Raw genomic sequence first — 576,716 nt, 5'->3', positions numbered from 1 at the left:
AACTCTGCATCAAAATACTTGTTGCAGTTGTGGCCACCTCAATGAGAAACTGTAGCAGACACTGAGATGAGCACATGGTTGGAAATATTATCATCTTGTCAGGTCTTGTGCTTTGGCGCTACCACTGAGGAGACACAACTGCAGCTATTCCTTCAGGCTGCTAGTGTTGTCTCACAAGCCAGAAGGGTTGCAATTTCACTGGAAACACTTACTTCCAGTCACGGCATTACACAAGGGTCTGGTAACTATCTTGAGTGAAGTTAACATCACATAAGGCTCACAAAAGGAAGTGATCACTGAGTGGGAGGCTGGCTCACTCTTGCAATAAGAGGGCATGTATATGACTATGCACGATGCCATCGGATGACCAAACCATTCACCGTGACATGAAATTTATTTACAAAAGTGCACAATTTATATGGTGATTGAACACCTGTTACCCAGAGGTGATGTTAATATTTCTTAATTTTCCTAACCTCAAAGCTACGCCTGGGGGCAGCCCCGACATCCGCAGCAGAGCTGGAGGCAGCCTACTGATTGTTACATCCTGATGTCTGTGATGAGATTGGTGGATGTCCTCTGGGCAACCCGAGGCCTGGAGGGTCCCGGCCTAATAAAGATCTCCTGCTCAATAGCAGATGCACCCTCCTTGTCCTGACCAGCCAGAGCTGATGTGGTCACAGGCAGAGGGGATTCTGAGCAGCTGGACACCCTTGGAATGTTCTGTATGGAGGCCCCATGGATGTCCTGCTGAAGTTCTTCCTTCCTGTGGATGCCTAAGACCCCCTCCCTGACTCCTTGAGGAGAAGGGGCACCTGGAGGGAGGTCAAGGTGCTTGCCCCCCTCTTGCCTAGTCACTGATGGATCCCACGAATGCCTATAGCTATGAAGTGCAGGACCGAGTGCAAATCCGTCAGGATCCGCTGGACCAAGGCTTCCAAGGTGGTCTCCACCCTTCCCATGGTGACCTCAAGGTGCTTGCATGTCGGAGCCATCACACCAGACAGAACGTGGATGGAATCCTCCATCCTTCACTCTGGTCTTCACTCTTGCATCTCTGCCAGATTTTCCAACATCTGTCGATGCATTTCCAGCATTGTCAGTGGCCGCTCAGAGAGGCTCATCATGTGACTCAGACTCAGCAGTTGTCTGATCTCCAGCAGTCCTCTTTGTCAGTGAGGTGTACTCCAGAAAGTGGCCCCGGGCCTAATCTAGAACTATGACCCACATGTGTCTCTGCGCTGGTGAAGGGTGCAGGTGAACACAGTGATGGATCTTCCTTGGATGGTTCCTCAGCTTCTTCATCTGAGGCGGCCTGGGGGCTGGGGCTTATTTTGTTCCCCTCCCTCTGTCTGGACCTGCTGATGCCTGTAAGAGAGAGGAGACTGATTTAGTTCATGAACAGACAGGTGAAAAGAAGGTGGGTAGTGAGGGAAGAGAAGGAGTAGGTGGAAATTCACAGGAAGTTTTTCCTCAGAATAAAAAGGAACGTGCTGAGGGTGGAGGCGACATTCAAAAATTGAGGTGTTTTCATTGCAATAAAATTGAACACTTGAAGTCAGTGAGCTGGAAGTTGCTGGAGAAAACTGTTAGAATTATAGGGGTGCATAAAAGTTCTGGAAGTAAAAGTATTGTGGGCTCTGAGGTTCAGGCACAGGGAGAAACAGTGGTTTGTGTACAGGAAAAACAGGAAGAATCAGTAATAGGTGAAGAAGTGGGAATGTGTTCACAATTTACCCTGGAGAATTCTGAGGAGCAGGTTGCAGAGATGTTTAAAGATTTTGTATGCGAAAGGAAAGTCTTTCCATGTGTACAGGGTGGAGTAGGTAAAGTTGTTAAAATTTTAAGGGACACAGGGCTAGTCAATCCTTAATGTTGTGAGATAGTGATGTTTGTTGTTCAGAGGGAGTATTGCAGGAACAGGTGATAATAAGTGGGGTTCATGAAGATGCTAAACCTATTCCATTGTGGAAGGTAAATTTAAAGAGTAAATGGAAAACAGGTGAAGTGACTGTGGAGGGGTGGAAAATTGCCCATTGCATGAGTTCAATTTATCTTGGGTAATGAAATAGCTGGATCACAAATGTGGGTGATGTCTATGGTAGTTGAGCAGCCCATGGATGTATGTTCAACAGAAGTGTTGCTGAGAGAGCATCCTGGATTATTTCCAGGTTGTGTGATAATGAGATCACAGTCTCATAGGTTGAAACAAGAATAAAGGAAGGACAGGCAGTTCAAAGGCAGGAAGAAGGTGTTGAAATCCAATTAGCTGACACTGTGTTTGATAACATTGTTCAGGAAGAAAGACTGGAAAATAATTCAGTTGAAGTGCTTAACCCAAGGCAGTTGGTAGAATCACAGAAAAAGGATTTGCAAATGCAACATTTATATCAAACAACTTACTCAGAAAAAGAAGCAAAGTGTATTACAGAAAGTTATTACCTTAAGGGTAATATTTTAATGTTTCAGGAAATGAAAGCTGGAGGGAGGGGCATCATATTGTCATAGAAATTAGGTTCTGAGGATAGCTCATGAAATTTCAATGGGGGACATTTAGGAATTAGAAAGACACAGATGAAGATACAAAAACAATTTTTTTGGGCCTGGATTGCCATCAGGGATGTAGTCAAATTCTGTAGAACATGTCACACATGTCAGGTGATAGGGAAACTACAAGCAGTGATTAAGCCGGCGCCTTTAATTCCAATTCCAGCATTTGAAGAACATTTTACTAGGGTCATGATTGATTGTGTAAGACGACTCCCTAAGACTAAAAATGGAAATCAGTACTTACTGACAATAATGGATGTGTGTACCAGATTTCCTGAAGCAATACCTTTGAGAAACATTACAACAAAGAAGCTTGTAGAAGACTTAACTAAATTTTTTACAAGATATGGTTTATCTAAGGGAATACAATCAGATCAGGGCTCAAATTTTATTTCACAGCTGTTTAAGGCAGTAATGAACAGTTTGGAGATAAAACAATTTAAGTTAACAGCTTATCATCCTGAGTCACAAGGGGCTTTGGAAAGATGGCATCAAACTCTAAAAACTATGATGAGAGTGCACAGTCAGGATTAACCACAGGATTAGGATGAAATAATTCCATTCTTGTTATTTGCTATTAGGGACGCTCCTAATGCATCAACTGGTCTATGATCATGACGTAAGGGGACCTCTGAAGTTGATTTATGAGAAATTGGTGGGTCAAAATTCAGAAACTATTTTCCTGGATAATATATCAAACTTCAGAGACAAATTAGACAGAGCATGTGAATTAGCTAGGGAACATTTAAAGATATCACAACAAGTGATGAAATTGAAAGCATAAAGGAAAGCTACAGCTTGGAATTATATTTCTTGAGAGAGAGTGCTAGTTCTGTTGCCTGTTATCTGGGTGATTCATTACAGGCAAGGTTTAGTGGGCCTCACAGGATTGAAAAAGAACTGAGTGAAGTAAATTATTTAATAAATACTCCAGATAGAAGAAAGAAGCAAAAGTTGTGTCATGTAAATATGCTTTAAAAATACTTTGACAGGGAAAAGGACCAAAAGGAGATATCAGTGGTAGTAGATAATGAGAAAGAAGTAGAAATGTAGGATTCTGAAATTGATTTTCCTCTACCCAAATTGGATAATGAGGCGGTGCTTGAAAATTTAAATGAAGTATTGAGTTATCTTCCAGACAAGTGTCAAAATGATTTGGAAAACCTATTGCAGTCACACAAAGCTATTTGTGGAAATAAGTTGGGAAGGACAGATTTAGCTATGTACGATGTGTCTGTTGAAGTTGCATCTTCGGTAAGGCAACATCCTTATAAAGTAAATCTAGTGCAGAAAGGAATTGAATTAATGCTTCAAAATTATGTAATTGAGTCTAGTTGCAGTAACGGGAGTTTGCCTATTATACTGGTCCTGAAATTGGATGGAACACAAAGACTTTGTGTGGATAATTAAAAGGTAAATGCGGTGACAAAAGTAGATTCATATCCTATACCAAGGTTGGAAGATTGCATTGAGAAAGTGGAGCAATCAAAATTTATCACAAAGATTGACTTGCTAAAAGGATATGGCAAGTACCGTTATCAGAAAGAGCAAAGGAGATATCAACTTTTGAGACACCAAAAGGACTATGTCAGTTTAAAATCCTGCCATATGGTATGAGGAATGCACCTGTGGCATTTCATAGACTGATGAACAAAGTAATTGTAGGTCTGAGCAATTTATATTGTTTATATTGACGACTTGATAGTTTTCATTCCAATGTGGGAGGAGCATTTACAACACCTGGAAGAATTATTTACTCAATTACAGGAAGCTAATTTGGTGATGAAGTTGGCTAAAAGTGAATTTGCAAAAGTGCAAATTACATATCTAGGCCATGCCATTGGACATGGTTAAGGTGGCTGCAAAAGATGTGAAAGTCAAGGATATCGTGGAGCTCCCAGTGCCTACAACAAAATGAGAAGTTTTGAGATTTGTGGGCATGAGTGGGTTTTATCAGAAATTTGTACCAAATTTTAGCAGTGTGGTTGCTCCACTGCCTGAACTGTTAAAAAAGAACAAGACGTTTCAATGGACACAGTAGTGTCAGAAGGCATTTGACAGTTCAAAAAATGTATTAACTGTGACACCAGTTTTGGTAGTACCCAATTATGCCAAGCAATTTAAGTTGGCCATTGATGCCAGTGATATAGGCACTGGAGCTGTACTGTTACAAGATGACACTGGAATTGAAAAACTGATAGGGTATTTTTCATGGAAGTTGAATGTACAACAGAGAAGATATTCAATGATCGAAAAGGAGACTGGGTTTGGTTAGTTTTGCAGCATTTTGAAATTTATGTGGCAAACAATTCGTCGGAAACAATTGTTTATCCAGACCACAACCCTTTAAAGTTTCTGGACAAATTTTGAGACAGAAGTGCATGGCTATTCAGATGGAGTTTATTACTGCAACCATTTCATCTACAGATTATACATGTTGCTGGTTGAGTTAGGAAAATTGCTCCCTGAAGATCTAGGTGGATATGGCCTACTACTGGGAGTGCTCCTCCTTTCTGCTTGAGGAGGCTGTCTTCCCCTGTGTAGCCTCTGCTGCAGGCCAAGGAGGATGCAAACTACTGCATCTATGTCTGAGACCGTGATCCAAGCAGAATCCTTTAAGTCAGGACTAAGTCCTTCAGCACATACCACACCTTTCACTGTAGATCTCAACAACTTCAAATAGCAATAAAACCACCAAACTCAGCAACAGCCAACAGAAATCAATCAGCAAGTAATCTCTAGGTAGTTGATGATCCCTTTAAATCACACTTGTGGGGGAGTCCTTCCTGTCGCTGAACACATATCCAGCTGTGTGAGATTAGAAAAGGGTGTTAGCTGAAGCAGTGAGGTCAAAAATAGTAATGCTGGCACCAAATCAGCGTTACATGCTGACTGGCAGCATGATGTGCCTACTCTGCATACTTTTAATGCACTCTTCCTGTGGACACTGTTTTGGAACCGAAACGGAACCATAGTGCCAAGAATATGGGCAGTATATAACCACATTTTGCAGCAAATGAATTATTTTGTGTCTCATACCAACTGGTGGCACCACTTTGTTACCTGATATGGCATTTCATTTTCAGTCACTATACTAGTTAAGGCTTAAGCACACATGAGGCGGAATTTTACGGCCCCTCCCACCGGCAGGATTTTCCAGTCCTGCCGAAGTCAATGGGCTTTTGAATGCATTCCGGTCCTGCCGCGATGGGGCCGCAAAATTCCACCCATGGGTAATTATGGCAATTGTAAACGGATCAGGAGAGCTTGCCTTCTGTTTCTAATGTTAGAACTGAACAGATCACCTAATCTGCCTTTAATATTGCTCCTGTTTGTGATATTTTTTTCCCTATTCTGTTGAATAAAACTAGCCTTCAACTACCCTCAATCATGGTAACTACAGGGAGAAAGTTTTTATGGTTTTTGAAATGCACCCACGCCTTGCATTAGATGTCCACCCGTTCCCTTTCTGGCAATAATGTATATTCTAAATACTCTCCATAGAAAATGTGCATATTGTAATGTGTGCAAGGATGGAGAAATAGTTGTAATTGTTTCTCACCAATAATAAGACCTACTTCCTACTTGTCTGAAAATTATCCCCTAAGAAGCCAAATTAAACACTTGTTCTGTTAAGCAGACAGCAGCACTGTGGTTATGCCTGGCTGTCTGCCAGCTTAAGAATTAGTATTGATCATTGCTGCAGATGCTCAGCCAACCCAATTTAACTGCCTGCCTACCTTATCCATAATGAAAAAACAATTTTCTCTGTACATTTCAATATATGTATACCTGACCCCTTTGTGTCCCTGCCCCTCACCCCGAGTTTGTAGATAAAGATGTCATCAGTTTGAATTAGCAATGGCTTTATTTATCAAGGTGTTGAGGCTAATTCAGGATGAATTTCTAAATTGAGATGCCTCCTTGGCATCTATTTGTCCAATACATAATTGATAGGTTGCCTTTAGGTTGTCCTAGTTCCCTTCGAAACCATACAGGAGCAATAACTGAGAAGGGAAATTGGATAACACAACTGTGTTAATTTTACAGGGGTCTGCTCTCCAGGTCAGACATCTTCTGTGCCTTCCCCAAGAAATACTAGTAGCACATTAAGAAAGCCCTTACATTTGTCTTGGCATCAGCCAATTCCCCAAAGCTCAGATAATCCAAGTGCCTACACACGACCCCATGACCTTTGTGAACTACAGGTGGTCACTGAAAAGTTGCAAATGGCAATTCAGGTCAATGCCTAGTTCCCAGATAGCAGTCATGACATTAATCTACATGCCTGGCCTATAGAATCATTATGGAGTATACAACATCTTAAAGGTATGCATCAGAAGGCAATTTTAACAATAAACACTTCCAAAACCAGATCCCATCTGCCAGGAGCGCGTATCTCAAATCACAATTGCATTTCCAACAATTTTCCATCCATTGGAAATGTATTTCCAACTTTGATTAAACATTCCCAGAAGACAAGGCTGCAAATCAGGAGCATACATTCAGAGAATGATGTTTGGACAGATCAGAGGAAAATATTACACTGCAGGCCTGCTAGAGTATCCAAAATTATTATTGTCTGCTGCATGTTGCACAAATCTGTCACACTGAAAGGTCTAACTATGAAGGAGATGGTGGAAAAGAAACTCAGCTGCAGTCAAGAGCAGAGGCAGGCTGGACAATGGGCTGAATTTTGCACTTGACGGGCGGGTGGGCCCTACCGACTCGGCGGTGGGTGGGGAGCCGATCGCCGCCACCGAAACGGGCCACGCCACCATTTTGCGCAGATATTTGGAGCACGCTGGGTGGGCAAACAGATAGTGACCATGCTTACATCAACCTTAGTGGTTGAGGATAAGCTGGGTTCTCCCTGCAGCATATGTTGGTGTTTGTCACATTTGAGTAGTCTGGGGGCAACCTGCAGGGGAGGTAGCTAGACACATACTCAGAACTCCAACACATGTCTTATTGATGGTGATGAGATGGTGGAAGGGGAGCCTCAAGGTGTCGTGGCCAAGAGCCATCTGCTAGCCTCAGCGCCGCACCTAGTTGCGCCTCCTTGCCATGGGCGCTAAGACCCGTGTGCTATTCAAAGTAATAGACGCCGAATGTGTCCAAGGTGGCCATTGGGGAAGGGGGTTGGGACCAGCAGTACTATCTTCTGGGAACCAGTAGTGTGGACAGGAGCCGCTGGAGGTCTCAGATCGGCCACTGTGGTTGGGGTGTGGCGTGCGCGTGCAGAGTACATGAGCGATCAGCCCCAATAAACCCTCTTCTCTGTTCTGCAGGCAAAAGCTAAGAGCAATATGCGGGAGTGTCTGCAGACGGGTGGTGGGCACGACTTGCTGCAGCGCCTCACCACCTATGAGGAGCAGGTAATGGAGCTGAGGAGGAGGCAGGCGGCCAGGTCGGCAGGTGTCGGCGAGGCTGGGGTGCAGCGGCCAGGTATTTGAGGTCCACAGTCCCATCCACTCTGACTCCCCACCATCCAAAGCACTGATGGTTGCTGCAATTGTTAATGCAGCAACACTGCTCATTCACAGACTGATACAGTCAGGCGTGTGGGTCATTCACAAAGGTCCCTCGGCCCCTTGAGGATGCGTGTCTCTAGCATCTTCCAAAGTCGCCTTATCCCATTTGTGGCCACTATCCCCATGGCTTAACATGCCATGGCATCGCTGCTGCACATCCAAATACTTATTGCATCTTAGGAGGGTTTGTACCTCCACCAGCCTTTCAGCCAGTGCGTCCCACATTACTCTGTCCAAAATGTTCTCAGCACCTCACCTGTCAACCTCATGGCACTCAACTTAAATAAATGCCACCACGTTAGTAATCCTTGCGCCAAGGGGAAATGTTGCTTTCTGCCCACCCATTCTATGCCCCTCAGAACGGTATGAAGGTCAATAATGTGACCTGTCAATCTCCTGTGCTCCACGGCAAATGTCGCAAGTGTTTGCAATATTTCCTCATAACCCCAACTCTCCAGGCCAGCATGCATCCAGGTCAGGAACCTCTGCACTCTCCCCACTCCAATGCCATCCCTCCCATGAAGCACAGGTCACAACTGAACACAGAATTGTAGATGTGTCCTCGACAGTGTTTTCTGCACTTGCAACATGACCTCCCTTTTCCTACATTCTGTTCCTCGGCTAATAAAAGCAAGTCTGGCTGCGACCTTGTTAAACGCCTTATGTTCCTGCTCTGCTACCTTAACGGGTCTGCCCAGCAAGGTCCCTGTAATCGTCCTTATGTTCCACGGTCCTACCATTACTCATGAATTCCCGGACATTGCTTGTCTTGCCTAAGTGCTTAACCGAGCACTTATCCGCATAACATTCCATGTCGCATTCCTTAGGTCATCTGACCGGCCTGTCTGTATGCATGTATAATGTTTGGGCCTCCTCTTGACTATTTACCACCCCACCAATGTTCGTCTCCTTAGGTTCTTGAAGGGTGAGCGATTTATGAGCCTGGGGGGGAAAAGGATGAATGGTGTTACTGACTGAACGCTAACTGATGCACTGTCCTTGTTGTTAATTTCAGCATCACCACCGCATGGCCGCTAGCAACACGTCCAGAGCCACCCCCTCCACACCTGAGGGCCAAGACTGGCAAGTCGCGTCACATCATTTCGGCGAGCCAGGCACTAGCGCAGCGACAAACACATCGGTGGGGAATATAACATCAGCTAGTGTCCCGAGGCACAGTGGAGGGGGCACTTCACAATCGCTGGAGGAGATGGCACGGACAGGGAGTGCTGATGGCGCCAGCAGCCGGAGGACTGCAGGGGACCAGGCACATGCTGAGTCCGGCAGTGATGATGTGTCTCTGGAGATGTCAGCCATGCAGCAGCTGCAGGACAAGCGGCCGGGTGTGCGGGAGCATCTGGCAGGGTTGCATGAGGGTGTGCTTCAGTTGGCCTATGTGGTGGAGGAGTCCAGGCAGAGTGTCAGTGATGGCAAGAACCTCAGGACAGAGCTTCAGACTTCCTCCACTGAGAGATTGGCGACTCTCATGGAGAGGGGCTTCAATCGGATTGAGAATCTTCTGATTGGGTTACGCTCTGACCTGCAAGCCCTCACAGCGCTAATGGCCACAGGTGGTCATTCGCAATATGGGAGATGTTCTTGGCACCAAGTGTCACCGCTCGGTGCCCATCCATCTGCGGTGAGCAGGGAGGTCAAACAAAGCAGCAGGTTAGCATGTGGCTGGGGGTGGGGGGGGCGGGTGGGGGGGGGGGGGGGGGGGGGGGGCGGGAGGGGGAAGGCGGTGGGGAGCTGGATTCAACTTCATGGAAAATTATGAAAAAGCTGAAAAGAAAGGAGAGCCCAGGAGAGGCTATTACATTCTCCAGAACACAAAATAGGACAGAGTGTTTGGGAAGGGCTAGGAATCTAACTTCAAGCACATCAGATAAAGGGACGACAATGAGAAAGGGGACAGGAAATACAGAACTGAAGGTGTTGTATCTGAATGCACACAGTATACGAAATAAGGTAAATGAGCTTGTGGCGCAGATTGAAATTGGCAGGTATGATGTGGTGGGCATCACGGAGACATAGCTGCAAGGGGATCAGGACTGGGAGCTAAATATCCAAGGATATACATCCTATCGAAAAGATAGGCAGGTTGGCAGAACAGGTGGTGGTAGCTTTGTTAGTAAGAAATGAAATTAAATCAATAGCAAGAAATGACGTAGGGTCAGATGACGTGGAATATGTGTGGGTAGAGTTGAGGAACCGCAAAGGTAAAAAAACCATAATGGGAGTTACGTACAGGCCGCCGAACAGTAGTCAGGATGTGGGGCACAAGATACACCAGGAGATAAAAAAGGCATGTTAGAAAGGCAAGGTTACAGTGATCATGGGGGATTTCAATATGCAGGTAGACTGGGAAAATCAGGTTGGTAGTGGATCCCAAGAAAAGGAATTTGTGGAATGTCTACGAGATGGCTTTTTGGAGCAGCTTCTGGTGGAGCCCACTAGGGAAGAGGCAATTCCAGATTTAGTATGTGTAATGAGGCAGATTTGATAAGGGAGCTTAAGGTGAAGGAACCCTAAGGAGGAAGTGACCATAATATGATAGAATTTATCCTGCAATTTGAGAGGAAAAAGCTGGAATCAGATGTAACGGTATTACAGTTGAATAAAGGCAACTACAGAAGCATGAGGGAGGAGCTGGCCAGAATTGACTGGGAGATGAGCCTAGCAGGAAAGACAGTGGAACAGCAATGGCAGGAGTTTCTGGGAGTAATTTGGGAGACACAGCAAAAATTCATCCTTAGGAAGAAGTATATTAAAGGGAGGTCAAGGCAACCTTGGCTGATAAGGGAAGTCAAGGACAGCATAAAACCTAAAGAGACAGCATACAATGTGGCGAAGAGCAGTGGGAAACCAGGGGATTGGGACGCCTGCAAAGACCAACAGAGGACAACTAAAAAAGAAATAAGGAGGGAGAAGATTAAATATGAGGGTAAACTAGCCAGTAATATAAAAGAAGATTGCAAGAGTTTTTTAGATATATTAAGTGTAAGAGAGAGGCAAAAGTGGACATTGGGCTGCTGGAAAGTGACGCTGGGGGAGAAGTAGTAGTGGGGAACAAAGAAATGGCGGAGGAATTAAATAGGTACTTTGTGTCAGTCTTCACGGTGGAAGACACGAGTGACATCCCCAAAGCTCAAGAGAGTTGCGGGGCAGAGGTGAGTATGGCGGCCATTACCAAGAAGAAGGTGCTAGGAAAACTGAAAGGTCAGAAGGTGGATAAATTGCCTGGACCAGATGGCTTACACCCCAGAGTTCTGAAGGAGATAGCTGAAGAGATAGCGGAGGTGTTAGTGGTGATCTTTCAGGAGTCACTGGAATCAGGGAGGGTCCCAGAGGACTGGAAAATTGCTAATGTAACCCCCTTGTTTAAGAAGGGAGTGAGGCAAAAGATGGGAAATTACAGGCCGATTAGCCTGACCTCGATTGTTGGTAAGATTTTAGAGTCCATTATTAAGGATGAGATTTCAGAATACTTGGAAGTGCATGGTAAAATAAGGCAAAGTCAGCATGGTTTCATCAAGGGGAGGTCATGCCTGACAAATCTGTTAGAATTCTTTGAGGAGGTAACGAGTAGGTTAGACAAAGGAGAGCCAATGGATGTTATCTACTTGGACTTCCAGAAGGCCTTTGACAAGGTGCTGCACAGGAGACTGCTCAGTAAGATAAGCGCCCATGGTATTAGAGGCATGGTACTAGCATGGATAGAAGATTGGCTGTCTGACAGGAGGCAGAGAATGGTGATAAGGGGGTCCTTCTCAGGATGGCGGCCGGTGACTAGTGGAGTTCCGCAGGGGTCAGTGTTGGGACCACAACTTTTCACTTTATACATTAATGATCTAGATGAAGGAACTGAGGGCATTTTGCAGATGATACAAAGATAGGTGGAGGGACAGGTAGTATTGAGGAGGTGGGGAGGCTGCAGAAGGATTTGGACAGGTTAGGAGAATGGGCAAAGAAGTGGCAGATGGAATACAACGTGGGGAAGTGTGAGGCCATATACTTTGATAGGAAGAATAGAGGCATAGACTATTTTCTAAATGGGAAGAGAATTCAGAAATCTGGAGTGCAAAGGGACTTGGGAGTCCTAGTCCAGGATCTCTTAAGGTTAATTTGCAGGTTGAGTCGGTAGTTAGGAAGGGAAATGCAACGTTGGCATTTATTTCGAGAGGATTAGAATATAAAAGCAGGGATGTGCTGCTGAGGCTTTATAAGGCTCTGGTCAGACCACATTTAGAATATTGTGAGCAATTTTGGGCCCCGTATCTCAGGAAAGATGTTCTGGCCCTGGAGAGGGTCCGGAGGAGGTTCACGAGAACGATCCCAGGAATGAAAGGCTTAACATATGAGGAACGTTTGAGGACTCTGGGTCTATACTCGATGGAGTTTAGAAGGATTGGGGGGGATCTGATTGAAACTTACAGAATACTGAAAGGCCTGGATAGTGTGGACGTGGGGAAGATGTTTCCATTAGTATGAGAGACTAGGACCCAAGGGCACAGCCTCAGAGTAAAGGGAAGACCTTTTAGAACAGAGATGAGGAAAATCTTCTTTAGCCAGAGAGTGGTGAATCAATGGAATTTATTGCCACAGAAGGCTGTGGAGGCCAGGTCATTGAGTGAATTTAAGAGCGAGATAGATAGGTTCTTGATTGGTAAGGGGATCAAAGGTTACGGGGAGAAGGTGGGAGAATGTGGTTGAAAAACTTATCAGCCATGATTGAATGGCGGAACAGACTCGATGGGCCGAATGGCCTAATTTCTGCTCCTATGTCTTGTGGTCTTATGGTCTTAAGGTCCAATGTGACCTCACGTCGGTGCAGCAGCTGCCTGTCATCGCTGCAAGCTCCTCTCAGGGCGCCCTGGATGAGGGCAGCAGCTCCTTCGCCCCTCTGCCAGTGACCGTTGTATCTGTTGAGGCTGCGACAACTGGGGAGTTGCCAGTTCTGGAACTGGCCACTCCCTCCCAGGCGGGGCCAGCACAGGCTCCACGGGCCAGAGGACGGCCGCCAAGGTCAACGAGGCCACAGGACAGCAGAGTCAGCAGGCTGTCTCAGATGCCAATCCCAGCGATGGGGCGGCACCTAGACATAGCACCCGCAAACGAAAGCATAAGGCAGGTTAGGCACTCCACGGGTTTGTCACTGGTGATTTTGTGTTGGCCCTAGATTAGGGAAAATATAATTATGTGCGTCAGAGTGACGTTTGTGTTTTATTTTGGTTGGAATAAAGTCCACTTTTCTGACCATGGCTGAGGGTGTTTCCTTTGTAATGCATTTGTATGTTTCACATACATATCATGAGTGTTTGAGTGGACATTGATGTTTCTGTACTAAGCCCTTAGTTGCAGCTGATGAGGTGGAAGATGTAGCACTTAAGTGCCATGTGTGGAAGCGCCAGGCAATGCTGGTCGTGCTGATCGATGTGTGTGGAGCTAGCTGAAGGTTCGTTGGATTGAAGTGTCCCGGGTGTCCCTGCCTCCTTGGTGTAGTAGCGGGTTGGCGTGCTGCCCCTCATCATTGCCCTTTGCTTCCTCATCCTCTGAGCCACTGCTGGATTCATCATGTGCAGCCTCATCCACTGCGTCAGGTCTTCATCGTCAACTGAGTCCCCCCTTTCCAGCGCAAGTTTGTGCAGAGCGCAGCATGCTACCACTATCACAGAGACACGATCTGGGGGGTACTGGAGTGCACCTCCTGAGTGGTCCAGGCAACAGAAGCGCATCTTGAGAAGACTAATGGCTCTCTCCACCACAGCCTTTGTGGTGCCGTGGCTCCTATTGTAGCACTCCTCAGCTTCTGTTCTTGGATGGCGGAGAGGCATCATGAGCCACCTTCTGAGGGGATAGCCCTTGTCACCCAGCAGCCAACCATCCAGCCGGGCCAGAGCACTGAAGAGCCCCGGCACCTGGGCGTGTCTGAAGATGTAGGCGTCGTGGAAGCTGCCAGGGTACCTTGCACAAACTTGCAGAATCAGCATCCTGTGATCACACACTATCTGCACGTTCATGGAGTGGAAGCCCTTCCTGTTGACGAAGGCACCGGGCTCATCTGCTGGTGCCTTGATGGCCACATGTGTGCAGTCTATTGCACCCTGGACACGGGGGAAGCGAGCAATGGCCACGAAGCCTCTGGCTCGCTGTGTCTGACTTGCCTGGTCGCAGCGGAAGTGGATGAATGTCAATGCCCGTCTGAACAGAGTGTCTGTAACCTGCTTGACACAAGTGTGGACAGCTGATTGGGAGACACCACAAAGATCACCCACCGAGCTCTGGAAGGAACCGGGGCATTGAAGTGGAGGGCAACTGTGAGCTTCAGAGCCGCTGGCATGGGGTATCCACCCACACAGTTAGGGGAGATCTCTGGGCCAATCATCTGACAGATATAGTTGACTGTCTCCCTTGACAGACAGAGCCTCCTTCGGCACTGCACCTCAATCATATTGAGGTAGCTGCTTCACCACCTGTATACCCTGGCAGCAGGATAGTGGCGTTTTCTGCGGCCCCTTCCACCTTGGACAACCTCTTGGCCCTGTGCCCCTTGTGCCTGCGCCTGGCCTCCCAAAGGTGGCTCCCCTGGAGGCTGATTGTCCACTCCTGGCCTCCTCCTTATTCTATCCCTCCCTTCCTCCTCAGCGGAGCTGCCTCCAGTGGAGATGTCAGAATCCATACCCAGGCTAAATGGAGGCCTCCGGAAAGCTGCAGGCCCGATAAAGATTACTGTCTGCAGACTGGTGAACTGAAGCTTCAAAGTACAGAGAATGCTGTTGGAAATCAATCTGAACTGCTAACAATCACACAGGCAAGTTTAAAACACTTTCTGCATTAAATACTTCAGAAAAAAACATGAACAACCCCTCTGAGCCCACATATCCAGCCCGTGGATGAAGTTTGTTAAAAAATCAGTTACCCGCCTGCCCGCTGGGCCCGTGCGCTGAGCCGAAGATCGCACGGGCTCCTCAAAACCGGCTTCAATTGCCAAGTTAAGGGCCTTAACAAGGCCTTTAATTGATGGCAGGTATGCGTCGCACTTTATTGCACCCGCCCACCTAAATATTGCGATACCGCGCGCTGACGTCGGGACGCTCGCACGACATCAGTGCGCGACATTTTAACCACTAACGTGCGGGCTCTGCCACCCGCATGTCAGCCATAAAATTCTGCCCAATGTGTCAGAAACTTCAGCAGCTAAGACAAACCATGTTTGAGTTGTGTGGGTCTGAAGAACAGCAAAGAGAGCAGTGACATTTTCATCAGTAAGCACTTCGAAGTCGGAGATGTTGTAGTCAACGGTTAAACACCAAGTTTCTAAAAGTCAATTAACCACACAATAGCTGGTTCCATTATTTTATCTTTTGTTCAGGTTTTGGCTCTAATTTCCTGCTAGACTTAAATAAAAGGTTGTGGTTTTGCACATTGCAGACTTGGTTAAGCCTGTTGAATGGACTTTTCCCAGAATGCATAAGGGCTAAACTGTATTTACATATGTGGGTTATGTACAGACCATGATCCTGGTTAGTAGAATTTGTTGTTTTTTCTTCTTGATCATAAAATTGCAGGACCAAGTGCAGTAGACATAAAGGCATAGAATCATACAAATTTACATCATAGAGGGACCCCATTTGGCCCACACAAAAGGAAAAACCAGTCAAACTTGAAGATGAAGGGTACCAGTAAAACTTGTCCAAACTAGTCTTGTATAACTTAAATTGGAACTCCTGTATGACTGATTTTTACAGAAATTTGAAAATGTTGAACCAGTTCTTTGCTATTTTTTGAGATAATTAGTATATATTGAAACATGTTCTGGATTGCGGTGGAAGCCATTACCTGCCTGCAGTTAGACCCAATTTCAACATCACTGTATTCACTAATATGGGGATGATTTGAAAAATATTTGTGACACCACATGATGTTTTGCCTGTGGAATGCTTCTACAAAGGACATATAATTTTTGCCTAATTCTTAAGGGTGCAGTGAAGAAAAATATAGTTAATTTTTTTTTAAATCTTGTTATGGGACCAAAAGCTTCTTTTGAACTGACTGCTCCTTCCCATTCATACCTTCTGATATGGAGATCTGAAAGCAGCATCGAGAGAGGCTTTGGTAATTAAATATTCATGGCTTCAGCCATCAAGATTAGGAGAAAATAAATATGGTAGAGAATGGGGTTCCGATAGGAAAGGTTTAAACTAAAACCTGATAAATTACAACCTATGGCTTGAAAATTCAAAATGTCACTGACTCTGGTGCCTAAAAATGATGATCCATTTGAGGAAATTGTCAGAGGCACTTCCATTCAATTAATCTGTCAGGGTTCTTGACATTAGAATATCTGATACCACATGATATCATGTGCCTGAAACAGCAAAATTGCTCAAAAGTAATGTACCCTGAAATGTGGACCTCTGAAAAATGACCAGCATAGTTAAATGATTATCAGATAGGATGGAAATAAAATGATATCATTTATGTTCACTGTCATATTCAATGGCATGAAAAATATCTCCATATTCAAGTGCACTGAATATTAACAATGAAGAGTAATCGTTTATATAATCTGTTGCCTACAACACTATAATTACTTTTCTTCATTAAATCCAGTGCAGGCAATTACTGTATTGCAAAATATATGAGATTATGCAATGGTTCTTCTTTTTTGCAAAGAATTCCTGAAGCCATTAACCTTTCATAGGAGTGTGAATTGAACATTGATTACAGATTTCACCCTCATAGATTAATAATGTCTGACTTTTAGAAAAATCAGTAATTACATTGTGAAAGGTGAAGCACTGGAATGTGTTCTCAAGATATGGAAATGTACTTATAAGCATGTTTCCTTGCAGTGCACTATCACTAGCAGTGCTGTAAAAAAAAAATCACTTAATACTGTGATTAAAATTAGGTTGGGTTTAGATCTAATGTCAGAGAAAATTAAATGATGAAAACAAAATTTGAAATGTCAAAATCATTTGTTTTTATTGAAGCATTTGAGGGCTGTTTGAAATCTTTTAATAATCTTTATAAATCAGTTTACTTGTTGGAGAGTACAGGGAGGATTATGTTAGTGCAGGGGAATGGAACATTGGTCCAGATTTTGCAGCCAGTGGTGAATGAACGGTGCATGTCAATCATTATACTTAAACCTATACAGACATTCTGCTGGCCTTTGCACTGCAACTTGCAGTAATTAGAGAGATGAAATAGCATGGTGACCACCGCAGGAGATCTGGGACCTGAGTGAACAGTCTCCTTACCAATTAGATTGAAGAATCCAGACTGAGGTATGTTGAGGGAGAAATTCAATTAGTCTTGATATCAGCCGCATGGATTGCCATGTGCAGCTACCCTGTTCTTAGCCTCATTGAAGCAGACGGCAAGTAAACTTCATGCTGTCTGCTCATCTACGTGAATGTAGCATGAATCCCAGCATGAAACACACTGCTGACTGGCTGCAACCTCAGCAGGTGACCCACATATGTACATGCTGCTCAGCTAGTCTGCGCCTCTTAAAGAAGACCTGCATTCCTGCAGCAGGAGCTCTGTGAATAGTCTCATGGAGGCTTTGGTGAAAGGTAGAGGACAAAAAATAAGCAACAAACCAGAGAGAGGGCTCCCAGGTTTTTGGATGCAGCACTAGAGGCTTTAGTGATAATGGTCAAAAGGATCAGAGGCGGTATCTTTCCACAGGGGCCAGGAGGCCCTCCAGTCATACACTGCAAAAGCACTGAGAGAAGGTGGCCAGGGAGGTCAGTTCCTGGGCACTGATCCTGAGGTCACAATGCAAGAAAAAGTTCAATGACTTCAGTCATTTGGTCAAAGTTGGTGAATGCACCAACCTCTCATGCTGCTTAATGCACCATAACCCCATTATTCATTTATTGGCAATCAGGACTCATACCCTAAAGTTGCTTTACCTCGCCCTCATGCACACCCACCTCATGCGGCTTCCATATACCTCCAGCTATTTAGCAATGGCAGGGACACCACCCAGGCACTTTGCAGCACACCCACTGACATTCTTCCCTCTCCCTTGCAGGACAAGGTTGCACATAAGCACAGGAAGCAACAGTGGTGGGGGACAGCCAAACCTGCATCTCCTGAACTTTTTGGAGGAGAAAGTTTTCACTAATGGCACTATTACAACCAGAATTGCTGAGAAGATGCAGGGTGACACCATGTTCCTGCACTATGTACCTTCTCAAATCCCACTTCACCTTCTTCTTGCTATCTGGCATGAAGTGCAAGCTGCAGATAGTGGGGCCATGGAACTCTTGCTTTCCACTTCACTCTGAACCTTCTAGTCTTCATTTTTACTTCCTGATACACAAGATTCTCTATTTGGGCAGCCACAGCAGCCTCATCCAGAAAGGCAGGAGCAGAACCAGGCCTCTGATAAAGAAACACCAGCAGTTGATCTGACTCTCACAGTAAACACTGACACAGTGCAGATCTGAGAGGTGAGACATTGGGCACAATTTATATCAATGTCTTAGATGAAGGGAGTGAAGGCATGGTGGCTAAATTTGCAGATGATGCCAAAATAGATGGGAAAATATTTGTAAAGTAGACATAAGGCGCTGAATTTTCCCCCCATTGGGGGGGAAATTGATGGGCAGGTGCGCTTCCGATCGGCATCCCCGATCGGACGCGCGGCGTCATTTTATGTGGGCGGGCCAATTAAGGCTCGCCCAGCATGATGTCCACACGGAAGTGCTATGCCTACGGAAGGGAATGCCTAAAATCGAGAGTGTGCTCTTTTGAGCATGTGCATGAAAGAGCGCATTCATCTCCCCGAGGCTAAGTGCTGCCTAAGGGAGATTCTCTACTTTCAAAAATATTAACTGTAGAAAAAAATTTTTGCCTTACATGTTCCCTCATGTGACATTGTCACATGAGTTGGGCCATGTTCATAATTTCCAAAAAAACTTTATTAAAATTTTTAAAACCCTACATGAAACCTCATCCCGCCTGTGGATGAGGTTTCATGTTTTTTCTACTTCCCACTGGGGCTCCTGGCCTGCCCGCCAACCTTAAGGTTGGACAGGCAGGTCCACTAATTACTTTAATTGCTCTGTCAATGGCCTCAATTGGCCATTGACAAGTCGGCGGGCACGCAGCTGATTTTGCTGCGCCCCCGCCTTCCTGAAAATTTAAATGGGGCGTGGTGACATCGAGAGTTCCGCCCGATGTCACCACGCGTCATTTTACGTGTTGGTGAGCGGGCCCTGCCCCCGCTCGCTGACGGTAAAATCCAGCCCAAGGAGTTTGCAGACCAATATAGGTAAGTTGAGTGAGTGGCCAAAAATCTGTCAGACGGAGTATAATATGGGAAAATGTGAAGTTGTTCACTTTGGCAGGAAGAATAAAAAAGCAGAGTATTACTTAGACGGAGAACGACTGCAGAATTCTGAGGTGCAGAGGAATCTAGATGTTCTTGTGCATGAGTCACAAAAAGTTAGTATGCAGGTACAGCATGTAATCCGGAAGGCTAATGGAATGATATCCTTTATTATCAGAGGAATTGAACATGAAAATAAGGATGTTATGCTTCAGTTATACAGGGCATTGGTGAGACTGCATCTCGGGTACTGTGTGCAGATTTGGTCTCCTCATTTAAGGAAAGATGTAAATGCGTTGGAGGTAGTTCAGGGGAGGTTTACTAGATTGATACCTGGAATGTGCGGGTTGTCTTATGAGAATAGGTTAGACAGACTGGACTTGTTTCCACTGGAGTTTAGAAGAGTGAGGGGTGACTTGATTGAAGTATATAAGATAATGGGGAGAATTTTCTCCCCATTGTGTGGGGTTGGGATGCGCGCGAAAGAGTTTAAGTTCTGAAAATTTTAATGAAGAAAAAAAAAATGTCCCCTCATGTGAAAGTGTCATGTGAGCCTGGACATGTCTATGAATTTTTTATAAAACTTTAAATACCTTCATGAAACCTCATCCCGCCTGTGGATGAGGTCCCATGATAAATGCGAAGGCCGCCTGGGCTCTTCACCTGCCCACCAATCTTAAGGCTGGACGGGCAGCTCCTTTTATTGTTTTAATTGATATTTAAATAGCATTAATTGGCCTTTAACAGTTTGGCGGGCACACAGCCGACTCAGATGCGTGCCTGCTGAACTGAAAACCTGAATGACATGGGGTGACGTCAGGACGCACACCAGACATCACCGTGCGTCATTTTACATGTCGGCGAGCGGGCCCTGCCCCCGCCCTGCCCACCCAAAAATTCTGGCCCCAGAATGGCCTTGACAAGGTGGACATGGAAATGATGTTTCCTCTTGTAGGTGAGTCTACAACTAGGGGGCACTGTGTTAAAATTAGGGGTCGCCCTAATAGGACAGGGATGAGGAGAATTTTTTTTCCACTTTGCAGGAAGAATAAAAAAGCAGGGTATTATTTAAATGGGGAACAACTGCAGAATTCCGAGATGCAGAGGGATCTAGGTATTCTCATGCATGAGTCACAAAAAGTTAGTATGCAGCAACTTTGGAACTGTCTGTCTCAGAAGGTGGTGGAGGCGGGGTCACTGAATATTTTTAAGGCGGAGGTAGATAGATTCTTGTTAGGCAAGGGAATCAATGGTTATCAGGGGTAGATAGGAATGTAGAATTCAAAACACAAACAGATCAGCCATGATCTTATTGAATGGCGGAGCAGGCTCAACGGGCCGAATGGCCTACTTCTGCTCTTATTTCATATGTTCGTAAGTGGGCTACAGCCAGGTTGGAGAAGGAATAGTTCATGGGCCAATTCACCAGATGGCACGGTCACAGACGAGTTCTTCTGCAGAGTAATTGTTGAGGATTTAATGGGGGTTCATACAGGAGGATGCTACTGGGCAGGCACAGAGAGATAAAAACAGAAACTGCTGGAGAAACTCAGCAAGCCTGATGGCATCTGCAGAGAGAGAAACAGAGTTAGTGTTCCGAGTCCATATGACTCTTCTTCAGGATGACAGCTCTGAAGAAGAGTCATATGGACTCGAAATATTAACTCTGGGAGGAATCATCCCAGATTTGTACTAAGTGCAGTAGTGGGTGGGAAAAATGACGTTTTACCCGCCAGGCACAATAGCTTCTTCTCACACCGTATTATCCCAAACTTGTCGCATTAATTATGCATTTCCAGGAAACATGCTGTTTCCATGGCAGTCTGGCAGGCCCACCACACCTTCACCTCGCCGACTCATCATGCCAGGCGCCATATTTAAAGTGCAGCCACGCGCACACCTCTCAGCGCTTCCAGCCCATGACGGCTGCAAAGAAGACATGGCTGCAATTGGCAAGAAGGCTCCAGCCCCCAGGTTCAATGATGTGTCCCTCAAGCACCTTTTCGATGCAGTGGAGGCTCGCCGCGATGTCCTCTATCCCCACTTCAGCCACAGGATGGGCAGCAACATCACTAACCCAGCTTGGGAGGTGGTGGCAGCGGTGGTCAGTGCCAACGCCATGCAAAAGAGGACAGCCACCCAGTGCTGCTAGAGGATGAATGATCTCCTCAGTTCCGCCAGGGTAAGTCACTCTTCTCATCACTCTCAACTCACACAGTCACAAGCCCATCACAAATCCACAGGGCCCTCACTCACTGCCAGCTCAAGGGACATCACCATTCACTCTCTCACGCACACCTTCATTGTCCTCATCCTGTCCATGGGACCGTCCATACATGCCAGGCATACTTATCACCTGATCTGTTTCTGTTTTTGTTTTGGATTTCCAGCATCCGCAGTTCTTTGCTTTTATACTTATCACCTGGCCTGGCAGGCATCCTACTAATACTTTCTAAATCTCTGTTCCTGCAGGACAAGTTGGTACACAACAAGAGGGAGAGCTCGCAGACTGGTATAGGAATGCCTGAAATCAAGGCTCTCACGGACTTTGAAAACAGAGCCACCCAGCTGGCCAGTGACCATCTGGACCATTCCTGTGCTGACGGCGCTGCTCAACCAACTGAGGATCCAGCAGTGCAACTTCCATCAGACAACCATGCTGTGAGTGATGTGTCCTGTTTCACAGGCCACCGCCATGCACACTTCTCTCCTTACTTCCGCAGGCACATCTGGGAAACTGCCAAGACAGTCCATGGCCCAGGGCCTCCAGCAGTTCAAGAAGGCAGCTCACCACTACCTTCTCAAGGGATGGGCAATAAATGCTGGCCTAGCTAGCAAAGCCCACATTATTTTTTATTATTCATTCATGTGATGTAAGCATCACTGTCTAAGCCAGAATTTATTGCCCATCCTTAGCTGCCCATGTTCAGGGGGCATTTAAGAGTCAACCACATTGCTGTGGGTCTGGAATCACATGTAGGCCAGACCAGGTAAGGATGGCAGATTTCCTTCCTTAAAGGGCATTAGTGAACCAGATGGGTTTTTATGACAATCAGCGATGGTCTCATGGTCATCATTAGACTTTTAATTCCAAATTTTTTATTGAATTGACATTTCACTATCTGCAGTGGCAGGATTTTAACCCAGGTCCTCAGAGCATTACCCTGGGTTTCTAGGATGCTGGTCCAGTGAAAATACCACTATGCCATCACCTCCCCAAATGAATCCCCTGAAGGAATAAAAAAAGGCCTCCATTCAAGCTTTGAGGGAAGCTCAGAAGAGGAATCTGTTGAATTCCTCCCTGAACATCCATCACAGCGCTCACCCACACCCTCCCAGCAATGCAGAGACATACACCTCAGTGGGACCTAGCTTTAGAATAGCCTCAGGATCACAATCTGGTAAGCACATCACATTGTTTGATCCACAGGAGGTGGAGGCAGGGACTTCCCAGGTTTCCGACACTTGGAGGACTGCTGGAGGCCAGACATTTGCTGAGCCTGAGTCTGATGACGAACCTCTGGACTCGGTCATGTCACAGTTGCTGGAGCTGCAAAGACAAGCTCAGGAACATCAGGAAGGGATGTCCGCTGCACTCCTCAGATTGCAAGGCACAGTGGAGGAGTTTGTCAGCCTTCAGGCTGAGGTGGTGGAGCTGGCATTGCAACGCATAAAGTCAACACTGGTAGGATGGCGGCCACCATGGAGACCTTGGTAGAACATCGCTCCTGCACTGCTGCGCGGGCTTAACTCCATCGCCGACGCCATAGTTGGCCTCCAACCATGTGTACACAAGAGGGGTATGGGGCAGCTCGATCTCACTCCTGCTACCCCTTCTCCTCAAGGAGTCAGCAAGGAGCCTTCAGGCACCCATAGGGAGAAGGATCAGTAGGTGTCCCTCCCTCATTTTCAGCATCCCGATGGTTTGCTCCACCAAGGTGCGAGCTGCAGCATGATCCTCCTTGTAACTTTGCTCTGCTGCAGTCTGAGGCCGCCGCATGGGTGTCATCAGCCATATTCTCTGTGGGTAGCCTTTGTCCCCGAGAAGCCATCCCTGCAGCTTCTGTGGACCCTGGAAGACATCAGGGACCTGTGATCGATTGAGAATGTAGGAGTTGTGGACACTCCCTGGAAACTATGTGCAGATCTGCAGGATGTGTTTGTGGTGGTCACACACCAGCTGCATTAAGCAAATGGAAGCTCTTACAGTTGACATAGTCGATCTCTTGTTGCGATGGAGATCTGAGTACCACCTGAGTGAGCTGATTGCAACCTGCACCTGTGGGAAATCTGAGATCAGGGCAAATCCAATTGCTCTTGCATCTTGGCCCTCTTTGTCCTGGGCGAAATGCACAAAGTTGTGTGCTCTTGTGAAGATGTCCTCCATGACCTCATGGATGCAATTGTGGGTGGAGACTTGTGATATTCCACAGAGTCACCTGTGGAGCCCTGAAAGGAACCACTGTGTAGAAATTGAGTGCCACTGTCGCTTTCACAGCCACTGGCAGTGAGTGCCCTCCATGTCCCCGTGGCGCCAAATCCCGCAGTAGCTGGCAGATGTGAGCGACCAGTTCCCTAGACATGCACAGTCTTTGGCGACACTTATTCTTCTTCATCTGCAGGAATAAAAGGTGGCATCTTTTGATACTGGGTCTACCTAGGCACTGACCAATGATGACTCGCTGTGGCTCTTTAGCAGTGTGCGTGTAAGCCCCAGCCACCCCTACTTCCAAAGGCTGCTGCTCCTCTCTCTGCACAGCCAGGCGCCTCCATTGCTCTCTTCTCCGTCACCTCTGCCCTCTATATGCCACAAGGCATACAGTTAGTTCACCAGGCTCCATGATCCTGATATACTCCTCCTAAAGCATAAAAGAGAGACTCATAGGTTAGCTTGGGTATACAAAGAACCTCTCTTGATTAAGTCTGAAGGCCCCTTAATGCATCCTGGAGAGTGCTGGCCACCACTTGGATGGCCAGAGTTTAGTGCGCTGCATGACTACCCAAAACCCCAACCACCTCCACCCCACTCCACCTGGCCGATTGAGGTCAGCCTTGCCTATTGGACTCAGTGCTGTGCTCTCAGCTCAGGCGCAGACATTCTCCTATCCTTCACTGCAAGGCTGCACTGTTAGCTTGAACCCTGGGGGAGACCGGTCCAAACCTGAATGATGACATTGCAAGGGGCTGTGAGCACTTCCACCAGTGACTGCTCCATGACCAGCTTTCACAAGGAGATTGTACAATGTGCCCAGTCGTCCAACTGTTCTGCAGTCCACTAAAATGCTCATTAGTTTGCAGTCTGTGCTCGAAGAGTGAAAAGCTCTGGAGCACTTGGTGGCACTTTCATGCCTCTGTGTTGCTTGACAGAGAAGCTAGAGGCCCAACTCCAAGCATGTCAATGTGGCCGCGGCTGAACTTCTCAGCTGCAAAGAAATAGTCACTTTATACAGGGTGTCCCTAATGTGTGGCCGCTTCCATCCCCACCACCACCCCCCCCAACCCCCCCACCCCAGGCACTACCTTCAGCCACAGGGCAGCCCTTGCCCCCCTCCACCCCCAAGCGCCTGAACTGCAGGGCAGCCCTAGCCCCCATGCCTCCAATGTGCCTCAACCTTGAAGTGCAATAGGCAATCAGAGCGAGTGCTGCACAACATTACTGTGCACTCACCTCTAAGTTCCCCTCAAAGTGCAGCCCGCCAAGTGCACGCCTTATATATGCTGTTGTGGGCAGACGGCCCAGTGGGATGGTGGGCGGATGATTCCTGCGGGCTGGCCTTATAATGATGTGCGGATGTATTACAATGAGGTTCCCGACATCCGATGGCGGGAAACACGGCCCACCATCGACGGGTTGAACGGACATCCCAAACTGGCTTCACGACGTCGTGAAACCGATTTTTGTCCTCACCATATTGTCCGCTCACACTGCCAAACATGCCCAACACCAGCGGGCATGGAAAATTCCACCCTATATTTCTCTCTCCGCAGTTGCTGCCAGACCTGCTGAGTTTTCCAGCACTTTCTGTTTTTTATTTCAGATTCCCAGCATCCGCAGTATATTGCTTTTATGCACACAGAGATGTTTGGTACACTGACAGGCCTGTCAAATATCCTCCTTTCATCGTTGAGAATGGAGGAGCTCAGCCCCAACTTGGCTTCGAGCATCAAGCAGAGCGTGGAGCCCATCGTTTCCAATGGCAAAGTGGTAGCCAACTCCTTGAGAGCACTTGTGGTTCCAGCTGTGATGCAGTGTCTGGTGGCCAATGTCTTAGTTTCCAATGCAGTACAGCAGAAGTCAGCCATTGTGTCACAATGCTGCAGTGTGAGTTCACATTGAGATTATGGGATCCACGCTTGTTGAGAATCAAGGCCATCTTAGAGCCATGCAGGCTCAGAATGGCTGAGGATAACAGGGTTTGCAGGGTCTCATAGCAGTCCAGTTATCTGTCCTCCAATAGAATAAGCGGAGAACCTTTTGTCCTCTCTCAGGATGACAGCATTCACGTTTGCATCACTGTCTCTTTGCCAGTGCCCTTTCTGTTGCCTCTCAGTGAGCCAGCCTAGGCTGCTGCTGCCCATGCTAGGGTGCAGCAGTCCGAAGCCGAATCCTGAAGGCCCAGCTGCTCGTGGCCATCCTGCAAGGTCATCAGCCGTCTTCCTCATTGAAAATCAGCAACTGTTATGGACAGGGTGAGGGAAAACTGCTGAAAGCCCTGTCCCTTCCCAACAGTCCATAATCAGTGAATTTTTGAGAGGATAATGTATGTGTTTTTTGAACCCCTGGGTGTGTGAACAATTTGAATAAACAGTACCAAGCTTTTTGTGAGTTTAAATAAAGAAAGGGGATTGTTTATTTTGTTATGATTCCAGCTGATGTTACTACTGACCAAGTCAGATCCCAGGGTGGAACCTAGCTTGATAAACCCTAATTTTTAATTTTTGGTTAGAAACGTGGAGGGTGGCTACCGAACAGAGTCACAGGAGTCTGTTCATTAATTTTTAACAAAAGAATAAAACATTTCTTAAAGAAGGAAAGGTTAACTATATTGCAAAACTCCTTCATCCCAATTATACTTTTACAGATATATACAAATTTGAAAAGATAACACAAGCAAAATAATAGGCAAACTGCGGTCGAACACACCACACTCCAAAACCAAGTTTCTGTGGATTTCTCATCACTCCCCCAGATCCAGACGCTCATCATGCTATGAGCCAATCGGTCTCACTGAAACCCTGTCTTTCTCAGGGTTTCCTATCTCCATGTTTGAAGAACTCGCTTTTTAATTCTCTCCCAAACAATGCTTTCACTCAGACATCTCCAACAAGGATCCACCCCCAGGGTTTCAGCCTCTTTTTCCAAGGTTCCTTTCCCCTGCATCTCTACGTGCATTCAAGCTTCACCTTCCACATGCAAAGTCTCAGATATTCAGCCATGCCAAGCAGAACACCACTGCTCCAAAGGCCCACGGTAAGGAGTCACTGACCTTCGGCTGTCTCCCCAGATCTTCTGGCTTCTTGCAAGCACACCCCATTCCAAATCTGCTCCCTACAACTCTGTCTTTTTAGTTCGGAGCCTCTTTCTCTGCTCCTCACTCTTAACTTCACTTAATAGGATCTGTTTCAGATTCCTGTCCTTGTCCCTTAACTTGACAGTCTTCTTGAGACCTCTTTCTGTGCTAGTCACTGGTTTGGGACTTCTTCCATATTTTGGGACCTGCTTCATCTTTTCCTGGCACTTTGGCTGGAATTTTCCAGCCCCTCATGCCAGTGGGATCTTTCAGTCCCACAGATGTGAATGCAGATTTTAATAGCTCACTGGGTCCGCCGTGGGAGAACCCGCTGTGGGGGTGCTGGAAAATTGTGGCCTTTGTTCAGAATGGCTACCCTCTGTGGAGATGCAGAAGGTCACCTCATCTTCTTTTCACACTGTTTCACTTTCGGGTCTTGTTTTCCCTTTTGCGCAGGCAAGCAGGAACAGTTTACAGCCGAACAAAAGAAAAGAAATAAACTGTGCATGTGCGGCCATTCTCCGGCCAGCTGAAGACATGAAAAAAAAACTGCACATGTGCTGTTTGATATGATCTGCCAGTCTTTGGGATGTACAGCCTACATACCTAGCATCACATTGGCACTGAAATTCATATACCACATTACTCATTTGCCTGATGGGCAGAACGTCTTCTTGGTTTGACAGCAGCATCCTGTGAGTGGCAAATGCCACTTGTGTTGCTACTGCAGAATAGCAGCATGAAACAGCAAGCTTCAACTGTTGCTCAAGTTTTCGAGATAACTTACCCTCCCAGGGTAATCTGAGGTAGACTGGGCACTTTTCAGGACCAAAAATGATGGCCTTAGGTCTGCTCATGAGTTTGTGTGATATTCAACATGAAATGATCTGACCAGGGTAGCCATTATCCTGCAGGATGCCTTTGATGCGCCCTAGTTCAGCGACTGGACAACATTTGCTAAATAATCCTCAATGTGCTAAGAATTACACCGACAACCAATTTAAGATTTTCAGTCGGGCTCGCAGTGTGGCACATTTGCATGTACTGGAAGCTACATATATTAATACACAGGGCTCTGTTCTTTGCAGACAGAAAGAACATGTACACACATTACACCTGTTTCAGCTAAACAAAATAAGCAACTGTCCATTCACTGACTCATTCCTCAGGGCAAAGCTTTGACCAATCAGGGTCAAGCTGCTTGGTTTAAAATTCAAATAATGCTTGGCAGTTAATTGTCAGTAACCATCACTGGTGCATTCTTCATTGCAACATCTTTACCAATCAGAGTCCACTTGCTAATTGGTTGAATCAGCACCCTCTTCACATACAGTGTAAATTGTTGTCTTCCCCCATATTGGTATTCTTGTGAAGTGTCCTGAAAAGTGCAAGATGAAAAACTTCAACATGTCCCTTTTTTCAGCAATAAACAAGTTCTGTGCTACCACGTGACTATTTCAAAAGCACTTAATTAGATGTAAAGTGTTTTGAGACATCTGGTGATTGTGAAAGACGTAATATAAATGCAAGTATTTCTTTTTTTGTGTATTTATCACAAATATGTTGGGTGGAATATCCACCAAGCTCAAATGGTTACCAATGGTAGCTATATTTCTATGTTCACGTATGGCTTGTGACTTTAATTACCAGTCTCAGTCTTCAGGCTTATGAAGTTTTATGAATTTTAAAGCTGGAACATCCAAACCGCTTCAAAAATCCAAATGCTGGAAAGCTGAAATAAAGTACAAATGTTGGAAATATACATTAGGGTAAGGGGAGATATTAATGTCAGTGGATGAGTAATCCAGAGGCCAAGGTTAATGCTCTGGGAACAAGGGTTCAAATCGCACCAGGGTAACTGGTGAAATTTAAATTCAATTAATTGTTTTTTAAACTTAGAGATTGAAAGCTAGTCCCTGTAATGGTGGCAATGAAATGATCATTGATTGTCATAGAGGACATTAGTGAACTAGATGGGTTTTTAAGGGAGGAAATCTGCCTAGTCAGACCCATAGCAATGTGGTTGACTTTTAGCTGCCCTCTGACATGATCTAGAAAGCCATTCAGTTCTAGGCCAACAAATGCTGGCTTTGCCAATAATGTCCACATGCCATCAAAGCATTAAAAAAGAGTCTGCAAATAGAAACTTTAGTGCCAGTGTGGTTCAGTATCATTCTTTGAACTAGAAGGTACCACTGCAGATCACTAGTTCACTAATGTGGACATGTAATCTAAGTTAACACTTCAGTGCCGTAATGAGAGAGTGCTGCACTGTCAGATGTGCTGTCCATTGAACAAGATATTAAACAGAGACCTTGTTTGTCAATTCAGGTGGACATACCAGCTTCCTATTCAAAAATGAACATGGTGTTCTCTCTGTTTCCAGATGCAACATTTATTTTTACAGGATTCTTTTTGCTATTTCATTAGTAGAATTATTTTTCTTAGAAAAATACTTTAAGGAGAATTTCGAGGGATAAACATGCCAAACCCACAAATACAACAGTAAAATAATTAGCATTCACATGGGTTCCAGCTACACTGGAAGCAATGTGGTGCAAAGTGCATCACTAAATATATATTCATACCTCATTAATTTTCAAACATATGGTATAAACAGACCATGACGACACATGGCAGATAATTTGTATTCCATTCATGACTGAGCATAACTGGCACATAACATGATTGCTAATGAGGTATCAATAAGGAAGAATTCCTCTGGTTGTTTGGACGACATTTTAAATGCATTCACTCTGGTTGGTCTTTCTAATAGAGATTCAAAAGTATCTGTTTAAACACTTTCATCAGAAATATTGACCAGAATAAATTGCATGAATGCACTTATGACCTTGCTCCATGTTGTGAATACAACGTTTCTAGCCCATCCCCTCCCCATGTAGCCCAATCATGAGATACAAATTTTACAATGCATTCTTACATCCAACTCATGGAGTTCCATCCTTTAATCTCCCCCAAAGATAGATATTTGAACACAGTACTACTGGCTTTGTCAGCAAAAGCGCCTTTGATTGATCTGCATCACTCATGCCCTGTAGTACTGGACTCATCTTCTAATTGGGATCTGCAGTAATATGGGATCATAGATTAGAAGATGTCACGCTCTATCTCAGCTAGGTTTTTAAGTAGCTGATTGCATCTGTGATAATGGTGGTGGGTGGGGGTAGGGATGAGATACATCAGCGATCTGCTCCAGTCAAGAGAAAAATCAGTCCGAGTTTTTGCTCCTTATTGCTGTCCAATAACCTCTGCTTGAAAGTGCATCATATGGACTTTGAGTATCGATACTGAACTCCGGCTATACAGTTTTTCACAGTTAAGTAGTGTCCCCATACTCACTGTCTCGGATTATACATGTGTAATGTCCACTTGGTTGAGGTATTGAAAGGTTTTCATTGGTCTTTATTGAGAAGGAGGTGGTGAGCTGCTTTCTTGAACTGCTGCAGTCCATGTGGTGTAGGTACACCCACAGTGCTGTTAGGGAGGGAGTTCCAGGATTTTGACCCAGCGACAGTAATAGAACGGCGATATATTTCCAAGTCAGGATGGTGAGTGGCTTGGAGGAGAACTTCCACGCTGCCGGGATGGGAGGTGGGGGAATCTCTAATTCAAAGGCACTATGCCTGATGATGGGGCTTGACATTGGGAAACGGGGAGGCCCTGAAAGCAAACCCTTGCCTTTGCTGCCGACAGCCCCTCCCCCACGCTCCCCACCACGTGATCCCCTTCCCACAAACGTTCACCTGTGTCTGATTCCCTCCTTGATCCAAGGTCTCAGGTGGGCGTACTAACAGCAGCAGCCACCACCTCCTGGCAGCGATGCTGAGTGCAAAAGAGCCGCCAGCCTATGATTGGCTGGCAGCTCTCAGCAGGTGGGACTTCCCATCCCTGGGGTTCTTGGTTCCTAGAGAACACCTGCTGCTGGCCTGTCAAGTGCCTGAGTGTCACAAGCCTGCCTTCTCGAAAAGAGAGTCTCACCAGCTCTCCAGTTGGCAGCTGACACCTCTGTCTCCTCCACAAGATTCCACCCAAGGACTGCTGCTGTGATTGTCCGTTCCCTAACTGCAAGTAAGGTTGTGCGTTATATCAATATTATGTGGGAAATTTTAATCTATTTATGAAGCCCTCAATTACCTGAGGCAGGCCACTTCCTATAAATGTATGGCCAGTGCATGGGAGAGCTTTGGGAATTCAGCAGTGAATGCTCACTTCTATTTTAATCATCCCAATCCCCATTCCCACTGGGCAGTTGGGGTTGAAATCCGAGTTAAGTTGCTATTGAAATCATGAGAGAACCAACATTTTTATTCATCTTTATGGGAATGTCCTGGAGTAAAATCTGTCAGGTGGATGCTTTAATTCATGATTTTTAATTCTACTGTATTCCCAGAAATCCTAAGTTACTGATTCTAGGATGTGTGCTCACATTTTTCATTAGTGCTGCAAATCCGATGGTGCTACCCAATAATGGTGGAAATCATAAGCAGCCAATACAAACCTTGCAAGGCTTGTTGTCTACAAGGAGAGAAAAAGACTTTCAAGATTAATCTGTCAGCACTTTGAGCCATTCAGTAAATCACAAGGAAATTAAATGTCATGTAGCATTTGGTTTACATGTACGACCAACTGAACCGAACTATTGGAATTACTATTTACATCCTTGCTTTACTTGTGCTGCAATTGTATTAATGTTGTAAGTTTTACACAGAGTATTTAGTATTTGAATATTATAGATAATGAAACTTTTAATACAATATTTTGTGGTACCAATCATAATAAGATCTCTAACTAGGCAATGAATTAAAGTTTGGCATCATTTTCAGAAGCTGTTGGAGTCTTAAGCTCTGGTGTAGGTGAACATTTGTAAGCTATTTCCTGCTGTGTTTCTTTATGGTTCACTTTTCCACAAGGAATCTGTCCTCATTTCAAGCCAATTTCAACCCACTGCTGATCCAATTATCCACAGTGCTACTGGAGTGGGAGTTCCAGGATTTTGACTCGGTGACAGTGAAGGAACAGAGATATGTTTCCAAGTCAGGATGTTATAAGACTTGGAGGGGAACTTGGTGGTGATGGTGCTCCCATGAATCTGATGCCCTTGTTCTTCCTGTGTGCTGGAGATTATGGGTTGGAAGGCTTTGTCAAAGGAGGTGAAGGTGTGAATGCCCAGTTCCATCCTGTGTTCTCTTTTCTTGCTTGCCTTCTTTCAATCATTCTCTGCTCTTTGATATTTTGATACTCCTCTGTGAAAGGTATTGAAAAGTTGATAATACAACACAAAATGTATATAGATACCAACAAATTCCTGTCTTTGTCAATTACAGGGCAGAATCTTGGAAGGTCAATTTGTTCAATAGTGTTTCCCAGGGATCCTTGCAAGGGCCTCAGCTTTTCACCATATGTATCAATAACTTGGACAAAGGAATAGAGAGTTATATAAACAAATTTACAAATGATACTAAGTTAGGAGGCACAGTACAGATGTAAGTATGTTTTATGTTCTGTAGTGAGTGTGTAAAATTCTGGCAGATGGTGTTCAATGAAAGGAAATGTGAGCACACCCACTTTGAATCTGAGAAAGACAAATCAAAATGTTTTCTTGAATGTGAGAGACTAGGAGCTGCGGGAGAGCAAAGGGATTTAGGTGCCCATGTACGCAAACCACTAAAAGATATTGGACAGGCACAAAAAGCAATTGGAAAGGTTAATGGAATGTTTGCCTTGTTTTCAAGTTTTACAGAGCCTTGGTCAGATGCCATCTGAAGCATTGCATTCAGTTTGGGCACTGAACCTCAGAAAATATATATTGGTGTTGGACTGTTGTGTACAGTGCAGATTCACCAGAACAGTACTAATGTTTAAAGTTTTAAGCTGAGAGAACAGGTTACAACTTGATTTATATTCCCTTGAGTTCAGAATTTTGTGGTGTGATCTAATCAGGGTGTTTAAGATGATAAAGGCTTTTGATAGGACACATACAGAGAAACTGTTATCTTGAGTCTAATTTAAGAGATCTCAAACATGAGAGCAAGCACATGCAAACCATTTGGCCAACTTCTATGTCAATGACATTCTGATGATACGGATTCAGAAGCTGTTATTAAACTACACTGCAAAACAAAGTATCAAATATGATAAAGATGATTAATCTAATGTCAGACATAGTCATTGCTTTCCATTCATTTCTCATCCAAACGATCAACCTGTAGGACTTTTCTTTAAAGAAGGTTTACTAAATCTGCTATTTTTATGAGGTGCTCTCTTAGTAAATGGAGAAAAGCTGGTAGAAAGCTGCTGTTCCTCATTTTGAGATGCTCATGGCTGGTAACTTTTGGATACTCAAGTCTGCTGAGTCCAACGGCACACTGTAGGCTGCTACACTTGGCCACCGCTGGAGCAGTCTGATCTGCTACCAAGGGGGTGACAAAGGAGCAGACATGCTGATATCCTGAGTGGGGGTAATGTGTACTCCTCCTCTCGTGCTACTCCTATAGCTATTCCTGCTTGCGGGAGAGCAGACTGCAGGAGATGAATAACTCCTTGAAAGGCCCTATTTACTCTGTCCACCATCATATGAAGCCCAAAGTTTGCATGGCAGCCATTTGAGCTTCCATGAAGGCTATAAAAGCTAGTGACACTGACTTCTTTTGTTGAGACCACACTGGCTGGAGCTCAACTCTTTCATATTTTCATCCGTAGTGCTAAAACTCCTTGATTGCCCTCCCAATGTCTCAAAAATTATTTGTGTGTGAGAAGCATTCTTCTTTTCATTGCTGGATATTTGAAGGTCTCATTACTGTCCTGCTCACAAGAGCTGGTAAAGGAGCTGACCCCTGCCAAGCTCTCTCCTCGGTGATCACTGTCGGTAGTACCTAATGCTGCTCGCTCAGACTGCAGACCCAGCCGACTCACTATCAAACCCATCTGAGTGTCAATGCCTGATCTGGAGTCTTGGATGAAGCACGTGATAATGAATCCTCAGGAAGGTTTTCCTCCTCTGATCCTCTGAGACCTTTCCTCCAGGTGCTCCTTACTGCTGAGAAGAAAGAGTAAAGGAATTAGTATCAGGATGGCAAATAGAAGCTGGACACTTTCAGTAACAGTTTTGAGAAGGCAGTTTGAAGTAGTAAAGCTTTCTGCATATTTGTTAATTTTTCCCAAAGATTACTGGTGGGATTGGTACTATGATAGATTTTTTATTAGTGAGGATGTAAAGTTCAAAAGACATAGTGAAACAATGGGAATTTGCATTCAAAGAGGAAAATATGTATAAAGGAGAAAAGGCTGTTTTTAAGGGAGGAAGTTTAAGATCCAAAAAGTGTGAAAGCCTATAGCCTGTATGTATAAAACTACTGCCTCCAGAGACTGAAGTTAAGAGAATTCACTTTGAATCCAACTGTTCAAAGTATTGTTTAATTTGCCTGGTTCTTTTAAAATGTAGAACAAAAACAAAAATACCTGGAAAAACTCAGCAGGTCTGACAGCATCTGCGGAGAGGGATACAGTTAACGTTTCGAAATGTTAACTGTATCCCTCTCCGCAGATGCTGTCAGACCTGCTGAGTTTTTCCAGGTATTTTTGTTTTTGTTCTACATTTCCAGCATTCGCATTATTTTGCTTTTATCTTGTAAAATCTATGTGCCTTACTGTTGCCTTAACAGAAGTGTGGCTGGGAGTTAAATTAATTAGGGGATTTATAAGTTATTATAGTGGTAATTTGTAGACGTGCGTATGTGCTTCCAATCTTTTCTTTTATTAATAAATGTTTAATTTAGTTTTATAAAAACCTCTTAAAACTCAGTGGTCTTATTACTGAATTCAATGCCCCCATCTCGAAACATGCAAATTGAAAATTAGTTGCGACAGTTGTTTCAAGTTTCCCTCTGGGATTTGAACAGCTCAGCGTTTACCATCCGTTGTGTCCTAACAACACGAAACATGGGCCGGGATTTCCCGTGCCCACTGGCGTCAAGCTTGTTTGTGGCATGAGCAGGCAATATGGCACAATCGGTTTCACGATGGCATGAAACCAGCTCGCGATTGTCCCCTCAGCCCGCCAACGGCAGGCTACATTTCCTGTCATCAGATGTCGGGAACCTCATTGTAATACATCTGCATATCATTATTAGGCCAGCCCACTGGAATTGTCCACCCAACCCCACTGGATCATCCATCCACGTCGGCAGGAAAGCATGCTGACATGTTTCATAACAGCACATAAAAGGCGTACGCTTGGTGGGCTGCACTTTGAGGGGAATGTGGAGGTGAGTGCACAGCAACAATGTGCAGCGCCACCAGGGTCGTCTGTTGGACATAAAGCTTGAAGAATGTTGTGGGGGGTGGGGGTGTGCGAAGGGCAGCCCTGCCATTGAGCTAACTTGTAGGGGGAGGACAAGGGTAGCCCTGCCATTGAGACGACTAGTTGGGGGGAGGGCGTTCAGGTGACTTAGCGGGGGGGGGGGAGCAAGGGCTGCTTTGTGGTTGAGGTGACTTGTGGGGAGAGGACAAGGGTGGCCCTGGCGCTGAATGTAGCGCACAAGCATTCGGGGTGGGGTGGGAGTAGGGCGGGCGAGGGAGGCGGCCTCGCATTCAGGAAACCTGTATAAAGTGACCATTCCTCTGCAGCTGAGACAGGTCAGACGCAGCCACATTGATATAATTGCAGTCCGGCTTCCAGCTTATCTGCCCACTCAAGCGAAGCTGAGGCATCAAAGTGCCACCAAGTGCTCCAAAGCTTTTCACACCCCCCCACACAGGCTGCAAAGTAATAAGCATTTTAGTGGACTTTAGAACAGTTGGATGATTGCACACGTTGTACAGTCTCCTTGCGAAAGCTGCCATGGAGCAGTCACTGCTGGAGGTGCTCTCAGTCCCTTGCAATGTCATCATCACAGTTTGGACCAGTCTCCCCCATGGTTCAAACTAACAGTGCAGCCTTGCAGTGCGGGTTAGGAGAATGACTGCGCCTAAGCTGAGAGCACAGCATGCAGTCCAATGGGCAAAGCTGCCGCCAATTGGCCGGGAGGAGTGGGACAGAGGTGAACAAGGTTTCGGGCATCCATGCAGCGCTTTAACCTTTGGCAATCCAAGTGGTGGCCAGCACTCTCCGGGAAGCGTTAAGTGGCCTTCACACGTAACCAGGACAGGTTCTTAGTACACCCATGCTAACCATGCGTCTCTCTCTTTCATCCTGCAGGAAGAGTACATCAGAATCATGGAGCCTGGTGAACTAGCTGTGTGTCTGATTGCCTACAGAACATTAAGACAATGTAGGAGACAGTGACAGGCTCCTGTCTGTACAGAGTCAGGAGCAGCAGCCTCAGGAAGAAGGGGCGGCTGGGGCTCCTGTACACGCCACCAAAGATCCACAGCGAGCCATCGCTGGTCGGTGCCTAGCGACACCCAAGGTCCATAGACGCCACCTTTCATTCCTGCAGACCACCGAGAACCAGTGTCACTGAAGACTGCTCATGTCCAGGGAACTGTTCAGTCACATCTGCCAGCTGCTGCAGGATTTGATGCCACGGGGACATGGAGGGCATCCACTGCCAGTGGCCATGAAAGTGACCTCGGTGCTTATTTTTTGCACCAGTGACTCCTTTTAGGGCTCCACAGGTGAGCTCTGTGGCATATCACAAGCCTCCACCCACAAATGCATCCATGAGGTCACGGATGCCATCTTTGTGAGGGCACACAACTTTGTGCATTTTGCCTGGGACCAGGACAGCCAGGATGCAAAAGCAATTGGATTCGGCCAGATCTCGGTTTTCCCGCTGGTGTAGGATACCTGCACTCACATGGCACTCAGATCTCCATCGCAACACACGGTGAATTATGTCAACCACAAGGGGCTGCACTCATTGAATGTACAGCTGGTATGCGACCACTAGAAATGCATCCTGCAGGTGTGTGCAAGTTTTCCAGGCAGTGTGCACGACTCCTACACGCTCAGTCAGTCACAGATCCCTGAATTCTTCCAGGGTCCACAGAAGCTGCAGGGATGGCTCCTCAGGGACAAGGGCTACCCGCAGAGGCTATGGCTGATGACACCCATGCAATGGGCTCTGACTGCAGCAGAGCAACGGTATATTGAGGCTCATGCTGCAACTTGCAACTTGGTGGAGCAAACTATCGGGATGCTGAAGATGAAGTTCTGGTGCCTGGACCAGTCTGGCGGAGCCCTGCAATACAGTCCGCAGGGGGTGTCATGTATCGTTGTCGCCTGCTACACCCTTTACAACCTGGCGCTGCAACGGGAAGAAGAGCTGACTGAGGAGGAGCTAGAGGTCTTCACCAATGAGGAGGACGCTGACAGGAATGAGGAGGTCCTCGAAGGCGTCGATGATGAGGATGAGGGCATCGCACTGTCTAGACTAGGCAGGCACACTCGGGAGGCCCTCATAGCTGCTAGATTTGTGGAGGATGATGGTGACATGCAGTGAGGAGATACCATAGTTCCTCATATTGCATCTATGAATGCTTGACTCCAGTCTGGCTTATGGCAGTGCACATACCCTCCTGATATGGAGACACAGTGTAGGCCCTAACGGTCACTCAATTGCACGAGGCTGATGACAACAAGCAGTGAAGACAATCCATAGATCTTCACATAGCCTCTGAGAATGTTAATATTCATTCACGGGATGTGAGCTTCGCTGCCTGAGCCAGCATTTATTGTCCTTCCCTAGTTGCCCTTGAGAAGGTGGTGGTGAGCTGCCTTCTTCAACCGCTGCAGTCCATGTGGTGTAGGTACACCCACAGTGCTTTTAGGGAGGGACTTCCAAGATTTTGACTCAGTGACAGTGAAGGAACAGCAATACAGTGCCAAGTCAGGATGGTGAGTGACTTGGAGGGGAATTTCCAGGTGGTGGTGTTCCCATCTATCTGCTGCCTCCTTCTAGGTAGTAGTGGTCATGGTTTTGGAAGGTGCTGTCGAAGGAACCTTGGAGAATTCCTGCAGCGCACCTTGTACACACTGCTGCTACTGTGCATCGGGAGGGAGTGAATGTTTGTGGATGTGGTCCCAATCAAGCAGGCTGCTTTGTCCTGGACAGAGTCAAGCTTCTTGTGTGTTGTGGGAGCTGCACTCATCCAGGCAACTGGGGAATATTCTATCACATTCCTGAACTTGTGCTTTGTAGATGGTGGACAGGCTTTGGGGAGTCAGGAGGTGAGTTACTCATCACAGGACTCCGAGCCTGTGACTTGCTCTTGTAGCCACAGCATTTATATGGCTATTCCAGTTCAGTTTCTGGTCAATGGTAGCCGCCAGGATGTTTATAGTGGGGGATTCAGTGATGGTAATGCCATTGAACATCAAGGGGCGATGGTTGGATTCTCTCTTGTTGGAGATGATCGATGCCTGACACTTGAATGGTGCAAATGTTACTTGCCACTTGTCAGCCCAAGCCTGGATATTGTCCAGGTGTTGTCTGACACCTGTCTGGCCCAGGGCAGTTTGCTTGTGCTCTGTGATCAGGGTCATATCATAGAGATGTAGCCATGAAACTATAGAAGCAGCTGATCCATTGTCTGCCTTCAGCACCTGAGCCTTTCAGGAGCTGGAACACAGCATCACTTATCACAGATGCAGCCGAGATGGGGCCAGCCCCACCTTAAAGGTGCTGAGAGCTCACAGACAGAATGACGGAACTCTGTGACGCCTGCCCACGACATCCTGGCAGTAATGACAAGCACCATCGAGGTGCAGGTATCAGTAATGTTTCCAGGTAGTGTGAGGCCGAACCATCACTTTAGTCTGAAGGCTGCACAGAGCACAGGGAAGAGGCCCAGGAATGAGACACCTGCCTTTATCTTGTGCAGGAAGGTTTCACATCTGAGTGACAAGAACACTGCTCATCAAAACTAGGAGCCATAGGCAGGGAGACATTCTTGGGAGCTTATTGACAATAGTGAACGTTATCTACAAGTGATTAACACCCATGCCCAGGCTGGGCAACTAATTCTTCTTAATGTTCCTAACCCTGCCATGACATCTTGGTGCTCCCTGGACATCCACAGCAGAGGTGGAGTAAGCCTGCTGACTGCAACGCACTGTGATGACCTTGGCGGGTGTCCTCTGGAGGGCCGAGACTTGGAGGGCCCCAGCCTGCATTTGCAGTCCTGCTGTGTGGCAGTAGCACCATCCTCAGCCTGTGGAGCTGGAGCTGCTGAAGTCACAGGAAGAGGGAATTCGGATGGGCCAGACACTCCCAGAGTTACTGGATGGAAGCTCCAGGGTGTGCACCTGCTGATTCTCCTCCCTATGGGTGCCTGAGGGCTGCAGGCTGACTCGTTGAGGAGAAGGGGTAGCTGGGGTGAGATTAAACTGCCCAGCACCTCCCTTGTGTACACACTGTTGGAGGCCAACTATGGCATTAGCAATGGAGCTGAGCCCACATAGCAGTGCAGAAGCGACATCCTGTACCAAGGTCTCCAAGGTGGCCACCATCCTACCAGTGTTGACCTCGGTGCGTTGGCATGCCAGCGCTATCACCTCAGACTGAAGGCAGATGTATTCCTCCATTGTGTCTTACAATCTGAGGAGTACAGCGGACATCCCTTCCTAATGTTTCCGAGATTGCCTTTGCAGCTCCAGCAACTGTGGCATGACTGAGTGCAGAGGTTCGTCACCTGACTCAGACTCACAAATCTTTGGCCTCCAGCAATCCTCCAAGTGCCAGACACCAGGGAAGTCCCTGCAACCGCCTGCTGTGGATCAGATGTGCTCAGCAGATTGTGATCCTGAAGCTATTTTAAAGCTAGGTCCCACCGAGGTGTCTCTCTCTGCACTGGTGGAGGGTGTGGGTGAGCACTGTGACGGGACTTCAAGGAGGGTGCCTCTAGATTTCTCTTCAGAGGTTTCTTCGGGCCTTGATTGAAGGCCCTGGGCCATGGACTCCGTCGGCTGTTTCCCACATGTGCCTGCGGAAGCAAGGGGAGATAATTAGTGCATGGCAGTGGCCTACAAAAGAGGACACATCACTCACAGCATGGTTGTCTGATGGATGTTGCACTGCTGGATCCTCACTTGGTGGAGCCCCGCCGACCTCATCGTCAGCACAGGAACAGTCCAGATCATCACCGGCCAGCTGGATGGCTCTGTTTTCAAAGTCCATGAGGACCTTGAGTTCATGCATTCCTCCACCGGTCTGTGACCTCTCTCTCTTGTGTGCCAGCTTGTCCTGCATGAATAGAGATGGAGAAGGTATAAGCAGGATGCCTGCCAGGGCAGATGATAAGTATGCCTGGCATATTTGGGTGGTGAATAGTCCCATGGACAGGATGAGGACAATGAAGGTGTGTATGAGAGCGTGAACGGTGCTGTCCCTTGAACTGGCAGTGAGTGATATTCCTGTGGATGTGTGATGGATTTGTGCGAGTGTGTGAGTTAAGAGTGATGAGAGGAATGACTTACCCTGGCGGAACAGAGGAGATCATTCATCCTCATGCAGCACTGGATAGCTATCCGCTTTTGAAGGGCATTGGCACTGACCACCGCTGCCACCACCTCTTAATGGTTGGTCATGCTGCAGCCCACCCTGAGGCCAGAGCTGGGGTAGAGGACATCCCGATGGGACTCCACAGCATCCAAAAGGTGTTCTAGTTTTGTGTCACTAAACCTGGGGCTGCAATCTTCTTACCTTTTATGGGCATCTTCCCTGCAGTCGTCATGGGCTGGATGCACTGAGTTGTGCGCATGCATCTGGACTTTAAATATGGTGCTCGACGTGATGAAGCAGTGAAGTGATGGTGGCCAGGCGAATGAGAGCCTGCCAGCCATGGAAATGGCTTGTTTCCCGGGAATGTGTAAATAATGTGGCGGGATTGGGCTGCTATAGTGTGCAACCCCACCATCGCAGTCAGTGGGCAAAACATCATTTTACCCGCCCGCTACCGCACTTAGTGCAAATCTGGGATGATACTGCCCATGGTGTCAGAAGTGGAGATTAAACTTTTGAAACCCTGAAAAGCTGCAGAGAAGGCACAACTCAGAAAGGCACAAAAAGATGTTCAAATCTGCAAAGAAAGGACAAGGGAAAGGAAACACAACCCAAAGGCTGCAAGTAAAATACTGAATGAGTTTACATGGCTGTAAACTTCCCCCTCCCAGCTCCAGTCAAACTGAAAGGCAATATATGGGGGGACTGGCAGTTTTCCACTTGCAATGGCAAAACTCGAAATTGCAAAAGGTTTAATTAATAAGCTGGAACTGATAAGAGTCGTCACACTTCTAACACTGCTGGGGAGTGGCTACTATAAATTGTATACCACCCTAAATTTATCTGACAAACAAAGAAAATAGACAACAGAGATTTTGAATGCCTTGAATGCACATTTTGACCCCCGAGTAAACGTTACTTAAGAACTCTATGTATGCAACACTGGAGATCAAGGTGCATATAAGCCCATTGAATAGTATGTGACTGCAGGAACACAGTCTGCAGAATCAAATGAATTTGTGCAGATAAAAGATGATCTGATTAAAGATAGAATCCTCTTAGTCTTACACGGCCCCTCGATGAGAACAAGCCTACTGTAAGAGGAGAAATCTATGCTCAAAAAAGTGATAGACAAATGTAGAAATGTAGAGGTTATAAAACATCAGCTGGAGCACATGTATGACAGAACAGACCAGGAGATACATTACGTTGTGAGACATTCAGGCCGAAAGAGCAGAACAATCACGGACAAAGGGCAGGATGAAAATACCGTGGGCGACATCCTACAAAGGAAAAGGAGAATTGCAGCGTTTTAACTGCAAGAAGCCGAATCATTTTGCTGAATCATTTTTGGCTAAAAAGAAGCAAAACAAGCCTATCCAGATGGACACTGGAGAAATATCAGTGAAAGAGTCTGATGGAGCTGTATACACGATTCAACATGTTGGCTCCAGCAAATCTAAAGGCAATAAATGGTTTGTGACTGTTACAGTGAAGACCACAGAGGGAGAGTATCAAGTGAACAAAAAGTGTCAGATAGACATCATGGCCTTCACAGACCTGTGTGAAGTGGCTCAACATGGTGATCCAAAAATGAAGCTCTTGAAAGTAAGGTTGAGGCTATATGATGGCACGATATTCATACCAAGGGGAGAAATTAACCTGAGACCCCAATGCAATGGCAAGAATGAAGATCTCGAGTTCCAGAAAAGTTGTGACCTCAATCATACATGGTGGAAGCGAATGACCAAATATACCAGTGCAGCTGCAGGCATATACACACAAATATCGAAACTGTTCCTTCACTGCAATCAGCTGGTCAGGAGGATGGGATCTCAGCATTTGTACAGAGTACAGAATGACTATCACTCCCAAAAGTCCACTGGTACCCAACAAAGGAAATGGAACAACAGGTACCACAGCAACAAGTGTCATGGGAATGACACTCTCTGAACAAGGACTATTGCCTCAATGAACAGCCAGTGACAACGTGCATGCATACCATTAAGAGACCATAAAGACTATATATACAATGCAAGTGCAGAGAGTGACTAGTAGAACAAACAGTTGCTAATGCATGAGAACAGTGGGTGTATGGCGGGTAACTTGGCTGACTCACAGTTACACCTGATCATGCATGTATATGTGTCTTCTGTTCGTTAGGAAAAGGAGGATGTTTGGATCTTTTGTTGGTTATGAAAAGGGGGATATTTGGGTTTTGAAATGCAACAGTACTATATGTCCTATCTGCTTGCTGGAAGCGTGTGACCTTTTTTATTATTCGTTCACAGGATGTGAGCTTCGCTGGCTAAGCCAGCATTTATTGCCCATCCCTAGTTGCCCTTGAGAAGGTGGTGGTGAGCTGCCTTCTTGAACCGCTGCAGTCCATGTGGTGTAGGTACACCCACAGTGCTGTTAGGAAAGGAGTTCCGGGATTTTGGCCTAGCTACATTGAAGGAACGGCAATATATTTCCAAGTCAGGATGGTGGGTGACTTGGAGTGGAGCTTTCAGGTGGTGGTGTTCCCATCTATCTGCTGCCCTTGTCCTTCTAGATGATAGTGGTTGTGGGTTTGGAAGATGCTGCCTCAGGAGCCTTGGTGAGTTCCTGCAGTGCATCTTGTAGATTTTACGCTCTGCTGCTACCACGCGTCAGGTATCAGTGAGCAGGTTATTGCTAAGCAAGTGTCACTTGTTACCACTGTTGATGACTCCTTCCAATACTTTACTGATTATCAAGAGTAGACTGATGGGGCAGTAATTGGCCAGGTTGGATTTGATCTGCTTTTTGTGTACAGGACATACCTGGGCAATTTTCCACATCGCTGGGTAGATGCCAGTGTTGTAGCTGTACTGGAACAGCTTGGCTAGAGGCATGGCAAGTCTAGAGTACAAATCTTCAGTGGTATTGCTGGAATATTGTCAGGGCCCATAGTCTTTGCACTATGCCACTTTGCCATGAGGCATCTCTCTGTAAACAGGCATTTTACATCAGTTCAATAAAGACTCCCACTGAGAAAGCACTGCTGTCCTTGAACATGAAACAGGTGGAAAGGGGATGAAATAAATTCTGTTGAGATAGCTAGAGAGATGAAAAACTCTACTCCCCCTTCTTCTTGTGAGGTAATTGAATCTTTCCTGCATTGAACTCAAGCTAGGGTATGATGCTGATAGCACCGATCCTGTCAGCAAACTCTCAGGCCTGTTTCAGAGTGGCCTTTGTATGCCCCTGTGGTTGCTAGAGGACAGTTGTTCCCTCGACACCCACTATGGATACATCACAATACCAGGGGACAGCTCTGAAGGACAGCCCTGGAGCTTTCTGCGCTGCCACAATATTTTTCACAGTTGGTGAGATGAAAGTTTTCTTTAAGAGGTACATCCCAACTTTAAATAGCCCTTGGATATTCCACCAGGAATTACATACGTATAAGTGGGCAGGCTGCAGAAATTCTGACATAAGCTAAAATCAAGCAGGCCTCACAGTTCTGACGTTATGGGTGCTTCCTGCCCAAATAATGCACCCCTCCACCCAAGTCCCAACCTCATTCACACCCCACCCCGCCCCACCGTATTCATGACCTGAGAGGAAATCTGAAGACTTATTAGAACCATCCCACATGAAGCATTATAAATTCTGTTGAAGACAACAGATAATTTGCAATATTGTAACAGGACTTTTCATTCACATTAATTCGAATGATCGTCCAGGTTTCTAAAATTATTTCACAAATTAAATCTCTTTTCCAAATACTGAAAGTGTTAATATATTCTATTGTTTACATAAAAATCCTAGATATTGTTTTAATTTTATTTAACTTGCCAAAGGTCACAAATAGAATCACAGAATCACAGTGCAGAAGAGGCCCTTCGGCCCATCGAGTCTGCACCAACACGTGAGAAACACCTGACCTACCTACCTAATCCCATTTACCAGCACTTGGCCCATAGCCTTGAATGTTATGACGTGCCAAGTGCTCATCCAGCTACTTTTTAAATGAATTGAGGCAACCCGCCTCCACCACCCTCCCAGGCAGTGCATTCCTGACCGTCACCACCCTCTGGGTAAAAACATTTTTCCTCACATCCCCCCAAACCTCCTGCCCCTCACGTTGAACTTATGCCCCCTTGTGACTGACCCTTCAACTAAGGGGAACAGCTGCTCCCTATCCACCCTGTCCATGCCCCTCATAATCTTGTACACCTCGATCAGGTCGCCCCTCAGTCTTCTCTGCTCCAACGAAAACAACCCAAGTCTATCCAACCTCTCTTCATAACTTGAATGTTTCATCCCAGGCAACATCCTGGTGAATCTCCTCTGCACCCCCTCCAGTGCAATCACATCCTTCCTATAATGTGGCGACCAGAACTGCACACAGTACTCCAGCTGTGGCCTCACCAAGGTTCTATACAACTCCAACATGACCTCCCTACTTTTGTAATCTATGCCTCCATTGATAAAGGCAAGTGTCCCATATGCCTTTTTCATCACCCCACTAACATGCCCCTCTGCCTTCAGAGATCTATGGACACACACGGCAAGGTCCCTTTGTTCCTCAGAACTTCCTAGTGTCATACCGTTCATTGAATACTTCCTTGTCAAATTACTCCTTCCAAAGTGTATCACCTCAAACTTTTCAGGGTTAAATTCCATCTGCCGCTTTTCTGCCCATTTGACCATCCCATCTATATCTTCCTGTAGCCCAAGACACTCAACCTCACTGTTAACCACCCAGCCAATCTTTATGCCATATGCAAACTTACTAATCCCACCCCCCACATAGTCATCTATGTTGTTTATATAAATAACAAATAATAGGGGACCAAGCCTGGTGTATGCCACTGGACACTGGCTTCCAGTCACTAAAGCATCCTCCTGTCATCACCCTCTGCCTCCTACAACTAAGCCAAATTTGAATCCATCTTATCAAATTACCCTGTATCCCATGTGCATATGCCTTCTTTATAAGTCTCCCATGTGGGACCTTGTCAAAGGCTTTGCTGAAATCCATATAAACTACATCAACTGCACTACCCTCATCTACACACCTGGTCACCTCCTCAAAAAATTCAATCAAATTTGTTAGGCATGACCTCCCTCTGACAAAGCCATGCTGACTATCCCTGATCAAACCTTGTCTCTCCAAGTGGAGATAGATACTCTCCTTCAGAACTTTCTCCATATTAACTGAAATTCAGAGACCTTTGGAGTTCTGCTTCAAATGCACACACATTAAATAATTAAACAAAGGAAAAGTTATATTTCTTTGCTCTGATTTAAAACCACTGCATTAAGGCAAAAGTAGGTCACAGGTTTATAAACAAAGCATCAGTTTGCAATAAGGGTGTCGTTTCTGTAGGAGTTACTTTTTTCCAAAGCAAGGTTGTCAAGTTTTGGACATAGCCTGTATACACATTAACATAATACTTCTTAAACTTAATAATTAACCAATATTATTTGTGATTTTCTTAACAATATTAATATAGTGGCAGTTTCGGGCAGAAGAACAGCTTCAATTCATCTGGCCCACTTATCCATAATATTACACATAGTATTCAAATAACTGAACAATATTCATCAGCATGAACCTATTGAATTTCTTCTTGAAAGCCATTATATTTTCCTGTTTCACAACCTGTCTTGGTAATTTTGTTCCACATAGTTATTCTTCAAAAAAAAAGCTCTTGCAGCATTTTCTATATTATTCGTTGCCCTTGATTTGTAAATATGATCCCTTCTGATTAAATTCTGTATGTGGCAGAAAATCTTACCTAGATCCAGTTCATCCAAACCTTTCATAATTGTAAACATTTTTATCATATTTCCTCTCTATCTTCTTTATTCTTATGCATCATTTCTTTAAGTTCTGGGATCAGCTGTTTATCTTTTCTCTGTATCCCCTCCAGTTACCGAGTGTCATTTTTGAAATAGGCAGAACAAAACTGTATGCAGTTCTCCGGATGTGGCCCCATCAAGACTAAAAATACTTTTAAAGTGATCTCTCAGGATATACATGTTGTACTCATTGATTCCAATGTTCTGTTTTCTTTTATAACAGCCTGGAAATATTATGCCAATAGTTCAGTAATCTGTCCTCTAACACCCCAAGCTTAAACCAGACACAAAAATTCTAAAAGAAAGCACAGTGTTATCTCTTAAGCATTCTTTATGTTGAAGAGATAAAAATTGATTAAAGGATAAAGTAAATCCATATTAACAAGGGAACCACTAAAGTAAACCTTATTGTACAATGTACTATTGTACCATGTATTACTTTACAATCTATTATTATACTGTGATTTTGACTGTTTCCTCTCTCTCTGACTTTCCCCTCATATTATAATGGTGTACCCAATTTTTCCACTTACTTGATTTCTCAGAGTATCTACTTTTATCAATAGCTTCAGTCACGAATCCTGGCACAACTCTTCTTCATCTTGTCACAACAGTGATTACAGCCCCAAATTACTTACGGGCAATTGAACTCATTAAGGAACACATTTTTTAAAATACATATAAGCAAAGACACTGAGCAAAAGATGGCTGAGAATGTAAAGAACCGCTTTCTGGAAAATTCCTATGTGGGATTATACTTGAACAACTAGTCCTGCGAGAACATGGAATGTTGTACCTAAAAAGATGTCAAGGCCTACTTCAGACAGAGAAATTTGAAAGGAAGAGGTGAAATGCAAAAGACTGAACTTTAATCTCCTGTAGTTGCAGAGATAATGGAGGCTGATTACCACATCTTAGCAGACATCCAAAATCCATCTCCTATTCAGTTATAGCTCAGAATATGGAAATGGTCTGAGTTGAAAGAAAATGGGCTCTGGGCGAAAGACATATTTGTTTTTCCCCTTCCAGGAATACACAAGGAAATGGGTTAAAAAGCTAGCTACAGACCTGATCTATGCATGCTAGTCAGCTGTGAAAGTGACAGCACAGGAAGATCAACTAGTCACCCCTGCAGTTTGCAGGCAAAGTCTCTCTCCCTCTCTCTGTTGCTGGAGGCAAGTCAACAAAGCCACAATCAAAAAGGAAATGGGATAGCTTCTTCAGCCAACCTGCAGAACCAAGTGTCTCCAAACCAACTGCTAAACTGCCCAAGTCAGCTCTACCAGAATCACCCAACTTAACGGCTGCAACGTATCACCATGAATGCCTCATGGACAAGCCAAAGACCGATTCACATACCTTTAACTTTTATTTAGACCCAACTACTAATTTCTGATCTGTGTGTACGTGTGTTGCATTTTTATTATTTTTTCTTGGGTTTTTAGTAACTAATAAACTTACTTTTTCTTTGACTCAAGAAAGCCTGGTTAAATTTGCTCCTTCTAAAACATCAATACATTTGGACAGTGAAAAGGTATCCAGAAGAGGAGGGGATCCCTTTTAAATTAACCTTGTTGCAACCAACCAAGGTGGTTAATTAAAGGGGAGGAGGTGGAGTATTGGTAATGTCACCAGACTAGTAATCCAGAAGCTCTGGGGACATGGGTTCAAATTTAATTTCAGTTAATAAAAAAAAAACTGGAATTTAGTAAAAAAAAAGCTAGTCTTGGTAATATGAAACCATTGTAGAATGTTGCAAAAGCCCATCTGGTTCACTAATGCTCCTTTAGGAAGGAAATCTTTCATCTTTACCTGGCCTGGCCTACATGTGACTCCAGAACCACAGCAATGTGGTTGACTCTTAAATGGCCTAACAAGCCATTCAGTTTCAAGCTGCTACAGAAAGGAATGAAACTGGATAGAATAACCAGCATCAAACTAGGCACCGGAAACAACAATGACAAACTCAGCCCTGTGGATCCTCCTTAGTCCTCCTTACGTTAGTTAAGCTGGGGGCTTGATTCAAAATTGGGAGAGCTGTCCCACAGACCAATCAAGAAACAGCCCGACATATGTCGCACTCAGGAATTGTACCTAAAGTCCCAGACACCACCATCACCATCTCAGAAGTGGCAGCACAGTGGTATATAGCCAGGGGGGAGTTGGCCTGGGATACTTCAACATTGACTTTGGACCTCTCATGGCATCAGATCAAATATGGGCAAGGTAACCTCCTGCTAATTATCACCTACCCAGCATCCACTCCTCAGCTGATGAATCAATACTCTTCCATATTGAACACCAATTGGAGGAAGAACTGAGGGTGGATCGGGCACAGAATGTACTCTGGGTTGGGGAATTAAATGTCTATCTCCACGACTGGCTTGGTAGCATCACTGCTGGCCAAGCCCTAAAGTACATAGCTGCTATAATGGGTCTGGAGCCTGTCGCAGATTCATCTGTTCATGGAAATATATTGCTGTTCCTTCACTGTCACTGGGTCAAAATCCTGGAACTCCCTCCCAAACAGCACTGTGGGTGTATTTACACTACATGGACTGCAGTGGTTCAAGAAGGCAGTTCACCACCAACTTCTCAAGGGCAATTAGGGATGGGCAATAAATACTGGCCTAGCCAGCAATGCCCACATCCCAAGAAAAATTTTTTTTAAAATGGCAGTATTGGTAAGAGTGACCACTGCACAGTCCTTGTGTAGACGAATTTCTGCTCTCACATTGAGCAAACCTTTGTTGTGTGGCATTACTATTGTGCTGAATGGGATAGATTTCAAACAGATCTAGCAATTCAACACTGGGTATCCATGAAGTGCTTTGGGCCACCAACTGCAGCAGAATTCTTAACAACCACAATCTGTAACCTCATGGCCCAGCATATGCCCCACTTTACCATTACCATCAAACCCTTCAATGAAGAGTGCAGGAAAGCATGCCAAGAGCAGCACCAAGCATACCTAAAAATGAAATGTCAACTTGGTGAAGCTACAACACAGGACTACATGCATGCCAAACAGCAAAAGCAACATGCGATACACAGAGTTAAGTGATTCCACAACCAAGGGAGCAGATCTAAGCACTGCAGCCCTGCCACATCCAGTCATGAATGATGGTGGACAATTAAACAACTCACTGGAGGAGGAGACTCCACATATATCCCCACTCTCAATGATGGGGGAGCCCAGCACATCAGTGCAACAGACAAGGCTGAAGCATTTGCAACAATCTTCAGCCAGAAGTGCCGAGTGGATGATTCATCTTGGCCTCCTCCTGAGGTCACCATCATCACAGATGCCAGTCTTCAGCCAATTTGATTTACTTCACATGATATCAAGAAATGGATGAAGACACTGGATACTGCAAAGGGTATGGACTTGGACAGCATTCCAACAATAGTACTGAGGACATGTGCTCCAGAGGTAGCTGCACCTTTAGCCAAGCTGTTCCAGTACAGTTACAACACTGGCATCTACTCAGCAATGTGGAAAAATTGCCCAGGTATGTTCTGTCCACAAAAAGCAGGACAAATTCAACCCAGCCAACTACTGCTCCATCAGTTGACTCTCAATCATCAGCAAAGGATGGGAGGTGTCATCGACAGTGCTATGAAGCAGCATTTAATCAGAAACAATCTGCTCACTGACGCTTAGTTTGGATTCTGCCAGGGGCACTCAGCTCCTGGCCTCATTACATCCTTAGTCCAAACGTGGGCAGAAGTGCTCAACTGAAGAGGTGAGGTAAGAGTGATTGCCCTTGAAATCAAAGCAGCATTTGACTGAGTGTGGCATCAAGGAGCCCTAGCAAAACTGGAGTCAATGGGAATCAGGGCGAAACTCTCCACTGGTTGGAATCATACCTAGCACAAAGGAAGATGGTTATGGTGGTTGGAGGTCAGTCATCTCAGCTCCAGGACATCACTGCAGGAGTTCCTCAGGGTAGTGTCCTAGGTCCAACCATCTTCAGCTGCTTCATCAATGGCCTCCTTCCATCATAAAGGTCAGAACTGTGGACATTCACTGATGATTGATCAGTGTTCAGCACTATTCACAACTCCTCAGGTACTGAAGCCATCCATGCCCATACGCAGCAAGGCCTGGATAACATTAGGGCTTGGGCCGACAAGTGGCAAATAACATTCATGCCACACAAGTGCCAGACAATGACTATCTCCAACAAGACAGAATCTAACCATCGCCCCTTGACATTCAATGGTATTGCCATTGCTGAATCCCCCACTAACAATAACCTGGAGGTTACCATTGACCAGAAACTGAACTGGACCATCCAGATACATACTGTGGCAAAAGAGCAGGTCAGAGGCTGGGAATTCTGCAGCGAGTAATTCACCTCCTGACTCCCAAAGCCTGTCCACCAGCTACAAGGCACAAGTCAGGAGTGCAGCGGAATACTCCCCACTTGCCTGGATTAGTGCAACTCCAACAACACTCAACAAGCTCAATGCTATCCAGGACAAAGCAGCCCACTTGATTAGCACCTCATCCACCACCTCCACATCCATTCCCTCCAACACCTCCACACAGTGTGTACCATCTACAAGATGCACTGCAGCAACTCACCAAGGCTCCTTCGATAGCACCTTCCAAACCCGCAACCTCTACCACCTAGAAAGACAAGGGCAGCAGATGCATGGGAACACCACCAACTGCAAGTTCCTCTCCAAGCCACACACCATCCTGGAAATATATCACCGTTCCTTCACTGTCACTGGGTCAAAATCCTGGATCTTCCTTCCTAACAGCACTGTGGGTGTACCTATAACACATGGACTGCAGCAGTTCAAGAAGGTGGCTCACCACCACCTTCTTAAGGGAAATTTAGGGATAGGCAATAAAAAATGTTGGCCTAGCCAGCGATGCCCACATCCATGAAATAATTTAAAAAGTCAACGTTATTCAAGAAATCCCGAAACTCAGGTTATCCCAAAATACTGGCACTCTCCGAGTTTTGGGATTTCTGGATTAACAGTGAGTGTCAGTATTTCTGGGAATTAAGTGAGTGCCAGTAATTCTGGGAAAGCAGTGAATGCCGGTATGTCTGGGATAACATTGAGTTTTGGGATTTCTGGATTGATGTTGTTATCCCAGACATACCGGCATTCACTGCTTTCCCAGAAACACCAGCACTCTCAATTATCCAGAAATACAGGTACTCACTGATTTCCCAGAAATACTGCCATTCACATTCATCCCAGAAATACTGGCATGGACTGTTATCATGGAAATACTGGCAAATACAGTTTGCTTTAGTTGACCAAACTTAAAAAAAAGACTACATTTTATGTATCATCTTGCCTTGAAGGCCAAAAGATTATTCAAAGGAATATTAAAACTACTGAGTGCTGCAAACTGCTTTTCATAGATAACAGAGGCCTTGGGCAGGAACACCATCCAAGTGTTATGAAGAAACAAGAACATCTCCAGGTCCGGCCTTGAGACTCACAGATGACTTAATGAAATATTGATAACTGGTGGATGTACTGTACTTAGATTTCCAGAAGGCATTTGATAAGGTGCCACATCAAAGGTTATTGCGAAACATTAAAGCGCATGGTGTAGGGGGTAACATATTGGCATGGATAGCAGATTGGCTAGCTGCAAGAAACAGAGGGTAGCCATAAATGGGTCTTTTTCTGGTTGGCTGGATATAATGAGTGGTGTGCCACAGGGACCAGTGCTGGGCCCTCAGCTTTTTACAAATTATATAAATTACTTGGATGCAGGGATCAAAGGTATGGTTGCTAAATTTGCAGATGATAGAAATATAGGTAGGAAAGTAAATTGTGAAGAAGACATAAGGAGGCTACAAAGGGACAGAGGTAGATTAAGTGAGTGGAAAAAATTTGGAAAATGGAGTATAATGTGGGCAAATGTGAAATTGTCCATTTTGGCAGGAGAATTTAAAAAATGCATATTATCTAAATGGTGAGAAATTGTAGAGCTCGAAGGTTCAGCAGGATCTGGGTGTCCTAGAGCATGAATCGCAAAAGGCAGGTACAAGTAATTAGGAAAGCTAATAGAATGTAATTGTTCATTGCAAGGGGAATTGAATACAAAAGTAGAGAGGTTATGCTTCAGTTGTACAGGACACTGGTGAGACCACGTCTGGAATACCGTGTACAGTATTGGTCTCCTTATTTAAGGAAGGATGTAAATGCTTTAGAAGCAGTTCAGAGAAGGTTTACTAAGCTAATACTAGGAATGGGAAGGTTATTTTATGAGGAAAGATTGGACAGATTAGGCTTGTACCCACTAGAGTTTAGAAGATTAAGAGGTAACTTGATTGAAACATACAAGACCCTGAGGGGTCTTGACAGGGTGGACGTGGAAAGGAGTCTTGTGAGAGAATCTAGAACTAGGGATCACTGTTGAAAAATAAGGGGTCACCCACTTAAGAGAGAGCTGGGAAGAATTTTTTTCTCTCAGAGGATAGTGAGCCTTTGGAACTCCCTTCCTCAAAAAGCGGTAAAACCTTTGAATGTTTTCAAGGCAGAGGTAGATAGATTTTTGATAAACAAGGGGGTGAAGTGTTGCCAGGGGCAGGGTCTTAGTTTGTATGTTTGTACGATAAGAGGAACTGAAAAAACAATTCGCATTGGAATGCAGAAATAATTGGAAGTTCAATAGCATATTGGTTGGCTTTTGCCCCATGACTCAGATAAAGAACTCGATGTACGATGGGCATTAATGTTAAGGGGGAGCTTTGTAGGATACTATCAATGTCATATAGCACCCCTAAAAATGGATATACAAGATGTTGTAAAAATAGACTATTCTAGTTTGCAGTTGAGGGCAACTTGATTGGTTGCCAGTTAAAGACCTAGATCAAGTCATTGTCAAACTGACCACTCACTTTGCATTCATACGGTTTATGCTTATAGGTGCTTGAGTTTAAAAGTAAAGGGGTTGCTCAATGCATGCGTACTTGTAATCTCTTGCTGATTTTTAAGTGAAATGAACTTATTGCAAAAACCTTTGTCTTGAATTGCTTATTCGCGAGTCTGAACTCAGCAAATTGTTTGACAAGGGAAAGTCTTCGAAATTTTTGGTGCCTGAACAGGAACACAATTGGAAGAAAACAAAGTCGAAGGCGGTGGTGCATTGGTCACAAAGTCTGTGCCAGGGAAACTATCCCTCTGGTAGGAGTCGGTATGTGTTATTAAAGATGGTAATGATATGGTAGAAGAGGATGAAGAGTGTATATGAGGAATAATGGAAGCCACCTGGTCAATGGCACACCAGAGTCAAGCAAAGAACCAACCAGAATAGAGTTAAATATACTGGTACCTGTGAGAGGGACATAGAATTTGGATTAAGAAACTTGAGTGCAAGCAAGAAATAGTATTTAGTAAGAATTATCTACAAGATTGGTACAATTGAAGAGCGAGCTGAGCATTGTGTAAGTCCATGCTTGGTATGTTGCTTGAATTATATTTCCTTATGTGCTAACAATTTAGAATATAAATGAGTGAGATGATTTGCAGGTGGAGAGTGCAATCCAAGTCAATAGTGATCAGGGATCACATTTTACTAGTGATTTTTTTTCCTTAGCTAGAATGGATAATAGAGATTTCGGACAATCTTATCTCACTACCCACAATCAAATGCGGTTGTGGAATGGAATATTGGAAAAGGCATTCCAAGGTGAGCAGTGTTATTAGGTTAAAGAATGTGACTGAAGGCAGAGAAAAGTAGATGAAAGTGAAATTGAAGGCTCGGAGATGGAAGCTATGAAGAAACAGCTGACAGGAAGTTCAGCTAAAATGAATGAGAGGTTCTGATAAAGTTAAAGAAATGTGGGAAGCATTTAGTGTAATTCTAGTTTTATAGTACAGGAATTCCAGGATGTCCATGACAAGATGAATGAGATAACTAAAGAATCTATACACCTGTAAGCAAATGCACTTAAGTGATAATATTTTAGATCAGCAGTCCTCGTGCAGATGTATGTGGATGGTGTGGGGTTGAGGCGGTGGGGGGGGGCCTCCAGTATTTTTACGAAGGACTTATTTGGATGAATAGAAAATGTATCAATTAGACTGCTGCCAATTCGCATGAGCAAGCATATGTCACTGTAGAAGGTGAGTTAAAAGAACAGATACACCAGATAATGACTCAGTCGGCTTTGACATACCACCTCTGCCAGATCCTTTAGTGACATGTGTTGGTCAGTCCCAGAATCGTTAGGCTGGATTTTATGCCCCCTTCCCAGACAAATTTCTGGTGGAAGGCATGTAGGGGTGCCCAGCCCACCAGCTTCCCACCCATCCCTGAACTGTTCCCCGTAATACACGAGCTGGGTGGGCATCAAAATCAGCAGCCTGTCTGCCGTGCTTAATAAATAATTATAGGTCAATTGGCCTTGTTAACAAGCCACGTAACTAGGACATTATACTGCCCACACGGATAGGCTGGGGAGGTGATGGCGTCATGGTATTGTTGCTGGCCTAGTAATTCAGAGACCTAGTGTAATTCTCCAGGGACCTGGGTTCAAACCCCACCATGGTGGAATTTGAATTGAATAAAAATCTGTTATTAAAAGTCTAATGATGACTATGGAATGATTGCTGTAAAAACCCATCTGGTTCACTAATTCCTTTTGGGGAGGAAAATTTGCTGTCCTCACCTGGTCTGGTCTACATTTGACTCCAGACCCACAGCAATGTGGTTGACTCTTAAATGCCCTCTGAATTAGGGCAACCAGGGATGGGTAATAAATGTTGTCCTGACCAGCAACACCCACATCCCATGAATGAATAAAAACAAGTGTGGGTGTGGGCACAACATTTTTTGAGGCCAGTTTGAAAAAGGGAGGGCAGGCATTGGGCACATCATTCAGGGGCATTGCCTGTGCACATCAGGAGCACCCCCCCACCCCCTCAAGATGTCACCCCACACCCCCCCACTTCGTTCCTCACAGCCTACCCTCCAAATCCTGGTCACCCTCTCCCCACTCTCCGCTCTCTCAGATCCCACTCTGCTCTAAAAGCCTGCCTCCGGAAACCATCGCTCTTCTTGCTCCTCTTTGCAGTCCCAGTAGTGCCCACTACTGAGCTCTGGTGCTGCTGGGACTGCTGGCCAATCTGATTGGCCAGCAGCTCTCGAGGGCCAGACATCCACCTACTGAGGGGCGGAAGTCCCAGTCTCACCTAGTTTAGCTCGCCCCCAGCGCACTATGGCTGCAAGGCAGGCTTCTTTTTGGTGTGACGGCTTACCTTCCAAGATGCGAGCAGTCCAGCCCCTATAAAATCCAACCGATTATTATACTTTGGTCCTAAAACAGTTAGCAAAAATGGGTAAAGTCGTTTTGGAGAACATTGAATGAGTCAGTGTAAGTGCCTGTAACCCAGATGTTTGGGCACACAGCCACATGAAAGGGGACTGTAGGAATACAGTTTCCTGTAAGTTGACCAAACTTTAAAAAAATATATACCAGCATGCTTTGCAAGGCCAAAAGAAATTTCAAAGTAAAATAAAAACTGCTGTATGTCTCAAGTTTTTTTTTTACAGATAAGAGAGGCCTTGGGCAGAAATGCTTCCAACAGATAAGAAGAAACAAGAATATCTCCAGGCCTACCCTTAAGGCTCCAAGATGATTTAATGAACTATTCATAAGAGGAACTGAAAAAATACAACTATCACAGGAATGTGGAAATTCATGGAATGTGGAAAATATAACGACCGGCAATGCCTCATAGATGAAGAATTCAACATACTATTGGGCATTTGTGTATTAAGGGGAAGCTTTAGAGGGCAAGAAGGAACTCCCAATAAAGGGTACAAAAGATGTTTAAAAAAAAAACACGCAGAGTTGCAGTTGAGGGCAACATGGTTGGTTGTCAGTTAAAGAGCTACGAGTCACTGCTGAACTGACCACTCACTGTTTTTGTATGTATTGGGTTTTTGCTTGAGCTTAAAGTGAAATGATAGATCTGTGCATGCTTATGTATAATCCAAGATTCGTGTGTCAGTGCTACATTGTAATCTCTTACCAATTTTTAAGTAAAAGGAAATTATTCCAGAAATATTTGTCTCGAATTGTTTGTCCAGGTCCAAACTTGGTCAACTGTTTGGCAAAAGAAAGACTTACATGCTAGAAATACCAACACTCACAGTTATTCAGAAATCCTGACACTCACTGTTTTCCCAGAAATCCCAACACTCACAATTACTCCAGAAACACCGGCACTCACTTGTTAGACTTCATCTCCTTGACACATTTCTGTAATTAATAAGGCTTATGTTATTAAATTGGACTGTACATATTGATGAAAAGCCTTAATTTGTATGCATTATTTGGATGTTGGCATCTCTTTAAGTGCCAAAATACTGCACTGAGGACACATTTGGGCCCCACTGAGCTTAGCATTAGCAGTAAATATAAGCCAAGTCTGCAATACTGATTGGCTAGAAGGATGGCCTGAGGGTTAGAATTATAAGTAAATGGTACAAATTAAGGTTAGTTTATTGTAAGGAAGCCAAAAGCACTACTCCCATTGGTTAAGAATTGCAAATATTTGGTAAGAAGTTATTAGTTGTGTTGACACAAGTGCACAGACTTGGGCTGAATGTTGCAAAACGTTGCCTCCAAAAAGGGTATAAAAATAGGGGAGCATCACTCAGGTCTTTGCCAGGGGATAGCATTAGACAGAGGACACTTGCTGGGGGTATTTGTCCAGAGAGTAAATTAGGAGTTAGGAATAGGGGACTTGCTAGGAAGTTTGCATTTGGTTAGGGCAATGCCAGTCGACGGATAATTGTCAGGGGTTGGGCGTTGCCATGAGAACCCAAAAGTGGCTCCAATAGTTGTCACAGTTTGGGGATTGCCATGAGAATCCAGTATAGAGTTCAGTATTAGACAGGGGTGTAATGCCAAATTTTGAGGTGCAGGAGCTCTAAGAAAATCATTTCTAAATCTACCATAATGTGTTTTCCCATGTATTAATCATCTGAGTCCCAAAGCATCTGTAAAACTATGCTTTTTAAGTGAAAAATATTACTGTTGGTAGGCATGTTATTTTGAATCATGTGGTATTTTGAATCATTAGTCTTCAGCATAGCTAGAATTCCATTATGCAACAGTTTAATTATTTAATTCAGACATATTAAAAATATCAATTATAGAAAACTTTACTTATTTCTGACTGGGGGATGGTATATAGAGGGACAGCTGCTTTTCTTGATTTATATTTATAACCTAGACCTGGGTGTACAGGGCATAATTTCAAAATTTGAAGATGATGCAAGACTTGGAAGTATTGTGAGGAAGATACTGTGAGGAGGATAGTGATAGGCTTCAAGAGCATGGCTGGTGGAATGGGCAGATACATGGCAAATGAAATTTAACGTAGAGAAGTGTGAAGTGATACATTTTGGTTAGAAAAATAAGGAGAAGTGACATAAAATAAAGGGTACGGGACCTGGGTGTATATGTGCATAAATCATTGAAGGTGGCAGGGCAGGTTGAGAAAGCAGTTAATAAATTATGCTGAATCCTGGGATTTATAAATAGGGGCACAGAATACAAAACCCAGTAGATTATAAACCTTCATAAAACACTGGTTAAGCCTCAACAAGAAGGGTGTGAAGGTTTTAGAAAGGGTGCACAGTCTCTCTCCCCTCCCACCCACCCCACCTCCGTCACGCTCACTCTCTCCTCACCCCCTCACACCCTCTCTCTCACACACAGCCTCCAGTCACTCACTTACTCAGACTGGGCTCTGGTGGGCCCAGCTCCAGCTGCCTTGCCCCCCCCACTGCTCCAGCTGCCTCACTGCCTGCTGCACCGGCTGCCTCGCCTGGGCCCCACTGCTCCAGCCGCCTCGCCTGGGCCACGTTGCTCTGGCTGCCTCGCCTGGGCCCTGCTGCTCAGGCTGCCTTGCTTGGGCTCCACCGATCCGGCTGCCTTGCCTGGGCCCCATTGCTCTGGCTGCCTCGCGTGGGCCCTGCTGCTCAGGCTGCCTTGCTTGGGCCCCACAGATCCGGCTGCCTTGCCTGGGCCCCATTGCTCTGGCTGCCTCACCTAGGCCCCGCTGCCTTGCTCCCTGTAGCTCCAGCTGCCTCGCCTGGGGCCCTGCTGCTCCGGCTGCCTCGCCTGGGGTCCCGCTGCTCCGGCTGCCTCGCCTGGGGCCCCGCTGCTCCGGCTGCCTCGCCTGGGGCCCCGCTGCTCCGGCTGCCTCGCCTGGGGCCCCGCTGCTCCGGCTGCCTCGCCTGGGGCCCCGCTGCTCCGGCTGCCTCGCCTGGGGCCCCGCTGCTCCGGCTGACTTGCCTGGGGCCCCGCTGTTCCGGCTGCCTCACCTGGGGCCCCACTGCTCCGGCTGCCTCGCCTGGGCCCCGCTGCCTCACTCCCTGTAGCTCCGGCTGCCTCGCCTGGGGCCTTGCTGCTCCAGTTACCTAGCCTGGGGCCCCGCTGCTCCGGCTGCCTCGCCTGGGTCCCCGCTGCCCTGGCTGCCTCGCCTGGGGCCCCGCTGCCCTGGCTGCCTTGTCTGGGTCCTGTGCTCCGGCTGTTTCGCCTGGGCTCCGTTGCTCCAGCCGCCTCGCCTGAGTCCTCAGCGCTAGTGCGCCGCTGCCTCATACTCCGGGCCCTGGAGCTTACCTTGAAAATTTACCTTCCCACGCTTTGTTGCTCGTCCAATGACAGGCTGGTTTCTCTCTGCATTTGCTGCTGATAGGCTCACTAGTGATTGGATGAGCAGCTTTACAGCATTTTTAAAATATAAGTCACTTGAATGTCCAACAAGTTTGGTGAGCCATATTAAGTTGGACAAGTCTGCTTTGTACAGAAGGTGCCGGCTACACCACTGGTGTTGGCAATGGGGATACAATGGTGTAGTGGTATTGTCGCGGGACTAGTAATGCAGCGACCCAGGGTAATGCTTTGGGGCCTGGGTTTGAATTCTACCACAGCAGATGGTGAAATTTAAATTTAAATCTAGAATTAAAAGTCTAATGATGATTATTGTCGACAGTTGTAAAAACCCATCTGGTTCACTAATGTCCTTCAGGGAAGGGAATCTGCTGTCCTTACCTGGTCTGGTCTACATGTGACTCCAGACACAGCAATGTGGTTGACTCTTAAATGCCCTCTGAGCAAGGGCAATTAGGGATGGGCAATAAATGCTGGCCCACACAATGAATAAAAAAAAATAGAATCCAGTATAGGGATCAGTATTACAATCCAGAATGAGGGCTAACAGTAATTGTCTTAAGAAAAAGTGAATAGTCTTTGTTAGGAAGTTGCTTTCAGCTTGAGAGGAGACAGAGAGAGAAAAACACGTAGTAGCTGTAAAGTGTGATGCTTGAGAAAGAGAGAGAGAGAGAGAGAGAAAAATATTTAGCCAACAGCTGTGAAATGTGCAGCTTCAGCAGTTAAAATGGACTGAAAGCTACAACAGTTAAGGTAGACTGGGAAACTCGAGTTGAAGTCTTAATGGGGTTTGTACATGTGTTAGAGTTATGTTGACTAAGTTGAAATCTCGAAGGACGTTGTGAGTCAAGAGACCAGGTTCAAGGAACCAAGAGGAGAAGACCCCAGAAGCCCCAGGATCCACGGAAAGTCAGAATGGCATGCATTGAACTTGTGTAATGTGCCACACATCGACTACTGGAATGTTAAGCATGAATCATTGTTGTTCAATAAACCTTGTTAGTTTGTGTTCTAAGCTAGTGATTGTCATTTTTGCCATTAAGGTTATTCCTCAACAAGAAATTTTTTTTACTCTGGGGTTTAGTATAGACTTCATATTCTGCACTCTGTTAGTCCAGAAATCCCAGCACTCATGACCATCCAGAAATCCCGGCATTCACTGTTATCCCAGAAATGCTCGCAGTCACTCTTTTCCCCGAAATGCTGACAGCCACTGTTACCCCGCAAAAAGCACCACTTGCTGTTATCCAGAAACACCGGCACTCATTCTTATCACGGAAATCTCAACGCTCTTTGTTATCCTGAAAACCCATTACTTACTGTTATCTAGAAATCCTGATACTCACTGTTATCCATAAATCCCGACATTCATTATTATCCCAGAAATCCCGACACTCACTGTTATCCTAGATATCCCGACACTCACTGTTATCCAGAAATACCAACACTCGCTGTTATCCCAGAAATCCCAACACTTACTGGGGAGAATGTTCTTCCAGTCGGGCAGGCCGGTTGGGAGTGGGTGCAGGCAGCCACGGGCGGGCGCGGAGCCGATCGCTGCCCGCAATCAGCTGCACGCTGCCATTTTATATGGGCGGGCCAGTTAAGGCCCGCCCAGCATGACGCGAGCCGTAGCGCTCAGCACTACCTGTACAGGCGGGGGAAGGAGGGAGAGTCGGGTGCTCTGCTCCTTCGCGCATGCACAAGAAAGAGCGTAAAAATCCCCCGGAGGCACAGTGCTGCCTCAGGGCGATTAAGTTCAGTTTTAAAGGTGGGAAAAATTAAAAAATAAAATTATTCAGACATGTCCCCTCATGTGGCAGTGTCACTTGAGCTGGGACATGTTTATGAATTTTCATTAAAAATTTTATGTAATTAATAAACCTTTCATGAAACCTCCTCCAGCCCGTGGATGAGGTTTCATGAAAAATGCGAAGGCTGCCTGGGCTGTTCGCCTGCCCGCCAAACATAAGGTTGGATGGGCAGCCCTGACAATTACTTTAATTAGTTTATTAATGGCCTTAACAGGCCTTTGACAGTTTGGCGGGTACGCAGCCGATTCTGGTGCGCACCCGCCAAACGAAAGATCGGAATGACACGCGGTGATGTCGGGACGCAAGCCTGACATCACCACGCATCATTTTATGTTTCGGTGTGTGGGGCCCGCTCCCACATGCTAAACAGAAAATTCTGGCCACTGTAATCCCAGAAATCCTGACATCACTGACATTCCAGAAATCCTGGCATTCCCTGTTATCCAGGAAATCCTGGTGCTCAGTGTAATCCAGAAATCCCAACTCTCACTGTTATTCCAGGAATCCTGACACTCACTGTTATCTCAGAAAATCCGACACTCACTGTAACCAGAAATCCTGAGATTCAATGTTCTTCCAGAAAATCTTTGAGGAAGTGACAAGAAGGTTGATGAAGGTAGTGTAGTGGATGTTGTGTACATGGATTTTAGCAAGGCATTTGACAAGATCCCACATGGCAGATTGGTCAGGAAAGTAAAAGCCCATGGGATTCCGGGTAATGTGGTAAACTGGATAAAAGGTTGGCTTTGTAAACAGGAAACAAAAGGTAACGGTCGATGGATGCCCTTGCGAATGGAAAGTTGTCTCAAGTGGTGTTCCACAGGGCTCGGTGTTGGGACCCTTGCTGTTTGTGTTATATATTAACAATTTGGACGTAAACGTGGGGGGCACGATTGGGAACTTTGCAGATGACACAAAGATTGGCCGAGTAGTGTATAGTGTAGAGGATAGCCATAATCTCCAAAACGATATAGATGGGTTAGTGGAGTGGGTGGTAAGGTGGCAGATGTATTTTAACATAGAGAAGTGTGAGGTCATACATTTAGGGAGGTCAAACAGTTAAGGGATTACACAATAAATAGGAATATACTAAGAGAGGTAGATGAAGTGAGAGATCTTGGCGTACAAGTACACAGGTCCCTGAAGGCAGCAGTTCAAGTAGACAAGGTTGGAAAGAAGGTATATGAAATGGTCTCCTTCATTGGCAGAGGAATAGAATATAAAAGTAAGGATATAATGTTGGAATTGTATAAAACACTGGTGAGGCCACAACTGGAGTATTGTGTGCAGTTCTGGTCACCACATTACAGGAAGGACATAATAGCTCTGGAGAGAGTGCAGAGGAGGTTTACAAGAATGTTGCCAGGGTTAGAAAAGTGTAGCCATGAGGAGAGATTGGATAGGTTGGGGTTATTTTCCTTAGAACAAAGAAGGCTAAGAAGTGACTTGATTGAGGTGTACAAAATTATGAGGGGAATAGATAAGGATGGACAGGATAAAATTGTTTCCCTTAGTGGAGAATTCTAGAACCAGGGTACATAGATTCAAGATAAGCGGCAGATGGTGTAGGGGGGACTTGAGGAAGAACTTTTTTATGCAGAGGGTATTGGGTGTCAGGAATTCGCTGCCCAAGTTGGTGGTAGAGGCAGAAACTCTAAACTCATTTAAAAAGTACCTGGATCTGCACTTTAAGTGCTGTAAACTGCAGGGCTATGGGCCGGGTGCAAGAAGGTGGGATTAGAAAGGGCACCTGGGTGTCCTTGGGCTGGCATAGACAAGATGGGCTGAATGGCCTCCTTCTGTGCTGTACCTTTTCTATGGTTCTATGGTTCTAAATCCTGGTGCTCACTGTAATCCAAAAATCCTGACTCTCACAGTAATCCCCGAAAATCCAACACTCACTATAACCAAAAACCCCGATATTCAATGTTATTCCAGAAATCCTGTTGCTCACTGAAATCCAGAAATCCCGACTCTCATTGTTATTCCAGGAATCCCAGCATTTATTGTTATCCCCGAAACACCGACATTCACTGTTATACCAGAAATACCAGCACTCACTGGGCTGAATTTTCAGCCCAGTGGAAGGGCGCAATAGGCAGGCCCGGGAGCAGCCGGGAATCAGGACCCCGATCGTGATTGGCCCACCAGCGCGATTTCATGCTCGCTGACCAATTAAGGCCGGCCCAGCGTGAAATGCAGCTTCCCAATGGTCGGCAAGGGATGGGTGGGTGTGTGTCGTGCGCTGGGTCCCGTAGCTACGCGGCGGCCAGTTTAAAAATGGCACAGGCAGCCCCTTGAAGGCTGCTGGTGCAGAAGTAAACAGTCTGCATTGTGGCGATGGTACTTATGGCCTTGACAGCGGCTGGAGAGTCCAGGCGGGAGGGCAGGTCAGGTGGGCATGCGGCCGCCCTGCTTTTCGGGCGAGTGCCCCACCGTGATCCTGGAAAGATGGCTGCCAGGAGGGACATCCTTGTACCAAGGGACAGAAGGAGGAGGCCACCACACCTGATGAAGAAAGCCTGGGAGGCAGTGGCAGCACAGGTCAACAGCCATGACACTGTGCGCTGCACATGATTGTAGTGGCACACGAGGTTCAATGACTTGCTGTGCTCAGTAAGGGTGAGTACCATGGATCAATGTGGAGAAATGCTAAGGGCTGGCTGTTCCCCCATGGAACCCAGGGGTGTTAGAGTCTGAGTGCCAACTGTCAGTGACGTCAGAGTTGGCCAAGTAGATAAGCCCTGGCAGCTTGGACTGAGTACCTTGCAGCTCAAAGGCCATTACTTGGATGAGTCCTGCAAGGTGTTCCTCAGCTGGGGTTGGCCAGGCTGCAATGGTGCTGCAGGTAGAGAGTGGATTAATCAGTGATCCTCTGTCTTTTCAGGAGCAGACAAGCCAGAACCAATTGGAGAGGTCATGGACAAGCGGAGGGCCACCCAACCTGCTGCTGGTGACCAGGTTCAAGCAGGGTGCCCTGGAGCTGAAGAGCTGGCAATGCTCCCTGTGCAACTGGTTGTGGAGAGGCAAGGGTGTCAGACAAAGGTAACAGCACAGTGCACAGAAATGGGTGTTTCTAGTGCAGTCTCTTAATTGATGGAAGCCTCAAACCTGGAGTCCCCATTGATCGTTGAAAGATGATGGCACCATGATGCAGATCTCCATTGTCTCACCAGGGTGCCTGGTATGCAAGTGACAGTGTGATGACTTAAACTAATGACATGTCCTTGATCTCCCTTAGATTCATCAGCACCCACTCACTCTCTGGACCCCGAAGGGCCACCCCTGACACCAGAGGACTGCCAGGCTTCATTTGCACCTGCATCACACCTGCTCTCTGAACCAGGCAACAGCGCAAATGTCAGCACCTCAGTGAGTGTTAGATAATCGGCTACATTATCGGTGCTCATTGGTGAGGGCACTTCACACTCGCTTGAGGAGAAGGCAAAGGCAGAGAGTGCCCAGGGTGCTGGCAGTCGGAGGATTGCTGGGGGTCAGGACAATGTTAGGTTGAAGGCAGATGATGAGCCTCTGGAGTCGTCCATTAGGCGGCAGATGCAGGGCGTCCAGTGGGATGTGCTTGTCGTTTCTGCAGGCTCCTCTCAGGGTGCTCCAGATGACAGCAGCAGCTCATCCGCCCCTCCGCCAGTGACTGTGGCATCTGATGAGGCTACAATGATTGGCAAATGCCAGCCTTGGCACTGGCTGCTCCGTTCCAGGCGGGTCCAGCACAGGCTCCACTGGCCAACAAGACGTAAGAGTCAGCAGGCTGTCTCCAACGCTGGTGCGAGTGAGGGAGAAGCACCAAGATGCAGCACTTGGGAACCTAAGTTTAAGGCACTATAAGCACAAAGAGGGACTGTTCACAGGCGATCTTCTGTTCAGTTATGTTTGGTTTATATGTTTACTGGTGTGGACATCAGCACCTGTAATGGTCATGACAACGTGATTTGAGTGTGACAATAATATTAAATTTGCTTTTTTTTTGATGGCCTAAGTATGCTTCACCTTTTATTTTTGGTGCAGGGTGTGCCAGTATGTAATGCTGGACGTGAGTGGCTCTAAACTTTATTGCACAGGCACTGAGTGAACTTTGGGCTCACATGACAGGGGCATTTCGGGCATCCTGGATGGAGGCAGCAGTCCTGGCATGAGATGGGAGAGGATCTCTGGCAGCCTAGCTGAAGGAGCACTGGATCAAGGCGACTCTGGTGTCCCTACCTCCCTAAAGGTTACAGAGGTCTGCCTCTACGCCCTCAGCATTCCCCTCACCGTGCTACGAGTCGTGCCTCAAGATCCTCTTCCTCTACTGGGTCCCCCCTTGCCAGTGCCAGATTGTGGAGAGCGCAGCGTGCAGCCACTATCAGTGACACCCACCCTGGGGAGTATTGTAGTGCTTCTCCTGAACAGTCCATACATCGGAAGCGCATCTTCGGAAGACCTACGGTCCTCTCTATCACCGCCCTTGTGGAGGCATGACTCCTATTATAACACTGCTCCGCCTCTGTCCTTGGGTGGTAGAGAGACGTTATAAGCCACCATTTCAACAGATGGCCCCTGTCACCCAGCAGCCATCCATCCAGTCGGGCTGGAGAAGTGAATAACCTTGGCATCTGGGAGCATCTGAGGATGTACGCATCATGGGCACAGACTTGCAGAATATGCGTCTTGTGTTCACAAACAATCTGCACATTCATCGGGTGGAAGCCCTTCCTGTTGACGAAGGCACCCAGCTGACCCGCTGGCACGTTGATGACTACATATGTGCAGTCGATTGCATCCTGGGTGTGGGGGAACCCAGCAATCACTGCAAAGCTTCTGGCTCGCTCAGCCATATGGAAATGAATAAATGTCATTACTCACCTGAACAGAGCTTCTGTCACCAGCTTGACACAACTGTGGACAGCTGATTGGGAGACTCCACACAGATCCCCCACTGACCCACGGAAAGAGCCGGAGGCATAGAAATTGAGGGTCACTGTGACCTTCAGAGACACTGGTATGGGTGTCCACCTATACAGTTGGAGCTGATCTCAGGGCCGATCATCTGACAAATCAAGGTCACCGTCTCCCTGGAGAGGCGCAGCCTCCTTCAGCGTTGCACCTCGGAAATGTTGTGGTAGCTGCATCACCGCCTGTAAACTCTGGCAGCAGGATAGTGGCCCCTTCCGCCTTGGACTACCTGCTGGCCCTGCGCCCCTTGTGCCTGCACCTCTCCTCCCACTGGTCGCTCCCCTGGAAGCTGCATAGGGACACTGGCCTCCTCTCCCTTATGCCCCTCTCTTCCTCAGAGGAGGAGGTGCCATCAGTGGAGACCACAATTCCCATTACCAGGGTTATGGAAGGCTGTCTGATACCTGGAAGGGTCCATACGGTAAAAATCCTCTGGGGGCCTTGGAGACACCAATGAGTCCCCACATGCAGCCTGGAAATGCTAAGAATGAAGCCCCGAACAGAGATGAAGCTACCAAGTACCAATAAGCAACCAGCAGCAAACTATCTACCAAACCCCTCACTACTCACACTGGCAATGCTGCTGACCCTTTTTATCCCGCCCTTGGATGAGGTTTTGCAAAATGTTGGCTGCCCGCCTGCCCGTTTTGCCTGTGCAATGAGTGTGAAATCACACGGGCAATGTGAAATCTTGAGCAGTTGCCTTTTTTGATGGCCTTAAGCAGCCTTTTAATTGATGGCGGTGGCGGTTCCGACACCCACGCACACCCACCGACCGAAATATCGCACAAGTGCGGGATGACTTCGGGACACGTCAACTCGCGTGATTTCATGCCCGATCAGCATAAATTTCATCCCATTTTTTCCCCAGAAATCCCATCACTCATTGTTATTCCAGACATACTAACACTTTTTAAAAATTCGTTCATGGGATGTGGGCGTGTCTGGCTAGAAGGACATTTATTGCCCATCCCCAATTGCCCTTGTTCTCAGGGCATTTAAGAGTCAACCACATTGCTGTGGTTCTGGAGTCACATGTAGGCCAGACCAGGTAAGTATGGCAGATTTCCTTTCCTAAAGGACATAGTGAGCCTGATGGGTTTTTATGACAATGGTTTCATGGTCATTATCAGACTCTTAGTTCCAGATTTTTATTGGGTTCAAATTTCACAATCTGCCATGGTGGGATTTGAATGCTGGTCCCCAGAGCATTACACTGGGTCTCTGGAATATTAGCCCAGTGACAAGACTACTATGCCACCACCTCCCCAACTTTCACTGTTATCCATAAATACAGGCGTTACCCAGAAATAATGGCACTCACCGTTACCCCAGAAATCTCAATATTCACTGCTACCCCAAAATATCGGCATTTATTGGTATCCAAGAAATACCAGCACTCATTGTTTTCCCCGAAATACTGACATTTATTGTTATCCAGAAAGGCCGGCACTCTATTATCCAGAAGTATTGACAATTACTGTTATCCAAAAATACTGGTACTCACTGTTATCCATGGCTTGTTCTATATGATAAATATATGGGTCACTAATTCACTTAAATGCACATTAGATTGATTTCTTTCTGATAATAATTTGCAGTATGATATATGCGTAATTTGAGACATGAGTGTAGAATACTTAGAATGAACAGCTGATTTTGGATTCAAGTTATTCAATGTTTTCCTCCACTGGGATTTTCCTCACACCATATCTAGATATGTTGCAAAGGTTGATTGACATGATTAGTCAACCACTCCATAATCCTTCCATCATACAACTATCAGGTGGTAGAAGATGAAGAAGGAGCTTCGTCTTTTTTCACCTAGCAATTCCTATGCCACTAAAAAATTAATTTGACAGATAATTAATATATTTATCACATTTTTCCATTTTCTTTTCTGCTAAGGAAATGCTCACTAAGTGACCTGGCATCTGTGGCGGAAACTGAGAGTCAGAATCTCGAGCAACAAGAGACACTCTAATTTAAAAATAATACCTGGTTAAATGAAAATTTAACAAATGACAAAATATTTTTCAAAGTTACATAAAGTGTTTGTCGCTGCCACTCAAGGAACTAATATATATTGAACTTGTGTGGCAGGCTATAGCTCATTTGTTTCTCTTCAGAATTTGAATCATATTTTATGTCAGGAAGTGACGTATCCTCTTTGTGTTCTGTATATCGTGCATTAGACTTCATGCATTTTTAAAAATTCATTCATGGGATGTGGGCATTGCTGACTAGACCAGCATTTATTGCCCATCCCTAGTTGCCCTTGAGCAGGTGATGGTGAACTGCCTTTTTGAATCACTGCAGTCCATGTGGTGTGGGTACACCCACAGTGCTGTTAAGGAGAGAGTTCCAGGATTTTGACCCAGCGACAGTGAAGGAACGGCAATATATTTTCGAGTCGGGATGTTGAGAGGCTTTCTGCCCTTGTCCTTCCAGATGGTAGTGGTCGTGGGTTTGGAAGGTGGTGTCTAAGGACCCTTGGTGAGTTTCTGCAGTGCATCCTGTAAACCTTGAGTATTGCTGCCTTATGTAAAGCTGATGGAGAAAAAATAGATAAAAATCACTTTTGATTCCAATGACATTTCAGCTTATTTCTGTGAATCTTTTGGCACAAAAATGAATTCAGTAAAAATGAAAAATCTAAACATTGTTACCCTTTGATTACAGGGTGATAAGCTAACTGACCATATGGCACAACCAGGGAATTTGAAGTGGCATGATGTAAGAGGAGTCTGAAGAGATTTACATTAATGTGCAGAAACATGAGACCACTGTTTGGCTGTGAAATCATTCAAAGATGTGTTAATATCTGTGTACAAGGCACTATTTAAAAATTTGTAGACGAGACAAAACTTGAAAGTATTGTGAACTGTGAGGATAGTGATAGATGTTAAGAGGGCATAGTCAGGCTGTTGTGAAATGATGTGCATACACCTTTAAGGTTGTGTATCTTAAACTGCTGTCAATCACTGCTACCACTGACACATGATGTGATGTATTAGTCTCAAAATGAGTAGTCACTTTGTAAGCAGTAGTGGTTGAGGTCAGACATGTACCTCATAGCCTCCCAGTGAAGAGTATTCTGTAAATAGTCTTATCTTCAAATAAAGAACCCACATTATTATTTCATCAGTCCTTAAGTATGATTGGTATGTTTACTTCGAATATGAAGAATGTAACACAAGCTGGAGGACTGGGCGGATACATGGCAGAGAAGTGTGAGGTGATACATTTTGGTAGGAGGAGAGAGAAAGAAAGACTTGCAATTATTTCAGCCTGTCATGATCACTGGACATTTCAAAGCACATTACAGCCAATGGAGTAATACTGAAGTGTAGTCACCATTGTAATATAGGAATCACAGCAGCCAATTAGTTCACAGCAAACTCCCACAGAGAGCAATGTGATAATGGCCAGATAATCTGTCTTGGGTGATGTTAATTGAGGGATAAATATTTGTCAAGATATGGGATAATTTGAAACAAAAACAGAAACAGTTGAAGGACTGTTGAAGGGTCATGAGCACTCGAAACGTCAACTGTGCTCTTCTCCGCCGATGCTTCCAGACCTGTTGAGTTTTTCCAGGTATTTCTGTTTCTGTTTTTGTTTTGGATTTCCAGCATCAGCAGTTTTTTACTTTTATCTATGGGATAATTTGCCTGTTCTTCTTTGAAATAATGCCAGGGAATTTCTTACACCAACCCTGTGAGACTCGACACCTCCCCTGAGGCCTGACACCCACCTCCCACCCCTCAAGGTCAGACACCTCTCCCCCAAGAAGAAGAGTCATACAGACTTTAAACGTTAACTCTGTTTTTCTCTCCACAGATGCTGTCAGACCTGCTGAGCTTTTCCAGCATTTTCTGTTTCTGTTTCAGATTTCCAGCATCTGCGGAATCTTGCTTTTACCTCTCCCCCAAAGCCCAACAAACCCCATGAGGCAAGATCCCCCCCCTCAAGTCCTCCACAAACCCCAAGGCCCGATTCTCCACCATCCCTCCCCAAGGCCTGACAGCACCCCTCCCACCTGAGACCCGACTCCCCCAACACCCCAAATCCTAAATACTTATCTTAGACACTAACTAACTTCTAACTATTGCACATAGCCACACCGACCCCCCACCCACAGGACTCCCCCATAGCCACAAACCCCCAGGGTACTCGCCCCAGGCCCCCTCCACCCCCCCCCACGGGACTCCCCCCACTCCGAACCCCAAGGATCCCCCCTCCCACCTCCTCCAAAGGGACTTCCCCACCCCCCGCTACCCCAGGTGAATCCCCACAACCCCCAGCGAGACCCCCATGGGACTATCCCACCCTCACAGGGGCTCTTGTCCCCGCCACCCCTCCCGAGGCACAACCCCCCAAGGACCAACACCCCTTCCCCAAGGCCCGACCCACCCACCCCACTGAGGCCCAATCCCCAACCGTTAAACTCACCTGCTTTATGGCAGCTAGTGCCATTTCAAAGGTGGTGTGGCTTCCTTCCCTCGCAATGGAGCTGCACTCGACGCTGGGTTCCGGGCTGTACTACCCGGATCTCACTCAGCCTGAGCTGGATGGTCGGGCGAGACAGGATTTCAGGTTAAGTAACTGGGATCAGAGTGGCAATCCGACACTGAATGCCTCTCCGAGAAAGTTCAGGCCCAACATAAACTGAAGGGCACAATCCTACAGGGGGTGCAGAAACAGGTAGACCTGGGGATATATGTGCACAAATCATTGAAGCTGGCAGGGCAGGTTGAGAACATGGTTAAAAAGGCAGACAAGACCCAGGGCTTTATAAATAGAAGCATGGAGGACAAAAGCAAGGAAGCTATGACAAACTGTTTAGCTTCAACTGGGGCATTGTGCCGAATTCTGGATGGATGTGAAGGCTTTAGAGAGGGTGCAAAAAATATTTACGAGAATGGTTCCAGGGATGAGGGATTTCAGTTGTGTGGATAGATAGGAGAAGCTGGGGTTGTTCTCCTTGAAGAAGAGAAGGTTGAGAGGAAGTTTGACTGAAGTGTCCAAAATCACGAGAGGAGAGTTGACCAGGAGGAACTATTCCCATTGGCAGAAGGGTTGAGAATCTAATGTCAATGATTTAAGGTGATTGGCAAAAGAACCAATGGCGACATGAGGAAAAGCTTTTTTACACAGTGAGTGATTAGGATCCAGCATGCACTGCCTGAGTAAAGTGGAGGCAGGTTCAATCATAGATTTCATACCAACATACATAGAGACGAACATACAAATTAGGAGCAGGAGTAGGCCATTTGGGCCCTTGAGCCTGTTCTGCCATTCAATAAGATTATGGCAGATCTGATTGTAACCTCTACTCTACGAGGCCTCGTTCCATGCTGTAACCATGTTATGATTCTATGATTCTGCTAAAGCAAGAGAGAGTGAGGAATCTCTCTGAACGCATCAAGTTTTCATATGCTAGTCCCCTTGGTGAAATTCCGGGGCTTTTTCAAAGCAAATAACACCTAAACATAGCTCACTTATGGTGGGCTATTCTTACCATCCTATGGGTATTTCTTCTTTTATAATGATAAGAACTGGGAATTTCCTTGGGGCTTCCCTCATTCTATAACTTTGATAGATGTTTGATAATAACGTGCATAAATGGACTGTCTGTCAAAGTAGCAATAAGAGTGGGGAATCCTCAAGGAGATCCCCAGGCCAACATGTTTACTTTCATTTCTGAGGGTTAAAAAGCCGCCACTGACTCTGCAGAATTCTGCCATTGTCACATTTGGGGTTTTTGACCTTTTTCAACAGAAAGGATTTGGAAAGAGCTTTTTTTAAATGCTGGGTTTTTACATAGGGCAGAATTGTCCCAGATTTGCACTTAGTGCGATAGTAGGTGGGAAAAAGAACGTTTTACCCACCTGCTGCAATGGCAGCTCAATGGTGGCTTTTTACATCGTTTCATCCCCATCCCAACACATTCACCTTATTAATTATGCATTCCCGGGAAACACACTGGGTCTCTGGCAGGACGGCCTGTGATTTGTCTGCCCCACCGTCACCTCAAGTCTTCAGTAAACTGGGCGCTATATTTAAAGGCTGCACCTGCACAGAGCTGGCACTCGTTAATGGGTAGGAAGCTGCTGGGAACTGATGGGTGCCAAAGGGAGGAAACATGCTGCCCCCAGATTTAGCGATGCCTCCCTTGAGCGCCTACTGGTTGCAATGGAGGCCCGCTCTGGGCAAAGACCAGCAAGCAAGGTCACCAATCCAGCATGGGAGGCAATAGCAGTGGTGGTCAGCACCAATGCCCTGCAAAAGAGGACTGCCATCCAATTCCGAAAGAGGACGAATGATCTCCTCCGTTCAACCAGGGTAAGTCATTCTTCTCATCAATCTCAATTCACACATTCAAAAACACATCACACATCGATAGGGATCTCACTCACTGAGAGTTCAAGGGACATCACCATTCAGTCTCTCACACACGCCTTCATCTGCCCTGTGCACTATGTCCTCATCCCGTCCATGGCACCATTCACCACCCACACTTGCCAGGCACCCTTCTCATTTGGCCTGGCAGGCGTCTTGCTTACACTCTTTCTACCTCTATTCATGCAGGGCAAGTTGGCACACAACAAAAGGGAGAGGCCGCAGACCGGTGGAGGAATGCCTGACATCAAGGTCCTCACAGGCTTTGAAAATAGAGTCATCCAGCTGGCCAGCGATGATCTGGACCGTTCCTGCACTGATGGTAAGGATGGGGTGCTCAACCAAGTGAGGATCCAGCAGTGCAACATCCATCAGACAACCACGCTGTTCCGCAGTCCCCTGCTATAAACTGATTATATCTCCTTGCTTTCACAGGCACATCTGGGAAGCAGCCAACGAGGTCCACAACCCAGATCTTTGACTCAAGCCCCGAGGACGCCTCAGAAGAAGAATCGTTTGACATCCTCATTGAAGTCCCGTCACAGCCTCACCCACACCCTCCACCAGCGCAGAGTCACACAACTTGGTGGGCTCTAGCTCTAGATAGCCTCAGGGTTGCAATCTGGTGAGTACATTGCACTGATCCACAGCAAGTGGTGGCAGGGACTACCCAGTTTCTGGCACTCAGAGGACTGCAAGAGGCCAGAAAGTTGCTGTGTCCGAGTCAGATGAGGAGCCTCTGGACTCGGTCATACCTCAGTTACTGGAGCTGCAAAGGCAAGCTAGGGAACATCAGGAAGGGATGTCCACTGCACTCCTCAGATTGCAAGACACGGTGGAGGAGTCCATCTGCCTTCAGCCTAAGGTGATAGCATCGGCATGCAAGAGGTCAACCCAGTAGGATGGCAGCCACCATGGAGATCTTGGTCCAGGACATTGGTCTTGCACTGCTGCGTGGGCTGAACTCCATCATTGATACCATAGTTGGCCTCCAACAGTGTTTACGCGAGAGGTGTGCGGGGCAGCTCGATCTCACTTCAGCTTCCCCTTCTCCTCAAGGAGCCAGGAGTCAGCCAGGGGCCTGCGGGCACACATGGGGAGGAGGATCAGCAGGTGCACACTCCAGGGCCATCCACCCAGGTGACTCCAGGAGTGACTGGTCCATCCGAATCCCCTCTTCCTTTGTCCCCAACAGCTCCAGCTCCATAGGCCAAGGAGAGTGCCACTGCCACACAGCAGGATCCCGAAAGCAGGCCAGGGCCCTCCAGGCCTCAGCCCTACTGAGGATACCTGTCAAGGTCATCAGAGACAGGGCGTCACAGTCAGCAGGCTACCTCCACTTTCACTGCAGATGTCAGGGGAGCACCAAGATGTAGCGGCAGGGTTAGGAAGGTTAAGAAAATGTAGTTTCACTGAGTGGGCACAGGCGTTAATCACTTGTACATCATTTTGACTATTGTAAATAAACTCCCAACAATATCACCCTGTCTATGGCTTCTTGTTATGATGAGCAGTGCTTATGTCAGTCTGAAGTGAAAGCTTGGCCCCTGCACAAGCTAAAGGCAGTTGTCTCAGTGCAGGGCCTTACCTCTGTGCTTTGTGCAACCTTCGCAGCACACTGATGGTGTGCCTTCACTGTCATTGGTCACATCAGTCATGTCTGCACCTCAATGGGGCTCATCATTGCTGCCAGTATGTCCTGGGCCAGCAGCACAGAGTTCCATCATTCCCTTTGTGTGCTCCCAGCACCTCTGAGGTGCGGCTGGCCCCCAAATCATCAGCATCTGTGTCCGGTGACAGTGTGGTCCTGAAGGGTTCAGCTCACAAAGGATGCCATAGGATCAAGAGAAGTTAAAGTTTCCCTGCTGCATCTCCATGATATAACCCTGTTCACAGAGCACAAGCAAGCTGCCATCAGCCAGACAGGAGTCAGACATTCACATATAAGCTATACAAGGGTCCATGGAGTGTCCCCACTGCATGTCGTCATCATCCTCCTGGAATGTAGGAAGTATGGGCATCCGCAGCGTCTCCATGACAGGAGTCTTATCACAGAGGGTATGTGCGTTGCCATTAGCCAGACTTGAGTCAAATGTTCACAGATGCAATGTGAGGATCTTTGGTGTCTCCTCGCTCCATGTCATCATTGTCCTCTATGAATCTAGCAGCTATGAGGGCCTCTGAAACGCGCCTGCCTCATCTGGACAACACAATGGCTTCATTGCCATCATCCGCGCCTTCGAGGACCTCCTCACCCTCATCCCTGTTGACATCCTCCTCAATGGAGGAGACGTGCAGCAGTCATCAGCTACATCCTCTACGGGTAGCCCTTGTGCCCGTGGAGCCAACGCTATAGCCTAGTCTGGACCTGCAAAATGTCAGGGACCTGAGACTTACTGAGAATGTAGGAGTCATGGACACTGCCTGGGAACCATGCACAGACCTACAGGATGCATCTGCTATGGTTGCCCACCAGCTGAACGTTCAGTGAGTGGAAGCCCTTGCAGTTCACCTGTGGAGCCCTGGAAGGAGCCATTGGCATAAAAATTAAGCACCACAGTCACTTTCACGGCCACTGGCAGTGGATGCTCTCTGAGTCCCTGTGGCACCAAATCCTGCAGCACGAGGCATATGTGACTGACCAGTTCTCTGGACATGCGCAGTCTTCAGCGACACTAGTTTTCTGCAGGAATGACAAATGCTGTTTTTAGACCCTGGGTCTAGCGGACGCTGCTCAGTGACCGCTCACTTTGGCTCTTCAGCGGCATGAGCAAGAGCCCTAGCTGCCCCTTTTTATTGAATGTGCTGCTCCTCCCTCTGCCTAGCCGGGCACCTCCGCCGCTGTCTTCTCTTCCGTCTTCGCTCTCTGTAAGCCATGAGGTATACAGCTAGGTCACCAGGCTCTGTGCTCCTGTAGGATGAAAGAGAGAGAGAGATGCGTAGGTTAACATAAGTGTACTAAGAATCTGTCCTGGTTAAATCTGAAGGCCCTTTAACACATCCCAGAGAGTGCTGGCCACCACTTGGATGGCCAGAGTTTAGTGCGCTACATGGCTGCCTGGAACCCCACCTTCCTCCGCCCCACTCCACCCGACCGATTGGCGGCAGCTTTGCCCACTGGACTGCATGCTGTGCTCTCAGCTCAGGTGCAGGCATTCTCCTAATCCACACTGCAAGGCTGCGCTGTTAGGTTGAACCATGGGGAGACTGGTCCAAACCGGGATGATGACATTGCAAGGGGCTGTGAGTGCTTCCACCAGTGACTGCCCCATGGCTAGCCTTCATAAAGAGATTGTACGACATGCCCAGTCATCCAGTTGTTCTGCAGCCCCCTAAAATGCTCATTAATTTGCAGTCTGTGCCTGAGGGGTGAAAAGTTCAGCAGCATTTGGTGACACTTTGATGCCTCTGCATTGCTTGAGTGGGCAGATAAGCTAGAGGCCCGATGTCCACGCATGTCAATGCGGCTGCACCTGAACTGTCTCGGCTGCAGAAGAATGCTCACTTAATACAAGGTTTCCCTAATGCTTGGCCGCTTCCCTCCCCCATCACCCCGCATGTGCTTGTGCAGTACCATCAGACCTTGCTGCTTTGCCCCCCCCCACCCGCACCACCCCCTCACTCGAACCGCAGTGCAGTCCTTGCTCCAGCGTCGCACTGTCAGCCAGCTGGGAAAAAGTGATTTGCCTGTACCCTCGCCTGAATGCGCGGCGCATCTTCTTTGAAGTCCAATGGGCGACCCTCGCGAGCACTGTGCAACGTTAGTATACACTCACCTCCAAGTTCTCCTCGAAGTTCAGCTCATCAGGTGCGTGCCTTTTAAACGTTGTTGTGAAATAAGTCAGCATGCAATCACGCCGACGTGCCCAGATGATCAAGCATGGAGGTGTGATTCCGGCAGACCGGCAAGGTGATGAGGTGCAAATGCATTGAAATTAGGTTTCTGACGTTGGATGGCGGGAAAGGCGGTCTGCCATTGACGGGCAGAGCGGACGATCGCAAACTGGTTTCACGATGGCGTAAAACCGAATTTTATCCTTCCTACCATATTGTCCGCTCATGCCCACCATGACACCTGACGCCAACAAAGGCAGAAAATTCCGGCCATAGAGAAAAACAGGTCATTTGGCCCAATTGCTTCGAGCCTCCTCCGACCCTATTTCATCTAATCCATCAACATTATCTTATACTCCTTTCTCCATCATGTACTTATCTAGTTTCTCCTTAAATGCATTTAAAGCAAAGTACATTGGAACAGTTTAAAAAAAAACCTCAAATGTTAAAATGTTAATAAGCTAAATATTTAAATTGTTTTTCTTAAGGTCAAAGGCAATAAACAATTCATTAACCTGTCTTGTTAATCAATAAACATTTACATACACCATGTTAGGAAGTCCCCAGTGGCTGGGCAGGAGTTGTCTGACATATAGCTCCACCTCCCCACCCGACCACCGCCTGCTGACCCCTGCTCCCAGTTGGAACATGGGAGATAAAAAGCAGGGACCAAAGCACAAACTGGTGGTCAGGTTTTGAAACAGAAACCTGCTAGGGCAGGCTTTTGCCTCGCTCAGGCAAATAGAATAGGGCATGCTCAAGCAATTCTTTGATTATTTGCCCACTCAGAAGGACTGTTCTACAATCTAGAAAATATGAGCAAAAGCCATTGCTAATGGTTTCAGCCTTCCATCTCATAAGTTGATTATTTGTGCTGTGGTGGTCAACCCTGTGTTAAGCATTGCCTGGTGTGGCTCAGGAGCCCCACTCTGGTATGGCAGTCTCTGCCACATTTGCTCCAGAGGAAGACAGTGGGCTGAGAAGGTGCATGATTTTCTGGTCTCTGTTTACTCTGGGCCCATTTCTCAGCCAGCTGAGCTTTTTGTTTCTGATGGCTTCTTCCAATGCCCTTCCAAAAAGTCAGCCTCCAGAGATCACAACCGTCACCAACTGTCTCCCAGCTGCCATTGTCAATATCCACCAACTGCATATTTTACTTTCTTGTAGTGGAGGTATGGATGCCCAGGAGGTTGTGACCCAGTGGCCTGTTCACCGTACAAAAGGTCTTTGGGTTTATGGCTGTCATCTGGCGAATGTGGCTGAGCCAATGCAGACATCATTGGCCTAGAAATTAGTGTACGCTGAAATAGTGTGCGAGATAGAAACTCAAGTTCAGTTGTAATTATGGAAGGTACTATATCAGTCATCATAATGAGATTGGTTATAATCCCCAAATGACCATACCATTAAGCTTTCCTTCTTTCAGCTCCAAAAACAGTTTGCCCATTATAGTGACCACATGGGACAGAACCAGCCAACTTTTGGCACAGGAGTTAAAGTGAGCTGGAATTGTCCTGCTACTTCCTCCTGATTCTTCAAATTTAACCTGGCTTGTCAGCTGCAGGGCATATTTTAGTGCTTTAAAAGCCAGAAACTAGACTGTACTCATTAATACTAAGGGGAAAGTGTTATAGAAGACACCCTGTACCTATGCATTGAGACACTGGAAATCAAGAGTGAGAAGGCCATATCATGAATTTTGCTTCTTAACACTTGTGGTACATTTTCCAATATTTTGGAGCCACCAAAGAACACAGACATTGCAATTTGTAACCAAAGCACATTTAGTCATTTTTTAAAAAACTAATATATTTGTCATTTGAAAGTGAATTATTTAACTTTCTGTTTTAAAACTTGTTACTCCCAGTAATAGGAGATAAAGGAAAATAGAAAAAAATAGAAGCAGGAGTAGGTCATTCGGCCCTTTGAGCCTGCTCTGCCATTCAATATAATCATGGCTGATCCTCTATCTCAACGCCATACTCCCGCTGTCTCCCCATACTCCCGCTGTCTCCCCATACCCCTTGACGCCTTTAGAGTCTAGAAATCTATTTCCGTCTTAAACATATTCAGTGACTTGGCCTCCACAGCCTTCTGTGTAGAGAATCACACAGGCTCACCACCCTCTGAGTGAAGAAGTTTCTCCTCATCTCTGTCTTAAATGGTCTACCCCATAACCTGAGATTGTGACCCCTTGTTCTAGACACCCGCAGCCAGAGGAAACTGGGACTGTTCTCCTTGAACAGAAAAAGGCTAAGAGGAGATTTGAAAGATATGTTCAAAATCATGAGGGGGCTGGATAGAGTAGATAGGCAGGAGCTGTTCCCACTCGTAAGAAGATCAAGAACAAGAGGACTCAGATTTAAAGCGATTTACAAAAGAGGCAAATGTGATGTGAGAAAAAACTTTTTCACACAACGAGTGGTTTGGGTCTGGAATTCGCTGCCTGGAAGTATGATGGAGACAGGTTCAATTGAGGCATTCAAGAGGGCATTGGATGATTATTTGAATAGAAACAATGAGCAGGGGTACGAGGAAAAGGCAGCGCAATGGCACTAGGTCATAATTCACACAAGATGGGCCGAACAGCCTCCTTCTGTGCCGTTAAAATTCTGTGACTCTGTGAAACACCATCCCTGTATCCAGTCTGTCCAGCCCTGTCAATATTTTATACGTTTCAATGAGATAGTTGAAAATAGTTCTTTCTTTATTAGCTGACAGCAAAATAACAAATGGGTGCATCAAATTCAATCTTTCTGACTGTTTCAGCCAGGGCTAGAGGCAGTAAATGTATTATTGGACATATTCATCCTGAAAGTCCTCCCCAGCCCTACAATTACTGAAAAAATATCACGAGGGAGGCCCAGAGTCATGCTCTCCTGGAACATTTTGCATTAATACATCTGAAATGATGCACAGTAGTTCATTTTAAATCTTTCTACACAGCTCAACTGATGGACTTTTAAACAAAAATTTTTGACATTTGGGGTTTTCACTGTCACTTCCTTTCAAATTACCTCAATAGTTATTGTCCCTCTCTAACCCCCGCCTACTTGATGCAGACATATGCTACTCCTTAAGCACCATCTCAAAGGCAATTAGGGATGAGCAATAAATTCTGGCCTAGCTAACGACGCCCCCATCCCATGAACAAATTTAAAAAAGGGTACTTCAAGCCTTTCAAATACATTCAGTTCATAAAGAGACTCACGTTCTCCCAAGGCTCATATGCATACCCATTTCAGCAGAGTGGTTGCCCGACCCTGCTGGACTCCACATAATTAAAATGCATTTCTTGCATTTTTTTCCCCCTGAAGTGTATGTTGAGTTTTCAGGATTGCAGCAGCACATAAAGGTTTGCTTCAGCATGAAAGGGAGGTATTTTGTAGGCTTACTGGATGGCATGATTGAAAGAGTTCGGAGGGATTCCCCCAGCAGCAATGACAGCCTGGAGGTTTAGGGAAGGTGGCCCTCCAGAAAATATCAATTTTTGGTACAAATGGTAATCCTCCAAATAGAGTCAGTACACAGCAAGCATGGCGGGAGATGGCCCTTTATGAGAACGCTGTATTAATCATCATTTTCTGCAGGCCATTCAGCATATTTAGAACAGTTTGTAAAACATCTGTCCCCATGGCGAAGTGCTGTCAACCTGGATTTTTTTGCTGCAGTTCATGCACTCTACCATCACCCTCAGCAGGAACTTTCTGTATCATGATTAGAAGCACTGAGTACCATCCTGGTCCTGGACTATAAAACATTAGTTGCATTTGAGGGGTGTAAGTGCATGATGACTGCATTCAGGCCATTGACTTTCAGATGTACAAGAATGCTGTTAATGCACAGCAGTACTTTATGGCATTGATATTGGATTTTTCTATTCAATGATCAGATTCATTCAGTGCTTCTAGTCATTTAGGCTTTTGTTGTTTTTTTCTGTACATTACTGGCAGCATCTTTATATTTTTAAAGCACCTAGAGTTTGCTGCTTTACCAGTTAAAGTAGGGGGTCGTGGGTTGGTTCCATCCATGTTTTCTTCCAGTACGTGGCAGGACTACTTGGTCTTTACTTTGTTTAGTGTTAACATGGGCTGAATCATCATTGGTCAAAGTTTTATAGGCAAAGAACTGATCAAAAGTCTAGCTCCATCAATGCTACAAATCCCTTGGATTGTAGCTCTGTGTAAGAGATTGAAGAATATCCATCAGCCATGCACTAGTCACATACACGTTAACCCCACCCTTTGCACTGACAAGTATTGGAAATTTTCATTCATGACACTGCTAAGGCAAACAGCAAAATAACAGTGCCAAAAACTGCACGCCATACTCTAACAGTGACGTAATCAGGGTCTTCTAAAAAGCTTATCATTCCTTCTTTATCTTGTACTTTTGGGGCTGAGTTTGTCTGGGGGTTCGCAACTTCTGCTGAAGAACTACAAAATCTCACACAACACCAATCACCTCATTGACTTATGACCTGTTTCTTCCTTTTTCTCCTTTGATAATTTATTTCAGCTGACTATTTATTTCAGCTATGTCTTCTGTTTCTATTCTAACAACATTATTAATCTTGCTCTCTTTCTCTAACTCAAAGCTAGATTTTCCCCAGCTCCCTGTCATATTAATTTACATGCTCCCCATCCCTTTACGATAATGCATGTGAAAGTGTGGTGTGAAACTTCCTTCCATTGGTTGAAGCCATAAAAAACTTTCTTGCTGGGAAAAGCAGTTCCCCAGAGACCTTGATCCTTAGAAGCCAAGGAGGGATGTAAACTGACCTCTATTCAGCAGGTCTCTGCTTTTCCTGGACCACCAATGCCATCTTCATCTGCCCACACATGCACCACCAGATCTACCCTCCTCAATCACACCTTTGAAATCTCTCAGATGTTTATAGCTGTGCGTTGTGGTGAGAAATGGCATACTTTGTGAGATGGATGATTATGTGAAGCCCCTCACCCTTAACTCTTTAATGTGGTACATCTGGAGCAGATATATATGCTACAGTGGTGTCTTGTGTGACAACACATCAAATGCAGTTTTCCACTAAATGAAAGGCATGGAACTGTTGCTCAATATACCTTTTGGTAGCAGCAGGTGAGTGAAGAAGCTGTGGGAAAAACAGCAGGAGTAGATAATATCAATTCAGCGCTGGGGCTAGCCTCAAGCTCCACCATCCCATGCTCTACTCATGGCCCCTCTACCCCTGATCTCTATGACAGCCTATTAAAGTGAGTCAAATGATGAAGGTTAGGAAGTCTGCCTTCCAAGCGGCTTGTTTCCTGCTTGTGATGTGTATATCCTTGATAGTAGGATGAGTGAGAACTTGAAATTTATAAAAGTGCATACAGTGATATTCATATGTCAACATACAGCCCACAGTGATCATGAGTTTATGAACATGAGTCTAGAACCAGGGGTCAGAGTCTTGGCCATTTAGGACTGTGATATGGAGAATTATTTTTCGCTTAGAGGGCTGTGAATCTTTGGAATTTGCTGTTGCCGAGAGTTGTGGATGCTCAGTTGTTGAATATATTCAAGAGATGGATCGATTCTTGGCCACTAAGAGAATCAAGGAATATAGGGATAGGGTGAGAAGGTGGAAGTTCAGCCATTGGCTGGGAAACTCCCAGCCATTGGGAAAGATTTCCCGCTCAGTGTGTGGGCGCGTGCCCGACACACCTGAGCGTGAAATAGCACATGATGACGTCGAGTGAGGGTCCTGATGTTTCAGTCGGCGTGCGAACATGGCAGTCGGAGCGCACCCGTCAGCAGTTAAGAGGCCTATTAAGGCCATTAAAGCATTAATTAAGTGCTATTTTTCACTGCCTGACCAACCTTATAGTTGGCGGGCAGGCGAATCAATCAGGCGGCTTTTGGATTTTTTAGGAAGCCTCAGCCATGGGCGGGATGAGATTTACGTAATTAAATTTAAAATACAAACATTTTTGGGCAGAATCTTTCAAATATGCATGTTGACGTGAGTGAATCCGTTGTGTGTACATTTTTTGCAGATTTTTAGAAACTTTATTCACTAGTTTAAAATTCTTCAGCTCCTTGAGGCAGCTCCCTGCCTTCAGGGAGCTGTCAGCGCGTGCTCCTCCACGCACACATAGACCTTTGCGCTTGCCCTCTTCCCGCCCCTACCCCGGCAGCGCTGAGTTTCTCAGCGTGTCTTTCATGCTGGCTGCCCACTGATTGGCCAGCCAGCATGAAATTGCGGTCGGGGGCTGAACGCGGGTGGTGCGCCATTTCCCGACCGCTCCTGGGCCCACCCGCCACACCTGCCTGATGACCCGAAAATCCTGCCCATTATCTTATTGAATGGCGGAGCGGGTTTGAGGGACCATATAGCCTTACCCTGTTCCTATTTATTGTGCTTCTACATTTTTTTTGACATGCTTTATGCATGCTAATTTATCATGGGGATTGGCATGTATGGGTATGAGGGAAGAAGCACTTAAAACAGAAAGGAACTGCTATAAAGGCTAGTGTCCTGTATAATAAGCATTCATAGGAAACATCCAAAGGACTGTAAAACTGCCTGAGTGGGAAGTAACTCTAAATATCATAAACGTGTAACAGACAACAATACAGTCCCCATCGCTTATAGCGAGCAGGTTGGTGTTTCATGTGATTCTCTCACTATACGCAGTGAACGTTAAAAGCAAAAAGGCAAGTAATCAACTTATTCTTAAAAATCAGGAGATCTCACTTAGCAACGTTCTCTCCTAATTGTTAGAGGTTGCATCCAGAATCTCTGCTCCAAGGTAATCACACTTTAATGAGATGTGAACAGCTGATTGAAACTGTTTAAAGATCCAATTTTGCCTAAAATCAGCAACGCTTTTTAAATCGTTAAGTGCACTACATGGGATTAACAAAGTGCAAACAGCTGATTGATCTTACTTCAAGACCCAAAATTGAGTGAAATCAGCAGAGCCTGTTAAATCGTTAATTAGAGGGTAAGTACTTTTGAACTGCCTGAAGTAGTCGGCGTAGTTTATGCGTATTAAGTGCCACCTTTGTTATTGATGTTTAGTGCCATTTGCCCAATATTGGAGGCTGCCTGTGCAGATGCAGGCGGAGAGGACCATATTTCAAAGAAATGCTGGGATCTGCTTTTTTGCTGGATCTGGTGAGGCCATCAAACATCTTTTAGCACTGTATTTAAGCCAACAGGTCAATACTTAACACTGCTGAGAGATAAAATGTGTATTGATGTCTGTAGCTATGTCCAGCGATTCTGCCTGAGCCATTTATGTGCTCACTTGATTGTGGGGAGCAAAATGTAAATTTCAATCTTGCAAACTTGCTTCAATAAGATGCAATGACACTGTAAATTCCTGCAGGCCTTCAGTGGCACATGATTTCCCAACCATCAATCAGAAAGTTCCAATTAAAGAGACTGACATAGTTAACGTGTCCACATGGTGCAAATTAGGCTGAGGACAGATTAATTTTGTGTCCCTGTTAGGATAGCATAGCCCAACCGGAGTGAATTGTTCATATCTCACTAACATTTGCTTTCTGCGAGAGTGGCTGAATGGATCGAGTATTGTGATGAAGTAGCTCTCCTCATTCAGATCATTCAGCAGTAAGGGAGTAGACAGAGTCAGGCCTATCATTTCAAACATCACAAGTGTTACTTGCATTCCTGCAGCTATTTCAAACTTTAAATGTAAGTATTGTAGAGCAAAGGTATTGATTATGTGGACAGGATTAAATAGGATATATAGCAGACAGGCCATTTAGTCCAACCAGTTCATACCCGTGCTTATGCTCCACTCGAGCCTCCTCCCATCTTTTCTCATCTAAATGCTAACCATCTATTCCCTTCTCCCTGATATACTTGTCTAACTTCACCTCAAATGCAACTATACTATTTTCTTCAAACTGTGGTAGCAAGTTCCACATTCTTACCACTGAAGAAGTTTCTTCTGAATTCCCTATTGGATTTCTTGGAGACTATCGTATATTGATGGCCCTGAGTTATGCTCTTCCCCACAAGAGGAAACATTCTCTCTGTGGCCACTCTATCAAAACCTTTCCTAATTTTAAAGACCTCCATTAGGTAACCCCTCAGCCTCTTCTTTCCAAGAGAAAAGAGTCCCATCCTGTCATTCCTTTCTTGATATATATACCCACTCATTTCTGATATCAGCCTTGTCAATTTTCTCTGCACCATCTCCAGTATGCTATGGCCTGAATTTTGTGCCTGTTGGGCATGTGTGATCAGCGGGTCCAGAAGCGGCCGTGATTTCCTCTTGCAGCCGTGATCAGACCCCAAGCAAAATTTCACACTGGCTGGCCAATTAAGGGCCAGCCAAGAAACATGCTCAGACATTGACGAAGTGCTGGCAGCAGGGGCAGGAGCATGGCAGCTGGCGGGTCCAATGGGGACCGGGCAGGACATTCAAAATCAGCAGAGGCAGCTCCCTGAAGGCTGCCAGGAGTTGGTGGGGAGCCTCGGCGAGCTGTCCAGGAGACACTGTAAATGTTTTCAGCAGCTATGGCCTCAGCATCTGCTGGGCATGCCAGGCGAGAGGACAATGCCAATGGAATTGTCGTGGGACTCTGTCCCTGTTTCTCGGACGCGTGCCTGTGCACTCTAGTGGAGGCAGTGAGTGCCAGGCGGGACATGCTTATGCCACGGGATGGCAAGAGGAGGCCACCACACTAGACAAAGAAGGCCTGGACAGAGGTGGCAGCCCAGGTCAATGGGCACGACGTTGTGCATCGTTCCTGGATCCAGTGCCACAAAAGGTTAATGATATTCTGCGCTTGGCAAGGTTGAGTCCGAATTGGCATGGTACTGTGTGGAGATGTCGTGAAGGGTGTCCATTCTCAGGGGTCATGAGGAGCTTGAGCGTTGCATCGATCCTGAGCACCGAGCGCACAGCCTTCTCCATTGAGACGGTGGCAACTCTCATAGAGAGGCATACCCAGGAATAAAATCAGGGGTACCTGAGGTCATGCTCAGACCTGCACTCCCACACACAAGCAGTGACCTCAGGAGGCCACTGCCAGTGTGAAAGAGGGATGAGACACCTACCCTAGGTCCACACATATCTCATACTGGTAGGCGAGTTGCCTGTCGTCTCTGTTGGCTCCTCTCACAGCGCTCGGGATAAGGGCGGCAGATCCTCCGCCTCCCTGCCAGTGACCATGGCATCTGATGAGACCACAACGGCTGCGGACTGCCCAGCCATGGCACTGTTTGCAACCTCCCAAAGGGAGCTTCTCAGGCCCTGCCAGCCAGAGGATGACCATCAAGGTCATCAGGGCTGAGGTGACAGCAGAGTCAGCAAACTGCCTCCAATGCTGCTGCCAGCGAAGGGTGGGGGGCAGCAAGAAGCAGCACTCACAAACCTAAGTTTAAGGAACCATGAGCACAGGATGGGGTTATCACGGGTGACATTCTTTCATTTCATTAGTGTTGTGTATTTTTTTTGTGTGGCAGTAGCAACAAAATTATGTTATGTTCCATTTTTGCAACTCTGGAAAGATATAAATCTAGATTTTGCTTCAATGCCCAGAGTGTCCTTCATATTTTCCACAGGTGCAGGGCTCATCGGTGCCTTATTGTAGACAGCAGGGGAGGCAAACTTCATGACAGAGGTTGTAGAGCGACACTGGGGTCATGGGGTTGCCTCCTCAGTAATGTGTATGAAGGAGGCAGTGCTCTTGCCATAAGATCGAAGCCAAGCCTTGGCAGCCTAGTTGAAGGTATGGAGGATCAAGGCCTCCCTGGTGTCTCTGCCTCCCTGAAGGTTCCTCACGTCTGCTTCCATATCCTCACCCTGTGCCTCCCCGGGATCCTCATCAGGTCCATCAGTGGAGTCATCCTCTGAGGCCTGTAGAGCTGCCTCACTATCCTCATTCTCGAGTGGGTCCTCCGCTTGCCAGTGCCAGGTTGTGCAGAGTGCAGCAATGATTATAAGTGACATGCTTTCTGGAAGATATTGCAATGCACCCCCTGATCACTCCAGGCATCGTAACCTCATCTTCAACAGCTCATGGTCCTCTTGATCACCACCCTCATGGAGGCATGACTCCTATTGTACTTCTCTTCCACTTCTGTCCTAGAGTGCTGGAGTGGCATCATGAGCCATCTTTTCAAGGGATATCCTTTGTCAGCCAGCAGCCAGCCATCCAACCGAGCTGGAATCATGAACAGCCTCGAAACCTGGGTGTCGCAGCATCACAGGAGCTGCCAGGGTACCTTGCACAGACTTGCAGAATCTAGGTCTTGTGATCACACACTATCTGCATGTTCATGGAGTGGAAGGCCTTTCTGTTCACAAAGGCACCCGGCTGACCCGCTGGCTCCTTGATGGCCACATGAGTGTAGTCCATGGCACTCTGGAATCCTGGATGTGGGGGACCCAGCAATTGCTGCAAAGCTTCTGGCTCACTCAGACTGGCTGGCTTTGTCTATCCGGTAATGAATGAATGCTGTGGCTCATCTAAAGAGAGCATCAGTGACCAGCTTGATGCAACTATGGACAGCTGATTGGGACACTCCACACAGATCCCCCACTAACCCCTAGAAAGACCTGGATGCGAAAAAGTTGAGGGCTACTGTGCCCTTTAGAGCGACTAGCATGTTTGGGTAGCTGGATCGCTGCCTGCACACTCTGGCAGCAGGATAGTAGTATCTCCTACAGTGCCTTCTGTCTTGCTCTCCCTGCTAGCCCTGCATTCCCTGTGCCTGCACCTCTCCTCCCACAAGTCTCTCTCTGGGATGCTGCCTGCAGACACCTGGCCTCCTCTCTCTTCTGCACCTCTCTTCTTCAGAGGGGGTCCCACCAGCGGAGTAAACAATCCCCATCTGCTGAAATGCAGATGGCACTGTATCATGCATTGAAGGGTGCACTTGGCAGAAATCCTTCAAGAGTGCTGAGAAACAAAAGAGTCCTCAAAACAAAGCTAACAAAGCAAAATCTTCAGCAGAAACCACAAGAAAAGGTCAAAAATCTCAGCACTAAAGCAGCAGCAAACTCTCACCTGAATTGATATAAACTCACACAGCCAATGCTCTGGTCCCCTTTTGTCCTGCCCTTGGATGAGAAATGTGAAAAAATGGATTGGCTGCCTGCCCGTTGCCCATGCGATGAGTGTTAAATCGCCGGGCAATGTAAAATTCTGGCCATTTGGCTTGTTTATGGACTTATTTGACCATTTAATTGTCAGCAGGCGAGCTTCCAACTCCTGCGCGCGCAATAACTTCCCTACTTTTAAATTCTGTCCCTCTAGAAATAAAGCCTCGTGCTTGGTTTGCTTTTTTTAAGGCCTTGCTAACCTGGGGCACAACTTATAATGATCGATGTATTCGTACTCCAAGATTCCATTGTTCCTTTACCTCAACTAGACTTACACCTTCCAAGTAATAAGTTACCTCCCTGTTCTTCCTACCAAAATGTACTACCTCACATTTATCTGTGTTGAACTACATTTGACAATTATTAATGTCCTCCTTTAATTTGTTGTACTCTTGCTCTGCATTGACAATCACCTCCAATTTTGTGTCATCTGCAAATTTAGAAATTGTGCTTTGATTCTAAAGTCCAAATTGTTAATATGTCAGGAAGATGTAATAATTTTCAAAATATTATTGGAATTTACTGTAAAGTAGAGTAATAGTGGGGTCTGTGTCTATGGGTCTGTGTGCGTGTGTGTGTGTGTGTGTGTGTGAGACTTAATTGAATTAAAGGCAGCTGTTCTGAAGGCTTTGAAGTATCAAAAGATAAGCTAGGTTTGAAATATTAAGTAGGTAAACATGGGGGATGTTTTATAATATGAGGTGTAAAGGGAACACTTGCATTTTTAAATAAACCAAACTAACTTGAATTCAATAAAGGGGATGAATTGTTTCACCTAACCAGGAGAAGTTAAGAAAGAATGGGCAGAAATTTACATCCCACGGGCACCCGACCTAATCAGGCGTAAAATAGGGCATGATGATGTGGGGCGAGCATCCAGACTTCCTTGCGCACTTGCGTGATATTTCGGTCAGTGGGCACACGCAAGAATCAGCAGCGCATCCACTGACAATTAAGAAGCCTTATAAGGCCATCAAAGTGTTAATTAATTAATTTCACTGCTGTCCAACCTCATGGTTGGTGGGCAGGCGAATCGGCCATACGGCCTTTGCATTTTTGCAGAAACCTCATCCATGTTGAGGTTTCCATCATTAATTTTTTTTAAAAATGTTTTGATATAATTTTTATTATGTTTTTGTACAAGTGAGTCCTATGTGGGAACATTTCTTTCAGATTTTCAAAATCTTTATTTTTGATTTTAAAATTCTTCAGCTCCCTAAGGCAGCTCTTTGCCTTCAGGGAGCATTCATTGCGCACACCCTCAAGCCTGCGCAGACTTCAGCGCTCGCTCTCCTCCCGCATCCACCCAGCCAGTGCTGAGCCTTTTAGCATGCCAATTAATGGCCAGCCAGTGTGAAATCGCAGTTGGGGGCCGATCGTGGGCGGTGGACCGTTTCCCGGCCACTCCCAGACCCATCCACCACGCCTGCCCGATGACCCGAAAATCCTGCCCAGTGTGTTTATTTTTGCCAAAGGCTATTGGTAAAATTGGTACTATGATAGATTTTTACCATTAGAGAGGTAAAGTCCAAAGAGATAATGAAACTATGGGAAATTGTATTCAAACGGGAAAATATGTATGCAAGGGAAGGAATTCTAAGATCTAACAAGTGTGAAAAGCCTCCAGCGTCTAAGCCTCAAGCTGCTGTTACAAAGAACCAAAGCTGAGAAAAATTCACTTTGAAATGAACTGTCCAGAGTATGGTGTTAATTTGCCTGGGTCTTTTAAAATCTATGTGTCTTACTGTCGTCTTAACGGAAGTGTAACTGGGAGTCAGATTAATCAGGGGAGCTAGAAGTATTATAGTAGTAATTTGTAAATTTATGTATGTGCTTAAAATAATTTTTTTATTTAATAAAGTTTTAATTAAGTTTTTTAAGAAACCTATAAGACTTGGCGGCCTCCTTTTACTGAATTCAAAGACCGCATCTCGAAATAAGTACAAATTCCAAATAATTATAAGACCATAAGACATAGGAGCAGAAATTAGGCCATTCGACCCATCGAGTCTGCTCCGCCATTCAATCATGGCTGATAAGTTTCTCAACCCCATCCTCCCGCCTTCTCCCCGTAACCTTTGATCCCCTTACCAATCAAGAACCTATCTATCTCGGTCTTAAATACACTCAATGACCTGGCCTCCACAGCCTTCTGTGGCAATGAATTCCTTAGATTCACCACTCTCTGGCTAAAGAAGTTTCTCCTCATCTCTGTTCTAAAAGGTCTTCCCTTTACTCTGAGGCTGTGCCCTCGGGTCCTAGTCTCTCCTACTAATGGAAACATCTTTCCCACGTCCACTCAATCCAGGCCTTTCAGTATTCTGTAAGTTTCAATCAGATCCCCCCTCATCCTTCTAAACTCCATCGAGTATAGACCCAGAGTCCTCAAACCTTCCTCATATGTTAAGCCTTTCATTCCTGGGATCGTTCTCGTGAACCTCCTCTGCACCCTCTCCAGGGCCAGCACATCCTTCCTGAGATACGGGGCCCAAAATTGCTCACTATATTCTAAATGTGGTCTGACCAGAGCCTTATAAAGCCTGAGCAGCACATCCCTGCTTTTATATTCTAGTCCTCTCGAAATAAATGTCAACATTGCATTTGCCTTCCTAACTACCGACTCAGCCTGCAAGTTAACCTTAAGAGAATCCTGGATTAGGACTCCCAAGTCCCTTTGCACTTCAGCTTTCTGAATTCTCTCCCCATTTAGAAAATAGTCTATGCCTCTATTCTTCCTACCAAAGTGCATGACCTCACACTTCCCCACGTTGTATTCCATCTGCCACTTCCTTGCCCATTCTCCTAACCTATCTAAATCCTTCTGCAGCCTCCCCGCCTCCTCAATACTACCTGTCCCTCCACCTATCTTTGTATCATCTGCAAACTTAGCCAAGATGCCCTCAGTTCCTTCATCTAGATCATTAATGTATGAAGTGAAAAGTTGTGGTCCCAACACTGACCCCTGCGGAACTCCACTAGTCACCGGCCGCCATCCTGAGAAGGACCCCCTTATCCCCACTCTCTGCCTCCTGCCAGACAGCCAATCTTCTATCCATGCTAGTACCTTGCCTCTTATGGCAGCTGCTTCAGGTTTTCCTGGGGGATTTGGGCAGTTTGCCATTTACTATCTGTGTCCCATAGCAAAATTGGGGCTTGACGGGGATTATTTGAAATTCCTTGATTGGTTTGGAGTTGATGAATCTTAAGGTTATGAGTACAAGAAGCACTTTGAATTCAGGAGTTGGTGTGAGGTTTTTTTTAAGTGGTGAGAATGCAATATGTCTTCTGCAGTTGCTAAGACTTGTCTGGGAGTTGAAGTTATAACTTTGGCTGGTTTACAAAATTAAATAAAGTTACGTTAATGTAACTGGCAGATAAATTACAATTGGGATTACCTGCAAGGGTGAGGAAATCAGATATATTTGAAGGTAGAGCACAGCACTTGAATTTGGAAGGAATACCTGGGAGACTGAGTTCTCCAAGGCGTGGTTCATTGGAATAGGCTAAAATTCAGTTGCAAATGAAAAAATTGGAACTAGAGGCAGCAGAAATAGAAAAGGAAAGGGCAGATAAAGAAAAAGAAGGGACATTTCAAAGGGAGCAAGTGGGAAGGAAGAAGAGAGAAAGAAAACAAGAAACGGAATTGGAAATGGCAAGGTTAGGAAAGGAGGAGAGAGTAAAATAGAGACACAGAGAATTCCAGCTTAAAATGCTGGGAGTTAAAAAAGAGACACCAGTAGTTAAGGAAGGAGTTATTTCTAGATCAGAATCCAGTGGGAGATGTTTAAACTTGTACAATCTCTTCCAAAGTTTGAGGAAAGAGGTGTTGAAGTATTCTTTATTCCATTTGAGAAGATAACTAAACAGATGAAATGGCCACAGGCAAACAGGACATCATTGTTACAATCCAGGTTGGTGGGTAGAGCACATGAGGTTTATGCTTCACTGTCAGAAGAAATGTCAGTGAACTATGATATGGTAAAAAAGGCTATTTTGAGTGCATATGAGTTGGTTCCTGAGGCATACAGGCAGAAATTTAGGAATATGAGAAAACAGCCTGGGCAAACCTATATTGAGATTGAGAGAGTAAACCAAAGTAATTTTGGCCAGTGGATACAGGCATTAAAGATTGAGATGACTTATGCAGCTCTTAGAGAAGTAATTTTTTTGGTAGAATTTAAAGATTCAATTCCTTCGGTAGTGAGAACTCAAGTGGGGGAGCAAAGGATTGAAATGGTAAGACAAGCAGTAGAGATAGCTGATGATTATGAGTTAGTTCTTGGAGCCAAACTTTTTTTGTCACCCTTTTAAATCAGAGAAGGATAGGAAGTGGGAAGGTGAAAGAAAGGAGTCAGGGAAGAGAAGGAGTAGGTGGGAATTTGCAGAAAGCTTTTGCTCAGAATAAAAAGGAAGGTGCTGAGGGTAGAGGTGACACTCAAAAATTGAGGTGTTTTCATTGTAATAAAGTTGGACACACAAAATATGTGTTTTGGAAATTGCAGGGGAAATCTGTTGGAATTTTAGGGGTGCAGAAAAGTAAAGGAAGTAAAAGTACTGTAGGTTCTGAGGTTCAGGCACAGGAAAAACCAGTTGTTTGTGTGCAGGTAAAACAAAAAGAATCAGTGATAGATAAAGAAGTGGGAGTGTGTTCACAATTTACCCAAGAGAATTCTGAGGAGCAGATTGCAAAAATGTTTAAAGATTTTCTGTATGGAGGGAAAGTCTTTCCATGTGCAGAGGGTGGAGTAGGTAAAGATGTTAAAATTTTAACAGACACAGGGGCTAGTCAATCCTTAATGTTGAGGGATAGTGACATTTGTTGTTCAGAGGGAGTATTGCAGGATCAGGTAATAGTAAGGGGTTCATAGAGATGCTAAACCTATTCCATTGTGAATGTTGAATTTTTAAAAAATAAGTGGAAAACAGGTGAGGTGATTGTTGGAGTAGTGGAAAAATTGCCCATTGCATTGGTTCAAATTATTTTGGTTAATGATATAGCTGGGTCCCAGATGTGGGTGATGCCTATGGCAGTTAATCAGCCTGTAGAAGTGTTTTCAACAGAAGTGTTGCAGAGAGAGCATCCTTGATTGTTTCCAGATTGTGTGATAAGGAGATCACAGGTTTATAGGTTGAAACAAGAACAGGAAGTTCAAAGGCAGAAAGAAGGTGTGGAAATCCAATTAGCTGGCACTGTGTTTGATAACATCATTCAGGAAGAAGGACTAGAAGACAATACAGCTTAAGAGTTTAACTCAAGGCAGTTAGTGGAGTTACAGAAAAAGGATTCCCAAATAAGACAGTTATATCAAACAGCTTACTTAGAAACAGAGGCAAAATGTATTCAGAATGCTATTATCTTAAGGGTAAAGTTTTAATGAGAAATTGGAGGGTTTATCACACTTCATTAAATGAAAGCCCGAGGGAGGTGCATCAAATTGTAACACCGTTTGGATATAGAAATGAGATCCTGAGGATTGCTCATGAAACTCCAATGTGGAGACATTTAGGAATTAGAATGGCACAGGCGAAAATACAAAAACAGTTTTATTGGCCTGGATTGTAGAGATGTAGTCAAATTCTGTAGAACATGTCACACAAGTCAGGGGATAGGGAAAGCAGAAGCAGTGATTAATCCGGCTTCTTTAATTCTAATTCCAGCATTTGATGAAACTTTTACTAGGGTCTTGTGTAGGACCGTGTGTAGCACCCATCCCTAAGACTAAAATTGGAAACCTGCACTTCCTGACAATAATGGATGTGTCTACCAGGCTTCCTGAAGAAATACATTTGAGAAGTATTACAACAAAGAAGAGGCCACTGCACCTCACCAAGAGGGCATGGGAGAAGGTGGCAGCGATGGTGAGCAGTCAAGACGTGATGTGGCGCACCTGGGTCCAGCACCAGAAGTGCTTCAATGACCTGCTGCGCTCAGGAAGGGTGAGTACCATGTTGGCATGGGTCAATGTGCAGAAGTGTTAAGGTGTGACCGTCCCCCTGTGGACCTCAGGGGTGTTAGAGTCTGAGTGCCAACTGTCAATGGCGCCAGAGCTGGCCAAGGATGTGAGCCTTGACTGCTTGGACTTAGTGCCTTGTGGCTTGAGGGCCACGACTTGGATGTGCCCTGCCAGATGCTCCTCAGCTGAGGTTGGCCAGGCTGCAATGGTGCTGCAGTTAGAGAGTGGACTAATCAATGCCCCTCTGTTGTTTCAGGAGAAGATGGCCCACAACAATATTGAAAGGTCACAGACCGGCGGTGGCCCTGCTCACCTCCTAATCCTCTTCAGATACGAGGAAGATGTCCTGGAGCTCAAGAGCTAGCATGCTCCACGTGCAACCAGGCATGGAGAGGAGGGTGTGCCAGACGAAGGTAAGAGCGCAGTACACAGAGGTCAGGCTTTCAGTTTGTGCAACCATTCTAGTGCAGTCTCTTCATTGATGGCGAGCCTCGAACCTGGAGTCCCCATTGATCATTGGAAGATGAGGATGCAGATCTCCATTGTCTCACTAGGGTGCCTGGCATGCATAGTGACAGTGTGATGACTTTAACTAATAACATGTCCTTGTTCTCCCTTTAGGTTCACCAGCAGGCGTGCACTCTCTGCACCCCGAAGGTCCACCCCTGACACCAGAGGACCACCGGGCTTCAGCTACATCTGCGTCACACTTGCTCTCTGAAGCAGGCACCAACGCAGATACCAGCACCTCCGTGGGCATTTGATCAGCGGCTAGTATCTCGGTGCACATTGGTAAGGGCACTTCACACTCTCTTGAGGTATAAGCAGAGGCAGAGAGTGCCCAGGGCGCTGACAGTTGGTGGACTGCTGGGGACCAGGATGATGCTGAGTTGAAGGCAGATAATGAGCCTCTGGAGCCGTCCATTAGGTGGCAGATGCTGGATGTCCAAAGAGATGTGCGGGAGGATTTAGCGGAGGTCCATGAGGGTATGCGTGCCATGGTCTCCATGATGGAGGAGTCCATGCGGAGTGTGAGCACTATGTTTACACTCATGGCCGAGCACACAGCCTCCTCCACTGAGAGAGTGGCAACTCTCATCAAGAGGCAGTTCCGGGAACAGAATCAGGAGTTCCTGGGGTTGCGCTCGGACCTGCAAGCCCTCACTCAGGCACTGAGCTCAGGTGGTCAGTGTCTGTGTGGGAAATGGATGAGGCACCCAGTATTCCATCAGTCGTGAGCAGGGAGCTCCAGAGCGACCTCATGTTGGCGCACGAGCTGCCTGTCATCTGTGCAGGCTTTTCTCAAGGTGCTCCAGATGACGGCAGCAGCTCCTCTGCCCCTTCGCCAGTGACCGTGGCATCTGATGAGGCTGAGGCGGCTGGGGAGATGCCAGCTGTGGCACTGGCCACTCCCTCCCAGGTGGGGCCAGCACAGGCTCCACGGGCCAGAGGACGACTGTCAAGGTCATCAAGGCTGACAAGACAACAAACTCTCCAATGCCAGTGCAAGCTGGTGCGGGAGGGAGCACCAAGATGTAGCACTCGCAAACGTATATTAATGGTACCATGAGCACAAGAGGGACAGGTCACGGGTGATTTTATGTTTTTTTTTATTTGTTCATGGGATGTTGGCATCGCTAGCTGGGCCAGCATTTATTGCCCATCCCAACTTGCCCTTGAGAACTGAGTGGCTTGCTGGGCCATTTCAGAGGCCATTTAAGAGTCAACCACATTGCTGTGGGTCTGGAGTCACATGTAGGCCATGACAAATGGAGGTCACAGTCTCCCTAGAGAGGCGTATCCTCCTTCGGCATTGCACCACAGACATGTTGTGGTAGCTGCATCGCTGCCTGTAAATCCTGGCAGCGGGATAGTGGTGTCTTCTGCGGCCCTTTCTGCCTCGGATTTCCTGCTGGCCCTGCGCCCCTTGTGCCTGCGCCCCTCCTCCCACATGTCCATCCCCTGGAAGCTGCATTGGGACACCTGATCTCCTTTCCCTTCTGCCCCGCTCTTCCTCCTCAGAGGAGGTGCCTCCAGCGGGGAGCACAATCCCCATTACCAGGGTAAGGGAAGGCTGGCTGATACCTCAAAGAGTCCACACGGTTTGAATCCTCCGGGGGCCTTGGAGACACCAATAAGTCCTGAAATGAAGCCTGGAAATGCTAAGAATGAAGCCGTAAAGAGATGAAGCTGTCAAGTACCAATAAGCAGCCAGCTGCAAACTTTGTACCAAACTCCTCACTACTCACACTAGCAATGCTGCTACCCTTTTTATCCCGCCCTTGGACGAGTTATTTTGAAATTGCCGGCTGCCTGCCTGCCCATTTTGCCCGTGTGACAAGCACAAAATCACATGGACAGCGAAAAATCGCCATCAATTGGCTTTTTAACGGCCTTAAGTGGCCTGTTAATTAATGGCGGGCGCAGTTCCGGATCTCGCTCATGCCCGCTGAAAGAAATATAACGCAAGTGCGTGATGACGATGGGACGCTTGTCCGACGTCATCGCATGCTATTTTACGCCTGATTCGGTCTGGCGCGGTCCCACCCACAGCATGTAAAATTCAGCCCTTTGTGCCTTACTGTTGTCTTAATGGAGGCGTAACTAGGAGTTAGATGAATCAGGGGAGCTAAAAGTTATTATGGTAGTAATTTGTAAACCTACGTATGTGCATAAAATTATTCTTTTTATTCAATGGAGGTTGAATTTAGTTTTTTAAGAAACCCATAAGGCTTGGTGGCCTTCTTTTTCTGAATTCAAATCCCGCATCTCGAAATAAGTATAAATTTGCAAATTGTTGCGGCAGCTGCTTCAAGTTTCCCTCGGGGATTTGGGCAGCTTGGCATTTACCATCCGCCTGCCATAACAAATGTAAATGTTAAGATAGCAGCAGGCAGCCAAAATTAAGAACATAATTATTAATGCACCACCTTCTAGATGCAAGCAAAATGAAACTGCCTTTTAAATTCTGTTGCACATGCCCAATTTGATCAGCCTTATTATGCCCAATTTTTTTAGGCAAAGTTAGTAATCTGATGGAAACTCATCTGAATTTGTAAAAATTTTTTCATGCAATCTGCTTTTCTTTTTCTATGTTAATGAGGGCTATCCTCACAAGTAGCAGAACCTCAATAAAATGTTCCAAATTGCCCACTGCAAAATCAAGGGTGCTTGGAATTGGGCCTATAAGGCCTTTACATCTGCATATCTACCCATTAGGCACCAGTAGCAAGAGGGGCCTTTCAAAATTGGAGTTTACATTTCAGTATTTTATAAAGAGGGCTCAAGGGCTCTGCCAGTACTACCTTCCCACTGGTACTGCTCCTCAGGGAGGTTCTGGCTCTGCTCTCAGCCTATCTTTCCACTAAGACTGCCCCAGCAAAAACCTGCATGAGATGAGCCTGCTACATAGTCTGGGTGGATCTAGAAAGATGAAGCTTTATTAAATCATGGGTTTCAAGTCCCTCAATGGTAGAACAGATGGATAAATGAGGCAGATGTGCACACCTACAGCAGTGAAGACAGGTGAAGGCTGCAGTGGGATTGCCACTCTCCAGTCATCATGGCTTGCCGTGCCATTCGGTAAAAATTGCCAACCCATCAAGATTCTGTGGCCGGCGACTGCACACCAACTTCCTCACATTAAAAAATGACATATACTCTTGCAAGAGATAACATCCAGTTACTGGTCTCAGTGAAACCCGACTCCCTGCAGAAGCCCAGTTGAGAGAGGAAGGAGCAGGATACACTTTCTACTGGAAAGGGAAACCAGAAATCATTTTTTTTCCATGAAGGTGGCTTGCCATCAAAAACAGAATCACAGATATAATTACAGAACTTCCAATTCCATTAATGAATGGCACAAAAACCCATGCCTTCAGCTTATTGGCAATCATCATTGCTCCCTCGATCAATTCTACAAATGAAACCAAAGAGCTCTTCTATGCAGATCTAAATTCTGTACTGATAGTCATCTCAAACAAGGCAAATTGATTCGACTCGGAGAGTTTAATGCCAGCGTTGGATACAACTACATCGTCTGGACGAGAAGCATTGGGAAAGAAGGAGTGGGGCAATCAAATGCCAACAGTCTTCTCCTCCTCACCTAGTGCACTGAACATGGGCTCACCATCACAAATGCACTCTTTCATCAGAAAGACAAATATAAGACAATGTGGAAACATCCCCTGTTCAAGCATTGGCACTTTCTGGACCACGCCAATATCCAAGCCTGGGAGAGGAAGGATGTGCACACCACCCAAGCAACTTGGGGTGCAAATGACTGTTGGACAGACCACAGACTTGCACAGTCCACCCTGGCACCCAAACACCAAAGATCCACAAAGAAATCCAGGAGAAGATTTAACATCCACATTCTCCAGCATATAAAAACAAGAAAACAATTCCAGGTGCAACCTTCTTCCCACCCTGCTCTCAGATTGATGCCAGCTTGGAAGGTCTTTGGGTCAAGATCAAACCTGTGATCCAAGAGACATGCACCAAGATCATTGAGTTTGAATCATGTAGGTACCACGACTGGCTCAGTGGGACTGATAAAGATATATGCAAAATTCTCAATCGGAAATGGCAAGCCTTCATTATGTGTCAAAATCACCCTACAACAGAAATGAGAATACTTACTACCCAAATCTAAATCTCAGAGAATGATGCATGTCATCAAGGCTAAGTGATGGCTAGAGAAGGCCATGAAATCAGATACTACACAGACCATGGCCAGGATTTTACAGCCCCACTGTGTTGTGTCTTCCCCCGGCAGATGTGGCGAGCCAGTTAAATCTCCATTCAGTTCGGCGGGACCATAATATCCCGCCGGGTGGGAGAGGCTGTAAAATCCCAGCCCATAACATTGAGGTTAGTAATGGAGAAGAACAAGGAACAGTATAGAACTTCTAATATAGAACTTCTAAATTGGAAGAGGGTTACTTTCAGTGTAATGAGCAGAGATCTAGCCAGGTTAAAATGGAACCAGATGTTGTAATATTCCTTTAAGGCATAGCAGTGTGACATCACTAGAAGGGATGTGTGCCATTCAGTCTTAGTTTCTTTTTTGCTTTTGAGCAGAGCACACACACATAGCTCTGCTGCTGATGTCTTCAAGCTTTCTATCCACGTATATCTGTTCTTGTGTGCCTAGTCTAAATAAATGAACCCACAACGTGTTTACCCAGTCCTTTATGAGTAATTAGTGCCTTTATTTAATTATAACAATACGACAGGGTGTTCAGTGGTGTTCAAACAGTCTGGCAGCAAGATTATGTACAGGTACAACATGGTGAACAGCCTTAGACCATGCTACGTGGCATGAGACAACCCTTGATGTTCTGATCAGACAGGAACGGAGTAGCAGCATTGGAGAGTGTTGAAATTGCAATGTGGTGACAGCACAGAAAAGTTCAGTGCCGGCATAGGGCTCAAATAAAGAGCTGGTAAGCAGACGGATCCATCGTGGTGAGTTTGCAGTGCATAGCCTGTCAGTTCCATCAGTGGGACAGCACATCAAGAGGACCAGCACCAGGTTAGCTCAATTGAGACTGGCGAGTGACCAGGGTATAGGTTGGATCAATAGAGAGTGAGGGGAGTCAAACAAAAAAAATCAGGTCATAAAAATCAGACCAGAGAAGGTTGCGATTATAATGGGCAGAAGCTCGGAAAAGTGCACAAAAGCGGCTACAGTGACACTCATTCCAGGTACAATAGAAGAAAGAAGGTCAAAGGGATATTATCAATATGCCCACAAAATTCCCCAATTTGAATTGGGATGCAGCTGACCTACTATCCGAATTCAAAACATTTAAACAGCGTACAGAGTTATGGTTTCTTGACTCCGGTATGTCTGAAACAGACAAGCAAGCCATAAAAATTCAAATAGCAATTGGGAATGAAGGTCTACACAGGCTGAACACATCAGGATTAACAGCAGAAGAACTAAAAAATCTCCAAAAGATATGGGCTACATTGGAAGACCAGTTCAGAATCGGGTTAAACTTTCATATTCATCGACTAGATTTTACGTCATTTCAACAACAGCCTACGGCATCCATAGAGCACTTCATCAGCAGATACAGAGAAAAGGGTAAGTACTGTGATTTTTCAAATGCAGAGCTAGCAGACAGAATTGTTGAATTGGTGATTGCATGTTCCAGAAAGATCGGCTAAACAAGCACAAAATTTAGCATCAAAAGAGCTACTCAAGGATGGACATAAGTGTGATGTGAACTTCGGGGGCCGACAAAGCTTACAGGTCCTAAGCACAACCCCAATTGTTGACGCACTTATTAGAACATTTCAAGCTAGCAAGAACGTAAAAGTGCTCTCTTGCATGCACCAAGAAAATGCCCAGCTGTCCAGCATTTCTGCAAAACATGTGGCAGGCAGGGCCATTGGCAGCATCAGTGCACTAGGGCAAAGACTGATGCAGCTACAAACAGCCATGCACTGATTGGAACAGACCGCACACAATGGGTACCTACAGGCAAGAAGAATGACCATCTGATAACCTGTCAGAAACATGTACATGAGATGACAGACAAACCAAAACATGACGGTGATGTGGATGATGAGACAAAAGGCAATGAACACATGTTTCACACCATCAATCTCCTGGAAAACATAGATGCCATCACACTATCCGAAGTGTTTGCTAAGATTTGAATTATCTGTCCTATGGAAGTTGCTAACTACTTGTTATTGGCCTAGATTGACACAGGGGTAAGTGCCAACATAATATCCCTGTGAATTCTGAATGACACGAATCTACACACATGGAAGGCGATGGTGAAACTTACCACTACTGCGCAACCTTCGGCGTACAACGGTTCACCAACTCCATGTGCAGGACCCATTGTCCTGGAGTGCAAGTACAATCAATCCTCCTGGGTGTCACAGGTGTTCTACATCATGGAAACTAAAGGCCCAGTGATTGTAGGTCTACCGGTATGTTGTGACCTTGCACTAGTGACAATCCATGGAATAAGTCATATGAACATACGGACATACAACATTGGAGCAGAAGTAGGCTATTCAGTCCCTTGAGCCTACTCTGCATTCAATTAGATCAAGGCTGATCTGTTTGTGTTTTGATTTCCACATTCCCATCTACTACCGATAACATTTGATTCCTTTGCCTAAAAAGAATCTATCTACCTCTGTCTTAAAAATATTCAGTGACCCCGCTTCCACCACTTCCTGAGGCAAAGTTCCAAAGTCGCACAACCCTTTGAGAGAAAAAAATTCTCCTCATCTCTTTCCTGAAAGGGTGACCCCTAATTTTAAAACAGTGCCCCCCTCGTTCTGGACTCACCCACAAGGGGAAACATCCTTTCCACATCCACCTTGTCAAGACCATTCAGAATCTTAAATATTTCAATCAAGTCACCCCTCCCTCTTCTAAACACCAGTGGAAACAAGCCCAGCCTGTCCAAAATATCCTTATAAGACAACCCGCTCATTCCAGGTATCAATCTAATAAACCTCCTCTGAACTGCCTCCAACGCATTTACATCCTTCCTTAAATAAGGAGACCAAAACTGCACACAGTATCCAGGATACAGTCTCACCAATGCCCTGTATAACTGAAGCATAATATCCCACTTTTATGTTCAATTCCTCTTGCAGTAAAGGATAGCACTCCACTAGCATTCTTGATTACATGCTGTACCTGCAGAATAACTTTTTTTGACTCATGCACTGGAACATCTAGATCTCTCTGCATTTGGGAATTCTGCAGTCATTCTCTATTTAAGTAATACTCTGCTTTTTTATTCTTCCTGCCAAAGTGAGCAACTTTACCTTTTCCCGCATTATACTCCATCCGCCAGATTTTTGCCCACTCACTCAACATTACTATTTCCATCTGCAAACTTCTTTTGTCTTCTTCACGACATACTTTCCTACATATCTTTGTGTCATCTGCAAATTTAGCTACCATGCCTTTGCTCCCCTCATCTAAGTCATCGATGTAAATTGTAAAATGTTGAGGCACCAGCAAGACCCCTGCAGGACTCCACTCGTTACATCTTCCAGTCAGACAAAGACCTATTTATGCATACTCTGTTTTCTGCCAGCCAGCTAATCTATTCAAGCTAATATGTTACCCTCATGCCATGAGCTTTTATTTTCCGCAATAACCCTTCCTGTGGCACTTTATCAAATGCTTTCTGGAAATCCAAGTACAGTACATCTACAGGCTCCTCCACATCCACAGCACATGTTACTCCTTTAAAGAACTCCATTAAATTGGTTAAACATGATTTCCCTTTCATAAAACCATGCTGACTCTTCCTGATTACCTTGAGTTTTCCCAAGTGCCCAGTTATAACCACCTTAATAATCGATTCTAACACCATTCCCACAATAGACGTCAAGCTAACTGGCCTATAGTTTGCTGCTTTCTGCCTCTGTCCCATCTTGAATAGAGGGGTTATATTTCAAGTCTGATGGAACCTTTCATAGATCTAGGGAATTTTGGAAAATTAACACCAACGCATCTATTACTTCATTAGCCACCTCTTTCAAGAACCTAGGATGAAGTCTATTAAGCCCAGAGACTTGTCAGCCCCCAACTCCATCAATGTGCTCAGTACTGCTCCCCCAGGGATTATAATTTCATCAAGTTCCTCTCTCCCCCCCACCTCCCTGTTTACAACTATTACCAGAATGTTTTTTGTCTCCTCTATAGTGAAGACAGAAGCAAAATGTTTGTTCATTTCATCCACCATTTTCTTATTATCTACTATTAACTCTTTAGAGGACAGATACTTACTTCACTTACTCTTTTCCTGTTTAAATACCTGTAGAAGCTCCATTGCTATCCGTTTTAACATTTCTAGCTGGCTTCTCTCATACTCTAATTTATTTCCCCTGATTAACCTTTATGTCATTCTCTGCTGTTCTTTATATTCTGACCAATCATCTGACCTGCCACTCATCTTTGCGCAATTATATGTTTTTTCCTCAAGTTTAATGCTTCTTTAGTTAACTATGGATGGTGGGTCCTCCCTGTAGAATTTTTCTTTATTGTAGGAATATAATTATTCTGAGTATTCTGAAATATCCCCTTAAATGTCTGCTACTGCTTCTCTATTGATCTATCCCCTAGTCTAGTATCCCTGTTCACTTTAGCTAGCTCAGCTTTCATGCCCACATAGCTGCCCTTACTTAAGTTTTAAAAACTAGTCTTAGACCCTTCTTAGACTCTTCTCCCTTTCAAACTGGTTGTAAAATTCAATCATATTGTGGTTGCTGATACCTAGGGTTGCCTTTATTCTGAGGTCATTCATTAATCCTGTCACATTACACAATACCAATTCTAATATAACCATGGTTATTACCGTCCCTTTATCACAAGCACCCAATATTTCTTCTTGTATAGTTTGTCTTACATTGTGATTACTGTTAGGGGGACTGCAGACCACCCCCACTAGTGACTTCTTTCCCGTACTATTCCTCATCCCCACCCAAACTGATTCTATATCCTGATCTCCTGAACCAAGGTCATCTCTAACTATTCCACAAATGCCATCCTTGATTAACAGTGCTATCCCTCCACCTTTACGTAGCCTCCTATTCTTCTTGAATGTCATATACCCCTCAATACCCAGGACCCAATCCTTGTCATCCTGCAGCCAGGTCTCCGTAATGACTATCAGAACACATTTATTTACTTCAATGTGCGCCATCAATTTGTTTACTTTGTTATGAATGCTATGGGCATTCAGATACTGAGCCTTTAGTTTAGCCTTTTTCTTATCTTTGTAATGCCTAGTCTTGATTCTTGGTGCATTCTTAGGTTTTTCTCTCTGTCCCTTCTTGCCATTCTCTGACCCTCATTTCCCATAATACTATTTTCCTCTCTTACCTTGTCTCTACTCTTTGATATACCACATCTTTCTACATTTGATCCCTTGCCCCATTATTTAGTTTAAAACCCTCTCTACTCCCTCAGTTATGCGGTTCACAAGAACACTGGTCCCAGCATGGTTCAGGAGTAGACCGTTCCAACAGCACAGTCCCCACTTTCCCCAGTACTGGTGCCAGTGCCCCACAAACTGGAACCCATTTCTCCCACAGTAAACAACACAAGACAGATCAGCTTCGGAAACTACTCCTATAACAAGAATGATTCAACAAAATTGGCAGTTTCAAGGGTGATGAAATGTTCCACTTACAGGGGAATGCAAGTCCGTCAAATGATTTGGTATATTTTGCACAATGCAAATACCAGCAGCTACAAGAAAGAAGAGGCAAAAGGTTCCACATTACAGAAACTGTAGAAAACTATCATCAAAGGATGGCCTGATTCAATTCGGCATGTCCACGAAAACGTGAGACCATTTTGGCCTTATTGGGATGAGGTAGTCATCTCCCAGGGAGTCATTTTTAAAGACAAGCAGGTCATCATATCAGAATCTTTGCAATCTGATATTCTTCAACAATTTCAACATCAGTCACACATAGGCATACTTTGGACGAAAATTTCCCTGCTCCTTTCTTTTAACTTAACTTAATAGGACCTATTTCTGTCCCCTGACTTTGCCCCTTACCTAGGACTTCCTTTTGGGACCTCTCCCTGACCCCTCCCTGGTTTGGGACCTCTCCCTGTCCTGCCCCCTGGGGCACCTACTTCATAATGACCCTCTGTATCGGGTCATCTGACCTGCATTTTTGTGCTGTTTTTCTTGCTTTCTCCTACACAGGCGAGCAGGGCTGATCCTCAACCCGAAGAGTGTAAAATACCCAGACTGCACATGTGCAGCCAGCTCCCGACCAGGGCATGCATGGGAAACTCCAGTTCTCATCAAGAACTGGAGCTCCTGACCTCTGAACTTCAGATTAAGGTAGCTTTGGGTTTCATCATGACAACAAACTTGGAAGAGTGGCAAACTGTGAGGATGATATGAATTGCCTGCAACAGGACATAAATAGGATAGCAGAATGGGCAGAGAAGTATGAGATGATGCATTTTGGCAGAAGGAATAGGGAGAGACAATATGGACTTCTGCACAACTCTAAGGAGTGTGCAGGAACAGAGAGGCCTGGGGGGTGCATGTGCATTGTTCTTTAAAGGTGGCAGGACATATTAAGAGAGTGGTTAGCAAAGCATAAGAGATCTTGGACTTCGTAAACAGAGGCATTGAGTACAAAAGCAGGGAAGCTATGCCAAACCTTTATGAACACAAGAAGCAGGAGCAGGGGTAGACAATATAATCGAGAGAAACTCGATTCCCTCTGACCTGCAGGTGAATGACCGACGGTTGTAGATTTTAAAACCATTGGGAAAAGATTTAGAGGAACAAAATGAGGAAGAACTTTTTGCTTTTCGCTTGGAGAGTTTTTGAGTTCAGGAATGCTGTTGGACAGGTGCTTAATGATGAGGAAGTTACAGGGAGAGAAAGTGTCTCGTGGGAATATGCATGACTGATCTATGCAAAGAGCTGGCACATACGAGGGGCCAAATGGCCACCTCCTCAGCTGTTAGCTTTCTCTGATTCTATTGCCTTCTTCCCGCTGCCATGCCCCCCCCACCATGCACCCCCGTCCAATTGAACCCCATTGTGGTATAGCCCCTTAACATTCAATGGCATTACCATTGCTGAATCCCCCACTGTCAACATCCTGGGAGTTACCATTGACCAGAAACTGAACTGGAATAGCCATATAAATACTGTGGCTACATGAGCAGGTCAAGGGCTAGGAATCCTGTGATGAGTAACTCACCTCCTGACTCTCCAAAGCTTGTCCACCAGCTACAAGGCACAAGTCAGGAGTGTGTTGGAATACTCTTCGCTTGCCTGGATGTGTGCAGCTCCCCTCAAGAAGCTTGACACCATCCAGGACAAAGCCCTTGGCACCCCCTCCACAAACATGCACTCATCCACCACCAACGCACAGTAGCAGCAGTGTGTACCATCTATAAGATGCACTGCATAAACTCACCAAGGCTCCTTAGGCAGCACCTTCCAAATCCACGACCATTACCATCTAGAAGGGCAGCAGATACATGGGAACACCATCACCTGGAATTTCCCCTCCAAGTCACTCACCATCCTGAGTTGGAAATATATTGCCGTTCCTTCACTGTCTCTGGGTCAAAATCCTGGAACTCCCTTCCTAACAGCATTGTGAGTGTACCTACACCACAGGTACTGCAGCGGTTCAAGAAGGCAGCTCACCACCACCTTCTCAAGGGCAACTAGGGATGGAAAATAAATGCTAGCCCAGCCAGCGATGCCCACTTCCTGTAAATGAATTTTAAAAACATCCAGCCAGTCAAGGCAGCATCTGTGGAGAGAAAAACAAAGCTAATTTTTCAGTTCTGATAAGGTTATCATTCCCAGGAGAATTTTTAAAAAAACTCAAGAAGTTGCTTTACTGCCTCGAAGAGCAGTGGAAGCAGATTCAAAACTTAAAAAAAGAATTGGATAAATACTTGTTAAGGAAAGGTGGGGTGGGATACTAATTGGATAGCTCATTCAAAGAGCTGCCATAAGTACAAAGGGCCAAATGGCTTCTTGCTGTGCTGTATCATTCTATATGGCCCATTGAGCCTACTCTGCCACCTTTCAATACAATCATGGCTGCTTTTGGGCTTTGGCTCCACTTTCCTGCCCATTCCCCATATACCTTGATTCCCTGAGAGACTAAAAATCTGGCCATCCCAGCCTTAAATGTATTCAACAATGGAGCATCCACAACCTGCTGGGGTAGAGAATTCCAAAGACTCACAACTCTTTGAGTATTTCTCCTCATCTCAGTCTGAAATGATTAGCTCTTATCCTGAGACCATGCCCCACATTTTAGATTCCCTGACTAGCGAAAACAATCTCTCGGCCTATCAATAAGATAAAAGCAAAATGCTGCGGATGCTGGAAATCTGAAACAAAAACAAAAATAGCTGGAAAAACTCAGCAGGTCCAACAGCATCTGCGGAGAGGTACACAGTTAACGTTTCGAGTCCGTATGACTCTTCAAAGAGTTTTGTTTTTGTCTCGGCCTATCAAGCCCCCTCAGAATCTTGCACATTTAAATGAGATCACCTCTTATTCTTCTAAACTTCAAAGAAAATGGACCCAATTTGCTCATCCTCTCATCATAGCATAATGGCCTCATCCCAGGGACCAATTTAGTAAACCTTTGCTGTACTGCCTCCAGTACAATTATATCCTTTTTTAAATGTGGAAGCCAAAACTACACAGTACTCCAGATGCGGTCTCACCAAAACCCCATACAACTCTAGTGAGACTTCTTTATCCCTGTACTCCAATCCCCTTGCAATGAAGGCAAACATACCATTTGCCTTCCTAATTGTTTGCTGTAACTGTACACTAACTTTTTGCACATCCAAGTCTCTTTGGACTTACAAATTTCTCACCTTTTAAAAAATATTCAGCTTTTCTATTCTTTCAACCAAAGTGAATAACTTCACACTTCCCTACATTATAATCCATCTGCCATCCTGTTGCCCACTCACTTAACCTGTCTATATCTCTTTGCAACATTTCTTTGTCCACTCCACAGCTTACTTTTCCATCTAACTTTGTGTCATCAGCAAACATAGATACATTACTCTCTGTCTCTTCATCTAAGTCATTAATATAGATTGTAAATGGCCAAGGCTCCAGCACTGGCCCTTGTGGTACTTCACTATTCATTGCCTGCCAACTTGAAAATGGTCCATTTATGCCCATTGTCTGCTTCCTATCCATTAACCAATCCTCTATCCATGCTAACACATTTCCCCCAACTCCATGCATCCTTATCTTGCCTATTAGCCTATTGTGGGGCATCTAATCGAATGCCTTTTGGAAATCCAGATATACTTTATCTACTGGTTCCCCTTTATCCACCTTTATAATTACATCCTCAAAAAACTCCAATAAGTTTGTTAAACAGGATTTTCCCTTAGTAAAGCTATGTTGGTTTGTTCTAATCACATTACGCTTTTCTAAGTGCATTGTTAACATTTCCTTAATAATAGATTCCAGCATTTTCCCAACAACTGGTGTTAGGCTAACTGGTCTGTAGTTCACTGTTTTCTCTCTCCCTCCTTTCTTGTAAAGTAAAGCAACATTTGCCGACTTCCAATCTGATGAGATCATTCCTGAATCCAAGGAATTCTGGAAAATTACAGCCAGCGCATCCACTATCGCTGCAGCTATCTCCTTTAGAACCCTAGCGTGTAGGCCACATTTTAATCCCTTAAGTTCCTCCAATATTTTTTGTATTAACTTTCCTAATTTCCTCAATCTTTTTCACCCCTATATTACCGTCTATTTCTGGAATTAAATTTGTTTTCTACTGTGAAGACAGGTACAAAATATCTGTTCAATGCCTCTACCATTCCTCATTCCTCATGATAATTTCTCTTGTGTCTGATTCTAAAGGACCAATGTTTAATTTAGCTACTCTCTTCCTTGTTATATACTTATAAAAGCTCTTACAATCATTTTTTATATTATGGGCTAATTTGTTCTGCTACTGGCTTTTTTTGAAATCGTAAGCCTCTTATTTTAATCCAACATTATCCCTAACTTCCTGAGTGACCCACAGTTTGGTCTAGCTGAGTTTTTGTTTTTTGATGGAATGTATTTTTATCGAATATTTTGAATTGCTTCTTTAAATGTTTCCCACTATTCATTTACAGACATATCATTTTGTTTATTTACCTTAGCCAGTTCTCCCCTCTTACCTATATAATTGGCTTTGATTAAGTTTAAGATTCTTGTTTACGATTGGAGTATGTCACTTTCAAATTTAACATTGAATTCGATGGTATTATGATCATTATTTCCCAGTGGATCTTTCACTATGATGTTCCTAATAAACCCTGCTTCATTACATTCTCCTAGGCCTTTATAAAGCTCTGGTTAGGCCTCAACTCAAGCATTGCATTCACTTCTGGTCACCATATTTTAGGAAAGATGTGAAGTTGCTTGAGATGGCACAGGTATGATTTTCCAGAACCGTTCCAGGGATGGTGGGGTTTTAGTTACAAGGTTAGGTTGGAAAGGCTGGGGTTGGTCTCCTTGGAGCAAAGGAGGCTGAGGGGAAATTTGATAGAGGTGTACAAGATTATGACAGGCTTATAGATAAGGTAGGTAAGGGAAAAACTTTTCTCATTAGCTGATGGTACAAGGATTAGCAGACACAGATTTAAGCTTTTGGGCAAGAGATGCAGAAGAATATGAGGAAGAAGTTTTTACACAGTGAGTAGTAATGACCTGAAACTCGCTGCCCATGAGCATGGTAAAGTGGAAACAATCAATGATTTCAAAAGTAAATTGGATGGGCACTGGAAGGAAATAAACTTCCAGGGTTACAGGGATCAAAAGAGGTAGTGGACTTACTGGATTACTCTGCAGGGGTCCAGCATTGACTCAAAGAACCAAATGACCTCCTTCTATGCTGTAAATGACTTGATGACATGCAAAGCTTCATCCGGGTCAACTAGACCGTCCACGGACCAAAACAAATTGTCCTCCACCTCCGAGCTGAAGATGGCAATACCCGTCTCAAAGATTATGCAGCTGTCCGGGACCATTGAAAGGAGCACTACTGGAGCCTTTGCAATCAAAAGTCAACAAAATCAGATAAAACCATCAAAACAATTCCTCAACAGTTTGAGAGATTAAATTTGGGTATGCTGCTAACACTTGCTGAGATACAAAAGGCGATCCGATACATGAAGAATAACAAGGCATGTGGAAGAAATCTATAAAGCTGTTAGTCATGAACTCTTGCTGAAACTCTGCCCTTTTTACAAAAATCTGGGAAGAAGAGGTGCTATCTTCTGGCTCCTACAGTGCCATAATTGTTTCACTTTTCAAGAAGAGTGAGAAATCAATGCACGGGAATGACAGAGACATATTCCTTCTGTCCACTGAGGAGAAAATTCTCAGGCAAGTCCTCCTGAACTGCTTCCTATCCATCAGCAAAGACATCCGTCCAGAGACCCAGTGTGTTTTCTGGCCATCATGGGGAATCACAGACATGATCTTTGTCACTTGACAGATCCAAGGAAAGCGTTTAGAACAACACAAAGAGCTCTATAGCCTTTAATAATTGTCAAGGGCCTTTGACTCCAGCAAAATTTGTTACTATCCTGTGGCTCCTGCATGATAGTATGACTGAAATTGCCTTTTGCAATGGATTAGAAACTGAGCCTTTTCGTATCCAGTTTTGTCAGTTGTGTGTCACCTGTGTGATTGTGCCAACTCTCTTCACTGTCTACCTCAGCCTGGTTATAGAACTCATTCATGACTAACTTCCACAAGAGGTCATGATTGAGTTTTGACTTGATGGGAAGTTTTTCAACCTCAACAGGCTGAGAATCAAGACTGAGATGACCCTCCAGCATATCCAGACTGACAATATGTGACAACTGTGCAGTTGTGGCCGACACTGCAAACAACATTCAAACCACCCTTATGCTCTTCAATTCTGCATACAGAAGTGTCGGCCCAGCACTCAACATCAGCAAGACCAAAATTCTCCACCAGCCCTCCCCTAGACAAGCACCTACATCTCCAGCTATTGTTGTTGATGGGGAGGCTTTAGAAATCATTGAACACATCCATATTTTGGCAGCTACCTTTCTCAAAAGGTCACCATCAAAGTAGAGATCCAACATAGAATCAGGTGTCTTAGCGCAGCCTTCTAAAAATTGCACAAGTGGGTATTTGACAACAGAGATCTCCACAAGAGGATAAGGCCTTAGTCTACAATGCTGTTGTTGTCAACACCCCACTGCCCCCCACCCCCCCAACCCCCACAGTTTTATATGGCAGTGAGATTTGTTCACCTACTAAAGGCACCTCCAAGCACTGGAGAATTTCCACCAATAGGGTCTCCGCAGGATACTCAAAGTCAAGTGGGAATACAGGCAAACAAACTTAAACATCCTCACTGATGCCAATTCCCCCAGCATCGCAACCATGGATATGGGAACTCAGCTCTACTGGTCTGGACACAGTATTCACATTCCAAATTACTGCCTTCCAAAACAGATCCTCTTTTCACAACTTAAGGATAGCATCCAATCTCAAGGAAGACAGAGAAAATGTTTTAAGGACCTTCTGAAGGCCTCATTGAAAAGGGGGCATATTAACATTGTTGCATGGGAGGAACATGCTGCAAACTATGCCACACGGCAGCGCCTCTTCCAACGAGCCGCAACACTATCGGACATTGATCGCATAAACTCTGTTGTGGAGAAGCAATGGAAATGGAAGGAGAAAGATCAGAATCCTGGCTTGAGAACCCAACTGCCATATAAACCCCCCCCATTCCTCAGAGTAACTCTTGTCCTCTCTGCTCCAGGATTGGCCTATTGAGTCAGCTGATGACACACAAATCATGAATTCTGGCAGATGTCATGGTCATTCTGGGGGACTGACAATGATTTAATAAAGAAATAATAGGTTATGATATGCTCCTTGACAGTAAGGGATCTTGGAGGTTAAATGATACTGATAAATAGATATCATCTCATGCCTTGTACCACCTTCCAGGCTAATTCTTAATCCATATCTAATTACTTCCAGATATCCATTATTTTCTATTTAAATATGGTCACTCTGTAACTTGCTATACTCACTATCATCGTACATATGCTCAACACAAATCACCCCAGATGGCTTAGAAATAAAGCACAGATGGAGAGAGTATAATAAGGTTTAAACCCATTAAACAAAGTGAATCTTTCACCATTTGCCCTGTGGATCCTCTGTGTTCTATTGTCTGTGGGTTGTTGTTAGCCAGTCAACAAAGGACCTGAATTGTTGAAAGTCATTCATCTATTTATCTATCTGTATCATCACTTTGAATTAAGGCCGTTACAAAGTTGCCAGCATTTTAGTTAGGGACTAAGTGCTGACCGTAACTCGTCTTATTTCAAAGAAATAAAACAACGCAGTGATTTCTGAAATAATAATAAACGATTAAGACGTTGGTCAAGACCCATTTTAAATCAACAGCCAGCTACTGCAGACTGATATAAACTATTGCCTTCAGTTTTATTTCACCGTCTTCCCTATAAAGACGGGAAGGAAAACCCAAGGGAGAGCGTGTTTTTTTTCCCCCCTAACTCCGATTAGGCACCATTTCTCGAGGTTTAGTATGAACCCAAATGACGCAATTTGTAAACTGCACGATAATTCGTAACCATGAAATTGAATGCTGTAGTGCTCACAATGCTTCATTCAATTCAGCCGGTAAGATCAGTTAGAAGAATACACTAACTGATATGTGAATAAGAGTGCACGTATGCAGTCAGTTATCCGAATGGAAATTCCCTGGAAAGAGAAACCGTCCCACGTGATTTAGAGAAACAGAATGTGATTTTGAATGAGTGCACTTGTGGCACCTAAAGTGAATTCTTTATTCAGAGGCTCCTGTGGTCCAGCACCGAGATCGAGGAAAGCCGCTGGCGCGTTTTTGCTACTACAGGGCTCAAGGGCCTGCGTCCTAATAGGTCTTTTCATCTATTGTAGACTGGCATCCCGGCAACTATTGCTTTCAATTAAAAATCATTGTCAACATAGACATTTTCACATGTGAGGTTACTGGTCAGATTCCCTAAAGGTTACGGAGTGAAAAAAAAAATCTTTACACCGAATTTCCAAACACTAATAGAAATTGCAGTTGCAGCTTGAAAATGCACTGAGGAAATACGAATGAATTCGGGGACATTAATCAAACATGATAGATTTGTACTTTATATGCTACTCCGTTGGTGGTTTTAATAATTATGTTCGGAATAAATAATAAGCAAAGAATCGAATTTGTGAAATGGAGACGTCGTGTTTATTAAATCACAATCCGCCCCCCCTCCCCTCACACACACACACACACACAGCTGGTATATGGCATTTATTACAGAAGAGGCTGAGTGAGTTCTGTCAAATCTGGATCAGGAATCCCATTTCTTCAGCGGTGACGCTGTCACATTTCACCTGATGCATTGAGCTGTGGGAGCCTTCAATCCTTACGTTGATTCAATTAAATAAAAGTGGGCAAATACTGTGTGGCTTGCATACCTGCCCAGATCGACAGTGCCGGTCGCAGGTTGGATATTACCCACGCTGGGAAAAAAAAATGCAAAAGGAATAACTAATGAAGAAAACAAGCTGAAAGAAGAAGCGGCAGTGGGCTGGCGCTTTATTAGCTTTCGAAATCGCGAAGCCTTGTGGAGCAGGGTGTGTGTGTGTGTGTATGTGTATGTGGAGGCTGCGGCAGCCCGTAGTACAGTACATCTCGGAAGAAGAGCAGCTGGATCGCTATTGTCATCTCTGGCCAGCTGGAATTCAGCAGCTGCAACACCGCCTGGACAAGAGCAGCCCCGGAGCGAGCCCCATCTCCCTGGCCCTAGCACCGCCTCCCACCTGCACCACACTAGGGACTGTGACCTTGAGCTGAGCAGCGGCTCCATTCGCATTTCTGCTTTTACTGGAGGAGGGGGAGAAAAAAAAAAGGAAAACAAAAACATTTCTCTCTCTGTTTACACTTCATGGGGATGTGTTCAAGGCAGGAGAGGATACAGACAGACATAGACAGCGTACTCCAGAGGTGCAAGGCGGACAAGGACTGCCTGTTTTCCGGTAAGATTAGCTTTTTATTATTAATCCTATATGCTGCTTTGTGTCAGTACTAAAATCCCGGCAGTGTGCAGTCATTGTATTCAATTTGCTTCATTGACAGCATGCAGTCAAAAAAAAAATGAAAGGAAAGCCACCCTTGGTGATATATTCCGTGCATTAATTTGCAATTGAGATATTTTTAATACAATCTCGGTGTGATGGAGCAGATGGATGAATGCGACTGTATTTGCAGTTTCTGTTCATTTCCATGGATCTGTCCGTTCGCATCGACAATCTTGTTGTCGCTATGGAAACACTTGTTGCAGAGACACGTACAGTAAAAGCCCAGCTCTGTGAAGTGCTCCATCGCAGACTCTGCAACGTGATTGTTTCACTGGGCTGGATTTGTCTCCTTTAATCCACCCCTGGCAGATCTCGCCAATACAACAGGCAGCTCCAAATCCGGTGCTTGGACTGAACATTACCTTTTTAATGTTTCTTTTCTCCCGTTTTAGATTTCAGATATTCCGATTCCACCTTCACTTACACATATACAAGAGGCGCGAAGAGGTAGGTTAAAACTTTCCCTCTCCCCACCCCAAAAAATAGTTTGTGTATTGACGTGTGGGATCACATTGTTATAACGTGACTTTTTGCTCGAAACTTCCGCACCTCCAGACAAAAAACGTTGAAGAGAAAGAAAAGGGGGTAGTTGTGTTTTTCAATAAAACTTCATGTCAGCTACAGGATGCATCACAGACATGCCATGGTTTGCGGAACTGTTCTTGTTTTGAAAGAGGCAGCATTGCACTACATCTCGGTTGTTCAAATACAAAGAAGATTATAGAAAAAAAATCTCCAAAAAGTCCTTGCGTAACATCCTATGCAATAAGCTATTCTCAACATATTGGAAACAGCGACACATCCTTTCACCTGTAACTGAATATATAAGTAAATAAAGCTGCTGGGTTTGTAGTCATTTTGTTAATTAAATTGCATACGTTCAACTCGACATGAGTCTTTATAGGAAGGTAAATCAATACATTATATATGTCATGATATTGCTGAATAACAAGACATTTAAGCAAATGATATGAGATGCTGGATTATGATTTATTTTGCCTTGCCCCCAACACTTTCTAGCATTTGCACTGCATTTAAATCAAATTCAAATGCTGCAGATTTTTGAGACAAAAGAGTTTGTTGATAAGTTTGTAACTGTGATAGCTCTATCTATATGGCCACTCCTGGTTTATGATGTGCGAGGTAGGCACATTTGTGATGAGCCAGTTTTAGTCAAGTCTCGATTAATGTGGTGGGTAAGAAAACCCAAGGTATAGTAGGAATTCGCTCCTTGGAAGGACCTTTGTTTTGGATTGAAGACATGGTCTGAAGTTGGGGTGTTTCTTAAGAAAAGGGGATTTTTTTTAGTCTGACCTGCCAAGTTTGCCACTTCATTTTTGCCAGTTTGAATGATTGTGCAACCACGAGCAAGAGGAAATGAACAGCGTTCAGACTCCTCTAAGAGGTTTCGAAACACTGAGGATGTGCTCAGAAAGCTGCTTTAAGCAATATACTGAGAGAATATTCATCTCAGTGATAATCCTTTCAGCACTATCAATGAATGTGCCACTGGAACAGTACATGGAAGACAAAAATAGCCTACCTTATATTAGTAATTTCATTTACTGGTTAGGAATTTGATTTGTTGTATTTTCTTTACTCAGCGATTATAGGGACAGGAGGAGGCCATTCAGCATCTCAAGCCTGTTCCATCATTTAACTAAATCATCGCTGATTAGTATTTTAACTCAATTTATCCATCCTTGTTCTATATTCCTTGAAGTTTTAACCTCAGTCTCGAAACTTTAAATTGACCTAGCATCTACAGCCTTTGAGGAGAGGAATTTCTACTACTGTTTGTACACAACAGTACTTCTCTGGTTTCACTTCTAAGGCTTTATAAGGTGATGTCCCCTTGTTCTAGGTTTCCCCAGCAGAGGAAATAGTTTCTCTGCATGTTCTCTACCAGTTTCCTTTAATATTTTAGAGGTCAGTTTCACAGCCTTTAAAGTAATGCTAATGAAGTTTATGCAATCTGTCCTTCCTCATCATTCAACCTCTTTAGCCTTGATATCATTCCAGTGAATCTGTACTGTGCCTTCTCCAAAGACTATATATTGTTTCTGAAATTCAGCATCCAAAATTGAATGCTGCACTCCAGATGATTGGGTCTGACCAAGGCTCTATACAACTGAAGCATAACTTTGTATTCCAAGCTCCATGGGATTAAGACATAAATTCCAATCAGAGAACATGATTCCTGGATCTGGACATTTGGAAAAATTTGACTTATTCATCTGCAATGTTTCCATTTTTTTAATATTCTGGGGAGGAAATCATCAGGTCCTGGAGAGTTGACCATCTTAATTCCTATTATTTTCTCCATTCCCATTTTTTAACTTATATTAAATTCAATAAGTTTGTCCCTTTTAACTTATTTTTCTATCCTCTTCCTGCACAGAAAACAGATACAAAATATCCATTTAGCAAATCTTCCATTTTCTTACCGTCCATTATCGTGTTGTCTGTATGCCTTTAATGGGCTGTTATGATATATTCTTCATTACCAGTCTCTTACTCTTCATATATTTTAAAAACTTTCAATGTTAGCTTTGATATTCATTGCAAGAGTCTCAATATATAGAGTAACAGGTTAAGCATTGGATTCCTTGGAATAATGCTATCATTAAAATGAACTATTACCAGCTGAGTGTATACATTGCCCATTTGTTTTAAAATGTGACCATATTATGAATGTCCGGAACTGAATCGCAAAAATTCATACTATAGGATTTTGTATACTTCTTACTCACTACTGATTAAAAATTTAATTATAACCAAGTCGATAAAAGCAGCCTCACAGGTCAGCAAAGCAATTAAAAGTGCTAACAAAGCTTTGGGATTTATTTCTAGGGGCATTGAATTCAAAAGTAGTGAAGCGATGTTAAAACTTGTATGGTAATCTGGTCAGGCTGCACTGTGCAGTACAGTGCATAATTCTGGTCTCAAAGGGATAGAAGCAGTGGAGAAGTGGAAGAAAGATTTACAAGGATGGTATCTGAACTAAGAGATCACAGGTATTGGAAAAGATTGAACAGGTTGGGGCTTTTTGTCTTTTGAAAAGAGAAGACTTTGAGGTAACTTAATAAAGGTTTTCAAAATTTGAGTGGTATGAACAGGGTAGATGCAAACAGTGTTTACACTTGTGGGAGGACTTAAAACTTGGAGCCATAAATAAAAGATAGTTACTAATAAATTCAATAGGGAAATAAGAAATTTCTTGAATAAGGGTGGTTAAAACGTGGAATTTTCTATCACGGGAAGTAGTACAAAAAAACTAGCTTGGATGCTTTCAAAAGGAAACTAGTTGAGGACAAGAGAATAAAGAGAATAGAAAGAAATGTTGAAAGACTGAGATGAGATGGATGGAATAGGAGAAGACACATGTGAAGTATAAGTGCCAGCGCAGAACAGTTGAGCCTGTTTCTGCATTGTCTATTCTATGTAATAATACTGCGGTGGAGATTGTTTTGTCACTTGACTTCATCTACTGCATAGTCACTCTGGTGATACAATGCTCACTATGTGCACAGCAAGGATTTAATTGCAACCTAAATTAGCGTCTGCCTTGGCACAATGCACTGTCAGCCCGTGAGGGAGAAGGTCCTAGGTTTAAGTCCCGCTCCAGACAATTGGACATATAATCTAGGTTGACACTGCAACGCAATGCTGAGGGAGTGCTGTGCTACCGAATATACCATCTTTCAGGTGAGATGTTAAACTAAGGCACCATCTGTCCTCCCAGGTGGATGCAAAAGATCCATGGCACTATTTCAAAGAAAAGCAGGGTTGTTCAGGAACAAAAACAAAAAATGCTGGAAAAACTCAGCAGGTCTGACAGCAACTGTGGAGAAAAAGACAGAGTTAACGTTTCAAGTCTGTATGACTCTTCTTCAGAGTGGTTGTTCTGGTGCTCGGTCAGTATTTATCTCTCCCCAACATTATTAGAACAGATTATCCAGTCATTAATCTCATTGCTGTTTCTGGAACCTTAATGTATGCAAATTGGCTGCTACATTTCCCTACATTAAAACAGTGAATACATTGTAAAAGTATTTAATTTTCTGTAAAGCACTTTGGAATTTCCTGAGGTCATGGAAAATTATATATAAAGACAAGTTGTTTCCTAAAGTTGTTTCTGAAATGAAGTGCATTTGTGTGCATCCGCTCTTGTTTTGCTTTATTATGGATAATTCCTATGGTTATAAGTAGCAAGTTCAACTTTATATTGGTTGAAAGCAAAAGTAGTAACATTTAAATTTATAAGAAATTTTGCACAATTCAAGTATTTTAATTACCTGCCTGGGTAACCAGGACTGTAATGAAGAGGAGTGGGAAATCATGGGCACCTTAATGACTTTCATCAGCCATGAACCTTGTTGTCGTTTGATGCCATGCCCAGTAAATTGGCAACCTGGGATTTGGAGGATTGTGTGAATGGAAGGTGATTCTGGGCTTTAATGCCAGTATGAAAACAGAACCTGTCAGGTTGTGGTATGCTGCACATGCTGCACTTATGCACTTGCATTGCATGCAGTTTACTTTAGGATCTTCATAGTCCCGAAGATCAAGAGGCGCATTATAAAGACATATCACCGTATGGACAATTAGGGATGGACCTTGCCAGTGATGCTGATTTTTCATGAATGAACATAAAAAAAAACTTTTGCTTGCTGGCGTAAACCTCACTTGTTTAATGTCATCTTCTGCTTTGTTCCAAGAACAATTGATCCACCTTACAAATTATTGAGCTAATTTTTCAAAAGCATGTGCCGATTCCAATTTCCAAAAAATGGATGAAAGATGGTTTTAAGCAGAAGCATTAAATTAATTAAAACTTAAAATCGGCAGGACTTAACTAGTCTTCTTGGGGATCTGTACTGGGGTCTCAGTTTTTTGACGCAGGACAGGGGCATAGACAGATTAAATGAATGCAGAAGGCTATGACAGTAGGGGTTCAATGTGGAAAGTTTGAGATCATTTACTTCAGATTCAAGAAAGATAATTTGGTTACCATTGACCAGAAACTGAACTGTGGCTATAAAAGTAGGTCAGAGGCTGGGAATCCTGTGGCGAGTAACTCATCTCCTGACTCCCCAAAGCCTGTCCACCATCTACAAGTCAGGAGTGTGATGGAATACTCTCAACTTGCCTGGATGTGTACAGCTCCAAAAACACACAAGAAGCTTGACACCATCCAGGACACCATCCAGCCCGCTTGATTGGCACCAACATCCACAAACATTCACTCCCTGCACCACCAACAGACAGTGGCAACAGTGTGTACCATCTACAAGATGCATTGCAGGAACTCACCAAGGCTCTTTAGTCAGCACCTGCCAAACCCACGACCGCTATCATCTAGAAGGACAAGGGCAGCAGACACATGGCAACGCCACCACCTGGGAATTCTCCTCCAAGCCACTCACCATCCTGACTTGACAATATATTGCTGTTCCTTCACTGTCGCTGGGTCAAAATCCTGGAACTCCCTCCCTAGCAGCACTGTGGGTGTACTTACACCACATAGACTGCAGTGGTTCAAGAAGGCGGGTCACCACAACCTTCTCAGGGGCAGTTAGGGATAGGCAATAAATGCTGGCCTAGCCAGCAATGCCCACATCCCATGAACGAATGAAAAAAAGTATAAGACCTGTCGAGGAGCAAACGCATTTAGGTGCCCATGTACACAAACACAAAGTGCACAGGTACAAAGTGTACCTATTTTGCAGCTGTTTTAACTAAACAAAATAGGTAACAGCCATTCTCTGGTTCCCTCCTCAGGACAATCCCTTGACCAATCAGAGTCAACCTGCCTGATTTGAATTTAAGCATAGCTTGGCAGTTAACTGTCAGTTATCAGTCAGCTGATGCATTCTCCACGGCAACGCCACTACCAATCAGAGTCCACTTGTTAACCAATCAGCACTGTTTTCTCATGAAGTATAAATTGTTGTTTCGTTTAGATTTGATATTCTTGCGAATTGTTCTGATGTGTCTGTTTTCAGCAATATTAAGCTAAAGGGTTAAATTATGGGGACAATTCTCAAAAACATGTTACTTATTCCCTTGAGTTTAGAAGGTTGACTCAATAGTGTAGATAGAGAGAAACTATTTCCAGAACAAGGGGACATAATGTTAAAATTAAAATAGGCTATTTAGAACTGAAATTAAGCCACATATTTTCACCCAAAACATATTAGATCTCAAATTAACTTCCATAAAAGACTGCGGATGGTAGGGCAATTGGAATTTTCAAAATGGACAGATTTTGTTTAAGCATAGGTCCCAAAATATGTGTATCAATTGGGATGTATGGAATTGAAGTACCATTCAGCCATGATCTAATTAAGTAAAAGAACAGGCCCTGAATGGCTTACTGCTGTTCCTCTGTTCCTTATTGCTCTAAGCTATCAGTGAAGTTAATGTTTACACATATGTGAATGAACAATAATGTAGGAAATGTTATGGCTACACATCCAACAATGTTGTACGAGGTTTATTTGGGCATGAAGAAGGCCATTTGTCAACAAGTTCACTAGTCTACATTGCTGGAATTGAAAGTAATAATTGAGTTTTTTGCTTCCTTACAGGGCATGGGTCCAAAGCACAAAGTGTTCATAGTCTCGTGACTAAATTTATGCTGTAACTCAAGTGCATATGGTGGTTTTTCAGGAAAAGAGTTGTATTTGAAGCATATTTTTGTGGAGAGTAAGGAGCACTTAACTTTGGGCAGAATTTTGCCCTTGATGGGCGGGTGGGCCCGACCGACTCGGCGGCGGGCGGGCAGCTGATTGCCGCCGCCGAAACGGGCCCCGCCACCAATTTAAGTGGACGGGCTAATTAAGGCCTGCCCAGCGGCCGCCCTTCGGGAAGCGCTATGCGCTTCCTGTGCAGGTGGGGGATTCCCCAGCTGTCAGAGTGCTGCCTCAGGGAGATCACTGAAAGGCAAATATAAAAAATAGAACAATAAAAAATTCATTAACATGTCCCCCTCATGTGAAAATGTCAGACGAGATGGGACATGTTAATGAAATAAACAAAAACTTTATTAAACGTTTTTAAAACCGCTATCAAACCTCATCCCGCCGCTGGATGAGGTTTGTAAAAAAATCACCTACTCGCCTGCCCGTTGGGCCCGTGCGCCAAGCCGAAGTTCGCACGGGCCCCTCAAAATCATTGATGCTCGGCAAGTTAAGGGCCTTAACGACGCCTTTAATTAATGGCGGGCACGCATCCCACTGCAAAGCGCGCCCGTTGACCGAAATATCACGATGCCGCGCGCTGACATCGGAACGCTCGTGCGACGTCAGTGCGTGACATTTTAAGCGCTGACATGCGGACTCCGCCACCCGCACACCAGCCAGAAGATTCTGCCCTTTGTGTCTGAACTGCTTGCTAAAATTAATATCACTGTTCCAGTTAATGAGCACTAAATTTACTCTTTCCAAAGAGGTACTATGTTCTTTTTGGTGGAAGACTTAAAATGCATGGGGGCGAATTTTCTCCCCATTGGGCGGGCTGGTCAGGAGCGGGTGTGGGCGGGCCGGGGTAGGAGGGAGGGTCGGGGCCTGCGCTCTTTCGCACATGCATGCCAAAGAGCGCAGAAATCTCCCTGAGGCATGAACCTGCCTCAGGGAGATTAAGTTTAGTTATAAAGATGGAAAAAATAAAAAATTAAAATTATTCAGACATGTCCCCTCATGTGACATTGTCATATGAGCTGGGACATGCTTATGAATTTTCATAAAAAATTTTATTTGATTAATAAACCCTTCATGAAACCTCATCCCAGCCGTGGATAAGGTTTCATGAAAAATGTGAAGGCTGCCTGGGCTCTTCACCTGTCCGCCAACCTTAAGGTTGGACGGGCAGCCCTGACAATTACTTTAATTAGTTTATTAATGGCCTTAACAGGCCTTTGATGGTTCGGCGGGCGCTCAGCCGACTCCGGTGCACCCCCGCCGAACAGAAAATCACCGCACACCGTTTTACGCTTCGGCGTGCATGTCGAACAGAAGATTCTGCCCATGCTGTTTAAGTTTTCTCAATGTTTGTGTTTTATTTTGAGCAAATTAGAATACTGGGCAGCAGGAGAAGAAGACAGAATTGTGTGGAGCAAGTTTAGGACAAGTGGCAGGACATACATACATAGAAACACATTACATAAAATTTACAGCGTAGAAACAAACCATGCAGCCCAATTGGTCTATGCCTGTAATCATGCTCCACATGGGCCTCCTCCCACTCTACTTCATTTCTTTATCTTGCCCTATCAACATGTTATTTTCTATTCCTTTCTCCCTCATGTACTTATTTATGCATTTAGGTTAATTGCCTCTGTACATCCGACATACAACAAGTTATATTCGTATAGCACCTTTAATCTACTAAAATGTCCCAAAGTGCTTCTCATAAGCATTATCAAACCAAAATTTGACACCGAGACTTATAAGGTGATGGTATCAAATGATCAAAATGCTTGGCTAAAGAAGTAGGTTTGAAGGAGCATCTTAAAGGAGTGAAGATAGAGGGGCAGAAAGTTTAGGGAGGAAATTCCAGAGTTTTGGGCCTTTGCAGCTGAAGACATGGCCACCAATGGCAAAGCAATTAAAATGGGGGATGAACAAGGACCAGAATTGAAGGAGTGCCAATATCTTGAATTGCTCTAGGGCTGGAGGAGGTTATAGAGACAGGGAGAGGTGAGATCACGGGGTGATTTGAAAGCTAGGTTGAGGATTTTAAAATTGAGCCACTGCTTTACCAGATGCCAATGCATGTCAGCAAACACAGGGAACATGGGTCAGTGGGTCTTGGTGGGAGTTAAGATGCAGGCAACAGTGTTTGGATGATCTCAAGTTTACAGAGGGTGGAAAATGTGAGGCCAACCAGGAATGTGCTGGAGTCATCAAGTGAAGAGGGAACAAAGGCCTAGATAAGGGTTTTAGCAGCAGCTGAGGCAGAGGTGAAGTCAGGTGATGTTACAGTGATGGAAGTGGTCGGTCTTAGTGATGATGCGGACGTGTGGTCAGAAGCTCGTCCTGGGGTCAAATATGATGCCAAGTTTGCGAAGTGTGTGGCTCATCCTGACATGGTTGTCATGGGGGAAGCGAGGGGAGTCAATGGCTAGAGAATGGACTTTGTGACAGGGATTGGTCTTCCCAATATTTAGTTGGATGAAATTTCTGCTCATCAGTACCAGATGCTGGATATGCCATCCTGTGGAGGAGTGGCCATCTCCAGATTGATGGTCTGGCGCCTGTGGCCACTAATAATTTTATTATTTTCCTAATTCTCCACCTTGAGGTCCCTCACATTTTCCTGCCTGCTGCAGCAGCACCCAACCTCAGCAGTGTTGCCAACAGGGCAACTCTTCCAGCTTTCCTATTGGCCCAGTTGGGTGCATGCCCTGTTCACCTTTCTTAATTTGACAGCACTCCTGGAGGTGGCCTTTTAATTGGCCACCTCCTTTAAGATTGTGCAGGCAGGCTGCCAGGCATCACCTGGGTGAGGCAGGGCCCATTTTTGGGCCCAACTCTGGAAATTGTTAAAGGCAGTAAGGTTCCATGCATAAGCTTTCATAAGAATTTGTTTGATTTTTAAAATGAATTATTATCCACTGTTCTTTGAAGGAATAACATGTGCAGTGGTTAGAGGGGAGCCTGTAGACGTACTATACTTAGATTTCCAGGAAGCATTTGATAAGGTGCCATATCAAAGGTTATTGTGGGAAATAAAAACTCATGGTGTAGGGGATAACATATTAGCCTGGATAAAAGATAGGCTGGCTGGCAGAAACCGGAGAGTATGCATTGTCTGATTGGCAGGGTGTGACAAGTGGAGTCCCACAGGGGTCTCTTCTGGGCCCTCAACTTTTTAAAATTTACATCAATGACTTAGATGAGGGGAGCAAAGGCATGGTAGCTAAATTTGCAGACAGCACAAAGATAGTAGGAAAGTATGTTGTGAAGAAGATATAACAAGCTTGCAGGCAGATATAGATACATTGAATGACTGGGCAAAAATCTGGTAGATGGAGTATAATGTGGGAAAATGTGAAGTTGTTCACTTTGGCAGGAAGAATAAACAAAGCAGACTATTACTTTAATGGAGAACGACTGCAGAATTCTGAGGTGCAGAAGGATCTAGGTATTCTAGTGCATGAGTCACAAAAGTTAGTATGCAGATACAGCAAGTAATCAAGAAGGCTAATGGAATGCTATCCTTTATTACTAGAGAAATTGAACGTAAAAGTAAGGATGTTATGCCTCAGGCATTGGTGAGATCACATCTCAGATTCCGTGTGCAGTTTTGGTCTCCTTATTTAAGGAAGGATGTAAATGCGTTGGTGCCAGTTCAAAAGAGGTTTACTGGATTGATACTTAGAATGAGCGGGTTGTCTTATGAGGATAGGTTAGACAGACTGGGCTTGTTTCCACTGGAGTTTAAAAGAGTGAGGGGTGATGAAGTATAAAAGATCCTGAATGGTCTTGACAAGGTGGACGTCGAAAGGATGCGTTTCCTGTTGTGGCTGAGCCCAGAACTAGGGGGCACTGTTTTAAAATTAGGGGCTGCCCTTATAGTACGGGGATGAGGAGAATTTTTTTCTCTCAGAGGGTTGTGCGACTTTGGAACTCTTTGCCTCAGAAAGCAGTGGAGGTGAGGTCACTGAATATTTTTAAGGCAGAGGTAGATAGATTCATGTTGAACAAGGGAATGAAAGATTATTAGAGGTAGATCAGACATGATCTTATTGAATGGAAGAGCAGGCTCGAGGGGCCAAATGGCCTACTTACGTTCCTATTGTGTATATATAATTCCACATACATCCTATTTGCAAAATATGTTCCACTTCATAGATTAAGAAGAACTATAAACCACGCAAGATATCTACCTAATTACAACAAGCTGATCACCCAGAACCATTGAGAATTGCAATACTGTTTGCTATTCAACAATACACTTTTTGTATTTAAACAGTATTAGTGGCCTTGTCATAGGTTTAGCAATCCAGTTGGCTTTTAATATTGTCAACTTTAAAGTGTATTATAAAGTTACCTTATAACAACTACTTGTACATGACCGTGTAAAGAGAGGCTTTGTTTTGTTTTAGAAAAGTTTCTTCTTCCTGTCATATGAGAAGCCCACACATCATGTTTTGCAAGACACACCACACGTTTGATTTCAATTTAAAAAAAAAGATCCTTCCTGTTACACATTGTGGTTTAGAAAGGCAAAGTCCAGTAGTCGTAAAGATAACATTGACAGAAAACTTTACAAATAATGCGATCTCTAGGACAGGTCAAATGTGAAACCTCAGCAATGCAAATGAAAAAAAATTGTGTGCATAATATAACATATTTTATACATTATTCAGATGGGTGCAAAGAAGAACTTGTACTTACGCAGCACTTTTGATGCCATAAAACATCCCACAGCCTTTCACAATGCAAATCAGTGGTAAAAGAATTAGGATAAACTGAAAGCACAGTTTAAAAAATAGTTTGGAGAGGTTTTTACAAACAGAGAGAAGTAGGAAAGCAGAGGAGTTTTTTAGGCATACAGTTCCAAAGTCAGGGAACAGCTTTCCTGAGTGTCGGGGGTGGAAGGGGCAGGAACTGTGGAAGAGGAATTATACAGAGTCAGAGGATTGGAGGGCCTGGGCATTGGGTTAGAAGTTGCAGCGCTACAGTGAGGCAAGTAATGGAGCAATTTTTCTGAATTCAGTGCATCGGGTGATGGAGATCCAGTGGAGTGGGGCTTTGTGTGGGTTAGTGGATTTTCAGTTCGACGGGCGCAGTGGAGTCAGCCACGCGTCCACCGAACTGTCAAATGCCTGTTTAAAAACTACTTGAAATAATTAAATGAGCTGCCTGTCCAACCTTAATGTTGGTGGGCAGGCGAAGAGCCCAGGCGGCCTTTGCATTTTTCATGGAACCTCATCCATGGGCGGTTTATAAATTCAATAAAAAAAATTTCAAAAATTCATTGACATGTCCCAGATCATGTGACACTGTCACATGAGGGGGCATGTTTTAAAAGTTTTTAATTTCTTTATTTAGATGTTTAAAACTTAAACAAATCTCCCTGAGGTGCCTCTGTGCCTCAGGGAGATTTCTGCGCTATTTCGCGTGCATGCACAAAAGAGTGCAGGCCCCGACTCAGGGAACCCTCCACTCTGCCCGCACAGGGAGCGCTCAGCATTTCCGGGCGAGTGTCATGCTGGGCAGGCCTTAATTGGCCTGCCCACGTAAAGTGGCGGCACAGCCCCGATCGGGGGTGCCGATCGGGTTCGCGCCCGACTCTGCACAACCCCCCCGAGGGGGGAAATTTCTGCCCATAAAGCATTAGGCTTTGGATGTGTGTTTTTGGAAACTTGCAGAGGAGTTCTGTGTTACTATGTTCAAACAGTTACTTATCGAACAAATACAGCATGTTGTATGTCTGAGAACTGAAAGTTTGTAGCTTGGAACTTTAGTACTGTTTAATTTTAGTACATAGACTGAAAAATATTCTATGTGTTTGGAGCAAATGGATTTATTTCTTTCATTTTTGAGGGAGAAGTGAAATTCTCCACCTGGGAACCATGTGGTTCAGTTAATATAATGCAGGTCAGATAACATTATGGTTGTGTAAAAATAATTGTTTTAATCACTCTGTTGACTGCTGTGCCTAATTGTGTGAGAGAGAAATAGATGGGCATGTAACAATAAATCCTCTGGCTAACCATGAGCAATGCCACAGGATGCCAATGGAAGAAAATGGAGTTTGGGATATATGGTGCAGAAAAGATTGAACATCCATTTGGTAGATCCCAAAAATCAGCCCTTCTTTATTGTCCTCTCCTTCAAATATCTCGACGGGTTTTGATGGGGCAGATGTAGATGCAGAACCAGGGGACACAGTCTCAGAATAAAGGGTAGGCCATTTAGGACTAGATGAGGAGGAATTTCTTCACTCAGAGGGTGGTTAACCTTTGAAATTCTCTAGCTCTGAGGGCTGTGGAAGCTTAGTCATTGAGTATGTTCAAAGCAAAGGTCAATTGATTTTTGGACACCGATGCCACCATGGGATATGGGGATAGTGCGGGAAGATGGCTTTGAGGTAGTAGATCAGCTGTGATCTAGTTACATGGTGGGGCAGGCTCGCGGGGTTGAATGACCTACTCCTGCTCTGATGTTTCTATGTTCCTTCCTATCTATTCAATTCGCCAGTACATTTTTCCACACTACCTACTTCCACTGTCTCCCTCAGCAATCTATTCCCGCTGTTCATCTAGCCCTCTGGATAACTGCCTGTGCAATTTCCCTTTTCTAAACTTGAACACTTGCTTCACGAGTTCCATGCAATTTAAATAATCCCTTTAAGAATCTTGAACACCTGAGTGTCTCCAAAGTAAATAATCTAGCTCTCCTTGTAACTCAGCTGCCTTCAGCTGGATTCAGATGAGATCACCTTTTCTGTGCTGCCTCAAATGCTTGGTTATGCATACGTTCATACATGTTGACATCCACATCTTGTCCCTTGTTCCCTTACAGTCCATTTCTCATTGGTACTTTTCATAATTGGCACTGCTTGTTCCCATTTCTTATATACAGATCAAAGCATTCTGTATGTGTTCAATTGCGATTGTAAACATTTTAAGAGAATTATATTTAAAAGCCATTCAGGTGCCTATATCTCCCAACAACAAAGCATTCGATGCTCCAGGAACCAGCTTTGTGATGACATTTCACCTAACCTCCGTGCTTACGCTCCCAGTGACAACTTTATATTGATCTGGTCATTTTTTGCCTCAATCAGAGGAAATAGTCTATTCCTTTACACTGTACCAAGACTCTCCATAATTTTAAAAGACCTCTATTAAATCTCCTCTGCTTTAGTGGGAATGTTCAAATTCTCTCAAGTCTCACCTCATAACTCTAGCTTTTCATCTAGTTAAATGGTGGGGCAGGCTCGAGGAATCATTCAGCTGAATCTACACTGATATGTCCTTTATGGCGTCAATGCCCTTTCTATAACAGGGCACTCAAAATTGGATATGGTACTCTCTGCCCCAAGCAATGTTTTGTAAAAATGTATCACAACATTTTTCTGCTAACCTGCAATGTCTCCCATAAATATTTAACAGATGTGTCAACATTTTATTACCATAAACTGATGAGATTGTGCGCCACCCACAAGGCACAAGTCAGGAGTGTGATGGAATACTCCCCACTTGCCTGGATGAGTGCAGCTCCCACAACACTCAAGAAGCTTGACACCACCTAGGACAAAGCAGCCTGCTTGATTGGCACCACATCCACAAACATTCACTCCCTCCACCACCGATGCACAGTAGCAGCAGTGTGTACCATCTACAAGATGCAATGCAGGAATTCACCAAGGCTCCTTAGATAGCACCTTCCAAACCCATGACCACTACCATCTAGAAGGACAAGGGCAACAACTAGATGGGAATATCACCGCCTGGAAGTTCCCTTCCAAGTCATTCACCATCCTGAGTTGAAATATATCGTCGTTCCTTCATTGTCGCTGGGTCAAAATCCTGGAACTCCTTCCCCAACAGCACTGTGGGTGTACCTACACCGTATGGATTGCAGTGGTTCAGGAAGGGAGCTCACCACCAACTTCTCAAGGGCACTAGGGATGGGCAATAAATGCTGGTCCAGCCGGAGAAGCCCAAATCCCGTGAATGAATAAAAAAAATTATACTCAAATTGAAATAATCTATCTATATATAGTGACCTCTGGGGTACACCATTGTAATCCCAGTAATATCCATTTATCCTAGCTCTTTGTTTCCTGTACAACAATCAACCATCAATCTATGCTGCTACATAACATGCCTGAATTTTCTAATAAGGCTCTTGTGGGATCTTTTATCGATCACCTTCTGGAAAGCCATATAAACTATGCTACTTTCCCTTTAACTAGACACCTCTCCAAAAACATTCATCTTTACTCTTATTTAATTCTTCCTAATATTACATACCGATGTTGTTTTAATTATTCCACATTATTTATGAAATCCCTTTGGTGGCCATCTTGTACTTCCTCCTAAGTTAAGAAATCTTATATTGAGTATAGGGTTTCTAGTAATAAGCACAGAAACATTTATACAATTTAAAATAAAATAATTAATCCTATCTACATAGATACATTTTTGTTTGCTTAAAATGTGTCTCGACATTTTCCATCAGAGGTCGATAATAATGGACCTGCCTCCAAGCTACAGAGCTTCATTTGTTGAGTTTTCTGCAATTTATTTTGCTCAGTGGCTGTATTCAAATGATGACTAGATTTTCAGTTACAGCAGAAGACTGTCATTTTTCTAATATTTTGTTCCAAATTTTTGAGTCAGTTTTAAAAGAATTATCCTCAATGAGACCTGCACTGCATTTTCCATTTCTTTGAATGCAATGTTCTGGCATAATTTACATTGAAGGTCCCTAAGCATCCTGCACGTAACGTGGATGAAGGATGATAAAATAGTATTGCTGAAAAAAGAAATTTTGTTGATGCTTTTCATCTTGCACTCATCAGGCCAATCGCAAGAATACAAATGTGATTGTCCTGATGAGTGTAAGATGAAAAGCTTTGACAAAATGTCTTTTTTCTGCAATACTCAAGTTCTGTGCTACCAAACAATGATAAAATAGCTGAATCTTTAATTTTCATATGTAAAGAAGAAAGCAAGTGTTAATCAAGGGCAGCTGGCCTGTTCAAGACAAATTATGTCTGACTAACTTGATTGAATTCTTTGATGAGGTAACAGAGAAGGTTGATCAAAATAGTGCAGTAGTAGCAACAAAATGCCACACTGGAGATTAATTAAGAAGATGGAAGCCCATAGAATTAAAGGAAAATGGTGGAATGGATATGGAATTGCTCAGTGACAGGAAGCAAAGGGTGGTAGTGGATGAAGGTTTTTCAGTTTTGGAGGGGGTTTGTAGTGGTGTTCCCCAAGAGGTCCCTTACTCTTAATTTTTTAAAACAACCTAGACTCGGGTGTAGTGAGTAGCATTATAAAGTGTAATGATGATACCAAACTAGTAATGAGGATAGTTGTAGACTTCAGAATGGGGTGGACGGGATGGTGAAATTGGCAGAAGTATGGCAGAGATGTGTGAAGTGAGGACCTTGGAGGGCTAACATGGAAAGACAGTTGACTATAAATTGCATAATTTTGAGAACAGAGATGAGAAGAAAGACTTTTGCGTCCATATATCCAAATACCAAAAGGTGGCACAGCAAGGTGATAAGGTGGTCCAAAAAGCATATGAGTTACTTGGATCTATAAACAGAAGAATAGAATAGAAAAACTAAGAGATCATGCTAGAACTTTATAATTCACTGGTTAAGCATCAGCTGGAGTATTGTGACAGATGTCAGATGGATAATACAATTGCGAACCAGGCTTAATATAGAAGGTTCAGAGGGGAATTGAAAAAGGAAATAAGAGAAGTAAAGAGAGAGCATGAGAAGAGACTGTCAGCTAACTTAAAATGGAATCCAAGAGTCTTCTACAGGGATATAAATAGTAAAAGGGTGGTGAGAGGAGGAGTGGAGCCAATTAGGGAACACAACATTGTGTCATGTGTGGAGGCAGGGGTAATGGCTGAGGTATTACTGTTTTTACTAAGGAAGAAGATGCTTTCCAGGCCTTGGTGACAGAAGAGGTAGTTCAGATACTTGCAGAGTTTAAAATTGATAAGGAAGAGGTATTGGATAGGCTGTCTGTATTTAAAGTTTATAAGGCACAAGGACTGGATGAAATGCATCAAAGCATATAGAAGGAAGTGAGAGTGGAAATTGCAGAGGAACTAGCTATAATTTTCCAATCTTCCTTAGACTGACAGTTGGTGCCAGAGGGCTGGGGAATTGCAAATATTATAACTTTGCTCAAAAAATGGTGTGAAGATAATCTCAGCAACCATAGGCCAGTCAGTTTAACCTCATCGGTGGGGAAGTTTAGAAACAATAATTCGGGACAAAATTAATAGTCACATGGGCAAACATGGGTTAATTAAGGAAAGCCAGCATGGATTTGCTAAGGACAAATTGTGTTTATAACCAGCTTGAGTTTTTTGATGAGGTAACAGAGGGTCAATGAGGGTAATGCTGTTGTTGAGGTGTACATGGATTTCCAAAAGGCATTTGATAAAGTTTCACACGACAGACTTGTGAGCAAAGTTAGAACTCATGGAATAAAAGGAACACTAGCAACGTGGGCACAGAATTGAATGAGTGACAGGAAACAAAGGGTAGTGGTGAATGGCAGGGCTTGGGTGAAGTGAGTGCACAAGGTGCAAAACACCGAGGCCTATGCTCTAAGGGGGCCTGGGCTCAAGCAAATATTTTCAACACACTTCCAGAACAACAGCGTTATTGGCTAAAACAAAAACAGAAAATGCTGGAAAAACTCAGCAGGTCTGGCAGCATCTGTGGAGAGAGAAACAGAGTTAATGTTTTGAGTCCATAAGACTCTTTTTCAGAGGTAAAGAGAATAGGCCAGCTTGATATAAGTGTCCTGGATCATTGAGAGGAGAGCCATGCAGCAAATATTCCAGAGGTTTCTACATGCAAAACTATTTCCAGTTATGACAGAAAATTTGCATTTGAGACAGAAACCAGTGATATAATAATCTCACAATATACTTCTTGTAAATTGAGGCTAAATGTTGTTTTTGACAGTGCCCTTTGGCAACAAAATCATGAAATTGCTCACCGAAAGGCAGGGGCAATTATTTTTAAGCTGCTCAAATCAGGTAGTCTTTTTTGACTTAAATCAATCCAGTTGGCTTCAGCTTGTACAGTTTCATGTTCAAAGAATTGTTGCAGCAGCTACATATCAACTAGCTCCACTTAATTGTGGGAGAGGTTAAATTAGCAGAGGGAATAAGGGGTTGGGAAAATGGAGAAGTGCCAGGGCTCATGATTTCTTTCCCTGGCCCTAGTGGACCATTGTTTTTCAAACAGGAAGGTTTATAATGGAGTTCCCCAGGGATTGCTGTTAGGACCCCTGCTCTTCTTGATCTATGCTAATGATCCAGACCTTAGTATACAGGGCACAATTTCTAAATTTGCAAATGACACAAAACTTGGAAGTGTTATGGAGGATAGTGTAGACCTTTAAAAGGACATAGACAGGTTGGTGGAGTGGGCAGGCAAGTGGAAAATGGAATTTAATGCAGAGAGGTGTGAAGTGATTCATTTTGGTAGGAAGGACAACATAAAATTGGCAGAGAGACAATATAAAATAAAGGGCCTAGTTCTAAAATGGATGCAGGTGCAGAGGGACCTGGGTGTATACGTGTATAAGTCATGGAAGGTGGCAGGACATGTTGAGAGCGCGGTTAATAAAGCATACCAAATCTTGGTCTTTATCAATAGGGGCATAGAGTACAAAAGCAAGGAAGTTAGGTTAAACCTGTAAAACACTGGTTTGACCTGAGCTGGAGTATTGTGTCCAGTTCTGGACACCACACTTTAGGAAGGATGTGAAGGCATTAGAGAGAGTGCAGAAAAGATTCACGAGAATGGTATCAGGGATGAGGAACCTCAGTTATGTAGAAATACTGGAGAAGTTGGGACTGTTTCCTTGGAGAAAAGAAGGTTGAGAGGAGATATAAAAGAGGCATTCAAACTCAGAAGGCATCGGGACAGAGTAGATAGGGAGAAACTGTTCCCATTGGTGGAGGGAGTGAGAACCAGAGGGCACAGATTTAAGATAATTGGCAAGAGAAGCAATGGAGACACGAGGAAATACTTTTTCATGCAGTGAGTGGTTAGGATCTGGAATGCACTGTCTGAGAGTGTGGTAGAGGCAGGTTCGATTGAGGCTTTCAAAAGGGAATTGGATCATTATCTGAAAAGGGAAGATTTGCAGGCATACAGGGAAAAGGCAGGGGGGCAGCACCAGGTGAATTGCTCCTGGTGGAAGCTGGTTTCATAATATTTTTCAAAGGAAGTTGGACAGAATGAGGAACTTACAGGATTACAGATTAAAAGTGGGGACATGGGACTAAACATGTCTGCTCTTTCAAAGATCTAGCAAAGGCAGGATGGGTCAAACGGCCTCCTGTGCTACAAGTTTCTACGATTTTGTGATATATAATTCCTATTCATGACTTTCCTTCATCCCCATTGTTTGTGTGGATTTCTGTCCATTTTGGAAGTATTTGGGAGCATGACTTTGACATAGGAAAACTGGGCACGGAAACAGGTGCATTTTCCGATCTATAGTTTGGGTTCCACTCACAAAGCAGTTTCCAAGTCTAATTTTTAAAGAACTGATCAGAAAAAATTACAATTAAAATAGATTTAGATATTTGGGTGGCCAAAGGCAGAGTGCATTGCTCTGCTGATCATTCTGACAGCAAAGAGACCCCTGTGATTTTTGAGGCCTCTGCCTCAGTCACATTTGTCAGGCAAGCTGTGGGTTGCAAACAGATTGAAGCCTAATACTTGGGCTGGAACTGCCGCTGGAAAGGTAAACTGTGAATGAGGAGGTTGAAAGAGAGTCCTGGGGCACATCAGCACAGGTTAAGTCTGTGGGTCCTGGACAAGCAAACCTACTGCTTCGTGTCCATGCAAATAATTCAGGCTTCAGCAGGCTTCTTCATTTCCTTTGCACAGGGAGTGCAGAGGCAGAGGAACCTGGGTGTATATGTGCATAAATCATTGTAGGTGACAGGACATGTTGAGAGAGATGTTAATAAAGCAAACAGCATCCTGGGCTTTATCATAGAGGCATAGAGTACAAAAGGAAGGAAGTTATGTTAAACCTGTAAAACACTGGTTCGGCATCAGCTGGAGTGTTGTGTTTGGTGTTAGGCCCACTTGTAGTTGGAACGGTTTGCCTTGTGCCAAAGGGACAAAACATAGATCCGAAAATGCACCTGTTTTCATGCCCAGTTTTCCTATGTCAAGTTATGCTCCCAAACACTTCCAAAACGAACGGAAATCCACATAAACAACAGGGATGAAGGAAAGTCATGAACCATATATAAAACTGAGCACATTTTGAGGCTGTTACCACCAGGTGTGGACAGTCAAAATTAATGCCAATGTCGCTGACTGCATATTTTCAACAAGTTTCTTTCCAAAATTTTCAGTGGATTATGTGAAGTCAAATGTGAAAACCAGTAAAACCAAAGGAGGAACAGTCAAGAATTGGAATGAGTCAATACTTCTGATGTTTCTCCATTACTCATAAGCCACTTCACTCTTGCAGTTTATACTGTTATTCGGCCTTTTTTAGGTGTATCATTTGTAGCATACAGCATATGTTCTTTCCTGCACGGCATACTTTAGTTATCCTTCTTTCCTTGATACTACAAGATCAGTTCTTATGCCAAAAAGGCAGCTCTGTAGATCTGCATTGTGTGATAGTTGCTGAGCTATTTATGTGAATAATGTCATTGAATCAAATCAGAGCTGCATGCACTTCTGGAACTCACCTTTAGAATTAATACATATTTCCATAACATTGCTATCATCAAACTGTAATAACTGTGAAAACTATATGAAAGGAAACTAGATTAGAGGGTCATCAAATAGCCTTTTACCTAGATACAAACAATAATATCAGGAAAATTCACAACACAGTAGCTACACCATGATGTATGGTGATAAAACTCAATTATAGTCATTCTATTTAAGTAATAACCACTAGATCTCATGTGGCTCTGAGTCTATCAGAGGCATGACTGAAGTGGGAGAACACTGAGATCTAGCTGCACTTTTAGGTGGTGGGAGTGTTGATGTGTAGCTGCGTTAGTGGCCTGGCCTAGAGTTTAGCCATCTTATGCTTAGAGAACCTTGGCTGCAATAGAATGGTGAAAGTGACCCAACCATAATGCAGGGCCAGGAAGCAGCCCTGGTTACAAAATGGAGAACTAATAGGAGTCACAAAAAAATGTTGGAAGTGACTTTGGTTCTAGAAGAAACAGGCAGGCAGAAAGTGGCCATGGCCATGACAGGGACATTAATAAGATCCACATGTGTACTGGAGAGGCAGAAGTGAGACAATCAAAACCAGAAATAATGACCATTGCAACTGGTGAATGGAAGCTTTGCAAAGGGAACAAACATTCTATAACGAGGCCCCTGAGAGAGAGGTTAGGCCTCTGTGCTCAAAGGCTAATAGCTGCCCTTTCAAAATCCACAACTTGCACTTATATAGCACCATTAACATATTAAAAAATTGTCCCAATTAAAGTACTTTACAAAGAAGCAGAACCAGGAAAGAAGAGTTTAGGAGAGTTTATTAAAAAGGCTGGACATAGTGATGGGTTTAGAGGATGTTTTTAAAGATGAAGAGAGGGGGGCCAGAATTGGTGAGACTCAGAAAGGGAGCTACAAAGATTTAATCGGCCTAAGGAAAGAGGTGCACAGCAGACTGGAGTTGAGGAACTGAGTATTTAGAGTAAAAATAAGGATTGCAGAGATCACAGGGATGAGGTTGGGTAAGGTCATGGAGGAATTTATCAATGTAGCTGAGGTGTATGCAAGAGAAGAAAGGGAGCCACTCTAGGTCAGTAAGGATGAGGACACCCTATATTCATTTGAAATACAATGTTCAAATTATTTACCTTTTATGCTTAGTTTATTATTTTTCTTAACTGTATATGTTAAGTTGGCTGTGGGAATAATATGACAGCCTCATTATGTATGCTTGGCTAAACTGTAAGAATGGCTAATGGACTCAGCTCAGCAGGGTTCCTGTTTGCACAGCTTGTGGGGGAGTGCTAGCTTTGATTGATGGCTTTATGGGGTTATAATAAGCTATTTCTTTGATGTGGTTTCTCAATGCCTGTTTGTTTATTTGTAATAAATTATAAGATTATAAATTATACAAATAAAATTATAAGATTTGTAATAAGTATAATATTAAAATATGTTGAGATGATTAAAGCTTTTGGCATTGTTACACTGAATGGCTGTGGTTGATTGACACCTTTATGAGATTGTAAGATAAGCAGTTTTTTACAAAGGAGATTTTCAAAGCTTCTTTGCGTATTGTGTCAATTTCAGGAGCATTTCAAAGACTTATCATTGTCAGTATATAGCTCATTGGTTCTGTACAAAATAGATACGAGAAGAGTGGGCTTGGAGGATGCATGGGAGGCATGAACGAGAAAGGTTAAGGAAGGGGCATGGGGGGGTCGAAGGGCGCAAGAGAACATGTGAGATATGGGGGATTGGAGGGGGAATGGGGATATGAGAGAGCTTAGGAGCGATATGTGGGTAATGAGGGAGCATGGAGGGGTCATGGGAGACACAAAGAGGAATGAAAGAGATATGAGGGAGCATGGGTGGAGCATGGGGTATATGAGGGTCATTGGCAAACTTACCTCTCAAAAAGTTCCCAACTTCTCAACAGGCTTCCCCCAAGGTTCACGAACTGACTTATGTGGTGGGTTTCCCGCAGGCTTCCAAATCCCTCCCGTCATGACAAAAAAGCATTGGGGTTGAAATTCAAATTTCCCTTAGGCCTTTATTATGGTAGCCCGGATATCATAGGACATGTGTGTCGGGTTGCGGCCCAACATGTTTCTTGACTAGGGGAACATGGCGTCGGTCAGGAATGGAGGGGTAAGCTTAAAATTCCGGCCTCATGGGCCTCATTTCACCCATGCCTGACTCAATTTTGGGCAGATGTGAGAGGGGAAAACCTTGCCCAATGAATATAAGTCTGATATACACGTTCAGCACTCTCACGTTTGGAGGGTGTGTGTTCAACTTCACTCCAAGCTTGGACATGTAAGGGAGAATATGACAAGTTCATGATGCTGGCAGAGTGCCTGGCCTATGTACAGTGTAGCAGAATATAATTTCCAACCATTAATTTTAATGTTCAGTATCATGGAATCATAATTCTTAGTTAAACTGGCTAACTGCAGTGCATGACTGAGGGAATGCTAATCATTGGATGAGACCTTAAATTATGCCCCACTCTCTCTGTAAAGGTGTACGTAACAAATCAAATGGCACAATTCAAAGGAGAGTAGGAAGTTCTCCTGGCTTTCTGGTCAACTCCTTTCAACCCGAATAATGAAAAAAAACTGATGAGCTAGTTATCTCCTTGCTGCTTGGGGGATCTTACTGTGCACAAAATGGCTGCCATGTTTGCTTGCATGATAAATGGCTTCAATTCAAAGTAGTCCAAGTGAATTACTTTATGATGTTGCTGTGAGCTGTGGTGAGATGCAGCGTAACAGCAACTTAACTTGTACTTTCAGGTATGATGGACAGTTATGTGCTAGACTCCCGTTAACTACCAGTTACAAGCCACTGTTTAGAGTTCTTCACATGAGCCAGCAAAGATGAAAAGAAAACAATGCCTTGTTGAAAAATGAATAAAAAACGTAAAATGCTAGAAACACACAGCAATCAGGGAGCATTGGAAAGAAAAATAACGTTAAAGCTTTGAATGTAACCCTTCACTAGTTAAGGATCGCATCCAAAACCTGAACCTATTTATCTTTGTTAGGTAAAAGCAAAACCACGCGCAAAATGGAAATTTGAACTAAAAACAGAAAACACCGCAAACATTCGTAGGATCAGATAGTCTTTGTGGAGAGAAACAGAGTTAATGGACTGGATTTTTATCATCGAGGCAGGTAGCTGGTGTTGGGAAAATTCCTGGCTCAGCTGGCCTGCCTTGGGAGAAAATGCCAGAAAAGAGATTGCGGGGTGTGGCGGATGTGGGTTTGGGCTGCAGTCAGGCCAGCCGACCCGGAAGGTGTTCGGAGCCAACCACAGGGACTTTTTAAAAGGCTCACCTCATTGCTGTGGGACTTTGCCCCAGTTATAATTAAAAAAGTAAAGTCCTCTACTCCTCACACCCCATCAATGCCCATATACTTCCCATGCCCCATCCATGCAACCTCACATTCCCCTGCCCACCCCCACCAAGGTAAGCACCCCCCCATCTATCTCCTATGGCCCCTCATATTTCCATGCCAAGGTTTGCCCACAACCCCCTGTGGCCCGCCATGCTGAGGAATACCCCACATCCACCACTCTGGCCCCTCATGCCAAGTTATGGCACTTCCATGCCCATTCATACACTATACACTGTATAGAACCAATGAACTCTATAATAACAATTGGATGTTTAAAAAAAGCTTAAAAACTGCCTAATTGACAGCTCTGGCTCTCCGATCTCTTCTGCCAATCACACAGTGTTTGTTTACACAAGATAAAGAGGTTTCAAGTGTTTGCAGTTTCAGCCATTGGCACTTTAAAGGGTCTGGTTTATTGACACTTTTATTGGCCCGTAGTAAAAAGACATTTTTTTTTTCCACATCCCATTATCACTATAGGGTTCATTGGTTCTATACAGTGTATAGGTGAATGGGCATGGACGTGCCATAGTTTGGCATGGGGGGGATGAAGGGCTATAGTGGCTTGGCGGGGGGAATACTTTGGGACGGGGGACATGAGGAGCCATTGGCAGTGGTTGAGGGGAGTATAGCTTAACATGGGAGGCATGAGGAGGAGCTTTTGAACTTAACTTTCAAAAGGCTCCCTTATGCGGACTGTGGTTGATGACACCTCTGAGGCACTGTGAACCACGACTCTTTGAAAAGCTGGCCTGACTCCATGAAAATTGCGGAGGAGTAGGACATGCCTATCCCTGCAATGGAGCTGGCCAGGTCAGGAGTGCAAGTGCGGGCTTGTGACCCAAACCAGCCGCACCCTTAAAAGGCACTCCTGAAAATTGGAACACTGGGAATGGGTTTGGAAAATCTGGAATTGGGTCCCAGCTGCCATTTTCACCCTTGCACAGTCTCCCCATGCAGCTCCATGAAAATCCAGCCAATTTCAGATCTTGATCAAACTGCTGCATATTTGTCACATTTTCTGATTCTGGATTTAGTAAGCTTAACATTTTCAATTTTCTGCTTGCACTATAGATGGAGAACATTGCTAGTCTTTTGTCATATTTTTGTTAACTATTGTTTTTCAGCTTCTTCTCCGTTTTAAAAAGTCTCTGCCTTTCGGGCCGAAATAATACAGAACACTTGCCATTGCAAATAATGGGTGTTGCATTTGAATAACCACTTGAATTGTTATGGTAATAATTCACTTTTTTTTCCAAGACTCTCCAGAATCTTCAGTCAAAGAATACTAAAAGCATTACAAGAGAAACCTTGGAGTGTAATTGCTACCACATGCTTATTCCCATCAGGGGCCATCTAGTGTTCAGTTCATAATATGCAAGTAGCATACTTAGTATATCCCACCACCTCCTCAGAATTACAAGGTGAAAATAATGATCTACAAGAACATTTCTTCAAGCATTGTAATCAAATGGCTCATAAAACCTAGACTTGGGGAACTTTATGCCAAGGACATTTTTTTTGGATTTCTATGTAGCTATTATACTGAAGGATAGTAATGCTGTGAATTTAAAAAATGCTCTCACTTGTATCACCTGGACCAGTGATAACTCTGTCAAGTATTGCCAATAGAGTGTATCTAGCACACTCAAGGTGAATATCTCCTGCAACTTTGGCAATGCTTTTCTCTATGCAGCTAATTTGCTTGTCATATACAAGATATTCCATTAGTACTGGCATCCATTTTGACCTCACAGGAACAAAATTGTACTGAACTCTTAGCACCATACCCCCAGTTTTAGATTACCAGATGGTGTAACTGTACGACGGGTATTCTTGGTAGATCATTGATAAGGTTCCGCACAAGAGATTATTTGCATAAATTCTATTGCACAAATTGGAGGGAACATTGTGATATGGGTTGGCATTGGTTGGAAGTAAAGAGACAGAGGGCAGAATTATAACATCCCTTGAGTGCTACCTGGCAAACAGAAGCGAGCAGTTAATTTGAATTATCAATCACCCAATTAAAGGCAACTTTCACAGATTGTTGGCATTTTGGCATTGGCATAGTTCCCGCCCTGGCCCCTGCTGTGTTGGGTAGCTGCCAACCGCATGGAGCTGGCCTCCCAGTGGCTTCCCTGGTGGGATATTGAAACCGGAGTCTCCATGATGTAGCAAGGAGGCAGCCGGCAGCAGATTACAGCCCCATGGATCAAACACTGCCACTAGTGGAATTTCCCTTCCATTTTCTGGGTTCTGCCTGCTTGGCCCACTACAAAATTTACTTCATGCTTATCCTTAGTTCTCCTTGCTGCCTCAGCAGTGGTCACCTCTCACAGTGGTGCTGCCGAGGCTCCAGAGGTTCACAAGTAACTTATGGTAGAAACAGTGATATGACAGTTTCATGATGTGTTTTGCTGATAGTTAATTGGGACAGGAACAAAATTGTACTGAACTGTTAGCACCATACCCCCAGTTTTAGATTACCAGATGGTGTAACAGTACGACGGGTATTCTTAGTAGATCATTGATAAGATTCTGCACAAGAGATTTGCAGGCAAGAGATAAACAATCGAAATCAAAACAAACCTACAGTCCTCATGTGGTCCCCTATTTTCACATTTCTGACATTCAGTATGACTTTCCTCAGGATTATTATTATTCATTTGTGGGATGTGGGCATCTCTGGCCAGGCCAGCATTTATTACCCATCCCCAGTTACCCTGGTTCAGAGAGTATTTAAGAGTCAACCACAATGCTGTGAGTCTGGATTCATATGTAGGCTGGACCAGGTAAGGAGGTTTACTTGGCTGACACCTGCTGCAGCTTCTCAGTTGGTATTATGGAAGCCACAAAATAAGAATCATTATTTGCTTCCATGAGCTGCAGTAAACTCAGGTGTCAGGATGGAAGACATAATGACATAATGCAAAGCATTGGCATTGTGCAAAGATGCAGGTGAAAAAATACTTTTAATCTAGGTAAGGCTAAATGCATGATACAGCCTCAAGGTGATTGATGGCCCATGCAAGTAGCAGCTGTAATTGGTATAGTGCATTGGTAGATGTGGCATTTTTTTGCCACATCTGACCCGGGTAAGATCATTAAATTGCTCTTGGCACTGCTGAATAGGGAGCGGTGGAGCTGGCATTCATTGGCATGGCCACCTGCTTCCATTGACCATGTGTAGCTCACTTCCTGAAACAACATTTTCACTGCAGAGGACCTGCTCTTCCTGTAGACTTGACATCCATTCTCCTGTCTCAAATATTTCTTTCCCTGAGCAGAAATGGTAATGCTTACCTCTTTCAGCTACCGCAAGTCTTTGGGAACACGTGATTTCTTGCCTTCAAATGATGGAGCTCATAATCTGAGCACTGGCTTTCTTACCCAAAATATTTGAATGAGCACTGACCCCAAGAAATCACAGCAATGTCACAGCTCATTATATCAGGCAGAAATGATTTGCACTCTGCCCTACTTCTAGCTGTGTTTGGAAATCAGAAAGTAGAGACTGTGGTGTCTTCCACAGGTTGATCATACACAAAGTGACAGACACCAGTGACTGAGCTGACATCTTCTGACTACCACACACCCACATCTATCTGATCAAAAACAAGCTTCCCATATATTTGTAACATTATACAATGTACCCTTTATAGTCTTTTTATTGTTTAACTTCTATGTCCTGACAAGGAAAGCTGGAGCTCTGAGATTGAATAGGCATGCTATAGGAGCCCAGCTATTCACTGACTGTGACAGGAAAAGCAAGTAATATGAGCTGACAATGAGGAGTGGTTTCCTTTGGGCATAGACTTTCAACCAACCTGAAATAAAGATGTCATTTGTGGCGTGCGTATGTCATCCTGCATCAAAGACACAGAGCACACTGACAGTTGGTATTTATGCTGATAGCAGAAAATCTGAGCAGAACAGCATATAACTCTCATGTAAAATTGTAATAGTTTGTGTTGAAAATTATGTTGGATATTGGCGAGTGATTTCAAGGCTGTAATGCAATTGTGAGATTTATTTGTCCACAGCTGTGGTTCATGAATTAATAATTTTGAACCTAATGACTAGATTACTGCCTTGTACACTCCCAGCTATCAATCACTCTTCATAAATCATAAACTTCATAATAATGAAGGACCTTACAGTCTCATGCCTTTCTTCTTCTGCTAAAATTGCAAGATCTGAAGACAGTCCCAAAGTAATTCCTTCCATCCCACTCCCTCCCTCCCTCCTCCACAGAAACACCTGAACACAAGTTTAAAGATATGAATTGATTATGAATGTTTCCTTAACAAATGATAAACTGGAAGCCTCATTGCTCACCATTGTATTTCTGCCTGTGCAGCAAGTGTATGGATAGTTTGTTTTGAATCATCAATTCCACATGATGTTTTAATTTTAATACGGATTTTTGAAGTTTCAATGTTATCTGCATAAGGATAGTGATTCATTTTGGGGAATGAATTCATGGGTGATAATCTCCTGTCAGGACTTCACCAAAGTTGATGATTGCTTTCTTTAAACCTGTAGACTGAATACTAATTAACTTGATCTGTCAGCTGTAGCTCAGTTGACAGCACTCTCGCCTCTGAATCTGGGTTCAAGTCCCACTCCAGGACTTAAGCACAAAGTCAAGACTGACACTCCAGTGCAGCACTGAGATAGCACTATTAAAGCTGCTGCCTCTTGGATGAGATGTTAAGCCGAGGCCCCATCTGCCTGCTCTGGTGGATGTAAATGATCCATGGCACTACTTTGAAGAAGAGTAAGGGAGTTATTTTGGTGTCCTGGCCAATATTCATTTCTCAATCAACATCACAAAAATCAGATTATTTGGTCACATTGCTGTTTGTGGGAGTTTGCTGAGTGCATATTGGCTGTTGAATTTCCTACTTTACAACAGTGACGACACTTAAAGAAGTAATTCATTGGCTGTAAAGCGCTTTCAGACGTCCATGGTCATGAAAAGCACTTTATAAATGCAAGTCTTTCTTTCCTCTGTAATTTTGAGGGTCATCACGGCCAAGCTTAAAACTGCCCACATTTAACATCATAACAGTAGTGAAATTTAGATAGGAATTGTTTTTTTAGCTCCTACTTATCCTAGGCACTATGAAGTCTGAGGCACTGTGGACACTATTGCTTTGGCCAACTTTTTGTAACAGACCCTGGATTGGAACAAGAGAGCTTTCTAATGTACATGACTCGGTGCCGCACCTCACAGCTCAAACAGTATGGTAGAAGGGTCACTTTTATGCCTTACTTGTATCATTGCCAAATTCCTTATTTGATTTAAAAGTGCATTGTCTCCTTGAAACAATCACATGCACATATCCATTGTTTAAATGGGAACAGTAAACACACTTTAAAAGCAGCAATATGTTTTCATTTGAATGAGAAACTTAGTGTGTGCGTACAGCAAGGAGCAGGCATGTCCAGGAAAAAATCAGTACCAGGTATGAGAGAACAATCGCTCATCAATTTCCCCGCCTGCTCTATTTATGAGAAACAGCTTGTAATTCACAAGCAATAAAGCCATTTATTATGAAGATCTTATGTAATGTGATAACTTCTCTCCATTGTTGTTTACATAATAAATGTATGGGTACATAGGTTGAAGTCAATGCATTAATCAATGTTGCTCTATAGGGGAGGTCATGGTGTAGTGGTATTCTTGCTGGACTAGTAATCCAGAGACCCAGGGTAACCTTCTGGGGACCTGGGTTCAAATCTTGCTATGGCAGTTGGTGGAATTTGAATTCAATCAAAATTTGGAATTAAAAGTCTAATGATGGCCATGAAACCATTGTCAATTGTTGTAAAAATCCATCTGGTTCACTAATGCCCTTTAGGGAAGGAAATCTACTGTCCTTACCTGGTCTAGCCTACATATGAATCCAGACCCACAGCATTGTGGTTGACTCTTAAATACTCTCTGAACCAGGGCAACTGGGGATGGGTAATAAATGCTGGCCTGGCCAGAGATGCTCACATCCCACAAATGAATAATAATAAAAAAATTCTAATTGTTTACAATGGAGACTATTACAGGCGGTGAGATGTCAAAAACGGAAGTGACATCTATGTGATACTGGCTTAGACTTTGCTGCAGCATTCAATATATTCAACTGTGACATTCTCATCTTCTCTGTTTTCCAGCTCCACGTGTAAATGCCTGAGCTGAAGATAAAATCTGTTAGTGTCATTATGTCATTATCTGTCTGAAAGAGCCAGCATACTTCCTACAATGGCTCTTTTCATGTTCCCAGACAGTCACCTCCAGAGTCTCCCTTAGAACTAATCTTGTTCCCTCCTCTTCCTCATCTGCATACATCATGATTGATATTATTGACAGGCCGTGGGTCCACTTCCATATGTATGCTCCCCCTCTCCCATCACTTCCCTTGACCCAATGACCACCTCTGTCTTGTGTCGTCAGACTGTCCATCCAATGTCAAATCATGGATCAGTTGTATTTTCCTCCAATTAGGCATTGTTAAGGCTGAAACACAATTTTTGACACAAGTGATAAATGCTGTTCAGTTGTTACTGACTCTATCCCTCTCTCTGGACACTTGTCCACGCAAATGATACTGCTGGAAAGTAAGGCATTTTTTTTTTATCTGCAGCTCAGTTTAAAACTCCTCTTTCTATCACACTGTAGGACGGGTTTACAAGAAGAAATAATTGGTGCTTATGACAAAGATATGGGTGATTTTAATCTACATATAGATTAGATGAATCAGATTGGCAAAGTAGCCTGGAAGATGAGTTTATAGAGTGTTTTTGGGATGGTTTCTTAGAGCAACACGTTCTACAGTCAACCAGAGAGCAGAATATTCTATATCTGTAATGTGCAATGAGACAGGATATATTAATGGCCTCATAGTAAAGGTAGCAGCGATTGTAACATGATAGAATTTCGCATTTAGTTTGAGAGAGAGAAGAGTAGGTCTAAGACTAGCATGTTAAACTTAAATATGAGCCATTCTGAGGGCATTAAAACGGAGCTGGCTTATGTGAACTGGAAAATTAGGTGAAGGGATAGGTCAGCAGAGATGCAGTGGCAGACATTTAAGGAGATATTTCATAGCACTCAGCAAAGATACATTCCAGCGAGAAGAAAAACTCTAGGGGAAGGAGGTAACAACTGTGGCTAACTAAGGAAGTTAAAGATAATATTAAATTGAAAGTAAAAGCATACAATTCTATGAAGATTAGGGGCAGGTCAGAAGATTGGACAGAATATTAAAAAAACAGCAAAGAATTACTAAAGGAATAATAAGGAGGGAGAAATTAGAGAATGAGAGAAAGCTAGCTAGAAATATAAAAACAGATAGTAAGAGTTTCTACAAGTATTTAAAAAGGAAAAAAAAGTAACTCAAATGAGCGCTGGTCCTCTAGAGAGTGAGTCAAGGGATTTAATAATGGAAAATAAGGAAATGGCAGATGAATTGAACAGATATTTTGCAAGTGATATCTATGTGACACTGGTCCTCCTCTTAGACATCTCCGCAGCATTAAATACATTCAACTGTGACATTCCTCTCTCCTCCGTTTTCCAGCTCTATGTGAATGCCTGAGTCTCATTCCACTCTTATCTGTCTGAAAGACCCAGCATATTTACTCCTACAATGGTTTTTTTCTTGTCCCTGCACAGTCACCTCCAGAGTCCCTCATAGAACTATCATTGTTCTCTCCTCTTCCTCTTACAGAGGATGCAAATAATAACCCAGAAATAATTGTAAATCAACAGGTGAAAGGGAGGAACTTAAAACAATTACAATCACCAGGGAAAGAGTACTGAGAAAACTATTAGAACTAAAAGCTGACAAGTTGCCAGGTCCTGATGAACATCATCCTAGGTTCTTAGAAGTGGCTGCTGAGATAGTAAATGCATTGGTTTTGCTTTTTCAAAATTTTCTAGATTCTGGAAAGATCCCTTCAAATAAAAAAATAGCAAAAGTAACTCCTGAATTCAAGAAAGGAGGGAGACAGACAGCAGGAAACTACAAGCCAGTTAGCTTAACATCTGTCAGGGAAAATGCTTTAATCTATTATTAAGGAGGGTACAGCTGGGCACTTAGAAAATCTCAATGCAATCAGGCAGAGTCAGCATGGTTTTGCGAAAGACAAATTGTGTTTGACTAATTTATTAGAATTCTTTGAGGAAGTGGCAAGCAATGTGGATAAAGGGAAACCTGTGGATGTAGTGTACTTAGATTTCTAGAAGGTGCCACATCAAAGGTTACCACAAAAATAAGAGCATATGGTGTAGGGGGTAACATATTATCATGGATAGATGATTGGTTAGCTAATAGGAAACAGAGAGTAGGCATAAATGGGTCAGTTTTGGGTTAGCAAAACGTAATAACTGGAGTGCCACAGGGATCAGTGTAGGGCCTCAACTATTTACAATCTATATGAATGATTTGGATGAAGTGACTGAATGTATGGCTGCTAAATTTGCTGATAGGTAGGAAAGTAAATTGTGAAGAGGACTTAAAGGGTCTGTAAAGGGATACAGACAGGTTAAGTAAGTCGGCAAAAAATTTGGCAGATGGAGTATAACGTGGGTAAATGTGAACTTGTCCACTTTGGTAGGAAGAAGGGGAAAGCAGCATATTATCTAACTGGAGAGAGATTGCAGAACTCAGGTACAGAGGGATCTGGATGTCCTGGTACATGAATCACAAAAAGTTAGTATGCTGATACAAGTGATTAGGAAGTATTTATTGCAAGAGAATGGAATATAAAAGTAAGGATGTTTTGCTTTAGTTCTGCAGGGCATTGGTGAAACCATATTTAGAGTATTACATACAGTTTTGGACTCCTTATTTATGACAGAACATAATTGCATTAGAAGCAGTGCAGAGAAGGTTCACTGAACTGATTCCTGGGATGTAGGGTTATCTTATGAGAAAAGGCTGAACAGGTTGGGCCTGTATCCATGGGAGTCTAGAAGGATGAGAGGTGATCTTATTGAAACATATAAGACCCTGAACGGACTTGACAGAGCGGATTCTGAAAGGATGTTTCCCTTTGCTGGAGAGACCAGAACTAGGAGACACAGTTTAAAAATAAGGGGCCTCCCAATTATGATCGAGTTGAGGAGAATTTTTTTCTCTTAGGAGGTTGTAAGTCTGTGGAACTTTTCCCCTGAACGAGTAGCAGAGCCAGGGTCTTTGAATATTTTTAAGGCAGAGTTAGATAGATCCTTGACTAACAAGGGAGTCAAAGGACATTAGGGTAGGCTGGAAAGTGGCGTTGAGGCCACAATCAGGTCAGGTATTATTTTATTGAATGACAGAGCAGGCTGAATGACCTTCTCCTGCTCTTAATTCATACGTTTGTATCCATTATTATGATTGCTGATTTCCAATTTTGCAAAATTTTTCAATTCTGCCCAAACTTATCGCGCTGCCACTGAAATCTGTATCCATGCTTTTGTCACCTTCAGACTCATTATTTTCTCTCTATGCTCTTGTTATTAGCCTCCTTTCTACCTGTATAAGTTCCAGCTTGAACAAAACTCAGCTGTGCCACTACTGTACAAAATCCCCAAGCCCATCACTCCCATCCAAGCTGACCTGTGTTGACTTATTATTCTCTAAATCTGGCCATTCTCATCTCCAATTCCCTGTGTCCTCACCCTGCCCTATCTCCACAACTTCCTCGGCCTCATATTACGCCCCCCCACCACACACACGTACTTTCACCGCACCACTGCTGACAGAGCCATTAGCTGCTTTGGTCCAACTTTCTACAACTCCTAGAATTTACTATTGTTCCACTTCCTTCTCCACTTTTTGGACCAAGCTTGAGATTACCTGACCTCACTCATGATTGTGGCGTGACATCCAGTGCTGTATCAAATTGATTTGTTTTCTCTCCACTTCCGTAAATTGTCTTGGGATATTTTCTACATTAAATGCAAATTATTGTTGATTTAGTGTGCTATATTGTGCCAGTTAGCTGGCTCCCACCTCTGTCTATGCAGAGATTAAGTCTTAAAAGTGTAGGGCTGTATGGGTCTAAAATCTCCCTCATTCAGAGAAAAGAATAACACCTCTCCATTAATGATTTTCCAGTTTAGAACATTAAATGGAAATAAAGCTGATTTTTTTGATCCTCAGAATTGAACCATCAAATGTACCATCTATCCAGAATCAGAAGACGGAAGTTCCTCTGTGTCTGTACACATAAGCCCCACAAGTTCCCCACTTATGGCCAGTAATACGGCACAGCTGAAGTAAGAATGCCATTGTATAGAAGTAATAATTCAAAAAAATCTTAATTCTGCTCTGCCATGGGCCATTAGATTCCAAACCATCAGGGCAGAAATGGGGCTTAGGCTGGTGATTGGTATTCCGACTATTGATCTACTTACAAAATCTGCAACATTGCTGAAATATTTCATTATATCTTTATTGAATTTTTCTGTAAGCAGCAAGCCTAGGTACCATTTCTATGCAGGGAATAAGTGGAGGAAATAAACACAGCAATCACAGAGGCATGAGCATGTTTCAATCAAACTAACTGAAAGTGGGAACAATGGTGATACACGAGTGAGTGGACATAGTTGAGGCAGAAGTGAATCTGGAAATAAAGCAATTTGAGATGCAAAAGACATTTTTAAACTGCCATATGCTGACAGTTTAATAATTATTTGATATTCATCAAGTGTTTTAGTTCCTGCTTCCTGCAGGACACTGATACTGGCTATCACTTACCGTTTTAGTCATGTTAACTATCAATTTCTGCATGAGTTTGGCAGTGGATTTCAATATTCATTGAAATAGGATGAATGAACATGAAATTGGGTTTCCTTTCACCGATTTTCAGGTGTAAAATGAGTTCATCCTTGCAATTGTTGCCACCAGTAGCAAGCAACCAAAATAACAAGCAGTAGTGTCATTGCTATATTGGTTAGGGCACCACTTAGTCATCCTGGGCATCCTGCCTCAACTAAACCTATGCAAATCGAGAATCGAATAGCTGTTTCAAGCCACTTCGCTACATTTACTGTGTCTGCTGGCAGAATGAACCTTGAAGAAGCCAGACCAATGACCTGTAATGAAGATCTGAATATGGAGGCAGTAATGCCTCTTGGGGCATGACTGATGGCCCCTAGCACACTGGTTAATGCAAGAGGACCAACTTCATGTGGTCCTTGCCACTACTGGAGTGGTGCCCAAGTTTGGACGGGAACCGCTGTCCGTCGACTATGCTGAATAATGAAACTCATCTGAAGTATCTTATGGCTTAGTCTCCCTGAGCCAGAGAAGGGGAGAATCAGCCTGGTTTGCCATTCCTGACCACTATCTACAACAGTAACCACTGGAAAGTATATGTGTACAACATGAAAGGACAGCACATTGGAAATGTCAATAAACTCTTCCTTCTCCTCCCCTCACTTCCCTTTATGGTGGCCAAGGTAGCCTGATACTGGCCAGCTGTTTGGTGCCCGACAACTTGCACTATAAATAAAACCGGCACCTCCAAACATTGGCCCCCCCCTCTTTGCTGCCCATACCGATGATCCGGTTGCGCTTTCTGATGGTTGGTCACCCAAATGTCAAAATTATCTGCCGTGTCTTCAAAAGAAAGGGGAGAAAATTGGTGCGAGGAAAATAAGCTGACTAAACCAGCTCTCATGTTATAACGTAATTGGAATTGCGATGAATGTCGATTCCACCTAATGCAACCGAGGATAAAAAATTGACCTTTGGTAGTAGTGCAAAACACGCTCTTAGTGAGTTGGTGGCTGGGTTCTTTGCCATTGAACTACACAGAACAGAAATTGGGCCTGGTGGAAAACAAGCTGTCGATATGCTTTCAGCATCTTTCACGCTCCTGGCAAAGAGCTATTTCACCCCCTTCTGTTCCAGCTGCCTTAGGAATGAAAGCAACAGAGAATTTCATGGAATTCTCCACACAGATAATGATTTTCCAATGCTCAAAACAGGATTTATGAAGGGATAATATCAACAATAACCTGCATTTATATAGTGCCTTTAATTCAGTAAAACATCCCAAGTCACTTCACAGAAGCATTATCAAACAAAATGTGTCGCCGAACTATGTAAGAAGATAGTAGGACAGGAATGAGTGTGCAAAAGAAGGAAAAAGCAGTATGGGGGTAGAGAGGTTTAAGGAGAGAATTTTAGTGCTTGGGGTCCAGGCAGCAGTATATGAAAGGACACTGTGGATGCACAAGAGGTGAGAATAGGAGGACTGCTGAGTTTTCAGAGGATTGTAGAGCTGGAGGAGGAGATGGAGATTGAGAAGGACAAAACAATGGATGGATTTTAAAACAGAATGTGAATACTAAATTTGAGATATTACTGGGCTGGGAGCCAATGTAGGTCAACAAGCACAGGGAGTGATGGATGAAAGGGACTTGGTACAAGTTAGGATACAAGCAATCGAGTTTTGAATGAGCTCAAAGAATGAGCTCTTTACAAAGAATGGAAGCTGGGGGATTAGACAGAGGAGGATTGGAGGATTCTGAAGTTTTAAATCAGGGTTGAATTATACAAAAGCAAAATACTGCGGCTGCTGGAATTCAGATATAAAAACAGAAAATGCTGGAAATGCTCAGGTTCGGCAGCATCTGTGGAGAGAGAAATTGTTTGGAACCTGATCGCCTGCACAACATGCCTGACAATTGCTCTTTACCAGAGCAAACCAACTAACAGCTCACCTCCAAACTCCATAACCAGTTAGAGAGGGCAAGTGGGATGACACATCCAGTCTGTCGAAGGAAGGATTTCTAACGAAAGAGTCACAAGGGCTCAGCAGCTCTTGCGATTTTGAGGCAGCAGCAAAGACAGGAATGGAGAGGACATCTGCCGTGATGGGATTCAAACCCGGGTCCCTAGAGCATTACCCTGGATCTCTGGATTTCCAGTCCAGTGACAATACCACTACACCATCCCCTCCAAGAGTAAAAGACCAGGGGGCGGGTGGCCTTCCAGTGACAGGTATATTGTCAGCCACTGGCAAAGCATGCCACCTAGTCCACTGGGAAGACAATCTTTTTCTAGGAAGCTGCAGATGTCAGCAATGCTGAGAGAGCCAAGCTTCCTGAGGCACTTGTGCTCAGACATGTCGAGAGAGCTGATCCTCTGCCTTTAGACCTTGGGTTGGGGGTTTCTCCTCCTCCCAGCCGGATCTCTGTGTTCATTCCATCTGCCCTCTGAAAGGGTTTGAAGAGAAGACAGCTGGTGCTGCTATACTATTGTGGCTCCTGCTGCTGCTGAATCTACTGGTGATGACATGGCTTCTGCTCTTGATCCTCAGCGGAGGTGAAAGGTGCAGTTGCATAAGCTGCCGTGTTGAAGACTGGTAGCCGGGAAACGCAGCTGAAGGTGAGTGAAGTGCTAGATAGAAGTGCCTTCCAAGAAGTTAGTAATCACCTGTCAAGCAATGAAACACTGTCTAAGAGAAGAAGTGCTTTGAACAACAGTCTCTCATTGGCCATGGCTGGAGCTCTTCAGTGTAACTACCAAAGCCTTCCCAGCTTTTCCAACTCTTCCTGCTGTGCATTCAATTCGGTGACCCTAGTTAGAGGTTCTATGAGTAGAAAATCCAGAATTCAGGGTTAAAGAAGCTAATAATTGGCTTCCTTACAACCTCAACCACTTCTTCATCATTTGCTCACTTTCTTTCAATGCCAGCGCCTGAGAAAATCAGAAGAGAGCAGGATCACTTTAGGATCAATTTCTGGGACTTTCCTGACCCTCTTGTGCCCAAATCTGCCTCCAATGGTCAAGGAAAATTCCCCCCAATATTTTAGCTTAATGACCTTTCATCAAATTATGTAAATGTGTTTAAAGCACTTCAGGGAAGGTTTAGTATGCTAATACCTGGAATGGGAGGGTTGTCTTTTGAGGAAAGGTTAGGCAGGTTAGGCTTGTAGCCGCTGGAGTTTAGAAGAGTAAGAGGTGACTTGATTGAAACATATAAGACCCTGAGGTGTCTTGACAGGGTGGATATGGAGAGGATGTTTCCTCTTGTGGGAGAATGTAAAGCTAGGGGTCACTGTGTAAAAATAAGGGGTTGCCCATTTAAGACAGAGATGAGGTGAAGTTTTTTCTCTCTCAGTGTCGTTAGTCTTTGGAACTCTCTTCCTCAAAAGGTGGTGGAAGCAAAGTCTTTGAATATTTTTTAAGGCAGAGATTTTTGATAAGCAAGGGGATGAAAGGTTATCGGAGTAGGTGGGAATGTGGAGTTGAGGCTACAATCAGTCAGCCATGATCTTATTGAATGGTGGAGGAGGCGTGAGGGGCCAAGTGGCCTACTCCTGCTCCTAATCCGTATGTTTGTATCACAAATAACCTTCTCTGATAGATCATTGACCTGAAACATCGGGCTGGATTTTTGGGAAGCCAGGAAGACTTCACAGTCCTTTAAAACAACAGGGGGTCACGGATGTGGAAGTTCTATCACCATTTCTGACAGATTCAATTAGTGCTGGCAGAGGACAGGGGTGGGTGTGAGTCACAGAGGCAGGAAATCTGAACTCAGCAGGGCTATTTGAACTTAGTCCCCAGTTTGGCTGTTGTAAAGGCCAGTGTGGGAATATGGAATTAATGGAGTAGACATAAACACACTTGAAGGGTGAATAAGATCTGTTTAAGTGTCATGATCTGACATACTTTAAATCCTCCATTCTTTAACATGACAAATAAAGGGCTGAAGCTGTCACTGAGCATTAGAAAACCCCTTGCTGGATTGCTTTGATTGACAAGCCATTTGGTGTAGATTAGAAAAAAAAAAATCTGCTCCTGCAGTTTCTATGGAGTTCTCTGTTTACATTTCCCAAGGATTGTTATTACAGTTGGGGTCATTATGAATGCTTGGCTGAGTTTCAAAATCTATACAAGCACTTATCTCAGTAGGGGGAGGTGGAGAGCTGAGTTCTACTTTTGATTGACATTTTAAAGAGACTATTAAAGGATTAACTGTCTTTGATGTAGGGCCTGAATAAAAATCTATTTGTTTTTATAAGAGATTAACCTCTTGAGATTTAAAATCTTTAAATAGGTTTCATGAATTGGAGGTCTGTCCATGGAGTGACCATGGAGGTAGCATTGGGGCTAAGAGTTGACTTGGGTGTGGATGGGGGTGGTGGCATGAATTGGTATTGAGTTGGCATATAGACTATAAGGGGCCATGGGGTGGGAGGTGAAGGGTGAACCTAGAGGGCCTAGCTTGTAAAACAATCGGAATGAAGCCCCAGAGAACTGAGGTAGGCCTTCTAGCCAACCTGTCTCAGCACTTGCCCACTCCCGTAGCTGCTTACACTCTGCCTATACTCTGCTCTCTGCTGGGTCAGTGGGCCAAACTCTTCTACTCTCAACCCTAAAGAGTGAAAATTGTGTGTATCAGGGCACCTTTGACCGAGGTGGGTCTGGTGAATTTGGACATTCCCCGAATCTAGCTACATAGAAACATACATAGAAAATAGGGGCAGGAGTAGGCCATTTGGCCCTTCGAGCCTGCTCCAAAATTCATTGTGTTAATGGCTGATCATCCAACTCAATAGCCTGCCCCGCTTTCTCCCCATATCCTTTGATCTCTTTCACCCCAAGAGCTATATCTAACTCCTTCTTGAAAACATACAATGTTTTGGCCTCAACTACTTTCTGTGGTAGCAAGTTCCACAGGCTCACCACTCTCTAGGTGAAGAAATTTCTCCTCATCTACCTGCCTCAGTCGTGAAAATCCAGCCCATAAACTCTGCTTCCTCCACAGATGCTGCCTGACCTGCTGAGTGTTTCTAGGGGTGAATAAGGATTGAAAGTGGGTTCATAAAGGTGCATATTTTAAAATATATTGTCTGGGAATTCAAATATTACATCGGCTTTATTTTGTCAGACTGCAATCTGCTAAATTTTTCTTTGCAGTCACCCCATCTTTGTGAGAATTCCACTTTCCTGGGTATTGCATTCAAAAGTTACATGAAAATTGTCTTTTCATGCCCTCTGATTATATTATTCTACTCAAAACACACAGGGATAGCAAGTGCCATGTTTGCATAAATTTCTCTATACAGACATTTTCACCTGTTCATTTTCAGTGGATTTTGGCTCCATTAAAATCACAGAAAGAGGACAAATCAAGTGACTAAATAATGTTTGAACACATCAAGAAGCATATATGATGGGCTAGCTAGAGATATTTTATAACTGAGGTCAAAATTTTAGCAAATATCTTGCACTGAAACTCATCCTGCCATGATGCAAGGCCTTTGCTTGCAAATACATTAGACATTTAGAAAATGACAGATCTAGAAATGATTAAAACTAAAGATTAATGAGAATGAGAGAGAAGCAGAAATACAATGGCCTTGAAACTATGTTGTGCGCATTTGTATAAAATTCCATTGTTCGCCATTTTAATGAGCACTAACTTGTTCAAAATAAACAGGTAAGCATTTGAATGCTAGCACAGTACAGCATAATCTCAACACCACTGGTATAAGCTGTTAAGGAGGGAGTGAAAAGGGTCAAGAACAGCAAAAGGGAGTGAAGGATTGAACTGATAAGAGATGGATGAGTAAAAAATGAGCGTCTCGCTGATAAGAAAGGCAAATAAATTGGTGATAAATAGATAGAGAGACAGATAATTGAGAAGTAAAATAAACAAATCAATAGCTATCAAAAGCAGCTTCTGCTGTTTTCTCCATGCTTTATTCCATTACAGGTGCAACTGAAGTGATTCATACAGGACCTAGATGACTCTTCCGTATGTGGCTGAAAGAACAGTTTATTTTAAAACTGTTTCCTCATTGGTGTAAATAGGAGCCAAATCAAACCAATAAAATCACCTAAAGTGGAGTGGGAGAAGAAGGAAAGTCTTTTGGTAGCTGAAAATTCAACTCTGGAGTCTGCCTATTTAAAGAATCATAGAATAGTTACAGCATAGGAGGAAGCCATTCGGCCAGTTGTGTCTGTGCCAAGTCTCTGCAAGAGCAACTCAGCTAGACCCACTGCCCCACCCCTTCCCTGCAGCCTTGCAATTTCTTTCCTTCAGGTGATTACCCAATTCCCTTTTGCCCCAGTTGTGTCTGGACCCACCACACTCTCAGACAGTGTACTCCAGATCCTAACTACTTACTGCATAGAAATGGTTTTTCTCATGTTGCTTTTGGTTCTTTTGCCAGTCACCTTATATTGGTGTCCTTTTGGTCTTGATCTTCTACCAATGGGAACAGTTCTCCTTATCTACTCTGTCCAAACTCCTCATAATTTTGAACACTTTTATCAAATCTCTTCTCAACTTGCTCTTCTCTCAGGAGAACAACCCCTGCTTCTCCAGTCTACCTCCATAACTGAAGTCCCTCATCCCTGGAACCATTCTCATAAATCTTTTCTGCACCCTCTCTAAAGCCTTCACGTATATCGTAAAGTGTGGTGCCCAGACTCTGAGGCTGAACCAGAGTTTATAAACATACAAGTTCCTTGCTTTTGTACTCTATTCCTCTATTTACAAAGCCCAGGATCCCTTATGCCTTGTTAACCATTTTCTCAATCTGCTCTGCCAAACTTCTAAGATTTGTGCACATATACCTCCAGGTCTCTATGCTCTTGCACCCTATTTAGAACTGTGTTCTTTATTTTCTATTCCCTCTTCTTATTTTTCCATTTAGTATGCACAGCCATGCTGCCTCTTTCCCTTTTCTTTCATGGGCTTCAACTTTGCTGGCAAGTCTATTATTTGGCACTTTATTAAATGTCTTTTGGAAGTCCATATATACCACATCAACTACATTACTCTCATCAACCATCTCTAGGTAAACTCCATTTGCCTTCATTTCCTTGCTGTCTTGCCCTAATTAAGCTATGCTTGTCCAAATGACTGTTAGATTTGTCCCAGATTATTGTTTCTAAAAGCTTTGTCATCACTGATGTTAAACCGACTGGCCTGTAGTAGCTGCATTTATCTTTACAACCTTTCTTTTGAGCAATGGTGTAACATTTACAATTCTTCAGTTCTCTTGCACCATTCCTGTATCTAAAGAGGATTGAAAGATGGCCAGTAACTCAACAACTTCCACTTCTGCTTCTCCCAGCATTCCCGGATGCATCCCATCTCGTCCTGGTGACCTCTCAACTTTAAGTAGAGACAGCCTCTGTAATGCCTCCTCCTCATCAATTTTTAGCCCATCCAGTATCTTAACTACCTCCTGTTTCACTATGACTTTTAGCCACACATTCTTCTTTGGTACAGACAGATGCAAGATGCTTATCTGAGACTCACTGTCAGGAGAGTGCACTTCTTATAATTTTCCTCGGTGTCAGAAGAGCAAGAAGCTCACTTCATTGAGAACATGTCCCTTCAGTACTGTAGAAATCAATATATGATCTCTGAAGCACTGTGGGAGTAGCTTCACCGCCCACAGAACTGCCCAAAAACAGCAAAACCAAGAACTAGACAGGCATTCTCATTCAGGCCAGCCATTAGGATTGTAATGCAGCATTAGGTTCCCTGTGAAACTGAACTAAGGCACGATGTTGGGGAGCTTTACAATGGATATAAATAATGTTATATCTGACCTGGGAGCACTTGATGCGAATGTGGCATGAAAAAAAAACAATGGGCTATTTCTCCAAACTATTGGAGAAAGTATAATGAATGGTTTTTTCATTTAATTAATAGTTTTACTTGTCTATCTTAAAAAAATCAACATGAAGTGATTTAAAGAAATTAAGCTCAGATTACAGGAATCAAATATCTTAAGTGGGAGAACAGCCTAATAGGCACTGAGTTACTGAAAAGGTTACTGATGGGAAAGAAGTCTACAATTTACCAACCCTTACACCATACAGATGAAGTGAAGTCAAAGTGGAACAGCTCAGCAGGTCAGGCAGCATCCGCAGAGAAGAACACAGCTAACGTTTCGAGTCCCTATGACTCTTCAACAGAACATCTGTTGAAGAGTCATACGGACTCGAAATGTTAGCTGTGTTCCTCTCCGCGGATGCTGCTGGACCTGCTGAGTTTTTCCAGGTATTTTTGTTTTTGTTTTGGATTTCCAGTATCCGCAGTTTTTTGTTTTTATCACAGTGGAACAGTTTACTCATTTGTGGCCTGCTACACTTAATATGTAATTTAAGTTCAAAACTTGCCATGCAGCTCTGCATGTTGGGTGCCACATCTAATTTTTGACACCACTCTACAGAGCCATGGATTCTATTTGTCCCATTAGCAAGGTTGTGTGGACTCTGTTCCCTTTGTCATGCCTTTAGCAGGTATGCTGCAGTGGACACAATGGAAAAGTACACTCAAGACTCTGCGTTTTGGCAGGTGTGAGGGAAGTATGTAGAATCTGTCATTAGGGACAGAGTGACTGAGCACTTGGACAAATTTGAGCTGACCAGTGAGAGTTAGTTTGAATTTGTGAATGGTAGGTCATGCCTGACTAATCTAGTTGAGTTTTTTTGCAGAGGTCACGAACGTGAATAAGAGAATGCCTATGGATTCTTTTTATATGGACTTCCAGAAAGCATTTGATTATGTTTCACATGAGAGATTATTTGCAAGTATGGAAGTGCAAAGTATTGGAGGTCACCTTGCAGGAATGGGTTGAAAATTGGTTGGGAGATAGAAAACATAATCGGGGTTAAAAGGATATAACAAGTGGTATTTCTCAGTGGTCTGTATTGTGGTCACAGCTTTTTATATTTATTAATGACTTGGATGGAGGAATAGAGCTGTACAGGTGAAACTAATTGGGAGGTACAGTAAGTCGTGTTGATGGGAGTGGTAAATTACCAAGATAGGTTAAGCATAACTGTGGCAAATGGAGTTCAATGTGGGGAAGTGTGAGATTATCCACTTTGAGTGTCAGCCATGGCTCAGTTGGTAGTACTCTCGCCTTTGAGTCACTCCAGTGCTTGAGCTCAAAAATTAAGACTGACACTCCAGTGCAGTATGGTTGAAGATGCCAAATTTTGGGCCTCACCTGCTTGCTCTGGTGGATGTACAAGATCCCATGGCACTATTTTGAAGAAGAACAGGGCAGTTATCCCTGGTGTACTAGCCAATATTTATGCTCCGGCCAGCATTTATTACCCATGCCTAATTGCCCTTGTTCAGAGGGCATTTAAGAGTCACAGACCACGTAAGGCCACAGGCCAGACCAGGTAAGGACAGCAGATTTCCTTCCCTAAAGAACATTAGTGAACCAGATGGGTTTTTACAACAATGGTTTCATCATCATCATTCGACTTTTAATTCCAGATTTTTATTGAATTCAAATCCTCTCTTCTGCTATGGTGAGATTCAAAACCAGATCCCCAGACCATTACCTTGGATTACTAGTCCAGTGACAATACCACTATGCCATCACCTCCCCTTAGTATTCCTGTATTAGAACAGTGACTACACTTCAAAAGTACGTCATTGACTGTTTAGCACTTTGAGATGTCTGGTGGTCATGAAAAGTGCTAGATAAATGTAAGTATTTGTTTCCTTTCTTTCTTTGCATCCAAAAGTAATACAACTCAGAGTATTTTCTAAATGGTGAGAAACCAGGAACTGTGGAGGATCAAAGATATTTGGTTGTCTGAACAATATCACTAAAAGCTAATACACAGGTACATAAAGCAATTAATAATGTAATTATTTATCTCAAGGGTGTGGAATACAAAGAGGATGAAGTTCTATAAAGCCTTCCTCAGATCCCACCTAGAGTACTTGGTTCAGCTTTAGGCATCACATCTCAGCAAGGATATACAAGACCTGGGAGAGGCAGGGCTGCAGATGGTATCAAACACCAGGGCCTGAGGACTGGGGGTGTCCAGGGGGCTTGGAGAACCCAGACTCATTGTTGTAAATGGAGTTTCTCATCATCCACACTGAGCAGCCAGAGCTACAGATCTGAAAGATTGGCTTAAAAAGAAAATGATTTGTCAGGCTGAGAATTCTGATTTTTTTAAAAGCTGGTCTGTCAGTGTCAGGTCAATTTCATTGAATTGCCGCACTGCTTCTGACCTCCAGGCAGGTTCATGGTTCCAATTTTTTTTGAAAACCCTGCCAGAAAACCACAAAGCTGCCCAAAGGTCTGCAGCACAGTAACTGAGTGTTCTTGCTTTAAAAATGGTAAGTGAAATCTCTATTTTAGAACCAATTGGATGCTGTGTGAGTGTGTGGTTGGGGGTGGGCGCAGTGGGAGAGGTGGGGGGAATTGGAGGGGAGCTTAGAGGGGGGCTTGGGAGGAGGTTAGAGGGGAAGGGGAGTTTAGCTACAGAGTTGAATTATTTTGTGAATGTTGTGATTTCCTTGTAGCCACCTTCCTAACATCAGTTGATTGATCTGTGATTAATTGTCCTCAGAGAATCACCATTGCTCCAGTCACTCTGCCTGCTGCATGCAGGTGTAATAAAAGAAAGACAAAACCTACATTTATACAGCACCTTTCACAGTGTCCCAAATCACTTTATAGCCAATTAAATACTTTTGAGTTGTACTATCTGGTATAATGTAGGCAATGTTATCGAATGGCGGAGCAGGGTCCTGCTCCTAATCCGTGTGTTTGTCCGTCATTCTGGGACATATGAGACGAAGTGGGCCAGATGGCCTTTGTCATCCATAATTATCTTGTTAACAAAGGGTGGAATCATGGCTGGAGTTCTGTTTATTTTGTTGCTAATGAAAGTTTACTGTGAGCAGGCTTTGTGGGGCGAGAATACATAATGGGTTCATAGTGAATCAGTAACCTGTTTTACACTGCACATGATTCTCAAAAGTCTTTTCCATTGACTTCAATCTTGTCCTTTTGTCTATTTACCTATTATCCCACTCTACCTTGGTGCTTTTTATGTGGCATTGAAATATTATAATAAAGTTGTGTTGATATTGAAAATATATTATAGTGAGAAGCAGAAATCTGCAGTCTTCAGACTTGCTGATCAACAAAACGTAGATGCAATTGTGAACCATTCAGTCATTGTCTTCTGGCTTTGCAAAAGTTACACAGGGACATTTGAGGGCTCCAACGCTTCTCACTGAAGTGAAGACCTATGTTGTTCAATCATTCCACTTTGTTGCTCAGGAGCCATTTGATTTTTCTACTCTGTGAGATTACTGATAAAATAGAATTTAATTACACCACATGTATGAAATAATTATCTTGAATAAGATCATGCTCCCAGGCAGAAGAAAGTCTTCCTCTACGTCTACAGAATGGAAAAGGTCTTGTGCAGTTTACTTGGGTTGCAAGTATTGAATCTTTCCCCAAAATATGAATTTACTGTCACCATGTCCATCTGGTGCAATGTGCAGAAAATGTTAATGAGGGCTGAGGCAGTGAGCAAAATCAGTTTATTGTCTGCATAGTGTTATTCATAACTAATAGGATATTTTCCTGTCAAATTAACAATATTGCATGATGCTTTAAAGTAAAATTTGTACTTACTGGTTTATTTAATTGTCACAATTTGATCACCTATAGGGCGCACACAAACAAACACTGCATTATTTTGTTACTGCTCTTAATATTAATGACCCGTGCTATGTATATATCAGATGATATTTGGAACTAGATACCGACAATGGGCATTATCATTTTACTAGGTCCTTTCTGTGATTGTTGGTGAATTGACTGGTGAATCTTTAAATGGGAAAAAATGTCATATATGATTGAGGGGGAGGATTAAAGTTGGGGTGGGGGGGTGGGGGGGTGGGGGGGGGGGTGGCGGGGGGTGGAGGGTGGGGGGTGGTTGCGGTCGGAAGGATAAGGGGCCCGGAAACAAGAGAGGCACTGGGGTCCATGGTTTCTCCCCCTGACCCTGGGTCTTTGAGGGAGTGCAGTGCAATCTTTCCACAAATGTATAACTATTTATTTACAAAGTTATGTATTACAAGCAACGTACCTCCTAATCCAACAACCACAATTTCAATCCTTCTTTATTTATACTCTTTTTAGTATAACCAATGAACAAATTAAATCAAATTAAACAAATTAACATAACAAATAAAAGGGACAGTCCCTTAAAGGGACACTAACAAAAAACAAAATTACAAGGATAACTTACAAAAAATTCAAATTAAAATGTGATTTGGAGGGAGTAATAATGCACCCCAGCCCCCGTGGTGTCCACCAATCATGGAAAGCCTCCAGCGTGCTTCCTCTCCACTAAAACTTGGCTGCAAACTGTCTTTATTTATACTCCTTTGAGTACACCAAATTAACAGATTAAAGGGACAAAAGATCAAATTAACAAATTAAAGGAGCAGCCCCTTAAAGGGAACTACAACAAAAAAGACAAAATCACACAGGAAACTTACATCAATCAAATTAAAATGTTATTATCAGGGTCAATGAAGAACCCAGCCTCCCATCGATTATGGAAGGCCTCCAGTGTGCTCCCTCTCCAGGGACACCTGGCCATGAACTGCCTTTATTTATAGGGGCACCACTGGCCTTCAATTAAACACGATATACAATCAACATTATAGCTGGACTAAAAGAGTTAAATCATGATGACAGTTTGCATAAATTTGGCTTGCAATCTGGTTGTTAGCCTCGTTCAGGAAACCACATGGCAGTGGAGGTGGATTGGCAAGTATCTAGTTACGATGCTCCAGCTATCAGGGCTATGGACTGGCTTGATGGACCAAACTGGCCTTTTCATACATTGATAATTTATCGTATATAGAACATTGACAGGTGATCTAATAGAGGTGTTCAAAATAACAACATGATTCAATCGGGTAAGTAAAGAGAATTTATTCCTCTAGCCGGGGAATCCAGAACAAGGAGATCTTTAAAATTAGACCCAGGCCATCCAAAAGTGTAATCAGGAAGCACTTTTTCACATGATCTACTTGAATGGTGAAATAGGCTCAAGGGCTGAATGGACTATTTCCGTTCCTATTTTCCACAAGCAAAATGGCCTAGATTCCAGAGGGACTGTTACTCACTGTTATATTATATTATAAACTGTACATAATGCATGTACTGGCAATTTTACATCGGATTTACTCTGGAACTAGGGTGAATTGAATACAATGTTTTAACACCAGTGTTATTGGAACTGTTTTCAATTTTTGAATCCAATGATTATTGTGCTATTTGAACATTTCTACATGGCATTGTTTTGAGATTGAATTTGCAGAGATACAGCCCATGACAACTGACAGGGATTGGCTATATTTATAGCTCCTTACCTTTGTCACTGTCACAAAACAATTAACATGCTGAGCTTGCATTGTTAGCATTTGTGCAGACTCTTCATATTGAGATTCACTTACTCTGTGATTACTGGCGTTATTTCAAACTGCACTTTTTTGTTAGGAATTGTAGTTAGTAAGCGATTCGATTTGTTTCATTGTAATACATGCCAACTATTGAGAAAATTCAGTGATGTCTTACTGTATGAGCAAGGGCATTGCCTCATGCTAGCTGTTTGTTAAACTTGGGTAAGGGTTCTCCTGAATCAGCATCCAGCTGGTTTAGTCTGGAGGTTAAATTCCAAATGCAAATCTCTTACAATTTTCACTGAGTTACATCAGACATACCAGGTGCCAACCTGGTGAAGTTACAACACAAGACTTACGTCCATGCTTAACAGCAGTAACAGCATGTTATAGACTGGCCTAAATGATTCCACGGGCAACAAATTTCAGAAACCTAAAGTAGGAATCAAATTTCAGAAAGTAAGATGTTAAAATAAAAAAGTATCCTTTCAAACAAATTTCCAAGTGAAGCTTGTTTTCAAAAGCTAGAAGTTAAACTTGGCTTACAGAACAGAGCTTATTTTCTTTCGAACAGAAGATGACAGCAGATATGATCCAAGTATTCAAAATGTTGACCAATATAGATTTAAGCAGGGTTGTGAATGCAGATCTAGAGGACCCAGAGGATCAAATGAATAAACCTCAAATGAGACTAAAGATTAGAAGAAATTACTTTATTTCTCACAGCATGATGGATCGATGAAACAGATTCCAAATAAAAACTATTCAGCCTGTACCAGTCAAATTGTTTAAAATAAGAGAGCTGGATAACTATTGGTTCAGAATGGGAATGCATACTATGGGCTAGGATTTCTACAGAAGTGCTTCCAATCTCTTTCTCGTCTTCACTCTCTGTACACCACAAAGCATATAGTTAGTTCACCAGGCTCCTTGTTCCTGATGTACTCCTCTTTTAGAATGAAAGAGGTTAGCTCGGGTATACTAAGAATCTCTCTTGGTTAAGTCTGAAGGCCCCTTAACGTATCCTGGAGAGTGATCATAAGACCATAAGACGTAGGAGAAGAAATAGGTTATTCGGCCCATTGAGTCTGCTCCGCCATTCAATGAGATCATGGCTGATTGATAATCCTCAGCCCCACTTTCCTGCCTTTTCCCCATAACCCTTGATTCCCTTACTAACTAAAAATCTGTCCATCTCAGCCTCGAATATACTTAATGACCCAGCCTCGAATATACTTAATGACCCAGCCTCTACAGCCATCTGCAGTAAAGAATTCCACAGATTGACTACCCTCTGAGAGAACAAATTCTTCCTCATCTCTGTTTTAAATGGGCGCCTCTTACTCTGAGATTAATATACTGCCTTTTTTACATGCCCTCGTTATTTCCTGATTTATTCCTTTTCTGACAGCATAGCATAGTAAGGGGGGGCCTATAGACTACTCCCACTAGTGTCTTCTTCCCCTTGTTATTTCTTACCTCCACCCATATGGTTCCACATCTTCTGATCCAAGACCATTTCTTGCTATTGTACTTATTCCATCTCGTACTAACAAAGCTACCCCACCACCCTTTCCTTCCTGCCTGTCCTTTCGAAAAGTCACATACCCCTGAATGTTTAGTTCCCAGCTTTGATCTCCTTGTAACTATGTCTCCTTAATGGCTATAAGATCATACCCATTAATCTCTATTTGTGCTGTTAATTCATTTATTTTGTTCCGAATACTACATGCATTTTAGTAAGGAGCCATTAATTTTGCCTTGCTGGCCACCATTTGGATGGCCAGAGATTAGTACGTTGTATGGCTGCCCGAAACCTCAGCTGCTTTCGCCCTACTCCACATGAATCGATTGGTGACAGCCTTGCCCACTGTGCTTTCAGCTCAGGTGCAGGCATTCTCCTAACCTACACTGCAAGGCTGCACTGTTAGCTTGAAACATGGGGGAGACTGGTCCAAACCAGGATGATGAAATTGCAAGGGGCTGTGCGCGTGACCACCAGTGACTGCTCCATGGCCAGCTTTCGCAAGGAGATTGTATAACGTGCACAACTGTTCTGAGTCCACTAAAACACTCATTAGTCTGTGCCCAAGGGGTGAAAAGCTGTGGAGCACTTGGTGGCAATTTCATCCCTCTGTGTTGCTTGAGTGGACTGCTAAGCCAGTGGCCTGACTCCATGCATTTCAATGTGGCTGTGTCTGAACTGTCTCAGTTGCAGAGGAATGGTCGTTTTATGCAAGGTTTCCCTAATGCGTGGCCGCTTTACCACCCCCCCGTGCCCCCACCCTGCACGTGTTTGTGCACTACCTTCGACTGCAGGGCAGACCTTGCCCCCACACCTCCAACGTGCGTCAACCTTGAAGTCAAACAAGCGGCCCTGGTGAGTGCTGTGCAGTGTTACTGTGTACTCACCTCAAAGCTGGCCAAGTGCATGCCTCATATATGCTGTTGTGAACCATGTCAGCATGCAATCATGCCAACCTGGGTGGACGACTCAGTGTGGGCGGATGATTCCTGCGGGCTGATCTTATAATAATATGCAGAAGTAATACAATGAGGTTCCCGAAGTCCGATGGCGGGAAACGTGGTCCATCATTGATGGGCTGAGTGGACGATCGCAAACGTGAAACTGATTTTTGGCCTTTTCGTCCTATTGTCCGCTCAAGCCACTGAACACGCCCAACGCCAGAAGGCATGGGCGATTCTGCCCCATATTTAGTACGAAACAGCTATTTTTCAAATCAGTACATTTTAGATTCAATCTATGATAGAAATAGTTTTCAACCAATAGACAAAAATCCAACCTGGTGCTGTAATCTGTTTGAAAGAGTTATATTGTTCTTGCACACATTGTAAAAGAAGAGCAGCACCTGCTGTGGTTTGTCTGTGCTGGACAAAGAAGGCCAGAAAAAAAGGAAACTGTTATTGCAACAAATCATCAAGTATCCTGGCTCTAAACTGGGAAAAGAAGAGTTTAAATAAAGATTTGGCTATCACTTCATTGGCAATAAGATGTGGACCAGAAATCTGAATTGCACAATAAATGAAAGGGAAAAAGGTAACTCTGGTCAATGTATTGTTTTGGTAACTATTTTTATTAGAAAGAAAGAATTTGCATTTATATAGGCTAGAACTGTGACGTTGGTGTGCAGGGGCAGGCCCGGCATGCCGACGCGTAAAATGACACACGGTGACATCGGACGTGCGTCCCGATGTCACCGCGTGTCATTTAGGTCTTTCGTTTGGTGGGCATGCGCCAGAGGCGTCTGTGCACCCGCCGAACTGTCAAAGGCCTGTTAAGGCCATTAGGGAAGTAATTAAGATAATTAACAGCACTGCCCATCCAATCAAATCTTCACACCCAATTTAGTACTTGGAACTATAATGACATTTGTGATGTAGCCAATTTGCATACAACAAGAACCAAAAAGATTTAAAAAAAATTATTTCACGGAATGTGTGTGCTGCTGGCAAAGCCAGAATTTATTGTCCATCCCTAATTTCTAGTGAGGAGGAAGTAGTGAGCTCTCTTCTTTACAACTGAGTGGCTTTCTAAGTTATTTCAGAGGGCACTTAAGAGTCAACCATATCGTTGTGGGTCTGGAGCCACATGTAGGCCAGGCCAGTTAAAGACAGATATTTACTTCCCTAAAAAACATTAGTGAACCGGATGGGTTTTCCTATACTCCGGTAGTTTCATGATTGCTATTACTGTTACTAGCTTGTAATTCCAGACTTAATTGAATTTAAATGCAAATTTAAATTTGAAATTTGAATTTAAATTTAAAGCTTCCATGGTGGGATTTGAATTCCTCTCTCCAAGCCTCAGGAATGCTGGTTCAGTAATAGAACCATATGTTACCATTCCTATTGATGTTGGCTGTAGGATAAATTTTGACCAGCGTATTGGGAGAAAAGCGCGTGGGATTTTTTTATATCCACTCAACAAGGGAGATAGCATCGAGATTTAAACTGTTGTTACATAGACAAATAAATCAGTTTGCACACAGCACAAATAGGAATAAGATGAAAGATAAGATGAATCAGTGTTTGGTGCTGTTAGTTGAAGGAGGAAATATTGATAGGACATTGAGTGAACACTCTGCTCTTTCAGCTGTGACATTTGCCTGAACTGCCAGCGCAGGCTGACAAAACCTTGACTAAATATGGCTCATTTTAACTGCGGCTGTTGTGTGGAAGTGAGGAGATAGTTGCCGGAATGTGATAGGTAACTTACAATCCTGTTTATGCTGGGGCAGAATTTTGCCCTTGGTGTGCAGGCTCGGCGGGGGTGGTCGGGAAGTCAACTGCTGCCCGCGATTGGCACCACACTGCGTTTTCATGCTGGCGGGCCACTTTAGGCCCACCCAGCGTGATATGAGAGCAGCAGCGCTCAGTGCTGCCTGTGTGAGCGGGAAGAGGGGAGGAGAGCGGGGCGAGTGCAACCTTCACGCGAGTGCACGCTACATAATCTCGCTGAGGCACAGAGCTGCCACAGGGAGATAAGCTGATTTCAAACAAAATATTGAAGATTTCCTAAATGTTATAAAACATGTCCCCTCACGTGACTCTGTCAGTTGAGCAGGGACATGTTATTAATGAAAAAATAACGTTTTTATTTGATTTTTATTTGATTTTTATTTGCTTTTGGAAACCCCATCCTGCCCGTGGATGTGGTTTCCAAAAAAATGTAATGGCCGCTTGGCCTTTTTGCCTGCCCGTCAACCGTAAGGTTGGTTGTGCAGAGGAAATTTTCTTTTAGTTAACTTGTTAATGGCCTCAATAGGCCTTTTAATTGTCGGTGAGCATGCTACCGACTCCGGCACGCGCCTGCCAACCGAAGTATCACGCCAGTGTGCAATGACGTCAGGAAGCATGCCCAATGTCATCATGCAGCATTTTACGCTTGGTCGGGTCGGGCGTGTGCATGCCCGCCAAGCTAAAAATTTTACTCCTGGTGTTCTGGCCATCACTAAGGTCATTTAGATTGGCCACTAGACAACCCATCAATTTCAAGCAAGAGGCCACTTCTGATATAAAAAAGTGGGCTCTTCTAGTTTACGTAGGTCATCAATTGCAATTTTGAGGTACAGAGGTTCTCCCAGAGGGTTGTAGGGGTCTGGAATTCACAGCCTGAAAGGGTAGTAGAGACAGAAACTCTCAACTCATGTAAAAGGTTTCTGGATATGCTCCTGAAGTGCCGTAGCCTGCAGACGATGGATCAAATGCTAGAAAGTGGGATTAGGCTGGGTGGCTCGTTTTTTGGCTGCTGCAGACAAAATGGCCCAAGTGGCCTCATTCTGTGCCATAAATTTTCTGTGATTCTATTCTATGAAATAGAGGAAGCACAAGGTGCTCACTCTCCTCAATTGTACTGGAGCTGAATGGACTAACCAGTATTCCTAATCTCTTTTGCTGTTTACTTTTGTGGTACCCAAAGGAGCAGGAATGCTCCTCCTGACCCCAACATAAATACTCCAGCTTGCTGTTTGGCTGTGCATACCTCCCATCTGCCCACCCTCCGGACTGCTTCCACTACGTGTTGAATAAATTCTCCCCTTCCCCAGCTGGTGAATGCCATTCCAATGTCATGCACAACTCACCATGTTGTTACAAGCGATGTCTCGGCTTGTGAAGTTGGCTATATTAAATTTACAAGACTAAACAGATTGCTTTTGTGTCTATATAGTCTGTATGGTGTGAACATTGTTCCAGGATTTGTTGATTCATAAATGTTGTTCCCTATAGTAAAGAGTTCCAACACCAAGGAACACAACGAAAAAAATCATCTTGATGAAGAATAAAAAAAGCTAGGTCAATTGTTTTTACACAAAAACATTAGGAATGATCAATATGCTACCAGGAAAGACCATTGAAACAGATGTTGTAAATGGGTTCACTAAATATTTCCTCGAGAGTAAGGTGAGAAGATGGGATTTTGGGGTTAATCTATTCAACCACAACAACCTATATTTATATGGCACATTTAAAGTATTAAAACATCCCAAGATGCTTTGCAGGCACGTTATAAAGCAACAAATTATATACCAGGCCATAAAAGGTGATATTAGGACATATGAGCAAAAGCTTGGTCAAAGATGTAGGTTTTAAAAACTGTCTTAAGGGAAGAAAAAGGAATACAGAGGCAGTGGAGTTTAATGAGCAAATTCCAGAACTTAGGGCCTAGGCATTTGAAGGCATGGCCACCAATGGTGCAGCAATTAAAATCAGAGATGCTAAAGAGTCCAGAATCAGATGAATGCAGATATCGCGAAGCATTGTGGGGCTGAAGGAGGTTACATAGATAGGAGGGGCTGAGGCCAGGTAGGGATTTGAAAACAAAGATGAGAATTTTGAAATCAGGACGTTACTTGACCAGGAAGCAACGTAGGATAGCAAGAACAGGGTGATAGGGCTATGGTACTTTCTGTGAGTCAGAACACAGACAGCAGAGTATTGTATGACATGAAGTTTACAGAGGGTAGAATGTGGGAAGCCAGCTAAAAATGCATTGGGATAGTCAAGACTAGAGAGAACAAAGATATAGATGAGGGTGTCAGTAGCAGATGTGCTGAGACAGAAGCAAAACTAAGCAATGTTACAGAGATGGAGATAGACAGTCTTAATGCTGGTGCAAACATGTGGTTGGAAGCCCATCTCAGGGTTAAGTATGAGACCAAGGCTGTGAAGAGTGTGGTTTAGGGCCAAATTTTCATGGAGTCGGGACTACCTGACCCCCCTGTTCCCAGCACCGGCAATTTTCGTCAGCACGGGATAAGGATGGAAGAAGCGATCTTGCATCCTACACTCCAACCTGGCTTGTTTCATTGCAGGGTAGATATCTTGCACCTACCCCCTCCCCACCCACCCACCGCCTGCAATTTTTGAGGAGTCTGGTCAGCTTCTCCATAACTCATGGTTCACGACCCCTCAAAGAAGTCATGAACTATAGTTTGGATTCGGGAACATTTTAAAAGGTAATTTCAAAAGTCTTGCATACGACCCCCAGCTACTCCCCATGGCCCCTCAAAACCTCCATTCCAACTCAATGCCATCTCATGCCTGCCCCCCCACCCCAGCCACTCCCCATGGCCCTTCATACTTTCATGCCAATGCAATGCCAACTCATGCCCCTTCCATGCCCATTACAACGAGCCATATAATAACAGTAGCAAGTGTAGAACTTCTGAAAATAAAACACCCATTCAGAAATGATCTTTGGAAAAAAAAACTTGTTCCTACAACCCTACACAAATGTCCATCTGACAGGCCGTTAAAGTCTCAATAATAGAGGCCTCAAACACTTCAGGCCTCTTAATCTTGTCCAAATTGGTGACTGACTTTAATTGAGGGTTTGACAAAAGAGATTACAGAAAGAAATTATTGGCTAGGATTTTGCAGCCCCTCCCGCCCGTTGGGACCTTACAGTCCTGCTGAACTGAGTGGAGATTTAAATGGCTCATCGCATCCACCGGGAGGAGATGCTGCGACGGGGCAGTAAAATCCTGGCCATTATAACCAATAGAAAATGTCAATCAAGCAAAGTCAATAATTCAGTTCAGTTGTCAAAGCATAACCACTTGCTGAGCTAATATTTTTATTGTTCTCTGATCACAGCCAAGCCACTTTCTTGTAGGAATGAGTTGTAATTGAGTTGGCATGGAGGGTATGAGAGGCGATAGAGAGTGGCTGAGAGGATGAAGTGACATTGAGTTGGTATCGAGGGCATGAGACACACTGTGGAATGAGTTGGGGTTGTGAGGGGGTATGAGGGCCAGAGGGCCTTACTGCTTTATTAGAACTGGGACGAAGTCCCAGAGAACCAGGTGGACCTTCTAACCAGCCCACCTTGGTACTTGCCCATCCCCATGGCCACCTAAGATATGCTTCCGGGATCAGCGGGCCCGACTTCATCTCACACCTGTCCCACCTGGAGCGAAAATTGTGTGTAACCGGGCACGTTAACCTGAAGCGAGTCTGACAAGTCAGGAAATTTCCCAACTCACACTACCCACCTCAGTAGCGAAAATCCAGTCCTTGGTCTCAGACTGTTGCCAGAGAGAGGGATGGAGTTTGTAACTAGGGAATGGAGTTTGGAGTGGGGGCTGAAGACAATGGCTTAAGTTTTCCTCATGTTCAATTGGAGAAAAGTTCTGATCATCCAGTACTGAAGGTCTGATCGGCAGTTTGATAATTTAGCAACAGCGGAGGAATTGAGGGAGGTAGTGGTGAGGTAAAGTTGGGTGTCAACTGTGTGCATGTGAACACTAATGCTATGCTTTCAATGATGACCCCAAGGGGCAGCATGTGGCTGATAAATTGGAGGGAGCCAAGGATAGAACATTGGGGGACACCAGAGTTAATGGTGGAAGAGTGGGAAGAGAAGCCATTGCAACTGATACTCTTTTCGAGTTATCAACAGTCACAGATTGCAACTCTTTTGAGTACAATCACAGTTCTTGGTTTCCAGGAGTGGGACATGAACCCACAACCCTCTGATTCAAAGGCGAGGGTGCTATGAACTGAGCCACAGCACTCTGACTTCAATTATATGGATAAGAATGGAACCAGGTGAGTGTAGTTCCACCCAGCTGGATGACATTGGAAAATCACTGGAAGATGATGGCGCGGTTAAGTGTCAAATGCTGCAGAAAGGCAGAGGGACGGTTTACCTTTGTCGCAATCAGACTGGGTGTCATTTGTGGCTTTGAGAAGAGCTGTTTCGGTAGTGTGGGAGAGACAGAAACCTCATTGGAGGGATTCAAACATGGAGTTCTGTGAAAGACTGGCGTGAAGTGATTGGAAAGGTTTTTTTTCAGGAGAGGAGCGATGATGGTAGGTTTAAAAGAGAAGAACAGCACAGGAAGAGGGAGAACCATTAATAATATCAGCTAATAGGGGACCAGGATGGGAAGTTGGATGGTCAGCAGTTTAGTGGTAATAGGGTCAAAGGAGCAGGAGGTGGGTCTCATGAATGGTTTGAGCTTGAAGAGAGCATGAGGGGAGACCAGAGGCAAATTCAAGAAAGATGCGAGTTCAGGGCTAGGGCAAGGGGAAACTTTCAAGATAATTAGTCTGGTGGGGCTTTGGATGGAAGAGAAGCAAGTGGCAGAGGACAGTCTCAATATTAGAGACCAAGAAATCTGTGAGCTCCAGCTCACACTTGCTTTTGGAGATGAAGGTGGAGGAGACACAGGAGAGGGGTTTTCAGTAGTAAAGGATTGTCCTTGCATTGCAGGGTTACCCTGGAGTAGTGAGCAGGATTATCAGATGAGCGCAGGATCCAATTGTGCTTTATGTGATCTGGCCAGATCTGGTGGTGAATGGATAAGTCAGTTGTCCTGCATATCCTTTTAATTCTGCATCACTTGGACTTAAGGAAGCAGATATGAGGGCCACACCAGGGGAGCAATAATGAGAACTAGACCATCAAGGGTGGTAGTGAAGGTGCGGTTAAACAAATCAGTACCTGCAGCAATATTGTGGCGAATGGCCAAAGACTAGATAGTTTGGATTTTGAAAGAGCAGCTGGAAGTGAATAGTGGGGTCGTTTTTTTTTTTTCCGAGGGGTAGACACAGAAAGAGGTATGAATAGGTGGGGAAGGGGGAACGTAGTGGTGAGTGATGCAAGAAAGTAATCAGAGATGCTGTTTCTGTGGTTGATAAGACGCAAGTAGTGAAGCCACATGAGATAACAAGGTCAAGGGGGTGGCCATGAATATGTATTGGTGAATTGGCTTGGAGAGAGAGATGTTATGTAGTGAACTCAGAGGAGAGAGAGACTGGTGTGTTGAGAACAGAAAAGAACAGACTTGTCTGACCCTAATGGCCTTCTCCTATTTCTAATAATTATTATATTGTAGGATGTTTTGAATCTCTCGCACAGGTCTTTCTTAGCTTGCGATTGATTCATAAGCTGAGAGATAAAACAGCTAAATTCAGATCACAGTTAGAGAGTATTCATTACATATCTTCATTGAAATCTAGTAGGAAGCTAAGGAAGAGCTGAAGCAATGAATTGAAATTTCTTATCTTGGGAGATTTTTCATTATAAACAGGAATGTGGTGACAACCCAATTAATCACTTTTGAGTACTTAAGCACACCAAGTATACAAAAGAGATTATACCTCTCTTTATGATAGTAGTAATTATAGTTACATAGAACTTTACTGCACTGGCATGCTTAAAGTGTATTTGAAGTGTAGTGATTGTTGTTATGTAGCTAAGTTGAAACTCACACCGGGTAACAATCTGCACTTTCTAAGATCCTTTCCCTTATTAAAATAACAGCGGCAATAATCAAGAATGAAGAATTTGTTGCTTCAATTGCTATTTTTGCATCATTTGAAATAATCAGGTTTCTCAGCTAACACAAATTGTTAGTGTTTGAGGCATGATTCTGCCTTCTAAATCTTCCAATGGGAGTGGCACTTGGAGTTAACCCAATTTGGGAAATTGCAATCATGCAGTCTGGGACCTTCCTTCCATATGGATGGAAAATCAGCAGCTGCATGGCCATAATTTCCTGCAATGTGGTCCATGTGAGTGCTTCTTTCCACCCGGAGAAATGGGATCAGCCCTATGTTCAGAGGTGAGTTCCAGGTGTATGTTGATTTTGGGTCATTGTGTAAATTCACATTACTCTATGTTATTTTTCATTAGACACGGTGGTCTTTAAAAGTGTATTCACTGAATAATTGCCTACTACACACTTAAACAGATCTATCAGGGGCCCTCTCTGAGGTCCGGCACGTGGTACTATGAGACTAAATTTTCTCATTTGGACAGGATGGCACAATCGATAACCAGTTATCACTTCCTTGTCAGATGTGCATGGCTCACCATATCTGTAAACATAAGAAATAGGAGCAGGAGTAGGCAATTTAGCCCCTCAAGCATGCTCTGCCAATCAGTATGATCATGGCTGATCTGATGTGGCCTTAACTCTACTTTCCTGCCTTTCCTCCTTAACCCTTGACTTCTTTGTCAGTAGAGAATCTGTCTAACTCAATGACCCAGCCTCTACTGCTTTCTGGGGTAGTGAACTCCAAAGACTAACGACCCTCTGAGGGAAGAAATTCCCCCTGATTGCCACCCTAAATGGGAAACCCCTTATTTTGAAACTGTAGGCCCTAGTTCTAGATTCCCCCACAAAGGAAAATTCTCTCAGCATTTACCCTGTCAAGCCCCCTCAGGGTTCTATATGTTTCCATAAGATCACCTCTCCTTCCTCTAAACTCCAATGAGTATAGGCCCAATCTGCTTAGCAGTTCTTCATAAGACAATTCCAGGAATCAACCTAGTGAACCTTCTCTGAACTGCCTCCAATACGAATATGTCCCTTCTTAAATAAAGTGATAAAAACTGCACACAATACTTCAGCTGTGGTCTCACCAATGCGCTGTACAGTTGTAGCAAGACTTCCCAACTTTTATACTCCATCACCTTGCAAAAAAAGCCAACTTTAGTTTGCTTTCATTTAGAATGCTGACTTTTTTGTGATTCATGTGCAGGGACATTGGGCCAGAAAGAAAGGTCTCCAGGACATGAGACTAAAAACATATGTTCAGTGCTTTGCACATGCTGAATGGGCTGAAAGCCTGTTTGAGCCCCTTGATGCAAAATTGGTTTTCTTGAATGTTGCCAGCGAGTTAGCTGGCCATGTTCAGGAAAACCATGTCTATATGCAGTCTGACTAATGTCCTTGAAGGGATTACTGCAGGCCACCATAAGAAAGGTAAGTTTGTTCAGAGATATTTAAATGCAAGCAGGGAGGAGCAGGAGTCCTCATCTTGGCTACACTGAGGTGCCAAAGACTATTGTAGTTTCCATTTGTCCCATTCTCTTGCCAATTGCTCTGTCCCATCAGAATCACTTCACCCCTCTTGATTGTCTCCTTGCTCACCCATTCATGACACCTTTCAGGTTTCTTCCCCTCCACTCGATCACTCCCCTCCTTTTCAATTACCTTCACGCCCTCCAATATTTACCTGAGAATGGCCCAAAATCCACTGCCAATTCACTAGCGAGCTGCCTGGAGTACCCAGCACAGGTCCACAGCTCACCGGTCTCATTTAAATGAGACCCGGGGCCCAATATTGAGTGCATTTCAGGCATACACCTTTCAGCGCATTTTGTTTTGCTGCACTGACTTCGCACCTGCCAATCTTTAGTCCATAATTTTTCAAGAAGTGACTTGTAAAGAGCTTTTTTTGGAGTGTTGTTTTGTATGAATATGAGGCATGAACCTTATGGAAATAGGAGACCAACTTGCTAAATAGCTTTGAAGCGTGGATTTGGAAGAAAGGATCAGCTGGACAGAAAAAGTAATAAAGGACGACATACTGAGGAGAGTGAGCAAACAGAGAAGTTTGCTGAACATAATTAGGAAAATGCAGAGAAACTGGGCAGGGCACATCTTAAGAGGAAACAGACTAGTAAGAGATGTTACGGAGGGAAGATTTCAAGGCAAAAATGGAAGAGGTCAGAAGAGAATATCAATGCTGGATGGCTTGAAAATTGATGGAAATGATTGGAAAATGAAAAGACTGGCACAGGACAGAGAGACATGGAGAAGACCGAGTCGTTCGGGCAGAGTACACATGATGATGAAAATTTCAAAATGCTGCCTCATGCTGACCTGATGACAAAAGCCTATCCACAATTTTAAGATTGCACACTTGCGACACTAATGTCAACCCCATCGTCTCATAAATCAAGAGACAAATTCTTACAAATCAAGCGATTTAGTATAAAAGTCATGGTCTGGATTTTCCTCTCAGCTTGCAAAATGAGAGTCGGGCCCTTTTGCAGCTTCTGAAATGCACATCTGACTCATGATTGACTTTGCTTGGGATTTTTGTATTTTCAAGGAAGATTTGGGTCCCATGTGCAGTTTGCAAGCCACAATGCAGGTGAAAAAAATGTAACTTCTAACAATCTAATAACACTCTCATTCCAAACAATTGTCACCCTTACTGCTGCAAAAAGCTACAAACCATTAGAAAAAATAGTGAATTCCTTAATTATGTTGTGTAAACAACCATGTATTCAGGAGCCACATCAAAGTCAGATTATGGTATATAACCTCTTAAAACTGAACAGCTGTGTCAACAGACCTGAGTACCCCGATAACTTTTGGAACTCAACTAAGGATTTGTAATAGCCACAACTGTCAAAACATTAGTTTTCAGTTCTAGAACCTCTGAAATTGAAAGACCAGATGGTGTTTTATTTCAATTTCAAAGCAGATCACCTGTAAATCAGTGGAGTGGAGCAGGTGGTTAGTTTTTTTTTAATGTTCAACAATAGGGCTAGTTTAAAAAAAAAGATATCTCGACATTTAAATCTCAGTCCAAAACGTGATAGGAGAGTTTACATTTTTTTACAGTTTTGAATACATTGAGGCACTTCCTCCATTGGGAAAAGTACTGAAATGCATGTAAACACTTACACAATGCTGGTCAATGTAATGTTCAACTCACCTTTTCAGAACAGAGTTCTGTGATCAATCACTACATTAAAAACACAACTTCATTACAATACAACATCTAATAGTGACATTTGAAGGTGTCAAAACATTTTACACTTACCTGTCATAATGTTCCTGACTCCCCAGCAGGCTCCCTGCAATAGTCACAAACTCCCGAGGAGGTGCTTTCTTTTGGTCTTCCACAGCTTGCACCAGCAGACGAAAATAGAGTAGGGATAGAAACTCAAATTTCCTATGGTCTACACAATGGCGATCCCCACCTAAGAAGAAGTCTATGTGCGTTTTGCACCCAAGCCCTTCTGACCCACGAAAAGGTCACATGAAAATAGTGTGGGGTTAGGAAGGCAGAGAAGAATTGTTTTTCCAGCGAAAAAACTAAGTCCAGCATTTTGTGACCTGATTCCCGCCTCCATTGGGAGGTGAAAATCCAGCCCCAGGAGTTGTTCTTTTTTCCAATGATAAACCAATGTAGATTAATGTTTGGCTAACACACCTTATTCGTGGTTTATTTAATCACACCAGGCCAGGCGTGATTAAATAATCACAGGCCAGAACTCTTTAGAGAAAAACTGTACTAATACATCTGAAAATGCTATACAAAAAAGCTTTAACAAGTGCTGGGATAACAGGTAACATTATTTTAAAGAAGAGTCAGCTGTCCGACCACAGTAGAAGGATACGGCACGGTCCATTCAGTCCATTGTGTTTGTGCAAGCTCCTTGGTTGCGCTCCCCTGTAAATTTTCCCCTTAAATATTTATTAAATTCCCTTTTTCCTGTTTTAGGCACCACCTCTTGCTGGGGTAACAGTTCAGCTGTTATCTCATCCAAGTCTTCTTCAACTATTCAACCATGAAGGACATTAGAGATTATCACAATCTTGTTTTCACTTAATATCCACGCAATAATACTCATGTGCATATGCACAAACCCATACTTATATGCTCTTCCCAATAGAGATTCCTAGACAATAATTCAGGAGCAGAAACTTTGTCTCACCTTTCCTCTTCATTACTCATTGACAATTTGGCCAGTTGGAGCCTCACCTCTGACCTTTCTGCAAAGGTGCACAGCAGAGAACATAGAGGATTTTCACTTGCCTTACTCAAAGCTTTTGAAAAATCTTGATATTTCAGAGCCCTCTCGTGAGATTGTTAATAGGTATAATTTTATTAGAAAACTGTGCCTCTTACAGTCAAGTTGTGAGAGTTGTCATGTCTGTTGAGAAGAGGGCGTTGCACTGGAGGAGATCCTTAACCGTGTGAACAGGGTGGTAATGACTTCCAATGTGTTTGTTAAGTATTCCAATTTCCAAATTATGGTCAATTGTGCTATATGTATGAAACATAGTGAAGACCGCTGGTCTGCAGACCATAGGACTGCATCACTTTGATAGCCTGTCCATCTCCAGCAGCGAGAGAATCACATGCAACTGTACCTCATCATCATTATAGGAGTCATAGGAGTTCTCTTTTGATTATAACTGCTCAACTCCACAAACCAGAAAAAATGCCCGAGGCAATATACAATACTTTGTAGAAATTTGCAAGATCTATTTTATTTCTGGATTGGTCCCTCCTGAGCAAGCTATCTGCTACAAAATGGTCTGTTTCAGCTTCTTCCTATTTCTGTGCACCACAAACCGAAAGATATACAACGTTATTCCTATGTGAGATCAGGCCTATAAATAACAATAGATGCTGTGGTTTTACTGAAGGCAGTTTGTTACAGGTGACTTGTGCAGCATAGTTTGTGTTGACAGAAAGTGGTTTACATCTCACGTAAAATCATAGTAAACTATGGTACAGGAGGCCATTTGGCCCACTGCATCTGTGCAGATCATAAAAAGTTATCTAGCTGAATCCCAATTTCCATCTTTTGACCTATAACCCTCAAGATTACAGCACTTCAATGCATATCCAAGTACTTTTTAAATGCAATGAGGGTGTCTGTATCTACCACCCTTTCAGACAGTGTGCTACAGACCCCACTACCTCCTGGCTGAAGAAAGCTCCAGTCTCCTATAATCCTTCTACCAATTACTTTAAATTTATAGCTATTCATCTTTCTGCTAAGGGAAAGAGTTTCTTCCTATTCATTCTATCCAGGCTCCTCATAAACCTCAATTCAATGTTCCCTCAGCCTCCTCCATTCCAAAGAAAACAACCCTGGAAGACAAGCGGAACAGTAATTATCATTAATAATGAGCACGAAACTACGGATTGTCATAAAACCTCATCTAGTTCCTAAATGTCCTTCAGGCGAGGAAATCTGCTGCCCTGCTGGTCTGGCCTAAATAAGACCCTATACCCACAACAGTGCAGTTAACTCTTAACCACATCCTGAAATGACATAGCTAGCCATGCTGTTATATCAAACCACTATAAAAAAAAAGTCAAGTAAGTTTAAAACCGGATGGAAATGACAAAGGCACACCTTGCCCTTCAGAGTGAGTATGAATGTTGGCTATTCAGATATGTGGCATGCTTGGAGAGAGAGGCAGTGTTAGAAATTAATCACATCATTTATTTCTAAGCTAATTTGTCCTTTTTATCTGGGCAATTGGCAGCTGCAATGTCGCTGTTCTTATTCAAAAATGTTTTAATTAAAAATCCTCAAACTGCTTTGGTATCTCAAAATATTTGCCATGGGAAAAAAATAATCATAGGCCTTTGTCCCTAAAAAGAAATTGGGTGGAATCATCACAGATTTACATTAAGTGCGGTAGTGGGTGGGAAAAAGAATGTTTTACCTGCCAGCCGCAATGGCAGCTTATCATGCCGTATCATCCTAATCATGCATTCCCGGGAAACACACCAGGCTGCTTGGGGGCGGCCTCTTATTTACCCAACCCGCCATCACCTCACCGCTTCCTCATGCCGGGCGCCATATTTAAAGTGCAGCAGCACGCACACCTCTCAGTGTTTCCAGCCAAAGACTGCTGCAAGAAGAATGCAGCCCTCCCAGTTGAGTGGCGCATCCTTGGAATGCATTTTGGATGCCATGGAGGCCCGCCATGATGCCCTCTAACCCTGCTCTGTGTGAAGGCCAGCAAGCAAGGCAAAAAATCCAGCATGGGAGGTGGTGGTAACGGTGCTCAGTGCCAACGTCCTGCAAAAGAGGACAGCCACCCACTGCCTTAAGAGGATGAATGATCTCATTCATTCTGCCAGGGTAAGTCACTCTTCTCATCACTATCAACTCAAACACTCACAAACCCATCACATATCCACAGAGATCTCATACCTCATGGTACAACACCACTAATTCTCAAATTCACTCTCACCTCTCCATCAGGCTCATATCCTCTGGTGCTCGCATCCTCATCCCATCCATGTCTCCATTCACCACACAAACATTCCACACAGTGCCATGTGTCCCGCTCACACACTCTCCATCTGTTTTCATACAGGAGAAGCTGGCTCGCAACAGCAGGGAGAGGTCCCAGACTGGGGCTGAAGTGGCCCACATTGGGCCACTCACTCACTTTGAGGAGCATGCCATTGCGCTGACTAGTGAGGACATGGACTGTGCCTGTGGTGATGGTGAATTCGGCAGCGAACACCCACATCCTGCAGCACATCATCCCTATCTCACTACAAATGTGAACGCTCCCTCTCCTGCTTTTGACTCTGCTGCCATGCATTAATTTTCTCTACTTTGGTTCACAGGGAGCTCTGCCAAGCGACTGACACCCTCAGCTAGCCAGTCCCTCAGCTCCATCCAAGTCCTCGCTTCTAGCCAAGAGGACACCTCTTCCATTGAAGGGCTGGAAATAAGTAGCCTGGAGGACCTGTCACAGTGCTTATCCACTCCCTCCACCAGCGCAGAGACACACACCTTGGTGAAACCTAAATCTAGAGCAGGCTTGGGGTCAAAATCTAGAGGTCACTGCATGGACACATGGCTGCAGTAGGAGGATGAAGGTTCAGCCGAGCTCCCCAGCACTCAGAGGACTGTTGGGGAAGAGGCATCTGTGAGGTCCTATCCAGCTCCAACCCATGGTGGGGGAACATCACACAGAGCCGTTAGAAGCCCTCAACAGAGAGGCACGCGAGTTGGAAGAGTGCCTACTCTCTTACGAAGTGGCGTCCACATGTGCACGCATGGAGGTCTTCATGGCAAGGTGGCGGACACCATGGAGATCCTGGTCCAGCAAAATGCGAAGATGCACGTAGCCCTGCACTCCATTGTGGGAGCCATGGGTGAGTTCCTGCAGTGGCGATGCAAGAGGGAAATAGGGCACCTCAACAGCTGTCCAGGTGCTCCTTCCCCTCAAGGAGACAGACCAGGGCACTTCGGCACCCTAAGAGAGGGGGAGCGGCAGCTGGATACCCCTGACTCATCCATTCAGTAATCTCAGAGGCTGTCCTCTCCCTCTGAGTCCCCTTTGCCTGTGACCCTTTCAACCTCATCCTCAGTCACCGCAGAGGGAGCAGCTGGCCCACAGGAGGACAGCCAAAGTAAGCCAGGGCCCCAAACACCTCGGCTTTCCAGAGGACCCATGCCAAAGTCATCAGAGGCAACAGTGCCAATCATTGCACAGGCTGTCTCCACCTCTGCTGCAGATGTCAGGGCAGCACCTAGAAGTGTTAGGCCTAGAAAAGTTAAGAAATTCTGATCACAATTGTTTGCATGGGTGAACACATTTTGCCATTTTATAATCTGAAAATATATTCACTTTCACCGAATAATGTATAATAGTGTCTTTCAGCTTCATTATGTTTTGCTTTGTGTATATTTCCACTGCATCACCCTGCTCTCCTCAGTAGTAGTTCAGCTGCATACAGCCGGCCCACAAGTGATTCTGGAGGGAAAAGTGCCTGTATGTGGCAGGGCCTTTCGGAGCCTTGTGCAAGCAGTCTCCCATGCAGGAGGATCCATCTTCCATCACACTCTTCTGAATGTCTGATCATTTTCCATGCTGCCTACTGAGATTAGCTTTCAGTTGCCCATCTGAGCTGACCTGCATCTCCGCACAGCCACTGATCACACTCCCATGCAGCACCTGCTCCCGCCCACCATGAGTCTCCTTTCACTTTCAGATTTAGAAGCATGGTGCGTGTAACATTCGTCTTCAGCTCCCTCATCCTTTCCCCTCCCCCAGTCACCCATGCCATTTCCCCCAATCATTGTCGACTCCTTTGGCATCACCTTCCACCTCCTAACCATCACCTACCAGCCAGAACCCTTTTCTTTCGGGGATGTCCATGTGAATGTGCACGTTCCCGAAAATCCCACCCCCATCCACATTAACCTCCCCGACTATCTCCTTTCCACCCCCAGGGTCTGTGTCTACCTCTGAGTCCCCACGAACCACCCTCACTGTCCCTTCTACCAATACTGTCGCATCCTCACCCTCCCACCCTACCAGCTCATTCTCACCATTCCCTCCTACCATGCACACCCTTATTTTGCTCCCCAAGAGGCAGTCATCGACTCCACAGACCCCTCCCTTCCATGTTCACCTGGACAGATGCCCCTCCCCTTACTCCTCCCCCCGCCCCCCTGACTCATTCCTCCCTCCTTACTCCTTCCCCCTTCCAGGCTCCTTCCTCCCCAACTCCTTCCTTCTTCTAGACTCCTTTGTCCCCCAGGTCTCCTTCCTACCCCCGGACTTCTTCCCGCCTCAGGATTTCTTCCTCCCCATGAAGCCCTGCCCCTCTCGGAACTCGTTCCCCTCCCCTCCCTGAAGTCCTGCCCCCCTCCAAACTCCTTCCTGCTCTGAATTCCTTCCCTGACACCTACCTCAGTTGCCATATTCTCCCCATTACGCTCTCCTACCTTGTTCTCCCTCCCCCTCCCAACCTCTTCCTCCGACACCTTTGTTCCCCCCTCCTAACCTCACCCTCCAACAACTTCGTTCACCCCCAACCTCACTCCCCCTACGCCTTTGTTTCCCCCCTCCCAACCTCAACCACCCCGACACACCTTCCTCTCCTAGTCAAAGCTAGACCTTTATCTCCACCCCCTGGCACGCCTTCTCCCAGTCAAACCTACACCTTCCTCTCCACCCTCTTGATGATCATCCATTGCAGACCTTGGCCAAGACACTGAAGTCCTGACGCAGATGCTCAAAGGTGTTTTTCCACCTTCCGTTAGTTGCTTCGTGGCAGAGCCATGTCCATAAGAACCCACCCAGCATGCGATGCCCGTTCCTCCAGGGTCCCGTTGCTGTCAGACTCCAGCATCTCCTGCTCCTCAGATGTCCGCGATGCGAGCAAGGCCCTGGTGTTAAGTCCTGATTTCTGCACATCACACTTGTCAAGATGTGTTCTGCACTGGCATGTTTTCCTACCGACATGGGCAGTAGATTTGACATGGGGGGATGATTCTGGCCAGCCGGACTTACAATGATATGAAGATATATTACAATGACGTTCCTGACGTGTGCCACCGGGAAACGCGGCCCACCATTGATGGGAGGAGCAGACAATTGCAAACTGGTTTCACAATGTCGTGAAACTGATTCTTTGTCTTCCCACCATATTGTCCGCTCATGCCCGCCATGACACCCAACGGCCACTGGAAATTCCAGCCATTGTCCAAGAAGGGCTCAGGTTTCGATGGCATGACAGGTTTTGGAGCTTAAACAAAAATAAATTGTACATCGGCAAAGGAAATTATTCTTAAATGTGTCACTCACTCCCACAGGTTACAGTTCTAAGCAGACTGAGTAGATGTTAGATATTTTTCATGGCACAATAATAAGAAATTGGAGTTCCCTCAGTGTTGAAGGTCAAAGAGAAAGGAAAATGATGATAGCCTGAGCAAAGGATATTCTGTTCAGGACACTGTTCAGAGTACATTGATGTTCCTTTAATCCTTAGTGATAATGTACACTTTATGGCATGAGCACAACTCCTCAGTGGGACTATTACGCCAGTATTGAAAAGTGATGGAGACCATCAGGATCCCCAGTGGTGACCCACAAACTGCACAATTTCCTGCTCCCGCCCACTGACTTCTACATCATTCCCACAGGCTCAGGTCAGATGGCAATGAGGGAAGATTAAGACGAGCTCTGGGGATGAAAATTATCCGGGCCTCACAGTCAAAGAACAAGGAATATTGGAACAGAAGTAGGCCATTCAGCCCCTCAAATCTGTTCCACTATTCATTTATCTACTATCCACTCTCCTGATTAATCTGTATCCTAATTTCATTTATCCATCTTGGCACCATTTTCCCTAATACTTTTAATTAGCAAAAATCTATCTATCTACCTCGTATTTCAAGTTAGTATTGGCCTTAACACTGTCTACTTGTCTTGCAAATTCATTTTTACAGTCACTGCAGCAAGGAATAAACCCTGCAAAATTAAAACACAAGGTACAACAGAGAGGATAATGAATTACACTGCTGTCGTGAGGTCAGAGTACAACCATAGCTTCAAAATAATGAGTAGGAAACCATAAAATCATAGAAACCAGGAGGAGGCCATTCAGCCCACTGTAATTGAGCACGTACAAAAATTCTAAGCTATCCTAAATTAAACTATCTTAAACTAAAGGGGTGGCCAGATGCATTGCCTCTTACTTGGTCCCAGGTTAAAATCAGGGCCTGAATCTGTACGAATGTGACAGAGGACATTTTCCTGACACTCAGAGAGCACATTGTGAGCTGAAGGTGAGAGCATGTTAATGGCCTGTTTCACTGGATTGTATTTGTGTGTCCATCCAAACAATAGAGCAGAACCACCCACTTTTTATTTTGGGTGAAAGACACAATTGCAAGACTTAATAGAGGAAGTTTTGCAGTTCACAAATCAAACAAAGTGATATTTAACCTGAAGATAGAGGATGAGGGACAGTAAGAGATTTTTTTCTACAATTAATTCTTGTGTGAAGTGAACATGTGAAATTTGATTCATGTGACAGTTTGGTGCCAGTGAGAGTTCAGGAGAACACTCCAAGCATTTCAAACTGACACAGATAAAGTGAGATGATGGTGCAGGGAAGCCTTGCAATTTGTGTGGAGTGGGCATATGGGGCCATCATGGACCCTCAGTGTATTCAAGGGCACTGAGTCTCTGGGAAAGAAGATCTTTGCGTAGCAACATTTGATCCCATTGCACAGCATGCAAGGGAATAAGAGGTTTCTCCATCACACAGTGATTATGATCACAATAGGGGTCGTGCCAGACAGTTCAGGATGTGTGGGTAGTGTAAAACAAGACAAGTGGCTGAACATTGTTGTCGGGGCAGCGGAAAGATAGAAGTCTCATAAGAAACCCTTTAGTTACTGGAACGGTTTAATAGATACTTAACCTCCTGTTACTCTGCCACTTAGGTGACTGGCTAATGAGGTTTGCAGGATGTCCCCACCTCCTCAATGGTGTGATACTAGGCAATTTAAATTACTGAGATTTATTTCTATACGGAATGTCTGACTCCCAACCAAATCCAGCTGTCATTGGCGGGGTGGAGGGACTGGATTTTCACATGCCAGATGGCCGCTGATGGGGACCAGTGCAAATGGCTCCCAGCATAAAGGTAGTGCTGGGGTCGGAGAAAAGAATCACAGGGAAGGGGAGACCCAAAGTTTTCTTGAGGGTTTGGGAAAAACACTCCTGCACCTCCTGGCCCACAAGGAAATGATAAATCAGTTAAAATTATCTACCCTTCCAGGCCTTTTCTAGGCACATTCCAGTTTGCGGCCAGGTTTTGCAGGTATGTCTGGCATGGTGTGCGACTTCATGTTTGGGAACTAAAATTATTTGGGTGTCCTAATTGTATTATAGCTGACTGAATTTTATGAGGCCGTGTTTGCCTTCCTGAAACCAAAAAATTGTCTTGTTAAAATGGTGGTGGGCAGAAGCATGCCATGGGCACAGCAAGAAGCACCAACTGCCACTTTAATCATACACCCGCCCTGTTCCAGTCAGGCAGCTAGGGTTAAAGTCTGACCTTTAGAGCAGAACTTAATGCCCTCCCCATGGCAAGTTTGGTTGGGGGGGTGCATTTAGTCAGGCGGCAGCGTGGCAATTGGGGACCCCGCTGTCTTCCCACCTCTGCCTTGATTAAGTCCAGGGTGGGAAGGCTCGTGGCTGGCCTTCCTGCCTCACCGCCAATTGAGGTCCTTAAGTGGTCAATTAATTCCCACTTAAAGGCCTCAGTCCACCACAGCTAGTATTCACCCAGCAGAGGGCAGGGGACTCGCTATATGGGAAGCCTGAAAATCAAACTTTGTTGGTTCTGACCCCCTGCCCTTCACCCCACTCCACCCAACAAGCCAGTGATCACCTCCCAGCGACCCCCATCCCACCCTCAGTCATCTGTGTCCTGGGTTCCTCAGCGATCCTGGGCCTTGAGTGGGTGCATTACCGGCAGTGGACACTGCCTCCCTGGTAGTGCTGCCAAGCAATGAAGAGCTACCTGCCTCTGATTGGCCAGCAGCTCTCAGTGGGCGAGACTTTCACCCCCGCCCTCCTGACCTCTGGGGTTCTTGATCCTGGCAATGGTCCATCACTGCCTAGTTACTGTAGTGGGCTTTACAAGAAAGAGGTGACATGGGGATCCCTAGCCAGCCCACATTAAATACAGTCACTAATGTTACTCAAGTATAAGATCAAGACTAATGCTAACTCAGAGGAGAGTAGCCTCGAGCAACATTGCAGCACTGTTTAACAAGGGTCTACCATTTGATTGAGTCCCAGACAGATACAAACAGTAAGTGATAGTGGTGGAAGATTCCTTTGACAGAAGTATAGGTAACCTGTTGTATAATTCTGAATGGTAAGTGCCATCCCTGGTGCCAGAATGAAGGACGTCAGAACAACTGCTAGCACTATAATAGGAAGAGAGGGAAACAACCAAAAGTATGTGGAGACCATTTTGGCCCCATGATGTAGAAAAAAGTATAGAAGTACATTTGAGGCCTTGAAGGGGGAATTTACAGAGTTAGTCATTCAATTGACACGTTTCCACAGTTAGCTACTGGATTGAAATTCAGATTGCTCCCTGTGACATGCACTGAACAGGTTAAGGAGAGCATGATTGGGGGTTTGTGGCTGGGGGTTAAGGAGGAGGTAAGGGTTGACATTCTAGGAGCATTGAGGTGAGCTCTGGATAAAGGGAAAAAATATGCCGCAACCTTTTACATTTGGTTAGATGCTCCTCCAGTGTTCTCCACAGGGGTCTTAGTAGAGAGTAGTGGAGGAGGATTTCAGCAAATCTGGCAGATGGTGTGGAATATTTTATGGAATGAGATGAGGAGAGAAGAATTAATTAATCTGTTGCCATAGATGAAAATAATTCAGCTGAAGTAGTGAGAAAATACTATCAAAGAAGAAAGGGAAAAATCAAAAAAGTAAGAAAATCAGGAAAAGATTAAAGGTTAAAATTCCAAAAATATGGAGTTAGGATTGTGTGATATGCATGCAAATGCACAAAACATTCAAAATAAAATTGGAGAGCTAAAAGTATTAATAACTATGCAGGGGTATTCTACAGTGACTGTGATGAAAATGTGACTTATGTCTGGATATCAGAGATAGAATTAGGAAATAAGAAGGGGAATAGTACAATTTTCAGAGAACAATACACACCACTAAACAAAGCAGATAAGATAGAATTGAAGATCCGCAGACATTTTAGAAATAACTGACAAAAGGCAACATCAATAGGTCATTTTACCTATCCTAAGATTGTATGAAATACTGATGATGCACGTGAGAAAAGGGAAGACCATTTCCAAGGTCAGTATGTTTCTAGCCTAAGAAGAAAAGGTATAGTTCCAGGAAATGAAGTAGTAAAAATAATTGACACAAGTGTAGGGAAACGTTTGGGAAACAGCAGTCACAACAGGGGTAGGTTCAATATAGGAATAGGAACATAGGAGCAGGAGTAGGCCCGTCGAGCCTGCTCCATCAGTCAGTTAAATCATGGCTGATCATCTATCTCAGTGCCACTTATCTGCATTATCCTCCTATCCCTTGATGTTGTTAGTATATAGAAACCCATCAATTTCTGTCTTGAACATGCTCAATGATTGAGCTTTCACATCCCTCTGGGGTAGAGAATTCCAAAGATTCACCACCCTCTAAGTGAAGAAATTCCTCCTCATCTTAGTCTTAAATGGACTGTCGCTTATTCTGAGACTGTGTCCCCTGGTTCTAGACTCACCAGCCAGAGGAAACACCCTATCTACATCTGCCCTGTCATGCCCTATAGAGAATTTTGTAATTCTCAACGAGGTCACTTCTCATTCTTCAAAACTCTGGAGAATATAGGCCCAGTTTCCTCAACCTCACATCATAAGACAATTCTGCCATCCCAGGTATTAGACTGGTGAACCTCCATTGCACTCCCTCCATGGGACGTCCTGTGATAAGGAGACCAAAACTGTACACAATACTCAGATGAAGGCTCACCAAGATTCTATACAATTGCAACAAGACACCTTTAATCCTGTACTCAAATCCCCTTGCGATGAAGGCCAACTTACGATTTGTCTTCCTAATTGCTTGCTGCACCTGCATGCTAACTTTTCATGACTCATGAACAAGGACACCCAGGTTCCTTTGGACATCAACACTTCCCAACCTCTCAGTATTTAAAAAATACTCTGAATTTCTGCTTTTTCTACCAAATGGAGAACTTCACACTTATTCACATTATTTTCCATTTGCCATGTTCTTGCCCATTCATTTAGCCTGTCCAAGCCTCCTTGAGCCTCCATGCATCCTCCTCACAACTTACATTCCCACCAAGTTTTGTGTCATCAGCAAATTTGGAAATATTACAATTGGTTCCCACATCCAAATCATTTATGTAGACTATGAACAGCTGTGACCCCCAGTACTGTTCCTTGTAGTACCCCACTAATCATAGCCTGTCATCCTGAAAATGACCTATTCATTCCTACTGTCTGATTCCTATCTGTTAATTAATTCTCAATCCATACCAGTATATTAACCCCAATCCCGTGTACTCTGATTTTATTTACTAACCTTCTGTGTGGTACCTTAGTGAAAGCCATCTGAAAATCCAAAAACACCAATCCTCTGGTTCTCCTTTATCTGTGCTATAAGTAACATCCTCAAACTCCAACAGGTTTATCAAATATGATTTCCCTTTCATAAATCCATGCTGACTCTGCCCAATCATATCATTATTTTCGAAGTGTCTAGTTATCACATCCTTTGTAATAGATTCTAATATTTTCTTTACTACTGACATCAAACTAACAAGTCTGTAGTTCTCCGTTTCTCTCTCCCTCCCTTCTTAAATAGTGGGGTTACATCTACCACTTTCCAGGTCCGCAGGAATGTAATGTTGACGTACCGGACAGGTTTCAACCAGAAACAGATAACTTTATTACAGCGAGCTTTTCAGATGCTACATGCTTGAGCCAGGTCCTCGACAAGAAGTCCCCCCCCCCGGAATACCCACGCTTACCCACAGAGGTCGGAGCCTCCAAGAACAATCACGTGATCCATGATAGGCAGTAGGAAATGCTATACCTTCAATCACTACATTTCCTCCCCCTTTAGATTTTTTACAGTTTCTAATTACAGAGAACATTTGAATATCCCACAACATATACACAACTCAGGTGATTAACGATTAAGCCTCTGAAGTAGTTTCCTTATTCGATCAGAGCGGCATAGCTCTACCATTTGAGGTCCTTCCACTGGATCAACATGATCAGGAACTGCAGCATCAGATACATCATTAGAAAATGGAAGTTCAGGGTTTGGCAACTCTACAGAGACATTGGGCATGTCTATTCTAGGTCAGTCTGGTACCTCAGGGATTAATGGTTCAACGTTAATCACAGGCGGAATAGTTGGTTGTAGGAATGTCTCTCTACTCCTAAGATGATCCACATGTTTTTGAGCAATTTGGTCCTCCACTTCCACCTCGAAGGACAAGGGATCAGTTCCTGAGGCAATTATACCAGGAACCCAGCAAAGTCCACTTCCAAAATTTCGTATGGGAACTGTATCTCCTACAGTAACTTTTCGAGCTTTGCTATGAATATTGTGATTCAATTTTTGATTACTTTGATTCTTCTCTACCTTCCCCTCTCAGTTTGGAAACACCAGACTTAACCTCGTATGTAGGTGGCGTTTCATCAATAATTCAGATGGCATTGAACCCGTAGTTGAATGTGTCGTCGTATGATAATTGAGAAGAAAGTGGGAAAGTTGAGTTTCTAGATTGCCATCGGATAACCTCTTCATTCCCGATTTGAAAGTTTGTACAGCTCTTTAAGCTAACCCATTTGATGAGGGATGATATGGTGCTGTTTTAATATGTTTGATCATATTTAAACTCATGAACCTCTGAAACTCTTTACTGGTAAAGACTTTACCGTTATCCAAAACGATGACTTCCAATAGGCCATGTATACTAAAACATTGACTTAACTTTTCAATAGTTGGACTCTAGTCGGTGATCTGACTTCATGCACGTCCATCCATTTAGAATGCGCATCTACGATTAATAAAGGCATGGTACCTAAGAATGGAACTACATAATCAATGTAGTCTAATTCAGGGTCGACCAGGCCACTCCCACAGATGCAGTGGAGCTGAAACAGGCAACTTCTGTTGTTTCTGGCAATGGAGACAGTGCTTGACCATGATTTCAATGTCACTGTCAATGCCTGGCCACCAGACATAGCTTCGCGCAAACATTTTCATCTTCGATATGCCTCGATGTGCACTGTGAAGCTCTGTCAATAGTGGTTATCTTCCTTGTGAAGGGACGACAACTCTTGATCCTCACAGCATGATTCCATATTGACAACTTAACTCTGTTTTCCGGGCATGGAATGGTCTCATCTCTTAAGACACTGGTGAATTCGATCACCCTTGAAATACAAGATCTCTGATTTTTGACAAAATTGAATCTCTGTTTGTCAAATTCCTTATTTGCTTCGCACACACAGGTGAAGAATCAAAGAAATTCAGCATGAGTACAACTTCGTGTGGCACTGGAGCATCTGGTAATGGGAGACAACTGAGTGTGTCCACATCTGCAATATGCAAGCCAGGATGGTGCATAAAGGTATACTCATTCGCAGATAGTATCGAAGCCCAGTGTTGAATTCTTGCTGAGTCTATTGGCGGAATGGCTTTATCCATTAATGGTTTATGGTCCGACGCAATGGTGAAATGTCATCCATGCAGATACTGGTGGAATTTCTTCACTCCAAATATCACTGATAAACCTTCCTTTTATAGTTGGGAATAACCTTTCTCGCCTGCAGAGAGGGTTCTGGAAACATGGTCTATTGGCCTCTCTAATCTGATTTCTGTCTTTTCTTCTTCTGTTTGCCGTAGAGTTTTGTCTTATCCTTCATTTTGATTTCACAGTCGGTCAAATTTCTTTCTGGTGAAATCTTAACTTGGTTCAGTTCGGTAGTTGAGCCACCCATGGCTCCATTGTCCACTTGCATCTTGGAAAGTTCCACGACTTTTCCTTCTAATGCCGCTTTTGTGTCATTCAGCTGATTCTTCAGCTCTTCTGTCTCTTTCTTGTATCTCTTGGCTTCCTCCTGGAATATTGAACATTGTTGAGTCTTCTCTGCCAACTGTTTCTTCAGTTTGTTCAGAGTGACACCTGATTCATTTTGTTTCCTTTCATGATTTTCCAGAGAAACCAACTCTGACCTGAGGGATCCTTGCAGCATGTGAAGGTCCATCAATTCTCCTAACTCATTCTGAAATACATTGTCATATTCCTTTAGCAGTTCAGGAATTCCTCCTGTTCTCAAGTGAAATATTTCAGACCAGTTGAACTTGATTTTTTGTAACCAGTCTCGGCTGAGAAGACTAGGTCCTTCACCTGTCACTATGATCACTGGAAGCTGGGCTGTCTGTTGCCTATAGGACACAGGTACTGTGGTGATGCCCTTTACCTGTATGGATTCTCCAGTGTATGTCTTCAATTGGGCCATTGTCCACTCCAGATTCAGTGGCTGGTTACCTTCATTTAGGTATTTAAAAGTGTGCTCTCCCACCACTGTGGCTGAGGTTCCCGTATTTACCTCCATTATTGGTGTCTTCCCATTCACTTGGATTGTGACAGTAATAGGTTCAGTTTTTACTGCTGTGACATTGTACAGGGAATAGATGTCAGTATTGGCAGCTTCAGATTCTGTTGTATTATTCAATTTAATCATATTGGTTTGCTGCCTTATGGGCTGTTTTGATTTTGCCCTGCATTGCTTTATTACTTGACCTTTCTTACAGCAGTAATGGCATTCTGCCTCCTTGAATCTGCAGATGTACAGTCCGTGGTCACCCCCACATCTATAACAAGTTAACCTTGGAGTCGCTGCTGAAATGTATCTACTAGGCCTTTTCGTTTTTTTGTTTTTCTAACAATGGACATTGCCTCTCGCTTCAATGATGTGTCTCTGGTTTTCACGCCATGCCTGCAGTAGGTCCCCGTCCCACATAAAGGACAGTGCCATGTTGTACATGTTGTAAAGCCTGCGAGTGTCTCGCAGCACTTTCCATGGCTAGTGCTATTTCCATGGCGTGCTTCAAATCGATGTTAACTTCTGTGAGTAAACAACACTGAATGGCCTTGTCGTGAACTCCTCAAACTAACCGGTCCTGCAGCATATCATTGAGTGTGTCACTGAAGTCGCAGTGCTCAGTCAACTGCTTAAACTTTGCTACATAGGTTGCGATAGACTCTCCCGGGGCCCTCACTCTGAAATTAAACTTAAACCTCTGCATTATTACGGCTGGCTTCAGCTGAAAATGCCTTTTCATGAGGTCTACTAATTCATTAAAAGATTTAGAATTGGACATGTTCGGGGCCTTCAGGCTGCGGATGAGATTAAATTTTCTGAAGTTGGATGGAATATGCTCTAAATTAACTGGGCAAAAAGGATAGCAAACCAGGAGTGGGAAATCTCCACATAAGAGTTGCATGGAATACAAACTAAAAATATTTCTACAAGGCAGAAAGAGAATACATCAGAAGTCAAAGCTTTGTGGGGAAAATATATTAAAGCTAAAGTTATCTTAAAATGGAGACATATGATAAAGTTAACACTACTGATGATAATCATGAGGAATATGGAAAGTGTTGACGGAGATGAAAAGGGACATTACTGGGTTAAATGGGAATTTGAAAAAGAAGAGTAGGTAATATAAAATGAAATAATACTTTTCTAATCATATAAGCAGTGAAGGAATAATTTAAAAAGGCAGGATGATGGAGAGAGGTTTATTGTGGACAACAAAAAATACTGTAGAAATTAAATAAGTATTAAAAATCAGTTTTTACAAATGATGATGGAAGTGACAGCACTGATTTAATAGATGAGGGTATGTAATAATTGTCAGAGATAACTATAGAAGAGGAATTAAGTCTGAAAATTATCAGAAAAATAAGTCATCAGAACCTGATTTCTTGCATCCTCGGCTGTTAAATAAAAGTTGGAGAGGTGATAGCAGAAGCTCTGACCATAATGTTTCAATCCTGTTAAATATGCAAGTTGTATCATCGGACTGAAGAGTAACTAATATAAGAACATGGTTTAATAGGGGAGAGAAAGATAAACTGGATCTAATGTCAGTTCGTCTTACGTCGGTTTTAGGTAAATTCTTGGAATTCATAATCAACTTGCATTAAGAAATGCATAGGTTAATAAAAGGCAGCCTGAATAATTTGTGAAAGGCAAGGCACCTTTGATAAACTTAGGCTTTTATTTTTACGAAGTGGCTGATAGGACAGATAAACAAATTGTGATTAATGTGGTTTTTATTGATTCTTGGAAGACGTTCAATAAAGTGTTACAGAAAAAAAAAAATTATTGAAAAAATTCAGGTGTTTATATCACTTGAATTTAAAGAAGGTGGGCTGGAGGAAATTACCAGCATGGAATTCCTTCCCCTGTGCCCTGCCCCTGTCTTGAGTGGATGGGACCACTACAAACTAGTCTGACAGCAGATGCTATCACCCTGGCATATTCATTGGCGCATCCAGGTCCTGACTGAATTTTTTCAGACCTTCTGCTGGACTCCCAACCACTTTAGCTGGGCTTGGTGATATGTTCTGAAATACCTAATATTTTCTTAGATATTTGATTAAATGTATATAAACATATGAAAATAGCACATGTACTGTGAATTATAAGTAGACTGTGCCTTTAAAAATATAACTTTATGTGACACACTCATGATGCTTTAAAAATATGATTTAGGACTACCGTTGTCAAGCACCTTCAATTCTTTTGCAAGATATTTGTAGGGTTGTGGGGAAAGAGCAGAGTGGTGGAACTAATTGGAAAGCTCTTTCAAAGTACAAGAACAGATGTAATTGCTTGCACGGTCACCTTCTGTGCTGAATGATTCTATGATGCTATAATTGGCTTTATAAAGATGGAGATTACCTTGTAAATGATCATATGCTGATTTTCAGGTATTCCTGTGCCTTGGCTGACTTGCTCAAGGAAAAACTAATCTGAAAACGCTTGAGCAATTGAACCCCACAGGAGCAATTGCATGAGGCGTATATGAATCTTGCTAGTGAATAGTGATAGACTGGTGTCAGAGCTAATCCTAGTGCTGTCCATCGTCTACTTTGGTTACATGGGGGCCAATTGCAGTAACTCCACCATTAGGCTGGTTGGAAAAAGCTGACTTGCCATTTAGATAAAGCAGCAGACCCGAAACCTTCTTGCTTTGCAATACAATGCAGAGTACATCCTTCTCTGAGTAGTTCAGAAGACTGCTATTTCCATAAATGTAATCTTCACTGCTATCAACCAAAGACAAATAAAAAATCGGAGTTTGGCGTGGATCTTTTCATTACCTCAAGACAAAAGATTGTTGATGTTCTAAATAGAAGTTGCTTTCTCCAAAGATTAGCTGATAAGCAATTTGTTAATTTGTTTAGATAGCCATTTTGAAAAAAACTCATGCACATCCTTGATCCCTGGCTGAGAGCAGCAACAGGAAATAGGCAGAAACTGGGATAATGAGGGCTGGGGGGATGGCGGGTGTGGGGGTTGCAGTGCAAGGACGCCTTTTGAAACAGGAAGGGAAGACTCTCAAAGAAGTGAAGGAGATGGAAATGCTGGAGGATGGTTAAGTCAAGTAATAAGATCCATTGATGTGAACTACTATAGCACATTTGCTATTTTGAATTAGTATGCAAAAATAAGTTATATGGATTGAATTAGGTGACTTCAATCATAATAGTTGTCCTGTATGTTCACTTTACTGTGAAATTAAACAGCTTAATGATTCCTAACTAGGCACAGCTCATTAAATCTTTCCTTGGTCTTTTTTTCAAGATATTGAAGATATGCAGTTGTGAAGACACAAATATCCAGTCCGCATTATAAGGGGACAGTACTGTTACATCCCAGGCTATACTATTATGCAAGTAGATATTAGACTGTGTGAATCAATGTCAGAAAAATAAAATATTCAGATTAATTTGGGGTTTAATTGATGTCACTTAATCTAAGAAAGTATCTATTGCATCTCTGAATTTGTAACACCATGGCCAGAATTTTTACCTTGATGGGCGTGTGGGCTCCATCGGCTCAGCGGCGGGTGGGCAGCTGAACTCCGCTGCCGAAACAGGGCCCACCGCCATTTTGAGTGGGCGGGCTAATTAAGGCCCACCTAGCAGCCTGCCCGACAGGAAACGCTATGCGCTTAATGCTTCTTGAGCGGGGGGGGTGAAGGGATTCCCCATCTGTCAAAGTGCACTCTTTTGCGCATGTGCACGAAAGAGCACACATTTCCCTGAGACTAAGTGCTGTCTCAGGGTGATTACTGACAGTATAAAAATCTTTAAAAGTAGAAAAATATTAAAATTATTAATATGTCCCCCTCATGTGACAATGTCACACGAGATGGGACATGTTAATAAGAAGCACATAAACTTTATTGAAGTTTTTAAAAATGGACATGAAACCTCATCCCGCCAGTGGATGAAGTTTCATGTTTTATCAGAAGCCCGCTGGGGCTCCTGGCCTGCCCGCTAGCCTTAAGGTTGGACCGGCAGGGCATTTAACAAGCTTAATTATCCTGTCCTTAATTGGCCATTGACAGGTCGGCGGGCGGACAGCTGATTTCGTTGTCCGTCCGCCTTCCTCAATATTTAAATGGTCCAGGATGACATCAGGTGTTCCTCCCAACGTCATCCCACGTCATTTCCCCGTCGGCGAGTGGGCCCCACCCCCAAATCGCCAACGGGAAAATTCTGTCCCATGGGTGGAATTTAATGCCCTCCTCGATGGTGTATTTGGGGTGGGGGATTTATTTAATTAGGCGGGAAGGTGGCATGTGGGTACCTCACCATCTTCCCATCTCCACTCCGATTACATCTGTGGCAGGAAGACCCATGAACAGCCTTCCCACTAAGCCACCAACTGAGGCCCTATCAGTGTAAATGGTATTAACCCAACAGCGGGCAGGGGCTCACCATGTGGAGAGCATGACAGGCACACCCGTATGTGGTTGTTTAAGGCTCTGGGGGTTGTGGTTGCGGGGAGGTTCCCTCATTCAAAGGCACTCAGTGCCTGATTGAGGGACCCAGGATCGGGAAGGGGGGCCTCTGCTAAGCGCCACCCCTCTGCCCTTGCTGCCAAAGACCACTCCCCGCCCACACGACCCCCACCCCATGACCCTCCTCTCCCATCACTTACCCGTGGCCTGAGATCTAGCGACAATACTAGGCCTCAGGTGGGTGTAAAACTGGCAGCAGCCACTGCCTTCCCACTGGTGCTGCCATTCAATACAGCTGCCTGCCTCTGATTAGCTGACAGCTCTCAGCAGGCAGGACTTTCGCCCCCGGGGTCCTTGGTCCTGAGGAAGGCCCAATGCTGTCTGGTTAAGTGCCTGAGCATCACTTAATATGGCGAACCTTCCCATTAAAAGAACTCACTCCAGCTGGCATGTCAGGCACCCATTACCTCCATTAAATAGCACCCCATGAAACTGATTTTAACCAAATGTGGCTAATGGGAACAGGGCAGGTTTGATTTTGACACTTGTTTTGCATCCCGCCTAATTTTATTGAAGTCACAAAACATAAAACCGGGGCAGAATTTTTGGCTCATCGGATGGGCATGCACCCAACCAGAACGAGCGTAAAATGATGCGCTATGCACTCGCGTGATATTTCTGTCGGCGGGTGCGTGCAGCAGTTGGCAGCACCTGCCGACAAGTAAGCGGCCTATTAAGGCCTTTAATCAACTAATTGATAGGAATTTTTCGCTGCTTGTCCAACCATTCGAATGATGGGCAGGCGAAAAGGCCAAGCGCCTTTGCATTTTTGGTGAAACTTCATCCACGGGCAGGATGAGGCTTCGTCCAGTGATTTAAAAAAAGCTTTTTGCGCTCATATTTTACATGCCCCTGCTCATGTGACAGATTCACATGAGGGGACATGTTTTCATTATTTTAAAATTCTTTATTTTTATTGATAAAAATATTCAGCTCCCTGAGGCAGCTCTGTGCCTCATGGAGCTTTTACTGTGCGCACCCACACGCATGCGTGAATTTCAGCACTTGCGCTCCTCTCGCCCCCACCCCAGCGGAGCTGAGCGGCCGGGGCCCGATCACGGGTGGCTGTCCGTTTCTCGACCGCTCCTGCTCGATCCCGCCCGATGACTGGAAAATCCTGGCCCAGGTATGATATAAAATTGACATCAGGTCAAAACCCTCCCACTTCCTGCTGGCTGGGTTAAATTAAAATTAGTGCTCATATTTAAATTACTGGTGATAGCTGATGTACATAATTAATTAAACATGCTTTTCAGATTCAAGAAACTAATTGCTGAGGAGTCAGAAATAAAATTCCAGCTTGGGTCGATATGATTATATCACTTCCATTTGAAGCTCTGAATATAAGTATTTCTAGCCTGAGGTGCAATTCATAAAATATTTCATTGGAAAAACAAACTAAAAAGCCTTCCTTGATTTCTCTGTATCCATTTCTGGAGATAGGCTATCATCCAGGCAGGCTGCATATTCATGAAAAACCCACGGGCTACTAAAGCTACTTTGAATACACTTCCTCATATCTCACTTCCTGTAAGGACTCTATTCCATTATTCCAGTTTCTCTGTCTCTGTTACATCCATTCAGACTATGCATCCTTCTGTACTTGTGCTTCCATTATATCTTCCTTTTTTGCTCAACCAAGGAATCCCCCTCACAGTAGTTGAGAGGACCCTCCATTGTGTCTGATCTATTTCATGCAATTCTCTCACCCCTTCCCTTGTCTCCTATAACCATTATAGAGTCCCCCTTGTATGCACCTTCCACCCCACCAGCCTCTGTATACAATGGATTATCCTCTGCCATTCCTGTCACTTCCAGCATGATGCCAGCACCAAACCTGTCTTCCCCTGCCCTTCCCTTTTGGCATTCTGAAGGAACCGTTCCCTCTGTGACACCCTGGTCCACTCCTCAGTCACCCCTCCCTTTCCTACAGCACTTTCCATGCTTGCGCAGGAGATGCAACACCTACTTTTTACCTCCTCCCTTCTCACTGTCCCATAACACTCCTTTCAAGTGAAGCAGCAATTTACTCATAGTTCTCTCCATTTAGTATACCATAGTATGCCATATTTGCTGCTCACAATGTGATCTCCTTTACGTTTGGGAAACCAAATGCAGACTGGGTGACCACTTTGTGGGACATCTCAGTTCAGTCTGCATGGTTGACCCTGAGCTTTCTGTTTCTTATTATTTAAATTCTGCACCTTGCTCCCACTCTGGCCTTATTGCTCTTGGCCTGCTTCAGTGTTGCAGTGAAGCTCAATGCAAGCTTGAGGATTCAGCGCTCGACAGCCTTCTGGATCCAACATCCATTAAGTTCAACAATTTTAGACCATAACTGCTGCTTCCATCTGGTTTCATGTTTTTTTTTGAAGTTTTGGTTTTTCTTTCTTTCTAAACCCCTTTACTTTGCATTTAGACATCTGCTAACCAGCCATTCACACCTCCTCCAGCTGCATCTTTTGTTTCCCAACTTTACCCATTACCACTCCTTTGGCATTTAAATCATAAAATCTTTTATCATTTAATCTCTCCTGATCCACTGCATCATAGACCTTCCCTTTTGTTCTCCTGAACACCCAGCCCCTGTAACCGCCCACCTTGCTCAAAACCTGTTACATTTCTAACTTTCCTCAGTTCTGTTGGAAGTTCATAGACCTGAAATATTTCTCTCTTCACTGATGTTACCTGACCCGTGGAGATTTTCAGCATTTTCTGTTTTTATTTTGAACTAATCAAGTGCAACAGGCTTGTTCCTGTCTGTGGAAAATAACATTGCTGCCATTGGAATTTAGTTGTTTCAAAAATAAGCCTGGCTTGTGAAAGGTCAAACATATGTTTTTAAAAAAGTGAAGATTGATTGGACTTTAGCCACTGAAAACTGTGTAGTCATCTTCTGAGTTTGTCACAGACCTCTGACAGGAATAGAAAGTGAATCTATGTAAAGCGGAAGTTACTGAGTGACAAAGTGTACTTCAGAAAATTTTACAATTCTAAAAGATGTCAAAACAAATAAATATATCACAGATAAAAAGAAAAAAAAAAATCAAAAGTGAGCTTTTAGGAACACAGTTGGCGAGTCAGCATCCAAATGACTTTCTTTTGAATGTATCAGCACATGAGAATTATGTGGTCACAAGAACTTAGAGGAAGGCCATTCACTCCATCTTAATTCATCCATCCAGAACAATCCTCCATTTCACCCTGCATCCCCACCCCCATTTTTGCAAGTAGTTGTTTCTTAAATGACTTCTGGTTTTTTGTCTTCACCATTTTATCTGGAAGCCTATTCTAAATGATGATTTGGAATAGTATGTGAAGAAAATCCTCCTCTCATCAGTCAATGAAGGAAAAACCTGTTTGTGACGGTGGTATAAAAACGACTATGTCCCATAACTTCTGATCTCCAGGGCGTCGTACCCGGGCAGTACACCAAAGATGCGCTGGGAAGCCCCCCTCCTCCCAGAAGACTCCATGTAGGGGTTGCACAGTAATTGCCCAGGAAGTTTAAACTTCGGGAATAGTTCATACTACAGCCAGAATTACCCAGGAAGAGCTAGAAGAATTAAAAACGCTTCTAACCCCAGGGTAACTATAGTACTGACCCTCACCTATGGACCTCGTGACTACCCTCCTGACCCCCTATGGAAACCACCCCCCCCCCGATCCCACCCCCCCCCCCCCCCCCCACCCTGATTGCCCTCCTGACCCCCCCGACAACCCCCCACTCCTTATACTACCCCCGATCCCCTGAATACCCTCCCAACCCCCGTAACTACCCTCAACGGCCATCCCCCCAGTGACCAATTGGCCACTCATCCCCCATCCCCCCAAAGAACCACCTGACCAACCCCCCCTCCCCCGTCGCACCAACTGACCATATCCACCACATAAAAATTTACTCCCTCATGCAGTGACTGTAGCATCGCGCCAGAGTTCCTTCAACAGCACTTTCCAAGCTCATGACCTCTACCATCTAGAAGAACAAGAGCAGCAGATGCATAAGAACACCCCCAGGTCATTCACCATCCTGACTTGGAACAATCTTGCCATCCCTTCACTGTCGCTGGGTGAAAATCCTGGAACTCCCTCCCTAACAGCACTGTGGGTGTAACCACATCACACAGGCTGCATAGTTCATCTCTACCTTCTCAAGAGAAATTAGGGATGGGCAATAAATGCTGGCCTTGCCGGAAATACCCACACTCCAAGTACAAATAAAACAAAATCCTCTGTATCCTTGACAAAACCTTCATGTTCTTCCTTAGGTGTGTTGCCCAGAATTGGATACAATATTCCAGCTGGAGCTGAACTAATGTTTTATACAGGTTTAGCATAACTTCCCAGCTTTTGTATTCTACATCTCCACTTATAGGGGCATGGATCCCATATGTTTTCTTAACTGTTTTGTTAACCTGTCCTGCCACCTTCAAAGACTTATGCCCATGCACCTCCGGGTCTCCCTGTTCTTGCACCCTCTTTAAAATTGTACCATGTCTCTTCTCATTCTTTCTACCAAAATGCCTCACCCCACACTTTGCTGTGTTGAACTTCATCTGTCATGTGACAACCCATTTCACCAGCCTGTCAATCTCCTCTTGATATCTATAACTGTTTTTCTTGCTGTTTACTGCTCTCCTAAGTTTTGTATCACTGTAAATTTCAAAATTGTGCCCTGTTCCTCAAGTCATAATTAAGAACAGTAGACCTAGCACCGAACTTTGGGAAATAGCACTGTATACCTCCCTCCAGCCCCCATGCACTGAAACTCTGTTATCTATTCCGAAATAATTTTGTTTGCATGCTATGCTACTGCCTCTTTTATCCCATGGCCTTCAATTTTCTAAAAAAGTCTAAATATGTGGTAATTTACCAAGCACCTTTTAAAAGACAATATACGTAACATCAACTGCACTGCCCTCATCCACCTCTCTATTCCTCATTAAAAAGTTCAGTTCGGTTAGTCAAATACAAGTTACCCTTAACAAATCTTTGTTGACTTTCCTTTATTAGTCCATGTTTGAGCAGGCAGCTATTAATTTTCTTCCAGTTTATTGTTTCCAGAAACTTCTCCATGGCTGACTGGTCTGTAATCGTCAGATTTATCCCGCTCCCAGCTCCAATATTGGGATGGGAAAAACTGAGAAGAACTATGCTTCATTGTCCATCACTATGGGGAAACGAGCAAGTCATCATAATGTGCTTTGATGCAACTTACATCTGTTTTTATTCAGGAAGAAATTTTTCTTCAGGAAGACAGTGCCTTTTAACTGCAGCAGTTGAGTGGAATATTCAAAGTCAGTCCTCATCTGCACTCTTGAATAAATTATGCAAATAACAAATATATTCAACAATTGCAGTCCCCTGGTGTGATATAAATTAAATGCTTCACTGAGTAACATTTAGGTTTGTTCGTACTATTAAATATAAAAAGCTATTAGATGATATTGAGGCTGTTTGAGTCAGAATGAAGATGAAATGTATCAATATTCTGCTGTGCTGCAGTCAGTCAGCTCCAGCATTTATATCACTTTCAAATATTTAATCTTAGTGTTGGCTGTGTGTATGTCTGTTCATTTAGCCAATAATAAAGCTCCAAGTGTTTGACTCTGTGGTTTGAACTCATTCTTGGCACGTAGACAGGATTGCTGTGGCCTTTGCCTACAATATTACAAGAATACATTTGCAATATACCTGTCTACAGCTCTGACAGCATAAAAATTACTAGTATCTCACCAACCATTGCACTCCTTTGTGAAGAGGACCTTGTTACTTTTGGGGAAGAGTTGGTTTTATGTATAATTGCTCCTCATTGACTGTGCATTCCGGTCAGACAAGCAGGAGAGGACCTCACTGAGATTCAGAATTCGGAGATTGATGCACTTCAAACATCAATCATATTTTAACTCAGCAGCTGTGTTCATAGTTTGGTAATGACCTAAGATGATAACATCATCAATATAGGAACCAGAGTAGGCCATTCGGCCTATCAACCATGCTCTGCCATTCGATAAGATCACAGCTAATCTGATTGTGGCCTTTAATCCACTTTTCTGCCTGTCCTGTATAACCTTAACTCACTTGTCGATCAAAAATCGATCTAACTCAGACTTGAGTATATTCAATGAGGCTCCAATGCTCCCTGTGAAAGAAAATTCCAAAGACTGACGTCCCTCTGAGAAAAGAAATTCCTCTTCATCTCCATTTAAAAGGGGACTGCCCGAAGTTTTAAATTACCTCGCAAAGTCAATTAATCCTGTCTCATTATACATTCGTCTTCTCTCTTGCCATGCCTAGTGATGCATGAGGCAGACAAAGCATGTGCTTACACCTGCTGCCATAGCTAATTTCTCTAGCCTGTCAACACAGGGTATACTCTGAGGGGCACCACTTTGTATCAAGCACCAGGAGACTCGCCCACTCTTACAGCCTGCCATAAGCATATTGGAAGGATTTTTTTTTGCTTTTATTCATTCACAGGATGTGGACTTCGCTGGCTGGGCCAGCATTTATTGCCCATCCTTAGTTGCCCTTGAGAAGGCGGTGGTGAGTTGCCTTCTTGAACCACTGCAGCCCAGTGCTGTTCGGAAGGGAGTTCCAGGATTTTGACCCAGCGACAGTGAAGGAACGGCAATATTTTCCAAGTCAGGACAGTGAGTGACTTGGAGGGGAACTTCCAGGTGTTGGTGTTCCCATCTATCTATCTGCTGCCCTTGCCCTTCTTGGGGTTAATGGTTGTGGGTTTGGAAGATGCTGTCTAAGGAGCCTTGGTGAATTCCTGCAATGCATCTTGTAGATGGTACATACTGCTGCTATCGTGCGTCAGTGGTGGAGGGAATGAATGTTTGCGGATGTGGTGCCACTCAAGCGGGCTGCTTTGTCCTGGGTGGTGTCCAGCTTCTTGAGTGTTGTGGGAGCTGCACTCATCCAGGCAAGTGGAGAGTATTCCGTCACATTCCTGACTTGTACCTTGTAGATGGTGGATGGGCTTTGAGAAGTCAGGGGGTGAGTTACTCATCTCACGATTCCGAGCCTTTGATCTGCTCTTGTAGCCACAGTATTTATATGGCTAGTCCAGTTCAGTTTCTGGTCAACAGCAACCTCCAGGATGTTGATAGCGGGGGATTCAGTGATGGCAATGTGATTGAACATCAAGGGGCGATGGTTGGATTCTCTCTTGTTGGAGATGGTCATTGTCTAACACTTGTGTGGTGCGAATGTTACTTGCCACTTGTCAGCTCAAGCCTGGATATTGTCTGGGTCTTGCTGCACTTGGACATGGAGTACTTCAGTATCTGAGGAGTCGCGAATAGTGCTGAACATTGTGCAATCATCTGCAAACATCCCCACTCTGACCTTAGGATGGAAGGGAGGTCATTGATGAAGCAGCTGAAGATGGTTGGGCCGAGGACACTACCCTGAGGAACTCCTGCAGTATGTCCTGGAGCTGAGATGACTGACCTCCAACAACCACAACCATCTTCCTTTGTGCTAGCATGACTCCAACCAGTGGAGTGTTTTCCCTCTGATTCCCATTGACTCCAGTTTTACTAGGGCTCCTTGATGCCACACTCGGTTAAATGCGGCCTTGATATCAAGGGCAGTCACTCTCACCTCACTGTCACCTTACAGATTGATAATCAATCTGTATGGCGACAATATGAATGCACCGTCTATGGCAATCAAGTCCTGAAGGAGGACTTGAACACGGAACTTCTAACTCAGAGACAGGAATGCTACCCTGCACTGCACCACAAAACTCCATCTCATTGAACTTTGCCAAGTTGAAAGTAATCTGTTCCCTGGCTGGTTCCAGAATGTATTATTCTGAACTGTCTCAAATATAGTCTAAGAAATCATTCTCTAGTCTACTTTAGCCAATTTGATTTGTTCAATCTATGTGAAGATTTCCCATGATTATTGCAGTACCTGCCTTACATGCCCCCATTATTTCTTGATTTATACTCTGTCTTGCTCTGTAGTTACCATTAGGGGGCCTATAAACCACTCCCACCAAGGCCTTCTTTCCTTTGCTGCTCCTTTCCCTGCCCAAACTAATTCTAAGCTTTGATCCTCCAAACCTGGATCATTTCTCACTACTGTATTGATCTTATCCTTTATTAACAGAGCCATCCCACCTCCTTATCCTTTCTTTCTGTCCTACCAAAATGCTGAAGACCCTGAATATTCAGGCCACAGGCGTTGTCACTTTGCAACCATGCCTCTTCAATGGCTATATTATTAAACTCATTTTTTTGATTTGTGCTATCAATTCACCCATCTTTTTACAAATGCTGAATATGCATTCAGATAAAGAACCCTTAATTCCATCTTTTATTGCTGAAAAAAGAGACACGCTGTTGAATCTTCCCGTCTTGCACTCGTCATGACTACCAATTGTAAAGGAAACAACAATTCATACTGCACAAGAAGAGAGTGCTGATTGCTTGGCAAGTGGACTCTGATTGGTAGAGGCATTGCCATGGAAAAAACACAAGGGAACAATTAACTGCAAGCTTTTGTTTAAATTCAAACCAGACAGACTCTGATTGCTCAAGGCATTGCCATGGGGTATGGCTGTTCCCCAAGCTTTTGTTTGGTTGAAAAAGGTGCAGTGCATGGACATGCTTCTTCTGTCCAAAAAGGACAGGGCCCTGTGTGTGAATATATGCAGCTTTGAGCAGACATAAGTCAGCCACACTAAGAGCCCAACTGATAATCTTAAATTGGCTGTCAGTATAATTCTAAGCACAATCAGGATTGTTCAGCAAATGCTGTCCAATCGCAGAATTGCATCTAATATTGGACTCTTTGTTTTGAGTTTTGCAACCAAGGCTCCTAAGACAGCACCTTCCAAACCCATGACCACTATCATCTAGAAGGACAAGGGCAGCAGACACATGGGAACACCATCACCTGGAAGTTCCCCTCCAAGCCACTCACCATCCTGGCTTGGAAATATATCGCCGTTCCTTCACTGTCACTGGGTCAAAATCCTGAAACTCCCTCCATAACAGCACTTCGGCTGTATCTACACCACATGGGCTGCAGTGGTTCGAGAAGGCAGCTCACCGACACCTTTTCAAGGGTAATTAGGGATGGGTAATAAGTGCTGGATTTGCCAGTGATGCCCACTACCCATGAATGAATAAACAAAAAGCTTGGGCTGGCTGGGCATGGTCAGTACTTTGTCTGTTGCGAACAGCCGAAGGGATGTGCTGTTTGATACGATCCGCCAGTCATTGAAACGTACGGCCTACATACCTGGCATCACAGTGGCACTGAAATTCATAAACAATATTATTCATTTGTGTGATAGTAAGAGATCTTTTTGGCTTGACGGCAGCATCCTGTTAGTGGAGAGTACCGCTCGTGTTGCTACTGCATAGTAGCAGTGCGAAACAGGCAGCCTCAATTTCTCGCTCAAATTTTTGATGTGGTGGTGGTGGGGGTGGGGAAGAGAAGTGCTCCTCCAGGCACCACAAGGAAATCTATTACCATGACTTCTCAGTATCTCAGTATCTTTACAGTGCCGAAGGAGGCCATTCGGCCTATCGAGTCTGCACTGGCTCTCTGAAAGAGCATTCCACATAGTCCCACTCCCCTGCCTTATCCCCATAACCTTGAGTATTCTCTCTTTTCAGGTCACAATCCAATTACCTTTTGAATACCTTAATCGAATACCTAGATCGAACCTGACTCCACCACCCTTTCAGGAAGTTTGTTCCAGACTCTGGGTGAAAAAATTTTCCTCATATCACGTTTACTCCTATTGCCAATTATCTTGAATCTGTATCCTCTAGTTCTTGATGTTATCTTGAGTGGGAACAGTTTCTCACTATTTACCCTGTCCATACCCGTCAGGATCTTGAATACCTCTATCAAGTCTTCTCTCAGCCTTCTTTTCTCCAAGGAAAAGAGTCCCAACCTTTCCAATCTATCCTCATAGCTACAGTTCTTTATCCCTGGAATCATTCTTGTGAATCTCCCCTGTACTTTCTCCAAGGCCTTCACATCCTTCCTCAAGTATGGCACCCAGAACTGGACGCAGTACTCCAGATGAGGCCTAACCATTGTCTTGCACAAGTTCAACATGACATCCTTACTCTTGTACTCAATGCCCCTAATAATAAAGCCTAAAATACTATATGCTTTATTGACTGCTCTCGCAACTTGCCCTGCCACCTTCAATGACCTATGTACATATACATCAAGGTCCCTCATTTCCTGTACCTCCTTTAGAGGCTCTCCCTTTATTTTATTCTGTCTCACCATATCTTTCCTGCTGAAATGAATCACCTCACACTTCTCTGCATTGAACTTCATCTGCCGCTTGTCTGCCCAATTCACCAACATGTCTATGTCCTTTTGAAGTTCAAGACGATCCTCATCACAGTTGACAACATTTCCAATCTTCGTATCATCTGCAAATTTTGAAACCATGCCCAGCATACCGCAGTCTAGGTCATTAATATATATCAGGAAGAGCAAGGGTCCCAACACTGACCTTTGGGCAACTCCACTACAAACCTTCCTCCAATCTGAAAAACAACCATTTATCACTACTCTCTGTTTCCTGTCACTCAGCCAATTTCTTATCCAAGTGCCTACTTTCCCTTTTATTCCACGAGCTAGAATTTTGCTCACAAGTTTGTTGTGTGGCACTGTATCAAATCTCTTTTGAAAACCCATATACACCAGTGTTTATGTTGAACTTGTTTACCTAGTTTCGAAAACCTAAACAGTTCTAGAATTTTGAGAGAGAGGAAAGTTCTTTGATCTTATCATGAGCAAGTTATAATTGTATTCGTCAAGTCAATCTTTAATGGGAAACTGCAACACAAGGGAAGCCTTGTAAGAATTGATAGATATTCACCTAAATTTCACATTTATGATCAAATTTTATTGAATTTCACTGTGCAATAAATCAATACCTCCATGCTCCTTGAAAACTAATGTATTTAGGTATTAATGTTTTTACATTTATTAGTGTTTTGATTTTTTTATTGAAGAGCCAGTTGAATTAGTTTCTAAGGCCAGGATTTTCTGATCCCATCGTGGCGGGACTGCTGCCGGAGATTTGGCAGCCCAGCCAAAAGTCCATCAACTTTTGGCGGAGGCTGGATGATCCCGGCGGCGGACAAGGCTGGAAAATCCCTCCCTAAAACTATTCTTATGTTCAGTATATTTATTTCTAAAGTACCATGTGCAATTCTTACGGTACTATAAGTATATAAACTTTTGGAAACAGCAGATTCGGGAACAAAATAAAATGTATATTTTAACTAGCTTTTCTTCCTCTCCTGATTGCAACTGGCTACCTCCAGCTCCACCCTCCTCTACTTTCCTGTCTGCCAGGGTTTGTACTTGTGGGCTTGACGTCACTGATGCTAGGTTCAGGCAGAAATATGGCCTATTATGCTTAATTGTGGTTTCGATGTTGAAATGGCCTGGGCCTCATGTCATTGAATGCTAGTTCTACCAACCCCACACTCACCCACTCACCTCTGGTTAAAATTGAACCTATTGAGTCCAAATATGGGATAGCTGATAGGTGAGAGAAAACTCCATTGTTAACATGTTGAGGCCTTGTATGTCATTGTTGATAAACATGTGCAGCTGCAGGGTCAAAGTGGAAGGTCAAATCAGTGTCCCTGAATTTCCTCAGAGCCTGCAAGGCTGCCACAACTGCAATTGGCATGGCTTTCACTCCGGGCTACCAGGGACTCTGCTGAAATTCCCATGACCTGGATATTTGTATGAAGTGTGCAGCGTACCTGCAGTTGGATACTCAATAGGTGGACTGCAGGGGAATAGGTCAGCAGCAACATAAGGTAAATTCTGCCAACCTCACTAAACTAGGGAAAGTTTATGTCAGATACCACCGATAAGATCAATTGATGAGTCCGATACTCGACAACTTTTTGTGACGCTGCTAAAGGAATTCAGGAAAATGGGATTTTCTTAATTGCTGAGCTATTTTGCACAATCATTGCACACTCCACACCTGAATTAATGAACTCTCCAACATATACACTGGCCGACTGGCTTATTCGCTGCTTCACAAGGATTGGACGGACATTGTTGAAGGTACCTACCAGCACATTACCATTGACAAAATCACAATCTTAGGAAGTGCACATTTCAAAACCAAGCGTTCCCCAGATTTGCTTAATGAGTCAGAAATTAAGATGAAAAACAAGAAATCTGACATAATTTGAAAAGACAGATAGACATAGTGACATAAATTACATCTCTGTTAATGTCTCTTGCTTATAGTTGAATGCACAATCTCCTTAGAAGTTGCCCCAGGATAAAACATTTCATGATTTACTGGGTTATTTGCATCCTAAGACTGGGGTGAGTGTCTATCTTTTTGGGAACATTCATACTCATGCCAGCCCATCTCCTCAAATTTGGAATTAGCATCATGCAAACAGGGTACAGGGGAAATAAGAAGTGGTAGCTTGAGGCCATCATTCAATGTCAAAAAAAATAAATAAATTATCTCAAGTCGATATGCATTAACTTTCCCATCAACATGTTACAGTAAAGATGCAGAGTGTCTAGATGGTGTACTATTTGCACCAATATCTATTTAGAAACTTGTATCATCACCTTATGAGTTTAGTAATTGCTATGGCCAGAGGCCTGGACTGAAGATTTGGAGCTATGAGTTCAAATCCCACCAAAGCAGCTGAGGAATTGAAATTCAGTTAATAAATCTGTAATAAAATACTAGCATTGGTATTGGTGACCATCAAACACTGTATTGTCATAAAACCTACCAGGTTCACTAATGATCTTTAGAGAAAGAAATCTGCTGTCCTTACCGACTCTGGCCTATAACCCAGAATTGTGGTTGACAAATCCAGAAATGTGGTTGATGCTTAACTGTCCTCTGAAATGGCTTAGCAAGCCATTCAGTTGTATAAAAGCACCATGAAAAAGTCAAATGAGATAGAACACGGCACCAACCTAGGCAGTGGACATGATAAAAGTACACCGAGCCCAATCGACCTTGCAAACTCCTCCTCACCAACATGTGGGACTTGTGCCAAAATTGGGAAAGCTGTCCCGCAGACTAGCCAGGCAACAGCTTGAAATAGTTATACTCAGCCAATGTTCCAGACTTCTCCATCACCATCCCTGGGTATGTTCTATCCCACCAGCAATACAATCTCACCACAGCACAGTGGAATATGGTTGGGAGGGAGTGGCCCTGGGAATACTCAACATTGACTCCAGACCCTACGAAGTCTCACAGCATCAGATCTAACATGGGCAAGGAAACTTCCTGCTGAGTACTATCTGCCACTGTCCTTCAGCTACTGCATTAGCACTCCTCCACATTGCACACCACTTGGAAGAAGCACTGAGCGTAGAAAATGGGCACAGAATGCACTCTGGGCAGGGGACTTCAATGCCTATCACTAAGAGTGGCTCAGTAGCATCACTACTGACTGAGCTGGCCAAGTCCTGAAGAACATAGCTGCCAGGCTTGGCCTGTGATAGATGTTGAACCAATAAGGGTGAAAAACCTATTTGACCTGGTCTACCTGTCACAGATGCATCTGACCATGACACTTTTGGTCGAACTGACTAACACACAGTCCTTGTGGAGACAAAGTGCTTCCTTCACACTAAGGTGTCCTCCATTGTGTTGTGTGGTGATACCACTGTATTAATTGCAATTGATTTAGAACAGCTCAAAGCTGGGCATCCATGAGGCAATGTGGACCAGCAGTAGCACAGCAGAATTATATTTAACCATATTTTATAAACGCATGACCTGGCATATCCTTTATTAATACCATCAAGCCAGAGACCAGCCCTGGTTCAAGAAGGAGCATAGAAGAGCATCTGAAACAAAAACAGAAAATGCTGGAAAAACTCAGCAGGCCTAACAGCATCTGTGGAGAGAAAAAAAAGAGTTAACGTTTCGAGTCCTTATGACTGTGCAGGGACCATGGTGCCTCTATAATCCAGCCCAATGAAAAAGTCTCCACTGTCTGCCATCATACCCAGTACGAAGGAAGATGGTTGTAGTTCTTGGAAGCAAATCATCTCATTCCCAGGACATTGCTGCAGGAGTTCTTCAGGGTAGTGTCCTATAGGTTCAACCATCTACAGCTGCTTCATCGATAAGGTTAGAATAAAGGAGGTTCACTGATGATTGCACAGTGTTCAGTAGCATTCACAACTCCTCGGGTAAAGAAGCAACATGCAGCAAGACCAGGACATCATTCATACCTGGGCTGATAGAGGCAATTAATTTTCAAGGCACACAGGTGCCAGGCAATGTCCTGTTCCAGCAAGTGAGTATATAACATCTCCCTTTGATATTCAGCAGTCTGCCATCACTGAATTCCCTGCCATCAACTTCCGAGAGACACCATTAACCAGAAATTTAACTGGACTAGTCATATAAATGCTGTGGCTACAGTAGCAGGCCAGAGGCTGGGAATTCTGTGATGAGTAACTCACCTCTTGATTTACCAAAACCTTTCAACTATTCACAAAGCACAAGTCAGGAGTGTGATGGATCCACTTGCCTGGATGACTGCACTCCAACAACACTCAAGATGTTCAATACCCTGCAGAACAAAGCAGCTTGCTTGATTGATACCTCAGCCACGATCTCAAAGATTCACTCCCTGCACCACCGACACATAGAGGTTGCAGTGTGTACCATCTACAAGATGCACTGCAGCAACTTGCCAAGGCTCCTTTGACAGCGCTTTCCGAACATACAATCTCAACTCCTAGAAAGAAAAGAATAGCAGACACGTGGGAACACCACCACCTGCAAGTTCCCCTCCAAGGCACACACTATCTCGACTTGAAACTATATCATTGACTTTCTTCATTGTCACTGGGTCAAAATCTTGGAACTTCCTCCCTAACAGCACTGTGGGTGGACTGCAGTGGTTCAAGGAGGCAGGTCACCACCACCTTCTCAAGGGCAATAAGACATGGGCAATAAATGCTGGCCCAGCCAGTGATGCTCATATCCCAAGAATGAATATTTTAAGAAAAAGACCAGTGACCTGCAGATACCTGCCGGTCATCATTTGCTAACTTGCTGGTACATTTGATTTGAGTTTTGCTCTACTGTCTCATGGGTAGCAGCCCTCCGATCAGTCCTGGAAGCACAGGAAGGCAGTTGGAAGGGGGCTAAGTGAAGGTTAGTAAATCATGGAAAACAGGGAAAGCAGGAGTGGTCCACAATTTTTGGTGGTGGTCTCCAACAATCCCTTTTAAGGACAGCTGGTTAGGTCATGCATAGACCTGATTTCCCTGAACACAGCCATCTGACACTGTATGGAATATGCACATGCATCCCATCTGTCATTGCACATAATTAGGTGCCCATTTTTCACCTGCAAAATAAGCCTATTCAACACTAATCTCAACCCTATTCTAAACCATAATGCTGTTATTCAGATAAAATTGTCTTTACTTGATTCACAGAGTATAATTCTTTCAAATCTCTTTTAAACAGAAGTAGTTTGGTCATGTCACTACCAGTTGTGCTTGGAGCTGCACCATTCAGTTTAATGGAAATTAATGGGGTAGAAACTGGTATACTTCCTCCACACCCTTTTCCATTCCCATGATTCTGAATGGTTCGGGAAACTAATCTATACCTCCAAACGCTGAAAAAAACACATATTCTGCAGCTTTTTTCTTAAATTTTCCTTATTTTATAGGCATCGCAGAGCTGCCTTTTTGCCCTCATTCACACCTCCTTGACTCCTTCATCCAAGATCCACACATTCACCTCATTGTGAACTGTTAGTGCAGTTTTGTGAAAGGTTAGCAGCGTGATGTTTCTTTGATGTTGGAACTGATCGATTTGTTACCTCCGGGCTATGATTTATATATTCTATGGGGCAAAATGTTCAATTGTTTAGATTAGCTGAGTCAGTGCACAGGTGGGAAGGGTGGAGGTGATGTGATACTGAAGTGAAAGTAAGGTAGTTTCCATTGGCCTACACTTTGGTTAGGCTAAGTGTCAAATTTGACAGTTTAGTTTTACTTCCCATTTCCTAAAAGTCAGTATTATCACAAAAACCTAGCTCCATATCACCACTGGTTTTGATGTCACAGGTGCCAGCACAGGAGAAAGTGATGGAATCCGCTCCTGATGATCTCTGCAGTGGCACCTGCCAATTTCCCTGCCTTTATGGGCATCCCATGGATGCAGTGGAAGCATGCACAGTGGGCAGATTGTGATGCCAGTCAGCATATAATGCTGACTTGCTGCCTAAGCTACCATTTAGATGTCATTGGCCTTGTTAACGCCCTCTCTTTAATACAGAGCTGACCATGTATTCAGCTGCATGAGGGACCTTCCCACCAGTGCTATTTAAAAGCATCAACATTCAACTTTTAGTTAATTTTAAATTAGTTCAGTTAATTTTGATGATTACTTGCTGCTGCAGAGTTAGTGGAAGTCCTGTGTTGTTGGAGCAGCTCTCAAAAATTCTCTCAGTCAGAAGCGAATGGTGCTGACCTTTCGAAGGAATTGTGTACATTTGAAAAGCCTCTGAGTACATCACTTGCTCCCAGTCATGGGGGCAGTCATTGCAGTCCCTCTTGGGCTCAGCATTGGGGGGAGAGGAAGCAGAAACAGCAGAGAGGAGGAGGAGGGCTTTCAGCAGGACATCTTACACACCTAGAATCTTCAGAAAGCACTTCTCCTACCTCCACCAAGAGCAGTAACTGAAGTGACTATACTTCACCAGGAAGCTGTGCCACCTCCTCCAACTGGATCTGCAGCCTCAGACAAGATAAGGATGGTGCTGTCAGTGGCCATGAGGGTCACCGTGGCCCTCAGTATCTTGGCCAGTTATTCCTTCCATGTGGTGACCTTACCAATATCTCTCAATTTGCCATCCATCCCTGCACCTGGGAGATCACCAAGGTCCTGTACACCAGGAAAAGAGAATACATTACCTTCTCTCTAAACAGAGAGAATCAGGAGAAGTGGGTATGTGACTTTTCCAGAACAGTGGGCTTCTCCATAGCGCAGGGAGCCCTCGATTGCACACATGTGGCCCTGAAGGTGCCACATCTCAATGGGGAAATGTTCTGCAACCGTGAAAAGTTCCACTCCCTGAATGTGCAGTTGCTGTCATCTGAAGAAAGGACAGCAGGCTTGTGCGCCATTCCCCTGAAGCAGCATCTTAGCGACGCTAGCAACTTGTTGGAGGACAGGCTGCGGGGCTGCTGTGAGACCCTGCAAGCCCTTTTAAGCCCTAGTATTCTCAGGCATGAGGACAGCAAGGCACTAAGCTGGGCTTTCAGGGTAACAAGCAGAGATCTCATGACCTTAGTCTGAGTTTTCATTGCAATATTGAGTCATGGGGGCTTCTGCCTGTGCTGCAAGGGAAGCTGAGACATTGGCCATCGGACTCTGCACGGCTGGGTTTGCAAAGTGTTCCCATGGAGGTGGCCACCATTTCTATGCCTGATAGGAAGGCCTCCAAGCCCTGCACAAAACCTTGTGCTAAGCTGGGGCCAGAGTCCTCATGCTCCTTGACAGTGACAGCAAGCTGTCTGGCAAACCTACCAATGCACTGAGCATTTCATTGTGTATGTCCATCTGCATTCTCTTGTGCACCATCCCATTGCAGTCTTCATGTGTGACCTTGCCCTCCGGGGCGATGGCACACATCCTATCTTTTCCCCCAATGTGGCTGCAGCTCACTTGTGCCCATTTACTCACCATGTGAAGATCCCATCTTTATGCTACCCTCTAAAGATCATGCGGTGCCAGTATCTGAGCTAGTGACAGTGGCTGCCGGATCAAGTGAGAATGCTTCTTCTTCACAGTTCTCCACTTTCGCTGGACCTTCATCCTTAGGCATCACTGGCTGGCCAAGTGGCAGTCAGTCCTTGGTACCTGAAATGCATGAGGGGACGGTTGGGGTGGGGGAAGGAGATGGGGTGAGTGTGGGTGGAAAGCAAGAGGAGCATGGTTACGCCATCTGTAGCTTTTATATTATACAAGATTGCAGGATAGGGGTGAAGTAGGTTTTCAGAAAGGGCATAAGGCAGGAACATACCATCATCCTGCATGGCTTCAGTGACACCAGTTGCCACGCTGCCAGTGATGCCCAACACTAATGCCAAGCACCATCTACTCTAAAAGGGGTGAGGAGGTGCAACCGTGCCTGTCTCCCATTAGTTCTTTGCTTCTCTCTCCTTTTTTCTGCAAGAGGGAGGGATGGGGGCTCATGAGCGTGTTGCAATGCATTTGGGTGCTGAATTGCCATTGCTGAATAGCTGGAGCAGTAAGATGTAAGTGTGAAGGGTGCGGCACTGCTTAGTGTGTGAGGGGGAAGCATGTGAATATTAGGCCTGAATCCTGATTGCTAGAGATTGCTGATGGGGGAGTGATGGGGGTTGGGGTGTGGTGCATTGAGCAGTGCGATATGTTGGTGCTGCAATTGGTATGATACAGCATTTGAAGATGCATTCACTGACCTTAACCACTCATGTGATGCCATTGAACTTTCCTAGCATTGTATCCAGATCCTCAGAACCAGACTTCCATAAACCTCTGTGGCTGTCTGCTCCCATTACCCTTGTAGTGAATGTCTAGAGGGCCTCCTGTGGAAAGTTGATTTCTCTCCTCTTTTCCACTTCCTATACTAAGGCCTTCAGCGCTGTACCTGAATCTAGGAACTCTCTCTGGCCTGCTGCTCCACCACTCTTGGTTCTTCTTGCTTAGAATCCTTTTCCCAGTCACTTCCGGCACCTACTGCAGCCAGAATGCTGTTCTCTTTAAGAGGTACAGACTGACTTTAAGAAGTGCAAGCTAACTTTAATTAATGCTATCCTCACAGGAAACGGGGCTCAGGAAGCATGCAGCAGCGCTTTTCATGCTGGCCTGCACACCACAATCATGGAGATAAGCAAGCAGTAGTTTGCTTGCTGCCTACATCACTTCCATTGGATGCGGGGTAATTGTACATCACGATCCCTGCATCCACTTATGGGCCTTATTGAACTTTTCCCTATGTTTTCATTAAATGTAATAATTTGTCACATTGTTGGATTGCTTTTTTATGAAAATACTGTTATTACCCTGGTTTTATATTTGGTATAAGTAATAGATTTTCAATCACTAGAATCTTCTAAAGAATAGCCGCTGTTAAGATGCAACCATTTTCTGTCATTGTTTGGCAAAGTATCCAGGATAATTAAATTCCCATTATAATATTAGAAACAATGATTCCCTCTGTCTTTTGTATTTATCATTGTTCTAAATTAAAACACTTGCTTATTTTGAAATGTATATCTTTCAGTACAGGTGTTGTACAGGCTTACAAGTGTTAAACTTCAAGATGTTATATTACAGGAGTGAGTTGGATTAAGAATGAGTGCTGCTATGAACCTTGATTGCAGCTTTTCTTCTGTCGTTGCCATGGGATTTTAGAAGAAATTCAGTATTTTTTTTTACCTTTTCTCCTTACACCTGTGTTTTATATTTGGAACTTCCAGTTACCTGCTTTCTGGAACGGGAAGTGGAACCCAAGGAAAGAGGGGAGAGTAACATTTAGGGAAGTGAAGGGGAAATCATAATGGCAATGGGATAGTTATCTTCGGGATAAGGAATGTAAGGCAGCATTTAGGTAACCTAAATGGAAAGAGACTGTTTAGAACTTGGGATCCCAATTATTATTTTTGTGATTGGCTCTGTTGTGTCCTTCCAATCAGGATATTTACACAATCATCATTATAAAAATAATTCATGTGTGTTTTCAGTTTGAACTGAAGAATGTTCATTGACTGAATTTCCAGCAATCATTTGCAACAGAAATAGCAGATGACGTCCTCTTACACTTTGCAGTTATATTGTTAGAAGTTCTGATAAGCACAGTAAGAACAAAATCAGAAACAAACTTCTCTTTCCCTGGTGTTAACAAGATGTTTGCCTTCTCTGTGGTGTGCATTAATTCCACAAGGACAATTTGTACTAAATAGTGTAGTGAAATGTCCCAAGTTGCCTCACAATGAGAATGGATACTGAGCATGTGTTAGGGAAGGTGAAAGCTTGGTTGAAGCTATAGGTTTTGAGGAATTCCCTGAAGTTGGGCTGAAACATACTAAGGTCAAAAAGACCCCCAACTGACTTGAAACACAAGAACTAATGATACAATTTAAAGCATATGTTGAATTGGAAAATGAGTGCATTCAGATTAACGAAGAAATAGTATATCACACCTGGTTAACTATTGGTATACTGCATAGCAACAAATATAGCATATCAAAGAATGCAGGTGCTGAAGCAATGAGTGAGTTGGGGGAGTTTGTGCAGGGGTGTAACTTGCGAGCCTAGAGAGGACAGCACAAGTGATTTTGGGCTGAATTTTATGGCAGGAGTCGGGACCCCGCTGTTGGGCCCACATAGTGGCCTCACGCCTGCTCAGGTCATCAGCACACCCACCAGTGCACCATTCTGAGAGGTGGCCTCCTAATTGGCCACCTCTGCAATCGAGGCCCAATCAGAGGCCTGCAGCAAAGGTTGGCCAGCAGCTCCACTGGGAGAGGTGAGGCAGAATGGTGCTCGTGTTGAGGTACCCTTGATTGCTGGCAGCAAATTCAACAAATAAAGGGGTCTAAAGCTGGTAGGGGAATCAAGGTGGAGGGGAAACGCAACCACAGAATTGGCTTCAGGCAAGGTTGTGGCCTGTGATTCTCCCAGCACCATTGTTGCAGCACGGAGCCTCTTGTTCTGATGGAATCCCAGGCCTGCTGCTGGAATGAGGCCTTCAGTGAGCTGCTGAGCACCACGCATAGCGAGGAGTGGGAGGGGGTTGTCGGGGGTGGGGTCTACACCAGTAGGAAATGACCACACTGCTGCAACTTGAGCATAAATGGGACCCTAATTGTCCCTAGTTTTCTGCCTCTCACTGTGGAGTGGGGAGCTGACCCTGTCCCAGCCACCCTTGGGAAATTCCCCTGGAAGCAGGAATGCAGCAAGGAGCTGTCCCAGCGTCGCTCTGCACTATTTTTCTGGAGCCCCTGCTTCCAACCCTGTCTCCATAGGACTGGGAAATTCATCCTTTTGATCGTGAAGTGATAAAAGCACACATGAGAGTTTAAGTTGCGAATGGAACTATAAATCAGTGGTCCTGCTGATGTAAGTTCAGTTCATGGCCGACCAAGGTACTAATAGTTGCATACTGTCAGCCTTAAGCTGAGGGAGTGATTACAAAGAAGAATAGAATTGGAGTCTAGGGTGTGAAGTCAATGGAAAGATCCTGTGGTCTTGTCAATGATGAGATGGGATAGAGTTCTGGCTCATCTAGAACTTGATATTGGCAGGCAGTCTCTCAGTAACAGTCATGGAGCTAAGAGTGGTGGTGTGATGAAAAAGTGGTCTTCATTACCATATATATGGAAGCTGGTTCCATATTTGTCTTACTTGGTCACCTCTTTGCCACAATTACTTGCATATGGTGTTTCTTCATCCTTCATTATTGTTGGTTATTTTTTAATTTCTTACTCCTGCAGCAATGGCATAGGCTTCTAATGGGTTGAAATGCTATTTAATTCCTTCTAAAGACTTTCAAAATGTTAGAGTCGTTGCATTATAGAATGACACAGCACAAGAGAGGTCATTCAACCCCTCATGACAGTGCTAACTCTTTGAAAAGCTATTCAATTCAGCCTACTCCTCTGCTCTTTCCCATGTATTTTCACTCACTCTATTCCAATATTTAGCACCGTGATTAGGGAACAAGTTCTGGCTTCTGAAAACTTGGTTGACATCCAGCAGTGTACATGCACCTGTTGTGAGTGGACTGGCCTTTCATTGCTCCATCCCTTTAAATTTTACTGATGCAATTTTGCACTCTCATCACTAGCATGCTAGAATACTCCCTCAACCAGGGTCTTTGGTTAATTACCTGAAAATTTGAGTGCTTTTCCAAGCATTATTAGTGCTAGTTTTAAACCAGATGCCAACCAGTACATGAGAATTGGGACCACTGTGCCAGAAATAACTGATATAAATCCATATCTAATAGCATAATACGCTGGATAGACCAGCACCCTTTGCCAACAACATGTCTAATTAAATGATGGTTTATTATTGCCAAGTTGAAAAATAATTTTTAAAGTCTGGACATGTTTTCTGTCAACATAGTCTTTTATTGTAATGCATTTTGGAATGAAGAATAAGCTAAATTGTACAGGAGCAGAAACAGGGTTCACGTGCACAACTCTTAGATGACAAGATAAGTTGATAAAGTTCTTAAAAAAACATATGGGATCCTTCACTTTTAATAATATAGGAATAGAGAAAAGTTAGGCTTCGGCTAGACTGGTACCACACTTTGGGAAGAAAGTCAAGAAGATATTCATCAACATCCTGGGGGTTACCGTTGACCAGAAACTGAACTGGACTAGCTGTATAAACACTGTGGCTACAAGAGGAGGTCAGAGGCTAGGAATCCTGAGGCAAGTAACTCACCTCCTGACTCCCCAAAGCTCGTCCACCATCTACAAGGCACAAGTCAGGAGTGTGATGGAATACTCTCCACTTGCCTGGAAAAGTTCAGCTCCAAAAACACTCAAGAAGCTCATCACCATTCAGGACAAAGCAGCCCACTTGAGTGATATCCCATCCACCACCTTCAACATCCAGTCACCCCACCCCTATAAGATGCACTGCAGCAACTCACGAAGGGGCCTTAAACAGCACCTTACAATCCCACGAACCCTACCACCTAGAAGGACAAGGGAATCAGACAGATGGGAACACCACCAGCTGCAAGTTCCCCTCCAAGCGACATATCATCCTGACTTGAAACTATATCGCCATTCCTTCATTACTGCTGGGTTAAAATTCTGGAACTCCCTTCCTAACAGCACTGCGGGTGTTCATCCACCACACGGCCTGCAGCAGTTCAAGAAGGTGGCTCACCACCATCTTCTCAAGTGCAATGAGGGATAGGTGAGCAATGCCCTCTCCCATGAATGAATAAATAAAAGAAAAGAGGGTGCATAGGAGATGTACTAGCATAGTACCAGGGATGAGGAACTTCAGTTACATGGAAGCTAGGGGATTGCTCTCCTTAGAGCAGAGATGGGTAAGTGAATATTTAATAGATGTGTTCAAAATTTTGAGTGATTTTGATAGGGTAAGTAAGGAGAACCTGCTACTATTGGCAGATGGATCAATAATCAAAGGGCATGAATTTAAAGATGAAGGGAGGTGAAGAGGTTTTTATTAATACAGCCTGTATATTAAAACCAGAATATGCTATCTGAAGGGGCGAAGGAAACAGATTAAATGTTAACTTTCAAAAGGGAATTAGATAAATACTGAAAGGGGAAAAATATACAGAGCTATGAAGAAAGAGCAAGAGAATGGAACTAATTGAATAGCTCTTTCAAAGAGCTGGCACAGACTCGATGGGCCAAATGGCCTTCTTCTGTGCTATTTGATTCCTTAGTTCTCCAGTTGCACTTTCTAAATAGATATTTCTTACATTTTCAGGATCCTTTTAATGATGCAAAATAATGACATTCATATTTGATTTATCTATTTTTGGATTTATATACACATAAACACAAGGTAGAACAAAACCGACTTTGTTTAGAGGCTTAAAAGAATTTTCAGCGTTATCATTCGTAAACCAGTAGCAAATGGACAGTGGGTGCTTTCCATGCTGTTAAACATTGCAGAATTTATTTTCGAATGCTGACAAGGCTGTTTAGTTCTTTTCAAGACTCTTCACTGAAAGGACTTTGGCAGACTTGCGGTCCTTTTGTGATGTTCTACAGCTGTGTTGCTATTGGCAACAGCTTGCGCTGTTATTAATCACTCTCCCCTTCACTCTTCCCAGTGGGATAACAATGCCCTTATAATAGGATGCTTTTATTTTTACATTTTTGCCCTCATTTTATTTTCTTTCTCTGATATCTCACATTCCATATAGCTTTTCTCTGAGCACATGATGAACTGTTTAGGGCACAAGCACCAACAGTGATGCTAATTGACTGCTCACTGGGGTATGTACAATAAATGGTGGATAGGGAGTGTTGACCTTTTCCTCTTGCTTAAGTGGATTGGATTGAGGTGTTCATCCTGTAGACCAGGAGAGACTAAACCTCGCAAGGATGCTGAAACACCAGGAATGATTTAATTTCAATGTGGATTCATGTGTTTGTCCTATTTTGCCTGATGATGTCAAAAGAGTGCCTGAATTTCGAGGATGACAATTCTACCTGCTATTGGGGAAGGCTCTATGCTGCTACCCATGATGACTGCTGCCCTTATGATCTACATCTATGCCGGTACCTCTGAAACTTGATGCCATGATGAAAAAGATAGTGCTCATCCATGATGCTTACCAAGAATGAAACCACTCCATAACCTCAAACTCTGGAGAGATCAGGAGAGAACAGGTCATATGATTGTGGGAGCAGATCACTTGCAACATGAGCAAGTCAGACCTTGGCTCTCAAATGGACCACACTGCAGGGAAAGTAAAACTATAACCCAATCTTAATGACTAAAAAGTAGAAAGAGCAAAGAAACATAGTACAAAACTGAAGCGCCGATAAGGAGAAAATACTGAAGAAGAAACTGGACAAAGAATCCAAAAAGTAGGAGACAAAATTAAAGAACAAGCGACTGCACGCATTGCAGTCATTCAAATGTGCACAAGCTCTTCAAACAGAATTTAAGCAAGAACAAAGGAAAGTTGATGAGGAAAAGCAATAAAGAAAAATGAAATGAGTTGAGAGTTGTAAAGTGATCATCATTCCTTGGCCCTCCTAACTATATAGGTTCTGAGAGCGTAGTGTTAACCTGAACAATGGTTCAGTGTTTTATACCAGATTTACCCAGACTATGTCATGATTCACTCGTTTAGTTGTTGAAATCATAGGTCAATAGTGGGACCTCATCTCTGTTGGAATAGGTGTAATTTTCCCACTCTTAGGAAATTTGTGCTTACAGAAAAGAATATGCACTCGTTGCTACCTTTGCTTATGAAGAGTTCAGCAAAGTCTGGCTTTATCGTAAACTTGACTGTTGAAGGGCAGCATTACTGGAAATATCAGGGCAAACAAATACATCCCTGTCACGTTTGATTGCATCAATCTGTTCTGGTACCAGCTGTAAGCTGTTCAAAGCTGTCACCGTTATGAGGCTGCTTTCCTCTCTGCAGTATCATCATAGCCTTTCTATGTTTGATGTCGAGTGGCAGAACTCCACTGGATGAAGTCAGCATTTATTTTCAGTGAAATGATTCTCTTCAACATAACAAGTTTTACATAACATCAGTCTTTCTGAGGGAATCACAATTGGGATTGTTCTCAGGTTTAAACATTATGGCACCAATCCATCCATGCCCAAATGTTTGAAAAATAAAATAAATTCTCTGCTGGTGTAAATGAAACTTTACCTGTTTGAAATGCTCAGGATTTTGAAATTGCTTTTGAATTCATTTCTGGACAGACTGATATCATGCACATAAAATGACATACATGGAATAAAAATTGCCCTAATTACCCCATTATGTAAAATAGTCTGCACATTTTGTAACACTGAGCACATACATTTAATTAGGATGTTTATCTAAGTTTAATGTGTACATATGCTAATATTGCACAGTGTTATTTTACCCCATGTGAGATAATGCCTAGCAAGTGAAAATCTAAAAACGCAACATCGTGCATTTGCTTTAACAAGTCTGTAATTGTAAGCCTACAAACTAGCTAAAACTCCTGCACCGAAGAAAAATAACAGGCAAAGAAAAAGCGAAATACTACAGCTGCAGTAGAATCTGGAATCTGGATCAATTCTGGAACAAGGAAACAGAAAATGTTACAATACTCAACTACTCCACTCTGTCACCAGATCCTTAAACACTCATATTTCAACTGTGGACACCTCATCAGAACAGTTATCAATTCTCTTCCCGCCACACATGCTGACTGACCTGCTGTGTGTCTTCAGAAGAATATCAAATTTGTCTTTTGTTATGGAGAATTCAACTTGGGGGAAAAAGGACCTGTGGTTTTGGCTAATCATTTGGAAATAGACATATTAACAAACTCTAATTTTGTTTTGAAAAGATGACAATTTTCATTTATATGGTGCCTTTAATGTAGTAAAATATTCCAAAATGGGTCATGGACATGTGATTTGACAAAAGTTAACATTACTCAAAAAAAAACAGATGATCGGACTTCCTGGGCTTTTCTTTTACCTTCTGAAATCAAACCAGTTTGGGTATTACTTTTGTGAGTTCACTTAATTTTTCATTCACTTTTACTTATGCTTTTAGTGAGATTCTGATCAGGGGAAACTGAGCAATCGTAGAGGAAGAACTGTGCTGAGAGGAAGTCAAAAGGCACGTACTGTATAATATGTGAAACAGGTGGCACAGAAATTGTGCTTTTGGACATGGCTTACAGGAATCCTCAGTACTTGGCCTTTTAATGGAAATGTTTCTTCTGCTGCGGTTGGAAATGTAAATCTGAGTTTTTTAGCCATTACCTACAAATGCTAAAAAAGAAGCAGTCTGCTTAGTTGAGTTCTTCCTTTGTGAAACTGACAGATGTCTGTGACCCTTGTTGCACTGTCTTTGAATTCTACCCCAGTCACCTTATAGAATGCAGACTGAGGTAACGTAATGGAAAACCAAATAGCCTATGTTGAAAGTTTGCACGCTTGACCAAGTCTTTAGAGATTTATAGCCATCTTGTTGGTTTTTATTTTTATTGAAATTTTGCATGTTGAGTGAGTGAATAACAGGAAAGGTGTAGGGAACCAATCATGCCTATTGACAGTTGTTTCCCACCAGCATAATTTGCTTAATGCAATGATTGAGCAATTATAGAAATGTGAGAAATGTCCCACACTGGACAGACAGGAGTTGAAAGTTAGAGCTCTTTAGTCTTTCGGTTGTTCTTGTTTTTGAAAAGCTACTCAGGTTGCTGTTTACTTTTGACTTCTGGTTGCTCTTTGACAAGAGATTTTGTTCTTGTTTATTATCTGTGAACCATAGTAAGTTCATTCCCAACAAAAACAGAAAAACTTGTAAACACTCAGGTTAGGCAGTATCTGTGAAAAAGAAAAGAAAGACTTGCATTTTTTACAGCCTTTCACAACCATCAGATGTCCAAGTAACTTTACAGCCAATGAGGTACTTTTGAAGTGTAGTCACTGTTGTAATGTAGGGAATGCGGTGGCCAATTTGCACACAGCAAGTTTTCACAAACGATAATGTGATAATGGCCAGATAATTTGTTTTTGTGATGTTGATTGAGAGATAGCCAGACACCGGGGATAATCTCCCTGCTCTTCTTCAAAATAGTGCCATAGGATCTTTTATGTATAGTAGATAGACACAGTCTGGGGGTTTAATATCTTAAGCAAAAGGCAACACCTCAAATGACCAGCATGACTCAGCATTCCGACAGTACTGAAGTAAAATACTGTGGATGGTGTAAATCTGAAATAAAATAGAAATTCTGCATTTGCTCTCTGAGCATTGAACTACCTTGAGTTTTCTGCTCAAGTAATGAAATAGGACTTGAACCTATAACTATCTGACTCAGAGGCAAAAGTGCTACCAACTGAGTCATGGTTTCATGTGTAAAACCATCCTCATAACAGGGCTATTACTAATGAAATTTCTCAACCCAAACATCAATCCACTCCTTCCTTCCATGCATAGAAACACCTGCACACCCATTGCTAGAACCTAGGGACGGTTTTGGCTATTGACTAACTGGCCACGACTCAGTAAAAAGTACCCCGAATCGCTCGATTTTTGTTCCAGATGGGGGTGGGGAGTGGCGAGGGATGGGTTGGGTGCAGGATAGAGTCAGGCCTGCCAACTCTAGAAATAGAGTGTAGGCTGTCACAGAGTCAGAAGAGGACTTCTTAGAAGGCCCGCCTTGGTTCTCTGGGACTTCATTCCAGTTGTTTTAGAAGTTGTTTGGTCTTCTAGCCCTCACCTCTCACATCCCCTTAGCCCCCAACTCCCATTGCCCCTCATACTCACTATGCCATCTCAATGCCAACTCATACCCATCACCTAGTCCCGTGGCCGCCATACCCTCCATGCTAACTCAATGCCAGCTCATGCTCCTCCTTGGCCCCTCATAACCTCCATGCCACCTCCATAGCCACTCACCCAGTATCCACCGTGGGCAGACCTCAGAAACCATGTGGAGATGAAAAAATTAAATGCTTAGCACTCTAATACAAATAGTCATTTGGTGGTGTGGAACTTGAGTATTGCTTAAAAACAGAGATGCTATCAAAGCTTTTCATCTTGCACGCATCAGGATAGCTCAAAGAAATTATCAACAGTAATGGGGTAACAGTTCTCATGCAGCATAAATTGTTGTTCCCTCATTACTGTTGGTAATTTCTTACAAGCTATCCTGACTGGTGCAAGATGAAAGCTTTGATTGTATACCTATTTTTCAGCAATAATCTAATACAGCCCTCACTCCTGCACACTTGATAGTGAAAAAAATCTCATTCGTAGAATTTGTTCAAAGTCTTTAAATCCCCTCAAGTTGTTAATCGCTTATAAAAACAAGGAAATTTCTATTCAGAGCCCATATCAAAGACAGATAATTCTTTAATGGTCTTTTTAAGCTGGCAGTCGAGCTCAGAAAATCTGGTCCCTATGGTCAGAGTGAAAATACAAGCATCAGACAGGAGTCAGCTCTGCTTTGCTGGTTTTCATGGTTTCCTTTCTAACTATCCCACTTTCAGTATTCACACATTCTCTGTGTTTTGTATATGTCTTTTATTCCATTGATTTTTCTCATTAGTCCTCCTTTTGACTCTGTGAATATTGCTTCTGTTATTTAAATATCTCTTAATTACTTAATAGGGCATTAAAATTAATACAGTGCAAAAGCAGGCCATTCTGTCCATCAAACTTGTGCCAGCTCTTTTGAAGAGCATTACAGTTAGTCACACTTGTCCAATCTTTCTCCATAACCCTAAAATATTTCTCCTTTAAATATATAGGGCAGAATGTTACGAGTCGGCGAGCGGGGGTGAGGACTGCTCGCCGATGTGTAAAATGATGCGCAGTGATGTCGGGGGGAGCTCCCGACGTCACCGCGCCCGATTTAAATTTTCAGGAAGGTGGGAGCGCAGCAAAATCAGCTGCGCGCCCGCTGACCTGCAAATGGCCAATTGAGGCCATTGACAGGGTCAATTAAGTAATTAAAGGACCTGCCCATCCAACCTTAAGGTTGGTGGGCAGGCCAGGAGCCCCGGCGGTTTCATGTAGGCTTTAAAAAATTTTAATAAAGATTTTGTAAAAATTATGGACATGTCCCAACTCATGTAAAGGAATTTTTTTTTCCTCTATTTTTAATATTTTTGAAAGTAAGGCGATCTCCCTGAGGCTGCACTTAGCCTCAGGGAGATGAGTGCGCTCTTTCGTGCGCATGCGTGAAAGAGCGCACTCTTGATTTTGGGAATCCCCCCGGCCCTCACAGAGAGCGCATAGCACTTCCCGGCAGACTACACGCTGGGCGGGCCCATTAAGGCCCGCCAATGTAAAATGGTGCCACGCCTCAACTTCCCCCACAATGGGGGGAAAATTCAGCCCATAGATCCAGTTCCATTTTGAATGCTACCATTGAATCTGTTTCCACCACCATATCAGGAAGTGTTAGGAAAGAGAGATAGTTTAAGTAAGTTATATTTGGATTTTTGGGTGTAAGGAATGAGTTTTAGCTTTAAAGTTTAAGTTTGATTTGCATTTCTGTATCTGTGTGTTAAGAAAGATCAAATGAAGTTTTAGTTTCACTTTAAAAGCATGCTTGCATTTCAAATGAGGAGTTTACAACTGCCATGAAGTAAAAGTAAATACAAGGGTAGAAAGAAGAGTGCTGTTGCCTACCAAGAGGTGGGGTGGATAGCAGATAGGCAGGTTTCTCCCACAGTCATAAACAGAGTACTAAAGAAACAGCAGTTTTAAGATGAGTTGAAGCCAGGATCCAGAGAGATTGGACACTGGGCTAGGGACCTATGGATTTCCCAAAAGAACAAAATGGTCGCAAGCAAAGGAAAACCCCAAAAATCCAGGAGAGTGGATGAGAGGAAAGTCCAAAGGAGACCTTGTAATCGAAGGAAGAACAGGAACCTGGGAAAAAAGTCCTGTTAAGTGAAGTTAAGAGTGAGGGGCCATGTTCCATTACATTTTTATTTATTTATTTATTTTCTTATCTCTTCATCTCCCTGAGGCAGCTCTGTGCCTCAGAGAGATTATGAAGCTCTACTTGTGCGCATGCATGACATTCATGCTCAGCCCACTTGCCCTCCTCCCCCCACCCCCACACAGGCAGCGCTCAGCACTGCCACTCGCATTTCATGCTGCGTGGGCCTTAATTGGTCCACCAATGTGAAATCGCGGTACTGTGCCGATCACGGGTGGTGGTCGGCTTCCTGACCACTCCCGCCCGCTTCTGCTGAGTCTGCCTGCCAAGGGCAAAATTCTGCCCTTGGTTTCAGAGTGTGGTGCATCTGACCACAGGATGCCATAGGTTTACATGGACTGGGTACTAACTGTGTACATTAAAGTGTAAGATAGCTTTTGTGACTTGTGTTATCCTTACAAATCTGTATATATCTGTAAAGGTATAGTTGTGGACGAAGGAGTATTGGAAGATAGTTCATGTTTTCTTGTTGAATAAATGTTTTATTCTTTTGTAAAAAAGTTTATCAGCTGACTCCTGTGACTCTGTTCAGTCGCTAATCTCCATATATCTAAACCAGCAAATTAAAAGTTAGGATCTATCAAGTTGGGTTCCACTCTGGGATCAGGCTTATCCAGGGTTAACCTCAGCTGGGGATCATAACAGGAAGCGCATTCCAAATCCTAACAACATGTTGGGTACATCTCGCCTCTGGTCCTTTTGCAGTTGCTTTTAATCTGTGCCCTCTGGTTATTGACCCTACAGCCGTTGGAAACAGTGGCCAGAATTTTCTTGTTGATGTGCGGGGGCAATGACACATAGTGACGTCGGGCGAGAGTCCCAATGTCACCGTGCGCCGTTGCGATATTTAGGTGGGCGGGCACACGATGTTCTCTGATGCACGTCCACCATTAATTAATAAACTAGTTAAGGCCCTTGAAGCAGCAATTGTCTGCAATTTTTTGGGGCCCGTGCGATCTTCAGGACGTCGCATGAGTACAAGGGGAAGGTGGGTAGGAGACATTTGTATAAACCTCATCCATGGGCGGGTAAGAGGGTTGAGTGGGGTCGCGAGTGGTTTCTGTTAGATTTTGAATTGTGAAAGTTACTGCTACTTGCCTGTGTGAGCAAGAATACTTCAAAACTCATTCCAACTGCTTGGACAGGAGTAACAGCCTTCAGGTCAGGACTCTACAGTAAAGATCATTTTTGGGGACTGCAGGTTTCAGGAAGCCTTCCCTTAGCCTGGGAATGGGAGTTGTGCTCTCCACTGGAGGCACCTCCTCAGAGGAGGAAGGGAGGGCCAGAAGGGGGAGGAGGCTAGGAGTCCACATTCAGCCTCCAGGGGAGCCACCTTTGGGAGGAGAGGCACAGGCACAAGGGGTGCAGGGCCAACAGGAAGTCCAAGGCGGAAGGGACTTCAGAAGACGCCACTATCGTGCTGCCAGGATATACAGGTGGCGAAGTAGCTACCTCAATATGTCTGAGGTGCAGTGCCGAAGGAGGCTCCATCTCTCAAGGGAGACAGTCACCTCCATCTGTCAGATGATAGGCCCTGAGATCTGTGCCTGTCCCTCGGATCATTACGCGCTCATCCTTCCATAACCAATGGTCAACCCATATTGCAAGCTTCAATCACTGAGCATTCAGCAGTGCCATGACTGCTGGAACACACATGGTGACCTCAGTGCTTGGCAAACATACCTCCCCGTGGCACGCCAGCCTCACCGTCACCGGTGGACCTGGGCACATGGCGCCTCTCCACACCCATGGCCTGCTGTTCAAATGAAGTCAAGATGGCCAACTGGGCCTGGCCTCCGCCAGTCGCATCTGCTCAGTGGAATTTTGTGCAGCCTTCTCCTGAAAAGGAGAGAAGAGCATTGATTAGTCCAGCCTGTACCTGGATTCCCAACGCATCCCTGCCACCCCAACCAGAGTGGGACATTGCAGGGCTCCAGTGCTTCATCACCTCACAGCTGCCACACACTCACACAAAGAAGCCAGAGCTAACACCTGACCGCTCCCCTCACCCAAATGCTACCTCCATCACATTTGGCACCAAACAGTCTAACATTGCAAAGCAAGGAGGCACAAGCACATGGAATGCAAAGGTCAGCAGATGGATTGGTGCCCTGACACCTGGAAGCTCCCCTCCCAACATGTTAGCACCCTGACTTTGACATGCTTCCCAGTTCCAGCACTCTGCCTAGGTGCAGACCCTTTAGTTTCCCCCCCCTGCATTCTATACACTGGGAGACAGTGTCACACATGCTGTGGGTGCCGAACCCATCTCAGCTCAACCCTCTCAGGGTCAACTAGGCAAGAGCAATATCTGCTGGCCCACCCAGCGAGAGATACATGCTGTGAAGGATTCAATGCTGTAACTGTACTCAGAGTTGCTGGTGGGGGGTGGGGGGTGCGCACTAGGGGGAAAGGGTGACAGCTGCATTAAGTGACCTCAGCCAACATGGCACTCACCCTTCCTGAGCGCAGGAAGCCGTTGAATCTCTTGCGGCACTGGAGCCATGTGCACCTCACCACATCATGGGAGCTCACACTCTTGGCCACCTCCTCTCACGCATGTTTGGTCAGGTGGGGAGGCCTCTGCTCCTGTCCCTCGGAAGCAGGGCCTCCTGCTGTGCTGCCACCTCCTCTAGGAGGGCAGCTAGGCACTCATCCAAAAATCTAGGGGCACACTGCCCCCCTGCACTGCCCTCCGGCCTGGCCTGCACCGCTGGCCTACCCTCCGGACTTGCCTGCTCACCAGAAGCCCTCTGGTGAGCCCTTCTACCTGCCATTGTGAGCAGCCTTGCAAAGGCAGCCAGCGCTTCATTTAAACAGGCTGCCGGGCTGCCATTCGACCCGGCAGTCAGTGCATTCCCGCCGTCGCCTTCCCACTCCCGCTATCCTCAGGAGTTGAGAAATACACCTTAATTGGCCCGCCCGTGTAAAATGGTGGCTCGGACTTGATCGTGGGCGACGATCGGGTCCACGCCCGCCCACGCCCACTCCGGCTTGGCCTGCCCGACGTGGGGAAAATTCTCCCCAGTTTATCTTTGTGTGTTCTAACTAAACCTGCAATAATTTTAAACTCTTTCAACAAATCTCCTCTTAGCCATCTAAGGATAACAAACCAGCTTCCCCAGTCTATGCATGTAATTATACTGCCACATCCCTGGAAACATTCTATTTCTTTTCCTTTCTTCTTTGTTGGTTATTGCGTTTTTCATTCCTTTCCCATTCTTTTTGTTCTTTCTGTTAATCTGTAACGTCTTGCAGCTCAAAGGAAGAGTTTTTACATAAAATGTTGAGTTCTGTTCTGGCTGTTTGCAGCATATTCTGTCTTTGTTTCAGATTACCAGCATCTGCACTATTTTGCTTCTGTTCAGTCTGAAATTAAATCCATCGCATCGGTTTATGAAGGATATCTCTTCAGGAGGAGTGTGGTTAATTGATTTAAGCATTTTGTCAGAAAATAATGATGTGAGATTATGTGATTCCTGTGCATCCTTCCAATTCTGTTGCAGAAAATTATTTTTCAAGAACAGCTTGATGTTTTTAATGCAAATAAACAAATTTTCTATTATGTGACCATCACAATAACATTTGCACTGTCTGTGCTGTTAGTAGCTGAGGTTTTAGAACATGCACATAAAGTCACTTGACAAGACATCCTCCTACCTGCTGATTTTTTGCCTTGTAGCTTTTCCAGACTGATATTTAATGATTTACTTCAGGATAGGGTCTCACAATAGACTTACTGAGTTTTCATTTGCAAATGATTATGGGATTTATTTGAAAAAAGTACTATTTTGTTTTAAGAGATTAGATACAAAGTTGCAATTTACTAACAGAACATTAGTGGAAGGGTATTATGGTGGAATATTCCTGTAGCGTCACTTGCATCTATGTTCCTATATTCCCAAAACTTCTCACCGCCGACAGATTCTTTTTCTCTCTCTTTCAAAATTTGCTTTGTCATTAAAAGCCAGTCAGAAGATGCCACTGTCTGTATGATCAGCTGCTTTGGCTGCCACAGGGACTTCCCACAGGCTGTCACTTATACCATCTTGAAGTCTGGCACAGTTGACTCTGATATCCTCATTTTCTACTTTTTCTTACTTAAAGAAAGAAATGAGTTGTTCAGAAGTTTAAGAGTAAGACTGATGATGACAACCAAGGTTCCCTCTAAGGTGCACCCTCGCACAGTTATACAGCAACCCCCCTGGAATGTATGGCGCAGGCTGCTCACAAGTTGTCTTGTTTAAGATTATCCGTGTCTGCCACTCACTAAAATTTAAAGGCACTGCATTTTGAAATTAACACACATCCTGCCCTGCACAAAAAAAATTAGGCGGAACGTTGGATATAATCTTTGATTAATTAGTAATGCCCCAGGAATCCTGCTTATTTGATGTCTCACAGCTTAGCTGTGTATGCATTCATATGATATACTTAAGCTGACACTTTGTAAGTCAAGCTAAGAGGATTCAACTTTCTTGTTAGAACAAATCTTTGGTCCAGACCCATCAAAGCTGTTTTTGTAGACCATCACTTGGAAAGCGAACAGCAGATTTTACTCTGACAAACAACAGAAATTCACTGTTTGTTTACCTTTTCCAAGGGCCAGTGTTATAACTGTTTATAACCTCTAGGTAGCAGTGATAATAAGATGATTGAATTTCACATTCAGTTTGAGGGTGAGAACTGTGGGATAGAGACTAGTGTTTGAAACTTAACTAAAGGCAATTACAATGGTGTGAAGACAAGAGCTAGCTAAAGTGAACTGGGAAATTATGTTTAAGGTTTGGGTATTTGAGATGCAGTGGCAGACATTTAAGGAGATATTTCATAACACTCAGAAAAGGAACATCCCAGTGAGAAAGAAAGGCATTGGGAGAAGGACGCACCATCCGCGGCTAACTAAGGAACATAAAGATAAAATCAAATTGAAACAAAACTTGTACAATTCTGCGGAGATCAGTGGTAGGTCAAAAAATTGGACAGAATTTAAAAACCAGCAAAGAATGCCAAAAAAAAAAATGAGGCAGAAGTTAGAGTATGAGAGAAGCTGGCTAGAAATATAAAAGCAGATAGTCAGAGTTTCTACAAGTATTTGAAAAGGAAAAGTGAGCATTAGTCCTCTAGAGAATGATCCTGAAATAAGGAAATGGCGGATGCATTGAACAGATATTTTATGTCAGTTTTCAGTGTAGAAGACATAAATAACATCCCAGGAATACTTGTAAATCAAGAGGTGAAAGGGAGACAGGAGCTTAAAACAATTACAATCACCAGTGAAAGGATACTGAGAAAATTATTAGAACTAAAGCCTGACAAGTCTCCAGAAACTGTTGGCCTGCATCCTATAGGGTCTTAAAAGAAGTTGTTGCTGAGATAATGGATGCATTGGTTGTAATTTTCCAAAATTCCATAGATTCTGGAAAAGTCCCAAGATTAGAAAATAGTGAATGTAACTCCTCAATTCAAGAAAGGAGGGAAACAGAAAGCAGGAAACTATAAGCCAATTAGCCTAACATCTGTCATAGGAAAAATGCTTGAATCCATTACTAAGGAGCTTATAGCAGCTCACTTAGAAAACCTTAATGCAATCAGGCAGAGTCAATGTGATTTTTGTGAAAGGGAAATTGTGTTTGACTAATTTATTAGAGTTCTTTGAGGAATAACACGTAATGTGGATGAAGGGTAACCTGTAGATGTGATGTCCTTGAATTTCAGAAAGGCATTTGACAAAGTGCCATATCAAAGTTTACTGCACAAATATAGAGCACATAGTGCAGAGGTAACATATTAACATGGATGGAGGATTGGTTAGCTAACAGGAAGCAGAGAGTCGGGACAAATGGGTCATTTTCGGGTTGATAAACTGGAATTAGTGAAGTGTTACAGGGATTATTGCTGGGGCCTCAACTGTTTATAATCTATATAAATCACTTGGATGATGGGACCAAATGTATTTGTTAATTTTGGCTCAAAGGTAGGTAGGAGAGTAAGCTGTAAAGAGGACATATGGAGTCTGCAAAGGGATATAGATAGCTTAAGTGAATGGGGAAAAAAATTGGCAGAGGGTAGTATAGGAACATGTGAACTTGTCTACTTTGGCAGGATGAACTATCTAAGTGGAGAGAGATTGCAGAACTCTGTGGTACAGAGGGTGGAGTCCTGGTACATAAATCACAAAAAATTAGTAGGCAGGTACAGCAAGTGGTTAGGGAATGAATTGTTGTTGTTTACTGCAAGGGGAATGGAATATAAAAGTAGGTAAGTTTTGCTACAGTTGGGAGATGGCAGCATAGTGGTAATGTTGCTGGATTTAGTAATTCAAAGGTCCAAACTAATGCTCTGGGGGCATGGATTCAAATCCCACCACAGCAGCTTGTGAAATTTGAATTCAGTTGATAAATCTGGAATTATAAAGCTAGTCTCAGTAATGGTGACCATGTCAACTATCAATTGTTGTAAAAACCCACCTGGTTCACTAATATCCTTTAAGGAAGGAAATTTGCCATCCTTACCTAGTCTGGCCTAGATATGACTCCAGACCCACAGTAATGTGGTTGACTCTTAACTGCCCTCTGCAATGGCCTAGCAAGCCACTCAGTTCAAGGACAATTAAGGATGGGCAACAAATGCTGGACTTGCCAGTGATACCCAAATCCCATGAAAGAATAAAGAAGGGGAAAAAAAAGTTGTACAAGGCACTGGTGAAACCACATCTGGGGCAGAATTTTGGCGTTGGCGGGTGGGCTTGGCGGGGGTGGGCGAGGGCGGACAAGAAGCCACCCGCGATCGGGACCAGACCGTGATTTGACGTTGGCTAATTAAGGCCCTCCCAGCATGAAATGCGAGCGTCAGCGCTCAGCACTGCCTGTGAGGCTGGGGGGAGGAGGGTGAGCGGGCTGAGCATGAACTTTGAGCATGCACATGAGTGAACACTTCATAATCTCCCTGAGGCACAGAGCTGCCTCAGGGAGATGAAGCGTTGTTAAAAAAGAAAATGAAAATATCATAAAACATGTCCCCTCATGTGACTCTGTCGCATGAGCAGGGACATGTTATTAATTCAATTTTAAAACTTTTATTTTATTTTTATTTGCTTTTGGGAACCTCATCCTGCCTGTGGATGAGGTTTCGAAAAAAATGCAAAGGCTGCTTGGCCTTTTCACCTGCCCGCCAACCCGCCAACCACTAGGTTGGACGGGTAGTGGGAAATTTAAGTTAATTGATTATTTAATGGCCTTAACAGACCTTTTAATTGTCGGCAGGTGCGCTGTCGAATCTGGTGCACGCCCGCCGACCGAACTATCGCACGACTGCGCATTGACATCGGCACGCTAGGCCGACGCCAATGCATGGCATTTCACACATGAGCGCGTTGAGTGCACGCCTGCCCGCCAAGTGAAAATTTCTACCCCTGGGGTACTGTGTACAATTTTGGTCTCCTTACTTAAGAGAATGCATGAGAAGCAGTTCAGAGAAGGTTCACTCAACTGATTCCTGGAATTAAGGAGTTATCTTATGAAGAAAGGTTGGACAGGATAGGCCTGTATTCATTGGAGTTTAGAAGAATGAGAGGTGATCTTACTGACATATAGGGTAGTATTTTTGGGTCGGCGAGCATGGCCGCGCGTCCCGACGTCACCGCGCATCATTTAGATTTTCAGTTCAGCGGGCGCGCAGCCCCGTTGGCTGCACGCCCACCGAACTGTCAAAGGCCTACTAAGGCCCATTAAAAACTAATTGAAATAATTAAATGAGCTGCCCGTCCAACCTTAATGTTGGCGGCAGGCGAAGAGCCCAGGCGGCCTTTGCATTTTTCATGGAACCTCATCCATGGGCAGGATGAGGTTTCATGATGTGTTTAAAGATTCAATAAAAATTTGCAAAAAAATTCATTGACATGTCCCAGCTCATGTGATACTGTCACCTGAGGGAACATGTTTTAAAAGTTTTTAATTTCTATATTTAGATGTTTAAAACTGAAACAAATCTCCCTGAATCACCTCTGTGCCTCAGGGAGATTTCTGCGCTCTTTACCGCACATGCGCGAAATAGCGCAGGCCCCGGCTCAGGGAATCCACCCCCCCCCCCCCACCCACCCACCACCCGCACAGGGAGCACTCAGCACTTCTGGGCGAGTGTCATGCTGGCGGGCCTTAATTGGCCCGTCCATGTTAAGTGGCAGCGCGGCTCTGATCAGGGGTGCCGATCGGGTTCACGCCCACCCTTGCCTGCCCCTGCACAACCCCCCCAATGGGGGGAAATTTCTGTCCATAAGATCTTGAGGGAAAGACTCGAGGGGACACTGTTTAAAATTAAGGGGTCTCCCATTCACGATGGAAATGAGAAGATTTTTTTTTCTCTCAGAGGTTTGTTAGTCTGTGAATTTTCTTCCCCAGTGGGTGGTGGAGGCAGGGTCATTGAATATATTTAAGTGTTAGATAGGTTCTTGATTGACAAGGGAGTCAAAGGTTATAGGGGGTAGACAGGAAAGTAGAGTTGAGGCCACAATCAGTCATGATCTAATAAAATGGTGGAGCAGGCGCAAAGGGCCGAATAGCCCACTCCTGCTCTGAATTTGTGTATTCATATGTTATGATGTACAGTTATGATATTACAACTTTTTATTTAAAAAAATTGTTTTAGCAATAGAGTGAAATAAATTAACCTTTTTTTTGTTGCTGGGTTATTTTAATTTGAATTTCTCACTCCATGGATAAGGAAATACACACATAAATACATTGCTTGCAGGCAACTTTGGGGAAACACCTTTAAAGTGTCCATGACAGTACGTTGAGATCTATTAGTTCTGCCTTTGAAATGTTGCAGAACCAGTCTTTTGAGTTCACAGGTTGCGCAGTTGCAATATTGTTCAGTTTTCTTTCTTGCTTATCTTTCTTCACCCTGCCCAATTATTGCTGATATTTTTTAGAGTAAGAGTAGATGGGACATGCTTGTATGTTCCTAATAAGAGTGCCTTCTGTTGAGAAAATGTTTCCTTTATCCCAAGGATGAAACAGAAAGACTTGCTTTTATTTAGCACTTTTCATAACCAACTGGACACTTTTACAGCCAATGAAGTACTTCTGAAGTGTAGCCACTGTTATAATGCAGGAAATGCAGCAGCCAATTTTCACATAGCAAGCTATGACAAACAGCAATGTGAGACTAGATAATCTGTTTGTGTGATAAATATTGGCCAGGATACCAGGGATAACAACCCTGCTCGTCTTTGAAATAGTGCCATGACACATGGCAACTCAGTTAAACATCTCACCAAAAGATAACACATCTAACAATGCAGCACTCCCTCAGTATTGCATGAAATGTCAGCCTTGATTTCCGTGCTCACTCCTGGGGTAGGACTTAAACACAGGGCCTTGTGACTCAGAGGAGAAAGTGTTAGCAACTGAACCACAGCTGCTACCTTCAATGTAAGCACTTGTACTGATCCTAGTTAGGGATTAATGTACTGTGGGTGTCCTTTCAACAAAACAAAGGCAAAATACTGTGGATCCTGGAAGTCTGAAATAAAAACAAATGTTGGAAAGACTCAGCGGGTCAGGCAGCATTGGTGGTGGAAAAAGAGAGTTCATGTTTCTGCTCAATGACCTTTCATCAGATAGCTATTTTTTTCTCCCCCAGGTTAGCTTATGGGGATTCAGAATGTTAAATGGGAACAGAAAAAAGTTGTGGTTTAGTCCAGTTTTGTCAGCAGGTTAGTGGGTGCATATGTTGGCTATATGCCTGCATTAGTGCTAGAGTGCACTCTACTCATAGAGTGAGCCCAAGCTCATAGTTCACATGGTTTATGATGTCAAATGATTAGAGCTGGCACAAATTTGTTTTTGTAAAGGAAGTATGTTGATTGGCACTGCTCCAGTTAGGAAGATTTTGCAAAGTGTGTTCAAACAGTAAGATAGAGGGTTGCAGGGCTGCTGAATCATTTTGTCTTTAAAGGAGCAACTCAGTCTAAACTGTTTTTATAAAACTGTAGCATGTACAGCTAGTGTTGCCCTTCAGCAAGTGTTGCCTTTAACTAACCAGCTTTTTCTCAGGGCATACATTCAGAAACTTCACCAGATTGATTGCAGGCACAATAGTCCCATCACATCAGTCCTATCTCAGTGTTTGGCTAATTCTAAAGAGTTAGAGGAGACCTCAACAGATGTAGCAGCGCCTGTCCATCATTCACAGCCTCTGACCAGTGCTCCACAAGCTAGTGTCCTTACAAATTATATAAGGACCCCACTTAGGAACATATCATATATTGCACTACAACCTGAGGCAATGACTCTTTCTGTATTAATAGTTCATGCCAAGAATGAGCTATCCTGGATATGTGACAGCCCAAAGCTGTGTAGTTAACTCCCTACAGCAAGCCCACACTCCCTACCCTCAGACCTAGTCCTCACAAACTAAAATAAAACATTTGATTGCAGATCTCCTCAATTGCTTTTGTGGACACTGGATCAAATTACAGATGTCATTTATAAAAAGAACTTTTCGAACAATGTGGCAGGTTTGGTATTTTAGGCTAATTAGTCTGCAGCAGTGTATTTGTGACCATAACAGCCAACCCATATTTCACAGATACCCAAAGGAACATGATGGATGTGATAAGCTCATATTCTGTCTGTCATTCCAGCTAATGCAGAAACAGGCAGAGCCACAAAAGTTGGAATTGCTTTGAAAAATCTATAACATAAAAATTCATTTTCAAAATATATCCTTCAGTAAAATAAAGGCTGAGTACATCCATATTTTTTGAAAAAGGCAAAGTTATCCAACTATAATATTAACAGTATGTATGAAAGTAACCTTCAATGCACTCATTTTGACTCGCCTTCAGTCTAACAGATGGGGGCGAGCTCTTTGATAGCCTGGATAGGATTTGTACCTCGTCGGGCGGGCGCAGCGGGCGGGCCAGGGAGCGGCTGCAAAACCGACCACCGCCCGCGATCGGGCCCCAACCATGATTTCACATTGGCTGGCCAATTAACAACCAATGTGAATGGTGCACTGCAATGCTCAGCACTGCTTGGGTGGGGGGGCGGGTGGGAGGAGGGCGAGCGTGGAAGTCAGCACATGGACGCGGGCACACGCAGTGAAAGCTTCCTGAAGGCACAGAGCTGCCTCAGGGAGATGAGGATTTTTAACATTAAAAATAAAAATTGAAAAATAAGGAAAGCATGCCCCCTCATCTGACTGTCACATGAGCAGGGACATGTTCAAAATGAGTTTTAAAAGTTTTTATTTTTTAAATTACTGATCGAAACCTCATCCTGCCCATGGATGAGGTTTTGCAAAAAATACAAAGGCTGCTTCGCCTATTCGCCCGCCCGCTAACTGAGCGGTTGGACAGGCAGCAAAAAATTCCATTAATTAATTGGTTAAGGGCCTATAATAGGCCTCTTAATTGTCGTCAGGCACGCTGCCGCCTCTTGTGAGCGAAATATCGTGAGAGTGCGTGGTGACATCGGGACGCTCACCCGACATCATCGCGCACCATATTTCTTCTGTTCGGGTCGGGCGCATGCCCGCCCGATGAGGGAAAAATTCTGCCCCTTGGCTCTGTTCCCAAATACCAGTGTATTTTGATGCTAAATATTAACTCCCACAGTTCTAACTCATCAGCTTTGTTGCAATTGCACCATTAGGATGGAACATAGAACTTTCAACCAGTTGACTTGTTTGTATTGGCAAGTGCTTTGCATGTTGTGAGCTCATACACTTCTTACCCAACAGCCAATGAATTACCTTTAAATCACTGTACTGTAGACAAACATGGCAACCACTTTTTGCACAGCAGGTTCCCAGCAACAGCAATAAAATATTTGGCAATATTTTAGTGATGTTGCTTGAGGGATTAATGTTAGCCAGGATACTTGGGTGATTAATGTTAGCCAGGATACTTGGGTAAACTCCTCTGTACTCCATTATAGAGTGCCATGGGCTCCTTTACATCCACCTGAACAGGCAGACTGGGCTTCTCATCTGAAAGACTGCACCTCAGCAGTGTTGAATTTCTTCAGTACTGCATTGTAATACCAGCATAGATTGGAGTGTTGCTTGATCCCAAGGCCTTCCAATTCAAAGGTCATACCCTAAGAAAGAATCTACATATACACTGTGACTTTCATATCCACAGGATGTCCCCAAAGCATTTCACAAATGCCTTGTATTATTGTATTGCTCTTATACCCCCATGTATAACATCCAGAATTCCAATTGCCTTTTTTATAGCTCTTTCTGCTTGCACTTTTAATGATCTGTGCGATTGCATCCTCAATTTCTTTGTGAGTCCCTCTGTTAAATGTTGTCATTTATTGTATACTTCCTTTTCCAAAATGTACTACTTCATATTTATCTGCATTGAACTGCAGCTGTCATTTATCTGCCCAATCTCCTAACCTGTCTGTGAGATACCTATCAGTGTTTAGTAATCCCACTGCATACCTCCTTAAAACTTGTCAAATTTGATATCATTAGTAAACCTCTATCATTCTTCTTGTGCCTGGTGAAAGCATTTACACTGGTACTGCCATCCAACCAATCCAAACGCAATCCATTTAACCCCTGCTGTCTTATTTCAATCCCCTTACAACCTCCCTATCCATGTGGCTGCATTCCCTTTAACATTGATTTTCACGTATTGGCATAATTCTTTAATGAATGGTTAAAGAATTGTGCAGCTGCTGGCTGGGTGTGTAATAAGCTGATAGTACACAATACTTATGCATAGACTCATCTGCACACTCCAGGTAAAATATTTTGAGGGTACAGATGACCATTAATGTTAATGGATGAGTCTTGCCTTTGGTGCTGATTTCAGGTGTGCTTGCAACAGATAGCACAGCTCTGTATCTAGCTGTTTGCTGATTCTGTCTGAAGACAATCATTGGTGGCATCTTGGTTGTTGTAGCCAATTAAAGTACAGTGGCTGTCTTTCACTCAGTCTACCTGAAATAATGTGATTGGAGTGCATCTGAAGAACCATTCAGCATTGCAGTTAGTGAGGTCTTCACTGGTATTCATGTCTTTAGTTTTGCTATCACAGCCTCCCTTGTGAATTGGAGCGTGCGCAGGCATAAATCGTCTGTCAAAGTTCCAATGGGGGAAATATTGTCAGTGGTAATAAAACTATGGAAAAATGAGAAGGCTGCTGAACAATTGTCACAAGCTCATGAAGTGTCAGCTGAAAAAAACAAAGCTGAATAAAGCTGGTGCAGAAATAGCATTCATAGTGTTCATTGCATTACCTTAGGGACATTACGAACTGATGTGGGCCATTCAGCCCCATGAACCTGCTTCATTATGCAATTTGATCTTGGCAATTCTGTACTTCACCTCTAGTTACCTGCTTTTACTCCATCGGGGAGAAATTGGTTTGCAAAGTGGCACTTCTACTGGTGCTACACAGACTTGAATTGATTCCCCAAGGGGCAGGCAGCATCTTGAAGTCCACATGGCATTCATTGCCAAATGTCATGCTCCCTGCCCCCAGGGAATTGACATAGTGCTGCTGGAAATGATGTTGTGTGAACTAATTTCTCCTCCGTATATTCTTTGATACATTTGCCCAACAAAATTGCAGCATGCCTCTCCACTTTTAATATTCCTGCCCTTTCTTGTCTGCCTGGTGGAAATGTATCGAATCAATTCACTAGGTGCCACAAATATGTTTATAGAGCATAAAAATGCCAAAAATTGCTCCAACATTTTCATAACAAGTGACATCTTATGAAATCTTTTCTTAAAACCCACACATACAAATACCCATTGGATTCCCTTTGTTCTGTGATTTCCTTCAAAAATCAATTATATTAATCAGAGGACCTGACCATTGCAAATCCGTGCTGATTAGTCTTGATTACTTCATGCATTTCTCAGAGTTCACTAATTTCATCCTGTGTTATTATGGACATTAGGGATTTATATTTTGAGCGTATGCTGGTGATTTCTGACACACAAGGTCAGTGGGGGACTTCTTCCCCACCCACATTACTCCTTCCCCAGCCAGGGCATAGCCAGAAAATTGGCACGAGAAGTTTACTCTATGGTCAAACTATGGTCAAACTAACGGGTTTATAACTTCCTGGCTGATCCTTTTCCCTTTCATGTACAGTATTTTGGCACAATTCCATTTCCAATGATTTTCAGTGCCCTCACTCCATGCCTGTTCCTCAACCACTCAGCTTCTCTGAGTGTGGCACTATAGCAGCAGCACACGGCAATGTTATGTGCACAGATAGTTGGCCTGAAATGATGGAGCACTTCGCAGATGTCTTCAAAATGTGAAGGAAAGATAACCTGAGGAACACTAGTGTGGATGGTGACGTGCTATACCAATGAATAAATTATGCAAATGCAGATGGAACAGTTTGACAAATATGCATTTGTGCAATTGGCCAGCATGTAACGCCAGCTTGACTTTAAAACCTTGATACCGTATATTATACGAAGATATGAAATAGGAGCAGCAGGAGGCCATTCGGCCTCTCGAGCCTGCTCCGCCATTCAACAAGATCATGACTGATCTGTTTGTATTACTAACTTCACATTCCCACCTACCCCGATAACCTTTGATTCCCTTGCCTAACAAGAATCTATCTACTTCTGCCTTAAAAATATTCAATGATCCCGCCTCCACCATCTTCTGAGGCAGAGAGTTCCAAAGTAGCACAACTCTCTGAGAGAAAAAAAATTCTCCTCATCTCTATCCTAAAAGGGTAGCACCTAATCTTAAAACAGTGCCCGCTAGTTCTGGACTCACCCACAAGAAGAAACATTCCCACTACGTCCACCCTGTCAATACTGTTCAAGATCTTACATGCTTCAATCAAGTCACCCCTCACTCTTCTAAACTCCAGTGGAAACACACCCAGTCTGTCTAACCTTTCCTGTTAAAACAACCCGCTCATTGCAGGTGTCAATCTAGCAAACCTCCTCTGAGCCGCCTCCAATGCATTGACATCTTTCTTTAAATAAGGAGACCAAGACTGCACACAATATTCGAGATGTGGTCTTGCCAATGCCCTGTATAACTGAAGCATAACATCCTTACTTTTATGTTCAATTCCTCTCGTAACAAGGGATAACATTCCAATAGCCTTCTTAATTACTTGCTGTATCTGCATATTAACTTTTTCTGACTCATGCACTAGGACACCTAGGTCCCTCTGCACCTCATAATTCTGCAGCCATTCTCCATATAAGTAATAATCTGCTTTTTTATTCTTCCTGCCAAAGTGAACAACTCCACATTTTACCACATTATACTCCATCTGCCAGATTTTTGCCCATGCTCTCAACCTATCTATAACCTTCTTATGTCCTCTTCATAATATACTTTCCTACCTATCTTTGTGTCATCTGCAAATTTAGCTAACATACTTTCACTCCACTCATCTAAGTCATTGATATAAATTGTAAAAAGTTGAGGCCCCAGCACAGACCCCTGCAGGACTCCATTCATCACATCTTGCCAATCAGAAAAGACCCATTTATGCATACTCTCTGTTTTCTGTCTGCCAGCCAATCTTCTATCCAGAACTAATATGTTACCCCCTACACCATGAGCTTTTGTTTTCCACAATAACCTTTGATGTGGCACACCTTAATAAATGCCTCTGGAAATCCAAGGACAGGCTCCCCTTTAACCACTGTGTATGTTACTCTTTAAAAGAACTCCAGTAAACATGATTGGTTAAACATGATTTCCCTTTCACAAAACCATGCTAATTCTTCCCGGTTACCTTGAGTTTCTCTAAGTACCCAGCTATAATCACCTGAATCATCAGTCCTAACACCATGACAGACGTCAAGCTAACTGGCCTATAGTTTCCTGTTTTCTGTCTCCCTCCCTTCTTGAATAGAGGGGTTATATTTGCTACTTTCCAGTCTAATGGAACCTTTCCAGAATCTAGCAAATTTTGGAAAATTAACACCAATGTATTTAGTACCCCATTAGCCACCTCTTTTAGGACCCTAGGGTGAAGTCCATCAGGACCCAGAGACTTGTCAGCCAGTAGCTCCATCAGTTTGCTCAGTGCCACTTCCCTAGTGATTATAATGCCTCTTTGTTATGAATGTGTCACTTTGGTTTACATCATCAAAAATTTGCCTTTTTAGGCCCAATTGAGGCAAGGGCGGAGGTGAATGGGAGTTGAATTTTTTGCCGCCATCCGGTTTGCTGGATCCTAGCACCATCCCGCCTTGGACCAATTTCCAGAAGCCAGATGGGGGGACGGTATGACTCCCCATCTGCAAGTAGCAGACTGGAGGGCCAATTCTCCAGGGAGGCTTTGAGGCCATGTATATCTGCCTATGCTGCTGCTGCAGCCTGCCCTTTGAAAGGCTCCCTCTCCACAATGGTGGCCTGGCTGCTGACTTTATTTTTTAGATAACAATTTTAAATGTCAGCACCCTCTGCCTTATTTATCTGAACAGAAAACCTGCTGCTTCTTTAGTGCTGAAGGACCTCCCATTGGTCCTCCAGCCTTGAGAGCACACCCACCATCCTTAATTGGCCAGTAATTGCCCAACTGGGGGAAAATCACAACCAAGTGACTGTTCCCCACAGGGTTGGGCTTCTGACCCCCATTTGATCCTGATGTCACGTTCCTGAAGCCTGCAGGAAAATTCCTGGCCAAAGTGTCCGACATAGATTTTGGACATTGGACTTTAATAAGTGTTATTACTCTATAAATTGAAACTGTCAATCATCGATTGAATAGTTTCCATAAAGCATCATTAATTATAGACTCTTCTTTCATGCTTATACCACTCAGAAGAAATATTGGACATTGTGTTACGCATTGGATCAAGTCTAGCATTGACAGATTGAAAAATAAACAAAATTAAAGACAGTTTGGGCACAAATAATTTTGTTTCAATTTTTTTTAGTGTTTTTTCATATGCATTAATATATTCAGATCAGGTCTTTTCTTGTTTGAAATCTCCTCTTCTTCCCAGTTTCTCCTTGTTTCCTCAGAAAATCCACTGATTCTGGCCTAGCAGGATGGCAACCCATTTCCCATCTGAAGTTGGAATAGTGAGATTGCCAAATTGAGTGAATTCATCATTTCTCAAGCTCCCACCCCACAACATCCCAGAAGCCTGAATTTCACGCTTGGCGTTCATGCCAAACTGGCGGGAGTGAAAGCAGATGTGGAATCCACTCCCGGCTGCAGTCGCGTTGCAAACACAATTCACATTGGATGGTCAATTAAGGTCCACCTGGTGTGAAACGCGCCCACTCAATTGTTGGAAAGGGTCGGGCCAGCGCGGGAGCCTGTCGGGTGCTGGGTCCAATGGGGACCTGGCGGGAGCTTCATGACCAGCAGAGGCAGCTCCCTGAAGGTTGCCATTGGAGAATCTTCAGAGTCTGTCCAGGAGACTGGAACAATGGCCTTATCAGCGGCTGGAAACATCAGCTGATCTCTGGATAACTACTCCAATAACGTACCAAAATGCTACTGTACCCTTGGTGAATCCCAAAGATCAAGAATGTTCTCAGTGCGGCTCTCACTCTGCTGCCATGCCTCTTGCTGGAAGTGTGGTAGAAATTCAGTTTCTTCTCTTTGAGTAATTCCTCTTTCATGTCTTTTCTTTAGTCGCTAAACTCTCCATTTTACCACCAAAACATTACAAATCTCTTTGCTTCTATTTGTTAGAACAGAAAATTTGAATAATTTCTCAGTTAACTTATTGTAGTAAGTTAAACTCTGGTGAAATTAAATCTTTGGTCTAATCATTCAGCCATTGGCTAATGAAGCAAAGCTACCTAAAGTGCATTTACTTTCAAGATACTTTCCCCATGAAGTTTAAGGATGAATAAAATATTGAGTTTGATTCCACCTGTTTATGTTAGGTATGGAGGCCCTCTGCTCTGCCATGTTTTGTTCATCTGTTTACTGGTGTGACCATTAACACCATATATTGTTATGTTGAGCTGATGTGAGTGTCAACATGATATAAATTTTGTTTTTGTCTTAATGGCCTGAGTATACTTCACTTGTTTTGTAGGTGCAGGGCACGCCAGTATCTAATGCTGGACGTGAGTGGCTCTAAACTTTATTGCACAGGCACTGAGTTCAAAGGAAAGGGTTATTTCAAACATCAGGGATGGAGGCGGCACCCCTGGCATGAGGTGGAAGCAGATCTTTGGCAGCCTAGCTGAAGGAGCGCTGGATCAAGGCGCCTCTGGTGTCCCTGCCTCAATGAAGGATCCAGAGGTCTGCCTCCACACCCTCACAGTGCTCCTCACTTGGCTTCTCTTCTGACTCACCACTGGATTCATTATCTCTGACCTATGGAGCTGCCACAAGATCCTCTTCCTCCAGTGTGTCCCCCCTTGCCAGAGGCAGATCATGGAGAGCACAGCATGAAACCACTATGAGTGACACCCACTCTGGAGGGTATTGTGGTGCTCCCCTGAACGGTCCAGGCATCTTCAGAAGTGCATCTTCAGAAGACCTATGGTCCTCTCTATCACTGCCCTTGTGGAGGCATGACACCTATTATAACGCTGCTCTGCCTCTGTTCTTTGGTGGAGGAGAGGCGTCATAAACCATCTTTTCAATGGATAGCCCTTGTCACCCAGCAGCCATCCAACCAGTCGGGCTGGAACAGTGAATAGCCTTGGCACCTGGGAATGTCTGAGGATGTACGCATCATGGGAACTGTCAAGGTACCTTGCACAGACTTGCAGAATCTGTGTCCTGTGGTCACAAACTATCTGGATGTTCATCGAGTGGAAGCCCTTCCTGTTTACTAAGGCACCCGCCTGACCTGCTGGTGCCTTGATGGCCACGTGTGCAGTTGATTGCACCCTGGACGCAGGGGAAGCTAGCAATCGCTTCAAACCCTCTTGTTCGCTCAGTCTGATCGGCCTCGTCCATACGCAAATGAACAAATGTCATTACCCGCTTGAAGAGGGCATCAGTCACCAGCTTGACGCAACTGTGGACAGCTGATTGGGACACTCTACAAAGGGCCACCCCTGACCCCTGGAAAGAGCCGGAGGCATAGAAGTTGAGGGCCACTGTGATGTTCAGAGCCACTGGCATGGGGTGTCCACCCACACAGTCGGAGCTGATCTCAGGCTCAATCACCTGACAAATGGAGGTCACAGTCTCCCTGAAGAGGCGGAGCCTCCTTCGGCATTGCACCTTGGACATGTTGAGGTAGCTGCAGCAGTGCCTGTAAACCCTGGCAGCAGGATAGTGGCATCTTCTGTGGCCTCTTCCACCCTGGACTACCTGCTGGCCCTATGCCCTTTGTGCCTGTGCCTCTTCACCCACAGGTCGCTCCCCTGGAGGATGCATAGGGACACCTGGCCTCCTCTCCCTTCTGCTCTTCTCTTCCTTCTAAGAGGAGGTGCCATCAGTGGAGAGCACAATCTCCATTACCAGGGTTGCAGAAGGCTGCCTGGTGCCTGGAAGAGTCCACACAGTCAAAATCCTCCAGGGGCCTTGGAGACACCAATGTGTCCTGAAATGAATCCTAGAAATGTTAAGACTAGTTCAGACCAGAGGTGAAGCTGTCAAGTGCAAATAAATAAGCAGTAGGAAACAATCTCCTAAACCCCTCACTACTCACAATGGCAATGCTGCTGACCCTTCTTATCCTGCCCTTGGATGAGGTGTCATTAAAAGCGGGCTGCCTGCCTGCCCGTTTTGGCCTTGCGACAGGTGCAAATTGGGGGGCAGGGGGCAATGTAAAATTGAGTACGATCGACTTTTTAATAATCAGAAGTGGCACTTTAATTGTTGGCGGGCACGGCTCTGACAACCACGAACACCCACTGACCTGAAGGTTGCTCGGGTGCGGAATGATGGGATGCTCGCCGTATGTCATCTTGTGCTATTTCATGTCTGTTCGGGTCGGGTGTGCGCCCGCCTGCAAGATGTAAAATTCTGGCCTATGTGTATTGTCCAAAGCACACACTTGTGCAATAGTCCTAAATTTCTACCTGCAAACAGGTAGAAATTAGATGTTCCCTTAAGCCTTTAAGGCAGAATACTTCAAGAAGGATGTACTTAGAGTCTTAAGATTTGAATGAATTTGAGTATATCGAATTGGACTTGTCATCTGCTTTAGTCTTTGTCTAAACATTTATTTTGATAAGGGCCAATGTTAATGTCATTATGCTTTTGGTTAGTTACATGATTGACCTTTTCCATAAACACTTGGAACTTTTCACAATCGATTAGGTCAGGAGCAGATTCTTAAAGCCTGTGGTTGGCGGAGGAAAAACATCAAGGCATCATTACTTTTCCCCATTGATAGGTCATTCCGTCTTTTCCTTGAGTATTGTCTTTCTCAGATGTTTTTAGATGGTGAACAAGCGTCTTATCTATAGTCTTTGCATTTGCTTTTCTTTAATTAGGTCCAGGGTGGTAAGTCTAGCACTTTCATTTACCCTCCCTCAGTAGATAGGAGGTGACTGGCCTTTGCTACAACCCATTTCCAATCTGAAGTTGGCTGAGTGACATTACCAAATTGAGTAAAGTTATTACTTCTGAGCCTTAAAGAAATACATTTAACTGTAGATAACTAACATAGGACAAAGGATGGTTTATGGTTTACTGGTGTATGTGCAGAATATTTTCTCCGGAATGCTGGAAGAGTGCTGAGACCCATGGTGAAGGAGTCCATTAAGTTTGGAAAGGCTATGACCGAAGAAAAATTAAATCACAAAGAAAATAATTATGCTGAACTTGAGCTTTAAAAGCCTGCAGATTATAGGATGATGAAAAGATTCAGGGGGGTAAAAAGGTCAATGGTTAGGGCAGTAGATGCAGTGAACCTTGACTTTAGATTTATATCGGAAATCAGTGGGTCCTATGTTTAGCAGTACAATATCTAACATGTCTATTAAAATCACTTCAGCTCTTAGAAATTCTTTATTCAATATTATTTATGGTATTACTTGATTTAGCTGCCTATATTATTAAGTTATAATCCATTTATGTATGAGGACAATTACAAAGGAATAGGGCAGAGTTGGCTGAAGTGGACTGGGAGAGGAGTTTAGCAGAAAAGATTGTTGATGAACAATGGCAGACATTTGAGAAAATAGTTCATGACTCACAACGAAGTGAGGAAGAAGGTTTCTAGGAAGGGGATAAACGAACCATGGTTAACCAAGGAAGTTCAGGGCAGTGTCAAATTGAAAGAAAAGACATATAATGTGGCAAAGATTAGTGGTAAGCCAGAGGATTGGGAAAGTTTTAAAAACAGACAAAAGATGACCAAAAAAATAAAGAAGGAGAAAATAAACTTTGAGAGTAAACTAGCAAGTAATATAAATGGACAGCAAGAGCTTCTTTAAATATATAAAAAGGAAGAGAGAGGCCAAAGTGAACAAAAGCCCCTTAGAGAATGCCGCTGGGCAAATAATAATGGGGAACCAGGAAATGGCAGAGGAGTTGAATAAATACTTTGCTTCAGTCTTCACAGTAGGAGACACTAATAGCATTCCAAAAATACTAAATAATCAGTTGGCAAAATGGGGGGAGGAAATAAATACAATAACTATCACTAGAGAAAAAGTACTAGGGAAACTGATGGGGCTAAAGGCCGATAAGTCCCCTGGACCTGATGGGCTACATCCTAGGATATTAAAAGAAGTGGCTACAAAGATAGTAGATGCACTGGTAGTAATCCTCCAAGAATTCTTAGATCCTGGAAAAGTCCCAGAAGATTGAAAAATTGCCAATGTAACACCCTTATTCAAATAGGGAGGGAGACAAAAATCAGTTAACTATAGGCCAGTTAGCTTAACATCCATCATTGGGAAAATGTTAGAGTCTATTATAAAGGATGTAATAGCAGAGCATTTAGAAATGCATCATATAATCAAGCAGAGTCAGCATGGCTTCATGAAGGGGAAATCATGTCTGACAAATTTATTAGAATTATTTTAGGAGCTAACAAGCAGGATAGATAAAGGGGAACCAGTAGATGTAATATATTTGGATTTCCAAAGGCGCCCAATAAGGTACCACACATAAGGCTACTTAATAAGATAAGAACCCATGGGGTTGGGGGTAGTATATCAGCATGGATAGAGGATTGACTAACTAATAGAAGACAGAGAGTTGGGATAAGGGAGGCATTTTGAGGATGGCAACCTGTAACTAGTGGAGTGCCACAGGGACCAGTGCTGGGGGCATAATTATTTATAATATATATTAATGACTTAGATGAGGAAAGTGAATGTACTATCGCCAAAATTGCAGATGACACAAAAATAGGTGGGAAGGCAAGTGGTGAGGATGACACAAAGAGTCTACAGAGGGATATAGACAGGTTAAGTGAGTGGGCAAAAAACTTGGCGGATGGAATATAATGTGGGAAAATGTGAGGTTATGCACTTTGACAGGAAGGATAGAGGAGCTGAATATTATTTAAGTGGAGAAAGACTGCAGAAAGCTGCAGCACAGAGGGATTTGGGAGTCCTTGTGCATGGATCCCAAAAAGCTAACAAAGAAGTTCAGCAGGTAATAGGGAAGGCAAATGGAATGTTGGTCTTTATTTCAAAGGGAATGGTGTATAAAAAGAGGGAAGTCTTGCTAAAACTATACAAGGCACTAGTTGGACCACACCTAGAATACTGTGAACAGTTTTTGTCTGCTTATCTAAGGAAAGACATACTAGCATTGGAGGCAGTCCAGGAAAGGTTCACTAGATTGATCCCAGGTATGGATGGATTTTCTTATGGGGAGAGGTTGAGTAGTTTGGGCCTGTACTCATTGGAGTTTAGAAGAATGAGAGGTGACCTTATTGAAACACATAAGATTCTTAGGGGACTTGACAAGTTAGATGCTGAGAGATTGTTTCCCATTGTGGGAGAATCTAGGACCAGAGGACATAATCTCAGAATAAGAGGTCGCCCACTTAAGACAGAGAGGATGTTATTACAATGCAGTTAGTAAAGCTGAGTTATTTAAAATTCCCAGAGTGAAACTTTAAACAACTGTCACAACCACAATTTTAAGTGTTATGTTTGAGATGCAACTCTAAATCCAGGAATCAGACCACTAGTTCTCAAGGTTTTACATTAAACTAAGTGAAACATTTTATTAATTTACACAGGTTAAAACATATATACACATGGCTTCAAATTACTACTATCATAACTTTTAACAAATTCCCAAACTAATCTCCATTAAGGCAACTGCAACCCATAGATTTAACCAGACACCAGGCAAAGCATTTTTATCTTACAATTTCAAAATGAAGGGGTTCTTTTCACTTTGGTTCCTGTGGAGCCAGTTAGAGGCTTGCAGCTGCCTTTTGATCTCACATTGCCTCTGCCCTGCACACCCGAAAACTGCTAAAGTTATACCTGCCACCACTGATTGAATTCAAATTCTCATTGTACCACCAGCCTCTTTGAACTCCACTTTTTAACAATGAAACCCCTTTCATTGTACCAATTTTATTAGTAATATAGACATATTGCTTGGTAGCTGCTAGCTATGCATCAGTTTTCACCCCACTCCTTGAATACTCTATTCAAAAAATGCAAATGCACTCTACCTCACTGTTTGTATCTCAAAACTAGTGCATATCAAAGCACCCAGACTAGCTGGCTTAATCCAATTAAGACACACCCACAAACTAAAACTCTATTTTAAAAGATAAATATTTTCCAATAACATTATATATATTACTAACTTTATGACAGATGAGGAGGAGTTCCTTATCTCAGAGGGTAGTGAATCTGTGGAACTCTTTACCGCAGAGGGCTGTAGAGGCTGGGTCGTTAAGTATATTCAAGGCTGAGATAGACACATTTTTAATCAGTAAGGGAATCAAGGGTTATGGGGAAAAGGTAGGAAAGTGGAGTTGAGGATTATTAGATCAGCCATAATCTCATTGAATGGCGGAGTGGACTCGATGGGCCAAACGGCCTACTTCTGCTCCTACATCTTATGGTCTTACGGAAATCCATTCATTTGAGCTTGATATTTTCCACAATTTTATAAGCGCAATGAATTGACTGAAGGCAAATCATAGAAATCAATGACAGATAACTATCTGGATCATCAGTACTTTCACAGCACAGTGATTACCAACAAAGGTTATTATTGTATCAGTGTGAATTCAGGACTTTTTATTTTAATTATAACTTGAAAGACATCAGAATGGATTTTAACAAAAACTGAGATTACATAAATACGATCCATATTCTGAAATTACATGGCCTTTTTTATGTATGTTCCCCATTTTTCAATTATTTTCTCCTTTTTGAGATTCCACTTATCCCTTTTTCTGATGACTTATGTATTACTTTCTTATTTCTGTACATCTAAATGTGTCTTTCTTTTTGCTGATCTGATGCTTCTCTGAGGTGGAACTTGTGATCCTGTATCATTGGAGGTGGTTGGCTTCTCCTACATTAGAAAAGGCTCTAGACACTTAAGTTCCAGAAATGAATCCAGCACATGTGGCTGGGTAGCCTGGAGTGTCACTTGGATGTCATTCTAAGCGGGAAGGCTGGATACTGGGCATGTGCTGCTGTCCTGAGAAATAACAACATCCAGCCATCACTGTTGTGTTTTACTTCTCCTTGTGCTTACTTAATAGGTAAACATTAAGACATAAGGGATTGGTTAACACAAAAATACATTGGTTTATTTATTAAGGATTTGAGAAGTTGGTAAGCAATATTACACATTTGGAGAACTCGAACACGTTTGAGTTGGTAGCTTCCTCAGAACAAACTGAGACTATGGCCTGAATTTTCATGCAGATGGAGAGGCTCTCCATCAGAGCGAAAATAGCTGCGAAGGAATGAATCTGGAAGTTCCACCCCCAAACCAGGCCCCCAACAATTGTGCAGGGAGAGAGAATAAGGGTGGGTTCTAAGTAGCATATCCAGGTTTCATGGAGACAACTGCATGTTAAAGTACAGCTGCCTCAGGCAGCTCTGATTTTTGCTAGTGGGACGTCCAAAACACGACTTGTGCACTTTAGGCCTGGTAGGAGAAGGTCTAAGGTATTCTTTGGAAGGGTAGGGTACCCCTTTGGAGAGATAACCTTTGGATATGGTCCTGGGACACTTTTGGGAGAGGTCAGGTGCCCTTTGGGATTGTTAAAATTAGACAAGAATGTGCATAAAAAGTACCAAAAACTCATTAGCGCTGTCAAGCTTATTGGAACTGTCAAGAGAGGTATCAAGAGGACTGTCAAGAAAACTGTGAACGGCAGCTGTTAAAGGGAACTGTCAAGCTGTCAAGGAATTTAAATCACCTCCATATTTGGAAAAAAAACAGCAGTGTTGAAAAAAATCAATGCTTGCTATTTCACTCTGTCTGCTGACATAGGCCCGAGGGTCGCCATTATAGGATTAGTGCTCCATGTCTTCACACAATCTATCATTATCACAGTGGGATGTCTGTCAATTCAGTTTTATTGACAGGTCTAACTGCTTATTAAGTCTTTGAAGTAGAACCATGAATGCAATTGCTTGTTTGTATAAGGGATAAATGTGGTGAATGTTTTTTTATCAACAAGAGTGTTTTTTTTCTTGAAATAGTGAACTAATCAATAGACATGTAAGAACTTTAATCTCAACAGGAGTCCTGAGGTCTGTCCATGGTAGATAGTGGGTGAGTTCGCATGGAGGATATATAAGCAAAGGGTGGTGGGTGGGGGGCATCGCTTAACATGAGTTAGCACTAAATTGGCATCGGGGCTATAAAGGGCTATGGGAATGAGTGGGGGGCATGAGTTGGCATGAAAGTTATGGGTAGCAATGGGGGGGGTGGCTACAGGGACACAGGTTGGCATGGAGGATTCGAAGGGCCATGGGGATGGGTGGGGTAGTGAGGTGGCATAGGTTGGCATGGAGTGTATGAGGGGCATACGTTGACATGGATGGGCATGGGAGTGTTTGGGGGGCTGCTGTGAGGGGTGATAGCTCGGGCGGCTGTTTTTTTGTTTTATTCCTTTTTTCAAAACTTCGACAAAGTGCCAGAGCACAGAGGCCAGCCTTTCACCCAGCCCACCTCTACACCAGCCAGCCTCTGAACTCTTCCCGTAAATATGGATCACAACACCCATTTTCACCCACACAAAATGAAAATGCAAACTTCTGAGGCACTTTCTCATGCATCGGGTTTGCAGAGCTAGGAATCCAACTTGGGAGTGAAAATCCAAGCCTATATCTGAATCACATGACAGATTGCATCATTTCCTGTCCAGTGATGTATACAGAAAAGATAACAACACCCATTTAAAGGTTTACCATTGGATTGGGCCAAGCTTCTGTGCCTCCATTGGTCAGAGTGATGGTTTGTCTATTGGCAGTTATTAAGATCTTGAGAATCTGGAGAGACAGCTGCCTGTATTTCACTCCCCAGTGTCTGAAATCCAGCAGGAGCACCACAATGTAATTCATCCTTGAATGCCAGTAGGGCAGCAAGCAAGATCATTCTTCAGGTGTGTGTTGGGGGGTTGCTACAGATTAAAATGAAATGCCCACCTACTCTATTGAAGTCTTTAGTGAGGATAGATTGGAGAGGTTAGGGCTGTTTTCCTTAGAGAAAAGAAGGCTGAGAGAAGATTTGATAGAGGTATTCAAGATGCTGAGGGATTTGGACAGGGTAGGTAGTGAGAAACTGTTCCCACTCAAGAGAGCATCAAGAACTAGAGGGCACAGATCCAAAATAATTTGCAAAAGGAGCAAATGTGACTTGAGGAAAAAAAATTTCACCCAAAGGGTGGTTGGAGTCTGGAACAAACTTCCTGAAAGGATGGTGGAGGCAGATTCGATCGAGGTATTCAAAAGGGAATTGGATTGCTACCTGAAAAGAGAGAATGTGCAAGGTTATGGGGATAAGGCAGGGGAGTGGGACTAGGTGAATGTTCTTTCAGAGAGCCAGTACAGGCTCGATGGACTGAATGGCCTCCTTCTGCATTGTAAAGATACTGTGAGGAAAAAGATTTCCTGTAGAAGGCTATGAACTCTAGAATCACAGCTGTCATTGCCACAGATTCTTGGATGCAGGCCTCATGACCTGTATATTGGCACAAGTTACTCCATGATCCTTCTTTCTTGACAGGTACTCAGGGGTTCTAGTTTCCATGACTCCAAGGCTCCATCTTCTTCAGTTCTCTGCCAAAGGCAGGTCCAACGCACAGCCTTCATCACAGGTAGGGAAGGAGGCGGGTCCCAAATCCATCCCAGCCAGAATGGGGATCAAACCCCGTGCTGTTAGCACTGATCTGGTCCGCACCAGCCATCCAGCCTACTGAGCCAACCCACCCCCCACCCCCGCCCCCCAAGGAGTCTGAGTTGCTGCGGCAACATACATGTTGTAGTCCAGAGCTATGAATAGTGATGGTACAGTCTCCAATTTCCTTTCCATCATGTGGCCAACTAGGAATCTCTCCCACTCTTACTGCCTGTCATTGGCATATGTTGGAAGAATTTAGAAGTTACTCAGCCTACTTGGCCACATTATGAACATACCTTCCTTGGCGATCATGTCCTGGAGTTGGTTTTGAACCCAGAACTTCTGGCTCAGAGGCAGGGGCACTACCCCTGTGCCACAAAACCTCCTGAAGAGGAATTAGTCCTGCACATCTTTTGAAAATACTGGCCATTTTTCTTAGTTTTTTTGTGTGAACTGTAAACTGTACACTCGCTTAGCCAGAAAAGTCAAAAAGAAAACTGAAACAGCAGAAAGAGATGGAATACAGAAGAATATTCATTTCTCTGTGGCCCTTTTGGATGACAGAATGCTTTGTGATAAAAGTGACCAAAATTCTGTGACTTACAGTGCTACTACCTATTTATCAATAATGTATTGGCTGATAACATGATGAACAACCCATTGGCTGGATTTTTGCTGCCGAGGCGGATAGCTTGGGTCAGGAGATTTCCCAAATCAGCAGGCCCACCTCTGTTTAAAGGGCCCCATTAGACCTATTTTGCAATGTGGGGAGACGGGGGCAGGATGGAATGCTGCCCGCCAACCCCAGAAGCAGATTCTAGGTGGCCAGGGAGGGGCGGGTGAGTGCTGAGGTAAGCTGGTTCTGTGGGACTTTGTCCCATTTGTTTTAGATGCTGTTAGCTCCTCCAGCCCTCACTCTTCACAGCCCCTAAACCCCCACCCACTCCCATGGCTTCTCCAAACCAGCTCATACCTCCCACCCACCCTCCTTCCCATGCCCCCTCCATAACCCCATGTCACCTTTATAGCCACCCCCCCAGTATCCATTGTGGGCAGATCTTAAGAGCCATGTGGAGATGAAAAAAACCTATAAGTCTAGATACCCATGCAAAGCTTTTAAATCTCCTCAAGTGAATAATCTCTTATAAAAACAACTTGTACTCAGACCCCACATCAAGGACAACTAATCCTTTTATAAAGCATCCGTGTAGAGAGAAACAAAGTTAATATGGCAGGCCTTCCCAAAAAGAAGTGACACAATAGTCTCTGATGTGCGAGACCCCGGTCACCTCCATTAAATATCACCCATGGTTCTTGTTTTGGCAGATGATGTGTCAATGAGCTTTTTTGAAATGAGTGTGCTTAGCTTGCTATCTTGGAGAATGGGTGACTTTGTGTGTTCCCAAGTGTGATGTTGCTCTTCTTAGCTGAAAGTGTATTGACAGGAATATCCAAGGAACAGCCAATTGTTGATTCATATCACCATCTGAGAGTTCTGATCAATATCAGTTTCAGCTTTGACAGAGTTCTTCAGGGCCACATTGAGAATGAGTGAAAATCTCTCAGATCTCCCTCATCCTTCAACAGTGACAGCAAAGCCCCAATACATGTTAAGCTTACTTACGTAAGATTTATGTTCATGTTTATGTCTTCATGTTCCTGAGCTTCTAAACAAGCATCAGATGGCTCCATTCAATCTATGAATACGATGTAGGACAAAGATTGACATGTATTTGTGGTAAAGAAGTCCAACAGTTGTAGCAGGGGAGACTTCCAGTCACAATTGTCTTATGGTCCAGCGCCTTGGCAGTAGGCAAAGCCTGTCTTGAGGGCTAACCAGTTGATGGCAAAGGAATCTAATATGTGACATTGATTTGAATGCTTAATACAGAGATGTCCAACTTTTCAAGCAGACCTTTATGACACAACGATGAAGTGGGTGGCATCTGATTAGTAGTTCGATTTTTGAGTCAGCTTATGATTTAAAATTCACATCCATCTCCCAAACTAATTTGTATTTCTTGAACTATTTGATTCTTGTCCATTTCTGTTCCTCTCTTCTCCTTTCCTCAACTTGTTCATTTCTGCCTGCTCCTCTCTCTCCTATTTCTCTTCTCCTAATCTTTTTTCACTTCTGCCTCCTTATTCTAATTTCATTTCTTGTTTATCTTGTTCATTTCTCTCCCTCTATTATCCTTTCCACTTCCTTCTGTCACTTTTTCCTCCTTCACTTCAGTTACTCTGTCCTTAATGTTAGCCTCTCTCTGTCACCTCACTTTTGGCTCTTTGCTTCACTTCACAATTTCAGTTCCTCCTCCCCTGTTTTATCTCACTCTTTTCTTCACTAGTGAGTTTCTCTGTCTTTACATCTTGCAATTTTATTTACCATTCCACTTACTCTCCTGCTTGTCTCTGCAGCTGAGGACAAGGAGACACAACTGCATTGGCATTCCAAAATGGGGGCAAGCTGGAAAAGCAGTGTTGTGACTCAAATGAGTGGGCAAGTAACCTGTTCTAGTAAACTGACCCCTCCTGTACAATGCTTAAGTGAGATCATGCTCATGTTATTAATAAGAAGCATAAAATATCCTGGATCTCTGAAGGCGGAGGGGCATGTTAGTGGGGTGATGAAAAAGGCATGTGGCCTTTATCAATGGAGGCATAGATTACAGAAGTAGGGAGATCATGTTGGAGTTGTATAGAACCTTGGTGAGGCCACAGCTGGAGTACTGTGTGCAGTTCTGGTTGCCACATTAAAGGAAGGATGTGATTGCACTGGAGGGGGTGCAGAGGAGATTCACCAGGATGTTGCCTGGGATGAAACATTTAAGTTATGAAGAGGTTGGATAGACTTGGGTTGTTTTCATTGGAGCAGAGAAGACTGAGGAGCGACCTGATCGAGGTGTACAAGATTATGAGGGGCATGAATAGGGTGGATAGGGAGCAGCTGTTCCCCTTAGTTGAAGGGCCAGTCACAAGGGGACATAAGTTCAAGGTGAGGGGCAGGAGGTTTAGGGGGATGTGAGGAAAAACATTTTTACCCAGAGGGTGGTGACGGTCTGGAATGCGCTGCCTGGGAGGGTGGTGGAGGCGAGTTGCCTCACATCCTTTAAAAAGTACCTGGATGAGCACTTGGCATGTCATAACATTTAAGGCTATGGGCCAAGTGCTGGTAAATGGGATTAGGTAGGTAGGTCAGGTGTTTCTCACGTGACGGTGCAGACTCGATGGGCCAAAGGGCCTCTTCTACACTGTGTGATTCTGTGATTCTGTGAAACACTTGGATAAATAGAAGATATAAATCGGCCTAGCAGCCCTGCCGACTAAGCTGAAACATTATGACTCCAGCTCTTGGCATCATTTGATCGACACTTCAAGACACCACCATACCTAAAGAGCTGTTTCCTGGTACCAGCATTGAAGAGCAAGGTAGCTCACACATCACAAGACGTTCTGGTTAGGACTTTCCACAATGCTTGAGTGTAGCTGCCTGCCATGTTGATAAGTCACCCATACCAGATGCGATTCATCCAAGAATAGTGAGGGAAGTAAGTGTGGAAATTGCGGAGGCACTGGCCATAATCTTCCACCCCTCCTAGGAGTAGTGCAAGAGCACTGGAGAATTGCAAATGTTACATCCTTGTTCAAAAAGGATTTAAGGATACTTCCAGCAATTCAATTTAACCTTGGTGATAGGAAACTTTGAGAATCTATGATTCAAGACAAAATTAACAGTCACTTGGAAAATGCAGTAATTAAGGAAAGCCAAAACAGATTTGTGAAGGACAAATTGTGTTTAGCTAACTTGCTTAAGTTTTTTGATGAGGTAACTGAGAGGGTTATTGCCGATAATGTGGTTGATGTTATATACATGGATTTCCAAAAGGCATTTTGATAAGGTTTGTCAGCAAAGTTAGAGCTCGTGGAATGAAAGGGACAGGAGCAGCATGGATACAAAATTAGCTGTGACAGGAAAGAAAGAGTAGGGGCTCCCCAGGGGTCAGTGTGAGGACCATACTGATATATCTTAATGATCTAGAATTAGGTGTACAGAGCCCAATTTTAAAATTTGCAGAAGACACAGAACTTGGAAGTATTGTGAGCTGAGAGGAGGATAGAGATAAACTTCACATAAACGTGCTGGTGGAATGGGTGGACAAGTGACAGATGAAATTTAATGCAGAGAAGTGTGAAGTGATCCATTTTGGTAAGAAGAATGAGGAGACATAATAGAAAGTAAAGTGTACAAGTTTACAGGGGGTGCAGGAGCAGAGAGATTTGGGTGTATGTGCGCACAAATCATTGAAGGTGGAAGGAAAAACAGTAAAACCTGGAAATGAAGTGTACCAGTAGAACTTGTTTGAGCTGATCATCTACACCTTAAAATGAAATGCCAGTGTCACTGGTGCCAGTATTACTGATTTGTACTGCGATTTGAACATTTTGAACTGGTTTCAGGGACATAGACTACAAGAGCAAGGAAGTTCTGATGAACCTGTATAAAACACTGGTTTGGCATCAACTGGACAATTGTGTCGAGTTCTGGGCAGCACACTTTAGGAAGGATATAAAGGCATTAGAGAGGGTGCAGAAAAGATTCATGAGAATGGCTCCAGGAGTGAGGAACTTCAGTTAAGTACATAGATAGGAGAAGCTGCGGCTGTTCTCCTTGGAGAAGAGAAGAATGAGAGGAGATTTGATAGAGGTGTTCAAAATCATGAGGGTTCTGGACAGAGTGGATAGGAAGAAACCGTGGTTGGTGAAAGAATCGAGAACCAGAGGACATCGATTTAAAGTGGTTAGCAAAAGAAGCAACAGCTGCAACAGGAAAAACCTTTTGATGCAGCGAGTTAGGATGTTAGGATCTGGAATATACTGTCTGAGAGTGTGGTGTTAGCAGAGTCAGTCCTGGCTTTCAAAAGACAGGGCTGTGGTGAAAAGGTGGGGATGTGGGACTAGGCGAGTTGCTCTTGCAGAGCCGGCATGGACACGATGGGCTGAAGAGCCCCTCCTTCTGTGCTGTAACCATCTATGATTTTACAATTCTATGATTCCATGTAACCAGCAAGAAAACTGCTGCAGCTTGCAATGACATCTACTGGAAGGTTTTACCTGGATGCTCGGTACAAGGATGTGCATATGGGTTTAGTATCTGTCTTGGGATGAAACAGGTTGAAAACTGTGGAAGTAATGAAGCATGCAGGAGGGCGTGCCAGGAGCAGCACCAGGCATACCTAAAAATGAGGTGTCAACCTGGTGAAGCTACAACATAGGATTACTTGCATGCCAAACTGCATAAGCAGCAAGTGATAGACAGAGCTAAGTGATTCCACAACAAACGGATCAGATCTAAGCTCTGCAGTCCTGTCACATCCAGTCGTGAATGGTGGTGGACAGTTAAGCAACTCACTGGAGGAGGAGGCTCCGCAAATATCCCCATCCTCAATGATGGGGGAGCCCAGCACATCAGGGCAAAAGATAAGGCTGAAGCACTTGCAATAATCTTCAGCCAGAAGTGACTAGTGGATGATTCATCTTGGCATCCTCCGGAGGTCCTCAGCATTGCAGATGCCAGTCTTCAGCCAATTCAATTCACCCCACGTGAGATCAAGAAATGGCTAGGCACTGGATAGTGCAAAGGCTATCAGGACCTGACAATATTCTGGCAATAGTTTTGAAGACTTGTGCTCCAGAACTTGCTGTGCCCCTAGCCAAGCTGTTCCAGTACAGCTACAACACTGGCATGTACCGGGCAATGTGGAAAATTGCCCAGGTATGTCCTGTACACACAAAGCAGGACAAATCACTCCCGGCCACTTTCCGTCCCATCAGTCCACTCTCGATCATCAGTAAAGTAATGGAAGGGGTCATCAGCAGTGCTATCAAATGCTACTTGCTTAGCAATAACCTGCTCACTGACGTTCAGTTTGGGTTCCGCCAGGGTCACTCAGCTTCTGACCTCATTACAGCCTTGGTTCAAACATGCACAAAAGAGCTGAACTCCCGAGGTGAGGTGAGAGTGACTACCCTTGAAATCTAAGCAACATTTTACCAAGTGTGGCATCAAGAAGCCCTAACAAAACTGGAGCCAATGGGAATCAGGGGGAAAACTCTCCGCTGGTTGGAGTCACGCCTAGAGAAAATAAGATGGTTGTGGTTGTTGGAGGTCAATCATCTCAGTTCCAGGACATCACTGCAGGAGTACCTCATGGTAGTGTCCTCAGCCCAACCATCTTCAGCTGCTTCATCAATGACCTTCCCTCCATCATAAGGTCAGAAGTGGGGATGTTCATTGATGATTGCACAAAGTTCAGCACCATTCGCGACTTCTCCGATGCTGAAGCAGTCCATATCCAAATGCAGCAAGACCTGGACAATATCCAGACTTGGGCTGACAAGTGGCAAGTGACATTCGTGCCACACAAGTGTCAGGCAATGACCATCTCCAACAATAGAGAATCTAACCATTGCCCCATCATATTCAGTGGCATTACTATTGCTGAATCCCCCACTATCAACATCCTGAGGAGTTACCATTGACCTGAAGCTGAACTGGACTAGCCATATAAATACTGTGGCTACAAGAGTAGGCTAGAGGCTAGGAATCCTGCGGCAAGTAACTCACCTCCTGATTCCCCAAAGCCTGTCCACCATCTACAAGGCACAAGTCGGGAGTGTGATGAAATATTCCCCACTTGCCTGGAAGAGTGCAGCTCCCACAACACTCAAGAAGCTTAACACCATCCAGGACAAAGCAGCCTGCTTGATTGGCACCACACCCACAAACATTCACTCCCTCCACCACCAACGCACAGTGGCAGCAGTGTATACATCTACAAGATGCACTGCAGGAACTCATCAAGGCTTCTTATGAAGCACCTTCCAAACCCATAACCACTAGCACCTAGAAGGACAGGGATAGCGGATGCATGGGAACCCCACCACCTGGAAGTTCTCCTCCAACTCAGTCAACACCCTGACTTGGAAATATATCGCCGTTCCTTCACTGTCGCTGGGTCAAAATCTTGGAACTTCCTCCCAAACCACATGGACTGCAGCGGTTCAAGAAAGCAGTTCAGCACCACCTTCTCAAGGGCAATTCGGGATGGGCAATAAATGCTGGCCCAGCCAGCAATGCCCGCATCCCATGAACGAATAAAAAAAACAATGTTTACGTATGTGTTATACGCCTCCACTGTGTCAGCAGGTCAGTGGCAATGCATACATACATTTTCCACAAGTTCCTGATACCTGGTAACTCCCTAGTGAGGGCACAAGCCTGTGCTAATCAATTGCTGCATGAACAACTCATGATTCTTGTCCTTGGAAGAGGTAGGCAGGATTTCTGTGGTTGACCAGTCTTCAAGATGATGCACTCGAAAGGAGATTGCATATAGTTGATCACCTCTGGTGGATTTGATAATCCAAAACATAAACTAGAGCATGTATGCAAGCAGTTCAAGTTACATTGGTGCAACCTGGAGTGGTAGATCTGTCAATAGGTGCTGGGATCCTTCCTACTTGGCTCCAGATAGCTGTGCACGTCAATGCAATGAGTAGAATGGTCTTAACAGAACAAGCAGTGGGAGGCTTGCCTCTGCTGTCTGCTGCTTTTAGCCTTGATAAATTGGAGCATTTTAGGGGAGGGGGCTCTCAGCCTTTGCTCCTGCCAGCCTTTACTGAGGTTTTCTTGGCTTAGATAAGCAAGTGCAAGTGATAGCAAATGAGTAATCCATATCCGGCAAAAAAAATCATTTGTTAGTTTGGTTTCTAGAATATTCATCATGATGATAGGTTTCTGTATTTATTATACTGTTAGCTGACTAATAAATAAAATGGCATTGTTATATCTGCTACATTTACAGTGTGTCTGTGGGTGTGTGCTTAGGTGTGGTGATAGCTTTTTTTCTTGGCACCACAGCAACAGATAAACAGTTTTGTGCTTTTGTTCATAATAATGAACTAGTGCCCATTTATGGTTTTTGGACTTGCCCTGCCCTGCACAGAAACAGACATTTTTTCAAAAGAAACATTGGTGGCAAGTAAAGGATTAACTTCCTCATCTGCTATCTGAAGTTCAAATTCCTTTTGCCAATTAGGAATTTTCTAAAATCCATGTAGGTATGTTTGAAAATCTAAGAATTTGTTCTTTTACTTTGCTTTTTAATAGTAGACAATCTAGTACTTGTGGTAAAGTGTTTAATTTTATAATTTCATAATTTCATAGCACTCATCCATGTAGTGTTACTGGGCTGAAATGTAATAATTTAGTTTTTGCTTTAATATTTGGTGCATAGACAACCTAGTCACCTCCAGTATAATCCCCTGGTCATAGAATGATGGTTAGTTATCAATAGTTTTATGCAAATGTTTTCCTTTCAAAGAGGCACTTGACTGCATGCATAAGTTAAACTAATTGTTTTTATTTGTTTGTGAATTTTGACCTAATAGTATAAATGCATCTTACATCATTTGCTTATAATGTCAGTATAACAAAATGACTCTCATCTTCTTAGATTTGATCTCTTGCAACCACAAAAAAGGCTCACAAAAGACCTTTGACTAGGGTAGTACTTCTTAAATAACCCAACAACTTCAAAAAGAAAATGAGTCAAATTATTTATGTATTTTAATGCCAGTACAGTCTTAACAGTAAGATAAAGCAACAAGGTTTAAAAGTTTATTATAATTTTCAAAATCGCTTCCAGAGTAAAATTTCATTCGTAATGCCAAATAGAATAAATTTGTGGTAATTGCCCACTTCAGCAGAGAATGGTGATAATATAACTATATCAACACTCGAGATTAGATTGTATAGTTGAATGAAGGAAAAGGAATATGGGAACAAAGCTGATATTTGTGAGTAGAATTATCTGTTCTAATTATTGCTATTTTTCTCCTCAACAGGGTGTCCTATTCAGTTCACGTCTCTGAGGATTATCCAGGTACTCAGTTCTCTGAAAGTCCTATGAAGAGCATGGTAGATATGTATCACATCTGAGTGTTACTGCACTGGGTTGAACTGGCTATTTGTATGTGTACCGATTGGCCCTTACCTGAATACTAGGTAGCCTGTTACTGTCAAATGGAAGATGGACCTCAGGCTGGTGGAAATTATTAATATAAATTGCTTAACTAGTGTAAACTGGTAACCAAATGTCTGTCTGTATATTCAATAAGTAGATGATTTATGAACTGACCTACAGCAGCTCTCAGCTAACCCAAATTTGATCTGAGTACTGGGGTGAAAGTCTAAATGAGACTCGCAATCAAATCCTTGAGAATACTTTAAGAGTCCCTTAAGCAAAAATGTGTCAAACCTTCTTTCACACAGCAAGAGCAGTTTTTTCATGTTAGAAGAAATCAAAATTGCTAATCCTGGAGAAAAATTGTCACCATTAGTAGTGCTTTTGCGAATCAACCATTTACAAAGGATGATCATTAATCTTAACACCCTTTTGTTTCTTTCTGTCTATCTGTTAGTTCTTTTTGAATATAGTCATTAGCACAGAATGCTTCAGCTGTCTTGCAGTGCTGGGCTCAGTAACTCCTCCAAGCCAGCACTCCAATGAGATCATCAGCAAAAATAGTCCCAAGCAATCAACGGAAGCCTGGCAAAATGATAAAACCTGTAACACGACTTGATATTTTAAAGGGTGTCTTATTCTGAAATGTTTTCTCAGTCATCGGTTTAGTGAAATACTCCTGAAAACAATGACTCAGATTTCTGATGAGGTGCAGACCATGTTAGAAGTGCATCAGGTAAGACTTCCAAATACACTGGAATTGACAGCACTGAAATATCTAAAAGTTAGCTAAATTGTTATATTGAGGCTGAACTGTGGACATTGTTACCCCTCTTATCAGCTTGTGTATTTGGAAGTCTTGCCTGATGCACTTCCAACATGGTCTGCACCCCATCAGAAATCAGAGTCATTGTTTTCAGAAGTGTTTCAATAAACCAATGACTTAAACAGAAAATATTTCAGAATAAGACACCTTTTATAATATCAAGTTGTGTTATAGGTTTTATCATTTTGCCAGACTGATTGCTTGTGGCTATTTTTGCTGATGATCTCAATGCAGCCACTTTTAGGAACGGAGGCTTCGAAATAAGTGGACCCTCTGGCACCGATGTCTGCCTGACATGCCACAGGAGAGTGGCTATAATTAAGCCTTTAAGGGGCTTAATTGGTTACCTGCCGCAGCCTGGCCGATAACCATTTCCACCATCAATTTGACTCCTTCATAATGCTGTGGAGGTGGAAACATGTCACAAAGCTGGCCTAGCACGATTTTTCTCCCCCAAGCCTCCCATCCCGTCACCATGGGCCGTTGAAAATTCAGCCCCCTATGATGTAGCAGGATTTAAATATGTGTGATAGCTTAAATAAACAGGCATATTGAAAACTGGTTTTCGAAGAAGAGTTTGAAGGATTGCTTCTAAAAAATATCTGCTGCTTCTGCAGAATAGCACGACAACCATAGTAGAATGGAAACATTGCTGGAGGGCTGTTTGGGCCACTGTAGTGAAGGCTACCTTAAAAACCTCAGAGTTAACTAATAAGGCCAGAGAACTTTTGATAGCCGGGATGAACCGGCTCCCATTTATTCAATCTCCTCAGTTGGTCGCAACAAAGATTAATGTTTCTTTTTTTACGAGAATATGTCTTTTCCAAATCATAATGTATTTAACTATTTAAGCTGGGGGCAACATGGAGCCAATCAAACAAGGTTTTCTTGAGTCAAAGAAAGAGCAAATTTATTAACCTCTAAACCCAGGAAAAATAATAAAAATGCGACATCAAGCATTCGGCCCTCATGCAGTCATTTGGACACACACACACACACACACACACACACACCTATCAGAAATAATGGTTACGTTACGTGTCCTTTAATTGTCCTTGAAGTATAAGTTTTAAACGTCGCAACCGATTTAGGTTAGCTGATTTCTTGGATGCGATCAGATGTAGAAGTTGTGGCAATTATTACAAGATTTTTTTTGCTGGTAGGTTTCTGGTAGTGTTGGCTTCTTGAACCAGACAACACACTTATTTTAAAAGAGAGGGAGATCATGATCAGCCCTCTGCTTGTTTCCTCTGCTGAAGGCTTTCTGGACACCACCTATGCCACTTGCAATGTCTCTGTAGTGGCTGGGTAGCCTTGCCTTGAAATATTTCACCCACTGTGTATTTCCAAGAGGCTTTGGGTGGGTCTGTCTGTGGCAGCCATTGTTTCAGTACCCAGTGCTTTGCATTTTTAATGTCTCTTCCTTAGATAGCTATGAGTTTTGATGGAGGTTTGGATTATAGGAAATGTTTCTCTCTTCACACTCCCCTGAGGGTGATTTGTTTGTTTGTCACCTTCACCTTGGAATGTGGCTTTGCATTTTAAGCAGTTTGCTCTGTCTCAGTTCAAATTGCAAAATGTCCAGTCAGTTGAAAGTTGAAAACACATTTTCAAAATAAAGGGGCATTGCCTCGCAACAGGTGGTAAATCCTTCAACCTCTCCACTTTCATTGCATATGAAGAGGAAGCTTTGGCACTAATGAGCAAGCAGGCAATAGAGCGTGTCGAATTCAGGAGTTTAGGTCGGCAGGTACCAGCAAAAACTTTATCCTAACATTCTGTTTCACCTCCTTGTAATTCTTTTTGTACTCAGCATTACATGATTACAGATCATGAATCCCTCTCCCTCCAGTAAGCCATGTGTTCTCTGCTCCTCTGAAACTTATTCCGACCGTTCTTTGTCATATCCCAATATGCCAGGCAAAGAAGCAGAAGAGGAAGAACATTAATTAGGCAGCTTCTGCTTTAGGCTCTGCCAGTACTTCATCACATGCATCATGAGTCACTCTCACCCTTTCAAGTAACAACCCAGAAACATTCATTTGAGGTAACAGAGAACAAGCCAGGAGGAGCGCACCAGACGTCATAGCAAACCTGGGTGGATAGGAGGTTCTGGGCTTGGAAGATAAGGAGGAAAACATTTCTAGCTGAAAGAAAACATTACGCCTCGGTTCAAAATTTTGGAGATGTAGATCTTGCGCTTTTAAAAGGGACTTGCAGATCATTACATGCACTTGCAGGCACAGGGGATAGTCTCTGACAATATACAGCAGACAGCAGATTAGTTGGTGAAGTCAAAATAAAGGCAGGAAATGCTAGAAAAACTTAGCAGGTCTGGCAGCATCTGTGGAGAGAGAAACAGAGTTAATGTTTCAAGTCCAATATGGCTCTTTTTTGGAACTAGAGAGAAGTAGAAATGTTTTATGCTGTTGAATAAAGGGGGAGGAGCAGATGGAGCAGAATGGAAGATCAGGGATAGGTTGGAGGGCAGAATAGATTAAATGACAAAGATGCCATGGGGCACTAGGCAAAGTGGTAATGATAATATTAAAGACTAGAGTTTTGATCCAGAATAGGTGTTAATCACAGAATAAAGATCAACACTGTCTGAAAGCAAAGTAGCAGAATATGTTAATAGCAGAAAATGAGTCAGTGCTGTCTGAAAGCAAAACATGAGAACAAGATACAGACTGGAACTAGGGAGGAAAGAAATTCAAAATGGAGGACAGAGTTCATGGCCTGAAGTTGCTGAATTCAATGTTGAGTTCAGAAGACTATAAAGTTCCTAATCAGAAGATGAGCTGCTGCTTCTCCAACTTTTGTTGGGCTTCACTGGATCACTGTAGCAGGCCAAGGACAGAAATGTGAGCATGAGGGCAAGATGGTGAATTAAAATGGGAAGAGACAGGAAGGTCGGGTCATGCTTGCACGCTGAACGAAGGTGTGCTGCAAAGTACAATGTAGAGAAGTCCTTTATGCATACCTGCAACCCTCTGATGGATGTTTTTTTCACCATTGCCATTCACCCTGCAATAGCTGGCAGCTTCAGAGCAACGGAAGCCCACATTACAGACTGTGTTTCTACTGTGGAATTTTTTTTTCACTCTTTGGAAGTGGACACCATTGGCATGTTCTGCGTTTATTGTCCATCCCTTGGCTTGTTAAGCCACTTGATAGGACAGTTAAGAGTCAATCACATTGGTGTGAAACTGGAGTTGCATAAGGATGGCAAATTTCATTCCCTAAAGGAAATTAGTGAATTAGTTGTATTTTATGACAATCTAATAATTCCACGGTCACCTTTCTAACTGATATAATTTTTCCCGATTTTCCTTATTTTTAACCATATTCAAATTCTCAAACTGGCATGATGGGATTTGAACTCACTGGATTATTAGACCAGGCTCCTTGACTAGTGCAGTAATATAATAATACCACTGCTATCCTCTGATCAGATTGGTGGAATACTTGGTGGTCAGATTGGAGAAGCTTGACTAATCCAGCCTCCAAATGTAAGGAGAGCTGGAAAGCCACCTTTACCAAAATAGCAGTTCCCTTATTGCTGGTGCAGATTGGACATGCACGTTTTCCTCAAAAATTGTGCTTTTTTTGCCCCTTTTTTCAGCCTGGAATGCAAGCAGAACAAAAACTAATTTCTTCCCAAAGAACTGTGACCAAGTATGAAAAGGTAGCTGGAAAATATTTTCAACCATTTGTAAATTTAACTACAGAAAGTTTTTTTTTAAAGCCATTGCAGAATGCTTGAATGGAATAACCCAATAAATCAGCAACTTGTTTTAAGGTTTGGAAAGAGGCAGGCATCCCAAAGATGAGTTGTAACCTTTAAATCATTCACCTTGCGCTGATGCAATTATTCTACTCTCAGGCAGGTTACTATAAATTTCTGTAGATCGGACAGCCTGGTGGCAGTGCATCCATGTGATGATCTCACATTAGAGCATACTGTAAATTGGAAGTCTTGGCTCCCAGCAGCGTGGAATCAGTCCCATTTACAGTCCAAGCAGACCCCATTGTACCAGTCACAGCAAGTAAACAACTGAATCAGACTGTGCATGTCCAGTTGATTAGAAGTTGAATCTTGCATTTCTGACTACCAGACCTTTACCAATAGCCGGAGAAAGCCCATGTAAAGTAGTGGGAAAACATCATCGCGTGCAGGTAGGCTGAGCAAAAAGTATATCTGTGAACAGGTATGGTTTCCAGTGCCCCTGTTGGCCGCAGTCAAAGTGTCAGTCTTAGCTCTGTGGCAGTGCTCATGCCTTTGTCAGAAGGTTGTGGACTTGAGAACATAATCCAAGCTGATACTTCAGTACTGAGGGGGCACTGCACTCTTGGAGATGCCACCTTGTGGATCATGTTTTGCCTTTATTACAGGAAGACATAGGAGATCCCATAGTGCTATTAAAAGATAAGCATGGGAGCTCTCTCAGTGCCCTTGCCAATATTTATCCCACAACCAATATCACTTAAAAAAAAAACTAATTATCTCGTCATTATTTCATTATTGTTTGTAGAATTATGCTGTGCCAAGTTACGTGCCACATTTCCTCATTGACTGTAAAGCCCTTTGAAACATCCTGAGGTGGTGAAAGACGCAATATAAATACAAGTTCTTTCTTTTTCATCACTGCTGCTTTGAGAGACATTAGGAAAAATAACTGATTTTGGCATCTCACCATCTCCAAAGACAGCACAGCCATCACATTTAATTTATCACCCTGCTTTCAAAGTTGGGGCTGCCATTTATGGTGGCACTGATATATTTAAAGAGATTATGAGATTTTCACAGAGGTTAATATGGGAAGAAAAGGGTTGCCATCTTGGTTTTATAGCTCACTGCATTGATATGATAGGAATTGATTGATGGGACCTGGTCAAGTGTAATTAGCATTCAGAGTCTCTCAGACAGTAGAGCCTGTATTGGAGGAGGGCATGCAACTTAGTGCACAAAGCAAAACTAAATTGGTTTGATTTAAAATGTTAGATCAAATGTATTGGAATCCAACATAATCTTAAAGCATCAGACCTGACCCTAACCAGGCCTGAATAGAAGCCTGTGACATCACATACTTTTCTTTCTAGGATTCCATCCTTCTGGGAACACTGTCTGAAGAGTGTAGTTTACAGAGTGATTCATCACTATTGAATGGCAATTATTATAAGGGGAAATAAGAAATTGTTCATGATGGTCAAGAGAATGATGATCAGGCATTGAAAAGTCTCCTGTTACCTCACCCTATTGAGGAATGGGTGGCATTGGTCTATGCTATGACAGTTTATATTTAATTTGACACCACAAAGGCTTTTCAGAAGAAGGAGATACTCATACCAAGTGGCATTTTCAAAGAAAAGTAAATGATATGAGGCTGTTCCCTGGCTTTATAAGATATTTGTTGTATGATTGAGACTTTATTGGATATCTAATTGTTAACCAATGCTACATTTGACACCTGCACATTTAACTTTCCTATCCCCCATTTTCTCCTTTTTGAAGAGTTATTCATGGCAGGACACAATTTCGCAGGAGATAGTAGACCCTTGTCTCTTGTGCATCCCCCACTTTCTTCACCCCACTAGTGGTAAATGTCTTCAGGTGTCATGGCCCTGAAATCTGGACCTCCCTCTTTGAACGTCCCTCCTTAAACCTCTCTGCCTCTATATCTCTCTCTCCTTTAAAATGTTCCTTAAAATCTACCTCTTGGCCACGTTTTTGGCCACTGCCCAAATAGGGGGATTTTTTGCAGCTTTGTGGAGGCATTGGGGGGCTGAGATAATTGGGAAAAGTGCTAGGGATAGTTGCTGATTTCCCCCCATTTTTCCCAGAGACGAGTTGAGTGCACTGGCAGTCACCCACCTGGAAGCATTGAGAAGCCAATTAGGAGGGATTTTCCCAGTGAAATCCCTCTTTCCCTACAGCGGAAGAGTCTCACGCTGTGACCCCAACCTGGCAGTGAGGAGAAGGCAAGAGCACGATGGGAGGGATTGCTTCAGTAAAATCTGTGAAACCTTTGGTCAGTTGCACTGAAGAGCTTCAGACAAGGACAGGCTGCAAGACTGCCTTGCAAAGCACTCCTTTTTATCAGAGATTGCTATCACTGCTTGACAAGTGACCTGAAAGGCAATTCACCTGACCAGCACTTTATGCACCCTCTGCTGCATTTCCCTGCTGCCTGCCTTCTAAGCGGCACAGGAGCAGCTTCTACAGTTGCACTCTCCCCCTCTGCTGAGCAACACCAGCAGCAACACCAGGTGCCTTCTCCATAGCCACATGCCCCTCCATAGGGCAGAGAAAATGGGCACTGGGATGCAGATGGAAGGAGGCAAGACAGAGGACCTAAAGGCGAGGGATCAGCTATTCTGACATGTGTGAGAATCAGTGCCTCATGAAGCTCAGGCTCTCATGGCCGAATGTTGTATGATGTCAGACCACCTTCCCCATGGAGCAGGCAGGCACACATTGCCAATGACTGACAAGGTGCCTGTCAATGGAGGTCCAGCCCCCTCCCTCCAAGAGCCCACGCCCCTGGCTTTTGTCAAATTGTGTGATCTCTTTTCCTGCAAGGAGAGAAAGCAGGAGAGAAGGGAGTGTTAGGAATAGCCTGCGTTCAGCAGAGTGAAGGCCAACATAAGTGGATGCTGCCTGTGAGCCATGGGCACATGTGGGCAGTAAGCTCAAGGTCATTGGAGGTGTTGGCAGCTCCTGCTGATTACCACTTCCTGCCCCCTCTGAGCTGATGAATTGGTACTCTTCCAGGTTGAACACCACTTTGAAGAAGCACTGAGGATGGTAAGGGCACAGAATGTACTTTAGTTGGGGGGCTTCAATGTCGATCACCGAGAGTGGCTCAATACCACCACTACTGACCAAGCTGGCCAAATCATCTCATAGCTATGGGCCCTGACAACATTCCGACAGTAGTACTGAAGATGTGCTCCAGAAGTAGCTGCACCCCTAGCCAAGCTGTTCCAGTACAGCTACAACACTGGAATCTACCCAGCAATGTGGAAAATTGCCCAGGTATGTCCTGTCCACTACAAGCAAACCAAATCCAATCTGGCCAATTACCACCCCATCAGTCTACTCTCGATTATCAGCAAAGTGATGGGAGGTCTCGTTGACCTTGCTCTATAGCAGCACTTACAAAGCAATGACTGCTCCCCAGTGCTCAGTTTGGGTTCTGCCAGGGCCGCTCAGCTTCCTACCTCACTATAGCCTTAGTCCAAATGTGGACAAAAGAGCTGAACTCAAGAGGCGAGGTGAGAGTGACTGCCCTGGACACCAAGGCAGCATTTAACTGAGTGTGGCATCAAGGAACCCTAGCAAAACTGAAGTCAGTGAGGATCTGAGGGAAACTCTCTGCCAGTTGGAGTCATGCCTACCACAAATGAATTAGAGGCAAATCGCCTCAGCCCCAGGCCATTGCTCCAGGAGTTTCTCAAGATAATGTCCATCTTCAGCTCCTTCATTAATGGCCTTCCCTGCATCATGAGGTCAGAGGTGGGGATGTTTGTGGACGATTTCATAATGTTCAGCACCATTCACAGCTCCTCAGATGATGAAGCAGCCTGGGCCCACATTCGCAAGTAACATTTGCGCCACACTAGTGCCAGCCAATAGCTATCTCCTACAAGAGAGAATCTAACCATATCCCCTTGACAATCAATGGCATTATCATCACTGAATCCCCCCACTGCTAACATCCTAGGGGTTCCCATTGACCAGAAACTGAACTGGACCAGCCATATAAATACTGTAGCCTCAAGAGCAGGTCAGATGCTAGGAATTCTTCAGACAGTAACTCACCTCTTGACCTGCCAGATTCAGTCCACCCTTTACAAGTTACAAATCACAGGAATGTGATGGAATACTCCCCACTTGTCTGGATGAGTGCAGCTCCAACAATACTCAAGAAACTTGACACCATCCAGGACAAAGCAGTTCGCTTTATTGACACCCCATCCACCACTTTAAATAATCTATCCCTCCACCAGTGATGCAGAGTGACAGTAGCATATACCAACTACAAGGTGCACTGCAGCACCTAGAAGGACAAGGGAAGCAGACAAATTAGAAGCCATCCTTAAGCCAAGCTTAACAGCCACAAAGTAGGCCATTCAGCCGCTCGCACCTGCAAGTTCCCCACCAAGCCACTCATCATCCTGACTTGGAAATATATCACCATTTCTTCACTGTCGCTGGGTCAATTTCCTGGACTTCCCTCCCTAACAGCACAGTGGGTGTTCCTACACCATATGGACTGCAGTGGTTCAAGAATGCAGCTCACCACCACTTTCTTGAGGGCAATTAGGGATGGGCAATAAATGTTTGCCTGGCAAACGAAGCCCACATCACATGAAAGAATAAATAAATATCCCACAAACCAACCCTCAACATTTTGTGCAGAGACTTTCATATTAGCAAACTGCAACTGAGAGCAAGTATTTTGTCCATTGTTGACTAAACTCCTGAATATAAATTGCACAACTGGCAAGTAATTTATAACATGATGTGTGAAGTCATTTTAAAGGTTTTCCAATGCAAAATAGTAAACGTAAAGAGCCGACCCCAAACATGTTGATTCTTATCAATTCTCTCTCTGTGAAGTCCAGGTTACGTAACAGAAATTATAATTATGGTGTAAATGTAAAAGAGAAACGATGCAGTGTATGCCGGTCAGTGAGATCCAGAGAGAGAGAGAAATAGAGGAATATGGGTCGCATCTCAGCTGGCTTGTACATTATTGGCTCCATGCTGGTGACTTACAAGCCGTTTTACACCATGTTTAATGTGATACGAAGACAGCCAGCATCCAAAACACGAGCCTCTTGTACCTCAGAGCAAGCATGCTGTACTTGCAAAGGCTGGTTACAGGAAAGACAGCAAAAATTAGTATCTTCCCAGCAGCTAGTCTTTGGGCATTTGCCAAGTTTACTCTGGTGTTACTGCTGGCTTCACAAAATCTGTACAGGACAAGATAGTAGCACCAACACTCCATTAAACCACTTATAACAGCAGAAAGTAAAAGCTAAAAACAGCATCACAAAAGACTCAGAACAACAGGATAACTAAATACAATGATACAGCTTCTTCCAGAAAGCACAGAACAACAAACCCTTTGGCTGTTCAGTGATTGTTTAACCACATTTGCTTTCCGGTGGCTTTTACACCAAGTTCATGTTTTCTCTATCCTTCGATGCTAATAGGACAAAATACATACTAGCAGTTAGAACTGTTTGAAGGGGGTGATGTTCAAGGGAACAACATCTGAAACTTCTATACTGCTAAAATGATGTTGAGTCAAAGGAGGTGAAGGAATGCTCGCAAGAATCCACTACTGGGTAACAGTGAAAATCATTGAGAAAGTGCACACAGACATAACAAATGTCACTCTAAAACTGTAGGAGCCCACAGATCAAGAAGCTGTTGTACTGTGTTTAATGCAAAACGCGAAGCCTTTTTTGAGGAGCTTGTGCAGCATTTGACTATTTCAAAATTCTGGCACAGCATCGCCCATCATTAAGCACAAAACAATACAGCACAAACATGTATAAAAAATATTGTTTTTATGATCAATCTATTCCATGCTAGAACTTCATTTCCGATAGCTCCTAATATATTTCATACTAATGTGATACTGGTGGGAAAGGGGATAACAGTAACAGCCTGAGGCCTGCACTTCTCTGTTAATGAAAGAGAAAAATGTTTGCCATTGTTGGAAAGGTTTCTTTTTGAACTAATGACAATAGCTATACTTATGTCAAGCTCTCAGCTCAAATCAAGGAGCCCAGCACACTGTCTCCCAACTACCTCACCATTTAAACATGTATCTTTTAGCAACTTGATCACACCTCATGATAGTTCCTTTTTGGCACGACATCCATTTTTTCTGTGAAAGAATTTTGGGATGTTTGCCTACATCAGAGGCACTTAATAAATGCACCTTATTGTTGTTGCAGTAGACCCTATCACTGGGTAGTTTGTTCTGCAAACAATGTATCTCATACCTTTTACACTCTGAGCCTTCCCTCTTCTCCTGTTCGTGCAGCATCAAAAGATTCCCAGGAATAGCTGTTACATCTATGCTTTCATTAATTATTCACAGGATGTGAGTGTTGCTCACAAGGCCGGCCTTTATTACCTATCCCTAATTGCCCTTGAGAAGGTGGTGGTGAGCCATCTTCTTGAACCGTTGCAATCCATGTGCTGAAGGGACTCCCACAGTTAGGAAAGGAATTCCTGGATTATGATCCAGTGATAGTGAAGGAACAGTGTTATAGTTCCAAGTCAGGGATGATGTGTATCTTGAAGGCAAAACTTGTTCCCATGCATTTTCTGCCCTTGTCTTTCTAAGTGGTAGAGGTCTTGGGTTTAGAAGGTACTGTTGAAGGAGCCGTGGTGAGTTGCTGCAGTGCATCTTGTAGATGGTACGTACTGTTGCCAGTGTGCGGTGGTGGTGGAGGGAGTGGACGTTTCAGGTGGTGGATGGCAGACTAATAAAGTGGGCGGCTTTGTCTTGGAAGAGAGTATTGCTGGAGTGTAGTGGGGAGTGTTACATCACACTCCTCACTTGTGCCTTGTAGATGGTGGACAGGCTTTAGGGCATCAAGAGGTAAGTCACTTTATGCAGAATTCCCAGTAACTGGTTGTTGTATCCATAGTATTTGCAACTTGTCCAATAAATTTTCTGGTCAATGATAACCCTAGGATGTTGATGATGGGGGAATCCAATGATGGTAATGCAACTGAGTGTCAAGGTGAGATGGTTAGGCACTATCTTGTTGGACATGGAAAATGCCCAGCATTTGTATGACGCAAATGTTATTTTCCCCTTACCAGCCCAAGTTTGAATGTTGCCTTGATCTTGCTGGTTCCAGACATGAACTGCTTCATTATATGATGTGTCATGAAAGGTGCTGAATGGTTCATCAGCGAACATCCCCACTTCTGACCTTATGATAGAGGGAAGGTCATTGATTAAGCAGCTGAAGATGTTTAGGCCTAGGGCACAACACTGATGAATCGCTGCAGCAATGTCTTGGGACTGAGATGATGGGTCTCCAACAACCACAAGAACACAAGAATTAGGAGCAGGAGCAGACCACATGACCCATTGAGCCAGCTCCACCATTCAACACGATCATAGTCGATCTTGAGATTCAACTCCACTTTCACACCCGCTTCCCATATTCCTCAATTTCCCGAGAGACCAAAAATCTGCCCAATCTAGTCTTAAATTTTCAACGATGGAGCATCCACAACCTTCAGGTGTGGAAAATTCCAAAGATTCACAGCCCTTTGAGTGAGGTAATTTCTCTTCTTCTCAGTCCTAAATGATCGACCCTTTATTCTGAGACTGTGCCCCCTTGTTCTAGATTCCCTGCCTGGAGAAACAATTCACAAGGTTGGAAAGTTTGCTGCTGTCTAAATGCTAACTTCTTGTTGTTGTAATGATGGACATTGCCCTGAACCATCTGTGTCTCCGTTCCCCCTCTTCCTCCAGGCTCAGTATGGCACTCCCTCCCTATCTAGAAATCTCCTCCAGACCGACAACCCTCCAAGATCCCTGCGCTCTTCACGACCTTCCTTTGCTCTAGGTATGATTCCAGCCAGTGCAGAGTTTTCCTCCAATTCCCATTGAGTTCAATATTACCAGAGCTTCTTGATGCCATATACGGCCAAATGCTGCTTTGATGTGAAGAGCATTTAGTCACTTTCATCTCACCTTGGAATTCAGCTTTTTTATCCATGTTTAGACCAAGGCTGTAATGAGGCCTGGAGTTGAGTGGTCTTTGCGGAACCCAAGCTGAGCATTAGTGAGCAGGTTATTAGTGAGTAAGTGATGCTTGATAACACTGGCGGTGACATCTTCCATCAATTTCTTGATGATTGAAAATGAGCTGATGGGGTGGCAATTAACCAGGTTGAATTTTTTTTTTAATTCATTCATTGGATGTGGGCTTCGCCGACCAAGTCAGCATTTATTGCCCATCCCTAATTGCCTTTGAGAAGGTGGTGGTGAGCTGCCCTCTTGAACTGCTGCTGTCTCTGTGGTGTAGGTACACCCACAGTGCTGTTAGGGAGGGAGTTCCAGGATTTTGACCCAGCGACAGTGAAGGAACGGCGATATATTTTCAAGTCAGGATGCTGAGTGTCTTGGAGGGGAACTTCCAGGTGGTGGTGTTCCCATGCATCTTCTGCCCTTGTCCTGCTAGATGGTAGTGGCCATGGGTTTGGAAGGTGCTGTCGTGCTTTTTTGGGTAAGGCACACCTGGATAATTTTGGACTGTCAAATGGATGCCGGTGTTGTAGTGGTTCTGAAGTAATTTGATTAGGGGCATGGCTAGTTCTGAAACACAAGCCTTCGGCAGTACAGCCAGGATGTTACTTGCCACTTATCAGCCCAACCCTGGATGTTGCCTAGGTCTTGCTCCATGCGGACATGGACTGCTTCAATATCTGAAAAGGCAGGGGAGTGGCAGCAGGTGAACTGCTCTTGCAGAGAGCCAGTACAGACTAGACAGACCAAATGGCCTCCCTCTGTGCTGTAGCCATGCGTTGATTCTAAGACTCCAAGCTGTATTTGCTCACATTCTTTGCTGTATCCAGTGCACTCAGCCAGTTCTTGATATCACGTAGCGTGTATTGAATTGTCTGAGGACTGGTATCTGTGATGCTGGGGCCCTCAGGAGAAGGCTTAGATGAAGCATACATTTGGCACTTCTACCTGACAATGTCTTGTCTCTCGAATTAACTTGCTGGGCTCTGCCATCACTGAGAACGTGGAGTTCATGGAGTGCCCTCCTGCCATTAGTGGTTTAATTGTGCACTATCATTCACAACTGCATGTCGCAGAATTACAGAATTGTTACAGTGCAAAGGGACACCATTGCCCCAACCGTGTCTGCACCATCTTTCCAAATGAGCAGCTCACTTAGTGTCATTCTCCTGCCTTTTCCCCATAACCCTGCAATTTGTTCCTCTTCAGATTATAGTTTTTAAAATTTGTTCTTGGGATGTGGGCATTGCTGGTTCAGCCAGCATTTATTGCCCATCCCTAATTGCCCTTGTTTAAAGGGCATTTAAGAGTCAGCCACATTGCTCTGGGTCTGGAGTCACGTGTAGGCCAGACCAGATAAGGACAGCAGATTTCCTTCCCTAAAGGGCATTAGGGAACCAGATGGGTTTTTAAGATACTTGGCAATGATTTCATGGTCATCATCAGACTTTTAATTCCAGAATTTTTTTATTGAATTCAAATTTTACCATCTGCCGTGGTGGGATTCGAACCTGGGTCCCCAGAGCATTAGCCTGGGTCTCTGGATTATCAATTCCATTTTGAATGTTTTGTGTCAACCACCCTCCACCACACTCTCAGGCACCGCATTCCGGACCTTAACCACTCGCTGGATGAAAATATTTTTTCCCATGTCACTTTTGCTTCTTTTGCCAATTATTTTAAGTCTCTTCTTCTTGATCCATTCATAGTGGGAACAGTTTCTCCCTATCTACTCTGTCCAGGCCCCTCATGATTTGAATACCTCTATCAAACCTCCTCTCAGCCTTCTTTTCTCCAAGGAAAACAGTCCTAACTTCTCCAATCTATCTTCATAATTGAAGTTCCTCATCCCTGGAACCATTCTCCCGAATCTTTCCTGCACTTTCTCCAATACTTTCACATCCTTCCTAAAGATCAGCACCCAGAACTGGATATAATACTTCAGCTGAGGTTGAACTAGTGTCTTATACAAGGTCAAGATAACCTCCTCACTCTTATACACCATGCTGTTAGAAATAAAGCCTAGAATACTGTATGCATTATTGACCATGCTTTCAACCTGTCCCACAACTTTCAATGACTTGAGCACATATACACCCAGGTCCTTCTGATCCTGCACTCCTTTTAGTGTTATACCCTTTAGTTAAATTGTCTCTCCATGTTTGTCCTACCGAAAAGAATGACTTCACATTTCTCTGCATTGAACTTCATCTGCCACTTATCTACCCATTCCTATTGAAATCCTGCATGATCCTCCTCATAGTTTACAATACTTCCAAGTTTCCTATCATCTGTACACCAAGGTCTGGGTCATTAATGTATATCAGGAAAAGTAAGTATGGGTGAATGAGTGTGTGTGAGGGTGAGTGAATGAACGCGTGAGTGTGTGTGGGAATGGGTGTGAGTTTGTGTGAGGATGGGTGAGTGAGTGAGTGTGTGTGAGGGGATGGGTGAGTGAGTGAGTGTGTGTGAGGAGGTGAGTGAGTGAGTGAGGGTCACCCTTGGGGAACTCCCCTACAAACCATCCTACAGCCCGAAAAATGTCCATTAAGCAGTACTTTCTGTTTCCTGTCACTCAGCCAATTCCACATCCACGTTGCTACTATCCCTTTTATTCCGTGAGCTATAACTTTTCTCACACGTCTGTTGTGTGGCACTGTATCAAATGTCTTTTGGAAGTCCATGTACACTACATCAACAGCCTTACCATAAGACCATAAGACAGAGGAGCAGAAGTAGGCCATTCGGCCCATCGAGTCTGCTCCGCCATTCAATAAGATCATGGCTGATCTGATAATCCTCAACTCCACTTCCCTGCCTTGTCCCCATAACCTTTGATTCCCTTGCTGATTAAAAATCTGTCTATTTCAGCCTTGAATATATTTAATGACCCAGCCTCTGCAACCCTTTGCGGTAAAGAAGTCCACAAATTGACTACACTCTGAAAGAAGAAATTCCTCCTCATCTCTGTTTTAAATGGGTGCCCCCTTATTCTGAGGCTATGCCCTCTGGTCTTAGGCTGTCCCACAAGGCATCTAACCTGTCAAGCCCCCTAAGAATCTTATATGTTTCAATAAGCTCGCCTCTCATTCTTCTAAATTCCAATCAGTACAGGCTCAACATACTCAACCTCTCCTCATAAGAAAATCCCTCCATCCCTGAGATCAACCTAGTGAACCTTCTCTGGACTGCCTGCATTGCCAGTATATCTTTCCTTAGATAAGGGGACCAAAATTGTTCATAGTATTCTAGGTGTGGTCTAACTAGTGCCTTGTATAGTTTTAGCAAGACTTCCCTGTTTTTATACTCCATTCCCTTTGAAATAAATGCCAAAATTCCATTTTTCTTTCCTATTACCTGTTGAACTTGTATGTTAGCTTTCTGGGATTCATGCACAAGAACTCCCAAATCCCTCTGTGCCGCAGCTTTCTGCAGTCTTTCTCCATTTGAATAGTATTCAGCTCCTCTATTCTTCCTGCCAAAGTGCATAACCTCACATTTTCCCACATTGTATTCCATCTGTCAAGTTTTTGCCCACTCACTTAACCTGTCTATATCCCTCTGTAGACTCTTTGTGTCACCCTCACCACTTGCCTTCCCACCTATTTTTGTGTCATCTGCAAACTTGGCGACAGTTCCCTCATCACTTCCTTCCCTCATTCACTTCCCTCATCCAAGTCATTAATATATATTGTAAATTAATGAGGCCCCAGCGCTGATCCCTGTGGCACTCCACTAGTCACAGGATGCCATCCCGAAAATGCCTCCCTTATCCCAACTCTCTGTCTTCTATTAGTTAGCCAATCCTCTACCCATGCTAATATATTACCCCAACACCATGGGCTCTTATCCTATTCAGTAGCCTTATGTGCAGTATCTTATCGCACACCTTTTGGAAATCCAAATATATTACACCTATTGATTCCCCTTTATCTATCCTGCTTGTTATCTCCTCAAAGAATTCTGATAAATTTGTTACCTCTTCAAAGAATGAATTTGTCGGGCATGATTTCCCCTTTATGAAGCCATGCTGACTCTGTTTGATTAGATCAGGTATTTCTAAATGTTCTGGTATTACATCCTTTATAATAGACTCCAACATTTTCCCAATGACAGATGTTAAGCTAATTGGCCTACAGTTACCCGTTTTTGCCTCCCTCCCTTTTTGAATAAGGGTGTTACATTGGCCATTCTCCAATCCTCTGGGACCTCTCCAGAATCTAAGGATTCTTGAAAGATTACTACCAGTGTATCCTTTATCTCTATAGCTACTTCCTTTAATATCCTAGGATGCAACCCATCAGGTCCAGTGGACTTATTGGCCTTTGGCCCCATTCGTTTCTGTAGTACCTTTTCTCTAGAGATAGTTATTGCATTTATTCCCTCCCCCCTCCCATATTATTGCCCTTTGATTATTTAGATTTTTGGAATGCTATTGGAGTCTTCTACCGTGAAGACTGAAGCAAAGTATTTATTCAACTCCTGTACCATTTCCTGGTTCCCCATTATTATTTTCCCAGCCTCATTCTCTAACAGGTCTATGTTCACTTTGGCCTCTCTTCCTTTTTATATATTTTTATTTTTCATTTTTATAATGCTTGCTAGTTTACTCTCAAAGTTTATTTTCTCCCTCTTTATTATTTTTGGTCATCTTTTGTTGCTTTTTAAAACTTTCCCAATCCTCTGTCTGATGACTAATCTTTGCCACATTGTAAGATTTTTTTCTTTCAATTCGATACTGTCCTTAACTTCCTTGGTTATCCATGGTTGGTTTATCCCCTTTCTTGAATCCTTCTTCCTCACTGGGATATATCTTTGTTGTGAGTCATGAACTATTTTCTTAAATGTCTGCCATTGCTGATCAACCGTGTTTTCTGCTAAACTGTTTTCCCAGTCCACTCCAGCCAACTCTGCCCTCATCCTATTGTAATTACAGTTATTTAAGTTGAGCACCGTTGTTTCTGACCCAAGTTTCTCACTCTGAAACCGAATACTAAATTCTACCATATTATGGTCACTGTTTCCTAGGGAATCCTTTACTCTGAGATCATTTATTAAACCTGCCTCATTACACATTACCAGATCCAAAATCGCCTGATCCCGAGTTGGATTCACAATATATTGTTCTAGGAAACTGTCCCGAAGACACTCTAGGAACTCTTGCTTGTGTCTACCTCTGCCAATTTAATATCCCTAATCTACATGAAGATTAAAGTCACCCATGATTAGTGCAGTGCCTTTATTACATGCCCTCATTATCTCCTGATTTATTCTCTGTCCTACAGTATAGCTACTGTCAGGGGGCCAATAGACTACTCCCACCAGTGTCGTCTTCTCCTTGTTATTTCTTACCTCCACCCATATGGTTCCACATCATCCGATCCAAGGTCCTTTCTTGCTATCATACTTATTCCATCTCGTACTAACAAAGCTACCCCACCACCCTTTCCTTCCTGCCTGTCCTTTTGAAAAGTCACGTACCCATGAATATTTAGCTCCCAGCTTTGATCTCCTTGTATCCACGTCTCCGTAATGGCTATAAGATCATACCCATTAACCTCTATTTGTGCCATTAATTAATTTATTTTGTTCTGAATAGTACATGCATTTAAGTAAAGGGCCATTTGTTTTAACTTTTTATCATTTTTTCCCTCTTTGACCCAATTTGCTGATTTTTTTTCATGTCTGTACACTCTGTCCCTTCCTGTCACACTCTGGGTATCATTACCCAAGTAGCTGCAAGGCTGCCACGTCCTTTTGCTTTGTAAGCCTACGTATCCCCTTTCCAGAAACCTACCCCTGTCTATTTAGTTTAAAGCCGTCTCTACAGCCCTAGTTATTCAGTTTGCCAGGACACTGGTCCCAGCACGATTCAAATGAAGCCCGTCCTGCTGGAAAAGCTCCCTTCTACCCCAGTACTGATGCCAGTGCCCCATGAACTAAAACCCATTCCTCTCACACCAACCTTTGAGCCACGCATTTAACTCTTTGACTTTATTTAACTTATTTCAGTTTGCCTGTGGCTCAGGTAGGAATCCCGAGATTATCACCTTGGAGATTCTGCTTTTTAATTTAGCTCCTAACTGTTCAAATTCTTTCAGCAGAACCTCCTTTCTAGTCCTATCAATGTTGTTGGTACCAACATGGACGATGACAACTAGATCCTTGCCCTCCCACTCCAAGTTCCTCTCTTGCCTTGAGGAGATGTCCTTAACCCTGGCACCGGGCAGGCAACACAGCCTTCGGGACTCAGACTCACGGCTACACAGAACAGTATCTATCCCCCTAATTATACTGTCCCCTTCCCTCCCTCCACTTGAATGGCTCCCTGTACCACGGTGTCATGGTCAGTTCGCTCATCCTCCCTGCAGTGCCCGCGCTCGTCCACACAGCTTAAAAGAACCTCGTAACTGTTGGACATTTGCAGGGGCCGAGGCTCCTCGAACGCTACCCCCTGAGTCCCCACACCTACTTCACCTGCAGTCACACCCTGATCACAGACCAAATTTGAATTCCCTAATCTAAGGGGTGTGATCACCCCCTGGAGCAAAGTGTCCAGGTAGATTTCCCCCTCCCTGATGTGGCGCAATGTCTGCAGCTCGGACTCCAGCTCCTTAACTTGGACCCGAGGTTCCTCGAGCTGCAAACACTTGGTACATACGTGTTCGTTCTGGATCACCTTGGTGTCCAGCAGATCCCGCATGCTGCAGCAGCAACACATCACCCATCCTGCCATTGCTATCATATTTTATTCAATTTATTAATTAATACTCTAGTGTTCCCACTCTTTACACTTTATTATAACTTTTTTGTACACAGCAGTATCGATCTTATACTTAACAATCTTTCTATAAGAAAAAGAGTAAAAAAAGACTAGAGATCTACACACAAACTAAAGGCCTTACTTTTACTTTAAAGACTAGAAATACTCGCCAACCCTACTCACCAAGCAGCTGCTCTCCATGCCCTTTTCCCTCTCGTGCTCTTCTCTCACTGTCTCACTGTTAAAGGCCCCACTGCTCTTGCACTTACTCCCTGTAAATGACCACACTGTTTCTCTTACACTCTCTCACTGTAAATGACCACACTGTTTCTCTCACACTCTCTTGCTGTAAATGTCCCCACTGTTTCTTTCACAGTCTCTCCCTGTAAATGACCCTGTTGTTTCTCTCACACTCTCACGCTGTAAATGACCATACTGTTTCTCTCACTCTCTTGCTGTAAATGACCTTGCTGTCTCTTTCACAGTCTCTCCTTGTAAATGACCCTGTTGTTTATCTCGCACTCTCTTGCTGTAAATGACCATGCTTTCACGCTTTCTCCCTGTAAATGGCCCTGCTCCTCTCACACTCACTCCCTGTAAATGGCCCCGCTGTTTCTCTCTCACTCTCTCGCTGTAAATGACCACACTATTTCTCCCACATTCTCTCACTGTAAATGACCACGCTGTTTCTCTCACACTCTCTCACTTACCTTCACCAACCCTCTCTGTTACATCTTCAGAAATCTCTAGCAAGTTAAACACAATTTTCCCTTAAGAAATCCATGCTGGCTTTCCTTAATTAGCCTTCATTTGGCCATTTGGCTATTAATTTTGACCTGCATTATTATTTCTAGAAGTTTACCCACTACTGAAGTTAAACTGACTGACATATAGTTGCTGGGCCTATCTTTACACCCTTTTTGAACAATGGCACTACTCCCGAGTCTAAGGAAGACTGAAAAATCCTGGCCAGTGCCTCTGCAATTCCCACTCTCACTTCCCTCAGTACTTTTGGGTGCATCTCATCCGGTCCTGGTTCCTTATCAACTTAAAGTACAGACAGATATCCAGTGCCTCCTCCAGATCAATTCTCACGTCTGAATGTGACAGGAGTGCACTGATCTATTGGTTATGGAATTGCTTAACTCTGTCTAAACCAGGCTTGTTCAACCTTTATGTGTGGGAGGCCACATTTCAATTTTTCTCACACTGGGCGGGTGGGGGGGGCAGGGGAGGGGCTGATGAGCAAATTTTGGAAAGATGAAGTTTGGCACAACATTAAACATGAATTTCAAAGAAACGCTGACGTATGAAAAGAAACAACTTGCTGAGCAAAAAAAAATCACAGCAACAAATTGATCATTTAAAAAATGAGTGAGAAATAAAGACGACTATGAGTGCGTGAAAGGGTGAGTGTGTGTGTGTCCGGCACACTCCCAGCCTCAGAGTGCTCACTCACTTACCCTGTGTTAGTGAGTGAGAGTACCTTTTGGTGTGTCGGGGTGAGGGTGAATGAGAACCCTGAGACTGGGAATGAGCCACACACACACACTGCCCTCCCTCGGACACCCTCTCTATCTTACACACACACAGTCACCTCTCTCTCTCATACACACGCAAACGTGCACACACACACACACACACACAATCACTCTCTCTCTCTCTCATGCACAGACCCCCCCATCTCTCACACACACACACACTCACCCCCTCTCTCTCTCATACACAGACACCCCCACTCTCTCACACACATACAGACACACACACACTTACTCTACTCTCTCTTACACACATACAGATTCACCCCTCTCATCCAACATCACACTCAGTCACTCACTCACCCACTCTTGCACATACTCACTCACTCAACCATCTCACACACACTCGCTCACCCACCCTCACACACTAACTCACTCACCCACCTTACTCACCCATCCTTACACACTCTCACTCACCCTCACAAATACTCACCCATCCATCCTCACACTCACTCACTCACCCAACCTCACACACACCCACTCACCCACCCTCACACACACCCACGCACCCACCCTCACACACGCCCACTCACTCACCCTCACATTCACTCACTTATTCCTCATAGACACTCTCTCACCCTCCCTCACACACACTCACTCACCTATCCTCACACTCACACTCACCCTCACACACACACTCATCCAACCTCACGCTCACTCACTCACCCACTCTCAACCACGCTCACACACACAATCACTTACCCATGCTCTCACACACTCTCACTCACCCCCCCCATACACATCACTCACCCATCCTCACGCACACTCACTCACTCACCCATCCTAACATACATTCACTCACTCACCCACCCTCACGCACACTCACTCCCCCATCCTCACCCACCCACCCTCACTCACTCACCTACCCTCATGCACACTCACCCTCAGTCAGTAAATCGGACGTGATGAGAACAGACGAGAGTCCTGGAGCGAGGCTTGAAGCCTAGTGACACCCAAACATGGGTGCCTGTCAGGAGGAGCGGCAAGAGCCAGGAGGGATGTGGCCAGAGCTGGGAGGAATGTGGCTGGAGCTGGGGTGGGATGCAGCTGGAGGCAGGAGGGATGTGTCCGGTGTCAGGAGGGACGTACTGGAGCCGGGGGAAAGGGGTTGGTGCTGGGAACAAGCAGCTGAAGCTAGGCCAGAGCACCAGGAGCTGCAGGAATGCAACCAAAGCCGCGGGAAAGCATGGTGAGTGGAGGTTCCGTGCACTCCAGAGTCTCCGTATCTTCACATATTCACAGTTCCCAGTATTCGATGCTCTGCGGACCACATGGAAGGACGGTCACTCCTGTGCAGTGGTCACTCCTACCAGTACTGTCATGGACAGATTCATCTGCAGCAGGTGAGGATGGGGTCAAATAGGATGCTCCCTTGTGTTGATTTGCTTACCACCTGCTGGCACCTATGTCCTTCAGGCCTCATTTAGTCGTGTGCCACTGAGCCACTTTTGGTGATAGATATTGAAGTCCCTCACCTAGAGTATATTCCCTGCTTTTAGTGCATCTTCCAAGTGGGGATCACCATGTTCAAAATGGATTCATCAGCTGAGGGAGAGAGGGAGGTTGTAATCAGCAATTTGTTTCCTTGCTGTCATTCCATGAGTCTTCATCAGATACACAGTCAATGTAGAAGATTGCCTGGGCTACTCCCTCCTGGCTTTATACAAGTGTGCCATCAGCTCTGGTGGGTCTGATTGGCCAGTGGAACAGGACATACCCAGGAATGGTGATGTAGCCTGGGACGTTGGCTGAGAGGATGAAGTTCTATACCAGACTGTTGCTTATCTATTTTGTGGGATAGCTATTTTGGCAGAATTTCCCACAAGCTCCTGAGGTGGACTTTACTGGGCAGGATGTGCCTTTGTCATGCACACATCCAATGTCCAGGTCGAGGATATGTGGCCTGTTTGGTTTTATTCTTATTGCAATTTTATAGCAGTTTGATACAACATTGCTTGTTTAGCCATTTCAGAGGGCAGGTGAGATTGTTGTGGGCCTGGAGTTACTTATAGGCCAGACCAGGCAAGGGGTGTCAGGTTCCCTTTCCTAAAGGGCATAAGTGAACTAGTTGGGTTTTCACGATCATAGTATTCGTGATCACCATTACTGTCACTGGCTTTTTATTCTAGATTTATTTGCCTGTCAAATTCACAAACTGATTTGAATTCACATCTCCACTTTATTATTCCAGGCCTCTGGATCACTAGCCCAGTGACATAACCATTTAAAAGAAAAACTCCACCTGCAAGTTCTCCTTCAAGTTACATATCATTCTGACTTGAAAACATATTATTGTTTCTTCACTGTTGCTGGGTCAAAAACCTGGAACTCCCTCCCTAACAGCTCTGTGGATGTACCTGTACAGCATGGACTGCAGCAGTTCAAGATGGTGTTTCACCACCACCCTCTCAAGGGTAGTTAGGGATGGGCAATAAATGCTGGCCTTGCCAGCGACAATTATCTCCCATGAATGAATAATCAAAACAAAGTACCCATGATGCTGTGACACTGAAAACCCTCATGCTGTTCATTTCTGTCAGTGCTGCAGTGATACCTCCAAAACATTGTTCAACTAATGTGAGCTCAGAACTCCTTTTTTTATATCTATTCCCTCTTCCCCTCCACTTTACATAATTCTGCACAGGATTTTCATGTTTAGCCTTCAACAAAGCCATGATACTCTCTGAACCTATTTCAGGTTGTGATTAAGACTCAGGTCGGTGACAGCAACAGACAGGAAGTTCCTTAGGATAGCTTTGACATTGGGCGACAGTTTAAAAACACACTTTATCAGCTCAGTCCCATTACTGTCGCAGCCTGATCTTTGTTTTCGAGAATGGTCAAGGCAATATTGTCCATGATGTACCATCATACAAATTCAAAATCACCATCCGTTACTATTTTCCCTGCCTACATTAATTGATTTCTTTTTTGCCAAAATTAGTGCCAAGCGAAATACCAGTCAGCAATTATATTACTGACTAATAAATCCTCACAGGGGCAAGAAATAATGCATTATCAACCCAAGGTTTGAAATAAGGGGACTGTGTCCATGGCAATAAAATTAAGTTAAAATATTCCTAGTAATTACAAAGAAAAAGCAAGTACCATTGTGAAAGCAATCGCATCCTGTTATGATTTAAATCACTTTCAAATAAAGGATGAAATTTAATGTCCTCCCCTTCAGCGAGTTTGGAGGCAGGAGGCATTTAATCAGCCTAGACGGTACAAGGTGGGGTCCCTGCCAGCTTCCCATATCTGTGCCAATTAAGTCCGGAAGGCTTGTGGATGGCCTTCCCACCTTGATGCTAACTGAGGCCCTTAAGTGGGCATTAATTGCCCACTTAAGGGCCTCATCTCTCCACTGCTGGGTGGGCAGTGGCTATGCGACGACCTGAAAAGCAAACACTGTCATGTTTGCTTGCAGGCTCCAGAGGTGGATCAAAGGCACTCAGTGCCTGATAGAGGGACCTGGCATTGGGAAGGGGGGCCTGCTGGGAGCTGCCTCCCCACATTCTTTCTTCTGAATCCCCTCACCACAAACCCCACCGCAACCCCACCCTGCAACTGCCAATCTGCCCTCACTCACCTATGGCCTGGGTCCCTCGCTGATCCTGGGTCTCTGGTTGGTGCATTGGCAGCAGCTGCCGATGCTCCTGGTGGTGCTGCCTACAATGGAGAGCTGCAGACCGCCAATTGGTCGGCAGATTTAGGGGGTGGGATTTCTGCCTCCAGGGCCCTGTCGTTTGCCATTTCAACACACCACCCTGCTCTCATGCCCACATGTCTGTCCTTGGCCTGCTGCAATGTTCCAGTGAAGCCCAACGCAAACTGGAGGAACAGCACCTCATCTTCCGATTAGGCACTTTACAGCCTTCCGGACTTAACATTGAGTTCAACAACTTCAGACCATGAACTCGCTCCTCTAACCCTACCCCTTTTTTAATTCCCTTTTTTCTACATTCATTTTTATTTTTCATCCACTTAATTTTATTGTTATTCATTTATCCATGGTTTTATCCCCTTTTTTATCCCCCCTTGTATCCCATTTTCTACCCTTTTATTCCCCCTACCACAGCCCCTCCCCCCACCCCATCCCCTACAGGGCCTTCTGTTACTTGTTCCATGTTGTTCTTTCACACAATGCTACCCTTGTTCTGCTATTATCACATTCTGCTTCCTTACTTTTATGCTACTGTCAGCACCTTTTTTTCAGCCCTTACCACTACTATTAACACTCCCTTTGTCCTTTAGTTCATGACATGTTTTGCCAATCTCTCCTTTGTCCCCACCTATTGCTGGTCTTCTATCCTGCATCACCTGCTCCACCCTCCTTAAACAGTATAAATTTCATCATATTTCCACTTCTCTTCAGCTCTGAAAAAGGGTCATACAGACTCGAAACGTTAACTCTGTTTCTCTCTCCACAGATGCTGCTAGGCCTGCTGAGTTTTTCCAGCATTTTCTGTTTTTGTTTCAGATTTCCAGCATCCGCAGTATTTTGCTTTTGTTCATTCATGTTGTGTTTAAATGTTCAGAGGTGTTTTCGAACTGGGTTTTAATAAATTGGATCACCTTGTTCCCAAATCAATCAAACTGTTGTCCTCCCAGAAATGGATGAACGCAAAGCAAGTTTTGAGCTCAAAGATTAGAACAAGTACATCTCTCAAATATCCAAAGGAAAATAAAGTTGGATAACATGTAGTAGTCTGCTGGACAGATCACAACTATCAAGAGCACAAGAATTGTGATATTTCAAAATGCTGCCATTCCATACATTAAAGGCTTGTGGCCTTAATTTCAAGTTACCATTTAGAGATTTGACTCACAGTAAAAAGCACGAGGTAGCGATCAATGACAAATCTCTTTTTGGGGACAGTGGCATCATTTACCAAACATCATTTGGGCCTGAATGGAACATAATTTAAGACCCTAATAGAAGGAAATACGGAAACATACAATGAAAATAGTTTTAAGCGTCACAAACTACACCTCACTTCCTGTCTGCTTGCAGGCACACAGCTGTCAGGTGCCAACTAAAAAAAAATGTTACGTAGGCTTCAGTACCTCCCAGGAGTTTAGTTTCCTTGGTGCTGACGCACAACACAAGATCCAGGTGCATTTGGGTTAGTTTAATCGCATCATTAGAAGCATGTTACCCTTTGTAACCATTCTGAAATGGTATCTGAATGATGCTCACAAAACTAAAATGTGAACTCTCAAAGTCCACAAGATTATGTGAAACTCTTTAAATTTACCTGAAAGTTTAATCCATTTTACTGCACAGTGCTGTTGTGTTTAATTGTGCAGTATCTGTATTCTTTTAGTAATCTTCAACAATTAATTTGTATGTACATTGAAAAAGATGCTTCTTTGTCCCGGTGTTGAATAAATTGTGCAACATTGCCTTACTGCTTCAGTTCTAGGCAGGCATGCAAGTTGAACAATCAATTATTTGAGTTACAGATTAAACCCATTGAGACAAGCTGTTCTGCATCCTCACAAGTTTACATTAGCTTTTGACATGTTGATTGAGTGAGGTGGAGTGCAAGAAGGTTCGTATGCAGCACGAACATTAGCAAAGACTTGTTGAATCTGTTTCTGTGTTGCAAATGCTGTGTTCTATGTAATACATAAAAAGGAGACAGGCAAATAGAGGAGCTCCAAATGTACATATGAAAAAAAAGGCTGTAAGGATAAGCCCAGCAATTACAGACCAGTCAGTTTAGTTTCAGTGGTGGGGAAGCTTCTTGAAGCAATTATTCGGGATATAATTAGTAGTCACATGGGAAAATGTGGGTTGATTAGGAAGAGCCAGCATGGATTACTAAAGGGCAAATCATGTTTAACTAACTTGCTGGAGTTTTTTGAAGAGGTAACAGAGAGGGTTGATGAGGGTAATGCTGTTAATGTGGTGTACATGGACTTTCAAAAGGCATTCAATACAGTGCCACACAACAGACTTGTGAGAAAATTTATAGCTCATGGAATAAAAAGGACAGTAGCAATGTGGATACAAAATTGGCTAAGTAATAGGAAACAGAGGGTAATGGTCAATGGATATTTTTTGGGCTGGAGGAGGGTTTGTAGTGGAGTTACCCAGAGGTCAGTATTGCTTTTGCTGATATATATTAATGATTTAGATCTTGGTGTGCAGGGGACAATTTCAAAGTGTGCAGATGTTCAAAAAAACTTTGAAGCATTGTAAGCTTTGAGGAGGACAGTCTAGAACTTCAAAAGGACATAGACAAGTTGGTGGAGTGGGCAGATAGGTGGCAGACTAAGTTCAATGCAGAGAAGTGTGAGGTGATGCATTTTGGCAGGAAGAACATGAGAGACAATATAAAGTAAGGGGAAAAGGCAGGAGAATGGCACTAAGTCGTAATGTTCATTTGGAGAGCTGGTGCAGACACGATAGGCTAAATGGCCTCCTTCTGTACCATAACATTCTGTGATTCTGTGAAAAATAGCAGCATTGCACCTTATCATATCAGAAATGCCTTAAAGTACTTTGATGTATTATTTGGAGTGTGGTGACTGCTGTTACGTAAGCAAATGCACCAGTGGGCACATAGTAGGCTGAATTTAATGCGGAGGTGGTAGGTTCGACCACTGGCTGAAAATTCAGGGGTGAGCCCGCCTCTACCAGCCTGGGAAGCCATGACTGGATTTTACTGTTGTCAGGCAGTTAATTGCCTGAGGTCATGGCTTCCGAATCCATGAGTGGGAATGATCTGCCTTCAGGAGCTGCTAGCCAGTCAGATGGAGGCAGAACTTGAAAGTCAGTGGGGCAACCTCACTGGGCCATTCAGGCTGATGCCAGCGATGTTTCATCTGGCAACGATCAAGATGCTGGGGGTTCAAGTGGGGATGGCCCATTTGGTGCCCAAAGAGGAGGGACTTCCCTCCAACCCACAGCCAGGCCACCAGTGTTTACCTGGAGGCCTCTCCACATGGCGTGGGCATACTCTGCCTCTGGTAAAATACCAGCATTGATGGGAAGCAGCCTTTAAGTGGCTGTGGCCACTTAAGGGGCACAATTGTCCTAAGGGCATGCAGGTTGCCCGCCACCTACCCCATCACTGTTAAAATACCACCAGAGGTGGGTATACAATGGACACAGTGCCCCCCTGATATCCCAACTGATTTTAGGCCACTTTGCCTGCCCATTCCTAGAGAGGTGGGGGGACATGTATAACCCCACAAACAGCAATGATATAAATAATTATTTCATCTGTTTTCTGGTGGTTCTGGTTAAGAGATCTCTGTACCTTTCTTCAACTCATGCTGAGGCATCTTTAACGTCAACCTAAATTGACAGAAATATCCTTGGCTTCATCAGAAGGATCGTGCCTTTAACAATATAGCACCTGCTCCACATTGTCCTGAAATGTCAAATTAGATGACCCTGAAGTGTGCCTAAAATCTACAGCCTTCAGTCTCAGATGCAAGGGTGTGACTATTTGAACAAGGATGACACAGTAGATTGCTACCAGTGAATAATTGAATAATTTCAGTTAGAATTTGGTTTGGAATGTTTATTTTGTGGGGGCTTTTATTTTTATATTGTAGCCAAGAAGACACTGTGATGACCAGTGAAAGAGGAAATGTAAGGTTGGGCTGTTGGTAAATGGGCTGCAGTTACTGTTATGGCACTAGAGTATTCTTCACAGTCCATCCAGAAAGAGGCTATCCAGGTTGCTTCTTCTCTTTCTCTTCCTGCTCCTCAGCTACTCGTCATACAGCTGGTGGTAAGGGCTGTCCCCTCAGATGTCGCGGTTGTGTAGCATAGAACCATAGAACACTACAGCACAGAAAAACAGGCCATTTGGCCCTTCAAGTCTGTGCTGAAATATTCCGCTAGTCCCATTGACCTGTACCCAGTGCATAACCCTCCAGACCTCTCCCATCCATGTATCTATCCAATTTATTCTTAAAACTTAAGAGTGAGCCCGCATTTACCACGTCAGATGGCAGCTCGTTCCACACTCCCACCACTCTCTGAGTGAAGAAGTTCCCCCTAATGTTCCCCCTAAACCTTTCCCCTTTCACCCTAAAGCCATATCCTCTCGTGTTTATCTCTCCTAATCTAAGTGGAAAGAGCCTACTCGCATTACCTCTGTCTATACCCCTCATAATTTTGTAAACTTCTATCAAATCTCCCCTCATTCTTCTACGCTCCAAGGAATAAGTCCTAACCTGTTTCATCTTTCCCTGTAACTCAACTCCTGAAGACCCGGCAACATCCTAGTAAATCTTCTCTGCACTCTTTCAATCTTACTGATAACTTTGCCTTTAATCCTGACAGGAACATGTAAACTCTACACTCTCAAAATTTCGCCTTTGAATGCCTTCCACTTATTGAACACATCCTTGCCAGAAAACAACTTATCCCAATCCACTCTTCCTAGATCCTTTCTCATTTCCACAAAATTGGCCTTTCTCCAATTTAGAATCTCAACTCGAGGACCAGACCTATCCTTATCCATAATTAACTTAAAACTAATGACATTGGGATCACTGGACCCAAAATGTTCGCCTACACATACTTCTGTCACCTGACCTGTCTGGTTCCCTGATAGGGGATCAAGTATTGCATCCTCTCTCGTTGGTACCTCTATATATTAATTTAGAAAACTTTCCTGAACACATTTGACAAACTCCAAGCCATCCAGCCCTTTTACAGTATGAGAGTCCCAGTCAATATGTGGAAAGTTAAAATCTCCTACTATCACAACTTTCTGTTTCTTACATCGGTCTGCTATATCTCTACAGATTTGCTCCTCCAATTCTCTTTGACTATTGGGCGGTCTATAATACAGCCCTATTAATGTGGTCACACCTTTCCCGTTCCTCAGCTCCACCCATATGGCCTCTGTAGACGAGCCCTCTGGGCTGTCCTGTCTACGCACAGCTATGATATTTTCCCTGGCTAGTAATGACACACCTCCCCCTTTCATCCCTCCCCCTCTATCACGTTTGAAACAACGGAACCCCGGAACATTGAGCTGCCGGTCCTGCCCCTCCTGCAACCAAGTCTCACTAATAGCAGTACTGTCGTAATCCCACGTGCCAATCCACGCCCTAAGCTCATCTGCCTTTCCGACAATACTCTTTGCATTGAAATAGATGCACCTGAGAACATTTCTATCACGTACAAACCTTTGATTTCTGTCTATACATGCATTCCTCACTTGACCTTTATCCTCCTCCACCTCACTATCTGCTCTAACACTCTGGTTCCCCTCCCCCTGCAAATCTACTTTAAACACCCCGGAGCAGCACTAGCAAACCTACCCGAAAGGATGTTAGTCCCCCTTCAGTTCAGGTGCAAACCGTCCCGTCGGAACAGGTCCCACCTTCCCTGGAACAGAGCCCAATTGTCCAGAAACATGAAGCCCTCCCTCCTGCACCATCTCCTTAGCCACGTATTTAGCTGCATTATCTTCCTATTTCTAGCCTCAGTAGCACGTGGCACGGGTAGCACTGCTGAGATCGCAACCCTGGAGGTCCTGTCCTTCAACTTTGCACCTAACTCCCTAAACTCTCTTTGCAGGACCTCCTCCTCCTTCCTATCCACGTCATTGGTCCCTACATGTACCACAACATCTGGCTGCTCACCATCTATCTCTTCTTCACCATAAGTTGGTGGACAATTTAAACATTAATAATGGTAAGTGCCAATAACATAACAACATAAGAAATTGGAGCAGGAGGAGACCAGATGCCTTTTGAGTCTGCTCCCATATTCATATTGATCATGACTGATCTTGGGCACAACTCCACCTTCCCATCAGCTCCCCATATCCCTCGATTCCCTGAGAGACAATACATCTGTCTATCCCAGCCTTAAATATATTCAATGATGGATCAACCCTGGTTCAATGAAGAGTGCAGGAGGACATGCCAGGAGTGGCATTAGGCATACTAAAAATGAGGTGTCAACTTGGTGAAGCTATAACACAGGACTACTTGTGTGTGAAACAGCATAAGCAGCAAATGATAGACAGAGCTAAGTGATCCAACAACTAATGGATCAGACCTAAGATCTGCAGTCCTGCCACATCCAGTCGTGAATGGTGGTGGACAATTCAACAACTCACTGGAGGAGGAGGCTTCACAAATGTCCCAATACTCAATGATGGGGGAGCCCAGCACATCAGTGCAAAATATAAGGTTGAAGCATTTGCTACAATCTTTAGCCAGAAGTGCTGAGTGGATGATCCATCTCGGCCTCCTTCTCCTCCGGAGATTCCCAGCATCACAGATGACAGTCTTCAGCCAAGGGGAGGAGATTGCGTAGTGGTATTTTCACTGGACTAATAATCCAGGGACTCGATAATGCTCTGGGGACCTGGGTTCAAATCCTGCCACAGCAGATGGTGGAATTTGAATTCAATAAAAATTTAGAATTAGAAGTCTAGTGATGACCATGAAATCATAGTAGATTGCTGTAAAAACTCATCTGGTTCACCAATGCCCTTTAGGGAAGGAAATCTGCTGTCCTACATGTGACTCCAGACCCACAGCTATGTGGTTGACTCTTAAATGCCCCCTGAACAAGGGCAATTAGGGATGGGTAATGAATGCTGGCTCAGCCTGCAACACCCACATCCCATGAATGAATTTTTAAAAAATTCGACTCACTCCACATGACATGAAGAAATGGCTGAAGGCACTGGATAGTACAGAGGTTATGGGCCCTGACAGTATTCTGGCAATAACACTGAAGACTTGTGCTCCAGAACTTGTTGTGCCCCTAGCTAAGCTGTACCAGTACAGCTACAACACTGGCATCTATCCAGCTATGTGGAAAATTGACCATGTATGTCATGTACACAAAAAGTAGGACAAATCCAACCCAGCCAATTACTGCCCCAACAGTTTACTCTTGATCATCAGTAAAGTAATGGAAGGGGTCATCAACAGTGCTATCAAGTGGCACTTGCTTAGCAATAACCTTCTCAATGGCACCCAGTTTGGCTTCCACCAGGACCACTTGGCTCCTGACCTCATTACAGCCTTGGTTCAAACATGGGCAAAAGAGCTGAACTCCCGAGGTGAGGTGATAGTGACTGCCCTTGACATCAAGGCTGTGTTTGACTGAGTGTGGCATCAAGGAGCCCCAGCAAAACTGGAGCCAATGAGAATCAGGGGGAAAATGCTTCACTGGTTGGAGTCATACCTAGCACAAAGGAAGATGGTTGTGGTTGTTGGATGTCAGTCATCTCAGCTCTAGGACATCACTGCAGGAGTTCCTCAGGGTAGTGTCCTCCACCCAACCATCTTCAGCTGCTTCATCAATGACCTTCCTTCCATCATAAGCTCAGAAGTGGGGATGTTCACTGATGTTTGCACAATGTTCAGTACCATTCGTGACTCCTCAGATACTGAAGCAGTCCATGTCCAAATGCAGCAAGACCTGGACAATATTCAGGCTTGGGCTGACAAGTAGCAAATAACATTTGCGCCACACAAGTGTCAAGCAATGACCATCTCCAACAATAGAGAATCCAACCATCGCTCCTTGATGTTCAATGGCATTACCATCACTGAATCCCCCACTGTCAACATCCTAGGGGTTCCCATTGACCAGAAACTGAACTGGACTAGCCTTTTAAATACTATGGCTACAAGAACAGGTTAGAGGCTAGGAATACTGGGTCATGGAATCTGTCGGCTGTTTGGTAGATGTGCCTGCAAAAGCATGGCATGGCAGTGCATGGCAGTGGCCTGTGAAACAGCACATATCACTCACGGCATGGTTGTCTGATGGATGTTGCATACTGGATCCTCACTTGGTATAGCAGCGCCGACCTCACCATCAGCACAGGACTGGTGCAGATTGTGGCCGGCCAGCTGGATGGCACTGTTTTCAAAGTTCTTGATTTCGGGCATTCCGTCAATCTTGTTGTGTGCCAGCTTGTCTTACATGGATAGAGATGGAGAAAGAGTAAGCAATATGCCTGCCAGGCCAGGTGATAAGTATGCCTGGCCTGTGTGGGTGGTGATTATTCCCAGGAACAGATGAGGAGAATGGCAGTATGTGTGAGAGAGTAAATAGTGATGCCCCTTGAACTGGCAGTGAGTGAGACCCCTGTAGATGTGTGCTGGGCTTGTGAGTGTGTGAATTGAGAGTGATGAGAAGATTGACTTACCCTGGCGGAATGGAGGAGATCATTCATCCTCTTGTGGCATTGGGTGGCTGTCCTCTCCTGAAGTGCCTCCACAGCATCCAGCAGTCGCTCGAGGGAGCTGTCATTGAAGCGGGGGGCTGCAGTCTTTTTTCCTTTGCTGGCCATGTCTTCCATGCAGTAGTCGTGAGCTGGAAGCAATGAGCACTGTGCTTGTGGCTGGACTTTAAATATGGCGCCCGACGTGATGCAACAGTGGGTGATGGCCGGAGAGCGAATGAGAGCCTGCCCGTCATGGAAACGGTGTGTTTCCTGGGAGTGCATAAGTAATGAGGGTGGGGGTTTGGGATGATATGACGTGAAAACCTGCCATCATGCCAGCGGGCAAAATGTCGTTTATCCCGCCCGCTACCGCACTTAGTGCAAATCTGGGCAATTTCCGCCCCCTGGGTCTAGCTGGGCACTGACCAGTGATGGCTCACATTGGCTCTTCAGCAGCATGTGCAGGAGCCACAGCCAACCCTTCTTCCTAAGGGTGCTGTTCCTCCTTCTGGCCAACCAGGTGCCTCCGTCACTCTCTTCTCCTTTGGCTCCACTTTCTGTAAGCCACGAGGCATTCAGCTAGGTCACCAGGCTCATGCTCCTGGTGTACTCCTCCTGCAGGATGAAAGAGAGGGACTCATGGGTTAGTTTGGGTGTTCTAAGAACCTCTCTTGGTTAAGTCTGAAGGCCCTTAACGCATCCCAGAGAGTGCTGGCCACCACTTGGATGGGCAGAGATTAGTGCGCTGTATGGCTGCCCGAAACCCCACCCACCCACTTCCGCTGCACTCCACCTGACCAATTGACGGAAGCTTTGCTCATTGGACTGCCGGCTGTGCTCTCAGCTCAGGTGCAGGCATTCTCCTAACCCACACTGCAAGGCTGCACTGTTAGCTTGAACTATGGGGAGACTGGCCCAGACCTGAATGATGACATTGCAAGGGGCTGTGAGCACCTCCACCAGTGACCGCTCCATGGCAGCTTTAGCAAAGAGATTGTGCAACATGCCCAGTTGTCCAATTTTCTGCGGTCCACTAAAATGCTCATTAGTTTGCAGTCTGTGCCCGAGGGGTGAAAAGCTCTGGAGTACTTGGTGACACTTTCAGGCCCCTCTGTTGCTTGAGTGGGCAGATAAGCTAGAGGCCCGACTCCAAGCATGTCAATGTGGCTGCGCCTGAACTGTCTCAGCTGCAGAGGAATGGTCACTTTATACAAGGTTTCCCTAATGAGTGGCCACTTCCCTCCACCCCACCCTGCCACACGTGCTTGTGCACCACCATCAACCGCAATGCACCCCTTGCCCCCCCCTTCAACCCGCCTCAACCACAGTGCAGGCCATGGACCCCGTTCCGCCCCCTCACCCCCCTCCTCCCCCCGCCAAAGTCACCTCAACCGCAGTGCAGCCCTTGCCCTGGCACCTCACTGTCAGACAGCCGGGGAAATGCGACTTTCCTGAATATGTGGCGCCACAACCTTAAAGCGGTGACCCTGGCAAATGCTGTGCATCAATACTCACCTCCGAGCTCCCTTCCAAGTGCAGCTCACCAGATGCACGCCTTATATTTGCTGTTGGTAAACTCGTCTGTGTGCAATCACGCCGATGTGCTTGGATGATCCTGCACAGGAGGATGATTCTGGCAAGCTGAGCTTAAAATGATATGCAGATTAATGACAATGAAGCTCCCAATGTCCGATGGCAGGAAATGCGGCCCACCGCAAACTGGTTTCCCAGCATCGTGAAACCGATTTTTGCCTTCTCTCCATATTTCCTGCTCACGCCCAATGCCGGTGGGCACAGGAAATTCCGCCCAATGTGGCTGGCTCTTAACTGCTGTTTGAAATGGCCTAACAAACTACTCAGTTCAAGGGCAATTAGGGGTGGGCAACAAATGCTGGCCTTGGCAGCAAAATCCCATGAAAGAATAAAGAAAACATTAAATTAAAAAGAAAAGTTACTTTACGTGCAATGCAGTTTTAATTGGCATTTTGTTTGTCTTATATTAGTAAGGTGCCATTCTCATTGACTTTGCATTGTAATGATGACCTGCAAGATATTGTTTAACACTTCTATTATGATGAGGAAGTAATGCTGCACCAGCAAACATGTCCTGTCCAATTAGCAGGGATTGTGTTTCTTCCACAGATCAGCTAGCAGAGCATTTTGATTCTGCAGTGAAGAAGTTGAGACTCGGTTGCTGCAATTTATTAATTATTATGTGTTTAAACACTTCAGGTTCTCACTTGATTTTCTGTGAATGATTGTGAATTTTTTGTCCCCGTTACATAGAAGTTTAATACTTTTTTTCCAGTCAGTGTTCCCCCTCTTCTGTAGGCTCTCAGCAAATCAAGAATTCTGAGCCTGCATTGTTTTCACAAATAACAATACACACATTGCAGCAGCAACTGTATCTTTGCTTTTGACTTGTGAACCTTTTGTTATTTTCCGGGCACTGTTACTGACCAACATCATGAGGGCAGTTGACAGATTTTCAGAGCTTTTATTGATGCCACTCCTACAAGAGTTGGATAAAGGTGAACTGGTTTAAAAATCTATTTATGCGTGCCTTATTTCCGTATTGTGAAAGGGTTCACTTCTGCAAGGCTCCTCGCCAACGATAGCCCGGGAATGTACCACATGGAAATTTCTTCCCTAAATCACTACTAATAACATTATTTAGCTGGTTGCTACATGATGAGCGAGCGCAGCATAGGTCAAATCGCCATCTGGTCCCATTAGAAAGATTTGCTGCCTTTTATTTCTATGCCCCTGAAAACCCAATAGAAAACAAAAGCTCACTGTTTAGAGAATAATGTCAACAGAATGCAACCTGTCAGTCTGTAACACAGCAACACGATCCATAAAATCACTGTACTCTCATGTTCCATTCAGACTGCTCAAGCCTTTTAACTCCGTGCAACTAGTAACATAAGGGTAGAAATCCAACTGGGCAGGAATTATTCTTCTGACCATAATCATTCAAGTAGAGTTTGGAAACTTGAAACTCAATTTCCTGCTCCCAGTTTATAATGTTTAATTCACTATTTCCCACTTCACTGTCACAGTTCTCACACTGCTTCAATTTTTTATGGGAATCTCAGTGAACAGTCCTGCAATTTTCAACAGAATTTCCACCCTGCCTTACATCTGCCAATGTATTGAAGGGCAACAATGTCATCACTATTGAGGAAAGGAGCTTTTTAAGGTACACTGCCACTTTTTAGATAGCCACTGCTCTAAAAGTGTCGAAGTTCCTTTCAAAATGCCCCAATATTTATGTCTTTATGCTAAAGATAAAGGAAATGAAAGAAGTTTTTCGGAGAAATTTGCTGATAGTACAGGCAACACAGATAGCACAGGATAGTTCATGCCTCCAAATGCCACCACCCATATAAGTCACATAAGGCCCATTTATCTCATTTTATTTTTCGGGTATGGATAGAAACATTATGTAAATTTTGCTATAGCCTGTTCATTGCTGTATCTGCTTCCTACTGAGGTTGCTTTAAAGTAAAATTTCACCAGTATACAATTTAATACTTAAAAGATTCTGTTTTGTGGTGTAGGACTAGGGTTGCCAACTGTGGTTAAATGTATCCCCGGAGGTTTCATCACATGACTTGCCCCACACTCCAAACATTAGTTGGCCAACACACCCATGCTTGTGATGTGCTACCTTCCTATGCCAATTGGAAAGCAAAAAGACTCATTACCCAATTGAATGATGCTTGGCTGTCAGCCTAACAGCCCTTTCCCCCCCCCATTTTCAGTATTTTAATATCTGTTAAAGAGAAATGTTCAAAGAAAATAAAAAAAGTAATTTTTCTTTTAATATCCCCATGATCTTTCTCCAAGCTTGCAGATTGCTGTGGGGTCTTCAACTCCTGGAGGCTCCAGGCCAATCCTGTAGGTTTGGCAACCCTATGCAGAACAGCAAACAGTGATTACAGTAATTGGAAGATGCTGAACACTCAATGCCATTACAATACCAAATGGCTTAGTTCACTGTGTTCACAACCTTGTAATTTGTCACTCTGTAATGTAGGTGAAACAGTATATTCTCTTCTTTCATTTGTGCACAATTTATCCTGCCGTACAATATGCCAGTTGTAATTTGTTTTTTGCCACCAATTACATAACGTGAGTGCAGTATGGCAGGTAAAAAGGCACATTGACTCAGAAAGTCTGCGTGCTGCAATCCCGGCAGGTATGCTTGGATTATGCCTCTGACACCCTTCTGCACTGATCCTGTTGTTAACACAGGGCCCAAAATCTAATAAAAATATGATGAAATAAACATTGTTCAAGGGGGGTGGGGCAGGTGAAGCTGGATAGAAGGCCAGTGATAGGTGGAGGCAAAGGAGAGATTGCAAAATATATCATAAACAAAAGGTCGAAGGGGTGTTGATGATGGTGATACCCCCACTAGGGCCATCTGTAACTTGCTCATTCTGCTTTCTACTCTTAATGTCACCATTAACACCTCCTTTAGTCAGTATCACCCCTTCGACCTATTGTTTATGACATCTTTTGCAATCTCTCCTTTACCTCCCCTTATCACTGGCCTTCTATCCAGCTTCACCTGTTTCCCCCCTGCCCCCTTAAACAATATATATTTCACCATACTTTTACTTCCCTTTAGCTCTGGTGAAGAGTCATGCAGTCTCGAAACGTTAACTTTGTCTTTCTCTCCACAGATACTATCAGACCTGCTGAGTTTTTCCAGCACTTCTTGTTTTTGTCCCAAAATCTGTTATTGATTCATTGGCGAGCTGCCTGACCCCATTCACTATCAATTGATTTTCTTCAAAGTTAAAATGTAGCCCATTGTATTAGCTGTTATCATTCCAAGAAAATATGTTTGGGAAATGCGTGCGTTCATGACCTCACTCAGTTCATTATATAGGGGCATATTTATCACATTTATCAAATGTTTATCTATTTGTAAAGGGACAATGAATAATTCTAATATAATTATATCCATATCACAGCAGTAATCTGTTTCCTTTTCAGGTTGCTAAAACTAACTTTTGTGCTATATGCTGGATGTCCCTGCATAAAGCAAGAGATGGCCACCATTGCTTCTCTTTCATGCAGTGCGTTGGGAAAGGATGACATTACTGAAATCCAAATTTTGCACTTCCATTGTTCCATAATGTTCCTCCTGTAATTTTGAACTTTGGGAAATCAGATTTGTTCTTTGAACCACAATTGATGCGCTTATTAATTGGAAAGTCCCAGGGGCTTATTTTTGTGACGTTTCTGTCAGATGACGTGCCTCAGTCAATGGAGTCTGTTGTTTTCAGCCTCTTGCTGGTGAGCACCCAAAATGCACCAATGAAACAGAATTAAAAATCCCAACTTCTGCTGGAAGTGAACAGTTTCAAAATCATTTTCAGTGTTGCTTTCTGAATGTACAAACTAACCTGCATGTGAATAATGTTAAATAATTTAATGTATGCTGTCTTCTTATTCCTTCTAGACAATACGTATGTGTCAAATTCAGAGAATGATGATGATGTGTTAGTCACGAGAGACCCCATTCCAGTAATTTTCCAAAGAATAGCAACAGGTAAGGAGCTTGTAATTTAGAAAAGCTTCTATAATGTCACGTGTTATCATAATTAAGAACTTTCCTATTCCAAAATAGGAGAAAAAGAGAGGAAGTAGATACAGTTAAGGGAAAGTTAGATAAACACATGAAGGAGGAAGGAATAGAAGATGGTGCTCATAAGCTAGATAAAGAGGGATGGGAGGAGACTGGTGCGCAGCAAAAGTGCCAGTTGGGTTGAATGGCCTGTTTTTGTGCAGTATTTTCTTTGCAATACTATGTAGAATAAAGGGAAGTTTGTTCTGTAGTTTGAAGTCGGGAAAATCACAAATACGACCTTTTATAAACATGTGCACAGCAGCAACTTGCATTTACATAGCATCAGTAATATAATATCTATCAAGCCACACTAGCATCTATCAAGCCACGTAAGCAGATATTAAGGCAAAAAAGAGGTACCGTTTAAGGAGTGCCTTAAAGGAGGAAAGAGATGTGGTGAGGTGGAGAGGTGTTGAAAGGGAATTCCAGAGCTTAGAGCCTTGGCAGCTGAAAGCACGGCCACAATGTCACTACAACAAGCTGTGCAGAGATACACGTTTCCTCCATAGACTTAGTCCTGCCAAGTTATTAAGGGTGCAATAGTGGTGTCAGTAGCTGAATATAAATGTGTTCAACTCATTGAATACATCATTGAAACACACTGGTGTAATGGAAGTCATTGGATGTAAAATTCATACTTCATAAGGTCTATTTTTGGTCATGAGATGGACTCTTCTCAGGTTCCTTTTCTTCAAAATATTTTAAGGACACTTTTCTGCCTCCATCAGTTGCATTTTTGAGGATAAACAGCAACCTTTGTAAGAAACCAAAAGCAGCATGAAGATGTGAGTCCACCAAGCACCCTCTTTAAATAAAGTAGCTCAAAGTGCTCAAGCAGAGCACTTTGGGAGTCCTCACTACACAGTTCAGCCCAGAATACATTGGCAAATTATGCAAAATGAGAGAGAGGTAACATGGCGGAACATGACAGCAATAAGGGATTTTAGAAAAGTGCCTTTTGAATAGGAATTGGACCTTGTTGCACTCATTGTACCACTGTAACACAGGCACTATGAGGGCTAATTTTAGGGAGTAGTGTTCTGTGCCCAGTCAACACCATTGGTATGGCTGCAATACTGGCATAAATGGCTGTCCAGGTGTTGTGGCGCAAGCTTGAAACAGGCATTAGGCTGTTTGTGTAAGCTTCAAGAACTAAATTAACCGGCAATGAGAAGAGCAGGCTCCTGCAGGCCTGCCCCACTCAGGATTTTTCAGCCTTCATCGCAGCTTAATCCTAACCAAAATCTGACGTTGTTAAAAAAGTGATCCTGTGGAGTCAGGAGGAGTAGGAGTAGTCCTCCCCTCTCCACAGAATTCCCTCCCGAGGGATCTCTTAAGGAGGTCCAAGCCCCAATTCCAGGTGAGCCTCTGGCTTCCTGGGTGGGCTGTGTACCGTGTACATGGATGAAAATGGGCTGCAACCAATTTATATGTTGCATCTGAGATTAGATCCCAGTCCCAAATTAACATCGATTTTATTTGCAATGTTAACTTTAAGTTAGAATTTAGTTTTGTTTTTAACTTCATATTTCAAATTGATCAATGTACCAAATGATGTCTTTGTAGGTAATAATCTGGTGGTGTTGCTATTGATGGCAAACTTTGAATACAAAGCGTGGTGCTCCTTCCAATGGACAAGGCACTACTCTTGTCTGTGTTTTTAAGCCATGCCTCCACAGGCAGTGCAGCCCCGACCTTGAACATAAATGTTGCCATCAGTGGGATAATCAGACAAAGCAACTTCTGGCTGAGCAGCTCAAGGCTTCTGTTTGCTGGCAGAAGCAGAAGGATGGGAACAGACAATAAAAAATCAAAAGAGAAAATTCAGCACAAGTGTTGTTTTAAAAGCCAGCTGCTGAAATTAGCTTGCAGTACAGGAGGATGCTTTCAATAGCAGCAGAGCTGCGAGTTGGCACAGTTATAAAATATCCTAGTTTTGTTCAGAGGTCACAGGCACCTTTTCCCGCCCTGATAACCCATAAGTATTCCACAGGACGGTTGCACTTCAGTGTTTGTTGCTGTTTGTCAGTAACAGATGACAGGGCCGGAGGCTGGGAGTGCACCACTTGTGCCCTCTGATTTATAGCTGCAAGGATTTCACATCTGCAACAAATGTCAAATTCCATCGGCACTGTTATCATACATTTTCAAGTAAAGAAGCCAAAATATTCATACAGCCCATTTAAATAGGATAGGTTAATGAGTAAGTCACATTAGTTGACTGACTTCAGTTAATCGTAGAATCATAGGGATGAATTTTTTCCCCGTCGGGCGGGCCAGGCGGGAGCGGGCACGGGCGGACGCGAAGATTCTGCCCATAGAATGGGTACAGCACAGAAGAAGGCTATTTTTCCCAAAGTATTCATGCTGGCTCTCTGCAAGGGCAACTCACCTAGCCCCACTCCCCTGCTCCCATAGCCTCTCAATTTTTTTTTCCCAGACAATTATCCAATTCTCTTTTGAAGGCCTTGATTGAATTTGCCTCCATTACATTCTCAAGCAGTGATTCCAGATCGTAACCATTCACTGAGTATAAATGTTTTTCTGCATGTTACCATTGCTGCTTTTGCCAATCATCTTAAATTGGTACCTACTGGTTCTCGATCCTTCCACCAGGGGAAATATTTTTTCCCTATCTACTCTGTCCAGACCCCTCCTGACTTTGAATACCTCTATCAAGCCTCCTTAAAGGCCAGATTTTTGCTACCAAGGCAGTTAGCTCGCTCCAGCAGAAAATTCCCCATCAGACCCAATTTCCCCTCAGGGGGTGGGGGTTGGGCGTTGCTTGGAATACAGTCAGGCCCACCATTCCTGGAAGCAGATTAGTTGGAGGTGGCAACAGGGGCAGCCCAGTGCCAAGGCAGGCTGGTTAAAAGGCCCCTTAGGTTGTCTGGGACTTCATCTCAGTCGTTTAGTTATATTTTAGGCCTTATAGCCCTCGTTTTTCACACCCCCTCAAACCTCTACCCACTCCTCACTCACTGCCAGTGTTGGAAAAATCTCAAAATTTCAAATCAAATTTTGAAGTGTAAACAAAGCGATCATTTAAATATAAATTTTGGATCCCAAAATAAACACCAAGAGCCCTCAATAACATTATGAATAAAATATTTTCTCAAAGTTAAACCAGCAGTATTCAGTCTAAATGTATGCTTATGCTAGAGCTATGTATACATATAGGAAATGCTGGACATAAAAGGAATAAGGTCCGATTAGTTCATCTTCTATGTTCTTGGTAGTCACATGATACCACAATAATGATGTTGCTGACTAATCATTGGAATCAATCTCCATCAATTAATTTAGATAGAACATCCCTAGACATGATGCATGGACAATTTCAGTCGTGAAAAACTTCGGGATGCTCATTATGCTAGTTGTCACAGTGACAAAGTGACATAGTATTAATGGTGCATCTTTGTGGATGCATACCCTTGAATCCATGTTAATAGCTGTTTTGTAATCTGGACAAAAGGCACAATGCAAAAGTTAAGCGATTCTTGTCTTTTTTTTAAATTTATTGAATTCTCAATAAAATTTGGGAGTGGGGGTAATTTTCTAATTATGTGCAGGTGGTAGAGAACATTAATCCCACCAGTACATTTCAATTAATGGCAGATGTACTGCCCTAACTTCTCAAGATGCACTCATAGCAGGTGAGTTTCTCAACTGCTGTCACACACAGAATATTTTATTTGTTTTCCTGAGGTAGATTTTAACCTCCGCCACTATTGTAAATTTGCCTTTGCAGATTTTCCACATGTTATATACTCTGCTAGATTTTCCATCATGATGGAAAGAAAGTTGGCACTGAATGTTCAAATGCAGCTTCTTGCCTATTGAGTCTAGGAATCAAGGAAGAAAAGAAAGAAAACAGAAGGACCTGCATGCATTTAGCTCATTATTTGGGTGTACAAAAGTGGTTTACAGCCAATGGTATTGGTTGAGGGCATAATAGTGACAGTGCAATAAAACTATTTTTTAATTAATGTTATCTGCAACAATTCTGACCATAGAAGTAGTACATTTGACAAGGAGGGTGTGTCAAAGTGCATAAGAAGTTTCCCCTGTTATAGTTTCACTTTTTATAGCGCTGACTTTGTTCCAATAGATATGTACCAGCAGATTCCATGTCTTGTGACCAAGGAGTTTGCATCATAGGCTGTATTTGTCTGGGTTAATACTTGATACTAAACACTAAAATTCATGTAGAAGTCTCGCTACTTCTTTGAAATCTGAAGGATGGAAACTATCACATTCTAGACATCTTCCATGTGGTTAAAATAAATCATCAGATTTATTGATAATTTAATTATCTGCAGAATGGAAGAAATTGGGCAAGATAATATACTGAGCCACAAATGCCTATTATAATTCGAGAAGCAGTTGCACTGGGTTAATTTATGTTTTCCGTCTTCAGACTTCAGTTAAAACAAGCAGTCCCGTCAGCTTTACCTCAGCAGTGGCTTGTGGTTCTGGGAAGTCTGCTGTTGTGATAATATACATAACTTAGGTTTTGTTATGGAGCACCTTCTTCTGACATGCTCAAGCTGAGATTGTCCCTAACAATTGATAGTGGTCACTCTTTTTTAAATATATGTTGCCTTTTGAAGATAGGACCATCATTCAGTTGTGAATAATGGTACAGAATCTAAAAATAGTAAAACACAGATGATGGAACGGAATGAAACGTTTAAACACATACGGCCTGGAAACTATCGCCTTGCCACATTGATGTCTATTAACCACCCATTCAACAGAAACAATAATGAAGATGTATTTTGTGGTAGGTAATCTGAGGTGTAATACACCTTTAAGGGAATGTGAGCAGATTGACCACGTGACTGTATTACCCAATAGCTGTGTAGCGCGGGCCAACATGTTAATGTTAGGCTAACATAGGGTCTGGTTGGAGAAGCACACATCACGTTAGTGCTCTGTTGCTCGTGTAAATAAATAGTATGTGCTTCATTTCACATTGGTCTCTGTGTCTGCAGTATATTGTAATCGACTCACCTGTGGACAGAAAAGCGTGCAATCGGTTCACGAGCAAAGCGACCCCATAGTAAAACACTACATATTTATGCAGTATCCCTTTACATAGGTATGAAACAGGCCCAGATTTAATACTTAGCATATTTTAACCAAATTAAATAATGTGTATCACAAGAACAAAGACATCTAGGGTGGTGTTCAAGCATTTATGTTTTAGTTGATGGGCAATATGATTGGCGCAGGCTTGGAGGGCTGAAGGGTCTGTTCCTGTGTTGTACTTTTCTTTGTTCTTTTAAAAATGAGCTTGCTGAAAACTGGTGTTTTTTTTAAAGCATTGAAAATAAACCACTCTCCTGCACTGCAAAGCTAACTTTGCTCTGGGAGGATGCTGCAGGGTAGAAATGTTACTGGTGTGTCTTCCTTTAATTATGAACCAGAGATTGTAACTTCTCCTTTTATTTTTCAGAATTAAGGATCAATAATGATGCCACAGGTTGCCTGTCAGTCAGAACAAAGCTGCACAATGAGAGGTGCCAGGTAAATGCCATTTAACCAACTTGTCCAAACATTTTTATCAGCTTTCCTGACATTTAAGTGGAGTTGTCTGTATATTTATCTTCCACACAAAACTGTATTCTGCAAATGATATAAAGTTGCTTTGTGTTGCTCGTGCACCTACTGTTCTGTATCATTTTTTAGCGTTAAATCATAAATTGAATGTTTAAACAGGCCAAAAACATTTTTTTAATGATTGTGGTGTTGGTATCTTCACATGATTCAGCCTTACCAATGGCCTAATTTTATTGTTCATATGCAAATCCAAGGGCAGAATCTAGTGAAGCTCCCGGGAGCAGGAAACAAGGTGGCCAGGGGCACTTAATTGTGTGGGAGGCGAAATGTCAGCTTCCCAATGGCAGGATTAAAGTTGGGAAGTAAGTTGGCAGCAGATTAAAGGTGAATCTTTGTTCCCAATGGCAAGTAGTGGGAACCTGTTTTTATGCACGAGCATGTCATGCATACTCTTTAAAACACACGGTTACCAGATTAAATTGCATCTTTGCAATTAAGTCAGCAGCAAATGAGAAACACGTGCCTTCAGATTCACAACTAGTTAAAAGTGGCGTGCAGCAGGCAAGATAGTCTTCCTGGTGGATTCGGAGTGAGTAGGAGCTGTTTTTCTTCTTCGTGGAATTTTGTTAGATCAGGGGAAAGGAGGCTGAGCTGTCACATTGAGCTTGGGTGGCAGCTGTCCAGGAAAGTTGGGGCATGGCTGTCTGAGGGAAGGGAGGTTGGGTCGTGGTAGCCCTAAGAAGAGCCGTAGGGGATAGAGGGAGGGAGCTGGATGACAGGTCAATCTCTACCAAAGGCAGCACAAGCATGATAGCGGGGAGATCAAGTGTAATAGGCGGCAGGTCAACGGTGAGGCTGGGAGAGCTGAAGGTAACCGAGGGCAGATCAAGGTTGCTGTGGGGGTTGGTGGTGGAAGATGATGGTTGGCAGGTTGGCCGAGCGGGGGGCAGGCTCAGGTGCTCGGGGCACAGCTTGATGGTGACAGGGTGGCAACTCTAGTTGGCAGATAGTTGATCAAAGGTGTTGGTGGGTGATTCATGGGTCATAGGAGATAGGGCTAGGGTGATGAAGGGTGAGTCGAAGGTGATGGAGGGATAGTCAAAGGTGACAGCAGGGGGGTGCAGACTGATGACTTGCAGCTCTAGGGATCCAGTGTGGCAGGTGAGGAGGGGGTAGTAGCAGTTCAAGTTAAAAATTTTCCTCTCAAACAGGCAGAATGATACTGATGGCTTGCAGGGACTGGTTGCCTGTCTGAGTGCCATTTAAATATGGTGCCCACTGCCTTCGGCCACTGTGAAGTGGCCAGCAACTTCCTGCCTGCCCTGCCTTACTATTGGCCGGGCTCCTTGACTGTGCATAGCTAATTAGCTGGCCGCTGCATGCACACATGGCCTGCCATTCTGCCTCCAAGCAGATGTCCCACTCACTTTCGGTCCTGCCATCAGGATGCTTGCCACTGCAATAAGCTTCCACCCCAAGTATGCAGAACAGAATGGACCCTTGTTCTATTCAACAGAAGTCCTTGTTTTGTGGGTCTTTTGAATCAATATCATGTCAGGTGCTTGACTTTCGGAAGTACCTTTGTTCGCTTAGCCAGCCTTATCACATATCCACAGATAACTTAAATAACAGATATTTCACCTGAGTCAGGTAGGCAATATCTCAACTGTGATTAGCTCTATTAAAATAAATATAGCCAACTGTGCTTTGGAACTCAAATGACAGGTTAAGTGAAGGGCAAGTTTGCAGTTAAAATCTAATGTATTTTCACATCCTAAGTACAGAATGGGCAGCCTTCTGTTCTTAAAAACAAAAAGCTAAAAGCTACTGCGGATGCTGGAAATCCAAAACAAAATAAAAACAGAATTACCTGGAAAAACTCAGCAAGTCTGGCAGCATCGGTGGAGAAGAAATCAGTCAACGTTTCGAGCCCTCATGGCCCTTCAGCAGAACTGAAGCATAGTTTCAACAAGGGAGAAATATAAATTGGTTTAAGGTGGGTGGGGGGGAAGAGACACATTGAGGGTGTGGTGTGAGCAGATAATCAAAAGATGTCAGAGACAAAAGGGTCAAAGAGGTGTTGAAGGTGGTGGTCTTTGTCTGAGAAAAGTGCTAATTAAGAATGCAAGACAGGATATTCAAAGTACAGCTCTAGTGGGGGTGGGGTGGAAAGACTAAAGGTTTTAGTTTTAGATTTAAAAATAATGGAAATAGGTGGGGAAAGAAGAATCTATATAAATTATTGAAAAAAAAGGCGGGTGGGGGGGGGAAAGAAACGGGGTGGGGATGGGGGGAGGGGGAGTTTAAGATCTAAAGTTGTTGAATTCAATATTCAGCCCAGAAGGCTGTAAAGTGCCTAGTCGGAAGATGAGGTGCTGTTCCTCCAGTTTGCGTTGGGCTTCACTGGAACAATGCAGCAAGCCAAGGACAGACATGTGGGCAAGAGAACAGGGTGGAGTGTTAAAATGGCAAGCGACAGGGAGGTTTGGGTCTTTCTTGCGGACAGACCGCAGGTGTTCCGCAAAACGGTCGCCCAGTTTGCGTTTGGTCTCTCCAATGTAGAGGAGACCGCATTGGGAGCAACGAATGCAGTAGACTAAGTTAGGGGAAATGCAAGTGAATCATTTCACTTGCATTTCCCCTAACTTAGTCTACTGCATTCGTTGCTCCCAATGCGGTCTCCTCTACATTGGAGAGACCAAACGCAAACTGGGCGACCGTTTTGCGGAACACCTGCGGTCTGTCCGCAAGAAAGACCCAAACCTCCCTGTCGCTTGCCATTTTAACACTCCACCCTGTTCTCTTGCCCACATGTCTGTCCTTGGCTTGCTGCATTGTTCCAGTGAAGCCCAACGCAAACTGGAGGAACAGCACCTCATCTTCCGACTAGGCACTTTACAGCCTTCTGGGCTGAATATTGAATTCAACAACTTTAGATCTTAAACTCCCCCTCCCCCCATCCCCACCCCGTTTCTTTCCCCCCCCCACCCGCCTTTTTTTTCAATAATTTATATAGATTCTTCTTTCCCCACCTATTTCCATTATTTTTAAATCTAAAACTAAAACCTTTAGTCTTTCCACCCCACCCCCACTAGAGCTGTACTTTGAATATCCTGTCTTGCATTCTTAATTAGCACTTTTCTCAGACAAAGACCACCACCTTCAACACCCCTTTGACCCTTTTGTCTCTGACATCTTTTGATTATCTGCTCACACCACACCCTCAATGTGTCTCTTCCCCCCCACCCACCTTAAACCAATTTATATTTCTCCCTTGTTGAAACTATGCTTCAGTTCTGCTGAAGGGCCATGAGGGCTCGAAACGTTGACTGATTTCTTCTCCACCGATGCTGCCAGACTTGCTGAGTTTTTCCAGGTAATTCTGTTTTTATTTAGCCTTCTGTTCTTGTTGTTTGAACATTCCTGCCCTGATATTATTTTCATTTTGTTTTCATATATTGGAGTCCGTTGGGGCAAATACCTTTCCCTAGTGGAAGGAAGGCTCAAGGTCAAATTTTCAATGGCTGTTTTAATTCTTTTTTATCTCCAGTTTCTCAGGATTTTCCCTTGGAGTCTAACTTGGCCTCCTTCTGTGCTGTAACCATTTTATGATTCTAGTGGCATTCTAGGCCTACTCCCAGGAGAGACCCCCCCTCCCCACCCCCGGTCGGTGTTTATCTTCAATTGGCGGTCCACCTTTAGTTGTTCAACATAGTAGAGGCTATCCTTCATAAGCACTTGTTTTCCCTTTCTTCTACAGCAGGAGCCCGTTGCAGTAGAAATGGTGGCAACTGGGCCAACTTAAGTAGGAGAGGCTCCACGCCAGTCTCCTGATGTTGGGAAAACCTTCCTCAATTAAGTAAGAGGGTAGAAGGCGCTGACATGGGAGCCCACCACAATTTAATGGTGGCTTAGGGATTAAATAGAGGCCCCATGTATCACCCACACCCTTGGAAGAATGTCCAGCAAAATCCGTTGGGATTGGTGGCAGCTTCCCGGTGGTGGGCTGGGATGGGGCAGAACGGATCCCTTGCTATCAGGTATTCTGTACTCGATTGAGAGGCCCAGCATCGGGCAGGGAGGTGGCCACTGAGAGCCACTGTCTTACTCTTGCCTTCAAATGTCCTCCACCCATTTTCTGTGACCCCACCCCACAGCCCTCATCCCGCCTTCATTCACCTTTAACCGTCGAGGGACCTCAGGTCATAGGCCTCGGGTGGGTGCAGTAGCACTGGCAACAATAACGAGCTGCCGGCCTCTGATTAGCTCTCAGCAGGGGGATCTTCCACCTCCGATGACCTCAATCACAGGGAAAACTCCACTGTAGCCAGTTCAGGCACTTGATTCCATCAGGCCTCCCCCACAGAACTGCTGGGGGCCTCCTGCTGGTTCTCCACCCAGCGGTGGAGACTTCTTTGGGCCCAACAAAATCCTGAGACAATTCACAAAAACTCAAGGCCTGATTTGCCAACCAGCAGGAATTTTGTGGGCAGATGTTATAAATCATTGCCAGGCGCACCCTTCTATATTTATTTTGTGAAGTATATGTTTGCATCACCTTTTACCCACCGTTGCTTTTAATTATGGAGAAGGTGACTCATCAAATTGCATTGCAGCAACTTGCAAAGGCTTTTTCAATTGCACCTCTCAAACCCAGGACCTCTACTGCCTCAAAGAGCTAGGTTAGTAGGCACATAGGAACTCGTGCTTGTATGTCCTGATCCAAGTTATACATCATTCCAGCTTGGAACTATATCACTGTGCCTTCACTGACGCTGGTTCAAAATCCTGGAACCCCCTTCCTAACAGCACTGTCAGCGTTCCTACACCATATGGACTGCAGCGGTTGAAGAACTCAACTCACCACCACTTCCTCAAGGGCAGTTAGGGATGGACAATAAATGTGGGCTTTGCCAGTACATCCCATAAACAAATATTAAAAAAAATGTGGGGATCCAATGGCATAAATCAGACACCAATGCAATTTTTAGTCGGTTCAGGGAATCTCTTTCACTGCTGCAGCCAACAGTAAAAGCTAGCAGCAGGTAGAACCAGAGCAAGAAGAGTTCCAGTGATGTTTCAGTTGAATTTTTGTTTTAATGTTTCCATGTGGGCCAACAATAGCAAGAGTGTCCCTCCACAGGGAAAGCTTGAGATACTGTTAAAAAAAGAATGAAGGTGGCCATTGAAAAGTTATTGACCCTAAGGAACTCCATTACATGAAAGCAAAATGAAAATAATCTCAAGGAAGGAGGGTTCAAATAGAAATACTGCACCTGGGTGTGAGGTTTAAACTCATCATCTTAATAAAAACCTGACTGAGAGGCAAAAGTACTACTACTTACCCTAGGCCGACACTTCAATGGCTTTCTAAGCCTATTCTCAGCAAACGGCCCACCTTCATCTGGGGGTTTATTTTCAATTGGTGGTCTAACTTTAGTTGCCTAACGTAGTATAGGCTGTCATTCAAAAACACTTTATTTCCTTCTCTTGCACAGCTGGATAAACAGCAGCAATTCACAAAAGCTCTAGGTCTAATGAGTGTCAGCTGGGATGGGATGGGCGGATGGTGAATAGTTGTATTATTTTTTGTTATTATAATAATTGTATTAATACAGTTGTACGCTGTTGCACTTGCGACACATTTTCTCTCATCACCATTTGGCCACCACTGATTTTATTTGGAGAAAAGGTCCCTCATCAGCCACTCCCCAAGCTTTCTTCATTTTGCAATTTATTCTGGATTTTGCGCAGAAACAACATGCCATTTTCCATGCTCAGTGTTATTATGAAGTGAATTGGGCAGTAATTTCCACCATCTGCATATTCGCAGTTTAATGCAGGAATTGGGAAGTTACTGTTTGACTTACCAGTCTCCTCCTAAATTTTTTGCTTTGACAGTATCTTGTTGAGAGGCTCTGCATTTAAACACATGGATTTGCAGTGCTTAAGTGATGGATACTAACTAAATGCATCAAAAAAATTAGGGCTTGTCCACTCAAATGCATATGAAGTTCAAGGTGTTAAACCTTAATTACTGCCCAACAATCTTAATCTGAAAGTTAAATTTAGAAATGTGCCACCTCATTCTTTCAGATATTACATACTGCTGGAGATTTAAAGAACTTATTTTTTAGATCGATTTTTTCTGTCTCTTTTTTATCTCTTTCTCTTAATCCCATCATTCCTATACTCTCTTTATTTTGCTTTTAGTACCTGATTTGAACATGGATTAACTATCCCAATTTACACTCCCTGGTTTAGACTCTGCTATCCCGATTTTATCTCAGAGACAAATTCAGAGCGGGGGAGGAGAGGAGGAGGAGTTATGGACAGGAAACCAGTTTCTGAATGTGCTGCAGTTTTTAATTATAGGATGTCTCTTAAATTTTTTCCCTAGGTTTCCTGCCCTGTAGCCAGGCTAATTGACATGCTGGTTGCCTGTCGTGCAGGAAAGCCTGTAGCAGAAGGAGACACTGGAGCAGTGGGTGGAGAGAGATCACTGTCAGGATTCTGGTTTGGGGCTGCAAGAAATCATGGAAATGGGGGGAGCAGATAGTTGTCAGGAGAAGGCACAGATGGTGATTGAAAAGGGATGAGATCATGGTGGAGTTGGTCCAGTCACAGGGGTTGGAGGGAGAAGAGATGGTGGTCAGGGGCAGCGTGATGATGGTGGGTTGGGGGAGGGCAGTGGGTCATCTGATCACGGGTGGTGTGAGGTTTACCGGTGAGTGCGTTGGGCCTGCTTCTGTCGCTCCTTGTCCACAAGCAATACTGTAAAGAGACTTACCTTATGGAACCTGCCCTTTTGTTCAGTATCAGCTGTGGCTCTGTTTGTAGCACTCTCATCCCTAAGTCAGAATGCTGTGGGCTCTGGTCCCACTCCAGGGACTTCAGTATAAAAATCTATGCTGAAATGCTAGTGCAGAACTAAGGGAGCATGCACAGTTGGAGTTACTACCTTTTGGATGAGATGTTAAACCAAGGCCCTGTCTGCTGTCTCAGGTGGATGTCAAAGATCCTTTGACACTACTTGAAGAATAACTGGAAAGATATTCCCAGTATACTGGCAATGCTTATCCTTCAATTAACAGCATGTAAAAAAAAACAGATTATCTGGTCATTATCACATCACTGTTTGTGGGATATTGCTATGTACAAATTGGCTACCACATTTCCTACATTAATACAGTGACTACAATTGAAAAATACTTAATTGGCTGTAAAGCACTTTGGGATGTCCTGAGGATGTGAAAGGTGCTATGTAAATGCAAGTATTTATCTTTTTCTCTGTTGGGTCTCCCAACATCCCAACATCTGGGAATCTCGGCAACTGGGTAACAAATAGAAACAAAGATAAAAAGGAGGCATGCAGCCTCCTTAAAAGATTTCAATGCCTGATCTGTCTCCTGCAAGTGATTAGCCACTTGTTCCCCATTCTGCCTCCATTAAAACTTGAGATGGGCAGTTTCAAGATGAGTTGGGTTCCTATTTCAGATTTTTAACCTGTCAACCCCTCACCCAAACCAAAATCACCCATTTTTGCAGGTTAAAATTAACCCCTGCATGTCTCAGTAAGGGTTCTTCGATCTGATTGATTAAGGAAGCACACTATTATTTGCGCTGTTCATGCAAATCCCAGATCCCTTGTGGAGAAGGTTGAACTGCTTTTACTCTCTCTTAACCAGTTTCCAGTGCAAAAATGGGCAAGTATAAGCATAATGGATGACTAGCACCATTCGTTTGCTGCTGATTGCAAAATCTGGACCATGATTAAATTGTTAATGTATTAAAAGGTGCAAATGAGGAATGAAACTGTATATTGAACATCACTCCAAAATGAGCTTCTGAGAGCACTATCATGTTAACAGTGTTGTGTCATTGCTAAGATTCTACCTCCATTTTTCCCTATTTTGCCACTTGCCTTGCTTTTCATATGAACATAAGAAACAGAAACATCTGAAATGTGACCCTCAAACCTGTATGCCATTCAACAAGATTGTGACTGATCCACCTCAATTCAGCCATCCTGCACTATCCCCATATTCCTTATTTCCCTTAGTACCCAAAATGTTATCAAATTCTGTCCTGGAAATACCCAATGACTGAGCACCCTACAGACTTCCAAAGATTCAGAACCTTTCCAGTGAGGAAATTTCTCCTCATCTTGGTCCTAAATGGTCAACCCCTTATTCTGAGACTGTGACCGATGTTTTAGATTCCTCAGTCAGAGGAAACATGTTTTGTTTAGATCGCCTCTCATTCTCCTAAATTCCAGGGAATATAGGCCTAGTCCCTGGTTAACTCAGTTGGTTGGATGGCTAGTATGCGGTTGGTTCAGGATAATGTGGATTTGATTGGTAGAGGTATTGCCATGGAAAATGCACCAGTTAATTGTGACTGACAGATAACTGCCAAGCATTGTTTGAAATTTAATTCAGGCAGCTTGACTCTCATTGGTCAAGGCATTGGCCTGAGGAATAAACCAGAAAATGGCTATCACATGCTGTTTGATGCAATCTGAAAGTCTACAGGATGTATGGACTACATACGTAGCATCACACTGGCACTGAAATTCATATGCCACGTTACTCATTTGTGCGATAGGCAGAATCCTGTTAGTGGCGAATGCTACTCGTGTTGCTGCTGCATGGTAGCAGTGTGAAACGGCTAGCTTCACCTGTGACTCAAATTTTTGTGATACCTTGCCCTTCCAGGGTAATCTGAGGTAGACAGGGCACTTTTCAGGGCCGAAAGTGACAGTCTTAGGCTTGTTCATGAGTTTGTGCGATTATACAGTGTGAAATGATCTGATCAGGGTAGGCATTACCCCGCAGGATGCCTTTGATGCGTTCAATTTCAGCATCAAGCTTGTGCAGTGAGCAAGTAGCTTGGGCCCTATTTTCAAGGCTGACAATAAGAACAATTTTATAGTGCGTGGAACTGTAAGAATCTGTAAATACCTGTATATTGACCAGTGAAGGTAGGCTTGAGTAGACTGTGGTAGAGAACCCCCGGCAGATTTCTAAACTAGTACTTCAAGGAAAGGGAGTTCATTTGACTGCTCCATTTCAAAGGTGAATTTGAATGCAAAATGGAGCCCATTAAGACTAGCAAGGAAATTATTACATGCTGCTACAGATTGAAATATAGTAAACGTATCATCCACACATCAGAAAGTAGGAGGTTAGGTGTCATTCCATCAAAGACACATTTCTCATGGAACCCAACAAAGATGTTTTCAAGAGCTGGGTCTCGATGAGATCCATTGCAACACAATCTATTTGGGCACACATGGTGTCATTAAAGCTGAACTCAACTGTGCAAGTTGCCAAGTTCATAAACTCAATGAATACTGAATCATGCAATGGTGGCAGGTCTAGGTCACCATGGTGTGGTGCTGCAGTGCAAATATCTATGGCTTCCTTAAGTGGAACATTGGTGAATAAGCTCGCAATGTCAAATGAGCACATGGACACAGCATTGCTATCAAAATGCAAGTCCAGTATGGTCTTCGCAAATGTGAAGGAATCCTTCACCGTGCATCTGGAAAACTTGTTCAAAACTGGTTGTAAAATTCACCCAACCATTTGGCCAATTCATGCTGTGCAGAACTGGTCATAGATAAGATAGGACGTAAATTGAAATAACTTGTGTGTGTCTTGGGCAGCCTATAAATATGCGGAAGCAGCGAGCTGTGAGGATGAACCCTGTCACATATATCATGCGATAGATCGTCGCTCTTACACAAGTCCAGCAAGTGTTTTTTTTATAGCTTACTTTTGAGCAAAGCTGCCCAGTCATGATGAGTAGCAAGCCCAAATGGATACAAATTTGGATCCAGCATTAAGAATGGTGCGCATTTTGTTGATATAGTCATGCTTGTTAAGGATGACTATTCCCATCCCTTTGTCAGGTTTACTGATGTGTTTGTCCGAGTTGGTCTTAAGGCCTCGCAACGCTGTAAGACATTCGCATTGCATGTGAAAATCAGACAGGTTGTTTGGAATCCAACAATATGTGTGTAACTAGATCAGCTAGGCGCGCTTTCAAGGATTCAGCATCTTCAGTGGATGCTGGTTTGTGACGGGATAGTTGGGAGCAGAGGAGTTGAAACTCAGCAAATATCTCTTCCCGTTTGATTTGGAATGAAGGCACGCCAAAATTGAAACCATGCGCAGGAACAAACTCTGAGAGTACATGGTCAGAGAGATTTGTTACGTGTTTAGTGGCATCGTTAATTGCATTGCCAAACCGTATTAGCTTAAGTGAGTTTATGGTGCATTTCAAACAGGTACTTTTTTCAGCAATACTCAATTAATATAGATTGTAAATAGCTGAGGCCCAAGTACCGATTCTTATTCCTACACTTCGTTTTCTGCCCATTAATCAATCCTTAATCCATTATATTATATACTTCATATATTACACCCCCATGCCAGCAGTCCTAATTTTGTGTGATAACCTCTTGTGTGAATACTTTTTAAAAATCCAAATGCACCCTTTCTACTGGTTCCCCCTTATCCATTTTATCAGCTGCATCCTCAAACAACTCTGGCGGGTTTATCAACCTATGCTTTCCCTTTCATAAATCCATGTTGACTCTGCTTAATCGGATTATGAGTTTCCAAGTGCCCTGTTATATCCCAAATAATAAAATCCAGCTTACTAATGATGTTAGACTAACTTATCTCTCTTCCTGCTTTTTTGAATAATGGGGTTATTTTTGCTACCTTCCAATCTTTGGGAACTTTTCTTGAATCTAAAGAATCATGCACGATCAAAACAAATGCCTACAATGTTTCTGCAACTATTTTTATAACCCAGGATTCTTTTCACCAGAGCCAGGGGATTTGCCACTACTTAGTCCCATTAATGTCTCAAGTACTATTTCTTTACTTATACCAATTTATTTAAGTTCTTCATTCTCACTAGAACATTGATTCAGTGTTATTTCTGGAATGTTTATTGTGACTTCTACTGTGAAGACAGTTACAAAATATTTGTTCAATGTCTCTGCCATTTCTGTGCTTCCCATTATAATTTCACTTGTATATGTCTCAAATGTTTACTTTCACTAATCTCTTCTGATTTACGTACCTATAGAAACATTTACAATCTGTTTTTATGCCTTTTGCTTAACAACTCTCATGTTCTTTTTTTTCCTTTTCCCTCCTCTTGGCCCTCCTTTGCTGAATTCTAAAATCCTCCCAATTTTCAGGGCTACCACTCTTTTTGGCAACATTATAAGCTCCTTCCTTTGATCTAATGCTATCATTAACTTTTCTGGTTAGCCATGTTTGGACCACTTTTTCTGTAGGATTTTGACCCTTAAAGGAATGCATGTTTATTGACAATTAATGCTTTAAATGCTAACCATTGTTTTCCTACCATCATATCTGTTAATGTATTTTCCCCAATCTATCTTAGCTTTGTGCTGTTCTCTCCCTGGCAGGTCCATAGCTGCTGCAAACTGTTGGTTCCTCCGCTATCTCCCGGCCTTTTGTTATTTCCCACCTCCCAATAAAATGTGGTTCCACTGTGAGGTGGATTGGTTAAAACAGTGAAACTCCTGGGTAATAGTCTCTGAATGTCAGCTGAGAGAATCAAGCTTTGGTTTGATTGCAGGCTTCCTGACACTAGAACATCTGTGCAATCCATTTTTATTTTGCTGTTTGGTTTATATGGAACATCTTGATAATAAGCAACATATTTTTCCAGTTTTAATATCACATTAATTGCATTGTTGGTTCTGTTTGTGTTTAGGAGTCCAGACACAACTGCACAATAGATGAGGATTCAGAAGGAGACAATGATTCGGAAGAATTTTATTACGTGGGTCAGGTGAGCAGGTTACCTGTGATTCATTGGTCACCAGCTGGGATTTCCAGGGGTTATGAAGAAAAAATAGTGGCAAGCACATTAAATGAATAGGGAAATCCATGCATTTCATCTGATGTGGATACTAGCTCGCACAGGAATTGGAGCTGGTACTTTCTTAAAGGTCATTTTATATATGCAGGAGAAAATCAGTTTAGCATCATACAGTCATTGTGTAATTAAGATCAAAGACTGAGACCTGAAAGCAGATCCCAGCCAATAATTGACAGGTGCATGATTTATATATTTCATTTATATGTGGCTCAGTGGTGGGGACAGTTAGCTCAGATGGCTAGTATGTGGATCAGGTTAACACCAACAGCACTGGGTCCAATCCCCATTTACCTGAGGTAGAATCAGGGGCTGCCTCCTCATTCTACTCATACGAAAAGATCATGGCACTTTGCTATGGTTAGATGAGTAATGATCAAGGATTCAGGCAGAGAGCTCAAGAAGAAGATATGTACTTTAAAGCAAGGACATGCACTCGGTGTTTTGGAAAGGGTCAATCACTATCTGTTTGAACTTATTTAACACTCAGCAAGTGATGGCATATGACCCAGAAAAGTAACAACCTTAGTGATTAATTTGAAATGTTCTGAAGCGATTTAATACTGAGAGATGTGATCATATACTGAAGAATACCTGAAAAATTGAAATGATGGTTTACCAATTCTGAGTTGGTAGAATACTAAATTATTAATGGTGTTGAGTAAAATATGGAGTAGATGATTTGTGAAATGTTGCATTAAAATATGGAAATAATCAGTCATCTCATGTATCTATGTAACAATGTCCTAGGCCCAACCATCTTCAGCTGCCTCATCAATGACCTCCCTTCCATCATAAGGTCAGAAGTGGGGATGTTCGCTGATGATTGCGCAATATTCAGCACCATTCGTGACTCAGAATCACAGAATATTAACAGCACAGAAGGAGGCCATTCAGCCCATTGTGTCTGCACCGGCTCTCCAATGAGCATTATAACCTAGTGCCATTGCCCTGCCTTTTCCCCGTACCCCTGCACCTTGTTATATAATCATCTAATGTCCTCTTGAATGTTTCGGTTGAACCTACCTCTACCACACTTCCAGGCAGTGCATTCCAGACCCGAACCACTCGTTGTGTGAAAAACTTTTTTCTCACGTCACATTTCCTTCTTTTGCAAATCACTTTAAACCTGTGCCCTCTCATTCTTGATCCTTTTACAAGTGGGATCAGCATCTCCCTATCTACTCTGTCCAGCCCCCTCATGGTTTTGAAAACTTCTATAAACCCATATTTTTCCATGTGACTACTAATTCTACCCTAAATAATTGTTTCTAGAATCTTGCCCACCACAGAAGTTAAACTGGCTGGCCTGTAATTGCTGGGCTTATCCTTACAACCTTTATGAACAAGGGCGTAATTTTTGCAATTCTCCAGTCCTCTAGTACCACCCCTAAGTCTAGGGAAAACAAAAAGATTATGGCCAGTGCCCCTGCAATTTCTACTGTCACTCCCTTCAATATCCTCGGATGCATCTCATCCGGTCCCAGTGCCTTGTCAACTTTAAGTACTGACAGTCTATTCAACACTTCCTCCTTATCAATTTTGAACCCTTCTAGTGACAGAGTTTCCTCATCTGTCACCATGGCCTGGGTAGCATCTACCTCCTTGGTAAAGATGGATGCAAAGTATTCATTCAATACCCCTTTGTCCATGTGTAAATTCCCTTTTAGATCCTTAATCGGCCCTACTCCTCCTTTTATCACCCTTTTACTATTTATATGCCTATAGAAGACTTTGGAATTCCCCTTTATGTTGGCTGCCAGTCCTTTCTCATAATCGCTCTTCGCTTCCCTAATATGCTTTCTCACCTCCCCTCTGAACCTTCCGTATTCTTCTTGGTTCTCAGTTGTATTTTCTAACTGACACCTGTCATAAGCGCACTTTTTCTTCTTTACTTTAATTTCAATCTCCTTTTTCATCTAGGGAGCTCTGGATTTGTTTGTCCTACCTTTCCCTATCGATGGAATATACCTTGACTATGCCCGAACCAATTCTTTTTTGAAGGTAGCCCATTTTTCAGCTACAGTTTTTCATGCCAATCTTTTGTTCTAGTCTATCTGGCCCAGCTCCGGTCTTGCCCCATCGAACTCGGCTCTTGTCCAGTTAATTATTCTTGCTCTGGATTGCCTATCGTCCTTTTCTATCATCATCCTAAAACGCACAATACAATGATCACTGTCTCCTAAGTGTTTCTCCACTGACACTTGGCCCACCTCATTTCAAGAACCAGGTCCAACAGTGTTTGTTTGGACTCATACTTCTGTAGAAAGTTCTCCTGAACACAATCTAGGAACTTTTGCCCCTCTCCGCCCATTACCCCTGTTCCAGTCTGCATTCGGGTAATTAAAGTCCCCCATCATAACTACTCTATAATGCCTGCATCTCTCTGTAATTTCCCTACAGATTTGTTTTTCTGCGTCCTTCTCACTATTTGGCAGTCTATAGACTACACTGAGCAATGTAATTGCACCCTTTTTGTTCCTTAGCTGTAGCCAAATTGATTCTGTCCTTGAACCCTCTGGGACATCCTCTTTCTCCAACACTGGAATGCACTCTTTAACCAATACTGCCACTCATCCTCCTTTCGTTCCTTTCCTATCTCTTCTGAATACCTTGTACCTGGGAATATTTAACACCCAGCTCTGCCCTTCCATGAGTCAGGTCTCTGTTATCGCCACAACATCATATTTCCACATGGCAATCTGCACCTGTAACTCCCCAATCTTATTTACTATACTCCGTACATTCACATGCATACATAGTCACCCTGATTTAGATTTTGTTACTTTCTCCCTTACCCCAACTTTACCTGTTAACTTACTATTCTCTACACTAGTGCTATCTGTCCCTCCCAGTATTTTTTGCACTCTGGTATTCCTCTCTAATATTTTTTATTGGTTCCCACACCCCTGCCGAGTTAGTTTAAAGCCCTCCCAACAACAAGAGCAAAACGCGCCGCAAGGAACTCAGTCCCAGCTCTGTTCAGGTGCAACCGTCCGGCTTCTACAGGTGCCATCTCCCCCAGAGCCAGTCCCAATGTCCCAGGAATCTAAAGCTCTCCCTCCTGCACCATCTTTCCAGCCACACATTCAGCTGTCTTATCTTCCTATTTCTGCACTCACTGACACGTAGTACTGGAAGCAATCCGGAGATTACTACATTTGAGGTCCTGCTTGTTAATTTTTTACCTAGCTCCCTAAATTCTGATGCAGGACCACATCCCCCTTCCTACCTAGATCATTGGTCCCAATGTGGACCATGACCTCTGGCTGATCACCCGCCCCCAGAAGAATGTCCTGCAGCCGCTCTGTGACATCCTTGACCCTGGCACCAGAGAGGCAACATACCATCGTGGAGTCATGTCTACGGCTACAGAAACGCCTGTCTGTTCCCCTAAATAATGAATCCCCTATCACTGTAGCTCTTCCTTTCTTCTTCCCCGCCTGCACAGCCGAGCCGCTCATGGTGCCACAAACTTGGCTCTGACTGCACTCCTCTGAGGAACCAGTGCCCTCACCAGCTTCCAAAATGGAAAACCGATTTGTGAGCAGGGCCCCAGGGGACTCCTGCACTACCTGCTGACTTCTCTTGGACTGCCTGGTGGTCACCCATTCCCTGTCTGTCCCCAGGCCCTTAAGCTGCAGTGTGACCACCTCTCTGAACGTACTATCCACGTAGCTCTCAGCCTCGTGGATGCGCCACAGTGACTCCAGCCGCTGCTTGAGCTCTGAAACCCGGAGCCCAAGCTTCTGCAGCTGACAGCACTTCCTGCACAAGTGGTCATCTAGGGTACCGGTAGCGTCCATGAATTCGCACATATTACAGGGCAAACGTTCCACTTAATTGAACTGCCCTGCCATAATTCTACTTCACTTATGTTAATTTTATTCTACTTTGGATTATTTATATTACTTTATTATATTGGTCCTAAATTTCCTTTATTCTTGGTGCTTCTCAGTTAAATCCAAGTAAAGGAACTTTTAAGATATTGCACTTTTCTAACTTACTCACCAGTTCCTACTTACCAAGGCCACCGCTCTTCTTTCTGAGCAAAGGTAGATAAAGAAAGGAGCACCTCCTCCCTTCTCACTGAGCTCCCTCAGTCACCAAACTCCAACTGAAGCTCTCTACTGCAGCCAAACACAGTACTCCAGTGCAGACAAAGTCAGCACTATAAGGTAGCCTACTTTTATACTCTCTGAACCTAGCCTCTGAAAACCTGATTAAGCCAGTTACCTAATTAATTAGTTGCAGCTACAAGCAGAGCCTGATTGAGCGCTGTTTTAAGGCTGGACTAAAACTTGCCTTCTTCCAACGCTAACAGCAACTTTGCTAAATTAAAGAAAGACTTGACGTTAGATAGAATTTAACCCTTATTTTAACCCTTGAACTCCCTCAGTCACCAATCTCCAACTGAAGCTCTCTGCTGCAGCCAAACACAGTACTCCAGTGCAGACAAAGTCAGCACTATAAGGTAGCCTACTTTTATACTCTCTGAACCTAGCCTCTGAAAACCTGATTAAGCCAGTTACCTAATTAATTAGTTGCAGCTACAAGCAGAGCCTGATTGAGCGCTGTTTTAAGGCTGGACTAAAACTTGCCTTCTTCCAACGCTAACAGCAACTTTGCTAAATTAAAGAAAGACTTGACGTTAGATAGAATTTAACCCTTATTTTAACCCTTGAACTCCCTCAGTCACCAATCTCCAACTGAAGCTCTCTGCTGCAGCCAAACACAGCACTCCAGTGCAGACTCCTCAGATACTGAAGCAGTCAGTGCCAATGTGCAGCAAGACCTGGACAATATCCAGGCTTGGGTTGACAAGTGGCAAGTAACGTTCACGTCACACAAGTTCCAGGCATTGATCATCTCTAACAAGAGATAATCTAGCCATCTCCCCTTGAAATTCAATGACATTACTATCACTGAATCCCCCACTATCAACACCCCAGTCGTTACCATTGACCAGAAACTGAACTGGACTAGCCATATAAATACTGCAGTGACAAGAGCAGGTCAGAGGCTGGGAATTTTTTTTATTATCCATTTATGGGATGTGGGCATCACTGGCTAGGCCAGCATATATTGCCCACCCCTAATTGCCCTTGAGAAGGTGATGGTGAGCTGCCTTCTTGAACCACTGTAGTCCATGTAAAGGTATAGGTACACCCACAATGCTGTTCGGGAGGGAGTTCCAGGATTTTGACCCAGTGACAGTGAAGGAACTGCGATATATTTCCAAGTCAGGATGGTGAGTGGCTTGGAGGGGAACTTCCAGGTGGTGGTGTTCCCATATGTCTGCTGCCCTTGTCCTCTTAGATGGTAGCGGTCGTGGGTTCTGAGGCAAGTAACTCACCTCCATTCCCAAAACCTGTCCACCATCTACAAAGCATAAGCCAGGAGTGTTATGGAACACTCTCACCCTGCCTGGATGAGTGCAACAACACTCAAGAAATTCAACACCATCCAGGACAAAGCATTTTTTTGCACTCCAACCACAAACATTCACTCCCTCCACCACCGACACATAGTGGAAGCAGCCTGTACCATCTAAAAGATGCAGTGCAGGAACACACCACCCCTCTTTTTTGACAGCACCTTCCAAACACACGAGCTCTACCATCTAGAAGGACAAGGGCAACAGATAAATGGGAACACAACCACCTACAAGTTCCCCCTCAAGCCACTCACCATCCTGACTTGGAACTATATCGCCGTTCCTTCATTGTCACTGGGTCAAAATCCTGGAACTCCCTCCCTAATAGCACGGTGAATTTACCTACGCCAGATTGGCGGCATTGGCTCAAGAAGACAGCTCACCATCACCTTCTCAAAGGCACTTAGATTTGGGCAAGGAATGCTGGCCTTGACAGTGATGCTCACATCCCATGAAAGAATAAAAGAGAATTGATATTCTAAAATTGCTGACTCCTGACCACTGACTTCTTCAAGTGGCATTTCACGGCAGCTCAGCACCTCCAGGCCAGTGTAACATTTGCCAGCTCAAGAGAAGACCCAACTGGCAGGAAAAGAGCTCGACAGGGGTTGGGGGGGTGCGAAAAAATGATCACATGGGAAGCTAGCCCTGTGTGACAGTGGTCCATTGTTCACGCAGAGCCCAGAGCAGTATATTTGCTGCTCCTTCCCCCCATAGCAATTAAATTTACACGTACCTTTTTGTCTGTTCCTCTTGCTCATTGTACGTTAATGAGGCTATCATCCATAGTGTATGCCCTGTACAATGAGCAGAGACCTAGGTCCACATCAAAACCATGATTTGCTTATTTCAATGAGGGCCCCACTTGGCAACATGATTTCTTCATTGACTTTGAAGTCGGGCAAACTTCTCATTGCGGGCTAGCGAGGGCCTAATATAGGTGCAAAAGTCAAAGCCCGATGATGTCTCTTGCCCCAGGCCTTCCTCTTCCTTCCCCTACTGGCATCCATGTGGAAATCTTCACCTCCCCGCTGCTCCATCATGTACTCTAATACCAGGCCCCTTCCATTAGGTCACAGCACTGACCAGCTCCTACCCCTATCAACTGGCCTTGACGTTATTCCCTTTAGCTTTGAGCGGGACATCGATTTTAATGTTTTAAATGCGGCCCTTCAGGTAAAATCAAGCAGGCATCATTTCCTTCATAACTGCTGGCTGGGCCTTCTGTTTCGAGCCCCCATACAACATGCCGGCCTCCCGAGCAACCCCCTAAAATCAGGGCCAGTATTTCCTCCAGTTCGGGTGGTGGCAATGATGGCACCTCAATTTAATGATGCCACTATGATAATGGGAAGAGAAGCTCAGTGATATTTCTTCATGCAGACAATTGTTGGAGCATGGAATGCTTTGTTACAGGGAGTGATGTATGGAGAGGGAAGGAAAGTGAGATTATTTTTGAATTTCTCTCACAAAGAACTAGCACAAACATGTGAGCCTAAATGACCTCCCTCTGACATACAAATGGCGGGATTGAGTCAGTTAGGATTATATTTGCTGAGTTCAGAAGAATGAGGGGGGGATCTCATAGAAACCTATAAAATTCTAACAGGACTAGACAGGGTAGATGCAGGAAGGATGTTCCTGATGGTAGGGGAGTCCAGAACCAGGGGTCACAGTCTGAGGATATGGGGTAGACCATTTAGGACTGAGATGAGGAGAAATTTCTTCACCCAGAGAGTGGTGAGCCTATGGAATTTGCTACCACAGAAAGTAGTTGAGGCCAAAACATTGTATGTTTTCAAGAAGGAGTTAGATATATCTCCTGGGGCGAAAGGGATCAAAGGAGATGGGGAGAAAGCGGGAGCAGGCTATTGAGTTGGATGATCAGCCATGATCATAACGAATGTCGGAGCAGGCTCGAAGGGCTGAATGGCCTACTCCTGCTCCTATTTTCTATGTTTCTATGAACATACGAGTTAGGAGCAGGAGTAGGCCACTCATCCCCTCAAGCCTGCTCTGCCATTCAATAAAATCATTGATGGTCTGATTGTAACCTCAACCCCACATTCCTGCCTATCCCCAATAATCTTTTACCCCTTTGTTAATCAAGAATTTATCTAGCTTTGCCTTATTAACTCTGCTTCCACTGCTTTTTAAGAAAGAGAGTTCCAAAGACTCACGAACCTCTGAGAGAAAAAAATTCTCCACATCTCTGTCTTAAATGAGCGACCCCTTATTTTTAAACAGTGACCCCTAGTTCTAGATTCTCCCACAAGAGGAAGCACTCTGTCCACATCCGCCTTGTCAAGACCCCTCATGGTTCCATAGTTCTATGTGTGTTACAGGTTTGTGTTAATAATTCCCCTTTATCCAACATATACTCTACATGTACTGGAACTCACACTATGATGTGTGAGTTATGCAGTGCCATGCAGAACTGAATGATTCTCATTTACACAGTGTGCACTGTACAGGGACTGGCACTGAGACTACAAGCTGTTCAGCACCACATGGTACATCATGCTCAATGATCAGATAGTATGCAAATTGAAAACTTCAAAATGAAATATTTTATTGGAAATAAAGTTTTATTAAAGATAAATTAAACAAACAGTCAAATTAAATCTTTGCACTGATATGCACTCTTGGTTAATTTAGGATATCAATTTCTGTTTACTCTGCCAGTTTCATTTGAAACTCTTTTTGAAAATTAGATATATAACCAAGTTTACAGTTAAAAACCCTTTTCAATTTTAAAATCTAAATCCCAAATGTGTCTTCCGTCAAGCTAGCATGAGACCCATGTGTATCGAGTTGCTAACGTCATTTATCCATGTATTTGGACAAGTTAGAGATTAGGCGTGGATGGAATTCCACAGATTTGTTCACACAAACAACTAAATATTGGTGCACTCTGCAATCCCTTGAGCAAAAAAAAAACAGAAAGTAAAACTGTTAATTTCTTACCCTTGTGCCTGGCACACCTTCAGATACTGTCCCTGTCAGTGTGAAACCGATGGTTGGTGTTTTTGTGAACATTAAGTGATTTTATACTAAATGCTTGCACTTCATGTTTGATGCCCGCAATCTCCATGTGCCCTTGTGCCTTGCTTATATTTGCTGGTGTTCCTGCTCCACAATTATTTATGGTAAGAAGCTTACAGAATGGAAATTAACATAAAAATTACACAAGGCATGATGATTGAATGAAAGATTAGTAGGAAAGCAGAGGTCAAGATAAATGGTCAACAGCAGGAACAGGTATCACCATTTAAGTACCTGGGAAGCATCTTGTCAGAAGATGGTACCTGCCATAAAGAAATCGGAGCTAGAATATTAGCAATAACAATGAATGCATTCACCAAACATAAAGAATTATTCAACACAGGAATGAGTAGGGACCTTAAAAGAAAATAACATTAAGACTGTGATGAAGAGTGACTTGTTCAATGAGGCTTAAACATGGACCTTGAGTAATGTGGATATACAAAGAATAGTTAGTTGTGAGATGTGGTTCTGGAGAAGGATGGAGTGGGGGTCAATTGGAGAGAACATGAGCAATGAAGTGGTTAGGATGGTGGAAGACAAAAGATTATTAGTGAATACCATCAAGCCAACAAGGTTAGATTTACCATATTCCAAGGCATGAGAACTTGTTGAAGGAGGTGACTGACAGAAGATTTGAGGAATGTGGACAAGAGGGAGAAAGAGAATGATAATTTGGACAACTTGGAATTGAAAATGAGAGGCTCTTATGAGCAACTGAAGAGGAAAGTGCAAGAAGACAAGGTGTGGAAAAATGAGCAACGGATCTGCCCTTGGGCAGATCACTACTACATACTACAAGAAGTGGAGACAGGTGCAACTCCTGAGTCAACAATGTGAGCCTTTGATGCTAGGCCTATGGAGGCTTTCCATAGAAGAATGCTGTTGAAAGCAGCATCTGCCATTGATGATACTTCTGTAATGTAAAAGCCTCTTGTGTCTGCATGTGCAAAAAGGTGGCTGGCAGTTGGTGTGTGAGAGATTAAACAGAGAACTGGTGGGATTTGGCAAGCGGTGGAGACGGAATATAGCTGAGATAAGTGTGAACTGAAGTGTTTGGGTGTAAGTAATAGTCTGGAAAATAATTAATTAAAAATGATAAATTATGTAATCAAGGCTGATAGTTATTTGCGTGAAACTACAGCTATCGGGTGCATATTAATAATTATAACAGCAGCTATTGACTTCAGAAGGGAAACAGGTGGCCAACTAAAAGGTTCATAGTGATTTGAGGAACAATTCCAGAGCATGTTTGCTGCTTATTTAAAACAATTTACTGTAGGAACTTGGATTACAACAGAAGGATCATTCTCCTCTGGGACCTGCATTCCAAATTTTTTTTTTTTGATCTCTTAGCTCCCCCCAAGCCACTCACCATCCTGCCTTGGAAACGTATCACCGTTCCTTCACTGTTGCTAGGCCTCCTTTCCGAACAGCACTGTGGGTGTACCTACACCACATGGACTGCAGTGGTTCAAGAAAGCAGCTCACTACCAACTTCTCAAGGGAAACTAGGGATGGGAAATAAATACTGGCCTAGCCAGCGAAGTCCACATCCCGTGAATGAATTTTTAAAAAAACTCCAGATTGACTGGCCTAAAGTGTTTCTGCTTTGTGCAAGGATCCTAGATCAGTTGGCTGCCCTGACTGAGGTCAACCATGTCCAAAGCTGGAATCTTCTGGTCTGGATGGAGGAATATCATGCCACACAATGCAAGCTCAAACATGTTCAAGCATTATCATACAGCAAAACTGCAGTAAATATCAACTTGTTGAAAACACAGACAGCCATATTTGGCTTTAAAGCAATTAACTAGTTGTCATGATCTGACACAACAATAAATTGCACAGGTGGATTAAGGTTATGTTTGCATTGTGGTGCAATATTCAGTGCAGCTTTATAAATATAATTAAGATATTAAACTGCATTTAAACGATTGTGCTTCAACAATGACACAGAGGTGAAGGGTGGGATTCCCTGCCCTGGAAGGCACTCACAGATGTTGTCCCACTGGAGCAGCCAATTTATATAATTAAAAGACCCATTAAGGCTTCATGGCCCTGAGAGGGAGCTACAGGCTAGGAAGGCCTGCACCTGAGGTTCAAGAGGCCATCCAGAGAGGTCTGCCTGCCAGGGCCCTTTGATATTTAATTCTTGACTTGCATGCCATAGGACACCTCAAAATGGAGACAAGTCCTCAGTCTCTGACATTCATCATCAGCATCCAAATCTCCCAGAGGGGCTGCCGGCAGCATCTATATCCCACCCACCATCCTTAATTGGACGCTGAGCCCAGTGATGGCCAATTAGGAGTCTGCCTCTGGGAAGATTGCTGATCTGGTCCCGTTTTCAGCAAGTGTGGACTTGGAACCCCCATCTAGAAACATAGAAACAGAAAAATAGAAGCAGGAGTAGGTAATTTGGCCCGCCTGCTCTGCCATTCAAAATGATCATGGCTGATGCTCTATCTCCATGCCATACTCCTGCTCTCTCCCCATACCCTTGATGCATTTAGAGTGTAGAGATCTATTTCCTTCTTAAATATATTCAGTGACTTGGCCTCCATAGCCTTCTGTGATAGAGAATTCCACAGGTTCACCACCCTCTGAGTGAAGAAGTTTCTCCTCGCCTCAATCCTAACTGGCCTACTCTGTATCCTGACATTGCAACCCTTTGTTCTAGACCCCCCCAGCCAGGGGAAACATCATCTCTGCATCCAGTCTGTCCAGCCCTGTCAGAATGTTATACCTTTCAATGAGTTCCCCTCTCTTTCTTCTAAACGCCATTGAATACAGGCCTAGTCAGCCCAATCTCTCCTTATACGACAATCCTGCCATCTCAGGAATCAGTCTGGTGAACCTTCGCTGCACTCCGTCTATGGCAAGTCGTGAATGGTGGTGGACAGTTAAACGACGCACTGGAGGAGGAGGAGGCTCCAAAAATATCCCCATCTTCAATGATGGAGGAGCCCAGCACATCAATGCAAAAGATAAGGCTGAAGCATTTGCTGCAATCCTCAGCCAGAAGTGCTAAGTGGATGATCCATCTTGGCCTCCTCTAGAGGCCCCCAGCAATACGGCTGCCAGTCTTCAGCCAAATCAATTCACTCCATGTGATATCAAAAAATGGCTGAAGGCACTGGATACTGCGAAGGCTTTGGGCCCTGACAATATTCTGGCAATAGTACTGAAAACTTGTGTTCCAGAAGTTGCTGTGCCCCTAGCCAAGCTGTTTCAGTACAGCTACAACACTGGCATCTACCCGGCTATGTGGAACATTGCCCAGGTATGTCCTGTACACAAAAAGCAGGACAAATCCAACCCGGCCAAATACCGCCCCATCAGTCTACTCTCCATCATCAGTAAAGTAATGGAAGGGGTCATCAACAGTGCTATCAAGTGGCACTTGCTTAGCAATAACCTGCTCACTGATGCCCAGTTTGGGTTCCGCCAGGGCCACTCAGCTCCTGACCTCATTACAGCCTTGGTTCAAAAATGCACAAAAGAGCTGAACTCCCGAGGTGAGGTGAGAGTGACTGCCCTTGATATCAAGGCTGCATTTGACCAAGTGTGGCATCAAGGAACCCTAGCAAAACTGGAGTCAATGGGAATCAGGGGGAAAACTCTCCGCTGGTTGGAGTCATACCTAGCACAAAGGAAGATGGTTGCGGTTGTCGGAGGTCAATCATCTCAGCTCCAGGGCATCACTGCAGGAGTTCCTCAGGGTAGTGTCCTCGGCCCAATCATCTTCAGCTGATTCATCAATGACCTTCCTTCCATCATAAGGTCAGAAGCAGGGGTGTTCATTGATGATTGCACAATGTTCAGCACCATTTGCGACTCCTCAGATACTGAAACAGTCCATGTCCAAATGTAGCAAGACCTGGACAATATTCAGGTTTGGGCTGACAAGAGGCAAGTAACATTCTTGCCACGCAAGCGTCAGGCAATGGCCATCTCCAACAAGAGAGAATCCAACCATCGCATCTTGATGTTCAATGGCATTACCATCACTGAATCCCCCACTATCAACCTGGGGGTTCCCATTGACCAGAAACTGAACTGGACTAGCCATATAAATACTGTGGCTACAAGAGCAGGTCAGAGGCTAGAAATCGTGCGTTGAGTAACTCACCTCCTGACTCCCCAAACCCTGTCCACCATCTACAAGGCACAAGTTAGGAGTGTGATGGAACACCCCCCACTTGCCTGGATGAGTACAGCTCCTACAACACTGAAGAAGCTTGACACCATCCAAGACAAAGCAGTCCGCCTGAATGGCACCACATCCACAAACGTTCACTCCCTCCACCACTGACATACAGTAGCAGCAGTGTGTACCATCTACAAGATGCACCGCAGGAATTCACCAAGGCTCCTTAGACAGCACCTTCCAAACCCACGACCACTAACACCTAGAAGGACAAGGGCAGCAGATAGATGGGAACACCACCACCTGGAAGATCCCCTCCAAGTCACTCATCACCCTGACTTGGAAATATATCACCGTTCCTTCACTGTCGCTGGGTCAAAATCCTGGAACTCCCTCCCTAACAGCCCTATGGGTATACATACACCACATGGATTACAGTGGTTCAAGAAGGCAGCTCACTACCACCTTCTCAAGGGCAACTAGGGATGGGTAATAAGTGCTGGCCCAGCCAACGAAGCCCACATCCCATGAATGAATTTTTTTAAAAGTCCTTCCTTAGATAAGGAGACCAAAATTGACTACAGTGTGCAGGGTTACGGGGAAAATGCAGGGGATTGGCACTAAGTTAAAATGCTCAGAGAGCTGGTGCAGACATGATGAGCTGAATGGCCTCCTTCTACACCACAACAACTCTGTGATTTTGATTCAAAACTGCACACAATACTCAAGGTGTGGCTCACTAAGGCCCTGTATAGTTGCAGTAAGACATCCTTGCTCCTCTACACAAGTCCTCTCGCAATGAAGGCCAACATACCATTTGCCTTCTTAACTGCTTGCTGCACCTGCATGCTTGCTTTCAGTCTGGTCCTGATGTCGGAGGCCCAGAGCTGTGGTAAAATTTTGCCCAAATGTTCTAGTTCTGATTTGAACATTAAGCTGTGAATGTTTCTATAATTGTAATGATGACTGTATGCACCCAAACCTTAGAAGTAGTTGTGTGAAAATCATTCAAGACAATAACATTGCACTATTCTAGCACTGTTGAGCATTAAGTATGACACTAATATATAATGAGGGTGCTGGTGAGTTAAAAGCAACATTCTCTTCAATCCATTCAAGTGTTGATACATGTTCCATGCCTTTCATGGGAACAATGCTAATCAGTTCATCAGAATACTGTCTGTGACCGATATCAAATCAAATTTCCCTGCTCAAACCTGGCAGCTGTTGTAACTATTGAAATAAGACGCTTAGAGATTATAGTGAAACGTGAAACAATCACATTTTGGGCATTATGGAAACATGTTAGCTCAAAGTTAGGGGCTGATTTCAATATTAGAAGGTACAAGATGTTTTGGAAATAGTGTGACAGGAGAGGAGTAAGGGTTGGTTGATATGCTAAGCATAATTTATAAGCGAAAGGGCTTGGATTTTGTGGTGGTACTGACATCAAAACTGTCAGCATTCATCAGCGTTATTCCATATACACAGAATAACACAGAAATCCACAAGTTGCTGTCAGTAGTTCTGGGCTTATTCAGAGGGGTGAACTGTTGAAGCACCTTCAGAGTGTAATCAATGAGAAATCTATGAACTGAAAACTCCCACTCCTATGTGATTAGTCTCACTGTAAAACCCTTGAAAATGTTACACTTTGTTGAATCTCTATTAGGAAAGAAATTCCCTCTTTAAAATAATTTTTTAAGCCTTATTTATATTGTTATTTTAGTTTCATCTAAATCCAAACATAAACATTTATTTTGCCATCTGAAAATTTTAATTAAAACTGAAACTTTAGTGCATTTAATTTTCTGGTTTGCTCTCTGTGAGAATACTTCATTGTAATTTGGTTGTTTACCCTGCTTGCTAGCAGCACTGCTGCAGATGCCTGGAGATCCCCTTGACTTGGTAGCAGATTTAAACTGGTGTTGGGAAGGGGGAAAACCACAACAAAATTGTTAAGAGCTGTGTGAGGAACTTTCTTTGAGGTCAGCGATGAAAGCTGTTGATTTGCTGCTGGCCACGAAACTCAACCAAAGAAGTTAAATTGTTGTCCTGGGGAAAACACAAAGTCAAATGAATTGCATTGACAAACATCTGTGGGTTAGGGTTAACATTTATGGTCTGTTATAAATGCCCAAGGTAGGATAAGGTTGAATAAAATGTATTTTGTGATGTGGTAAAGATATATATTAACAATTATGTGACAACGATGGTGATTTCAAACCACCCCTTATTAACTGGAAATGTCCAAATGGAAACGGAAATCAGAATTTTTATGTATTGCAAAGTTTTATTTTGATTCAATATGATAAAGACTAAGGTTAACTCACAAACTGACCTGTTTCTTTGGAAGCAATTGAACCTCTCTCAGTTAGTGCCTATAACATGATTCAGTTTAAACTAATCTGGCAATCAGTGCGGTTAAGGACCTGAACAAAAATGAATGTTTGCAAAAAGGAAACTACAAAAGAATGCGAGAAAAATTTGGAAACAAAAGCATTTCTTGGGGAGCACTGCTGAGAAAAATGAAAGGGGTCAATTTTAAGTTTTGGTCAACTGACTGGGACAGTTAGCTCATTTCCAGTAAACAAGCTGGAATCATTTTCAAGCCCTTAACATCTTTTAAACATGGATCGTGAAGGAAAAGACTATGGGCAGAATTTTCCGTGCCCACTGGCATCGGGCGTGTTCAGCGACATGAGCGGACAATATGGCGAGAAGGCCAAAAATCGGTTTCACGATATTGTGAAACAAGTTTGCAATCATCCGCTCTACCCGTCAATGGCGGGCCATGTTTATCGCTGTCGGATATAATGTATCTGCATACCATTATAAGGCCAGCCCACCAGAATCATCACCCGCTGGATCGCCAGCCCATGTCAGTGGGAAAACACGCCAGTGCAGAACACGTCTTGACAAGTTTGATGTGCAGAAATCGGGACTTACCGCCAGGGCATTGCTCACATAACGGACAGCTGAGGAGCAGAAGATGCTGGAGCCCTTAAGCAAAGAGACCCTGGAGGAATGCCCATGGTATGCTGGGCGGATTCTCATAGACATGGCTCTGCTGCAGAGCAGCTCACGGTAGTTGGAAAGTCACCGCTGCTGCTCACAATGGATGATGGTCAAGGAAGGTCTGGGATCGACTGGGGAGGAAGAGGTATTGGGGGGCTGGGGGGCTGCTGGGGGGTGGGTGAGGTTGAGAGGGGGAGAATGAAGGTGTCAAGGAGGATGAGGTTGGGAGGGGGGAACAAAGTTGTCGGGGGGGTGGTGAAGTTGGAAGAGGAGGAATGAAGATGTCAGGGAGGGTTGAGGTTAGGAGGGGGCGAATGAAGGTGTCGGGAGGATGAGGTTGGGAGGAGGCAACAAAGGTGTCGAGGGAATGAGTTGGGAGGGGAGAATGAAGGTGTCGGGGCGTTGGGAGGGGAAGACACTACAGGGGGAGGAGGGGGTAAGGGGGGTAGAAGACAGCAACTGGGGAGGTAGGTGTAAAGGTGGGGTGGAAGGTGTAAGCAAAGGAATTCGTAGGGGGGAAAGAGTGCAGAGAGGGGAGGGAGTCCAGGGGGAGGAAGGAGACCGGGAGGAGGAAGGAGTGTGGAGAGGGGAAGGAGCCCAGGGGGAGGAAGGAGTCTATGGGGCGGAAGGAGTGCAGAGAGGGGAGGGAGTCCAGGAGAGAGATAGGAGTCCAGGGGAAGGAAGGAGTGCAGAGAGGGGAGGAAGACCGGGGGTGAAAGGAGTGTGGAAAGGGGAGGGTGTAAGGGTGGAGGACGAAGTAAGGGCGTCTGAAGGAGTCAGAAAAGGGGAAGGACTAGAGGTGGTGGAGTCCAGGGGTGGGGGTGAAGGACTGAGTTGGTGGGGAGTCCGGGCCGGTGAAGGAGTTCCAGCGGGGGTAAGAGTTCCAATGGGGACGGAGTTCCAAAGGCTGAAGGAGTCTGGAGGGGGGAAGGAGTTCCAAGGGGGGAAATGGTCCAGATGAAGGAAAGGGTTCCAAGGTAGGAAGGAGTCCTGAGGGATGCCCAGGTGAACGTGCAATGGAGGGCTCTGATGAGTCCACGACTGCTTCCTGAGGAGCGAGCTGAAGGTGGGCTTTGTAAGAGGGAATGGTGAGAATGACCAAGGGAAAAGTGAGGCAGTAGGGGAGGACAGTGAGGGTTCAACAATATCGGTAGAAGGGACGGCAAGGTTGGTTGATGGAGACTCAGAGGCGGACATGGACCCTGGGGGTGCGAAGGAGGAGGTTGGGGAGGTTAATGTGGATGGGGGTGGGATTTTTGGGAAGGAAGGGAACGTGCACGTTCACCTGGACATCCCCGAAAGAAAAGGGTTGTGGCTGGTAGGTCATGGAGGGGAGGTGGAAGGCAATATGGGGGGGTCGACAGCGATGGGCGAAAGGAAATGGGTGACTGGGAGAGGGAAAAGGCTGGGGGAGCAAATGAAAAACTGTATTACCACCATGCTGGCTAAATCGAAAGTAAAATGAGAGTCATGGTGGGCGAGATCAGGTGATCAGTGGGTGGGCGGAGATGCAGGTCAGCTCAGATGGACAACTGAAAGCGAACAGGCAGGCAGCATTGAAGATGCTCAGGGCATTGAGATGAGTGTGAAGCAGGAAGGATCTGCGTGCGTGGGAGAATGCTTGCATGAGGCTCCAGAAAGCCCTACCACACACGCTCTCCCCCCTCCAGAATCACATGTGGCCCAGCTGTGTGTAGCTGAACTGCTAGTTTGGGGGTGGGAGGGGGGGACGGGGGGTTGATGCAGTGGGATGATTTGCGAAACCTGTCAATGAAGTTAAAATACACCACACATTATTCAGTGAAACTGAATACATTTCCAGATTGTGAAGTGACAAAATGTGTTCACCCATGCAACCAACTGTGATCAGAATTTCTTAACTTTTGAATGCTTTAGACTTCTAGGTGCTGCCCTGACACCTGCAGCAGGGGTGGAGACAGCCTGTACAATAATTGGCCGTGTTGACTCTGATGACTTTGGCGTGGGTCCTCTGGAGAGCCTAGACTTGCTTTGGCTGTCCTCCTGTGGGCCAGCAGCTCCCTCTGCAGTGACACAGGACAAGGTTGAGGCAAAAAGAACTCAGGGGGCAGACTGCCTCAGAGTGGAGGAACCAGGGGTGTCCAGCTGCCGCTCCTCCTCTCTGCGACTGCCCAAGGACCCCGGCCTGACTCCTTGAGGGGAAGAAGCACCTGGGGGGACATCGAGGTGCCCTGTTTCCCCCTCACGTCGCCACTGCAGGAACTCACCCATGGATACCGCGATGGAGTGCAGGCCTGCGCACATCTCCTCATTCTGCTAGAATATGGCCCCCATGGCATTTGCCATCTTCCCCACAGAGGCCTCCATACGCACACATGTAGACACCACTTCATCAGAGAGCAGGCGGACGCACTCCTCTGACTTATGTGCCATTCTGTTTTAGGCTTCCAACAGTTCTGCGTGATGCTCCCCTGCCTTCTGCTGACTCTCCAGGGTGAGTTGAAAGGCCAAATCCAGAGGGCCATCATCTGACTCAGACCTCAAAGATCCCTCTTCCCCAGCAGTCCTCCGAGTGCCGGGGAGCTCAGCTGAACCTGCCTCCTCCTGCTGCGGACATGTGTCCGTGCGGTGACCACCAGATTGTGAACCCGAGCCTGCTCTAGATCTAGCTCCCACCGAGAATGTGTGTCTCTGTGCCGGTGGAGGGTTGGTTAAGCGCTGTGAAGGGTCTTCCAGCCTGCTTATTTCCAGCTCTTCAATGGAGGAGGTGTCCTCTTGGCTGGAGGTGAGGATGTGGATGGAGCTGAGGGGCTGGCTGGCTAAAAGCTGCTTGGCAGAGCTCCCTGTGAATCAAAGTAGAGATAATTAACATAGCAGCAGAGTCAAAAACAGAGGAGAGCTGAGTTTGCATTGAGGGAGGGATGATGTGGTGCAGGATCCTCATGAGGGTGTTCACCGCCGACCTCAGTGTCACTGCAGGCATATTCCACTCCTCACCAGTTAGCGCAATGGCACGCTTCTCAAAGTGAATGAGGGGCCTAATGTGGGCCACTCCACCCCCGGACTGGGACCTCTCCCTGCTGTTGTGAGCCAGCTTCTCCTGCATGAAAACAGATGGAGAGAGTGTGAGCGGGACACATGGCACTGTGTGGAATGTTTTTGTGGTGAGCGGAGACATGGACGGGATGAGGACGCGAGCTCCAGAGGATATAAGCCTGAGGAAGATGTGAGGGTGTGTGAGAGAGTTAGTGGTGGTGTTCACTGAGGTGTGAGATCCCTGTGGATGTGTGATGGGTTTTTGAGTGTGTGAGTTGAGAGTGATGAGACGAGTGACTTACCCTGGTGGAACAGATGAGATCATTCATCCTGGCACTGGGTGGCTGTCCTCTATTGCGGGGCTTTGGCGCAGACCACCGCTGTCACGGTCTCCCATGCTGGATTGGTGATGCTGCTGGCCATCCTGCAACCAGAGTGGGGGTAGAGGACATCATGGCAAGCCTACACTGTGTCCAAAAGGCTCTTGAGGGATGTGACATTAAACCGGGGGGCTGCAGCCTTCTTGCCTTTTGGGGCCATGTCTCCTTTGCAGCAGTCCTGGGCTGGATGCACTGAGAGGTATGCGTGCAGCTGTCCTTTAAATGTGGCGCCCGGCGTGATGAAGTGGCGAAGTAATGGCGTGGCAGGCAAATGAGAGCCTGCCCACTATGGAAACGGCGGAAATTTCCAGGAATGCATTATCAATGCGGCGGGATTGGGACAATATGTTATGAGAAGCTGCCATTGTGGCCGAGGGGTAAAACATCATTTCTCACACCTGCTACCGCACTTAGTATAAGTTTGGAAGGATTCAGCCCTCTGCCCAAAACACTTCTTGACTTCCTTGCGGACTTTGCAGGTAAAATGGATACAGAAATTCCTACAATATTGTTTATTTGGCTGTCAGTTAGTTTGTGACATGTGGAAGACATCAAGTTGAACTCAAAGGCTGCGGAGTCTATTGTTGTATTTTGGATGCAATATTGGCTAGAGGTTATGTATGTGAGGTATGTATATGTAATGTTATCACCAATTGGGAAAACACCATAATAAGGTGTGCACTAAAAAATGATACCACAGATGACGATTTGCAGAAGAACTTGATTTATTTTTGCAAATGAGAAGACATGGCAAAAGTGATTTTGTGCACCACCTTTAGTTCATTTAAGGTGGTTTTATCCAATGTGCAGACATAGCACATAGTGCATTCAATTAGATGATGGCTGATCTGCATCCTAACTCCTTGGGCTGGATGTTCATGTTGGGCTTCGGAAATACTGGTTGAGCCAATTCCTGACTTCAGAAACCTGAACCTGTCAACCTTGCCCATACCTGCCACCATGTTTTCTGAGTCCCAAGGCAGTGTGGTCAGTAAGAGCTGCACAGCCAGGAGACTACACCTGAGTGAGTGAGATGGAGACCAAGTGAGTAGTGAATTAGGTCCATGTGGTAAGTTCTGGTAAGTCTTTTTCAGATTTAAATATAGATTAATAGAACTAACAATCTTCAAGTAAGTTAGACCATCTTGTTAAATAGTTAACTGCCCAATATTGGCAGTTATCTGTCAATCAGCTAAGAGTAGTTGGTTTAATTGGTTCTAATTACTATAGCAGGAATCTAAACTAACTGATGATTCATCAGGGAGTCCAAAAAACATCAGGCTTTTCAAACTGCACAGTCCGTAAGGGGCTCACAGTCAGGAGACTACACCTGAGTGAGACGGAGAACAAATGAGTAGCTAATAAGATTCAGTTGGTAAGTTCTGGTAAACCTTTTTCGGGTTTAAATATAGACAGAGTCAAGCTCTGACGTAGGACTAATTAGGTACAAGGGGGAAAGAGGTGCTTTAAGTAAGTTTTATTACAACTCGTAAAGTATGTTAAGTATTAGTCAGATTTATTAGTACTAGTAAGGTTTATCAATAGTTGTAAGGTTTACTAAGTTAAGGCCAAGCAAAATTAATATAAGCAAACCAAAGTAAAATAAAGTTAATGTAAGCGAAGTAAAGTTAAGACATGGCAGGACAGCTCGATTGCGTGGAATGAGTATACTGTAGTATGTGGGAGTGGTGAACACTATCAGTGACCTAGATGACCACACGTGCAGGAAGTGTCATCAGCTGCAAAAATTTGAGCTCTGGGTTTCAGAGCTCGGGCGGCGGCGGGAGTCACTGTGATGCACCTATAAGGTTGAAAGCTACATAAATAGCATATTCAGAGAGGTGGTCACACCAGAGGTTAGGAGCACGGAGGCAGAAAGAGAATGTATGACCACCCAGCAGCCCAAGAGAACCAGTCAGGTAGTGCAGGAGTCCCCTGAGTTCCTGCTCACGAATCAGTTTTCCGTTTTGGATACTGCTGAGGGCATCGGTTCCTAGAAGGAGTGCAGTCAGAGCCAGGCTTGTGGCATCACAGGTGGCTCAGCTGTACAGGAGGGGAGGAGGAAGAGTGGAAGAGCAGTAGTGATAGGGGATTCATTAGTTAGAGGAGAAGACAGGCATTGCTGTGGCCGTAGATGTGACTCCAGGATGGTATGTTGCTTCCCTGATGCCATCAAGGAATGGCCGAAGGACATTATTCTGGGGGAGGGTGAACAGTCAGAGGTCGTAGTCCATGTCAGTACCAGTGACTTAGGCAGGAAGGGGAATGAGATCCAGAAAGCAGATTTCAGGGAGCTAGGAAGGAGATTGAAAAGCAGGACCCCAAAGAGGTAATCTCAGGATTACTTCCAGTCGCCTGTGCTAGTGAGCATAGACATAGGAGAATTGAGTGATTGAACACATGGCTGTAGAACTGGTGTAGGAGGGAGGGGCATCAGAGTTCTGCTCTTGTGTCCACAGTGTTTATATGGCTAGCCCAGTTCTGTTTCTGGTCAATGGTAGCCCCCAGGATGTTGGCAGTGTGGCCTTCAGCGATAGCAATGCCATTGAATGTCAAGTGGCGATGGTTAGATTCTCTCTTGTTGGAGATGGTCATTGCCTGGCACATGTATGGCGTGTATGTTACTTGCCACGTGAGCCCAAGCCTGGATAATGCCCTATTAAAGGGAGCCAGTGGTGTAGTGGTATTGCCATTGAACTAATAATCCAGCGATCCAGGGTAATGCTCTGGGTACCCATGTTCGAATTCTGCCACAGCAGGTGGTGGAATTTAAATTCAATAAAATTCTAGAATTAAAAGTCTAATGATGACCATGAAACCATTGTTGATTGTCATAAAAACCGACCTGGTTCACTGATGTCCTTTAGGGAGGGAAATCTGCTTACCTGGCCTGGCCTACATGTGACTCCAGACTCAAAGTAATGCGGTTGACTCTTAAATGGCCTAGCAAGCCACTCTGTTGTAACAAGCTACTTTAAAAATTCTTACAGGATGTGACAGGATAGATGTAAATAAAATGGCTGGTGAGTCCAAAACCAGGGGATATTATCTCAGAATAAGAGGTAGATCATTTAGGACTGAGATGAGGAGGAATTTCTTCACTCAGAGGGTGGTGAATCTTTGAAATTCTCTACCCCAGAGGGCTGTGGAAGCTCAGTCATTGAGAATGTTCGAAACAGAAACAAAAATGGATGGCAAAGCCAGCATTTGTTGCCCATCCCAATTACCCTTGAACTGAGTAACTTGCTAGACCATTTCAGAGGGCAGTTAAGAGTCAACTACATGGTTGTGGGTCTGGAGTTACATTTAGACCAGACCAAGTAAGGATGTCTTATTTTCTTCCCTAAAAGGCATTAGTGAACTATATGTTTTTTTTATGATAAGTGATTCATGGTCACCATTATTGATAGTAGCTTTCAATTTCAGATTTTATTAAATTAATTTAAATTCCACCAGCTACCATGGTGGGATTTGAACCCATTCCCCTCGAGCAGTGGATTGTACCTATAGATTTGTAGTCTACTGACATTACTACTCAGCCACACTGTCTAACCCTGACGATTCCTGAATCCAGAAAATCAGCCAATTTTGAGCCTCTCTCTACATTGGAGAATTCTGGCCTCCATGTATTTAGAGTAACAAAATCTCAACAAGAAGTTTCTAATTTTTAAAAATTCATTCATGGGATGTGGAAATCGCCAGCTAGGCCAGCATTTATTGCACATCCTAATTGCCCTTGAGAAGGTGGTGGTGAACTGCCTTCTTGAACCACTGCAGTCCGTGTAGTGTAGGTATACCCACAGTACTTTTAGGAAAGGAGCTCCAGGATTTTGACCCAGCAAAAGTAAAGGAATGGCGATGTCTTTCCAAGTCAGGGTGATGTGTGGCTTATCGGGGAACTTGCAGGTCGTGGTGTTCCCAAGCATCTGCTGTCCTTGTCCTAGTTGGTAGCGGTTGTGGGTTTGGAAAGTTGCTGTCTAAGGAGCCTTGGTGAGTTCCTGCAGTGCATCTTGTAGATAGTACACACTGCTGCCACTGTGCATTGGCAGTAGATGGAGTGTCCAAAGCCTGTCCACCATCTACAACGCACAAGTCAGGAGTGTGATGGAATACTCCCCACTTGCTTGGATGAGTGCAGCTCCCTCAACTCTCAAGAAGCTTGACACAGTTCAGCACAAAGCAGCCTGCTTGATTGGCACCACATTCACAAACATTCACTCCCTCCGCCACTGACGCACAGTAGCAGCAGTGTGCACCATCTACAAGATGCACTGCAGGAATTCGCCAAGGATCCTTCAACAGCAACTTCCAAACCCATGACCACTACCATCTAAAAGGACAAGTGCAGCAGATACATGGGAACATCACCACCTGGAAGTTCCCCTCCAAGTTACTCACCACCCTGACTTGGAAGTATATCACTGTTCCATCACTGTCGCTGGGTCAACACCCTGGAACTCCCTCCCGAAGAGCACTGTGGGTGTACCTACACCACATGGACTGCAGCGGTTCAAGAAGGCAGCTCACTACCACCTTTTCAAGGGCAACTAGGGATGGGCAATAAACGCTGGCCCAGCCAGTGAACTGCACATCCTGTGAATGAATAATAAATAAAACATACATTTGACCCTGAACTCATCTTTTAACCCCACATCCACTCCATCATCATGCCTGCCTAATTTCATCTCTGTAATATTTCTGGTATCTGCTACGGCCTCAAGTCCTCTGCTGCTGGAACCCTAACTCGCCATATTTGATGCTTAGATGCCCATTATACACCTGTGGATCAGATATGGCCAACACATTTCTCAGCCAATATGTAATTTGCCGATGTTGTTGCCAAATTGGCAACTAATTCTGATTTCATATTCAGCTTTCAGTGGTAAAACATAACAAATGGCAAAGCATTCACTTGGCAGAAAGCATTGCTGAATTTGATTATCCGTGAGTTATGTTTGGTGCATTGCTGCTGATTCTGCAAAAAATGAGTAGTAAAATAACCAGGCAGAGATTGAATAACAGGAAAATTAGTTGTGCAGCAGTGATAAACAAAATTTACTTTAAAAAAGGGACAGAAAATGTTGGAAACACTTGGGGTCAATAAGTATCTGTGGAGGAAGAGAAGCTGAGAACATTCTCATGTGATCAGAGCAGGATAAAAGGCAATTAAATAGAGGTGTTTAAAATTGAGGGCTTGTGTCAGAGTACATAGGGAGAAACTGCAGGGGGTTGAGCATGGGAGGTCAGCAACCCGAAGATAACATAATTGACAAAAGAATCAATGGGGCACGGGGTGGGCGGAGGTTGATGAGATTTTTCTTTTTGGCAGGAAGTTGTTAAGATCTGGAATCGTCATGAAAATGATATATTTTTCATTATATTATTGTGACTTATTGTAACTAAGGTTAATAAGGGTGAGTATGGATGATTCTGTCTGTCTCTGATTTAATTGAATTGGAGTCAGCTAGATTGCAAGCTTGAAATTATCAAAAGGAGTTAGGTGTAGAAGGGTTCTTGAAACGTTAATTGGTAAACATGGATGAGCTCTTAGCATATAAGGTGTGAAGGAGTTGTTTGGATTTCAAATGGATGGTGGGATGTTTACAACTGGCGACATAAGCAAGGCCAAGCAGTGTGTTTATTTTAGCAAAAGGAAAGAGGTCATATTGGCAACATGAAAGAATTTTATATTAAGGGATAAGTAAATTTGCAAAGACATATGTAACAATGGGATTTACTGGTTAAAGAAAGAGAAACATATATAAAGAGGAATGAAAGGCTATGTTAAGGTGGGGGCATGTAAGATCTAACAGGAGTGTGTGAAACAGCCTTGGAGAAGCCTCCAGTCATGTTTGCAAAAGTCTGCTGTGTCCAGTAACTAAAGTTGGAGAAAAGCCTTTGGAATTCCACTGTTGTGTGGGTGCTGTGGTAACCTGCTGACTTGCCTTTTAAATCAGGTTATTAGGATTTGTTATAGTATTAAGTAACTGTAATCTAATGTATGTGCTTGAAACCTTTTGTTAATAAATGCTTTAATTATTTTTTTAAAATCTCAAGGTGTTACTGCTGAATTCAGGGCCCAAATCTTCTCATAATAAATACAAATTGCAAAACTGTTGTGATAGCATGGCCAAGTTTCCCTTGTGGACTTGGTCCACCTGGCACACATACCTGCTATGTCATAACAGAATGCAATGCCTTAAAAGGGTCGTGGAAGCAGAAGAGGAACTTTCAAAAGGAAATTGAATAAATACTTGAAAAGAAAAAATGCAGTGCTATGGGGAAAGAGCAGGGGCATGGGACTAATTGGCAAGCTCTACCAAAGAATTGGCATAGTCACAATAAATTGTCTTCTTTGTGTGGTATGATTCCATATTTCGATAAAGCTTCACTGCTAAATTGTCTGTTCTTCACAAGTACCGATAGTTCTGCTGTTCCCAGCATTGTCTATTTTTGTTTCAGTTGAGGTTTTCTGCTTTTTAAAAAATACACTTTAATATTAAAGGGTGATATTTAGTGGAGACAACAGGCATCTCACCTGGCTGGAGAGCCATCGAGACCCCCACGTTGCCTCTTTTTTGGAAGATCCACTGCATTAAGTGTCAATCAGCGGAAAGCCTGCCTTGGGATCAAGGACCCCTGAAGAAAAGGCCCTTCCCGCCAAGAGCTGCTCGCCAGTCAGAGGCCGGCAGCTCTCCTTTGCTCAGCATTGCCACTGATGAGAAGGTGGCTGCTGTTGATACTACAGCCTCCCGAAGCCAAAGAACACCTTGAACCCAGACGAGGGTGAGTGCTGTTTGGAAGGGGTAGGGGTCATAGGGGAGGGGGTTTGGGACCAAGCACAGCAGGGAGTGGCTTGCAGCTAGTCCTCGCCTTTTGACTCTGTTGTGCAGGCACTCCTGCCAATGTGAAGGCCACCCCCACCCCCACCCCTCCCCCACTGGAAGGCCGCAAGCAAACAAACCAGGGTTTGCCTTTCAGGCTTCCCCTGGCTGAATACCAGTGGTGGCGGGATGAGGCCCTTAAGTGTGTGCACTAATTGCCCACTTAATACTGTCAATTGGCAGTGGGGCGGAAAGGCTGCCCACAGGCCTTCCTGCCATGGACCAAACTCACCATGGGTGATGGCATTAAATTCTGCCCAAAGCAGCAGCATAAGCCATCAACTGGGCACAGGGCCTCAGAACTTAATGAAGAGACTATATTGTACTAGCAATTTTAATTCATTATGAATTTAAAAAAAAATTATTAGAGGTTTTTGGATGTACAAAGAGCACCTTGATGATTATCATTAGGGAGCCAGCCTCTAGCCTCCAGTGTTGTACTAATATATTGACACTTTCAAGAGAAGGGATAGTAACACAGAAAAACCAGCTTATTTTCAAATTCAGCATCATTCCAGATGGAGGCTGGAAATGCCTTTGGAAATGTCCTCAGCCGTTGTAACATCATTGAATCCAAGGTGGCAGCCCACGTTGTTCAGATTTCCAGTGAAGTTAAGACATCAGGGCAGGAGCAGCACTGTGGAAATTCCTGGTTGTAACATAACTTGTGTTGGAATATTGCCACTCACACAGAGACAGATTTTAAAACAACACAAGGCCTCACCTATTTCCTGGAAAAACAGAAAAGGTTGGTAATACTCAGAAGATCAAGCAGCACCTGCGGAGAGAGAAACAGCTTTAATGGGCAAGATTTTACCACAGGCTTCAGGACTCTGATATCTGGACGAAATATGAGTCCTAAGTCTGCACTTGCTGGTAGCCTCCTCCGAGCTAGCTGTCAAATGGTGGGCAGGATGTCGATGCTGCCAACTCTATCAGAGGGTTGGCAACTCTTGAAGCTTGGCAGCCCCAACGGGAGATAGGGTGGGCACTGCTGAAGCAGGCTGGGGATCAAGGAATAATAAGTTTTAAATTAAAGATCAGAAAGACCAAGCAAGTGGACACCTACAGATGGTCAATTAGGACCCTGGGGGGTGTTCTCCCCTCCCCGCGACCCTTTCTTCGGGCCGCGGAGCCTCCTGCTGCCGCAAGGAAGCCACTTCCATGAGACTGGTGGTCCCTTCCTGCAGCTGTGGGTGGGGGAGTGGTGGTGTGGCAGCTCCATTGTGGTTATGGTTGTTGAAGGCCAATCATCTCAGCCCCAAGGCATTGCAGCAGGAGTTCCTCAGGCAGTGTCCAGGCCCAATCATCTTCCGCTGCTTCATCAGTGTCCTTTCGTCCATCATAAGGCCAGAAGTGGGGATATTCACTGATTATTGTACCATATTCACAAATCTTCAGATGTTGAAGCAGTCCCTGCCCACGTGCAATAAGAACTGGACAACATTCAGGTTTGAGCTGAGAAATGGCAAATAACATTCATGCCACACCAGTGCTTATGAGGAATGGTTGGACAGGTTGGGTCTGTACCCATGGGAGTTTAGAAGAATGAGAGGTGATCTTATTGAAAGATATAGATCCTAATGGGACTTGACAGGGTAAATGCTGAAAGGATGTTTCCTCTTGTGGAAGAGGCTAGAACTAAGGGACATAGTTTAAAAATAAGGGGTCTTCCATTTAAGACAGAGATGAGGAGAATTTTTTTCTCTCAGGGTGTTGCGAGTCTGTGGAATTCTCTTCCCCAGAAATCAGTGGAGGATTGAATACTTTTAAGGAAGAGTTAGATAGATTTTTGGCTAACAAGGGAGTCAAAGGGCATAGTAGGTAGGCAGGAAAGTGGAATTGAGGCCACAATCAGATCAACCATGATCTTATCAAGTAGCAGAGCAGGCTCAAGGGGCTGAATGGCCTACTCCTGCTCCTAATTTTGTATGTTTGTAAGTATGTATGTTCACATATTCGTAGGCAATGACCACCTACAACAAAGGAGATTCTACCATCATAACATCTAACATTCAATGGCATTACCATCACTGAATTCGCCACTATCAACATCCTGGGGGGTTACCATTGACCAGAAACTGAACTGGACCAGCCATATAAATACTGTGGCTGCAAGAGCAGGCCAGAGGTTAGGAATCCTCTGGCAAATAACTCACCCCCTGACTTCCCAAAGCCTGCCCACCATCTACAAGGTAAAAGTCAGTAGTGTGATGGAATCATCTCCTCTAGCCTGGAGGAGTGCAGCTCCCACAACTCTCAAGAAGCTTGACACCATCCAGGACAAAGCAGCCAACTTGATTGGACCCCATCTACTGCCTTAAACATTCACTCCTTCCGCCACCGATGCACAGTGGCAGCGGTGTGTACCATCTACAAAATAGATGGCAGCAACTCACCAATCTGCTGACCTCTAGCAACTAGAAGGATAGGGGCAACAGTTGCATGGAGACACCACTACCTGCAAGTTCCCCTCTAAGCCACCCACCATCCTGACTTGGAACTATACTACCATTCTTTCACTGCCACTGGATCAAAATCCTGGAACTCCCTTCCTAACAGCACTGTGGATGTATCTACACCACATGGACTGCTGTTGTTCAAAAAGGCAGCTCACCACCACCTTTGCAAGGGCAATTAGGGATGGGCAACAAATGCTGGTCTTGCCAGCAATGCCCATATCCCATGAAAGACCAGTGGTCTGGAAAAAAAATCCCCTTATTAGGGCCTTTAATCATTTAAATAGGTTGCCTGCCACTGTTCGGAGGACAGCCGGACCTAGCACTGGGAAACTTCCCTGGTAGCAGGAACGCGCTGGTGAGCCCTGCTACTCATTGGCCCCTCTGCCTCCCAGCCCACCATTTTGGGGCCGGGAATATTCCTAACCAACATTTCAGGTCAGTGAACTCTCATCACTGGCATTTCCTGGCATTAACTGAGGCCATGGGTCTCATTTTCTTTGTCAGCATTTGCGAGAAGCAGCAGGAACACATTCAGGAATTAGGGCCCACCATGATTTTCTATCTATTACGTTAAATGGAAGTTCTGTTTATGAAGCTGGAGGTGAAAATTTCTCGATATATGTGTTGTGTCTTATTCTATAAGCAATATTTACAACAATGTAAAGACTTTACAATGAAGAGGACTGCCTGTGTCAGCAAACCAGAAATTTGTGTACTAAAAATGAATCTGTTCAGTATATGTTTGCTGATGTGCCTGGAATCCACAGTCCTAATATCTTGTTAACTGGTTAAGGCACCAATGTTTTGTAGCTGCAAGTGTGACAGCAGCTTGAGCTTACTACATTGCTCCATTTGTTTTAAAAAGACTGCCAGAATAATGTTTGTGAGCAAGCCCCTCGGGTCAGGCATGTTGTTGATTTCTGTATGTTAATTGCTCAATTACAGTGATATTAGCATGGCTTTTGCAATTTAAATATGGGCCCATGAGTTTCCTCATCTTTCTGGAGCGTGCCAGTTAAAGTAAAGTGAGAACACAATGGTTATACAGGGCATTGGTGAGACCACAGGGCATTGGTCTCCCTGTTTAAGGAAGGATATAAATATGTTGGAGGCAGCTCAGAGGAGATTTATAGATTGATAGCTGGATTGAGCGGGTTGTCTTATAAGGGAAGGTTAGACAGGCTGGGCTTGTTTCCATTGGAGTTTAGAAGAGTGAGGGGTGACTTGATTGAAGCATATAAGTTCCTAAATGATCTTGACAAGTTGGAAGTCGAAAGGATGTTCCCTCTTGTGGGTGAGTCCAGAACTAGAGGGCACTGTTTTAAAATTAGGGGTCACCCTTTTAGGACAGAGATGAGGAGAAATTATTTCTCTCAGAGGGTTGTGCGACTTTGGAATTCTCTGCCTCAGAAGATGGTGGAGGCGAGGTCATTGAATATTTTTAAGACAGAGGCAGATAGATTCTTAACAAAAACAGAATTACCTGGAAAAACTCAGCAGGTCTGGCAGCATCGGTGGAGAAGAAGAGTCGACGTTTCGAGTCCACATGACCCTTCTGTTCAACAGAAGGGTCATGTGGACTCGAAACGTCGACTCTTTTCTTCTCCACCGATGCTGCCAGACCTGCTGAGTTTTTCCAGGTAATTCTGTTTTTGTTTTGGATTTCCAGCATCCGCAGTAGCTTTTTGTTTGCAGATAGATTCTTGTTAGGCAAGGGAATCAAAGGTTATCGGGGGTAAATGGGAATGTGAACTTCGAAACACAAATAGATCAGCCATGATCTTATTGAATGGCGGAGCAGGCTCGAGGGGCCGAATTGTCTTCTTCTCCTATTTTGTACGTTTGGATGTTTGTATGTAACTGAGGCGATTCAAAGCATGACAGGAAAATATGCCAGTAAGTACTGAAACCTCACAGCTGCTTTCTTGTTTGAAAGGCTTTGTTCACAGTTCTTGTGCTGAGAGGTTCCTTTTGCACACTTTGAAGGTTAATTTGACAACTTTAGAGATTTGCAAGTCTAATCTCCTCTTAGGAGCTGTGATCTCTCACCTCAGCAAGGGTGCCTCTTGTGCTGTTTTACTTTGGACTTCAGATAAGGACAAGATGAACAGCAGCAATAGCAGCATCAGCAGGAAAAGAATCAGCAGAAAGAGCAGCAGTAGTTGCAGCAACAACAGCCTCCTCCACAGGCGAGCAGAGAGGTGCAACCAGCAGGAGACCATACCTGGCACATTCTATGGTGCTGCTCCAGAGTATCTGTTTTGTCAATGACCTCCGAGGCTCAGCATCTGAGTGCAGCTGAGCAGAGCTTGCAGCACCCTGTGGCCTCCAAAGTCAGACTCTCCACTTTTCTCCCTGGCTCCATCATCTCACTTGCTCATTTATGAATGTGAGACACCATGTGAAAATCTAGCTATCTGCCTTACTGGTCCCACTGAAGTTTGAGTATCTGAGTTGTTGGATACTCTGCATGAGTACTGTAATGATTCCCCCTCAGAGGACTTCTCTGAGGATTTGTTGTTGTCTTTCTGGATCACTTTCTGCAGGACTCTTAAAGGTCCCGTTGGAGATTAAAGACAAGAAGTAGAACTGCCAAGTAAGAATATTTTAAATATTCATTTTGTACATGATCGTATGCTGACAGCACGGCTGAGTGATGTATGATTTTTGGCTGTCTGATATTTAATTCTGTCGCCAGATAGTGAGGAGGTCCCGATCTCCCCATTTCTGATGGCTGAGCACACTGAAATTCTGTGGATGTCCAGTACATCTTCCACTGCAGCTGTTATTTGGCTCTGTCTCTGCCTCATGTTCTGTGCTCTCTTCTCCTGCAAGGAGGAAAAGTAGAGGCACATTAGTGAGAGTAAAGGCATGTGTTGAACAGGTAGAATGGAGACTTTATTCTGAGGGTGCCTATGAAGGAGAGATGTGATCTTTTATGAAAATGAGCCTGTGTCAGTCCTGGATGGACAGATGAGGATGTGAGGAAGATCTTAGACAGAGGGGGATGAGTGTACCTGCAAGGTAAGTTGGTGTGAGTGATGAACTGAAATAGGCTTGAGAAGGCAGAGTGAGGCGATTGGGGTAACGTGCACTGCACTCACCTTCTCTGCCCTGCTTCGATTACTAAGTCGCTTTCCTTGAATCTGAGTGGACACTGCACTCCTGCTGCTGACCATATGGGTAATGTCCAGCCATGCCTCCTTTGTTTCACTGGCTGGCTTCTTCCTCTCGTCAGTAGAGTACCTCCCTCTGGCCCTTATAGCCCCAGCATTCCATCCAGGGTTATGTCACTAAAATCAACTGCAGCTTTTGAATATGTGTGCTCCATTCTGTCAACTCATTCTATTCTGTTTCCAACTCTGGAACACTTTACATTGTATGTTTCCTTTAAATACTGGAATTAAAATAATTAAAATTAATTCATGCGGGTTATCATCACACCTGCTGAAGCTAATTGTGGTAATGTAGTGGCTGGGTTAAAAAGCTGCACTTACTTCTGAGTTTTTAAAATGTTTGTAATCCCAAACTCCCAACCCTACCCCTCCCCACTGCATTCTTGCTGCCAATGGGTTGGAAATTGGGTCCACCTCAGTTACCACATTCGAAGCTTATTGTCCTGGACCCTTCTAGCTTTCAAGTAAGAAATTACTTGAGACACAATCCTTTGAAATTATTTGACCCATTCCTTTAAGATGAACCCTTGCTGACCACTTTTATTTACTGTTAAGACAACAATAAGTGTTGAGCCTTGAAAGTGAAAACTCTTGATAGTTGCTTAACCGCATTCTTTAAAAGGACAGTCCCAGAAATTCAGGCACTGGCCATGTCAGTTGCACACGTAGATAGAAAAAATACAATTAGTTCTTTTCATGAGGGAACTTCTCTTTGCAGTGATTAACTGAGAAACTGCTTTAGCTTTGAATATATAGTAACATTCAACATATTGGACAATGCTTGTTCAGAATGCACTGTAACTCCTGACACCAATTGGCCAGGTCCCAGGAACAGTTATACATGTGCATTCAGTTCGCACTGCATCCATTGGCGCATGCACAGTTTCTCCCAGTGTTGACATTTGGCTAACAGCTTGCCCATCACTCTGCCTCCACCTCTCGCTGACTGCAGCTTGGGTAGCCATCCTGTCTGCTGTTGCCATGCTCCCTCTGACAACTCTCGCTCACCCCCTCTCCTGGACCCTCGCTTCCCCTCTCCTGCACTCTGTACCACGGGGTGCTCCAGTCTCCGGCTGTTGCCAGCCATGGCCTACTGGGCTCCATCTCACTCCTGACGGGACTTAGAACCTCACTCTCTAACCCAGCAGACCTGGGTTCTTCTTCCCTTTGATCATACTCCACATGTATTTTTAAAAAAATACCAATTGCAGGTGAAGTGAGATTCCTGAGACCCTGCTCCAATGCTGGGAGTGTAGGGCCCTGAGATCTGGGCCACCAGTTTGTGGCATCCTTGACTAGGGTGACCAGATTTTTAAAATTCAAAACTGGAGCACATTAAAAACCTTTGAGAAGGCCGGACTCTGTGATGATGCACATGTTGGGTGACCAATGGTAGGAGTCTGGTGGAGGTGCAATTGAAGGTAGTCACTTGTTGACATCTCCCAGAACATGACCAGCCAGGATTTGCAACCCTAAAGACACTCAATTATTGACGATAACAGTTGTGAACCAGACTTTTGTTCCAATAACATTTCTGGCTCATTTTCTGAAAAAAACTGAACGCTTTGTTTTTCACAAGATCCCAGAATCCTCTATTCTGCTCTAGCTTTATTGTGCAATGCACAATGGTTCTAACAATAGACATTACCTGCCAGAAGCTGGAATTTAGATGAGCAAATGTACCTCAAGTGTGGAAGATTTAGCATAAAAGCACACAATCTTTCAGTGAGAAATTTGGTTGAACATGCCAAGGCTCAACCAAACTTGCCGGCTACCTTCCGCAGCGTTGATTGGTGGTTTACTGATGGGTGCTGTCCAACTATGTCTTCAAGTAGGGCTTGCAGTTGGTGGACACAACTGTCAATCTCCTGTCATCACCCAGAGGCTGATTCCCTCCCAGCCTCCAGCTGGTCATGGGGTTAATTTATAGGAGGTCATGAGGGTAAATTAATCCTAATAACTCCTATACATTACCCCAACTAACTCGTAAAAGTTACCCCAAGTAACTTCTATAAATTAAACCCCTGTGCCTCCTATAAATCAGTACCTCCCCACTGGCCTCATGCTCTCCACCGTCGGCCTGCAGCTCTCCCCCGTTCTCCCCTGCCGGTTCCAGCTCTTCCCCACTCTCCCCCACAGACCCCTGCCTCTCCCCAACTCTCCCCTGCCTCTTTCCAGCTCTCCCCCACCCTCCCTTGCCGACCTTCAGCTATCCCCGACTCTTCCTGGCCGGCCTCCGGCTCTACCCGACTCTCTCCCTGCCGGCTTCTGGCTCTCCTCCACTCTCCCCCTGCCAGCCTCCAACTCTCCCTGCTCTGCCCCCGCCAGCTCCTGGCTCTCCCCCACTCTCTTCTGCTGGCCTCCAGCTCTCTCCCGCCGGACCCCAGTTCTGCCCCACTCTCCCCCCGTCGGCTTCTGGCTCTCCCCGCGCTGGCCTCCTTCATAGAAGGCCAATCGAAAAAATTGGATTGTCGGTACTGATGGAATGACCAGTCAGGACACTGAAAGGCGAGCCAACCAAGAGCAATGAGAGGCCATCCCTTTGAAAACAGTCCATTTTGGGGCAAAAACGATCTGCCCCCGGTGCCAGCTCTGGTGGCCATTCAGAAGGATTTCTGCGTAGGCAGGAGCATCCCATTGCAGCTGCTTAGCTGTTGGGCAGTTAGTGGCATTCCAGTTCACAGGGTGCAGCCAGCAAGGTTTTGTTTTGGGTTTACCAACAGTAAATGGAGAGCGAGGTAAAGGGGAGGGGAGTGGAAGTAAACTGAAGAAAAACTGATGCTGTGCAAAAAGGTGAAGTGCTGCTGGAAATCTCTGATATAGTTCATGTGATGAGAGAAAAGTTGCAAACCGGGACATTTGAGCTATTCTGAACATATTTTCGGGACACTGGAACGTTTCATGAAAAACCGGGACCATCACGCTAAAAGCAGGATATCTGATCACTGTGTCCCTGACCCAGTCCTGAATCCTTGGGTCAGGGTAATTTTTAAAGAGAATATGATGCCCATGCCATTTGGAATGTTACTGCGGTATTTGCCTTGTCAGGGACTTCATAATTCAGGAGCTTCTCATTTCAGTTGAAGATGAGAACATTACACCTTTTTAAAATATTTAAATGCAGGTGGAGTTTCTTTCCCCAACATTTTTTAGTGTTTTACTTCACCATTGCCAGGTTATTTGTATGCGCTGGTATAAACTACCAGGTACACGGTTAATGGCTGTGAGGTCCTATCCCTTTAAAGCCATCTGTCTGGGTTTACTGACACTCGACTTGTTTTTATCACATTTCTTCAGGAGCATATTTAATTGCATTTCAGTTTAATTTAGCCTTTTTCTTTCTTTTTCTTTTCATCTCTTACCCTTGTTAGTCATGGGAATTCTACTATGAATTGCTACAACCTTGCTGGCAGGATTGACATTTCTTCTGAGATTCCTATTACCTTCTAGGATCCAGGGGAGACAAGGAGGATGCCCATGGCAGTAATCAGACAGAGAGAGCTTTCTGTACTTGAGGCACTGTCCTACCTATTACCCAGGTAGGCTGGTCCACAGAACTCTTTGGGCCAGTCAGAGGAGACTTGATTGGCGAGGCCTTCTCCAATTTAGGAGTATATCCTTGAGCTTCAATGTGCACTAGCATCAAAGGAATCTTGTGAGTTTTGGGGTTGAATAAGCGCATGTATCAATAGACATGCCCACAGCTTGCAACCCAGTAGGTGACTGTGCATCATGCAGCTAGATTGTTTCACAATGAATTGTGCATTTTGGTTTCAGAAGATGAATGTGGCAAGTTTTTCGGTTATATAGTACTATGAGGTAAGTTTTGTCTTTAGCTCAGAGCTTTGCATAACAGGGTACCCATTTTGGTCCAGCCAAATTGACATTCATAAGGTGATAAAGGCCTCAATTGACTTAGCCACCCTGTTAAAGTTGACAGACCTTGCATTTTCATTGGAACCTTCCCTTGGACACCCAGAGTGCCTGCTCATTTCAGCCACTGGTTCTTCTGATAATGTGTTACATGAGGAGGGGGTGAAATGACTCCCCTATTCTCCCACTCCAGGTCTGACTGTAACAGGGTGTTTTGTGAATTTAGAGAGGATATACTTTGTCAAAGCTGCAAGAGCACCACTATTTATGCTTTCAGGTTGTAAAGAATAAGTCAGACAGGTTTTCTTAGGTTAAACAAAGAACAAGATATGTTTATTGAAACTTATTTCCTAAATTAAAAATGAAGACTAGGTAAATCGCAACCACCATTCATATGTCATACGTACTTGCCTGGGCCCACACACACACACTAGCACAGAAGGCAGAATAAGAGGGTAGGCTTAAGGATTTTTTACAGTTTGTGAAGAAGATAAAACAAAGGAGTATACGGTTAGCTGTTCTTTTGGCTGGTCTTAATGTGGTGATTTCATAGAACCATAGAACACTACAGCACAGAAAACAGGCCATTTGGCCCTTCTAGTCTGTGTCGAAATATTATTCCGCTAGTCCCATTGACCTGCACCATTCCATAACCCTCCAGACCTCTCCCATCCATGTATCTATCCAATTTATTCTTAAAACTTAAGAGTGAGCCCGCATTTACCACGTCAAATGGCAGCTCGTTCCACACTCCCACCACTCTCTGAGTGAAGAAGTTCCCCCTAATGTTCCCCCTAAACCTTTCCCCTTTCACCCTAAAGCCATGTCCTCTCGTGTTTATCTCTCCTAATTTAAGTGGAAACAGCCTACTCGCATTTACTCTGTCTATACCCCTCATAATTTTGTAAACTTCTATCAAATCTCCCCTCATTCTTCTACGCTCCAAGGAATAAAGTCCTAACCTGTTTAATATTTCCCTGTAACTCAACTTCTGAAGAGCCGGCAACATCCTAGTAAATCTTCTCTGCACTCTTTCAATCTTACTGATATCCTTCCTGTAGTTAGGCGACCAAGACTGCACACAATACTCCAAAGTTGGCCTCACCAATGTCTTATACAACCTCTCCATAACATCCCAACTCCTATACTCAATACTTTGATTTATGAAGGCCAGTATGCCAAAAGCTTTCTTTACAACATTGTCTACCTGTGACGCCACTTTCAGGGAATTATGTATCTGAACTCCCAGATCCCTTTGTTCCTCCGCACTCCTCAGTGCCCTACCATTTACTGTGTATGTCCTACCTTGGTTTGACCTTCCAAAATGTAACACCTCACACTTTTCCGCATTAAATTCCATCTGCCATTTTGTGGCCCATTTTTCCAGTTGGTCCAGATCACTCTGCAAGCTTTGAAAGCCTTCCTTGCTGTCCACAACGCCTCCAATCTTAGTGTCATCAGCAAACTTGCTGATCCAGTTCACCACATTATCATCCAAATCATTGATATAGACAACAAACAACAATGGTCTCAGCACAGATCCCTGAGGCACACCACTAGTCACAGACCTTCAGTCTGAGAAGCAATCATCCACTACCACTCTGTCTTCTCCCACACAGCCAATTTCGAATCCAGTTTACAACCTCTCCATGAATACCAAGTGTCTGAACCTTCTGAACTAACCTCCCATGTGGGACCTTGTCAAAGGCCTTACTAAAGTCCATGTAGACAACATCCACAGCCTTTTCTTCATCTACTTCCTTGGTAACCTCCTTGAAAAACTCTACAAGGTTCGTTAAACACGACCTACCACGCACAAAGCCATGCTGACTATCCTTAATCAGCCCTTGGCTGTCCAAATAATTATATATCCGATCTCTTAGAACACCTTCCAATAATTTACCTACTACTGACGTCAGGCTCACTGGCCTGTAATTACCTGGTTTACTTTTGGAGCCTTTTTTAAACAACGGAACAACATGGGCTACCCTCCAATCCTCTGGCACCTCACCCGTGGCTAAGGACATTTTAAATATTTCTGCCAGGGCCCCTACAATTTCTACACTAGTCTCCCTCAAGGTCCGAGGGAATATCATGTCAGGCCCGGGGGATTTATCTACCTTTATTCGCTGTAAGGCAGCAAGCAATTCCTCCTCTTTAATCTCTATATGTTCCATGACACTACTGCTTGTTTCCCTTCCTTCCTTATACACTATGCCAGTTTCCTGAGTAAATACTGATGCAAAAAAACTGTTTAAGATTTCCCCCATCTCGTGAGGCTCCACACATAGACAGCCACTCTGATCTTCAAGGGGACCAATTGTGTCCCTTACTATCCTTTTACTCTTAATATACTTGTAGAAACTCTTCGGGTTTACCTTCACATTATCTGCCAAAGCAACCTCATGTCTTTTTGCCTTCCTGATTTCCTTTTTTAGTATTTTCTTACATTTTCTATACTCTACAAGTACTTCATTTGCTCCTTGTTGCCTATACCTGCTATACACCTCTCTCTTCTTCTTAACCAGATCGCCAATATCCCTTGAAAACCAAGGTTTCCTATGCCTGTTAACTTTGCCTTTAATCCTGACAGGAACATGCAAACTCAGCACTCTCAAAATTTCACCTTTGAATGCCTTCCACTTACTGAACACATCCTTGCCAGAAAACAACTTATCCCAATCCACTCTTCCTAGATCCTTTCTCATTTCCACAAAAATGATGTTTTGGCTGTTTTGTTCAGTTGTCTTCCTGGGTATATGGAGCAGAATTCCACATCTTATTCCCAAAAGGTCTTGATTTGCAATAGATTTCTCTTCTTAGGATGGTTACTTTGCAAATCTGGACACAATACTTGTGAGAGAGAGAGAGAGAGAGAGGACAAACAATTGTTTAAGTACAGCATTGTCTTGATTTCTCTCCTGCTTGGTAAACAGGCCCTTAAAGTACCCTGCTGGCTGTATATTCCATAGAAATTCTATCAGTCCATGTCTGCTGCAGTCATTGTTTTTGAACAGCTAATTGCATCTTTATGTCTCATACTAGAAACATTTGAAAAGTTTCAGGATAGCGTAAAACCAACAGGGGATGGGGTCTTTCATGTTCCTCAGGGGGTTGAGTGTCTTTTCTTTCCATCCCACTGGTGGAATGCAAACTGTATATTGTAGCCATCTGGCAGCCTCCATTGTCTTTAGAGGATTTCTGTTTTTTTCTAATCCAGCCAGAAAAAGGAAAATGCGAGATTGTATCTTTTAAAATAAAAGTACATCCTTGTAACATATGCAATTCAAAACCTTATGATATTGTTTGGACCCTGATTGCAGTTTTCATAGACAAGTACACCGAAAAGCAAATTATCTGGTCATTACCATGTTGTTGTTTGTAGGTCCTGGTTATGTATAAATTGATTGCTGTTTTTCCTACTTTACAACAGTGACTATACTTCAAAAGCACTTCATTGGCTGTAAAGCACTTTGGGCCACCCTGAGGCAATAAAAGGCACCATAGGAATGCAATTTCATTAACAGGTGGCAATAGCAGCACTCAATGCCACATGTGCCCACTCTGTTCAGGCTATTCTATATAATTCAACAAATGGAGAGAAATTTCTCATTGTGCTCCCTAAATTGGCTTCATGTTTATTGTATGTTTTTTTCCTCTCTCCAGATATGACTAGAAGGGTCTAGTCAGTGGTATACATGGCAGCACCATGCCTTTATTGGACATCCAGGCCAAATCACAGGCCGTCTGCCTATACTGTGTCAATGTATGGAATCACCCCATAACATGCTGGATAGTCTTTTGAAATAAGAACACTATTTAACTTCTAGGCTGCATGTGTTCATACAATTATGGTATCTTTTCACTTGGCAAACTTAGTTGTGATTGTGATTCCAGGGTAACTATGATGGTGAACTTCATAAGCACCCGCAGCTTGAAGCTGACCTGGCAGCTGTGAGAGAGATCTATGGGCCCGGCGCAGTATCCCTCAGGTAAGCTGTTTGCTGAACAGTCTTTCAGTTATAAGGAATGAGGCTGAATGTGTTCTCAGCTTATTGAGACTTTGTAATGCCTATGCATTTGCGGTTTAGTCACAGCAAAGCTAGGAAAACTACTCCAATGACCAATAATGTGTTTTGTTTTTTTCCAATTTATTGACAACTTTGAGGAAAGGGAGAAAGAGGAACAGACAAATCATGCAATAATGAAAGTTAATTTAGAAACCCACTTTGGAGGTAACCCCAAACAAGGAAATATTTTAGCTTCAGTCTTGCTGGTATTTTTTGAACAGGATTGAAGGATGCTGACATTTGGTGATATCAGTGTGCCTGACATGTTTATTGCTCTATGAGCTGACTGTAATTTATCATCATGCACTACTAAAAGATAAATAAAGCAGCTGAATATTGGATTTATTCAGAGTGTCAGGATCACTTTTAACGGTGTCAAAATGAATGTTATAAATAGAGAGAGCTGGTGGATAGGGACAGTGCTGATAACTCTGTTTTCTATTACTCTTTTTGCTGCTCTTGTTCTTCCATGCCATCAAGCAAGATGATGCTATGATGGAACTTTTCACACTGTAAGCAATCATAGCTGTTACCAAAGGATAGCACAAAGACTGCTTGTTAAAGTGATTTATGGCATTTATGCTCCCAGCCAAAATCTTGAGCTCTTCACACTTCTCTATACCAGGCAATCCAATCCACAATGCCTAACAATTTGGTCCGCAAAACCCAAGTGGCCCACTCACCTGAAGATCATTCCCCAGAAATGGAGCATTAAGTTAAACAATAACACCTAATTCAGAACACTTGTTTTTAAGTTAACTTCAGCAAAGGAAAGATCTGTATAGTTTTATTTTTACTAAATTATTTTTAAGTCTGTAAATTATTGCAGTAATACCATATTTCTTGTATTCAGTTTTCTTTTTATATTTCAATTCTTGAACATGGTCCATAGGTTTACATGATGCCCAGCTAAGTGACTACAAGGAAAAAATAATTTGAATTCAGTATATTTGCCGCATGATTTATGATGTTATCCTAATAAATTGACTACAAAGCATAATTAAAATATAAAACTGGGATGATTTTAAATATACAGTGCTTTTATTCCAAAATAGCCTTTTGTTCCTTTCACGAAGAAAACAACTCCCCAATGATCATATCCCTAATGTAGTTCTGAAACAATAAATGTCAGTTTTCTTTACTAGCATACCTAGATGTTATTACACAGCTACTGAATAATGCATAACTGAATTACAACATTTTGTTAATTCTACAGGTTGTTATAAAATGTTATTTCAAAAATTTATACTGTAAAATGATCTATTTTCTGTAACCATTGTCCTAGGGGAACTTATATTTATAATACTTGGAACTTTACCAGAGAATAGGAGGTTTAGGTAGAGGGGATGGAGGATTTGCAGCTCTGTATCCAGGCAATCTCCAAACACGAGAACATCCAATTGTGAGCTTTAATGGACAAAGTGATATTTCAAAGAGAAAACATATTTAAAGAAAACTGATTTTCATTCGTATTTTAATTTTGGGAGAATTGAATTTCATATTTCCTGAAAAGTCACTAAGCCTCTGTGCTCCGAATATTTTTATTTAAATAAGTATACTTTTATTCAGAGCCTTGTTTATATACTGTTTCTATTCACTAAAACATCCCCTGCTATCAGTTGTGACCTGAAACCTGACTCTATCTTCTTGGAAAGGCTGGACTACAGGGATATTCCCTTAAGTGGCAGAGCAAACCACCATGTTGGGAATATCCTGTTGCATCTTCTTGACTTCAGCAGTTATAAAGGAGGGGGTTGGGTACAGAGCTGCTCCATCACTTGTCTACAAACTTGTCTCTGCACCTTGGGCTTTGTTACCCTTTATTTTTATCTGTCTGTCATTCATCTGTTCCTTTATCTTTGGCATAGTATATCAATAGGTCAAGATGCCTGAGGTGTGCCTCCAAACGTTTACAGATACTGTAATGATAATTTCTTTGTGGAGAGTTGCAAGTCAGGATTGAATAGAGGAGCCATCAGAACTGATGAATATTCTGGCATTTGATTGATACCTTTGAGAATCACTAAGTAAGGACATTTTTCTCAGGGCATTAAATTAGGGGCTCTTCTCATTTTGTACTTTCTAATTGTCTTACAGAAACATAGAAACTAGGAGTAGGAGTAGGCCATTTGGCCCTTCCAGCCTGCTCTGCCATTCAATATGATCATGGATGATCCTCTATCTCAACACCATATTCCCGCTTTCTCTCCATACCCCTTGATGCCCCTAACAGCCAAAAATGTATCAATTTATTTCTTGAATACACTCAGTGATCTGACCTCCACAGCCTTCTGTGGTAGAGAATTCCACAGGTTGAACACCCTCTGAGTGAAGAAATTTTTCCTAATTTCAGTCCTAAATGGCCTTCCCCCTATCCTGAGACTGTGGCCCATGGTTCTAGACTCCCCAACCAGAGGAAACATCCACCCTGCATCCAGTCTGTCTAGTCCTCTTAGAATTTTATACGTTTCAATCAGATCCCCTCTCATTCTTCTAAACTCTGGCCCAGTCGAACCAATCTCTCCTCATACAATAGTCCTGCCATCCCCAGTATCAGCCTAGTGAACCTTTGCTGCACTCCCTTTATGAAAAGTATATCCTTTCTTAGGTAGGGAGACCAAAACTGCACGCAATACTCCAAACGTGGTCTCACCAAGGCCCTGTATAACTTCAGTAAGATATCCCTACATCTGAACTCAAATCCTCTTGCAATGAAGGCCAACATACCATTTGCATTCCTAATTGTTTGCTGCACCTGCCTGTTTACTTTCATCGACTGGTGTACAAGAACACCCAGATCCCTTTGTACATCTACATTTCCCACTATATCTCCATTTAACTAATACTCTGCCTTTCTGTTCTTCACACTGAAGCGTATAACTTCACATTTATCCACGTTATACTGCATTTGCCATGTGTTTGCCCACACACACAACTTGTTTAAATCGCCCTGAAGCCTCCTTGTATCCTCCTCACAACTCAACCCTGCCCAGTTTTGTGTCATCAGCAAATTTAGAAATATTGAATCTGGTTTCCTCATCTAAGTCATTTATATATATCATAAATAGCTGGGGCCCAAGCACTGATCCCTGCGGTACACCATGAGTCACTGCCTGCCACCTAGAAAAGGATCAATTTATTCCCACTCTGTGTTTCTGGTCTGTCATCCAATTCTCAATCCTTGCCAGTAAATTACCCCCAATCCCATGTGCTTTAATTTTGCCCACTAGCCTCTTATCAAAAGCCTTCTTGAAATCCAAATACACCACATCCACTGGTTCTCCCTTGTCTATTCTACAAGTTACATCCTCAAAAAACTCCAGTTGATTAGTTAAGCATGATTTCCCTTTCTTAAACCCATGCTAACTTTGTACAATCCCGTTAATGCTTCCCAAGTCCACATCTTTTATAATAGACTCTAGCATTTTCCCCACTACTGATGTTAGGTTAATTGGTCTGTAATTCTGTTTTTTCTCTCCTTCCTTTTTTAAATAGTGGGGTTACATTTGCCTCCAATCTGTAGGAACTGCTCCAGAGTCTATAGAATTTTGGAAGATGACCACCGATGCATCCAATATTTCCAGGGCCACTTCCTTTAGTACTCTGAGATGTAGATTATCAGGCACTGGGGATTTTTCAACCTTTAACCCCATTAATTTCTCTAGCACCAATATTTTACTAAAACTGATTTTCTTCAATTCCTCCCTCTCACTAAACCCTTGGTTCCCTAACATTCCTGGGAAATTATTTGTGACTTCTTTTGTGAAGACAGAACCAAAATATGTCTTCAATTCTTCTGCCATTTCTTTGTTCCCCATTATAATTTCCCCCGTTTCTGACTGTAAGGGACCTACATTTGTCTCTGCTAATCTTTTTCTCTTCACATATTTATAGAAGCTTTTACAGTCAGTTTTTATGTTCCCTCTCATACTCCATTTTTCCCTTCTTGATCAATATTTTTGTCTACTTTTGCTGAAGTCTAAATTGTTCCCAATCCTCAGGCTTGCTGCTTTTTCTGGAAATTTTATATGTCTCCTCTTTGGATCTAATACTATCCCTAATTTATTTTGTAAGCCACGGTTCAACTATTTTTGCATCAGACAGGAATGAATAATTGTTGTAATTCATGCATGTGTTCCTTAAATATGAGCCATTACCTATCCACTGTCAACCTTTTTAATAAGGTTCCCCAATCCATCATTGTCAACTTGTGCCTTGTACCCTCATAGTTTCCTTTATTTAGATTCAGGAACTTGTTTCGGATTGAACTTCTTCACTCTCCATCCTAATGAACAATTCTATCATTTTATGGTCGCTCTTCCCCAAGGGATTCCTCACAACAAGGTTGTTAATTAACCCTTTCTCATTGCACAATGCCCAGTCTAGGATAGCCTGCTCTCTAGTTGGTTCCTCAACTTATTGGTCTAAAGAATCATCACGTATACACTCCAAGAAATCCTCCTCCACCGTATTATTGCTAGTTTGGTTTGTCCAATCTAAAGACACCCATGATTACAGTTGTACCCTTATTGCATGTGCCTCTAATTTCCTGCTTAATGCCTTCCCTTACATCTCCATTACTGTTTGGGGGCTTATAGACATCCCCCACCAATGTTTTCTGCCCCTTGGTGTTTCTTATCTCCACCCAAACAGATTCCACATCATGATTTTCCGAGCCAATATCCTTCCTCCGTATTGCATTGATTTCCTCCATTACTAACAATGCTACCCCACCTCCTTTCCCTATTTGTCCATACTTCCTAAATATTGAATACCCCTGGATGTTCACTTCCCATCCTTGGTCACCCTGCAGCCATGTCCCCATAATTGCAACGATATCATAACCGCTTATATCTATTTGGGCTGTTAATTCATCTTATTGTGAATGCTCCGCTCATTAAGATACAATGCCTTTAGACTTGTCTTTTTAACCTTGTTAGTCATCTTAGCTTTATTTTGCACTATGACCCATTTGTTTTCCACCCTTGTTTCTCTGCCTTCCACTTTTGCTTCTTACTTTTCTGTCTTTTGTTTCAATCCTTGTTTCCCCCTCCTCTGCCTCTCTACTCAGGCTCCCATCCCCCTGCCATTCTAGTTTAATCCCTTCCCGGCCACACTAGCAAACACTGGCCCGAGAACATTGGTCCTGATCCTGCCCAGATGCAACCCGTTCTGTTTGTACTGGTCCCACCTTCCCCAGAACCGGTCCCAATCTCTCCCACTACACCATTTCTTCAGACACATATTCATCTGATATATCCTGTTATTTCTACTCTCGCTAGCACATGGCACTGGTAGTAATTCTGAGATTACTACCTTTGAGATCCTACTTTGTAATTTATGTCCTAACTCCCTATATTCAGCTTGTAGGACCTTTTTTTTTTAACCTATGTCACTTGTACCAATATATACCACAACCACTGGCTGTTCACCCTCCTCCTTCAAAATGCCCTGCAGCTTCTTCAAGACATCCTTGACCCTGGCACCAGGGAGGCAACATATCATCCTGGAGTTTCTTTTGCAGCGGCAGAAATGCCTGTCTGTTCCTCTTACTATTGAATCCCCTATCACTATAGCCCTGCCACTCTTCTCCTCTCCTCTTGTGCAGCAGAGCCACTCGTGGTGCCATGGACTTAGCTCCTGCTGCTTTCCCCGAGAAGTCATCTCTCCCAACGGTATCCAAAACGGTATATCTGTTAGAGAGGGGGACGGCCATAGGGGACTCCTGCACTACCTGCCTTCCTCTACTCTGCCTCATGATCACCCATCCCCTTTCTGTCTGTTCAGTCTTTACCTGCGGTGTGACCACCTCACTGAACATGCTGCCCACAATAATCTCTGCATCACGGATGCTCCACAGTGAATCTGCCTGCAGCTCCAGCTCCGAAATGCAGTTAGCCAGTAGCTGCAGCTGGACATACTTCCTGAACACATGGTTGCCAGGGACACTGGAAATGTCCATGACTTCCCACTTAGCGCAGGAGGAGCATATCATGGGTGAGAGTTCTGCTACCATGACTTCCCTTTAGCTTAAGCTTGTGAGTTACTCCCTTTAAAGAATACTAATCATGCTAGGGGCCTTATTCCACTCCAAAGACTCCCATTACAGTCCAAGATCCTCATCTTATTTTGCTTAAGCGAATGGACTGCAGCAGTTTAATTAGTCGAAAAAGTAGAAGTAGAAATACTCACCTGACCCTACTTACCAATCAGCTGCCTCCCTGCATCGCACTTTTTGAATTGCGACGTCTTCGCACTGCTTTCAGCCTCGAGTCAAGCTCCTGCTCTTTTTAAATCTCCGCACTGACTCTCAGCTCCCGCTCTTTTCGAATCTCTGTTCTGACTCTCAGCTCCCATTCTTTTTAAATCTCTGCCAATCTCTTCTCTAGGTCCTGCTGACTGCCTGTCCCAGGATCCTCCTCTCGCACTTCCCTGATTGCAACAGCATTACTAGAATTAGTGCTTTAACCAATAATCCTTGACTGGATTATCCAGAATGTAACCTTGTTCATCACCTATTGAACCGGATGATTAGAGAATGTAAAAGCAAAATAGTGCAGATGCTGTCAATCTGAAACGAAAACAGACAATGCTGTAAATGCTCAGCCAGTCTGGTAGCATCTGTAGGGAGAAAAAAAACAAGAGTTAACATTTCAGTCGACCCCTGTCCCCATTAATAGCCACTGTGGACCAGGTACCCTCACTGCAGAATCACATGATTATATTGCCGGACTTCGGATACTCCAGTGGGGTCAGGATCAGAGGTCACTGATGCCTGTTCTAACACAAGTTGGTCCTGGCCACTTTAGATAGAGGATGATGAATAGATTCCCAAGGAAGGGAAATACAACAGGAAAAGTGAAGCAAGACTTGGATATATATTTGAGGCAATGGACGATTGAAGAGGCATTAAGGTTTCTGATCAGATGGACCTATACTTTCCTTTGTTTGCAAGCTATGCCACCCTGTAAACAAGAAATAATCTTGTAAATTTCTTCTACCTTTTTTCACTACTTTTTTCTATTAGCTAGTTCTGGTAAACCCTGGTTGTGTACGAAACCAGAGAATACAGCATATCTAATTGGGACATATGGGATTTGAATTTCACCAAGTCTTATTTCCTTATGGTCCTAGCCTGAAGCCTATTATTACCCTTTCTAAGTCCAGTGTTGTCTAATGCTACGTTCACATAATACAGTTTATATCAGACAAATCAAAAGCTTCCACAATGAGTGCAAAGTTGCTAATGATTTTTGTGATAACTGTACATCAAACTACATTTCTGCTCAAATATTAATGTGAAATTGTTCACAGATAATTGCCTGCCTGTATGAAATCTAATTTCCCTTGCTTACAAGTGACAGATGATGTTTTGGAAGATAATGACCTGAATAATCACAAAGTCTGATTGCAGATATTTCTGCACGTGGATATTGTATCCCAGCTAGTTTAGAACCTCTGTTTCTTTTTGAGGTGAAGATCAGGCATTTTGGGAATGGAGGAACTAGAAATTAGGGCAGTACCCACTCCACCCTTTACTCAATCCTCCAGCAACTTTTGATGGAGGGGGAAAGTGTTGCTTTTTCCACCTTGCACTCCACCCCTCTGTTCCAGCATCACTTTTGTTGGGAGAGGGAAATGTGGTGAAATGTGACTGATTGTAATTCAATGTTAGTGAGTAGGAGACGATGCATTTGATTAAAAGAAAGTAACAGCAGCAATTGTACTCTGATCAGTACTGGGAGAGAACAGAGGGATTTGGACACAAGTTCACAGAACTTTAAAAGAATGACTTCAGGTTGACAGTACTGTAAAAAAAAAAGTGCAAAGTAAATTCTAGCTTTTATCTCAAGAGGTATAGAATCTAAAAGCCAACAGGTAATGAGTCTATATGAAACCTTAAGACCTCAGTTAGGGTAATGTATGGCCTAGAAAAGATATTGAGCTTTAGAGAGGCAACTGATCATGTGACATGTTACAACATCTTTGTCTCTACCTGCTTGGACCCAGATTCCATACATGGGTGACCAACACTGAACTGGGAGGGAGTGCTGGAGAGTGGCAGCTAATCTTGAAGCAGTGGCAAGTTTGGCCAGGCAGACAAATTGCCAGACTCATGAGGATGCTGCCTGCCACAAAGAAATACAAATATTGATGAAAGACATGAAAAGTTGGGCTGTTTCAGATATTCTTCCAAAAGACATGAGTTGGGTCATAGTGGAGATTTGGAAAGGGGGAATTGAGCATGGCTGTTGCCCATTTTGCGCCACTGCCCAAGGCTAATTTTATTCATTTTGTATCTTGTCTGGATATCTTCTCTTTCAGGAGTGAACTCTCCACAATGTAATTGGGGGCAGGCGGGGGGGGAGGTCGGGGAGGGTTTGTGGGAGGATCCAAGGTCAGGGGGGTGTGAGGTCGAGGGGGGGCGGTCGAGGTGTTGCGGGGGGGGGGTGCCAGAGGTCTGGGGGGGCCGTGGGGGTTTCAAGTTCCAGGAAATTCGTGGAGGGTCCCGAGGTCCGGAGGGGGTGGGTAGGAATCGGAGTTCCAGAGGTGTTGGAAGTTGGGGGTATGGGGGGTGGTGGGGAGAGTCTCGTGGTGGGGGTGGGGTTGGGGGTGTGGGGAGTCCTGTGGGGTTGGTCTGAGTCTTTATAATTGTTACTCAGAAGTTAGGAGAGGTTTTAATTCTTCTAACCTTTTTCTGAGTAACTATTGGTGTACCCCTGGTGGAACTATCCGAAGATTGCAATTTAAACCACGTTTTTGGGTGGTTGCCAGTGCAATGCAATTGTCCAGAGGAAGTATGCACTTCTGAGCAATTGCTGAACAAACCCTTACCAGGGAATTTCCAAGATGGATTCCCCAGCGCATCTTTGGGGTACCCCCCAAATCTGACGCTGGGGAGTGCAGAAGTTACGGGCCAGCAGCTTGTAACTTAGTAGATAGACCTGATTTTTTTTCAACTTGTTAATTGAATAAAAAATACATAAGTGCATAGAAGCTTGAACAGAGACACAAAAGTTGAAGCAAGGGATATATTTTATGTGGGCTGGGGTAGACTGGGGACATAATCCCTCAGAAATCTTTGGTCTCCTACGTATTGTGTGGATTGAATATGGACATTTCATTTTCTTTCTTGCAAAAAACAAGAAATGTTTGCTCAGTTTTGTGAAATACTGTTTGCTATTTGCCACTTGGGAATTACCTAATTTGAGTATTGCTGAGAAAAGAGACAGGCCAAGTTTTTGCCTTACGCTCATCAGGACACATCGAAAGAATACCAATATAAGAGGAAAACAACAATTTATACTGTATGTAAAGAAAGTGCTGATTGATTGGCAAGGGGACTCTGATTGGTAGGGGCTTTGCCATGGAGAATGCACCAGTGTTGGTGACTGACAGTTAACTGCCAAGTATTATTTGAAATTTAAACCAAACATCTTATCCCTGATTGGTCAAGGCATTGCCCTGAGGAATAAGTCAGCGAATGGCTGTCACTTATTTTGTTTAGTTGAAACAGGCGTAATGTATGTACATGCTCTTTCTGTCTGCGAAGAACAGGGCCCTGTGTATTAATACATGTAGCCTGACTGACAATCTTAAATTGGTTGTCAGCCTAATTCTTAGCACATTGAGGATTATTTAGCAAATATTAGCCAATTGCAGAATCACATCTAATGTTAGACACTGTGTTTTGAGTTTTGCAAGCATTGGTTGATTGGGTACAGTCTGTACCTTGCCCATTGCGAACAGCGGCTGGGACATGCTGCTTGATATGATCCACCAGTCTTTGGGATGTATGTCCTACATACCAAAATCACACTGTTTTCTTTGCATTTTAAACCTGACTTCTCCTAGCAACAGTAGATAATCTAATACTAAGAGAAAACCTTTTAACTTTCCTTTTTTTTAAAAATTCTATTAGAAAATTGAGGATAACAAGAGGTAGGCAGACAGTGAGGCTTATGTGTAGAATTAAGAAGAAAATAATTTATGACCACAATGAAAATTGTGCATAAGCCTTCGTGGCAGCTGTGAAGTGGCAGAATATATCAATGCAGAATGCATTAATTAGGCAAGCATGTAGTAAAGACAAAGTAGTTTTAAATGGAGGATTTTAGCTTCCTTATAGATTGGGATAAGCAGCTGAGCTCCTGTCAGAAAGATAGCAAATTCCTTTATTGCGTTCAGGGTAGCTTTCTGCAACAATATGTCCTAGAACCTTCAAGGGGACAGGCCATATCGTATTTATTAGTAAGTAATGTGCCAGATTTAGTTAACAGTCTAATGGTTTGTGAACCTTTATCTAATAGCAACCAAAAAATGAGTTCACTGGTGTGTTTGAAAGGGGAAAACTAGATTTAAATAAACTTAACTTCAACAGGATGAGACAGAGATTGTTCACAGTAAACTGGGCAAATCTGTTAATGGGCAAAATAACAAAAGATCACAACTTAGGAAAGATATATTGGCCATGGAGGAAGTCAGTGTAGCCTTACTGGAATGATACCTGGACCCTAAGGGTTAAACTGCAAACACAAAAACTACCATTGTATTCTATGGAATTTATAAAGATAAGTGTGATTTCAAGTTTTCAAGGCATTAAGGGGAACTGGTAGGGTAGATAGGGTGAAACAATTTCTGTTGTTTTTCCATTAATTCACTGCATCAGGCATCACTCAAGGCCAGCGTTTATTGCCCATGCGTAATTGCCCTTGAGAAGGTGGTGCTGAGCCACCATCTTGAATATAACTGATTGGCTTGTTCGGCCATTTCAGAGGACAGTTAATAGTTAACCACATTGCTGGGTCTAGAGTCACATACAGGCCAAACCAGCAAGGGACAACAGATTTCCTTCCCTAAAGGACATTAGAGAATTAGATAGGCTCTTACAAAAATCCAGTAGCTGGCTTTTCATATCCCAGATATATTCAATTAGCTGAATTTAAATTTCATAGCTGCCACGATGGGATTTGAACTCATGTCTCCAGATCATATGTCCAGGCCTCTAAATTATTAATCCAATAAGGTAACTACTATGTTACTTGACTCAAACTTCATCACACTTTCTACAAAGATCCTCAGGTTTGCTTACAGTTTCCTAGAAACCATCTGTATCAAATTTCCCATTGGAACACTACGTTAGAACAAAGAGCACAGAAAAGGGAAGCTTAGGTATGTTCACACAGTTTAAACTCACAAACATTACTATGCATTTCAACTCCTGATTCACAAGATCACCTTTATAATATTTTGCATTATTCCCACTGGTAGGGTAGCAGAAATTAAACAGTGCCCATTTTCCATCCAACCCTCTCACCAGCCCTTCTATTGCCAGATTTGTAACTGAGTTGTGCTTTGTTCGGTTGAAAAAAATTGTACCAATCTTTAATTGATATTTTGGGCGGGAGTTTATTTCACCGTGCTCCTGCGCTGTGCCATAATTTTGTTGAGAAAGTGTGACGGAAGCCCCATTTACATGCAGGAATAGCCAGTTTCTTCCTGTTGAACAAATCAGGTTATAAAGCTAATGCCAGCCTTTTGTCGATATACCTGCTTTTGAAGGTTAATGACTATAATTTAAACTAATGTACTTCACATAGTGCCACTAGTGAATAATATGAGATTGGCTAATATTGCATGGTGAGGGAGAGCAAGTCACAGGAACTAGCTATACTAGATGGGACCTGGAGGTAGGCCAGCAGTGGCACAAAGGATGAAATTGAGGAGCAGGTTTAATGGCATTAAGATGTGGGACGTAGGATTGAGTGTTTCAGCTAATGCTGAAGAGCACAATAAAATATAGATGAAGCACTGGGTGAAGTTCAGATCCTTTACTTGAGCTTTTAATCAAATATCACAAGAGCACAAAGGTGTCTTGAAGTAAGCAATCAATTTATCAGCCTTCTCGTAGTAAGGAAGCTCAGTCAGATAGTATCTTGTAAGAGACAAAACAGGCCACCAGTGCATTTCTGTTAAATCATTCAGCAATGATTAACAGATTTCCCAGCAATCAGGACTCATCATAAATTGGAAAATTGGTAAAAGTGACCCACAGGCATGAAAACAGGACTCTACTGACAAATTGGACAGTCTGGCTTATAGCCTTCAATCTGGTGAAAGCTACACATGGGAAATGTCATAAACTGTTTATTTTCCTTTACAGATGTTGACTGATCTGCTATGTATTTCTTGCATTGTCCATGTTTATTTCAGATTATCAACATTTGCCTTTTTTCTTTTTTATCTACCTGGTTCTTTATTCCACTGCAATGTTCAGATTGTTCCAGAGCTTTTCAATTCGCTGAGGGTAAAGTTCCACTTCAGCTCAAGGGACTTGTATAGTCCCATGTGTATTGACAGGAAAGAAAAGGTCACCTTATCTCTCAATTCCACTTAGTCTTAAAGTAAAGTATCAATCTTGAAATTATACTCCTTAAGCCTATGATGCACGAGTATGACACCATCCTATTTCTGTAACCCTCCTCCAGCCCTGCAGCTCCCCAAGAACTCTGCAATCCTCTACTTCTGGCCACTTGTGCATCACCATCTTCCTTCTCTCAACCATTGGTGGCCATGACTTCCGCTGCCTCGACCTTGAGCTCTAGAATTCATCCCCTAAACCCTTCGACATCTCTACTTCTCTATCTCCCTTTAAGACCATCTTTAAAACCTACCATTTTAACCAAGCTTTCAGTCACCTGTGCTATGCAGCCTTTGTCAGTTCATTGTCATTTTTTTTGCATGAATAAACTCCTGTCAAGAATCTTGGATAGGTTTACTATTTTAAAGGAGGTTGTGATTATAAACTATGTGCAGAATTTTGCTGTCGGCGAGCGGGGGCAGGGCCCTCTCACCGACGCGTAAAATGACGCGGGATGACATCGGGCGGAACCCCCGACGTCATCCCACCCCATTTAAATTTTCAGGAAGGCGGGGGCACAGGAAAATCAGCTGCGGGCCCACCGACCTGTCAATGGCCAATTGAGGCCGTTGATAGGATCGGTTATACAATTAAAGGACCTGCCCGTCCAACCTTAAGGTTGGTGGGCAGGCCAGGAGCCCCGGCGGCAAATAGATAAAACATGAAACCTCATCCACCGGCAGGAGGAGGTTTCATGTAGGGTTTTAAAAAGTTTAATAAAGTTATTATGTAAATTATGAACATAACCCATCTCGTGTGTCTTTGTCACATAAGGGGGACATGTTCGGGAATTTTTTCTTCTTCTATTTTTCATATTTTTCAAAGTGTAAGCGATCTCCCTGAGGCTGCACCTAGCCTCAGGGAGATGTGCACTCTTTCGTGCGCATGCGCAAAAGAGCGCACTCTCACTTTTGGAGAATTCCCCCGTCTGCACAGGAAGCACATATCGCTTCCCGCCAGACGTCACGCTAGGCCCGCCCACGTAAAATGGTGGCAGGGCCCGCTTCTCCGGCAGAGATCGACTCCCCGCCTGCCGGTGATTGGGTCGGGCCCGCCCGCTCGACAGCCAGAAAACTCTGCCCTATGGATACTCAAATTAGTGGCAGCATTTCCTTCGCTGTCAAAGCTGAGTGTAAGCATTCAGCTTTCTTTTTAAACCTATCGCAAGAAGCTCCATCCCTCAATACTGTATTGGAATACTATATCACACCTTTAACGTAATGAAACATCCCAAGGTGCTTCACAGGAGCATTATAGTGCCGTGTATTACATTGAGCCGTACAAGGAGATATTAGCTCAAATGACCAAAAGCTTAGTCAAAGAGGAAGGTTTTAAGAAGTGCCTTAAAAAAGGAAAGTGAAGTACAGAGGCACAGAGTTGGTGGTTGGGGAGAGTGGAGGAGGGAGTGGGGCTGAGGGGAAAAATCCATAGCTTGAAGCCAAATTAATTGTACAGCCATCAATTATGGAGTAGCTATAATTGGGAAAGCACACGAGGCCAGAATTAGAGGTACATAGATATCTTGGGTTGGGTTATGTGGTTCAAGGAGGCTACAGAGATAGGGAAGGATTTGAAAACAACAATGAGAATTTTAACATTGAAATGTTGCTTGACTGGGAGCACTGTAGGTCAGCGAGCATGGCAGGAATAGGGGAAAAGCTCTTGCAGTGAATTAAGGCAAGGGTAGCAGATATTTGGATTACCTTAGGTTTATAGAGGGTAGGATGTGGGATTCCAGCCAGAGATACGTTCAAATTATATTCGCTAGAGTTCAGAAGAATGAGGGGGGATCTCATAGAAACCTATAAAATTCTAACAGGACTAAACAGGGTAGATGCAGGAAGGATGTTCCTGATGATGGGGGAGTCCAGAACCAGGGGTCACAATCTGAGGATATGGGGTAGACCGTTTAGGACTGAGAAATTTCTTCACCCAGAGAGTGGTGAGCCCGTGGAATTGGTTACCACAGAAAGTAGTTGAGACCAAAACATTGTATGCTTTCAAGAAGGAGTTAAATATAGCTGTTGGGGCGAAAGGGATCAAAGGGTATGGGGAGAAAGCGGGAGCAGGCTATTGAGTTGGATGATCAGCCATGATCATAATGAATGTTGGAGCAGGCTCGATGGGCCGAATGGCCTACTCCTGCTCCTAGTTTCTAAGTTTCCAAGCTTCGATGAATAATCGAGTCCAGAGGTAAGAAAGGCATGGGTGAGGTTTTCAGCAACAGATGAGCTGCGATGGGGTGAAGTCGAGCCTTAGGAACCAAATGCATTCTCATTTAGTGACAATGAATTGTACGGACAGCAAATGCAGGTTTGTATTATGTGCTTTGAATTTGGTTGCAGATTCAGTAAGCAAGTCTTCTCTTTATTTCATCTATTTGGCAGACACTGCAAGTTATTCAGATTTTATTATGTAGGCTCATTGAACTATTTTCCTTTCCAAAACAGATAGGCCTCCCTTGAATCTAAGAGTTGAGCAAGGATTAAACATAATTATGTATTCCTAGAACTGTTGAATCTAGATGGCCAGTGGCCATCTTGATTTAGTGGCTGCTGTAATGAAAGAGTTCTACATGTTGCCAGTTATAACATATCATTAGCATTTAAGATGCATATTCAATAAAGCTTCACTTGGTATCATTGCTGTTAATATTTATTGGATTATAGAGCTAGAAAAAGATCCAGAATCTTTTAAGGGATTCATTTTCCAGGCTTGATAATGCCAACATAAGCTACATTGGAAGAAAATATGGATGATAGTAGGTTATTACAAAACACCAAACTATAATGATTTTTTTGACAACTTTTAATTGACCTGCTTTACTTGGCTGCAAAATGGGCAGCCAACAATTAAAATTTGAGTACGATGGGTGGGGGCTTCTCTCAACTACCCAAATAACCCTGAAGTCCTACCTAATGCCATTTTCAGGAGAGCTTTCCTGAAACAGGTTGGAGACCACTTAGGCATGTGAATCATAATCCTGTGACCATTGTAAGACCCCAATTGAAATATTTCAGTGTCAATGAACAAAGACTGCACAAAAGTTTCACCAGACATGGAGGGCCAGATTTTCATCTCGGAGGCGAGAATCATGAGTCAGGCCATGTGCCAATGTCACGATCCTGCCTCCTGCCCAGCAGTGTCTGTCCACACGATCTTCATGATGGGGTGGCAGGGGCAGGCTGGAATTGGGGCTGCTGCCTCTGGAAGTGGGCCCAAAGCAGAAACAAAGGCAGAAGGATGCCGAGCTTGGCAGGTTAGAAGGCCCATCTCCATCTCCCAGAATCACAGAATTGTTACGGTTCAGAAGGAGGCCATTTGGCCCATTGTGTCTGCACCGGCTCTCTGTATGAGCAACTTACCTCATACCATATACCTATCTCCTTCCTGTAACATTGCACATTCTTCCTTTTCATATAATAGTCTAATTCCCTTTTAAATGCTTCAATTCAAATTGCTTCCACCACACTCTCAGGCAGTGCATACCAAACCCTAATCACTCGCTGCGTAAAAAAGTTTCCCCTCATCACTTTTGTTTCTTTTAACAATCACTTTAAATCTATGCCCTCTTGTTCTTGATCCTTTCATGAGTGGGAACAGTTTCTCCCTATCTACTCTGTCCAGGCGCCTCATGGTTTTGAATACTTCTATCAAATCTCCTCTCAGTCTTCTTTTTTTCTAAGGAAAATAGTCCTAACTTCTCCAACCTTTCTTCATAACTGAAGTTCCCCATTCCAGGAACCATTTTCATAAAGCTTTTCTGCACCCTCTCTAATGTCTTCACATCTTTCCTAAAGTGTGGCGCCAAGAACTGGATGTAATACTCCAGCTCAGGCCAAACTGGTTACTTATACAAATTCAACATAACCTCCTTGCTCTTGTACTCTATGCCCCTATTGATAAAGCCCAGGATTCTATATGCTATATTAACTGTTGACTCAATCTGCCCTGCCACATTCAATGATTTATGCACATATACCCAGGTCCCTCTGCTCCTCCACCCCCTTTAGAGTTATACCCTTTATTTTATATTGTCTCTCCATGTCCTTCCCACCAAAATTATTTGCATTGAACTTCATCTGCCACCTGTTGGGTGGGACAGCGGCTCAGTCCTGTGGATGAGTACGAGGCCTCCTAACCCTCACCCTTCATCTCCCTCATCTTCCCCTTGCCCACTATATGTCTCCTCACCACTCATACTTCCTCCATACCCCCATCTCCTCATATACCCCCTCATCTCCCCATATGCCCTCCATATCCACCTGCCCGCCCCTTAACCCCCATATCCCCTCACCACCCCCCACCCCCATGCCCACTCACCTCGCATCCACTATGTACAGAACTCATTATAATAGTATTGGGAAGTCTTTGAGGTGATCATAAAACTGTCAAGATAAAAAAACAGTCATTTAAAAACCACTTCAAAAAACCATTAACCCCTTAGGAGCTCATAAAACTGTCAATATTAATAAACTCTCAGCCCCCTTGACAGCTATGTCAATAACCCCTGATGAGCAGAGATGAATCTATTAGCAGGTTTAGAGTTCAGCAGAGCATTCATAATGAGATTCACAACTCTGTAAACAAAACCTCCAGAGCTGAAGACATTAAAGCCTTTGAAGTCATTCAACGAGCTTAGGCATCTGTTCAAGTTTGAAGCAGTCAAACAGATGTCTGAGCTGAAATTCAATGAATAGATTAAAGCAATAGTGACAGTTGACACAGTCAAATCTGAATTTCAAAATTCTTCAATACTGAAGAGCACTTTACCAGTAGATAATCTACTCTAATGCATCTGAAGACTTTTCGACTTTCACAATGCTGGTCAATTTAATAGTTACTTACCTCTGAAGAACAAAGCCTTATCGTCATCACTGCATTAAAAATATATTTAACTTATACATAATTTAATTTATGACCCATGAAGTTGGCAATACCTTTTGCACTTTCCTGTGAAAGAGTTCCTGACTACAGAACAGGGTATCTCCATGGTTCACGGCACCTCTGAGCTGATGTGAACCACATCAACATCTCAAGTTGACCTGACTCCATCAAAATTGCGTAGGGTTGGAAGTGCCAGACACCACAATGGAGCTGGCAACATCAGGACAGTCATATGCGGAATCATGACCAGCACCCTTCAAAATTGCCAGCGACAGGAATAGGAGCTGGAGCCCTGGAATTGGGTCCCACTCATCATTTTTAAAGTTCACCCCGCATCAGGATGGGAAAATCTAGCCCCAAAAGTCTAACCAGCAGTCCATAAAGTAACCACTAGAGGCCACTCACAAAAATGACTGAGTCCATGCATAATAGGCTTGTTAGCAAAATTGAAGCCCATGGGATTAAAGAGGATGTGTATGAGTGAATACAAAATTGGCTAAGGGTCAAAAAACAGATTATTGGTGAATGTTGTTTTTAAGATTGACGGGAAGTGTGCAGTGGTGGCCCCCTAGGGTCAATGTGGGGACCGCTGTTTCTTTAACAGATATTAATAAGAAAGATATGGATGTCTTGGGAATATTTTTAAATTTTGTGAATCACACAGAAATAATGAGGAAGTTAGTAAAGTACTCGAGAAGAACATAGACAGACATGAAATGGGAAGATACGTGGCTGATGACTTTAACACTGAAGTTTAAAGCCATAAATAATGATATTTTAGTGCAAGAATGAGTAGAGGCACTATTAATAAAATGGTATAATTTTAAAGGGAGTGCAAGAACAGAATGACCTGGGGGTATATGTACAAAGGTCTTTGAAGGGGACAAGGCAAGTTAAGAAGACTGTTAAAAAGGCACACAAGATCCTTGGCTTTTTAAAGGCAGATGTAGATACAAAAACAAGCAAGTTATCCTAAACCTTTATTACTCTCAGATTATGCTCCAGCTGGAGTATTGCGACTAATTCTGGGTACTAAGTATTGGGAAGGATGTCAAGGTCTTAGCAAGGATGTAGGGGAGATTTGCTAGATGGAAGGGATGGAAGTAAGCAGCGAGGGAGTGAGGCAGTGAGCAGCGAGGGAGTGAGGCAGTGAGCAGGGTGGGAGTGAGGCAGTGAGCAGAGAGGGAGTGAGGCAGTGAGCAGAGAGGGAGTGAGGCAGTGAGCAGAGAGGGAGTGAGGCAGTGAGCAGGGTGGGAGTGAGGCAGTGAGCAGGGTGGGAGTGAGGCAGTGAGCAGGGTGGGAGTGAGGCAGTGAGCAGGGTGGGAGTGAGGCAGTGAGCAGGGTGGGAGTGAGGCAGTGAGCAGGGTGGGAGTGAGGCAGTGAGCAGGGTGGGAGTGAGGCAGTGAGCAGAGAGAGAGTGAGGCAGTGAGCAGGGTGGGAGTGAGCAGGGTGGGAGAGATTGGAGAAAGTAGAGTTCTTCTCTTTAGAGAAAATAAAGCTAAGAGGGGATTTAATAGAGGTGTTCATAATGATGAAAGGTTTAGACAGAGTAAATAAGGAGGAACTTTGTCCATTGGCAGAAGGGTCAGTAATGAGAGCAAACAGAATTATATTAGCTGATCAAGAACCAGAAGGGACTTGAGGAAATAATTTTTTACGCAGTGAGTTATTATGATTTGGAATGCACTGCTTGAAAGGTTGTGAAAGTAGATTGTAAGATTTAATAAAGGATCACAGTTTATTCAAAAGAGTTGAGAAGTTACAAGCAGTTTATTGAGAAGCAACAGTTCAAATGAAATGCAACACATAAACAGAGTGAGTAGGCATATGATCCATAAGAGATGAGGACAATTTACCGGTCCTGGATTGGTTGAATGGATGGATGAAATGAAGTAATTTGATCTCTGAAGCTTGTGGTAACAATCTATTCCCCTTTGGTTGTCTCTTGAGCTGGCTGGAGTGTTACGATGAAGCTAGCATGGATTCATTCTAGTATGGACATCTTGTTGCCTTCTCCCAAACAGTTTCTTGAGACAAGGGGACAATGACTCCTTCTCCAAGCTTCTTATCAGGCCTGGCTATGCTTACACAAAGGCCTGTTTCTATGCTTTGTAACTTCCTTGACCAGAGAACAGCCTGACAAACAGACATTTATCCATTTCAGCAGGGTCAGGTTTCTTGGATGGTAATTGGGTGGATTGGATTTGTCCTGCTTTCTGTGGACAGGGCATACGTGGCAAATTTTTCATATTGTCAGGTAGATGCCAGTGTTGCAGCTGTACTGGAACAGCTTGGACACGGGGGGGCGACAGGTTCTGAAGCACAAGTCTTCGCTACTACTGCTAGGATGTTGTCAGGGCCAATAGTCTTTCCATTACCCAGGGCCTCTAGCCATTTCTTGATATCAAGTAGAGTAGATTGAATTGGCTGATGCCTGGCATCTATGATGCTGGGAACTTCAGTAGGAGGCCAGGGTGCATCATCCATTCGGATGAAGGTATTTGCAAATCCTTCAGCCTTTCTTTTACAGTGATGTGCTGGGCTCCCCAGTCGATGAGGATTGGGATGTTTGTGTAGCCTCCTCCTGCTCTGGTAAGTTGTTCAATTGGCCACAACCATTCATGACGAGATATGGCAGGTATCATGAAGCTATCATATTTTTCATAATAGTATTGTGGGATATTATAAGGTAGGATTATATGTGGTTCTGTGGGTGGCTGATTTAATTGAATTAGAGTCAGATAGACGGCAAGGTTGAAATTATCAAAAGTGTAGTTGTAAAATAGACTTTTGAAATGGAAATGGATAAACTAGGATGAGAGTTCAACAGATAGTGTGTGACGGAAATTTGCATTTTTAGATAAGTGAAGGGGTTGTTTGATTTTCAAAGGGATGATGTAATGTTTACAAGATAAATGAGGCAAAGCAATATAATGATGACATGAAAGATTTTTATATTATGGGGAAAGTTCATTTCCAAAGACATGCAGAACCATGGGATTTTACTCATTAAAGAGAGAGAAACATATATAAAGAAGGATGGAAGGCTATTTGAGGGTGGCTGTGTAAAACCTTGAAAGATACAATGTGTGAGACAGACTTGGAAGAAGCCCTAGCCACTCTGAAAAAGTGCTGCTCCAGTAACGAGTTGTGTTAAAAGCCTTTGAGTCAATTGGGTGCTGTGGTAACCTTGCTGGATTGCCTATTCAAATTTAAAATCTATTTTGGACTGTTGCCTTAAAGAGGGTGTATAGTTGGGAGTCAGGTTAATTCGGAGTTTTGGGATTTGTTATACTATTAAGTAACTGTCATGGACAGATGCATCCACAAAAGATAGATTGGTGAGGATGAGGTCAGGTAGATTTTTCCCTTTGTTGTTTCCCTCACCTCCTGCCATAGGCCCAGTCTAGCAGCTATGTCCTTCAGGACTCAGCCAACTCAGTCAGTAGTGATGCTAATGATAGGCATTGAAATCTACCATCCAGAATGTATTCTGTGCCCTTACCACCCTCAGTGCTTCTTGCAAGTGATGTTCAACATGGAGAAGTTTTGATCATCAGTAAAGTAATGGAAGGGGTTATCAACAGTGCTATCAAGCAGCACTTGCTTAGCAATAACCTGTTCACTGATGCTCAGTTTGGGTTCCGCCAGGGTCACTAAGCTCCTGGCCTCACTACATCCTTGGTTCAAACATGGACAAAAGAGCTGAACTCTCAAGGTGAGGTGAGAGTGACTAACCTTGATATCAAGGCAGCATTTGACAGAGTGTGGCATCAAGGAGCCCTAGCAAAATTGGAGTCAATGGGGATCAGGGGGAAACGTCTCCACTGGTTGGAGTCATACCTAGCACAAAGGAAGATGGTTGTTGTTGTTGGAGGTCAGTCACCTCAGCTCCATGGCATCACTGCAGGAGTTCCTCAGGGTAATGTCCTCAGCCCAACCATCTTCAGCTGCTTCATCAATGATCTCCCTTCCAACTTAAGGTTAGAAGTGAGGATGTTTGCTGATGATTGTACAATGTTCAGCACCATTCGCGGCTCCTCAGATACTGAACCAATCCATGTCCAAATGCAGCAACACCTGGGCAATATCCAGGCTTGAGTGACAAGTGGCAAGTAACATTCGCACCACACAAGTGTCAGGAATGGATCATCTCATCCACCTTGATGTTCAATGGCATTACCATCACTGAATACCCCACTACCAACATCCTGGGGGTTACCATTGACCAGAAACTGATGGACTAGCCATATAAATACTGTAGCTACAAGAGTAGTCAGAGGCTAGGAATCGTACGACGAGTAACTTACCTCCTGGCTCCCCAAAGCCTGTTCACCATCTACAAAGCACAAGTCAGGAGTGTGATGGAATACTCCCCACTTGCCTGGATGAGTGCAGCTCCCACAACACTCAAGAAGCTTGACACCGTCCAGAACAAAGCAGCCCGCTGGATTGGCACCACATCCACAAACATTCACTCCTTCCGACACCAAAGCACAGTAGCAGCAGTGTATATCATCTTCAAGATGCACTGCAGGAATTCACCAAGGCACATTCCAACCCCATTATCACTACCATCTAAAAGGACAAGGGCAGCATATAAATGGAAATACCACCACCTGGAAGTTCCCCTCCAAATCACTCACCATCCTGACTTAGAAATATATCGCCATTCCTTCACTGTCGCTGGGTCATAATCCTGGAACTCCCTTCCTAACAGCACTGTGTGTGTCCCTACGCTACATGGACTGCAGCAGTTCAAGAAGGCAGCACACCACCATGTTCTCAAGGGCAACTAGGGATGAGCAATAAATGCTCGTCCAGCCAGCAAAGCCTACATCCCATGAATGAATTTTTAAAAATGATCAGCTGCAGGAGGACAGTAGGTGCTAGTCAGCAAGAGGTTACCTTATCTATGCTTCTGCTAATGCCATGAGACTCCCATGGCAATTCCTTCCTGACTGGATACCACTGTGCCGCCACCTCAGTTGGTGTTGGTAACAGAGGTGCCTGGGACTTGGTCTGGAAGGTATGATTCCTGGGATATTGCCTGGGTGTTGCTGCATTTGGACATGGACTGGTTCAGTATCTGAGGAGCCGCGAATGGTGCTGAACATTGTGCAATCATCAGCGAACATCCCCACTTCTGACCTTATGATGGAAGGGAGGTCATTGATGAAGCAGCTGAAGATGGTTGGGCTGAAGACACTATCTGAGGAACTCCTGCAGTCAGTACGATGAGTAAGACTATGTCAGGCTTTTACTTGTCTAGTCTGTGGGACAGCTACCCCAATTTTGGCATAATCAGTAGTGGCATGGAGGTGATCTCACTAGATTGGTAATCCAGAGGCCCAGGTCAATGCTCTGGGGACCCAGGTTCAAATCCCACCATGGTAACTGGAGGATTTTAAATTCAGTTAATAAATCTTGAATTAAAACACTCGTCTAATGGTGACCATGAAACTATTGTTGATTGTCATAAAAACCCATTTAGTTCACTAATGCCCTTTAGGGAAGGAAATCTGCCGTCATTACCTGGTTTGGTCTACATGTGACTCCAGTCCCACAGCGATATGGTTGACTCTTAAATGGCCTAGCAAACACTCAATTGTATCAAGCAGTTACAAACAAACAAATGAAACTTACCAAACCGCCTGGCATCTAGGCACTGGAAATGGCAACAGCAAACTCAGCCCTGTCGACCCTGCAAAGTCCTTCTTACTAACAAAATCAGAAAATGCTGGAAAAACTCAGCAGGTCTGACAGCAACTGTAGAGAGGGAAACAGAGTTGACGTTTCGAGTCCATATGACCCTTCAAAACAGATGCTGTCAGACCTGCTGAGTTTTCTCAGCATTTTCTGTTTTTGTTTCAGATTTCCAGCATCCGCGGTATTTTGCTTTTACCTCCCTACTAACATGTGGAGACTTGTGCCAAAATTGGGAGAGCTGCCTCAGACTAGTCAAGCGACAGCCTGACATAGTCCTACTCACCAAATCATAACCTACAGACAATGTTCCAGACATCACCATCACCATCTCTGGCTATGTCCTATCAAACCAACAGGACAGACCAGCAGAGGTGGCAGCACAGTGATATACAGTCGGGAGGGAGTTGTCCTGGGAGTCCTCAATATTGACGCTAGACCCCATGAACTCTCATGGCATCAGGTCAAACATGGGCAAGGAAACCCCTTTCTGATTACTGCCTATTACCCGCAACTGCACCTCCACCCCCCGCCAAGAAGCACTGAGGGTGGCAAAGGCACAGAATGTACTCTGGTTGGGGGACTTCAATGTCCATCACCAAGAGTGGCTCAGTAGCACCACTACAGACCAAGAGTGCCAAGCCCTAAAGGACATAACTTCTAGACTGGGTCTCCGGCAAGTGGTAGGGAGCCAACAAGAGGGAAAATCCTACATGACCTTGTCCACACCACTCTACCTTTGCAGATCTGTCCATGACAGCATTGGTAGGAGTGACCACAGCACAGTCCTGTGGAGACCAAGTCCCTTTTTCATATTGAGGATACCCTCCATGGTGTGTGGCACTACCACTGTGCTAAATGGGATAGGTTTTGAACAGATTTAGCAGCTCAAAATTGGGCATCCATGAGTCACTGTGGGCCATCAGCAGCAACAGAATTTTATACCACCACAAACTGTAACCTCATGGCCCAGCATATCCCACACTCTACCATTATCATCAAGCTGGGAATCAACCCTGGTTCAGTGAAGAGTGCAGGAGCGCATGTCAGGATCAGCACCAGGCATACCTAAAAATGAGTTGTCAACCTGGTGAAGCTACAACTCAGGACTACTTGTGTGCCAAACAGCATAAGCAGCATGGGATAGACAGAGCTAAGAGATCCCACAACTAATGGATAAGATCTAAGCTCTGCAGTCCTGTGACATCCAGTTGTGAATAGTGGTGGATAATTAAACAACTAACAGGAGGAAGAAGTTCCACAAATGTCCCCATCCTAAGCGATGGGGAAGTCCAGCACATCAGTGCAAAAAGACAAGGCTGAAGCATTTGCAACCATCTTCAACCAGAATTGCCGAGTAGATGATACATCTTGGCTTCCTCCAGAGGTCCCCAGCATCACCGATGCCAGTCTTCAGCCAATTTGGCTCACTCCACATGATAGCAAGAAATGGCTGAAGATATTGGAGACTGCACAAGCTATGGATATTGACAACATTCCGGCAATAGTACTCAAGACTTGTGCTCCAGAACTTGCCATGCCCCTAGCGAATCTTTTCCAGCACACCTAAAACACTGGTGCTTACCCAGCAATGTAAAAATTCCCCAGTTATGTTCTTTCCACAAGAAGCGGGATCCAACCCTGGCAATTATTGCACCATCAGTCTACTCTTGATCATCAGCAAAGTGATTAAAGGTGTAGTCAACAGTGCTATGAAGCAGCACTTGCTTAACAATAATCTGTTCACTGATGTTCCACCAGAGCCACTCAGCTCCTGACCTCATTACAGCCTTGGTTCAGACATGGACAAAAGAGCTGAACTCAAGAGGTGAGGTGAGAGTGAATGTCCTTGACACCAAGACAGCATTTGACTGAGTGTGGCATCAAGGAGCCCAGCAAAACTGGAGCCAATGGGAATCATGGAGAAAACTCTCCGCCAGCTGGAGTCATACCTAGCACAAAGGAAGATGATTGTGGTTGTTGGAGATCTATGATCTCAGTCCCAGGACATTGCTGGAGTTCCTCAGGGTAGTGTCCTCGGCCCAACCATCATCATCAATGACCTTCCCTCCATCATTAGGTCAGAAGTGGGGATGTTCGCTGATGATTGCACAATGTTCAGCACCATTTGTGACTCCTCAGATACTGAAGCAGTCCATGTCCAAATGGAGCAAGACCTGGACAACATTCAGGCTCAGGCTAAAAACTGGCAAGCAACATTCGTGCCACACAAGTGTCAGGCAATGACCGGAGTTTACCATTGACTGGAAAATGAGCTGGTCCAACCATATAAATACTGTGGCTACAAGAGCAGGTCAGGGGCTAGGAATCCTGTGGCGAGTAACTCATCTCCTGATTCCCCAAAGCCTGTCCACATCTACAAGGCACAAGTCAGGAATGTGAAGGAATACTCTCTACTTGCCTGGATGAGTGCAGCTCCAACAACACTCAAGAAGCTTGACTCCACTCAGGACAATGTAGCTCACTTAACTGACACCCCATCTACCAGCTTAAACGTTCGCTCTCTCCACCACTGACACACAGTGGTAGCAGTGTGTACCATCTACAAGATGCATTGCAGCAACTCACCAAGGCTCCTTTGACAGCATCTTCCACAGCTACAACCTCTACAACCTAGAAGGAAAAGGGCAACAGTGCCTGGGAACACTACAACCTGCAGGTTCCACTCCAAGCCACTCACCATCCTGACTCGGAAATATATCGCCATTCCTTCACTGTTGCTGGGTCAAAATCCTGGAACTCCTTCCGTAACTGCACTGTGGGCGTACCTACACCACATGGACTGCAGCAGTTCAGGGAAGCAGCTCACCACCACCTTCTCAAGGGCAATTAGGGATGGGCAATAAATGCTGACCTAGCAAGTGATGCCCATATTCCCATGAATGAATAAAAAAAAATGTTAGTGGGGAGGACTTTGCAGTGTTGACTGGGTTGGGTGCACCATTGTCATTTCTGGTGCCTAGCCTGATGCCAGGTGCTCTGTCCTATTTTATTCCTTACTGACTTTTCTATTGCAGTTTGGTACAACTCAGTGCCTTGCTAGCCTGTTAATATTCAACCACATTGTCTGGGTATGAAATTACACATAGGCCAGACCTGGTAAGGATGGCACAATGCCTTCCCTGAAGGTTTTTATAACAATCTGATATTTTCCCAGTTCAGGGAATTTAATTCCAGATTCATTCATTAAGTGAATCTTCAGAACATTAGCCTGGGTCTCTGCTCTTGTAATACTACCACTACACTACTGACTTCTTACTGAGTTGTGCTTCTTGAGTGTTGTTGGAGTTGCACTAATACAAGCAAGTGAAGAGTATTCCATTCCTATTCTGTCCTGTCTTGTGCCTTGTAGATGGTCTACAGGCTAAGGAACATCAGGATCTGTGTCACTCACTGCACAACTCCCAGTCTCTGAGATGACTCGTAGCTACTGGAATTATACAACTAGTCCAGTTCAATTTCTGGTCATTGGTATCCCTCAGGATTTTAATGGCGGGGATTCAGCGATGGTAATGCTATTGAATGTCAAGAGGAGATGGTTAGATTCTCTCTTGTTGGAGCTGGTCATTGCCTGGTACCTTTGTAATGTATTTATATGTTATGAGTAAGCCCAGTGTATGGTGATGTAATTAAACATGTGATCAAGCCATCTTGGTGCCTGTTTCCCTAAGCTCCTGTTCCTGGAGTCTAGCATTATTAATGCGAGTAGTTTTCTGTGCTAGCTGCGCTTACAGTTATGTCATTGATAGCAGACGCCTCCCCCCCGCCCCCCCCCCCGCCCACCCTTGTAAAGAGGGAGAGACATCAAGATGGTCAGATCTCCTGTTTAATGGCATCATCATGCACTGAGCATGCTCATAACGTATGAGTATAATACAGTGTTCATTAATTTATTTACTCTGAGGTGCCAGCTGATTCAGTGAAATGCTTGTTGATTCTATAGGTAGCAGTGCCACCACAGGACCAAAAGGCTTTGACTGTAAATCCACATGGGAATTAAACTTCCTTCTTCAGCTACTTGTGTTGCAGCAGTAGCATATTTTAAGGATGTGTTTACTTCAACCTTGACTTGTGAAGTACAATTTATAAGCAAATAACTGCAGCAGTAATGTCTGGGAATAAGAGTAGAATGCAGCAAAAGCTGTTGAAAACTGAGATAGAACCACAGAGAAGATCGATGTTACTATATTATAATCAAATTATCAAGGGTTCAGATTTTGGTATAAATTGCTAAGGTGAAGAACAAGCAATTTAGAAGCAGTTAAACCACAATATTGGATTACTCTGTTTTGTTTGTAGTTTTTGAACAGCGTTTAAATCAGTTTTGAAGTTACCGATGACTGATTCTATGGGGGAAATTTTAGCACACAAAGATGAATGGATTTGGATCAGGTGGGATGTGATAATTTTAAAAACTTCTAATCTGCCTCCAACCTGCCCGCTTCTAGTTTTAATGGAGGTGAGTTGGGAGAGGGCAACCAACCTGCTCCCAGGAAGTGGGTTGGTCATCTAAATATAATTAAGTTGCGTGCCTCAGATTTTATCTGTCTTCCAGGTTTAACCCTGTCTGGCCAGATTTCCTGGACCCTGGGAAGCCCAGCAGCTAAAGTGTTGCGTGGAAGAGGCAAGTGCCTTTCCAGCATTGCTCATTGTGGACCATGAGGAATAGAAATGCTTCCTACAAACCACACAAGGAAACTGGCATTTTTCCCACCTATGCCGCCCCCCCACCCCCCCTACACACACACACACACACAACCCCCATGATCAAAAGGTACCGTCCCGTGAGGATTGCAGACCCTCTTTCCAAAATCTCCTATTCCAGGATCATCCCCGTCACAAATCTTCAGAACCCCACCCCCACATTATCACTGCGCCAGCTGCAGGCTTTCTACCTGCCTCTGGGCAATGGCCTCCTCTGGATGGTCTTCACCTAACAAGGAAACCCAGAAAGACCACCCAACTTTCACCTAGACACTGGAAATGACAAAGGCAGACCCAGCCCAGTTATCCTTGCAAAGTCCTCCTTGCTAAGATCTGGGGACTAATCACAGACGAGCAAAGCAGCAGCCTGACATGGTCATACTAACTGAATCATACCTTTCTTTAAGAGAAACTTCTTTAGCCAGAGAGTGGTGAATCTATGGAATTCATTGCCACAGAAGACTGTGGAGGCCAGGTCATTGAGTGTATTTAAGACCGAGATAGATAGGTTCTTGATTGGTAAGGGGATCAAAGGTTACAGGGAGAAGGCGGGAGAATGGGGTTGAGAAACTTATCAGCCGTGATTGAATGGCGGAGCAGACTCGATGGGCCGAATGGCCTAATTTCTGCTCCTATGTCTTATGGTCTTTCAACCAATATCCCAGACTTCTCCATCACCATTTATGGGAATTTCCTGTTCCACCAACAGGACAGACCCACCAGAGTGAGATACGGGAGGGAGTCTTCAACATTGACTCTGAACCCCATGACGTCTCATGGTATCAGGTCAAACATGGGCAAGGAAACCTCCTGCTGATTACTACCTACTACTTTCCCTCAGTTGATTAATCAGTACTCCTCAATGTTGAATTTTAAAAACTTCTAATCTGCCTCCAACCTGCCTGCTTCTAGTTTTAATGGAGGTGAGTTGGGAGAGGGCAACCAACCTGCTCCCAGGAAGTGGGTTGGTCATCTAAATATAATTAGATTGCGTGAACATTGGATGAATAGTTTCGCATTGGATGAAGCACCAAGGGTAGAAAGGGCACTGAATGTACCCTGGATGGGGGACTCCATTGTCCATCACTATGAGTGGCTTGATAACAGATCTTATTGAAAGGCAGAGCAGGCTCGAAGGATTGAATGGCCTACTTCTGTGCCTATTTCTTATATTTTTATCATTACTGATTGAGCTGGCTGAGTCCTGAAGAAAATAGCTGCCAGACTGGGTTAGTGGCAGACGGTGAGAGAACCTACTTGGCCTTGTCCTCAACAATCTAACTATTGCAGATGCATGTGTTCATGACAGTATTGGTAGGAGTGACCACTGCACAGTCCTTGTGGAGATAGGCTCCACACTGAGGACATACTTGGGGGGAGGCAGTGGCGTGGTGGTATTGTCACTGGACTGGTAATCCAGAGATCCAGGGTGATGCTCTGGGGACCTGAGTTCAAATCCCACCATGGCAGATGGTGGAATTGGAATTCAATAAAAATCTGGAGCTAAAACATCTAGTGATGACCATGAAACCATTCTCTATTGTAAAAACCTATCTGGTTCACTAATGCCCTTTAGGGAAGGAAATCTGCTGTCCTTACCTGGTCTGGCCAACATGTGACTCTTAAAAAAAATGCCCCCTTACAAAGGGCAATTAGGGATGGACAATAAATGTTGGCATAGCCAGTGATGCCCAAATCCCATGAATAAAAAAAAACTTCATCCTGTTGTGTTACACTATCACAATGCTAAATGGGATATATTCAGGAAACATCTAGCAGCTCAAAACTGGGTGTCCATGAGGCACTCAACAGCAGAATTGTATTCAACCATAAACTGTAACCTCATGGTCCTGCATGTGCCTCACCTATTACCACAAAGGACCACCTTCAATGAGGAGTTCAGGAAAGCATTCCTGGAGCTGCACCAGGTATACCTAAAATAAGCTAATCATTTGCCTGGATGAGTGCCGCTGCAACAACACTTAAAAAGTTCAACACCATCCAGGAAAAAACAACACACAGTTTTGTTTGTTCATGGGATGGGAGTGTCACTGGCAAGACCAGCATTTGTTTCCCATCCATAATTGCCCTTGAGAATGTGGTGGTGAGCTGCCTTCTGCTGTTCAGAAGGGAGTTTCAGGATTTTGTCCCAGTGACAGTGAAGGAATGGGGATATAGGTCCAAGTCACTTTGCAATGTGGCTGTAGTGTATATGATCTAAAAAATGCACTGCAGCAACTCACCAAGGCTTCTTCTTTCAAACCCGCAATTTCTACCACCTAGAAGAACAAGGGCAGCAGGGACATGGAAACACCACCTGCTAGTTCCCCTCCAAATCACACATTCCTGACTTATTGGAACTCTATCGTGTCCCTTCATCATTGCTGGCTCAAAATTCTCAAATTTTCTATCCGACAGCACTGTGGGAATCCCTCCACCACACAACTGCAGATCTCAAGAAAGCAGTTCACCGTCACCTTTTCAAGAGCATTTAGGAATGGGCTTAAATGCAGGCCTTGCCTGCAACAGCCACATCTCGCGAAAGAATAAAAAGAAGCCAAGCTGGTCAATCAGGTTGGCTTCTTGGTGGGAAACCTGCTGTGTAAGCATGATGCGCACAGTGGAATTAAAATCCACATTGTGCAGAGATCTGACCACAACTCCTCCACCCTCTCACCATTCAGAAAACCTCCTCAAGTTAAAATTGGACCCCATGCCTTTAACTTTGATGTCACTCACAGAACTAATGATTTCACACAGTGTAGCTCCTAACATACAAACTTTCATTTTATAGTTACTAGGATTTAGTAAAGGAAAAAGTGAATATCAATACCAATCAATAAATTTATACTTAATTTATACTTAACATAATTGCACACTTAAACAAATGGAAGGTGAGTAGCAGTCAAAATTCATATAGACGAGTTTCTATGGAGTCTTTCCACATATGTTAAAAAATCCCATAGCGTTCAATATGCCAAAATTACTTTGAAATACTCTTACCTGAAGGGTTTTGCACAAAGCAATGTCCCACAGTTACCACAAATACCAATTAAATGAATAACCAGTTACACAGTTTTTGATGGTTGTTTGAGGGAAGAATATTGGCCAAACAATGGTAAGAAGCCTTTAGCATCCACCTGAAAAGACAGATGGGGCCCTGATTTAATGTCTGATCTGAAGACTGGCATCTTTGATAACAGCACTCTCTCACTGTATTGAAGTGTGGGCCTAGATTATGTGTTCAAGTCTTGGAACACATTTATCTCAGAGGCAAAAGTGATAATGGCTGAGTCAAGCTGACACATAATATCTAATTATATCATCCAATTAACACATACCACGATTAAAAATCTTACATGTGGCACAAACATGTAGTAACACAGTTCAAAGGTGCCATGCATTTATAAGGCAAAATGTTACAAATGAAATGATAAATGGTGGAAATCTTAAAACAGATTACTATACAGCAGGCCAGTTTTCACATATAAAAAGAAAAGAACAAATAACCAATATATGATAAATGAATTTTGGTTCAAATATATAATTGACTAAATAAAACCCAATCAAAAATCAGTTTAACTGAACTTTGTGTTTTGGTAAATATATTCTTTGAGTTATTCCTTTGTGTAACACATTGCCCTAGAAATTTGACCTTGTAGCACCCAGCAGAAGGAATTAAAATTGCCCCCTGTGTTCAACATTTAGAATAGCATTTCAATTAAATTCACTTTCCTCCAAGTCAATAATTTCACCAAGTCTCAGATATTTTATTGACTTATGGTACATGTGATAATGGAGCATCTACTGAGTTGTGTGTCTCGCTCACCCTAGTGGAAGATTTTATTCTGTTGTTTGATTTATGAAGTATAATTCATTTCTTGAAAAGATCAGGGCCATCCAGGCTGGTATAAATGACTGAGGAGCTGAACATTGAGGAAATAGATACTAAGAAGATCTAAAGGGAGAAGAAACTGCTGGACAGCAGATGCTCTTCAAATATGTATTAAAAAAATGTTCTGGAGTCAGCATTTCCTCTTTATCAAGCTATTTGGGGAGACAGCTAAAAGCCAATTATCGCAGGATGGAGACTATATGGAAAGTCCAGTTAAAGACATCTGCTGTCAGATTTTTAGATCTTCGGCACTGGGGATGTACTTGGGGAGCTGTTCAGCTGTACCTTTGATTGCCATTATGCCATTGCTATTCCGTCAATACAAAATGGTTTCTAAGTTGCTTGGATTGTAGAGTAGCAGTGTAACTTAGGGATTTGTTATTGACCTGGCCCCTGTGTGTGTTAAAGGTAGGAATAAAGAGGGCATTTCTGATAAGCATTGTTACCCTGCTTGGACTTCATACCAGGAATAGTCTAACTCCAACAATGTAAAGCAATATTTAAAATCCATTGGAACTTCCTAGACACTTTCTCAGATTTGTGCAGTTTTTTTTAATAGTAAGCACCAGAACCTCTTCCCTCATTTCATAGGATTAAAATTTGCTATCCAATAAGCACAATTCAACATAAGCGTTCAAGCATCCCTGTGCAAAGGAATTTTAGTGCTGAGGCCAATGCATTCAACAATAAGGTATAGCTGGCAGTGTGATTCTGGTTCAAATCTATAATATAGTAGTAACCTAAACTAAAAACAAAATTGTAATCTTGTTGTATCCTTTTCATGAAATGAAACCCTTTTTTTTTCTGTTGTAAAACCTCAGCAGAGACTGAAGAAAGTTTTTTTTTAAATGTTAGGAAAACAGCTGAAGGTTATTGTTGGATTTTTTTGAAGAGATCTGAAAATTGGATACGTTATAATGTCAAAGCTCAGGATCACAATCATCTGGATCACAGAAATCTAGTATATTTCATCTATGCATTCAGTGACCATTAACAGGATACATTAATATCAGTTTATATGTAGCATTGATGCAGTTGTTATCTGGAATTCCCTCCCTAAACTTTTCATCTCCGCACCTCTCTTTCGATCCTCCTTTGTTAAAATATATATTTTTTAACCAAGCTTTTGGTCACTTGTCCTAATATCTCTTGCTTTGGCTTTGTGTCAATGTGTTTGACTATGCTGCAGTGAAGCTCCTGTTTTACTATGTGAAAGGCACTATATAAATGCAAGTTATTATTTTGTTATCAGCAGTGATCTGACTCAAGTGGAGTATGAAGTTGAATCTGAAATTACAGGCTATATGCCATCTATGTTGTGAATCTATTCCCGTGGAAAATTTCCTAATCTCTGCAGTAACATTTATGCTTTGATGTACAGTGTATGTTTTGCTTCTAGTTAAACACTATTTGAAATTTAAGTTTTCAGAATTTCCAGTGAGTAGTTATCTCTGTTAACAGGATGTATGCTATACCGTTTCTCACGTTAATTCGGTCCGAGTTTTGATATGATTCATGGAATATTCAGTTGCTCACTTTTAAGCCCTGAGAGGTTTCCATTCCATCTGTTGAAATATTTGATTAACAGGAGACATTAATCGTTAAAAACATTCTTAAAAATCTGAAACAAATATACACTTGCATTCACGATGGAGACATTTGCAGCCTAATCAAAGACTAACACAGTGAGGGAAAGGGAAGAAACTGGGAGAAGAATGCAAAGGCACACCGTAAATCCTAATCTTCAATCAGCAGATGTCTGCATTCAAATGAAAACCTGAAGATAATAGAAAATAAATTAAGCTAATCCAAGTTTTCATCATAAAGCTGTCCTGATAATGTTGCTTTACACATTGTTTTCTTCACTTTTTGTGTTCTGCACTATGGGCATTGGTTCCTTATCTTAATTGCCTGTATAATTTTTTAAAAATCTATACACCTTAGATCTGTGATGCCAAGAAAAGATTGTGAAGTTAATGAAGTTGAAGTGCTCTCCTGAAGTCAGGGTAGAGGTTCACCATTGGAAATTGCCCTGGGCAGGTGACAATTTTAACCCATTTCAGATATTGCCTCCTACCCAACACCATGCCTCCCCACGTCCACCCACACCACCCAATCTGCCTCTGAATTTGCTAATTCTTATGGGTTGCATTCCTTGGCAATCAGAATTCTACCAGTGACAGCTTTCATGTCTGCCTGGATTTTCCTCCCTCCACCACAAGGGGATTGGGGTGGAAGTTCTGCCTGCCACCCTGACCACCATGGCCATATATATTTTCCTGGGTGAGGACTAATCCCAAATATATGGTTCCCAATGGTAGTTCCTCTCTGCAAAGGGAGCCCAAACTGCAGGGGAACAGTTTGTTTCACTGCTGTAGTGGGGCATTCATTGCAGGAATAAAAATGGTGGATCCACTGTTAAAGAGAGCCCAAGTCTCCTAAAGGTGTAACAGTATGAATTCTGGATAATACTGCATGAGCTAACGAAGGAGTATAGGAGAGGGAGAGGTGGTGACATTCTTTCATTGACTTCTGCTTCCCATCACAGCAGTCCCTCTATTGCCTCCCTGCACCACTTGTTACTGTATCTTTTCAGCACTGAGGAGGGAAGGCAGGGAAATTGGCCAATGTCTCAAGTCTCACCCACTTGCCTTCATTTAAAAGTAACAGTCTGATTGCCTAATATCCATGCCAGTCAGCAGGAAGCTAAACTTCTGAGGACAGATTCATGGTTGGGGATTCAGTTGTAGCTTTTCTTCACTTTTTCCCTTGGTGCACCAGTCTAAAGCTCCCGACAAAGGGTAAACTCCAGGAGGTAAATGCAGGTCAGTGTGTGTGTTTGTTTTTATTTATTCTTTCAAGGATGTGGGCGTTGCTGGCTAGGCCAACATTTGTTGCAAATCCCTAATTTCCCTTGAGAAGGTGATGAGCTGCCTTCTTGAACCGCTGTGGTGTAGGTACGCCCACAGTGCTCTTAGGAAGGGAGTTCCAGGATTTTGACTCATCAACAATGAAGGGACGGCGATATAGCTTCAAGTCAGGATGGTGTGTAGCTTGAAGGGGAAATTGATGGTGATGGTGTTCCCACCTATCTGCTGCCCTTGTCCTTCGAGATGGTTGAGGTTGCAGGTTGGAAGGTGCTGTGCAAGGAGCCTTGGTCAATTGCTGCAGTACATCTTGGTATAGAGTACACTTTGCTACCACTGTGCAGAGGGAATGAATGTTTAGGTTGGTGGATGGGATGCCGATCAAATGGACTGCTTTGTCCTGGATGGTGTTAAGCTTGCTGAGTGTTGTGGGAGCTGTACTCATCCAGGCAAGTGGAGAGTAGTCCATCAAACTCCTGACTTGTGCCTTGTAGATGGCGGACAGGTTTTGGGAAGTCAGGAAGTGAGTTACTTGTCACAGGATTCCTAGCCTCTGACCTAATCTTGTAGCCACAGTATTTATATGGCTAGTCCAGTTCAATTTCTGGTCAATGGTAACCCCCAGGATGCAGATATTAGGTGATTCAGAGATGGTAATGCTATTGAATGTCAGGTGGAGATGTTTAGATTCTTTCTTGTTGGAGATGGTCATTGCCTGGCACTTGCCACTTACCAGCCCAAACCTAAATATTGTCCAGGTGTTGCTGCATATGGACACGGTCTACTTCAGTATCCGAAAAATTGCAAGTGGCGCTGAACATTGTGCAATCATCAAAAAACATCCCCACTTCTGACCTTATGATGGAGGAAAGATTGTTGAAGATGGTTGGGCCTAGGACACTACCCTGAGGAACTCCTGCAGTGATGACCTAGGACTGCGATGATTGGCCTCCAACAACCACAGACATCTTCCTTTGTGCTAGGCATGACTCCAATTAGTGGAGAGATTTTCCCCTGATTCCCATTGGCTCCAGTTTTGTTCGGGCTCCTTGATGCCACACTAAGTCATATACTGCCTTGATGTCAAGGACGGTCACTCTCATCTCACCTTGGGAGTTCAACTCTTTTGTCTATGTTTGAACCAAGGCTGTAATGAGATAAGGAGCTGAGGGGCCCTGGCAGAACCCAAACTGAACATTAAGGAGCAGGTTATTGCAGCATAAATGCTGCTTCATAGCACTGTTGATGTCCCCTTCCATCACTTTGATGATAGAGAGTTGACTGATGGGCGGTAATTGACTCAATTGGATTTGTCTTGCCTTTTGTGGAAAGGACATGCCTGGGCAATTTTCCACATTGTTGGGTAGATGCCAGTTCCGTAGCTGTACTGGAACAGCTTGGCAAGGGGAATGGCAAGTTCTGGAGCAGAAGCCTTCAGTGCTAAAAATGGCCCATAGCCATTGCAGTATACAGTGCCTTCAGCTGTTTCTTGATATCATGTGGAGTGAATAGAATTGGCTGAAGATTGGCATCTGTGGTCCTCAGGAGGAGCTGAGATGGATCATTCACTCGGCACTTCTGGCTGAAGATTGTTGCAAATGCTTCAGCGTTGTCTTTTGCACTGATGTGCTGCACTCCCCCACCATTGAAGATGGAGATATTTTTGGAGCTTTCTCCTCCAGATAATTGTTTGACTGTCCACTGCCATTCACAACTGGATTTGGCAGGACTGCAGAGCTTTGATCTGGCTCATTTGTTGTGGGACCATTTAGCTCTGTCTGTTGCATGCTGCTTTTGCTGTTTGGCATGCCTGTAGTCCTGTGTTGTTGCTTCACCAGGTTGACATCTTATTTTTTACATATGCCTGGCAGTGCTGTTGTCATGCCCTCCTGCACTTTTCATTGAACCATGGTTGATCCCTGGCTTGTTAGTAATGGTAGAGTGAGGGGTATATCTGGCCATGAGGTTACAGATTGTGGTTGTATACAATTCTGCAGCTGATTATGATCCACAGCACCAAATGGATGTCCAGTTTTGAGCTGCTGGATCGGTTCTGAATTTAGCTAATTTAGCACGGTCGTGGTACCACACAACGTGATGGGGGCAATGCTCAATGTGCAGACAAGGCTTCATCTTCCCTGGTCATTCCTACCAATGCTGTCATGGACAAATGCTTCTGTAACAGATGGCTTGGTGAGGACGAGATCTACTAGATTGATGAGATGATTAACCCTGGAGAGCAACTGAGCCTGATAATATTCTCATGTGACACCTGCACAAGCACATTTTCTGGTAAGGGATAATTAGCAAATAGGATTCTCAAGTTACTTATTTTACAATCTGCAGCATAAAAATCATCATGCCACTGCCACAGTCATACCAGAAAGTAACAGGCTTATCTAGACTCCAGTGACTCACTGACTGCCTGGGAAGTATGGAAGCCTTGTCTGCTCCAATTATTTTGAGCTAATGTCACTCTCCACCCTCATCATAAGCTGAGGTTGTCATCTATAAGTAAGCATTGTCTCGCTGTAACTATTCAACTCCCATCTAAAATTATTAAGGGCCTTGACAGGGTTCATGGCTGGGAGTATGTTTCACTGGCTGGTGAGTTTAGAATTAGAGGGGCCAGCCATTTAGGATTGAGTTAAGGAGAAATGCCTTCACTCAAATGGTTATGAATCTTTGGAATGCTCTCCTCCCGAGGGCTGATGCTCAGTTGTTGAGCATATTCAAGGCAGAGTTTGATGGATTTTCGGATTCTAAGGAAATGAAGTGATATGGGAATAGTGCGAGAATATGTAGCCGAGATCAGCCATTACATTAATCGCTCAAGGGGCCAAGTGGTCTACCCCTTCTCCTATTTCTTGAAGACTTGAAACTTAGATGAGCTCATTACGATGAGCACATTCCTGCAGGAAAGGGAATTGCAGGGAGTATTTTCTTATTGTGTTACACAGATTAAAATAATATGTACTAGAAATGTACTTCTTTTTAAAATGTTCATGTTATTAACTCCATGGAGGCTCTAAGTTGCTGCTCCTTTTCTGGGCCATGCCAGGATTGCTGTCCCGAAGGATGAACATTTTCAAAACCATCAAACAAAATTTTGGAGCTAAGGTCTCATAATTCTTTATGCAAATGAGTTCTTAATTTATCAACAATATACTGAAAGTTTTCAATACTGTCAAACACCAACAAGATGCAGTATCCTGCGTGCTGGAAACACTTGGATAAAATATTGAGCTTTCAACCAAAAAAATTAAGTGACTGATGACTTTTGAGATTCTTTTATACTAATAATCGCTCTTCAATTTATTAGAAGGGGCCAGTAACTGTTGGTTTAGCCATTGATATTCGTAGTGAATCCAGCTCTGGTGAAAGGCCATCAACCTGAAATGATGGCTGCAATTTTCCCAGCCCCTTGGTGATGGTAAGAGGTGGTGGGGTCCATGGGATGGCTGGCAAAATGGTGTGGGAAGGCAACAGGGAGAATGCTCGATATCTTCCTGCTGCCATACAATTTTGCCAGCAGCGGAAAAGCTGGCAGATGGGCCGTCCACATGGAGCTCAATTGAGCCATTTGAATGCCCATTTAAGGGCTGCTTCCCACCTCAGTGACAGGGGACCCGTCCAGTGAAACCTGGCAGCCGTCCAGTGGGCGCAATCAGGTGGGGAGCTCTCCCTCCTGGGTACTCCATGGCCCATGGAGGAACCCTGCAGCTGGAACAGTCGACAGGCCCTGGCTTCCCAAGACCCTACTTGGTTGTGAAAGTGCCCGGCATCAATGCAGCCTCATCGTACAGGAGAAGCCCCAGCAGTGGCTACACCAGCAGTGGTGCAGCTGAAAGTGCTGAGCTGCTGGCCCTTTGATTGGACCAGTAGCTTTTGGGAATGGGTTACCATCCCTAATAAGGACAGCAACCCGGTGGTGGATTTAATTAGCAACCGCCAGGAATATGCCTCCCTGGATCCCAACCAAATCTGCTGACCAAATCGGAATTGCCTCCCACTGTCTGCTCCAGCAGCAAGGCTTCAGCCTCCATTATAAAATGCTGCCCATTAACTCAGTTTCTCACTCCCCAGATGCATCCAGAGCTGCCGAGTATTTCCAGCATTTCCTATCTATTTATATAAGATAGAAGTATAAAGCACTGGCTTGGCCTCAACTGGAGCATTACGGCCAGTTCTGGATGCCACACTTTAGGAAGGGCGTGAAGGCGTTAGCGTGCAGAAAATATTCACGAGAATGATTCCAGGGATGAGGAACATCAGTTATAAAGAAAGATTAAAGAAGTTGGGACTGTTTTCCTCGGAGAAGAAAAGGTTGGGAGGAAATTTGATGGAGGTATTCAAAGTCATTAGGGGTCTAGACTGAGTAGATGAGGAGAAACTGTTCCCATTGCTAGAAGGATTGAGAATTAGAGGGCCTAGATTTAACACAATTGACAGAAGAAGCAATGGCAACCTGAGGAAAAAGGTTTTCATGCAGCAAGTGTTTAGGAATTAAAATGCACTGTCTGAAATTGTGGTGGAGGTAGGGTCAACTGAGGCTTTCAAAAGGGAATTGGATCATTATCTGAAAGGTAAAACTTTAGAGGGCTACAGAGAAAAGGCAGGGAGTGCCTATTTGAATTGCTCCTTCAGAGGCAGGGAGTGCCTATGTGAATTGTTCCTTCAGAGAGCCAGCATGGGCACAATGGGCTGAATGGCTTCTTTCTATGCTGTAACCATTCTATGATTCTATGATTTCTCGCATCCTCAGTTTGCTTTTGTGCAAGTATTGAATGTGTTATTGCGTCTGCATTAAGTTACATTGTCTTCTGTTATAACAAGGTTTATTTAATACAGAATGACATCTTGTTTAAAAGAAGTAACAGAAATCTCATGCAGACATGTTTGTTACCAGTCTTTAGTCAAGTTAGAGAGCACAGTTTCAGCTGCTTGGCTAGGGTTTGGGAGAATGAGTGTGGATGTGACTGTTGAACCAGGTAAAAGCTATTAGGGGTAAAATTATGAATTTTTGCTCATGACAAGGAGATTTGACCACCAGCCATGTGCTTTAGGGAATGCACACATGCTTCCCACAGTTTCCCACTCATACGAATAAATGATTGTGGGAGATGCAAATCTTAACTCATATGTTGCTGTAAGGTTTCATGACAGGAACACAAATTCATAAAAATTACTCTCAATGCCTCCTGAGTTAGATTCAACACAAATCACAGTGAGAAATGTTGAGCAAGGCTAAAGTATTTTTCAATGAGATGTGCATTTCTACATTTCTGTGATTACAGTGCTCTGATATGCTGTGAAAAGTGAGTGCATGTGCAGTGTTTGATGTCACATTTATGTCATGTCACAAGGGCCTTCAGTAGATTGCCACTTTGCACTGCAGTCCAGTTTTCTAACATTGAATGCTTAGTGCATCTATAACTTGATTTGTAATTCCCTACATAAATATCATTAAATAAATAAATTGCTAAGGCTGTATTTTTTTTTAAAAGTCCTTTTGTGGCGAGCGACTGCATTTTGATTGTTTTTTTAATGTCTCCAACAATTTATCACTAATTTGTCAAAGGCTCGTACAAATGCTGGTGCTTGAAATTAAATTTGAGTGGGTTTTTTTATAAGTAGTGCAGATATATTGCTGTGCTTCTGTCTAAGCAGCTGTGTGTGGGTGTGCATAAATAATAACTCTGATGCCAGCACTGGTGCTTTGTGTGACATGCAGAAAAAGCTCCATTGCTGCATTAATATTTATATCTGAATTATTTAAACATAGCCTTATACCATCAATCAATTCCATGTAGTGTTATAATTATGGTGGATTTGAAAAAGAGAACTCCCCAAGCCACTTTTGCCTGGGTGATATTGATGAGCTGGGCTCACAAAATAAAGGTGATTTACTGCAAAATCGCAAAACCATAAAAATCGAAAGGCACACAACACCCTAAATGTCATCATCTGTGGAGAAAAACTATGGCATGACCCGACTCCCACCAATCTTGGAGTGACCCTAGACTGCTCCCTAATTTACCATCACCACCTCCAAAAGACTGCAAAAAAGACCAAAACACGAGTGGCTATCACCCGCAAGCTCGCCAGCACAAGCTGAGGTGCAAAAACCTCCATCCTTCAGACACAGCTCTGGTTTTCTCCATAGCTGAGTACTGTGCACTGTATGACCTCAATTCATCACACCAAACTCATTGACACACAGCTTCGCTCAGTAATGATGGTAATCTCTGGAAGCCTGAGATCACTTCCACTTCAATGGCTACCAGTCCTCTAAAATATCGCCCCTCCCTTCATTCAAAGGGACGCAGCAAACGCACAGAGAAATAACTTGTATCAGCAGCAACTTGGGCCTTCCCATCCATAGAAATGTTCAAGACATCCCAGCTCACCACAAGGCTTTATAAAGCCCCCTCTGGGCTTGAATTGAACATCTCCAACTCCATACACAGGTGGAACCTGGAGGAAAGTTTGGGCAGGAAACACCCTTTCAAATAAACGTTGGCCTGGATTTTCATCCTCGAGGTGGCAGCGGGAGTTAGGAAAATTCCTGGCTTGGCCCGACTACCTCAGAGGGATATGCCCGCAAAGGTAGGATCAGTGCCGGATGCGGGTGCGGGATGGAGTCAGGCCAGCCAACCCGAGAAAATGTTCAGAGGCAGCCACAGGGGCTGCCAGGTGCCGAGGCAGCCTGTTTAAAAGGCCCACCTAGGCACTGTGGGATTGTCCCAATTAAAACAATACAAAAGGGCCCTCCAGCCCTCACCTCTCACACCCCGTTACCCCCATGCACTCCTCATGCCCCATACATGCCATCTCATGCCCCCAACCATCCCCTATGGCTGCACATGCTCCCATGCCAATGTATGTCCTTCCAACCATCCCCATGGTCGCTCATGCCCCTGTGCTGAGCTATACTCCTTCACCCATCCCCAGGCTCCTTATAGTCCCTATGCCTAGTTGTGGAACTTCCATGCCCATTGACCAACTATACACTGAAAAGAACCAGTGAACCCTATAATGACAATAGGATGTCTAAATATGTATAAATACATGATGAGGCTTGACTGAGAGCCTAAAAACCCTTTAGTCTGTTGAAACATGAGGTGAGAATGACTGCCCTTCACACCAAGGCAGCATTTGGCTGAGTGTGGCATCAAGGAGCCCTAGCAAAACTGGAAATAATGGGAATCAGGGGGAAAACTCTCCACAGGTGGAGTCATATCTAGCACAAAGGAAACTGGTTGTGGTTGTTGAAAGTCAATCATCTCAGTTCCAGGACATCACTGCAAGAGTTCCTCAGCGTAGTGTCCTCGGCCCAGCCATCTTCAGCTGCTTCATCAATGACCTTCCTTCCATCATAAGGTCAGCAGTGGGGATGTTCGCTGATGATTGCACAATGATCAGCATCATTCATGACTCCTCAGATACTGAAGCAGCCCATGTGCAAATGCAGCAAGACCTGGACAATATCCAGGCTTGGGCTGACAAGTGGCAGGTACCATGCACGCCACACAAGTGCCAGGCAATGACCATCTCCAACAAGAGAGAATCTAAACATCACCCCTTGACATTCAACGGCATTACCATCGCTGGATCCCCCACTAAAAACATCCTGGGTATACCATTGACCAGAAACTGAACTGGACTAGCCATATAGATACTGTGGCTACAAGAGCAGGTCAGAGGCTAGGAATCCTGTGGAAAGCAACTCGACTCCCGATTCCCCACAGCCTGTCCACCATCTATAAAGTATAAGTCAGGAGTTTGATGGAATACTCTTCACTTGCCTGGATGAGTGCAGCTCCAATAACACTCAAGAAGCTCGACACCATTCAGGACAAAGCAGCCCACTTGCTTGGCACCCATCCACTCACATTCACTCCCTCCACCACTGACGCTCAGTGGCAACAGTGGGTACCATCTACAAGATGCACTGCAAGAACTCACGAAGGCTCCTTAGACAGCACCTACCAAATCCATGACTGCTACCATCTAAAAGGACAAGGGCAGCAGATACATGGGAACACCACTGCCTGGAAGTTCCCCTTCAAGTCACTCACCATCCTAACCTGGAAATATATCACCATTCCCACTGTCACTGGGTCAAAATCCTGGAACTCCCTCCCTAACAGCACTGTCGATGTACCTACATTACATGGACTGCAACGGTTCAAGAAGGCAGCTCACCACAACCTTCTCAAGGGCAATTAGGGAGGGCAATAAATGCTGGTCTAGCCAGCGATGCCCACATCATGAATGAATTTAAAAAAAACCTGAGCTCCAGAAAAAACATTACCTGGTTGACAGCTATGGCTCTTTGATCTCTGCTATCAACTGCACAATGTTTATTTACACAAGGGTAAGAGGTTTTAAGTGCTTGTAGTTTCAGCAATGAAAGCTTTAAAGAGTCTGGATGATTGAAACTTTTATTGCCCTGTAGTAACAGAACTTCTTTAACAGGGTAGAAAGTTATAAATGAATGACTTTTTTAAAGATTGTTTACACATCCTATTGTCACTACTGGGTTCATTGGTTCTATATGGTGTATAGTGGATCAATGAGCATGGAAGTGCCATAGCTTGGCATAGGTGGCATGAGGGACCATGGGAGAGTGGATGGAGGACCATAGCTTTGCATGGGAGCACAAAAGAACATGGGTGGGCGGGGGGCAGTGGATGGAGGGACATGGGTTGGCATAAGGGAAATGAGGGGCCACAGGGCTTATTTGGAGGTGGGCATAGCTTGGCATGAGGGCATGGAGGCAATAGGGGTTGTTTGGGGGATATAGCTTGGCATGGGGGGGACCTTTTGTACTTACCTTTTGAAAGGTTTCGTCATGCAGACTTTGGTTCATGACACCTCTGAGGTGCCATGAACCATGACTGTTTGAAGAGCTGGCCTGATTCCATGAAAATTATGGAGGAGTAACACATGGCTATCGTGCAATGGAGCCAGCCAAGCCAGGAGTGCTGGGTGCAGGCTTTTGACCCAAACCAACCTGCGCTCTTAAAAGGCACTTCCAAAAATTGGAAAGCCTGAGATTGAGGTTAGAAATCCCAGAATTGGGTCCTGGCTACCATTTAAAAGGGCTCCTGAGTCATCCTAACTCGGTGAAAATGCAGCCCATTGCCTCCGACCCAACATCTCAACAACCAGGCTCCAATTTCCTGGAACATGTGGCTAACACTTAATAGAACACAGACTGGACATAGCCAATGTGGCCACCTGATGTGCAAGAGGCACCTCAAAACCTTGCCTGGCTGCGGCTGCAGAAACCCTGTCCAAACCATGCAGCACATAATTACAACTTACTCCTGACTCAAGTTTGAGGGTGACATCCAGGAGTTACACTTGCCCTCCAGCAGGGCATTGGATTGGTTATGGACACTAAACTGTGATGACAGCTTCTGCTCCTAAAGCCATACAAAAGAAAAGAGAGACCTACAAAATGGCTCCTGCTTCATAACAATGCAAATATGAAAGTATAACTCTGGAATCAGATCCCCACAACATACTGCTTTGTCTTCAGAGCTCATGGAGTATAACTTCAATGTGCTATTAAGTCAATGTTACAAAGTGCCCATGGCTCCACTGAACCATTTGGAAGTTTTATAAACTTGTGCAGAGTTTTCAAAATATTTTTAGGTTCCGGATAATATTCAAAATGGTTAAGATAAAAGCAAAATATTGGGGATGCTGGAAATCTGAAATAAAAACAGAAAATGCTGGAAAAACCCAGCAGGTTTGGCAGCATCTGTGAGAAAGGAGTCAAATGGACTCAAAACGTTAACTCTGTTTCTCTCTCACAGGTGCTGCCAGACCTGCTGAGCTATTTTGGCATTTTCTGTTTTTGTTTCAAAATAGTTAAACTACACTATTGACCAGTGAAATGACACAGCTTCTAAGTTTCCTGTCTTTATTCCATCTAATTTTAGAAAAGGTATGTTTGTTTCAATTTGTCTCTGGGTGGTTTGTGTGAAGATTCGATTACTCTGAGGCATCATTTTTATCTGCAACCTCGTATATAAGTAGCTGGTTGCATTTGAGCCTTAGTCATCGTACTGAATGAAAAACCTCTGTAATAAGTAGTTTTTTTTTAATGTTGATTCAATACATATTGAGTACACAAAGTACTGTCCATTGTTTGTGTCTGTGGGGCCACTGAACACTGCTATTCCTTTTTGTGATGGCTGCCTCATTCTTCTCCTCTATTTGGTGTTGAGAACTGATACTAGACTATACTAGTAATTTCCTGAAACAGCGATGCCTGGTTTGCAATTTCCTGGACCAGTCATGGATGGCTTGATGAGGAAATTTTTCACAAAAAGAAAATGCACACCAACAACTTATATTCACATCTCCTCTTTATCATAGCAAAATACCCCAAAGTGGAGAGTTAGACCCGAGCAGGAATAGGTCGGGATTAGGAAAGGTGGCTAAAAGAACTGTTGAGGTAGGTATCAGGGAGGAATATGAAGCAAGGAGAAGCGTAACAAAGTGATGGGATTTAGGGTGCATCAGCATGATTAAGGGTGATGAGTGAGTGGAATTTGTGTGGGCTAAGCCACAGGTGATGGAGGACTCAATAAGATTGCGTTTATGTCTTGTGGAGCTCTGGAGGTTGACAAGGAGGGTGTTGAGAACGGATGGTATGTGAGGTTCAGCAGCAGTAGGAATCAGGAAGCGCAGAGATGGGCGGTGTTTGAGAGATAGAAGTTGGCAGTGGTTAGAATGCAGGGGTAATAATGGGGCAAGTAAGAACAGTTCCAGAGTTGGACCACAGAGGAGAGATGATGCATAAGGATGGTGTTAACTACGTAAAAGACCTTAGAGAGGATGAGGATGCATTTAAAAGCTATCAACTTTCTTGGGGTTTTCAGTGCTCTGATTTCCAATGTCTGTACCTGAGGAACTCAAAGCGGGTTCACTGAGTGTCAGCTCTCATGCCATTATCATGGGAACTGTCACTCAAAAGTTACTCAAATCTATTACGGGATTTCTGACTTTGTTTCGGAACAGTCTGGTTGTTGTGCTGTCAGTGTTTCACTGACGTTTTACTTCTTACTTTAACTGTAGACAAAAATTGGAACAAGCAGTTTAGTTCTGCTAATGTGGCATTTTTCACCTTCAGAAGGGATGGAATGACGTAATGGCTGTCCCACATAATCTCCAGCGAGCAATATACCAGAAGTAGGGGCTAATGCCTTCACTGTTCCATACAATTCATTGATTAATGTGCAATTTGAAACTCAGTTTGCTTATGGAAGCTGCCATCTAGCTGTGAGGGTAATTTTTAACTCTACCACCTGGGTAGTAATGTGTCAGAACAGATTGCAATTCTGTTATAGAACCCACTGATTTTAATAGGGTAAAAATTTGGAAATGTTCTATAGTGGATGGGGAGTCTGCTCTGCCACATAACTAACCAGACAGTGAAGTTGAAATATATCATCCAAACCCCGGGGTGATGGGGACAGGCTTGAGCTTTAACACGCTGTTCTGTATTTATGTATGAATGTGCAAGCACAGAGATCCATCTTGGCCCTTTGAATTTGACTTGGAGCCAAGCACCATGAATCAGGTCTAGCCAGTTATGAAATGGTATTGTAGCTCGCCAGAACAGCTGGATAAATGCATCCCAAGTCTTGTCAGTGTACCGATTAAACCTAAGTTGTTCTTAATGCCAAGCCAGGATGTGTCTGCTTCTGAGGATGCTTCCATTTTGCTGACCGCAGGTTGACCAGATATGTTCAGATAGTAAGTGCAGCTACGATGCTGTTGAGCAGTGTGCAAACACTCTGATCAATTGTAGATAATGAGATTATTATTAGTGTGTTGATGGATAGTGACATTGGTTATGTGTTGCCATTCGATGCCATACATGTGGTGTTGATATGGCTGGTTAAAGACCGATAGTCATTGTCATTCGGTCCTAAAAAAAAATCCCATTTCTTAGCACCACATAGCAGCGCCAGTAGTAAAGCAGCACGAAAGATTCAAAGCTACCTCTGCTATTGGACATGACAAATGCACCAAAGCTGATTCATTGGTTCATTGCAGTGGTAATGCTATTATCATTAATGGACTTTGCTATCAAAGTAGATAAGCTGTTTGACACAGCCGATAGTGTTATTTCCAACTTGCAGGCAAGTTGCCAATGGAAACATATTGCATCTATCCTAAGCCAATTAATTTTCATTCCAAAACTCGTTGCTTGCTATAGATAGGCAACTGATGACTCCAGACAGATATTCGTGCAGAACAAATCATTATAGTATTAAAATTGTATGTCCCAGCAACTTCTATTCAAAAGTCTTTGTTGACATAGGGGATTTTTTTTTCCATATTAATTCTATCAAAACCTGATGACACCTCTTCCCTGTTGCATTTTTAATAGGATTTTCCAATTAATTTGACAGCATTTGGCTCTGTAGTTTTATGCATTAGCCACCAGATGGCAATGAAGAACAGACCAACATCAACTAACTTCTTTCACCCTACATTTTTTTCTTAAAACTGTATTCCTTAATTTCCAAAATAATAGTTTGCACAAAATAAGAATTCCAAAAAGCTGCATGTGTAACAATGATAAAATTACATTCATCCACTGAATAGGGTCCAGTAGTGTAGTCTAAGATTTCTGTCTGTTCAATAACTTGAGAATTATGTTGACAATACCATGGTTAATTCATACACCTTTATTAAGCAATTAATGCTCAAAAGGACTTTAGTAGTCACCATATAAAGCAAACAGTTGAAACCTTAATTTTAATTCACCATACACAGCATAAAGGTAAAACTACAGGTGGCCAGCCTGACTCGACTCTAGGCTGCCAGGAACAACCTTGACCAAGATCTTCCTGACTTAATTCTTTGTGCCTTCCCATTGTCTTGAATCTTTTTTGTGGCATTGTGCCCCTTAGGGAACTTTTTTTTATTTGTTCATGGGATGTGGGTGTCGCTGGCTAGACCAGCATTTATTGCCCATTCTTAATTGCCCTTGAGAAGGGTGGTGAGCTGCCTTCTTTAACTGCTGCAGTCCATGTGGTGTAGGTACACCCGTAGTGCTGTTAGGGAGGGAGATCCAGGATTTTGACCTAGTGACAGTGAAGGAACGGCGATATATTCTAAGTCAGGATGGGTGTGTGACTTGGAGGGGAAATTCCCATCTATCTGCTGCCTTGTTCTAGGTGGTAGAGGTTGTGGGTTTGGAAGGTGCTATCGAAAGAGCCTTGGTGATTTGCTGCAGCGCATCTTATAGGTACACACCTGCTGCCACTGTGCGTTGATGGTGGCGGGAGTGAATGTTTATGGATGTGGTGCCAAGCAAGTGGGCTGCTTTGTCCTGGACAGTGTCAAGATTCTCGAGTATTGTTGCAGCTGCACTTATTCAGGCAAGTGGAGAGTGTTCCATCACACTCCCAGTGCCTTGTAGATGGTGGACAGGCTTTGGGGAGCCAGGAGGTGAGTTACCCTCTGCAGAATTCACAGCTTCTGACCTGCTGTTGTAGCCACAGTATTTATATGGCTAGTCCAGTTCAGTTTCTGGTCAATGGTATACCCAGGATGTTGATAACGGGGGCTATAGTGATGGTAACACTATTGAATGTCAAGGGGCGATGGTTAGATTCTCTCTTGTTGGGGATGGTCATTGCCTGGCACTTGTACAAGACCAAAGACCATAAGACATAGGAGCATTCAGCCCATCAAGTCTGCTCTGCCATTCAATGAGATCATGGCTGATCTGATATCCTCAATTCCACTTTCCTGCCTTTCCATTTTAACCCTTGATTCCCTTACTGATTAAAAATCTGTCTATCTCTGCTTTGAATATACTTAATGACCCAGCATCTACAGCCCTCTGCGGTAAAGCCCTCTACAGATTCGTTACCCTCTGGGAGAAGAAATTCCTCCTCATCCCTGCCTTAAGTGGGCGACCCCTTACTCTGAGATTATGCCCTCTGGTGCTAGACACTCCCGCAAGGGGAAACAATCTCTCAACATCTACCCTGTCAAGCCCCCTACAAATCTTATATGTTTCAATAAGCTTGTCTCTCATTCTTCTAAACTCCAGTGAGTACAGGCCCGACCTACTCAACCTTTCCGCATAAGAAAATCCCTCCATACCCGGGATCAACCTAGTGAACCTTCTCTGGATGCCTCAGATGCCAGTATATCTTTCCTTAGACAAGGGGATCAAAATTATTCACAGTGTGGAACAAGTAACAGATGGCCTTGTAGGGGATGGGGTGGGGGGAGGGGGCAGTGGTTGGGGAAAAAAGGATAGAAAATGGGATAGAAAGGGGGATAAAACCATGGATAAATAAATAAAAATAAAAATGGATAAAAAATAAAAATGAATGTAGAAAAAAGGGGATTAAAAACAGGGGATGAGGATGGAGGAGAGAGTTCGTGGTCTGAAGTTGTTGAACTCAATGTTAAGTCCAGAAGGCTGTAAAGTGCCTAATCGGAAGATAAGGTTGTTCCATGTTGTTCTTTCACACAATGCTATCCTTGTTCTGCTATTATCATATTCTGCTTTCTTACCTTTACGCCACTATCAGCACCTTCTTTAGCACTAACCACTACGATTAACAATCCCTTTGGCCTTGAGATCATGACATCTTTGTCAATCCCTCCTTTGTCCCCAACTATCACTGGCCTTCTATCCAGCTCCACCTGCCCCACCCTCCCTCCCTTTAACTGTATAAATCACATTTCTCCTCCAGACTCTAAACGTTAACTCTGTTTCTCTCTCCACAGGTGCTGCAAGACCTGTTAGTTTTTCCAGCATTTTCTGTTTTTATCTCTGTAGCTACTTCATTTCATGTCCTAGGATGCAGTCCATCAGGTCCAGGGGACCTATCGGTCTTTACCCTCATTAATTTCCCTAGTGCTTTCTTTCTCGTGATAGTTATTGTATTTATTTCCTCCCCCCATTTTGCCACTTGATTATTTAGTATTTTTAGAATGCTATTCGTGTCTTCAACCATGAAGACTGATGCAAAGTATTTATTCAACTCCCCTGCCATTTCCTGGTTCCCCATTATTATTTCCCCAGCCTCATTCTCTAAGACGCCTAGGTTCATTTCAAACTCTCTTCCTTTTTATATATTTAAAGAAGCTCTTACTGTCTGTTTTTATATTACTTGCTAGTTTACCCTCAAAGTTTATTTTCTCCCTCTTTATTATTTGTATGGCGTGAATGTTAGTTGCCACTTACCAGCCCAAGCCTGAATATTGTCCAGGTCTTTCTGCATATGGACATGGACTGCTTCAGTGCCTGAGGAGTCACAAATGGTGCTGAACATTGTGCAATCATCAGTGAACATCCCCACTTCTGACCTTATGAAGGAGGGAAGATCATTGATGAAGCAGTTGCAGATGGTTGAGCCAAGGACACTACCCTGAGGAACTCCTGCAGTGATGTCCCAGGACTGAGATGATTGGCCTTAAACAACCACAACCATCTTCCTTTGTGTTAAGTATGAGTCCAGCCAGCGGAGAGTTTTCCCCTTGATTTCCACTGACTCCAGTTTTGCCTGGGCTCCTTGATGCCACACACGGTCAAATGTTACCTTGATGTCAAGGGCAGTCACTCTCACCTCAGCTCGGGAGTTCAGCTCTTTTGTCCATGTTTCAATCAAGACTGTTATGAGGTCAGGAGCTGAGTGGCCCTGGTGGAACCCAAACTGAGTGTTAGTGAGCAGGTTATTGCTAAGTAAGTGCTGCTTGACAGCACTGTTGATGACAAATTACATCACTTTGCTCGTGATCGAGTGTAGAATGATGGGATGGTAATTTGCTGGGTTGGATTTGTCTTGCTTTTTGTGGACAAGTCGTACCTGGACAATTTTCCATATTGCTGGGTGGATGCCAGCTTTGTCGCTCTACTGGAATAGCTCAGCTAGGGGTGCAAGTCTTCAGTATTATTCCTGGAATGTTGTCAGTGCCCATAATCTTTGCAGTATCCAGTACCTTCAGCTGTTTCTTGATATTATGTGGAGTGAATCAAATTGGCTGAAGACTGGCATCTGTGATGCTGGGGACCTCAGGAGGAGGTCGAGATGGATCATCCACTCGTCACTTCTGCCTGAAGATTGTTGCAAATGCTTCAGCCTTGTCATTTGCGCTGATGTGCTGGGCTCCCCCATCATTGAGGATGAGGATATTTGCGGAGCCTCCTCCTCCAGTGAGTTGTTGAATTGTCCACCATCATTCACGACTGGATGTGACAGAACTGCAGAACTTAGATCTGATGCTTTGGTTGTGGGGTCACTTAGCTCTGTCTATCACTTGCTGCTTACACTCTTTGGCATGGAAGTACTGTGTTGTAGCTTCATCAGGTTGATACCTCATTTTAAGGTATGCCTGGTGCTGCTCCTGACATGCCCTCCTGCACTCTTCATTGAACCACAGTTGATCGCCAAGCTTGACGGCAATGATAGAGTCGGGGAGCATGCCAGGCCATGAGTTTATAGATTAGGGTTGTATACACTTCTGCTGCTGGTAATGGCTCACAATGTCTCATGGATGCCCAGTTTTGAGTTGCTAGATCTGTTTGAAATCTATCCCATTTAGCACAGTGGTAATAAATTTCATATACCTCGAGGGGCTGAATGGCCTACTCCTCATAATTCGTATGTACGTAAAATATGTATGCTCGTATACAATCTGAAGAAAAAGTAACAAAAACAAAAATACCTGGAAAAACTCAGCAGGTCTGATATGGTTCTGGTGAAGAGTCATACGGACTTGAAACGTTAACTGTATTCCTCTCCGCAGATGCTGTCAGACCTGCTAAGTTTTTCCAGGTATTTTTGTTTTTGTTTCAGATTTCCAGCATCCGCAGTTTTTTGCTTTTATCTTAGTGAAGAAAAAGTAAGTTCTGCGTTACATAACCTGTAATGGCAAGTGTAGTGAAACATCTTATGTAATGTATTGGAAGAAACTGGTCTGCATTGTACTTTATATAATGTCAAATTTGAACTGCTATGTAAAGTAGTTTCACAAATTTTATGAAAAAGTTTATTTTTGGAAAAAAATGCTAATACAATTGTAACGTGAGACTCAAGTACACAGACTGCACGAAGGTTATAAAACAAGGCTCATTTATTCCAGCCGCACCACAACTGTATAACCTCGCAAGGGAAAACTTAACTTCAAGAATCAAACTACTTACAGCGAATATTCACAGCCGATGCTCCGGATCTCTGGCCTATCTGTGGCCTCGGCTCCTCAACACAGTGACTTATCTGTCTTGAACTGCTGCTCTAGCTCCTCGCTGCTGCCCTGCTCTTTTCTGTCTACGCGAGGGTTCTTGGACTCAGGGGTGCTGTGAGCCAGTCTGACCAGGCCTCCATTTTCCCTTCCTGACTCTTCGTCACCCTCAGGGGCTTCAAGCTGCCCTATTCATGGCCTTGGCCCTTGCCAATTGCCAGTCACAAGTCTTAGACTTTGTCCTTGCTGCTTTCTCCCTTGTCTCATGGCATCTGGCACTGCCCCTTAACTTGCCAAAACATGGTTCCCTGCAGGGAGGGGCCCACAGGGACTGACCAGTTCCCCTGCTTCATGTTCTTGCCCACCATTGCCACTTGCTGCCAATGGCCCCACTACACAGTCGTTTAAGAAGCGGCCCACCATTATCGTCTTAGGGCACTCGGGATAGTCAATTAATGCTGCCGTGCCTGCACAGCACTTCCCACAGTACTATTAGTCAATGTTCCTACTAATCGTACTTTGCATAGAATTCCTTTTCTTATAAAACTGCAAAATTATTGTGAGCAATGCCACGGGAGAGCTACTAGTCCATATTAAAAGTGACACTGATATGACTTTCATCAATTAACCGAGCCCTTATTACCATCATAATTCTGTCCATAATTGTGCTGAAGAATTCTAGGGTTATATGATCCCTGACAACAATTAAATGATTCCAAAGCTCGATGGTTAATTAGGTTTCATCCTCAATAAAGTTAGTGGTGTCAATCTACAACCATTAAAAACATTCACAGATCCTTTGCTGCCACATCAAGCATGAGATAAGGAGACAGGAAACAGGAAGAGGACTTCTACAAATTCATTAGAGTAAAAGAAAAATGCCTGGGGTGTGAAATATATTCACAGATATCTAATAAAAATTATTTGCCTGAATAACAATAAGATTGCAATTTAGGATTAGCTAACTACATAGAGATCATTCAGTCGAGAGCGATAGAGTGAAGGATTAAAGTGCTGGCTAAAGAGGTGATGGATTAAATGGTCTCTTTTTTGCGCTATGATTTCTAAGATTCTGCAAGTCAGGAAGAATTAATAACTCCTGAATGCTGACGTTAGCGTGCCCTAATAGTTCTGCATTTTACATGGCCCTACTGAGCAATATTGTCCTACCACATGTGTATCATTTTTAAATAATTTAATTAACAAAATGAAATTATCCACCTGGAATGATGACTATTGCAAGTCCAGAGTGAATTCTAATAATCTGGAATAAGACATCTGAACTGTCTTTCTCCAGACATGAGTCACCACCATCTTGAAAAATGTATTTGTGGAACAGTCTTGGCAATAAATAGCAGCAGTGAATCAATGAAGAAGGTGAGGATTAGAATTTGTGATATAGTGTAAAGGCAAAAAGAAATTGTGAATTATTATTTTTCAGTAGTGTTTGATACTACAAAGTAGATTAGGACAAGTTTAGCTGGACTATGCAACATCCCCAGCTGAATAACCTGCTAAAAGTATCAATATTTCTTGGGTTAAGCACTGTAATGAGGAGCAAGGATACTGAATAGATTAAAAATAGATAGAAAGGAGGTGCTAAATAAGTTGGCATCACTCAAAGTTAACAAGTCAGCTGGTCCAGATGGGATGCAAGCAATGTTGCTGAGGGAAACTAGGGCTGAAATAACAGAAGCTCTGGAAACAATCATTAAACCCTCCTTGGATATGGGGTTGTCCCAGAGGACTGGAGCATTGCAAATGTTAAAAAAGAGAGTCATAAACCTGGTAACAATGCGACAATCAGTCTAACATCAGTGTTGGGAAAACTATTAGCGATCACTGTCAAAGAGAAAATTAGTTCTCACTTGGAGAAGCATGAGTTAATAAGAATGGATGCATGGATTTTTAAAAGACTAATCATATCTGGCTAACTTGATTGAGTTCTTTGTTGAAGTAACATAGAGGGTTGATAAAGATAGTGCAGTAGATGCTGCATATATGGACTTCCAAAAGGCATTTGATAAAATACCGCATAACAGGCTTATACAGAAAATAGAAACATTAAAGTGATGGAGGTAACTTGGATGTGTAATTGGCTGAGGAACAGGAGGCAAAATGTGGTGGCGAACAGATATTTTTCTGACTGGAGACATGCATGCAGTAGGCTATTCCAGGGATCATTAGTATTAGGACCATTGCTTTTTTGTGGTACAAAACTTGGTTATGTAACAAATGATGAGCAGGATTGGGGCAACTTTCAGGAGGAGATAGAGTAGTGAAATGGGTAGGCACATGGCTGATACAATTTAACGTGGATAAGTGTGAAGTTTTGCATTTCGGAAGAAACGCTATGAAGAGGCAGAACAATTAAAATGATATTATTTTGAGGTGGTGCAAGAGCAGAAGGACTTGAGATTCCATGTTCAAAAATCCTTGAAGGTGGCAAGGCAAGTTGAAAGGTGGTTATGAAAGCATATGAGATTCTTGGTTTTGTAAATAGTGGCGTATAAGACAATAACAAGGAATTTATGCTAAATCTTTACAAATCATTGATTAGGCCCTTCATAAATTATTCTGTACAATTCTAGGCACCATGCCTTAGGATGTCAAGGCTTTGGAGATTGTGCAGAGGAGATTTACCAGGATGAAATCAGGAATGAGGGTCTTTACTTATGTGGAGAGATTGGAGAAGCTGGGATTGTTCTCCTTGGAGCAGAGAAGGTTATAGGGAAACCTAATATAGGTATTCAAAATTATGAGGGGTTCTGATCGAGCAAGGAGGGAGAAAACTCTTTCCTCTGGAAAGTGGATCAGTAACCAAAGGCCTTAGGTTGAAAATAATTGGCAAAAGAACTGGAGATAAATGAGCACTTTTCATTCATACAGAGGGTTGGTATCATCTAGAACCCATTTCTTGAAAAGGTGGGAAATCGGATTCCATAGAAACTTTCAAAAGGCAATTTGACATGTATTTGATTGGAACTGATTTGTTGAATAATGGGGAAAAGCTTGGGTGTGGGACTTAACTGGACAGTGCTTTCAAAGAGCTGGCAGAGGCATGACAGTCAGAATAGCCTCCTGCTATGTTGGAGAATTCTATTGCTGGGATTTTATGGAGATTTTATGTTCTAGGCTCCCCAGCCTGGAGAAACAACCTCCCAAAACTTACCCTTTCAGGCCTCTTAAAATTGTCATATGTTTTAATGAGGTCACCTCTCATTTTTCTGCATTCTAAAGAATATCGGCCTAGTCTACTCAATTGCTCCTCACAGGTCAATCCTCTCATCTCCAGGATCAGCCTAGTCAAACTTTGTTGCATTCCCCGCAAGGCAGATAGGGTAAGGAGACCAAAGCTCTGCACAATATTCCAGGTTTGGTCTCACCAAGGCCCCAGACAATTGCACTCTTACACTTCAATCCCACAATAAAGGCATAAGGATCTATATAAAGCCAACTTATTTCAAATTCTTTTTGTGTAGCACCTTATTTTATCTGTCAGAAACCAAGCTTTTCACAATGAATTATTTTCAGGTGCAGTGACTGTTATGTAGGCAATTATTTTAAACAGATCAGGATCCCAAGAGCAACAGAGAGAATGAACAGTTGATCTGTTTTGGTAACATACGTTTAGGAACACAAAGGGAATTCACTTTTCTTCTTCAAATTGGATCTTTTGCTAATTCAGCTAAACAGCCAGATAAGGGCTTGCTTTTACTTCTCATTCAAGGAATTGTACAGGATTGTCAGCCTAGATTACATGGTCAAGTTACTAAGTGGAGTTGCACAGCTTTCTAATGAGAGTGTTATCAACCGAGTCATCTTCCTGACCACTGGTACAGTGGAACACCGCATCTACTGACATTTTTAAGAGGTTAATCATGTTAACTTTCTTAGCTATGCTTAATTTCCGGAGGCATTCATTTAAACTATTCTTTTTCAGGGAATATGGAGCAATTGATGATGTGGACATCGACTTGCACATTGACGTCAGCTTCCTCGATGTGAGTAAACAAACCTGCTGTTCATTATATTACAACATGATTCATTAATTTATCTGCAAATAAATTGAATAATGTTTCTGATTTTATACTGAAGGGCACTTTATTCACAGCTCATTAAATTCCATTCTTCAGTTCAGGAATTAAAATTGTCTGCACTGCTGTGAAAATGTTCAGGATAGTAATGCTGTCTTATGAGTTCATTGCACACATAGTTAACTCATTCTAGACATCAGTTGATAGGTTGCACAGTGCTGGTGTGAGAAGCAGTGACATGGATGGGTGAATGGTGAGCTTACCCTTGACAACCCAGAAGGACAATCAGATTTCTAATAGTGGTTTCTGAGAATTGATGAGAGGCAGTTTCTTCCCCTTGGGAAGAGAAAAGGAGAAAAATTGGAAATCAATTCCAGGCTGTAATGTTTTACCTCGTGCGATAGGCAGAGGTATGAATAATTTTCCAGCCAATGATCTGAATCAGGGAACAATGCACGGCATACAGCCAATGAAAGGATAGTATGAAATAAATACCTTGAAAGTGGGGAAGAATAATATCATATGAGATATATCATATGGTGAGGCTGTGCCATCATTCATAGAGGTGGAGGAATGGCAATTTAAAATTGAGCCATGTGTAACCGATATTCACTAATAATCTTGGCCAAAGATGGAAACTGCCCGTATTGTTGGGACCCCCCCCCCCCCCGCCCAAACAGTAATACGGAGAGTGAGATCTTGTATTATATATGTATTTTATTCTGATGATTCCAGTGAACTATGTAAAATTAAATCCTTTAACAATATGCTACTTCAGATATAGATTAAGAATTGCCTGTATCGTATTTTTTTTTCTAATTTTACTTCCAATCCTACCAAAGGCACTGATTTTTGTCCCAGTCTTGGCAACAGGTCATTTGAATGAAGTACTGGGGGCAACTTTCAGAAACTGATTGCTCTTTCTTCAGGCCTGAATTTTGAAAGTGAAGGTCATCAATGTGAGCCCAGTCCTGCTTTTGCCAGATTTCCACACATCCAAAGCTCCTAGAGGAAGTCACTGAACAACCTTAGCTCATTTGTTGTCTTCCCTAGCTCAGGAGCACTATTCATCACATTTAGTCCAAGCACTGAATCCAATACCAGGAATGTCACACAAAGGGTAATGAGGCTAAATTGTAGAAGATTGAAGAGAGGAATTTGTCCCGTAATTGAAACATGGAACAATGGACTCTGCCATGAAAGTATAATGATTCTCACATTATTGTGATGTATTGTAAAAGTAGGTTAATAGTTGGGTTTGGATAGTTTCTCTGTGTGTGTATGTGTGGGATGTAATTGAATTGGAGACAGTGGGTCTGAAGGCTTTGACTCATCAAAAGAAGCTAGGTTTGAAATGCTAAATACGTAAACATGGCTGAAATCTTAGAATATAAGGTGAGGAAAATTTGCATTTTTAGATAAATCAGGGCAGTTTGAATTTCAAAGAGATGGTAGGACGTTTACACATAGCCAGAGAAGTTAGACCAAACAGTGTGTTTATTTTTCCCAAAGGTTACTGACAATAATAGCACCATGAAAAGATTTATATTATGGGGAAGATAAAGTTCCAAAGACATATGGGTATAATGGAATTTACATTAAAAGGGGGAATGAGGTTATGTGTCAGGGAAGGCATTGTAAGATCTAACAGAAGTGTGAGGAGCCTCCATTATTTGTGCATTAAGCCTGCTGTCTACAGGAACCGAAGCCACTTTGAATTCTACTGTTCAGGGTATTGTGCTGACTTGCCTGGACCTGTTTAAAATCTATTTTTTAATAGGCCTTAACAGGAGTGTAACTAGAAGCCAGAATAATTAGGAGTTTTGGTAATTATTATAGTAGTAATTGGTAGACTTATGTCTGTGCTTGAAATAATTTATTTTGTTAATAAATGTTTAATTTAGTTTTCTAAAAGACCTCTGAAGTCTTGGTGGACTTATTACTTCTGAATTCAGGGCACGTATCTCGAAATAAATACAAGCTGTAAAACCGTTGTGATAGCGTGATCAGGTTTCCCTCGTGGATTTGATCCGCCTGACGCACATCTGCCACGTCATAACAACTCAAAGACTGGAAGTTCATCAGTTACTGTCCAGGGAAAGATTTCCTCTCTGCCCTAAGTGTGAAATCATTTTTAAAAATTCTTTCATGGGATGTGGGTGTTACTGGCAAGGCCAGCATTTGTTGCCCATCCCTAATTACCATTGGGAAAGTGGTGGTGAGCTGCCTTTTTGAATGGCTACAGTCCATGTGGTGTAGATACACTCCCAGTGCTGTTAGGAAAGGAGTTCCAGATTTTTCACCCAGTGACAGTGAAGGAACAGTGATATAGTTCCAGCTAGGGATAGTGAGTGGCTTGGAGGAGAACTTCCAGGTGGTGGTGTTCCCATGCATCTGCTGCCCTTGTGCTTCTAGATGGTATAGGTTACGAGTTTGGAAGGTGCAATTGAAGGAGGCTTGGTGAGTTGCTGCAGTGCATCATGGTATATAGTACACACTGTTGCCACTGCGTGTGGGCGGTGGAAGGTGTGAATGCTTAAGATGGTCGATGAAGTTCCAATCAAACATGCTGCTTTGTCTTGAGTGGTGTCAAGCTTCCTAAAGTGTTGTTGCAACTGCATTATTCAGGCAAACAATCACCAATGAATATCTCCAATTCTAAATGTACTCTTTACAACTGCATTTATGATTTAACTACACCTTGCATATTATGACGTGACAAGTGATGTGTGCACGGCGAGCCAGATCCACAAAGGAAACTTGGCCACGCTATCACAATGGTTATGCAATTTGTATTTACTATGAGAAAATTTGTGCACTGAATTCGGAAATAATGAGCCCACCAACACCTTTAAAGATTTTAAAAACTAAATTAAGACACTTATTAACAAAAGAAAAGATTTCAAGCACAGTTACTTAATAGTATAACAAATCCCAAAATCCCTAACTAACCTGACTCCCAACTACACACTCCCTTTAAGGCAACAGTCCAACATAGATTTTACATTTAGATAGGCAAGCCACCAAGGTTACCACAGACCCACTCGACAGTGGAATTCCAAAGGCTTTCCTCCACCTTTGGTTACTGAACGCAACAGACTTCTGCAAAAGTGGCTGGAGGCTTCCTCAAGGCTGTTTTACATGGTCCTTTTAGATATTGCATGACCCCACCCCCACCCCCCCAACATAACCTTCCGTCCTTCTTTATATATTTTTCTTTCTCTTTAACCTATAAATTCCATTGTTCTATATGTCTTTGGAAATTTACTTTTCCCATAATATAACAATCTTTAATGTTGCCTATATGATCAGTACCTTTGGGAAAAATAAACATACTGTTTGGCCTTGCTTATCTTGTTAGTTGTAAACATACTATCATCCCTTTGAAACCTAAACAACCCCCTCACTTATCTAAAAATGCAAATTTCCATCACACCTACATGCTGCTTTCATCCATGTTTACTCATTAGCATTTCAAATGCCTTCTACACCTAACTCCTTTTGATAATTTCAAGCTTGCAGTCTATCTGACTCTAATTCAATTAAATCACACAGACAGATTTAGTTCCCAGTGAGTTAGCAGCTAGCATGGTAAAGACTTTGGCTAGATCATGCGAAGCCTGTGTTTCAACTGTCTGTTTAGGAAATGAGATGCCTCATGTTCCTATTGCCCATCATATCCAACTACTGACTACACTGACTCTGACAAACACCACCCATCACCCCACCCATCCCATTGGGGCAAATGCAACATACGTAAGCCAAACCTTTCACTAAAATTATTAACAGGATGAGTTTTGCCAACAGGATCCAGGTCTGGCTTTTACTGAGTTTCTTCCTTTATTGAGCCTCCAGTTCCTTGCAATGGATTGTGACGATGGATAGTAACAATTTAAAAGGAGCTAAGCATGATTGAGCTGTTAAAATAACAACTTAAATGGTGTAAGGTTTAGCACACAAGATACGCAAGTATATTTGTTCTAATATATTAGAGAGTGAATGATGCGTGTGTTTAGTGTGATCATTCATTATACATTTCTGATAGATCTTGTTACTTTTATATTTCTGAATAAATTGTTTTGTTTCTGCTTGCCTGGCTATTTGACAGGAGGAGATTGCTATTGCTTGGGACGTAATTCGCACAGAACCTGTGATAGTGCGGCTGCATTGCTCTCTCACACAGTATTTAAATGGCCCAGGTTAGTACTGTTCTGTACCTTTAGGTTAATGTGAATCTTCACTCACAGTAATGTTATCAAAATCGAAACAGGTTTAACATATATAGGTGCCAAAAACTCGGTTTTGCCACCCAATATTTTATTTTGACAGTGATCAAAAATATAGCTATAATATTGGAGAGATAATTTTCTGACTTTACCTTACCAGCACCAAGAACACAAATTGAACATTTAGGCAGGCACTGTCTACAATTTCAGGCCATTTATAATCAGCTCCAATACACATCCATGGTGGGAGATGCTCCTCACTTAGAGCCTAAGGCCAGAAAATTAGCCTGAAAGGATTCATTTTCATTTCCCTCAATACCTCTGAGGGTGAGCACTCTATCTGGTGTGGTTCTGTGCCTAACAGATCTTTGGACTGGCTCTCCCTCAGCTATAACACCTGATCTCAGGCAGCATAGTGGTTGTGCTACTGAGAAGATGGAATATGGTGACAAATTCCTTATAAGAGCCCTACTTTCCTCACCAGCAATTTCATCCATCCATCCAATTTGCATCATATGAGGGGGTGGCGAGTGGTCAGACAGGTTATGGGGTAAAGTATACAAACCCATCTAATATTCCTGTTCAGGCCAGTCAACAGTAAGAACAGAATGGTGGGCAGGGAAGGGCAATTCTGACTTTGAAACAGCAGTGGAAAAGTGGCCAAGGTGAATCAAGGAAGGAGAGGAACTAGTCCTGGACACCTTTCCCATGGCCAAGCTCTCTTATTACTGGCAGCAGTGATATGAACCCATACAGAGCCATTTGCACAACGTTGCTTTCAGATCTTCAGTAGGCTAGTGTCCCTTTTCCTTGTAGTTCCTCTCCAGTCAGAGGTTGGAACAAATACTGCAATACAGAACCACACAATTTCCTGATAGTAGCTGTCTCCAGAAGCAATACATAATAAACAATACATAGTAAATACATAATGAACCCAGATCCAGGAAAATGGGTCCGACTCAGGGTTAGATCACCAAGCGATGGACAGGACTCCCCCACAAAACCTCCAGTGGCAAGAGCACTGAAGAAAATTCCAGCTCCCAAGATGATAACAGCAACAACAACAACAACCTGTATTTATATACCTTATGGGGGAGGCACTGGATAGTGGTATTGTCACTGGGCTAGTATTCTAGAGACTCAGAGTATTGGTCTGGGGACTTGGGTTTGAATCCCATCACAGCAAATGGTGAAATTTGAATTCAATAAAAATCTGGAATTAAAAGTCTAATGGTCACCATGAAACCATTGCTGATTGTCATAAAGACCCATCTGGTTCACTAATGCCCTTTAGGGAAGGGAAATCTGCCATCCTCACCTGGTCTGGCCCATATGTGACTTCAGATCCATAGCAATGTGGTTGGCTCTGAAATGCCCTCAGAATAAGGGCAATTAGGGATGGGCAATAAACGCTGGCCTAGCCACTAATGCCCACATCCTTTGAACAAATAATAATTAAAAAATTTCTCAAGGAACTCAGACCATTATAAATCAAAATATTACTATGAAACTCAGAAGGACGTCTTCAGCAAGTGACCAAAAGTTCAGTCAAAGAGGAAGGTTTTAAGGAGGGTCTTAAGGGAGGAAAGCGAGGTGGAGAGGTTAATTTGGAACTTAGCACAGAGGCACCTGAAGGCACAGTCACCAATGGTGGAGCAATTAAAATTGGGGCTGCTCAAGAGGCCAGAATTCGAGGAAGGCAGGCTACTAGAGGTGTTGTGGGGCTGGAGGAGATTATAGAGATCGGGAGGAGCAAGGCCATGGAGGGATTTGAAAACAAGGAATAGAATTTTAAAATCAAGATATTGCTTAACCAAGAGCCACTGTAGGTCAGCAGGCACAGGGATGATGCATGAATGGAACTTGGTCCAAGTTATGACAGGGGCAGCAAAGTTTTGGATGACCTCAAGTTTACGGAGGGTGTAATGTGGAAGTCCAGCCAGGAGTGCGTTCGAATAGACTAAGCTAGAGGTTACAGCAGCAGCTGAGCTGAGGCAGGGGTGATGTTACGGAAAGAGAAATAGGTGGTCTTAGTGATGGTGCGGATGTGTGGTTGAAAGGTCCTCTCAGGGTCATACATGACACCAAGTTTGTGAACAGTCTGGTTCAGCCTCAGACAGTTGCCAGGGAGAGGATGGAGTCAGTAGCTAGGAAAGGGAGTTGTAGTGGGGACTAAAGGCAATGGTTTAATGTGCCTCTCTATTTTTGGTGCATATGCTTGCAATAAAAATCTGTGCATGCAACTTTAAGAAGTCATTAACTTAGTCCCACAGTGATAAAAATGGTATAAATAGTTAAGTTTAATATTAGGTAGCTGGTTAGTTAACCCCATCCAGAGTGGTGATAAAGATGCTGCAATTTGTTTTAACAAACCTTTGGTTAGAGTAAAGAAAAATTGCCCATGATTTCTACTCCATAATCTGAGGAACTCTGTTAGAATGTGCACTTGTGTAGACATGGGGTGAGATCTGGATGACCTTTGGTGTAATTCCATCCCATTGTCAAATAGTCCCACATTGGAGGTTGTAGGCACAAGTCAGCCTACGTACATTATCATCAGAACTTTAGACCCTCCATCCTGGCACTTGACTCCAGCTATCTCCTATCTCGGCCAATGATAGACTCAAAAACCTGCATGGATCTCAGCAGGAAATGGTGAACATGGCAGCCAGAATGGACTTTACAGTGCCAAAATTAATTAAAGCAAACAAAGCAAAATTCTTACAGAACAGCGTCGATGACACTTCAAAAATAGGATACCTGCATTTCCTTACTTCATAAGCGCGATCCTGTCCGGTGTTGTATGAAATATTTGGAGCAGGTTATAAGCTAAGCTGCTGAAAACCCAGCTAACACACAAAATGCTGAGATGCCTTGTCACGCACTCTAGGCTGTTTGTCATTTCACCACATATGAGACAAATTTAGATGGTGAGCGATTTATCTCCTTGCTGAGCATTCATCCATTAAAGGGATGGAAGAATCCATCACTTGTCATTCCATATAAAATATTTTTGCCCGCTGCGCTGATGTATAGCTGATAGGAAACAGGAAAAAATTAAAATGTTACTGCAAACAAAACAAACCATTTAGATACTGCTATCATATTCTGGTCTGGTAATAAAATTGGGATTGGTCGTTTTACCTCATACCCTATTGTTTGGACAATTTGAGATTATATTTGATTCTCCTCATGATTAGTTTTTTTTTTTGCTTTTTATACGTATATATTTTTAAATTACTCCCTCTCATATTGCCATAGTTGGCCAAACAAGGCAGTAAAGAAGGGCTGGGAGCAGGCCATGGGTGTGCTGCCTCAGCAGCAAAGATGCAAATTCAAACAGGCCTTAGGTTGAAAGAACGCCTGAGGAAAATTACAATAAAAAAAGCTCTTTAAACTTCCTGACCTCAGTCTGTCAGCACTAATAAAGTTAGCATGCTAGCGTGACTTATGGACCTTGTGCTGCGAACCATTTCAGAGATTGATATATAGTGTATGACATATGTAAATTGGCTCTACCCCCTCGTTCAACATTGTGAAAAACCTATATCAGAATATGCAAAGTGGTGTTAGGAAAACGCAAAATGCCCTTAATGCTTGAATTATCATATTCCACTTAGTGAGTGGAGGGTAAAATCACCAGCAATTCCGGTAGCTGTTGCAGGTGGAAGAATAGGTTCAGTATGTGGCGACATATGTAGCACAGAGAAAAAAAAAATCCCCCATTGGTTCTTAAAATTGCAAACTTGTATAAAAAACTGTTTGTAATTGTCCTGAAAACATTGCCATTTGTGGACTTCCAAAGGAACATTCAGAACGTTGAGACTGTTTTGCCATTTAATTAGATCATGGCTGATCGATACTTCAACCACATCATCATTAAGCTGTTAACCGGCTGGAAGCAAAGCTTCTGCCCCCATCGGAAGTTTGGCAGCTTTCTGGTCCCCGTAGCGGCACTAGGAGCAGTAGCCACTGCAGAGACTGCATCCAGTCTCCAAAGGCAATAATTGATGGAGCCATTTCTGATGTTAAGCGGAGTGGCGTCATGCCAGAGCCAGGCTGGCAGACCCAGTGGGTGAGGGGTTTAGAGGATGTGGACAGGGCAGGGGTGAGGGGTATTGAGAGGGGGGGGAATGGCAAGAGCTTGAGTGGGAGCCTCTGATGGACACAGGAGGCCCATAAAGGAGGCATTTCTCTCATTTGCCCTGCAATAAAATTGAGCAGTGGAAGCTGCCAGGCTGCACATTTGGCATGGCCTCTCCTGCCTTGGCTTAAATCCCAACAGCAGCCAGAAGAGGGTCTTAAATGGCCATTAATTGGTCCCATAAGAGCCTCAATTGGTCAACAGGAAGGTGGGCCTCCTGATGTCTCCCCTATCTCTGGTAAAATTGCGGCAGGGGATCTAGCAGTGTGTAGGCATCAGGAACGGTGCCCATGGCAGAGTGCCCAATTTTACAGCCCCCTGCCTGCCAACCTGTACCCGGGGGTGGAGAAGACTTTGCCTTGTAGCCCAACCATCCACAGTATAAACAAGCAGAACTAGAAGCAAATCCTGCAGATACTGGCAATCAGAAATAAAAACAGAAAATGCTAGAAATACTCAGCAGGTCAGGCAGCATCTGTGGAAAGAGGAAGGTGGAGTTAATCTAACCAGTTGATTATCTAATGAAAGACCATTGATCTAAGATGTTAACTCAGCAGATTCATGCCTGAAAAGAACTGAGCAGAGTTTTTCCAGGGGCAGAATTTTATAGACAGAAGTTTACCCCATCGGGGGGTTGTGCGGGGACGGGCGGGTGCTGGCGCGAACCCAATAGGTGCCCCTGATTGAGGCTGCGCTGCCATTTTACGTGGGCGGGCCAATTAAGGCCCACCCAGCCTAACGCGCACCTGGAAGCGCTGAGCGCTCCCTATGCGGGCGGGAGGGGGAATTCCCTGAGTCGGGGCCTGCACTCTTTCACGCATGTGTGCTAAAGAGCGCATAAATCTCTGTGCCTCAGGGAGATTCGTTTAAGGTTTAAAATTTTTAATAAAGAAAAGGAAATATTTTAAGACATGTCCCCTCATTTGATAGTGTCACATGAGCCAGGATATGTTCATGAAATTTGATTTAAAAATTTACTTAATTAATGAAACCTTCATGAAGCCTCATCCCGTCTGTCGATGAGGTTCCAAGAAAAATGTGAAGGCCGTCTGGGCTCTTTGCCTGCCCGCCAACCTTAAGGCTGGACGGGCAGCCCTGTTAATTGTTTTAAAGACTATTTAAATGGCCTTAATAGGCCTTTGACGGTTCAGTAGGTGCGCAGCCAACTTGGCAGCGCGCCCGCGGAACTGAAAATCTAAATGACGCGCGGTGACGTCGGGACGCCTGCCCAACATCACCGTGCATCAGTTTACGCGTCGGTGAGCGGGGCCAAAAATTCTTCAGTATGACCCGCAGGCAGATGCGCACCCAATCCGATCGGGCATAAAATAGCGCGCGATGGTGTCGGGTGAGCATCCCCACATCATCGCGCACTCGTACGATATTTCGGTCGGCAGGCACGCACGAGAGTCAGAAGCGCACCCACTGACAATCAAGAGGCTTATTCAGGCCATTAAAGTATTCATCGAGGGAGATTTTTCACTGCCCGTCCAACCTTACGGTTGGCGGGTGGCATATCGGCCAGGCAGCCTTTGCATTGTTGAGGAAACTTCATCCATGGGCGGGATGAGGTTTCTGACATTAATTTTAAAAAATTAAAATGCTTTGACATCATTTTTATTATGTTTATGTTCATGTGAGTAAGTCCTATGTGGAGACATTTTTTTCACATTTTCAAAATCTTTATTTTTGATATTAAAATTTTTCAGCTCCCTGAGGCATCCCTCTGCCTTCAGGGAGTTTTCCTTCTGCGCTCCCCTGTGCCTGCGCAGACTTCAGCGCTCGCCTTCCTCCAGCCCCCACCCCAGCAGTGCTGAGCCTTTCAGCACACGTTTCACGTTGGCTGGCTGTTAATTGGCCTGCCAGCATGAAATCGCGGTCGGTGCATCGTTTCCTGGCCACTCCTGGGCCCGCCCGCTGCGTCTGCCCAACGACCTAAAAATCTTGCTCCAGAATCTTTTTGTTTCAATCCACGATATCCCTTGGTGCATTTCTAAAACCCCTGAATCCCACCTTTTCCCATTTATTAAGAACCCATGTTGTTTCTTCGTGAAAACCATTAATGTTTTGAGTTTCACTCTCCAAGCTGGTAATCTATTTTACATACTTACCACCATTTTAGTGAAAATGTGCCTCCTTCTTAATAAAACAACTGAGGATTGTTGCTCCGCTCGGCACCCCAGACAGGCACAGCCACGTGCATTCCCAAGTTCCTGCAACCCCTCGTTTAGACCCAACAACGCATTCAGCAGATAGGTTCAGATAAAGGTGATGACACAGCCCATTTGAGATTTTCCCCCCAGTATACCAACCATTCCCTCTTCCCCTTGCAGCTGACAGTTTTTCAAATAAGCCCCTTGTTCCTGCACTTCCATTCTGGCTATTGATCACCCTTTATGTGTCCACTGAACAATTAGAGGGTCATGCACAGAGGTACATGTTAAATAAAAAGGCTATATTATTATGCCTACATAATTTTCTTTGCCGCATAACCTGTTTAAATGTCAAAGTTTGTTCATCTAGCTATGGAGTGGCAAATTATTGAGAACATCCCATTTTTTCTTTTTGAAACACCCATTTGCAGCCTTGTATCAGGAGTCAAGTGGAACTCTTCACTTTTGCTCAGTCAGTAACAGACTACTCCCATTGTCCACAAACTTACTCGTTATACAAAATGTTCCATTTTTAATATTAACAACAATCTAGAACATGAACCTAGAATAGATCAGATCGAAACTCTGCAGTCCTGCCACATCTTGCTGTAAATGGTGGTGGACAATTAAGCAATGAACCTGAGGAGGAGACTCCACAAATATCCCCATCCTCAATGATGGGGGAGCCCAGCACATCAGTGCAAAAGACAAGGCTGAAGCATTTGTAACCATCTTCAGCCAGAAGTGCCAAGTGGATAAACCATCTCAGCCTCCACCTGAGGTCCCCAGCATTACAGATGCCAGTATTCTGCCAACTTGATTCACTCCACGTGATATCAAATACAAGCTGAAGGCACTGGAGACTTCAAAGACTATGGGCCCTGGCAACACCCAGCAATAGTACTAAAGACTTGTGCTCCAGAACTAGTTGTGCCCCTAGTCAAGCTGTCCCAGTACAGCTACAATGACAATGTGGACAATTTCTTGGTTTGCCCTATCCACAAAAAGCAGGACAAATCCACCTGTCCACAAACAGCAGGGAAAATACAATCTGGCCAATTACCACCCCATCAGCCTACTCTTGATCATCAGCAAAGTGAATGAAGGTGTCATTGACAGCGCTATCAAGTGGCACTTGCTTAGCAATAACCTTCTCACTGATGCTCAGTTTGGGTTCCGTCAGGGCCACTCAGCTCCTGACCTCGCTACAGACTTCGTTCAAATATGGACAAAAGAGCCGAACTCCGGAGGTGACGTGAGAGTGACACCTCTTGATATCAAAGCAGCATTTGACCAAGTGTGACATCAAGGAGCCCTAGCAAAATTGAAGTCAGTGGGAATCAGGGGGAAAGTTCTTCACTAGTTGGAGCGATACCTAGCACACAGGAAGATAGTTGTGATTGTTGGAGGCCAATCATCTCAGTTCTAGGACATCACTGCAGGAGTTCCTCAGGGTAGTGTCCTGGGCCCAATCATCTTCAGCTGCTTCATCGGTGACCTTCCTTCCATCATAAGGTCAGAAGTGGGGATGTTCGCTGATGATTGCACAATGTTCAGCACCATTCGTGACTCCTCAGATACTGAAGCAGTCCATGTCCAAATGCAGCAAGATCTGGACAATATCCAGGCTTGGGCTGACAAGTGGCAAGTAACATTGTCACTACATCAGCGCCAGGCAATGAGCATCTTCAACAAGAGAGAATCTAACCATCTCCCCTTGACATTCAATGGCATCACCATCACTAAATCCCCCACTATCAACATCTTGAGGCTTACCATTGACCAAGAACTGAACTCGACCAGCCATATAAATACTGTGGCTACAAGAGCAAGTCAGAGGCTGGGAATTCTGCAGCGAGTAATTCACCTCCTGATTCCACAAAGCTTGTCAACCATCTACAAAGCACAAGTTAGGTATTATGGAACACTCTCCACTTGCCTGGATAAGTGTGGCTCCAACAACTCCCAAGAAGCTCGACACCACCCGGGAAAAAACAGCCCACTTGATCAGCACCCTATCCACCAACTTAAATGTTCAATCCCTCCACCACCACTCCACAGTGGCAGCAGTATGTACCATCCACAAGATGCACTGCAGCAACTCACCAAGGCTCCTTCGACAACTCCTTCCATACCCATGGCCTCTACCACTTAGAAGGACAAGCATGGGAACAGCAAATTCCCCTCTAAGCCACGAACCATCCTGACATTTGCACTATATCAGCCTTTTTCACTTGCCAGGAAGAGACATAGGTATTCAGGCGTGTGTTCTATGCGATTTTCCGTCCATTAAACCTAATAATGGTTGGAGAACTACTCTCCTAGTCTTCCAGTATTAATCTTTTACATCAGAGCTCAATCTTACTTTTGCTCTGCATACTGCCTGCACAGTCCTGTGCAAAAGTTTTCATATGCTATTAAACCTTTCTCAAATATGATTGCAATAAGATGTCATTTAGCTATCATTGCCTATTCTGAGCACATGAAATATTTTAAATTCCATTAGATTTAGTTGATCTGTGATATGTTAAAGGTTAACAAGAAATGAAATAATCATGATGAATTCTAGTTTCATATCCATCCATAACCTATCAAAAGGATACACTTGTAAAAATGAGAGATTCTTCTCTGATTTTGGAAGTGAAGTGAAAATTCCACTTGCACATTCTACATCACTGGAGCAGCAATAATGCAGATGTTTTAAGCAAAATACCAATTATCACTCCTAAATTATGAAATCATCCTGAACTGTATTGTTTTCCAGACATTTTTTTGAATTTCTTTTGATCCTTGAATTTCCTTTTCTCCATTTAAATTTTTCTTGACATTTCCTTGCATCTCCTTTTGCATTGGCCTCAAATAAAATAAGCACTTCCTGTATATCAATGCTGTAAAACTTTATAGTGAAGAAAAAAGTTCAGCCCTTACTTCTTGTAACCAAACTGTGAACTTGGAGTTGTAATCACCCTGGAAAGTGTGTGGACTTTAACAGCTAGAACTTGGCCTTTGCTTTTACTCATTGGCTTTTGAGATCCAAACCTCTCCTCTGCCCTCCATTACAACTTTTGTTCTGGTCTGCATTATGGACCTTGTCCCTTCATCTAGATCATTCATTACCATAAAGAGACATCACCATTTCCTTTATTTTCCTCTTTCTGTCACATAATCGCACCCCATCCCACATGCCTAAAGCTCAAACACACATGCACATCAGCCTGTCAGAAGGACAGGGCCAGTAGCACTGGGCAAATTTGAGATGTGAATTTTTTAGTCATAAGTCAGCCATATATGTGTAACACCAACTTTTCCCTAGGTTTTGTTTGTACTCAGCTACCACAGTAGGTTTGAGGTGCTGGGAGTGGCTTGGAACCTGAGAGTGAAACTGGCTGACGGTCATACTGTGCAGTTGAATCATATGGGAAAACCTCCAAAATGAATATCTAATAAACAACAATAAAAAATCAAAATTACTAATAAACTTGGTCAAGGATGTTTGCACCTCACAGTTTTAATGATAACACATGAACTATTTTTTATTTTGCTTATTGCTCATTTATGAAGCCACAAAGATTCACATTACCTTGTCTTCCATCCTATCCTTGATGTTGTTTTACCTTCCACCCCCCTATAAATAATATTGATTGCTATTACAATTAGGTGAGGAGAGGTAGAATAGCTATCCTCTTTCCCTCTCCTCCTTTGACTGCAACAGGTCCTTCTTTATTCTGAAAAGGATATACTTGCCAATTTAGAAAACACTTAACTGATGATAAGTGAACCAATTGGACAGCTTTTTTGGAGATTAACAAAGAATGGGATTAGTTTTAATACTTAAACTGAGCTGAGTAAAATAATAAAATATGCTCCGACCTTCTCCCTCTCACACACACACACACACACGCACACAGTCTCGAAGCTCATGTACACACAAATACAGATTACAGATTGGCAAAGGATAGGTTGGCCAAATTAGAGTCCATAAAATGTAAAAAGAATATACAGTCTGTAGTTTGGTGACTTGGCTGGCTTCAGGCTCAATTTGTTGATCTTATGACTTTCCTTCTGTGGTCCCAATGCTTAAGATTTTAAAATATAGATTGCTGTGTTGGCTGTTCTTCTGGAGATGTTGGTGCTGGCATGAATTCTGTAAGAAATCTCTATCTAAAGCAGGGGTGTCCCTGGATGATCATTATCAGAAAACAGAGCTCAAAGATTGCCAGATGAGTTGGAGAGAGACGGAGGCAGGAGGGACCCCATGGATCTTCTCTCTCAATGTCTCAACTACTTAATCCTTGTTCTGCAGCGAAAACATGTGGTTGAAACATGCAAAGAGTTAGCTTGTCATGTGATCGTTCCACTCCAACTGTCCATGGAATTCAAATAAGGTCATTGTTCCTGTATTCCAAGGATAATTTGATTAGATCATGTCTGGTAAGCTTTCTTAGCCAGGATGCCTTTGTTCCAGTGATTAGGATTAATGGTCTATTTCCAACAGTTGAATATCTGAGGTGATTGCCTTAATGCCTAGATAATTGGACAGATATGTATCCTTCACATTCCCCAGGAGATCACTGTCTTTGGTGGGTTTTGCAGACACGCTGTATCCATTTCAATGAATTGGAATGTAGAATGTACAGTATTGCAAATTGGGGAAGCCTTCTTAGACTGTGATCTCAAGTTACCTTTAGTCTCTGTGTTTTAACAAGTCTGCTTTTTAAAAGTTCAATTGAGATTTCTAGCTGGTGAATTAAAATAATTATTTGACATAATGCATGTCTTCATGACTTTGGAAATACTTGCCCACCTTGCAAGACCTTTCACGTGCATGGCCTTCACTAACGTAATCTGTGTCCAGGGACAAAAATTATGGTGCACGTTTTATATCTGCCTGCATTGAGTGTTTGAACTAATTAAAAGAGAAAAAGCCTCCTTTACTTCCCACGATCCAGTTACTTCCTCTAAAGAGCCACTTTAAATTTGTGAAGATATAAACAAAATGCCTCTATTGCAGATGATGAAAATCTGAAATAAAAATAGAAAATGTTGGAAATACTCAGCAGGTCAGGCAGCATCTGTGGAAAGAGAAACAGAATTTGTAGATGGAATATTATGCTCCCCGGGAGCTGTTGGCAGGCAGGGGACACCGTGTCCATTGCCTACTTGCCTCCACTGGTATTTTGCCAGAGGTGGGGTAGGTGTCAGACTATTCCTTGGGGTCAATTAAGGGCCTTAAGTGGCCAACTAATGGACATTTAAGGGTGTCCTCCCGCTGCTGCTAGTATTTTACCAGGGGGGCGGCAGGTGGAGGGGGTGCCCACAAATTCAGCTTGGCTGCGAGCTCGGCAGTCTGGCCCTCATGATTTGTCACCCTGTGCTGACGGAGGCCACTGCACATGGAAATAGCCCACTTGTCTCCCATCACCACCCCACACCTCACTCCAGCCTCCCAATCACCAAACTCCATCCTCCCCACCCCACCCCCCACCCTCCACACCCCCCCACCCCTCTCCCCCCGCCTCGCTGGACCCTGCCTGCCTGTTCCTGACAAATCTGCACCAAGACCTCATTGTAATGGCTCCTCGTCAGGAACTGCAGCCTCAGTAGTGGTCTTCACTCCCAATGGCACTGCTGAAACTGGAGGGCAGCTGGCCATCTGATTAGTCAGTAGCTCTTGGAGGGGAATAACCTCCCTCATGGGGGTGAACACCACAGCCACAGGCAGTTAATTGTCTGTTGACGCTTAAATCTGGTCATGGCTATCCTTTTACAAATTAATCTTTCTTGCCCTCCACCCCATCACAGATCTTCCCTTTAGTTCTTTATCCCACCTTCTCTGCTTTGACTTACTCCATACCTATTACATTCCTAACTTTTCCCAGTTCTGATGCAAGATTACAGACCTGAAATGTTAACTCCATTTCTCCCCCACAGCTGTTACCAAACCTGTTGAGTATCTCCAGCATTTTCTGCTTATATTTTAATTTGAAAGAATTCTTCACTCAAAGTCTACCACCACGTTCACTTCTGTCAACGCTGTGCTGATACTTAAAAATCTTCCCGTCATTAAACTCACGGAATTCTGGCTTCATTGAATTAGCTCTTTCTTGAGATATAGCTATCCTTAATTGCCCTTGAAGTGGTGAGCAACCTTCAGCTGGGCTCAGTTCATAGCACCCTCGCCTTTGAATCAGAGGGTTGTGGGTTCATGTCCCACTCCCGGAAACCAAGAACTGTGATTGTACTCGAAAGGGTTGCAATCTGTGACTGTTGATAACTTGAAAGAGTTTCCACTTAGACTGCTCCGATCTGTGTGGTGAAGGTTTCCCCACAGTGTTGTTAAGTAAAGGGTTCCAGGATCCTGACCCGGTACTTATGAAAGAAAAGTGATTTGTTTCCAAGTTGGGATGGTGTGCAACATGGAGTGGATTTTGAGGTGATGACATTTTCTATGCTTTCCTTGTCAAAAATTCTTTGATGGGATGGGGGCATAGCTATCTCTAATTGCCTTGCTAGGCCATTCAGAGGCAGCTAAGAGCCAACCATATTGCTGTGGGTCTGGAGTCACCTATAGGCCAGACTAGGTACCCTAAAGGACATTAGTGAACCAGATGGGTTTTTATGACAATCAATGATTGTTTTTATAGTCATCATACTGAGACTAGCTTTCAACTGCAGATTTTATTAGCTGAATCTAACTTCCACCAGCTGCTACTGTGGGATTTGAACCCATGTCCCCAGAGCATTAACCTGGATTACTGGCCCAATGACATTACCGCTATCCCACCATCTCTTCCAGTGATGGCAACAGCAGGTTGGGAGAAACTCTCAAAGGCGCCTTCGCAAGTTGCTGCAGTGCATCTCGTGGATGGAACCCACTGCAGCCATCACACATCACTGCTGGAGAGTGCGGTTATTTAAGATAGTGAGTAGGGTGCTGATCAAGCTGACCATTTTATCTTTAATGGTGTCGAGCTTGACATTTTTAATTTGATTCTGCACCTGCAGAACTTGTGACCCCAAGCATCTTCTTTACCATCAATGACTTTAACAAGGTGTTAACAAACACCAATTTTTTTTTATTACTAGCTTTTCACTAAAATCTGGAAATCTAGATCTGAAAGGGTAGATGTAACTAAACATGGACAAATAATCCATTTGTTTTTTCTACCAATATTGTAAACACTTATGCTTTTTCATTAACATTAACAAACAGGAAAATATGGTCCATGACACTCACTGCTGTGTAGGTAACAGTATGTCTCCATGGAAACAAAGGGGAAGGGGAAAATAGAATGTCACCATTTCCAGGTATGCACATGATAAGTACAATAAATAGATTGTGCCATATTTTCTCACATCTCTAGATGTGTTAAATACACAAAAAAGTATAGTGCACATTTTTGTGATTCTTGTACTTAATTCAAGTTGGTTTTATTTGTGAATAAGGTTTTACTGACTTATAAGCTCTGAAAGATTGAGCATAGCTTTATTCTCTTGTGTGTCAAACACAATGTCCCACTGCTCTTTATCCAGGACCATTTCCATTTAAAGTACTGTATTTAACAAATTCATTCCCACAGTTCTTAATTTACTGTAATTAGAGCTGTGACACAGTGATCATTCATTCCCAGACATTGGGCAATTAAACCAGTCAATGATTGTAAATAATTTACAGGAAGACAAGGCACCTATAGTCTTTGAGAGCTCCTTACTTCTAACACATGAAAGGCTATTATGTTTTTATTTGCTTGCTCCTAATTGTATCCTTTGTCTCTCTCCTGTAATTTTATAGTTCCAACAGTTGATGTTTTCCAGACATCAACAAAGGATCGATTTGGACTGGGACATCAATTGAAAAAGTAAGTCTTTCAGAAAAATTATAAGATATTTAAAGAGCAGCGGCACCTGCATTCCCATAGCACCTAGCACTGCCTGCGGCAAAGTCTTTTGAATGAGATGTTAAACTAAGATTACATGGCACTATTTTGAAAAAGAGCAGGGGAGTTCTTCCCTATGTCCTGGCCAACATTTATCCCTCAACAAAGATCACTGAAACAGTTTATCTGGTTGTTATCACATTGCTGTTTGAGGAACCATGCTGTGTGCAATTTGACTATTGCAAATATTACAGGCTGCAATGTCCATTAGTGACTATAAAGGACTTTGAGACACTCTGAATTCATAAAAAGTGTCATATTAATGCAAGTTGTTATTGAAGGTGTCACTTTAATGCAAGTTGCTGTTGGAAGGTGTTATATGAATTCAAATTGTTGTTGGAAGCTGTTATGTGAATGCAAGTTATTGTTGCTTCAATATTAATAATGTAGGATAAAGGTGGGATATGCTAATATATGATATTGATGATGATGTAAAGCTGACATTACTCAGTCATGTGTTAGACTGTCAAGAGAGGTTGGAATCATGCCTAGAAGCAACATGCCTACTCTGTAACCTGTTTAGATGTAGTACTAATAAGCATGTGTTAAGCAAATACCAGAGTATGTCTACAGTCCCATGCCTAGAGTCCAAGATAGAAGGGCTATTCTAAAACATCATGGCAGCACTGGAGACATTGATGAAAAAAACACATCAGTGTTATCGAAGGAAGCTTAGAATGATAAAAACTTTGAAAGCAGCTCGTAACAAATTGGCAGAAGGAGGAGGCACACTGGAGAGAGGTAATGATGACTGCACCACGTGAGCAGACCCTGCCCTTACCCCACCGTTTTGACTGACTTGTAGGCCCACAGAGATGCCAGCAGTGGGAGTTATGGAAACCTATTTTCTCTGGTACTGAGCAGCATCAGGCCTTCAACAAAGGAGCCAAAGCTTCAAGTTAGTTCCTTTCCTGGTGCAGCAGGTCCAGTAGCAGACGATGTTCTCTTAAGGCAAGGGGGTGCAGGAATCCACCGTGGACTTGGAGTCTATTCTGACACCTATTTTAGCTGGAAGCAAAACTTAGCAATTGAACGAGCATATTTTAACCAGCTCACGCAACAACCTAGAGAATCAATTGAATTATTTCTAACCAATCTATATTGCCCAGCTAGTTCTTGCGGATAGGGAGTGCTGAAGGACGAGCCACTCCATGATCGCATAGTCTTGGGTGTCTGGGATGAAAAACTCCCATCTACCCCCAGTTTGACTGCAGGATGGGCAGCAACATCATTAATCCAGCTTGGGAGGTGGTGGCAGTGGCGGTCAGCGCGAACGCCCTGCAAAGGAGCACAGCCACCCAGCGCTGCAAGAGGATGAATGATCTCCTCTGTTCTGCCAGGGTAAGTCACTCTTCTCATCACTCTCAACTCACACAGTTATAAACCCATCACACATCCACAGGGTTCTCACTCACTGCTAGTTCAAGGGACATCACCATTCACTCTCTCACACACACCTTCATTGTCCTCATCCCGTCCATGGCGCCACTCACCACCCACACATGCCAGGCATGCTTATCATCTGGCCTGGCAGTTATCCTGCTTACACTGTCTCCATCTCTATTCATGCAGGACAAGCTGGCACACAACAAGAGGGAGAGGTCACAGACTGGTGGCGGAATGCCTGAAATCAAGGTCCTCACAGACTTTGAAAACAGAGCCATCCAGCTGGCTGGTGAGGGTCTGGACCATTCCTGTGCTGACGGTGAGATTGGCAGTGCTCTACCAAATGAGGATCCAGCAGTGCAACATCCAACAGACAGCCATGCCATGAGTGATGTGTCTTGTTTCATGGCCACTGCCATGCACTAATTATCTCCCCTTGCTTCTGCAGGCATATCTGGGAAACTGCCAAAGCAGTACACGACCCTGGGCCTCCACTCAAGCCCTGAGGGAAGCTCAGAAGAGAAATCTGTTGAAACCCTTCTTGAAGCCCCATCACAGCACTAACCCACATCCTCCACCAGCACAGAGACACACACCTCAGTGGGACCTAGCTTTACAGTGGCTTGGGATCACCATCTGATGAACACATTGCACTGTCTGATCCATAACAGGTGGCAGCAAGAACTTCCCAGGTGTCCAGCACTTGGAGGACTGCTGGAGGTCAGATATTGGCTGAATCCAAGTCAGATGACGAGCCTCTGGACTCGGTCATATCACAGTTGCTGGAGCTGCCAAGACAAGCTTGGGAACAACAGGAAGGGATGTCTGGTGCACTCCTCAGATTGCAAGGCACGATGGAGGAGTCCATCTGCCTTCAGGCTGAGGTGATAGTGCTGGCATGTCAACCGAGGTCAACACTGGTAGGATGGCGGCCTGCACTGCTGTGCGGGCTGAACTCCATCGACAACGCCATAGTTGGCCTCCAACAGGTTGTATGCTAGAGGGATGAGAGGCAGCCTGATCTCACTCCAGCTACCCCTTCTCTTCAAGGAATCAGCCAGGGGCCCTCGGGCACCCATAGGGAGGAGGATCAGCAGGTGCACAGCCCGGGGTCATCCAACCAGGTGACTCCGGGAGTGTCTGGCCCGTCCGAATCCCCTCTTCCTGTAATCTCAGCAGCTCCAGCTCCACAGGCCAAGGAGAGTGTCACTGCCACACAGCAGGACCCCGAAAGCAGGCCAGGGCCCTCCAGTGGATGGCTGCCAAGGTGATCACAAACAGTGCGTAGCAGTCAGCAGGCTGCCTCCACCTCCACTGTTACTGTCCGGGGCGCACCAAGATGTAGTGGCAGGTTTAAGAAAGTTAAGAAGATGTAGTTGCACAGCCTGAGAACTGGTGTTACTCACTTGTACATAATGTTCACTATCGTTAAAAAAAAACTCGCCATCGACGGTCTGAGCAGATGGTCGCAAACTGGTTTCACGACGTTGTGAAACTGATTTTTGACCTTCTCGCCACATTGTCCACTCAGGCCGCCGAGCATGCCTAATGCCAATGGGCACAGACGATTCCACCCCAGGACTGCCCAGCAGGAGGGCGGAGGTTTGAATGTTTCCAGTGCAGCAAAACTGGACATTTGAAGCGTTTCTGCAAATTCAACAATTCTAAGCAAAGTCGAAGACAAGACAGTATTTATGAAACACACTCCTTCCAAGAAATGGAAAGTCAAGATAAGGACAAAACTACAGATAATCTGAATCCAGACTATTGGTCAGTTACACTGCAAATTCATGGCTTCAATGCTATTTTTAAAATTGATACTGGAGTTGCTGTTAACATATTAGTAGATGACCTCGACTGGCTTCACCCAATGACCCTTCATCCATTAAACATCAAGCTGCAAGGTCCAGGCGGCATAGACCTTCCAACTAACAGCAGGATTATTGCTCCTCTCATCTACAAGGGGCAGCAGATTATTGATTTTCTCTGTTATTCACAATCAACGCACATCCTTATTAAGTGGCGATATTGGCTTACTTCTGGGAATCCTAGAAAACCAGATGGTGCTCATCATTTGAACAACTCACTGCCTTTCATGCAACAGTCTTCAAACTTTTAATTAGAAGCAGGGGAAATTCAGCCTTCAGAAGCTGAGGAAGTTTATACACTCAGCAATAAGTTCCTTTCTTTCACAGAGACACCATCCACTAGACCCCAGGCAGAGGTTGAAGTTATGAGTCTCTCAGTCCTTTGTGAAGTAAGGCCAAGGGTGGAAGAAGGCACTGCCGCAGACAGTGACCATCCTGATGAAGACCTGCTGGACCTGATTGACACTTCCTGGGGAGTGATGAGGAAAAATCCCTTGCAGTAATAAGTGATCTCTTGGGGATTGAGGTCTTCGAGGATGATTCATCTTTCCAGCATATGAAGCCTCTGTTGTGTTTTTAAAGAAGTCAGCTGTGTTTTTAGTAGTTGAGCAGCATTTATATCTTAGTTCCACTGAACCTACCAATGAATTGCCTAGCCTATCTCCTGTTGTCCATGAATAATCTTCCACAGAGAATGCCTTGCCTCATTCCATGCCAGAGTCCATAGAGGATTACACTGTAAAGATCTAGTATCTTCCAGGGTTGAAAGTCAATTGACACCCGTACTTCTGTCCCACTGAAGTCCTTCTTCCCTCCAGAGCTGAATGTCTGCACAGAAGCAGCAGTAGAATCCTTAGCACTACTGAAGCTGCAAAATCTTGTACCGCAATCTATAGTCTCTGGGACAGTTCCTACAGATTGGAGGGCAGCTAATGTAACCCCTCTATTTAAAAATGGAGGTAGAGAGAAAACAGGGAATTATAGACCAGTCAGCCAGACGTCGGTAGCGGGGAAAATTCTAGAGTCCATTATAAAAGATTTAATAGCTGAGCACTTGGAAAACAGTGGCAGAATTGGACAGAGTCAGCATGGATTTACGAAAGGGAAATCATGCTTGACAAATATACTGGAATTTTTCGAGGATGTAACTAGTAGAGTTGATGAGGGGGAGCCAGTGGATGTAGTTTATTTGGACTTTCAGAAGGCTTTCGACAAAGTCCCACATAAGAGATTGGCGTGTAAAATTAAAGTGCGTGGGATTGAGGATAGTGTATTGAGATGGATAGAAAACTGGTTGACAGGCAGGAAATGGCAGGCAGTGACTAGCGGGGTACGCCAGGGATCGGTGCTGGGACCCCAGGTATTCACAATATATATTAATGATTCAGATGAGGGAACTAAATTTAATATCTCCAAATTTGCAGATGACACAAAGCTGGGTGGGAGGGTGAGCTGTGAGGAGGATGCAGAGATGCTTCAGTGTGATTTGGACAAGCTGATTGAGTGGGCAAATGCATGGCAGATGCAGTATAATGTGGAGAAATGTGAGGTTATCCAATTTGGTAGCAAAAACAGGAAGGCAGATTATTATCTGAATGGCTATAAATTGAGAGAGGGGAATGTACAACGAGACCTGGGTATCCTTGTAAACCAGTCGCTGAAGGTAAGCACGCAGGTGCAGCAGGTGGTAAAGAAGACAAACGGTATGCTGGCCTTCAAAACGAGAGGATTTGAGTACAGGAGCAGGGATGCCTTGCTGCAATTATACAGGGCCTTGGTGAGACCACACGTGGAATATTGTGTGCAGTTTTTGTCTCCTTATCTGAGGAAGGATGTTCTTGCTATAGTAGGAGTACAGCGAAGGTTTACCAGACTGATTCGTGGGATGGTGGGGCTGACATATGAGGAGAGATTGAGTTGGTTAGGATTATATACGCTGGAATTCAGAAGAATGGGGGGGGATCTCACAGAAACCTATAAAATTCTAACAGGACCAGACAGGGTAGATGTAGGAAAGATGTTGTCGATGGTGGGGGAGTCCAGAACCAGGAGTCACAATCTGAGGATATGGGGTAGACCATTTAGGACTGAGATGAGGAGAAATTTCTTCACCCAGAGAGTGGTGAGCCTGTGGAATTCACTACCACAGAAAGTAGCTGAGGCCAAAACATTGTATGTTTTCAAGAAGGAGTTAGTTATAGCTCTTGAGGCGAAAGGATCAAAGGATGTGGGGAGGAAGCGGGAGCAGGCTATTGAGTTGGATGATCAGCCATGATCATAATGAATGGTGGAGCAGGCTCAAAGGGCCGAATGGCCTACTCCTGCTCCTATTTTCTATGTAATCTTGTCCCAGATGGTCTACAGGAAATTCCTCTCATTACAGAAGGTGAGGCTGTCTTGTCTCCATATCATCAGCTATTCTCCCCATTGCCCATAATGGAGCAACCTCATGCAGAGAGAAGTGTAGCTTTCTCACCACTACCTACAGAAAGTAGATGGTCTTCCCAAAAAATCATTGCAAAATCATCTCTTCTTCTTTTCCTGACTGTCTTACAGGAAGTTGGTTAGTTTTTTCCATTGTCATCTAAGTTCATTGAAATCTCCGATCTTCAATGCCTTTTCAGTCTTTGATATAGCAGGAAAGGGTACAGCTGTGGCAGTCATCCCAGAAGTTGAAGATCATCCCTGAGTCCTTCAAGGGAGCAACAAGTTCCTCAGGGTGTCCACAGCTCTTCTCTTCTAGTCCCAGAGGGTCCAAATGTCAATTCTCTTCGGTCTTCACTTTTGGATCAGTCTTTCGTTGAAAAGCCGTCATTGTCCTTGCAGTTCAGTCATCCTGAAACCTATACATTGCTTCCCAGCAGTGCTGCCAGCAATGCTGATAAAGTGTTGTCCAATTCTGCAGATGATGGTGTCCTACCAGATGCAGAAGAAAGCCCTCATGTCTCCAAGATGTCTTCCCTAAGGGCCGAGAATACTGTGGGAGACTGTAAAAGGGGAGTTACAGAAATGCAATGTAAATAGTTAAAGATATAGTTTAATGTCGTTGTTAAAATAGGATAGTGTATTTGCGGGTGGGAGGTGTAGTATGGATGGGATATGCTAATGTATGATGTCGATGATGGTGTACTACTAACATCAGAGTCATGTGTTAGACCCTTTCTTGAGAGGGAAGGGTTGAAATCATGCTTAGGAGCAATGTGCATAACCTGTAATGTTTAGACAAAGTACTAATAAGCAAATATTAAGCAGATACCAGTGTATGTCTACAGTCTGTATGCTAGCATAGTTCCATGCCTAGAGTCCAAGATAGAAGGACCATCACTGAACAAATAGGATAGAAAATATTACCAGTTCCCACTGGCTACACTAAATGCTACATACACCCATTCTGGCAATAATTAGGCAGTGATTTCTAAATCTACCCCCATATTCACATTGCTGATCAGTACAGAGCAATCGGAGAATATCTGTGGTTCAAAGTATGAGTTGCAGTGGCACCAGTGTTGACACTGACACACGAAAAACTAGCCTAAAATATGCATGTGGGAAATCCATGAGTACCAGCAGTTTTACATATTGCAGAGTTGCAAGCAAGATCTCGAATAGCAGAATGCCCATTTGCTGACATGTTCTGAAGCACAATTTGTTTGTCAAGAGAGGCAATATCTTCACTTTGGTTATTATACAACTTAAGTAAAAGCAGCTATTTAGCAGCTTTCCAGCTGAGATTAGAGTCTGCAGGAATTTGAAGGATATCTCCAGATTTCTGGAGGAGCAGATGACTGAGTTTCTCGCACATTCGGAGTGAGGCAGCAGAGGCAGAAACTTGGATAAAATAAGTCGAATATATAGATACAGTTACTCACAAGGAATGAATGAACGCTGGGTGTTTTAACTGGACATAACTTGCCTGGACCACACAAGTAAATTGTCAAACTTGAAGCTTGAACAGTGCTTTAATGAGCTGGAACGGAATTTTCATTCTAAAACTATAGGAACTAACTCATATTTCATTCGTTCAGCAAATTTGACATTTCCAGTTTATTACTCCCACAGAATTATGCAGACTTTTGTCACGCAGCAGTGGAAGCAGAACAGCAAAGAGAAGCTCAATTGTCCCCATGGCAAAAAGATTAGTGAGAAGAAGGTGAAATCTCCTCTGCACATTTTTTCATCGTTGCGCAGGTAACGTGGCAAGCTTCAGGAGAGGTTAACTCCACTGGCATTAATTCTACTTGGATCTGGGGACTGATTTATTACTTTGTGACCACAATGCAACTTAATGCCCATTTTGTCAGCACGTGGGAGTAATGGCCTCATAAATCACACTTAGATGTCAGTAAACATACTATTATTTATATTAATAATGATAGATTTAGAGAAATTTCCAGCTCAGGAAGAGGCCATTCAACCCATTGTGACCTTGCCAACCGGAAAAGATCCACCAAGTCAAATCCTACTTTCCGGCTCTTGTTCTGTAACCGTGTAGGATACGATACCTTGGTCTGTAATTAGTGTAAGTTCAGCCTACTGGTGGGAGAACCAGTGGGAAACCCACTCCAAGAGATGCCGAAAGCTATTTAAATGCAACCACGCATTTAATTGGGTAGCGTTGGGCCCGTGCAGAATTAAGCCCCGAGTAGGGCAGTAACATTCCCCCACCCCTGAGAGCTGCCAGCAAATTGCAAGAACACATGAAATAGGAACAGGTGTAGACCATATGGCACATTGAGCACGATCATGGCTGATCTTGGGGTACAACTCGATTTCCTTGCCCACTCCCCATATCCCTTAATTCCCTGAGAGACCAAAAGTCTGTCTATCCCAACCTTGAAGGTATTCAACGATGGAGCATCCACAACCCTCTGGGGTAGAGAATTTCAAAGATTCACACCCTGTGACTGAAGCAATTTCTCCTCATCTCAGTCCTAAATGATCGGCCCCTTATCCTGAGACTGTGTACCTGTGTTTTAGATTCCCTGACCAGCGGAAACAATCTCTGTGTCCATCCTATCAAGCCCATTGAGAATTTTGTAGGTTTCAATGAGATTGTCTCTCATTCTTCTAAACTCCAAAGAATTTAAGCCCAATTTACTCAGCCTCTCATCATAGCACAACCTCCCAATCCCAGGGACCAATTTAGTGAACCTTCACTGTACCACCTTCAGTGCAAGTATACCCTTTCTTAAATGTGGAGACCAAAACTCCACACAGTTTATTGTATTCCAAATGTGATCTCACCAAAATCCTGTACAACTATAACAAGACTTCTTTATTCTTGTACTCCAATCCCCTTGCATTAAAGGCCAACATACCATTTGCCTTCCTAATTGCTTGCTGTACTTGCATGCTAATTTTCTGCATTCCTTGTACAGGCACACACAAGTCTCTTTGAACATCAATACTGACAAGTTTCTCGCCTTTAGAAAAATACTCTGCTTTTTTATTCTTATGACCAAAGTGAATAACTTCACACTTACCCATGTTGTACTCCATCTGCCATCTTGTTGCCCACTCGCCTAACCAGTCTCTGACCTGAATTTTACGCTTTGCGCAGGAGAGTGATTGGTGGGGCAGATGTGAAACCTGCTGCTGCCCTCCATTGGCTCCCGATGGCAATTCCACACTGGCTTGCTAATTACCTGCCTGCCAGTGTGAAATGCACTCAGCAGTGGGGGGATGGGGGGCTGGGGGAAGGGCAGGCGCCGAGAAAAGTGAGGGTGTAGGCAGGTGGTATCACACGAGCAAAGTGATGCCTCAGGGGAGCTGTAGAATTGCTGGAGGGATATCAGCACAGAAAAAATACCCCAAACTATCTATAATGACACGACAAACAACTGACAGCAATGCCATGAATCATTAAATCTCAAATGTATTTGGGCCCTTTATCCCACCCTGGATCAAGAATGGTGAAAGAACGTGAATGCCACCTGGCCAATTGGCTTGTGCGCCAAGTATAAAAGAGCACGGGCCACATAAAATTTGGGACAATTGCATATTTAATGGACTGAATCGCCCTTTTTATTGCTGGTGGGCACGTTTCCGAATCCCGCACACGCTCGCTGACCATAATATCGCACGAGGGCGCCATGACGTTGGGACACGTGCCCGATGTCTTCTCATGTGATGGAGTTCAGGTCGGGCGCGCGCCCGCTGAAGCTCCAGAAAATTCTGGTCAAAGCTCTTTTCAGCCTCTCTGTGTCCTCCCCACATTTTACCTTTCCACCAAGATTAGTATCATCAGCAAATTAGATACATTAATCTCTGCCTCTTCGTCTAAGTCATTGATATACATTGTAAATAGCTGAAGCCCCAGCACTGATCCTTGCAGCACTCCACTATTCACTGCCGACCAACTTGTAAAAGCCCCATTTGTGGGGCACCTTATCAAATGCCTTTTAGAAATCTGGGTATACTACATCTGTTGGTTCCCCTTTATCTACCCTATTAGTTACATCCTCAAAAAACTCTTAATAAATTTGTCAAACAGGAATTTCCTTTAAGAAAATAATGTTGACTTGTTCTAATCATACTATGCTTTTCTAAGTGCATTGTTAAGACTTCCTGAACAACAGATGCAAGCATTTTCACAACAACTGATGTGATGCTAACTGGCCTGTAGTTTATTGTTTTCTCTCTCCCTCCTTTCTTGAAAAGCAATGTAACATTTGCCAACTTTCAATCTGGCGGAATCTAAAGAATTTTGGAAAATCATAACTAGCACATTCACTATCCCTGCAGCTATCTCTTTTAGAACCCTTGTAGGCCATCAGGTCCCAGAGATTTGTCAGATTTTAGTCCCTTCGGTTTCTCCAATAATTTATCTCTGCTGATATTAATTTCCCTAATTTCCTCACTTTTTAGCCCCTAGGTTATCATTCTATTTCTAGTGTGGAACCTGTGTCCTGTACTGTGAAGACAGACACAAAATATTTGTTCAATGCCTCTGCCATTTCCTCGTCCCCTATGATAATTTCTCCTGCCTCTGCTTCTAAGGGACCAATGTTTACAAAAACACCCGCCGACGGTTACCCTTTGCTTCCTGTCACTAAGCCAAATTTGGGTCCAAGGTACCACTTTGCCTTGGATCCCATGGGCATTTACTTCTTAGACCAGTCTTCCAGAGAGACATTGCCAAAATCCTTGCTACGATCAAAGTGAGCTACTTCAAACACGCCATCCTCTTTGACCTTCCTTATTAATGTCTCAAAAAATTCAATCAAGCTGTGCAGAAACAACATTCCCTTAACAAATCATTGCTGAATGTCCTTGCTTAATCTGTGCCTTTCTAAATGATGATTCACACTGTCCCTCAGAATTTTTTCCAATAATTTTCCCACGATTGAGGCTAGGTTGACTTGTAAGTATTTGGTCTATCTTTCTCCCTTTTTAAACAATGGTACAATGTTTGTGGTCCTCCAGAACCTTTATGGCACCATTGTGTCACAGGACTTGTGGCAAGTTTGAATTTCCATCTGTCTACCTGGTCTCGCTGTGTGCCCACCCAAAATGCCACAACATTTACAAGTCCAAATATTATGGAGCTGAAGTTCCATAGTAGTTGAGTCATTCGTACTTGTCAGCTCCTTAATAATGAGGTGCACTCCTATTAACCTTGTAAATTCTGGCAGAGTCCATGTTGAAGGGCACTGCAGATTACAACCCAAGACCTATAACTTTCAACTCTGTTCAACAAGCTCTGTGCTGTTTATTCACCCCTTAATATTCTTCTATCCATTATAGCATTGCCTGGCCATCATGCCTTTAATCATCGTTTAATGGATTTTTCATTAACATCACCAGCAGAAGTTCAACCTGCAGTTGCTCACAAATCTTGACCATCAATCTAATTAGAATATTTACTGCTGTTGGGGAAAGATTTCAAAGCCACACTGCTGGTCTGAGAGCTCCATCCACCAACATCCAAGCCTGATGCAAGTTCCAGCACCCAATTGTTTGAGGTGCCTCAACATACTCCTTCCAATGCCTCTCATTGGCATTGTTGATAGGCTAACTACTTCACTGCCACTCTTGTCATCAGAAGCAACCCGGTAAAGTAAATATGCTTATCAGTTGAGTTGGTCTGTCCATTGCCCACAAGGACACCTGTAAGTCAGCCTACTTTCACTCTGCACATAAAGGTGCATAATTCTAATTTATACAGTATACACAAGCAGTACCTTCATGTACTAGATTAACATGCTATAATTAATCTATGATTGAGTGTATGCAAAAGTGTTCCTAGTAGTTGCTGTCCATTATACACACTTAGAAGTACCTTAAAATTTGAGACTGAATATAGCATTGCTTCAATTCTAGGTCGCCAAGTTATCCACCGCCTGGATGTGGCAAAAGCAAATCAAAGTTGAAACCAGAACAAGATGGGATTACCAAATCACAGAAACTGTTAAAGAGAAACTGTTCCAATAATATCAAGGTGGAAGATGGTTGTGACTCCAAACCTCACAAACCTCTTGGCCGTTCTTTCTCCAGTGACCCCAGAGCTGAACAGTCTAATTCTGCAAAGCCACATAAACTTTTAAGTCGGTCATGTTCTGCTACCATGAGGTTAGATGAAAATCTTCCTTTGAAGCCCCATAAGTTACTGAGCAGGACATGTTCTGGTGACCCCAGATGTGAGCACAACAGTGCCCCGAAGCCACATAAGCTGCTGAGCAAATCCTGTTCCAGCGCTCTGAAGACAGAGGACTCAGATGGACTGAAACATCACAAATTGCTGAGCAGGTCCTACTCTAGCAATGCCAAAGTGGGTAAAACAGATCTGTGCAAAGAGCCCACTTCTGAGGGTAGAAGACTCTCACTTACCTCAGGTCTCATTGGCATATTAGCGCCTTCCTCTTCATCACAGCCTACGGTATGTAAATTTCTAGTTTTCATTTTTCTCTTTTTATTTTTCCTGAGTGTGAGCTTAATGATGGGATTTCATACATTTCAAAGACTAACATTAATGAAAGGTAGAGAAGCGCAGAAAATTAGCCAGTCTGATCTCAAGCATTTATATTCAGGATGAGTGCCACCAGCATCTCGTTCAAAATTGAAACATAGAAACATAGAAACAAACAAACTAGGAGCAGGAGTAGGCCATTCGGCCCTTCGAGCCTGCTCCATCATTCATTATGATCATGGCTGATCATCCAACTCAATAGCCTGCTCCCGCTTTCTCCCCATACCCTTTGATCCCTTTCGCCCCAAGAGCTATATCTAACTCCTGCTTGAAAACATTCAATGTTTTGGCCTCAACTACTTTCTGTGGTAGTGAATTCCACAGGCTCACCACTCTCTGGGTGAAGAAATTTCTCCTTATCTCAGTCCTAAATGGTCTACCCATATCCTCAGACTGTGACCCCTGGTTCTGGACTCCCCCACCATCGAGTTGCAGCTTTGAAGTTAGAACCCACAAATTAAGATCATATATAGCAGGCTTACATTGGACTCACATCTGTGCTGCAGATACATAAATATTTTCAATTAGAATTGTCCTATCTTTATGTTAAAAATGTTAATATTGTTGGTATTTTATAAATCACATAGGGCAGGACTTTTCAGTTGGCTTGCAGAGGCAGGCCCGACACACTGACATGTAAAATGACGCACAATGACGTCGGGCGTGCGTCCCAATGTCATCACGCAGTCCCACGATGTTTCATTCGGCGGGGGCATGCCGGAGTCGGCTGTGCACCCACCAATATGTAAACGGCCTATTAAGGCCATTAAGAACGTAATTGATCTAATTGTTAACACTGCCCGTCCAACCTTAAGGTTGGCGGGCAGGCAAAAATGCCAAGCGGCCTTCACGTTTTTTAGGAAACCTCATCCATGAGCAGGATGAGGTTTCCTAAAGCTTTTATTAAATAAATAAAAAATTTTACCTAAATATAAAAACATGCCCCATCTCATGGGACACAGTCACACGAGGGGACATGTTTAAATACATTTTTAAACCATTTATTTAATTATTTCAACATCAGATCAATTTCCCCAAGGCAGCTCCATGCTCAGGGAGATTGAAGCGCTCTTTCGCACGCATGCGCGAAAGTGTGCTGGCCCCTCCTCTCCCTGCCCGCACAGGTAGCGCTGAGCACTATGGCTCACCTATTAAGGCCCGGCCACATAAAATGGTGGTGCAGAGCCAATCGTGGGCATCTCCGCAACCACCCCCGCCTGCTCCCGCCGAGCCCGCCTGCCTCCTGAAAAATTCAGGCCATAGTGTTCCAATAGTGTGAAACAAGGTTCTGCACTATCACCAGACATTTGTGATGGGATTTTGGAGGTCACAGCAGAGCTGCTGTTTGGAATGTCACAGTGACAGAAACTCTCTCGACAGAAAATCTGACCTTGGCCATTTTGCCTCATTAACAAGCATCATTTCTATTGACAAGTATGTACACAGTACCATTCAGAGATTAAGCAGCTGCTTACCTATTTAGTTGCACAGAGTTAAGAAACGTTGAGGCTGGATTCCTTTTTAAGTATGAGGGGAACTGAAGAAGGGGATCATTTTGAATTCAATTATTGGAACTTCAGATAAAATCTAGGATCACAGGAGAAAAGGGCTAATACAGTGAATCCTATTAAATATAATTTCAAGTGTTTTGATGCAGCCCCTATTCTTTTCATTAGAATTAATGAGAAATACTGCAGCCATGTCCAATTTATTTTATCAGAACTTGACAAATGAGTCAAAAACAGGTCACATATTTCAAACAGTCCCTTTAAGTGAAAAGCCAACAAAGAACGAAGTACCAAAGATAATGAGCCTAATTTGGCTGTAGGAGGGCACCGAACAGTAGCTGCAGTGATAAAGGCTTTAAAGCTTTTTGTGTGGCAAGTTGTTGAAGATTCAAACTGATAATGCTGTAGTGAAAAAAACTGGGTGTCTGACACCTGAGTGAACATGACAATTGTGTCTGTCCCTAACCCATCAGATTGGAGGATTGAGAGAGCAACATTGCAAAAACTGAGAAGGAAGGCATATCTGAATTTTGAGTTAAACTGTTCAACTGCCCTCACCTGAAGTTGCTGTACCATTTGTACATTCCTTTCCTTTTCTGGTCTGGCCAATATGTAACTCAAAGGGCTGAATTTTTAGCTAATTTGAACCACAGGGAGCAGGTTGGTCAGAAAGTCACAGGGAACTCACAATCCAGAATTCCCACACATGCTGTGTTGTGTGTGTTATGTCAGCAATTGGTTCCCCATCCAGAGGCCAACCTGATTGATAAGCTTGGCCTCTAGTGGGCCAGGGATTTAGCCCATGAAGGCTACAGGCGCAGATACGTCCGTGCTGGGGTGGGCAGGAGGTTGGGTGGCGGGGCTGGGGGCGGGATGGGGGGAGTTGCGGTGGCGATCAAGGAAGAGGAGAGAGGAATTGATTGGAGGGGAGGAAAGGGTGGGCAATTAATGGGAGGAGGGAAGGGACTAATCAGGGGAGAGGAGGGGGTGTGATCTGTTAGAGGAGAGGAAGACAGGAGGCAATTAGAGATAGAGGAGGAGATTTGATTGGAGGTAGAGGAAGGTAGTTGAATAGAGTTAGAGAAGTGGGATGATTGTTGATGGTGAACGGGTTACTTTAGGAGTAGATGGGGAGTGTTTGGGATTAGAGTAGGGGGGTTTGATTCAGAACAGAGAAGTGGGTCAGTCGGGGTAGTGAAGGGCGTTAGAATTAGAGGAGGGGGTTATATTTGGGGTTGAAGACGGTGATTTGGAGTACAGCAAGGGTATAAATTAGGGGTGGAGAAGGGGATCAATTAGAAGTAGATGAGAGGATTGATTGATTGGATTGATTGGTTGGGCAGAGAGCAGAGGGATTGGATTGGGGAAAGAGGAGAGGTGTCAATCAGGGTTAAGGTAAGGAATTGTTTGGGGCTGGGGTTGGATAGGTTGCTGATACCTGAGGGCATCAGGAGGTCAGGAACCTGAGATGGGGGACCGGAGCCTCTGCTGGGATCAGAGGCCAGGACAGTGGGGTTCAGGGGTGCGGTGGTGATCAGAGGTCTATTGGCGGAGGGAGATCAGTAATCGGCTGGCAGAGGTGATTGCGGCCTGGTGATGTTGGGAGATCATGGGCCTGTTGTTGATGGAGTTCCAGGGTCTAGTGGTGCTGGGATTGGAGGCCTCAAGAGAAAGGTCATGGGAGGGGCCTGTGGAGGCTCCTCAGCCTAGCAGCTGGATCACGAAGGTTTTTGTTAAGGCATTAACCTCCTGAATCCACCAAGTCCTCACCTCGATCAAGATATCAGCTGTCCAAGTGTTTAGGAACCCCAGCCAACCCGAGTTAAAGTTGAAATATATAATGGCAATGAGGAACTCAGTCTCATTATCATATTTAGGGTTCCAATCCACCCCCTTGGAGCTTTTTGGCAGTCTCCCAAATTCAGTTCTCAGTTAGGCAGATTGGGTTGGAAAATAGATTTCTCGGACTTTAACCCCACCCCCTCCCCCTCACCCACCCAACCTAAACCCTTCCAATTTTTTTACTTTAAGATTTCTCCCACAGTCTCACACCAGCATGTTTGACTCTTAGCTGCCTGGCCTAGCTACTCAATTGTATTTCAGAAAGGCCCAGCTCCACCTTCTCTAGGACAACCATGAATGGACAATAAATGCCAGCCTTATTCATTATATCTGCATCCCCAAGAATTAATTTTTTAAAAATAGCTCTTACTGATTTGTGTACACCTAAATCTCTTTATTCCACCACAGCTTTTATTCTCTCACCATTAAGAAAACATTCCAATTTGTCTTTCTCAGACCTCACACTATCCCATATTGAACTTTATTGCACTTAAAATGTAGTATTTCTTACAGTGACAATACTGGCAAGCTACTGCACTGTGCATTTTCTCTATCTACAACAGAATCTTTATTGGCTGTTCTCACAGATACCACTGCGTAAAATGCTGTGTATCAGCCAGCATCACTGCAAATTCTTGCTAACTCTGCAGGGGCACTTGTTCACCGCTGTGAGCAAAATGCTGACTGAGAGACTAAAGCATCAGCTTTACCACCTGCTCAGTGTTGGACTGGACTGTCCGGACTCTGAGTAGGGCACATGTAGAGATTTCTAACATTTAAAACAAAAAGAAAGCCAGATCACTGTTTTTGAAGTAGGATAGCAATTCTTTTTCAATTGCAGCTGTGGCTTTGCATATGGAGCATTAGTTATTCTGGGCTACAGTTCACTTTCATCACCAGCACAAACCCCATTAAGAGACTTAAAATGAATAGGCAATTTTGTTAGCATGGTCATTACTCACATCACTACTAACTTCAATCTGCAGAATCGTTGCCAAATATTCCATGCTCACATTCTGCAGTGTTGGCCTGGATTTTGCAATGGTAATGATGGTGACACTATCAGCAATTGCCATCATTGCTCCATTGAAAATGACAACACCTTCTGGAGTGGAAACATGCACAGGAGAAAGCAGAAATCCAGAAGTTGCTGTCAATGATCCTATACTTCTCCAGATGATGCACTCTTGAGACACCCCAAGATAGTAATCACTGGAAAATCTATTAATTGTTGAGAACTTCCACACTTACATTGTTCATCTGCCTGTAAAACTCTTGAGAAAGTTATATCTTTTTGAATGAGATGTAACTGGGTTTTTCATGGTGTACTAAGTTCATAATCACTGCTAAACACCCTCACTGGCCATGAGGAGCTCATTTTATATTTGTGGAATGTCAGATTTCTCTCTTTTCTTAAAAAATTTAAGAATTACAAATGCTTTTTAAAAAAAAGTTGGCTTATCTTTGTTTTACCTTTTATCTTAATCCAATCACAATTTATTTCATATCTGAAAATTTAAATTAAAGTTGAAGGACATTAAATACTTTTGATTTCCAGGTTCTTGCTCACTGCCATACTGGCATCACACCCAACCCCACCCTTCGCCTTGTGGGTGGTGGGCCCACAAGGTGGCTCCACAAAGCCATTTTGGGTTGACCCCGGCCGGGCTACATGGGTGGCCCAGTCACCAGGCTCTCGCCAGCGAACACCACTCCCAGGCCTGGCTCCAGGGTTGGTATCCCTGTTCTGGGCCAGGTTCTCTGTGTTATTTCTAGAACCATCATGGGGATCTTTGGTGGATCACTCTTTGTCTGGAACATCACCTTGGACCTGTTCGCTGAGGGAGACCCTACCAAGAGTTCTAGCCTTCAGATGACATAGCTCCAAGGTTCATTGGATTACACAAGCCCCCCCACCTCGACAAAGTTACGATCTTCCTGTTTGTGATTTTCATGGAGAGGATATCAATACGCAGCCGAGGTACAGAGAGTATCCAATTTGGAGGCTTGAGGGCAGCATCTCTGCTGTTTGCAGATGATGTTATGCTTCTCACCTCATCCGACTGTGATCTCCAGTGCGCACTCAAGAGTTTCGCTGCTGAGTGTGACGCGGCTGGGATGCGGATAGGCACCTCCAAATCTGAGGTTATGGTTCACTCCCGGAAAAGAGTGGCTTGCTCTCTCTCTAGGTGAGGGGGGAACAACTCCCCTTAGTGGAGGAGGTCAAGTATCTTGGGATCTTGTTCGTGAGTGATGGCGGGGGGATCGTGAGATTGACCAGCGGATTGGTGCAGTGGCTGCAGTTCCGAGGGTGCTCTGCCGGTCCGTGGTGGTGAAGCAGAAGCTGAGTTTTAGGTCGAAGCTGTCAGTTTACCAGTCGATCTACGTCCCCACCCTCACCAATGGTTACGAACTGTGAATAATGACCGAAAGGGTAAGATTGCGGGTACAAGTGGTGAAAATGAAGTTTCTCCTCAGGGTTGCCGTGCATACTCTCCGGAACAGAGTGAGGAGTTCAGCAATCCCGGAGTGCCTCGGAGTAGAGTCACTGCTCCTCCAGATCGAGAGGGGTCAGTTGACGTGGTTCGAGCACCTGATAAGGATGCCTCCTGGTGGGGGCACCGGGTGGAGATCTCGAGGCTGACCCAGGACACACAGGAAGGATTACATCTCTCAGTTGGCTGGGAACGGCTGTGAATCCCCCAAGAGCAGCTGGAATCTGTGGCTGAAGAAAGGGAAGTCTGGTCGGCCCTGCTCAGTTTACCACCACTACGACCCTCACCAGGAGAAGCGGTCTGAAAATGGATGGATGGACTTCCTGGTTTGCTGTGTATAAATATTCCAATACGATTGGCTGCTTACCTGTGTGCTGACATAGAGATGCAGTGGCAGTCTTTTAAAGGGATATTTCAGAATATGCAAAATAGATACATTCAAATGAGAACTTCCAAGGGACCCACCATCCGTGATTAACTAAAAAAGTTAAAGATAGAATCAAACTTAAAGAAAGATGATATAATGCACAAAGGTGGGTGGCAGGTCAGAAGATTGGATAAAATATAAAGAACAGCAAAGAGTGACAAAAAGATTAACAAGGAGGGAAAAACCAGAGTATGAGAGAAAGCTAGCCAGAAATATCAAGATGGATAGTAGAGTTTCTATAGATATTTAAATAAGAAAAGAGTTAACAAAGTGAGCGTTGGTCCTGTAGAGAGTGAATCTGGGGAATTAATAATGGAAAGTAAGGAGATGGAAGATGAATGAAACAGGTATTTCGCCATGGTTTTCATTATAGAGGATACGAGTAACATCTCAGAAATAAGGAAATGAAGGGAGGGAGGAACTCAGGAAAACTATAATCACCAGGGAAGTGGCATTAAGCAAATTGTTGGAGCTGCAGGCTGACAAATTCCTGTGTGCTGATAAACTTCATCCTAGGGTCTTGAAAGAAGTGGCTAGTGAAATAGTTGATGTGTTGGTTTTAATTTTCCAAAATTCCTAGATTCGGGGAAGGTTCCATTAGATTGGAAAATAGGAGATGTAACTCCTTTATTAAAAAAACAAGGGAGACAGAAAGCAGGAAACAACAGGCCAGTTAAGCTTAATATCTGTCATAAGAGAAATGTTAGAAAAGTCCGACAAGAGAGTGGGCGGTACTGGACCTAATTTTAGGGAATGAAACCAAGCAAGTGGTAGATGTGTCAGTGGGGGAGCATTTCGACGATAGAGACCATAACTTAGTAAGATTTAAGGTAGTTATGGGAAAAGCCAAAGATGGGCCAGAAATAAAAGTTCTGAATTGGGGGAAGGACGATTTTAATATGATAAGACAGGATCTGGCCAAAGTGGATTGGGAGCAACTACTTGTAGGACAATCTACATCAGAGCAGTGGGAGTCATTCAAAAAGGAAACAGTGAGAGTTCAGGGCCAACATGTTCCTGTAAAGGTGAAGGGTGGGACCAACAAGTCCAGAGAACCCTGGATGTCGAGGAATGTACAGGGTTGGATAGGAAAAAAAGGGAAGCTTATGGTGGATACCGAGGGCTCAAAACAACCGAAGCCCTAGAGGAATATAGAAAGTGCAGGGGGTTGCTTATAAAAAAAAATTAGGAGAGTGAAGAGGGGCCATGAAAAAACACTGGTGAGTAAAATAAAGGAAAATCCAAAGGTGTTTTGTAAGTATATTAGGGGCAAGAGGATAACCAGGGAAAGAATAGGGTCCATGAGGGATCAAAGCGGCAATCTGTGAGGAGCCAGAAGACATAGATGAGGTTTTAAATGATTACTTTTCATCTGTATTCACTATGGAGAAGGACGATGTAGGTATAGAAAGCAGGGAGGGGGACAGTGATATACTTGAACAAATTAGCATTGAGAGGGAGGAGGTATTCGCGGTTTTAGCAGGCTTAAAAGTGGATAAAACCCCAGGCCCAGATGAGATGTATCCCCAGCTGCTGTGGGAGGCAAGGGAGGAGATTGCAGGGGCCCTGACATTAATGTTAAAATCCCCCCTGACCACAGGAGAAGTGCCAGTGGACTGGAGGACAGCTAATGTGGTACCATTATTCAAGAAAGGTGGTAGGGATAAACCAGGGAACTATAGGCCAGAGAGTTTAACGTCAGTGGTAGGGAAACTTTTGGAAAACATTCTGAGGGACAGAATTAATCTCCACTTGGAGAGGCAAGGATTAATGAAAGATAGTCAACATGGTTTTGTCAGGGGGAGATCATGTCTAACAAATTTGCTTGAATTTTTCGAGGAGGTGACGAGGTGTGTAGATTAGGGTAGTGCAGTTAATGTGGTCTATATGGACTTCAGTAAGGCTTTTTGACAAGGTCTCACATAGGAGACTGGTCAAGGAGGTAAGAGCCCATGGGATCCAGGGCAATTTGGCAAATTAGATCCAAAATTGGCTTAGTGGCAGGAGGCAGAGGGTGATGGTCGAAGGTTGTTTTTGTGACTGGAAGCCTGTGTCCAGTGGCTTACCACGGGGTTCGGTGTTGGGTCCCTTCCTGTTTGTAGTGTACATTAATGATCTAGACGTGAATGTAGAAGTATGATCAGTAAGTTTGCAGATGACATGAAAATTGGTGGTGTGGTAAATAATGAGGAGGGAAGCCTTAGACTACAGGACAATATAGACAGGCTGGTCAGATGGGCAGAAAAGTGGCAAATGGAATTTAATCCTGAAAAGGGTGAGGTGATGCATTTTGGGAGGACTAACAAGGCAAGGGAGTACAGGATGAATGGTAGGACCCTAGGAAGTACAGAGGATCAGATGGACCTTGGTGTGTATGTCCATAGATCCTTGAAGACAGCAGGACAGTTTGATAAGGGGATTAAGAAGGCATATGGGATACTTGCCTTTTATTAGTTGAGGCATTGAGTACAAGAGCAGAGAGGTTATGATGGAGCTGTATAAAGTGTTAGTGAGGCCACATCTGGAGTACTGTGTGCAGTTCTGGTCACCACACAATAGGAAGGATGTGATTGCACTGGAGAGGGTGCAGAGGAGACTCACCAGGATTTGCCTGGGCTGGAGCGTTTCAGCTATGAAGAGAGATTAGATAGGCTGGGTGCCCTTAGTGCAGAGAAGGCTGAGGGGGGACCTGATTGAGGTGTACAACATTATGAGGGGCATAGATAGGGTAGATAGGAAAAAAGCTTTCCCCTTAGTGGAGAGGTCAATAACCAGGGGGCATAGGTTTAAGGTAAGGGGCAGGAGGTATAGAGGGGATTTGAGGAAAAATGCTTTCACCCAGGGGTTGGGAGGTATCTGGAACTCACTGCCTGAAAGGGTGGTAGCGGCAGGAACCTTCATTTAAAAAGTATTTAGATGAACATTTGAAATGCCATAGCATACAAGGCTATGGGACAAGTGCTGGAAAATGGGATTAGAGTAGATATGGGCTTGATGATGGGTGTGGACACAATGGGCCGAAGGTCCTTTTTCCATGCTATAAAACCCTATGACTCTAAGCTATTATTAAAGATTTTATAGCAGGGCATTTAGAAAAGTTTAAGGCAATCAGGCAGAGTCAACATGGTTTTGTGAAAGAGAAATCATTTTTAATGAATCTATTGGAGCCACATGTGCTGTGGATAAAGGGGAACTGGTGCATATACTGTACTTAAATTTCAGAAGGCATTTCATAAAGTGCCACATCAAAGGTTATTGCGGCAAGTAAAAGCTCATGGTATAGGGGGCAACATATTGGCATGGATAGAAGACTGGCTAGCTAACAGGAAGCAAAAGGTAGCCATAAATGAGTCTTTTTCTGGTTGGCGGGATGTAACGAGTGGTGTGCCACAGGGATCAGTGCTGGAGCCTCAACTTTTTACTATTGATATAAATGACTTGGATGGAGGGACCGAAGGGATGGTGGCTAAATTTGCTCATGACACAAAGATAGGTAGGAAGGCAAATTGTGAAGAGGACGTAAGGAGGCTACAAAGTGACATAGATAGGTTAAGTGAATGGGCAAAGACCTGACAAATGAAGTATAATGCAGACATATGTGAAATTGCCAATTTTGGCAGGAAGAATAAAAAAGAAGCATATTATCTAAATGGTGAGAGATTGCAGAGCTCTGAGGCTCAGAGACCCTGGGTGTCCTAGTGAATGAATCACAAAAGGCTAGTATGCAGGTACAGCAAGTGATTAGGAAAGCTAATAGAATATTATTATTTATTGTGAGCGGAATTGAATATAAAAGTAGGGAGGTTATGCTTCAGTTGTACAGGACACTGGTGTGACCACATCTGGAGTATTGTGTACAATATCAGTCTCCTTATTTAAGGGAAGGTATAAATGCGTTAGAAGCAGTTCAGAGAAGGTTTAGTAGGATTGGGCGGGTTACCTTATGAGAAAAGGTTGGACACATTAGACTTGTGTCCACTGGAGTTTAGAAGAATAAGACGTGACTTGATTGAAACCTTTAAGATCCTGAGGGGTCTTGACAGAGTAGATGTGGAGAGGATGTTTCCTCTTGTTGGAGAATCTAGAACTAGGGGTCACATTTAAAAATGACTGAGATGAGGAGAATTTTTTTTCTCTGAGGGTTGTAAGTCTTTGGAAATCACTTCCTCAAAAGGCAGTGAAAGCAGAGTCTTTGAATATTTTTAAGGCAGAACTAGATAGATTTTTGAGTAAAGGGGTGAAACAAGGGAGTGAAAGGAATGAACTCTCTGCCTCAGAAGGCGATGGAAGTGGGGTTATTGACTATTTTAAGGTGGAAGTAGATAGATTCTTGTTAGGCAAGGGAATCAAAGGTTATTGGGGGTAGATGGGAATGTGGAATTCAAAACACAAACATATCAGCCATGATCTTAATGAATGGTGGAGCAGGCTCGAGGGGACCGAATGGCCTACTTCTGCTCCCATTTCATATGCTCATATGTCCGTATGTTAATGGGGGTAGGCGGGAGGTTACAATGAAATCATGATCTTGTTGAATGGCAGAGCAGGCTTGAAGGGCCGATTGGCCTGCTACTACCGCTACTAGTTTGTATGTATGTATGTTTGTATCATTGCTGTTGGATGCCTGGAGATCCTCTTGACTGTCATTGGGAAAGGGGAAGCCACACCACAGAGATTACTTGTTCTTCATGGAACGTTTTCTTTCACATCAGTGATGCACAGCAGTGCCTCGCTGCTGACTGCAAAATCTGCCCACTGTGTCTTTTTCAATTTGCTATTCATGTTGTGTTATGAATTAATCTTGTGTGCTGACACAGCAATTTTGTTAGAAATATGTTGAATGTATCATTGTTCCAGTGGAAAATCCAGTTAAAGAGCGAAACAGCTAAGTAGAGTTTAAGCATGTTTGAAAACAGTATAGGCCTGAATTTCACTTTTGGCCAGGGTCACCAACAGGCCACTATTCTTCACTAGTGTCAGTTGCCTCAGTTACTGGCACGATTGGTTCTAATGCCTTTGAGTCAGAAAATGTGGATATCATGCTTCGCTTAAGCACATAATGTACGCTGATGTTCGAGCACAGTTCTGAGATGAATGCACTCACTTGATAGTTAGATGTATGGTTAGATGAAGACAAGTGGGAGGAAGGTCATGTTGGGCATAAACACCGCCATAGATCAACTGGGTCGAATGGCCATGCACACACCTCTCAGTGCTTCCAGCCCACGATTGCTGCAAAGAAGGCATGGCTTCAAAAGGCAAAAAGACTGCAGCCACAGGTTCAGTGACACGTCCCTTGAGTGCCTTTTGGCCAGCGAGGATCTGGACCGTTTATGTGCTGACAGTAAGGATTGCGGTGCTGCACCAAGTGCAGGGCAACATCCATCAGACTGCTATGCTGTGACTGATATGTCCTATTTCACTGGCCACTTCCAGGCACTAATGATCTCCTCTTGCTTCCGTAGGTATGCCTGGGAAATAGCCGACAGAGTCCATGACCCAGAGCCTCCAATAAAGCCCCAAAGAAACCTCTGAAGAGGAATCTGGAGGCACCCTCCTTGACGTCCTGTCACAGCGCTCACCCACACCCTCCGCCAGTGCAGATACGCACACCTCGGTGGGTCTTAGCTTTAGAGTAGCCTCAGGATCACAATCTGGTGAGCACATCGCACTGTCTGATCCACAGTAGACAGCGGAAGGGACTTCCCAGGTACCCGGCACTCGGAGGGCTGCTGGAGGTCAGAAATTTGCTGAGTCCAAGTCAGATGACGAACCTCTGGACTGGGTCATGTCACAGTAGCTGGAGCTGCAAAGGCAAGCTCGGAAACACCAGGTTGGGATGTCCGCTGCACTCCTCAGATTGCAAGGCATGATAGAGGAGTCTGTCTGCCTTCGGGCTGAGGTGATAGCGCCAGCATGCCAATGCACTGAGGTCAACACTGGTAGGATGGCAGCCACCATGGAGACCTTGGTCCAGGACGCTGTTGCTGCACTGCTGTGTAGCCTCAACTTCATCCCTGATGCCATAGTTGTCCTCCATAGGTGTGTTTGCGAGAGGTGTGCGGGGCACCTCGATCTCACTCCAACTACCTCTTCTCCTCAAGGAGTCAGCCAGGGGCCCTTGGGCACCCATACGGAGGAGAATCAGCAGGTGTACCCGCCGGGGCCATCAATCCATTTGACTCCGGAGGTGTCCGGCTCATCTGCATCCCTTCTTCCTGTGACCTCAGCAGCTGCAGCTCCAGAGGAGGGTGCCACTGCCACACAGCAGAGCCCTGAAAGCAGGCAGGGCCCTCCAAGTCTCGTATCTCCAGAGGATGCCTGCCAATGTCATCACAGACAGAGCATAGCAGTCAGCAGGCTGCCTCCACCTCCACTATGGATGTCCAGGGAACACCAAGACGTAGCAGCAGGATTAGGAAAGTTAAGAAGATGTAACTCTTTCGAGTTATCAACGGATCGCATGTAACTCTTTCGAGTACATTCACAGTTCTTGGTTTTCCGGGAGTGGGATATGAACCCACAACCTTCTGATTCGAAGGCGAGGGTGCTATGAACTGAGCCACAGCCTGGGCACGGATGTTAATTACTTGTACATAATGTTCACTATTGTTAATAAACTATCAAGAATGTCTCCCTGCCTATGGCTCCTTGTCCTGATGAGCAGTGTTCTTGTCACTCAGCTATGATACCTTTCTGCACAAGATAAAGGCAGGTGTCTTAGTCCAGGGCCTCTTTCCTGTGCTCTGTGCAGCCTTCAGACTAATGTAATGGTCTGGCCTCACACTCCCTGGACATATTAGTGAGGCCTGCACCGCGATGGTGCTTGTCATTGCTGCCAGATTGTCATAGGCAGGGTCACAGAGTTCCGTTATTCTCTCTGTGTGCTCTCAGCGCCTTTAAGGTGGGGCTGGCCCCCATTTCTTCAGCATCAGTGACCAGTGACACTCCTGAAGAGCTCAGGTGCTGAAGGTGGACAAACGATCAGTTGCTTTTAAAGTTTCACGGCTGCGTCTCTATGATATGACCCTGATCACAGAACGCATGCGAGCTTCTCTCATTCAGACAGGAGTCAGAAGTTCTTAGAGGCTATGTGAAGATCTACGGAGTGTCCTCACTGCATGTCGTCATCATCCTCCTGCAGTCAAGCGACTATTAGGGCTTCCACAGCATCTCCATGACAGGAGCCTTATCACAGAGGGTATGTATGCTTCCACAGTCCAGACTAGAGTCAAATGTTCACAGATGGAATGTGAGGATCTATGGTGTCTCCTCACTGCATGTCGTCATCATCTTCCACAAATCTAGCAGCTAAAAGTACCTACCGAGCGTGCCCTGCCCCATCTGGCCAGTGCAAGGCCCTCATCCCTGTCATCGTCACCTTCTAAGACCTCCTAACCCTTATCCCCATCAGCGCCCTCCTCATCAGAGGAGACATCCAGCTCCTCCTCAGCCAGCTCCTTTCCCCTTTGCAGCGCCAGGTTGTGAAGGGTGCAGCAGGCAACGACGATGGGTGACACCCTCTATGGACTATATTGCAGGGCGCCACCAGACCGGTCCAGGCACTGGAACCTCATCTTCACCATCCCGATGGTCTGCTCCACCTAGTTGCAAGTTGCAGCATGAGCCTCGTTATACCTTCGCTGTGCTGCAGTCTGAGGCCGCCGCATGGGTGTCATCAGCCACGTCCTCCACAGGTAGCCCTCGTCCGTGAGAAGCCAACCCTGCAGCTTCTGTGGATCTTAGAAGACATCAGGAATCTGTGTTTGACTGAGGATGTAGGAGCCATTCACACTTCCTCGAAACCATGCGCAGACCTGCAGGATCCCTTTGTGGTGCTCGCACCCCAGCTGCACATTCAGCGAATGGAAGCCCTTGCGGTTGACATACTTGACCACTTGTTGCAATGGAGATCTAAGTGCCACGTGAGCGCAGTCGATGGCACCCTGCACCTGTGGGAAACCCGAGATCTCAGCAAATTCCAGCGGTCTTGCATCCTGGCTGTCCTGTTCCTGGGCGAAATGCACAAAGTTGGGTGCCCTCGTGAAGAATGGCATCTGTGACCTCATGGATGCATTTGTGGGTGGCGGCTTGTGATATCTCACAGAGGTCACCTGTGGAGCCCTGAAAGGAGCCACTGGTGTAGAAATTGAACGCCACGGTCATTGGCAGTGGATGCCCTCCATGTCCCCGTGGCGCCACATCCTGCAGTAGCTGGCAGATGTGACTGACCTGTTCCCTAGATATGCACAGTCTTCGGCGAAACTGGCTCTCGGTCATCTGCAGGAATGAAAGGTGGTATCCAAGGGCCCTGGGTCTAGCTAGGTGCCGACCAGTGAAGGTTCGCTGTTGCTCTTCAGCGGCGAGCCCAAGCTGCCCCCTCTTCCTGAGGGTGCTGCTCCTCCCTCTGCATAGCCAAGCACCTGGGTCACTCTCTTCACTGTCGTCTTTGCTCTCTGTAAGCCATGAGGCATACAATTAGGTCACCAGGCTCCATGATCCTGATGTTGTGCTCCTGCAGGATGAAACAGAGAGATGCGTGGGTTAGCTTGGGTATACTGAGAACCTCTCTTGGTTAAGTCTGAAAGCCCCTTAACGCATCCTGGAGAGTGCTGGCCATCACTTGGATGGCCTGAGACTAGTGCACTGCATGGCTGCCTGAAACCTCACCCACCTCCGCCCAACATCCTATTGGTGCCAGTTTCACCCACTGGACTGCCGGCTGTGCTCTCAGCTCAGGCGCAGACATTCTCCTAACCCACACTGCAAAGCTGCACTGTTAGCTTGAACTATGGGGGAGACTGGTCCAAACCGGGATGATGACATTGCAAGGGGCTGTGAGCACTTCCACCAGTGACTGCTCCATGGCAGCTTTAGCAAGGAGATTGTGCAACATGCCCAGTCGTCCAACTGTTCTGCAGCCGACTCAAACACTCATTACTTTGCAGTCTGTGCCTGAGAGGGTGAAAAACTCTGGACTCTGGAGCAGTTCGTGGCACTTTGATGCCTCTGTGTTGCTTGAGTAGGCAGAGAAGCTAGAGGCCCGACTCCAATCATATCAATGTGGCTGCGCCTGTGTCTCAGCTGCAGAGGAATGGTCATTTTATACAAGGTTTCCTTAATGCGTGGCTGTTTCCCTTGCCCCCACCCCACATGTGCTTGTGCTGCTTACTTCAATCGCAGGGCAGCCTTTGCCCCTGCACAACATGCCTCAACCTTCAAGTCCAGCAGGCAACCCGGGCAAGCATTCCACGACTTTACTGTGTACTCACCTCTGAGTTCCCCTCAAAGTGCAGCCCACCAACTGCACGCCTTGTATATACAGCTGTGAAACACGCTGGCGTGAGTGCGGGGTGGGGGGTGGGGGGGGTGTGATTCCAATGGGCTGGGCTTATAATTAAATGCTGATTTATTACAATGAAGTTCCCAAGGTCCGATGGTGGGAAACATGGCCCGCCATTGACGGGCAGAGCAGACAATCGTAAACTGGTTTCACAACATCGTTTTTGGCCTTCACGCCATATTGTCCGCTCATACCACTGAACGCACCTGACGCCAGCGGGCATGGACGATTCCGCCCATTCTGTGCCATCATCAGCAAAGAAACAGCTGACTAGTCAATCTGTTATATCTTAGAAATTTGGAAGAATGATCACTCCAATATCCTAAGAACTCTTGCTTGCTTCTGAATACCATTAAATCTTTTAACATCCACCTGAACAGGCAAATGGATTGTAATTTCACATCTTATCCAAAGTGCAGCACCTCAGACTTTGCAGCATTCCGTCATTACTGTACCAAACCCACAACCCACAATTTTTGTTAGGCAAAGATATTAAGGTTTACGGACCCAATGCAGGTAGATTGTGTGAATAAGATCACCCATGATCTAACTGAATGGTGGAACAGTCTCAAGGGACTGAATAGTCTACTCCTGTTCTTATGGTCCTGACCTCTGACCTTAAGGTTTGAATACTACCACTGAACAAAACTGATACATTAATCATTAATGTTGCATACCAATACAACAACACCAACTTGCATTTATACAGTGCCCTTAATGTAGTAAAGTATCCCAAGGGGCCTCCAGAAGAATTAATCAGACATAAATTGACACCAAACCAAAGAAAGTAAGTTTTGAAGAGTACCTTTAAAGGAAAGGAGAGATATAAAGACGTTTAGAGAGAGAATTATTAAGCTTAAGGCTGTGATAGTAGGGTGAAGGAAATAAAGGATACACTAGAGGCCAGAATTGGAGGTACATGAAATCTTGGAGGCTTGTTAAGCTAGAGGAGGTTTCAGTGATAGGGAGGGACCAGGTCATGGAAGGATTTGAATAAGAGGATGAGAATTTTAAAATTGTGGTGTTACCAGGCTGAGAACTAATTTTGATTAGTGAGCACATTGTAGGGGATGAATGAGCAGCATTTGGTGTAAATTCAGTTGTACGCAGCAAAATTCTGTATGAGCTTAACTTTATGAAGGGGAGGAGATGGGAAGCCAGCTTAGATAGCAAATACAAAAAAAAGTTATAATTTAAAAATTGATATTTAACCAAAAAAAAAAGCATCTGAAATTGTTCAGCTGAACTTGCCATTTTAATATCTTGTGATCTTTCGGAGGAGGCAGAAATGTGGTGGGATGGAAGAGTGACTTGGCAGAACTGCTAAAGTGAGCAACGATGACTCCATTCCGAGTCCCCGGGATGGAGTCATTTAAACCTTCATGTGGGCAAAGCAGAATAACAGGAGTGCCCATTCCAGTGAGAGGCAGCACCTAAAACCCAGGTTGGCTGAAAGGAGAAGTACACCTTTGTACTTAAATCCTTTAGTCAAGAGGTTAAAGTGTTAGTTGAAAGGGCACAATCAACCCCTCTGGAATTAAGTTCCATTCACCTTAGACCCTAAAGCCTATTTTAGGCCCATAACAGGAACTATTCCTGTTCTCAGCAGACAAGGGTGCCATGGACCAACTAGGGTGCTTCGGGCAGGATTCTTGGGAATGCTCCTGAGGCACACGTAAACTTTTGTGCCAATGTATCAGGATGCAGGCTTTGCATCCCATCACTTGAGTGCAGTTATCGTGTTATGAATAGGACAGAAATCCAACACGTTTGGTGACACCTGAAAGTCTCCATCACCACCCCCACCCTATATCCCACCAGGATTATCTCCTCAATTATGCTCCCAGCTACAAACTGAAAGATTGGTTCTTTGGCTGATGTTGTGCCTGGATTGGCGTGAACATGTTATAACATCTAACATGGTGGTTCCAGAGGGGTTTTGGAACCAGGCTCTACTTGGCTATTCCAAATAACTGCACATCTTTGAAACTGATGACTCTGCTCCTTTAGTAATGATAATGTAAGAAAAGCTTCTTGGTAGACCCTGGTATCTTGAGGGGGGAAAAGAAAAAAGATTGATAAATTAATGCCTGTCAATCTTGATTGTTATGGCTAATGTTCTTTTTTCCATCATTTTTTCCATTAGTCTGGCTATAATGCGAGAACACTGGTGTCAAGGGAGCATGGGTTTCTCGTACAGGTAAGAAGCTCATTAGCATCACTGCTTCAGCCATTAGTCTGTCTCTTGCCTTTTCATAATTAATTTGTACCTTTATTTTGTGCAGACAATTGAGTATGCAGAGCAGAGGATACCAATCCTTAATGAGTACTGCGTGGTGTGTGATGAGCCCCATGTCTTTCAGAATGGGCCAATGCTCCGGGTGAGTAGAACCTTTACTCCTTCATGCCTATGTTTTTTGATGCAGAGTACACTCAAGCACAGAGAAAGGATGTGACTAAGCTGAGGCTGAGTAATAAAATTGAAGCAAAATCCTGCGGAGCTGGAACTCTGAAATAAAAACAAAAAATGCTGGAAAAGCTCAGCAGGTCTGGCAGCATCTGTGGAGAGAGAAACAGTGTTAACATTTTCATTTCAGTAATAAAATTTTAGTGCAAAATGACAGCATATGACATGGTTTAGGCAGACATCAGGGTCGGGTCAGGACCTGGTATGGGTGGGCTTTAAAAATCATGGTCCCGGAGGTCACATTGGGATCCCAATAGCTCTGGGAAAATTTTGAATTTTCAAAGGGCGGGCGGTGGGGTTGGGATGTGAGGAAATAAGGAACGAGATTAACACCAATTAATGGCCCTTTAAGTTTCTTAAGAAGCTTGTTAAGGAGCCTGTCCAGAACAGAATGCAATTTTCAAACCTTTCTCTGCCCAGCCTGAACAAATTATGCATGTCAGTGCATAATTGTTAGGTTCACCAAGGGGCCCAAACAAATTTTGCTGCAGTTGTCTTGGAAACAAATCTTTAAGGCCCACTATCACTGCCACAAATACTGGTCCTAACTTTGTCCACCTCATTCCACCTCCATAGCCTTCCCAGGAGCTGCTTGCTCTAGTTGGCGAGGCAGCAGCAATCCCCAACATGGCTGCGACCTGTCTTTGCTGCTGGCACTAGGCAGACAGCTCCCACATTCTGAAGGTACTTGGCATTTCTAATTTGACACCAAGCTCACCTCTGGGCCAATTAGGCCATTTACATTTAAAAATCACATCATGAACGCACGCAGCTTAGGCGAGTAGTCGGAACCTGGAAGTCATCTGGGTGTTGGGTCCCTGACCCTGCATTGAAAATCCTATGTTTTTCATTCCAATTGACCTGGGCCAGAATCTTTTTGAACTCTCTGAAATTATCTCTCCTCCAGTTAAGTACTTTTCTGCTTGATTGTACCTTGTCCTTATCTATAGCTATCCTAAACCTGATGATGTCATGATCATTATTCTCCAAGTGCTTCACTGCGAAATATGCTTCACTTTCCTTGCTTTATTTTCCAAAACTATATCCAGCATCACTTCCTCCATTTGGAACATATGACTTAGGAGCAGGAGTAGGCCATTCAGCCCTTCAAGCCTGCTCTGCCAATCAATAAGATCATGGCTGATCTGATTGTGGCCTCAACTCCTCTTTCCTTTCCACATCCCCATAACCCTTGACTCCCTTGTCTATCAAAAATCTATTCAACTTCATTAAAAACCTTCATTAAATTAAGTGACCCAGCCTCCACTCTTTTCTGGAGAAGAGAGTTCCACAGACTAGTGACCCTCCTGGGAGAAAAATATTCTCCTCATCTCCATGTTAAAAGGAAGACCTCTAGTTCTAGTCTCACCCACAAGAGGAAACATCTTCCTGGTATCCACAATATCAAGTCCACTCAGGATCATATATGTTTCAATAAGATCACCTCTCGTTCTTCTAAACTCCAATGGATACAGGCCCAATCTTTTCAACCTTTCCTCATAAGAGAAGTCATTCACCCCAGGAATAAGTTGAATGAACCTTCTCTGAACAACTTCTAACACAATTATATTATTTTTCAAATAAGGTGACTAAAACTGTACACAGTACTCCAGATGTGGTCTCACCAAGCACAACTGTCATAAACTTCCCTATGTTCATATTCCATTCCTCCAATGAACACCATCAACATTCCATTTGCCTTCCTATTCACTTGCTGTACCTGCATACTAACTTTATATGATTCATGTACCAGAACACCCAGATCCCTCTGTACCACCGAGTTCTGAAATCTCCTTCCATTTAAATAGTGTACTGCTCTTCTATTCTTCTACGTGGACACGTTCACATTTTCCCACATTATATATTATTCAGATTAAAAATTAAGGAAAGCCAGCACAGTTGTGTTAACTAATTTGATTTAGATTTTTATGAGCTAACAGAGATGAGAGTAATGTGGTTGATATGTTGTGCATGGACTGCCAAAAGACTTTTGTCAAACAGGATTTCCCTTGCGTAAAACCATGTTGACTTGTTCTACTATAATTTGATTTTTTAAGTGCATTGTTAAGATTTCCTTCACAATAGATTTCAGCACTTTCCTGATGATGGATGTCAGACTAACTGGCCTGTAGTTCTCTTTTTTACCTCTCCCTCCTTTCTTGAATAGCGGTGTTCCATTTGGTACCTGCTGGCACTGTTCCAGAATCTAGGGAATTTTGGGAAATCATAGCCAGCGGATCCAAGATCTCTGCAGCTATCTTTTTTAGAATCCTAGGATGTAGGCAATCAGGTCCTGGGGATTTGTTAGATTATTTTTCAGACTAGAGGAAGGTATATAGAGGGAACCCCCAGGGGTCGATATTTGGACCACAGTTTTTCTTGATCTGTATTGACCAGACTTGGGTGTGCAGGGCAGCTTTCAAAATTTGCAGCTGACAGAAAGTTTGGAAGTATTGTAAACTGTGACAAGGGTAGTGATAGACCTCAAGAGGACTTAGACAGGCTGGTGGAACGGGCAGACATATGTCAGACAAAATTAAATGTAAGAAGCTGTGAAGTGATACATTTTTGTAGGAAGCTCAAGAAAAAGCAAACTAAAATAAAGGTTGCAATTCCAAAAGGGGGTGCAGGAACAGAGAGTCCTGGAGGCATATGTGCACAAATCGTTGAAGATGGCATGAAAGATTGAGACAGTAGATAATAAGGTATACGGGACCCTGTGCTTTATAAACAGAGGTTGGACCTCAAAAGCAAGGGAGCTATAGTGAACCTGTATATAACACTGGATTGGCCTTAACTGAGCATTGTGTCCAATTCTGGACAGCACGCTTTAGGAAGGATAATAAATCTCTAGTGTGGGTGCAGAAAAGATTTACAAGAACGGTTCCAGGGATGAGGATTATAAGGATAGATTAGAGAAGCTGTGGTTGTTCTCCTTAGAGAAAAGAAGATTGAAAGGAAATTTGACAAAGGTTTTCAATATTATGAGATGTCTGGACAGAGTAGATAGGGAGAAACTGTTCCCAATGGCAGACGGTTCGAGCACCAGAGCACCAATTTAAGTTGGTTGGCAAAAGAACCAGAGGCCACGTGAGGAAAATCTTTTTTACAGAGCAGGTAGTTAGTGTTAAAGGTATACTAATTATATTGATAAGATACAGAGATGAAGGCATTGTTTAATTCTGTACTTAGAGCACTTGTAAAGAGAGACTGCCAGGACAGTGAATTGGTAGATAGGAGGCAAACATATGTGATGTGACATTCTGTAAATAAAGGAACTATCAAGAAAAGGTGTTGTGTCTAGCATCATACTTCACCATCTAGCTTAGGATCCATTTATCAGAGTGTGATGAAATCAGATCCAATTGTGGCTTTCAAAAGAGAATTGGATAATTATCTGAGGAGAACAGATTTACAGGGCAATTGACAGAAGGCAGGGGAGTGGGACGAAGTGAGTTGCTCTCACACAGAGCCAGCATAAACATGATTAGTTAAATGCCCACTTTCTGTGCTGAAACCATTCTATGATTTGCCTCTCACAGAATCACAGAATCAGAATCACAGAATCACAGTGCAGAAGAGGCCCTTCGGCCCATCGAGTCTGCACCAACACATGAGAAACACCTGACCTACCTACCTAATCCCATTTACCAGCACTTAGCCCATAGCCTCGAATGTTATGACGTGCCAAGTGCTCATCCAGGTACTTTTTAAAGGATGTGAGGCAACCTGCCTCCACCACCCTCCCAGGCAGTGCATTCCAGACCGTCACCACCCTCTGGGTGAAAAATGTTTTTCCTCACACCCCCCCTAAACCTCCTGCCCTTGACCTTGAACTTATGCCCCCTTGTGACTGACCCTTCAACCAAGGGGAACAGCTGCTCCCTATCCACCCTGTCCATGCCTGTCATAATCTTGTACACCTCAATCAGGTCGCCCCTCAGTCTTCTCTGCTCCAACAAATACAGCCCAAGTCTATCCAACCTCTCTTCATAACTTAAATGTTTCATCCCAGGCAACATCCTGGTGAATCTCCTCTGCACCCCCTCCAGTGCAATCACATCCTTCCTATAATGTGGCGACCAGAACGGCACACAGTACTCCAGCTGTGGCCTCACCAAGGTTCTATACAACTCCAACATGACCTCCCAACTTTTGCAATCTATGCCTCGATTGATAAAGGCAAGTGTCCCATATGCCTTTTTCACCACCCCACTAACGTGCCCCTCTGCCTTCAGAGATCTATGGACACACACGCCAAGGTCTCTTTGTTCCTCAGAACTTCCTAGTGCCATGCCGTTCATTGAATACTTCCTTGTCAAATTACTCCTTCCAAAGTGTATCACCTCACACTTTTCAGGATTAAATTCCATCTGCCACTTATCTGCCCATTTGACCATCCCGTCTATATCTTCCTGTAGCCCAAGGCACTCAACCTCACTGTTAACCACCTGGACAATCTTTGTGTCATCCGCAAACTTACTAATCCTACCCCCCACATAGTCATCTATGTCGTTTATATAAATGACAAATAATAGGGGACCCAGCACAGATCCCTGTGGCATGCCACTGGCCACTGGCTTCCAGTCACTAAAGCATCCTTCTGTCATCATCCTCTGACTCCTACAACTAAGCCAATTTTGAATCCACCTTATCAATTTACCCTGTATCCCATGTGCCTTTGCCTTCTTTATAAGTCTTCCATGTGGGACCTTGTCAAAGGTTTTGCTGAAATCCATATAAACTACATCAATTGCAGTACCCTCATCTACACACCTGGTCACCTCCTCAAAAAATTCAATCAAATTTGTTAGATATGACCTTCCTCTGACAAAGCTATGCTGACTATCCCTGATCAAACCTTGCCTCTCCAAGTGGAGATAGATACTGTCCTTCAGAAATTTCTCCAAGAGTTTCCCTACCACTGACATGAGACTCACTGGCCTGTAGTTCCCTGGCTTATCTCCACAACCCTTCTTAAATAGCGGAACCACTTTAGCTGTTCTCCAGTCCTCTGGCACCTCCCCCGTGGCCAGAGAGGAATTAAAAATTCGGTCAGAGCCCCTGCAATCTCTTCCCTTGCCTCCCTCAGTAGTCTGGGACACAAATCATCTGGACCTGGAGATTTGTCCACTTTTAAGCCTGCCAACACCTCCAAAACCTTGTCACTCCCTAAATCAATTTGCTCAAGAGCCTCGCAGTCTCTCTCCCCGAGTTCGATACCTTCATCCTCATTCTCTTGGGTAAAGATGGACATGAAGTATTCATTCAACACTCTAGTGATGCCCTCTGGCTCCACCCATACATTGCCCCCTTGGTCCCTAATGGGCCCTACTCTTTCCCTGGTTATCCTCTTCCCATTGATATACTTATAGAATATCTTGGGATTTTCCCTACTTTTACCTGCCAGAGCTTTCTCATATCCCCTCTTTGCTCTCCTAATTGCTTTCTTAAGCTCCACCCTGCACTGTCTGTACACCACTAATGCCTCTGCTGATTTGCTCCCCTTGTACCTGCTAAAAGCCTCTCTTTTCCTTCTCATCGTAACCTGAATATCTCTGGTCATCCATGGTTCTCTGGGCTTGTTACTCCTTCCTATCGCCCTAGAGGGAACATGTTGAGCCTGTACCCTCCCCATTTCCTTTTTGAACACCCCCCACTGTCCCTCTGTAGATTTCCCCACAAGTAACTGTTCCCAGTCTACCTTGGCCAGATCCTGCCTTATTTTACTAAAATCCACTCTCCCCCAATCCAAAACAATTTTTTGCAACTTGTCAATTTCTTTGTTCATAACAAACTTAACCTGTACCATGTTGTGGTCGCTATCGCTAAAATGCTCGTCCACCACCATCTCAGCCACCTGTCCGGCTTCATTCCCCAGAATTAGGTCCAGCACTGCACCGTCCCTTGTTGGACCCTCTACATATTGACCTAAAAAGTTCTCCTGTACACATTTCAAGAAATCCACTCCATCCAAGCCCTTAACACTATGTTTATCCCAATTAATGTTGGGAAAGTTGAAATCGCCTAATATAATTACCCTCTGTGCACCTTGTTTCTCCTTTTTAATGTTTTAAGCTGGCACCCACTCCCATTACAAATTAGTTGAAACCCTTCCCCACAGCACTTTTTAACCTCCCCACATTGCTCCCAGCTCACTCAGGTGCAACTCAAACAACTTGAAGAGGTTCTTCCCACCCCAGAAGTGGTCCCAGTTTCCCAGAAATCTGAATCTCTCCTCCCTGCATTATTTCACATGTCATGTGTTAATCTGGTTTATCTCAGTATTCCTAGACTGAATAAAATGAAGAAAATGAATTGAATTAGATGGAAATATTCAAACTGATTACTTCAGTGGTAAATTTATATGTTTGCTTGTCACCAGGAAATTAAAGTGTACTTTTGCAAACTATAGAGTGTAATGAGGCAACATTTGAATTATAAATTAAAAAACTCCACTATACCTTGTGAAATGTTTGTGGTATCCATTTAAGTTGTTCTTTGATGCTGTAAAATTAAAAGGATGTATTATTTGCAAACAAGTAGGTACTCTGGCAATTGTTCAACCTCGGAGATTGTCAGGTCCTCTGAAATTCTGAGTGAGATTATCACCTTCTGAGATAACCATTATCTTCTATTTAGTGCAGTGCTGTTCAGACTTTTCTGTGTGAAGAATTCACTGCAAATATTGATACATGCTGGCAAACTCCTGCATATACCAAAACCTGTCCAGTATAAGCTGCCTAAAGAAAAACCATTACCATTACAGAAAAAATGTTTTATTTTTCTGTATGCAGTAACAGAAATGACCTGGTGTTCGGGGAAATCCATTTGATTTTATTTAATTTAATTTACTCTTCAGACTGCTCATATATTTGCGGAATCGCCTGAAAGAAAACTTCCAGTCCTGCACAATAAGATCTGATTGGCTTTCTCTTCAATATCTATTAATGCAGTAATCCTTAAAAAATAAATTGGCCGGAACTGAAACTATGGCAAGAGTGTAAAACTGGCTGCATCATCTAGGCCGCTCATTATACCCTCTAACCAATATTCTTTAGTGGAAAGGAGAACCAGAGAGGAAGTCCAATTGACAGACAGTCCATTATTGGTGGTTTTGCAACTTCACCAAGCTGCAAGTGCCATCCAGTGTGTTTTTTTAAATTCAGTGATACATTGACAACTGGACTCTGTTTTCTATTGCTGGATTCTGCCAATCATATAGACAGTCATTAATGATTCAGAACAGGCGATTCGTTTGGTAAACTGTGCATTTCAGAAAATGTAAAAGTATTTACTGCACTGAAAATGCAGTTTAAGGTGAGCAACATGATCCAGTGGTGATTGTTGAAAGCACTCCATGTTAGTGAAGATTTAAGCTTTCACATCAACCATCAGTTTTTTAAAAACAAAAAACTACTGCGGATGCTGGAAATCCAAAACAAAAACAGAATTACCTGGAAAAACTCAGCAGGTCTGGCAGCATCGGTGAAGAAGAAAAGAGTTGACGTTTCGAGTCTACATGACCCTTCAACAGAACTGCACCCGTCTCCGAACTACACTCAGTTCTGTTGAAGGGTCATGTGGACTCGAAACGTCAACTCTCTTCTTCTCCACCGATGCTGCCAGACCTGCTGAGTTTTTCCAGGTAATTCTGTTTTTGTATCAGTTTTTTAAACTGGAATCAACTTTTAAATTCCTGTGTTAACTTATCAGTGTTTCTTCAGCTTTTCCCCCTTGTGATTAGAGATTGTCAATGTAAACTAATGAGATCAATTGAAAGGCACAGCCAGAAACCATCAAAACAATTCAAATTAGTTGGAAAATACATCTGAAGGCCATTAACACTTTTCTGTTTGAATGTTTGTTACATACATGTTTGAAGCAGAAAGGTTTTAAAATGAGCTGATGGTTTCAAAGGGTCTCAGTTACAAGTATTGCTACTTAGTGGTTTTTGCGGCTTTGCCTTTTATAAAGGCTTATCTTCTCCATGATTAGTTGCAGCTGCTTTTTTGAGATCAGGGGATTTCTTGATGTGATTTCTTTCTAAGCATTCCTGCCGTTGTTGTAAATTGTTGGGTGCAGTTTGGTAGGTCTTATTAAGGTATTTATAGTCTTAAGTAGTTCAACACTAAGGGCAGAATTTTCTGTTTGACTTGCCCACATAAAATGACGCACGGTGACGTCGGGTGAGCGTCCCTACATCACCGCGCACCATCGCGATATTTCGCTGGGCGGGTGCGCGATGAAGTTTGACGCGCGCTCGCTAACAATTAACGGGCTAGTTAAGGCCCTTAATTCGTCAATCGACAGTGATTTTCAGGCACCCGTGCAATCTTTGTGTCGGCACATGGGCGCAGCGGCCAGGCAGGTAAGAGACTTTTTAATGAACCTCATGCACAGGTGGGATAAGAGGGCTCAGTGGGGGTCGTCAATCTGGTCTGTGAAGTATTTATTGGAGAAAATCTTTTAAACTTGCCTTTGTGATCTGTAGCAGTTCAGAACAAATTCCAGCAGCTTTCTGTATACTTTGAACCTTCAGGTCAGCACTCTGCAGTCAGGAATCTTTATCGGGCCTACAGCTTTCCGGAGGCCTCCCCTTAGCCTGGGTATGGGTTCTGACATGTCCACTGGAGGCAGCTCCTCTGAGGAGGCCAGGAGTGCACATTCAGCCTCCAGGGGAGCCACCTTTGGGAGTACAGGCGCAGGTACAAGGGGCGCAGGGCCAAGAGGTTGTCCAAGGCAGAAGGGGCCACAGAAGACTCCACTATCCTGCTGCCAGGGTATACAGGCGGAGAAGCAGCTACCTCAATATGACTGAGGTGCAGTACCAAAGGAGGCTCTGACTGTCAAGTTGAAGTGCTTACGGCACTGGATCTAGGTGCGCCGCACCACGTCGCGGGAGCTTACGACCTCCTCCCAGGCACGTTTGGTCATGTGGAGGGGCCTCCTCCTCCCATTCTGGGGGATCAACACCTCCCGCCGTGCTGCCACCTCTGATAGGGCAGCAAGGCACTCATCATAAAAGCAAGGGGCACATTGGCCCCCCCGTTGGCCTACCCTGCAGCCTGCCCTGCTCCTGTGGCCTTCCCTCCAGTGTGCCCTGCTCAGACGACCCCCAGCGGTGTGACCGCGAACTGGCCATTGTGAGCAGCCTACAGGAGGCTGCCAGGCCTTGGTCATTGGACCCGGCGGTCTGTGCACGCCCGCCGTAGCCTGCACACTCCCCCTATTCATGGGAGTCGGCAAATACGCTGGGTGGGCCTTAATTGGCCCGCCCACGCAAAATGGCGGCGTAGACCCAATCGCAGGCGCCAATCGGGTCCGCGCCCACCTGTGGCTGCTCCGGCTCCGCCCGCCTGACAGGCAGAAAATTCTGCCCTAAGTATTTATTAACTATGAGAAACTAAATACCGTGAAGGTCCAAGTTAGGAGCTGTCTCCATGCTTGCTTCTACTCATGGTTCAGTCCAATACTACACTGTCCCCTAAGTGTGGGTCATGTGTTCTCTTATATCACTGTGTGGGTGGTACAGTACTAAGTCCATGTTAACTATTTATGTACCGGAAACGTATACAACACCTGCCATAAGTCTTTATCTGACATATTTACAAGTTATCCCAGTTTACTCCATGTATTTCCATCATCACTACTACCCCATCTTACCCACTCAAGTCTCTGAGTTCATAGGTTCAGGCAGTCTGGAGGCCTTATAACCCTACCATATCTTGTTCACACTACCATTGGAGGAGAGGGAAGCTCTGTCGCTGCAGGTAAACTTTGTTGAATTGGAGGTTCTTCTGTTATCTGGGTGTCTTTTCATTCTATTTTTCCATTCTTTGGTATTGAATCACTCTTTGTCGATTCCCTAATTATAGTGGTAGGTGGCAGTTGGTTTATCCCATTCTTTACATGATGGACGAACTTTGGGCTCGTCTCTATGGTATTTATTTCCTCTTCTTCCTTCGTGCAGCTCACCGTGACACACACTGGGACGGAAGGTGGCTCTTCCTGTTGGTAGTAAGCTCACCTTTGCGTTTGGCTGTGTGGTGTGTTGTTAATGGATGGCTGCTACTCAGTTCCAGCATTGTTTGTGGCACTATCATGTTGGCTGGGATTGCAGCATGTGCTCTGTGATCTCAGGGTTTAACTCTCCAGCTGGCGTCAGGCCCAGAGGTTGAGGCTCTCCTTGTTGCTGGTCCCTCACTTGACTGTCATCCACCTGAGGTGTCGTGATACCCATCTGAGTGGTTAGCTGGTCTGACCGATGAGGGGCTTCCGGTACCTGTAACAAAAGTGCACAAAACTGATCTGCAAAGAGAGAAGACAATTCAGAGCTCAGTCCCAGTTGAGGGAACCTTTCTTGTTGGAGCTCTCAGGAACTTGCAGTTTTGTATAATTTACGACAGTGGTTGTTTTGACACCTTCTGCTGTTTTGAGGAGATTCAGGCTTCACAGGCAACTCTGCTCAAGAGAGAAAAAATTGGTTATGGATAATGTACATGAGCTCGAAGATTTGTTTGTCACCATACCTTAATGGTTCCAGAATCATTGCCTATGACTGGAAATCAAATTCCTCCAGGACCCATAAAGTGGTGTGTCTGTTGTTCATAGCTAGAGGTCTCTCAGGCACAGACCTTTGTCCGACAGGACCATAATACTGGCTCCGTGTCCAACTTAAAGTTTGTGAAATGGCCACAGCCAAGATGTCCTCATTCCAGAATGAAAATCCAGGCTCTTTGACCTCACCTAGGAAGCATGGCTGTGTGTCTCCCTGGTGTGCTGGTGCAACCTCGTGAATCCTCTTGGGACCTTCTGTGCATTTTGGTGTTTTGGTTTTGCACAGCTTCCCCAAGTGTCCTATTTGGTTACATTGAAAGCATTGGGCTGAAATTGCCGGACATTGATCACGCCTGTGAGGGCGCTTTGTTCCACAGTGCTGGCATGGCCACTATACTGGTTGGTTAGGATGCTTCACCTGGCCTGGAGTGTCCCCATTTCTGTGCTGTTCCACTAACTGGACAGTGGGATTTCCTTTGTACCAGGGTTTGCTTTCTCCCCTTAATATGGATCTGTGCCGCAAATGGATTTCAGATTACCTGACAATCTGGATGACTTTTTCAAGGGTTAGATCTTCCTTCATTTGAAACATTTCTAAGAGTGTGTCGTCCGCCACTCCTACAACTTTTTTCACCCAGAAGGTGGTGGGAGTCTGGGACTCACTGTCTGAAAGGGTGGTTGAGTCAGAAACTCTTGTAACATTTAAAAAAGTATTTAGATTTTCACTTGTGTTGTCATAGCATCCGGGGCTATGGGCCAGGTGCTGGAAAATGGGATTAGTGTAGTCAGATTTTTATTGACCGGCGTGGACTAGATGGGTCGAATGGCCTCTTTCTGTGCTGTAAACATGAGTCTAACTTTTCTATTCCTGATTAGCCCAGATTTCAGGCCACTGTTATCATAGCCTTCATTTTGTGCAGCTTGTTAATATTGGAGTTGACAAGTTCTCCTGGCTGCCAGATAGGTTTATTAAATTTAGCCCTATCAAGGATTTTGTTACTTCTGAGGTTAAAACAAGTGTTGAATGATTTGAAAACTTAATCAAATTTTGCAGAAGGTTCTCTGCTTCCTTGTCTAGCTATTATATCATCAGCTATTGGACCTACCAAATAAAGCAGCGTGTTAACTTGTTCAACTTTTGTCTTTTTATTCAGGCCTGAAGCAATCACGTATCTAAGGAATCCCTTTCCTCAGAGTCCCCAATTTTGTGATTTATCTGAGCTTTGGATAAGTCCAAACTGATCTGGAAGAGTGGATTCCTGATCCATGGTTAAAAATTTTAAATTGCAGGTTCAGCTTTAAGATGTTTCTGAAAATCCAAGATGGTGCCGCCATACACTTCTGCACAAAGGGCTTTCCTGTGCTTGCTCGGTTTGGCCAGCTCCCGCAGTAATGGCATTCACAATCTCAGCGTTTATATTTGTTCAACAATGGCTGCATGGATCAACTGGCTAAAATCTTCCCCGCATTAGCGCAAAGTTCTCAGGTCTTGGAACTGTCAAATCCCAGCTTTTACTGCACTTTTGAAGTTGTTTGCTCAGCCACGATTACTTTTTAATTAATTATTATTCTTTTCTTTGTTCGGCTCTGACTCGGGAATCGGTTTTCTCGGACTGCGATTTAACCAGCAATTTCTGACCATTGCATTATTTAACTTTTTTCAGGACTTATGTTGTCCAGCAATTTTAAATTTTTAGCTCACCCCTGCTAGGTTTGCTGACTCTTCACACTTTAGATATTCCAACCGGACTCCCATGGGATTCAATGGAATCTTCTGCTGCAATGAGGCATTTAATTTTTGCCTTCAGCTTCAAAGCCTTTCTTTGGAGCTTTTCTCTGACAATTTCCTGCTGCACCTTCACTTCATGAGTTTTTCTTCAGGCTTGAGTTTTCCTTCAGTTTTCAAGGATTTTAATTATCTTCTGCAGTTCTCTGTGAGGTTTTGAGTTGTTCCATTCGCTACTGCATGTTGTAAGGTGCTGGACATAGTTCGGTAGGTAAACAGTCGTTTGCTAATACAGAACTTGAGTATTGCTGAAAAGAGACATTTTGTTGAAGCTTTTCATCTTGCACTGATCAGGACAATTGGAAGAATACCAATGTCACGGGGAAGTAACAACTGGCAAGTGGTTCATTTTCCGTGGCAATGCCTCTACCAATCAGAATACACTTTCAAGTATTGAACACACTTAACACACAACAATTCTCTTCTCATGCGGTATAAAGTTGTTGCTTCCTCTGACATTGGTATTCTTGCGATTGTCCCGATGAATGCAAAACAAAAAGCTTTGACAACATGTCTTTTTTCAGCCATACTCAAGTTCAGAAGGTCTTAGTTAAGTATTCATAGCCTTAGGTAGTTCAACAGTGAGTACTTATTAGCTACTAAAAGCTATATACAAAGGTACAATAACCTTGTTACGGTTTTCTCAGCTATTATCGTTAATGGCCATTCATAGCCTACGATGCCCTTTTGAACCTGTTAAAAAGATTTGTCTTCAACTGGAAATAAAAACCCAATAACACTAATAATTTAAAACAAAAAGTACATAAACACAGGGCTTCCTGGAACAGGTGTAGGGAGTTAATGCCTAAGCTCCAGGAGCTGTCTCCATGCTTGCTTGTACACATGGCTCAGACCAACACTACACTGACCCTTAGGTGTGGGTCATGTGTTCTCGTACATCACTGTGTGGGGGGTGCTGTACTCAGTCCCATGTTAACCCTTTATATGCCAGACCCTTATACTACACTCACTTCAGTCGTGGAATTGCCAGGGTTTTTAAAATAGAATGGGATAGAAATAATGATGAATTGGTCTTAATTTAAACAAATTATTGTAAGAATCTAATTTTTACAATTTTACTCCAGTATGCTGTTGTGACATGCGATGTGGACAATTGGTTTGTTTGAGAGTAAGTCAATATCCCCAGCTATGTTCTATAAAATATGTTCTGTTTCTAGTTGTTTACCGAAACCTAGTTGAGGTACTTAGTTACTGTGGAGTTCTTAATCAGGAAAAGAGCAAACACAGTTTGTATTGAGCAGCCAACACCCATAGGGAAATGTGAGGACTCATCATTATATCTTTCGTTGGAGCATAATAGATTATTGGCCCCTGCTGGGAGGTAATCAGTCAAATTAGCCTGAGAGCTTAATTCCCCACCCCTTTTTCAGGAAACCATGTGTTTATGTACTTTTCTTTTAAAATTATTAGCGTTTTGGGGTTTTTATTTCCTGTTGAAGACAAATCTTTTTAACAGGTTCAAAAGAGCATTGTAGGCTATGAATGGCTATTAACAATAATAGCCAAGAATACCATAACAAGCTTTTTGGACACGCTCTTGTCTATTCTTTCAATAGGAGTGCATTTATTTTAACCTCATCTGCAAAGTTACATTGAAGTCAGTAGAATTACTTCTTATTTTTTAATTCAAATATTTTGAAACCTTCCGTAACATAATAGTTTTGGTTCAGAGATGTAATTACAGAGCTCACCAAAATGCTGGAGAATGCCCCCTTTATTGCTACTCTGTTTCATCGGCCTGAATATTGCCGTCGGCGTGCGGGGCGGGCCCGACACACCGATGCACAAAATGGTGCGAGATGATGTTGGGCATGCATCCCGATGTCATCGCCCGTCATTTAGATCTTTCATTCAGCGGGCGCACACCGAAGGCGGCAACGTTAAGGCTGGCAGGCAGGCAAGAGCCCAAGCGACCTTCGCGATTTTTAGGAAACCTCATCCACGAGCGGGATGAGGTTTCCTAAAGCTTTTATTAATTAAATTATAAAATTTTCCTATATATAAAAACGTGTCCCAGCTCATGTGACACTGTCACATGAGAGGGCATGTTTAATTAATTTTGTACTTTATTTACAACTAAATTTTTGAAGTAAATTAGGGCAACATCTTCCCCCCGTCGAGGGGGATGTGCGGGAGTGGGCGGGTTCCCGATCAGCGCCCCCAGTTGGAGGCGCGCCACCATTTTACATGGGCAGGCCAATTAAGCGCTATGCGCTGCCTGTGCAGGCGGGGGGGAGATTCCCTGAGCCGGGAGTGTGCTCTTTCGCACATGTGTGTGAAATAGCACACAGATCTCGCTGAAGCAAAGTGCCGCCTTTTCAGCCACCTAGTAATAAGGTGCTTTAAAAATGGCCGTGGCTGAAGCATCAACAAATGGTAAGCCAATCGATGCCAGTTTGAAGCAGTTAACGCCTATTTAGCCAAGATAAATCAACCATGTATGTTTTGCAGCAAAGATCACAAGATCTCTTGATGAATTTCCCCTTGTTAGCCCAGGGATACTGAGGCCAGTGGTAATGCTCCCTCATGTACCTGATGTACCACTGACTGGGGATTGAATGTAAGACTGAAATTGGCTCCTAATTGATGTAAAACTGCTATTTTAGAAAAAACTAGGCATTCAAAAAATTCAGAATCAGGAAGGCGAGAATGCTGGGGAGTTGATCTACTGCCCACTGCAATGGTTGTGGAATACTGTGGTCTGTAGCTGGTATTAACCCAGTGGTGGGCGAGGAGCTCGTCATATGCGGAACATGACAAGTAAACCCTGGACTGTTTGCTTGCAGGCTCCCGGGGCATCCCTTGTTCAAAAGCACTTAGTTCCTGATTGAAGGACACAGCTTTGGAAAGGGGGAGTGGGGGAGGGGCACAGAAAGCAGCGGTAGCGCAGTGGTCGATTTGTTACACCCATCCCACCATTTCTTTATTCCACATCACTCCCCAAAGACATCTCTTAGTTTCTTCCCAGGCTAACCTCTCCCCTTTCCTTCCTTTGCCTTGGGACTGAACAACTCCTCATCCTCAGTGATCACAACCTCCATCTAACTCTTCCTCAGCTAATTACTGCCCCTCAGCAGCAGTACCTGCAGAGGTGTGGTTAGCTTCCACATGCACGCTGATGGCTCAGCTCCATCTCTCCACTAACTCCTTTGACCCCTCCTCTACTGTTGCATTATCAGACTGTTTCTTCAACATCCAGCTTTGGATGTGCCACACTGGTAATGCCAAAGCCATTATCCTTGGTCTTCACCAGAAACACCATACCCTTGCTCCCAGTTTTACCCATTCCCAGCCACTGCCTCAAGCTGGATCAGACTGTTTGCAGCATCAGCTTTTATTCGACCTTTTGCTGAGTTTCTGATGCCCATGTCCTTTCCAACTGTGCTCCTTCAGCCCCTTCCAATGTCCACCTGTTGTTGAAACACTCATCCAGACGATTCCGATGCTCTTCTGATCTCCTCCCTCTGTATCCTTTGGCTTATTCAAAACTTCGATACTTGTAAAATCACAGCACCTCTTTTTCACCCATAACCCCTGTCCTCAATGACCTACATTAGATTGCAATGCCCCAATAAATTTAAAACTATCATCCTTATGCTCAAAATTCCTGACTTTAATTGTGCCTCACTATCTCTGCAACTTCCTGCTGCTTTCCACTCTCACTTCCTAAACTCTTAGTTCGCGTAGCCTTTTGTGCAAACTCCTCCCCTTCATGCCACCATTGGTAGTTGTGCCTTCCGTGCTTAAGCCCGATTATCAGGAAATCCCTACCCAAACCCCTCTGCCTCTCCACCTGTCTCGCCTCCTTTATAAACCTCCTTAAAACACACCTCTGACCAAGCTTTTGATCACCACATCTAGAATTCTCTTTGGCTCAGCATCCACATTTTCCTGTTGTCTCTGTGAAGTACCTTGGGATTTTTTTTTCCCATTAGAAAGCACTTTGTAACTGCAACTACTTCTTCATATTGTTATATTGTTTGTGTTGTTGTTTAGCTTAATGTTATTGGTGCAGTGAAATTTGTCCCCAGTGATATCTACCAGCCAGTATAAATATGGAAGATGTCTGAAAATATCTTTCCACTGCTGTTACCTATACATTGGATTTACATTTTGCACAAAAGCTGTATATAATTTGCAGACATTTTCACCACAGCTTTGTGGTTTCAACAGATGAAAACAAATACAAAATGTTGAATTTGTAGGTCATAGGAAATGGGGACTTCCAGACCAAAAACTAAACCAAAGCGCGCTAACTTTAATAAGGAGTGCAGCTTTATTGAGAACAACACTTCTAGAAAAAAAAGTATATTGAGAAGAGACAAAAACAGAAAATGCTGCAAAATCTCAGCAGGTCTAACAGCATCTGTGAAGAGAGAGACAGAGTTAACCTTTCGAGTCCGTATGACTTCTTCAGACTCTTCTCTGAAGATGAGCCATACGGACTCGAAACGTTAACTCTGTCTTTCTCTCCACAGATGCTGTTAGATCAGCTGAGTTTTTCCAGCACTTTCTGTTTTTGCTTCAGATTTCCAGCATTTGCAGTATTTTGCTTTTATATTGAGAAGAGTCTACTTCAAAGAAAGATGAATAACTTGCCTTATTTATAATTTCCATAAATGTCAAAGAGTCGCTTCATGCAGATATCCCTGATCAATAGAGTAGACAGAAGTTGATCACAGGTAGATTACTTCATAGTACAGGGGGTGGTGAGGAGAGCAATCATAATATCTGTGGTTAGAATCCCAGTGGTTCCTTCGAGCTGATTGTTGTACTTGATGTACCAAGTAAAACAAAATTATACCTTCTGTTCTCACAGCAGTTGCCCAATAAAACATGCATTAGCATGAAGTAATTATTAGAAAAGTCAGATTTGTGTTGCATTTTGTTGTAAATGAGCATGAATCGGTTTTGCTCTGTAATAATTCCAGCTATAGGGGTTAAGAGGCCATCTCAATCTAATCCTTTCGCTCTTTGGGTCTCCTGGGAAGAAGATATCCTCTGGTAATTATGTGTTCTCTACATTATGAGCACAACAGTAAAGCTTCCTACATTTGTAATTCCAAACTGAATCATAAAAGCCTTCTAAAAGATTATGTTAATGATTACACTCAAAATAATCAGGGGAAATCTCTGCTTTATTTATAAAGTGGTAAACACATTGCAACCATTGCCCCAGGCTGTCAAAACATTTTGGTGCTTTTTTTGTCATTTCAAATGCTCCAGACAGATATTAATTCTGACAACAAGGCTTCAAAGGAATTTAAAATTAAAATAACTAAGGCCTTAGAATTATTTACATATCTTTGAAATGTTTAAAAATAAGTGTTTGTCAACCATGAGGGGGCAGCACATTTTCCTGCAATGTGCTCCCAGAAGGTGAGGCTCAATGCTGACACATGAATTTGGTCCAGTAGTGCCTGTGGAAGTAATGGGTCTCCATTCACCACACAGCAGTGAATTTTACAAGTGCAAGGATTACCCGCCCCTCCCCCGACCAAAATGTCTGTTAGCGTTGCACTGACCAGAAACCGGCTGCCCCTACCCCGTCCAATGATAATATGCTAGGGGCAGCCTGAATTGGTTTAGAGTGGGGCTTCTGCCCATATCTGGGAGGAAACCTCACTCTAGAGAGCTGCCATGTAGTCCCAGCAGCACCAGAATTGAGTAGAGGCCACTGCTGTGACTACAGGCGGTCCACATAGATGAAGAGGTGATGGATCCCCAACTTCCCGTAAGTCAGGGATTTTGGTTGGACCTGCCTGATGGACCCCAGCAAGGAGTTAGGGAGTTGTATTTCAGAGGCTTGGGGGGGAGGGATAAGGGGAGAGTATGATCTTGGGGGTAGGTTGCCTCTGATGGGCACAGGGGACCCCCCCTAAAGGAGGTACCCCCGCCCCCGCGCCTTCCCAACAGCAGCTTGCGCAATGAAAGCTGCTGGGCTGCTCACTTTGCCTCTGCCTTCCCCTGCCGCAAGCTTAGTAAGGTCAGCTCATTTCCTTTCTTTCTGCTTTGAAAAGAAGTGCACCAAAAGGCTGAAGACCTTCGCATTTTTCACGGAACCTCATCCACGGGCGGGATGAGGTTTCATGAAGGGTTTATAAATTAAATAATTTTTTTCATTAACGTTCCTTGACACGTCCCAGCTCATGTGACACTGTCACATGAGGGGACATGTCTTAAAATATTTTCTTTCCTTTATTTAACTTTTGAAACCTTAAACCCCTATGCCTCAGGGAGATTTCTACGCTCTTTACTGCACATGCGCAAAAGAGCGCAGGCCCCAACTCAGGGGACTCTGCGCCCCCCCCCCCTCCCCGCCCGCACAGGGAGCGCACAACGCTTCCAGATGCCTGTCACGCTGGGCAGGCCTTAATTGGCCCGCCCATGTAAAATGGCGGCGCGGACCCAATCGGGGGCGCCGATCAGGTTTCCGCCCGCCACCGCAAAACCGCCCGACGGGGAAGCCCTTGGGCCAGATTTTCTAGGCGCTGGACTAACTCTGGAGATTTTTTAAAGTGGCAGGTGGGACCCAGATGCAGAAGTCCTGTGCCCATTTCTGGTAGATCCCATTTTTTCCAGCAGGCGAAGGGAGTTGGACATGAATCACACAGGCGGGAAACACAAGCTCAGCAGGGACGTTTGAAATTAGAGCTGAGTTCAGGCAGACCCTATTTTTGCTGTTCCTAGGGCCTTAACCCACAACTCTCCACTTGCCTGGATGAGCACAGCTCCAACAAAACTCAAGAAGCTTGACACCATCCAGGGCAAAGTAGCCCACTTGACTGCCACCCCATCCAGGACCATCAACATTCACTCCCACCAACACTGATGCACAGAGGCAGCAGTGTGTACCATCCACAAGATGCACTACTCACCAAGGAGGTTCTGACCTTCCAAACCCATGACCTCTACCACTTAGAATGACAAGGGTGGCAGATGCATGGAACACTGCCACCTGCAAGCTCCCCGGCAAGCTACAACCATGCTGACTTGGAACTGTGTTGTTGCTCCTTCACTGTCGCTGGGTCAAATCCTGGAATTCCCTCCCTCATAGCACTATGGGTGTACCTACATGACATGGACTGCAGCATTTTAAGGGCAATTAGGGATGGGCAATAAATGTTGGCTTAGCCAACGATGCCCACAGCCCGTAACGAGTGGTTTGCCACGGTGATCAGTGCTGGGGCCTCAACTTTTACAATTGAAGAAAAGAACTTGGATGAAGGGACCTAAGGTATGGTTGCTAACTTCACTGACGACACCAAGATAGGTAGGAAAGTAAGTTGTGAAGAGGACGTAAGGAGGCTACAAGGGGACAGAGATAGGTTAAGTGAGTGGGCAAAGATCTGGCAAATGGAGTATGATGTGGGAAAATGTGAAATTGCCCATTTTGGCAGGAAGAATAAAAAAGAAGCATATTATCTAAATGGTGAGAGATTACAGAGCTCAGAGTGATCTGGGTGCCCAAGTGCATGAATCACAAATGGCTATTATGCAGGTACAGCAAGTAATTAGGAAAGCTAATAGAATGTTATTGTTTATTGCAACAGTAATTGAATATAAAAGTAGAGAGGTTATGCTTCAGTTGTACAGGACACTGGTGAGACCACATCTGGAGTACTGTGTTGAGTATTGGTCTGCTTATTTAAGGAAGGGTGTAAATACATTAGAAGTAGTTCAGAGAAGGTTTACAAGACTAATACCAGGAATGGGTGGGTTGTCTTATGAGAAAATATTGAACAGGCTAGGCTTGTATCCACTGAAGTTTATAAGAAATTAAGAGGTGACTTGATTGAAACATATAAGATCCTGAGTGGTCTAGACAAGCTGGACGTGGAGAGGATGTTTCCTCTTGTGGGAGAATCTAGAACTAGGGGTCACTGTTTAAAAATAAAGGGTCACCCATTTAAGACATAGTTGAGAAGAAGTTTTTTCTCTCAGAGGGCAGTGAGTCTTTGGAACTCTCTTCCTCAAGAGGCAGTGGAATGTTTTGAATGTTTGAATGTTTTCAAGGCAGAGGTAGATAGATTCTTGATAAGCAAAGGGTTAGAAGGTTATGAGGGGTAGGTGGAAGGTTACAATCGGATCAACCATGATTTTATTGAACTGCAGAGCAGGCACAAAGAGCTAAGTGGCCTACTCCTGCTCCTAATTTGTATGCTCGCATGTAAAAAATAAGTGTGGGAGTCACAAATTTATGGAGTACACATAAAAATTTGTGAAGGGTGGATAAGGGCCTTTTAAGTGTCATGATCTGAACTTTTTTAAATTCATGGCCCATTAAGCATGACAATGCAGGCCTAAGCTGTCATTTAGAATTTTAAAAAACCCTCTACTGGATTTTCAAAAGTTACAGAAGCATTTTTCTCTGCAGGGGGATGGGGCAGTTAGTTCCCCTCTTAATTGACAATTTAAACAGGCTATTAAAGGATTATCTGTCTTTGATGTGGTCAGTAATAGAACTTTCCTCACCTTTGAATCAGAGGGTTGTGGGTTCATGTCCCACTCCCGGAAACCAAGAACTGTGATTGTACTCGAAAGAGTTGCGATCTGTGACTGTTGATAACTCGAAAGAATTTTTTTTTATAACAAATTGAACACTTGAGGGGATTTAAAAGCCTTGAGTGGGTTTCATGAATGGGAGTTTTTATCAGTATCAGTTGAGTATGAATGAGAACTGCAGATTTTTTTTTCATCTCCATGTGGTTCTTGAGGCCTGCCCTTAGTGCATACTGTGTGCATGGCTATGGAGGTGGTGTGGAGATATGAGGTAGTGTGGGGGAATGAGGGGTGGATTGGGGCATGCATTGGCATGAAGAGCGCATGGGGAGTGGTTGGGGTGGTGAGGGATAAGGACTAGAGGGTCTACAAGATTTTTATAGTATTGGGCTGAAGTGCCAAGAACCGAGGTATGCATTCTACCCAGCCCACCTTAGCACTCTCTGCTCCCATGGCCACCAATCTGTTTCCAGGGTTAGCGGGCCCAACTCTCTCCTGCTTCTGATTGGGTGTAGCGGAGCCCTTTAAACCGAGTCAGGGTCTGCCAAGTAGGAAAATTTCCCAACTCAATCTACCTGCCTCAGTAGAGAAAATCCAGCCCCTTTTATTTGTAAAGCACCGTTAGACATTCCAAGATGCTTAACAGTGCCAAGTCAAAAAGGAAGATATTCTGAGCCAAAGGTTTGGTCAAATACATGGCTTTAAGGAGGACCTTAAGAGAACGAAAGGCGTTTGGGGAGAATTGTAGAGGATAAAGGCACAGCAGCCAAAGGTAGGGCAAGTAAAAGTGGTCGGGGTGGGAAACTACAAGAGGTCATAACCAGATGAAAGGAAAGTTATAGGGCTGGTGGAGAACATGAGAAGATTTAAAGAAAAGGTTGAGGATTTTAGATTTAAGGCTTTGAAACTCCAGGAGGCGGTGGGAACAAGGGTAATGGTCAAATGGCAAAAGGGATTTGGTGTGGGATTGAATACGATCAGAAGCATTTGATGAGAAGGATGGTGATGAGAGCATCGGAGTAATGAAACTTGATGATGATGAAGACATATGAGGATTTCAGTGCAGGTAGGCTGAGGTAGAAACGAAGCAGGCAATGCTGCTCCATAGAGAATCACTGTCTGTGTGACGCAAAACCACTCGGCACTGTTGCTGCAGCTGAAGTGTTTTTGGACCCTTCAAGAATACAGAAGTTACTTTTAATATAATAAGTCACTTCAAGGGCCTTATTGGGGCACTTATTTGCAGCAATGAAGATTACTATTTTTGTAGTCGGAAGCAAAATAAAGAGCATGATTTAAGTGCACGTCAGAATGAGTCAGAAATGTAAGCATTAAGATAAGGCATTGCTATTGCGCATAGTGTGTTGGTACTTCAGGGAACATTAACTTGCATAACTTTTGTCAGAGGGCATGTATCATCTCAATGTTGAGGAAGCAGTACCCATTGATTAAAGGGAAGGTACTGACTGCAGGTGCATGAATGGTGACATATATGCAATCAATGGTATCTTGCACTTAGTGAATGCCAGTTGTTGCTGTATGCCACCACTAAACTTGATTTTATGTTAACACGTGGCAGAGAAGATCAAGTGCAACCAGGGCTGACCCGCCATTGGGCTGAGCCGATCAGTCTTATGCTGACGCCTGATATAAAAATGGAGTTCAGAAATCACTTTCACTTCCATTTAGAGTGACATCTGTATGTTGAGAAGTGGCTATGATTCTGGTTCACTGAGCTGATACAATTCTGAGAATGCGCCCATGTCGAAGAATAGACTAGCCCTTGTTATGAACAGGGAAAGTGAAATATTCATGTTTCATCAGATACTATCAATTGTAGAAAACCTCCTTCCTTTGGCTTCAAAGCCCTTCTAATTCTCCTTTCCTAAAGAACCTCGTTTGACAAGCTTGATGTGTCACTTACTGCAGAACTCATCAAAAGATATTTCCTTTAGCCAGTACCTCTGCTTTGCTTAGCACTGGAATTCTGTGATTCTCTCCAACACTTCGAAGGAGCTTTAAATGGAAGAAATGAAGACAATATTTTATTTGGGAATGAAATAAATCATAAGGCCCAGATTTTTGCCATGAAGGAGAGCCTCTCCAGGCAGAAGTGCCTGAAAATCAGAAGTCCTGCCCCTGAACATGGCACTTCCCATTTTCGTGGGGACAGGAATTGGACACAGTCCACATTTTGTGTCTGCACATTTCACGGATGTGGCTGACCATTCAAATCATCAGCTACCACCACTTAAATTTGGTAGCCCAGGAGTGTGAAACCTGAAGTGTGCAGAGTTGACCAGTTAAGAACAGGTCTGAACTCTGTGGATTTCTATTAATAGCCAGGTACCCCTTTGAAGAGGTAAGGCACCCCTTTGGATATGGTTCTGGAATATCTTTGGAGGAGGCCAGGTGCTCTGTGGAGGAATTCAGGTGCATTTCGGGGGAGGGAAGGTATCTTTAGAGTTGTTAAAAGTAGGCATAAATGTGCATAAAAAGTGCATAAACTAATTAGACCAGTTCTTGGAGAATGAAGTGTCCATTTAAGGCACAGAGTAAATTATAACTTTGGAAAGGAATTTTCAGTTGTTTTATAAGTTAAATGGGGAAACATTTCTATCGTTTAGAGTATAAGTTGCCCACTGAAATAGTGTTTAGACAACATTGCTTTTAGTTTACTTGTTACAGTAAAAGTGTTAAAACATGAAATCTTGCCATGTGATCTTGCCAAGCGGTCACTGGAATTCAGAGACCTTTTATCATTGGTCTCTATAGTGATTATAACAAGCTCACTAAGTTACTACCCTTTAACTCACAGTTGGTGTGTGTCAGTTCCATTGCCGAAAGCAAATTAAACCCCACTTGCCCTTGGCTTAACTTAACAGATAGATGCAGGAGATATCCTAGTCACCTTATAAGTGGAATGATATTCAAGTCTAAGAATTTGGAGTAATTATTGGCTGGGCTGATGCATCTATTGGGGTTGTATATATTCAATGTTCATGGTATAGAGGTCAGTTTGCGTCCCTATATCTAGCAGCTTCAGTGTGAACAGGGAGAGGAATTTCCATATCAACTTATGGTATTGGGATTGGAACTTTCACTTTACAAGCTACTCAATCAGGTAAGAAGAAGCAGAAATCAAATCACTGTGAAAAAATTGGTACATACAAGCATACGAAATAGGAGCAGAAGTAGGCCACTTGGCCCCTCGAGCCTGCTCTATCATTCAATAAGATCATGGCTGATCCGTTTGTGTTTTGAATTCCACATTCCCATCTACCCCCAATAACCTTTGATTCCCTTGCCTAACAAGAATCTACCTACGATAAAAGCAAAATACTGCGGATGCTGGAAATCTGAACTAAAAACAGAAAACACCGGAAAAACTCAGCAGGTCTAACAGCATCTGTGGGGAGAGAAACAGAGTTAACGTTTCGAGTCCATATGACCCTTCTTCAGAGCATCTATCTACCTCTGCCTTAAACATATTCACTCAGCCCACCTCCACCGCTTTCTGAGGCAGAGTTTCAAAGCCGCACAACCTTATGAGAGAAAAAAATTCTCCTCATCTCTGTCCTAAAAGGGTGACCCCTGATTTTAAAACAGTGTCCCCTAGTTCTGGACTCACCCACCTGAGGAAATATCCACCTTGTCAAGACCATTCAGGATCTTATATACTTCAATCAAGTCACCCCTCACTCTTCGAAACTCCAGTGGAAATCCCAAGTTTGTCCAACCTTTCTTTATAAGGCAACCCACTCATTCCAAACCTCCTCTGAACTTCCTCCAACTCGTTTACATCCTTCCTTAAATAAGGAGACAAAAACTGCACACAGTTTTCGAGATATGATGTCACCAATGCTCCGTATAACTGAAGCATAACACCCTTACTCACCCACTCACTCTTCCAGAACCACTTTATCCAATTCAGGGTTGCAGGGAGTCGGAGCCTATCTCAACAGGCAATGGGTGCTAGGCAGGGTACACCCAGGATGGAACGTGAGTCCATCACAGGATACACACACACACACACACACACACACACACACCCTTTGGATGGTGTAATGAAACCAGAGCTCCCAGCGGAAACTCACGCAGACACGGGGAAAACGTGCAAATTCCGCACAGACAGAAACCCGAGGTCAGAATTGAACCCAGGTCTCTGGAGCTGTAAGGCAAACATCCTTACTTTTATGTTCAATTCCTCTCGTAATGAAGAATAGCATTCTATTATCCTTCTTAAGAATTAATTACATGCTGTACCTGCATACTAACTTTTTGTGACTCGTGCACTAGAACACCGCGATCCCTCTGCAGCTCAGAATTCTGCAGCCGTTCTCCGCTTACGTTTGCACCCACCATTTCAAAATGCACAAACTTTTCAAAATGAAATTGGCACCTGAGAGAAAGACATTTAGGTGGGTTAAAGTCTGAAGCCTAGCTGGGGTTAACCATACCAAGGCACAGATCCTCTTCGATCAAACCTTGTAAATATTGAAGGATGTTACAAAGAAGACTCGTTGAAGTATGAGGTTTCTGTTTATATGCAAATTAGTCAATAAAGAAAAGCAATAATTTAAGAAGCTTGAAGGCTCTATTTTAATTTCAGAAAGAAATAATTAAATGATTAAATTCACATATCAAGTTGGTCTTATCTTTAAATTAAAGCCTGTTCTTTAAACATTAATGGATTTGAGGCCCTTACCATTTAATTGACAAAGCATTTCTAAATATATTAGCATGTTAATAGATGCATAAAATCGCAGAGTTGGCCCTTAGCCGTCTTGAGTTATAATTGTTCAGCATCAGATAGAAATACAAAGCAATTAAGTGGATGACATAAATCTCCTCTTTCTCCAGAAGCAGATGAGTAGTGATCAGAAAATGTGCTGCTTTCTCAGATTCAATAACAACAGCAAGTTGTCACTGACTTCAGGGAAAGCAACAGTTTACACATTAGTCGCTGTCTCAGTGCCTTTTAGTCCTATTTACAGACTCATTTTAAATTCACATTTATTCAGAATTTTGTAGCTGATGCTGCACAAAGTGCCCAGCATGAATAAGGAAGAACAACATGCATTTATATAGTGCCTTTCACAATCTCAGAACGTCCCAAAGCATTTGTAGCCAGTGCAGCACTTTGAAGAGTGATCATTGTTGCAGTGTAAGATTGACGGAGGGTTATTCAGTCTGATCACACACCAGAGCAGAAGCTCATCTTGTCCTTGATCCATATCAGGCCTGTGAATGTTGATGCACATCGCACTGATAAAACCAACCTCACAGGATCGAGGGGAGCTATCTGTACAAACAGGAAGTTCTTGCCTGAACTCTGAACAATCATTCCCGGATAGATCATTCTGACTCAAACTAAATGTGACCAGGCGTCAGAGGCCTATAGGTCTGATTTTCATCCTACCCGTCTGATTGAAACACGGTGTGCTGGCGGTTAAATCACTGACAGCTGCATTCACATCTTGCTCTCACCTGTTACCATTTGGACCATACACTTTACTGACTTATCCAAAGCAGATGGGTGGGTCATGATTGCCTGTAAATCAGGCTCCTATAACACAATTAAAACACTAAGGCCATTTTTGTGCAAAATCTCAGAAGTCACACCCAGTGCCCGACCCACCAACAAAAACCAGCAGGATTGGTCTCTCAGAGCCACCAAATCAGTAAAGAAGTAGTTGGATCACAGGATCTTTATACTATTTGAATTGCCAGGAGAGTTTCTAGCTTCCAGATTGCTTCTTTCTCACTTTCTTTTGACTTAATTACCCTCGGTAAGCATTATCTGGTTATTATGGGTGGTATTATTGACAGGTTCATGTGGATTCAGGAATAGTTGAAGGAAGAAGAGCAGCAACTTCAGAAACAGGCAATAGCAACTGCACAGAAGGCAACAGATGAAGGGGCAGTTTGGAGAAGGCCACATCCAGCACATTGTGGGCGTAGGCCAAGAGTCATTTTCTTGGATCTATCCAAGGAGCAATGCATCAGGAGGCTACCCTTCTGTCAGGAGGCAGCAGCCTCCTTTCTCAGGACTTGTTGCCTCCTGGGCTAGGACCATGCCTTGTCATTGGCTGTCAAAGCTACCTCAACTCCTTATTTCTTTTCCACTGCCTTCTTTTAATCTGCTTCAGTGGCATCCCTCAGGCTACAGTACATAGTTGCTGTAAGCAGGCAGTGTGCCCTGTTCGCCAGGGTTGACTGCAGCCTCCTGATGCACTGCTCCTTGGATAGATCCAAGAAAGTGACTCTTGGCCTATACCCAGTATGTGCTGGATGTAGCCCTCTCCAAACAGCCCTCTCATCTGCTGCCTTCTAATAAGTGCAGCTGCTATTGCCTGTTGCTGAAGCTGCTGACCAGTACATTGCCTTCCGCATTGACCCCCACAAACAGGAGAGAATACAGGATTTTCAGTTGTGTCTTGCTTTCCTCATAGTTAGGGCAACATTGACTGTAGCCTGGTTGCCAAAATGGAATCAGATTACAAACAACCATTTCATTAATGTCCAGATAGTGTGTGATCGCAGAAACAGGAGTATGAAGGGTACCCGGGTAGCTGTGATAATACCGTTATCCTCTCGCTTTTCCAGTATTCAACCTTTCCAGGAACATGGGGGTCCAGATATCCCACATACATGCAGCTGATGGCACCCCGCAGCATGACCACTAATGATGTGTTCAAAACCAGTGAACCACCAAGATGGTTAATGAATAAACCATAAGGATGCTGAAGCAGGGGTTCAGATATCTTGACAGGATGTAGAGACACCCTACAATATGCCCCAAAAAGAGCCCCCAAATCATAGTGTTTTTTTTTCGGAGTAAAAATATTTATTGAATTGCACGGATATCTTTGTAGGAAACCTTTACAATTGTTATGCAATGCTCCCAGCATTGGAAGCAATCCTGGGCCACAGATCTGCACATTCCTTGGCAACAGGGCCTGTGATCGCAGAGCCTTTCATTTCTCCTTTGTTATTTACTATCACCCCTGCATTGTCTTCAAAGTATAAGAAGACTCCGTCTTTTCTCCGGTATGCTTTCCGTTGCCGTATCACTACTGCTGGGTGCACCTTTTTCCTGAGCTCTGGTTTGCCTTTCTTTACAGTTGCCATGACCATGTCGCCAACACCAGCAGCTGGTAGTCTGTTCAAACGTCCCTAGATCCCTTTGACAGAGATGATGTACAGGTTCTTGGCACCTGTGTTATTGGCGCAGTTGATCACAGCCCCCACGGGGAGACTGAGGGAGATGCAGAGAGGCATTAATTGGAGGAGAGCTAACAGCAGTAGCAGCTGTTCACATTGGATGAGGAATATCAGGGGGAAGGCCTTGGGAAAGTTTAAAGGTGGGAGGGGCTGAATCCTTAAGGTAAGCGCCTTTGTGTTCATAGGCCTGGAAAAGCAGGACAGCAGCCTCCAGGCCCAACAAGCTACCCAGCGATTCCACCCCCACCATCATCTGTCTGCTCCCCACCCCTGGGCAGCCATTGCTCCCCCAAGCATTATCTGACCTCGCACCCACCCGACCGCATTCAGAACCCTTCCCCAGCAATCCAGATCCTCTGCCCACCTCCCACAATCTCTCATATTTCTCCACCTAACTGCACTAGTTAGCTTTGGCCTGTGAAACAGCTTCTCGCCTGAAATACATCCACACTGTCAATCAGGATGTCTATGGGTGATAACACCACTTAAAGGTGCCCTGCTATCAAATTCTGCTGGACAGTCAGAAAATTCATCCTCCTGGGTTTCCCAACCTCACAACATCACCCCACACAGAACTCACATCCATGCTAAGTTCCAGGCTGCAGAATCTAAATCAGGAAGTGAAAGTTAGAATGGTTAATCCAATGTCAAATTATGTACAGAGAGGGAAAGAAAAATTGCATTAAGCGAGAGATAAAAGAAACAAAGAAAAAAGTTAAGATTGCATTTTTTATCTGCATGTTTTAGTTTTTATTAACTCTGCAACAATAATTGACAATAGCAAAAAACTGCGGATGCTGGAAATCCAAAACTAAAACAGAAACAGAAATACCTGGAAAAACTCAGCAGGTCTGGCAGCATCGGCGGAGGAGAGCACAGTTGACGTTTCGAGTCCTCATGACCCTTCAACAGAGTCATGAGGACTCAAAACGTCAACTGTGCTCTCCTTCGCCGATGCTGCCAGACCTGCTGAGTTTTTCCAGGTATTTCTGTTTCTGTTTTTGCTTTGTAACAATAATTGACATCTGACTGAATGGAGACTCCATAGGCAGGATTTTCGTTCCCGGGTTCTGATTGAGCCATTGGGATGAAATGTGGGTCGCAAACCCATTAATGCTGGCGGCAGGACCCAGAGGGCGATTTTGGAGGAAGCGGCCAAATAAGTGGCCAGTTCCAGAAGCCCTACCCAATTAAGGATAATGGACTCCTGAGTCTGGAGGCCCAATAAGAGGTTGTCCAGCCAACACTGATCAGCATCCCCACCATCAGAAGTAGGTGCTGCTGATTTGTGTAGGAAATTGTGACAGTATCAACACTCCTGGTGTCCAGCCGCAAAATGTCTGAATAAAAGGACCAAAAGTGTTAGAGCCATCGGACATGAGGGTGGAAAGCCCCCCACAGCAACTGGCACTGCCTTAGCTGTGGCCAAGTTTTGGAAAGACGCCTTGCAAATTGCTTGGAGCTATTGTTCATCAAACGTACAACCTGATGGCATGAATTATCATCCCATTGCTTGCAAGTGATGGCATAATGATGAAAATGTTAATCAGATGGGAAGGTACAAAATATCAAATCTTTTGTTCAATCTTTAATTCATCCAATGAATCATTTTGCTTTTACTCCCCAGACATAATAAGGTTTACTAAATATTTTTCAAGAAGATAGCAGAATTTAATTCTTTTAGCACTTTAAATATAATAATTGCTTTAAATGTTGATATAATTCTCTATTGAAAATAATTTGGTATTATGTGAAATATTACATCATGAATGGTTGTGAGGTCCAACACTGGATCCATTCCTTCCATGGGGAAAAAATATTTGTTACAAATAACAGAAATTCACTGCCCTCTAGTGGGTAGATTTTTGCCTTCACTGCCTGGGCAGTAATATGGCAAGCAGGTTCTAAAATTGGTGGGTGATCTGCTGTGCCAGTTTACTGCTCAGGCAATGGAGGCAAACATCTACCCCTAGACATTGGAAAAAAACTGAAAGATTATCTGTGTTGTAGTCAGGAATCCAATCTCACAGTTTATGTCATTATCCAAGTCAGCACTAAGACCACCTATTTCCACCTCAGTATCTTTGCCCAACTCCATCCCTGCCTTTGCTCATCTGCTGTTGAAACCACCATCTATACCTTTTGTTACCTCTAGACTCCACTATCCTCAAGCATTCTGAATGGCTTCCTATCTTCTACTCACCTAAAATATTTGGCCATCCAAATCTCTGCTGCTTGTGCCCTAACTTGTTTCAAATTCTATTCACCCATCACCCAATACCTCCAGGGCCTCGCCCCTCCCTATTTCTGTAAGCTCCTCCAGTCCCACAACCCTCCAACTGCAATTATCTGATCTCTTGATCAGATTTTAATCACTCCACCATTGGTGACTGTGCCTTCAGCAACCATGGCCATAAACTCTGGAATTCCTTCCCTGAAACTCTTCAATTTTCTTCCTCTTTTTCCTCTTTTAAGATGCTCCTTAAAACCTACCTGACCAAGATTTTGCTCATCTGTCCTAATATCTCCTTATGTGACTCGGTGTCAAATTTTGTTTGATAAGATCCTACAACGGAACATTTTACTATGTTAAAGGTGCTATGTTGTTAAGAAGCTCTGCCCTTTTAATTTTGAAAATATGATTTTTCAACTTTCAACTAGCTGGAAATTTTGCAATTTTAGTTAGACAGAGCAAACTATTTAAAAACGCAAGGCCACATTCCAACTGAACAAACATCAGAAACTGTTTTCCACAGTCAACAAAGAAACTCTAGGTTCACTACTGGCTCGAAACCACTTTGAGACATATGTCCAAAATGGATTCTCAGGGAGACCACAGTCCATACTGACCATAACACTTTGACCTTTGTAGAGAAATTCAAAACTCAGAATGCATGGCTATTCCATTATGTAGATTGGTTTCTCCAGCCAGAGCACCTAAAAGTCACTCACATAGCAGGGAAATCGAATGTGATTATGGATGCCCTGTCCAGAACTTAAAGACCCAGTTAGAACTGATGAGATAATCCAGACAAGGCTTAGAGAGTGGATAGAAGTGAATGTGTTTTTTTTTTGTGTTTTGTGAGTCTCATTTCTTTGTGACAGGGAGGCAATGTTCTCCATTTTTAAAAATATGATTTTTCAACTTTCAACTGACTAAAAATTTTGTTATGTGAACTGAGACAGAGAAAACTACTTCAAAATGCAAGGCCACATTCCAAGGTGAAGGTGAGTAACCAATAGGTCACCCTTAGTTGAGTGTGAATAGAGAGACATTTATACTGAAGCAGCCCATGTCCAAATGCAGCAAGACCTGGACAATATCCAGGCTTGGGCTGACAAGTGGCAAGTAGCATTTGCGCCACACAAGTGCCAGGCAATGACCATCTCCAACAAGATAGAATCTAACCATCGCCCCTTGACATTCAATGGCATTACCATCACTGAATCTGCCACTATCAACATCCTGGGGCTTACCATTGACCAGAAACTGAACTGGCCTAGCCATATAAATACTGTGGCTACAAGAGCAGGTCAGAGGCTAGGAATCCTGCAGTGAGTAACTCACCTACTGACTCCCCAAAGCCTGTCAACCATCTACAAGGCACATGTCAGGAGTGTGATGGAATACTCTCCACTGGCCTGGATGAGTGCAGCTCCCACAACACTCAGAAGCTTGACACCATCTGGAACAAATCTGCCCATTTGATTGGCACCCCACCCACAAATATTCACTCCCTCCACCATCAATGCACCGTGGCAGCAGTGTGTACCATCTGCAAGATGCACTGCAGGAACTCACCAAATCCACTACCATGTAGAAGAACAAGGGCAGCAGATAGATGGGAACACCACCACCTGGAAGTTCACCCCAAGTCACTCACCATCCTGACTTGGAAATATATCGCCGTTCCTTCACTGTCGCTGGGTCAAAATCCTGGAACTCACTCCCTAACAGCACTGTGGGTGTATCTGCACCACAGGAATTGCAACGGTTTAAGAAGGCAGTTCACCACCTCCTTCTGAAGGGCAATTAGGGATTGGCAATAAATGCTGGCCTAGCCAGTGACGCCCACATCCCATTAATGTATAAAAAAGAATCGTTTGATTTATTTTAGCTGGTCCCTCATTTCTTTTGAGTTTGACTTGTGAAATTGTGGACTGAATTTCTCACCCATTGATAATGTTTGGGTGACAAATGTATCTTTGCCCCACTGCTTATCATTGCAGATTGCCAAATGATCACCAGGATAATCAAGTAAACCCTCAGTGTACTATAAAACAAATAGAGAATGCTGTAAACACGCAGCATGTCAGTCAGTAACTGCGGGTGTGAACCCTTCATGAAAATTAGAGGATGTTACAGATGAACAGAACTTTAAAATAAAAGAGCTGAGCGAAAAAGGAGGAAAACACATACTCACACAAACAATAGAATGACGTGTAAAGTGCTTAAATAATAAATAGAATATAGTTAAATGGCAGAAGTGATTGATATTAGCATGAGACAATAGAAAGCAGAATGAGAGAAAGCAAATAACTTAAGGTCATTTAGAAGACACAGATAACATGTGAATGGCTGAGAATACAGAAGCTAAGGCAGGTAGAAAAGAATCATCACAGATAACAATCTTCAGTCAATGCCAAGTTAATTGATCTTAACTGAGATTGTACAATTGATCCCACATCTGAGGCAGGGAGCAGGAATTCATTTAGGCTTCCCATTCCTGATGAAGCTCTACTGGAAAGTGTACATTTTTTTTTTATATCTAGAAGCATTGAGCACAAAAGCAAAGAGGTAATCTTAAACTTGTACAAGATCATTGTTAGGCTGCGGTTAAAGTACTTTGTTGAACTTTTTGTGGTGGAGTTAGCTCAGATGGCTAGAGTGTGGTGCAGAATGATGCCAATGGCATGGATTCAATCCATGTACTGGCTGTGTTAGCTCAGGCCTGCCTCCCTGCCTTGTCCATGCCCATGCTTGATGTGGAATGGGGAGTGATGCCCCTTAAGCTATATAATCACTTGAGAGAGAGGTGCCTATAGTCCTTTGTGGACTAGGCTCGTTGCCTTACAATGTTTTGAACACCTATTCATGGAATGATATAAAAGCGATGTAAAAAAAAATGCTGCATAGATTCAAATGGGGCATTAGTTAATGTTACAAGGAGAGATTTGAGAAATTTGAGCTTTGTCAGTGGAGGTCAGAAGGTTAAGGAGCGACCTGATAGAGGTCATCAAAATTATGAAGAGCATTGTAAGGTAAATAGTGATTAATTGTTTCCATTGTTTGATGAGTTAAAATCATCATGGATAATTTAAATGCTATGTTAGAAAGAATTTAGTTACATAGAACATGCTGGAACATGGATTTTTTTTCTGCAAACCATTGTGAAAGCTAAGTTGTTTATAAGTGAGTTAGATAAATGCTTGAAACTTGAAATTTCTGGGTGAAGTTTGGTGGATCAACTGGTATTTTCCTGGTTGTCAATTTTAAATGTTTTTATGAAACAGAGGGCTACATGGTGCAGAGCATGAGCAGAATAATGGGATTGGATTAGGTGGTCCAAGAAGAAAAGCATTGGCACAGATCTGATGGGCTGAATGGTCTATTTTTGTGCAGTGATATTTTTTGATTCTATGGATGGAATTTAAACCAGAAGCCCAGAGAGCCGGCATTGCCTCTACTGGGGAAGGTTCGGTGTATTACGTAGCCCCCATTTTGGCCCCCATTGGATCTTCCTCAGGATTAAGGGTCCTGGGGATGGAAATCCTGATCCCAGGGAGCTGCCAGTCAATCCAGGTCCTGCAGCTCTATATTGCCTGTCAGCAAAGGGAGCAGTGGCAGCTGCCGGTAATGTAAAGTTGGATTTGTTTCTCTGTGTGGAACAAAGGTAATTCGATGAGTTATGATTAAATTGTCTGTAGACGTAAGATATCCAAGCATAGGTTGTTAAAGAAATAAATTTAGCTTCCACACAGCCCTGTGAGCAAATAATTTACAAATGCTTATAATGTTGGCCCCAAGCTGACCATAGATAAAACACAACTTTGATTACTTGTATTGCCTGTTGTTCAATCTGCTTTACTCATTCTCAGGTTACATGTAAAAGGTTAATTTTTTTTTATAGATTTCTAACTTTGGACCAACTGTGGCTGCCTCTATTGACCAAATAGTATAATGCACCCATTGTACCTGGACTGCTGATCAGTACTTCTGGGGTCACAAATAAGACCTCCTGAATCTAGCTCTTATTTTTCATGTACCTATGTTATAGTTGCCCTGGGAGTGGGTAATGTAAAATTTGGTGCCAAAGTGGGTTCAAATTTTGCAAAAATAACTGATCTTAGTCAGACCAGACTGTTCGAAAACAAGTACGAAACACATAAAGCTATTATTATCCTCAGATATTTTTGGATATAGCAGATTTTTAGAACCCAAGTTCTATTACACAACTGTTTTACAAGCATGTGAACAAAAGAATTAGGAGCAGGAGCAGGAATAGTCCACTCGGCCATTCGAGCCTGCTCTGCCATTCAATAAGATCATGGTTGGTCTGACTGCAAACTTAAGTCCACATTCCTGCCTACCCAGGATAACTTTTTACCCCCTTGCTTATCAAGAATCTATCTACCTCTACCTTAAGAATATGCAGAGATTCTGCTTCCACCACCTTTTGGGGAAGGGAGTTCCAAATATTCACTACCCTCTGAGGGAAAAAGATTCTCCTCATCTCTGTCCTAAATGGGTGACCCCTTATGTTTAAAACAGCGACCCTAAGTTCTAGATTCTCCCACAACAGGAAACATCCTCTCCACATCGACCGTGTCAAGACCCCTCAGGATCTTAAAGGTTTCAATCACATCGCCTCTTACTCTTCTGAAATCCAGCGGATACAAGCATAACCTGCCCAACTTTTCCTCATGAGACAACCTACCCATTCCTGGTATTAGTTTAGTAACCTTCTCTGAACTGCTTCTAACGCATTTACATCCTTCCTTAAATAAGGAGACCAATACTGTACACGGTACTCCAGATGTGGGCTCACCAGAGCTCTGTATAACCTCCCTACTTCTGTACTCAATTCCCCTCACACTAAATAATAACATTCTATTAGCTTTCCTAATTACTTGCTGTACCTGCGTACTAGCCTTTTCCAATTTATGTTCTCGGACTCCTAGATCCCTCTGGGCAGAATTTCCCCTCATCGGGGGGGAAGTTGAAGAGTAGGCGCGCAGAGGCACGCCTCCGATCGGCGCCCCTGTGCGGGCGGAGGGAATCCCTAAACCAGAGAGTGCACTCTTTTGCGCATGCGCACGAAAGAGCGCAATCATCTCCCTGAGGCAAAGTGCTGCCTCAGGGATATCAGCTGCACATTGAAAAATATTAAAAATAGAGAAAAAAAATTTCCCTGACATGTCCTCTCATGTGACACTGTCACATGAGTTGGAACTTGTCCATAACATTTTAAAATACTTTAATTAAATTTTTTTAAACCTACATGAAACCTCATCCCGACCGTGGATGTGGTTTTATGCTTTTTCTAATGCCCGCCAGGGCTCCCGGCCTGCCCGCCAAATTAAGGTTGGATGGGCAGGTCCACTAATTACTTAAATGACTCTGTCAATGGCCTCAATTGTCCATTGACAGGTCAGCAGGCACACAGCTGATTTTGCTGAACGCCCACCTACCTGAAAATTTAAATAAGGCGCAGTGACGTCGGGAGTTCTGCCCGAAGTCACCGTGCGTCATTTTTCGCATCAGCGAGCGGGCCCTGCCCCACTCGCCAACAGGAAAATCCTGGCCTCTGAATCTCAGGGCTCTGCAATTTCTCACCATTTAGATAATATACTTTTTTATTTTTCCTGCCAAAATGGACAATTTTATACTTTGCCAGGTCTTTGCCCACTCACTTAGCCTATCTATATCCCTTTGTAGCCTCTATGTGTCCTCTTCACATCTTACTATCCCATCTATCTTTGTGTTGCCGGCAAATTTAGCAACCATATCTTCGGTCCCTTCATCAAAGTAATTTATATAATTTGTAAAAAATTAAGGCTGCAGCACTGATCCCTGTGGCACACTCGTTACATCTTGATAACTGGAAATTGACCCATCTTCTGTTTCCTGTTAGCCAGCCAATCTTCTATCCATGCCAATATGTTACCCCCTACACCTGAAGCTTTTATTTTTTGCAATAATCTTTGATGTGACACCTTATCAAATGCCTCCTGTAAATCTAAATACAGCACATCCACTGGTTCCCCTTTATCCACAGCACATGTTACTTTATCAAAGAACTCCAATAAATTGGTTAAACGTGATTTATTTTCACAAAACCATGTTATCTCTGCCTGATTGCCTTGAATTTTTCTAAGTGCCCTGCTATAACATCTTTAATATTAGCTTCTAACATTTTCCCTATGACAGATGTTCAGCTAACTGGCCTGTAGTTTCTTGCTTTCTGTCTCCCTCCCTTTTTGAATAAAGGAGTTACATTTGCTATTTTCCAATCAAATGGAACCTTCCCCGAATCCAGGGAGTTTTGGAAAATTAAAACTAATACAACAACTATTTCACTAGTCACTTCTTTTAAGATCTGAGTTTGTGACTAGAAACGAGAAGCTCTGTTCTGTCACCACTTAAAAAAAAATGCTGCTGCTTCTGCTTGTGCCCACTCCTACCAGAAGATCTGCTGTCATGGTATGTCAGGCTTGTCTATCTGCAATATCTTCACACATCCATTATAGCTTGTGTCCAACCACTCTGTGACATCCATCATATCTCTATATCTTTTAAACTCTGATCAAATGGCCAAAATATGGCAGTTTTCATTTCAGGATGTCACTTTTTAGAGTTCTTTTTGTTCTTGCAACTTTTTGCACCTCTTCGATGGCCTTATGGTCTACATATGGAATTTTTAGCATAAATCTTAGCATCCACATTTTGAAGGCCTTTATTTTCTTCCACAGACCTTTATATAGTGTTCAAAAAAATGAGCATTAACAATACTTAAGATCCCAAATTACAGGCTTCACTGCTGGCATGCACATCACTAGTGTCGGGCCTCAGAATAAGGTCTATAATATTATAGAACTATCTCTGGATTGTGTGCACATTTATTGAGACCTATGCTGAATACTAGACTTCCCCACTTTGGCCTTTTCATTTTGTAGTGAATCCAGGAGTTCCAGCACCAGCACTTTTTGAACCTAATTTTGCATTGAAATGAAGTATGCTTCACACACTATGAAACTTAGACAAGGTTAGATGGATTCCTGGAGTGGCTCTCATAAACTTGTCTTTAGATCAGGACCTGACTTGTGAATTATACTACTGGCTAAATCTTGATGTACACCTGAAGCAGCTTTACAATGACACAAAAGTAGCAGTAGAATTGCAGCATCATACTCAAAGATTTCTTTCTCATTGTTTGTCCAGATGGCAAATGGAGATGCGTTTTATGCTAAATGAGAATATGCAGTATGCCATGCCTCATTGATGCCGGAGAGTGTAAGGCATTCCTTCACTCAAGCAAAGTAATAGTCATAAGTCACTGGTGCCTGCAATGCTTGTGAGTTAGCTCATTATAAACAGTAAGTCATTCCCTGAAACATGTATCAGCTTGCTGTGATGATGAAGCAATACCAATGACTTGTGCATGTGACTGAGCAGCATTCTTTACATGTCGGAGAGAGCAAGAAGAAAAGATTATATATGAATTGTGACTGGGAAACCTGCAGTTCTTTCAAAGCGCTTCAAGTCAAGATACTTTCCAGATTCAATAAAGCAGCCATTAATAATACAATATGGTTCATGCTGTCTTGTAATGTTTGAGCTGTGCACGTTACAGAAACCATTAAAATGCTAATAGTTACCCATTCATTATTTTCTGCTAGAAGGTAGAAAAGAGGTGAAGATGGATAATGTGGGTGTAAATGAACATAATGTAACATTAAGCAAATACTGCACATCTGAAGAAACACGAAGCAACCTTGAAATCATCAAAAAGATGTCCTGCAAAGGCATGCAAGCTGGGAGGAAGAGTTCAGATTCCTGGCAAACCATGAAGTCAGGATTTTAAGGGTGTCTAAACATTGATAGTTAGTTTGAACTTTTAGAAGTCAACACCACAGCAATACCAATCCCCTCACTCCCCAATCTGCTCTACTTTCCTGAAGCCACATAATTTTTTGAAGATAAAGATTGACAGACACTGGTAGCCTTCTGTGCTCAAATGCTCTTTCTCAAAATGTGTATCTACACAGTGAGTGTTAACAGGTTATCCTCCATGAGGAGCATCATAGTTGAGCAGAACCTAGTCAGCACCTGATATTTGCACATAAGCATTTTCCAGTAGAGGTCAGAGCAATGGACTAGAAAAAAAAGAATTCAGCCAGGGTCAAAGAAAATGGGATGGATTTACTAAAATGGCTATTGTAATAAGAATAGACAGCAATGTTGTATACGTAGCCATTTCTGGTCATAGTACATTAGTAAATTTATTTCAATAATCTGAAAATTCCATAACAATACCAAATGCTGCTAACAAGAGTGAATAATGTGGCCTTTCTCCTGGGTCCCATTTATGTAACACCTGCAAAACAGCACACTATATATGTTATATTCATTGCTGTTTCAAATAATGGAGGACAATCAACTGATGTTTCACAAAAGTGGCAAGTAGATCTGAAAAATTAACATTCATGCACTATGAATGATATTAGGATGGCAAAGAGTGCATGCAATCTGTAGAAAACGTCAGCCGTATTTCTACACTCAATATTTATTTTTTGCTAATATGAAATATCTCATGTAGGGACAGATAATTCAACAAAAACTTACATTTATATTACACCTTTAACATAGGAAAACATCCCAAAGTGCTTCACAGACGGGCAATCAGACAGAAATTGACAGCAAGCCAAAGAAGGAGATAACAGGATGGATGACTAAAAGATTTGTCAAAAGTTGTTTGAAAGAGTATCATAAAGAAAGAGAGGTGGAGAGGCTTTGGGAGGGAATACCAGAGCTCAGGGCCTAGACAGCTAACAGCCTGACAGCTAATGGTGGGGTGAAGAGAGCAGGGCGAGACACAAGAAGCCAAAGTTTGAGGAATACCGAGTTATTTGAATGTTACGGGGTTCAGGAGGTTACAAATGCAGGAATGATAGAAGAGGAGCCTGGTGTGATCAACCATATCAAAAGCTGCAGAAAGCTCAAGAAGGATCTCAAGGGATAATTTATCACCATCATAGGATGTCATTTGTGCCTTTCATTAGATCCTAATCATTGTGGTCATTTCAGTGCTATAGCATGGGCTAGAAACCTAGGCCTGAATTTCACGCTCTCCCGCCAGCGGATTTTAGGCAGAGGGGGAGCGTGAAATAGAATGAATGAGTTTGCTGCTGGGTTCTCACCCACCCTGACCTCGCAGCGATTTTATGCTGGTGTGGGCGAGGCCTCGGGTAGGCCGCCCGCCCATGCCCCAACTATTGATCCATTAAGGATCTTTCCCCACCCAACCTCAATTTTTTGGCTGGCGGGAAGATGTCCCAGTTGTGGAGTAGCCCGATCATATTGAATGGCAGAGCAGGCTCAAAGGGCCAAATGGCCTTCTCCTGCTCCTATTTTTCTACGTTTCTTTGATCGGACTGAGGCCTCAGGCAGAAGGTGGCCGGGGTGGGGAGGGGGGTGTGGAGGGGGGGGCGCCTCCATCAGAAGCCCCCTTCTAACTTTGGGCACTCCCCTTACTGCCCCCCCCCCCCCCCCCCCCCCCCCCCCCACCCCACCACCAACTTAAGGTCCGGTAGCCAATGGACCTCCTTCCTCCCTCTTCCCCCGTCCTCTCCCCCAACACCTTAATCACCCACTACAGACCCCACCACATCTTCCCTACCCTCCCCGCCCTGAGTCCCCGAAAACCTACCATTTCATTCAGTCCTGGAACTTAGGCTCTGTCATTTTCATGAAGTTCCCTTTCTGTCCACTGCAGCTTCTTGTGCTGCAGGGACTTGGGAGCTGCTGGCCAGGCAGGACTTCTTCCTGAGTGGGGAGCCGAAGTCCTGCCTGCAGCCAAATGACGCTCATTCGAGTGTGAAATGGCTGCAGGGCAGGCAGTGGCGGCAGGGATGTGTTCCCCACCGACTCTTCAGATGGCAGGACGGGAAACCCCGGCATCCGAAATATCCTGGCTCTAAATGCAGATTTTCAAACACGGGGGTTGTAGGAAAGATAGGCATGAATTTGGGAGGTGCCAACATATCAAGGACTTTGGAAAGGATAGGGAAGCTTATGACTAGCTGTCATATGCAAAAACAGAGGGGTCAAGAGCGGTATTTTTGAAAGATGGGTGATGACAACAGATTTGAAACGGAAGGGTACTGTCCTTGAGGTGAGAGAACTGTTTACAATATTAACTAATATGATACATTTTTATTTAATCTAGTGTAATTTCATTACTATATTGTAATATAGTGAAATGCACAGAAAGGCAAAAATAAACTACATAACAGTGAATAAATACTCCACTAATTATGTCCCTACATGCATATTTATGGTTGAATAATTGCTGTTAATTGGCTAATGCTGCCAATCGCTGGATACTGGTGGTATTGCATTGAATGCTTTTGAGCTTTTACAAAACTACTTTCTTACAACTGTTTGAGTAACAAGATCTGACAGACTCTGCTAGACGATTCTGGTATATGGCTATTGTTTGGGAGGGGTATTCAAATACTACCTTATCTAATTTAATTTACAAAAAAAATCTTAGATTATGATGCAATAAATCTTTCTAACATTCTCTGTAATAAATCAGCAAAACCCTGGAGTAGACCTGAACCCCACCTCTGTCCATCATCCAAGTCTGGAATCACGTTGAGCTACATGGAGATAATGGATGTCATGGAATTCATTGCTGAATTCTGTATGCTCCAAGTGCAACACTACAGATTCCCTGCCTGGATTCGTAGTTCAGTGCAGGGAGATTGTCACTTTTGCTTTTTATTAAATCATGGGATGTGGGCATCTTTGTCCATCCATAGTTGCCCTGGGAAGGTGGTGGTGGTGGAGCTCCCTCTTGAACACTGCAGCGAAGGTGTGTTCTTCGGATGCAATTAAATGCTTGTTATGCAGAGGGCGGTTAAAAGTGAACCATGTTGGCATGGGCCTAGAGGCACCTGTAGGCCAGACTGGATAAGGATGGCAGGTTTCCTTCCCTAAAGGGCATTAGTGAATCAGTTGGGTTTTTACACTAATCCAATAGCTTTATAATCATTTTTACCAATGCCGGCTCTTAAAAAAAACTACATTTATCTATTTTTTTAAACTGTAATTAAATTCTCAAACTGCCATGGTAGGTTTTGTACTCACATTCTCTGAATTACTAACCTAGTAACATAACCACCGAGCACTGTGCCAAAATCAAAACAGAAAATACTGGGAATACTCAGAAGGTCAGGCAGCATATGTGGAGAGAAACTGAGTTAAATGGGCTAGATGTTAATGTTTGGATCCAATTGTAGCTGGGGAGATGGGAAGCAGGTAGGGACCCGAAAGTTTGTGGAAATAGTTTATCATAGCTCTTTAACTCAGCCACAGCTTCTGGGTTCCCCACCCAATCAGCACAGGCAGGCATGGTCATGATTTGCAACTGACCTTCGAGGCCTCAGTATTTAAGGGGGCCCCAGCAAGCGACATTTGAGGTCAATGACCATTCATCCATCTTTCCTGTAAACCTTTTTTGTTTGTTATTCTAAAGTACTTTCATCTATTCATTCAAATTTATTTTTTTCAGGTTTGAAAATTACTTTTGAACTTTTCCACTCCCTCCTCTTCCCATTTTCTAGTCAGGAGATCTGAAAGGATCTTGATCAATGCCATTTCATAAGTGACCATTAGAAGGTAGCAGAGCACTATCTGATTAGTTTGTCCAAAGATTTTCCATGGTCCTTAAGTAATGCATGGGCTTCACTCCATGAGCAGAATTATCCGATCCTGTTGGCGGCGGGCGTCATAGTGAATGGGTGGCGGGGGAGGTGGGGGGAGGTGGTTGGTGGGCAACAATTCGGCGGAAGGGAGTGAGGGTGAGAGGGAGTGGAGGGAGCTGGCAGGATTGGAGGGTGAGGGTGTGTCGGTAGCGGTAGAAGGGACAGAGAGGGTGATTGGTAGTGACTTGGAGACAGACACGGACCCTGGGGTTGGGAAGGAAGAGCTGGGGAGGTCAATGTGGATGGGGGTGGGATTCTCGAGAAGGTAGGAAGCATGCATGTTCACCTGGACACCCTGGGAAGACAAGGGTTTGTGTTAGTAGGTGACGGTGGGGAGGTGGAAAGTGATGTCAGGGGTGTGAGTGTGAGTGCGTGCGTGTGTGTATGTGTGTGTGTTGGGGGGGGGAGGGGTTGGGGTGGTGACAGTGATGGCAAGGAAGACATGAGTGACTGTGGGAGGGGAAAGAACAGGGCAGCTTATAACAAACTTGACTAAGACAATGCTTTTCAAATCAAAAGTGAGCGGAGTCTCGTGTTGGATGGGCATGGGAATGCAGTCAGTGGGTGGGCGGAGATGCAGGTCAGCTCAGACGGACAACTGAAAGAGAACCCCAGCAGGCAGCATTGAAAATACTCAGGACATTGAAATGAGTGTGATTGATGATGGCTCCGTGTACGTGAGAGAGTGCCTGCACAAGGCTCCGAAAAGCCCTGCCACAAACGTACTTCTCCCTCCAGAATCACTCGTGGTCCAGTTGCATGCAGCTGAACTGCTCGCGGGGGTGGATGCAGTGGAAGGACTTGTGAAGCCAGTAAATGAAGCTGAAGGACAACATTACACATTATAATCTGAAAATATATTCACTTTCACTGAATAAAGTGACAAAATGTGTTCACCTGTGCAGCCTGTGCAATGGCTTGCGCTGTTGCCTCTAATGACTTTGGTGTGCATCCTCTGGAGAGTCGAGGCCTTGAGGGCCCCAGCTTGCTTTGGCTGTCCTCCTGTGGGCCAGCTGCTTCCTCTGCAATGACAAAGGGCGCAGTTGAGGAGGTCACAGGCAAAGGGGACTCGGAGGGAGAGGACAGCCTCTGAGATTCTTCAGTGGGTGACCCAGGGGTGTCCACTTGCTGCTCCTCCTCCCTTCAGATGCCCGAGGGCCCTGGCCTGGCACCAGGAGGGACATTGAGGTGTCCCGTTTCCCTCTCACATTGCCACTGTAGGAGCTCACCCACCGCTACCGCAATGAAGTGCAGGTCTGCGCGCATCTCCGCATCCTGTTGGACCTGGGTCTCCATGGCATCCGCCATCCTTCCCATGGAGCTCTCCATACATGCACATGTGGGCACCACCATCAGAGAGCACACAGACGCACCCCTATGACTCGTGAGCTACTTTGTTGAGGGCTTCCAACAGCTCTGCATGATATTCCCCCGCCTACTGCTGACTCTTCACAAAGAGTTGGAAGGCCAGATACAGAGGCTTGTCATCAGACTTGGACCTCAGAGATGTCTCTTCCCCAGCAGCCCTCCAACTACCGGGGAGCTCGGCTGAACCTGCCTCCTCCTGTTGCGAACACGTGTCCGTGCAGTGACCACCAGATTGTGAACCCGAGCCTGCTCTAGATCTAGGTCCCACCGAGGTGTGGGTAAGCGCTGTGAAGGGTCTTCCATGCTGCTTATTTCCAGCTCTTCAATGGAGGAGGTATCCTCTTGGCTGGAGCTGAGGGATTGACTGGCTGAGGGCATTGGTCACCTGACAGAGCTCCCTGTGAACCAAAGTAGAGAAAATTAGTGCATGGCAGCAGAATCAAAAACAGGAGAAGGAGCACTCGCATTTGCGTTGAGAGAGGGATGATGGAGTGCAGGATCCTCACGTGGGCATTCGCCACCAACCTCACCGTTGCCACAGACCTCACCAGTCAGCGCGATGGCACACTCCTCAAAGTGAGTGAGGGGCCTAATGTGGGCCACTTCACCCCGGTCTGGGACCGCTCCCTGCTGTTGTGAGCCAGCTTCTCCTGCATGAAAACAGATGGTGAGAGTGTGAGTAGTACACATGGCACTGTGTGGAATGTTTGTGTGGTGAGCGGAGCCATGGATGGGATAAGGATGCAAACTCCAGAGGATATGAGCCTGATGGAGATGTGAGGGGATGTGTGAGAGTTAATGGCGTTGTCCCTTGAGGTGTGAGATCCTTGTGGATGTGTGACGGGTTTGTGAGTGCATGAGTTGAGAGTGATGAGAAGAGTGACTTACCCTGGCGGAACCGATGAGATCATTCATCCTCTTCTTGCACTGGATGGCTGACCTCCTCCGTTCTCTGCTGGCGCTGACCGCCACTGCCACAACTTCACAGGGTAGGTTGGTGACTCTGGTGGACCTCCAGCAACCAGAGTGGGAGTAGAGGACATCGCGGTGGTCTTCCAATGTGTCCAACAGGCGCCTCAGAGAGGCATCAGCAAATTTGGGGGCTGCCGTCTTCTTTGCTTTCAGGGCCATCTTTGGCCTGGAGCAGTCCTGCACTGTAGACATGAAATAGGCTGCGCTCTTGTACACTTTAAATATACTGCCAGAGCAAGGAAGCGCTGAGGTCACAGCGTGGCTGGCAATCCGAGCCTGCTTGCCAGTGATCCGGCGTGTTTCCTGTGAATGCATTATTAATGAGGCGGATGCACCAGGAAGGGGACGATACGGCACAAAAACCTGTCATTGTTGCCGGCAGGTCATTTCTCACGCCCGCTACCGCACTTAGTGCAAATCTGGGACGATTCCGTTGGACATATTTTCCAATGAGGTGGCTAAGATCTGTAAATAGTAGGTTCTAAACCCTGGGCTAAGTTTTCCCACAAGAATCGGGACCTGACATTGGGGACCAACTTGGGGACCTGAGCCCACACTTGCCTGGAGCAAGACTGGCATGGGGATCTTCCCAGGAGGTCACCTCAGAACTCGCTGTCCACTTAAGGACACTCGAGGGTGATCTCCTGATGCTGCCAGCTTAATCAGAGGGCCAGCAGCTCTGAAGCCTCGGCCTCTAGAAAACTTCCCCAGTGGCAGGAAATGTATTGGACAGCCATCCTGAGCGCTCCTTGCTATTTCACCAGCATTCCCGCATCCAAGGCCACCCAAGGCCAGGAAAATTCTGACCCATGTACCCCCAGTCCTTACTGGAGTGTTGGACTACACAAGCCTTTACGTCCTTATGAAGAGGACCAATGGAATTTCATAGCATTAAGAAGCCTTCTTCAGAAAATTTAAATAAATCCACTTACATTAATATGAAGACCTGAGGAAAATAGATTTTATTTGATCCGGTAAAGTGATTTGCCAGTATTCTTGAAGATTTATTTATCTGACGCATTTATATTCTTCATAATGTGCCCAAATCTTGTTTATATACTTATTCTATTGTTTTCTTTATTACAGCCCACAGTATGTGAGCGGGAGCTGTGTGTATTTGCTTTCCAGACTTTGGGAGTAATGAATGAAGCTGCGGACGAAATTGCAACAGGGGCCCAGGTACACAAATGTTAAATCGACAAATCTTTATAACTGACTTCACTGTTTAAAGCAACTGATGGTTATAGTGAACATGTTGTAATGGGAGGAGTGGGTAGCAGAAACTATTTGATCACTGCTTTTACACCTGAAATCCAAGTTAAATGCAACCAAGACAAAAGGAATGAAAATATTTTGAAATCTTGTATGCTTCTTTAGGTATTACGCTTGTTAGGTTTTAAACTCAGAGTTCAGTATTTTTGACCTCCTAACAGTGGGTGGAATTTTCCACTCCCACCAGCAGCAGGAATTGTGTGGGCGGGGACACTATATTTGGTGTGAATGATAAAGTAAGTTCTCCACTGGCAGAAAATTAGTTTGGAATTTTGTTCTCCCGACTTTGATGGTGGGTTAAAGGCAGGTTGACTTTCCCGCTGATCTATGTCATGAACCACATTTGCATCTCATGAACACTTATTAAAAGGCCAACTCGCCAGAATCATGCTCCCCCTCCACATTAAATGCCCCTCCAGTGGATAATTAGAACAATCTGTTTTACGGCTGTATCTAAGTGGCACGCAGCTGGCAAGCTTCACTTCATCCACAACTTGGAGGTCAGTAGAAGCTGCTTTCGCCTTCCTTTAACACCGTAACTGCTAAATATCGGGTGCCTGTAGCACAAGCTGCACCAAGGGGGATGGGGACAGGAGGCACGACCAGCGGGGAGGGCTGAGACAGAGACAGATGCAGGGCTGGGATGGGGGAGGAAGACGAGAGGAAAGAGTGAGATGGACACAGGCGGTAGAGAAGAGGAGAGAGGGAGGTGAGACGGAGACAGGACGGTGAGGGGGGGGTGCGGAATACGAGAGGGGAGGAGTGAGACAAAGGCAGGCTGAGGGTTGGGGGGGGTCAAGTTGCAGAATGGAAGAGTGAAAGACTGTCCGGGGGCAAAAGTTAAAAGACTGCTCAGGGAAGGTTCAGAGACTGTCCTGGGGCTGAGGCCTAGATGTCGGGGACATATTTCAGAGAATGTCATGGGATTGTCCGGGCCATGTTAGAGAGCTCTGCATGGCATGCAAATCTTGGTCCCAGTCTTGGGCGAGGGAAGGTCTCTCTGAGCAGTGCTGGTCATGCACAGAATGGTGTGGAAGGCGTGGTCAGTCAACTAAGACATATGGTCCTGGGGGTTTGAGTCATGGTATTGGGAAATAGAGGGCACAGTAACGTTTAGCGGAGGCATCTGTATTCTGTATGTCAGTAGCTGAAAATTCATAGGGGAGTATTGGGTGGTCACATGGGGGGCTCCCAAAAGGTCAGGGTGCATGTAGCCTCAAGAAGGGGAGGGGTCAGGTTGACAAACAGCCTGGGGACATCAACATTAAAGGGTTCAGGGAAGAGACTAGAAATATCGACATGTACAATGATGGGGTCAAGGGTAACAGGGGGAGGCTGGATTGTTACGGGAAGAATGGGGATTAGGAGACGGTGAATATGGAGGAGAATAGGAGGGACTTGATGGGCGATAGCGGGAGGTTAGAAGCTGGTTGCACTTACAAAAGTGCTGAGCACCACGTTCATAATCACTGATGAATGACGCAGTTGGAAAAACAAGCTTGAAAAAATCGATATGGAAGGCGTCTCAGGGCATGTGGGAGGAGTTCAGCACAATTTTGAGCCAATTAAATGGGGTATCCTATTGATTTTCTGCTCAAACCATGAAGAACATGGCTCAGCTCAGTATTGGACTTGAGGGTCTAATGAACAATGAATGAACTTGGCTCCTTTACTAATGGTGTGAATTCAAGCGAGAATCCATAAAGTTTTGGTGCTGCGTTGCAGTCGGTCTTAATGACCATCTGATCCTCACAGAAGCATGTGAAAAGGGAAAGAGGATCAAACAATCGAGGGCCATGACTGCTGCACAGAAGCTAAATAGGCACTACAAGCCTCAGTGTTCCCAGTGTACTGGTCATGGCTTACAAGGCTTACAGTCATGACATAAGTTGGATATCAATAGTTATTGTCTAGGCTACTGGATGTCTCCTTGGACTAGAAGGACTTTGAAGAGGGCAAGGATTCAGATGAGCTTAACTGTGCTGCATTGCTTGGTAACATTCACTGTCTATGATCAGGCCCAAATATTAGCTCCTTAGTGAGAAACTGGTAACATTGGATAAAAACAAAAAACTGCGGATGCTGGAAATCCAAAACAAAAACAGAATTACCTGGAAAAACTAAGCAGGTCTGGCAGCATCGGCGGAGAAGAAAAGAGTTGATGTTTCGAGTCCTCATGACCCTTCAACAGAACAATATTAGGAGAGGGGTGAAATATAAGCTGGTTTAAGGTGGGGGGGTGGGGGCAGAGAAGTTGGGGGGGTGGTGTGGGGGGGTGGTTGTAGGGACAAGCAAGCAGTGATAGGAGCAGATAATCAAAAGATGTCACAGACAAAGGAACAAAGAGGTGTTGAAGGTGCTGATATTATCTAAACGAATGTGCTAATTAAGAATGGATGGCAGGACACTCAAGGTACAGCTCTAGTGGGGATGGGGTGGAAAGACTAACCGGGCATTAAAGGTATAGATTTAAAAATAATGGAAATAGGTGGGAAAAGAAAAATCTATATAAATTATTGGAAAAAACAGAAGGGAGGGGGAAGAAATGGAAAGGGGGTGGGGATGGAGGAGGGAGTTCAAGATCTAAAGTTGTTGAATTCAATATTCAGTCCGGAAGGCTGTAAAGTGCCTAGTTGGAAGATGAGGTGCTGTTCCTCCAGTTTGTGTTGGGCTTCACTGGAACAATGCAGCAAGCCAAGGACAGACATGTGGGCAAGAGAGCAGGGTGGATTGTTAAAATGGCAAGCGACAGGGATGTTTGGGTCTTTCTTGCGGACAGACCGCAGGTGTTCTGCAAAGCGGTCACCCAGTTTATGTTTGGTCTCTCCAATGTAGAGGAGACCGCATTGGGAGCAACGAATGCAGTAGACTAAGTTAGAGGAAATGCAAGTGAAATGCTGCTTCACTTGAAAGGAGTGTTTGGGCCCTTGGACGATGAGGAGAGAGGAAGTGAAGGGGCAGGTGTTGCATCTTTTGCGTGGGCATGGGGAGGTGCCATAGGTGGGGGTTGAGGAGTAGGGGGTGATGGAGGAGTGGACCAGGGTGTCCAGGAGGGAACGATCCCTATGGAATGCTGCCAAGGGGCTGAAGGGAAGATATGTTTGGTGGTGGCATCATGCTGGAGTTGGCGGAAATGGCGGAGGATGATCCTTTGAATGCGGAGGCTGGTGGGGTGATAGGTGAGGACAAGGGGGACCCTATCATGTTTCTGGGAGGGAGGAGAAGGCGTGAGGGCGGATGCGCAGGTGATGGGCCGGACACGGTTGAGGGCCCTGTCAACGACCGTGGGTGGAAAACCTCGGTTAAGGAAGAAGGAGGACATGTCAGAGGAACTGTTTTTGAAGGTAGCATCATCAGAACAGATGCGACGGAGGTGAAGGAACTGAGAGAATGGGATGGAGTCCTTACAGGAAGCGGGGTCTGAGGAGCTGTAGTCGAGGTAGCTGTGGGAGTCGGTAGGCTTGTAATGGATATTGGTGGACAGTCTATCATCAGAAATTGAGACAGAGAGGTCAAGGAAGGGAAGGGAATTGTCAGAGATGGACCATGTGAAAATGATGGAGGGGTGGAGATTGGAAGCAAAATTAATAAATTTTTCCAGGTCCCGACAAGAGCATGAAGCCGCACCGAAGTAATCATCGATGTACCGGAGAAAGAGTTGTGGGAGGGGGCCGGAGTAGGACTGGAACAAGGAACGTTCCACATACCCCATAAAGAGACAGGCATAGCTGGGGCCCATGCGGGTACCCATAGCCACACCTTTTATTTGGAGGAGGTGAGAGGAGTTAAAGGAGAAATTGTTCAGTGTGAGAACAAGTTCAGCCAGACGGAGGAGAGTAGTGGTGGATGGGGATTGTTTGGGCCTCTGTTCAAGGAAGAAGCTAAGGGCCCTCAGACCATCCTGGTGGGGGATGGAGGTGTAGAGGGATTGGACGTCCATGGTGAAGAGGAAGCGGTTGGGGCCAGGGAACTGGAAATTGTTGATGTGATGTAAGGTGTCAGAGGAATCACGGATGTAGGTGGGAAGGGACTGGACAAGGGGAGAGAGAATGGAGTCAAGATAACGAGAAATGAGTTCCGTGGGGCAGGAAAAGGCTGACAGGTAACATTGGATGTTTGGTATCTTGTGATACTTGGATAGGCACTATTGAAGTGTTGTAACCTATAAGGCTATACACCAAGAGCTGGAAAGTGCCATTAGGATAGCTCTTATATGGCCAGCAAAGCCATGATGGACTAAATGACCTCCTGAACCTTAGATTTCTTTGATTCTAACCATATCCCAGCAGCGGTCTGTGCCTTCAACAGATTTTAAAAATACATTTAATTAAGCAGAGTTAGTTTCTATGAAGCATATATGACTGATGATCAAGCAAACCCACGCTTCAGCTGAGTGGGCTGTAAACCAGACACCCAAACTAAACCTAAACAAAAACAAAAATACCTGGGAAAGCTCAGCAGGTCTGACAGCATCTGCGGAGAGGAACACAGTTAACGTTTCGAGTCCGTATGACTCTATACGGACTTGAAACGTTAACTGTGTTCCTCTCCGCTGATGCTGTCAGACCTGCTGAGTTTTTCCAGGTATTTTTGTTTTTGTTTTGGATTTCCAGCATCCGCAGTTTTTTGCTTATACCCAAACTAAACCTGATCCCTTTCCAGCTGGCAGGTTAGGTTAAGTTCCAGGCTTATCAATGGATTCCCCCATTGAGTAGATAATGAACATGCCAATACTCCTGGACTCAAAGGTCTTCCCCACCTAAAACTCCCCCTACCCCCAATCTCCACACCTATAAACTACTCAGTGATCCCTGTCTTCTTAAGACAAACTGAAATCATTTATGAAGCTCTATTTCCTGAAATAGAAATGCAAAATACTGCAGACCTTGGAAATCTGAAATAAACATAGAGAATTCTGGAAATACTCAACAGGCCTGGCGGCACCTGTGGGATGAGAAACGGAGATAACATTTCAGCACAACTGCAATAGGATCTACCAGCTGCCTGTCCCACTTTTTCAACTTTTCTGGGCTGTTTCTAGATAGAATAAGTAATGCAATATAAGAAGGATTTCAAAGGACAGAGTGTCCATTATGTTAACAAGATGGATCATTGGCAGGAATTTTATCAAAGACCTGTTTGTCCTGCCATCCGGACCAAAAGCGGGACCCCTTCACGAGCAGGACCCTGGGAGACATTTTACCAGTGGTGGCCAATTAAAAGGCCATTGCTCGGGTGCCATCCAACTACAGACAGCAACTCACCTCCCAGAGCTGCCAGCCCAACCAGAGGAACAGCAGCTCTGTAGCCACAGCAGTGCCACCGATAGAGGCAACCACTGCTGAGGCTGCATGAAGAACAAGGCAGCTCCATGCTGAGGGGCCATTGAAGGCCAGCTAAGTTTTTTTAGTTTAATGTGCCAGGGCTAGACAGGCAGAGCTGGTGATTGGAGGGGTGCACCCTCCAGTGGCGGTATCATAGCTGCAGGAGTGGCCATTGCCACTGGGGGCTACCTCCATGGGCCATGGAGCAGCCATAAAGGAATCGCCAATAATTGGCCTCTGGTCAGTGGAGAGCCATGCTGCTGAGGTTCCTGGCACTGAGAATATCTCAACATCAGGAAGACATCAGGCTCTCTTCCCAGTGCCCTTCACTGCCATTTTACAAGGTTTCTTGCCTCCCAGCCCGTCTCGAGGATTGGTAAAACCCAGGCTTGAGTTTGACTTCGATCAATGAAGTTCTCAGTGGGTATATGCCAAAGTTTGCTCTTAATTCAACAGTACTTAGTATTAAATTGTCAAAACCACTCAGAGATATCACAGGACGGTTGTGGAAGATGGAAAAGAGTCAGTCTGGTACAATAGTGCAGACTCTCTTGAGGAAGGGACTGTGAGACACAGTTGAGGCAGAATAGGACTTTACTTCACATCTAAATGAACAAAGTCAGAGAGTTAGAATTTCCATTAAATTTCTCCTGCTGTCCCATTGGAACCTTTGCTGAAGATCACCAGAAACCACCAGTAGATTGGTGAAAATAGTGCCTAGGCTGTTTAACTGGAGTTTCCTCCGCTCTTCTGCCCGAGTTACCAAAGCGAGAAGGATGAGAGAACCACGGTGGAAATTCCACCCCACTGGACCTGAAAGAATGCTTGATGTTGATACAGTGCTTGAAATGAAAAGTGTTTCATCATCAATTACTAATATCCCGGATGAGCACAAAATGTACAAAAAACTTTTTTTTTAAATTACATTGCAATGCATTGTACATGTTATAAATTAATGTGCACTTATGTGACCCTATCAGGTCTCACAGAAATATTCTTAATATAAAAGAAGATTTAACATCTCATATAAAGGTTTATTCAGTGACTCTGGCCTCCCAGTATTGAACTTTGCTTTAGTCAATAGGAGCACAGATCTGAGAATCAATGTTATAACACTGTATCCCCATCTCTGACCTTCATTCCTGTCTATTGAGGTTCTATACTGGGAACACGTGGACAAAAACAACAAGCACCTCAGACATCAGGGATGCGATGATGCCACTTAATCTGTTTTTGCTTGCATTGGTTGTGAGAAGGATGTTGGTTCAGATATAAATATATCTGTCTTCTCTGGCAATCCAGCACTCCTCAGTATTGCAGTGAATTATCAACCTAGATTATGCGCTTGAGGCTTTGACGCCACAACTACATGACGCAGAAGAAAAATGCAATCAACTGAGTCAAACTGAGCAGATAGTTCTCTCTGTTCTTAACATTAATAGCTATTTGTAATTATAGACAATTGGGATCACTTTTAGACCTAGATGGTACTGGTTGGGAGCCTCATCCACTGGCAGTACCAAACAGAAATCTGGATGCACACTGCTGGTGGGCATAGTGCGTGTACTCTTAGCCATATCTAGGTGTCCATGCTTCCAATTAACTCTCTTCTACTATTGCAGGTGGTGGATTTGTTAGTGTCTATGTGCCGATCCGCTCTGGAATCTCCCAGAAAAGTGGTCATTTTTGAGCCATATCCATCTGTGGTGGATCCCCTTGATCATCGGAGCCTGGCATTTAACCCAAGGGTACTTTGTTTTCCTGTTAATTAACATCTAGTTAATGACTCTGTAATATAATATTAGTATCTGAATGATTACTTGGTGTAATGAATTAAAAATCAAGTCACAAAAACCATAGGAGTAATTTTCTACATTTGGATTCTTTGGCACGAAGCATCACACACTGAGGATACACATTGGGATATTGGACACAGAGGATAGTATGCTGGTTACATAGTTCTCCTGATTGTCCATCATTAATTCGGCAGAAAATCAGGCACTCTGCATAAGGGGCACACTGTATCTTCCTCCTGGTGTACAATGCTACATGTCCAGACCAAACTAAACATTTATCCACGTTTCAACTTTTAGACCACTCGATCTAAAACATTTTATGATTGCCAATAGCAATTCAGAGAATCTAGTGCTTATAATCTTTAGTTATTTCATTTAACACTTGGCCAATTTATTGTACTGGCTGGGCCTCATCACATTCTTAATGTACCTTGCTTAATTAAGTGCATCACAAGTAATTTGGGAGAAATATTCCTTTTTCTATAATCGTGTTGTTCCTAATTAAAGTTCATGCATCCTATCTCTAAGCTTTTGATTAACTTTTATCTTGACCCACCATGCTTGCAAATGCCACCTCATCTCCAACCTCCCTTCCCTCTCCAAAGTCCTTGAATGTGTTGTCGCCTCACAAACACATGCCAGTCCTTCCAGGGACTCCATGTTTGAATGCTTCCAATCCAGTTTTCACCCCACCACAGTTTTGGAATGTCTCTTTTCCAAGGTACGATGACACTCTATATGACTGTGACTATTTCTTTTCATCCTCTGGATCTGTCTTCAGCCTTTGACACTGTTGACAAGGATGATGTCGTCAACTGTGTCACAGTTTTGACAAATATATAATGACAAATGAAACTGAAGGATGTAAGACTGAGATGTTCAAATACTCCATGGGACTTAAGAATTCCTGTGCTGCTGGGGAATGTAACCTGTGGAGAATAGGGTTAATTAGCTGAACTGTGAACCAAATAAATATTCCAAAGTTTATTGCAATTACCTTTAGGAATCTGAAGTATTTGTAAAAATTCTCTCAGGACATTAAATAAATTGGATAGCGTCCATGGTAGAATAATATGTATATAAATGTGGAAAAGCACAGGTTTAAAGCTATAAATTGCTTTTTCTCACTCCTCATCAGGGTCTTTATAAGCCTGACCACATTTAAATAAAACTGATTTCTCAGCATAAAAATGCATATAAGTAGATTTCAGGCATAAACTGAAACTAATAATTCATTTCACTCAAACTGTTCACACTCAGAGAAAAGTCATTATCAGCATCACGGTATTTGTTGACTGCATTGAAAACAAGACAGACAAGCCTTGCAGTTGTTAGCCATCTGTGTGTGTAGGCTGTATAAATCCATTAGAAAAGCTAATGGAATTCTAAATTTTAGCACAACAGTTAAAGAAGATAAAAGCCACAAGGTGATGATGAGACTATATAGAACCTTAATAAGACTTCAATTAGCGGATTATGTCTAGCATTGGGCTCCTTATTTTAGGAAGGCTATTGAGATTTTAATGAAGGTACCATGCAGATCCACCAGGTTAAGAAATTCAAATACAATGAAATACTTGAAAAGCTGGGAGTTGTGTGGGTTTGTGTAATTTGCTTCCAGCATTAGTGGTTGATGCTGAGAAAGTGATCTGGAGTTTCAGAGTCAGGGAGCCTCCGCAGACATTTAAAAATGGTGAGCGGAACCCAGATGGGGAAGCCCAGCACCTATTTCTGAGAGATCCCATTTTTGCCGGTGGGGGAAAAGGTGTGGGGCATGCTTCACGCAGGAGGGAAGCCCCAACTGAGCAGAACTGTTTGAACTTAGTGCTGAGTTTAGACAGATACATTTTGACTCTTCCGAGGGCCAGAACCTGGAAGTGTGAAAATCATGAATTGATGGAATACGAACATATGATTTAGGAGCAGAAGTAGGTCACTCGGCCCCTCAACCCTCTCTGCCATTCAATAAGATCATGGCTGGTCTGCATGTAACCTCAATCCCACATTCCCGACCACCCCCGATAACCTTTTACTCCTTCAAGAGCCTATCTAGCTGTGCCTTAAAAATGTTGAAAGACTCTACTTCCACCACCTATTGAGGAAGAGAGTTTCAAGGTCTCTCAACCATCTGAGAGAAAAAAAATTCTCCTCATCTCTGTGTTAAATGAGCAACCCTTTACTTTTAAACAGTGACCCCTAGTTCTAGATTCTCCTACAAGAGGAAACATCCCCTCGATATCTCCCCTGTCAAATAAAAGTAAATGCTCTTGAAGAGTGGATAAGATCTTTTTTTAACTGTCATGATCTGATTTTTTTAAAATCCTCTGCTCTTTACACTGTAAACAAAAACGCTGCAGCAGTCAGTGATTATTAAAATAGACTCTGTTGGAATGCTTTGATTGACAGACCAGTTGGTGTAGCGTCTGTTCAAATCATTTCCCTGTTGAGATCTTTGTTGACAATTTCTTAAGAGCTATTCATTATGAAGGATTAGTTGAGTTTCAAAAGCTACAATTATCTCAGCAGCAGGTTGGAGTTCACAGTTTATTTGATATCTTAAGCTTTTAAAGGATTAAGGGTATGAACAGAAGTGTGTTTTTTTAAGAGATTAACCACTTCAGGAGGTTTAAAGTGTTGATGCTTTCATGAATGAGAGTTTGTTTCACTATCAAGTCTTTATTACAAAAGCTGTATTAGATCCTTAGTAGTTTATTTTTTTCATCTCCACATGGCTCCTGAGGCTTGCCCATAGTGAATACAAGGTGAGTTAGCATGGAGTTGGCATGGGGGAATGAGGGGCCTTGGGAGATGGATGGGGGCATGAGCTGATGTGAAGGGCGAGGGCTAGAGAGACTAAAAGCTCCTAAGCAACAGGGACAAAGTCCCAGAGAACCAAGGCGATCTTTCTAACCAGCCCAGACTCCCCCCCGCCACCCCCCCCCCCCCACCCCCCCCACCCCCCATCTCCTCTTAACATCTGCATCTGGGATCAGTGAACCCAAATTCATCATGCACCACCCCTGCCCCCCCCACCCCCACCCTTTCCCCACAGCAAAAATCTCGTGTTCAGGACACTTTTTACAGAGTCAGATCTGGTGAGTTGGGAAATTTCCCAACTTGAGTTATCTGCCTCGGTAGCCAAAATCCAGTCCACTATAGCAACATTCATGATTGGATTAGATATGCAATTAAGAAAACAAGATTAGAAGGATAATGGGAAAGGGTGAGTAAATATAGTCAGATCTGTTTGCTCATGTGAAACGGAGACATTAACCGATCGGGCTGAATGGCCTATTTCAGAGTTACAACTGTGATGTATTTCTATGGATTGGAAACAGATTTGGGCATCTTGCTACTGTTAATCATCATCTTACCTTTACTGTAAACTCCATACTGATGTGTTTTTCCCCACTTTGAACTAGAAAAAAGACTATGAACGATTAGTTAAAGCACTGGACAGCATCACATCCATCAGGGAAATGACCCAGGTAAGGCCCAAAGCTTGTAACCAAGCATGAGACTGCATTCAATGGTAGCAAAGCTAAAAGCTCCAGATATAAGCTACATTTATTGTTCACCTTAAAAGGAAAGGTAAGTCTGAGAAGTGTTTTCAAATTTTTCCCATCCCTGAGAAAAATATATTTGTCACTGAATGTACAATATTACCAAATGAATTGCGTCCTTGCGATTTACCATACCTTAAGTTTTTAGTTGTTTCAAGATATATATTACGTCAGGTGCTGAATGGTTTGTGAAAAGGTACTATTATCTACAACATGGCCTGTACTTTATAATAACCAGGGAGCTGGTATGGAACTGTCTAACCCTAGGATGATCTCTGTTGAGTGACTGTAAATTAAATTCAGCAAGTAATGTGGTTTTTAGGATTCAGGCGACTCCAGTTTGGCTTCCATTCTTATCGAAATAAAAAAGTGACAGTGGAGTGAGTACAAGCACAGTGGATTGCTTGTTGCCCTTCCTGTTTTGTATATCACAAAGCAGATTCAGAGGAAACGAGAACCAACATGCAAATCTTCATGAAGCAGCAAACTCAATGATATTTTACAAAAATGTGACAAATATATCCAAATTAACTAACTTGCTTTAACTATTCAAATATTCCCTGTTCTCGGAATGCCTTTGATTTTTCTCAATTCTCCCATCGTGCTCCTTTTTCCTTGAAATATTTTCTTGTCAATTTCCTGTTCTCCACCAAATTACTATCATTGTTTTTCTTCTCTTGTATATGTGATCCCCCCTTCTCCTCACTCTCTTTCTTCCTATAAGCTGTTCATCTGCAATGTGTTCCAGTTCTGACGCAGAGCTATGCTTGAAATATTCACACGCTTCCTTTCCTTTCAGATGCTGCCTTTCTTATTGAATGTTTGCAGCATTTTTTGCTTATATTTGAAAAATATATTTATTGCTATGTTCTCTTAAGGAGCACTGGGGTAGAGTACTTTGAACAAGAGGTACAGTCCTAGAATTTGAACAGCAGCTTTCATTTATATGGTGCCTTCAATGTAGTAAAACATTCCAAGGTGCCATTTTTATATTTGGCACATTCAAACTTGCTTTTCATTTTATTTTGTATAATATTTTATTTTCTATAACTAAATGTTGTTTCCAATTAAATAATGTCGGGATTATATTAGAATCATGCACATTTTCCTAAATGCACTTGTTTGACATTCCCTATTCTACATCTGTTCTTGTTATTTTGTTAGCCCCGAACACTGATATTAAAACGTTACACATTAAATTGTAAGTCACCATCTGTGTTATACAATGGGATCACAGGAGTACCTTTCTAGAATGTGAAGGCGCTGCAGTTATTGAAAATTATTTTCCAATCCTTATTTAGGGGCTTTTAAGATGTAACCCAGATATTTCTGCAGATTGGTGAGCATCAGCTCATATTGCCTAATGTTATGAGAGATCTTCACACTTTTAATAGACCCATTAAAGTCATGACTTAATTAAGTACAATAAAATAATTGTGGAGTTGGCATTAAATAGAACATGTCATGGTCAGATGGAAATGAAGATGTTGATGTCCATGCCTGAGGCTGACTCAGTGATTTTATGCACTGTAGCTGTTCCAGGCATGTCCTTTGTATAATATAACACTGTGGTACTAACAAGATAGAAGACTGCTATAATGGGTATAAAAAGAAAAAAACCCTGAAATTAAACAGAAAACAGGAGACATATCACAGTAAGTCTGCTGACATCTGCAAAGAGCTAGATAAATGTTTGAGGAAGAAAACCTTAATTGGAATTCAGAACTATTAATTGAGCTCATCATATTCTGCTGGATTTGGGGTGTATATTCAGTGTTTCCTATTTTTATTTCAATATGCTGTGATGCTATGCTCATAATTGGAGCACACGAAGTGCACTGGAAAAAAAGACAACTGTTTATTTTGTTTATCTCGATAGGCACCATACTTGGAAATCAAGAAACAAATGGACAAGCAGGATCCTCTGGCACATCCTCTGTTACAATGGTATTTTTACTTGAATATTGAACAATAAAATCTTAGAGAAAGAACAAGAAAGGTTACTGTAGTCCCTTCAGTTCATTCTGCTCAAATCTGTGGACTTGGATCAATCTGAGTACTGCAATATATTTTCTTACAATCGTTCAATGATGCTACCTGCCCAATCAGATTCATTCATTAAACATGTTCAGCTCTTTTTTATTTACAAGTAATTTGAGTGTTAATGCATTAACCTCACTGCAAGGTCATTTATTCCAGTCCAATTTTCCTACTCTCCCTGCTTGTAGACAATTCGACTTATCTCCACAGAGCATTTTCTTCTTTACTCAATGGGTTGTTTTCCTTTATAAGCAGCTAGATCTGACTTTATAGCCACATGGCTACATCCCTTTGACCACTCAACAAGCTGCTTTTATTTACTAATAACCATTTAATTATTGACCCATTTTTAAAAATTATTTTGTAATTGCTGGTTTATTTTTCACATCAAGGAAGCAAAATAACACCTTGTTTCTTTTTTAACCAGGATTATTTCCAGTAACAGATCCCATATTGTAAAATTACCTGCAAACAGGGTAAGTGACTTGATCATAATACCCAAGGTGAAATCTATGTTTTTGTAACAAAATCATTTTGATTTTTTTTGTGCAATCGCGTAAATAAAGATGTCGGCCATCATTCTATCCTCCGTTCACTTTTTAACTAGATGAAATAAACTATAATGTGCGGGCCACTGCAGGAAGGGAGCATTGCTGTAATGGATATCCGCAGTACTGTAGTCATAGCAGCATGACACCCATTTAGTTGTGCAATTCGTTCCTGCTTGTGGGTGCCTCTGGCTGGGCCAGCATTTATTGCCCATCCCTAACTGCCTTTGAGAAGGTGGTGGTGGTTGGCCTTCTTGAACCATTGCAGGCTGTATGGTATATGTAATTTCAAAGTGCTGTTCGGGAGGGATTTCCAGGTTTTTAAGTCCAGTGACAATGAAGAAATAGTGATATATTTCCAAATTAAGGATGCATTGTGGCTTGGAGGGAAACTAGCAGTTGTCGGTGTTGGCATTCACTTGCTATCTTGCCCTTCTAGGCACAGGGGTCAAGGGTTTGAGAGGCATTCTTGAAGAAGACTTGGTTGGTTGCTGCAGTGCATCATGTATGTGGTACACACTGCAGGCATTGTGGATTGGATTTTACACTCCTTCACCAGTGGGTTTGAAGGTGGAGGAACACATAAAATCCAGCAGGTGGCCTTCCCGCTGCCTCCCCGCCACCCCCAATCTGTCTGAAATTTTATGGGGGGGGCGGAAATGGGGGAGGCATCTTGGGCTCGTTTGGGCCCTTTAGTGACCAATCAATAGCCATTTAAGGGTTTCATCCCACCACTGCTGGTACTTGATCTGTGGCGGAGAGAGGCCCACACCATGCGGGAAGCCTGGCAGCTTTAGCTGTGCAGGCTAGTGAAATGCAAGTGGAGGAGAGGAGCCTCCTTTGTGGGATGCCTGGATCCATCAGAGGCACCTTCCCCATGTCATTTCCCCCCTTTAACCATTGCCTTTGGCCACTTGAACCTGCCTTCCCCAAGCCCTCTACCCCTCACTGAGATCCCAGACCTTGGACTTACCTGGTCTCCTCAATGTGGTGGGACAGCCTGTAGTCCCAGTAGTAGCCACTGCTCCTGGATGGTGCTGCTGGGACCACAGAGCTGCTGGCCATCCGATTGGTCAGCAGCTCTCTAACACGGGACTTCCTCCTGAGAAAGGGACAGAAGTCTAGCCTTAAAACAGTTAATGCTGCTTCTAGCGTTGAATTACTACAGGGCAGCTGTCGGGATCATAGGCAGACTCGCCCCTGAGTTTTAGCCAGGGTAGGAGGGTAGGGGGGTAGCGGGGATCATGGTGCCCCGCAAAATCCAGCCCAGTGTGCCAATGCTGGAAGGAATGAATATTTAAGGTGGTGATTGGGGTGCCAGTCAAGCCAGCTGTTCGATGGTGTTGAGCTTTTTGAGTATTGTTGGCACAAGCTGCATTCATCCAGACAAGTGGGGAGTATTCCATTACACTCCTGACTTGTGCCTTGTAGATGGTGGACAGGCTTTGGGGAGTCAGGAGGTGGGTTATTTGCCACAGAATTCCCAGCCTCTGACCTGCTCTTGTACCCACAGTATTTATAAGGCTAGTCCAGTTCAGTTTCTGGCCATCACAATATTTCTATCGCATCAAGGTGCTGAAATTTATTTTCTTCCCACAAAAAATGGAAGAAATGTCTTTCATGTTGAAATGAATGAAATGACAAACCAGATTGCTGGACTGTATGGTTTTGAAATGTACTTTATCTCAGGATGTGATTCCATTAACAGCAATTAAGACACAAATCATCTGCAGAAATGATCCTTTAATGCTTATCAAGCAGCTATAGTGAGATATTTAACTGTCAGATAATTTATATATGTCAAAATGCCATTTATAAATTTCTAAATGTCAGACAATTATGCTGTATAGTGCCCAATTGTGTTGAAGAATAAGATGAAAGCAGCAACAAAAATCTGTGCTGGAGTACGTCAAGACATTTTTAACAGGAGAAGATAGGTTATTGTCTCCACTATCCGCATGTCGGCATTTAAAGCGGAGATGGTTCAGGTTCAATCAAAATAAATTCACCCGAGGGGCAAAGGTAAGACAAACAAAGCCAGAGACCCTGAAAGAGACAGCGAGTAAGATGAAGCAGATATAGGGTGTATATGACAAATATCAGGTTGATAATACACATGAGACCAGACTGAATATAGAAAATTCAGGGGGGATGTGAAAAAAGAAAGAAAAGAAAAAGAATCAAAGAGGGTGTTTGAGAACAAACTGACAACTAACATAAATGGGAATTCAAAAGTCTTTTATCGGCATAAGAATTAAAAGGGTAGTAAAAGGAGCGGGACCAATTGGGACCAGAAAGTGAATTTATGCACATAGGCAGAGGGCATGGCTGAGGTATTAAACTAGTAATAAAAACACAAAATGCTGAAAATACTCGACAGGCCTGGTAGCATCTGTGGAGAGAGAAACAAAATTAACATTTCAGGCTGTGACCTTTTATCATTTTTAATGTCCTGAAGAAAGGTCATGACCTGAAAGCCTCTGTTTTCAGAAAGCATTTTCTGTTTTTATTTCAGATTTCCAGCATCCACAGTATTTTGCTTTTGTATTAAATGAGTACTTTGCATCTCCCTTCACCAAGGAGGAAAATGCTGCCAAAGGCCTAGTGAAAGAGGAAACAGTTAAGATACTGGGTGGGCTAAAAATTAGTAAAGACGATATATTAGAAAGGTTGGCTGTTCTTAAAGTTGATAAGTCACCAGGACTGGATAAGATGCATCTGAACATACTAAAGGAAGGGTGGAAATTGCTGATGTACTGTCCATGATCTTCGAATCCTCCTTAAGTACAGGGGTGGTGCCAAATATTGCACCCTAGTTCAAAAAAGGATGTAAAGATAAGCCAAGCAACTACAGGATTGTCAGTTTAACCTCTGGTAGGGAAGCTTTTAGAAACGATAATCCAGGGCAAAATTAACAAGCACATGGACAAATGTGGATTAATTAGGGAAAGTCAGCATGGATTTGTTAATGCAAATCGTGTTTAACTAATTTGATTGATTTTTTTGATGAGGTAACAGAAGGGCTGAAGAGGATTTTTGTAATTCTTTCTGATTTTAGTTGACTGTGAGCATTATTTGTTGCCTATTCCTAATTGCCCTTCAGAAGGTGTTTGATGTGGTGTACAGGGGCTTCCAAAAGGCATTTGATAAAGTGCCACATAACAGCCCTCTCAGCAAATTAAAGCCTATGGAATAAAAGGAACAGTGGGAGCATAGACACGAAGGTGGCTGAGGAGCATGAAAAAGAGAGTAGGGGGGTGAATGATTGTTTGTTGGATTTGAGGAAGGTATAGAGTGGGTTCCTTAGGGGTTGGCATTAGAACCACTGTTTTTCATGATCTATATTATAGGCTTTGGCTTGGGTGTGCAGCACTTAAGTTCAACATTTACGGATGACACAAAACTTGGAACTATCATGAACTGTGAGGAAGATATTGATAGACTTCTAGAGGACAGAGACAGGCTGGTGGAATGGTTGGACATGTGGCTGATGAAATTTAATGCAGAGAAATGTGAAGCGGTACATTTTGGTAGGAAGAATGACCAGGGCAATAGAAAATAATGAGCACAATTCTCAAGAGGAATCAGGAGCAGGAGACCTGGGGGCAAAAATCATTAAAGGTGACAGGGTAGGTTGAGAAAGTGATTAATAAGGCATATGGGAACTTGGGCTTTATAAATAGTGGCATAGGGTTCAAAAGCAAGGAAGTTATGATAAATGTTTATGAAACACTGATTTGGCATCAACTGAACTGTTCAATTCTGGGTGCCTCACTTTAGGAAGGATGTGAAGGCATTCGAGAGGATGCAGAAAAGATTCATGAGAATGGTTCCAGGGATGAAAGACCTCAGTTACATGGGTAGACTGGAGAAGATGGGGTTGTTTCCCTTAGAGAAGAGAAGATTGAGAGGAGATTTGATAGAGGTGTTCAAAATCATGAAGGGTCTAGACAGAGTAGAAAAGGAAAATTTGCTACCATTGCTGGAAGGTTTGAGAACCAGAGGATACTGATTTAATGTAATTGGCAAAAAGACCAACAGTGAGCGAGGAAAAGTTCTTCTATGCAGTGAAGGGTTCGTAAGAACAGAAGCAGGAGAAAACCATCTGCCATTCAATATGATTATGACTGATATTGGGCTTCAACTCCATTTACCTGCCTGCTTCCCATATCCCTTGATTCCCTGAGAGATCAAAAATTTATCTTTCCCCAGCCTTAAATATAATCAATGCTGGAGCATCCACATCCCTCTGGGGTTGAGAATTGCAAAGATTCACAACCCTTTGAGTGAAGTAATTTCTCCTCATCTCAGTCCTAAATAATCAGCCCTTATCCTGAGACTCTGTCCCCTTGTTCTAGACTCTCTAGCCGGGGGAAACAATGGGTGGAATTTTCCGTGCCCGCTGGTGTTGGGCATGCTCAGCAGTGTGAGCGGACAATATGGCAAGAAGGCCAGGAATCAGTTTCATGACGTCATAAAACCAGTTTGCAATCGTCAGCTCAGCTCTTTGATGGCGGGCCGTATTCCCCGCCATCAGACATCAGGAACCTCATTGTAATACATCTGCATGTCATTATAAGGCCAGCCTGCTGGAATCGCCCCCCCGCCACTGCTGGATTGTCCACTTACGTACCAGTGCAGAACACAAGTGTGACATGCAGTAGTCAGGATTTACCACCAGGGCCTTGCTCACATCGTGGACATCCAAGGAGCAGAAGAAGCTGGAGCCCAACAGCAACGGCACACTGGAGGAATGTCCGTGGCATGCTGGGTGGATTCTCATGGACATGGCTCTGCTGCGAAACAGCTCACAGAAGTTGGAAATTCACATTTGAGAGTCTGCTCACACAAGGATGATAGCCAAGGGGGTGGAGAGGAAGTGCCAAGCTGTGTTTGGGAGAGGAAGATGTACCGGAGGGTAGGAGAGGAAGGTCAAGGATCGACTGAGAGAGAAAGAGGTGTCAGGATGGAGTGAGATTGAGAGAAGGGGAATTAAGGTGGCAGAACGGGGCGAGATTGGAGGCAGGGGAATGAAGGTGTCAGGATGGGGTGAGGTTGGGAGGGGGGAAAATGAAGGTCTCGGGTGGAGGTTGGGAGGAGGGACGAAGTACCGGGGAGAAGGTGGTAACAGGGGAGAAGACAGCAGTTGGAGAGGTAGGTGTAAGGTGGGGTGGAAGGTGTAAGGGGAAGGAGTGCAGAGGGGGGAAGGAATGTGGAGAAGGGAGGGAGTCGGTGGGGGGTAGGGGCAGGAAGGTGCGTGGGGAATGGATGGAGTCCAGGGGGTAAAGGAGAGGGGAGGGAGTCTGGGGGGAGGAAGAAGTGCAGAGAGGGGTGGGAGTACGGGGAGGAGGAAGGAGTGGGGAGAGGGGAGGGAGTAAGCCTGGAGGAAGATATAAGGGTATCTGAAGGAGTCAGGAAGGGGGAAGAAGTAATACTGAAGGAAGAAGTAAGACTGGAGGAAGAAATAAGGCTGGAGGAAAGAGTCGGGAGAGGGGAAGGTCTAAGTGGGGGTGGTGTCCGGGAGGACGGGTGGTGGAGGACAACGGGGAAGGAAGAGGTTCCAAAGGGGGGAAGGGGTTACAAGGGGGTAAGGGGTCCGGAGGGGAGGGATGTCCAGGTCAAAACGTGCAAGGGTGAGTCTATGACTGCCTCTTGGGGAGCGAGCTGAGGGTGTGTGTTGAATGAGGGAATGGTGAAAATAATTGAGGGCAGAGTGAGGTATTAGGGTGGGAGGGTGAGGGTTCAAAGGTAGTGGTAGAAAGAACAATGAGGATGGTTGGTGGGAACTCGAAGGCAGACATGGACCCTGGGGGTGGGAAGGAGGAACTCAGGGAGGTGAATGTGGATGAGGGTAGGATTTTCGGGAAGGAAGGGAACGTGCAAGTTCACCTGGACATCCCTGAAGGAAAAGGGTTGTGGCTGGTAGGTCACGGAGGGGATGTGGAAGGTGATGCCAGGTGGGGTCGACAGTGATGGGGGAAAGGAAATAGGTGACTGAGGGAGGGGGCAAGATGGGGGAGTGGATGAAAAACTGAATCCAAACCATGCTGTCTAAATCGAAAGTGAAACAAAAGTCGTGGTGGGCGAGATCAGGTGCTGCATGGGAGTGTGATCAGTGGGTGGGCAGAGATGCAGGTCAGCTCAGATGGACAACTGAAAGCGAACCCCAGCAGGCAGCATTGAAAATGCTCAGGACATTGAGATGAGTGTGGTACGTAAAGGTTCCGCGTACATGGGAGTGTGCTTGCACGAGGCTCCAAAGGCCCTGTCACTCACACACCTCTTCCTCCAGAATCACTCGTTGGCTAGCTGATCCCTCTGTGGTGACAGAGGAAGAGGTTGAGGGGCCCACAGGCAAAGGGGACTCAGAGAGAGAAAGACAGCCTCTGAGATTATTGAGTGGATGGCTCAGGGGTGTCCAGCTGCCGCTTGTCCTCCCTTCGGGTGCCCGGGGCCCCTGGGGGCCCTGGCCTAACGCCTTGAGGGGAAGGAGCACCTGGAGGGACATCGAGTTACCCTGTTTCCCCCTCGCGTTGCCACTGCAGGAATCCACCCATGGCTACTGAAATGCAGTGTAGGTCTACGCACATCTCCACGTTCTGCTGGACCAGGGTCTCCATGGCACCCGCAATCCTCCCTATAGAGACCTCCATATGTGCACATGTGGGCACCACTTCATCGGAGAGCAGATGGATGTGCTCCTCCAACTCACATGCCACTCTGTTCAGAGCTTCCAGCAGCTCTGCGTGATGTGCCCCTGCCTTTTGCTGACTCTCGAGGATGAGTGAGAAGGCCTAATCCAGAGACTCGTCATCTGACTCAGACCTCACCGATGCCTCTTCCCCAGCAGTCTTTCGAGTGTCAGGGAGCCGAACCTGCCTTCTCCAACTGCGAGTGTGTGTCTGTGGGGTGATCACTAGATTGCCTGATCTAGATCTAGGTCCTACTGATGTGTGTGTCTCTGCCCTGGTGCAGGGTGTGGGTAAGCGCCATGATGGGTCTTCCAGGCTGCTTATTTCCAGCTCTTCAATGGAGGAGCCCTCTTGGCTGGAGGTGAGGACGTGGATGGAGCTGAGGGACTGGCTGACTGAGGGTGTCAGTCGCTTGGCAGAGCTCCCTGTGAATGAAAGTAGAGATAATTAGTGCATGGCAGCAGAGTCAAAAAAAGGAGAGAGAGCACTCACGGTTATGTTGAGGAAGGGATGATGTGGTGCAGGATGCTCATGAGAGTGTTCGCCACCAGCCTCACCGTCACCACAGGCACAGTCCACATCCTCACCAGTCAGTGCAATGGCACATTCCTCAAAGTGAGTGAGGTGCCTAATGTGGGCCACGCTACCCCTGGTCTGGGACCTCTTCCTGCTGATGTGCTACGTGGAAACAGATGGAGAGAATGTGAGCAGGACACATGGCACTGTGTGGAATGTTTGTGTGGTGAGTGGAGACATGGACTGGATGAGGACGTGAGCCTGATGGAGATGTGAGGGTGTGTGTCAGAGTTAGTGGTGTTGTCCTTTAAAGTGTGAGATCCCTGTGAATGTATGATGGGTTTGTGAGTTTGTGAGTTGAGAGTGATGAGAAGAGTGACTTATCCTGGCAGAACGGATGAGACCATTAATCCTGTAGCAACACTGGGTGGATGTCCACTTTTGCAGGGTGTTGGCGCTGACCACCACTGCCACCGCCTCCCATGCTGGATTGGTGATGCAGCTGCCCATCCTGTGGTCAGAGCAGAGGTAGAGGACATCACGGTGGGCCGCCATGGTGTTCAAAAGGCGCTCGAGAGACGGCTTACTGAAGCTGGAGGGTTCAGTCTTTTCACCTTTCCTGTCTTCCATGCATCAGTCTTGGGCTGGAAGCACTGAGAGGTGTGCACGCGGCTGCACTTTAAATGTGGTGCCCAGCGTGATGAAGCGGCGAGGTGAAGGTGCGGCGGGTGAATGAGAGCCCTCCCCTCCATGGAAATGGCGTGTTTCCTGGGAAAGCATAAATAATGCGACGGGTTTGGAACGATGTGCCATGAGAAGCTGCCATTACGGCTGGCGGGGTCGGGTAAAATGTCTGTTTACCCATCCACTACCGCACTTAGTGCAAATCTGGGACGATTCTGGCCAACATCTCAGTATCTATCCTGTCAAGCCCCTTCATAACCTTGAATGTTTCAATGAGATCACCTCTCATTCTGAGAACATTGACCCAATTTACTCAGCCTCTCATCAGAGGACAGTCCTCTCATCCCAGGGACCAATCTAGTGAACTTTTGCTCTGCTGCCTCCAATGCAAGTATATCCTTCCTTAAATATGGAGACCATATTTAAGTTCATATCCAGAATGCATTGCCTGAGTGTGTGGTGGAGGCAGATCCAAACCTGGCTTTCAAAAGAGAATTAGATAATTATCTGAAGAGAGAACATTTTCAGGGCTATGGGGAAAAGCCAGGGGGGTGGGACTAGTAGAGTTGTTCTTGTAGCGAGTCAGTACGGATATGGCAGGCTGAATGGCCTCCTTTCATGTTGTAACCATTCTAAGATTCTATGAACTCGAACTGATTTTACAAAAGGTAGAGCTCTCCAATTTGTCAAGCTGTTTGTTTCAGAAGTTGCACAATGTCAGAATGTGTTAGCAAAGAGGTGATGTATTTTATGTAGTAAAACTGTAATAACACTTGTCACCTTACTCTCTCATGTAGCAATTAAAGTTCATGCACACTCCACACCAGTTCCTGCTCCTCAGCAGCCCACCGGCCAAAGAATCCAACTTCAGGGCAGCAAAGAAACTTTATGGGAGCACTTTTGCTTTTCAGTGAGTTTTCATTCTTTAAATCTCTAAAGATATGAATCATGTCCTTCACAGTTAAAAAGAGCATTATAAAATATATTGTAAAATGTATGAAAACATTTAAATGTTTTCTTTGCATTTGCTTGAATATCTGTAAGTGGTTATCATCACCACTTTTTCTGAATATAAGTGCTACAATAAACGAATGCCTTTGAGGGATCTATTTGTTTTGAGTTCAGGAACAATAAAGGGGTAATTACACTACATGATGTATTTTATAGGCCACCAAATAGTATGGGAAAATGATAAAGGAGCAGATTTGCAAATAAATTATTAAGAGATGCAAGAACAATAATATTTAGCTGGCCCAATGTTAAGTGGAGAATTTTCTTGATCAGTATTTTTCTTGCCCAATAAGGATGGAGGCATGGCTAAGTCAAGTTCTGGGGAAGGAAATAGGTCAAATGGGGAGTATCGCATTTGGGGAGCATCTCCGGAATAGTGATCATAGTCTCATAGGTTTTAGATCAATTATGGAGAAGAAAATGGTACCATCTAGAATGACAATATTTATCTGGAGGAGGGCTAATTTCAGCAAATTTAGAAGGGGTCTGGCCCAGGTAAATTGGAATCAAAGACTGGCAGGCATAAATGTAATGGTGTAATGTTCGGGTATAGTCTGGGTACATTCCCACAAGGGGGAAAGGGAGGGCAAGAAAGGATTTAGAGTTAAGAGGATGAAACAAAGAAAAAGGGGAGGGGTGGTATTTGATATAAGTCTGCTTGACAATATAAGGGAGAACAGGCTGCACATAAGTAGTAGAGGGGCAAAGTGCAGACACAATGAGCTGAATGGCCTCCTTCTATGCTGTAACCATTCTGTGATTCTGAGAAGTGAATTAGACAAACTTAAGAGGACCAAAGAGATAGTATGAGAATGAATTGGTGGTTAATATAAAAGGAAATCCTAAAAGTCTTCTATATAGGCATATTAACAGGTTGGCAGAGGATCTCTCAGGTTGATTAGGGACCAAAATGGAAATCTATTGGTGGAGACAGAAGACACACCTAAGGTACCAAATGTATACTTTGCATTGGTGTTTACCAAAGATGTGGTAAATGAAGAGGTTGCTGGGATACAGGACAAGATAAAAATAGAAAACAAGGAAGTGCTAGAAAGACTGGTGGTACTTAAAGTCATTAAGTCACCTGGTTCAGATGGGATGCATCCTAGGCTGCTGAGGGATGTGGCGGTGCTGGCCTCAATCTTCCAATCCTCTGTAGATACATGGGTGGGGCAAAAATATTGGTGGATTGAAAATATTACACCCTTGTTCAAACAGGGAAGAAGGATAAACCTAGCAATTACAGGCCAGTTGGCTTAACACTAGTGCTGGGGACGTTTTTACAAATTCTGTTTCAAATTCTGTTTATGGCAGAAACCGAATTTACCTGAAAAATTTGCACCATAGTTACAGCGGTGGAGGGAGAAAAGCAATGAGGAAACTGGCAACGATTGTTTATTTTGCATCATGTTACACGATGGTTTTTCAGATACTAAAACTTTGTGTTTTTTATTTAGTGGCTCACATATAGAGAACTGGCACTCCATTTTGAGGAATGGTTTAATTGTCGCATCAAATACACGATTACAGGTAAGGTCAGGCATAGCAGAAAAGTGTACCTAATAAGGGTGGTTCTGTAACTCAGCATACTCCAATGTGGATAACTGCAGCAATGTAGTGGATAATTTTCCATCTATTAATTTCATGAAATATGCTTGCTTTGAGTGTTTCTCCCGAATAGGAGTCCCAGACCACTAATCACTACAATAGTTCTTTACAAAGCTTCGATACGATGAAATATAACATTCTCAATCAGTGTGTTAACATCATTAACATTGCTGGCCTAGATTTTTCTGCCAAAATAATAGCCGGTTTAATGGTGGTCAGCATTATTAATGTGTAAATCATCCAGCAACTCATGGAGAGGAAAAGATAGCCCATGATTTGTGAATTACCAAGGTTGCAGGTAAAATAAAATGGCCTCAATTGGCCATTGACAGGTCGGTGGGTGGACAGCTGATTTGGCTGTGCCCCCGCCTTCCTGAAAATTTAAATGGGGCGGGATGATATCAGGGGGGTTCCCCCAATGTCATCCCGTGTCATTTTCGTGTCGGTGAGCGGGCCCCACCCCCTGCTCGCCGACGGCAAAATTCAGCCCTGTGAGTTAGAAGAAGCTTCTTCACATTAATGGCCAATCAAACTCACTGGAGAAAGTTAGGGCTTCTATTTAACAGTGTAAGTACCTTTTTAAATGAGGGTATTTATGCTCCTGCAAAGCCAATTAACCTCTTTGGCCCAGAAAAGGAACAATTTAAACGGTGGACAAAAAAATCCGCCTGGTTGTAAACTGTTCTTAAATGTTAAACTTTAAAAGTTTCGAACATTTTCATATTTTTTCTTGCTTTTCTCAACTCTCTCTCTTAATGCAATTTTTCTCTCTTTCTGTATCTGATTTCGCTTCCATTCACCCTATTACTTTTACCATTATTCTTCTGGATCTTTCTCAATCCTTAAGCCTCATTGGTTGAGGAAATAGACTGTTGGTCCCATCATTCACCAAGGTCCTAGATGCCTTGTTACACTAGCCGTGACATTAATACGTCACACTTCCAGCAACTTACAAGGCAAAATTTTGAACTGAAGGGTCAGAGAAAAAGCCTATTTAAAAGGGGAAGCCTTAGGATGCCCTGTTCCAGCAAAGTCAGGGCTCCCCTGGTATTGCATTAAAGTATCACCTGGATCCTGTGCACTCGGGTCAGAGGGGAATTTGAATCCATCATTTTCTGACTCAAAAGTGAAAGTGCTACCCACTGAACCACAGCTAAAAGACAATATGAAAGTCAGAAAATTGTGCCAGGTTCATTGGAAAGAAAGGACTTAAGCAAATACAAGAATAAAAACACAACAAATGCTGGATATCTGAAATAAAACTAGAAAACACAGAAGATCTATTAAATACTAATTCCCAAATCTAAATTAAAATCAGCATTAAAAATACACTGACCTGAGTTTTTCTTACACTTTCCATCCAATTCCAAATGATTCTAGGATGGGCTGGAATGGGAATTGTTCTTCTGGCTCCCTGATCATGGCTACTTTGGGATTTTCTACCAGAAAAAACAGCAGACGTTGTAAGACAGCAGAAGAGTTTTAAATGTTTAAATCCAACTCCAATGAAGCAGAAACATTTAGCAGGAAATCAATTAATTTAATTTAATTAATTTAAAATTTTAGTTTGAAACAACTTACAATGCTAACCTATTCTGCTCCACTGCAGCAGAGGGCTGAGGCCAGCAGCCACCTTTCGTGTCTCCCTCCTTCCCAAAGCCTCGTGTGAGTGGGAATACTCACCAGGAACACATCTGAAAAATGCTAATGAGGCTAGGCCGCCCCAAAATTCACTGAGGTCAGCAGTAAGATGTCTGTCCTTCCACAAGCTCAGTGGCATAGCCACCACTGCAGGATACCTGGGTCCTGTGAGTGAAAGTGTTTGACAGAACGTTTTCTCCATTTGGGGATGTGAGAGAGCTAGAAGAGCTATGATGCCATTCTCCATACATCAATAGTGCATTCAATTCAAATCTCCACCCTTCTGAACAAAGAAAAAAAGCTCTCCCTTTTTCAAGAACGCTCTTCTCATTTTCATACAGATTACACTGGAGTATCTGTTAAGTATATTAATGTCTTAACGGCAATGTTAAACATCCAATATGGAGAAGATCAAATGGCCTGTTTCAATGCTGTAGACTCTGTGTAACTATGTATTCATATAATTATTCATTTGTTTATATTTTCGCTCCAATTTCTACAGCTTCATGGTGCAGTGTACGGGAATGGCATCTATCTTAGCCCATTGTCAAGTATTTCTTTTGGTTACTCAGGCAAGTATATTTTATCTCTAATCTAATTTGATGTTGCAAATCTAAACTAAAATAACCATTATTTTCTACATGTACCAATTTATTTTCATTAAGGCCCCTGAATCCTCTTCTCACTGAATTTTCTTCAATATTTTCTTCAAAACTCAGTGTTATATGAAAGCTTATAGAAATGTGAGGAACCATAACATATTTATTTCTGGGATTGTAACTATCAACTGCTATAACTGTGGACTGTTTCTGTCTAAACATAAAGGCCCTGAAAATCCATGGGGTAGGGAGGTGCCCAATCGTAAGTATTGAGATGCAGCCACACTGAACATCTTTTTCTAGCCCCACCAAAGTTTGCAGTCAGGAGAGGCTATTCATTTCAGTATTACTGGTAAGGGACTGTGCCACAATGGATGCAATCTTGAGTGACCATGGTAGACATCAGTTTAGAGAAGCCAGCCCGACAGTACAGTAGGGAGGGTGCCAGAACCTCCTAGAAATAACAAGACAGTGCTCCAGTTGTGCCTTTCGTGAGAGAACCATATAAACTGTTTTTTGAAATCCTAATCATCTTCATGCGTCGAGGCCTCAATCCCAACTTCTTCCTTTAAATGTGACCCACAACTTACAGTGAGGTATTTGATCTGGTGTACCTCTGCCAATCAGATGCCAGGGCCTGCTGCAAGCATTGGGATGTGCAAACTTGACATTTTAACGTGGAAATGATGCTGAGAGGTTGTTTCCCCTTGTGGGAGAGTCTAGGACCAGACGGCATAATCTCAAGTTAAGGGGGCGCCCATTTAAGACAGAGATGAGGAGGAATTTCTTCTCTCAGAGGGTAGTCAATCTATGGAATTCTTTACTGCAGAGGGCTGTAGAGGCTAGGTCATTAAGTATATTCAAGGTTGAGATAGACAGATTTTTAATCAGTAAGGGAATCAAGGGCTATGGGGAAATGGCAAGAAAGTAGAATTAAGAATTATCAGATCAGCCATGATCTCATTGAATGGTGGAGCAGACTCGGTGAGCTGAATGGCCCATTTCTGCTCCAACATCTTATTGTCTTAAATTTGACAGTGTCCATTTTTGGCCTCCTCACCTGTAGAGTGCTAACAGCTTGCATCTAAATGAGGAGACCCAAGGAGCCAAGAATTTTGGGCCTCACACCTCATTATCATGTAGAAGGTGGCACAGTAGGAACTCATACAGGTGCATACGCCAATGTACAAAAAAGTGATTGGGTAAGATTGTGGTGTCTGGAGAAGGAGTGATTGGACTTCAGAGTGAAATCAGATCAGCATGAGGAGGTTGAGAAAGACCATCGCTGAGATCTGCAGTATTATTGGTGATCCTTGGAGTGCAATCGTGGGTGTGGTTGCTAAGGGGGCAGGAAAGGACATTGCAAGAACATTGGTGGGGGTGGGGGTGTCGGCAGGAAGATTGTTGGAGGTGTCCAGGAGATTGGGGCTGGGGCCCAGAGTTTGGAGGTCAGGTGGGGGGACCTGGAGGTCAGAATTAAGGGATGAGGTCAGTGATCTCAGGCTAGGGCAGGTGTAGTTGGTGATTAAGGTGAGTACTGACATTTTTTTGTTCTGTTAGCATTGGAATTCCCAAAGGCTATCAGCACTGGCACTGGCTGCCTCAAACATAAATCAAAGATCTAAAAGGGAGCATTAGGCTTCTTATTTGTGTATGTTAATGGAATAATAACTGCTTCTGATGTGGGGACAGGGTACCTCTTGTTTGGTCTTTACTAAAACAGCATTCAGCATGGCCCATGCCAGAATTGCATGGGAGGGTCACCTATGCTATTTTGGACACAAAATGACACCCATAGCACTGAAAACCAGGACACTATGGAGCCAAGCCAAATTTCTAACCCAGAACCCGCCCTGATCTCCTCTTCTCCCCCACTGCTCCAACTGCTCCAGATCAACAGCCATCTTTAAGGTAGAACTTCCAGCCACCTCAAGAAAAATAAAGAAAATTTCAACAAAAGGCCTGGAATTTGCATATCTGGATTTGAGGCATTCCAGTGGACATCCACCATAGTTACAGTGAGAGCATACAGGAAAGGTCCTGGAATCTTAGAATTAAAAGCTTTAAATTGGATTATGTGTCGGGTTTGAACCATTAACTTGACCCTGAAAAAAGTTTTAGTAATAATTTTTCATTAATTAGGATTAAGATTATGAATTAGTAATGAAATAATTAGTTGCTTGGTAGTACAGAACTTGAGTATTGTTGAAAAAAGAGACATGCTGTCAAAATTCTTTCTCATGCACTCATCAGGGCAGAACCGCAAGAATACCAAATTTCAAAGGGAACGACGATTTGTACTGCATTAGAAAAGGGTGCTGATTGGCTAGCAAGTGGACTTTGATTGATAGACGCATTGCCATTGAAAATGTACCAATGAGCAGTTATCCCTCAAGCTTTTGTTTGAATTCAAACCAGGCAAGTTAACTCTGGTTGGTTGAGGTGCTGTCATGGGGAATGCACTAGGGAACAGTTGTCCCTCAAGTTTTTGTTTAGTTGAAAAAGCTGCAGCGTCTGGACATATTCTTGCTGTTTGCAAAGGACAGGACTCTGTATATGACTACATGTAGCTTCTAGCATGCATAAATGAGCCACATTGCAAGCCTGACTGATAAACTTAAACTAGTGTAATTCTTAGCACAATTGGGATTGTTTAATAAGTGTTGTCCAATCATGGAATCACATCTAATGTTGGACACTATGTTCTGAATTTTGCAAACACAGGCTAGCTGAGTATGGTCAGACTGACATACTTGTGTTTGCTTTTTCAGAACAATTGGTCACGTGCAAATCCTTTCCATTGTTACAAAATTCACTCAATAGTTAAAACAAGACAAGAAGGGAAACTACTAAAGTACTGGAATAGTTCCATCCTGAAAGTACCACTCTGTTTATTAATTTGTCTTTATAACTGTTTTGTACTTAAAACACATTTTGATATGCTACAGTCTTTTTAAAACAGTGGCAGAGAGATTGATTGAAGGCTCCTTTTAATATAAAGTCACTGTGATGTTAACAATGTTCTTGTTTATGATGTTGAAAAGATTTCTGCTGTGTGTGCCCTCTAGGGATGAATAAAAAGCAGCAGAAGGTGGCAGCCAAGGATGAACAGCCTTCAAACAATAAAGCAGCCACTTTACAGGTATAGAGATGATGATGGGATGATTCCCATGTTGCACTATCCACACATGGATGTTCAGCATACATTAAGTAACATGCATAAAGATCCATTCAGTGGCACATTTCTTTTTGGTCAGCTGGGTCTTGAAACCTATCATGGGATGGTTACAACACAGAGGCCATTCAGCCTGTGCTGTGCCAGCACTCTGCAAAAACAACTCAGCTAGTCCCACTCTCCTGTCCCTTCCCAATGGTGCAAAAAGAATGTTCTCTTCAGTTGCTTATCTTATTCCCTTTTGAGAGCCAGAATTGCATCTGCCTCCACCATACTCTTTGGCAGCACATTCTAGATCCGAACTACTCACTGCACAAAGAAGTTTTTTCTCATGTAACCACTGTTCTTTTTCCATTCACCTTAAATTGGTGTTCTCTGGTTCTTGACCCTCTGACAATGGGAACAGTTAGTCTCTCTCTCTACTCTCTCTAGACCCCTCATTATTTTGAACAACTCTATGGAATCTCCTTTCAACTTTCTCTCCTCTAAAGAGGACAACCTCCGCTTCGCCAATCTATCCATGTAACTGAAATTCCTCATGCCTGGAATCATTCATGCCAATCTTTCTGAACCTCTCTGAAGCCTTCACATCCTTTTTAAATTGCGCATCTCAAAATTGGACAGAATACCCCAATTGAGGCTCAACCTGCGTTTTATAAAGGTTCATCATAATGTCCTTGCCTTAACACACTAAGCCTCTGTTTATGAAGCCCAGGGCCCCACTTGCCTTTTTAACAACTTTTTAACTTGCCTTGTCTTCAATGGCTTGTGCACATATACCCTGAGGTCTCTCTGTTCCTGCACCATCTTTAGATTTGTACTCTTTAGTTTATACTACTTCTCCTCATTCTTCCTACAAAAATACTTCACTTCACACTTCTCTGCATTAAATCTCATCTGCCACATGCCCAATCATTCACCAGCCTTTGTTACGTCCTCTTGAAGTCCATCCTTATCCTATCCACAGTTCGCAATACTTCCAAGTTTTGTGTCATGTGCACATTTTAAAATTGTGCCCTGTACAACCAAGTCTAGGTTATGAATCTATATCTGGAAAGGCAGTGGTTCTCTTTGTGGAGCCCCAATGTATACCTCCTCAGTCCGAGAAACAACCATTCATCACTAATCTCTGTTTCCTATCCCTCGGCCAATTTCGTATCCATGCTGCCACCCTCTTTTTATTCTATGGGCTTCAATTTTCCTGGAAAGCCCGTTATGTGGCACTTTATGAAACACCTTTTAGAAGTCCATGTACAACACATCAACTATATTACACTCATCAACCCTTTATGTTACCTTGGCAAAAAATTTAAAATGCAAAAACTGTCACCATGTTTAAGAGTTTCTGCACCAGACCACTGGGAAGTCCACATGCAGTTTCTGTTTGCTCAATATGGACTCTCAATCACTTCCTGTTAGGTGACAACCCACTTACTTGAGCCCAGAGAACTTGGGCACAAGCTGGTAGCAGCCAAGAATTAAGGACCCGCAAGTATGCACAGGGTACTCCTGTACTTAACTGACAAAGCATAAAGCTGGTCAACAACAACCTTTAATGTCCCAAGTCATTTTAGCAACAGCACTGGCCCCATTAATGAGGCAGGGTAGTTGGTCGCCATCAGCAGTGCTCAGCACACTGGCACCTGCCTGGCCCATTTAGCAAATTACTAGATTGTCACAGGGGATCGACTCTATTCAAATCTCCCATTGCCAGGGGTATCCTCTTGCAGCTAACCTGAATCTGAACAGATCCACTTTTCTCCCAGTCAACCAGGTAGCATATTTAGCATATTTCACCACCGCAGAAACAGAGAGTGAGGAAATTCAAGCCCGGCAGGTGTGCAAAATGGGGGGAGTGGATTGACAATCCAATATACGGCCTGTCTGATTTTATTTTCTGTTGAAGTCATTGTAAGTCAAAATTGAGAGTGATGTACAAGTGACTGTTCTGCAATATCACATAGTTAAAACGTACTGTCTTGACTCTTCTCTCCAATTTTAATTCCTACATCTGGGGGTAATTTCGACTTTGCATGTTGCCTTCCCACAAATTAGAACATAAGCTGAGCAGGAGATGGATGTTTTTCTGCCTGTAACCCACGGCCCTAAACATGATCTTGCTATTCTCAGCACAACTGTGCAGCCTGTGTAATAGCATAATTTCCATTCACCATCATTCCTGGCATGCTGCAGTCAGGCTTTCTATCCTCCCCCACCCCTGCAACATTGCCCTTTGGCTTTATCTCCACCCAGTGCCACTGTTGGGTTTCCTTCCCTTCCTTGTGCCCATCAGTACCACTCTGGAGCTTTACTTTCTCTCTTTCTCTCTCTGTCTCCTTAGCACAGTCCTGGGCACCGAGCTCCTGCTGCTCTGATTTTGAATGCAGCTTGCTGCACCATGTGAAGTTGACATTTAGGCAGTAGCGCATGCACATTTAATTCTCCCTTTAACGTTTGTTATCACCAATTAATTATATATGTGGGGAATTTAGATTTCAGATTTCAAGGCAATATTTGGCGAAGAGTTGAAATTCAGTCAATTAAATTAGTCAATTTTATCTTCCAGTCACAGAAAAAAGGACAGCAGCCCCAGTTTTTGCAGAGTCGTAACCTGAAGTGTATAGCCTTATGTGAAGGTATGATGTCCTCCATTAGTAGCTAAGTGATTTTCCAAAGCATGGATAAAACATGAGAAAACAATTAACTTGTCTTATGTATTTGAAAATGTTCTAAAATCAAACAACAGTTCTTTTTAAGTCTTAACAGGCAGGCTTAATAACACTCAATTCAGAGCTATTCTATAATGGGCAACTGCTCCCGTTTTGCTCCTTTTACTCTCAGAAGGAACAAGAGCAATGAAAGAGCATTTTTACACCCGTCCATGGATGCAAAGAGCATTCATCACTTTGTGGCCCAGAGTCGAGATGAACCTCGTCCACTCCTGGCTGCCTGTTAGCTCAGATACTTAACCATATTTCAAAACTCAATATGTGGTCCTGGCCTTTCCACGTTGTTCAATGGCCATACAGTGTAACATAGGAAGCCAGTTAGAAGTCTCGAATGTACAGTACATATTGGACAATTAAGATAATTTCTTACATCTCATCCCCACACTTAAGCCGGGATTTTCAATTCTAGGTTGTAAAACCAGCCGCCAGTTAGGGTCCTAACCCCACACGATGAGTTACAGACACGCCCACCTGGATTTTTAAAGGGAGAGACCGGGCTCATGGATGGCAGGAGTCCGACATTGGAGGGCCAGTGGGAAGCCATCCAGCACTCAGAAATGAACTCTCCCAGGGGAGTGGGGCGGGGGGGAGGGGCGGGGGAGTCCTTCACATGATCCATTTCACCCCCCTCACTGCCACCTTGAGCCAACCACATTGGTGGTCCAGGCCAACGTGGGCCACCTGCATTGCCAACTGAAAATATCAGTTTGCACTGGAATGGTGCCTTAATAGGTTCTGTGATTAACATTAATTGACCTGAAATAAAAACAAAAAATGCTGGAAATACTCAGCAGGTCAGGCAGCATCTGTGGAGAGAAACTGAGTTAACATTTCAGGCTGAGGTGACCTTTCATCGGAACTGATGAAAGATGTAACATGTTTTGAAACAGTGGAAGGAGGGAGGGTGCAAAATGAACAAAAGGGAAGGTCTGTGATGGGTTGGAGGGTCGGAGAAATTAAATGACAAAAGATTTCATGGTAGAAAAGCCAAAGAGAATGGTAAGGGGTATAGTAAAGAATCAAAAGACATTTCTGTATGAGGCGGCAGTCATCTGAATTCTTCAAGACGAGATAAAGAAAGAAATGAGACAAGACCGAACCAGCAAAAAAGAAACCTCAAACAATATAGAAGCAGAGCTTATGATCTAAAAATGTTGAACTCAATATTGAATCCAGAAGGCTGTAAAGTGCTGAGTTGAAAGACAAGGTGCTGTTCCTCAAACTTGCATTGAGCTTCAATGGAACACTACAGCAGGCTATGCAGAGAAAGGTCAAAGTTGAGAGCAAGTTGGAGAATTAAAATGAAAGCAGCAGGAAGCTCGGGCTCATGCTCAAGGCCTGATTTGGCTACCCACCAGGAAGTGGCAGGCAGCCAATCTAATTCCGAGCTACCCTCATTGAAAATGGGTCAGGGTTGGAATGGCGGCAGGTAACCAGCCTGTAGGCCAGTGGCGTGTGATTGCATGCCTGCCCGCCTCCAATCTCAACCCCGACCCATCTGCAAATTCGGCATTTTCACCCCAATGGATGACACTTCCACCTGCAAACCACAGCTGATGATTACATGGTGTCAGTTCTCAAGTAGCTGACATGGTAATTTAGAATGTTGACTGTTCAAACTCAAGGATGTGTATCACTTTTGAATTGGGTGAGTCTGGTTGGCCCTTAAAGGGGACAATAAAAAGGATTATGGCACCGAGGTAAAATATTCTCAAAATGTAAGAACATAAGAAATAGGAGGAGGAGTAGACCATGCAGCTCATCGAGCCTGCTGCGCCATTCAAAATGACCAAAGTGATCTTCAGCCTCAGCTCCACTTTCCCACTGTCTCCCCATATCCCTTGATTCCATGAGAGACAAAAATCTGTCTATCTCAGCCTTAAATATATTGAACAATGGAGCATCCACAACCCTCAATGGGAGAGAATTCCAGAGATTCACAACCATTTGAGTGAAGAGGAGAGGAAGTGGGCATCTAAACTGAATGAGGCAACTTACCTTCAGGAAGCAGCATTTGAAGCTTTGTGACAATGTCAATGTGTCAATCATCATAACCTGCCACCGCCGGCCACGATGGTGGATTTTCACACCGTATCGTCCCAAACCTGCCACATTATTTATGCAACCCCCAAAAACATGCTGTTTCTGTGGTAGGCGGGCTCTCATTCACCCACCCATTCACCCACCCAACATCACTCCGCCACTGCATCACACCGAGCACCACGTTTAAAGTGCAGCCGCAAGCTCACACCTCAGTGCTTCCAGACCACCACTGCTGCACAGAAAACCTGTCCCTGAGACTGTAGAAGACTGCAGCTCCCAGATTCAGTGACGTGTCCCTCAGGCGCTTTTTGGATGCTGTGGAGGCTCGCCAGGATGTCCTCTATTCCCGTTCTGGCCGCAGGATGGACAGCAACAGCACTAACCCGGCTTGGGAGGGGCGGTAGCAGCAGTGGTCAGCGTCAACGCCCTACAGAAGAGGACAGTCACCCAGTGCCGCAAGATGATGAATGATGATCTCTGTTCCACCAGGGTAAGTCACTTTTCTCATCACTCTCAACTCGCACACTCACAAACCCATCACACATCCACAGGGGCCTCACTCACTGCCAGTTCAAGGGGCATCACCATTCACTCTCTCACGCACACCTTTAAGAAGAATTAGTTGCATAGCCTGGCCATGGGTGTTAATCACTTGTACATAATGTTCACTATTGTAAATAAACTCCCAAGAATGTCTCCCTGCCTATGGCTCCTTCTTCTGATGAGCAGTGTTTTTGTCACTCAGATGTGAAACCTTTCTGAACAAGATAAAGGCAGATGTCTCACTCCAGGGCCTCTTCTCTGTGCTTTGTGAAGCCTTCAGACCACAGTGATGGTCCAGCCTCACAGTCCCTGGAAACATTACTGATGCCTGCACCTCGGCGATGCTGGTCATTGCTGCCAGAGTGTAGTGGGCAGGCACCACAGAGTTCTCTCATTCTCTCTGTGTGCTCTCCGCATCTTTAAGATGGTGCTGGCCCATCTCTTCAGCATCTGTGACCACTGATGCTGTACTCCAGCTCCTGAAGGGCTCAGGTTCTGAAGACGAACTAAGAATCAGATGCTTCTCAAGTTTCATGGCTGCGACTCTATGATATGACCTTGATCACAGAGCACAAGCAAGCTGCCCTTGGCCAGACAGAAGTCAGACATTCTCAGAGGCTATGTGAAGATTTATGGAGTGTCCTCACTGCATGTCGCCATCATCCTCCTGCAATCGAGCGACTATTAGGGCCTCCATGGTGTCCCCATGACAGGAGCATTCTCACAGAGGGTATGTGTGCTGACATAAGCCAGATTGGAGTCAAACATTCACAGATGCAAATGATGGAATACTCCCCACTTGCCTGGATGAGTGCAGCTCCCACAACACTCAAGAAGCTTGACACCATCCAGGACAAAGCAGCCTGCTTGATTGGCACCACATCCACAAACATTCACTCCCTCCACCACCAACGCACAGTAGCAGCAGTGTGTACCATCTACAAGATGCACTGCAGGAACCCACCAAGGCTCCTTCAACAGCAGCTTCCAAACCCACGACAACTACCATCTAGAAGGTCAAGGGCAGCAGATAGATGGAAACACCACCACCTGGAAGTTCCCCTCCAAGTCACTCACTATCCTGACTTGGAAATATATCACCATTCCTTCACTGTTGCTGGGACAAAATCCTGGAACTCCCTTCCTAACAGCACTGTGGGTGTACCTACACCACATAGACTGTAGCGGTTCAAGAAGGCAGCTCACCACCACCTTCTCAAGGGCAACTAGGGATGGGAAATAAATGCTGGCCCAGCCAGCGAAGCCCACATCCCATGAATGAATATTAAAAAAACCCTCTGCGGATTGTATTGTAGGGCTCCACCAGACCGGTCCAGGCACTTCATCTTCAGCATCCCAATGGTCTGCTCCACCAAGTTTCCAGCTGCTGCATGAGCCTCATTATAGCACCACTCTGCTGCAGACTGAGGGTGCTGCACACCCCACGGCATCTGCGGGTAGCCCTTGTCCCTGAGGAGCCATCCCTGCAGCTTCTGTGGACGCAGGAAGACTCCAGGGATCTGTGACCAACTGAGGATGTAGGCATCATGCACACTCCCTGGAAACCCTGCGCACACCTGCACAATGTGTTTCTGGTTGTCAAACACCAGCTTCACATTCAGCGAATGGAACCCCTTGCGGTTGATGTCGTCCACCGTGTGTCGCGACGGAGATCTGAGCGCCACATGAGTGCAGTCGATCGCAACCTGCACCTGTGGGAAACCCGAGATCTGGGCAAATCCAATCACTCTTGCACCCCAGCTGTCCTGTTCCCGGGTGAAATGCACAAAGTTGTGTGCCCTCGCAAAGATGGCATCTGTGACCTCACAGATGCATTTGTGGGTGGAGGCTTGCGATTTCCCACAGAGGTTACCTGTGGAGCCCTGAAAGGAGCCACTGGCGTACAAATTGAGCACTGTGGTCACTTTCACAGCCACTGGCAGTGGATGTCCTCCATGTCCCCATGGCACCATATCCTGCAATAGCTGGCAGATGTGACCGACCAGTTCTCTAGATATGCGCAGTCGCTGGCGACACTGGTTCTCGGTCATCTGCAGGAATGAAAGGCGGCATCTATAGAGCTTGGGTGTCGCTTGGCGCTGACCAGTGAAGGCTCGCTGTGGTTCCAGGGCAGCATGTGCGGGAGTCCCAGCCGCCCCTTCTTCCTGAGCTTGCTGCTTCTGCCTCTGCGCAGCCAGGAGTCTCAGTCACTCTCTCCTCCGTCTTCTTCGCTCTCTGTAGGACATCAAACATACAGCTAGTTCACTAGGCTCCTTGATCCTGATGTACTCTTCTTGCAGGATGAAAGAGAGGCACGTGGTTAGCATGGGTGTACTAAGAACCCGTCCTGGTCCAGTGTGATGGCCCCTTAACACTTCCTGGAGAGTACTGGCTACCACTTGGTTGGCCAGAGATTAGTGCGCTGCATGGCTGCCCTGTTAGCTTCAGCCATGGGGGAGATTGGTCCAAACCGGGATGCTGACATTGCAAGGGGCTGTGAGCGCTTCCAACAGTGACTGCTACATGGCCAGCTTTTACGAGGAGGTTGTACAACATGTGCAGTCTAACTGTTCTGCAATCCACTAAAATGCTCATGAAGTTGCAGTCTGTGCCGAGGTGGGGGGAGGTGGGAACCTCTGGAGCACTAGGTGACACTTTGATGCCTCTGCGTTGTTTGAGTGGGCAGATAAGCCAGGAGCCCGACCCCAATCTTATTAATGTGGCTGCGCCTGAATTGTCTCTGTTGCAGATGAATGGTCACTTTCTACAGGTTTCCCAAATGCATGGCCACTTCCCTCGCCCACCCACACGCCCCCACCCCGAAAGCTTGTGCGGTATATTCAACAGCAGTGCTGCCCTTAACCATCCCGCACCCCCCCTCGCCCCCCCCCGCCGCCACTAGTTCCCTCAACGGCAGGGCTGCCCTTAACCCCGACACCCCCCCCCCCCCCCCCCCCCGATGCCCCTGAAGCTTGAAGTCCGACAGGCGACCCTGGTGAGCGCTGCACAACATTATTGTGTACTCACCTCCAAGTTCCCCTCAAAGAGCAGGCCGCCAAGTGCACGTGTTTAATGTGCTGTTGTGAGACATGCAGGCGTGCTTTCCCGCCGATGTGGACGATTCTGGCGGGCTGGCCTGATAATATGCTGATCTTTTACAATGAGGTTCATTGGATGTCAGGGAACGCAGCCTGCCATCGGTGGGCTGAGTGGACGATCACGAACTGATTTCCCGCCATTGTAAAAATGATCGCGCCATATTGTCTGCTCATGCCACCGATCACTCCCAACGCCAACGGGCAAGGAAAATTCCGCCCATAGCCTATTGCACGGACAGAGGGTAGGTTCATGCATTATCATTTTCTATTCTACCCTTTACCTTGTCATCATTGTAGATATCGCGCCACCCCAGGGAAAAAAAAAACATTGGTGGGGTTTATTAATGCAGCAATTGTGTACTTCTTCATGACTGAATTATTAAATGGGGGATGGTGGTGTAGTGGTAATGTCACTAGACCAGAAATTCTAAAACCAGGGCAAATGCTCTGTGGGTACAGGTTCAAAGCCCCCTATGGAAGCTGACGGAGTTTAAAATTTAATTAATAAATCTGACTCAGTAATGGTGATTATGATACCTTTCATTATCAAAAGAGTAACTCTAATTTAATAGTTGCTGAAGACAACATCTAAGGAACCTTAAATGTGGACATATTGATCAGTGGACGTATTGATCAGCCAGCAGTTTCGGGGAGACAGTGGTGCAGTGGTAATGTCACTGGACCAGTAGTTTAGAGGCCCAGGTTGAGGGGCATGGGTTCAAATTGTACCACTGCAGCTGGTGGAATTTAAATTCAATCAATAAAAAAAATCTGGAATATAAAGCTAGCCTCAGTAATGGTGACCATGAAACTATCATTGATTGTTGAAAAAACGCATCTGGTTCACTAATGCCCTTTAGGGAAGGAAATCTGCCGTCCTTACCTGTTCTGGCCTACGCGTGACTCCAGATCCACAGTAATGTGGTTGACTCTTAACTGCCCTCTGAAATGGGCTAGCAAGCCACTACGTTCAAGGGCAATTAGGGACGGCAACAAATGCTAGCCTTGCCAGTGACAGTCACATCCCATGAAAATAAAACTGGGATTGAAGATTGTGGAACTTTGATGTCCACTGGCCTCAACTTGCATTTAAAATTCCCTGATCCTTTGTGCTGCTTTGGCCGATTGCAGTTGGATGGCCCTGATAAAACCGGCACCAACTGGCAGAAACCCTAAACCATTACCTTGCCATCTACAGATGGGGGAGATGGCGGTGTAGTGGTATTGTCAATGGATTAGTAAGCCAGAGGGCCTGTTATTGGGAATCATGTGGGTTCAAATCCCACCACAGTAATTGGTTGAATATAAAAGGGCAAGTGGAGTGCAGCTGACTAGTGAAGACTTGGAGTTGGTGAGAGGAGAGTTTTAAGCATTAATTTTGCTCTTAAAATCTAATCTATTCTGTAATTAACAGTAACTGGAAATTACTGGGTAAGCAGGCTAAGTTCTTTCTTTCTTGCAGTTTAGGCAGGGTAAACTCACTCTCAGCTGGAGGAGCTGAGTAGTTAATTAGCTAACTGGTTGAATCTGGTTATTGTAGCCCCAGTTTAGTTTACGATAAATTCAGGGTTCTTTAGTGCAGCCTTGGTGAATGGAGTGCAGCTGAGGTAACTGAGTGAAGGCTTGGAGTTTGGTGAGAGGGGAATTCGGTGAAGGGGGGAAGGAGGTGTTTGTTTCGTCTTTCTATCTTTCTCACCCCATAGAAATTGGTTCTTGCTCTACTACAGGGAAAGGAGCGCGCTGTTTGGTGAGTATCTGGTAAGTGCGTAAGTTCTATTCTATCCCTAAAGTTTAAAATAGTACAAAATTTGGTGGCAAAGTTAATAAAATATACAAGAAAGCAACTTTACTAAATGATTCATATAATTAAGTAATTATTTAAAACACATTAAGGATAGCAGGACAGGTGATGTATCAAGGCTGCAGTGTGTGGAAGCTCCTGGATAATATTGTAATCTAGGGCAAACACGTCTGCAGTGTTTGTGGCTTGAGGAACTTCGGTTCAGAGTCATTGAGCTGGAGGCTGAGCTGCAGACTCTGCGACACATCAGGGAGGGGGAAAGTTACCTGGATGCTTTATAACAGGAGGCAGTCACACAACTTAGGATAGGGTCTTCTGATTCTGTCAGTGGCCAGGGACAGGAGGGTGTGACTGTGAGTGAGGCAGGTAAGGGGACCCAGAGGGCAGGAGTGCAGGAGTGTCAGTCTCTGCAATTGTCCAACAGGTTTGAGGTTCTCTCTCTCAGCTTGTTTGGATGAGAGTGGGGGCTGCAGGGTGGATGAGCAAAATGACCATTGCACCATTATACAGGAAGCAATTCAAGTGGGGGGAACAAAAAGGAATGTAGTGGTAGTAGGGGACAGTATAGTAAGGGGGATTGACACTGTTCTCTGTACCAAAGAGTGGGAGTCTAGACAGCTTTGTTGCCTGCCCAGTGCCAGGGTTTGGGACATCTGATCAGGGCTGGAGAGGAACTTGCAGTAGGAGGGGGAGGATCCAGTGGTCGTGGTTCATTTAGGTACCAACGACATAGACAGGATTAGGAAGAAGTCTCTGTATAGTCAGTTTGACAAGCTAGGCACCAAATTAAGAAACAGAACCTCAAAGGTAATAATCTCTGGATTATTACCTGAGCCACGGGAAGTTAGGAGAAGGTGAAGGGGTAGCTCTGTTAATTAAAGATGGTATTAGCACATTAGAGAGGGATGACCTAAATTCAGGATACCAGGATGTAGAAGCAGTTTGGGTTGAGATGAGGAATGATAAAAGCAAGAAGTCACTTGTGGGAGTGGTATACAGGCCCTTTATTTGTAACTACACAGTAGGACAGAATAAAAGAGTTAATGGGAGCTTGTCAGAAAGGTACAGCAATAATCATGGGGGATTTTAATCTACATGTAGACTGGAAAAATCAGATGGGCAAGGGTAGCATAGATGAGGAGTTCATAGAATGTTTTCGGGATAGTTTCTTAGAATAGCATGTTCTGGAGCCAACCAGAGAGCTGGCTATACTAGGCCTGGTATTGAGCAACAAGATAGGATTAATTGGTAGCCTAGTGAAGGCACCCTAGATAGCAGCAATCATAATATGATTGAATTTTACAATCATTTTGAAGGAGAAATGAGTGCATCTTGGACTAGTATTAAACTTAAATAAGGGCAATTATGATAGCATGAAAGCAGAGCGAGATAAGTGAACTGGCAAATGAGGTTAAGAGATATATCAATAGAGGTTCAGTGGCAGACATTTAAAGGGATATTTCAGAATACACAGAATATATACATTCCAATGAGAAAGGAAAGTTCCAAAGGGGGAGCCCACCATCCGTGGTTAACTAAAAAAAGTTAAAGGCAGTATCAAACTTAAAGAAAAAGCATATAATTACATGGTGACGGGTGATAGATCAGAAGGTTGGAAGGAATATAAAGAACAGCAAAGGCTTACAAAAAGATTAATAAGAAGGGAAAAATTAAGAGTATAAGAGAAAGCTAGCTAATAATATAAAAGTTTCTACAGATATTTAAATAAGAAAATGAGCATTGGCCCTATAGAGAGTGAGTCTGGGGGACTGATAATGGAAAGTAGGGAGATGACGGATGAATTAAACAGGTTTTTGACTTCGGTCTTCACTATAGAGAACACAAGTAACACCTGGAAATAGCTGAAAATCAGGAAATGGAAGGGAGGGAGGAACTCGGGAAAATTACAATCACCAGGAAAGTGGTTTTGAGCGAATTGTTGGAGCTGCAGGCTGACAAATCCCCAGATCTGGAGTGACTTCATCCTAAGATCTTGAAAGAAGTGGCTAGTGAGATAGTTGGTGCGCTGGTTTTAATTTTCCAAAATTCCCTAGATTCGGGGAAGGTTCCATTAGAATGGAAAACAGCAAATATAACTCCTTTATTCAAAAAAGGAGGCAGACAGAAAGTAGGAAACTATATGCCAGTTAGCCAAACATCTGTCATAGGGAAAATGTTAGAAGCTATTATTGAAGATGTTATAACAGGGCATTTAGAAAAATTTAAGGCAATCAGCCAGATTCAACATGGTTTCCTAAAAAGGAAATCACGTTTAACCAATTTATTGGAGATCTTTGAAGGAGTCACATGTGCTGTGGATAAAGGGGAACCAGTGGATGTACTGCACTTAGATTTCCAGAAGGCATTTGATAAAGTGCCACATTAAAGGTTATTGCAGAAAATAAAAGCCCATGGTCTAGGAGTTAACATATTGACATGGATAAAATTGGCTACCTAACAGGAAGCAGAGAGTTGGCATAAATGGGCCTTCTTCTGGTTGGCAGGGTGTGACCAGTGGTCTGCCACAGGGATCAGTGCTGGGACCTCAACATTTTACAATTTAAATAAATGACTTGGATGAAGGGGCCAAAGGAATGGTGGCTAAATTTGCTGATGGCACAAAGATAGGTAGGAAAGTAAATTGTGAAGAGGATGTAAGGAGGCTACAAAGCGACATAGATAGGTTAAGTGAGTGGGCAAAAATCTGGCAAATGGAGCATAATGTGGGCAAATGTGAAATTGTTCATTTTGGCAGGAAGAATAAAAAAGAAGCTTATCATCTAAATAGTGAGTAATTGCAGAGCTCTGAGGTTCAGAGGGATCTGGGTGTCCTAGTGCATGAATCACAAAAGATTACTGTGCAGGTGCAGCAGATAATTAGGAAAGCTAATAGAATGTTATAATTTATTGTGAGGGGAATTGCTTACAGAAGCAGGGAGGTTATGCTTCAGTTGTACAGGGCATTGGTGAGACCACATCTGGAGTATTGTGTACAGTACTGGTATCCGATATAAAGAAAGGTGTAAATGCATTAGAAGCAGTTCAGAGGTTTACTAGACTAATACCAGGAATGGGCAGGTTGTCTTATGAAGAAAGGCTGGACAAGTTAGGCTTGTATCCACTGGAATTTAGAAGAGTAAGAGGCAACTTAATTGAAACCTTTAAGATCCTGAGGGGTCTTGACAGGGTGGCTCTGGAGAGGATGTTTCCTCTTGTGGGAGAATCTAGAACTGGGGGTCACGGTTTAAAAATAAGGGGTCGCTCATTTAAGACAGAGATAAGCAGAATGTTTTTCTCTCAAAGGGTTGTGAGTTTTTGGAACTCTCTTCCTCAAAAGGAGTGGAAGCAGAGTCTTTGAATATGTTTAAGGCAGAGCTAGATAGAGTCTTGATAAGCAAGGGGGTGAAAGGTTATTGGGGGTGGGCAGGATTGTGGGTTGAGCTTACATTCAGATCAGCCATGATCTTATTGAATGTCAGAGCAGGCTCGAGGGGCTGAGTGGCCTACTCCTGCTCCTAATTCATATGTTCATATGGATGTGCAGAAGTCTGGCAGCAGGTCATATGACTGCATTGCTCAGGATAGTACAAGCTCCATGGAAGTATTTTTGACAAAGTACGGTAAAAATTATAAATATTATTATTAAAACAGTTAAGTGGTATATGCCAAGAAAGCAAAGCCTTGTCAGTTGAACATGGTGGTAAAGGGGAAAACTGCACTTCAAGCACCTAATCATCCAAAGAAATGAAAAGAAATACATAAGTTTAAATAACCATTAAGCTCTATGTTATATTGCATTTGAAAAGTGGCCACTAGAGCTCAGAACGAGAGATGGTGGTGTCCATGCAACTGTTTGCAAGAAATGAGAAAAGACAAATAAACACAATTGATGAAAAAAAATGAAAAATAACTAAGACAGAAGAATGTTTTATTCTGCTTTCATTTCTTTTATATTGTTTTTTGCAGTGATTACTTCACCAGATTTGCACAAACATGGAGAAATTTGGGTAGTTCCACAAACAGATCATGTCTGCACAAGATTCTTCTTTGTGTAAGTACTGTCACATTTTTGACCTCGATTGATGCAAGAAGAATAAAAATGGAAAACGGCTAACTTGGGTTCCAACTAGCCGAATTGGTAAATTTACTGTTGTTAGGCCTCTGGGACCTGGCTTCATGTTCAACACTGATAGCTAGACCAGCCCTATGTATGCAGTTATCCTGCATGTTCATGTACCTTTAAGGTGTTCCACTTATACTCTACTCAAGTGTTGTTTAACAAACTATGACAATTTCTAGCATTTTCTGTTTTTATTTCAGATTTCCAGCACCCACAATACTTTATCCTTGTAAACTCTGACAATTATTTCCTTTAGTGGTTGCCCCATTTCAATGAATTTAGTCCTTTAAGTTTATATACCTGGCTCCTCGACTTGGGCATTTCTGACCTCCAGATCACTTGAAACTTTAGCGATACAAGGCAAAGCACTGCATATGGTAGTGTTACATACTTGGGAGGAACAGGTGACATTGCACCTATAGTTCCCAAAACATTCCACCGGTGGAATTTTCCTCACCTCATGACCTGTTGTAAATTAATTGATTCAGATTGATTGCTGCGATTAACTAACAACACTAGCATTGTTATATCATCAACTACAAGAACGATAGCAGGACTTTGGTCTTTTTATTCTAGCGATTCCCATGTTTCTGTGCTGGGAATCTGAATTTTTAAAAAAAGAAATGCTGGAAACACTCAGCTGGTCAGTCAGCATCTGTAGAGGGAACAGGTGAGTTAATATTTCAAGTGTAGATCTTTCCAGCTATTTATGAAGATAGCACTGTTGCCTTCTTATATCGCCAGCCACGGATTAACATTCTCAGTTTACTTTGAGAACTCGCCTCCTTTCTTAAACATGTTAAATATTGTTTCTCATGTTCACTTCCCCAACGTGAACTACCATGACTGCTTTCCTTCCTGATGATGTCTGAATCCCTTCTATCCTTACTCTAATATGTACTGTAACTCCGATTAAGCAACTCACCACGTTATATGTTTTGTCTTTCTGAACCCTCCTGAGGTTGTTCCCTCCCTAATGATAAAGTTTACGCCCTTCCCTCCAATCTTTCTTACTCTTCCCTCTTTCCTCATTTCCCTTCTTTCCCCTATTCTCGACCCTTATTCCCCCTTTCTACTTCCCCTTCCCCACAGTCTTCAATCCATTTTGGTCCAATTATCCCACTGCTCCCTATGCCAACCTGATCCGAAGACACCACTCAGTCATAGAATCATAGAAACTTACAGTGCAGAAGGAGGCCATTCTGACGATCATGCCTGTGCTGGCTGTTTGAAAGAGTTAAGCTTTGTCCCATAATTCTTTATGATCCTCATCCTCAAATATTTGTCCAATACCTTTTTAAAATTATTTACAGAATCAGCTTCCACCACTTTACAGTTAGAGCATACCAGGTTCCAACAATTCTCCAAGTGAAAAAAAATTCTCACATTCAATCTAGATCTGTTGCCAGTGATTTTAATTCCATGACCTCTGGTTATTGACCCACTCACTGGAGGAATACATTTCTTTTCTTCATCCATTCTATCAAAACCACTCATAATGTTGAAACCTCTATTGGATCAACACCTAACTCACTCTGTTCCAAGGAGAGCAGTCCTAACTTTTCCAACCTTTCCTCATGACTCAACGGAGTTTAGAAGGATGAGGGGGGATCTGATTGAAACTTACAGAATACTGAAAGACCTGGATAGAGTGGACGTGGGGAAGATGTTTCCATTAGTAGGAGAGACTAGGACCCGAGGGCACAGCCTCAGAGTAAAGGGAAGACCTTTTAGAACAGAGGTGAGGAGAAACTTCTTTAGCCAGAGAGTGGTGAATCTATGGAATTCATTGCCACAGAAGGCTGTGGAGGCCAGGTCATTGAGTGTATTTAAGACCAAGATAGATAGGTTCTTGATTGGTAAGGAGATCAAAGGTTATGGGGAGAAGGCGGGAGAATGGGGTTGAGAAACTTATCAGCCATGATTGAATGGCGGAGCAGACTCGATGGGCCAGATGGCCTAATTTCTGCTCCTATGTCTTATGGTCTTATGGTCCTATAACCAAAATCCCTCATCCCTGGTAACATCCTGGTAAACCTCCTCTGTACCCTTCCTAAAGCCATTACATCTTTCCTGAAATGAGGCCCCCAGCATTGTCCACAAAACTCCAACTGAGGCTTAACCCTGAAGTGATTTATAAAGTTGTCCTAGAACGATTTCTTTGCATTTATATTCTGTACCTCTATTTATAAATCCATGTAACCTATATGCCTTTTTAACTAATTTATCAACTTGCTCTGTAATCTTGAAGGATCTTTCTTCCATTCTGTTCCTTTAGAATCCACAGTGGTAAAGAATGCCTCCATTACAGAGGCATTGAGGCCTACTCATTGCAGAACACAGGCACTGCAGTGCTGAAGCTAGAGGGACCCCAACTGGCTGCAGGAGACAGCTGTGCTCCTTCTTCAGAGCATTTCATATAATCCTTTATTTAAAGTAAAGGGTCAAAAGACACACAAGAAGCCAGTATTTTTGTCATCTCTATAGGAAATAACTTCTAAGGAAACTAATATGTGAACACTTGGAAATCTTGAATAGTCCAGTGTAACATCACAGGCAATTGCTTTGTATATATAATAAAGATGCCCAAGATAATTTTGAGTATCTTGTTCATAATCCTTTTTCTTATCACATTCATAACCACTTTCCTGTCTGCCACCAGTACAATGTGTCTATGTGTGTTACCAACATACATATCTAGCCACTGGTATCTGCCCCTGGTATCCAGGGATATTTGGTACCTACCCCTTATTGAGCCAAGTCTCCGTTATCATCACAAACCTATAGTCCCATTGCATCTGTAGCTCACTAGCTTTATTTACCACAATCCATGCATTTATGTACACACACTGGAAACATACATTAGACCTTACTGTTTTTCCACGTAGTCTGACCCCTCCTAATACTTTAATTTTTCTCGCTCTAGTACTGTCTGTCACTCAATTCTTTGTGCACCTTGGATGGAATTTTGTGCCCTTCCCTTTGGTGAGATAGGTGGGAGGATGGCAGGTGGAGATCTTGCCACCATTGATATTCATCCAGAAGCAGGCAGGGGGCTCACCACGCAGGGAGTACAACAAGCAAATTCTAGTGTGCTTGTCGCCTCCCAGGGGGAGGCCGCTTGTTCAAAGACACTTGTGCCTGATTGAGGGACTCAGCAGGAAGAAGAGGGGCCCTGTTGAGAGCCACACCCTGCCCTTACTGCCGACCACCTCCCTCATCCCCCACACCATGGCCTCATCCTGTGACCTCCTTCCTGCCATCTCTCACCTGTGCCTGGATCCCTCATTGATCCTAGGCCTCTGCTGGGTGCTGTGCAGGCAGCAACCCCGCCTCCCCAGTTGCACTGCTGAGCACAGAAGAGCTGCCAGCCTCTAATTGGCCGGCGGTTCTCAGAGGGTGAGACTTCTGCCCCAGGGGCCCTTGATCGTGGGGAAGGCCCGCCAATGGTCTGTCAACTGCCTGAATGACACAAGATGCAGCAGGCCTTCCCGAAAAGAGGCAAAATGGATGTCTTGCTAGCTTTCTAGCCAGCAGCCAAGATCCCCGTCACCTCCACAAGATTCTGACCCTTGTTTCTCCTTCCTAATGCTATATCTTGATTCCTGTCTCCCTACCAAGTTATTTTAAATCCTCCCCAACAGCACTAGCAAACCACCCTGCAAGAACATTTGGTCCCTGTTGTTTTCAGGTGCAATCCATCAGCCTATGCAGGTCCCATCTGCCAATGTCACAGTGCCCCAGGAATCTAAAGCCCTTCCTCCTGCAATATCTTTCCAGTCACGCATTCATCTTCCCTATCCTCCTAGCATGTGGAATGAGGAGTAATCAAGAGGTTACTTACTACCTTTGATATCCTGCTTCCTAGTATCCTTACTAGCACCCTATAATCTGCCTGCAACCTCATTCCTCTTTCTACCTATGCCCTTGGTGCTGATATGGACAACAACTTTTGAGTGCTGCTCTGCACATAATCAGTTATGTCTTCACAGAGGTGAGAGTGACTGCCCTTGACATTAAGGCAGCATCTGACCGAGTGTGGCACCAAGGAGCTCTAGCAAGACTGGAGTCAATGGGAATCAGGGGGAAATCTCTCCACGGGACGGAGTTAAACGGTGGATTATGTTTGGTGTTCTAAAGAAGGAGCACACCTGTCTCCTGCATGAAGCCAGCAATGGATCCCTTGTGGCTTCAACACTGCAGTATCTGTGTTCTGTGAAGAGTGGCCTCAATGCCTCTGGACTGAAGGATTCTTTACCACCGGATGCCATTTGTATGGAATGGAAGAAAATTGTGCAGGTGCTTTTTTTGAGGTGCGATTTGGAGGCAAACCTCCCTGCTGCATTTTCCTCCAGTCAGTCAGCTCAAAATAGACAAGAACCCAGGCCTATGTGACTTTTTTTGAAAGAAAAAGACTTGTGTTTGCTTGGCTTTATAATAACCAACATTTGCACAAGTGCCCATCTGGTTTGTTGTCATAGTATTGCATGTACCTCAAAATTCTTCATTATGGGCAGTCCATTCCCAACCAAAATGGTTCCAATTGAAAAAATAAATGTGTTGCTTGCACTGTCTAAATGATGGACCAACTAGGAGTCGGTTTTCACTTTGGCATTCGTCCCTCGAAATATAGCTACTAAGAACTCAAACTCCAGAAAAGCCCAAAAAGAATATTGTTTTGTTATTCATTTCAGTTATGAAGATGGCCAAGTGGGTGATATAAGTACGAACACACAAGAACCCAGCATTCATAAAGAAATCCTTCGGGTCATTGGAAACCAGACAGCAACAGGTTAAAAGATTCACACATCGTCACTGACTGGATCAGAATACCTTTTCTGGCTTTTAAGCTGCAGTGCAGTTTTGAACTAAAATATTAACAATCTAATTTCAAATGCACAAACATAAGATTTTGAATAACGCACTTTAATTTCCAGATTTCTTACCTGAACCTAACAACATTTTAGTATTGCCAAGTCTGGAGTGTAGGTGTTGTCGAATGTTGATTTTGTTATAATAGGTTTTCCTGGAAAAGATGCATTGGCCCCAATTTTATTCAGCTTTGGCACTGGTAGAGCATTGAGTGTGAGATTGAGTGCAGTTGTGACCAGGTTGTACTCCTGTGCTGATTCATGAAATTGTGGGTCTTGACAAGATGTAGACCTGTGTAGAATCTGCACTGAGCGATATACATGGGGCCTTTGCCCCTCTGCCATGTAGGAATGCTGGGACGGAAAGGCTTGCCTCAGTCATCAGCTGATTCAAGGAGCCATTTTCCTTCCACATTTATCAAGTGTTTTTCTTTATTCATAAATATCTCTAAGTTTTAGGAACACTGATATAACCCTGTCCCGTCAGGAACAGGAGTCTGTTTTTTAAAAAGTCAGTGTGTGTTATAACACCCTGGCTGTGCCAGCCAAACCATGATTTTATTTATGTTTTGAAAAAAATAACAATTACAGCGGCAAAAAGAAATAATAATAAAAAAAACTGCCTGGGGTGCTTTGATTGCAGGCCTAAGTGGAGCCAACCCCTTTCTAATGTGCCATAGTGATGCCACCTTTTATATGAAAAAGACCCTTTTTTAACTCTTGGTGGCGTGAGCGTTGGTGCTGGCTGCCTCTACAAATTCCTTTTACACCAGAGTAAAAGTAATAAGATGTCAACGCATTGAAAAATGGTCTGCCAAAATGTACATTTTTTAACTAGAGGTATAGTGCAAGACTTTAGAATATTGAGACAATAAAAGATACTCATTTTGATATCCTGACTAGTCCAAAAATACACTGTTCTTTTCCATAAAAGTGGCACAGTTATGTTGAAAATAAGGAGCGGTCTTCAACCCTATCTACAAGAAGAAACTTACTGTACTGCTGAACTGTTTTATCATTGGCTCTTGCTGAAAAGGACTTCTTTACAGACAGTACACTCTCGCTTCTAGTTCCCTGATGGAATTAGTGCATTTGATCTTAAACCTTTTAATTCTGTCAGTGTTGAATTCCCTACTGATAAAATTTCTACATGAAGGTTTGCTGGGTTTTGGTGGGTATTATTTTCAAAAAAGGAGAAAAAAAGCAAGAATTTTTGTAACTATTTTGATCCAGTATTACGATCTTTAAGTAAAGCATGTGGATGTGACCACATGGCATCAAATTGGTGGTGCCATCATCACATGACAGGATAATTGGCTTCTGTTTTGAAAAGTTTAATTTTGCAAGTAAAGTTTGTAGTAATGTTGGGTATTTTATTTGCGGCACAATCCCCTCTTCAATCTGTCATGTAAGAAAGACAAAATCATGTTACTCTTGGCTTTATTTAAGGCCTATAAAAACAAATTAGGTATTTTTTTTGTTTATATGTATTAATGTGTGTCACATGTTGAATTATAGAGGAGTTCACGCTGGAGAGAATTATGCAGCCCATGTTATATGTGTTACAACCATGCAGACAGGGAAATGATGGCATGAAGAGAGCATTGCAATATTTATATTTTTCATTAAAGTTGTTCAAAATTACAGACTCAATCTAGATACAAGCACAAAACACTTTACAATGCTTACTCCACCCTTCTTTATCAAACACCGTGAAAACCAACATTTAATTTGAAACTCTTCAATTACAAAGAGTTTTATAACAAGCACTCTTCAGAATGCTTTTCCCTGTTTCATTCCTCTTTGCTGTCTCCCTTCATATTGGTGGTACTGACTTCAGCTTAAAACAGTAAAAAAAAATTAAAATATCAGGTATGGAAAAAGTTTACAAATCAAACTTTCTATGGACTTGAGATTGTTTAAAATACAACACTCACATCCTTTGAATACATCTTACATTAACATTGGATTGTCTTAACATTTCTGATGTGTCATTTTAAAACAGTCATTCTTGGTAACACTTTTCAAAGTTGAAAGACGCATATTACAAACACATGTATGTAATAAGGAATGTACACATTGTAAACTAATTCGTTAAAACAGATTTCAACAATTTCAGCACATATTGTATACTTGTACCTTTTTGTCAAAATTAGGAAGGTTTGATGAGATCTCTAGTCATTGTCATTTGATTTAAAACCACATCAGAATTCATTGTCATTAATCATAGTTTATACTATTTTTAAAATTACATTTTTGTTCTGCATTTTTAACATATGTCACTTCTTTCATCCAATAATGGAGTTTGTTCACACTGCCATCCACCTGTTTCTGGTATAGTATCAAATCATCATTACAGCACTATCTGGATGTCCGCCGTGCAGTTAACAGGCCCTCAGTCAGGAACTGAGGATAACTATTCGGGCAATCGGCATTGTGTATTTAAAATTGCCCTTATGAATAAACTGGGGATGTATATGTTTACATTGAAACTTACTGCAGCTGATAACTCTTCCACTGATTTTGTTTTAGATTAATTAGGAGTGAAAATTAACTTCAGTAGGGCCACAAAATGGGCGGTAACAGATTAAAATCAAAGGAAAAGAAAATCAAAAGGATGAATAATGGACAACCAATCCGTTAAAGCTCATTTTATGCCTCTGCCAAAGAGAAATTTTACGCCGTAATGTTTTCCTTCTTTGTTAGTCAGCAAGTGGTACTTATATTTTTCATCAATGTGTGACTAAGCTTTGGTTTTAGTAATAGTAGCATGAGCAGAATGCCTGTATGTTCATTCCAGTTAGTATCATGATAAAGTGAACATTTTCCTTTGAATAGTATATTTATTTCATACTCTTACAGTAATAATTGTGTTTTTGAAAGCACATTTTATTACGAAGAAATAAGTGAAAGCAATTCTCCTCATTGTCGTGGATCACAATTGGCAACATGATGTGCTACCTGAACATCCCAAGATAAAAAGGCACATATGTACCAAGATTTCTAACGACACTGTGCAGTAGCGGGACCAGTACCCACATTGACACACTACCAAGCTGTTTCTCATGAGTGTGAAAGATGAGTAAACCATGAACACCACGGGCATAATTTAATGATGGCGGTGGGGGGGGCCTGATGTCCGCCAACAAACTGGTGGCACCCCTGCTGAGTCTATCTCTGGAAGCCCCAAGAGAATGAAGTCCCTAATTTGCATCAGGAACCCTGCCGCCAGGGCTCCTGGCTCAATGGCAGCCGTTTAATTGCAGGACTTATCCCAGTGGGACAGAAATCCCGCCTCAAGAGCTGCTGGCCAATCACAGGCAGGCAGCTCTCCATTACCGCCAGCTGTACCTGTACAGGATTTCCTGGCTGGTCTCCCCACATGTCGAGTCCTCCACCCACCACTGGTTGAATACCAGCACTGGTGGGATGAGGCCCTTAAATGGGTATTAATTGCCCACTTAAGGGTTTCAATTGGGAACCGGGTGGGAAGGCTGCCCACAAGCCTTCCTGCCCCGGGTTTAATTGGAGGGAGGCAGGATCTCCACCCGCACCCAACTGCCCAATCACACAGCACCCCCATCCACCTCTAAACTCACCCAGAGGGGGCATTAAATTTGACCCCACATGTGTGTAAGGGTAACGCTGGACTTTCGCAAGAGTAACAGAAGCTCCAATGCATTGACAGTGCTTCGGTGCACTAATTATCATAGTGGAGTCTTTTGAAATAGGTTTTTGGAATGTGCAGTGAATTTTAGGTCATCTGTATTAATAATTATTCATAATGCTTGCTTTTATAAGCCTAGCATTTGATAACATACTTAAACAGTGCTGCATATTTGGAGGCCTCATCTATCAGATGAAATATTAAATTACGCCTCCGCCTACCTGCTCTTGTGATCCAGGTGGATGTAAAAGATATCCCATCATTATTCAAAGCAGACCATGGATTTCTCCCAGTATATGTACCCATCTTCCCTCAGATTAAATGCGCATAGATTCCAATTGTCCTGTGTGGAATCTTGCTGTTCTCAAATTGGCTGCCGTGTTTGCCTAAATAACAGCAGTTGCATTTCAAAAGTAATTCTCTGGTTGTGAAGAACTTTAAAATATCCTGAAGATATAATAGGGAGTTATATAAATGCAAGCTCGATGTTTCTCTGTGCTCTCTGGCATTTCCACACCCCGTGCAGAAGCAAAATGGAACACACTTCAAGATACCATCTACAATATTCTACTTTCAACATAAGGGAAGCAAGAGTGGAAAAATGCTGACTTGCTTGAGGCTAATATAAGTGTGATGGAACCTGTCATTCAGCGGCTCAGAATGCACTAAGAGTCACTCAAAGTAAAGTCCAACAAACTGCTAGGCGGTGTGTTACAACTCTGCCAGAATATTCAGATGTCCTTCGAGACAGGGAATGTTGGGCATTTATGAAGGGAGCAAAATGGCAACAGATCTATCGGTAAAGAAAATGGTTCCACTAAAAACAAAGGCAGGGGAGGTCATCACTGACTGCAATAAACAGTTGGAGAGATGGGTGGAACACTACCTTCAGTTGTGTTCTATTGTGTACACTATCACCAAGGAAGCTCTAAACGTCATAGAAATCCTGCCTGTCAGAGCTGGATATCGTACCCACAGTGAAGGAGTTTAGCAAAGCTATTGTCTCACTTGCCATGGACAAAGCTCCAGTTGCTGTTGCTATGCCTCTTGAACAAGCATGGGAAACCAGCACACACCTGCACAAACTTCTCTGTCCCTGCTGGAGGGAGGGGGCAGTGGCCCAGGATATGCGTGATGCCAAGGTTGTGACCTTGTACATGAACAAGGGTGAAGGCAGTGATTGTAACAACTATCAAGGAATCTCCCTGTTGAGCGCTGTGGGAAAAGTTGTTGCCCTTGTTGGGCTGCAGGTCCTGGCTGAACACATCTATCCCGAATCCCAGTGTGGTTTCACAACTGGAAGATCTACAATTCACGTGATCTTCTCAGTCTGGCAGCTGCAAGAGATATGCCATGAATAAAGCAGATCACTATATATTGTCCTTATCAGTCTCACTAAGGCATTTCACCATGTGAGCAGAGGTGGTTTATTTAAGCTGCTGGAGAAAATTGGCTGCCTGCCGAAGCTACTCAATGTGATCTCCTCTTTCCACAACAACACGATGGGTAAGGTCAGCTGTGATTGGGCAACATCGGAACCTTCTGAGATCTGCAGTGGGGTCAAACAGGGTCATGCTCTGGCACCGACATTCTTTAACATATTCTCATAGCTGCTGTCAGATGCCTTCAGGTCCTCTACAGACGGTGTCTACTTACATACAAGAACTGACGGAAAGCTGTTCAGCTTTGCTCACCTGAGATCCAAAACAAAGGTGCATCAAGTCCTCATCAGAGCAGCTCGATACTGACGATGCTGCACTAATACTCCAAACTGAGGAACACCTTCAGCAGCAAATGGACAGACTCTCTCACGCTGGCAAAGAGTTTGGTTTGACCATCACCATCAGGAAGACAAATGTCATGATCCAGATGTTGCCATACCGCCATCTGTCAGCTCTGACAATATGATGCTGGAGGTTGTTGATAGTTTCACATATCACAGCCCCACAATCACCAGCAATCTGTTACTTGATGCTGAAATCAACACGTGCATCACAAAAGCTGCAGTGGTTATGTCCAAATTGGGTAAGAGAGTGTGGAACAATAGAGACCTGACTGAGAACACCAAACTGCGAGTCTACCAAGCCTGTGCACTGCTCTACAGTGGGAAAACTTGGACAGCATATGCTAGGCAGGAGAAAAGCCTGAACAGTTTCCACCTTCGCTATCTCAGACGTATCTTTGGCATCTCTTGACAGGACAAGGTCACCAATTCAGAGGTCCTGGAATATGCTAATTCCATCAACATACACTCATTGCTAAGCCAACAATATCTGTGCTGACTCAACCACATTAATCGGATGGATGGTGGCTGTATACCCAAAGACTTCCTGTATGTTGAATTGGCCATTGGGTCACAACCTCCTGGATGTCCATTCCTCCACTACAAGGACACCTGCAAGTGAGATATGAAGATGAGGGACATTGACACTGACAACTGGGAGATAGTCGCTGATGGTGTGCTCTCTGGACATTTACTGTTTTGAAGGGCATTGGAAGAGATGAACAGCAATGCAAAGCTCAGCTAGCCGAAAAGAGGGATCAGAGAAAACAGAGTCCAGTGAATCATGCACCTTCTTAATCCACTGTCTTCCTCCGCAGCAAATGCAGCAGAGACTGCCATGCCAGAGTGGAGCTCCTGAGCCAGGCAATGCTTAACACAGAGTTGACCACCATGGTAAAAACCATCACATTACAAGACAGAAGGCTGCCACATACCACATCTATGTTTCTTACTAAGTGCCTCAGTATGTTTCTCATCATTATTTTATTTTAAAGTGATTTTTTTTTATGTAGGTCTGTCTAATGCAGATAAATAGAAGGCCTCCTTTGGGAAGAGCAGGCACCTTGCTAATCAGTGAACCTGTTGTAGAAATGATCTAGATTTCTGGTAATGATTTTGGGTGTATACCAGCGGAGCAAGGAAATTTTTTTTATTTATTTTGTTTTATTTACCCACACTATATACCAGTCTGTCAATTGAAAAGATGGGCAGAAGCCCAGTTCCTAGGCCTCTGTTAAGTATACCCTAATAGGAACAAATGTAAAAGGTAATTTCCTAACTATGTTCTCAGAGGGAAGACTTGCCCAGCAAGAGTGCAGCTTAGAAATTTTTGCTTTGTGCTGTGCACAATTTTCCAACCACTAATAGTAGGAAAGTCACACACAACATACTGGGATTTCTGTTGTGTGCTCCAGGTGGGCCATGGGCCCTATTGGGAACACAAAGTTGAAAAAATACCCTGCAATCCTCAACATGTACTTCTCTCTGATGACATTCCAAGATCAGAAAGGGGAACATTTTGTGGGAGTCCTAGACAGGAAGCTACATCCTCCTAGTTCACTGCACAGGCTCTCCAGGCATAACACATTTCAAAAGCTCATTTATTTTGGACTTATTAAGGGACAACTCTTCTCAGGACATAACCAAGGCTAATATGCTCTGTTATTTGTAGAGAACACTTTTTCTGCCTGCCTGGAAGGGGGAAAAAAACAGTTCAGACCAGTACTCTTATTTCCCAGTTTTTATGGTGTTCCATTTTAAGATATACAAGACCAGCTCGGACCAGTATTCTTGTTTCCCAGTTTTTACTGTTTTTCATTCTGGGTGATTTATTCTTAACTCTCTGTCATTCTTAGACTTATAAGTGTGGTGAATTTTGTTTTTGGAGACTTGTGGTGACAAGAAATTCAAAGGAAAATCAATCCTCAGTCAGCAGTTCCTGACCGCTCTCCGTTTCATCTTTTCAATTAGCACAGATTCCTGGACTGACTTTCATCTTCCTTTCAGTAATCCAATATTTCACAGACACAGTGGAGCCGAAAATTCATGGCCCTTCTATTCAGAGATGCTGTATTGGTAGAGGGAACTGCGAGGCAGTCCCAGCAGGACAAATCAACAGAAATTGGTATATCCAGTGAATGGAAGCAGATTGACTGCCAGAGATTCTAAGTGGGGTTCACCTGGTGGGTAAGAGCCTGGGCATCTTGGCCTGGACCTCAATGTTTTTTTTTTGCTGCCCATTTCCTCAGATTCCCTTTTATAGCAAGCCACTCAGTTCAAGGACAATTAAGGATGAGCAACAAATGCCGGCGGTGGGTTGGGGGTGGTGCGGGGGGCAGGGGGGTTGGTGGTGGGTGGGTGCACATCTCATGAAAGTAAATAAAAGACAATAACCCTGGCATTCATCCCCTGGGCAGAGCTGAATACATTTTGTCCATTCCAATGGGCACCCAAGGTCTGTCTGTAATGGTGTGAACGCCATTTGGCTATACTTAATTAACCACCGCCTGACCCAACATGAGAAAGCAAATGCGCCCTCCTAATATGAAGGAATAACTAATAGAAGAGTGGAGCTCTGTCCACCCAGGTAATCAGGTACACAGTTAACTATCTCCAGCCTAAAAGTGCAATTTGCAGCATTCTGTAAAGCTGTATTGTTGCTTGCTGCACTTTGTTCCCTACAGTCAACAAACTGATTGTACAGTGTAACTGCAATGTAAGACTTTAATGATGTATGTTTGGCACACAAGCAGTAGAGTGTTCTATTACTATTGGAAATGATCTGATTAAGTTTTTGCATGAGCAGTGCAGTATGTTTTATTTAAAATATATATTTATGGTATATCTGCTGAGAAATTATATTTTTTCAAAACAGTTTGGATTTGGTGACGTACATTGTCAAATTGTCTTTTTGATGAGATTACAATTCTAATTTTATGAGTTGACTGTACTTACTCATACCAGTTTGAGCTCCTGCAGGTCTCTTTTCACTCTTGGGTGTTATGACATGGTATTAGGGGTTTGTTGTTCAAATGACTAATGTATTCGGAGTGTCGATCCCGTCTCAGCCAACAATCCGGATCTATTTTCTATCCCAGTATTACTGCAGTTCAACTCTTTAGTTTTTCATGAAATGGTGATTGGCTGGTATTTCGAAATAAGATCTGAGAGCATGATCCCTTTATTTGTGTAGCTGTAGCTTGTAAGTTATTGTCTGTAATTAAATTTAAAACTCTGGGGATGATACTAGTCTTCAGCAGTAATGCAAAATGAGTGATAACAAGTTGGCAGGGTGCAAAACAGCCTGGCAAGTTTCTATCACCTGGTTTTGCACAACCGCCGAAGTCAGATTTCACCCTGAATGCTTCTGACTACCTTGATCTAATCGAAGGGAGGAAAAGGCTTGAGGGGCTGAATGGCCTAGTCCTGTTCCTGTGATTAATTAAGGTATCATTATTCATAAAGTTAAAGAAAAATCAACCTTACACTTACCGGTGGATTATCCAATGTTTTTTGGAACCAGCCTAATCCATGTAAAAAACTGAACTAAAAGCTACCGTGCAACTAACAAGATAAAAGCTGAGTGTTTGGAACAAGATCCAGGAAGTGAATTGCACAACTCCTGTGTACTAAGCCCAACAAATTTAGATTCATTTGCAGTCAAGTTTCCCACACTGATATTTACACATGGGGCAGGATTTTTCGCTCGGCATGTGGGCACGTGCCCGTGTTGGCCAAGCGTACAGTAGCGTGCAATGACATTGGGCGAGCGTCCCGATGTCATCGTGCACTCGCGCGATATTTCAGACAAATAAGAGACCTACATTAATGTATTAATTAACGTGGATTTTTCGCTGCCCGTCCAATGTTACAGTTGGCGGGTGGGCGAATCGGCCAGGCTGCCTTTGGATTTTTGAGGAAACCTCATCCAAGGGTGGGATGAGGTTTCCAATATTAATTTAAAAAAAATAAAAACGTATGGGCAGGGTTTTTATAATCTGTACTTTTAGATAAGTGAGTCTGATGTGTGGGCATTTTTTTTCTACAATTTAAAACCTTTATTTAATGGTTTCAAATTCTTCAGCTCCCTGAGGCAGCTGTCTGCCTTCAGGGAGCTTTCATTGCATGCACCCCCGCACCCGCGCTGACACCAGCGCTCGCCCTGTTCTCGCCCCCACCCGGCAGCACTGTGCATTTCAGCGCATATTTCACGCTGGCTGGCCGTTAATTGGCCAGCCAGCGTGAAATCGCAGTCGGGGGTCGATTGCAGGTGGCGGGCCATTTCCCGACCGCTCCCGGGCCCACCCACCAAGCCCGCCCGATGACCTTAAAATTCAGCCCCTGATGTTAGTTGTACTTGATACGGTAGCTTTTTGTGTCCCCAGTGAAGATAATCAGAGAAACCATAAAATCCTGCAAGCTTGTTTTGACTTCAAGTAAATGGCAAAATACTTCAGTCTTGCTTTTTTTATTGCTTTTGAGAATGGATATTAATGATAATTAATGCATGTCAGGAAGTTAACTCCTTGAGTTAATATTATTCTGAATGCACCCTCCAAAGAGTAAATCACTTTCTGTTTTCAGTTCCTTTAATATCTGTTGATATTTTAACTGTAGGAGCCGTGTTCCAAGTTTAGACAGCAACTAGATATCAGCATTTAAAAGAAAGAGATAAGTTAAGACTTATGTGGGGCTCTTCACCAGAAGGTTAGGGATACATCTAAAACTTGAATCAGTCCTTTTCCCTTTCAGATTCCTATCATTAGCACTCCTTGGAGTTAAAATTGGTCTTCGGCAGAAGGGCAAATTGGGTGATAGAGAATTGGAAGCCTGTTTACCTCCAGCCCATTTTAAATCGGATGATGTGTGAAACGGGCCATCGATTCATTATCGCCCATTGTGCGCCATATCAAAGACCAATTTTACCCTTTTTTTAATCTCTCATAATTTAAGATCATTTTATTAATTATTCAATATTTAAACAGAATGCACACAGATGCAAAATTCAATGCTTTTCACTTCTATTTGAATGAGATTCACTGAGGGTGAAATTGGCTGGAAAAGGAAATCAAGCAGGGTGTAAAACGGGCTGTCGATTTGCTTTGCTTATTCTGTGCTACCGCTGAAGATCAATTTCACCACTACTGTGTTCAACTCCAGATTTCTGTTTCTTTCACGCTTTCATTTTAAATTTGATACAAAATTTTCATTACAAGAAATGTGGAGCAGCTGTCATAACAGATGTAATTGTAATTCAGTACCTTAGCTTTCAGTGCCTTAGAAATATAAGATACTGTCAACAACAACATCAATGTACATGATGTAAATATTGCCAAAAATACAGAGGCCAAATATTTTCTGTACTTGGTTCACATTGCTTTTAATTAGAACTTCAACTCCTGTTGCTATCTGTTTAATTTCTCTTTATTTGGAGTTTTGTTTGCTGTTTTGATCAATTCATGAACTGTTTTGATCAATCATTGATGTAAATGCTTAATTAAAAAGATAAATCTTTCTGGTGATTTTTCTGTGTCTGTGCGGTTCAATTGTGCAGCTGGGATTGTGAGTTACATACATCCAATAAGTGAGCTACCAGATAAGACAATATTTTTATATCTGTTACAAACTATTCAGAAAATTATATTTTACAAATGTGCTTTGGAAACATTGGTCTTAACTTACAAAGGACTGCAATAAAACTTTTGTGCCAAGATCTAAAATGTAGATAAGTCGAAAGCTAAAGGGAGCCAGGCAGCATCCTGCAAGCAAGTCTCCATGTGAGGTTTAGCAGATTTAAATGGCTGGGTAAAGAACAGCTAGTCAGCTACTGGCAAGGGAAGATTGGGTGGTTTGGAAGCTGTCTGTCAATGTTCAGGTAAGTCATGGACTCCTCCATCCTTCGTTCCAGTCTGGTCACAGCCTTGGACAACTGTGCCTGATGTTCCCCTGCCTGTCTCTGCACCTCCAACATTTCTCTCAGGGCCTATCATTGGACTCCAACTCAGCAGGAGCCTGGTCCCCAGCAGTCTTCCAAGTGTCAGGAACCTTGGCTGTCACTGCCTCCACCAGTCGTGGACACGTGTCAGTGTGGTTGATCACCAGATTGTCAACCCAAGCCTTCTCTAGAACTAGGTCTCAACAAGGTGCATGTATCTTGGATGCTGATGGAGGGTGCAGGTGAATGAAGTGATGGGGCTTCATCGGATGGTTCCTCTGCCTCCTCATTGGAGGTGGTCTGGGAGCTGGCGCTGAGGTGCTTGCTGGTGGTCTTCCTCCACCTTTTCTTTCTGGTAGTTGGAATACAGAGAAGAGAGAATTAATGATTCACTAGGCAGGCTCCAACATTATAGATCACTAAAAGCCATTGTCCACATGTTGTTGATGTATATTAGATGGACCCTCACTCGCTTGTTGAGGGAAGCTGATCTTGCCTTCAGCACAGGAATGATCTCTGTCCTCTCCAGCCACCTCTGCTGCCTGCTTCTCATGGGAAGAGAGTGCCCTTAGCTCAGGAGTCCCTCTTCCAGTCTTTGCTCTCTCCCATCTGTTGTGAGAGATCTTGTCCTACATAAAGACAGATGGATTGACTGAGCACTTTGAATGAAAGAACATTTCAGAAGCATGCATGCCTTTTGTTTGTGCTGAGCCCTCCCAGTGAAGGAATTAAGATGCCATTTGTGCAGGATCTTATATGAGATGGTGGTCATAAAGTGGCTGGCAGACATTCAGTGCTGCTGTCCCATTTGCTGGTCGTGCATGACATCCCTGGGGACTCTAACACTGAGACTGCCTGATGCCTCTACAAGAGTGTGAGTTTGGAGTGAGAAGAGGTTTCACTTACCATGGTGGAGCACATCAGATTATTCATTATTTTCCTGCCCTACAGGGTGGTCCTTTTCTGTTGGTCATGGGTGCTGACCCCCTGGTGACCTCCTCCCAGGCTGGCATGGTCAGGCTGGAGGACCTCATGATCCCATCCAGAGGAAAGACGACCTCCTGCCTTTCCTGGACAGAGTGAAGGAGACTCCCCAGGGAGGCCTCGTTGAACCATGGAGATGAGTTTTGTCCATTTAGGCACCATGGTGATGCAGAACTGTCCTGTTCTGGCCTGCAGCAAGTGAATGTCTGTGCAAGTGCCATTTAAATATGGTGCCAGACATTCGACCCCATGAAGTAACGGCGGGGCGGACAAATCCCTGCCTGCCCTGCCATGAAATTCAACAAGTCCTCGTTGATGTATAATTAATGAGCTGAAAAATGCAAAATCGTGTGGCTAAATCCATCCTGCCGCCAGCGGTAATCATGGCAACTTTCCCACCTGCCACTGCGCTTAATCTCCAGAATGGAAAATTCTGCCCTTCCTTGTTCTTGTACTCCAATCTCCTTGCAATTAAAGGCCAGCCATTTGTCTTCCTCATTGCTCTCTGTACCTACATCCTAACTTTTTGTATTTCATGGACGAGTACACCTAAGTCCCTCTGGGCAGCAACACTTAGAAGTTTCAGATCTTTTAAAAAATATTCTACCGTCCTATTCATATGCCCAATGTGAACAACCTCACGCCCATATTATGCTCCATTTGCTGCCTTAGCACCCACTCACCCTGTCTATATCTTTGTGCCCTTGGTATCCTCCTCACAGCTTGCATTCTCACCTAGCTTTATGTCATAGGTAAACTTAGACATATTACTCTCTGTCTCTTCATCCAACCCATTAGTATCGATTGAGTCCCCAGCATGGATCCTTGAGACACTCCACTAGTCACAGCCTGCCAATTGAAAATGCCATGCTTATTGCGATTCTTTGCTTCCTGTCCATTACTAATCCTCTAATCATATTACCCCCCAACTCCATGAGCCCTTAACTTGCATATCAACCTTTTGTCTGGCACTTTATCTTTTGACTTTGGAAATCTAAGTATACTACAACTATTGATTCCCCTTTATGTACCCTACTAGTTAGATCCCCAATACATTAATACATTTGTCAAACATGATTTCCGTTTTGTAAAACCATGTTGACATTATCTGGTCATACTATGACTTTTTAAGTGTATCGTTGAGACTTCCTTAAAAATAGATTCTAGCATTTTCCTGATGACTAATGTCAGGCTATTTAGTCTATAATTCCCTATTTTCTCTCTTACTCCTTCCTTTGATAATGGTGTTACATTTGCTGACTTCCAATCTGCTTGGCCCAAAAGCTAGTGAATTTTAGATAATCTTAGCCATGGCATCCACTTTTCTGCAGCTATCTCTTTTAGAAACCCAAGATGTAGGCCGTCAGGTCCTGGGGATTTGTCAGATTTTAGTCCCTTACATTTCTCCGTACTTGGGCCCAAATTTTCACCGAGTCCAAAGGCCTCTGTGCCCTAGCCAAAATGGCCTGGAAGTCCCACTCCCGAAGCCGACACCAATCATTTTCACCAGGGGGAGAGGGAACAGAAGCAAAAGGCATTTCACATATCTGCGGTTCACAGAGGCAGCAGCACATTTACAGGTGGTCACCCAGGTTTCTGAAACATGAGTTGTAAGCTTGAAACATTTGAGGGAAAGGTCTAAACCAGGCATGTCCAATCTATTCTCATCGGGGGCCACATTTCAATTTTTCTCATAATTGGGGGGAACCAATGAGCAAATTTCAGAGAGCTACGCACTCAACCTGTCACACACGTGCATGCTCACCCTCTCACACGCGCACCCTCTCTCTCTTGCGCGTGGGTGCACACACACCCTCCCTCCCTCGCGCGTGCATACACACTCACCCCCACACAACAAACCTCACTCACTCACCCAACACTAACTCACTCACCCCACCCTCATATACTCACCCACCCTCACACTCAACTACCCTCACTCACCCACCAACCCTAGCCCCACCCTCACTCATTCACTCACCTTCACTCACTCACCCCACCCTCACCCACACCCACCCTTACCCTAACTCACCCTCACGCACACTCCCACACTCATTCACTCACCAATCCTCAAAACTCACCCACGAACACACACACACTCACCCACCAACCTCCACGCTCACTCACCCACCCTCCCCCACACGCTCACACCCTCTCAATCACACATCCTCTCACTCACCCACCCTCACATTCTCACTTGCCCACTCTCGCTCATTCGCCCACCCTCACTCACTCGCTCATCTTCACTCACTCACCCACCCTCACTCCCTCGGTCACTTACCCTTACTCACTCATCCATCCTCACTCACTCACCTACCCTCATTCACTCACCCTCCCTCTCACCCACCCTCACTCCCTCAGTCACTTACCCTCATTCACTCACCCATCCTCACATTCACTCAATCACCCTCATTCATTCACCCACTCTCACACTCACTTACCTTCACTCACAAAATCGGTTTGGGGTGGTGAAGCTGGTGTGAGGCCTGAGGCCTAGCAGCGTCTGAACACAGGTGCCTACCGAGGGGAGGACCGAAAGTCAGGGGAACACAGTGGGGAACAGGTGGGACACAGGGAGTAATGGGGGAAAGCAGCCGGGTCACAGTACCGGTAGCTGGGTGAAAGAGACCCCAGCCAGGGGAAAGCAACCGCAACCAGGGGAAAGTGGCTGCAGCTGGGCCAGAGCACCAGCGGCCATGGGAAAGCATGGTGAACGTGTGCTCCAAAGTCTCTATCTTCAAATACTCTATGTTGCAGGTTACGTTGCACCTCCAATCACAGCCTGCTTCTCTCCCATGTTTGATATTGACAGGCTCAATAGTGTGCCTATCAACAGCCAACACCAAAAAAAAACAGGCTGTGATTGTAGGAGCAGGCCCCTGAAGAAATGTTGAAATGCACAGCCATCTTCCCGGCATTTTCAACAATTGTTCTAATGTTATCCTTAACCTCCTTAGTAAGCCACAAATGAATCTTTCTTGTTGAGTTTTTGTTTTTCAATGGAATGTATTTTTGTTGAACATTTTGAATTATTTCTTTAAATGTTTCCCAGTTTAATTGTCAGCATACTTTTTAATCCATGTACCCAATCAACCTTAGCCAGCCTCATACCTAGGTAATTGGTTTAAGATTTTTATGATTGGAGTCTGTCACTTTCAAATAATATGGGATTGAATTGTATTATGATCACTATTTCCCAAATGATCCTTTACTATGAGATTACTAATTAACCCTGTCACATAACATAATACTAGATCTAAAATAGCTTTATCCCTAGTTGGTTCCACAGCTTATTGCTCCAGGAATCTGTCACAAAAGGAATTCTACAAGCTCATCTTCCAGAACACCTTTTCCAATTTGATTGGTTGTGTCTATAAGATTAAAGTCACCCATGATCATTGCATTGCCTTTGTCACAAGCTCCAATAATTTGTTTAATGCTCTGGGAATGGTGTAACTACTGTTTGGGGGCCTATAAACTACTCACACCAGAATTTTCACACTCTAGCTCTTCCTAAACTCCACTCATACTGATTCTTCTAAGCAAAAATCCTCTCTCAGTAATGTCCTCCTGTCATCCTTTATTATCAGGGCTATCACATCTCATTCCCCCCCATCATCCCAACCCCTCTTTTTCCATTCTGCCTGCCTTTTTGAAATGTAGAGTAGGCTGGAATATTTATTTGTCAAATTGGTCACATAGTAACCATCTCACCACAAAAACATAAACAGAACCAAAACTATTTTGCGATTAAGTCACTTTAAAGGATTGAGGTTATTTTGGTCCTCTGCAATTCTGTAGGATTTTTCATTTTAGCATAAGACCAGTATAGATTAAGGAATATCCATTGTCACCCGTTTCTTGAAATGGGTGGTACAATGGCTGCTAGTTAAGAACAAAAAAGATTCTGGTTGAACTGCAAAGCACAAAATACTCATACACATCAAATGCTTTGTAAATAACTCATCCATAACAAGCCTATCCATAATTTCCCATGGCTGACCATTCGTCTGCTTATTCAGCTAAAATTACATTTGAACAGGATTGAGTTGTGTATTAACTTCACTGAATGATAACTGCACAAATGGAAAAATGGTGCTTTGAAAAAAGTTTATTGCAAAATCCTGAAGATTAATCTTTGAACTAAAGTAAGTAGTCATTTTGAAATGCACAACACAGACCACAAATTGTAATGATATAAAATACACACAATAGAAAATGAAATATGAGATTGGGTGTGATGCAATTTTATTTTAAAGCATGAAAATATATAGCAGTAAAGTATGACACTGGCATCTACATTATTTTAATTTAAGTTTATTTTAAAAGGTTCAGCCATGGACAGAATTTCAACATTAAGCAAGCTGTTGCAACTTCCAAATTGGAAATGAGTACATTAGGATACCACAATCAGATATTAAAGTAACTAGTCTGGTCAAATACAGGCCAGTTAAAATAGCAGACCAAGGATTTTGGTATTGCTTCAGGTGCTTGTTTTATAATATCACACAGCATTTCAAAGACAATACTATATAATCCAATACCCATTTTTCTACCAGCATAACAAAAGGTTATGGACATTACTTGAAACCAGACTATACATAATAGAATAGCAAGTTCAAGGCAGTAACCCAATCTAGTAGTTGAACATTTATAAACCAGAAAGGCAAGACAGACCTTGAAGTTTGTGTACTGTCTTAAACAGCTAACTATTGTTCCAGTTAAATGTGGCATCACTAAGATCAATCATAGAAGAAATACACACCACATAATGTGAAATTGATAAATGGAACCTCAAAGTGAAAATGGCTTTATAATTTATGTGAAGTTGTTCCAGATGTTTTATAAATTTCCTGGTTGCTATAAAATGTACTGCACAAAATCATTGCTGGTCAGAGTAACAACGACTCCTGAACATTTAACCTTTTGAACACCAGTTTGCAGATCATAATTTGGTAGAATGCAATTTCTTCTCGTGGTTTTGAATATGCAAAGAAAAGCAAACTCTCAGGAAAATTATACCTATGGTTAATTGAAAAGTTAAGCTAATCGTATCCAAGTTACGCTAGTGATAGCAAGGTACCAGAGGAAAATGCCTTAAAGTGTATAATTTTTTGCCATTATTATTTTTCTTTTACTATAGAGTGCCTTTCCTTGATTCTTTTCTAACCCATTCTTGGTGTGATCCTTTATTTCTTTACTGTCTCTTTCTGTGTTTGGAGATCTACGTAGAAGCATCTGTGTTGTGCTATTTCACAGATTGTCATTTTATGAGTTCCCTGGGGTAATAGGAAGATCTAAACGAGTGAATGAGTCAAGAGTGAGCGCAGCAGAGACCGGGAAGGCAAAATAAAAACTCAAGAGAATCTCCATAGTTACTTTGGTGTAGTTTTATTTCTCTGTTTTTCTCTCCCTTACACCTCTGTTTGTACTGTTGATTCAATCTGCTTCCCTTCCCCTTTTCAGTAGAAACTAGAATGCCCTTGGTTACAAAAACTTGGGAAGATGCACTGAAGTTGGATCCATGGATTTTGTAATTGAACCCAAAATAGAGAAATGCCTTTATAATTGGGAATGATAAGACACTAGCCACTGCAGACCCACTAGTTGCAACAATATAAAATACACACCATTAGATTTACATAGTGCATGGAAACATATTACAGTAAAAATTTGACACATGGAACATAAGTGAATTTCTTGTACATCTATTGGGCAAAAATCAAATTACAATATTTTGAAATATGATTATTCATACATTTATGCATTTTGAGAAAGACAATACATAAACTATTTATGCTGCATGGTAAAGCTGAACAATAATGGTCGTTATGCACTGAATACATATAACCTTAATTAAATTGTTTTAAACCCACAAAAAGCAGTAATTCTTAGAATACGCAGCAGTATTTTCCTTGACTATTGCATTTGTGTATTTCAGTATATGCCTTTGGCCTTCAACTCATCCTGCACACGAGCCAGATAGGTTGGATCAGGATACCCAAACCTAAAAGAACACAAAATTTTTTAATCAAACCTGGATATTTATTTCACATGTTAGCAGGGTCACTGCCATGAGTCAAATGTCAGCTACATGCTCATTATACATTACAGTTGTATTTGACATGGTGCTTCTGGTTCTTTTGCTAAACACTTTACATCTCTGTCCTCTGGTTGCTGACCCTTCTGCTACTGGAAATAGTTTCCCCTTATTTATTTTATCAAAACCTTTCATGATTTTGAACACATCATTAAATCACTCCTTAACCTTCTCTGCAAGGGGAACCGTGCACACTAACTAGAATATCTGCTGGTTGACACGTTTTGTATGCTGATGACTATCCTCTATGATAGCTGGAACTAGCTGCCGAATCTGCACATCCTGACTAAATAAATTTCAAGTGAGCACATCAAGTAAAAGCTTTGTTCCTGTCAGGTCTGTTTTGTGACCCAGGTCTCAAGATAGTTAACCAGAACAAAATGCACCAGGGAGAGATCAGGGCAATCAAAATGCTGTAGCTGCCGGACAGTGACTTTGAAAGGCTGGTAATGTACCTTCAAAATAATTGCCTCTGACCATACAAATTTAAGATGTTTATATGCCATATAATGTGAAGCACTCTATGTATTTTGGTAGTTTGTTCACAAAATTTCTGTCACTATTATAAGCTATTCGCTACCATGTTTTGCACAACTTGAGCCAACAGCTTTTTTGTTCCACAATGGCGACACCATTATGTGACCCCACGGTGTATACAGGGTTGGATGACATTAATACAGCCAGGCTATTGTTTTTCATTCCGAATCTTATTTTAACTGCAAAGTTCCTAAAACCATAGAATTCTGCAGATTTACTGTACCACTATAAAATATATTGAATGGAACTTATGCAATCCTTCCCAGATTTCAACACATAACAGAGAAGGAAACTAATGAAGATTATTGTTTTCCCTGTTCCAAGGAGTAATTCCCTTCCATCTTCAACAAGAGGGAAGCTGATCACCTCCCGATGACATTCAACAGCATTACTATCGCTGAATCCCCCATCAACATCCTGGTTGATGGGGGATTCAGCGATGGTAATGCTGTTGAATGTTGAAATAGTAATTGATGAGAACTTAAGCAAAAGAGCCACATAAATACTGTGGCTACAACAGCAGGTCAAAGGCCAGGAATTTTGCAGCAAGTAACTCACCTTTTGACTCCCCCAAAGCCTGCCCACAATCTACAAAACATAAGTCAGGACAGCTATGGAATACTCCCACATGCCTGGGCAAGTGCAGTTCCAACAGCACTCAAGCACTTAAAATCATCCAGGTATAGCTTGGCGAAGTTGGGTTGATTCACTTTAGAGAGGCGAATGTTAATAGGAAATTTGATGGAGATGGTCAAATTAGCAGTTTGAACAGAATAGATAGGGAGGCATTAGTTGAAGGGTCGAAAAACAGTGTGTTGGCATCCATCCATCTATGAGAGATGACAGATATGCAGCAAATAATCCATTTAGGTGGGGTATCTTCATCTGATGCATCCTTGCTGAGGGCTGAAAAGGCCAATTCTTGAGATGCAGGCTCTGCCCCAAGCGCCGCATGTGAAGCTACCAAGTGACATTGTGGGCTTGTCGTTTTCAGCGTTAGCCACTGGTCATCGTGGTAGTGCTCGCCAGCCGACAGGAGGTGTCGCCATTTTCCACTTTCACCAGCTATTGACTCCCAGGTCTGAGAGTCAATGTTTAGGACTTTTTTTTATTCATTCATGGGATAAGGGCACCACTGGCTAGGCCAGCATTGATTGCTCATCCCTAATTGCCATTGAGAAGATGGTGAGCTGCCTCCTTGAACCAGCTGCAGACCATGTGCTCTAGATACACTCACAGTGCTGTTAGGGACGGTGTTCCAGGATTTTGACCCAGTGACAGTGAAGGAGCAGCGGCATATTTCCAAGTCAGGATGATGAGTGGCTTGGAGGGGAACTTGCAGGTGGCAGTGTTCCCAGGTCTCTGCTGCCCTTGTCCTTCTAGATGCTAGCAGTCGTGTATTTGGAAGGTACTGTCTAAGGAGCCTTGGTAAATTGCTGCAGTGCATCTTGTAGATGGTATACACTGCTGCCACTGTGCGCCGGTGGTACAGGGAGTGAATGTTTGTGGATGGGGTGCCAATCAAGTGGGCTGCTTTGTCCGGGATGAGCTTTGTTGGAGCTGCACTCATCCAGGCAAGTGGGGAGTATTCCATCATACTCCTGACTTGTGCCTTGTAGATGGTGGACAGGCTTTGGGGAGTCAGGAGGTGAGTTACTCGCTGCAGGATTCCTAGCCTCTGACCTGCTCTTGTAGCCACATTAGTTATATGGCTAGTCCAGTTAAGTTTCTGGACAATGGTAACCCCCCCAGGATGTTGATAGTGGGGGATTCAGTGATGGTAATGCCATTGAATGTCAAGGGGCGATGGTTAAATTCTCTCTTGTTGGAGATGGTCATTGCCTGGCACTTGTGTGGCATGAATGTTGTCAACCCAAGCCTGGAACTAATCCAGGTCTTGCTGCATTTGGACATGGATCACTTCAGTATCTAAGGAGTTGTGAGTGGTGTTGAACATTGTGCAATCATCAGCAAACAGAACTTCTGGCCTTATGATGGAAGAAAGGTCATTGATGAAGCAGTTGAAGATGGTTGGGCCTAGGACACTGGTACTGAGGTGATTGATCTCCAACAACCACAACCATCTTCCTTTGTACTAGGTATGACTCCAATCAGCAGAGCGTTTACCCCCTAATTCTCACTGACTCCAGTTTTGTTAGGGCTCCTTGATGCCACACTCAGTGAAATGCTACCTTGATGTCAAGGGCAGTCACTCCCATCTCACCTCTGGAGTTCAGCTCTTTTGTCCATGTTTAAACCAAGGCTGTAGTGAAGTCAGGAGCTGCATGGCCCTGGCAGTACCCAAACTGAGCATCAGTGAGCAGGTTATTGCTGAGCAAGTGCTGCTTGATAGCACTGATGATGACCCCTTCCATTACTTTACTGATAATCGAGAGGAGGTGATAATTGGCTGGATTGAATTTGTCCTGCTTTTTGTGTACAGGGCATAGCCTCCATGTCATGCTTGCAACATTCTGGAAGCAGAGCCCTGGGTGCTCCACTGGTCGTCTGGCATCTCCTCAACATACAGAAGGTCCTTGGGTATGCAACCATCTTCCATCTTGCAAAAGTGCACAATCTATCAAAGCTGCCTCTAGATGAGTGAACACTATTGGGAGCTCTGCCTTTGAGAGGGCTGCCACATTCATGATTTTGTCCTGCCAGGATATATACGCATAAGATGACACAAACAAGCTTCTTTTCCTGGTGGCTGTAACTCACTCATGTTTCACAGCCATACAGCATGATGCTCAGAACACAGAGGTCGAGAACCAGAGGACATTGATTTAAGCTAAATGAGAACAGAGCTATATGCAACATGACAAAAGCCTATTTCTAAGCAGCATGCGATTGGGATCTGGAATGCACTGCCTGAGAAGGTGGTGGAGGCAGATTCAATCATAGCCTTCAAAAGGGAATTGGTGAATTACTAGAAGAGAAAAGATTTGCAGGGCAATGGGGAAAAGGCAGGGGAGTGGGACCAGCTGAGTAACTCTTATAGAGAGCCAGTGTGGATATAATGGGGCGAATAGCTGCATCCTGTGCTGTTATCATTCTATATAAATATATTTGGTG

The 576,716-nt window shown here is 43.8% G+C and overlaps 2 protein-coding genes across 3 annotated transcripts in view; one reads left to right on the top strand and one right to left on the bottom strand.

Annotated features, from left to right (window-relative positions):
• Window positions 1-111,969: 111,969 nt before the first annotated feature.
• On the top strand, window positions 111,970-555,824 carry parp8 (poly (ADP-ribose) polymerase family, member 8). 2 transcript variants are annotated; one of them, XM_078550076.1, is made up of 26 exons: window positions 111,970-112,604; window positions 113,099-113,153; window positions 260,118-260,155; window positions 298,817-298,906; window positions 304,446-304,516; window positions 316,316-316,393; window positions 355,821-355,915; window positions 411,679-411,739; window positions 415,881-415,971; window positions 430,088-430,154; window positions 437,546-437,674; window positions 441,809-442,364; window positions 460,216-460,269; window positions 460,355-460,450; window positions 506,051-506,143; window positions 513,183-513,308; window positions 516,779-516,844; window positions 518,799-518,866; window positions 519,387-519,435; window positions 528,197-528,309; window positions 529,868-529,940; window positions 532,162-532,231; window positions 535,327-535,400; window positions 538,000-538,069; window positions 549,614-549,698; window positions 554,462-555,824. In XM_078550076.1, exons 1-26 carry the CDS (start codon window positions 112,514-112,516, stop codon window positions 554,562-554,564), a joined length of 2,562 nt encoding a protein of 853 aa, XP_078406202.1. In that variant the 5' UTR covers window positions 111,970-112,513; the 3' UTR covers window positions 554,565-555,824. The 2 variants fall into 2 exon arrangements, with proteins under 2 accessions (XP_078406202.1, XP_078406194.1); XM_078550068.1 differs by lacking the exon at window positions 554,462-555,824 and adding an exon at window positions 552,046-552,283.
• Window positions 555,825-571,305: 15,481 nt separating this feature from the next.
• Window positions 571,306-576,716, bottom strand: part of LOC144685477 (E3 ubiquitin-protein ligase DTX3L) — a 14,619-nt gene continuing 9,208 nt past the window's right edge. Inside the window, exon 4 of the mRNA XM_078550035.1 lies at window positions 571,306-573,011. Within this exon, the coding sequence (XP_078406161.1) occupies window positions 572,942-573,011 (70 nt within the window). The 3' untranslated portion in view covers window positions 571,306-572,941. The remainder of the gene's footprint in view (window positions 573,012-576,716) is intronic.

The sequence above is a fragment of the Cetorhinus maximus genome, chromosome 1 (assembly GCF_964194155.1).
Source record: "Cetorhinus maximus chromosome 1, sCetMax3.hap1.1, whole genome shotgun sequence".
NCBI classification, from domain to species: Eukaryota; Metazoa; Chordata; class Chondrichthyes; order Lamniformes; family Cetorhinidae; genus Cetorhinus; species Cetorhinus maximus.
Note: the sequence above shows the minus strand (reverse complement) of the source record. Positions and strands in the feature narration are given on the sequence as shown.

Excerpts from the sequence above, each read along its gene's own strand:
- parp8 (XM_078550068.1), top strand. The coding sequence starts at position 112,514 with ATGGGGATGTGTTCAAGGCAGGAGAGGATACAGACAGACATAGACAGC. Across the intron at positions 518,867-519,386 it reads GCACATCCTCTGTTACAATG|GATTATTTCCAGTAACAGAT; the intron begins GTATTTTTACTT and ends TTTTTTAACCAG. Across the intron at positions 529,941-532,161 it reads CATCAAATACACGATTACAG|CTTCATGGTGCAGTGTACGG; the intron begins GTAAGGTCAGGC and ends CAATTTCTACAG.